Source organism: Anopheles stephensi, chromosome X (assembly GCF_013141755.1).
Source record: "Anopheles stephensi strain Indian chromosome X, UCI_ANSTEP_V1.0, whole genome shotgun sequence".
NCBI classification, from domain to species: Eukaryota; Metazoa; Arthropoda; class Insecta; order Diptera; family Culicidae; genus Anopheles; species Anopheles stephensi.
Genome location: NC_050201.1, coordinates 11,672 through 578,675, shown reverse-complemented (window position 1 = coordinate 578,675; position 567,004 = coordinate 11,672). Strand labels below are relative to the sequence as shown.

The 567,004-nt window shown below is 43.1% G+C and overlaps 42 protein-coding genes and 1 long non-coding RNA gene across 168 annotated transcripts; 29 read left to right on the top strand and 14 right to left on the bottom strand.

The window, feature by feature from the left end:
* Positions 1–66,301: 66,301 nt before the first annotated feature.
* Positions 66,302–122,747, bottom strand: LOC118517456. 10 transcript variants are annotated; one of them, XR_004908307.1, is made up of 4 exons: positions 79,861–80,046; positions 79,380–79,557; positions 77,988–78,902; positions 66,302–66,771 (listed from the first exon to the last, which is right to left on the bottom strand). XR_004908307.1 is itself a non-coding variant. In XM_036063618.1 (2 exons), the coding sequence occupies exons 1-2, from the start codon at positions 82,052–82,054 to the stop codon at positions 66,632–66,634; spliced, it is 339 nt and encodes a 112-aa protein (XP_035919511.1). In that variant the 5' UTR covers positions 82,055–82,078; the 3' UTR covers positions 66,331–66,631. The 10 variants fall into 10 exon arrangements, 1 of the variants encoding a protein (XP_035919511.1); XR_004908308.1 differs by lacking the exon at positions 79,380–79,557 and having other exon boundaries at positions 79,861–80,047; XR_004908309.1 differs by lacking the exons at positions 79,380–79,557; positions 79,861–80,046 and adding an exon at positions 79,201–79,373.
* LOC118517479 lies at positions 108,804–112,813 on the top strand. 2 transcript variants are annotated; one of them, XR_004908319.1, is made up of 4 exons: positions 108,804–109,276; positions 109,379–109,477; positions 110,545–110,884; positions 112,111–112,813. It is a non-coding gene; the product is annotated as an uncharacterized LOC118517479 (long non-coding RNA). The 2 variants fall into 2 exon arrangements; XR_004908318.1 differs by having other exon boundaries at positions 110,545–112,813.
* A 37,527-nt stretch (positions 122,748–160,274) lies between the features above and the next one.
* Positions 160,275–181,011, top strand: LOC118517409 (zinc finger protein 1). 5 transcript variants are annotated; one of them, XM_036063498.1, is made up of 6 exons: positions 160,275–160,437; positions 161,128–161,979; positions 165,375–165,484; positions 168,644–169,276; positions 172,702–175,648; positions 175,730–176,172. In XM_036063498.1, exons 2-6 carry the CDS (start codon positions 161,895–161,897, stop codon positions 175,927–175,929), a joined length of 3,975 nt encoding a protein of 1,324 aa, XP_035919391.1. In that variant the 5' UTR covers positions 160,275–160,437; positions 161,128–161,894; the 3' UTR covers positions 175,930–176,172. The 5 variants fall into 5 exon arrangements, with proteins under 5 accessions (XP_035919391.1, XP_035919382.1, XP_035919402.1 ...); XM_036063489.1 differs by lacking the exons at positions 160,275–160,437; positions 161,128–161,979 and adding an exon at positions 162,767–163,785 and having other exon boundaries at positions 175,730–181,011; XM_036063509.1 differs by lacking the exons at positions 160,275–160,437; positions 161,128–161,979 and adding an exon at positions 163,839–163,939.
* A 2,161-nt stretch (positions 181,012–183,172) lies between these two features.
* On the top strand, positions 183,173–186,914 carry LOC118517451 (transmembrane protein 181). Its single transcript, XM_036063605.1, has 5 exons — positions 183,173–185,033; positions 185,124–185,401; positions 185,477–185,579; positions 185,674–185,898; positions 185,964–186,914. The coding sequence occupies exons 1-5, from the start codon at positions 184,121–184,123 to the stop codon at positions 186,101–186,103; spliced, it is 1,659 nt and encodes a 552-aa protein (XP_035919498.1). The 5' UTR covers positions 183,173–184,120; the 3' UTR covers positions 186,104–186,914.
* A 450-nt stretch (positions 186,915–187,364) lies between these two features.
* LOC118517425 (myosin heavy chain 95F) lies at positions 187,365–200,763 on the top strand. Of its 3 annotated transcripts, none has more exons than XM_036063549.1 (14): positions 187,365–187,735; positions 192,813–192,913; positions 193,019–193,278; positions 193,353–193,482; positions 193,592–194,581; positions 194,670–194,834; positions 194,930–195,153; positions 195,221–195,851; positions 196,001–196,463; positions 196,528–196,618; positions 196,760–196,899; positions 197,924–197,971; positions 198,694–198,932; positions 199,002–200,763. In XM_036063549.1, exons 3-14 carry the CDS (start codon positions 193,021–193,023, stop codon positions 199,391–199,393), a joined length of 3,771 nt encoding a protein of 1,256 aa, XP_035919442.1. In that variant the 5' UTR covers positions 187,365–187,735; positions 192,813–192,913; positions 193,019–193,020; the 3' UTR covers positions 199,394–200,763. The 3 variants fall into 3 exon arrangements, with proteins under 3 accessions (XP_035919442.1, XP_035919432.1, XP_035919451.1); XM_036063539.1 differs by having other exon boundaries at positions 187,365–188,038; XM_036063558.1 differs by lacking the exon at positions 197,924–197,971 and having other exon boundaries at positions 187,365–188,038; positions 199,002–200,743.
* A 9,817-nt stretch (positions 200,764–210,580) lies between these two features.
* LOC118517395 (PH and SEC7 domain-containing protein) lies at positions 210,581–221,983 on the top strand. Of its 3 annotated transcripts, none has more exons than XM_036063457.1 (16): positions 210,581–210,965; positions 211,950–212,704; positions 212,809–212,875; positions 213,131–213,184; positions 213,281–213,525; positions 213,778–213,844; positions 213,935–213,988; positions 214,099–214,565; positions 214,629–215,738; positions 215,941–216,998; positions 217,073–217,266; positions 217,359–217,551; positions 217,631–217,890; positions 217,970–218,373; positions 218,465–218,602; positions 218,691–221,983. In XM_036063457.1, exons 2-16 carry the CDS (start codon positions 212,567–212,569, stop codon positions 219,054–219,056), a joined length of 4,815 nt encoding a protein of 1,604 aa, XP_035919350.1. In that variant the 5' UTR covers positions 210,581–210,965; positions 211,950–212,566; the 3' UTR covers positions 219,057–221,983. The 3 variants fall into 3 exon arrangements, with proteins under 3 accessions (XP_035919350.1, XP_035919368.1, XP_035919358.1); XM_036063475.1 differs by having other exon boundaries at positions 210,582–212,704; positions 214,099–214,187; positions 214,314–214,565; XM_036063465.1 differs by having other exon boundaries at positions 210,586–212,704; positions 218,000–218,373; positions 218,691–221,657.
* Positions 221,984–224,030: 2,047 nt separating this feature from the next.
* LOC118517439 (protein single-minded-like) lies at positions 224,031–238,386 on the bottom strand. 3 transcript variants are annotated; one of them, XM_036063590.1, is made up of 7 exons: positions 238,158–238,386; positions 230,008–230,202; positions 229,090–229,931; positions 228,814–229,019; positions 228,114–228,220; positions 227,831–227,978; positions 224,031–227,745 (listed from the first exon to the last, which is right to left on the bottom strand). In XM_036063590.1, the coding sequence occupies exons 2-7, from the start codon at positions 230,180–230,182 to the stop codon at positions 225,633–225,635; spliced, it is 3,591 nt and encodes a 1,196-aa protein (XP_035919483.1). In that variant the 5' UTR covers positions 230,183–230,202; positions 238,158–238,386; the 3' UTR covers positions 224,031–225,632. The 3 variants fall into 3 exon arrangements, with proteins under 3 accessions (XP_035919483.1, XP_035919473.1, XP_035919465.1); XM_036063580.1 differs by lacking the exon at positions 238,158–238,386 and adding an exon at positions 234,894–235,387; XM_036063572.1 differs by lacking the exon at positions 238,158–238,386 and adding an exon at positions 230,974–231,236.
* A 4,844-nt stretch (positions 238,387–243,230) lies between these two features.
* LOC118517389 (vacuolar-sorting protein SNF8) lies at positions 243,231–244,644 on the top strand. Its single transcript, XM_036063443.1, has 3 exons — positions 243,231–243,731; positions 243,799–244,075; positions 244,146–244,644. Exons 1-3 carry the CDS (start codon positions 243,392–243,394, stop codon positions 244,279–244,281), a joined length of 753 nt encoding a protein of 250 aa, XP_035919336.1. The 5' UTR covers positions 243,231–243,391; the 3' UTR covers positions 244,282–244,644.
* A 127-nt stretch (positions 244,645–244,771) lies between these two features.
* LOC118517356 (protein VAC14 homolog) lies at positions 244,772–247,569 on the top strand. Of its 2 annotated transcripts, none has more exons than XM_036063377.1 (6): positions 244,772–244,989; positions 245,066–246,527; positions 246,608–246,726; positions 246,795–246,874; positions 246,949–247,114; positions 247,195–247,569. In XM_036063377.1, exons 1-6 carry the CDS (start codon positions 244,892–244,894, stop codon positions 247,316–247,318), a joined length of 2,049 nt encoding a protein of 682 aa, XP_035919270.1. In that variant the 5' UTR covers positions 244,772–244,891; the 3' UTR covers positions 247,319–247,569. The 2 variants fall into 2 exon arrangements, with proteins under 2 accessions (XP_035919270.1, XP_035919260.1); XM_036063367.1 differs by having other exon boundaries at positions 247,192–247,569.
* Positions 247,570–248,243: 674 nt separating this feature from the next.
* Positions 248,244–253,328, top strand: LOC118517382 (transmembrane protein 41 homolog). Of its 2 annotated transcripts, none has more exons than XM_036063422.1 (4): positions 248,244–248,662; positions 250,711–251,087; positions 251,172–251,300; positions 251,516–253,328. In XM_036063422.1, the coding sequence occupies exons 2-4, from the start codon at positions 250,816–250,818 to the stop codon at positions 252,021–252,023; spliced, it is 909 nt and encodes a 302-aa protein (XP_035919315.1). In that variant the 5' UTR covers positions 248,244–248,662; positions 250,711–250,815; the 3' UTR covers positions 252,024–253,328. The 2 variants fall into 2 exon arrangements, with proteins under 2 accessions (XP_035919315.1, XP_035919324.1); XM_036063431.1 differs by lacking the exon at positions 248,244–248,662 and adding an exon at positions 248,829–248,943.
* A 209-nt stretch (positions 253,329–253,537) lies between these two features.
* On the bottom strand, positions 253,538–264,743 carry LOC118517367 (septin-4). 3 transcript variants are annotated; one of them, XM_036063389.1, is made up of 6 exons: positions 264,594–264,743; positions 257,443–258,148; positions 255,968–256,403; positions 255,581–255,897; positions 255,270–255,508; positions 253,538–255,201 (listed from the first exon to the last, which is right to left on the bottom strand). In XM_036063389.1, exons 2-6 carry the CDS (start codon positions 257,447–257,449, stop codon positions 255,118–255,120), a joined length of 1,083 nt encoding a protein of 360 aa, XP_035919282.1. In that variant the 5' UTR covers positions 257,450–258,148; positions 264,594–264,743; the 3' UTR covers positions 253,538–255,117. The 3 variants fall into 3 exon arrangements, with proteins under 3 accessions (XP_035919282.1, XP_035919298.1, XP_035919289.1); XM_036063405.1 differs by having other exon boundaries at positions 257,443–258,145; positions 264,594–264,736; XM_036063396.1 differs by lacking the exon at positions 264,594–264,743 and having other exon boundaries at positions 257,443–258,216.
* Positions 264,744–268,833: 4,090 nt separating this feature from the next.
* Positions 268,834–273,962, bottom strand: LOC118517315 (splicing factor 3B subunit 1-like). Its single transcript, XM_036063335.1, has 6 exons — positions 273,797–273,962; positions 273,047–273,321; positions 272,849–272,972; positions 272,693–272,772; positions 272,423–272,605; positions 268,834–272,353 (listed from the first exon to the last, which is right to left on the bottom strand). The coding sequence occupies exons 1-6, from the start codon at positions 273,822–273,824 to the stop codon at positions 269,075–269,077; spliced, it is 3,969 nt and encodes a 1,322-aa protein (XP_035919228.1). The 5' UTR covers positions 273,825–273,962; the 3' UTR covers positions 268,834–269,074.
* Positions 273,963–274,398: 436 nt separating this feature from the next.
* LOC118517219 lies at positions 274,399–275,665 on the top strand. Its single transcript, XM_036063227.1, has 3 exons — positions 274,399–274,714; positions 274,783–274,888; positions 274,958–275,665. Exons 1-3 carry the CDS (start codon positions 274,676–274,678, stop codon positions 275,344–275,346), a joined length of 534 nt encoding a protein of 177 aa, XP_035919120.1. The 5' UTR covers positions 274,399–274,675; the 3' UTR covers positions 275,347–275,665.
* Positions 275,666–276,246: 581 nt separating this feature from the next.
* Positions 276,247–309,243, top strand: LOC118515568 (armadillo segment polarity protein). Of its 19 annotated transcripts, XR_004908113.1 has the most exons (9): positions 276,248–276,719; positions 277,120–277,308; positions 282,624–282,685; positions 299,146–300,776; positions 300,852–301,055; positions 301,473–301,745; positions 303,517–303,610; positions 304,779–306,262; positions 306,909–307,779. XR_004908113.1 is itself a non-coding variant. In XM_036062403.1 (8 exons), the coding sequence occupies exons 3-8, from the start codon at positions 282,655–282,657 to the stop codon at positions 307,232–307,234; spliced, it is 2,559 nt and encodes an 852-aa protein (XP_035918296.1). In that variant the 5' UTR covers positions 276,249–276,605; positions 277,152–277,308; positions 282,624–282,654; the 3' UTR covers positions 307,235–309,243. The 19 variants fall into 19 exon arrangements, 18 of the variants coding, with proteins under 18 accessions (XP_035918604.1, XP_035918296.1, XP_035918224.1 ...); XM_036062403.1 differs by lacking the exon at positions 304,779–306,262 and having other exon boundaries at positions 276,249–276,605; positions 277,152–277,308; positions 306,909–309,243; XM_036062331.1 differs by lacking the exon at positions 304,779–306,262 and having other exon boundaries at positions 276,249–276,605; positions 306,909–309,243.
* A 630-nt stretch (positions 309,244–309,873) lies between these two features.
* Positions 309,874–312,245, top strand: LOC118517033. The gene is made up of 2 exons (XM_036062921.1): positions 309,874–311,345; positions 311,420–312,245. The coding sequence occupies exons 1-2, from the start codon at positions 310,316–310,318 to the stop codon at positions 311,761–311,763; spliced, it is 1,374 nt and encodes a 457-aa protein (XP_035918814.1). The 5' UTR covers positions 309,874–310,315; the 3' UTR covers positions 311,764–312,245.
* On the bottom strand, positions 312,057–315,705 carry LOC118516918 (F-box/LRR-repeat protein 4). Of its 2 annotated transcripts, none has more exons than XM_036062783.1 (5): positions 315,672–315,705; positions 314,592–314,886; positions 314,201–314,435; positions 313,371–314,131; positions 312,057–313,289 (listed from the first exon to the last, which is right to left on the bottom strand). In XM_036062783.1, exons 3-5 carry the CDS (start codon positions 314,402–314,404, stop codon positions 312,551–312,553), a joined length of 1,704 nt encoding a protein of 567 aa, XP_035918676.1. In that variant the 5' UTR covers positions 314,405–314,435; positions 314,592–314,886; positions 315,672–315,705; the 3' UTR covers positions 312,057–312,550. The 2 variants fall into 2 exon arrangements, with proteins under 2 accessions (XP_035918676.1, XP_035918715.1); XM_036062822.1 differs by having other exon boundaries at positions 314,592–314,862.
* A 422-nt stretch (positions 315,706–316,127) lies between these two features.
* Positions 316,128–318,827, bottom strand: LOC118517124 (probable methylthioribulose-1-phosphate dehydratase). 2 transcript variants are annotated; one of them, XM_036063021.1, is made up of 7 exons: positions 318,650–318,818; positions 317,673–317,696; positions 317,459–317,553; positions 317,241–317,354; positions 317,015–317,168; positions 316,736–316,938; positions 316,128–316,658 (listed from the first exon to the last, which is right to left on the bottom strand). In XM_036063021.1, exons 1-7 carry the CDS (start codon positions 318,689–318,691, stop codon positions 316,571–316,573), a joined length of 720 nt encoding a protein of 239 aa, XP_035918914.1. In that variant the 5' UTR covers positions 318,692–318,818; the 3' UTR covers positions 316,128–316,570. The 2 variants fall into 2 exon arrangements, with proteins under 2 accessions (XP_035918914.1, XP_035919003.1); XM_036063110.1 differs by lacking the exon at positions 317,673–317,696 and having other exon boundaries at positions 318,650–318,827.
* Positions 318,828–324,362: 5,535 nt separating this feature from the next.
* Positions 324,363–328,978, bottom strand: LOC118511902 (amidophosphoribosyltransferase-like). 4 transcript variants are annotated; one of them, XM_036055571.1, is made up of 5 exons: positions 328,799–328,975; positions 328,370–328,610; positions 326,196–327,037; positions 325,766–326,121; positions 324,363–325,386 (listed from the first exon to the last, which is right to left on the bottom strand). In XM_036055571.1, the coding sequence occupies exons 3-5, from the start codon at positions 327,007–327,009 to the stop codon at positions 324,892–324,894; spliced, it is 1,665 nt and encodes a 554-aa protein (XP_035911464.1). In that variant the 5' UTR covers positions 327,010–327,037; positions 328,370–328,610; positions 328,799–328,975; the 3' UTR covers positions 324,363–324,891. The 4 variants fall into 4 exon arrangements, with proteins under 4 accessions (XP_035911464.1, XP_035911728.1, XP_035911642.1 ...); XM_036055835.1 differs by lacking the exons at positions 328,370–328,610; positions 328,799–328,975 and adding an exon at positions 328,081–328,259 and having other exon boundaries at positions 324,605–325,386; XM_036055749.1 differs by lacking the exon at positions 328,370–328,610 and having other exon boundaries at positions 324,735–325,386; positions 328,799–328,978.
* Positions 328,979–331,648: 2,670 nt separating this feature from the next.
* LOC118513258 (multifunctional protein ADE2) lies at positions 331,649–333,605 on the top strand. The gene is made up of 3 exons (XM_036058857.1): positions 331,649–331,958; positions 332,108–332,569; positions 332,669–333,605. Exons 1-3 carry the CDS (start codon positions 331,940–331,942, stop codon positions 333,469–333,471), a joined length of 1,284 nt encoding a protein of 427 aa, XP_035914750.1. The 5' UTR covers positions 331,649–331,939; the 3' UTR covers positions 333,472–333,605.
* A 2,308-nt stretch (positions 333,606–335,913) lies between these two features.
* On the top strand, positions 335,914–337,901 carry LOC118513200 (solute carrier family 52, riboflavin transporter, member 3-A). Its single transcript, XM_036058737.1, has 2 exons — positions 335,914–337,437; positions 337,522–337,901. The coding sequence occupies exons 1-2, from the start codon at positions 336,307–336,309 to the stop codon at positions 337,714–337,716; spliced, it is 1,326 nt and encodes a 441-aa protein (XP_035914630.1). The 5' UTR covers positions 335,914–336,306; the 3' UTR covers positions 337,717–337,901.
* Positions 337,902–338,603: 702 nt separating this feature from the next.
* On the bottom strand, positions 338,604–339,832 carry LOC118515562 (phenoloxidase-activating enzyme-like). The gene is made up of 2 exons (XM_036062036.1): positions 338,996–339,832; positions 338,604–338,699 (listed from the first exon to the last, which is right to left on the bottom strand). The coding sequence occupies exons 1-2, from the start codon at positions 339,830–339,832 to the stop codon at positions 338,604–338,606; spliced, it is 933 nt and encodes a 310-aa protein (XP_035917929.1).
* A 7-nt stretch (positions 339,833–339,839) lies between these two features.
* On the bottom strand, positions 339,840–476,793 carry LOC118510623 (double-stranded RNA-specific editase Adar-like). Of its 10 annotated transcripts, none has more exons than XM_036052971.1 (12): positions 476,704–476,793; positions 476,073–476,267; positions 393,384–393,476; positions 367,770–368,019; positions 366,760–366,780; positions 365,389–365,567; positions 364,469–365,234; positions 362,952–364,118; positions 361,224–361,659; positions 360,602–361,126; positions 359,931–360,182; positions 357,576–359,854 (listed from the first exon to the last, which is right to left on the bottom strand). In XM_036052971.1, exons 4-12 carry the CDS (start codon positions 367,915–367,917, stop codon positions 359,266–359,268), a joined length of 4,083 nt encoding a protein of 1,360 aa, XP_035908864.1. In that variant the 5' UTR covers positions 367,918–368,019; positions 393,384–393,476; positions 476,073–476,267; positions 476,704–476,793; the 3' UTR covers positions 357,576–359,265. The 10 variants fall into 10 exon arrangements, with proteins under 10 accessions (XP_035909274.1, XP_035908864.1, XP_035908594.1 ...); XM_036052701.1 differs by lacking the exon at positions 476,704–476,793 and adding an exon at positions 436,204–436,266 and having other exon boundaries at positions 476,073–476,569; XM_036052797.1 differs by lacking the exon at positions 476,704–476,793 and adding an exon at positions 476,421–476,569.
* Positions 340,821–342,223, top strand: LOC118515414. Its single transcript, XM_036062025.1, has 3 exons — positions 340,821–341,397; positions 341,497–341,603; positions 341,907–342,223. The coding sequence occupies exons 1-3, from the start codon at positions 341,244–341,246 to the stop codon at positions 342,105–342,107; spliced, it is 462 nt and encodes a 153-aa protein (XP_035917918.1). The 5' UTR covers positions 340,821–341,243; the 3' UTR covers positions 342,108–342,223.
* On the top strand, positions 343,814–350,528 carry LOC118511794 (NADP-dependent malic enzyme). 2 transcript variants are annotated; one of them, XM_036055362.1, is made up of 3 exons: positions 343,814–344,062; positions 345,810–346,200; positions 348,279–350,528. In XM_036055362.1, exons 1-3 carry the CDS (start codon positions 344,022–344,024, stop codon positions 349,890–349,892), a joined length of 2,046 nt encoding a protein of 681 aa, XP_035911255.1. In that variant the 5' UTR covers positions 343,814–344,021; the 3' UTR covers positions 349,893–350,528. The 2 variants fall into 2 exon arrangements, with proteins under 2 accessions (XP_035911255.1, XP_035911338.1); XM_036055445.1 differs by having other exon boundaries at positions 343,828–344,062; positions 345,813–346,200.
* On the top strand, positions 370,123–374,781 carry LOC118511740 (kinesin-associated protein 3). The gene is made up of 8 exons (XM_036055233.1): positions 370,123–370,332; positions 370,675–370,792; positions 370,935–371,304; positions 371,391–372,757; positions 372,834–372,999; positions 373,089–373,432; positions 373,521–373,759; positions 374,092–374,781. Exons 1-8 carry the CDS (start codon positions 370,187–370,189, stop codon positions 374,129–374,131), a joined length of 2,790 nt encoding a protein of 929 aa, XP_035911126.1. The 5' UTR covers positions 370,123–370,186; the 3' UTR covers positions 374,132–374,781.
* LOC118512672 (uridine phosphorylase 1) lies at positions 377,242–384,438 on the top strand. Of its 14 annotated transcripts, XM_036058194.1 has the most exons (9): positions 377,242–377,324; positions 377,764–377,800; positions 378,128–378,205; positions 378,871–378,973; positions 381,544–381,667; positions 381,748–381,885; positions 381,953–382,162; positions 382,524–382,662; positions 382,741–384,021. In XM_036058194.1, exons 4-9 carry the CDS (start codon positions 378,924–378,926, stop codon positions 383,115–383,117), a joined length of 1,038 nt encoding a protein of 345 aa, XP_035914087.1. In that variant the 5' UTR covers positions 377,242–377,324; positions 377,764–377,800; positions 378,128–378,205; positions 378,871–378,923; the 3' UTR covers positions 383,118–384,021. The 14 variants fall into 14 exon arrangements, with proteins under 14 accessions (XP_035914087.1, XP_035914005.1, XP_035914415.1 ...); XM_036058112.1 differs by lacking the exon at positions 377,764–377,800 and having other exon boundaries at positions 377,269–377,446; XM_036058353.1 differs by lacking the exons at positions 377,242–377,324; positions 378,128–378,205 and adding an exon at positions 377,348–377,446.
* Positions 385,360–393,304, top strand: LOC118510517. 2 transcript variants are annotated; one of them, XM_036052487.1, is made up of 4 exons: positions 385,360–385,419; positions 385,526–385,701; positions 385,758–390,796; positions 392,477–393,304. In XM_036052487.1, exon 3 carries the CDS (start codon positions 385,763–385,765, stop codon positions 390,791–390,793), a length of 5,031 nt encoding a protein of 1,676 aa, XP_035908380.1. In that variant the 5' UTR covers positions 385,360–385,419; positions 385,526–385,701; positions 385,758–385,762; the 3' UTR covers positions 390,794–390,796; positions 392,477–393,304. The 2 variants fall into 2 exon arrangements, with proteins under 2 accessions (XP_035908380.1, XP_035908460.1); XM_036052567.1 differs by having other exon boundaries at positions 385,368–385,697.
* Positions 403,949–452,648, top strand: LOC118512391 (pituitary homeobox homolog Ptx1). Of its 7 annotated transcripts, XM_036057075.1 has the most exons (7): positions 403,949–404,660; positions 405,852–406,037; positions 406,116–406,191; positions 416,634–417,325; positions 432,013–432,147; positions 432,622–432,908; positions 446,511–452,648. In XM_036057075.1, the coding sequence occupies exons 4-7, from the start codon at positions 416,878–416,880 to the stop codon at positions 447,111–447,113; spliced, it is 1,473 nt and encodes a 490-aa protein (XP_035912968.1). In that variant the 5' UTR covers positions 403,949–404,660; positions 405,852–406,037; positions 406,116–406,191; positions 416,634–416,877; the 3' UTR covers positions 447,114–452,648. The 7 variants fall into 7 exon arrangements, with proteins under 7 accessions (XP_035912968.1, XP_035912879.1, XP_035913054.1 ...); XM_036056986.1 differs by having other exon boundaries at positions 403,949–404,491; positions 405,852–406,191; XM_036057161.1 differs by lacking the exon at positions 406,116–406,191.
* Positions 404,533–476,664, bottom strand: LOC118513329. 4 transcript variants are annotated; one of them, XM_036059233.1, is made up of 5 exons: positions 476,563–476,664; positions 458,039–458,201; positions 457,842–457,975; positions 457,634–457,757; positions 404,533–404,643 (listed from the first exon to the last, which is right to left on the bottom strand). In XM_036059233.1, exons 1-5 carry the CDS (start codon positions 476,601–476,603, stop codon positions 404,617–404,619), a joined length of 489 nt encoding a protein of 162 aa, XP_035915126.1. In that variant the 5' UTR covers positions 476,604–476,664; the 3' UTR covers positions 404,533–404,616. The 4 variants fall into 4 exon arrangements, with proteins under 4 accessions (XP_035915126.1, XP_035914956.1, XP_035914872.1 ...); XM_036059063.1 differs by lacking the exon at positions 404,533–404,643 and adding an exon at positions 428,968–429,318; XM_036058979.1 differs by lacking the exon at positions 404,533–404,643 and adding an exon at positions 456,271–457,547.
* Positions 460,174–466,695, top strand: LOC118512341 (cytochrome P450 4c3-like). The gene is made up of 5 exons (XM_036056673.1): positions 460,174–461,738; positions 463,234–463,349; positions 464,346–464,625; positions 464,694–464,763; positions 464,864–466,695. The coding sequence occupies exons 1-5, from the start codon at positions 461,513–461,515 to the stop codon at positions 465,777–465,779; spliced, it is 1,608 nt and encodes a 535-aa protein (XP_035912566.1). The 5' UTR covers positions 460,174–461,512; the 3' UTR covers positions 465,780–466,695.
* Positions 467,049–471,177, top strand: LOC118512064 (cytochrome P450 4c3-like). The gene is made up of 5 exons (XM_036055977.1): positions 467,049–468,665; positions 469,528–469,643; positions 469,732–470,011; positions 470,081–470,150; positions 470,216–471,177. Exons 1-5 carry the CDS (start codon positions 468,416–468,418, stop codon positions 471,150–471,152), a joined length of 1,653 nt encoding a protein of 550 aa, XP_035911870.1. The 5' UTR covers positions 467,049–468,415; the 3' UTR covers positions 471,153–471,177.
* A 271-nt stretch (positions 476,794–477,064) lies between the features above and the next one.
* LOC118512102 (cytochrome P450 4c3) lies at positions 477,065–489,450 on the top strand. Of its 6 annotated transcripts, none has more exons than XM_036056541.1 (7): positions 477,080–477,136; positions 479,072–479,364; positions 479,742–479,970; positions 482,909–483,024; positions 487,517–487,796; positions 487,874–487,943; positions 488,024–489,450. In XM_036056541.1, the coding sequence occupies exons 3-7, from the start codon at positions 479,751–479,753 to the stop codon at positions 488,961–488,963; spliced, it is 1,626 nt and encodes a 541-aa protein (XP_035912434.1). In that variant the 5' UTR covers positions 477,080–477,136; positions 479,072–479,364; positions 479,742–479,750; the 3' UTR covers positions 488,964–489,450. The 6 variants fall into 6 exon arrangements, with proteins under 6 accessions (XP_035912092.1, XP_035912434.1, XP_035911999.1 ...); XM_036056454.1 differs by lacking the exon at positions 477,080–477,136 and adding an exon at positions 477,140–477,228; XM_036056368.1 differs by lacking the exon at positions 477,080–477,136 and adding an exon at positions 477,140–477,228 and having other exon boundaries at positions 479,072–479,414.
* A 443-nt stretch (positions 489,451–489,893) lies between these two features.
* Positions 489,894–496,342, bottom strand: LOC118511142 (cytoplasmic FMR1-interacting protein). Of its 3 annotated transcripts, XM_036053998.1 has the most exons (9): positions 496,138–496,342; positions 496,037–496,064; positions 495,574–495,794; positions 495,215–495,394; positions 493,518–495,026; positions 491,885–493,264; positions 491,273–491,511; positions 491,039–491,186; positions 489,894–490,967 (listed from the first exon to the last, which is right to left on the bottom strand). In XM_036053998.1, the coding sequence occupies exons 3-9, from the start codon at positions 495,781–495,783 to the stop codon at positions 490,770–490,772; spliced, it is 3,864 nt and encodes a 1,287-aa protein (XP_035909891.1). In that variant the 5' UTR covers positions 495,784–495,794; positions 496,037–496,064; positions 496,138–496,342; the 3' UTR covers positions 489,894–490,769. The 3 variants fall into 3 exon arrangements, with proteins under 3 accessions (XP_035909891.1, XP_035909804.1, XP_035909982.1); XM_036053911.1 differs by having other exon boundaries at positions 496,037–496,342; XM_036054089.1 differs by lacking the exon at positions 496,037–496,064.
* Positions 496,343–496,994: 652 nt separating this feature from the next.
* LOC118514938 (transmembrane emp24 domain-containing protein 3) lies at positions 496,995–498,387 on the top strand. The gene is made up of 4 exons (XM_036061806.1): positions 496,995–497,444; positions 497,669–497,779; positions 497,853–498,072; positions 498,158–498,387. The coding sequence occupies exons 1-4, from the start codon at positions 497,250–497,252 to the stop codon at positions 498,313–498,315; spliced, it is 684 nt and encodes a 227-aa protein (XP_035917699.1). The 5' UTR covers positions 496,995–497,249; the 3' UTR covers positions 498,316–498,387.
* Positions 498,388–498,389: 2 nt separating this feature from the next.
* Positions 498,390–499,891, bottom strand: LOC118514682 (protein YIPF5 homolog). Its single transcript, XM_036061768.1, has 3 exons — positions 499,834–499,891; positions 499,487–499,700; positions 498,390–499,415 (listed from the first exon to the last, which is right to left on the bottom strand). The coding sequence occupies exon 3, from the start codon at positions 499,391–499,393 to the stop codon at positions 498,545–498,547; it is 849 nt and encodes a 282-aa protein (XP_035917661.1). The 5' UTR covers positions 499,394–499,415; positions 499,487–499,700; positions 499,834–499,891; the 3' UTR covers positions 498,390–498,544.
* A 933-nt stretch (positions 499,892–500,824) lies between these two features.
* LOC118514377 (fatty acid hydroxylase domain-containing protein 2-like) lies at positions 500,825–506,529 on the top strand. Of its 6 annotated transcripts, none has more exons than XM_036061424.1 (4): positions 500,825–500,978; positions 503,882–504,104; positions 504,191–504,821; positions 504,906–505,253. In XM_036061424.1, exons 2-4 carry the CDS (start codon positions 504,023–504,025, stop codon positions 505,045–505,047), a joined length of 855 nt encoding a protein of 284 aa, XP_035917317.1. In that variant the 5' UTR covers positions 500,825–500,978; positions 503,882–504,022; the 3' UTR covers positions 505,048–505,253. The 6 variants fall into 6 exon arrangements, with proteins under 6 accessions (XP_035917317.1, XP_035917473.1, XP_035917175.1 ...); XM_036061580.1 differs by lacking the exon at positions 500,825–500,978 and having other exon boundaries at positions 502,384–504,104; positions 504,906–505,077; positions 505,152–506,529; XM_036061506.1 differs by lacking the exon at positions 500,825–500,978 and adding an exon at positions 503,244–503,338.
* LOC118514783 (glutathione S-transferase 1-1) lies at positions 501,326–503,874 on the top strand. The gene is made up of 2 exons (XM_036061796.1): positions 501,326–502,303; positions 502,384–503,874. The coding sequence occupies exons 1-2, from the start codon at positions 502,169–502,171 to the stop codon at positions 502,957–502,959; spliced, it is 711 nt and encodes a 236-aa protein (XP_035917689.1). The 5' UTR covers positions 501,326–502,168; the 3' UTR covers positions 502,960–503,874.
* A 59-nt stretch (positions 506,530–506,588) lies between the features above and the next one.
* On the top strand, positions 506,589–515,388 carry LOC118511019 (diacylglycerol lipase-alpha). Of its 3 annotated transcripts, XM_036053787.1 has the most exons (12): positions 506,589–507,129; positions 507,201–507,473; positions 508,417–508,511; positions 508,585–508,691; positions 508,755–509,359; positions 509,449–509,547; positions 509,609–509,809; positions 509,893–510,311; positions 510,387–510,761; positions 510,866–510,998; positions 512,268–512,375; positions 512,466–515,388. In XM_036053787.1, the coding sequence occupies exons 3-12, from the start codon at positions 508,417–508,419 to the stop codon at positions 514,137–514,139; spliced, it is 3,816 nt and encodes a 1,271-aa protein (XP_035909680.1). In that variant the 5' UTR covers positions 506,589–507,129; positions 507,201–507,473; the 3' UTR covers positions 514,140–515,388. The 3 variants fall into 3 exon arrangements, with proteins under 3 accessions (XP_035909680.1, XP_035909581.1, XP_035909497.1); XM_036053688.1 differs by having other exon boundaries at positions 512,268–515,388; XM_036053604.1 differs by having other exon boundaries at positions 508,404–508,511; positions 512,268–514,748.
* Positions 511,050–515,983, bottom strand: LOC118513494. Its single transcript, XM_036059369.1, has 3 exons — positions 515,591–515,983; positions 515,349–515,501; positions 511,050–512,108 (listed from the first exon to the last, which is right to left on the bottom strand). Exon 3 carries the CDS (start codon positions 512,106–512,108, stop codon positions 511,113–511,115), a length of 996 nt encoding a protein of 331 aa, XP_035915262.1. The 5' UTR covers positions 515,349–515,501; positions 515,591–515,983; the 3' UTR covers positions 511,050–511,112.
* A 424-nt stretch (positions 515,984–516,407) lies between these two features.
* Positions 516,408–527,983, top strand: LOC118513625 (chloride intracellular channel exc-4). 18 transcript variants are annotated; one of them, XM_036061081.1, is made up of 9 exons: positions 516,447–516,584; positions 517,733–517,934; positions 520,636–520,793; positions 521,453–521,554; positions 525,084–525,248; positions 525,316–525,558; positions 525,650–525,760; positions 526,239–526,256; positions 526,887–527,981. In XM_036061081.1, the coding sequence occupies exons 4-9, from the start codon at positions 521,510–521,512 to the stop codon at positions 526,965–526,967; spliced, it is 663 nt and encodes a 220-aa protein (XP_035916974.1). In that variant the 5' UTR covers positions 516,447–516,584; positions 517,733–517,934; positions 520,636–520,793; positions 521,453–521,509; the 3' UTR covers positions 526,968–527,981. The 18 variants fall into 18 exon arrangements, with proteins under 18 accessions (XP_035915619.1, XP_035915702.1, XP_035916307.1 ...); XM_036061160.1 differs by lacking the exon at positions 526,239–526,256 and having other exon boundaries at positions 526,887–527,983; XM_036059893.1 differs by lacking the exon at positions 520,636–520,793.
* A 134-nt stretch (positions 527,984–528,117) lies between these two features.
* Positions 528,118–529,697, bottom strand: LOC118513555 (nucleoside diphosphate-linked moiety X motif 8). Of its 2 annotated transcripts, XM_036059593.1 has the most exons (3): positions 529,395–529,697; positions 528,663–528,920; positions 528,118–528,602 (listed from the first exon to the last, which is right to left on the bottom strand). In XM_036059593.1, exons 2-3 carry the CDS (start codon positions 528,895–528,897, stop codon positions 528,163–528,165), a joined length of 675 nt encoding a protein of 224 aa, XP_035915486.1. In that variant the 5' UTR covers positions 528,898–528,920; positions 529,395–529,697; the 3' UTR covers positions 528,118–528,162. The 2 variants fall into 2 exon arrangements, with proteins under 2 accessions (XP_035915486.1, XP_035915397.1); XM_036059504.1 differs by lacking the exon at positions 529,395–529,697 and having other exon boundaries at positions 528,663–529,152.
* Positions 529,698–529,762: 65 nt separating this feature from the next.
* LOC118515097 (heat shock protein beta-1) lies at positions 529,763–534,824 on the top strand. 4 transcript variants are annotated; one of them, XM_036061888.1, is made up of 5 exons: positions 529,763–529,855; positions 529,962–530,543; positions 532,169–532,201; positions 533,537–533,618; positions 533,684–534,824. In XM_036061888.1, the coding sequence occupies exons 2-5, from the start codon at positions 530,359–530,361 to the stop codon at positions 533,978–533,980; spliced, it is 597 nt and encodes a 198-aa protein (XP_035917781.1). In that variant the 5' UTR covers positions 529,763–529,855; positions 529,962–530,358; the 3' UTR covers positions 533,981–534,824. The 4 variants fall into 4 exon arrangements, with proteins under 4 accessions (XP_035917781.1, XP_035917899.1, XP_035917718.1 ...); XM_036062006.1 differs by lacking the exon at positions 532,169–532,201 and having other exon boundaries at positions 529,773–529,855; XM_036061825.1 differs by having other exon boundaries at positions 529,773–530,543.
* Positions 534,825–535,212: 388 nt separating this feature from the next.
* LOC118511281 lies at positions 535,213–544,957 on the top strand. 11 transcript variants are annotated; one of them, XM_036054834.1, is made up of 7 exons: positions 535,213–535,981; positions 536,282–536,503; positions 537,479–537,592; positions 540,319–540,448; positions 540,646–540,760; positions 542,042–542,202; positions 542,274–544,957. In XM_036054834.1, exons 3-7 carry the CDS (start codon positions 537,518–537,520, stop codon positions 544,346–544,348), a joined length of 2,556 nt encoding a protein of 851 aa, XP_035910727.1. In that variant the 5' UTR covers positions 535,213–535,981; positions 536,282–536,503; positions 537,479–537,517; the 3' UTR covers positions 544,349–544,957. The 11 variants fall into 11 exon arrangements, with proteins under 11 accessions (XP_035910727.1, XP_035910461.1, XP_035910287.1 ...); XM_036054568.1 differs by having other exon boundaries at positions 536,246–536,503; XM_036054394.1 differs by having other exon boundaries at positions 535,213–536,069; positions 536,246–536,503.
* Positions 544,958–567,004: the final 22,047 nt, after the last annotated feature.

Genomic DNA, 567,004 nt, shown 5'->3' with positions numbered 1-567,004 from the left:
CGCCACTTTGATGGTCGCCGAAGGGCAGGGTGATACTTTTTAATTTCCAATGCAAATTGATTAAGACGTTGAGTACACCGTTGCGTAATTTTTGAGGAAAACGCTCGCGCGCGCTCGTTCGGTGGACGAAAAGCCATTACGCGGAAAGCCATCTCACGGGAGAAATCGCGGACAGAAGTGGGATGTGCTTGGTGGCGTCCACGTTCATCTTCTGCTATCCCTATCCAGCCCGCATAATGATGGAAATTGTCTTTGATTGCAGCTCTCGACGCTACGCGACTGTGCGGCAACGGTAGTGAGTCGTGCATCATTGCACGTGAGTGATTTGCTCGGGCAGGTGAGGGAAGAGTAAGAAGGGAGCAAAAGGCGACATGGGCTGGGAGTTGAAGAAATCATCGTTGTACTCCGCTGCGCTCGAATTGTGCCGCATCTGTGGGCGCGGCACGATTGCGGGAATAATAATTGGGAATTTTGTCTCAACCGGAACCACGGTGTCTTTGGAGTTGTACTTTCGATTCCTCAATTTCACTGGAGCCGGAGCCACAAAAGTAAGCCAATCTCACGGTGTATTGCAGGCGCTTTGTACGCGCCTGGTGGGTGGGTGAAGCAACATGGGCGAGAGGCTGGGAGAAAGATGGGTTGGAAAGACAATGAATGAAGGATAATTGTTGTTATTTCAATTTCGTCTCGCAAAAACGAAGACGCAAGACACTAATCCTTTCTCCGAGTTTCCTTCACTTGTGGGAGTGTTTGAAAGGTCAATTAAAACTACACTGACAACGGTGTCCGTGCGCTTTTCGGCACCAGCTGCTACGCGGACTTAGAGTTGGAATTGTACAGTTGATTGTTTGTATACAGTACAATCTGGGAGCGTGTTAAAAATTAACAGATAATTAGAGTTTTTACCTAAATTTCTGATGATAACAGCTCAATGTGCGTTTTTTAGAAGGTGTTGTGTTATAAAATGTATAATTTTAGGCGTATTTTAGATTATTTTACTAGATAACATTTTCTTTTGAAAATTCGTTAAGACGATCATTTGCTACTCTGTCTTAGATATGTTGTGATTGGATCGTCCTATAGAGGATTGTCCAAATGATACTATAAGTCTATCCTGTTCCGCATTCCGATCGATGAGGCTCTATTTTAAAGGCTCATCGATCGAAGACTCGATGTGACAAAAATGATGTTAAATAATTTGGTGGTTTGGTATGCAATACCTACATCCACCATAACTTGCTTAAAATAATTACAAAACATCTAGCTCACGAAGCGTTAAGTAGCATGTTTGGTTTTATTTTTGCATATATTCAGTCGCATATAAAACGAAATTTATATAATTTATTAAGGAAAAGTGGCTCTGACACATTAACTTGCTAAACAACATCAAAACACGTCATATGTACGATGGCATACAAAAATTGCTAAAAAGATTTTTTTTTCTAGCTAGTCTGGAATCCATCAAAACGCGTCAAAGAGAAACGAAACTCAGCTTCCACACACGTTTGTTTGAACCCGGGACTGATCATCAACGTCATTCGTTCTGTTATTCATTCGCTTTCCCTTCGAAAAAGGAATGTGATAGATGAATAAACAAATCAGCATAATTAACCTCCTACCGCTACGGTAAGGTCTCTTTGAATATACTTTTCCATGCATCCGGCCGAAAGTAAAAGCGAACAACCCAAAACGGGAAATTTCTGCTATCGATCAAATCAATCCCCCTTTTTTCGGTAGAGTTACTTGAGCCGTTATTAGCTTATGTCTTCATTGCTCATTTAGCTTTCGGGGTGTTTTTTCTTCTTCTGTTCGTCCCTCTTTTTTGAAGCTTCTTCCCTTGCACGATGCACTCCAGTCGCAGTCGAATGTGAGGATGTTGAGGGAACACCCTGAGACCTTTCTTTTGGGCGACCATACGAGGCTGTGAACGGGTTTGTTACGGTTAGTGTCCAACAGGACCGGAAACGGGAGTCGTTTTCCGGGCCGGCATGGCGGACAAGCACCGTACCAGCCATATCCGTTTCTGTCACCGGGTATAGCGAATGGTTGTGTGACAGTCAAGAATCAAAAGTGAATATGACAACCCGAAACAAAATGTTTTCGGCTTACTTACGCATTTCATTACATGCAAACGTTTGCAAATGCATCAACCGAGCTGAGCCGCAAAACTCGTAACCGAGCAGCCGGGGTGGATGCGAAAACTTTCAATCTAGAAAGCGTGTGATAGCCGGAGACCGAAGCCATAACGTAAAATCCGGGCATCGATGCGCGTGGAACCACGGTGGAGAGACGTATCCTTGACGCCAGAGCACACCCTTTGCCACGGGCCTTTCCAGACGCGTCCCGTCCTCGGTCTTAATCGTCCTCTGGCGAAGTAGTCTTTTCGTGTTTGTAGTCGTCGCCATCGTCGACGTCGTCATCTGCCTGCGCCACAGAGCAAAGCGAGAGGAAATGCGAAAAGCGAAAGGCGCGCTATGGCATTAGGCCGTTCCATCCATCCACATTTTGCTCACCACATACACACACCAACACATATACACACATACACTGAGCTGTTTGCCTCCCCTCATTTCTCTCCCTATAGCCCCAACTCCAGCTCATCGAAAAACTAAAGTAATCTAATGCGTACCAAGTGCCCGCCAGCCTGGAGCCAAACGTCTCATCGGCAGTTTCGACGTCTTTTTTCCTTCTCCTTCTTCGTCTTCACCGTCTTCTCCTTCCCCATCAACTCGTGCTCCTGCTCCTTCGTTGGGAAAAGAACCTCCCTCCAGCACTGCCAGACTCCCTTCCAGCGGCTCACAATTCATCTCCAACCTTTCGCTTTTCCGTAGTCGTGATGCTGCGCTTCTGCGTTAGTTTTTCCTTTTTGCCCGACACCAATCTCCCTCTCCCTGCTCATCCCTTTATCAGTTTCAAGTTTTCTTTTTTCTTCGCCCTTTTTGCAAAACTAACCGACCGGCTTGGTGCGAGACCCTTCAGGAGACCATCGTTGTACCGAAGATGAATGGAAGGTGAAGTGGTCGCATTTCGGTTGGCTTTAGATTTGCAGTAGTTTTGCTGAATGCTTTCCTGTTTTGCTAAGGGTACAGGCAGTAGGTTTCTGATGTTTTCTTTCCTTCTGTTTCTGTTGTTGCTGGGTGAGCTGTGAAGGGGGAAAGATGCTGCAATACATTCAATGCCTCACGAAAAAAGGAGCCGAACACCAACCGTTTGTTCGTGTGTGCGAATGAGAAAACGCGAGACGAGCTGAAAGCGGAGCCAAGGGGATACGGGATTTGTTGGTTGGGAGGTTGGGGAAGATTGACTTACTTTCTTGCTAGCCCTGCTATACAGGTTCGGCTATGGAATGGAAATGATGTACCGGCTCAAGAGGCAATCAACGAAAGGAAAAATATGGTTACTACAATGTAATGTAGCGTTGTTACTTGTTTCTTAAGCAACGTGCGAGATGTGTACGTGCTGAGACCGACGCTCGGCTAGGGCCGTGACTATCATCTTAGATACTAGCAAACACACGCTGAAGATGATGTTCGCATTACTGCAGGTGTTGATGACTTCATCAAGGATTCATTTTACTCTGTTTCGTCTGCTCTAGAAAGATGCGGTAAAATTTAAAATCCTATCATAACTGTAAATAAAGCGAATAAAGACGCATTTTATTCTCTATTTTGCTTACCATTTAGACGATTTGATTTTTAATTTGCATACTTTTCGGGGTGGTCTGATTGTAAAGGAACGTCTAGAAGTTATGCAATTCGTATAACATAAACCACTCTTGATCGCGCTCTTTCTATTCGCATAAGAAATACTGTTGCCTAAAAGTATGCAATCCTAACTCCCCAAGTGTCACCTGGGCAACGGTACGGACTTGAGTTTGACCTGGTGTCCTGCTGTGGTGCTAACCTCATATTAAAGGGCAACTGTCCACAGGCGGTCAGGTCAAGACTGTTCGGATGCGTACGGACTCCACAAACTCTACCTTCCTGGTGAGGTATACTCTTACTTCCAGTCACTTAGCTGCTCGTGCTAGCGGGAAAAATCTCTCCCTCCTCTCACCCCCACCACCCCGAAACTAATCCGATCAATAAAGACGTCAGAGGAATGTGTAACAGAGTGAGCAGACTGAAAAGGGGAACCTAAGGTGCGAATGATTATCGTCATAATTGTGACCATTAGCCATTCCGCAGTTTGGGCCGCGAGCACTATAACTTGATGGTCCGCTGCCTTATACTAGCTTATGAGCTGTGAGCACCACTCACAATCACTCCCCGGTACAACCGGTGGATAATGTGTGGACGATTTATTTGCACCCCTCGGCACCTAAAGCCGTCCAAACGAAAAAAAAAACACAGTGGGCGAAAGTTTATTGGTTCTTGGATCGAATCGGAGACTTTGTTGAAATGGAGGGACTCGTTTTCTTGGTGGAGTAGACTAACCATCACAACAAGGGCAGGTGATGGATACGATGGACATTGTCCACAGACTGTGCGTGTTGTGCGTCCCGGCGACTGATGAACGTTTGGAAGATGGTTTTATGAGGTGGTATATAAAGAGAGAAAGAGAGAGAGAGAGCGAGAAAAAAGCGGGGGAATCCCATAAACATTTACGCAATAGAACGTTATCCTTGTCAGCGTGTGTCACGTGTGTCTGTCCTTTTAAGAGACATCTTAGTGTGTCTATGTGCCTATGGTTGTGTGTACATTTAAATAATTCCCCTTGAAGACGTGACACACTCGGTTGCCTTCCCAGTTCGTGACCGCATCATCTTCTAGGGCTATTCGTTCAATTATGCTCATTATTTGGGCACCTTTTTTTGGCCTTTTTTTTGCTGGCAACCCCCAAACTTCTGACACCTAAAGAATCGACCGTTCACGTGAGGATGATGCTTAATTTGATTCCATCTTAAGGTTCTCGAGAGTCCGGTCGTGCGGTTTTGTACCTTTCCTTTTGCTACGTGCAGGATAAGCGAAACGTTGAGGAGAACCGAGCGAAGAACAAAAAAAAAAAAACCTCGAAACGGTGTCCAGAAATTGGACGCAGGAAGATAAAGAAAGAGAGTGAGAGAGCCCCTAAAGTAGTACAGCAGTGCATATTACTACCGCCACTACTGGTCCCACATTGGCCAGGGGCAACGGGATAGCTCTCGAAATAATGTTTATTGCATTATCTTGTATTTTATGACAAAAAGCTTTTACTTTTGCCTCGGCCACGGTAGGTATGGTGAGGGAATAAGGTGTGAAGGTGGAGCAGTCTTTAATTTGGCTCTGTCGTCTTGGAAGCGTGCAGTGGCGGTGCAAGACCGTCTTGACCATGTGGCCTTTCGAGTCTGACCTCGGCAAAAGGAGTTGGTCACCCCCGGCCGGTACTATCTGTGTGTGTGCATGTGTGCCTGTGTGTATGTTTGCGACGAGTGAAACCTCCATCCCTGGGGAGGAACACAGCACGCTGCAACCGTCTCGCGCGCTGAGAGATGATGAGGATGAGATGTTTGTGCTTCTTAAGGTGCTAAAAGCTGGTAAGTGGTCAAAAGGTGCCAACGAACCTTGTAGCAGTGTGTGTGTTTGAACAAAAAAAAAGGAGCTTGCACTACAATCCCAGCAGACAGTCGTCTCGCTGAAAGCACTATAAGCAAGATATTTATGAGAAACTCAACAGCAAACTCTACACTGTGCCGAGATAGTTTTATTTCTCATATTGTCTAACTTTAGGAGGATTTGTGTTTCGTTTTTTGGTCAAAAAATTGCACACTTTTAAGGCGTGAAAAGGAAGTTTTAAAATTTGTAGTAAAAAACGCCCAAAAATTATGCAATTCCCAACATATTTCACACAACAGCTCGTTAGCCACGATTAATAAGGCTACTGAAAGTGGGGTCTAGCAAGATTGTGTGACTCGCAAGTCTGCGCGATAGTGTGACATGTGCCACGATGATTTTTCTCTTCTCAAGTAGCCCAATGTATAAAAATATGCTTGGTAAGATTTTCTTCACTTCATGTGATACCACTTTTGCTAAAATTCTTCTGGCATTATCCTTTGCCAACCACACACACAGAGCTACGCAATGACGAAGGGGCTCTTTATTCTTCGGCACGGAACAGATCCATCGATTTCGAAAACTTTACCCATGATAGTGTTTTCTTGCTTTCTTTGTTTTTAATGTTTTCGCTCTGTCTTTCTCATCTATTTCAGTCGGTCTTCACCACAAGCTTGAGGGCTCGAAATGGCAAAACTTTTTCTTAATTAAATAAATAATTCACTATTTTCGCTGAAACCTCTTTCCCATTAAAGTGAATTTCATTAATGGGACTGTACAAACGTATTTAGTGGGACCGGAGGGAGGACCGGTGTTCGGCTTCGCGGGGCGGTACGAAATTTGAGGTTTGAGGAGTAGCGGTAGGTGCCAAAACAGTAAAATGTCGATGCCGTAAGCTTAACGGCAAGGGCGACTGATGCTCAATAATGCGAGTGATGGAGGTTAAGTGGAGTGGATACATTTTTGGGACCATTTCTGCGTGAAAGTCATCCACCTTTTTGCCGACGGGGACACTGAGGGCGAGATTTTTACCTAGGGAGAAAGTGTGAAGATGGTATGGTTTGAGTAAACAAAAAAAAAGCAGGAAACTGCCTGTACCGTATCTTGCTTCCCGCAAAAAGGTTAACACCGGACGTAAATATTGCTCCATAAGTGTCGTTGCATATTTTAGGTTTGCCGGTGTTCTGTGTGTGTGTGTGCCTAGCATGTATCTCTGGCCTGGGAAAGGTGTTGATAGTTTTTACGACCCACTTTCACACTTATATCCTCTCGAGTACACACACAAGCACACATAGAGCACCTCGAAAATTATTCACTCTTGACCAGAAAAAGCCCCTCAGGATACCCTACGGGCTCAGGACGGTAGAAGTCCTGCGGTGAATCGTAGTTTTCACACGAGTCCATCGACGTCTAAGGGCACCGGGCTCGAGCACCCGGGATTAAATGGTCTTTGGCATTAAAAGTGAGCACACCCACACACACACACACACGGTTCAGTGCTAGATACGGGTCTGGTGGTGCCGTGGCCACGATCCGTCTGCCAAAAGTCCCGCCGTAACCCAATTATCTTGCCAGCGCCAGTACCCAGGTTTGGTTTTTTGTTTATTTGCCCTGCTAGTATCTTTAGGTCCACCATCTTCTCCTCCCACCCGGATCCCGTACCCTTTCACCACCTTTGTCCTCCCGTTCCTTTCCTTCGGAAGAAATCTCCGGGATGATGATGTCCTTTTGTGTGGCTAGTCCTAGGGAGATGAGTGAAAAGTTAGTTCTAACGTTAAAAGTGAACAGTCCAGAGAAGGCAAAGAGTGGAAGAGAGAGGGAGTCGAGGGGGGTTAGGAGTGTTCGGTAGAATTTTAATACCTCCCACGCCCAAAAAAACCTGGATGATGGACGTCCTTGAATACACCTTCGATTAACATCAGCAGAAGCAGCATGGGAGCAGTGGCTGCAACAAACCTTTCGCTCGGTCTCGGACAATGTTTGATGAATTTGATTTTATTGGACGTATGTGAAGCTGATATCCTTGTGCCTTCTCTCTCTCTCTCTCTCTTTCTCTCTCTTTATCTTTCTTTCTTTCACGCTACTACCCCAATAGGTTAGCAAGTAAGGGATAAGTCATTGTAGATGTAGTGTACACTGTTGTTGTTTATGTTCGGATTAACCTAATTAAGTGAGGCTACTACAATATGCTTCCGTGTACACACCTTCCACCGGAACGAGGGACCGAGCTGACGAGGACCGGTCCGTTGATAAACCGAAGCTAACCATATCTAGAATCTAGGATGAACCCTTTTTTTGTTGGAGCGCACGCCAACCGACCGATGGCTAGAATAATTCACTCTTAACGTACCGATAATCCTGCCAGGGAAGTTGTCACCTTGCTAAGGGGGTTTTCGCGAGGGAGCGTGGACGAACCTGGAGTGCATGTATGGCTGCTGTCCGGTGAGTAGGGACACATCTTCCCTTTTTAATCAATCTCCACCCATCCTGCTGTCAATGGGGCTGGATGGTAGCGAAAACATGGAGGGTGAGCGAAACAATCTAGCCGAAACTACCGTGCCATTGAACGTTTATGAGTTTGATATGTATAAAACGGTGGACCGTAGCAAGTGATGTATGCTGTGCAAACCTAATAAATACTATTCATTCGCATACACAATCGGGAACATTTTGTGAGTGCCGTAAGTGCCCGTCAACCCGGGACCGGTAATGGTGTGAAGGAAAAGTTTTAACCCGTCTATACCGTCGCATGCACTCGTCTGCCGTGAGGTCGACCAGAAGTCGAAACAGATTTGCACCCACACTTCCGTGGCCGGACATATGCTTCATCGTTACGGGTACGGTTCGGAGTTTGTATAATGTGATTTCCGCCCTTTTTTTCTCGCTCTCTCGCTTTTAGGGGAGTCAAAGGATAACACAGACACACACACGTACAGTTCACCGAAAGGGAAAGGGTACCCCGAGGAGTATGTTGCAAAATTTAAGCGTGAAAGTAAATACCTATAAATATGAGATGAAGCAACGCCTGGCAACCCGATGGGAACGATGGTAGTGCAGAAACCAATGCAGCGGCCATCCGTGCCAAATCTTTGCCCCGCAGCAGCAGCAAGAGCGCAGCCAGAATTATCAGGCACCAGGCCACCGGCACACCGGGACTGTTTATCTTTTCGCCGGTGCACTTTTGAACCTTCGGTGACCTGCCGTGACATATGAACGGTGTTTGGAGGAGGGGTGGAGGGAGTAGCTGAATGAGGTGCTGAAGAGGCATCGAGCGGTGTATGAAATTTCACGGTGGAAAGTAAAATAGAAACATTATTGTATGAAGTACATTTTAAAAATAGCCTTAAAGGAAAAGAGCTCGGTGGTGCCGTGATCAGGATTCGAGGAATAAAAGACCAAATCTATAAATTGTCTAATTTTTAAACGATATTTTATGACACAATGTTTTTGCATTTATTTCGTTGTATTATAAAGATGGATTTGAAAGAAGAGATACTCTTTCCCTAGTGCCTTGCTCAGGATTAAAACAAAATCAATCGAAACTCTATTTCCAAACTCTATTTCCAAACTCCAATCCAAACTTCTATTCCATCCAACTTTGAGCGGAAAAATGACCACTAGGTTTATTCGTTCTGTACCACAATGTGCCTAGCCCATGTAGCAGGTGTACAATGAAAAAGCAAAAGAAGAAGCAGGTAATCGTATAGATGTAAGTATATTGCACGACATCCGACATAAAGCTTAAAATGAAAAATAGAAATCGCAAGGTATGTGTGTGGGAAATTTTATTGCTCCAGCTGTTGTTGCTGCTTCTTCTCACTTGTCCCCAGCTTTCCCACGGGCCCTGGCAGTCCTCCTCTTGCCCACCACCAAGATCAAGTGTACAGGAGTGTACCTCTCTCACACCACGAGAAGAAGATGACAAAAAATACTTTTGAAAATAAATAAAACCAATCACATACCAAAACCAGAAAAAAAAAACCGCTGGCATGCCCTCATGACTCGCGAAATTCATTTGTTTTGAGAACAACAATAAAACAAAAAGACACACAAAAATGAAACAAAGCACCCAAACAAAAACCAAAAAAAAGCAACAACGTAAAAGTTGCTCCCAATAGCCCCACAATGTGTTGAGGAGCAGGAGGAGTACAGGGAGAAGGGAAATGTACGGGAAGGGAAGAGAGGCACGAATCGATCAACCCGAACGAAACTGCCCCGTGGACACCGGCGTTTCGGTAGTGATTTAGAGAAATCGGTAGATAAAAACAGCCCCTCACTCCACCTACAACTCCGTCCGCCTCCTCCTTCCTCCCACCACCTCAACCACCCTAAAAATTTGCCCAATTGTCGGTAGCGTTATCGGTAGCAAAATGTGAGGTGTGTGTGTGTGTGTGTATTAACACGGGCAAAAGTTATGGGCAATCGCGGACGAAAAACAATTTCAAGCATTCTTTTCCGCGCCTGAATGTATGCAATCGAGGAGTTACCTTCTTTTTTTGTTTGGGTTGGTCGCTCAGCAGTTGTTTGCGGAGATCCGATTTTATTGCTACACGGAAAGTTGTGGTGTGCGAGCGAGGGAATGGGGAAGGTAGGCACGTACCAAACCGGATGCTGAATGGGAGTGTGGGGATTTTTTGTGTGTTGCTCCCTTTTTTCCATAACCTGCTCCTTGCTCCTTCCAATTCTCACCAGTAGCAGTAGTCCGTGTCCCGGGACACAGTGTGTGAAACGGTTTGTAATGCGGTAAAAAGTACATCTATATTTATGGGAATAAAAATCCCAGATGTTACGTCTCTCGCTCTCTTTGCGAAAAGAAAAAAGGGAAGGTGAGGTGGAGATGGGAAGGGAAGTTTTGCCCTTTTTATTTAAAAGTAGCAACTGTGGCAACCTTTTACCCATCGAGCGTCCGCGGACGGCGTACGGCAACACGCCAACACCTCGGGTGCACGCTTTGACGGCTTCTTTATGATGCTTTTCCACCTTTGGAAAGAGAAAAGCGCAGGAGGGAAAGTTCTTCGTGTACGCTGGGCTGGGTGTACGAATTACAATCCCAGCTTGGGTGAAAATTTACACCAGCCTGTCACCGATAAGCGGTAGGGGACGACCAAGGACCAAGACACGACGCCACCTGCACATCGCCACATGTTAAGGTTAAACTTACCGCTAGAGGAGTTTGAAAAGTTGGCGTGGAAAATGTATCAGAAAAAAAAGAATGGTAGTAACGGTTATTTCTCTCTCTCTCTCTCTCTCTCTCTCTCCCTATCTACTTAAACGCGTGGTAGGATGTGAAATCGTGGCGTGGAGCAACACCAAAGCCACGGTAAATAATCATCTTTATGTTGATTATTAAGAGCACTCCAAGTAAGAAGTATTCATTGCGAGAGATTAGTAGCAAAAGTAGATGCAGTTGTGCGAGTTAAGACGGCATAGTCGTAAAAGATTCGGCCAGGTGGAGCACTTTATATTCGGTTCGCACATTCCGGTTCCGGTTCTTAAGTGGTCGTCAAGATTCACGGCAGGCAAGTACGCGTTCAAGTGCACTTAGAGAAGGTGTCAGCCTTGCGAAAGATTTACGGGGTCTTTCCCACTTTCCAGAAGCATAAAGGGTCTGCCGCGTAAAGGTATGACGCACAGCAACAGCAAGAGCAGCAAAAAAGCAGTGAAAAGAAAACATGGACTCTCCTGAGAGTGTCGAGTGGCAGGGTCGTAACTCACACCCACGGTTGGAAAGACATTCCGGCGAGCTGCAACGTCCAGAAGAGCTGCCACTGACTCGAGTCGTTCGTTTTGCTAGAAACAATGACAACATTGTGAAGTTTATTCCAGACATTGCAATACACTAGATCACTGGAGGATCTCCACCGTCCTTACCCCCAAGGGACCACTGCCAACCAGGGCCGTAGGGTTGTCGCATCCTGGATACACGAACACCTGCTACTTCCAAGCATATCTTTAACAGTCGATTGTCCCCACACACCAACTTGCCGGGTGCAAATGCAAACTCCTTCATTCCTAAAATGTGTGTGGACGGAGGGAAGACCTAACAAAGTCTGTGCTACAAATACGACATGGGGCAGGTTGTTTGTGCTGGTGCTGTAAATACTTGTTTGCAATCGAGGGGCGAGACAATACATCTTGCTTCCTCGGGTGATGATGAGCAATCACCGTTCCGTACGCCATATACCGGACGTTCAGCACTTGCCCAAGACTGGACCGGCCAGAAACAGAGACACAGTGTGAATGTGTCTGTGTGGTTCCGGAAAAGCGTTCACTGCTTGATGGGGAGAAGGATTATCTCCGGTGATTCGTGAACGCTGTTGTGCCATGCCAGCTTCCACTTGGGCGAGGATACTCCGTTTTGTGGGATGGAGGATAGTGAAAATGAACTATAAACACAACCTTCTCCAAAGTAGTCAACAACCGGTAGCGCACGGTGGCAGCAACAGCAGCAGATCAATTTCGTTGTGCGAAACAAGCGAAAGATTAAAAGACGAATAGCCCACCTCAGCTGGCAAAAGGAAACCGTCCTCGATTCCTACCGTGCTATTACGATCCATTTCCCTTAACACCACAGACACACACACACACACACACACACACACACACACACAAATGCCAGTTAATGGAGGTATGCTCAAGTCCCCAGCACTTGCTCCTCTACGAAACTGTAAACTATTTCTTGTGCGTGTGTGTATGTCGGTGTTGTTTGTCGACAGATGATGGAGGGAAAGACACATCCGTTAAAGAAATCAAGAGTATTAAGGTAATAATGCGTGCTCCCGGGGTAATCTGTTTATGTTTCTGGGCAAGATCCCGGCCCGGGGAAAAGGTACACACTTTTGTCCAGAAGTCAAATTGCTTTTTCGGTTGTCATGAGACGTTTCCCGGGGTATTAAGGGAATCGTCAACCGGCGTGGCCTGGTGGTTCCAAGATGACAACACAAGAGCAGTGCCCAACAAGATTGGATGAAAGGCGAAAGAAGGCGAAACTCAAACAGAGACAGTCATCCGACAAACCTGATGAGGATGGTAGGATGTGTGAGAATGCTCTGGACCTACTCTCCACCCATGGACACGTCCGTATCAGTTTAGCAAGATTTCGTTTTGCGGCACTTCTTGGAATAAAAAGGGCACCAAAGGATACGGGGCGTGACCTCAAAATCGAGGGGGAACCACTTCTTGGGAGACACTTGATTAAAACTCAAATTTAAGGCGACCTTCATCAGGTTCTACCGCACTCCCCCACCCCCCTCCCTCCCTACTCCAGGTACTTGGATCGACAAATCCCCTGTCAAGGTTGGTTCTCACCACCAAGTTCCTCACCACCCGTGGAGCAAAGGTAGTGGGAGTAATCTTTTCCCCGTGTTACCTACACCGGGTCCTAGGAAGAGGAAGTTGGAAGCGGCAGGCGGAACGTCCATGGAGAAAATAAGATTACCTTCATTTCATCCTTCATATACTGTCCCCGGTGTCTCATTCTTCTTTTCTGCCCAGGTTTCTTGGGCGTACGTTGGTCCTCCGAACGTCAGCTCCAGCCGGTTCACACGCTATCTCGGGCCGTTTGTATGGTTACCGGCTTCGGTTCTTACTTGGCTTAACCACACTTATCCACCCACCCTCTCACTCACACAAACGCGTGTTGGAGAAGGACGTTTGATAAATGGTAACAATTCCCAAAAGCATACGTGGCGTCTTGCGTGCAGAAACAGGCAAGCCACACACTAACCGCACCGAAACCTGGAACCGAAGGCCTCCGGGAGGTTGACTTCCACCTTTTAAAATATCGGATCGTTTTTCTTCGTCGCCTTACGTCGTGGGCGCTTTGGCGTGGAAAAACGGGATTTGGTGCGTGGCGAACTTCGTTCCGGCCCGGTAGAACAAACGCAAACCGGACCGGTCACGGTTGGGATGTGCTGTGAGCCTTCGTGTGGCCCGAAGCGATTGTCCAACTTGTGGTTCAGTCTGTGTGTGTGTGTGTATCCAGACAATCAATTTCCAAAAATCCCCAAAAATTCGTTCACCCATTTCCATCGACGTCCGAGATCTGTCTTGTCCAATATCTTGAGGGGTTTTGCCTTGTTAGGACTCAGCCGCTGTCATTTGACGGTGGCGGTAGGAATCGGTTTTCGTAGGCTACCTACAAACACCACCAGTTCGAAGCTGCATGATGGAGGGAGAAAAAACAATCAAGCGTCACCTTTGGCAAACGATATATAAGGACACAACATGCTTAACGTGTGAGATGGTGCCGTCCTATCTTTGCTTCCCAGTGGCATTCCGGAACAAAGTGGCTCCTTTTTATTTTGCTCAAGCACCCACAAATGAAACCAGAAGCCTTGGTTCTTACACGACGCGGAGAAATCGGTTCGAAAGGAAAATCGGTCTAGCAAGGTTGATTGTTGTTATTGTTTCTCCCATTCCCAGCTAGAGCCAACGGAAATGAAGGGTAGAAAACCACGGGAAAGTGCGTCAATCGCCGCAAAAGTACGAGTGAATGTTTGGTGAATGTTGTTCCTCTGTCTCTCACCCGTAACACATTATTGTTACACACTCGAGCGAGCACACATACACACCAACCCCTTCCTGGAGCTGTGTTGAGGGTGGGTTGTAACTGCTTGGTGTGCTGATGATATGGGCAAAGGCTCTCTGCTGCTCTACTGCTGCAATTAGCTCAAACCACCGTATTTGTAAACTCCCATGCCTGTGAGGTTGTTGTTATACTACGTACTCCACACCATCACATGCTTCAACTACACCGTTTGTGAAAACGACGTCGTCGTGTCGTTTCTCGTCTCGTTAGAAGCGAGCAGGTAATTAGTGAGGTTAAGGTGTAACGAGAGGGTTATATGTTTGAGGTTCAAACGATACAACGCAACTGTAGTAGATGAGGTGGTGAAGGTGAAGCCTCCGGAAGCAGGTTTGAGGCTGAAGACAACATTATACACGTTTTACTGGTTCGTTTGAAGTGTGGTGGAGGAGTGTGGGTTGTTCGAGAGGTCTCACAGTACAACATTAATAGGCTTGAGCAGCCTGATATCATAATTAAGAGATACGCGAGACGTGAAGTAATATATTTCCTTATTGACAGGTCCTAAACAGGATCACAAAAATTCTTGGAAGCAATCCCAAACACCCACACAAGGAAGGAACGAAACGAGGTTCGAACTAAAGTCCTCTACGGATTCACTGTAGCGAGCGCCACCTTACGTATTCGACCACGAAGTACACTGCATGTCTGCACGTAGCAAGACGCACAGGTTCTTCAACATCTTCCTATTGCAAACAATGCACTGGCATTATTAGCAGGTCATCATATTTTCATCCTTCCCGTACAAAAATTGCCTACCTGTGCAAAATCTCAAACGATGTAGAAGTGGAAAATTGATCAATTTTATCGTTCCACGTTTTTTCCTTTCTTTATTCCACCAAGAAAACATCCTCAATTGATGAGTAAATTAGAACAATGGATGAAGAGCCACTTTACCGGTAGCTGTACTCACCGTACAGCCGTGCGGTAAGTGATATCCCTTTCTGTTACTGCAACCTGTCTAACCGCCGCAGGTGAAGGATCGTAATGAAGCCGGGGGGGGGGGGGGGGGGATTACCTTGTGTAGAGTACCAGGCCTCGTTGAAAGTGTGCCACATGTCTTAATTGCACGGGAATTTTAATGACATCACCACAGAATGTCGTGTGACGGGGTAGCGAGATGTGTGCCAGCGTGTATGGGTATATGTGTGTAATATGATGGTGATGATAATGTCGCAAGGGTATCGTAGGGAATGAACGTGAAGCGTCCTGCCTGCCGAGACGTGGAGACAATTTTGAAAGCTATCGAAAACCATCCACTTGTCGGTTTAAATATAATTACCCTATTAAATGCGGACGACCCCCGTCGACGACCTGCGCTCCGGTGTGTGTATGTGTGTGAGACGGCCGCGAACGATAGCGGTACTTCGAGAAGCGAACGTTGGCAGCTTCCTGCGAGTTTCCCTACGGAGCAGAAGAATCGCTTCATTCCTACCGTAGAACCCCCGACGAGATTGGAAGGATCAGCGCATACGAACGGAACATAAAGCAAAGGGACTGTGCGGAGAAGTTCAGGTCGGAAGTGTGCCCTCGTTTGCCGCAAAAGAGTACTTCATTTACTTGATCAAAACCGGGCAAGCTTGACAACTAAACCCCAATGTGCCTATGAGGCGTCGCACACACACACACATACACACACACATATATACACACAGATATATACACACAGATATCCACACTTGCAGACTTATTAGGAGCTCCGATTACTGTAGCTATTTTTACGATTACTTCAATTGCTTCCGTACACACACCTCAAGAAGCTGTGGGATTGGTGGAAGGCTTTGGGTGCAGTGGCTTGCTGAAGGACGTCTTCTTCCGTCCCATTGCAAATCGGCACGTTGAAGAGCTCTTGGAACAGTGGGTGAACGGAAAAGGGGTTACTATGTGGAGAAAAAAGTCGTCTTGGGTACATCGAACCACACACTCACACATCCTTGGTAAAGAACACACAACAGGAGAAGGGTTAGTAGGGTTTTGCTCGTCTATTATGAGCGCCGAGTAATTTTGAACGGCTTTAAAGCCCTCCACATGCCCCTTTTCTGGACATGGTGAACAGGACAATCGATTTTAGAGCATCGTTTTCACTTTAAACTCCCGGCTGGGAGCAGACACTTGTGTCCTGTTCGTGACGACGACAATGATGTATAGTGGTCGGCTATAATGCGTGCCTGGCACTGGCCTGGCGGTCAAGCTGGTTATAACCCACTGGTCGGGACGTCGCCGCCATGTTCACCAACAAAATCCTCCCCCGGTATCAACAAAGTTCCGACAAATAGGTTTCATTCCAACATTCTCTTTCTATATTGTTGACATTTATGAGGTCAGGACCGGTACTGCTGGCGAATGGAAATACCTACACGACCTATGCAATATATAAAAATGTTTTTTTTCCTTCTCGTCCTTGCTTGCTGCTTTTCCTTCTTGCTGGTAACCGATACCGAAACCGTTTGGAGTTGTTGAACTCGTCGCCGACTATTTCCACCCACGGTTGCGGAGGTTCCAGTGCGCGCGATCGCACGCGCAATAAATTATTTTTCATTTCATTCATTGCAAAAGGCAATAAATTACTCCCCTGGATTGACTGACTGACTGACTGACTGAACTCGTGCAAAAGGATGTGTGCCCGTGCCGAGTCACAGGAGTCGCCACAGATACACACACATACTGCGCTGGGGTTTCCGGCAACAGCAGGACGTGGTTGTGGTGGGCCAGGACTGACAACGCCATCGGAGTGGAGTATTTGCTTGGTTTGATTTTCACCCTGATGCTGCTGCTGCTAGCGACCAGCGGTTGTGGTGTGGGTTTTTATTTATATTTTGTTTGTTTCATGCCCCTTTGCCAGGTCCGGACATTACATACATTTACGTTCGTGGTCGTGGTGTTTGAGGCACTTTTTTGACACACTTTATTGGCCGGCTCGCGGGCCGGGGAACACTCGTTTGTGGAGCGCATCCATATGTATAGAGTGTGGGTTTTTTTGGCACGTGAGTTCCGGAGTGTTGAATGAGCGTTGAATGTTTGGAATACAATTGAACAGATATGGTCTATATTGTTGTTGGGGTATTGTTGCCTATTTGGAGATACTTAAAATAAAAATTAATAACATTTCGGGAATAGTCAATAGCTATAAATCTGGTCCTGTGTTAAGGGTTTCGGTCAGTCTATCATAAGCTAGTTATGATCACCAGCAGGAGTTAGTGAGGAGAACTACTGGATTGTCCCTTCTTTGTATGGGGTTTTACATATTTTACTGCAGATCAACTCCATTGGAGCTATATTTCAGTAACAAAGTTGACATCAGTTGACAGTTACATTAGTAGTTTACATCATATGAGAAGTTTCTCTTCGGTAAGAATATTGAATGTTTTATACATCAACTGTTAAAGTACGAGTCACCTATGTGCCCTAAATATTTCTCAACAATTCAGATAGTAGCAGTCGAGTCCTACGAAATTAAGAATGGCCATTAATTGACGTTCTTTTGCATACATCTAGGAGCTCTAGATCTAGATAAAACCAACAGACAAGCACACACAATGATGGACTAACATAACTAGAAGTAACGCCTTCAATTCCTGACATTCAAAACAGTCTCCCTGACGAAAGTTATGCCCTTACAATGAAGCGAATGGTATAAGTCTTTAATTTGTTGACACAAGCAGTAAAACTGTCATTGCCAAGGGCCATCTATGTTCGTAATAGCAACAACTAACACACACACAAACAATGTTCCTTAAAGTTGTGCCTGTATTCCCCGGCTATATCCGGGCCGGTTTGTCGAGCAACAGTCTCGAGCGCACTGTGCTGAGTGCTGATCGATCGCCAGCCGAATGCATCACTCTCGGCAGCAATGTCGGTCGAACCTGGGTACGTGGCGTGGGTCGAACGAACAGCCCAATATGCACTTAAAGCTTCTTCCGGCATTGAAGGTTGTTGGTCTTATCCCAAGGCTCCTCTTGCAGGACGGGCGATGCAGCAGAGTTTATTCTTTTGCTTTGGGTTTGTTGTTTGTTGTTGCTGAAGAGGTCGTTGAAGCAAAGATTAGTAGACATAAAAGTGGATTCGCCTTGGGCAGATGAAGAAGCGTGGAGATTGGGGACGAAGAGTCGGCAGGGTGAGGAAACGTTTTCGTTTTCATCGACAGGGGTCTATTGGCTTGAGCATTCGATGCGTGTGTATGAGTAATCTGATCGGTAAAGTATACTAACAGCACCAACGGGCGCTAGTCCACAGTGTCAGCAATAGTCGACCTGGTCGTTCGTTCGAAGCAGCAGCTACCGTACACCGCAGCAACCACCGAAGGATGCATGTCCTTCAGGAGTTTTGCAAAACCACGTGGGCTGGGGCTGGGGCATTGGTCGAATGGGCGCGCAGGCGTACCATCTTCCGAGCAGACACGTGACGCCGAAACACGAGCTCGTGGTTTCGTCCAAAACGGCGAACATGAGTGAGTGGCTGACGACTCCTTCGATGTTCGGGTGTTCACTCGGTAGGCACTCAGTAAAGAGCAGGCCCCACACGAATACGATCGCGAATGAACCACTGTGCCCGACTCCCAAATGCAAGTAAAGTACGTCCAGGAGAGGATTCCCGGACTCGTTTCGCTTGAACCTCAAGCTTCAGTTCCCGGCAACTAACCACCCAACCGTCAGGATGCGTTAATGCGGTCGGAAACCTTACCGAGCTCTTTACGCTTGCTCTCATTTATGGGTTTTTTGGTCGTGCTTGGGGCGACGTTTTTTGTTGATAGATTTTCGTACAACCGCCAGTGGTACGAAAGACATCATTGCGTGTGAGGTTGAGGATGCGGCACTGGAGTAAGACACTGGATCGAAACTACTACTGCCTAGGAATGTGTGTGGTTGCACATTCAAGCACGAACTATCACTCATCGCACCATGACCCGTACCCGTAACTATACCGCAAGCTGCATGGCAAAAATAAAACACACAAAACCCTGAGCGAAAGGAAGCTTACGCGCATTACATTAAACGCTTAAAGGCAAATCAACTCGTAAAAGCATGATCGGCTATCGGTCGACTGGTCGAACAGCGAGTCGTAACTTAAAGATGGTACCGCAGATGGTGATTGTGCTTTAAGTTTGTCGAAGGGCAAGGCAGGTTCGCCCATTTCGGAGCATGGTGTACAAAGTATTGCGAATCGATACGGTCACAATGCAGTAACAAGTATCGAAAATGTTGTTTGCTGCAATTATTTCATCTGCCTGACATTGTCGCTCGTTGAGGGTATGAACATGACAGACGTCACATGGTTAAGATACTTGGGCGGGAACCAATATCTGGTCGTTTCAATTTAGCATTGTTCGGTTCACAGGAAGGTTTATAGTTTAAAGTTATGATAATGAAATGCTAGGTTTGATATACGATTAAGTAGGCTCAAAAAATCTGATCTTGAATTTGTAGTTTTTTTTAATAGACTCTTTCTTTCATTGTTGTAAACAGGAGCTAGGGTGGTCTTTAAGTTTAATTTGCACCGCGTCGCCGATTACTAACACGAAGGGACCAATATCAATCCCATCCGGATCATCTTTCCATAAGCTTAATTGATTTTCGAGTTAAGAGTAAAGAAATAGTCAAGGAAGCCAGATATGATAGGAAGTGTTGGTGCTCATCATTAAATTAAGGTTTGCTCTAAGCTACTTTGAAGTTTCTGAATATTATAATGATTTTATTCAAACGTTTAGTCTACAATTTATGTGTAATCTACAGCTATAGAGCTATAGAGCTTGAAAGTATTCAATACAATTTATAAACCAGTCGACATAGAAGTCATGAAAATAAAACTTATCAATATGTTGTGCATAGTTTTTAGTGTTAGCCCTTTATTTATGTATCGAGGACGGTCAATTAGAGATTATTTATGATATATCATATATATACATATACTTACGGTATAAAGAGCTAAAGAATTACCCTAAGTACTAAAAACAGTGATGTAATTTGCATATCTTTAGGCGTATAATCGAGCGAGAAACCTTCTAAGCGAGAAACCAATTTTGTTCAGTTTCATGCATTTTGTTGTCTTTTATTTTCTTTGATCCACTACTTGTACACTTTCTCCTTTGCTTTGTTGTTCAGTTTATATTCTAAAACCACTAGAGCTTTAGATGGCTTTCGTTTATCTTTGTGTAGTTAATGTCTCAGTAAGCCATATAATGCTTACCGAAACAAAAGTAAACTTTGCAAAGAAAATCATTGAAAACGGTGGCATTTTACATTGTGAGCGTGATGCGGCCATGACAGTTATATAGCAACGTTTTATGATGTAAAGTTCAAGATAGTCACCTTTAACTGGCGCCTGGTGTATATAGGTACATCCTGCAAAAAGGATCCACCCATCCACAGTTTGATGGACTGCAAAGAGCAGTGGGTGATGAAGGAGAGGTTTGTGTGTTGGCTGCGAAGGGGTAATGGATTCTTTTGTGCCCTCCTGTTTCGACCTCCGGGAGGACCAACGCTTCATGCTTTCGTTTCACATCACACGAAAGCACAGTAAGAAAGCATGGCCCTCCAAAGAGGTAAGGTAACACTGACGCCTCTGGCTGGGTCCAATATTTTTTTTTACTCTACGTTGATGACGTAGCAATCAAGAAGTAGATAGGACGGAAAGAGAAGGCTAAAGAGTGAGAAAGAGAACGAGAGAAAGTGGAGAAAGTAAGAAGCGGATGATAAGAAGGAAGAAAGAGATGGTGAAGCTGTGTGAGATATCAGCATTACTATGAGGATTCGGACTATGACACCCGAGGTGAGAAAGAGTGAAGTAAATTTGAGAAAAAAATATGACAAAAAAATATTCAAGAGAGAGCGAGAAAGAGCGAGTGCGATTGCGCTGGTGATGCCGTGAGAGCAACCGTGGAAAGAAGGTGCAAGATAAGACAGGATTCGAAGGACATTAAGGTGCAGGTCGGTTCCGTCGGAGGAGTACGTTTGTAAGGATATAGCGAAGAATAATCAACGGTGCGCTCGACGTCCTGCGCGCTCCCCACGAAAAGGTGGAGTCGAGATCGCGAACCAGCGAACCAACCGGCAGCGAATCGGACAGGTGTACTCTTTCGCTCTCTCTCTCTCTCACTCGCTCTCTCGCGGGCTATCCTTTCCTGCTGTTGGGGCCACACCACGCGGAGATCCTTTACCGACGTATTTACCGTCGTCAGGACACAGTCTCTCTCACACCGGACGAAGGTGTTTCGCGGTAGGATTTTTTACTTTTTTTCGCTGTGCGTGTGTGTGTCTGTGTAGCTATTGCTACTGCTACACTGTTCACGTGCCACACGGTTCGGCCCAATCGCCGTTCGTCCTGTTGCGAAAGTATCGGGCATTCGGTGGCATTCGGGGGCACTCGGTGGTTCAACCGGCGGGCTTTCGTTTTCATCCCGCGAGCACGAGTACAGTGTCGTCGTTTCATTGTCCTTACGGTGCTATGTAACTGTGTGAGTGCGTGTGTGAGTGTGTGTGTGTATGTGTTTCAAGGGGGCACCTGGAGCGAGCGAGAGCCTTCTTCGGAGTTGCGCTTCGGTTCTGTTGGGCGCTGGGTGTGTTCACCTTTGCCGATCGATGAGTACCTTCTCCGAGGCAATACAAGGCAAGGCAATCCACACACAGACACACAAGAAGAGGTCCTGACGCTACCGTTATGTGGAAGGTGTGCCAAAGGGTCCTTGCACCTTGACACAACAAATCGGATTCAAGGGTCCGCCATTGCTCTCACTCACGCTCGACCTTGCGCTCGCAGTCTCTCTTTTGCCTCACTACCCCAGAGATCCTCAGAGTCCGTCCGAAGCTTCTCGCTCACCCATCCTTGGAGCTTCGTGGCTCGGACACGATTATCCCTCTAGCCGGGTCTAGCTACATGGATGAGATGGATTTACGGGCTTGCAATCGGGCACAGCCTCAGAAACAGAATGGCGAATCGTGCCTGAAAGAAAGGCACCCAAGGTGCGTCAGGACATGGTAAGGGGGTGTATTTTTTTTGCTCTGTTGCTGGTACTATTCAGAAATTCTGACAAGATAGTGCGAAGGTTTTTGTTATTGAGTGCCCACGATGTTTGATATGATTGTAGAGCACCACGAAAAGAGAAAAAAAACAAATAAATCACAGAGCAATCTCACCGGTATTGCTGGGTGGCTGGGAATACGATCGCCCGAGGGACTGGATTCATTCCCCTATTCCGAAAGGGGTTACATTATGTGGTAAAAGGTTATTTGAAGCTTTGCAACATAAAACCTTTCGGCAAACAGAACGAAAAAAGTATTGGTCACAAGAAGTGGAAGCAGGTCCTTATCTCGAACGAAAAGTTTAGAGTTCCGTTTTAATGCACTGTTTTATTAAAAATGTGTTGCAAAAGAAACACAAAACAAAAACGGTTCGCATACAAAAAAGAATACTCAAAAAGGGTGTATTAAATAATACACGTGATTGCCTATATTTAGGGGCAATACAATATGATTTGGTAGTATTCCGCTTAGGAGAAGTTTAACATCTTGTTTTTTTGTAAAATAATGTTAAGTTTTCTTATCTTCCTCTCTCTCTATTTCTCACTCTCTCTCTCTATTTTCATCTATTAACCCTCTCTGTCCTAATCTGATAACATCCTTCTTTAATTTACAAGCGGTTAAAAATTCGATTCCATTAAGAACTGTTAAAAATGCACACAGCCACACATCGCACGGAAACTACTCGAGTAGCCACAACCGATACGTGCCGTTGATGTGTCTCCCTCCTCTCATCTTTTCCCCTCATCTTCTCCATTCCTACATTACAAAAAAAACTCCCTCATCACCATCGAAAGAAGTGACGGAACACGGGATTGAAAGATTGTTATGTTTGTTTGCTTTTACTTTCCTACCAACAGTTAGTGCAAACATCGCTTACTCATCCCTTTCATGCGTTGGGTGAAGAGGAGGGGAGTAGAGAGAAGAGACGGGTGCTCTAGGCAATGAGGCCGCTGGCCAAACAAATTCCCCCACGAACGTGCACTCGCGCGCTCTCTCTCTCTCTCTCTCTGTGTTGGGTTCTAGTTTATTTACCGGCTGGCGATGTATGGGGTTTGCAGCAATGCAGCGGCAACTGCACGCGATGACTAAAGTGATGCCGCCATTTATGCCGATCCGGTGTTACCGAATATCATAATCCGGTTGCGAGCGAGAGAGGGAACAGACCACCGGCACATTTGTGTGGGAATCACTTGTTCTTGGAGACCGTAGGATGGTCGGTGGTTGGGGCGCTTGAGACAACTACCCACTGCCGTTCTAATCCAAATCGATGGTAAAAATCCGATCGAGCTCTCAGGGTGAAGGGACGATGTGAGTTTGGTACGTTCTTACCTTAGGAAGGGAAGAGGGGTTGGCGTTTCGTCTGAGTCTCGCCGAGATTTATTGAGTTCGGATCTTACCATTATAGGCAAACAGCATATTCTGATAAAATATCTTATTCCTCTCATCTCAATGCATTATCCTTTGGCCGTTAATAGTTCGCGTGAGTGGTTTCCTTGGCAAAAGGTAGTGGAGGATTGGATGAGGTGTAAGAGCTGTGAAGACCGGGGAGTATAGAACAGTAAAAGTAGTTGAAGTGAGTGATTCCATATTCGTCTGCCCTCAACTGCAGCACCTCATGTGGAAAGCAAACATACCTTTCTGAAGTTCCTTGCTCTGTGTGCGGGTATCCTTTTCGGTTCGATCAGCAACTTCCCTCGCAGCGCCCATTACATCTCACCTCCGTACCACCCGACTTGCCTCGAATCCGAATGTAAACACATTTGTACTCATTTTTGCCCACTCTGCCGTAGCTTTTCCGGGGAGAAAACTCGCTTCGAACGGAAATGTTCTTCCCCCTGGTGCCTGGTCTACCTTCCAGCGTCCACGGAACCCTCTCCGGTACCCGGTACCTAAACAAAGCAAACGGACGCAAAAACAATGGATGTGCCCTGTGTGCCCGATGCCTGCGGTCGGTTTTGTGAACGGTGAAATTTCTTGTCTAAAACTATGGCAAACGGAATCTATTATTATGTTGGGCCCGCGGCACTAGGACGGTGTGAGTGTTGGGACGTACGCGTCGGAGTTACCCGATGGCAAATTAATTTATGAGAGGTTATGTTACATCACACACACCAACACACACACGTAGCTAATCTGGAGAGTATCCGGTACAATACGGGAGATATGGTAAATGAAAATATTGACTCCGACACCGACAGGCCGTACCGTGACGCCGAGCTCACCATTGTGGGTCACCCCTCGTCGGGACGATACATCGCGTTTTGTTACCCACCCACTTCAATCTCGAGAAGCAAAGGTATGCGAAAATTCGCCAACCATAAAACCGTAGCCATGAAAATTCCAATCTAGCGCGTGTGGCTCCCGTTGTAATGGAGAGCGGATGGTGAAGCCAGCCATGGCTTAAGGCGATCATAAATTGATCGAAAAGATTTTGATATGAGAGAAAGGCAAATGAAAAAAAAAACTCGAAATATAAAGATTGTAATGTTTTCGAGTGGAAAATTCCGGTGATGCAATAGAAATTTATGCGCCAAAATGTATGCAATTGGCAAAACATCCCTACCCCATGGAGACGCCTAGTACTTTGATTGATTAGTTTTATTGAAAATATTTTTTTTAAATAAACTTTACGTAGCTTTTGTACATTTTTTTCTAACAGGCACAAACTTTATTTTCTCCTTTTATTCATCCAGCTTTCCAGTACAAATGGGGTACGGTTTCCTTTAACAGGGTAATCAAAAATATCTCAATTTAATTAACATCCACTAGCACTGGCGCATCGGATATGAACGTCACAAATAATACGCTTCATTGTGTTCAGACGGGCCGGGCTGATACTACTGTATCTGCCGTATATACATAACCGTTGGTAAGATTCCTTCATAAAACCATCGTCCAAGCAGTGAAATTGCGTTTTCTATTCATCGATCGGACCGCATCTCATCGATACTTTATTCCTCGATTTTTTTCTTCGCTCCCGTTCTACTCAAAAGGGATTTGCGACCGGAACAAGCATAAACTAACGGCGAAACGCAAACGTGTCCAGCCACTGGTGGTCTTTTGTTATTCAACCGAGTGATCGGGGGCTGCCTGTTCCGGTCCCGGCTTTAGGTCCGTTAAAATCGATTCGCTGGACCGTCGCTTCGGGAATGGTCACACGGTGTCCGGTGAAGGGAATGGCCTCAGGATGCACCCCAAAAAGGTGGCAATGGCAACTAATGTCCAACATTAAAGTGGGGGAAAACGGAAAAAAGAACCTTGAAGAAAGAAGACAAACAAAACCTCACCACAGATCAATAGACTGCTTCTTATTCAGGAGTTTTTTTTGCAATTCCCAACACCCGATTGGTCAAACTGGGTGGTCGTCCATAACAATAGCAGCCGATCGGCACCTTACCATGGACCTTTCCAACCGTACCGTGGTCAGCTTAAAGCGGGAACAATATCTTATTTCGGAATGCTTTGCTGCTCGCTTTAGATTTCTGAACGAGCTTCCCGGGATTGTGACTGCTGACACAAACGGTAGATCCTTTACTCAGCCTCAGGCACAGTAACTGTAATGAACCGACACAAAAGGATTTTCATATTCTGTCTCGCAGGCTGAATGGTGTTGGAATATTGTACGTTTTCGTCGTGGAAAGATTCTCCCTTTGATTCAAAAGAAGGCAAAGACCGGGAATAAACTGCAGACGTCAATATTATTTATTTTTTTATTTATATTTATTTACTTAGTATTACGGTCCGATGCCGTATTGTCACCACCGCATGTGGTGACTGTGAATTAAATTCTCAAAAAGAAACAGTTAAACATAATTAACTAGGCATTTCCTCCTAGTTATTTGCCATATCCCGGGCATGCTCGGTTTGCAGACGTCAATATAATACATGTTTTTTTTGTTAATATAATTTTGTTCTTTGCGTTTAAAATGTGCCTCAAATATCAAATTAATTGCTTAAAAAGTTACATTACACTATTACTGCATTACACTATTTTTGGTAATGCAGATTGCATAGCTTCACGCGTACGGAAAATTTTCATCAAACGCCTGCATGCATGCAATTTAATGTCTTAGATTTTTCCTTTACAGACGCATTCTCGAGTTAAAACAATAGGAATACACTTCAGACTTTATAATATCTTTTATAATAACAAAAGCATAAAACAACAAATCAATTAGATCAATTAAAATTATTCATTTAATAAATGATTAAAGTTTTGGATAACTAATTTGAAACGCAGCGATTAGAATACGACACAGAAACGCCTACATATATGCAACTGTGTTTCAGGATCATGCATTGTTATCGTTAAAAATGATAGATTGATTTAAAAAAAATTTAAAACGAATAGATAGATTTAATAAACAAAAAGTTTATCAAACTCAGGGCAGGTAATTGTGCCGTTAGATATTAATTTGTTACTAATGTTATCATGTTTTAAGGATCAAGCACACACTCCATTCGTTGAAGTTCATTTCCGAAAGCTAAATTTCAGATGGCAATTCCATCCCCATCCCTATCCCAAATCGCTTCTACGAACTGTGTAAAACAAGTAGACGCCCGCATAAGCATAAAGGTACCCCTCTTAATAACCGAAACAAATGAGCCTGGATGGAGATGGTATGTGGGTCGATGGGTGTTTTCGGTGGCCCAGCAAAAGAAGGTCCTTTTCCGTCCACGCATCCTTTTCTCCGACCTGTGATGTGGAGGGAGGTTCGTTACCAGGACGAAGGTAAATCCTGACTGACCACTGGAAATCCATTTCCGGATGTAAATTAAATTATCTCCTTTTTCGCACCCTTAATGCGGGATCTTCTACCCATTACTGCCGTTTGTGCTTTTCTCTCACTGTACGGGTGTGTCGACGCGGAAGCCAGGTTCCTGGTTGACAGCATTCTACCACGGGGACGATCAGGGCCCATCCAGGATAAAGAAACCTTTTTGCCAAACGCAGTCGAAAATGTTAGTAAGCATTCAGTGTGGCCAGTCACCAGTGGGAGTGGGAGTGGGAGTTTCCCCACCAAGCGGGTGGGGAAAGAAAAAGTTATTACCGGAAATGAAATTTTTCACTTTTCTCATTTCCTTAATTATCGGCTTCCCGTTTTCCGGTAGCTTGGGTGGCTGAGCGATCTCCCAGATCCTAGTGGGTGGCTTTATTTATGGGTAGGTGAAAAGTTTCCCTTGGGGGCCTGGGTACGTGTGACCAGAATTAACTCTCCTGCAAGCTCATACAGACACACACACACACACACACACACACACACACACACACACACACACATCTATACGCACGTACAGGCACAAGACACAAGTGAATGATTACTTGTGGACGGATAATATTCCTTTTTAAAAAAAAGGTACATCTCCCTTAAACCGACATAGGTGTAGTGGGTAAGTATGTGTGTATGTGAGAGAAAAGATAAAAAGAATCTACAGTTAAATGCTTCCTAACCTCAACAATCCGAAAGGGGGTGAGTTAAACGAGCAAAAAAAAACCCAGCTCATCTGTACTCCTATGAGTAGAAAATTCCACAGCAAGCTCACCAAGAACAACTAAATAAAAACCTTCCCCAAAGATAAAAAACAAGCATGACTAGGGGGAAAACACACTCACACACACACACACACATACACACATTTGAGGCAGGAAGCGTCACATTTGACAAGGGAAAGCGCAGGAAAGGATAATGAAGTTCTTGTGAGGTGTCAGAGAGTTGCTCGACTTCGCAAGGCTTCCTACCTTTGTAAGGAAGCACGGGATAGAGCAGAGCAGACCAGCAAGAAGAGTTGACGGCAGGTCTGCCACCATTTACGAACCATTTTGATAATTATTTCAACATGAGATAAATTAAATTCCTTCAACTGTGCCTTCAAGGGAAGGGTTGTCGATTTATTCTTTAGCTGCTTTTTTTCCTCATGATGAAGCTACGCACCGATTTTCCTAGCAAGCTCTTCAAGCCAATGGTTTATAATAATTTAAGGCACAACTTTGCCAGTGGCTTTACCCGTTCTGTCGAAAACAAAACTTGTATGCCGAACGGGTGTATGCAAATGTATGCAATAACGGGAAGCGATTGTCGTCTAAAGCATCTCTGCTTAGCAGAAAACAGCCTACGTTCTGTGCCAGTTTAATGAGATACTACACTGAATTAAAAATTTCGCATACGTTATGTTGAAATTATTTTCATTACAACCTTACAACCGCGACCGCGGCAGGAAGAAATTAACTTTTCATCTGTTGTTTAATCCCACCTCCCCCTGCATGTGGAAAGATCAGTCATCCTTCATTTCCTGCATGTGAGCTAATTTTTGCCCCTATTCTCTCTCTCTCTCTCTCCGTGCGTTGGTAAAAACCCTTCGCAATGTGAAGGTTAAGGTGCTTCATCGTGTCTGGTAAAATGAAAAAACCCGCTGCTTTCATTGCATATGTTTATTTTGCGTTTTTGTTTTTGGCGTAGCATAATATGGCTGGAGTGGGCATGAGGAAAAGGAATTAAGTTAATAGTAGCTGTCACTCGCGCATTAAACGGAGCAGATGAAATGGAAGGCGATTGTCTACCGGCAATGTATGACGATCCTTCCTTTTTTGACAAAAATGAAGCAAAACCTGGGTGGCTTTTCCGATTCGTTTCTCACCGTTCCATGTGCGGATGACTTTTTCGACAAGGAATCGTGGAATGCGGTTGCAAAAATCATTTCAATTAGTGTTTGGCAAAGGCATTGAGGGTGTTTGGGAGGTGTAAAAAAGAATACAAACGAGACGAGACGAGTTTTCTGTGGTGTTCTGTGACCGAATGTAAGAAAAACAACGTATCTTTGTCGCTTGAAGCGAAAGAAAATGGGTAAAAGATGAAAGTGAACTGAACTTTTCGTGCTATGAAGATTGCATAATAAAAGGCGAACCGGTTACCATTGGTGGTCTCAAGCGGACGGTGAACCACATCATGCTAGGTGGAACGATTTACGAACGCGATCTGCTCGACTCGTCTCCAAATACTCTGCCAACCTTGGAGAACATTACTTACCGTTGAAGACCGAAAAAAACCATGTCTGCAAGACGGGTAACATCCGCCTTCTGGACATGAACGAATGGCACGTTCTGTTAGAGGGAGAGAAAAAACTCGGTGTGTGTGATGCAGCAAGTGCGTTTTTCTAGACATAGCGGTTTATCACATTCAGGGAAAAGATGTTTTAGTATTCGCCGCAAACCTGTTCTTGTTCTTTTTTTGTTGCCCTGGTTGCCCTTCTCGCGGTACGGTTCATTGGTTTGGCTGCGTGTATGGAAGGAATATGACCGTAACCCTTGGCCGCACCGGGAAAAAAGACATGAACGGAGTGCACGGAAAACGGAATAAAAAATATGCGCGTCTCTCGGTGGTTTTATTCTGTACAATTTTATTTCGCTTCAAGCTGGCACAACTGCATCACAGGAAAATGTACTGCGCTGCAGGTGCGAGGACGTGCTACGCGGTGGAAACGGGTTGGTAGGAGGAACGGGAATGGCGGGATTGGCTGGTCAAACCCAGCCAAACCGGTTTCACGTAGTACGGGTGCAATTTTTATTCACAGCACGAAATTTATTACATATGTGTCGGTGATGTGTGGAAAAATGTAAATCCCGAAGTAACCTGCTGGGTTTGTGGCAAACGCTAGCAAAACAAAAAAAAAAAAAACCTGGCAGAAAAATTATAGCATTGTACCACTGCAAAGTAAATTGGTGCACTATAATAAAGTAGCATAATGTTCTGATTTAGCAGATATGCTTTTAAAGTAAACAAATATATGAATTGATTTTGTATAACATTTTCCCGATTCTTTTCATAAGAATTTTCATTCATTCATTTTTTCAAAAATGTTTAAATTTAAAATACTAAATCCACGTTTTCAATATATTGCATACATTTCGGCGCATGCAAAATCAATTCTTATTATACTATAAATTGCATACTTTCAGGGGCAAAGATGAAAAAAAAAAACAAGAGGAAGGAAGAAAAAGTGTCAATTATCACACAAAATTGCATACTTTAGGCGCACGGCAGAAAAACTTAATTAATAAAACAATTGCATACTTTTGAGGATACATTGTTTGATAATTTAAATTCTTTTCAATTTAAATTCTCTTTTATTTAAATTCTTTAAATTAAAATGAAACATACTTTGTAGAAAAGTGCCTTAAAGTTGTTTTCAATTACAAATATACCCATCCGCACGATCGTAATGAGACAATTTGTGGTAAAACTACAAGTGATCATCGTTTAACATCACAGCAAAAGGTGTAATTTTGCAAACCTCCCAAAAACCCCTAAATCGCTTACATTCCTGAACCATTGCTCAGCGGTCACCCAGAACGGAAGCAGATGGATTGCAGATATTCCATCCAGAGTGGTCATGAATAAATTTATTTGATTGAGCAAAGCTTCTACCCGCCCCTTCAGGAGAGAGCTTGAGCGGCAGGTGTGGAATAAAATAAAAAAGTCCCGTATTTGGAAATAAAACCCCTCGGCATCCTCACGAAAACAAAAAAAAAAACACATATGTGCACGGCTGGACAATCGTAAATTTTTACCGCACTGGACAGGATTGGGCAACAGCTATAAAATGGCCACAGGAAGATGTGGAGTTTGAGTCAACGAGAAGAAGAAAAAGGGGAATCTTCTGGACTTGTCGCAAAATGGATTCAAAGGTGCATCAATTTTCACTCCGCATCCCGAACCTCGATTACAATACTCGTAGACGAATTTTGTAACCATTTACCATCGAGACATACAGAAGAACAAGGAAAAGTGCTTCATAAATCAAGCGACAAGAAAGCGACGGCAGTATCTCTTCCCTTGTAAGGTATGATGCAATGTGACGTTCCGCTTATAAACATTTCTACACACTCACTACTCACACACACTGACAGAAGAAAATGGCAAGGCATTACAGGTGAACAGAGAAAGGAGAAACCGACATAGAAGTAACACATCACCTCCCAATAATTCTGACGATAAAAAAAACTAAACGAAACAACATCAAACTGTGTCCCCCGAAACCGGAATTGGAAGCTGAAGGGACAGAAACAGGAAATGGGAAAAATCGACTTCGGTCAAACGAAGATGCAACTAAACCTTTGGCAAAATGAAGAAAAATGAATCAAAATGATAAAAAAACGAACACCCGTCCCAAATGGCATAAACGAGTAAAAGAACGATAGAATGAGAGAGGGAGAGAAAGGGAAAGAAAATTGGACACACACACACATAAAAACTGAACAGCAGAAGAAGCGAAGAGTAGCAAAATAAAAATAATATCCCAAATGTATTTGCATAAAATGTGTGTACAATATGTTTCTCCCGGAGCCCTTTTTCCGGTGACCGACCGGATGGCTGCAAGAATCCCGGCTCCAAGCAAAGGTGGGATGAACGACGATGAGGAAAGGGGAGAGGAGGCGGAGTGGGAGGCGAATAGGGGTGCAAGAGTTTTGTCGAGGACATCAATAAAAAGGTATAGTAAATTTATGAACACTTTTCTCCGCTACTGCTGCCATTTGCCTTTCAAAATGGGCTTTGGACAACAATGCCCTCATCTCTAACTCTCTTTCTCTCTCGCTCCCTTCCTCTCCCTCCCACGTGGTTTGCTTGACATCGTTCATCGTCTTGTGCATACGGCCAGGTGGCGACAATCCCTTGCAAAAACTGAGATAAGCACACGCTTCAAGCACCACTAAACATGAGTTGCATAACTTTAGCCGCAAATTTTTGAATTGTGCTGTTGAAGGATTGTCACAAATTTTATACGTTTTTTTGAAATTATTTTTTATTTTTTAGAGCAGTTTAATTTTACGAATCTGATAATTGCATAAATTTAGGTAAAACGCCTAAAGTTATGCAATTATGCTTGTTTTTTGAGGAAAATTTTAATAAGATATGCTGTGTTGGGTATATATGAGGGCGCATCAATGTATGATGTGACCGTTGGTCAGCGTGTACGAATAGAGCCTCGAAAAAAAAAACCGGAAAATCCTTTCCATTTGTGTCGGAAGCAGGCACGAACGAACTAAAGAAAACTAAAAATGTCCCGCAGGACACAGCCAGAATGGACCACATCCTTGGGCCAGTCTAGAGCGATGGGTCCCTTTGCCCGGGGTTTCCGGTGTGTCACCACTCTCTCGTCACCCCTTACTCACCTGCCACCTCTAGTTTGTTCCATTTCCTTGCATTGGAGGTGAAGAAGCAAACCGAGAAGGCGAGGGCAAAAAAGAGGACAATGCATAGGGGTTTTTTGCTTGCTGTAGCCGTTGTCTCATGTTTTTTTCTTTTCTTCTTGGATATACAAACGGGCTAAAGAACACCAAACGGGGTACGGGGAAGGGCAAAAAAGCGGGAACATTATCATACCGTACCCTGAAGGACCAAACCCCATACAGATGGAACATTTTTTTGCACCCAGCCCCGAAACTCCTTCGACCGACTGCCGAACGGCCGAACGATATGGATACGGTTCGGTCAGGCAAAAGGGCGATAAAAGTGTGCCGAGGAATGCTGGAAAGGATCAACATCGCAACACTCGTGTAGGTTGAACACACACATAGCCATAGCCGTATGGGGAGTTACACTACGCCCCAATAGCGGGGCACGTGCGTGCATATAAATTGTGTGTGTGCATGGGGTTTCGGTAGTAAAAAACAGAAGGGTCAGTGAATTGAATATAATTTTTAAAAGATGTTGAAACCCAGTGTACCCTTTCTCCCATCCCATTATGTGTGTGTGGCTAGAGGTTTGAGTACGGTAGTGTGGAGATGATGGGCAGATTGACCATAGGGGCGTTATTGTGCCTGTCCTTCGTTTCCGCCGAACGGAGGAAATCAAATCCGGATCAAACGAAAACCTCACCCTAAAAACTGGAGAACCATCGCCAAGGAAGATGCGGAAGCGGGTGGTTTGGGATGGTGGTGGTGGAAATTTTAGTACATACAACTGTCAGAAATCGCACACCGGAACACTTGGAATTGGAATCGAAAATCAGACCAGCACACAACCCTTTCTGCCGAAATCCTCAATCAAACGCCAGATTGTTGATTGCTGGAACGAGCAGGAGTGAGTCGAGGAAGGTGATCAGTTCGGAAGGGAAAGGTTGCGGAGGAGAAAAGGGAAGAGTAGAGGTGGATTGCCCGCAAGTGGATGGTTTTTATTGGCGAAAAGAAAAAAATCTCGCACACACACGGGGGTCTTGAAGGTACACGTTGAAAGTTTTGATGATACGGTAGGTCGAACACAGTATTACATAGAGAGAAAGAGAGAGAGAGCGATACACATATGGGCACACACTATTCATTTGTACCCGGTTTTTGTGGATCGCTACACGTGTGGGCGATGAGAGAAACAGGAAGGCATCATGAAAATGGAATGATTTTATCTTATGATTTGATTACCTTACCCTATCCCATGTGTGTGTGTGTGTGTGAGAGTGTGGTTTTTTCATCATTTTTTCATAAAGGGACCTACCCTTTTCCTCCACACCCTCCTCCATTCTCACCGTATCGCTTACACCCAACAATCGTTTATTGGAATCGGATTCCGCCTGAAGTTATGCATTAGTTTGGATATTTTTTTTGTCTTCTGTTGTTGGTTGGCATTTCGTCAGGAGTGACTGAGTACAAATCGGGAAAAAGGGGTAAAGAAGAGGCCTTGTGTCATTGCTAATAAAAAAAAACCAGGGGGTACCGATTGGGGATAGGAAAGAGTGTTTGTGGTGAAGTTATGATGACCACAGAGAGAAAGAAAGAGAGAGAGAGAGAGAGAGCATCCAGATCGAAACAGGGACTCGTCCTGAATCGGTACCGAGTTGTCGAGAAAAAAGGTCAAACGCGTGACGACACGATGCCGATAGGTGATGAGAGGAGATGAAAAGGAAACGATGACACGAGAAAGTGACAGAAGAGAAAAAAAGCCTAATCAATATGGATGTTGTGGTCAAGATCAAATTACCTTTTTTTCTCTCTCGGTTGGTCAATGCGGAAAAACTTCTGGTCAGCAAGGGTTGAATGGCCGATAAATAATGAAACCAAAGTCCGCTTTTTCCCCACCCAATCGATCGATAAATTGCTTGATCGGCTGTTGTGGTTGTCGCTTTTCGCGAAGCTCCTTTCGATTTCTAGCGTACGTTGCGTACTGTTTCGATTTACACATTCAATTGCGAACATTTAGGCGCACGACTCTATGAGTCCCGCATTCGACCGGGCGGGTAACTTAAGCTCGGATTTAACGCACCGTGTGGTAGCGCAGACGAAGAGCCAAATTTATGACCCGAAATCCGATCCACTGGCATGATTTTGATACTTGTTAGCTGAATTACTCGCCCATCCGTGGTCCGCTTTCTTGAGCGGTCTGGACTGGAGTTCATTATAAGTCTCCCGTTTAAAGTTAGCATGCGAGAAGACTTGCTGGATTTTGTGGGAAAATTGAAGCCGACTCCCATTAGAAGCTACGAATGATCCGCATCTTGGTACACGCAGACTGGTAAAACGTAAAATAGAACTCACGCAGTAAAAAAAAATCATAAGGAGAAGACGAACCTGATACGGATGGTGTTTTTTGTGAAGCTTTTCCCCCATTTTTCCGCATCGCATCGCAAAGTGTATTGATTGATTCAATAAATTTTCGATTTTTCCATCCGTCACCACCCGCTCCGGGAGTCTAGCTTTGGGCTGACAAACTCCTAATCAACTCCGAGTGGAACACGAGAAGAAGTTGTTAAGCGGGCCAAACGGTTTTCGCTCTCTCTCTCTCGGTCTCTCTGTTAAAAAAGTCTCCTGCGTTGCTTACTTTAAGGCGCCTTCCTTGGAACTTTATTTCTTCTCGTAAAATTAGCAACATTACAATGAATCCTTACCGTTTTTTTTCTTTCCTCATTCGTTCAGAATACTCACAGCAAAAATGAAAATTAAAATAAATTTTCACTTGAATTGCAGAGGCCTTTTTTTCTTCTCGTTGCGCCCTTGTGCAAAGGTGGCGCGCGCATATTATAATTGAATAATCATGTTTCTTAACGCTATTACTTGTGTCTTAATCCAGTGCGAAGTGGCCTCTAATTTTGTTCTACACTTCCCTTCCTCCCCTTCTCTCTCCTCGCCCACACCCTTCTTTGCCTACGATTAATTTCTTCCCCGTTTTCTGTTGTTGTTGTCTTGCTTTCGCTACAGTTGTTATTAAGTCTCGCTTAACGTCGGCTTCAATGTTATACGTTAATATAGCAAAATACTCCCCCACTGTGCTATTCGATGCCAGGACTGAGAAGTTATACTGTTTTGTCCCTTTCCTTTTCATTCATCCAAAATAACTGCTTTTTTGGCTTCTTTTTCTTTCATTTTAATCACATTAAAAAAACCATTTTTTCTTTTTTTCGGACCAGTTTTTTGCTTCGCCTCTCGGGAAATTCCTGGATGTCTTTTCGTTGGCTCACAGTGAAGTTCTCATCATTGCCATTATTATCATCACCACTTTGGTGGCATTTAGTGACTGGGTACGGGTGGGTGGTCTAGTTGTGTGCGTGTGTGTATGGGAGAGAGAAAGAGAAGGGATGTAGCAACATTTTGGAAGGAATTTATTCGATACGACTGGACCTCCGATAAGGAATCCTTCGGGATAATGTAACAAGAAAATAAAAAAGTCCGGTCTACATGGAAAAGAAATTAAAAAGTTTTTCCTACCTTTCTCCCAATCCCTCCCCCCAATCTCCCTCTCTGGCTCTCTGTTTATAATCACTTTTTTAACACTTGATGTCTATAAGGCCTTTAAGGGATTGTTTGGGTCGTGAAACGCGTTTCCTACCTTACTTCTGGCGCCTCCTTTTTGCCGAAGGTGAAACCAGGACCAGGCCCTCCAGGAAAAGTGCAACGTACAAAAAAGGTGGCAAAAACGAAAAAACAGCATCTCGAGATCTTACTTGATGTCCGTTCGGAGCGTACCTATGTCAAACTTTCTTTTCGACAGAGCCTTCAAGCGAAACACTGAGCGAATGTTATAAAAATGTTTCAAACGGCAACACTAACACCGACGATTGAAGCCGCCAGAAAGTTCAAATACGGCTACCGAAATGTTAGGTTGATTCATGGCGAACAAAAAATGGCAGTGGCACTTAATCGCCCGCATAAATCGGAGTTAGAGGACGTCCGATATGGGCCAACGACTGTGACATTCAGCTGCTAGTCTCCGTCCGTGATTGACCCAGTTTGTTGTGCCATCGGAAAGACCTCTCTTGGGATGACTTGATGCACAGTTGTAGAAATTTTGAATATAAAAAGCACAACACAATCACATCCCTCTCATCAACACACACAGGTAAGGGGATAATAAAATGATAGTTTTGAAAGCGAGCGCCCGTGTAAGCTACATCTAAGCAATTATGAAGTACGCGCCTGAAGGTATGCAATTGACAGAGCTAATCCCTATTCCACGCTCGCAGCGCTTGTTTTTCTGTGCAATTTCTTAAACCCATTCGCAAACGGCAGAAAAAAAAAATGCTGACGGGTGGGTATCAAAATACGTTCCCACCCGCCTGAATACTTCAACTCCGGTTACCCAGGAAGTAGCAACTCTTCGCAGCGCGATTTGTGGCGTGGAGTTGCAAATTTTTCTTTCCGTTCCGGAGTCCCTTTACTCGCCTTTCCCTGCCAAACCAACCAAAACAAAAAAACCTCCCCAATAAATCTTCAATCTTGATGGTGAAACTGGGTGCTGCCGGAAGCCCGATGAAAAATCTGGCGGGAAAAGTCCGGGCGGTTTAGGATTTTTCATGAAAGGTACTTAATTCTGCTCATTTTCCTACCGTCTCGCGATGTTCAGGGAAATCTATCCTGTGCTGCACAAAATACCGAAACGGCACGCGAAAAGACGGGCACTTTTGGGCGGCAAACGCTGAAGGGTGAGAAAATCCGTTCCCAGACGCAGAGAGGTTCGCGTTGAGCAAGTGTTTCAATTTACTTTACCAAGTTAATCATTTGCACACGTAGTTTGTGTGTATATGTGTGTGTTGCTGGCTCTCCGTTTATGTCTCCGTTTAACTGCTGCTGTTTCTTAGTGTTTTGTTCTTCTGTCTTCTCCTACCTTTTTCATTTGCTTTTCACTTGTTTTTCATTTCTTTTCCCAATCTTTTACCTTCTTGTGAGGGTTGTTGATTTTTTCGTTCATTTCCTTCTACCAACGTGAGGTTGATTTCTGTGCGAGGAAATTACATTTACGCTTTTTTACTTCTGTCGTGTTATTCCCACTCGCCTGTACTTATGCAAGGTTTTTGCTTTAACTGCCTAAAAACTCACCCCGGCCCTCCTCCGACTAAAGCCAGGCCGCGGTCCACCGAAAATTGCCGTCCGGAAAGAGAGAAAGCAGGAGACCAAAACCCTGTTTCATTTACTTTCAGCTGCATTTGGTTGGAGAAACTGGGTGGGCGAAATGGTTGCAAAAAATGGCTCTCACGAAAAACGACACTTCAATTCCGTTTTACAAACACCACACAGAGCTAGGACACATACCCATACACACAGGCTGACACACAAACAAGTGCAGTGGAATGTTTGGATAGGCGAAGACACACACGTGTACACAAACGATTTTAAAGAACGCGAAAGAGCAAGCGAAAAAAACACGACTGCGTAAAAGAATGGAAAGCGTTTCACAAAAAAAAAAAAACAGAAAACTCGGAAACTGGGCAGGAAAAGAAAAACGAAAGAAGCTAGCACAGAAAAACAAATGGGCGCACAGTACCAGCAGCAGTGGCAGTAAAGCAGACGAGTGTGCTGAGAACGATCGTTTTAAGTACCTCTGTTGATGATAAGAAAACAAATTGAAGCAATTTCGTTTAATTTAATTCAATTATCCGCGTATCGAATGCGGATCGCGTGGCAAATGAAGAAATACTCCAACATCTTCACCCACCCTTCATTACCGCCACCCCTCCCTCACCTTTCAACACCCCACAGGGTGAGCGTTCCATTCTTACGCTTATTACGCTCATTTAAACCCGTGCGCCCGTGTGATGTTTTGGGTGGCGAAACCGAGCGAACGGACCACCGAAATGTACAGTTCTCTGCTTTCAAGCGTTGTTGGGTAGGGCAATGTGCTAAGGGTGAAGAAAAAAAACACCCCGTCCACATTAAGGACTTTTCACCATATTTTACCGAGCGGTACGGTGGCAGTAGGCCTCGATTGGTTCGGATCGATTTACGTCACCTTTCGATTTTTTGCTTACCCACTCATCGCACATTTTGTTGTCTTCTTTGCGTTACATCCGGTTGTTGAAAGGATGTTGCCTTAAAGAAAATTGGTAGAACATTTTCCACTCGGAAAAGCGCATGATTCGATACGGATGAGCGGATAAGCTTGGTCATAAGTCAAAAGGTTTACGCTCCATTGAAGGGCAAGGCATTTGGCCGGTTTTGGTGGTGTAAGTGTTACATTTTTTAAAATACCGGGCTTGTTTTACGTTGATTGGCCTGGAAGCGACAGGTTAAATGTGTTGATTTTTATAGAAGAATTATTAGAAAAAAATGAAGTTGCAAGTTTTTAAAATAATTTTAAAGTGTGGAAAATCTAGATGATTTAAACTTTTTAGACCTTAATTAGAAATCAGTAAGTATTTGAAGTGTTCTCTAAGTATGTACAGAGCTGGACAATAGTAAAAGACCTACTAAATTAGTAATAGTGAGTTCATGGTCCCGATATTCGAAGATTTGGGGTTTTTTTTCATCTTCATGCAAAGCATTGCATAATAACAGGGGCAAAAAAGAACATGCTGTACGTGAATGTGCGATAAAGATTGTCAAAACTCTTTCTTTATTTGTAACTTATCCACCTTTCGGCTCCAGAACACAGGACTGTACTGCTGGAAAATCCATTATCTTACGCCATTGGTCAAGTGGTTTGTGGAAGGATTTATGAGCTGCCGTGAGACGCTTGAACGCGCGTGATAAAGTTGCGACTTGCAATGGTTCCGCCACGACAAGGCTAAAACCCTTCTCCTTAAAGCTTCCTGATTGTACCGTGACGAATGATGCACATCTTGCCATCCGCCACAGAGGGAAACAGGAAAGGTAATTTGAAGAAAATTTATAGCACACCCGCAAGCTAAAGCTTACCAGCGAGGGACCGAGAGCGTGAGTGAGAACGATCACGAAATTATCATGTTTCAATTTCAACCACTTAAGTGTGGTGTAGCGTGCATATTTTACCCGCCAATTCATCGCACCAGTGCCTGCCTATATCCACCGATGTCCGCACGCGGTGATTAACGTTCGTGCGTGGGATTGAATAGAAAATGTACCCTGGGCTAAAAAAAGACAAAGAGAAAAAAAGGTAACACAAGGGAAATGCGATAAAACCTAGCCGACCTGTCCGTGTGCCAGAGATTTCATCTTTCGCGTAAGGGCGCGAATCCAATCCAGTGCCAGTGGAAAAAAATCTCACCCACTGAAACGATCCTTAGACGACCGTTGAGTATGCACCGGAAGAGATTTCTGGACTCCCGGACGAAACCGGACCGGAGGTGTAATCCGATATGACACCTATTTTTTTGCCGTGCTACTACTACGACTGAGGCTACCAAGCACGATGTTGCAACCACTTATGTTTCCAGCTTTCCCTTTTTCCAGACGTCCCAGTGTGTGCGTGTGTGTGTGTGTCCAGATGGTAAGCCGACGACTAGGAGAAATGATATATGTCTGCAAGCGCTATGGTTAAAAATTAGAGTGAAAAATCTATGTGCAGCGTTAGGGCTTCAGGAAGCAAAGGGAAAGAGGGTTGTGGGAGAGAGAGAGAGATATATATATATATATATAAATAGGGAGTGTAGGGAAGGGGGATGGGACAAAAAAAGGGAGAACAAAGCAGATTAACGTTCAGCCAAACGAGCATCCATCGCCGGTAGAAACGGTGGATCAAAAGTGCACGAATTGCCTGCCTTTTTCGGCGGAGGGAGCACGAATCGGCGTTCGCGTGCCATCTGGTTTGCATAACCATCGGGCGCAAGGAAAGCGAAAGATAAAACCGAAAGAAAACATTGGGATTACATGAAAATTTCGTACAATTTACCACAATCTTCTGTTGGACCCGGTTTTTTGGGTTTGGCGTGGGGGTGACTATGACAAAGAGGAAAAAGAAGAAGTAGACAATTTTGTCTCGGTATGTGTGTGGGTGGGTTACTGTCTGTTCTTGCCAAACAGTCCGCGGCAGGTTAACTCACTTTCACCCACTTCTGTGTGTATGTGTGTTTGCCCAAGGGAACACCGGGATGACATCTTCGTTTGCTTCCCACCCACTGCTTCTTCCCCATCCATCATCTCTCTACTATTGGGGGCTTTATTCGAGTTGGTGCCCGAGAAAATAGACGCAAACTCTCGCACCCTGCATCTCATAGCATGCAGTCACACGTACACAGGCCGAGACTCGAGACGCGGCAGTATTATCGGTTAATCTTTCATCGCATTGTCGTCGTTTTGTGCGCTCGTTTCTGGCTCTCGTTCGCTTGTCTCAATCTCGTTATCGTTATCAGCCGGGTACCCCGGTGAGATCTTCGGTGCGCGGGTTGCGGTTTTCCGAGCGGCAGTTCGTCGAGGTGGTGCTTCGGGGTGCCATGGTTTCATGCTCACTTCCAAAAGGTATTAACGCTTAAGGGGATCTTTTAATTTATTTTATCTCGAAATATTATTATGCTCGCGATGTGATACGGTGCGAAGAAAAGTTTGGCATCTTTTGAGGAAATCTTGGCAGGATTCGGTCTGTGGCCTGGGCTGACGAACACGAAGAACCGGTAAGGGATAAAGTGTTTTTTGGGTTAAGCTTTGGGTGTGATCACACCGACGAGGAGAAGAAGGAAGAGACACGAGACCAGCGAGATACGCGCGAAGGACACTTTAGATCCCAGCCCAAGTATCATTATTATAAACCACTTTATACTCCATCAGTGGAGATTTATACTTTCCCAGATGAACTCATCGAGCTGGAAGTTATCTGTTGGATACTTTCTTCTCCTTTTTTTCGTTTGATCCCTCCCCGACTCGAAGGGGTTTTGTTATTATTACTATTTTTTTCTTTGTGAATCGAAACACCCGAAAGTACTTCACAGAGTACTCCCGCTGCGCCCAAGCCAAGTGCTCCCCAACAGTGCCGTATGAAGCGCAGCTAATTATTGCTTTTATTCCGTAGCCTTTCTTGCCCGATCCTTCAGCGGCCAGCTCGATATTGGGTAGGGACCAGTGACTACTGGTGACCGGACATTCGCACAGCACGCGGCACGAGCTCACAACAACAGACAGCTAACGACCCGTTAAGAACTCCGACCTACGTACCTTTTGCCACAGGGCGGTTGAGAGGGAGGGAGCGAAAGAGAGAGGTAAGGAAGAGGAAACCAACAGGAGATACCGGCCAAACAGAACCGAACGCGTCCGGCGCGACGGTTCAACAAAAGAAAAAGTTGACTAATTATCCTGCCCGTATAGATTGGGAAATGTTGGTGGAGACTGGCTCGGTACGCCTCCGCCTCGAAGTGCCTTCCGGAAGGTAAAAAACTTCATGCACTGTTGTCCGACCGACCGAGGAAGAAGCGACCCGAAGAAGATTCCGGTCCGGTTCGGGGTGTCGCGACCCAGACACATCGGATGTACCACAACACGCTTCTGAGCGCTATCGATCTTTTGCTTCTCCAGGTCTTTCTCTTTCTCCCTCTCTCTCTCTCTCTCTCTCTCTCTCTTTCTTTCTCTGCTGTGCTCACACATAAACAATCTTAAAGCGCATTAATTGTGCACGGGACATCCGCCGCCGGTTTTGGGTGTCATAATTTATGGCCGGTGGCTGCCGTGCATTGCATAACTGTAGGCGCACAACTGACCGCAAGGACCCGTTTGCCGGGTCGTCTAGGTCGGTTAGCACACAGGGTACAGTTTTCGGTGTCGGTGTTTGCCAAAGAAAAGGTGTAAAATGAAAGGTTTAGTGCGACAGGGCTTTCATTTTCTACAAAACCAAGAAAAGCAACAACAAAAAACCGCGACCCACCACTAATGAGAAAAAATACCTCCGGACTAAGTGTAGCATCGCTTCTTCGTGTTGCCTCCAACTAAGCTTTGCTGACAAACTCACCGAACGTGCTCCTCCTCCTGCCAGGTTCGCGAATATTGCGAAACTTCGTGTCCGGAGGCCGTGCCGCCGGATTTAATACACTCGGTTTTCGGCGGGATTTGATGGTCATCATAACCGCCGGGCCATAAATAAAACGGACCGGATGATGATAGGTTATAATCGTTGGCAGTAAGCCGTCCTTGTTAATACTTTTGGGTGGGAGAACATTCGCCGGTAAGACACACACACACACACGCACCACGTGTTAAGCGGGAAATGGTGATAATTATTCGGTCTTTATTAATTTTTCCTTGAAGCTGGAGTCCGGTGGTGTCAATTCTTGGGAGGTAATATAATGCCTCGCCTTTTTTGTTCTTACTGTTGCTGATGTTGTGATAGCTCTCAAATGCGTCATGCGAACGTGTTACATTCATGAGCACTCGGTAATGGTCTATTATTGGTGGAGATTGTTTTGTGTCGTGAAGGGAGGAAGATTGGATGATGACTGTGTCCGGGATGAAAATTAATAACCCAAAGAGGGCTGTTAGCTGTCACCCAAATAACGCGTGCTTATTTGAATGTTTGATGCGTGAGATTAGTTTGGTCATTTTGGGAGCAGTCGATCAATCGCCTTCGAGGAAAAAGCATGAGAAATTCAGAATCATGATCGAATGACGAATAAGTTTTGCGATGGTTTAGAATCGTTTTAGATTTTATGTTATACTGCAGTTGAGTCAAAGAATTCAGCAGAATATAGAACGATAATATAGAACAACTCATCATGGTTAAGGTCTATTATCAAGAGGCAAAAAAGTCGTTGGTCGAAAAGCTATCGAGAATTTCGCAAGAGAAGGTCTACATCCAGAGAGGAAGTGAGCCTTCAATATCCCGATATTTACTTCGGATTTTATATTTACATCAGCGATATACGACATTTGCAAAAATGTTGAAGGTCAGCTACCCAAACATCGTGACACCTGCCGGATGTTTGGTTCAAAACTTTAACATACACTTTTCAGGGACTTCCTCAAGCTTTTCTGGTGAAATGGTGCGATAGCTGAGGCAATCGAACCTTGCTATTTTTTCATAAGAGCCACCTGAAGTTGCTTTTGGTTTTCCGTAATCAAATGACGATCCGCTGTGGTTTTAGTAGTTGCTTAAAAGCCTTCCTTGATAGAGTTCCTGAGGTCATACAGCTAAAGACGAAAAATTGCATAATTTTAGACGCTCATTTCATAAGATTGCATACTTGGACCATACATCTTAAGTATGGTTTCCGTATGACACGGAGTATGCAATTTTTTTTTAAAGTAAAGTTTTTTTTTCTTTTCCACTGCATTTTACATTTCAATGAACTAACTTTGCCAAACTGCCTGGGAGCAACGAACCGTTTCGTTTTCATTAAAAAGGAGTTTTTCTTTTCCCGAGCTAAAGCTTATATTTCACTTTCGAGCCACAGAAAAAAACCCCGGCCCGATTTGTCGATTTCTTGATGTTTTTGTTCGCGCATTCCCGAAGACTCGCCCAAGGCAACAACAAGAAGAAGAAAAAATATCATAGTGAAACGAACTTGAAAGAACGCCATAATTGGCTTGCCCAAGGGTTGGTGCACCAGTACGGGCCGGCAATGTCCTACCAAAGCATGCTGGATCTGATTTTTTCTTCGGCTTCTTACTTTCTGGCGTTCGACCACCCATGGGTCGGGGTGCCTCGTTTTTAGCGCACACGCTTCAGTGATCGTAATTTTAATAATCTATTATTGAAATTTTCCTTCCAATAATAGCACAAATAATAATGAGCACATACACAAATGCACACGACACGTACATGCCGGACTCCCGTATTTAAGACGTTACGGCATTTGGCTAACGAGCGAGCCGAAAAGCTGCCCGCCGGCTACGGATTCCTTTGTCCGGTGAGTTTTTCCGGCGTTTTGGTTTATTTTCTCCTTGTGCCCTACTTTTCCTTACCACGCTCACGCTTCTGCGATCTCTACGTTCCAAAGGCAGCTAAATATTTGATCTCCGATTCTCTCCGGTCAATCAGGAAATCAGGATCCGAACATTGGTGAGGGCAGCACACAAAAAAAGCCAAGCCGAAACAAAATAAGGAAAGGATGCAGATTTGGTAGTTTAGGATCTGTGTTTAAATATTTTCTCTCAGACAGTGGGCACAGGATGCAGCTTCCTTGCGTCCTAGGAAGCGTTTCCACAGTACCGGTTTTCTTACCCTCTGATTCTGATAAAGCCCGATGTTATTATTATTTTCACCGCACAGTTTTCACTTCCCAACTCTTCCCCCTTTCCCCCTCCCTCCTGCGGCATCCTTGAGCTACCCATTGGCCGTTGACCAATCATAAATGTTATTAAAATTCCTCAATCTTCTGCCAGCTCGGCAGTTTCCGCAGAACCGTCAAAGGGAAAATCTTGCCCGGATAGAAAGTTTTGTGTGAGAAGATTACAGCCGAGCTGGGAGAAGATTTAAATTTTACCTTCCACCTCCGCCACCAGCTTCCGTTCAACACGATTTTGAAATATTTCTTCGCAAAACAACCCACTCAAGCGTAATGAAAGAGTTTTCCACCAGCGTCGCACACCGTAATAAAAAGGGAAAGCGATTTTCGGGTTCGATTTTTACACCGCTTCGACATTCACTCAACTGGTGCCATAAATAATGTACTCCACGGCCGGCGAACCGACCAGCCGGACAGAGCCGAAACAAATGACACAGCTAATCGAATTTAAATCCTTCGCAACTTTTCCCCCGCACCGGCAGCAAGGACTTGAGGACAAATCTTTACCGTGGCGACCATCATTACTGTTCACCCTTGCCGCAGCGTGCACGGGCGTGCTGCACTTTTATTGGACCACCGTTCCGGTCTCGTCGGCACACTTAAGGGCAGCACTTTTGGGCTGAATTATGGGACGAGTGAGCGCCGTTTTCTTCTCGTCTGTATGCGAGCCACCCGTTGGTCGTATCCTTTTTATTTCTTCCCGATGTCACTTTGGCAAGCAGTTTTTCTCCGGGCCTTCAGCTTTACCCCCGTCTGCTCGTTGAATTGAAGTGACTTTTGGGGTTTTGGGGATTCCACCTTCGCCGGCAAAGGTCGCCGGCAACAAGTGGGAAAAGTTTGCTGCATGCGCAGTTTTTTTTCTTCTTTGTTTTTTTTTCTGTTTTCGTTGCAGTAAAATTCGGGCACTACACTATCGATTTCCGTTTCACGCTCTCTCGAACGCTCGAAACTATTGTGCGCTCAGGGAGATTTGTAATGTATTTGGTCGTAGTTGGTGGATGTGCTTTTGCTTTCGAAATCCTTCAGAGCGCTGGCAGTTTTGTTTTCGTTCTTTTTGTTTGTTTCCCGCAAACATCTGTTGTTCCCGGCTTTTTTATTATTTTCCGGCTCCAAAGCGTTCCGGTTGAGACTATGTGTCGGTGGGACCTTTTCCGTTATTGACTGTTTGTTTTATTGCTAGCTTGGTTGCTTGTTAGTTAATGTATTGCATACTTTTTAAATGGAGCCGCGTGTCTGTTATTTAAAGCTTGATATTTAAAGTTTACGAGGTTCATTGATGCATTTTTCTTTTCTTTTATTGCAATGCCCGCATATATGCAATGAGAATATTCCTAGAAATTTGTTCTTGGATTTTGTTTTTGGTGTTAAAACATTTTGGTAAAATAGCGGATCAAGAAACTGTAAATAATCCAGTCTTGCATTAAATATTTAACAATATTGCATACCATTAGGCGTAATACCGATATTACTTATCACTAGCTAGCTACACAGTGCCTGCTAATGCATTCAAAAATGGTTCTATCAAAAACATAACACAATGAAATAAAACAATTAGAAATCATTGGAACAAAAAGCGAACCCAGTAAACTTAGGTTGGACGATTCAGTTTAAATAAACCTTACCTCAGCACGTTCAGCGCTCGATTTGGTTACTCTTTAGTGCTCAAAAAATGGCATGCTGTTACCGCGTTCTACCAGCGACAATTGCTTCCGTATTGACGTACAGCGCGAGTTAATTGCTTCCGTAGCCATTCGTGTGCAGAATCCACGGTGCTTCACTGGGTTTTTTTTTACCCATACGTCCAGAAAGTATTGAACCGATTGTTTGGGAATGGCAAATGGCATCAAACTAAACCGTGGATGCAAACTTTGACCAAAACAAAAAAAAGGCAAAACAAAGAGGGAGTTTTAGAGCGTATCGAGTGTGTCGCGAAATGACAAATGAAGTATGAAGTGGCGAGACGATGAAGGAGGTCCTGCTACGCAAGTGTGGGCGAGTGACTAGTATATTGCTACCGTTATTGTGACGTATTGTTTTTTTACACGACGCAAAAACGACGTATTGTTTTTTTTACACAAGGGATCTGGTCAGTACGGACAACCCTGAACAACTTCAGGATATTTTCAGGCCTCGGCCAAAAAGGGGTTACGTCACTGCAAGTTAAATACTTCAAATTCCAAACACCTCGCCTTTTTTGGGTTTCGTTTTTGCTCTACCATCACAATTCAGGGAAAAAACTCTTATCCTTGTTACACACTCAAACGGATGCAGCCCCAGCTAGTGACCGTAGCCGAGAGAAAGGATGGTGTTCTGGCTCAATAAATCTTCTTCAAAACTCACCTGTCAGTTCCGTTTAATGTGTTGCTCAATTTACTTTACGTTGCCCGACGCACGCAGCCATCTTGTTTTTGGTGTGTCTGGATGCAGGAATTGACGAAGCTTTCGGACGACCACCGCCCGCTTTCGGGCTATCTCTCGTATGCAAACGGATCACCCTTAAGTGGACCGTTGTAGTGGAGAGCACATAAAAAGAGGTTTAGAGTAAGGCTCCATCACAGGTTCATTCAGTGTCGAGCAGGATCGATAGAGTTTAACTAGAGCCGCAGCACTGGGAGAGAATGTATAGAATTTTAAACCCCAGTTTATCACCTCGCGGCAACTCAAACTTCGCCATCGCCACACTCGGCGATGCATTAAGGTAAAAGAATCTGGGTTTTGTTTTGGTCTTCGTGGCACCGTCGCTATTATTGAAGCTCGTACCGGAGTTTAATTTAACTGAAGCCTTGGCCATGTGGAGCCGGCAAACGCTCAGCTGGGACGGCCTCTTTTGAGTTGTGCTACACCGTATGACAGTGAAATGCCTCACCGAATGACAGTTGTTGCGTGAGCACGGTAAGATAAGCCTCCGGAGCTCGTTTGTGGAGCAGCAGTAGCAGATGTAGAGGAGCTCCCTTGGGTATGACACTGGCGAGGAATACTCTTTGTGTACGTCAGACGGTGAATGTGTATGTATATTCATTTGCGTCTTTATGAGACAGATAGCGTTTTGTGAAAGCAGCCAACGAATACTAGGTGTGTGGGGTATTCGCATTCGCTCTAGAAGATGAAGAGTGCTGGTGCGCAAAAGGTAAGTGATTTGGATTTTAATTGCTCAGGAAGTCCCAGCGTAATTATTTTCGTTTGCACCAAACACACTGGTCGGCAGAGGGCGGATCCGGATGTTGGAGGTGATCCAGTCTTATCGATGGTCTGTGCATTGGGATTTGCGGGTCTGGACTGAGAAGCTGGCAAAACCTTGTTCGGGCTACTTTCGACCGAGCCGAGCGAGTCGATCTCGTGCGCCTGCTTTCGAGAGAGGTTTTACTCTTTGTTTCTTGTTTTTTTTTTCGTTTACCATTGTGTTGTTCGCCTTCGGAAAAGGTACAGTGATGTGCTTAATTCCCTCACCGTACGGTTAAAATCATTCAACCAAAAGTCTTCCCACTGTGGATGACTGTGTGTTTGCGTGTCTGAAAAGCGAGCTGTGATTACACACAAATGATACACAAAGCACAAATGCAGGGAAGATGTGGTCGCGTGTTGGAGAAAGTACGTTTCGAAACAGTTTTAACCCCAGTGCCACCAGCAGTTCATTTGTGGAGCTTTACTCCCGAGCTCCGAGCTCCATCCTGATGCCGACTGTCCCAGTCCCTGTTCTTCTCGATTGGATTATTGTTCCTTCGCTAGGCTTCGTTACCTCCGGATGACTTTAACGGAACCGGAAAGAAAAAAACAACGGGGAAAACCTCACCAAGAATAAAGTTATCACTCTTCTACCACAGCTGGAGCAGATCCTCACGCTGCCCTTGCCCTATCTCGTACGCCCTCATTCTTATTCTCGCTATCCACAATCCATTCCCTGGTTGGTAGGTAAATCACATTTCCCTGCTTCAACTTCCATCGGAGGTGGGCTGAAACCTGGCGGACAACTAACAACTCCTCCAGTTTTGTAGCTGGTCACCTTCATCGAAGCGAAACCGTCCGGATATCGTTCCATACCGGTAGGAGGTTACGCTTTTCAACCGGACCCGACAGTGGACTCTACTTCCGATTTTCAACATCGACACGCCCGGAGCGGAAGGTCGGTACCGTCGTCGGAACCATTTTTGCCATTAAAATTCAAAACACAAATATCCCGAAACATGCTGCTACCGTTGGACGGGGGCCGTGTTGTCGGTGTTTTCACTGAGAAATAAATAGAGTCACGGATTCGCTTGCTTACAAGCCGCACAGGATTTATGGTGAAAGAGCCGGGAGGACCGAGGGATAGATTTTGCTGGACAGAATCGGGCTTGGTATCCGGGTTTATTGCTGGTGGTTCCTGGAATCAAGCGTACCGGTCGAGATGTTTATTAATTCTAGCTTTCAAGGGTTTCGTTTACTGTGTTATCCCCCATTTAACGGTTCTTCTGCCGACTGACAAAGCAGGGTTGTAAGACGTGTTCCAGGATCCTCAAACGTTCTTCAAGAGGACGTGTTTATTTCTTATCAAATGATTCACATACACACACACACACACACACACACACACACACACTTCTGCAACATTCCATCATTAATTAATTGCACGAATAACACACTTGCTACCTGTCACTGAAAAACACAATGTCAGGAATAACGCTAGGAACTTCAAACAGGGATGTTTTGCTGACGCCCGAACTGTTGGGCCCACAACCATATGGGACATCCTGAGGGAAGAAAAAGAGAATATCTCCGGAATCAAAAGCCACACAAACGGCACAAAACGTCAGATGGTGATGGTGAAAATAATTTTTGAATTCATTATTTATTAACACCTCAGCTTCAGGACCACCCCCCAAAAATAACCCCTCCCGGGCGAAACGACATTCGTTTTATCACACGCTCGACTTCAATCTGCGTCAAATACGTGCCCGGAATGCTTACTTCATGCACCGGCCACAATACACCGGTGTATATGTATTCCAGCAAGGATTATACTGTTGTGTGGCTGCTTTTCTGCCTTTTCCTCGTCGTTGAAATACCTTCACCAACAGAAAAAAAAGGAAAAACCTCCATTCTCCCATACATCATATTCCGTTTACGATTCCGGATGGAAACGTTTTGAGGTTAGGTTTTGTTGCGGATATCGTTTTCTCGTTTTTCTTTAGCGCTGTGAAAATGACTCTCTTGGCGGGAAAATTTATGGAAGGGTTCTGTCCCTCCTCATCTCTCTCCCAGTGGGTGTGGTGTGTGTGTGTGTATGGAGAATATTGTAAATAATCACAAGGACGAGAGGTGTCTGGGGCTGTTTTTTTTTTGTTTTGGGTCGCACTGTAACTGTCACTGGAAGGTAAAATGAACCAGTCGCCAGGCGCCATTCATCGGTTTGACATCGAACTGATTGTTTATCGTTTCGCTCGAACTATGATGACAATGATGATGAGGGTGATGATTGTCTGGATTTAAAAAAGGAAGAAGGAAAGGATATTGAAGGCCTGGGGAGAAAGACTGAGCTCGCTGGTGCGGATAAATAAATTCATCAACACCGGCTGCGGTCACACAAACTGTAAACAACCTGTTAGGTGGTTGTTGCAGAAAATAGAACGCCGGGGAAAAACTTCATCCGGAACCTTTGGTTTTCTTGGTGTTTTGTTTTCGTGGTGTTGGGAGCCTTTGCTCAGTTGCGTCACTTCTTTTCGGGCAATTAGAGATTTTCGTCAACCTACACGTCGATGTGAGCGTGACCTGTATGGATGTGTGGGCGCTTAGGAGTGTAAATTCGTCGGTGCTCCATAGTATCCATTACACCCAATCAAGCTTAGACGGGTCGCCGTGTACGGTGCGCTGCGGCGTTATTCGGAGCATACTTTTGGGCGCACACCTACTCACGAGCGAGCGTGATTGGATAAGGTAGGAAGAGCGTGACAAGCCAGATGGCTTAGCTCTGTGGGCATCCCAGCATCCCAGCAGACGTCACTTCGAGTGTATGTCTTTTCGAGCTAAACATCAATAGTTACACATACACGTACACTCTAACACACGCACCCACACACACTGATGCTGCGAGTCGAGCACTCGGGAGCGCACCGGAACAGACCTGAATTTGATATGATGGATTACAGTATCGATTAGGGTTGATTGCTTTCTAAATAGCAATGTAAACATGATACTCGTAAGCACATACAACACGCCGATACACACACACTCAAACCCGTTTGGTTGGCTGTGCAGACAATTTAGCTTCACTCGTTGACGTTCGTTGTACGTGCATGCCAGCGTAACGTGTACTTTGCCAAAGGAGACGGTAGTAGGGACAGAGCTAAGCATGGCGAGCGGAGACGATATTTTCGGTTCGATTCGATTGGGTCGTGGCAAGTGGAGCATTCGATTCGAACGGTGCTAAACGATTAGTGCCGCCGTACCGTGGGGAATGTGCTCATGGGGCGAGTGTAAGTGTATGAGTGTTTGTATGTTATGGGCGATGTACAACAGGCATCGTCAACGTTGAAATTATCTCACAAGGAATCTAGTCCGCTGGTGGAAACAGCTAGACATAAACCAGGGACCACACAGACCTGGGCAAGCAGACGAAAAACCCCGGAAGGAGTGTGTTTCGCAATTAGCGCTTGTGTACCGTCGCGGTGGATTGATGGTGGTGGTGGTGTGTGTGTAGGTGGTGATGTGACAGGTGAAGAAGGAAGATTTCTTTTGTGCTACCATCTTCTGTCGGACCGGGTGTCCTGGGTGTTTGAGTGGATGAAACACTCACACACACACACACACACACACACACACACACACACACACACACACACACACACACACACACACACACACACACACACACACACACACACACACGAGAAACAAGATAGCCAGTGAGAGAATCGATCGAGAAGCGGAACGATTGACGACGCATCCTGAACTCATATCCCGGTACCGGACAGCTGTACTACACCGACCTGGGCGACTCATAAGCGGTTGATTTGTTTTCGGTTCCGGGTAGAAATGCTCTAGTCAAGGCTATCGTTCCGTTGGGTAGAAGGAATCGCTTTTCCTATCGATGGGAAAAGGTACGTAAATAGTGTGACTTAATCACACACACGCACACTTGGAACTCACTCCGAAAACAATTAAGAACTAATTATGTTTATCCATCACATTGCGCCTTCTGGGTCTTTGGTTATTGGACGCACGTACAGGTGTGTATGTGTGAATGTGAGCTGGGGAAGTTGCGATTTGAGTAGCAAGCCGGGAAGCGAAATGGGAAGAAAATCCTTACTAAACTGCTCAAATTTGCTGATGGAGTTACGTGAATTGCATACATGTAGGCGTAGTTTAGAAATTTTTACAATATTCTTGTTAAATTCTTCTTCTTTGGCACTTCAACCTCGTCAGGTTTCGGCCTGCCATTTCTGGCTTTCTTTGTCGTAATTTTACCCGTCGTAAAGTAGTCAGCCCTACGTACGGGGAGGCGGTCTGGATGGGATTCTAGCCCCGGTCCTGCCGTGTGAAGGCTGGCGCCTTTTATGCCTCGGCCACCGGACCGCCCCAATGGTGGATATATTTCTTGTTAATATTGAGGCATTTTTTGGGAAAATACCCCAGCAGCCATTTTTATTTTAGGTTTATAGTTAAGGACTTTAAAAAGATCTACTATAAACATAGTATATTGATTGGATAGTATTCTTTAGATAAAAAATAATGTACAGAAAGAGAGAATTTAAAACAATGTTTCTAGCTGACACATATAGGTGATTTACATACCGTTAGGCGTGAAGTACTGGATTGACTATCCAGCTACGGGTGAGACCAAGTCAAGGAAGCCAGAAACACAGGTCGAGAACTTTTGAGGCTGTACAGCTGAAAAAAGAAGAAGGCGTGAAGTAAACCTCTGATGTTCTGGCTTGTGGTATGTGGAATGCATATACCCAGGCGTAATTCTAAAAAAATTGCTTTTTTCAAAATACCTGTCAAACGTACCTCAACTATTTTGTAGATTCCAAATATGGATGAGTTCCACGTATCCACAAGCACAATTTCGCTTCATAGTTTGTAAACTATCTAGTTGCACGATAACCGTAAGACTCCGTGCCATTCTGCAGTCGCGTTCTGTTTCTATACTCGCAATCATCTCAACTCAATCATCCCTTCAAGCAGCAACTAATTGCAGGAAGATACTGTGTGCACAAGCTCGGTATCGCATCCAATCCAATCGTCCACCGTTGGCTACGGTTACGGCAATGCCAACGCAAAATACATCCAACGCACGATTTGTCACTCTGCGCGACGATGACGAATCTCTTCGATCGTTTCTCGTTGCGTTTTGATTGAATGATGACGGTCAGCAAATGGACCGAAACCGTGGTACGGTCCCGTTTTACACAAGGACCTATCTCGCTTCAGCCAAAACGCTGAAACCCGCCGGAACAGTGCGAAAGAGAAAAAAAAGGTAGGATTCACGAGGATCTCTTTGGCAGAACAGGCAGCGTCCGACAAGAGAGGCGTAATGGTGAAGAAACCTTGGTTGGCTGGCTGGCGGGTAAAATCATCTAACAATTTATCATAACGCATCATCGTCATCTCCGGCTTCCCTTTCCGCGCCGGGCACGTGCCGAGCGAACGATTGTCACACGTGTATGTTTGTGCCGGGGCCGTACCGTCGTCGCTGCCTTTTTGGCCTTTGATTATTCGGCTTTTGATTTTTGCTTTGATTCTTCGCATCCGTTTTCCATCCTAGCACTGGCTGGGTCGGTGGTGAGTCATCCCGTAGCTTTTACCTTTGTAACCGGTGTATCGTCGAGCGTGTCACCCTACGCTAAACCGATCTGACTTTCCCTTTCCTGTGTGAGTGTTTCTTTTTTCCTCTCCTTCTTATGTCTGTGACGTGCATGGTGAAGTTTTTGTTTGCATCGGTGAAGTGCTCATTTTCATCAAATCGACCATACACCTAAGCCTAAGGGTAACTTCCCGTGTATCGGGGTGACGTTTATCCACGCTGTGATGCTGCTTATATGTAGATGATGCTCCTATTGTATCTTTCGGCCGGTATTGTTCTTCTGCTGTCATGCGTTTTTGCACGTGCACGCGTTCGCGTGTGTGTGTATGCGTGTGTTTATCTTCTTTTACACCCTGCATCTCCATATCTGATCGCCAAATTTTGCAAGGACACTTTACCGTGCAGCTTCTCGCCTTATTTTGCCCCCTTTTCCGTATTCTGCAAGGTATAGCGAGACTTCGAATGTATGATTTATGACCGACACTTTGCCGCCTGGCATGGTACTGCAAGCGAAAGGCTGGCTGAAGAATATTGATTAGATGATGGATGGATGGGGGAGGGGAAGAAGGAGGGAAGAGGGAAGAAGATCCGATGAAGGATGGAGTATGGACGGCTTTCCAAGGACAATTTTGAGTTCATTTCACCTATACGGATAGTGATCCACCTAAGTCGCTCATTCCCCATTCGTGTTCGACTAATTGCCTAACTTTAGGCGCTCGAAACTAAAGACAAACAGCAATGCTCTAACAGAGTGCCGGAAATATGTTTCCGTCGAGCTGTTTTCAGCCGAGAGCAAAGATGTGTTTGCTGCAAGCACAAGGGTGTAAAAGAAAAAATGAACTAATAACACACAAAAATTGAATGAAAATCTATAACGAAAAAGCGTACCGAAAGGAAAGAAGTTCCCCGAGGCTAACGCATACTCGTCCAGCAAACACTTCCACAACAAACAGTTCTACCTGATCCATTGAGTTTTCCGTTTTTTCTTTCCATGCGTGTGTGTCTACTTAGACCCCCCCCACCTCCCACCCCGCCACCATCCGCTTCCTCTTTCACCTTCCCCACTTGCCATCAAATGCTCGAAGATGAATGTTTGTTTTTCACATGCAAATGTTTTAATTACAGTTTCGCATACTCGCCTCTAATATCTGCCCGTGGTGTTTTCTTTCCATCGTTTTCGCCACCGTTCCATCATTTTGTACGCGCAATACCCATCTTTTGTAAGTGCCGGTAGATTTTTTTTAATATCTTGCTACGTACTCTAAATAGCGGCGAACTGGGTTGAAAAAACAAAACAAAAAAACTCCAAACTGAACATCAATGTCCAGGAACGCTGGGCGCAACATCAGGACCGAATTTGTATCAGGACGACTAACTGTTGTCAGCGGATGTGGGTGGGTGGGATTAATCCAGTCAAAGCAGTTGAGGAGGGAAAAAATACGAAGCCACAAGCTGAACCCATTGCCCGTATGCGGTTCATACGAAGCACCGGAGGATGACGTCGTGGACCTGTTTTGCCGTGGTTGATGGTTTGATGACGGTGGTTTCCATGCATGCCGAGGACATTCGGGATACGGGAGAAGCAAAACCACGTGTTATAGAAACAAAAATCACACTCCACCTTCTTTGGTCACGCGTTGCTTATCTCGCTCTCTCACCCTCCTTTAGGCCATATGTATGTGTGTATGTGTTTAGGGTGTTCTTTTTTGGTGGGTCCCATCAAAGTAAATAACGGTGCAGTTGTTTGACCACAAGCTATCCAAAAAAAATGCCTAAGTGGATGATGCCAGGCCACATGACGGCCACGACGAAAGATGAGTGGTGAGCAGCAGTAAAAAAGCGGAGCAAAATGACACGGTAAGTCGCTCAGTCGGCAGCGAAATTAATGTGGTCAGTCAGACGGGCCGCCAGCTGCCAATTTAACACGGGCATCAAACACGGAACAAGCTCTGAAATGAAAACGTTACTGCCCACAACCCACCTCAATATCCTCATCAAACAAAAAAAAATGACAAAAAAAATTGAGAAAAGAAAAATCCTCGCCGTTGGATAGAGAAAAACCAGAGGACCACCTGGCGCATGGTGAGCCCCTATATTCTTGTATTGTTTTGCTTTTCCACTTTCTCATCGATATTTATGTTTATTTTGGTTTTCTCGTTTCTCGGAGATTTTTTTCCCTCGCGTTCCACTATGCTTATCGTCCATCCTTGGCTCCAACCCCTGTTTGTATGCAACGAGGAGGGAAAAATTTTCATTTATGACTTTTCGATACAGAGAGGAAAATAGGAAAATGTGATGCCCTCGAGGAAGGTGAAACCCACGTGCACCTGCCCTTTTAACCGTTCTCATTATGTTCACCCTCGCGTTCAGCAAGATACTGTACTGCCGATGCTGTAGAAACGCCGAACTTGGGAGGAAAGGAATCTTAATTAAACGATTTTTGGCTATCCTTTTAAAATACACACACACATACAACCACTGCTCCAATAAAGTCCCCGAGGGCGAAGGATTACGAAAGGGACGCCATTTATAAGCATATTTAACGTGCGTCAATGTGCGTGGGTGTGTATGTGAAGAAGTGTGTTCAATATCCGGAGGACGAATATCGAGAGCCTCCAATATCTTATGAATTCTTTAAGCGAAAAAAAATATCTCGATTGCACAATAAAAATTCATGCTTTCCCGCCCATCCATACTAAAGCGAAGATCGAGCCTATCATCGCCTGTTTTATGTGGTACCCAGCAGGAACACCAGAAGAAGACGAAACGAAAACATACCCAAACGTTCCTCTAAACTTGTAAATCGAACTTCATAAAGCGCTGAGTCACCTTCATGGAAGAGATAAGAGAGGTAAAATGAAAGAGAGAGAGAGAGAGAGAGAGAGAGAGAGAGAGAGAGGGAGATTGAGATTAAATGTGAGCAACAACAACAAAATTAGTTGCAGGATATTTTGCAGGACACAAGCTACCGTAGGCATAGGTTTGCTGGTCTCTGAAAGAATGGGCCGTTTGTTGTTTTTTAAACACTGCTCAGAACAGTCACAGTGTCTAATCAGTTTGAACGGATCACTTGGGGGAAAAAGCCAAATTATCTACCAAATAGTGAGATCTTGGTCCTTCCCGTATTTGGGAGACCAAACATCATTCAGAGCATTTTCTTCTCGAATGAGTCTAAGCGAAATTCGTCAGTAATAGAAAGAGTCTATGCCTCATAGGTATAAGTGAGTACTGGCACTAGATGTTATATACAGTTCCAGTCTCTTCTTCTTAGGCTCTGCAACCTCGAGAGCTCTTGAACTACCATTTTTGCCCTTCTTGACTTGTGTTTATATCGAAAACTACATTTTTTAAATCTCTAATTGATATTCTTCTTATACCTAAACAGGCCGATATGCTTGACATGTGTAACATAAAATTGTCCTAACGAAGTAATTGCATACTTTTGGCGCGTTTTACCGCACGCATTGCATACTAATACGGCGCACAGTTGCAACGAAATTAAATTCAACGCCTATAGTTATGCAAATTGCATTACAAAATCGTACCTTGTTACGATCTTGTCAATCCTTTGTTTCGCACTGTTATCAGGAAACCTATTTGGGATTTTCCTGAAATGTTTGCAACTAATTTTTCGGTGTGTACGAGTGTGTTTCTCTCTCCCGTAGTTCTTTGAACGCTTCGTTGGATTTTGATTGCATTTGCGTGCAGTGTCGTGTCGTGTAGCAAACAGAAAAAGGCACACAAGGGTAGAGATATAATCGGGAGCCCAGGATCGACCCTCATTGGAAGATTTTATGAGCGATGCAATCGCAAAAGGCCTCTCCGACATAAGCATGGTATGCTTGCCGGGCAAGCCGAAAATGCGCCACGCTCGGGTGCCTGTGTTCCGTGTTGGGTGTGGAAAGCATAAATTGAGCATAAGAAAGCTGGAAAAATCAGGACAGTGTGAAGAGTAGAAGCGAGAGTAAGAAAACATTTGCTCGAACTCGATGGGGAAACAAAAGCGTATCATGAAACCGGGGCCGGAATCACAGGAAAAAAGGCGAAGGTGAAAAGGTAAAACCTATCAATATGAGGGATGCATGGAGGTGGTATGTGGGAAGGGTGAGTGGGATGTAAGGGGAAAAACATCAAGAAAATCGAACCAAATCGGGCCAACCATCGTAAACGGTTATGACACGACACCAATCGATGCGTGCGTTAGTGTGTATTTGTTTTCCGCTTTGCTTCATTGGCAAAGGAATCGCTTTTTTCTCTCCATCTTCTTCTTCTTTACCCACCGTTGACATACCCACTCACACACACAATGTTGCCAGTTTTTATGTTGGCGCTTTTCCACCTCTACCATTTCCTCCCACCCATCTACCGGTTATGGTTTGTTTTCGGTTTGTTCATATCAGTGCCCGTAACTTTCCTGCAAAGCAGAAGATTCTAATGATGCGTTCAGAGGGATCATTTGCATCCACTCCACTCCCCCTCTCGCCCGAGCCAACTCGACGACTCAATATCCTGGTGCCCGATTGCGAATGGTCTAGAACGTCATTCGGTGAGGAAAACATGAAAATCGATTGCGTGAATCGATGCACCGTGCAGGGAACATCTATTATGATGTCCTTTTTTTGCTTTCCTTAGTTGGTTGTCAATACTGATCTTTATGAGGATCTGGAAAAAATGGGATGGGAGGGGGAGGGGGAGGGGAAGAGAAAGTAGTGAACGAAAGCAGGGCAAAAAAAACTCCCCAGTGTCCCAAAAGGTGTCATAAATACCGCAAAACTGACGATGAAAAGCGTACAGATAGGCGATTATCGATCGGAACACGAATTGGAACAGCATGGTGGAAACGGGTGTGGGGTGTGTCGGGGTTTTGTGGGGATATGGTCCAAAACGACAGCCCAAATGTCAAAATGAAAAATCGAAAATCTAATTATCGGTCCCGTGGCAGGCAACACCTTGCCATCCAGTTGGCGAAACTTCTCGAAACTGTCAGGACCTAGCAGAGCATCGAGCAGAACAGAGAAGAAGAAAAAAAATCTCCCCGGTAGAGAAAACAGCTTTTCCCGTTCCTGTTCCACCTCCCCAACCATCACACTCCGTCGTCGCATGATGGATGATGCACGTGCTGGGCGAGCAAATATCGAGGAGTCCCTTGGCGGTTTCTTGATTGAACTGAACCGAGCCGGGCGCGCGCGAGCATCACTTTCAAAAATCCATCATCGTAAAAATCACTCCGGGGATCGGTTTTGTACGCTTGCGAAGGTAAGGTGGGTCGGTGAGCGAGGAAGAGAGGTGGAAGAAGAAGGGAGGGAATTAAAAGGAAGAAACACATACAGCCACACATGCAGTACGCACCGCACACCTCCTATATTCCCAGGTGGACCATATCCGTGCTGCAGTAGCAGAAAGCAGCACGCTTCCAGGCACTTTGGCGCCTAAAAGTAGGCACTTCTGTGTTGCAGCAGCTCCCACCTGCTTCAATGGACATACGGACCACGGAGGAGGTAGTTGTCGTCCTTACCGTGGGTGGTTGGGTGGACCCTGCTACGAACGTGCGCACCCCAACCCCTCTCCAACGCACACAAGCCTCTCCCCTCCCCTCTCTCGTAGGATAGGGAAAAGGAAAATTCGACAAAACGTTTCAATGGCGGCAAAGCGATAGTGGTGTGTGGTGGGGGGGGGGGGGGCGTTGGGTGGCGGTGGGGTGGAGGTAGTTTTAGCTCCAGCCAAAAAGGTCCAAAGACAAAGGCGTATCGGCAAAAAAAGGCAATCGGCAAGAAGGAAAAAGTGCTCCGAGCGGCGTGCACGTATTTTTCTCTCATCACCTTCCAAGACACACATACACACACACTCTCGGGGTCAGATACACTGCTCAGGAAGGTGGAAAGGGGGCGAAAAGGCAGGGGGTAGTAAGAGTGAGGTTGCGTCTTTCTGCATCTCTACAACATCCCCACTGCTCACAAGATTTTCCATGAACAACACGTTATGAGTAGCATTTTCCGCTTCCACTTCGTCAAACAAACACAGACTGGGGGATAAATGCACAGGAGGGAGGTTTTCAGGAAAATGCGGAAAATGCGGCAAGCACCGGTTTGGTTGCGGCTTGTCAAAAGCACTAAACCTGCACGGACGGTTCAACGGCTTTCTTGCAGTGTCTGTGTGTGTCTGTCTGTATGTGTGTGTGTGTGTATGTGGGTAAGGGGGTTGATTTTTTCTTTTGTCCAGTAACGAGCCCATTATAAGATGGAGTGCAATTGGGGAGAAAAAATGGGTAGTGGGGATGGAGGTTTGAGGTTCCTTTCCCTGACAAACCGACAACATTATTGAGTCCTTTTTCTTAGCATCGTTACAATGCTTCTTCCCCTCACACTCTCCGTTGTATTGTGTGGTGGCCTTTCAATTTCCACCCAATTTTCTTCCAACAAAACTAACGGCAACCAAAAAAAAACTCCTTCCCTCACACACAGAGAATCCCGCTCTTGTAGGGATAATCACTAGCTTCCGACGGAAAAAGGGGATGATTTTACAGGTGCCGTGCGCTTTCCACGGGAATGCAGCTCAGCAATAGTCATTTTCCACCCACCGGTCCTCTATCAGTCTCTCTCCTCCCTTCCCAAAGTTAAGTGGTACGATTGGACGTCGGTTGACCAGTTGTGAGGAAGATTTACAACACCATCCCCTGGTAACTTCTCCCACCCTTTTCTCTCCCTCACTTCAAACACACGGTGACCCCAAAAAGCGTGGAACCGGATGGTCGTGATAGTCGTGATGGGCTGCTGAGCGAAAACCGCATCGTAAACCATGCTACAATTTATTATAAAATTGTCATCCCGCATTACCCACAAATCCTGACCCCGGCGGGAAAGGAGGGAGAGAGAAAAGGCAGGAGGAAAGGGTGGGAGGGAGTTAAGTGACAGGATGCGCACACCGTGAACGGGGATGGGGGCGAGCGAACAGAGAAGGTGAAAAACAGCATAGTAAAATGATTCAAATAAAAGACAGACGACGATGAAGACAGGATGGACGGACAGGCGATACCAGCGATGTTCCTTATTTTATTTTTCTCCCATGATGTCCTTTTATACACAACCTCCACCTTAAACTGCTGACAGTCCAAGGGACTAGGGAGACACACACAGCAAGCGTGCACCGTTGATCCTTCGCTTTACGGTGAACGATAATGTGATAATCCATTTTAAATTTTATGGTTTTTATTCACAAAACGTGACATGAATTGATGCATAATTAAGAGTGTTCCGTCATTTATTCCGACCCGATCCCGACCATCATCCACTACACTTACTACGGATGCTGATGATGATGATCGTCTGCACCACATCCCTGCGCCTTCATTAAGGACCCGACGAAAGCGACCGGGTGCGTTCATTCCCTTGCTTTCCTTTTTAGTTTTGGGATTCTTTTTTTTTTTTTTTTTTTTTGTTCGTTATTCCAGCTCGTATCCTCCTGTTTGACAAGCGATTCTTAAGGAGGTGATTAGAAGTGGAACAAATAGAAGAAGTGGGAGGAAGAAAATAATTCAGTGAGGTTGTTAAAAAGGGGGATTTGCTAGAAAAGGATATCCCGCTGTTACCTTTCCGCGTTTTTAACTCCGATAAAGTTCAGAAGACATTCCTGATGACAGGTTTCTTACGGAAGAAAGGAGGACTAGCTAACCTATCACAAGTAATGAAGAAAAAAGAAGAGCCCGTTCGTCGCCCATAAACATGATAACTTCGTTATTGCAAATTGCATAATTTTAGCCGCCTCCATTCGAACAAGTGGCAATGGAAGAATCGCGCCTAAAGTAATGCAATCTGCATTAATGCAAGCATCTTTTCTTGGACCTTTAAGAATTCGTTTTCGATGGGAAGGAAATTATAATCAAATGAGACTCCAACCACGCAACACGCACCACGCAACGAAAAACACTTGCGCTCAGAATTCTTTGTTGCACGGATGTTTCGCTAAGAGCGTGGGTGTTCCTGCCAACGATTCCAGACCACAGGGCAAAAAATCACCTTAATTGTGCACGATCGAACTTGATATTTTCCGCGCACATAACCACAAGCGCAAAAAGAAAAGCTATTGAAAGGACGCATACCACAAAGAACCCCACCGACAAGACAATTGAACCGATTGAACCAAACACCAATAACAAAAACAAATATCCTCGTCCCGGTTAGACGCCAGAAGTAACCCTCTCGTTCTCGCTTTAGTATCAGGAGAGTGTTCGACAGCGGACGGATTCGGAAGGAGAACTCACAAACTATCACGTAATATGCGCGAGAGAAAGAGCAGATACAAAATACTAGCTGGTAATCATTCCGTGTTACCTCCTCGTTTGCATGCTCTCTTGGTGTTGCGCAGCCTGGTGCTGGTCGCTTATTTGTCTCAAAAAATCAAAAATGTTCCGGCGGTATCATGATTCCCGATACCAGGAGAGCATCCGCGAAGGAGGTATTCCGATCAGCCGAAAATTCCACGGTTCCGGCAAATGGGCTGTCGAAACGAGCAGGTTTTGATTTTTCGATACCAGGGGAGCATCCAAATCAGGAGGTGTCATGTACTGGCTGCGACATCGGACAGCTGTTCCTTTTTCCCATAGTTCACTCTTTCTATTTAGTATTTTCCCCTCTAATCAGTCGATCATCCGTACGATCGATAGCGTTGGTTCGTCGCTTGGAAAGGGAGAGTAGGTGTTCTCCATTGGTTGTCCCTTACTTGCGTACCTTCATGAAGCATCATCACAGATCTGCCCCTAGTGTCCGTCTCGTTCTCGCTTTAGTATCAGGAGAGTGTTCCACAGCGGACGGATTCGGAAGGAGAACTCACAAACTATCACGTAATATGCGCGAGAGAAAGAGCAGATACAAAATACTAGCTGGTAATCATTCCGTGTTACCTCCTCGTTTGCATGCTCTCTTGGTGTTGCGCAGCCTGGTGCTGGTCGCTTATTTGTCTCAAAAAATCAAAAATGTTCCGGCGGTATCATGATTCCCGATACCAGGAGAGCATCCGCGAAGGAGGTATTCCGATCAGCCGAAAATTCCACGGTTCCGGCAAATGGGCTGTCGAAACGAGCAGGTTTTGATTTTTCGATACCAGGGGAGCATCCAAATCAGGAGGTGTCATGTACTGGCTGCGACATCGGACAGCTGTTCCTTTTTCCCATAGTTCACTCTTTCTATTTAGTATTTTCCCCTCTAATCAGTCGATCATCCGTACGATCGATAGCGTTGGTTCGTCGCTTGGAAAGGGAGAGTAGGTGTTCTCCATTGGTTGTCCCTTACTTGCGTACCTACATGAAGCATCATCACAGATCTGCCCCTAGTAGCCGTCTCGTTCTCGCTTTAGTATCAGGAGAGTGTTCCACAGCGGACGGATTCGAAAGTAGAAAACCCTCCCCTCCAAGTTATTCATTATCGGTAGATCATCCGTACGATCGATAGCGTTTGTTCGTCGCTTGGGAGGGTAGAGTAGGTTTTCTCCGACGGTTGTCCCTTACTTACATTCCTACTTGAAGCATCATTACAGATCAGCCCCTAGTGGCCGTCTCGTTCTCGCTTTAGTATCAGGAGAGCGTTCCACAGCGGACGGATTCGAAAGGAGAGAACACTCCCCTCCAAGTTATTCATTATCAGTAGATCATCCGTACGATCGATAGCGTTTGTTCGTCGCTTGGGAGGGGAGATTAGGTGTTCTCCATTGGTTGTCCCTTACTTGCGTACCTTCATGAAGCATCATCACAGATCTGCCCCTAGTGTCCGTCTCGTTCTCGCTTTAGTATCAGGAGAGTGTTCCACAGCGGACGGATTCGGAAGGAGAACTCACAAACTATGACGTAATATGCGCGAGAGAAAGAGCAGATACAAAATACTAGCTGGTAATCATTCCGTGTTACCTCCTCGTTTGCATGCTCTCTTGGTGTTGCGCAGCCTGGTGCTGGTCGCTTATTTGTCTCAAAAAATCAAAAATGTTCCGGCGGTATCATGATTCCCGATACCAGGAGAGCATCCGCGAAGGAGGTATTCCGATCAGCCGAAAATTCCACGGTTCCGGCAAATAGGCTGTCGAAACGAGCAGGTTTTGATTTTTCGATACCAGGGGAGCATCCAAATCAGGAGGTGTCATGTACTGGCTGCGACATCGGACAGCTGTTCCTTTTTCCCATAGTTCACTCTTTCTATTTAGTATTTTCCCCTCTAATCAGTCGATCATCCGTACGATCGATAGCGTTGGTTCGTCGCTTGGAAAGGGAGAGTAGGTGTTCTCCATTGGTTGTCCCTTACTTGCGTACCTACATGAAGCATCATCACAGATCTGCCCCTAGTAGCCGTCTCGTTCTCGCTTTAGTATCAGGAGAGTGTTCCACAGCGGACGGATTCGAAAGTAGAAAACCCTCCCCTCCAAGTTATTCATTATCGGTAGATCATCCGTACGATCGATAGCGTTTGTTCGTCGCTTGGGAGGGTAGAGTAGGTTTTCTCCGACGGTTGTCCCTTACTTACATTCCTACTTGAAGCATCATTACAGATCAGCCCCTAGTGTCCGTCTCGTTCTCGCTTTAGTATCAGGAGAGTGTTCCACAGCGGACGGATTCGGAAGGAGAACTCACAAACTATCACGTAATATGCGCGAGAGAAAGAGCAGATACAAAATACTAGCTGGTAATCATTCCGTGTTACCTCCTCGTTTGCATGCTCTCTTGGTGTTGCGCAGCCTGGTGCTGGTCGCTTATTTGTCTCAAAAAATCAAAAATGTTCCGGCGGTATCATGATTCCCGATACCAGGAGAGCATCCGCGAAGGAGGTATTCCGATCAGCCGAAAATTCCACGGTTCCGGCAAATGGGCTGTCGAAACGAGCAGGTTTTGATTTTTCGATACCAGGGGAGCATCCAAATCAGGAGGTGTCATGTACTGGCTGCGACATCGGACAGCTGTTCCTTTTTCCCATAGTTCACTCTTTCTATTTAGTATTTTCCCCTCCAATCAGTCGATCATCCGTACGATCGATAGAGTTGGTTTGTCGCTTGGGAGGGGAGAGAAGGTCTTCTCCATTGGTTGTCCCTTACTTACATTCCTACTTGAAGCATCATTACAGATCTGCCACTAGTCGTCTTCTCGTTCTCGCTTTAGTGTCAGGAGAGTCTTCAACAGCGGATGGATTCGAAAGGAGAACTCACAAACTATCACGTAATATGCGCGAGAGAAAGAGCAGATACAAAATACTAGCTGGTAATCATTCCGTGTTACCTCCTCGTTTGCATGCTCTCTTGGTGTTGCGCAGCCTGGTGCTGGTCGCTTATTTGTCTCAAAAAATCAAAAATGTTCCGGCGGTATCATGATTCCCGATACCAGGAGAGCATCCGCGAAGGAGGTATTCCGATCAGCCGAAAATTCCACGGTTCCGGCAAATGGGCTGTCGAAACGAGCAGGTTTTGATTTTTCGATACCAGGGGAGCATCCAAATCAGGAGGTGTCATGTACTGGCTGCGACATCGGACAGCTGTTCCTTTTTCCCATAGTTCACTCTTTCTATTTAGTATTTTCCCCTCTAATCAGTCGATCATCCGTACGATCGATAGCGTTGGTTCGTCGCTTGGAAAGGGAGAGTAGGTGTTCTCCATTGGTTGTCCCTTACTTGCGTACCTACATGAAGCATCATCACAGATCTGCCCCTAGTAGCCGTCTCGTTCTCGCTTTAGTATCAGGAGAGTGTTCCACAGCGGACGGATTCGAAAGTAGAAAACCCTCCCCTCCAAGTTATTCATTATCGGTAGATCATCCGTACGATCGATAGCGTTTGTTCGTCGCTTGGGAGGGTAGAGTAGGTTTTCTCCGACGGTTGTCCCTTACTTACATTCCTACTTGAAGCATCATTACAGATCAGCCCCTAGTGTCCGTCTCGTTCTCGCTTTAGTATCAGGAGAGTGTTCCACAGCGGACGGATTCGGAAGGAGAACTCACAAACTATCACGTAATATGCGCGAGAGAAAGAGCAGATACAAAATACTAGCTGGTAATCATTCCGTGTTACCTCCTCGTTTGCATGCTCTCTTGGTGTTGCGCAGCCTGGTGCTGGTCGCTTATTTGTCTCAAAAAATCAAAAATGTTCCGGCGGTATCATGATTCCCGATACCAGGAGGGCATCCGCGAAGGAGGTATTCCGATCAGCCGAAAATTCCACGGTTCCGGCAAATGCGCTGTCGAAACGAGCAGGTTTTGATTTTTCGATACCAGGGGAGCATCCAAATCAGGAGGTGTCAGGTACTAGCTGTGACATCGGACAGCTGTTCCTTTTTCCCATAGTTCACTCTTTCTATTTAGTATTTTCCCCTCCAATCAGTCGATCATCCGTACGACCGATAGCGTTGGTTCGTCGCTTGGAAAGGGAGAGTAGGTGTTCTCCATTGGTTGTCCCTTACTTGCGTACCTACATGAAGCATCATTACAGATCAGCCCCTAGTGGCCGTCTCGTTCTCGCTCTAGTATCAGGAGAGCGTTCCACAGCGGACGGATTCGAAAGGAGAGAACCCTCCCCTCCAAGTTATTCATTATCGGTAGATTATCCGTACGATCGATAGCGTTTGTTCGTCGCTTGGGAGGGGAGAGTAGGTGTTCTCCATTGGTTGTCCCTTACTTACATTCCTACTTGAAGCATCATTACAGATCAGCCCCTAGTGGCCGTCTCGTTCTCGCTTTAGTATCAGGAGAGTGTTCGATAGCGGACGGATTCGGAAGGAGAACCCAGGAGAAGGAGAATTCCTGATACCGAAACTTCTTCTTCTTCCTAGGCACTGCAACCTGGAGAGGTCTCGGCCTGCCATTTCTGGCTTTCTGTGACTTAAGGTTTCCGTAGTAAAGTAGTCAGCCCTGCGTACGGGAAGGCGGTCTGGATGGGAATTGAGCCCCGGTCTTGCCGTGTGAAGACCTGCGCCGGCGGCTGCCGGACCGCCCCCCTGATACCGAATACCAATAATTAAAAACCGTCCCGGTTAGACAGTGCAGCAAGGGTTGGAAAACAAGAGGAACAAAATAGTTTATTTATATCGAGTCGTGAAAGAAGACATTTTGCGCTTTATTTTTTCCAATTCTTTTTTTGCTGCTGCTCGTTTTTTGTATTTGTATAAAAAGATCTTGTTAGCCACATGAGTTTTACAAAGAATTCTGAAGTCTATTTATCTTATTCCTATAACTAGCCCTAATCTTACCAAAGGTCCAAAAACAAGCCCAATCCGATCTCTCGACTGGTTGCTTTTTAATACAATCTGGTAGAGGAATCTGCTCTGGTAGAACGCTATTTTTGTACCGTACAGTCGAGAGAGAAAAGGCTAAGAAGTTGAGTCAATGTTTGAACAAGGTAAATTTATCAAACCCCTCTGGTGTCTGGCTCCTCCGGTCCATGTTATGTGTGTTGCTGCGAGATAGTGTTCCTGGATCCTGATGGTAGCGTCGATTTTTCTGTGAGCACATTGAGGAATTGTCTAGAAAAAAGGAGAAAAAATAATTGTTAGCTCATTTGTGACCCAATTTACTTTATTTTATTCTAAATTTTAAAAAAGCCTCTTTGAAAGTAGTTCCAATCTTATACAAAAAAAATCTATTAGGGTGCAAATGCAAAAAAAAAATACAAGTTAATAGTTTTCCCCCAAAGATATGTGACTTTCTAGTAGCTTCGCGCTAGTGTAAAGACCCTGAATCCTTTTTTCACGATTGCCTAGTGTATTAAGTATCTGAGAACTAGGACTTGTGTCTTAGTCTTGATACAACATTTTTGTTTCAAAATCACGGATCTCGGATTTGTGTTGTTCACGTAAATGGCTCTAACCTGTACTTTGGGCTAATTGTTTATCGTAACAGCTAAAAATCGTACAACGCACCAGGCGTCTCCATCTTGAACCCTTTTTGTTCTTGCAGTAGAGACATGAACAACCAAGGGTAGGATTATTTTTGAATTCGTTTAACATCATAAAACTTAAGCATGACCTTTGACCGTATCCACTTGAGGAATCAATTGGTGAGTATTTTAAAAACAAAAATACTATTACAAATAATAAACTATATTTATTGAACAAGGTTTACTGTGCATCGCTTTGTTATGAGCAACAATAAAGAAGAGATCAAAATAGTGAAAAAGAGATATAGAAAGAGAGAAAGAAAACAAAAGAGAGACAAAGAGGGAGAGAGAAAGAGAGAGAGAGCAAAAGACAAGACGATAAAAATAAGGTGAGCTAAACGTGATATGCTGTCCGATGGGTAGTGCAACAAGAGTTTGGATCATAACGTGTGTCCTTTCAGGAGCCTTGCCCTATCCTCTCCCCCTTATACTCCCATTCCCTCCGCTCCCTCACCACCACTAGCAGGACAAATGGGTGGAAAATGCGTTCGAAAAGGCGGAAAATAGCCCCGGAACCTGAAACGTTTATCTGGGCGGCACACTTCAACGCAGGACCGGCATTTCCGGCACCAACGAAAATTGTCCTTCTGTCCCTTACATCCTTCTCCCACCCTCCGCTTCCAATATCTGCTTCTTTCAACCGTCACCATCCTGCAGCTAAGAAAACAATCCATCAGTCTCACCTTTCGACGGCCGTGGCCGAATGTTCCCAGGACCCGAGACATGAAAAGCGGAAAAGCCGTTTCGAAATGCTCACCGAAAGGGAAAACGCAATCCCTCCCGTACTGTTCTCCTGCCATTGCTTTCCATCTCCATCTGTTACCACGTTTGGCGTGCCTTTTCTTTCGACGACGACAACGGAATGAACGTCGAATGAATCGTTCGGTAAATATAAACATTTATCATTTTCCCCAATTTCTTATCGTCCGCTTCTTCGAGCACTTTTTTTTTTGTTCCTCCTCCCCTTCTTCTCCTTTTTCTTCTCCACTTAACCCTCACGGGAGGATTGAGAATACCGGACTAAACAAGGATGAGCAGTCCGACGCCAACTGCCGACACCCTTCACATCGCCTTCACCCATCATTCAACAGGGAGCAGGAAACGAAGTTCATTTTCCAAGCAGTTTGTCTTGCATTTCCCCCAATCTAGTGGGGTGGGCGGGATGGGTAGAAGTGGGAAGGTGGAAGAGAAGACTCGGCGCGATACAAGCCCGGAGGGAAGCATTCAACGTGGAACAACACACGCACGTACATTCCCAAAAGGGTGCCTCTTCGAAGAAGCTGGGAGGAAAACGTGGGCTGAATGGGAGGAAAAACCGTTTCACGAATGCAATATTTGTGGACTTCATTTATTTTCATCTCACATTTCCAACTGGCCAACTGTGCCTGCCCACCCCACCGGACCCACGGAGCCACTCGGAACAGGACAATTTCTTGCCATTTTCTTCACTCCAGCTTTCTTTTTTCCACTGTTTTCTTTGGGCGAAATGGGGCGAAAGGTTCGGTACCAAAAAAAAAAAAAAAATAGGAAAAACCGATCGACGATTTTTAGTTTTACTTTCTTGATTTTACCTTCTAGTCCGTTAGGACCGGTGAGAAGTTACGCTGGGCCGTTTTCCTTGCCGGAAAAACGGAGAAAATGTCAGGTAACGAGGAAAAATGAAACGTGAGGCGCTACAGAGAACATGGGCAACAGAAACAATCATTCTTTCCCGTGGTGTGGTGGCTTTCCAACCTTACTCCTCTTACAGCCCCCTTCCCCTTCCTACCACCCCTTCCCACTTAGATTACATTCTCCGATCGAACTGATTCCTTTCTCGGGGTGTCTTGCAGTTGTTGGTTGTTTTGAGTCAGCCAACCGAACGCCACTAAAGTTTTTTCTTGCCGTTCTTTATTGCCTAACTGACACGACGTGAAGGTGTGGAAGGGCGAAGTGATGGGAGATGTGGAGGAGGCGAGGTTTTCAATGTAGAAAAATGGGATAGCATTTTTCCGGTAAATTTCTTTCAAGACGCTTACAAGCTCTGATGCGCCTTTGCAACGTTCCCATCTCCTCAGAAAAGTTAAGTTTACAATTTCCCGAATCGAGCTTGAACCTGAATTTGTTGCTTTCGAAAAGTGAATTGGAGTCTGAATTACCTTCGCCCAATCATCAAGGTATCAAGGAGAAACTCCCTTGAAGTAAATATCTATTTTCCACTCCTTCTGTTTCAACTAATCGGTTTCGGTTTCATAAAGTCGAATCGACCGGTAACCGTCGGAAAAACTGAACCGAATTTTTCCAAAGCCCGTTTCCGGTGCGCTATGTATGTAGCTGTACATGAGTGCGCCAACGGTTTTTGCTTGCCGGTCAAACAACAGATCGACAGAAAACATCTTACGATGGGAAAAACCCGAAGTGGAAAACCCCCACGCATCGTGAACGCACCTGTCACACCTGCACGAGGCAAAAGGGATGGGATGGGAAGATGAATGGTCGAGCAAGGCCCAGAAAAATGGAAACAAAAAATCACAAAACAAAGTGTAAGATGGGAAACCTGAAATAGCGCTACGGTTGGTTTTTGTACCGAACGTCGCATCTGCATGGGGTGGCTTGGCGGTCGGGCGGAAAGGGAGAAGAATGGGAGAAGGGGTTCCCGGTCGACTAAAATTAAACAAACCTGACACTTTTGCTCATCGCTGAGCCAGTGGCGGGTGGGAAGGGAATGTGCGTGAAGAACATAGGACAGAGTACGTGCGAGAGATAGAGAGTGAGAGAGACGGTCCATCAAGCGGAGCAGGATGGATAGATGGATTGAATTATGCTCGGCAGGTGCACGGACGTACCTGGACATACGATCGGTGACATACTCCGAAGAAAGAAAAAGAAAAGAGTGGCCTGGGAGGTGGAGGGTTTGGAGAGGGGTAGTTAAGTAGGGGTAGACGAGCATAGGACCACCGAGTGTCACCGGGAGGGCATACATATAACCTGGTCGCGTTCGCGCGGTTTTCCACCACCAATTATTCAGTCACCTCAAGAAGAAAAATCCCCACGAAGCGGGAGAAAAACACAGGGAAAAGCAAACGCACACAGGCACACACGGGATGGAAAAAAGATCGCGTTTCGATCGCGCGACCAAGGTGTACCGGGCTGACACGGTTGAGCACGGATTCATCCGTAAGTAATGTGCGGCGTTGCGTTACGTTATTACTGCCGAAGATGTCGGCCGCTGCTCACAAGACGCGAGGAGAGTGGGAGAGAGGTGGTGGTGGAGAGGATGTGTAACGAAGGGCGACGTTGATGCGTTGAAGCGTTACCACCAATTGGCAACCTCACCTTACACCTAGCAGATTTGTCGGCTAATGCTTCTTTTGCTCTGCTACTGCCTTAACCTCACATTCGGTCTCATTTCACTTAGCTCTGGTGCTTGCGTGTGTGTATGTGGTGCGCCACAGCGATGGGTCATAAATATGGGTGTGTTATTGTAATGCTCTTTACTTAACGCTACGCGATATGTTATGCACCAAAAACACCTGAAGGTTTTGTTTTCCTTTAACTCTGTGCTCTTTTCTGTCTCTTTCTCCTGTTTCTGTTTTCTGTTAGTCCTGGCTCTTTGCTTTGTACTCTAGCTCCTACAGTCTACCATAGTTTATAGATATTTAGTTTTAAAATAAGAATAAGACTTTTATTGTACAGCCCTAATGGCAAACAATTTGAAATAAAATACTAACAATAATAATTTTGCCGCTTCTATGACCACATGCCACACACTGTATACCTTTGACCGGCCCCATCCACCCGTCCCATTTCCACTGCCCCACGTCCTTTCATGTCATCGGGGTCACGTAGAGGTGTAAATTGTTTCGCTCAGCAATTCCGACGGATCTTTTGCATGCCCTACCGTTTAATTGCATCTATTTAGAATCTCCCACTAGGCCGACTTTCGGGCTGCAGAAATTTGCATGTTGCACTTGCAACTGCATTAAGCATGAGAATGGAAAGTAGAGGGTTGGGGGAAGAAGTCGCAAAACAAACACCAGCCAAAATGACACCGCGCCAAAACACACGCGAATGGAAATATTTGGAAGTAATGTTCGCCCAACGGTCGGGTTTGCGGTTCGTTCGCAACGGTTAACAATGTTTCCGGAATGGATGGTGACAGTTTACAGGGGGGGGGGGGGAGATGCGTGGGGGGTAATGAGAGAAATGGAGGGAAGTGGGTGATGACGAAGGGCCGTGAAGCAGCGTGGGAGCGTGGAGGGTGTGATTCGACAGGACATGACAGGGATGATGGACGTTCGGTGTTTTGTTTTCCTGGGCGCTTGGGCGAGGATTTGTGCTTACGCGATGTTCGACGTCTCGTTTTATGGCGTTTTTTTAACATTATCTCAGCCACCCACACCCCCCATCATCCCCTTGCGGTGTCCGGATGTTGGTGGTGGTGCGAACAAATGAGCTACAATTTTTTAAACCCTTTCCTTAAGACACAGAGCCGAGGGAGCCGAAAGCGATCATTCTTGTCCACTCTTTTTTGCCTTATGACGCTGTACTTTCTGCTGACGCTTTCTGCTTCCAAGCAAAAGACAGGCAACGCGGAAAAGGTGTTTTGCTTCCTTTTCCTTTTCGTTTTTCAACACTCATTTTCCCGTTTTCTCCCACCATTACCCAGCTCAACACATCATATTGGCCACCGCTTCCGTTTTGTTTCCAGGTTTTTTTTTTAAGTTGCTCCTTGTGTTTCTCTCTGTTTTGTAGCATGCCGACAAGAAGAAGAAAAAGACATTGAAAATACCGAAACTAATGGGCAGCGTGAAGTGTAAGCGAAATGGTTACCCCGCGGCAAGATGAGAAATAATTGAAAGCCGCGCAAGAGAAGGATGGCACAATCATAAGTCACTATTCAATGTTTTGAAGGGTCCGCGGTTTTTCGCGGCCAGGATAAAGGGCACCGAGGTCCACCCTTTTGCCACCAAAGACAAATGAGCGTTTTTTGTTGGAGAAAGATGAGGCGAACCAAAAGAAGAAGAAGAAAACACGCACACACACACACAAATACTCTTTGTGGAAACCGTTTGGCTTACAATATTCTTTCCACTTAATTAGACAAATTCTAACAAATTGCCTTTCCTGGGGTGCTATGGTATCTTTTCTCATTTTTTTAAATTCTTTTGTTGGCTCGCTTTACAGCCGTATGTCACCGTGTTACTTTCTCGCACACTCGGGTTTGCCTTTACGGGTAGCCCATCTTCAGTGTCTATTGAAGCGTATGTTAGCGCTCTTGATGAGCATTTTCCAGATTTTCCATCATTAGTTCATTGGAATGTTCAATGGAAGTAGTTCATTTTTACTTCACATCCTACTAGTTCGTTTCAAACTAAAAAGAACCAGCGTGTAATTAAAAGTGTAAAGACGTAAAAGTAACGAGTACAAGTTTGCAAATTTTGTATGTTGAATTGAAACCCGATTTTAGACCGTGTAATAGATTTTTTTGAAACATTGCATTCGTTTAGACGTTTGTGTAATAAATTTTGCATAATTTCAGGGCGTTTTATGATTCAATACGTATAGAGCCTTCCATTCTCCGATCTATCCCTCGGCAATCTTATATTAATCGTTTCAACGCTTTAAGTAGGTTAATATGTCATACCAACAGTTTATCTACTAAATGAAATCTTGATTTGAAAATTAAGAATATGCAAAATCCTCGATTAGCCTAACATAAAGTGACGCTATTCCGCAGAAAAAATGTACATGAACGTTTTCTTTAGCTTTTAGCATTAATTTCAAACAAATCTAATTGCTTTTATGCAACAACAACAAAAATCACAGCTCCATCTCGCACTATTGAATGGAAAGGTAATGAACGCCTGACATAAGGCACCAGAACACCAGAAACCGTGTCCTTCAATAAGATAACAGTTTGATCGTTTTTGCTGACGTTTGCAAAATATTTATCTTCTTGCTGCTAAGGCCAGACTAGGGGACCGCCGGTTGGGGTTTTTGGAAAATCGAACAAGGTTTGCAGCCTGCCATGTTATATGCTACCTTCCCTTACACCTTCTCCTTCTCCTCGTCCCGGTAAGGCTCAATACTCGATAAAATGGACACCTTCCAACAGGATCACCAGACAGAGAGACACAGAGCCCGTGCGTCCTTGCTTCATAATTGCTGACAATAAGGTGCCACACACTCCACACTCTCCTTCCAACACCTCCTCCGCCACACCCCCTTGTTTGTTAATGCACTGCAAACCCGTTCTGTCATTCTCTCTTTCTCTCTCGCTCTCGCTATTACCCTTCCCTCACTTTTATGAAACCAGGTGTAGCTGTGTGGGCTGTGCTGGTGGTTTGGGTTGGGTTTTTGTTTGGCTTGCAGATTTACCATTTTGCTGGTGTGCGGGGCGGGGAGTGAGCTTGGGTGGGGATAACCCCCGAAAAGGGGGGAGAACTACACACCGACCGTTGTTAGGTGTTAGTGGTTGGAATTGTTGTCGTTTCGTACCCAAAGTGAGGCACAATGTTCTCAACCCGTGGGGGATGGAGATTGGGCAAACTGTGCAGAGACATCGAGGGGGAACCGATTCAGATGAGTTGTAGTTGCAACATGCCCCCACGTAGATGAAACACCATCCACCACCCACCAAGTGCCACCAGACATCGGAGGAAAAACCCCGGTGTAAGGTAGATACAAATTTGATCTATCGTGTACATCCTATCTAATCAAACTGACAGAAACAGTTGTGCTGACATAAATCAAATTGCAGGATTACCCTCCCCCCGGCGACTCCCGTTTCGTCCGTGCTCATCTTTCCCCTTTTTTGCTTTTGGAGCTCGGAAGGGATCAAGGATCATGGGCGCACACACACGCACACCAAAGTCACACCGTGTCTGTTGGTGGTGGTGTTGTTATCCCATTTTGACTTCCAGCTTCCACAAAAGGAGGAAAGAGAAGGCGAGGAGAGGGAAGAAGAGGGAGAGGGAGAGAGAGAGAGAGAGAGAGAGAGAAGGGGAGCTGCCTTCCCACAATATGTTTCACGCTTGTCTCGTACCGTACCCTCGCAGGCCTCTTCCGCTCCACTCTCCCAGGCTCGGCGCGCTTCCAAAATAGCATGGACGAGACAATTCGCGACGACTTTGACAGGACATTCCCGAGGGTGGATTAATACTACGTGGTCGCGTGTGATCCTTTCCAATCCTCTCCTCCAGAGGGAAGGGGTGAGAAAGGTAGGAAAAACAAGGGGACGGAAGAGGAGGGGGTAAAGGATTAAAGACGCATCCGTAAACGCGGCGCACTCCTCCTGAACTCGAGTTTTGTCTCGATACTCACAGGGAAACAGGGCCAATTATTGCCGTGTTTCCGTGCTTTACGTGCATGTTGGAATGCGTGCCACCCGGGCCACGGCAGCCCTAACTGGGCTGAAGCTCACTGCACCCGACAGCATGTCCGGATCATTCATTCAGGCCCGGATCGGAGGAGTGTACCCATCAGGGCGACGACGACAACAACGAAAGCACTTTTGTACCGGTTTCTATGCGGTGAAGTTCTGAAAACTCTGCAAACCTGCATCCAAGGACACACTCCAGCTTCCGGCCGTTCGGATCTTCGGCACCGGAGTTTTGCGAGTGACAGTGTATTCTCCCTCGTCTTTGTGCCTTTCTTTTTTTCCTCCTTTCGTCGTTGCTCCCGTTTTGTTTTATTCTGCTCCAACTTCTCTACCCAGCCGAACATCCGTTGGGCTGCAACTGGCAATGCAATTAATGCAACCAGAAGCAGAAAACAATCCCCTGTTTTCCGAGCGTCCGAGCGTTCCTCGGTTTTGTGGCACTCTCAGGCACGCTGTAACTACCTGAAGGTGACTGAAGGTTCTGCACACGCAGAGAACACGACGGGCCTGCGGACGACGACTGCTTTTGTTCTGTTGCTTCCTCCCCCCGCCCGGTGCAGGTCGGAGGCCGGGCAACATGCCAGTGGAAGATGCAACATGCCCTGTTTCGGGATGTCATCGCTCCACATGGGTGGATGCGTATTCGGCGTCCATTTGCTCGATAGCACGATTGATTTATTGCGAAAGTAACAAGTGCATTCTCGACGTACGTCTCACCCGAATGGTAGGAGGATGAATTTCTGGACGACTCTGCGTCACTCCGATGCACGATTGGGGGTTTTAAAACTCGTACGCTCGGGAACTGGGATGGTTTAACCCGAACGTTGTTATGGGGATTGCGATCGGTTGGGAACACGCTTCAGTGAAGGTTGAAAATGAAAGCATTGATGCGTAAGGAATATTATTTGAAAATAAAGGGAAAAGTTGTTCGGTGATTCATTATCGTAAAGAGCTTCTTCCAGCTTCCTTTTTTTTGTACTTAGCGATGTTCGAGTGTTTTATGATCCGAATAAAGCGAGAAAGATACTCTATTGCAGTGTATTTATTTAACAAAAGGTTGATTACGCCTAAAATTATGCCATTCTAAAAATTATTTTCTTCTTTGTACCTTTGTACCTTTCACCTATGTAGAATTTTTAGCTCACTATTGATATTTAAGAAGTATTTAAAATAAATAATATTCATTTATGTCGTTAAATCAGGAGAGGGGAAAATGAGATTTTTTTTATTCATAAGGCACGGCCTGGCCGTATTGCTGATAAATGAGATTATCTCTCAAAGAAAAATTGGATGCGCCTGAAAGTATGCAATTGTTTAGCTTACATACCTCCTTTTACCTTTACACAACGTTTTGCATACTTTTAGGAGTAAATGATAAATTCTGATCTGATTCTGAAAGGGGCTTAAACATTTGTAAAAGAATAGGAAGTTTATAAATAATTATCACCCAAAACAAAGGGAATGCAACAAAATACCAAACAACCACTAGTTAAGTGCTTTCTTACCACAGCGAAAATACGGAATGGGTAAGGGCAGAATCAGACAGAAAAGAGGAAAGGTTCAATGCCAAAAATCCCAAAAACCTGGACCATAGAAGTTTGCGTGTGTGTGCCCGTCGAAGATGCAAGAAGCTAACACCGAAAGCCGATCAAATGGAAGCAGCAGCTATAGCAGCAGCACCGTATGCCCAAGATGAACAGAAACAAGGCAAACAAAAAAAAGGAAAAATGCATAAATTCCAACCAAACACTCACCCATATGTGTACGTACAAAAAAAAGAGAAAAAGACAGAGAGAAGAAGCAAAGAAGTAAAAGAGGAAACCCACATTAAAAGTGTTGGCAAGCGAAGAAGGTGCAAAGATGCACGATCGATCAACGATGGAGTGTCTCGGTGCGTTTCAGTGCGTTTGGGTGTGTGTATTTGTGTGTTTATGTGTGGGAAAGGCGCACAAGGCAGGGCGAGACCGCGTGTTTGTACATTTGACTCCTACGATCGTTTGGTTCAACTCCAGATGGAATTGATATTTAGCGGTGAAGCTGAGTGGATGAAGGGATGGCTTCGAGGTTGGGATGGAGGGTGATGCAGAGTGTATAGAGAGGGCGGGTTTAGAGAGGATGTCTTGGGAGGAGTGGGGAAGGTTTTGAAGATTACAATGATTGTTATTATTATTGTTATTGCCACATCGAATGATGAACGATCGTGAGCGTCTTTCGCTTTCGTTTGCTTCCTACTGGGACTTTGTGTGCATGTGTGTATGTGTGCGTTATTAATTGCAGCACAAAAAAGGTGGATAAGAAAACGAACCGAACGCGCAAAACGAATGGAAAGAAAAAGATAATTCAAGCACGAGTTATGGAGGTTGGTGTTCGTTGCAAATGGCTTGACTACGTGGCGGCCATTACGAGATGGTGGCTCACACCGGAGCCACATCGGCTGTATTTTTTTTTTTGTTTGGTGCTTCTCGTTTGCTTTCAGTTTTATATTTTGCAATTTTTTCAAGAATAATTTTCAATTAAAGGTACTGTGTTCAATCACTTAACGACATATTGATTAATTGTCAGAGTAGAGTCACATTGGTGTTTTGTTATCTTTGAAATTTCAACTATTTGCTCGATTTAGTTTTTTAAAATTTTATTTCTCAGTGTCCCTCAATGTTTATATTATCATTCGAAAAACAAACGCAAATGTCATAAATTAAATGGGATAAGGTATTCCTACATGGCGGAAAGTGTCTTTATTTATTATTCGCTTAATTATTCACACATTTAAAGTAGCTATTTTTGATAACACGATACTCCCGCACAACAATTTAACACTGACAGTGATTGCCAGCTCATAAAACAATGTGCGATTCAAGCTATAACACTATAAGAAGTAGAATGTTAGCTTGTGTGTATTATGTTTAAATTGCATACTGTTTTAAACAACTAGACACTTGTTGTAACACTGTATCATGAACTTTTTTGTATATTAGGACAATCAAAGTTATAGGAAATGCTTTGTTAATTTTCTTTAATTGTTTTTTGTGTGAATTTATGATTCGCAGTCAACACACGCGGTGATGGCAATACAGCGTCTGACCGTAATAATAAATAAGTAAATAAATAAATAAAACAATCCAAGTTGTGTTTTTTTTAAATCTCAGTCCAAAAATAGATCATTAAGCGTAATCGTGTCTGGGTGACACTGTTTGCTTTATTGTCTTCGGATCGATTATCCTAACCACGCACCCATCCCCCTCCCAGCTCCCTCTGCGAGTACATAAATTGCTCAAACTGTCACCAATGGATCGAGTTACGGTCTCGGAACGAATCCGAGGGAATCTCAAGGCAAAAAAGCCGCTTCCATGTCGTACAAACGAGCATACGAAATTGATTTGCTTTCCGTTTCAGCTTTTCTACTCGCTGCTTACAGTGTAACAGTGTGGCTGTTTGCTTACCGGTAATCTTAACCAACACTGTGAGTTCACGCTAGGCACAACCGTTGACGTTAATGAAACATTAATAATAATTTAAATTTGTTAAGAACTTGAGTTGCTCCTCCGGCACAAGACAATGTTGGGCGACCACCACACGATCACCACCACCATTCGCATCGTCACCAACGGCCATCTAACAACGGTTTAATTGTTGAGCAGGTTGTGAGGCAGGCTTTAGCACCGGAATGTCCACCAACGGAGGGGGGGGGGGGCGCGGGGGGCTCTTTCCAATCCATCTCCACGCTCGTCCAACAAACAAAGAAAAAAGCATGACGCAGCATCCACAACTTGCATGAGTTTTCTCTCCTCCTCGCTTCCCGAACTCTCACTCTTCCTATCCTCACCTCCCTTGCGGGTCGTTATTGATTTCTGAAGAGGCAAACGAAAATCCCGACCGAAAAACCACTTAAAATTGTAGCACTTTGTTGCCATTTTTACCCACGAACTGTGAGCTGAAATGATTAAAATGTAGCTCCTCCGAGTGTGTAGGTGTGTATGTGTCTGTGTGCCTCGCTCTCTGTACGCATTAGTTGCTGTCGCTGTATGTTGTTGTCACACACTAAAAAGCCCTGCTTCTTCACCTTTTTCCCCCTCCACTTAACCATAATGGTACCCAAAGTTTTGGACAAAAATTAAACGGAAAAACAAATCACGGGTTTAAGGTGGTTTTTCCCGTTTTTCCGTGCCTTGTTTCGGTTTCACAGCGGCCTACTTGCACATTTACACACACATACACACAAATATAAATAAAAATGGAAAGGGGTGGCTCAAGTGGTCTTTCGTAGAAAAACACACACACACACACGCACACATACAGAGTCAAAGCACACATTTCTCGCAGTTAGCTTCAATGAGTTTCTTTGTGTTTCTTTGTGGCTTGAAGAACCAAAAGAGACAGAGAGAGAGAGAGAGAAAAAAAGAGAAAGAGAGAGAAACACACACAACATTTGATTAGTTAATTTGTTATCTTGGCCTTTTTTTCCTTCCTGAAAATCACACACACACACACACACACACTGATAAATTCAACTATTTTCTTTTTTAATATGACTTTTTCTTAATGGGAGTTACATAGCTTTGAGTGCATATGTGTGTGCGAGGCTTTCAGGAGGCTTCCCTGTTCACCCTCCTCCCTTCCTTCTCTCCCCCTCCTCTTCGCCGACTCCTTCCTCACCTTCTCACAGTCAACAACTCTTTCCCAACCGATGGGAAAATGGGTTGAATGATGATTGAAGTTAAATTAACAGAATACCGTCAACAAGCAGCAACAGAAGACACTAAGTGCAATATCTGGATGGGAACACACGCACACGCACTCGAGCACACACACACCCATACGCATGTAGTGTTCACCTTACGACTACGCTCCATTTTGCTTATGGAAAATGATTGATTGATGATGGTGGCTCCGTTTCCAGCCGGGCGCACGGGGATTTTCTTTGTCTGGCGCGGAACGCGACAAAACCAGGGTGGAAAATTAAAAATCATCTGATCGCCAGCACTCCGGAGGGGTTGCCAGGAGGGCAAGTTGCTGTTTGGAAGAAAAGTGGTCTAAGTATTCCAAATTCATTTATTTGAATCTATTTTTCTACTTATAAATATTAGATGTTTTTAAACGAACTCGGATACTTTTTTAAAGGAAATTATCAGTAAGAAAAGCCTGCACATGTGTGTGTGAATGTGGTTGCATAATATTTCAATTAAAGCTGCCCAGCTTTTTGTCAATCTTCTTATCTTAAAAAAACGATACGCGGCGAAACCGGCGTGTGGTCAGGCGTCTTTAAATTAATCGTTGGCTTTGAAGCAAAGTTAAATCCATAGTTGAAGGATGTACTCGCTATAGATGCGCCTTTGTATCCGAAGCACAAATATCATCAACCTGCACACACGCACACACGAACATCTAACAGAGCCCGAGACAAGACACAAAAGAGCGGAACAGACTGCGCTGGCCACGCACAAACAGTGAGACGCAGCCATATATCCAACCGGCCTACCATTCGTTGAGTGACGAACGATGGTCACTCACCGGTGCGAGTGACCCGAACGAACGAATGAACACCTGCGGGTGCCACCACGCCTCATGGAGACGCCGAATCGGTTACTTGCTCGCTGTTCGTTTCGTGCCGAATGGCGGAGGAACTCACGCACTCGTGTGCGTATGTACGCGCTCGCACACTTTCCCCGTGTTTCGCGGCCGCTTTGTTTGCGTGCCGTTCGGGTTAACCGGTTCGCCGTGAGTGTCGCCATATACTGTGGCCGGTGGATTGGGCGGAGCTACCGAAGAGCGCGCACGATCACCGTACACGAAGACGATGCGCTTTGTTTTGTCGTCCATTCATCTCTCCATCGTCCCCTCTTCACCGACCTACCCACTCACCCACAACCATGGTCTCAGAGACCAGAAAAATCCACCTGGATCACGCACGAAACAGTGCATAAGATGAACCCGTGAAAGAGATGGCGAGAGAGAAAGAGAGATGTTATACAGTAGTGGGAAAGAGAAGGGCAGGGAGAGAGGGAAAGGAACCGAAGGAAGAGAGAGAGAGAGTGGGTGAATGGGTGCGGAAAAGCGGAAAAGCGGACAATCTGCGTCGCAGCTGTGTGATGGGAACGTTCGGCACTTGCCTTCTGTCCGGCTTTTTCGTTATCGTTTACCTTACTCTCGCATCATAAAATGTGTGCGTGCCGTTCCGTTCTTTGTTCTTCAGTCTTCATCCCTTCTCCCTTCAGACGCTCTCTCCCTTCACTCAGCATAACCCACCGAAGAATAAAAATCTACGACAAAAACGTCAGAACACTAACATCGGAACTATACTTTTCTGACCACGGGTTTTCTTATGATCTCTCGCTGCTTGGTGACTACTTCCATTTACGGTTGCCACATGTGTTTCGTTTCCCATTAACACGCACACATACAGACTCCCGCACAACTAGCTTTAAAAGTGCAACAAATCATACACTGCTTGGGTCTTCTGTGATCATAACCACCAACATAGGCTCCACTCTTTTAACTTTAATTCTTTCTAGAGGCGTTCGCGTTCAGCCGCTTCCAAGAATCCGAGTGATCAACACAGAGCCATATCCTATGATCGGGGACGCTGATGGTCGGGGTAGGCGCAAACAGCAAACTCGTCCCATCTGCACCGAAACGAAGCAACCAGCGTCGTGCACGTGTTTATCTCACTTTAAGGGGCCGTTGAGGGCGTTGGGGATTTTTAGTAGAGTGTGTGTGTGTGTGTGTGTGTGTGTGTGTGTGTGTGTGTGTGTGTGTGTGTGTGTGTGTGTGTGTGTGTGTGTGTGTGTGTTTGTGTGTTTGTTTGTTATTATTTGCTTTCGCTTTTTTTGTGTACAAGCCAGTACATCGAGTGGAATTCGATAAGCGCCTAAAACCATTTTATATTTTTATGGCACCTTTATAGTAATTTTTTTGTGCGAAATTCATCTCATATGATTGAGTTAAATTAGTATTGAAAGCCATTCAACCCAACAGCTTATTCTGTTTCACATACAGTGATCAAGATCAATGATGTCAAGATGTCCCTTGTACGCAGCACATAAGTAAAGGGCACAAGAGTGACTATCTAGCTATGGGTATAATGAAGTCAGGGAAGCACCAAATAGCAGACCAAGATCTTTTCAGAGTTCTAGAGCCAAAAGATGGATGATCTCAGGTTTAACTTCGAATTCTCTAACCTTTTTTTCATTTTCCAAGATCTTTGGTTGTCTTATTCTGTTTTTTTTTTCATTTAATGTTTGCATTAAACAGATGGTCATGCACCACACACACCAATCATACAATTTGCATATTTTCCCACCGCGTACTGACCTTTACCAATGTGCGAATGATCCGCCCGAGGCCTTTTGTTGTCGTTTTGTAATTGAATTATTATTTTGTCTATACCACCACCACGAGGAATCCGAGGATTACAACACGTCTCCATTAGCACACTGTGCACCATTACAAACGCGACCATCACCATGTTGTTTGTGCCATATACCGTCGCTATATCCCACCACCACGACATCTTCCCTCGCCTTACGATCCTGGCTTTACCAACCGTTGTGTTGTTTTCTTCGTTCGCTCTTTGCTTGCATCTACGGTGGCCGGGTGCAGCTTCCCACATTCCTTACGGTGGAAACAGCAAAAAGAGGAAAAATTGTTTCCAAATTGTTTGATGCGCATAATAATGCACATACACACACATAACACAACCGGAACGAAAGAAGCAAGCGAATGTAAGCGAACCTGTGAATGACACACAAAAGAGCATGTTAAAAAGGCACACGCTTTGTTCGGTGAAGAGGTCGCGGTTCGATATACGTAATATGGAATTTACATCGAAACGATTGATTTTAATAATGTTTTATTGACTTCTCAAAATTAACATTACTTATATTGTTTTTTTTTTATGTAGGAGGTGATTCTCTTGATGTATTCATGATTTACAAATTTTTAAAGAGATTATAGCAAATCAGCCAAGGAAAAAAAAGAACGAAAGAGAATAAGAAAGTGGATAAATAACATGTTACTATCGAAGAAAAAAAAATAGGAACAGAAGATCGTAAATAAAAATAAAAAAACAAAAGGAGACTAATAATAAAAAGAAAACAGAAGAAGGAGATAGGAAAAGGAAAAGAGAAAATCGAAAAGAGGAATAAAAAAAACAAAATAAGACAAAATAAATACAATACCAAGATGAAGTTACACTACTAAACATTAAAATTGTTGTAAATCTGGATTAATTACAGAGGGTAATACAGACGTCAAACTCGCTATAAAAAAGCAACTCGAACACAAAACTTATTCACTCCGCTAAAACAACCTTTTTACGACAATAAATAAGATCTAATGTTGCCTGCTCTAACTACTCCATTTGGTAACCCATTTCAAGATTCTTTCTTTCCTTTCTTAAACGATTTTCTCCAACCCCGTTTCTCTTCTCACTCTCTCCCTCTCTCACCCTCTCTCTCTCTCTCTCTCTCTCTCTCTCCCTCGCCCCATCAAAGAAACGATTTATTTTCCGATTTTCCGATTCGTTACAATTTCACTTTACGCTTGCACACAACACAATTAATTTGTACGATTTTGCCCAACCATAATGGCTAATCGTTTTTCGGTGGAAAACCTGACCTGACGGTGGGAAAACCTGCTCAAAAAATGAAAACACGCGCTTTCAAACAAACTTTACGGAGGCCTTGGGGTGAGTTTTCTGAAAAAAAACCCTTTCCCACGACCTCCTTTGTGTTTGTGTGTTCTTGAGTTGAGAGTTGAAGACTTGTGCCAGCGATGGGCTTTATTGAGCACCGGTGTTTCGTATTCCTCAATCTCCTCCATCTAACCCTGGATCCCCTTATCCCGGCATCCTCAATATCCGAGACGTCTCGTCCGAGGCAGTTAAAGGTTAATGTTAAACGATCGCCCCTATTTTCATTCCCGCCAAAGATGGATCCAACCAGTGAAAAACGTGTGCCTAAACGTTTACCCAAAACCTGGACCACCCTGCGTGTGCTTTGCAAGAAAGGGAGTGCTCTGTTTTAACTTTTCTTTTCCGCTGCCGAGCATGATTTATCGTTCGATTAAGAAGAGGTTAAGGTTAATCCTTGATGAGTGAGCGAACGAATTAAAACAAAAAAAAACACAAAATGGCGTTCCCCACCCGAAACACTACCACCGGAAAGATTGGGAGTGACGGTGGGTCGGAGAACTTCTTGAGGTGGATAATTAGCCCCTTTTTCCACATGCTAAATGTGAAGGAACCGCGCGCGAACAAACAGCAAAAACAAAACAAACTGAAAGAATCTCACTCCTGTTGTAACCCTTTCCCACCCCCCCCACCCCTCCCCTTTCCCCTTCTCCTACACCCACCGCAGCCTTTAAAAAACGACCGATGGGCATTAAAAAGCATGCCATCGGAACGAATTAAAGTAGGTACCACGGCTGTGGTTAATTACCGGGCGCTGTTTCACAGGCCAAAAGTCCGAAACTCCGCTTCCCTACGGCTCGCGCGAAAGTGTGGCATTCGGGGTGGGTGGGAGTGGGCGAAGAAAAAAGGGCTTTTTCAACATTCGGCCCATGAATCAGGCAGCCTTCGAAGATGTTTGTCCCTCCGTCCGGGGCGGTGGATTTTTAACACATTATTACAACGCCTGGCCTGGTGACGATTAATGATGGGATGAGGTAGCGAAGGACAGGGTAGGGCGGCAGGGAAACAGGTTGGGCTAACGAACACCGTGGGGTCACACAAATGAGCCCCAATGGAATGGAAAATATGCTATTAAGGGAGTATTAGCAGCGAGCTACAAAGCACAGCAAAAAGGTCAAATTTTTATGTTTCGATCGTTTTTTCGTTTTCCCTCTTTTAAAGGTAGCCTAATAATACATAACTGGTTAAACACAATCACACACAAAGAAGGTTTCGAAAATCCCAAAACCCACCACCATGAAAACCGTGAGCCATGAATTATTCGCCCAAGACACTTTTAAAGAAGTGGTCCAAGTGTGTCTTGGAAATGCACGTGCTCGAACACACACAAGGACGCACACTTCTCGTCCTTTTCCGATCGGATTTATGCTATCCATTTAACCCCTCCCGCTAACATTCGAATCCACCCCTCTTTGAAGCTCCAATGTGAACCCAAACGCCCATAACTCATCATTTATATGACAGTAAGTATTGCGATTTTCGCCGTGCGTTTAAAAGCGACCGCGTCTGAGGGTGACTGTGTATGTAGTCTACTTGGATCAGCCAAACTGTGTAAGAAAACGCCGCCAAGCAAAGGCTGAGAAACTCGTAACCACAAAGTCATACTTTTCCCAACTGCCAAACTGGCGCGCTGGTAGCGGCAAAAACGATGAGCACCAGGCTCATACATAAATAATAAAGAGGTGAAGTGTTGTTGGGTGAGAGGGAAGAAGGGGGAAGGTGGCGAGGGGAGACAGGGGAAGGAAGGTGTCAAAAAGCATCCTTTCGTGTCCTTTTATTGGAAGGGCAGTACAGGAAATTGGAATGTGTGTGCTGAGCTTGTGTTGTTCCCACTAATAATGTTTTTCCGCAAATTGGACACACATTTTCTTGCGTTTTTCCTGATTGCCGTTAACACCTTACCTTTGTTGTTGCATGTATACGTGTGTGTGTGTGTGTGTGTGTGTGAGATCGAGTTTTTTCATCTACTTCAATCTTGATCTCTAAAAAGACAAAAAATATCCGCAAGCTAACATTCCAGATTCGCTAAACATCCTGGCATCCTGGTCACGGTACCAACAAATTATCCGCAAACGAAATGAATGGAACTTTTTTTTGCCACAAATGCCACTTGTGTGAGTGATGAAGGACAATGGTTGAAGACGATTTATTTTTCCTCTTCCCACTTTCTTCCTCTTCCCCATTCTGATTATTGGAAAAGTTCATAACACAGCGATATTCTTTATTTTCTTTTTTTGAGTTTTTTTCTTCAAAATACATTGAAACCAAAAGCCAAGCGACGGTACGGCACACGGATCGCACATTTCGAATCGTCAAACAAAGTGATTGAAGATGCGTTTGCATCGGTTAAATTCTAAATGGTAAAAGAAAATCGAAGTTGAGCGGCCAGTGTGTGTGTGGGTGCGTGCGGTTGTGCAACACAAAAGCGCTAGTGAAGAGGTTGCTTCTTCACTTACAAACTGACATCCGTTTCCGGACCACCGGATTCCGGATATACCGGGCGAGTTTTCGTTTCGATTAAGTGAAAATATGCAGTGCGCTGCGCTCCGCGAGACGCACACATGGAAATTGGAAATGTACTTAGTTGCGTTCTTGGTGGGTGGCGGGCGGAGGTCAAGTAGAGGAGTGGAAAATTGTGGAAACATTTCGCAACTCCTAGCACTGTTGCCGTTGACACTCTTGGTGTTGGAACTTTTTGAAATGGATCCAAAAACCTCCGAAACCCCGAATGGTTGTAAGGAATGCCCTTTTCGGGTTACCTCCTTGAAGGAGGATTGTTGGTGGTGCGCGGGTTTTTTGGAGGGTCTTCAGAAGCTGTCCAGCTGGGATGCTCGGTTACTCGGTTTTGCAAATCCGCAAATATTCTTTCCACACTCACACACACACACCCACCCACACACACACACACACACGGACGGTTTCTTCCGTTTGTGAAAGATGCAGGTCTCGTTGGAAAGTCGTGGCCTGCCAAGGACTAACTTTTCCATTTACTTGCAAAATTATCATTACAAAGCGTGTACCATAAGGGAAGGTGCAAAAGGAAAGGAAAGTGGGAGGATTTTCCAACGTGTATCTTTTCTGTCGGTGTACTATACCGTGAGGGCATGGGACAGTTTCGGCAAGCGTTTACATTCGTCAACGGAACTTGGGAATGTCCGCAGCGTACCACAGTGCCACAATGGAACTTGATACTTCCCGCTCCACGTTGAGGTTAGAGATAAAGGTTCACATTTCGGATGCAAAACCACCGTTACAGCCCTGCAGGGAGCATCGAGGGAGATTGCATTGGTTAAGCAATTGGACAAAGCGGATCGAATGCGGAGCAAAACGGTTTCTTGTCCTGGCCTGATTCGTTCAGCCGAGGTTCACAGGGGCGAAAGAGACCGCCCCTTCTTTGACGGATGCAGCGATGTGGCCATCATCAAGATCTGTTCGCCACGATCAATCGAAGCTGCTGGCCCCCCGTAATCAATGCGCGCTTTAAAAGGAGCGTCCTTGGTGAATTATCCCACAGCGTATCTCGTGAATCTCCTCAAACCATCGCCGGACCGTTGTTTCATGCTCGGTTTGGCAATCTTCGACTTTCCGTGCCGGAAACTTTACAGGAGGAATTAAAATTTACAACATTTTACCAAGAGTTTTCACCGATTTCGATCCCTTCACCACTTGATCTAAGTTTAGCCGAAACAGAGCACCATTCCGTACCGATGGCTGGCAAATGAAATAGATTGAGTTGCGTTTCGAGGCTCTAAAACTCCACATCATAGAGCGTCTTCTGCTCTTCTGGTTCCTAAGTTTCTTGGCCGTCCGAGGTGATGGGAAATTAAAGAAAAAAGAACTCTTTGTAGAGTGGCGAGAGAGGGAGAAAGAGCGAGTGATGAGAAAAGGTCGCCACATGCGTACGTACGTAACGCAAAACGGGACATCCTCCTCCAAAACACCCTGTGTTAAAACCCGAACAAGGACAACTCCCCGGGAAAACCTCAACACGAACTCCCGGCTGGACCACTACGAAGACTAGTATGTGTGTGAAAATACCTCAGAAACTTTCTTCAACAGTTTTCACATTCATTGCGGATGTCTCCTCTTAAGATCTTGTCATAGTGGCGTAGAGAAGTGCCGGGAAGGATGTATCCTTTCGGGCGAACCTAGAACGCTAGCACAAAAAGGACATCCTCGTGGACGAATGTTGAGGCAGAGTGGAAGGGGAGGAAGATCTTCGACACTCCTTTTTGGGGTGAAATCGATTTTTGTGAGGTTAGGGTAGAACCCCGTTTTGACACAGTGGATGCAAGTGGTGAGTCAAATAAACACGAATAAAGCTTTCTCAAGAAGTGATCTTAAAAGGATATAAAAATTCAAAACTGATTAAAAGAATTCTAAAACGAAAAATTAATTCACTATTTTTTCAAAGTCTCAGTCGAGAGGCAAGATCTCTTAAGCCCTTCACAATCACATCCCTTATTTTGATCAAGATGCTGTTGGCCTTCCCACAGGACATCGACGATATGATCTCTGGACTATCAATATGTACGGCAGATCGAATCAACATCTACGATCAGATCAGAGATCATATCATATCAAACATATCGACTTCTTCAAACTAGTCCAACCTTCATAACAACAGTTCGACTCCATATCTTTAAAGAATACTAGATTATTGCTGTCGTAGAGAGATCTTGAGAATGCTACCAGACAGACTGATATGAGTGAACAGTCAGGACTTCAAAACCTGTGGATTCAGAAATTGCATCAATAACACCCATTTCATCTACTGTTTGCTCCATCGCTGAATTAACAGTCATTTTGTCCTAACGGCTGGTCTTTAATAGCCCAATGTGTAGTGGTTTAAATATACAGCCCGGTTTTGCAAACCGTACAGTCTTTGATACGGTTAGCACCGTAAGTAAGCACGTGCTGCCGGTTCATTCTAATGAAAATTAACGATTCTGATGTTGAAATGACTCCGGAGAAGACATCTTTTTTTTCTCTCTACTGAATTGGTGGAATGAGGACCGTTGCAAGGGTGGGAAGTCGTTCAGTACTTCATTCAGCTGGAACAGTTAGGATTTTCTTAACCTACCGGTAACAAACACACAAACACAGACATTCAAATGAACGTAACTCGGGACAAGTACTTGAGCATTTTGTTGAGGATACGTTTGTCTGGCAGAATCTGTCCCGTGTTGGGGGTAGATACAACTCGCCTCAGTCAATGTGTCATCCCCGATATCGCCTGCCGTATCGCGAGATGGAAGGGTGGGCTTGCAAATCAATTAATCATTCCTCAATTCCGCGATCCCTCCGCCAGCCTGTTCTGTTTCAACGTCATTGAAAGCGTATCGAATGCGAAGGTACATCCTGTTCTTTAGGTGGTTCCTGTTGCATCAGACGTACAAGAAGACGCTCCACACAAAAATCGGCACCCTTGGTCTAGACCTTAGGCGAGGCTACTACGATCAGGAAACATCTTTGTCTACAAATTCTACTTCCGCTTTTCACTACACCACACACACACACACACAAACACACACACACTGATGAGGATAGATTTCCTGTTGGAGTTACCATAACCCGGACGGGTCGTTTGGAATATCTTGATGTGTTTTTCCGGGACCTGCCTGAACCTGGCTGCCTGCGCGAAATCGATGTGTCCGTTGCCAAAGAGGTAACTAATCCCAAACTCCCGCCCATGTTCCTTATCATCCCTTACAAGGAAAATACTCCCGAAAGGACGCGTGTCGTGTGGAAAGCAAAAAACCACCGATCATTAATCATTTGTCCTTCGGGACGGGGACTTTCCTGTAGGCAAACGAATAACTTCAAGCCACTCTAAAACGCTTCCCTCGAACCGTTCTTCAATGCTAATAGAGCTAGATTGATTCGAAATCTGCTTACCTCCGGTTTTCACTTGCCTGGCGTCACCCCACCCAACCCTGCTATCCCGTCCTTACCTCCTCAAACTTCCTTTCAAGACTTCGTCGCCATTTTTCTGTTGTTGCCGTCCTAAAAAGCATCGTCGTGCTAGAGGTGTATTATCGGGTGCTGCGTGCTTTACCGTGCTGCCCCACTGGCCCGTATTCTTGCAAAAGGGGTACCCCTTGTCACCCACCACCTTCCATTTCCTGTCCGCCTTCCATCAAGCCCGGCGCAAGGAAAAGCGGGGACCAACGACTTAAAGGTTTTAATTCCCGGCAATCAATCAACCGACCGAAGCTGACTGTTTTCCTATTTTTTGCAAGCTGGTTGTTAGTTTTTTTTCTTTGTCTGTGTGTGTGTGTGTGAGTGTGTGTTATTTTTGCTTTCTGTTTTAGCTTTTCATCCCGTCTCGAGTTTCGGGCTACCATTTTCCTCGGCCCAGGCAACCATGAGCAGAACTTGCCACTTTCACTGGACTGCTGATTAAGCAAAGCCTTTCCTTTTCTGTATCTTCTCTTTTGCACTACATTTTCCGTTTGTTTTTTTCCTTTGTTTCTTCTTACCGAAAACACAACTTAATATACACAGTCGCCATAGTGTCGCCTACAAGAGACTACCAAATAACAGGCTTGTTAACAGCCTGAAAAACGAGCGCAAAGTAGTTCAAGAGGAGCTCTGAAAATAAGAAGATTTTAACACAAAACGCATCGTGGTTTGAAGCTATTAGTTTCAGTACTACACTAAAAACGCCTAAATGTATGCAATTTGCATCAAAATGTTAGTTCTTGTTTAATGTAAACTCTTAAAATTGCTAACAGGAAAGATTTTTCATCTGAAGATGTTTCTTTAATTTACCATATCCGGTGAGTGTTCGTCTATACTTGATAGGTAATAGGAAAAGCAAGAATGTAAGTTTACCGACCGTTTCTTCCATTTTCCCAACCACGTGTAGTACTGCTTATTTGGAGCAGTTACACATTTTCGTTTTATTGCTTGTTCTCGACGTTTGGAAGGGATATTCGAATGATGGAAGTGACGTTTTTGCCCTTGGGAGAGTGCGAAAAATGGTAGAGGAAAACAAACCCTCAAAGAAAAGTATGATTAAAGAGCATTTTTATCTTCAACACCGAACAAGGTACCAGACAAGTTGGTTTCTTCAATATGTTCACATGCAGGGGAATACGTACTTCGTTTACTCTCTATTTTGTTCCGTGTGGTTTGACAGAACGTTGTGGATTTATTTTTCCTTCTGTTACGTCAGATTTTGCTCGCAACATTTGCTTTGATAAATGCAAATGCTTTATTAAGCGAATTGCATAACTTTAGGAATAAAAAGGGATTTTTTTCAATCTGAAAAACGCCTAAAGGTATGAATCGTTCGATAAATATTTGTTTTTGGCGCTTATAGACAGCAAAAAAGGTGTAAAAGCCTTTATTAATAATGAAAATGCTATATTATCCTTCCAAATCCTAGACAGGAGTGTGAAACGCACCTAATAAAACTTGGTCCAACCGATTACTAAGCGTAAGCGTCCAGCATCCAACCGTGTCGCTTTTAATGATCGTACGCGACATTAAAGAGCGCCTGAATGACCCTCTATAAACGCACATTCCTTCTCCATTTAACGAGCCGCTTTATCGCTCGCTCTTCATTAGCTTCTTTTTTCGCAGGCAGAAACGTTTATCTGACCAAGAGCCCGAGTGTCCTGTAAGAGGCAGGTTCGCTTCTTCTACTATTAATTGACATTCCGAGAAGAAGAAAAATTTGGTTAAGAGATACGCGATAGAAGAAAAACGTCAAATCTTATTGAATTTTCCGGGATATCACACCGTATCAGTGTGTGTGTGTGCGTGTGTTGTATGGGCACACCAAGTTTTAGCGAAATCGTGTCACAATTTACGACTCCTGACGGGTAGTTTATGAGCACCCGAGACGCTCGAAGTTCGGTTTCCCCTTTTTCGTTCCAAACGCGACCAAAAGGACTAAAAATATATTTCAACCATTGATTGGTTTCGCGTTTCGTCACATACTGGACGCACACAAACATAGAGCTAGCTTGTGCCGCTTCCCGATGAATCTAATTTTGTTTAATTAATTAATTTACGGAACCTCTCAATGGCTGTCGAGGAAGCCATAAATCAATAATAATTCACGTCTTCTCGTATTCTCGTGGCTCGCGTTGATTACACGGGAAAACTGGATACGCGTGGTGAGGGAGAAGCGAGGGAGACAGAGAGAGAGAGAGAGCAGGAGGCGACGATGAAGGATAAAAAGGGGTTTACAGACGGAAGGATTGGGAACTGAGCTGAAACAGTATATCCTGCGAGATGTGTCTTTCGATGATTAGAAAGAAGCCCGTTCAAATTGCTAATTCCGCCATCCACCCATTAAGTATCCTTTTTACATCTCTATCTCTCAGGCGCAAAACCAACAACGAAACTGAAAGAAAAAAAACATCAAGAAAAAGAAATCTCATCCTTAACGGCTCACTGAAAAAAGGCAAAATAAAACAAAACAAGGACTCATCCATAAAACACACTTCAATTCCGCTTGTGCTCGTCCCATCTAAATAGGAGCAGAAATAATCAAAAATCAGCAAAAATTTGGTGGTCCTGGTATCCTCCCGATTCACCCTTGCGACACACACACACAATTGTCTTGGGAAAAAGAAGGATTTTTTTATTCATAAAGAACGGCATGGCCGTATTGCTGAAAAAGAAGGCTTTTGCAGTGGAGAGAAATTAACAAACAATCAAATCCACAATCGTTTCCGTTTGCCATCCGCATCTGTCTTCGGCAACTCGGTAAGTCCGCATCCTCATCATTGCCACCAAACTGTTAACGGTGGAAAAATGTATCTCCCTGTCCTCCCTACCACCCGCTTCGTTTTCTTCCCCTTCACCCACCGGTTGTAAACACCAAAATCTACCTTAACCTACAAAAAAAAATAAAAAACAGGCGACACAGAAATAACAGACAAAAAATATGAAAAATGATAATCAAAACGATCCCCCAATCACGCACTGACGAACAATTATCGTTTTAGAGGGTGAGATTGTTTTAATTTTGTTATTATTTTGATGTTTTTTTTTTTGTTGCTCATCCCACTTGTGCTTGGACTTTGGCGCCACTCATCACATCTTCTTCTTCATCTGGCGTGATTTGACACCAGTTTTTTTTTGTATTCTTCCCACCGGTCTTGTGTTTGCTCTCGCGGGAGCAATTATTTTTCCCCCGAGTAGCCGGTCGCTCTACCTAACTGAGATCTAGCTGAACAGAAGGGGACAAGTGGTAAGCGGGGGGATGAAAAGGGCGGGTTGGATAGGGCAATAAAGTCATTACACGGAAGCCCAAAAGAGGTTTCCACAAATGCAAAAAGGGAACCGAGGTGATGTCGAAAATTGCTATTTTTTGTTGGTGGCATTTTTAGTTCTTTTTAGCCTGCATTGTATAAAAAGGTACTAAAAAGCTATCAAATGTGGCCTATAAAAAGGTTCCTTTTTAATGGTTGAAACGTTTAAACAACTGTTTTCTCAGTAACTCATTTTAATTTACACTGGTAAAATGTTTACCTTCAACCCGAAAGCGTACAAAACACTGAGCAACATTGTCTACGTTGAGTGACTGATCAGAAGAATGTTTCGATGAAGTACATCATCTTCCACGGATGGATTCTATCATCTGATATGGAGATCAGGACATCTAGCACATATTGATACGGGTAGCACGAAGCAAGAGATATGTCATTCAGACCGCTGGCTCATAATCAGGTCTGACTATACAGGTACGGGACCCTGAAGTTAAGAAACCAAGATTATTCGAGGTCGTTGTGCCAAGAAATTAGAAATCCATGCTCCTTAAACTCTAACTAACAAGGAGCTCAGTTTCATATGCAGCGCAGAATATACCGGTCCAGACAGCTTCTAACAGTTGTGGGTTGTAGAATCACCGTTTGGACGAAGGGTAACCGTTGGACCAAGTCCCTCAAACTTAAGAGAGGCCTGGGATTTATGCAGACAGTGTCTACTATCTACTGAACCGCCTGCAGCTACTTCACTAGATCAGGGTATGTTAGAGATGTGCTCTTAGCATAAAACATGGAATAACCTCCACAGTTGTTCTCCATACTTTAGGTTTTGTACAGGTTCAAGCCTAATATAAGTTAACGCACGTAAGATGTAGCCCTTCGACATACACTATCGTCAAGTACAAAATCTACTTCCCAGATACCTTACAACCTCACCGTGAACGGTTACGGAATTCGGGCCAAGACGTTCAATTTCAACCTTGAAGTACCCCGGGATTAACTCCACCGAGATAGATCGTAATCGGACGAGCAAACCGAATTCGAAACTAATTAATTTCAATTCACCTCTAGCCGGACCCGACATCACGGGTCCGTGTTTTTTCGGTGGTCTGGTGACACCAGAATAGCGGCGCGTCGAGATGAGGCCCAAGATTTACTTCACGACCGGGAGATGCGAGTTTGCAGCATATTGGGCGCAACTAAGCCACCCAATTTAATAGTACATTAACCTTCTCTCCCTTCCCGGACGGGTTCGGTTTTCCAGCCACCAAAAACGGAACGTCTTGGCGTGTTAGTGTGTGTGTGTCTTCTTTTTCTTGACTCTCTTCTTCTCATCCGTCGGCTCACCCGGGAAACCGGGAACCGTCTTACGATCCCGGAGGTTAATCCTTTCTCAATCTTAAGCCCTTTCCCCGTCTGCTGTACTACCGACTCTACCACCACCAGGAAAAACCTTTTTCCCTCCTTTTCCCCTCTCCATTTGGGACTGTTTATTGGGGAGGGTGCATAGCACTCGAACCCATTAATTTACACTTGATCCAGTTTCAAAAAATAAAATCAACCTTCTCATCATCGGTCCGTGTAACTGCTTTGCTCGGTGTGTGAGTGTAGATTGGTTCGGGCAGTGAAAGCGACCGCCGGGGGGACACGCAAAGTTCAAGCGATTTGCTTCCAACCTTCCAACCTTTGCTTTCCCGTAAATTATCCCTTTACGGTCCTTGTTGCCCTGCTGATGGTGGAGAAAAGCCGACCACCACCCTTGTCCGAATCCGGCTCCTTGACCGCACCCACCCCAAAGCCGGTACCACTATTACCACTACTACTACTTTTACTGCTACCACTACTCGTCTACTCGTGTCGCCTGTCATCTACGATTAACGTTCAAATTAATTAAAAATGAAGCCAAGCATTTATGGTTACCGTACCCGGGGGTTAGTCCCTTTCGAGCCGACCCGACCCGAACCGACCCGGCCATGGGACAGGACATGGAAGCAACCAAGACACATACATGGAGTCCGGCGTCTTAAGTCTGGGATAGGATAGGGTAGGAATGGGGAAATGGACTGCTGGGAAAACCCCCTCCGGGACAGGACAGTTCGTCCAACTGCTGCAACGGAAAATGGACGTCGAAATGCTTCATTTGTACGGGTCATTAAATAATAGGAAAAGACAAATAAAGTTTTCAACCCTCGCTTTCACTGTCGCTTTCACTTGCCGGTACGGTACGCGGGCCACCCTTCCGAAGCCTCGATTTTCCAGTCGCCAGTCGCCATCTCAGATTCAATTTCTGGTTTCATGTTACGATGTTGTGTTTTTCCTCTTTTTTTTCCTCATCGGCATCTCCTATCACACTCCTTGTGCTTCTCCCACACCCCCTTGTTTCCCCATTCTGCGTACTCGACCACAACATTTCATCTGATTGGCTTGACTTTTGCTCCAATGAATGTGTGCGTGCGTGTGTCACACAATAAACATCTGAGCCTTGGGGCGTTTTTCGTCTGGGATATGGAGACGACGAAAACGGACGAATTAAGGATGTAGATTTGATTTGATAAAAATAATTTACGCAGGTTTTTTGGTCACTGTATGTTTTGTTTTCTCGATGCTCGGTTCCGGCTTATCAACCGGTTCGTTTGGACGATTTATGTATCGCGTTTTCTTGTGGCAAAATGTGGTTTAGTCGTTTTTGGTTGGTCTCGTTTACGTATTCATCACACGCATAAATCTACGCGCATGGGACTGATTGTGCTTTTGATCTGTGTATGGTTTTGGTTTGACTAGTTTTAACTCCCAGTTTAATAGTGGCTAAGATACTGTTCGGTATCACAGTCGGTTTTATTTTTTTTCAACTTCACAATAAAACGCCTAAAGGTATGCAACTCACTCGTCAATAAGATACCGTTTAAAACCTCTTTTACATGCGTCTATAAGACTTGGCCAGGGTCCTTCCCGGGAGGGAGATCGTGAGCTCCAACAAATTTGACTACACTTGATCCAGTTAATGAGCTCACGGGGCTTTTCTGAGACTCGTGTCCAACGGGTCGCTGACGAGCAGTTTCTTGATGGAGCATGAGTCCGACATCTTCAAAACGTTTTCGAAACCATCTTCCGGCTTTGGCCACCATCTGGACATCTGAAGTACCAAATATCTCAGTTAGGTCGGTAAATCTACCTCCCTCTCTACACGCTCTGCTCGTACCGACCGCTTAGGATAGCCATTAGCATTCGTCGCTTGAAAATGGTTAGCATATTGGCGTGCTCCTAAGTCTAGTCCAGGACTCAAGCCTGTATGCGGGGAGATTTAAGAATTCTAGGTATTCTTGTAGGACTTTGACGGCTTGAATATTGGCAACTTCCTCTACATATTTAAGGACAAAATCATGCTTAACCTTTCAATCCTTGATTACTTATGATAATAAATTAATATTTCATATTATTGATTCTTAAGTATCATAATAAAAGGTAAATCCACAAAGATAAAAGATTAGAAAATAACAATTAAATAAACACAAACTGACATATTCTTATCGGTCGTCCCATTCCGCAAACAACATTCCATCAAATCGAGACAAAATAGTACGCCTTTAACACCATGTCCATTAAATGCCCATTTACCAAAGATTCTTTTATCCACTACCTTACATCTCTCGAGCAGGACACCTTCTGATCTCACCTCCCACCCACTTCTACGGTTTCCCACCATTCAAAACATGATCAAATATTAAAATGTATTACATCGTAATTCGGACACGCACGCATAGCCACCCTGTCGTCGAAGCACACTCTTGCTCACCTCACTTGCCTGTGAACGGTTCCCGAAATCGACGACGAAATTCACTGCAAATTGAAACGTGACCACGAATTTAAATCCAAAAATTAGCCCGCCAAACTCCCCCGCCACACACACACACACACACACACACACACCAAAAGAAAGTAGCCAGTCACCACATACGACGTCCAAACGGACGACGCACTGACTAGGTACGGATCTGACCTTTTTGCCCACCTTTTTCTGTTGGGTTGAACTCGTGTGGTTGTCCTTAGACTCCTTATGCTCGAATTATGCAGCCAATATCGACAAACACACATACACACATACAGGAACACACGTTCAATAGGATCGCGGTGCCCTTTTATCCATTCCATGTCATGTGTGTGGCATGAAGAAAAAATAAACGAGGAAAAGTCCATCAATGAGACTATCGAAAGAAAATTTACCGTAAACAATGTATTATCAACGAAACCAGTTCACCCCTTTTCGTTTTTTTCATCCCCTAAACGTGTGCTTTGATTTTCCATTTTTATCCTTGGGGTTTGGGAAATTCTTGTGAGAAGAGCAATTGTGTTGACTTTTCCGCGGGTGTATTCCCATTTTGTTACTTTTATGAGGTACATTTTTAAGCTCCATCGAAAAATATTATCCAATACAAAATGTTCCACGGAGGGAAACATATTTTAACAATCCTCAAGCTACGTAAGGGCACAAAAAAAAACATTAAAGGAAAAACTGTACGGAGCGTTCGAGGTTTTCGCAATTTTCCCAAAACCAAGCCAGTCGATTAATGGTAGGAGGCGAGTGAAAAGCTGAAAAATTTAAAGCGTTAGATAAAAATCAACAACCGTCTGCTGCTTGCGTACCTCCCACTTCCTTGCTTTCCCCACCCTCTCCTCCTTATCCCCCCGGATTTCGGGGAACAAAACCGCTCACTTACCGCGGCTCTAAATCATCCAATTCCCGCAATCATGCTGCCGAGCAAATGGTAAAAAGGGAATTTTAAATGAAAACTCACCATCACCACCACCACCACAAGCTTCGAAAGCATAAGTTAAAAACGACACAAAACCAAACCTGTTAAAACGGCTGAATCTGTGCACAAGTAGCACCAGAACGGGGAAAAACGCTGGAACTTTTCACTTACTAATCAATTATGAACGCAACCTCTTAATTATCTGGCTGGCTCGTCGGAAGAAGCACCGTGTCTTATCGTTTTGGAGGAGAGTTTTTGCCTACCCACCTACCACCTACTCCCACCCACCCTCTTTGCCTTCCAATCACCCACCCTCGCAGGTGGATTGCTGCCGAAGCTCACCGGAAATGGTAATCAAACAGATTAACATAAATTTCCACAGCAAACGCACGTTTGTCGGAAAAACCTCGCCTCCCTTTAACCCCGCCCTCTACACAGAGGTGCTTAGCTGCGGAACGTACCCGTGGAAAATGTTGTTTTTTTTTTGTATGTATTTTTATGGCACGCGTCCACGACCGTTGGCCGAATGTCTGGCCTACAGGGTGGATTTTCGACGAGAAAGTTGTCATACTCGGGACCATTTCACTCTTATTTTTACCAACATCTTTATGGTAGATAGGGGGTTGGTTCGAGAAGGCGGGGAAAGGAAAAAAGCTTCAACCATTCGTCTTTTTGCGCTTGATCAATTATTCTCTTTTTTCGCGAGTTTGGTCCTGCACGCCCGGACGACACCACTGCGAGGATATCAGTTTCTATGCTCCCTTTGCTGGGAGGAATGAGGGCAAAGGTGGGGGAGGGGAGGAGAGAGAGGTAGGGGGAGTTGATTTCGTATCGTAATGAGTTGTTTATTGTCGCTAGCTCGTTTTCGCACGCGTCTCCCATCTCACAGTGCGGTAAGTTAAAATTAAAAATTTAAATCGCTTGCCTTTGTGGCAACGGCCCGGCCCGGATTAAAGGTGGAAAAAAGGTTGCTGTTTGGCTGCCGTAGGTTAAGTGGGCCTCCTGGAACCGTGGTGAGCGGTTCTGGGAGTGAGGGACGCCACGATTGAATTGTGAGTTGAAGTTTCAGGAGAATCAGGCATATTTTTTACATCGCGCACTCGCGCTTTGATTTAACAATCTTCCGTCAATTACCTTCCGGTGAGCGGGCGAGCGAGAATCGCTGTGTGGGAGGGGAGGACGAGAGGGAAAAGTGGAAGTTTTTGTGTTTAAAAGGGATTTTCAGTTTCGTAGGAAAAGAGCACGAAACGTAAGGGAGGGAACAATTTGTGCGAGATTGTGGTGAGTTTTCGCTGCTTCGCGTAAGGGCGGCTGGTGGAAATGATAATTTTTTAAGCAGTCACTTGTGGTTGATATAAAGTTGGAAGAAGGTGGGGGATGACAGAGAGGAAAGGAATATGATTGCAAGGCGGGAGAGTTTTGAGAAAGTTTTTGCGCGGGATACTGTCAGGATCAAAAGAACCGGAAGCAAGAAGGAAGCGTGTGCTGCTCGCGTGGTTAAGGACTTCAACCTCCAAAGAATGTTTTCTTGGCGAAGTTGAAAAAAAAACTGTTCAAGGATAGCAAGACTGGGAGGAAAAATGTCGCGTAAAAAACCCTCCTGGTTGGCTAGCTAAATATAAACCACGCTACTCTCCACTAGATCTAGAGTACAAATATTGAATGCTAATGGAACGGATGAACTGAACATGAACTTCAATGGATGGATTTGGTTTTTTTTACTCTCCTGTTGGTTTGCCTGCTTTGGTTGGAAAAGTTTAAATGGTAGCCAATCGGATCTGTCCCATCTACCAGAGGTCCACTTCCATCCCCGGTGTCCTACCATCCGTTTCGTCTACTCGTCTAATTGGATGAACTAATTTAGAGAGTTAGTCCCGAACATTGGAGCCATGGATTACCGGGTCGGGCTTTAAGACTTTCGATACACCTTCCCGGGCAGTCTTGGTGGTGATGCTTTGTGCCACGGGCAGTAGGTATCATGGGCTGATAAACTTTTCCTATCCATTTTCAATTGGAGAAGGATCCGAAACAACAACAAAAAAAGCGCAATCTCAATCAACCGTACACTAATGAAGTTCGACTGCGGGACGAAGTATTTGAGTTGAACAGTATTTAATGGGACGCTTGGAATTCAGAGTCTCCTGCAGAGTTTGGATATAATCAAAAAACATTTTACAGTGATTAAACTTTTTTTTATAACTTCTAAAGATCAGACTGTTTTCATGAGGCTCTTTAAGTGAAATCTCTCTCAGAGCAGTACGAAGACACACAAGACTGTGAGATCTTTTTCCATCTCTTCTAAAAATACGCTTGACACGACCTTGAAGGCAACCGCGACTTAGACGAACGACCTGGACTTGGAAAACACATATCCAATAACTGACGGTTCTCAAGCACACATCTGGATGTGGTGTCCTCTCACGAATTGAGAGGACCTTGCTAGAAACCAGAACTTTGCTTTTTCATATCAGCACCAGTTTCCCGCGCGGAACTTCTTTTCGTACGCAGAGCTGTCTATTTAGCTACGCGTCCACTAAATCTAGGAAGCCAGAGATAGTAGATCAATCCCTCTTGAGGTTGTAGAGCTATAACAGTTTCAAATAAATTCTCGCTGCACCAATATGCAGTAATTGAAAGCACACACCAACATATTTTATAACGGTGTAAAGCTTCATCCATAATCAGAAGATGCAACAAATAACGAAAGAAAATAAATGATGACACAAATTCAAAGCTCAGCAACCCTGCTCGTCAATCTCACACGAATGTAACAAATGGATTAATTTACATAAAAATTATAAACCATTTAATATGTTCCCCCGATTGCCTGCCCTCATCGGAGCCAACAACTCAGCATTCGGAGAGGAAAAGGTTAGCATTTTTTTCCTGCATTAAGCAGGAGACATGCATTAGTGTGTGTCCCAATTGGATTGGATTATTGGTAAGGAAAAATGTAAATCACACTGGGGCTCCAAGGCGTGCGGTGAACAAAATCTACAAATCTGTCAATTCAAAATGCAATAAAATTCATTCTTTGCAAAGGGCAAACTCGCGGAACGTACCGTAAGTGTACTTGACGATCTCCGATGTGTGTGTAAGTGTGTGTTTTGGACTAAAGATTCACCCTCGCATTCCAAAGTCCTCCCCAGATCGAAAGGCTTCCGTGGGCTTCGCATTGAGAGCAACGATTTTCCTCATTCGAAGAAAGCAAAAAAAGGGAAGGGGGCGACGGGGTGAGTTTTGAAAAATTTATTAGACACGCTGGAATTTAATCTATCGATAAAAATAAATTCCAATAAATTAATGTTTATGGTAATCGTTAGCCAGCGCTAGGGAAGAAGGCTCGATCTAATCGAATCCGGTTCACTCCGGTTCGTGGTTTCACGTGGGAAATCCTGCCGACTCACACAGATACTGCTGAGTATGTGAAAAGCTGTCCAATCAAATATTTAAGCTGTGTCGCACCGGTGTCCTAAGGAATACAAACTCAAAATTTTCCAAGAAACTTCGTTGATTTTACAGCTGTTTTCCTTACTCTTTAAGTTATAAAATACTGCCAACGAAAATACTGAAAGACAAGAACCAGTCAATGAAGCTGTACATTTACATACGCCGTGTCCTGATACGGCACCAATGATTGGGTCAAAGATGGACAAATATACACATAGACATAGAGAGAGAGAGAGAGAGAGAGAGAGAGAGAGAGAGAGAAACATCCAAGTCAATGTTTGCCGAACGGCCAACTTTTTCAAACTCGCTTTCCCAACTCACTCGTTCGAAACGTCGGTGAAAGTCAACGTTCAACGCTTTTCGTTCTTTCTCTAAATCTCAACCTCCAGAAAAAGGGTTGGAGGTCAAAGAAGAAAACTGTGCGATATGTCACAAAGCGGGCGAAAAAAAGAACAATCCCCCACTAGTTCGCAAGTCGCAATTGGACCGGGGGATTGATTTTATTACTGGAATTTTATTACATTTTGAAACACATATCGGCGCTATTTTCCTAATGCGCTGCCGTTCTTCACACCTACCGGTGCACACCCTCCCTTCCACTGCACAAAGCAACAAGAACACACAAAAAACACAAATCCAGCAGCGGAAAACGGAGCACAAGGAAAACCTTCCAATCCGGTAACAGCGCTTGCTGAGTGTGAACAAAACAGTTTTCCCACAGACGAACGAACCGTTTCCAGCGTTTGCACTTTTCACTCGTCCGGGAAGATCTCGCCCCCGTTGGGGCAGGATGAATGGGAAATCTCGAACAAGAAAATGCGCACACCACCCCACCCACCCCCACTCACGCACAGCTCAAGGTTCAGTATATATATGGAAAATAAAAATAAATAAATAAACGTGTACGCGCGCCGCACAGCACGGCAAATCAGATATCGCGCGATCTGCCGACACAGAACTATGGCGGGAAAATTCACAGGAAAAACTAACCCACCCATTCACGACGACCGGGTGAAAGAAAAAGAGAAGGAGGCGGGGTGGCAGTGGGGATTCTCTCCCTCGGGTTGCTCAATAAAATGCAAAATACAAAATACCGAAAACGATCGGCTCACACGACGACGACGTTCGACGGCAAATATCCAGATCTCCAAAAGCAACGTGTAAGAAAAAAATAGGAAAACTCCCCCGGCTCATGGTGGGATGAAAATTCGAACGCTATCGAAACGCCTGCCAATAGCTTTGACTTTACCGTGATGTGACTGTGTTTGAAGGGGGGTGTTTTTTATTCAAAGGTTCTATTTCGCTCTTCTCATTCAATCATTCAATTGATAGTAACACCGAAAGGTAATTTTAAACCTTTAAGGTGTAATGCATTTCATACAAAAAAAAGTCTGCGATGATTTTAAATTAAACAATGAAAGATAGCTCCGAAGCTCCTTGAAGGAGAAACCTTCAACAGAAAGATACTTGAAGCTCTTTACCGTTTTTAAAGATTCACTAGCCTTTGAGCTGAACCTTCTAATGTAAAAAAATATTATTAAAAATGTAATAATATTAAAAATATTAATATTAAAGCTATTATGGATAGTGCGATTGAGTTTAGAGGCAAATGAGGTCTCCAATGAGGATGTGCGATAGAAGTTATGACAACACACTAGGGTACGTATGGACACGCATGTAGAACAAGAAAATCTTCATATATCTTTTAATATTTTGCTCTTACAACCTGTTTTATCAATTATCAATGAATTCCATATTGAAGATAAAACTAAAATGGTGAAGCAGAAGCATCTAGAAAAAAACGGCCACCTAAAGGGTTAATCGAACACTAAAACCTACCCCGTACCTACGACGGGCACGCAGCACTAAACGACTGCCATGTATCACGGGCCACCGTATACGACCGGAAAGAGTTAAATTTGTCAAATGCGAAGCGTTACTGTGTCGCTTATCACTTTACAGTCACACACGACCGAAGAAGGGGAAACTCTCGCCTTTGCCATCACTTCCCATTATCACATTTTCAATCGCTTGCTGATCTTTCAAGTACGGGAAAGGATTTACAATCAGCCAGCGAACAGCAACAACAACAACAAAAATATGGAAGGAAGCAACAAAGAATCGATAGATAAAAACCAAACGCCTGGTATGGAAGCTGGGTTGGAAGCTTCGTTATAGGTGTGCCCGTGCTGAATTCCTATCATTCTTTCTATTTTATGTATTTTTTGCTGTCCTCCTATCAACCATCAGAGCTTGATAGTTGGTAGCAGCAACAAAGGAAGAAAAAAACATACTAGCGAAGGGTAGAAGAATAAAAAAAGTGCCATCTCAGCTGAATTTAGTAACAAGCACTAGCAACAGTCGCACTTCGGTGTGAATTTGTTAGACCAGTGCCGGAAGACAAAAACACAACAAAAATACGTAACCAAAAATTTAGCAAACGTTTCAAAGCACCAATTGAATATTCTAACTCGAAATGGAAAATGTAAATGTAAATAAAAAAACACTCCCTATCAAGGCAAAATTTACTGTCACGTAGAAGTGTCATTTGATTTGTTTTATTTGTTTCAAAACGAGTAAAAATTCTTACTGAGAACTGATTGAAGATCGAGCAAAAAGCAAAAGGAGTTAAACAATCTCTTCCCACGGCACACCTACAGCTGTGTACGCGTTTCCAGCAATTTGTGTAGATAAGAATGATTGATTACTTGATCGAATAAGATTCTTGTTAGATTTATCTTTCTTTTCCCCATCACAAGATGTTAGCTTCAAGGGTTATTTTTTAATTGAATTAGTCCTATAAATCAAGAACCAAAACAAAACCTCATTCCTTCTATTATAACCATTTCATCAAAAGGGTTAAAGTGTAAACAGCCACTAACACATATACACTTCTTTGATGACACTTAACCTCAAACAGACGGTGATTATCCTAACGCGTCAAAACAGTGCTAAGCTCCAATCTGATATCGGTGATCTATTATCGATAATCTGTCGCGATAATTTATTCCTCTCGCACACAGCCACACACACACAAGCTCATACACGCTGCATACGTTTGCTGTTTGGTGTGAATTTTCCGCAACAACGATGTTCGCTCCTGTGGGAGAATAATAATCACACACACCACAGAAAACAAGGGGTTGAGAGCGTAAATTGAAATTAAATTACATCATAAAAAGAGGGCTATGGCTGGTCTCCCGAATCTCCGAAAACCGACTAGCCAACTAGTCGGTGTCACTGTTGTCTACCGCAAACACAAAACCTCCTCCCACTTCTCCCCTAAAACCCCTGCCTGACTCTCTGATCCGCTTGCCAAGTCCCTATAATCTCGGTGACCTGCTTGTGACGGTGCAGTATAGCTGCCTGGGTGGATGGGTAGCACATCACCACATATCGCTATTTTATTCATATGTTTCAGCACCTGTTGACCAGCTCAGAGGGTGAAGAAAGGATGGAGGAAAGAAGATGGGTGAGAAAGGGAGGAGGCGGCGTGATGGAGGTTTCGGATTACGGATTCGATTTCATCGTTTCAAAATTGGAACAGGTGAGGAGAAGGTGTTGGAAGGCGTAGATGTGCTACTCCCCCACTCACACACAAACACACACACACACACACATATCTTCTCCATGCTGGACACGCCAGCTCGGATGTGGTTTTAATTAATGCAATCAGTCGAAACGCTCGGAAAAGCGCTGGGAAAATGCTTCACTATGTCTCCAATGCTGAGGGTCGCGTACTGTACTGTACTCTGCTGCTGCTGCTACTGCTGCTGCTGGCATCATCACCATCATCATCATCATCATTGCCACCACCAGCATCAACATCGTCCGGTCACAACCCGCTCACTCAATTGATTTGAAATCACCCAATCAATTTCCTCGCTTTTTGTGGCCGAATTTTTAACTACCCTTGGGCCGAGCAAGCGTTCGCCAGCACTACGACTGATCGAAGCACGGACGATGTAAATTGGTCATCGACAAGCTGCTCTCTCGAGTACGAGAGTACGTGCCAACACTAACTATGTTACTATACCTCACCTTTGAGGATTTCTATCATTTTTTTGCGTGTATGTTAAGGATCGTTTGTTTTGTCCTTTGTTTTTCGCTTGTGATGCCTATTTGCAGTTCGGTTCAGGAACGGCTTTTGTCTCCGGTAGATTCACAAAGTTATGCGGATTATAAATGCACCACCTATTACGGCACGGTGAGCAAATGATGATGGGTAGAGCTGCTTTGTGGTCAAAACTCATTCAAATCATCATAGCAAACTTGTGATTCTTTCGCTTGGTTTTCGTAAAATTGGAAATTGAGTTAGTTAGTTAGAGTTAGAGAGTTAGAGTTAGAGTTAGATTGTGGCGGTCCGGTGGCCGAGGCGACAGCGGCGCCTGTCTTCGACACGGCAGGACCGGGGTTCAAATCCCATTCGGACCGCCTCCCCGTACGCAAGGCTGACTACCTTGCTGCGGGAAAAATCAAGTCACAGAAAGCCACAAATGGCGGGAGACCTTTTAAGATTGTATTGCCAAGGAAGAAGAAGTTAGAGCCATGGTTAAATTATGCGACGCAATGAGCTCCGTGATAAGGCCGTGATTTGTTGAGATGGGATATTCGAGGACCGTCTTCTGCGAGTCCAAATTCATATCCTTACGTACGCTTAATACATCAAAGTCATTGCCTGGAAGCTCTCTTTCGTATCAAAATCTTAGAGTAGGTCCAAAACCTCGGGTTTGGCGTTATCGGACTGTTTGAAGTCGTTCTTGGATCACAAGACAGCACAGACAATAACAGCTTCTGGCGCCTCTGTGTGAATTATTTGCAAAATATATTTCTTTTGACGTCATATTAAACCCACATGCGCCCAGTGTGTGTGCCTCTGTGTGCAAGTAATGTTTGGTTGTGAGGCGAACACCGGGAAGCGTAGCAAATCCTTCGACTCGGTGTCAGATTTTCATGCAACACGCTTTTGCCGTCGTCCGGCCTGTGTGCTGGTGATGATATTCGGCACCGTGTAAGCCACCGGAACGGTTGTAGCCCAGGCACTCTCGAACGGTTTTGTAAATCGTCCAAATCCGTCGCTAACCGGTTCCGATGACTGACAAATGCCCTTAACGAATGGGAAAGAGGAATTTTTTCTACCCCAACTCCTATATTCCTGATACAAATCACAAGTGTACTAAACTCTGATATGGGTGGCACACCAAACGCTTTCCCTACTACCCGTCCTCTCCATCACCCGCTTGGAGCTCCGGGAAAGCCCTGTTTTGTTACGGAAATAAAAGCGCAAAAAATTTGCAAACGCACCGAATGTCGATAATTGTTTTAGCATTTTAAGAGACATTTTTCTTTATTTGGCATTGCGTTTGTTTTCTTTTATTGTTTTCATGGCACTCTTTGCCTTGTCTCTCCCTCGCGTGGTAGCCATTAGGGTTGGTTTCGTTTTTGTGGGAAGCTGCTGACGCCAGCAGTAATCTCCATTCAACAACGGCTGCACGCAAAAACGCCCCATATCACACACACACACACACACAGCGCACACGAGGGAAGAGCTGACGTCCGATGTTTCGGTTGATGGCCGAAAGCGATGCACGTCACGTTACACCGATGGGGACCGATGTATGATCGTGTTCCGGCAGATGATTGATTGAAGGGTGGATGGGATGTATTGTCGTGCACGCAGATTTGCCAGCAACAGTATCGGGTTTTCCGTTAAGCTTCGGCTGCAACGCTAGTGACAGGTTTATTGGTGATGTCCTTTACCCGTAAGGCAAGCGCGCATATCCTCGAGCTGGGAACGTAGCACAGCCAGCTTAATTGGATTGCTTTTTAGAAAATGCACATCGCTGTTAAATTTGCGATATTGTGACAGTTTTCACCAACGGATATATGCCTGCTCGGCTGGAACAATCGTTTCATTCGGTTTGATTTTATTAACATCACAAGAGCGAGAATAGAGAAATGAAGATGCTTTCGTTTGATAAATATTATAACACAAAGAGGGTAAACAAAAACTACAGGCTTATCATAGTTTAATTTATGATGACTCTATAAAGCAATTCAGTAGTTCAATTAAGGAGATAGCCGATTGACAGCTTTTTTATGCACACTCTTTTTGCTCAAGAGATAATAAACCTAACAACGGGCAACGTTTATGACTTTCAAATGGATCGGTGCCACTGACTCTTTGCGGTAACTCGGAAAATCGTAGGACTCCCTAGAGAAAAAATCGTAGAAACTGGTCTTCGAAGGAAGTACCCATGTTGGTGTTTATTGATAACATCATGGCAGCAACTCAGAGATCCACGATGCACAATGGCCTCGTTCAGCTTGCATTTTAATGCCAGCACAAGTAAAATCAAAATACCTAAAATATGCGCTACTTCTGAATAATAAGTAAGACAGTCATCACGACAACTGTGGAAAATACGATACCAGTCCGCTAGACGCTCGTTAATGTCTAATGCGACGTTTAAAACCTAAAGACACAGAAATAGTTAAATGCCGATGCATTTTATTGGCCAATTTGGTGCAACCAAGACAAACCACACTATTTTGGCTCACTCCAACTCAACATCCACACCAGATTATGAATGTTTGGATTACTCATGACATCTCGCCGAAACCGCCACTGCCCACCCTAGGGTAGTGGGGAGAGTGGGAATGAGGGGGGGGGGGGGGGGGAGGGGTAGGTTGGATAAACCTAACCCTACAATCAACTGCATTTCGCAACCTGGAAAATCCCGCATACCAATGCACCAGGGATACCCCCCATTGGTCCGATCCGAACCACAATGGGAGGAATGTCACACTCATGTTTGCCCGCTTGATTTATTGCACTTCATTTACTGCTGCCATCGTCACCGCCGTCGATGTGTTGCTAAAAGTAAACAAAACACTCAAATAAACCGACACGCACCCAACAACAACAAAAAATCTTCCGAAAAGGTACTATAAAGTGCAAAATGGGCATTTCGGCGTGCCGCGCGATTTCAGTTTTAATCGTTTCTCGCCGTCACTGCTAGTCGGCAGCACGTCAAATAATTTTGCTGTGGCGCTGTCCGCATCGGATCAAGTGCAGCTTTCTTGCTATTAAACTCCCGGGTTCAGGCGGTGTGGAGCTGGTAGGCAAATAAAATGCAGAGTGGTATCGTTAAAATTTACTTCCTGGGTTTTTCTGTTGTGCGCGACAAATAAAATGCAAACACGTCGCGCCACGATGCGACCGTTGGAAAAGAAAATGAGGTTACCGCACACACTCCGGGTACTTTCAAATCGAAATGCACCACACATCTGCCCTTTTCAACCATCGGACATCGGGCACGAGAACCACGGCCGGCGAATCCGCGATTGTGTATCAAGTGTGCGTGGCCACACCATGGCCGGGCATCCGCATGTGAAATTATGCATCCAAGAGGAACAACTATACGCTCGACACTATTGCTATCGTTCCCACCGAAGTTCCCGCCGATCCCTCAGCATCATCCCCGCCAGCATACAACACTGGAGCATACACAACGCGAACACGCCAGGGCATGAGAAAATAGCATCATCAAACCAATGCCGTTTTGCTGCAATCGTTCTATTTTTAATGCTAACCTCCGGTTTCTTCTGTGCTGTTCTGGGGTCCATCGACGTCGCGTCTCAGATGCCTGCAGGGTCTGAATGGGTCCGTGTTTCGTAAATTTCCCAACATTCAGGATCCCCGTTATTCCGCCGCTGTGTGCCCATTGTCCACAAAATCGATCGCCAAACCCAATGCCGGACAGAGTGATAAAACTGTCCAAATAAATGTAAAATGATAAATTCTCACAGTTTCGTGCACTAGCTTTTTTTATTTGGTTGGCTTCCAGCTTCACTGATACCAGTGGGAGGAGGAGAGTAGCAAAGGGGGAAGGCACAGGGCGAGGTTGAAAAATTGCTTGCTGTGACTTATCTGCTTTTAATTGTAGTGTCGGCTGCCACTGTTGGTTGTTGTTGTTACCGATCTCTCTTTTTCCCCTTGCTATTATTATTTTGACGATCGAATCCAAATTGGATTTCAATGGGAACACACACACACACACACACACACACACACACACACACACACACACACACACACACACACACACACACACACACACACACACATGCAGGGAAAAATGTATCCTCGACCGTCAGAGGGTGGCGCTTGATTTTATTTTTATTATTTACCGTGCCTTTTTTTCTTGCTGAGGTGAAACGCGATGCACGACGATTGCCCCGTTTGACAGCTGCTCATGATTTTTCTTCAATGACCCAACGAGCACCGTCCGTCTTCATCACACTCCTACACACCCACACAAACACACACAGGGAGATCCGCTTACCGCATCAACGCTCGCTAATTGGGGACGGTCAAATGTTATGACGCGCCAAACGTCAACCGGTCGGTCTCTACAGCCGTTGCGCCGCTTGCGCACCCACCAAGCAACAACGAGGAGAAAAAAGGTGTCGCTTTCATCGAGTTAGTAGTGCTTTTGCTAGGACGAGCAGAAGTGGACGCACGGTGATTTGAAGGTGAGAAGGTAATAGCCGCGCGGTGGTGGTATTGAAAAAATGTCAAAAATTCGTCGTGAAACCGAACCGGCGCCCAGGTAAACCTTACCATCCACAAACTCTTACCATGTATATCACAGCTTGCTCGAACTGACACTACGCTCTTTCTTTCTCTCTCTACACCCTATCTTTCCTCCTAGCAACCAGCGTCGTGACAAGCAAATTAACTCGAGTCAAGTCAAGCACCGTAGTAGTAGTAGCAGCCGTAGCAGTAAAGCCACACGGCGCTGAGTAGCGAGGTATGCCTGTTTAATTACCTTTATTTTGGGAGCTTCGCGGTGATGGTTTTTATGTGCCCGCGTAAGTGTAGCGACGTATTGTGCATGGTGAGATGTCGTCGCTTCTTCTCGTGTAACGCGAGGTCTGCCAGTGGACGCCAGTGCAGGATTATCATCGATCGTGACACGATTAGCTTTGATTAAAGGAACGAGTGAGGAATAGCAGAGGAGATCAAGGAACGGGATTGGAGAAAGCAAGGGAGCAAGTACCGTGATCGGCACGAAGAATGAAGAAAATTTAGAGTAAGGTAAACCGGGCAGGTTGTTTTTCGCGTGTTTCGTGTGCGGTCAAGCGAAAAATACTTGCAGGCGACCGGCCAGACACACTCTCACATATGTTCTCGCGCCGGATCGAAGGCAGGTGATGCTGGGGCGGAGGACCAAACCAGCTCACAACCTGGCATGCTTACGGGGCGCCATCATCTGTGCGTGTGTGTGATGCCCCCTCTTGTTTGCCTCTCCTATTTATTTCGCGAGTAATGTGTTTGCTCGCTCCGTGTGTGTTCGCTCGTTTGGCTAATTAATCGGGCACGGCTTGGCGCGAGGAACCGCGTTCGAGAATGGTTGGCGACCCGCGAGTGCGTGACACGAATCGTGAACTCGAACCTCACCGCGGCGCCATCCTAGCCAGGAAAGGTGAGGAACGGACCCTATAAGTGAGGTTAGGTGGCTCGTCGCGCGCACTACTTAGGCGTGAAATTTATTGTGACACGCCGACGAAATCTTTGCGTTGCGTGTCACAGCTCCCCACACCGACCTTCGCATACGTCTGCACTCACTGCTACTGTAAGCATCAACATTTCTGAAGGATTAGAGGAGAGGATAAGGGTACGGCGGGGTGGGAGTTTGGGAAAACGGATGAGTTATGCATCCGAGTGCACCGAGTCGCCAGTCTGTATCGTACTCGATCGGTGTAACGGAAGTTCGGGGCAAGTCTTCTCGGAGGCACTCGCATTGACATTGATACCGAATGCTGATGTGGCGGTTGGTGTGGTAATAAGCGCGTCATCTTCTTCTTCTCTTCACAGCACTTCCCACTTGTTCCGTATTCGGACGTGGCTCTTGTTGGCCAGCAAATCTCAGTATCACTCCGTCGTCGGAGCCTGCCAAAAACCTGCTTATCATTTCAGGAAGCACACTAATTGAGGATAAGACTTCTTTGTCTCGGTCGGCATACCGAAGCAGAAGCAGGAGAAGAGGACGTTCAAATACAGCATGTTCGTCTCTCGCAGGGAAAATCGATTTATCTTGTCCGTAAATGGGGAGAAAAGCTACCGACATTCCACCAAAGCTGAACAATTGGGGAAGATTGGACAAATGTGTTTGTGTTGCAGCGAAGGGAAGGAACACACCCCGACAGCACCGAAGGTAGGTTCCATCAATAATTTTCCATTCCCATCCTTCGTACAAGAGTTCCTGGAAGAGATTTCCAGATTTCAGATATTTTCCCGAAAAATCAGTCCACCGAAACATCCGGCTGGACAGAACGGAGGCGCGATAAAAATTTCGTGCGTGTGTGAGTGTGTGTTGTCTCTCCCGAGGGTTTTGGAAAGAGTTTGGGAAGGGGAAAATCAAACAACCTATCTGAACGATGTATCGAAATGGAATCGGACGAAGGGCAATCATAAAATTTCCCCAACATCACCCAGCCACCAAGTCCACCAGAGGATTGGGGGTGAAAAAAGAAACGACGAGTCAAATGCTGAGCATGAATTATGATTATCCAAAAGGCATCGAGGCGCCCAAAACGCTCTCACACACATACACGGAATGTCCACCCAAATGGCCAACACGAAAAAGAAAAACCTTCGACAAGGCAATAAAGATAACGATAAGCACATAAATTACCTTGCCGAGGGATCGATCCCCCAGCACTGCTTCTCTACACTTTACCACCATAGACACAGTGAGAAGGTACGGGAGCGCGACAAAAACCCAAAAACCCGATAAAGTAACATCGTTTCTGTGCAGTTTCCCATTCAGCCGGTGAGTACAGGAAAAAAAAAAACGAGACGAAACAGTTCCCAAAACCTCTGGATTGATAACGTCTGTGCCCGGTCGTAGCGGGCCCTGGGACGGTTTCGTAATGGTCCATCAGTTTGACAGTTGTTTCTGGGGAAACTATTTTTACCCAGTTCGTTCCCGGCACGCGGCTATCGGGAAAACACCTTGCGGATGTTCTCGGGGGAGGAGGTACGCGTATCAGCAAGCGACACTAAATCTCTGCTCGCGATAAGCTTCGGTAGGAGTAGTTAGTTGTTCGTTGAGGTTTCTGTTAGTGTTCCTTGTAAAAGTTATTTACAAGGAATTCTGTATTCTTGGCCTAATACACACTCGGCTGAAGCAGTTAAAAGTCATCTTTAGTCTAGGGATTGCATACTTCCAGGAGCTGTAACCAATCTCAACTGATACTGTGTGACTTCCTTCAGGAGCTTAATGTCTGGCATACCGCCACGAGGATAAGATCATCAAAACCACGAAATTGTACATATCACCATCGTTGATATATTTTTTATCTTGTCTTATTATACTACTGGGAATCCCGACGTTCTATTATTATAGCACAATCTAAATTACATCATTTAATCAATTAGTATCAACGCTTTCCGCTGCACTGTTCCTAACAATCGAGCCGATCAATCCGATCCAATCACCTTCGATGCCGCCCGGATCCGTTTCACGGTTATTATCGCGACTGGGCAAAGAAAAGCGAGCAGGGAAAGCACCACCAGCAAGCATCTGGAGATGACGCGCGAAACCTTTCTTCTCCAGCTGGGCGAATGGTACCAAAATACAAAAAAGGAAAGAAAATCTCCACGACTACAGCACAGCTACAGTAAAATAAATACCCACCGACCGGCCCGGGCCAAGTGGGCAAGTAATTAATAAAGCAAAGAAACGGTACGTGATTCCCGTGACAGCCGGAGGACTTAATTGAGCGAGTGTTTGAGCATCCAGGCCGTGTAACTAGTGTGTGTGTGTACGGGGTAATTTTCCTTGGTATAGATGCCATGAAAACCAATTAAACAGGAATCAAATGAGCATCATCACCCGCCATCATCTTCGTCAACACGGAACGGTCCAGTCATGGCATCGGCGGTAAGTAGTGAAAAGTCGCGCAAAGTCACTGTTTTCTTACGATCCTGGGAAGGATGGTATGGGTATGTTATTTTTTCGTTTTCTTTTTTTACTTTGAATTTCCCAACAAGCGGAAGCACACAGACGCTTCGATAGATTCGTGACCTCGACCGGTGGAGCTTATCGGTTGACGGCAGAACCCAACCCCGGAAAAAAAAACAAAAGCTGTGAGGTCGTCCTTCGGGCGGACGTGTCCTTGTGGGTTTCTCCTTTTCCGGACAGTTGGGAGTTCGAGGAAGTGCGAGGGTCTGTTTTAATTACGCTTCTTGAAAGAAGAAGGGTGCCAAGTCCGGACAGGAGAGCAGAACAAAGAAAATAAATAAACTAATCGTTCTCCGTGGAAAACAAGGCAGGAAAAAATTTGGTTAAAACACTAAATAGAAACACAATTTCCGTTTCCGCTGTGATTCAATCTAAATTGGTGTGAGTTACGATGCGTTGGGATGGGTAATGGAAAATTTAAATATTATTAATTACAAATAAAAATTAATTTGGAATTCGGATGCTGATACAGCGTCTTGCGGAGTACCGACAGTTGAACAACCCTAGCAGCACTAGGAGTTAACTGGAACCTGACTCGGAAACAGAAGGTCAGTTCACAGTGACGATCTCAAGATAGTAGAGGAATTCGACTAGCTTGGAACGATTGTTACTTCGAATAACAGCAAAAGTAGCAAAATCTAGTGGCGCATTGTTCAGGAAAATCGCACCTGTCACAGGCTCTGCAAATTCAAGTGATCCAGAAGATTCCAACGATAAAAGAAATAGACGACATATCTTGATATATATTTTCATTCTGCGTAGTTTCAGCGTAACTGATACATCCTCTAAGAGTACGAGTCCTGGAATATAGAATCCTTTCCAGTAGAGGATTGCCTCAAAAACGATTGATCACGGTGTAGGTCTTGGAAGAATGACGATCCTATCCAGATAACGAAACATACTACAGCTGCTCACATGGAATGACTGACACATGGGCCGTCAAGTTTAGTATAAGAATATCCATCAACTCTTCAGAATATTTTTCAACGCTACCCTAATATTCTTGCTCCAAGCTCTTGCATAGATTTTTCAATAATTTTAGTTAAACCTCCAAACATTTGCGCTTTTCATTATATTATCCGAGAGATCTACTGGTCCACCGTAAAGCATCATTGGGAAAAATGGCAATAAATAAAATAGAATATCTGCTTTATCTTTCTCCCTTTGCTCGATTAGCATTCAACCGTTTTGTGCAATCGACGTAAACTGTCAAATGGAAACCTCTGCACCGGTTACCAAATGTTTCCCTTTATTTTTCCTTTCGCCAAGGGTGAAGATTACCTGACCGCGTTCAATTGGCCCATGCAGGAATGCGAACAGTTGGCCCGTCGGGACCTCCGGTACTGCTCCGTTACAAACGATTAAGCTCGATTGCTTTCCTTCCGACTCAAGGGTGGTGAATGAGCGTCGGGGGGGAGTTTTTCTTCGGTAAGGGGGAAAAGCCCTCCCCGATTCACGAACATTTACGGCGCCGATTGCAATCGAACTCGATTGGAAAAATCTCATCTCTCCGCTCGCCTCACCTCCCTCTGCTGTTTCCCAAAACCTACCGGCACCACGACTGCAGGTCATTACGGCCAGCTGGCGGGAAAAACTGGTCGCCGCTTACAACGAACAGCAATCCCGCACCTCATCTAACCTGTCAATTTGCTAATGAATCTATTTTGCCAAATCCATCTTCAAAAGCCTCCGAAAATAAACTCCGAGCGAAAGGTTGAGAAAGTGTAAGACGAAGACGAAGAAAATCTCAGCCAACAAATCCCGATTTAGGGGAAGAAAGCGTGCCGACATAAGCAAACACATACACACGCACTCATTCACCCATCCACCCACCCATTCAATCCAAACCTCCCGATATGCTCACGTAGATTGTAAATTTATTACTTTCCATATTTTCTATTCCTCTCATTTCCACGCTACTCTCGCCTCGCTCGCCAGAGGAAAATCCCTTACAAACAGAGGAGAGGAGGGTGGGTGGTTGAGAGTATTATGTTAACTTAAAGGAGGAGGAAAGGGAGGGAAGCGGAAGTAAGTGGACGCACAAACCACTCACCCACAATGCGAGGCATAGCACGCGCGAACGCACGCACGATTCGCGTAAATCTTCTATCGGCCTGCTTGGGGCTTTCCCACCCATTTCCCGACCGTAACACACACACACACACAGATCCCGGGCCACGTTATGTCAACCTTACACACCGTGGCAACCGTATGCATCAATGCATACGGCGAGCGTGTGATTTTCCCTCCCAAACTCTCCATTTTCCCTCGTGGTCTCCCCACCCCCCAAGGTGTTTAGTTTTTTCTTCTTTTTTTATCTCATATATGTGTGCGCGTTTTTTTGCTGTTGTTGTCTCTGGACCATGAGGCAAGCAATCATCTATCGAAGACGACACACACACACGCACCCAAAACTGCAAAACCAAGAAAGGACAACACGGCATGACAACGACAACGACGACGACGACAACGATGATGATGATGCTCTCGCAAGCCGCAGGTTATGATTGTCGCCATCGTTATGATCGTTCATCGGTCATGAACGAGGTTGGTTCGTTATTGGAAGGACAGGATTTGGGGGATAGAAAGTTGGGTGGAAAAAAGGGGAAAAAAGGCTCGGGAGATGGATAAAGGGAATGGCAATAGCAATTTTTCCAATAGCCAATTTCCGTCGTATTCGAGCGATAGTGTTCCGATGGCGCGGAAGAAGCAGTAGAAGCCTCCCGGAACCTTGTCGATTAGAAGAAGGTGGCTGGGATGAATAGGAGGAGGAGTAGGAGATGAGCCAGGGGAAGAGTGAGTGATTTTGCTCGGTTTGCGAAAAGGGGTTCTATCTGTCAACGACAAAAACCTCCAATGCAATGGATTATCACGAAGGGGGTGGCGATGGCAGCCAGTGGGTGAGGTGGTGAAAGTTTTCGCAAAATGGCAGTGAAAGGATCAAATTTGGCGAAATGGATTGCTCGCAAGTGTTTCCCGAAACAAGTGACTCTCGAACAGAAAAAAAGTGGAAGCAAAACAGGGTGCATACCACGGCGATGGGTCGTCGACGGCTCAAATTGAATTAAACTGACGAACCCGGTTCCGGCGGCTGCGGATCGCTGGAAATAAGGGGGAAGAGAGCAAGAGCGGTAGCGGGAAAGAGAGGTGGACACGGGTTGGGAACTGCCGTAAAGTAAGTAAACAGGAGGAAAGGAAAACTCTGGCAGGTTATTCATGAGTGTAACGACGTCATCAGTGTAACCGAACTAAGGGAGGACGAAGAAGGAGAAGAAGAGGAGGAAAGGGAAATAAACAAAAGCGTGCGGAAGGGGTGGGTCGCTTTATTAAGTGAATTAAATGAAAACCCGCGGGATGCGCATATCCAGCTTCGTTCTACACATTTCCGCGTCCCATCGACGAACATACGACCTTCCGTCCAAGAGTTGATTTTAAGCTACGTCTTTGAGGTCGTAATCACCTGCACCCGTAAGTACTTTCCAGTTTAAAAGTGGAATGGGCAGCAAAATCGGGGAGATAGACATTTGAAGGTAATTTTGGATTGTTAATTCATCATCAATCAATCTAGTCTAGCTCTCACAGTCTCTAAGATCCATTCAGTTGGAGAAGCTGTCCTGAACTTCTGAGAGGCACAAAACAGATAGATCATCCTACAGAAGCTTATTTGTATTACTTACATGTTATATCTTCTTCACACGACTCCAGTTTCCACGTATCCTTTCAAAAATAGACATGGAGGACCTCATCAGCAAAATAGTCAAGAATCGCACTCTGAAAATAAAAAAAAAGAATTCATACGTTTTACGATTTTTTTATAAATTTATTGTTTTTCATTTATCAGGAATGGCCTAACCGTAGATCTATTATTAGAATCACTTAACTCTTTAAGTTATAACTTTTGAAAAGCTTCATAATACCATTGCTTTATTATAAACACAAAAGAAAGCTACCCACGACGACTGCTCACTTCAATACGGATTTTTGAGAGATTTAATTTGCTATGGTTATAAATTATCTGACATTTTTGTCTTTCTTCATACAACAACATTAATCGAATTAAAGTAAGAAAAATGCATTGCTAATATAGAAAAAAAGTCAAAGAGCATTTTCCGACTTCGTTGCGTAAAAACCTAATTAGATAATCTCGCCTCCTGCTACCTTCCAGCGTAGCAATCGTATTCGTAGCGTAGAACCTGCAATAATCCACACATTCTCCCTTGCACAGCAAACATACCGTGCATCTTAAACGTTTTCACTTAACTTTTAGTACGATGCCTCGACGTCATAAAACCATTTCCGCTGCTATATATATATATATATATATATATATATATATATATATATATATATATATATATATATATATATATACATATCTTTCCACTCACTAACACACTGAAAAAAGGAAGTACGTGATAAAAGAAAAGCTTCCACACCGTGCAACAAAGCACCGGGCACTTTGGGTACACGCATGATTTAATCATTGCCACCCATTTGCCTTAGCCCTAAAACTCTCCCTGCCTCCCCCGAACAACGGTCCGTTTTATGCAAAGAAGGACAGATCTTTCTGGACTGTGGTTTTTTCTCCCTGGATCCCTGGTTGTTCCCTTGAGATGCTGTTCAACATTATGTATCCGGTTCCTTCCTGCCGGTATGGTATGGGACGTAATTAGAGCCCGAGCGCTGACGTGACTCGCCGCAAGGAGACTTCTGTCTGCCTTGGTTTTTCTTGTTGTTTTTTTTTTTCGTTTGCTTTCCCTTCCTCCTCAATACCGAACCCAACCGGTATGAAAAGCAAGCCTGTCAGCGCGCCACTTTTCTTTCCAAGTTAGGAAGGAAAATGTAATTACGATACACCTGCTTTTTTCTCCTACTTCTCGACACTCTTCTTGTTGTCTGCCCTCTCTAGAACGTTGGAAAAGTGCGCTTGCTGTATGAGTGTGTTTTCCCCCTTTTTCCAAACAGCTTGGCAGTTAGCAGTATTGCTACTCATCATTCACCTTATTCTTCATTTCATTAGTACCCTCGGCAGCAAAATGGAGAAAATGAAGGACACGACGTGTAAAGCGGACATTGATGTCCTATGCCAATGGTGAATGTGCGAAGGGCGAAGACTCAAGGTGGGATTCGCTTGCTTCTTCAGCTTTTCATTCCCAAACTCACTCCCGCCGCTTTGGAAGTGGGGAGGTTTTTGGGATTTTTTTTTGGGTGGGTAGTACTGCGGCAGCAAATTAATATTAATAGCCCGGGCACATGTCGGCACTCGGTCGGGGCAATGGCGGCGTCAACGGTCGCCACCGTCGAGAAGGTGATAATTGAATTAATTTTCAATTTATGCTGCACTTAGCAGCAAATGTGCGAGTACGCCCGACCCTCCGGCGTCGGTGTTGGTGGTTCATCATGAGTCATTAAATAGCATCGAATAGAGGTAAATATAAATATATAAACACACACACAAGCATTGATTTCCTTTCGTGTAGACAACACACTATAAAATGAATATTCAATGGAGACTGTTTGTCTGTGCGATAATCGATTTATAAGACCGGTAGGATGCTTTTTATTATAGCGTACACACTTGCAGGACATGATGCTATAAAAACCTCCGTCCAGGATTGTTTCCCAGCGGACCAGACTCAAGCAGGTTTCCTGGCAATAAGCATAACATTCTCACTACCGACCAAGAAATGGACCCATATTCTTGAATTATAAAACGGTGGTGGTTAATAGAAAACCCAGGGCAAAAAATGATCGACTTTCGATTGGGAAACGAAAGCCGCGTTCTGATTTATCATTCCGTGCGTAGCCGGCCAAAAAACCCCTTTTTGCTCATAAATTATTCCCATCTCGAATCTCGTGAATGTTGGTGAAAAGTGGACAATGGCAGGAAGAGAAGGAGACAACTTTTTTTCCCCGCTCCGATACTAACTGGCGTTTGACTTACAGCCACGTTACACGCAGCAGCGCCAAGTTTATGTTGTTGTCATCTTCACGGTTCGATGGCGAAAACACTGCCCGTCGCCGTCTTCGTGGTTGTCATTTTATTTTTGACCCGGCTTTTGACAGGCACACTGTTGAGATGTGATGCTGTCGTTCGGCTCGGTTGCTCATTTCCCCTCCGTCCGACAGCCGACTCCTTGCTGCCATGGAGTTGATTGTTTCCACCCTCGTGAGCAGGTGATGGGCAAGGGATGCTGGAACTTGACAGCAGGAAACTGTCATTAGCTGGAGCGTTCCTACAGGGAGGAACTGCTGATGAAAAGTAATGGAAATCACGAATCGTTCGACAATTCCACCAAACTTAGCCCGGATATGGAAAGAAATCATTTCCCTAACTTTGGCATGAAGTAAGTAAAGCGGCTAGATTACAATCGTCTGGGTAGGGTATCGAATCCTGTTCGGACCTTGTATCCAGTACTGATTATTTGGCTACGTGGTAGAAATAAGTCTTGAGAGACATATGACTGGCATGAACAATAAGATCATTAAATCTACAAGACCAAAAAAAAGGTGTGTGTAAGTAAAACACTGTGTAGAATTCGCGAAGTTTCGGATCGATTTGTGTTGTAATAATAACCAAGCGTTGTATTCAGATTCCAAATTCGAAGACTGGGTATAATTATGTTTTCTGCCCTATTTAAAAACATTCTTAGGAGTGTCTCCCACGCGAGCGACACTCATCCCTACTCACTGTTTCCATGAAAATATTTTACTTATAAACTTCTCGTCTATGCGTAAAAACACACTGATTAACGAATTATTTAATGAAATATTTAAATTAAAGTTTGAGTATGAAAGATATTGGAATAAAGTGACCTTAATAAATATATAAGTAAGAACAATAACAAAAAAATTAATAACAAGAGAAAATAGCACTGTAACTATCAACTACACCAACAGCTGAAGGACGGCGTAACCAACGTTCCACCCATTGGCACTCCGTTTCCTGTTGGCGTGTCTGCAGCATACTCCCGGGACCATGCAATCGTTATTGATAAGCACACCACTTTATGCGCAATTACTCGGCATGTATTCCCGACTCGGTATGTTGCATCCATAATCCCCACCCACACGCAAACTCGAGAACAAGAAGAGCGACGAGGTCCACCAGGGTTGGAAGCGCTTATCGGTGCGTGAATATGTTTTGATTGTCGTAACCGAGCACTATTAAACGGTTTCGCCAATCCGTAAACATACTGCAAACAAGGGAGACGTGGTGTAGTAATTTAATTGATACACACACGCACACACGTACGCATGTTGTGTGCCTTTCGTGTGTGACGTACAGTTTCCGGATGGGCCGTGCATTACCCGTCTGACACATCGCACGACCGGGCGCTTCCTTCTGTTACGCTTCAATGAAGGAAATGGGCGATGCGTGCGCGTTGCATTTGCACAATCGGATGCATTCGATTTGCCACTCAATAGATAGATAGATAGTGAAAAGGCCGGCCACTATACCTTGCAGACGGTGGCAAATAAACCGTCGGAAGAAATCAAGATGACGAAGCGTTTCCGGGCAAAAGATGTCCGATTGTTGGTCACGTGGCTTACGGGATAGGAGATTTCCTTTTTATTTTATTTATTTGTCTCGTTTAGATACGCTTTGCGAGCGAAGGGAGTTGTACCTTAAACGAGGGATCGATTCATCTGGTTTGCTTTCAACTGAAGGTTTTTCAAGCGGAGACTTTAATATCTCTTACGTTACATAAAAAAAAACATTTTTGTTCTTGTTTCCTTTTGTAACTCATCTAATTCCTGTCTGATTTCTTGAGTGAAGGAGAATATCCTGAGAAACTAGTGAGAGCGATAAAAGATAGTTCTTTTCTCGATAGACACATTAGTGGAGTAGATATAAGGATATTAGTGAGGAATATGGATGACAGATTTAGCACAGATGCCTTAGGAAGATCCTAGCCCCAATATTACCTTGCTCTTGATTTCATGGAATACCCCCATTACTACCAGAGATACAGAAATCCTTCTACATCTACAAAACAGTCTGCTACAGATCGAACCAAGACCTAGGAGTAGTTTGAGATGAATACTGAACTATACTGCCCAGAACTGGAGCTTTAGTATTGCTGATCCTCACGGCGATCGATGGCCGCGTTGGGTTGTACTAGTTCTTTTCAGAACTAGAATATCACGACAAGTAGATTTGCAGGACTAGATGTAGTAGGACCCAAGTATATCACAGTATCAGCATAACGAATTTGCAGCTCATGCCGAAAGCTTCATTCTGTTTCAAGCTGGATCGTCTTAGCCTAGAGATTGTGAGACTTAAATCTATGACTTTCCTCTCACAACAAGTGGTATGCTTAAACCGCACTTGTCCAGTAAAACATCATCAACCAATTTGCTTTCTCTCTGCTCTTGTTATGTGAACAGTTGGCGAATGAGCTGAGTTCCGTGTGTCATAAACTCAATAATAATAAACTTGATAATCCATGCTTTAAAAAATACTGCTCACATCAGCTATACAGCATTGCATTGTGGAGCCCTGTGCCACTTGTGCTTCGCGTACTCAGTAATTTCAATTTACAGCTCAAAACATCCGTGAAATTAGAAAAAGTATTTGATACCCTAGATGGCACTAAAAATGGTCTTCATCACGTCACCCTTTCTCATCGTACGTTGCGGAGTGGAAACGTCAGGCAAGTTCACAACAGACCCCAAGCAAAGGGCAGCGCTAAAAGGCACCCCGAGCGCCCGGAAGGTTCTGTCGATAGCGTGTTGACTCACCGCAACTTATCATGCGCTCATGTCCGCATCTAATAGAACCAGTAGCCGTAGCGAGTAAACTCTCGGGTCGCGGAAGTTTTATGGCCCTGACTAAGCCTTTCGCTAGGAGTATGCAGAGTAATAACACAAAGAATAAACACTTGATACAATCAAGACGTGTTGCACATGACGAGAGTATGGTCTAGGGTCTTTGGGGCGGTTTGAAGATATGACATTGTGATGGACAGCAAGTTTTCTCTGCGCTTTCTATCGAGAACTTTCACCGGACCTCTGTAAATGGGGATGATTGTTACAGCATGATATTGCTGGAAAATGAAGAAACGGCGCAACAGGCAAGCTGCCCGGAAAACACCAAGCGGACGTAGTTCCATGTAGCAAACCAGAGCTGCTTAACAATGTTGTGCTATTATGTTGGCGGTGGAACGGTTTTACAGCTTAACCATGTGGTGGAAATCCTTAAAACGGATCCCGGAAACTGTTGCGCTCGCGGTACCAAATGTAAAATTATTATTAAGCTGAACCTCTCCTACTCGACAGAGAACACCAACCAAAAAGAAGAGAAAAACAACGCCCAATCGCACTTCACCACAATCCGGAAAATGCATAAAAATATGATTGGACATGGTGAACCGATTCGTGGCACAGCGACCAATTTCCCAACCCATCGACCGTGACAGACTCCAGAGCGCAGCACAGCGACAAATAATTTTAACAATTTTAACGACACCAACTCCCCACCCATGCTTTCCTCTCTTTATGTCGCCCCGATCCTCGGCCGGATTGGGCAAAACGGCAGACCAACATTAAAACCCCGAGTGCCCCCAAGCACGGATGGGACATTAAAATTTTCGGAGCGCCAAGCGCCTGTACAAACCTGAAAGCGCACCAAAACCCCGAAAAAAAACAACAACAGTGCGTTCGATTTGTTCGAAACGTAATGAAGCGCAAGAATCGAACGAGACCAGAGTCTTTTAAAATTAGAACTTTATTACACTAAAACACTCATTTCGACTTGGAGCATCGGAGGTAAGGAAGCGATGGAGCAGGAGGTGGGATACGGAGCAAGCGGCGCAAAGAGCAAATTAAAACACAGGTTATCACGTACTATGTATTGATGGCAAACAGCAACAGTGTGGGAGAGCTTTCATAAATCAACGCGACAACAAATCAAACAACTACCGCATTATGACTTGTCAAACGTTTAACACAAATAAGAGGGAGAACGAGCAGAGGACGCCTGTTGCCAGCTACTAATCGTAAGCAGGGCACTAAAAAACACTTTTACCCATTTCGGAGCACAATTTTGACAGCCGGGACAGTAGGAATGGAATGTAAACAAACGTTATTGATTTTCGATCGTACAGCACGCAACGCGAATGAAACGCTTAAACAAGAGACATACTTCACATTCTTGCCCACTGTTACAGTTGTTACTAATCTTAAAAATGAGAAAGTTGAAGAAAATACGCAACGACCACAGCAACAACAAAAAACGCCGAAAGAATACCGTACAGCAGTGAAACAAAATGTCTAAACTGTCAACTTTGGTTTGTTTACATACCACCTACGCGTACCAGTTGCGTTTCTTTTTTTTCAACCGTTGTGTATTTGCAGCCCAGATTATTATGACTGTGTATGTGAGTGTGTGTTTTATAGTTGACAATTATCATTTTTTAAGCTGTGTGCACTAACGCTTCCGAACAGGACAGCACAGGAGACTAACAATTCTTTATTTTGACAGTTCATACGGCTACGGAAAGAGGTGTTTTGATCGTATTTTTAACCTGTTCCTTTTGCTTTCCTTTCCTCTCTCTCTCTATCTCACTCGTTTCGTACACAACAAAACTTTAACTTATGAATGATCTGTCCAACCACGGTGCGGCACCACGGAACGTGCAATGAAAGCAAGTTGTAAAACGTGCCCTCGCCAGTTGATGCAAAAGTTGTAATGTCTTGGACGGGGCACGGTTCAAAATTAGCTCGAAAAAGCTAAATGTAAACAGGAAATGCACCTTTCCCAATGCGCACGTTGAGTCACGGAGGCCCACAGATGCATGCAGATGTTGAGTGCGAGACGCACACCGGGACTAAAAACATTCTTCCCTTGGTCGCTCCTGCTCGGCCTCCCCAATCCCGATTCCAGTCATACTGCATGTATCTTCTTTGTAGCAACCAAGCAATCCGAAACCTCCTCCTCCGAGGGCATGTTCCGCCGAGATGTTCCCTTAGGGTGCAAACCATTTTTTTTCTTTTTAAACAACAACAACAACTCCACCAACGCGATCTCGGCTCAAACTACTACCTTACACTAGTCTGAGGGCACGAGATTGGCATCTAATGTCAGTTAAGTCAGCGCTCTTTGTTTGGACATTAGCAAACGTAAACGAGATCTGCCTCTAAAAAAAAAATACAATTCGAGATGCGGTTTGCCCGATTGGACTTTGCTGCAGCGCAAAAAAGAGTGCATCAAACTTTCCCCGATCTTCCCTTTACACTCCAATTTTCCCAACCCCACACATGGATCCACGACACAGAATGTGTTCCATCGATTCTAGGTAGAGCAAAACGTGGCATCGAATGAGTCATCCGAGCGCGCTGCTGTACGCGGAAATCGAACACTCGTACGTGTTCCCTTCGCACCTTTGCAGTTCCACCACCTTCCACCAACTCCAACACCCAACACCCCATCTCCTCAACTTTCAACTAGAGGCGTTGAGCCCTTTGCGCACGAGCGCACGTTCCAGTACCTTCGGAAGTTTTATTGTTTGGAGTTGAATCGTACCGTTCTTAGTAAACCTTGGCTCCAAGTCTCTTCCCCCAGGTCCTTGACTCCACACCCAAACAAAACCACTAGCATTACAGAAAACAGATCTTTCTATTGCATCTTTATGTGGAAAGAACGAACAACAAGCGAACACCTTTCCTCGCGGGGATTCACCCGGCGGATCACGTCTATTGATCGTTTACCCGTGCCTCGGGTGCTCACGGGTGACGGTAGCATATGGTAAGGGATGGTATGCAGCTAAAGCATGCCCTTTATTAAAAGCAAAAGAAGGAGAAACCCACATACACACATATATACTCAGCTTACGATCGCAATTTCCCTTAAGGTACGTTCAATGCACTCGCGCACACGGAGATAGCACCTACCGGAGCGTGATGGATGAGATCAGCGAAATTGATTGACGAGGTAGGCAGAAAGCCGCTTTTAAGTAAATGCTGAATGCTGCCTGTCAACCAAAACGGAAGAAATCAAGATAGAATAATATAATTAATTGTTTGTGTTCTAACATACCAACAACGCCAGCTTGTTTGGAGCCGGAAATCAGCAGTGGATCCTTGATAAGCTGTTGCTTTATCCAAGGTTCCAGATAGTTTGAACAGGTGGCATTCGACATTCGACAGGTGGCATTCGACTTTTATTTTATTCGACAGTGGTATCTTTCGACAATAGATTGTAGATAGTCTGGATTACTTTCGAAAACTTTATTTTTCCATTATTGGAGCATTCTATGACTTTGGACTGTGGCATAGCTCACGCCAGAACTGGTGAAGACATCGAGTCCCCTACCTTAAGTTGGTTTTCGTTTAATCAAGTTTTCCAGAGGACTTTGAATATCCGAAAGGAATATCTCTTATTGGCATGTTGAAAACTTAGAGACCCTATCTTACGTAGAACGAACCTCAAAGATATCGAACGTCAAATTCAAAACTATTCCTGTTAGACAACACTCTTCGAGAAAATAAAGTGCTCTAGATATTACTAATGGAATCACGAGCGGAATTCTCACTCAGCGGATTCTATCTAGATGTACAATGTATTAGGCTCGCTATTCGTGACTTTAGAAAGTACCGAACAGCCAAGGCAATAAACGATTTGGGTTAACAATAACAACAAATTTTGCTGATGCCTTTCAATAATCATATTAACAGCAATTCTTTAAATTACCGTCAATGAGCGAAATGTAAATTAGCTTCCTCTTTTTAATTCTCTCGTCTTTCTCCGCCCTTTATCCTCACTCTCCACCCCGTTATAATCGATTAAAGTATACGATAATTTATTCTTACCCTTTGCAAAACGTACCTACTCTGATTTCCAATTAATCAAAACCAAAAAAAAACACTGTAAAGGAAGAGAAAAATCAGAACTTTAACTTTAAACACAAAACAAAACATAACATAAAAAAAGAAACAAAATTGCAGAACCAGCCTGGATGTTCGTGTACGTGAAGGTGGTGAAGCTCAAATGATGCAATTATTCTAACAAATTGAAGTATTTGTCACGTCACGGCGGCATCCCTTTTGGGGTGGGAAGGTTTTGTGGGTCTGTTCTCGATGGTTGTATTACTTACTTACTTACTTCTTACTTTTTCTTTTGATATATCCTTTCGGTTGCTGTTTAAAATTAACGCTCTAACAAAATATCATCAAGACTGCATAACTAGATTTTTATCTAGTTTAGTTGTCTAGAGTAATTTACAAACAAAGTTTTTTTTATGTATCTTTACTACACTTGTTTTTATTGAAAAAGTTTTTCTTTCTTCCTTTTCGACTGTTTTCATTCCATCATCTTGTTTATATCAAGTTTTATTCGTTGTTAAACAGTTTGTATTGTTGGTTAAACATATGAAATGAAATCGTTGATTGAGATAAAACATTCTTGCACGTCATAGAACAAGAAAACCAAAGCAGAAGTGTAACTTAATCTGAAAACTTCAACTGCTAATTTCATTTGTTTATGAAAGAGAGGGAAAAGGAATGAGAGTGAGAGCGAAAGAGAGACAAAGATAGAAAGAGAGAGAAAGAAAGAGAGAGAGAGAGAGAGGGAGAGAGAGAAACACAAGACTTCGTTAGCAGAAGCAGACAAATCAATTGCAAAACAATAAAAATATTTTCGTTTACAAAACAAAGCACACACACACACAGCAAACACAAAAAATCCTTTTCCGATTGCATTTTCCGTCTTCAATTTACAGAAGCATAAGCAACAATAGCCAAAAAATTAGAAAGTGTCAGCATTTGCCAGACAGTGCAAAATGGATGATAATACATCCTTCGCTTTTCTGGTTCCCTTTTTCCACCTTTTCGCATTTTTACTCCTGCACACTGCCAGATAAAGAAAAAAGGTGCTGACCAGGGTGCGCAAAAACAAGAGCAAAAGGAAGACTAACTCGAAAAAAAAAAAAACTCGCCACCCAAACGACGGACGCAAACTGACGGACCTAATTAAATTTAATGTTTCTCCAACCTATTTTATTATTTAATTTGTATCGCGCTTCCTTTGCGTTCCTGCGTCCCGTGATTTCTTTTCCCAGCCATTGGTGTTTTTTTTTCTTTGACTGCTTCTTCTTTACTTACTTTTAGCCGGACGCCTTAAAATCGCCCAAGAATCCTCCAGGAACTTGTGTTCTTTTGATCTTACTTGCCCGGATTTACCCCTTTTCGTAGTATGCTGGTTTTTTGTTTCGTGGTTATTTTTCGTTGAATTATGATAATCATTCCCATAATCTTGCCATTTCTCATTCGGTGGAAAGTAAAATGTTGAAATTTTTCGTTTAGTTCCGTTCGATTGCAGGATGCCGCAGCTCGCCAAAGCTAATGCTTCGGAGAAGCTTTCCACCCATCTCCCCTGGACTACGCTCCACCACTGGAAAACTGGCAAAAGGTTGATAAATTACGCTAAGAAGAATAGGAAAAAATAGGAACAGAGGACAGAGTGACAACCAAGTGACCAGCGCCACAAACCAGCGTCCGGATGAATATTCATCCAAAATTCGGTTCACGGAAACTGGATTGATGGGGGGGAGGGGAGATAAAGAAGGGGGGGGGGAGAGAAAAAAGAGAGTGGAAGAGGGATAGAGTGAGAGAGCAAGTTAAACGAAAAATGTCCCAACATCTTCAGGTTCAGGTTTTTTTATGTAATTTTTGCTTGGAAACGATGCCTGCTGATGATATGATATGAAGGAGTGCAAAGAATTAATTTTATTCTTCTCTTCCTAAAGCGGAACATAAAACCACCCTTTATTTCTCTCCCTTCCCCTCCTCCCTCCTCCCTCCTCCCTTCCCCCTTCCTCCATCCACCCCTTTTCACCACCCTGCTAATATCTCAAAAGAGGTTTTTAGGCGACAAACATCAACACTTTGTGGCGTGGTCCAAAAAATTAAGATAGAAACACTCTCAAATAAACACACGCACACACACACACTACTACACAGAAATGAATCCAAACGTTTTGGCTTGGATTTAATTGTAGGAAATAATTCACCATTGTTTATGCGATTGCTTCACATGCCTCCTTTCATGTTTTGCCGGTTGGCCGTGGCCTTCGTGCATTGAAGCAAAAGGGACGACCGGGATTACCATCTTCATCACCCTTCCTCGTTTTTCTTTGGCCCCCTTCACCCTCCCCAAGATTGTAGCCGTAAAAGAATGCGTATAAGTAAAATCTGTTATCATCCAATCTTCAATTGGTAGCCTGTTTTTCATTCTCGGCTGTTCATTCGTTTTTTTTTTCTTTCTTTGTTACTTTGAGCCCTTTCGATCGGTCACCGGCAAAGTAAATTTAATTACTCCTGACCAAAGTGACGATTTCTCTCGTTTGCTAGGTTTTTGGGGTTCTTTTCGAGCCATGGGAGGGGGTGGGATTCAATCGCTGTGGTCATGCACAAGATGTATCCTTCCGTTTAGCAATGAAAATTTGTTACCATTATTACATCCCCGAGCTTAGGAGCAAGAGAGACTGAACGGCAATTGAAATTAGATCCAACTGCCATTCCAAACCTTCAACTCCCCACCCCGGCCCACCCTCCTTTCCCTCCCACAAGTTTGGGAGGGTTTCCCATTTGGGTTGAAATGTTGAAAGGCGAAGGCGACCGGTCAGTTGCGGTTTTTCTTTCTTTTTCTCCGGGCGTTTTGCTCCGGACTCCGGATACTGGATTCTTAATTTGTGACGGCCAGAGAGATTTTTTTTTATTCATATAGAACGGCCTGGCCGTATTGCTACGGCCAGGGAGTGGGTTTTAAAATAGGGAAGGAGGAAGGTATCATTTTCTTCACCGAAATTGTCGTGCTGGGTGGGAGATGGGGGACGAGAGACGGGATGTATGTCTTAAGAAGTGCGGTGCGGTAGAAATATTTCACTGATTGCGTTCCGGATGGTGTTAGTATATGAAGGAAAATTTATTTTCACATTATTATGGGGTACAATTAAATTCAAGTTTGGATTTTGGAGGCAGCAAAACAGCGAGATGATTCCTTTAAATATTAAATTAAGTATATAGTTTTACTCTCATACAAACTTTTTAATTCGAAACCCTTTGTATAAATCATTTATAATAATCAAATTAACTTCTCTTCAATATTGCATCACTTTGAGGGTTAAGACATTGTGCCAAATTGTCACACACGGCAAGGTTTGGTAAGAATGCTCCCAACTCTCATGAACGAAGCTGCGCGGAACTACACTATTGGTCACTAGGACGCACAGTGGGTCAGCGCAGAACAAAAACAAGTTTAAATTTAATTTTTCTGTACAATTTTATTGAATTTTTCAGAACCAAGAGATTCCAAGTAGCGATACTTTGGTAGCCGAGCTCCCATGATTGTTGGGTCAGGATCTTTGGAAGATGAGGTCTCTAGGAAGACACATGGTTTCTCGATATGATCGACACATGATCGATAAGGAGGCCTCCTGAATGATAAGGTCTCTTCGTAAACAAAGTCGCAAAGACGACGAGATGAAGTCCTTAGCCTTAGTTTCTTGGTAGACGAAGTCTCATAGATGTTTGGACATTGGAATCTCTTGAGAGATAAGGTCTCTTAGTAGACAAAGTCTCATGGACGACGCGCTACCTTGGCCGACGAGGTCTCTTGGTAGACGACTTTAATCCATTCTAGTGCTTCAACTCGCTCTGCGACAAGCTAATAAAACATAAAACCTTCTTTTTTATAATTTAGATTTGCTAATTTAAACATCCTGTTCCTCCAAAAACTGTCTAGCAATTGCTTGTCAGATCGTTTTACCTTTTTATATTTCATCACTTATCTACGTCAAACATCATGTAGCCCATTAATCTCTCAACAAATTTTTAACAAAATGTTTGGATTTTTAAGTCGACTATTTGTCCACCGTTCGTCTCATCGTGCGAAACAGGTTCATTCATATGAAACATTCCAAACAGGCTGGCGTCTTCAACTCGGCCACATGCATATGCACATTATATTTATGTGGACGCTTTCCAAGCTGGACACCATCCACCTCTGGGCATCCTTGAAGAAACTGGAGGATGAGCAGCAGAAAATGAGGGGTGAGGGAGGTGAACTGATACACTAAAAACACAACGAGGAAGGACCAAACACAAGACCAAAAACCCGACAGAGGTCAACTATTTTGAAATTAAAATGCTCATCATTTGCTCGAACGATAATGATGCGTCCCTTTTTTTTGTGTACTTTGTGCTTGCCTCACGCTAAGATGGTCAGTGGGTGGAAAAGTTACCCCGCGTTACCTCCCCTCTTCCGCCTTCTCCTCCTCCTCCCCTTCTTACCCCTTTTAACAGGAAAGATTATAATTGAGAAAAGCGGCAGCTGGTTGTGCTTCGCTTCGGATGTGCTTGCTGGAAAAACTGAAGTGTCAATAAAATTTTTCCCCCAAAGCAGGGAAAGCTGGTTGGAAGAAGAAGAGAAACGAATGAATGGGTTGTAATGTCCAGCATTACATTCGTTGTTTTGTATCTTTACGAGGGACCTCAGCTTTACATCGCCCGAAGAAAGATTGTGATTAAATTGTTAAGGAATGCGTATCCGAAAATGGGCTGCCATAAGTGGATTGTGAGCAGGGTAAGGAAATGGGTGAAGCGATATTAACAAAGAAATCTCACACACTTGCACTACGCACTAAAACACAATGGAACAGAATCGAGCAGCCTGGGCATGGCTTTCTGTTCAAGCGCGACTGCACTCATTACCATGTGTGGACTTAATTATGACTTTTTTTTCGTTTCGTTGGCAAGTTCCCTCTTGAAGCTACTACTCCCCAACTAACCCCACCTACCCATATACTTACTTAACCTCCCCAACCTCCCTACCCCTTTACCACATCCCGTAGGTGTAGAAAGGGAATCGTAAATGACTGTGCGTGTCGGGTTTTGAGTACGGTCAATTAATAATAGCTATTTGCTGGATATAAAGCGCGACACAGACATACACACACGCATATACATTCCCACGGCTATAGGCGCGTAAAACATATGCCACAGCTTCCTGCTCCTGCTCGAATGGCCGACGACAAGGGCAGACCGGGGCGTACGGCGCACATGGCCCAGCGCAGTATCAACGCGGCAAGTGTGACAATGCGTGTTCGGAATGGTTCGAGTACCTAATTCACACGTTTTGTGACTACGCCAAGTGCACAAACAGCCGCATCGAAGTGAAAACTGTGAAATACATTTCACGCGAGCGTTACATGGAGGGAGGAGAGATGGGTGTGTGGGTCTTTTTCCCACCATCCATCCGCACGGTGACGCAATTTCCGATTCCGTATCTTACGGATCGGTATCCGGCCACAAAGCAAGAATCAACAAAACAGAGGGGGAAATGGGGGAAAACTCCCATTTTCCCATTTTCCCATTTTTGATCGTTACCTTCAAACACACACACGCACATTTAACGAGCACCAGCGAGACCATATATTTCGATTTTATTTTTCCATCTGCTTTCCCAGATCGAGGGCCTTTACAGCACTTGATCTGGTCTGGCGCACGGTTGACACGGATGAGGAAAAAAGTGTTGAGAAACATAGATGCCACCAGTAGAACTGACACTCACTTCATTGTTGGTGGGAAGGCCATGGTGAGCTGGGAAAAACGGGTTGCATATGCACTGTAATTGCATGCCCAAAACCCGAAATCACGTTCACAACCGCCGGGGAAAGGGGTTTGTTGATATTTTTCTTCCGCTTTGTAGTTGACATCGGTGACTAATCGGAACGCAGTCTCCCGAAAGCAACAGGACCATTTTCTTGAGAAATGTTTCCCGCAAGTAATTTGGTTTTATGGAGAAAACGTGATTGGAACCTCACTTACTTCAAGTTATAGAATTTAAGGTTTGTGGTGTTTCATCTCCACACAAACACACATGAATCATATGTCATTGTTTAGGCACCTCTTCTTCATTTTTCTTTCCATCAATTGCTCCTCCACTCACCAGACCTCTTGCCTCTCCCGCCACCCACGCATCCTATACCAAACCAAGAGTTGTAGATAATGATTCAATACTTTTCAAACAATTTCGAACAATCGGGTCCAGTACACCCCAGTAGTTGCAGGGGTTTCCGTGATAAGCTGATGTAATGTTGCAACTCTAGATCTGGACACTGCTCAAAAAATTTCTTTTTCTTGTTCTCGATGATACTGCGCTGGGTACGCTTATGGCACTCAGGTTCTGGGCAAAACCTGATCTTTCTGAAAGTAATTCATTTAACACTTTAAATCCTCACAGCTATAAGACATTTGTCCCGCTCTGCTCAAGACAACGTAGACAGTTCACCTGCTGAGCCTGAGAAATTTTTAAATATTTCAAAACAATGATACTTCAACAAGAAACTTATGTTTCTTCTACGGCTCTACAACCTGGAGAGTAATCGGCTTGTCTAAATTATAATTAATATACCAGGTAGTTGGATAGTCAGTCCTACGTCAGTGATGTCAGTACTTAAATCATTCGACTCCCTGTGGATTGTCTAGTATATTTTGAGAAATGTTCAAAATGTTAGACGCCAGAATCGTTTTGAAACCGTAGGCTGTCTAATTCATATCAAACCAAAGTCTAGCAATTGCTCCAAACATCAACATATCAAATCATCTCGGAAACCCTGTATTTACGTAGTGTACCGCCTGCCCAGAAACGGTGTCAGTGTTTTGTCTTCCGACTGGCAGTAGCTGCCAACCACCCAACAAACACAATCAAACCCATTGTGTACGTGTGTTTTTATTTACTTTAAATCGACAGACCAGGACGAACCGGTATGGTCTGACGGTATGCCAAACGTCCGTCAATCGGTTTCCATTTTTTCCTGCTTCTGCTTCTTCTTGAATTGTTCATAATGCAATGCTTCTCATTATGCCTGCTACATATACATTGATTTGTTTAGTTTTTGTTTTTTGTTGTTGTTGGGTATCTCACGTCGAATATTAGGCCGGCTGACACAAACAAAACAGTATGATTATGAATTAAACACATTGTTAAACATTGCTTACTGTTAGCGAGCTCCTTAGTTTTTTAAACAGGGTTTCTATTTATATATTGTTAATAAACTCGTTCGTTTCTTTTCGTCCATCTGTGACATCATGATTTTGACGATGTGTGACTCTGCTCTTTCTCAATCCACCAACAATCTCAACTTCCATCAACAATAAAAGAGACGAACGAAAAGCCTCTATTAACTAACCAACCGCCGAGGGCGTATGCCGAGGATAGAATCGATATCTCATAAGCGGTATGTAAGTGCCAGAACTGTAAAATTTCTTTACAACATCAGCTTTGATCGTCGCGTAAGTTGTTTGAGTGAATAGATTTCCTCAAACTCGAAGGTCGTCAGCACCCTTGGTCGTATCTCAACAACTATGTTATATTTACTTTTGATTTCAGATAGGTGAAGTTTTGAGCGAGTTCAAAGGCACGATCAGGTTTGGATCTTGGTCTAACATGAACAGGTGGAGGTTTTGAGCCTCTTTTTCCATTTCCAGGAGAGCCTCAAAACGCGTTTCAATAAAATCGCGAGGATTTTGCGAGGATATGTAGAGTTCTAAAAGATGGTCTCTGAAGTTACCTACCATGATTTCTATATCTTGCTGATGGCTTATCGGTAGAGCTAGGTTTAAAAGAAAACAAGCAAGCCCAACTTCCTGCCGAAGGCCTTTGGTGGCGTCAAAGAAAACATCAGGATTGTGGACGAACCCAGGATCACAATATCTCAGTAATAGTTAAGAAGTATCAACACTTTCTCTACTCAATAAAACCCCTAAACTTCATAATAAAACAAACCCCATGTTAAATCCCACAACGCACGCATATCCAAACTCAGTCATACGTATTCTGTTCCCCAAAAGCATTATGACTTCCACTCAACGGGAACGATGATCACCCACGGCTCATTTTTTGTGTATGAGCATGATAACCAAGAATGGGTGTGCGCGGGTGAGTTCACTGCAGCCATTTGTGTTTCGCCAAGAACCCAGACCAGAAGATCTTATCTCGTGCCGTTGCTTTTTAACTGCTTCTTTCTTACCGTATTCTTCAGTCTCCCGAATGGACCTTCCCATGCAAACTCACCTTCCCAACATCGTGCACACACACACAAATCCACATCCAAAAGGGCAATCTTGGCGCTACGGCTTTTTGGGTGGGTGGAGCAAGTGAGCACGTTCAACGGAGAGTGAGCGAACGAGAGCCAACACACCGAAAAGGTATCACACGCTCGCTCGCTCACTCACGTACACACCTTGGCAGGTGTAGCTGATTGGCTCGCGCTCCCGCGAAGGGCTTCGGCTCGTGTAGGTTCGTTGGGCCAGCGCACGGGAGCGAGAGCATCACACACAGTCGTACCGGTTGTGTGTGTGTGTTGTGTGTGAGAGAGAGAGAAGACGACTCGATCGTGCAGGTTGCTAGTAGCGGATGCAAAAACGAAAACAGTTCAACAGTGCTGTGTTGTAATGTAATGTGTAAAAACATAAATAAATTATAGAATAGGAAAATTATTTATATTATGACTTCGCCGTCTTATGACTCTCCCTCTCTCCCTTCTTTTCACACACACTAAATTCGCTCTCTATGTCTTTGCTCTCAATTAAATATTTTAAAAACGACTCAATAAACTACCATTCACGCTACAAATCATTTGAACATTGCCCGAGAGCAAAGAAAAAAACATGAAAAAAAAACCCCAGCGATTAAGCAGCGCTGTTACCGGATGCAAGTCGCACGCTATACATCATGTAAATTAGCGTCTATAGCACACAGTAAATCAAATTTCTCAACCAACAGCTAGGACCGAGCTCCGCGCAGTAACATCTGTATCATCTGTGTCCAATACACAGTGCCACAAACAGAGTTGTTATCCTTACTCTTACAAACTGGACAATGTAAGGGTTTTGTCCCGATTCCAAACGATAGGACAATGCCGAGTGAGACAATCCTTTAATTTATACTTTACTGATTATGTTTCTTTCTTCACGCTGGAAGAAAACAGGCTATCAACCATACCCTCCGAATATCGTTTGCAAAGAGTTGGGAATTAAAAATACCTCGAATGTCCGGGAAGGCCTTCGGGCAGAACGCAAACTGTGCAAAGCTGTAATAGCCAGAAAACACGTCTTAAAAATTCGCTCGACTGTGAAGTGTTTATGTCAAAGCCATAAAATCTGGTCGTGTGTGTGTGTGTGTGTGTGTGTGTGTGTGTGTGTGTCCTTCTCTGTTTAACAACATCCACCCACCCACCACAGATTTTTGGACCGCTATCTCATTGCAAAAAGGCAGAGGCGAAGAAACTGGAAACATCGCACCGAGGCCCAGGAGATAGGCGAAACTATTGCTTCGGTGACTCATGCTTCCGGACCTCTGACACTGCTTGAGGTTCTACGAGGGTGCAAGAGAATGTGTGGAAGAAGGGTAATACTAGCATCGAAAACTTGGTTCCAGCATACAAGAATCTGGTGAAGGCAATTTCGAGTGAAAAAACTCCATTTTCTGTACGCTTCGATACGGTTAATTTCGATCGTTTGCTGTATGCTGCTACTTTCCACCACCAGCACACACATACAAATATGCCTCCCACCCCCCCTCCTCGAATGCACCCGGTCATGTCGTAGAATATGTTATGTGTAGACAAATGAAAATTTGGCAATCGGATTGTCTTGATACTCCCCACCGGAAAGTGAGCTTCACCATCCCGGAGGCTTACACACTCTCGCGCCCATAATCTCGTCTTGTATGCAAAGTTAATTTCGCAACTCAAATTGAACACAACTCTTGTGTGTGTATTTGTGTGCAACTGGACCTTTGTAGCATCAATTGTCCCAAATTTGGTGTAACAATTACCCGATACAAGTACATTTTTATGCATGAAAGACAGTTATCCGACATTTTGTATCATTTTTCCTATTACCTCGCTTCTCTTACTCCACACACTCCTTTTTGAGGGGGAGGGTGGGGGTTTGGATTAGGAAAAGGGGTGACTATAATTTTAGTTTCGCTTTTTTGTTGCAAAAAGAAATCGTTTTTGGCAGCTTAGGCAGCATTTTTCAGCCTTTTGTTTTTTATATTTTTTTTCAAGTGGTACTCCAAGCTTGTATCTGTGTGTGGGGGGGAAAATCGTAATTTTTTTTAAGCAACATCCATTTCTATTCGAGCGCAATGTAAGGAACTGTCGTCGTGCACCACTTTTACATATGCATGCGTAATGACATTTGTTTTATTGTCATCCCCTCACCCCCTTCCAAACTCACCCCCCACCCCCACACTGGTGCTTGGAGAGCAAACGGCAAACTATCAACTACACACCCACTCACCCAAAACCCCCGGTTCGTAACTAAAAAAACGAGGATATGAAAAAAACGGGGATAAAAATATTGCTAACCCCCTAAGAAAAACTCGGAAAAAAAATCCCAGAGCCCCGAAGATGGGAAGGCGGGCGGGCGGGTGGCGAAGATAGTCTTGAAGTGATTGGAAATAATTTACATAAACATACCATTTACCCGGCTTCCCACTTCGGAGCTTGATCATGCTGGCGTGCGGACGTTTTGCACGTACAAAATAAAGTACTTTCACTTTTCACCCTCCCAATTCATAACGCTTCTCAACCTCCAAAAATCGGGGACAACACGATGGAAAACAAAGGAGGGTGGCCGAGGGAGGCGCAGTGTGGACGAGCTGCCTCAACCGGAGGCCAAAGTCTCGTGCTGTAATCAATGAAGCTCCAAGTTGCTCCATTTAGCAAATTGAATGCCTTTACCCCGTTTTTCTTGGAGAGAAAATGTATGGCCCAACAAGAAAGAAAAAGCAAACTAATAGGCGATTGGGACGGGCAGTGTGTGGAGCGGGCGAATGTCCTTACAACTTAATATGGACTTGTACCAGGAGAGCGAGCAGCAACCAAAATGAAAAACAACAGCAAATATGTATGTCGCGGAAATGCCGTAAGGAATAAGACAGTCGGCTAATAAGATCGTGTGATGAGCCCTCTTTACTCAATCAACGATACGAGGGAGTCATAAATGAGGATGAGGGCGATGAGGAGGGGAGGTGGGGGCAGGAGCGAAGCATACATTGAAATGAATTGTGGACACAGTTTTTCGAGGGTTTAAATACGCTTAACTAACAGCCCGTATGTCCGCTTGAGAAGGGTGATTTTGAGACTTACTCCTGGCTTACTCTGGGAGCTCCAATATTTCCTACCTACAATAAAAAAGATAGATTGTTTAACAATCCTATGAGGCCTCAAGTGATCTCCGCTCAGTCTGAAAAAAAAAATCTAAACCCCTATATTCTAGCCCAACTGGCTATCATCAATGTTACAGAGACATCAACTGTTCTGGAGAAACTGTGGCACTGTAATCGAGAATCTACAATTGAAGATTTGATCGTAGTATCCAAGAGTTAGGAATAGTGATCCGCATTCTGACTACCGATATAACCACCTCAAGTCTTAGAATATTTTTTCAATTCCGCAACTTCTGAAGCATCTTATCGAGGACAGATTCCAACCATCGTGAACAGTTTTCGGGTTCAGAATAACTGGCCAAGAACATCGAAGCATTATCACTTTAGGACATGATCTTGATTTCAGATATCAAAGCATTCGTCCAAATGGTTAAAGAACCTCCTAGAGAGACTGAACGTTTGTTTTACAACAAAATTCAATCTCCCATCCCAAGAAGAAGTCGTCCTTAAAGAATAAAAATCAATCAAAATTCTAGTACTAGCGACTCCTTGTGACTGATATATTTTTGGAGGTAGAGTAGCATTGTCTGGCGAAGAGAGTTCTTGTCGAGGACTTTATACAATTTTTCTGTAACCAAGATAGAATCATGACATAGTCCCAGCTTCCAATCGAAGCATCACCTGGGAAGATGTAACAATGTTTTTTTTTTATAGAATGCCTTTTAGGTGTATGAATCGGACAAATCACCATTTGAAGTCTTTACGCAGCACAATGTACACGGTAGAACGTTGGCAATGGTTGCAAAACTATTAGAGCACATTTGAACATCTAATTGAGCTCTCGAGATTTTATTGGCCCTCGATTAAAGCGTTCTCTTACCGACCAGGCAATGAAGAATTACGTTCGCTTAATCTCACTCACTCACATGATCTAGTAGCCGACCAATTCCATCACCGTTTCACCATTTCACGTATTACTTTAAAGACATTTCAAGAATCTAAATCATCCGCCTCTACCTTAAACTTCTCTCGCACTCTGCCACTGTTCTCCGATACATTCTCGCTGCAGCAAACTCATCATCATCACTCATAACAGCTCACGGTGTTCGGTGGTGCTGGTGGTTTATTTGTTTGGTTTTAATTCCACGTCGCTCGCTCTGTCTCTCGCCGCCGTACCTCGACGTCATCAGCCGGGACCCTATCGGCACCTCAATCGGATTGCTACTGGTACCAGGCATTCCTTTCCCAACTTCATTCACTTCTACCACCACCCCCCTGCTAAAGCGCGCTTTTAATACACCAAACAACAAATGGGAACAAACGGCTTAGGGAGTAGCAGAAGAAACTGAAGTAACAACAACACAAAAAAATCCCACATATCACCCAGTGAAAACCATATCGCGCTCCGTTCCAATCCAATTGAGTCCAATTGAACGTATTTAAGAATCGTCCCTTCCCCCACGGCTACCCCCTGATTCTGCCTATGCTGCACAGACACACACACACACTCAGACACAGGAGATGAAGCCAAAGTAGTCGTCCTGTAAAGTCGGTGGATCGGCGTCCTCCCGTTCGCTTTAGCTTGTTCGTGTCCAGGTTTGCTGGGTCGAATGAATGCCTCCAGAGTCTTTGGCACCCCATGATAGCTCCCTTCAATCACCTTCCCAAGAAAAAAAACACACGAATCAAACGAAAAGGGGCAGGGAAAACAGAAAAGAAAACAGGGATCTCAATTGAGTTTCATCTCGGGATGAAAACTCACGGGGGCTGATACTGGCTGCTGCTGCTGGCACTTAATTTGGTTCAATTTAATGTACCTATTTCTTCTCCGGCTTTTCCCCCCAGTCTAGCTCACGCAGCCCCGTGGGATGCTGAAGGAACACACCTTCCACCCTGGTCTTGCCACACCTTCCTTCATGTGCACGTTGTTCCCTAGCGTTTCGGACAAGTCACTCGCCAGAGAAAAAAAACATCCACACCACACCATTATGAAACCCGCATGACCTTTGAAGCCATAGATTGGACTCGCTGCTGCTTCACAAGAGCCTCGCCCGAGAATCCTGGTGCGATATGCGTGCTTGGCAGTACACGACGCCGGGAGATTCGGGAGATGAATTAAGATCGGCTCACTCAGGTGCGGGTCTCGTTTGGTCCCTTTAATACTTCGGTTCTGACCAGCACAATTTGCGGACGGCAGCAACTGCTGGCCGTTGTTTGCTGATGGGTATACATTTTTCATCCCACACACCTCTGGACCACCCCCCTCGAGAGAGAATTTACACCCTATCTTTACTCTCCTTTATGTGACCGCTTTCCTTCCGTACTGCTTAAGGATGGATATTTTATCGGTGGAAAAAGTTTCCACCAAGGTCTGGAAGCTCTCTCGCTCTCTTTCTCTCTATCTCTCTCTCTCTCTCCGAGCCCTCATGCAATGGGAATTCATACTAAGGAGACCATGCTATTTGAATCCGCACCCAAAATCAAAAATTTAACGTATTGCGATCACCAGATGAGATGATGAGGAAGATCATTATTCAATTAAGACTCTTTCTGCACACCACCGAAAAGGAAATGAAGGTAGGCACACCCATATACACGTATAAATGATACGGGCGAGGTTACAACAGGGTTTTATGCGTTTTTTCCCCTTTTCTTTCCGTGCTCTCAAGCGATGCATATATCGTTAGAATTCATACTCAGCATATCGCTACTATTATGTCAGTCTCCAAACCAAACCAGTTGGAGATTCCTGATATGGATCAGGACAGCATTATCCGCTCCATGTATCGTCGATGTAATGTAAATTAGAAAACCAATTATACACAAATTACATTCGTGGCTGCAACAATTCCACGCTACGATAAATTAAGCCCTTTAGATGATGAGGACTCATGGAGTCATGAACGATGCGGCCTCTCCACGTCGTGGTCTTTTAGTTGACGAGGCTCAATGGTAGTTGAGGTCCCATGAGCAGAAGTGGTTGATGAGATCTTTCGCGCGAGGAGATCTCTTGGACGATGTATCCTCTTGGTAGATAAAGACCCCAAAGACAGCTTAGCTTAGACACTTGAAGGACGAAGCTACTTATGTGGCGAGCACTCTAGTGAATAAGATAACCTCTTAATTATCTTGATATCGAAAGAACTGGAGCCAATCTGAGTTCAATTGAATACAATTGATTTTCTGATGCATATCAAAATGCACCATAAACCACCATTAGCTCCCAGCGCACGTCACAAGGTATCGGACGTCATCAAGCTGTACTGGGAATGCAATCTTCCTCATCATACGTCGGTTCACACGATGAATTGATACGCCATTCCAGAAATAGAAATATTACCAATCCAAAGTAGTCCAAATAAGTCCTGCAACCTATCCATCCCGTTTTACTTCCTCCAGGATGGTTGGAAAAATAAATTAAAATCCCATCATTTCATACCATTCCGGTAGGTAAAGGTACCCCAAACATGGATGGCAACGAAACAACCATCCATTGCTGCTCTTCTCCCCCAACCCTCCTCTTTTCTCCCTTCTTCCTCCCGAATTGCTGAGTGTGATGCCGTGTGTCGATTAGTCAATCCATTGTTTTCCCATTAATCCACCACCGTGTGTTTGCGCGCGAGTAACAAATTTTCCATCGTAAACGTCTGGGCAGACAAAATAAAAAAAAAAACTGGCGGGAAATCGCACAATTCGCACAAATCCACCCTTCCATCCATTCCACACGTGGGTATGGATTTTATTAAATCGCTCTTGAGTGTTTGTGGAAGGAGGAGTAGAGCAAGAGAGAGAAAGAGAGAAAAAGAAAGAGAGGGTGCAGGGACAGAGTTTTAGAGGGATGAAATGGAAATCCACCCAGAACAGGAGGAGAAAAAAGCCCGGCTGCTAGCGCGATATCGCGTTTCGGTGTGAAAAAGTCATAGTGACAAATACCGATCCGGCACTGAGAGCTCGCCGTGGAAAAGTGTAGGGATTTTCCTTTCCTTTTCCATTCGCGAGCTGTCTTCTACCGGCTGGCTGTGTGTTTTTTTCTTTTCGTTCTCCCCAAATTGACGTCATCTAATATTCGACGTATTAAAATCCCATTCGCTCGCGTGTTTTGTGGCTCACCGGTGGTACGCCACCTTTTTCCAACCAAAAAGGCAAGAGATTCCCCCGGTTCCTCCTGCCACAACCACCACCATCGCTTCATACAACCGAGTTTTTCTTTCGCATTTTCCAACCAAGCGCTCTAACCCCTTTTATTCGACCAGCATTCGTTTTCCTGTGCTCCTCTGGGTTTTTATTTTTTCTCTATTCGTTACTATCGTGGTCTCGGATGAAGAGTTTTCCCAAATTTTACCGACACGAGCGGACAGCAATACCGCCACGGAAAAATCACAAACCGAAACGAATCTGCTTATACATCGGAGCTCTTTTCCTCCTTTTTCCGCAAACGTGTGTGTGAACGAATCGCGCTCTTAGCTTCTGTACGTATTGATACTGTATAGTTTTTGTTTTATTCTTCTCTCTGCTTTGCTTATCTTCTTTTTATCCCAGCGCGTGTGTGCATGTATGCCCGGTGCTTCTAATTTCAATCGCCTGCTAGCTTACCTTCCCGATTATTTTTCTTTTCCCTTTTTTTTTCGCCACATTTTCCCATTCAACGTTCAAAACCGCGTGCCACGAAGATAAGCCCGTTTTTTTCTTCCCGTTTGTAACTGTTCGCTCATTTCTCGCCCCCTAACGGTTTTTGCGTCGAGTATAAACGTCGCATGTATTAGCCCCGGCCTGGCCTGTTTGTTTAATGCATCCCTTCAATCAGATTCTCTGCTTTTCCACTACGGCTACGAACTGCACATCTGTGCATCTTTCATACCTTTATGCAGCGCTCACACAACCACACCATCAGGTTCGCGTACAGCGCAACACACCCTTAAGTGCCTGCTACCTGCGCATTTTCGCTCGCCCTGCTTCCAGCATCATGCCCTGATGACGCGGGTATGGAACGGATTTTCGACCCTACTACCTTTCCCGCCGTGTTTTGGCCCTTTAATTCTCGGCTCCGGTGTGTTTTAAAGGGGTCCGCCTGATGGTGGTCCCTTTAATTTCGGCGATCCCGGTCGGCTCACCCGTGCCCGTCTCGCATGCGGGTGCGGATTTTTAGCATGCAGGAAGTAGGATAGAAAAAAACAGCAGCAGGGAGGAAAAATCGAAGGTGGCTTTTCCGCTTGCCCAAAGCCGTTCCCCGACCGGGAGGGGTTCGTTTGCTGCCCGCAGCTAAATAAAACAATGATACAATAACCTTAACCACCCGAGCAGTAGTGTGTGTGTGTGTGTGTGTGTGTGTGGGACGGTGATGACGTGAAAAGTCTTTGGAATTGGAGAGTCGCTTTTCGGTAGAGTAGTTAATTGTGCACCAGAATACACTGTAAGGAAAGCATACATTCAAAACTCCGAATTAGATTTTGAACTCTTCAACATTCACGCTAGGCGATGTGAATCACACTTTCCATGTACGAGTCCTCCAATCTTGCCACTGGTCCATTCCCGGCTGTTTAACGGAACAATTAAACAAGCTGTTAAAAAGTTGATAAAATCATTGAAATATTAAAGAGATATGGAAAGTAGGTAACTTTTTTTTAATATATGGTTCCGAAAGGTTTATTGAATACTAAATTGGACAAGTATTTTAATTCATTCATACTAGAAAATAAAAATAACATAAATCGATAGAAATTTTTGATTTGGAATGTACAAGTTTGCAACACATTTAATAAAAAAGAAAAAAATATTAAATAACAATCTAATGTAGCAAATAATACCAACTCGGAAAACTCAAGATCACAAACTAGAACAGCTGTCCTAAATATCGAAACGATACAGAACACGGGCACACTTATCAACGCAGCACAATCAATCGTTACGTGCCGTGTGTAGTTCGGTGGCAACGGTAGATTTAAGGAAACACTTTTCGCCAAGGTGTGCGTCGATTGCCGTGCTTCCCTTCCATATCATTCCTTTACCACCCCATTCCCCGATCGACCTCCGACCGCTTAATTTCCACCGTGCCCGGGGACGGTGCGAAACCGGTGCCGATTGGCACGGGACAAGAATGGGAGCGATCGGAACAAAGAAGAAGCCAACCTGGCCAAAAAAAACCGAAGGGATTTGTTCAATTATGAACGGCATTGTTGGCCGCACGCCATGTGCGCCACGCTTTAACCTGAGCCCTTGGGGGTGAGAAAACGCACGATAAACCTGATTTTCAGCCCGCCGCCAGCATCAGCAAACCGTTCGATCAAAAACTTCGGTACGCTCGGTTTGTTCCCCTCACAGTTGGCTCGGCTCGCTGGGAATCGGAGATGAGAAGCAAGTGAACCGGGTCTGCCAAATAATACGGGAAACACTCGCACACATACGCGTATAAATAATCACATTTTTAATGTGCTGTACAACCTGAGCGCATTCTCGACCCTGCTGTAACCTGAGCGCGGCTAGAGGATAATGGTGCACATGGTGCGTTTGTTGTCTTTTTTTTTTTTTTTTGTTCCTGACGCTGGCCAGCTTCCAAAGCAGAATAGTGGTTTGAACGTTCGGTTCAACACCTGGGGATCGACGACGATTTTTCTCCCTTCTGTCGCCTTAAAGTGCCGGGACCATGCAGGATAAGGTCCCGCTGCATTAAATCATGTTCTCGGTACGAGCGCTCGCGCGATTGTGTATATTATGCTGATGAGAAGTGCCGGAAGGTCCAGACCATCGGTCGTTGGAAGGATGTTCCTATTCCGTACGTACGCACGCACCACCCTTAGAACCGTGTAAAGGTGATTCAACTTTTTCACGCACACACGAAAAGGGGTCGCATGCAGGTTGTGCGAACAAAAGGAAAAATCCCGTCCGCCTAGGCTAGGCGAGGGAGAAATGTGTCACCCCTAGGCGTCGTTAATGGCATTTCTGGCAGTGCACAGGCGGGTGAGGATGCGATTTTTCCGGCTTAACTTCCGCTTCACCTTTTACGTGAGCGTGTGCACGGAACGCGTCTCATCTTCATTCATCTCCCTTTCCTCCTCCATTCCCCCCCCCCCACATTCCCACCCTCCCCTTCTCTTCTCCCGCCTTTTCTCTCTTCTATTCGTATTAGACTCAGTCCCTTCAGCTCAGTAGCCACAAAAGTCTCAAAGTCGTGCTCACCACGCCACAAATATTCTGAAAAAAGGGACGCCGCTCGCCTGGCCGGAAAGTCATCGCACTTCCGTTCGAGCGTGAAGTCTGGACAAAGGGATAATGTTCCTCTCGCACACACACACACGCACAGCGAATTTAAACACCTTCCTCCTTACTGTGGGACACTGCACAGTTGGCGGAATGGTGTCGAGGTGTTCTTTCAATTCAATAAATTACAACAAATACAAATAATCAAAGCATGCCGTGTGAGGAAGGATCACGTAATTTGCTAACAATCGTTCCACTATATTCCAGCTGCTATGTAACCAGGGCACAGCGATATTGCACCTTAACCTGTCCAAATATTGCTCACAGTTTGGTGCACATTTCAGATAAGTGTAAAAGAAATGAGACATCACATACGGAGAATTTCATTCAATATAGCGAGATTTCGTTTTTTCAATCCTTCTACGACACGTCAGCTTGGATTCCATTCGGTCTACGAGAAAAGTAATGGTAGCTAATGCATTCTTCGATTCTTTTTAGATTTTCGAAATCATATGGCCGTTGCTTGGATGAACATGATTCATTTTCAACGACCTCTAGCGTATCAGCCGATAAAGGTGCACTGGTATGCGTGGAAACTCATGAACGGTATGATATAGGTTTGAGCCTAATCTCCTAGCAGTTCATAAGCGGAGGAGTAAAAAGAAGCTGTTTGTATTAAAAACAAATCCTTTTCCTGTTAAATTTTCAACATGACTTCTTGTTCAACCCAATACATTACTACATATACAAATAATGAGAGCAAGCAAAAACCGATGAAGCCGGCCGGCCGGGTACGGCTAAAGAGAAAAAGAGAGATATAAGTGTACACAAAAAACAATAAAAAATAAACATAAATATTCAGGATGCGCTTTTCACAAACCTCATGATGAGTCGAGAAATGGACAAAAATTTGCATCTCTATAAACACAAACTAATGGCTAATTGAGCGACCGTGGGTCCTCTCTTCGGCAACAAGACGTGTCCACGGGGCGAGCGCTGTGACTTTCGAAAAGGGTTACACTGTTTTGCATCTCCCATCCCACCCACACTCTCCTGTAATTACACAAACACACATAAAACAGCAAAATAAAAATGAAGAAGAATCGAAAGGATTCTTTTGACGCTCTGGCTCGCTTCCCTCCCGCCTCCTCTACGTGATTTGCTCCACCCTGCGAAGGAAATACATTTGTCAATCTAATTGCATTACGCGACGCCGAGCGAAGTTCGTTAAGAAGGGTGCGGTGCTGGGCTGTTCGGCTGGGTAAAAGAAGTTCATAAAACGCGCAACGTCGAGTTTATTAAGATGCTGCTGCGTTTCGCCAAAAAAGGATTAAATGTAGAGAGGTCCCGCATTCTATCTCTGTCTCTCTCTCTCTCTCTGTATCTGAATGTGTACATGTTTTATAACATTATTTTGTCTTGAAGATGCTTCCGGATTTGACTTTTCTTTTTGTTTTCTAACAGCGAAAGCAAAAGGGTGGTGTATCGGAGGACTCTCCCGCCGCAATATTGCAGCATCTCCAATAATAATAATAATAATCATCATCATCTACGCCATCATCACCATCATCAGCGACATCAACAACTCTCAAATCGCACATTTGCAAGAAGACTTTAAAGACAGGCAATGCGTAATGTTGAAGGTTGAGCCTGCCTGCCAAAAACTGCCAAAAACTGTGCCCTGCCGTTTGTGTTTGTCTTTACCACCAAGTACCCCGTTTTTCTTCCGCACCCGAAAGGTTTAGCCTGTATTTTTCTTTCATTTCGAAGCGCACACTTTGCCGTTTAAAAACCTGGCTACCTTGTGTTAGGTGACGGTGGCGATGGTAGTCTTGACTTTCGCAACGCACAAAACCCGACGCATCCTTTTTCGCGTCCTTGTTCTCCGGAAGCAAGAACCGGGAGTTTCTGGCGTCGGGATGCAATCTAATTAGCCCGGGAAGCCAGGGAAGAAAATTAAAGAAAAACAAAACATCTTGCAAACAGATTTTTGCACCCCGCTTGTACCAATGCACCCACAGGACTTCATTCATCGCCCGTAAGCTCTACCTGGCGCCGGAGCCTGCAGGCGCTAACGGTGCCCTTTGCTTTGTTGTTGTTTAAAAATAGCAACACACAAACGCACACAGGACCTGGAAGCCTTTTTCATGTTTCGGCTGATACCAAGAATGTTGATAGATTCCTTACCCATCCTCTTTAAAGACGGTTGACGCTTCGCCTTGACCGATTTTTTACGGCACTTCAATTTCGCTTAACTCACCCTGCAACAACATCCGGGTCCATCCGGAATTGACACCCTCTGGCGAACGAGCCAAAGACCTCCGATGATGATGATGGCCTTGCCATACCGTATTGCACGTGTTGGAATAATTATAACACCCTGCCTTTCGGGTACATGCTTCAGGTAGACATTCCGTTTACGGTTATCCGGATTTCTTTTCCTTGCAAATTTGCAAAATCTCTTCTTTGCCCACATCTGGTTCATTGGTTTCCTATTGACGTCCTTTTTGTTGGGCATATTCTTTCCTTCCTTTTAAGGCTCTGGTAGAAGTTTGCTTGCTGTGTGTGTGGCTAACACATGGTTCACACAATGTGTGCAGGGATCACTTGAGTTTTTGTTTTAATGATATTCATCTTATCACCTTCAAGAAAACAAAGTTAATTGTAAAAAAAAATATCGCAGGACTTCTTATAGAAGAACAAACATGTTGCCATGTGTTCGAATCCATTCCTTTTTAAACATCTTTTCTAGATAAGAAAATACGATAAACTAACGCAGACAACAGTCCCGGGGATGGTTCAAGAAATTAAAATAGAACCGGAGAACGGCGAGTTAGGAGCGTCAAACCAATAAATCAAACTATCACAAACAATCACCACGCGGATCGAGTGACTTCGAGCGGTCCAAAATCAACATTGATTCTTGGTTTCTGCCCCAAAGTCTAGTTAAACAACACAAATGCACATCGTTCTGGACGAGCGAGCGCTCGGTCCCCGAATCTTGGACCACATTAACAATTTCGCTTGTGGTAATTATACATCTACTATTCAACCTACAGTTATGTTGCATCATAATAACCAATTAGCTGCAAAAGATATACGCAAAAAGTCTTCACAATGTCATCTCCAATATATTCCTGCCCTTCATAATCGTAAGAACAAAATGAAGCTCATTATTGCAAACCGACTTCATTATTTGGCATATAAACCTCATGTATCATGGATCGTTTGGATGCTACCCAATGCACACGCACACATGGACACGAGTATCCAAGACCCCACCCAAGGAGCAGGAAACAACTTCAGCAGCGATGGGAGTCAGAAACGGATGGGCAAATCTCGATCGCCCCCGTTTGGAAAATGGCAAAAGCGCGCCATTGCATGTAAACATATGAAAATAAATCATTATTTTAATAGCCTCTCCGGGTGGGTGGGCAGTGTGCTGATGAGGGAAGGGAGGGTTTGGCGTTTTCTCTTTGGCCCGGAAATGTTGGCCCGAACGCATACGCATAGTGGCGCACAAAACGGCAAAGATTTCGGTGGCGTGGAGAGGTGGAGCTGGGGAAGGGAGTGGTAGGGGTCGAGAGGTGGTTCCTTGAAGAGGAGAGGTTGAAGAAAACTATTACTTATAATCAACATCCGAAAAGCGCGCCTGGGATTATTTTATTATCCGGACTTCGGGCTTACCATTCCGGCTCCGGATAATAAACGGGATAGAGAAATAGCTAAACGAGAAGATCAAAGGGGGCAGGAGAGGGGAGGGGGTGGAAAGTTGCGGGAGTGGGGAAGATCAAGTGGGGTTCTCGTTGCCCTGTAATGTTGGCGGGGGCCATGTGTCAAATGAGAAATAAAACTCGGCCTTCTTCGGCCGATTCCTTGCGACATTTTTCGGCCAGCGCACTTCGAACTTCGGGCCAGAGGGTGGTTTTTCTTCGCGCCGCGATAAAAATCTGTTTTATGTGATGGCGCGGGATGGTATTCGCTTTCGGTTGCCACAAAACCAACGATGACTTTTCACCCCGTTCAATGCGCCTCACTCTGGACCGATGGGTAGAGCAACGCGAATGACGCGATTTTTGGCAGTTTTCACTGAGCAACTAATGAAATTTATCGCCAAATCAATTGCACCCGGTGGAACGAAAAGGGGGGGGGGGGGGGTTGGTAGGAGGGTGAAGGGTGGGAAATGTGCCGGAATTGTTCTGGAGCTTGAAGGGAACTGGTGCTTTACAGGGCCAAGACACATTTTTATTCCTCTCCTCATTTATTATTGCTCATTTATCCGTCTCGCAATGTGTAGCTGTGTGTTCTAGTCAGGCGAATAAGAGAACGGAAAGGGTACCAATAATTTGCTTGGCTTCCTTTTAGGCAAGGATACAGGACGTGAATGATTTTCCTCAGAACCACGAGTGTTTATAACTGGTTCGCATTCTTGAAAATCGAATTTAACACAACGTCTACAAGCCGGGGGACGGAATTATGGCAAATTGGGATGGTTGGTGGCGTTGGTTGGGGGAATAATTGAGGATACCCATTAGTGGGATGGTTATGGGTGGTTTGGAATGGTGCCGCCAGAACCACTTCGTATGTCACCGAAATGCATCTGCTGCCGCTGCCGGTTTCTCATAATCGTCAAGAATAATGTGCAACTGCACTCTACACCAGCACCCCTAAACATGGTGGACAGCATTTGTTGGTGTAAGTCTTCAGTCGAACCGGCCAAAACAATTCCATCTCCGGGTGAAAGCAATGTGTGTTTTTAATATTGGCTTGTGTATGGGTCTGTGCTTTTGAGCCCTTTTTATTGCCGGTCAAGGAAAAACTGGTGTATTCAATGGAAGGAGTTGGGATTTCCGTCCTACCCATTACTGGTCTTGCCATTACCAGATACTTCACATCTTTCCTCACACGCACACACACACCCAAAGCATAGCGATCCGACCCATTGTCTCAGGGGCTCATAAATAAAATCGAGAAGAAAATGAAAAACATAATTGCAAAAGCCGAGATAAACGCATTTAGTTCCCGCTTTATTGACCGCCATGTTGCGATACTTTGGCTGCTGGCTTGCTGTTGGTCCGTTACTGCCGGATGCCTCGTTTTGACAACACTAACACGGCCCTCCACTCCCTTTCTCTACCTGCCACCTCCTCCGTCATTCTCTACTCTAATGCAGTGAATGACATCAACCGATTGAAGCGATTGGATGCTGCTGCCAACAAACCCCCTTTGGGGTAGACGCCCCACGCGTCCGAAAAACGATCTCCCTTTCCCTTTAATGGGCACTGGACAAAGGAGGCTAAGAAGCAGTTCTCAGCAGCAGCTTTCAGGACGAAGAAAACCTCGCCGCAGCATCTTAACCGCATAAGGTGGAGCAGTTTAAACTACAAACAATCCCCAACCTCAAGAACAAAGGAAGCGCTCAAATTGATGAAAAAAGCTGAAAATTAATAAAACCGTTCACAAAACACTATCAAAAAGAACGGCACTTTTCGTAATAATACAGCAAAGTACCTCGATAACAAGGAAAGTGTAAGAAATGAGAAGCAGAAAACTCGTTTCGATAAAAACACAGAAGTACTGTAAAATACATGATCGCTTCAAGCAAATAAATTTTGACATTGGAAACAGATTAAAAAACAAGAAAAAAAGTAAGATGTCAAAGCATGTAGCGCGAAAGTATAACAAAAGGGCTAAAGTCTGAATAGATTATTTATTTATTATTTATAATTCCAGTATTACGGCATGACGCCGTATTGTTGAATAGATTATTATTATCAGAAAAATAAATAATAGTGAACAGTAGTAGTGAAACAGGTGGGACAAGTAAATGAAACTAAATAAACATTAATAAAAATCATGAAACTAAACAAAAAAATAAAACAAAATTGGAATAAAAACAAATATGAGAAAAAAAACATATAACTCGAACTTTTCCCAACTGTAGCTCGTTATGCTCTCGAACTTCTGTGCAGCGCTGGTGCACAGAATGCCGGAGCCTATATTCCAAACGCACTTTATCCCTTATTTCTCCCTTTCTCGCTTCCCTTCCGCAAACCCTCCTTTTTCTGACACACAAGTGGATGGTCAACGGCAAAAGCGCGACCTGCAATTTGTCCATAAATATCCAATCCATTCCCATTTGCTCTCGCACACACAGGCACGCACGAGAGCCCGGGTGTGCATTTTATTGCCCGCCCGAAAAACTGCACACCTAGGTCCCACCTTCAGCTTAGTTTAGTGTCTAGACAAGGCGGTTGGCGCTTGAATGACCGTTTGGTACATTCTCTCTCCAACAACGCCACGCACAGGACCACTAGCCAAGGTGATGAATGTGTGTGCAGATTAGGTGAACAGGCTTCATTGTAAAACACACACACGCACACGAACACATGGCAACATAACGAGCAAACAGCCATGGAGTAGAAACGGTGTAAAACTCGTCGGATGCAATGTGTTTACCTGTGGGGCAATTGTGCTGTCAAGAGTTTTTGGCGCAAATGATTATTACTGAATGTTACTGGCCACCCAAGTAACATTTTCTAGTTTGTCAAAGTTCGTCCAAATGATGTTATTGTAACTTCGATAAGAATTTGAACTTCCAATTTTTGAAGGGATTAATTAAACCTTGACACATCTCTACTTACACTATGAGTACCTCAGTTAACCTAAGAGGTCTTAAACTCGTTTTGAGAATGCTATACTGTCTGGAGACACACATCAACTCTTCCCTACTCGACCTTCTCATCTCAATACTTGAAAACGTTAAGATCGATCTTTGTCTGCATGAAGGGCTTAGAATTGTAGTTATAACCTTCACAATTCTAATATAACTACATATGTCCATCAACATGCTATAGGCATAGGATATGTTTCTTGGGAATCCCTTTGAGGGGATATCTTCGATTACAGCAATTAAACAATTAAGTTAAAATAAAAAAACGCGTGCGATTTATTCATTGCGTACCCGTTTAAAAAGCTGCCAAATATTCAGTTTAATCAAGCAGGTAAGATGCCCATTTTCCCACTCCCAAAAAACATATTTGAAACTTAGAAAGTCGAAAAAAAATCCCCGAATTTTTGTCGATATTTAATATTCGAAGCTAAGATCCATACAGAACGGAACCCCCGAAACGATGCTACGGTAGTCGGTTAGGAAGAAGACATACCCACTCACCAATACACACGCAACACATTAGCACCACTAAACGGTTGGTGATGCTGCTGCTGCCACGTTCGCTCAACAAGGGTGGTGCATCCACACCGTTTACTGGCGTGTGAAAAACGATCGTAACAAGGTAACAAAAGGACATATGAAATGGAAACAATTGCCAAAGGCAAGCCACGCTTCAACGGCACGAGCCACCATCATCACCACTACCATCAGCACAGGGATAAGAGATGTTTTACCGAAGGTGCGCATACATGCACCGTTCCGAATTCCCGTTCTTCCTTTGTGTGTGTGTGTGTGTGTGTGTGTGTGTGTGTGTATGGCAGTGGGTAATCGCGCGGTTGCGTAAAGTGTGCATTCTATGATTTTAACACCCTCCTCCATCCATCATTAGCCACCCCGTTGTCCGAACACATACAACCACACACGCACACGCTCAACCAGGGACGAACCTGATCCTGAACCTGAAAATCAACCCTCCTCGCCAGGCGCTGCACGGTAACTCTAGTCTCGTCATCTCGGCTATGCACATTACCGATTCCCCCTTTCCACCTTTTCCAACCAATCACCTCCCCCCTCCCCCTGCACCTCGTCCTACTCCTGTATGACAAGTTTCGGTCTGCAACCCCCCTCGGAAAAAGATGAATACGAGAGTGTACGATTTATCGTCAATTGAATGGTCCCGGACGACGCGCGGATCTACCCCTAAATCGCAGCATTTGTTACCTTTTTACCTTCACACACTCGCACCACACGAATGGAGCATCCGTAACTCACCCCACCAACACCACCACCACCGATCCGATTAACCTTTACCTTTGCTTTGCTCCCACCTTCCCCCATCTTCCTCACCGTCATTGTGATAAACGAAAACGGATGAGATTGAGATTGCGAGTGAAAGCGTGCTTCTGTATGGGTGTATTTGTGTCGGTCTATAATCTCATCCTCGTGCATTTTATATCCAACAAAAAAAAAGAGAAAGGGGAGAATTTTCTTCACCTATTTTTCCCGCTTGCCGTGAATTTACTGTTGGTTTTTCCTCCTTGACCAAAGCAAAAAAAATCTCGCCCCTCGTTAGGTTGAAGTGAAACAGCAGTTTTTCCCAAAGTACGAACAAAAAACAACAAACTAAACACACACACACACGCTCGTAAATGTGGACGAATTGACGTGTGCGTGTGTGTGTGTTTGTGGCACTGGATGCACCCTGTTTACCGGTAACGTTAACAAAACGTGTCCTTTTTATCGATGACTGGAGGGAAGTGGTGAGGAGGGGTTGGCGGGATGATCGGGAAAACAGCCATGGTACGGTGGGAGAACAATAACCTTGCACCTCCAGGTTATGGAAAGTGGAAAGCGCTTTTCCACTCTCAAACGGGATAGGATGGGAAATAAATCATCGGCGCTTCCTCGCAGGACGACGTGGAGAATCGGCGGTTTTTTGGCCGAGGCCACACGCACCATCTTCTCATACTGATAACCCACCTCGCTCTCTCTTTCCCTCTCTATTTATCTCCCCGTTCTTTGGCCGTTCTTTCTCTTCCTGTCTCCTAACATCCCTTAAATTGCGCTAGGGTGTACGGTGTCGTTGCTCGGCTAAAGTCACGGTTTTTGTGCCGTGTTGCGTTGTTGTGTCGTACGCTCGCAAACAAAAGTGGACATTGGAAGCGGGACGATCCTGCCGACACACGCACACCCACCCATGTATTCTAATGCCCTCGAACAGGACATGAACAGTTTGGCAGCATCCCGATAAAATAGCTCCCGTAAATTCTCGCATCACGCAACACGAACAATTGGGAATGCACCGGACCAGAAGCCAGGACCGAAGGTAGGAGATTCAAGGGTTCTTGCCGGAAGTATTTGTTATGGACACGTTACCAATTTGGACGGGATGTTGCTAGATGCATTGAACATTTAGTAAAATGCGCTCCTGTCACATACAATTTGTCCATCACGGTGTATGCCTCGTTTTGCATCTTGATGTCCGGTGATAAAATATTTTACCCAACGAGACGTACCATCGGAGGCGGAACAGAAGTTGCGCACCTCAAACATTAGCTGGACGAACCGAAGTACAAGCAGAAATAAACGAACGGGAAAGAAAAAATAAAGGTCAATCCGTTTGCGACAGCAAGATGTCTTTGCGAAGGCAAGATTTCTCTGAGCGAAAGGACAGATGTTTCTAACGCCTACCCGTACCCGAGCCCGAGGCGTAAAGCTGGTTCTGCTGCATCGTAACAGCTTCCAACCACTAGTAGCATCAGCAGCAACCAACAAACAAACACACGTTTCGTTAAAGTTTATTCTTCGATTGGAGTTGCCCGCCTAACTTCCTGCCGTTGATGGCCCGATGGAAGTCTCCAATGGCCAGGCGCTACAATGGAGTGCGCACTTGAGTTAGTGGTAAGCGTTTGAGTGTTTCTTTCAATTTTTGCTTCTTTTTCCCAGACTTAATTCTTCCCTGACCATCATCAGCGCTCCCGCACGAGCGTTCCCGTGTAGCAACACACAGGCCTGGTTGTTTTATATTGCCGGAGAAATTAATGACCTCAAGAGAAGAGGACTAGGGTTTGCCAATTAGCGCGCGATGTTTGTGATGGATATTATTTCAACTTTACTAACTATGCTTCAAATTCATGCGAAGTTGTAAAAGAAAACAATCTACTACTGAGAGATATTTGAGAGAAATTGAACTACTTCCGTTAAATATGTGACCAGTGACAATCATGAATAAGCTATGAGAGATATATTCCACCTCAATGATCGCGTCCTCAACAGTTACGCACCTACAGTACGGTCTTACCTGGACCTTTTAGGAAAGAACAGAATTTCTGTTATAGTTTGAGCTTTCACTGCGTAGCTCTAATATTTGAGCTCTAGGTGCAAAACCGAAATGTAAAGCTTCATAGTCCTTTAGCCATAAATCCGTAACGTAAGCCAGGTTAATTTGCGCGCCCAAAAGCATCCCCAATGGCTGATCTCGTTTAACAGACACTTCCAAAGCCTCTATAAATAACGAAAAAAAAAGTTTAAAAGACAGCAAGCAAAACAAAAAACTCAGCAGAACGTTTGAGAAACCCTGTCCCTTGTTTGTCGGAAGCCATGCCAGCCATGGGGTTGGGGAAATGTTGACATCATCCACCGTGTGTCGCGCCGCGAAGAAATCAACCAAGCACACGGGTCAAGCTTGGCGACGGGCGACGAGATTAACAAAAATGAAGCCTTTTGCGGGCACTATGGGAAATGTTGCTGACCAGCATGAGCCCACCGGTCGTCCCGGGTTCTGCCGCTCCATCGGAAACCATTCCAAATCTCTCCCCTCCACCCAGCTCTGTTCCGTTCACCGTGGCTTTACCCGAGACTGACGCAAATTAAATTCAATTAAAACTAATTTAGCGCGTTGCGATGAGATATGATGGTACGGGCGTCGACGACACACACATAGCACTAGCGGCGTCGGTAACGTGGCCAGCATCACAGTGAGGTCACACCCGACCGTATATTTGTAAGTGTTTGTGTGTGTATGTGGTTGTGTACGTGTGGTGACTAAACAGACGACACATGGCCACTGGCTGATGGTAGGGGAAACATTTCGGATATCAGAGACTCATCATCCACCCTCTTCTTCACAGTTTCTCAACAATTTTCGCTCTCGAGTTTAATGCTGGCCCAACTGGACAGCATACAGAGGTCTCATCGGTGGTTTGGTTAACACACAGGTAGCATCTTTAGGTGCAATTGGATTCATCCAACCAGGACTGATTGTCATACGAGGCAAAAGAACAACGGTAATAAAATAAATAAAATCTTCCAACTTCCAAGATGGCGATAACGGTTTGACTCATTGATTGTGCTCGGTAGATCGCGGTGAGTAAGCATTTCCACCGGTTCCAGCACTGTGCTCTGTAAGGCTGTGCTATCAGTAACTCGCGCAGCGAAAAAAAGAGGTTTCAGCGTCCACAACACCCCACACACATACAATCTCCCCTAGGCATATGGCTAGTTTCCAGTCCAGGCCTTCAAGGAAACAAGAAAAAGTACACATTAAAACACTCATCAGTAACAAAAAGAAGTGCATTGGAGATAGCACAGGCGCGCACTGTTCGGAAGCAAAGAAGCAAATAAATAAAAAAGAATAACAACAGGAGTAACCCGTGCATGGACGTCGGTCGGACGGACCGCTTATCAGGAAGTCGGTCGGAGTGGCAATGGTTGTGCGTACCCGCTTATCACACACATCCCAAACCCTGAGACGAGTGAGATGCCTGACCATCGTCAGCCTCACCAGCGCTTAACAGGAACGGAAATGCGACACCGATAGGAGTGAGCCCTCGGTTAGAGTCTGTGGGACGAAGAAGCGTAATGCGGGCGTCGAGCAGTGAGAGGTGAAGATGACAAGAGTAGGTGGAGATTGTTGGAAACAGTGCTTCAAACACCGCGTGTACTACTAAGGAAAGCTTACAGGCTTCTCGCACGAAGAAACAGGAAGAAAAAGGAGAAGAATTTTACAGCGCAACATTCCAAACCTCGCTCTACCTCGCTGGATCATTATTGTAAGGGGGTTGTTTGAAATACACCCCACCCCTCGCTAGCTCCCATCAACACCCCTACCACAACAATATAGTTCTTTAATCATTTGTACGTTCTTCTCACACCGCATTACAAAACGAAACAAATTAACTTCATTTAAATGGCATGATTGTAACATTTTATTTAAATACACCGCATTGGTGCCGTGACCAGGATCCACAGTACAAAAGCTTCACAGTTTGGTTAGAATTTGCACCGACCGGCACCCAATGACCACACACATTGTTCGAACGGAGGTTCAACCAATCCTCCTCTTACTAACGCTTCCACCCAATCCCCCTCCCTCACCCCACCATTACTCTCCTGTCTTCCCTTCGCTTCAATCCTTTCGCACCCTGCCATAGCAGCAATATATTTACGACGAACGAATAAAGTTTTGCGCGTGTGATCGTGTCATTTGAGCTCATAGAGCTATCGTACCGGATCGATGGATGAGTGTTTGAATACAGACAGCAAAACTCGGAAAGGAAAAAATCTACCTCGAACCAACGATCACCGGCTGGACATCTATCCGGCGCTGTTGCGCGATCTCTCGACGATCTCTTCCCCGGTTTTCGCAAAAAAAAACTCCAATGGTGCGCATAAAAGAATGCTCTCCAATTCCCCTGCCCTCCCTCCCAACGATGCGTTGAACGCACATGAACTCCAGTCGAAAGGCGAACTTCTCGACAACAACTCCCGCGGCACGCAACAGGGCAACGTAGTAGTTGGTGGGAAAACGAGAACACATGTGTGTAAGTGTGTCTGTGTGGTGATTGGTAACAGTGGTAAGGCACACACAGTCACCGAGTACGTCCAAACGGCGGCACTGATCTGCATCCGGTATCGGTCGACGTGTTCCACACACATATGCACACCCAGCAAGCAGGTCCGGATTACGCATTACTGTCGAACCCATGTACACCGAAACGCGCGAGGGTTACCGTACCGTATGCCGCTGTGGGTCGAAACATTTGCTAGCCAAATGTAGTTTTCTCACTCGTCTCTCATGCCCTTTTTGTTCTCTGGATTTTACGTACGTTTCGTCCCCTGTATACTTCAACCAGCACACAGCACCCGTTCTGTGTGCGTATTCTATAGCTTTAGGTGCGAATCGACTCTTCCATCCCCGGTTTCTCCTTGTACTACGTCGGCCGATCGCTTCCGTATTGGGATTTTGCTCCTGGTGGTTGTTGTCTTATTTCCCGTTTTCCGATCCCACCCCCGCCTTCCATAAAGGCACGATCGAAATTTGATGGAAGGGTCTCTTCTGGTTTGGCGATCTTACCCATACTCTTAGGACTCTTAGCCTCTTGGAACTGAGAGTAAGAAACATATTCTGCACAAAGGCTAACATAGGTCCAACAAGAGCGATACGAAAGAAGGACGAAGATGTTTATGCTAACGAAGTTCAGATTCTAACGTCTCAGATAGAAATATTTGTTTGTGTTAATGTTGTTTTTAATTATGGGAAGAACAAAAATTTCGGCGATAAACTTTAGGACCAGTGTAATGCGATCTCAACAGTGCATGTGTATAGGTTCTTTTAAATTAATATCTTGCATCATTTTTGGTTTAAGAAGAAAGAATCTCTCAGTCCAATCAAATGATGCCCGAGGAAGGAACGCCTATTTGATCATCAAAACACCTTGAAGAAGTCTTCATTTTCACATCTTCCCAAATGATGGTCTCGTGATTTGATAATAAATAATTTGAAAATAATATTCCCCTATTACACTGTATCGTGAATCATTCACAATGACACTTTGAATGTCTTGAAAGGTGAAGAAAGGTAACACAAGATGGCGATAGCAGCCCATCACAGAAGCGATAAGAAATTCCAAGATAGAATTTGGTTGCATTTACGCGCGCTCAAAGACTGCGAGTGGATAAGCCCTTATCGGAAGCAAAAAGCGGGTGTCATTATCCGCCATCTTCTTGAGGTAAGCGATAATGTTCTTGTTGTTTCAGGGCGAGCAGTATTTCCTGAGGAATTCTGACGTCTCTAGGAGGTAAGCGATAAGGGGGCGCGATAACGAACGAATGAACCGTAAATCGTGTCACAGTTTCCATGATTCATTTCGCGCCATTTTTGAAAGGTAAGTTTGATTACAAGCACACTGAGTTGAGTATTGGTTGAGGATTGATTTAAGTTGGTGGAACAATTACATGAACGAATAACAAGCATGATTCTCTGCATCATTCAAAGCCCAAAACGCTACTTCAACCAAGGCACAGATGTGCAGCCATGATCAAAGTGACAGCAGCAATGTAAACACAAGACATGCCAGTAGTAAATAATACATTTTGGGTGATTTATTTTGCTAATCACTCTCCTCTTTCTCTCTCTCAGACACATACACAGGCTCACCAGACCTGAGGATACTATTGACGGTGCAAAATTTTACTTCGCCATTACGCGAAAATGAATAATAAACAACAAAAAGGATCGAGTCGTTTTGAATCGCTAACTCTTTCTGCTTGCGAACCTCGCTTACGTTGTCGCACACATACTCTCGCAGTGCAAAAACAACCGTTCGGCCAGTTTTCGGTCCGGTTAAAATAATAATCAAACTTCCGATACTGTTACGCAAATACACGCTCTCGCACACACTCGCGCACAATTGGCGCTAATACCGTAATGTGCCACGGTACTAATATTTTCATTTACCACTTGGATCGACCACGCTCCAATTATCGTATTTCCGTGAGGTAGCCTTATTTCTTTCACAATGACCCCATTTTGTGATCACCTTTCCGCTTTGAACACACTCGTCCATTTTGTCCTGCCTTATCGTTGAGCTCTTGGAGTGTCAGAAGAGAAAATGGAACCGAAAAAAGAGGCTTAAAATTGGAAATGATAATAATGTGTCTGTGTTGTGGAGACAAAATTATATCAAGAAACTGTTTCATCTACTGCATATGTTTGCCCATTATGAAACAATCAGCAACTACATAAAAATAATCTGCAGGATCAACCGGATCGTAGTTGCGCTACTTCTGCTGAAGATAAAAGGATACAGATGAAGGGAAAAGAGTTGCGGGTGCATGTTGAAGAAACTTCCAAGTTTTCAACCGAAAAAGTAACACACTAGCGAAGAATCAGTAGAAGTGAACAAAAAAACGTATAGCCAAGCATACATGTATACGCAACAACAGAAAAAACACAACGTACAACATCCGTAGTTTACACATTTTACAGGGTTTCTGAGATGAACTAGTAAAGTCTAACCGCTGATTCAAGATGCAGAGGACCGTGATAAATGAGGGTGAGCAAACCACAGATAGAACTGAACAGAAATATAGCAGCACTGTCATTGCTGAAGCACAATTGTATGAAAGTGTATCAAAAATTGTGAATTATCAAGATCATCTTGAACGTGTTCGTTCTGTAAGTTATCCAGGTTTAGCAATTGGTTTCAGAAATATTGTGAATTGCATGAAATTATTCACCAACAGATAATCAAGGGATAGTAGGAAACTATACTGTCAACAAATATTGCTCATAGAATACAAGATTTCCAGGGACCAGTTCTACCTGTTCTTTACCTTGAACCAGAGTCGAGAAATGTCTTACTACCATTGCTAATTAATCTCTGAAACCCTGTATCGTCGTTTTTCTATTTTGTTGCATATTTTTGAATTTCGTTCTAATTTTCATCTCCTTAGCTGCAACCTACCGTTTCATCACCCACACTACGCACAATGGTGCTCACTCTTTCTACCACACTCACACGCTTGTTCGCCTTTTTTACTTATCTTTTTCTTCGTGAAGTGAGGCTGTGTAAAGTGTATGTGTGTGTGTGTGTGTGTTTATGTGTGGCTGTGTCCTGGGAAGAGGAAAAGGGGTTAAAAATGAAAAACGTAAGGTTATGGAAAATGTGCCCAGTACTTCATGCATCTTTCCCTTGCTTATTATCGGTCACTCACCGGTTTTCTGGACGTGCTGGAGAAACTCCGGCATTTCCGAGAGGTTGCGAAGAAAAGGAAGTTGCACGGAACATGCAAAACCCTGCGAGATCGCGCTATACCCGCCACTGGTGCGGATTATCACGATGATCGTGTTTTTTTGTTTGTTCTTTTTCTCTCTCCCACACTCATTCCTCGATCTTCGTCAGTTTTCCACCCCGTCTATTGCTCACCTCGTTCGTCTCGCTCACGCGTCACTCACGCAGTTCATTCATTATGTTCATCCGTGGGCACGACAGATTCATTCGTTCTCGGTTCGCAGCTGTGTACACAATACGGCAAATCGCGCCTTCTCGCTCGCTCCCAGCTGTTTTCCGGCTCACTCTGGCGCAATGTAACCCACAGCGAAGCGCACCGTCGAAGCACTTGCAAAAGGGGAAAAGGACACTCACGGCGCAAAAAGAAAGAGAGACCGGACACAGACCGAACACACCGGGTATAGCGGGCCCATGGGCGCACCGGAGCGCGTTGCATGCAATTGCTGCTAGTCTTGCTGAAGAGTTCGTAGTGTAAACATGTGCTAGCGGACGTCGACGCTTACCGACGACGCTTAAAAACGACGCAAACGACGGCGACGACGACGACGGGTGTTTTTTTTCGGTTCCTTTGTGTGTGCCATATACACACATGGCCACGCATATACATACAACATATTCGGTTAGTGTAACGAGATGCCAACAAGAGGAAGAAAAAGGGCGCGCAAAACAAGTAGTAATTTTCTCGATCAAACGTAGACTGGATCATGGTTGCAAAGGCTCGTTTCGTGTAGTACTGAAGTAAGGAGCCAGTGGAAGTTTGCGAAGCAACCAGAACTTACAGTAAGAATAAAGCGCGTGTGTGAGGACAGTGTGCACAAGTGAAGACATCTCCTGGATATCTCATGCGTCAAAACCTCAAAATCAAACAATCACCATCAACCAATCTGTCGGGGTAGCACGATTTCATCTTCTGGCAGTGTATATGTGGTGCTTGATAAAGACTACGATCGAGAGCCTCGACTCGAACAGGGGACAAGTGTTATAACTAGACCCAGCTAAACTACATCAGTCTTTTGTTGTTCTCGAGTCTCATTAACATTTTCCAATTCCTTTACCAACATATGGCTAGTTTTCCTGCAGTACTAATCCACAATCAAAAATCACAACCATATCTTGAGAGAGCGATCCCTTCAAGCCCTTGTGGCAGTGGACAAACAAGTGTGTTGCTTTTCAGGAGTGCTTCTAATACAACCAAGTGAACACTCTGCGCTATCTGCTTTACGATCGCTTCTTAGTTTTAGCAGCGTTTGAACCTATCTTAATCATAGTTTCCCTTCAATCTATTCTTTCTCAATTGCGTTTTCTACAGTGATCTAGAAGTACGAAACCAAACAAAGAGTTTCAGTGTGTGTTATTACAGTGAAGCAAATGAGTGCATACTTCATAAGTTAGTGTGACGTAGTACCATCAAAACTTACAAATGGTCCAGAGTGTGATGTCTCTGTGACCTATCGTGTGCGACAGTAAAAACGCAAGTGTCAGTTGTGTCTGGGAAAGTCTGTACGTGTGTCTATGTGTGTGTGTGTGCTTTTTTTGCATCAGACAGGCAGGGACACCACCACCGCGGAATGAGCGGCCGGCAACAATCGGGACCGTGCCGTACCGTGTGTGTGGGGTGCGTGGTGTACGCACACCCTGTCCACCATTTGCCGCACACCACACACCGGTGAACCGTGTCTTCTATCAACGGGTGACTGGTGGGTACGAGAAACAAAAAAAAAACAGCCACCAATCAAACCATTTGTCATCAAAGCGAGAAAAACCAATAAGAGCAAAGAAGTGAAAAAAAGTGTCTATCGGGCGTTCTGAATTTCGTAGTGTTTTTTTTTCTTTTATTGCGCGAGTACGTATCGGTGGAGGCGCATGGTGCTTCAAGTGTTTTCTTTTAATTATTATTAAAAAAGAAATAATATAAAATTTAGAAAAATATAGTCGCTAGTGATCGGACGTTGTGTATTGTGTGTGCTTGTGTGGGGGTAGAGTAACTCTTCAATCAGGCAGCCAGCAATACGAGCACGATAGCGAACGACGTGGACGATCGACCTGCGACGCCCATTTACTACAACATCCCAATCAATGGTGTCCTGCAGCGTTGCTGTGTCGACGTACTACAACGTGGAAGAAAGTATCATGCCATCTTCGACCAAGTTTTCCCTGCAATGTAAGTCTCCGGGGCCTCCAAAATGGGCTTTATCAATACGTCTATGTGAGTGTGTGAGTGAGTGAGTGTGTGCACGTATCTAAAAAAAAGGACAAAAGCAAGATCTCTTACTGGAGATGATCAACCTTACTGCAAACACCCAATCCCATACCGCTTATGTACAGCTAAAGCTATCTCCGGACTTGAATTCGCGTAAAAGCCGAACGACCCGATTGAGAGCCAACACACACCTTCCCCGTGTTGTATGTGTGTGTGTTGTTTTTTTTCTTCACTCTCTTCCCACTTCCTGCCTCATTCCCGCACGTTGATTTATCTCCTTCGAATAGCCCGTGCCTGTGTTTCGAGTCACCTTCAGCGCATTGCAGGATGCACAACACAAGCACACACCTTGCTGTATCCTTCCACAGTAGGACCTTCTCGCTCTTGAGCGCCGCTCGGACTCCTCCCATCTTGTGTGTGTGCTGCTGAAATGGCTTCGGTGCTGCTATGCGCATACCTTGGTCTTACCCAGGTTTGTTTGTTCCTTCCTATTTTCTCGATAAGGTATTTTCCGTTGCCGGCAATCTTTATCGTTCAGAGACCCCTTTTGCTGTGCGAAGTGCTTTCTACTGATGGAAGGTATATGCGGTACTTTAAGATGTTGTATCTATATTTCCCAATAGCTAAGCGTCTTTTACGTTTCTGTAAATGTACGGGGAATGCTAGAAAGGGGAAGCTGTACCTCTTGTTGTAATCAGCGTTCCGAAGTGCCTACCAGGTAGGGGAAGTGTTTCTGCAGTTGAAGTGATGACTCGCCCAACATCTGCAAGTGCGACAAGATTGAACAGGAGTTGGTACTGCTACGGTGTTACGGTGAAATCTGATCGCATCTCTAGTGCTTCCTATACGCATTACTTGATCAGCGAGTGAGATCTTCTCGGGCCCTCGTCAAGTGAGAGATTCAAAGAACGAATAGCTTTGAAAGTTATTCAACCGCATCTCGCATTCGTCAAACAAGCTGCTGTTTCGCAATTAATTGCCTAAGGTGTCTGTGTCTAGACAAACGCTTCACCAGCATGCGGAAGCATCCATTCTGTTCAGAGTTCCCCCGCCGCTAATTTGCGATTCCAATGTCCGATGCAAACAATCAACAAAACGTGCTTTAGCACCAAAACACCACCGGGCTTAATGGTGATTCGCTGCAATGTTAGCAAAACGATGAAGCGTACCATCGCATCTCAGCTGATTCTCGTCTTCTATCGTTACGGGAGCACCACGAGCAATGTTAACGCGTTACTGCTACTTGCGTCAACGAAGTAACACAAGCTGATCACCACCCTCCCACACGCAGACGGGTGATCCTGCTGGAAATCTCTAAACGTGTTCCTCCTCTATCGGAAAGGTTTTGTGCGCTCGGAAATTAGACTTCCGCCTGTGTTAACCGCAATCACCGGATCGCGGTATATGTGTTGTGGAACCCGTTATCAAGCAGTGGAGTTGTTCCCACTGTACGCCAAAGGCGATCGGTAGTGGCCAACGATTATTACTGCGACAGCACCACCAACAGCAAGAAGACTTAAAACACAGCACAGTTGTACACTGTTCTGCAAGATCATCGTACGGAGCGTGCGATAATGCCTCACAAACCAGTGCCAGTGTGCCTTACTTACATACACTCTGTGTGTATGTGTGTGCGTGTGTGTGTGTGTGTGTGTGTGTGTGTGTGTGTGTGTGTGTGTGTATGCGACTGTGAAACGTTCAATTATCAGCTCCCAGGAGGCATTGGAGTATTCCCCCGGCGAAAGGGTACCGAAAATGAAGAACTAGGTACGCAACCGGAGGCACCTAGTGGCCTTCGCTGATGCACATACACGCCATAGTCGGCTAGAGACCGTAAGTGTGTGTGTACTCGGAGGCGGACTGCGGACCGTGATAATGGTGGTCCCCGCATCCAGTATCCCCGACCAACGAACGGGGCAGGGTTAGTGATAATAGTGAAGTGTGGCCTGCGTTGGGCCCGCGATAGTGTGTGGCGTGGTTGACGGAAGAATTTATTGACGGAAATTCTGGTGAAACCATACCGTACATTAACAACACATCAGTACGGTCGCGTGTGGATGGGGGTTTGCTGTCGAACCCGACAGGTTGTTCCGTGTTTGATTTCTAGCCCGAAAGATTCCGTTCCGGTTGAACAGTGTGCGAGGTACTTGCTACCCGAGAGCGTGTTATCTGTAACACACGGTTAGGTTTGCTGAGGCCCGTGGTGAGGAACGCCGTACTAACACGTGGCCCGTCAGGGGAAGTGGTCTTGATTCTCCCGGAGCATCTGCCGGGTTTATGGAGCGTTCCATTAACCCTTTTGACAAATGAAGTCTTCACTTTGAAGTTTTGCACAGTATTTGAGGAGATTTGTAGATTAGATTTAAGGGCGTTTTATCTTAACACCGCAGTGAAAACTACGATCGGCATCTTTTGAACGCTTATCACCAACAGAATACCCAATTGTCACAACATAAGATTAGATTATATCAGAATTCTAGGATAAACTCACAGTTTTTAAAGCGTGTCTTCTTCATCTCTATGCCATTCAACGTATGCTTTTCTTTTAATGTCAGTGCATGAAGACGATTAAGAATCTTTTTCCCTTTCGAAGCTATAAAAATTTCCAAGGTTTAGAAGAGCTGTTCGCATTCATTACAGATACGTTAATGCAAGCTGTAAGGAGTTCAAGAAACGGCTTCCTTTCATTCTCAAAATTCGAATGCTAGCTCGAGCCATCTACTCCAGCCATCACCCCACATCGTGGACGTCCTTGGAATGTCTTAGCCTAAATTTGCCCCTAAAATATGTCGTCATCGAATCGATCTTCAACAGAACAGCTTTTCAACTCTGACGCAAACTTGCGAGTCGCACACAAAATGGTGGTGAAATGATTATGGTTTCCAATCGAGCGTTTTCCATTGGTTGGAAGCGTTATACGCGCGTTTAGCGTTACCAGTACAATTCATTGGGCAGGTGCAAACAAACAACCCTTTATCACCGATCTCCCCACTCCAAAACCAAACGAAACCCTCCCCAAAACGACCGAAAGGGCGGGATCGGCTGGTGGTATGTCTATAGCTGTGCGCGTGCCTCACCTTTTTCACGGACGTCCGGTGACGGTCAACGTAGCTGATCTAAATCGCTATATATAGAGTAAGGGATAACGTGTTCGGTTCGTGGCGCTGGCGCTTCGCTCTTCCTAGTGAGATTTTGCTTTATTTTTTTCCTATTTGTGATGTTCGTGCTTGTGTTTGGGTGTGGGGCTTTTCGTTGCAACATTTAGACGACTTTTTTCTTCGTTTAGTCACTTCACACAACTCAAACATCACTAATGTTTCGCTAAGTTTTATTTACCTCTTGCTCAAATTTTGCAGTTCCTTCCTTGCCATCCGGATTACCGAAGGACAGTGAAAACGATGCACTAGCGGACGGCGATTGCTGCGTTCAGTGCTCTCAGTGCCACCAGACGGTTCAGGGAATCGAGGTAAGTCCAAAGATCGATGTTCTATTTCTTCGCCTTCCACACACTCGGACCTTAGCAAAACAGATTGAATAAGGGTTTTTTTTCCTTGCATTTTCGAATCTACTCCTGGGTAAGAAGATAGGTTCGTGTTCAGGTCAGTCTCACAATCTGAACAATGTTTCAAAGTTTTGCCTTAGAACCAGCCCAACAGAAAAAGAAAAATCTCTCAGTTCGAAGAAAAATAAATCCATACTCCGGTAAATTCCAACGACCCAGAACATCATCTCTTCCCCCCAAAACACCACCCACCTTGATAGGTTTTTTTTTTGTTGCCCTCCCAAATACTTTTCAATGCACACGCGGGTTGATCGATTGGTGCTATTTTTCGATTTTTGATGCTACATACCCATTTTTAACTACACTCGACCTCGGACCACTCTCGCGTTACGCATTCGCTCCACCATTCGAAACCGTTTTGGGTGGCGGATCACTATTTGTCGTCCAGCTCCGTCTTTTGCCCACTAAGGGAACCACCGCGAACGTGAGTTCTGTGGCGCAGGGTGCGAGCGGACCGAGCCGTTGAAAAAATAAATTTAGTCCAGGTTGTTTTTAGTAGTTTTTTGCTTTCATTTTCTTATCTTTAATGGCAGTTTTGCTGCACCGTTCCACCGTGCTTGCCGTTCCACCGATCGCTCGGAAAACCTGGGGAAAAATCACAACCGCACAAGCGAGCTACTGCACGCTGTACGTCAATCCGCATCGGGCCGGACTATTTTTAGCTGGAAGTTTTATTATTACGCCACGAATCCAGAAGCCACTGATAAAGCGGATATTGTATTTGAAAAACAACACTATATAGATAAGCAACACATTTCGACTGCTTTGAGGCCAATTAAATGTCGGTGGATTCAACAATGGTTAGCTTAATCTGATTTTTAAATAACATTCCGTAAAACTTCAACTCCAACGGCTCTAATTATGGAAGACAAAAAAAACTCAGTGAGAATGAGTTTTAGAATATGGAAGAGCAAAGAAGTCGATCAATAACCGACGACCAATAGTGATCGGAGACTTTGCCAACAGTTGTAGACTTTGACGTACCTTCCAATGGAAAACCAGATGGAGCGAGCACTGCTTCAAAAAAGTTTCCCCGCGTAACAGAGTGCGGAAGTAGAATTAGTACGAAACCGAAAGGAAAAAAGAAACCAGAACAACATAACCTCCAAATGGCTAAACTCCCCACAATTCTAGCCACTGTGCATGTGCGTGTGTCTGTGAGAGGGTTTTTTATTTCGCTTCCAATTTTGCGTACATGCTTGGTCGTGTTTATTTTGAGATTTGATTTGCCATAAAAGAAGCCTCACCAAATCCAAATCCTGCAACATCCAACAGAAACTGGGGCACCCAGCCTTCGCTACAGTACGCCTTTTTGGAAATTGGAGCGCAGTGGAGAGCAGGCAGTATGAGATGGATGAGCGGCAGCAGTAGAAAAAGAATAATAAAATCTAGTCTCAATAAACAATTTACAATTGTCGTTGTGACTTTTAGGAAGAGGGGCAGGATGGAAGCGACAGGATGGGACGACAAGGGCGAAGGGTAGAAACGGTATAATGATTAACTGCGAGCAAACACAGCAGACACACACTCTTGGGAAGGTAGGCCATTTGATGATAAGCGTCCAGAAAGCAGAGCATCATCATTCACGGTATCAACAACATGTCGTTTGAATGAAGGCTTGCGAAGGTTTTCCTGCCATTTTAGCGGGGCGTACACTACACAACGCAAATAGGTGACGGAGAAAGAAGGTAACGAGAGACGCGCGAGACGCAAACGTGTGTGTGTGTGTGTGTGTGTGTGTGTGTAAGTTAGTGAGAAAATGATTGAGTCGGCCTAGAAAGCTTGGCAATCGAAGCATGAGTGGTGTGTGTGTGTGTGTGTGTGTGTGTGTGTGTGTGTGTGTGTGTGTGTGTGTTTGTGTGTGTGTGTCTGCTGCCCCGAGGCTCAGACGTGCCAGATCATGACAGGTTCGACGGGCAGATTAAACCAAGGTGCAGGTTTACGTTTAAACCAAGTAGACAAACAAAAAACAATCAGCGGTTGATAACATCCTAGCTTCTTTTGCACCGTACACACCGTGCTTAGCAGTCACTGGGAAAGAGTGAGCCGGTGAAGGATGAACGTCAAGCATTACGTCAAGGATCACGCATTCGCACAATAATCGCTCTAGCTCCGTGGGCGAATTAAGTAGAGATTTCTGTGACCGTTGTTGTTACTCTGCCCGATTCGCCTCGACCTCCATCCATGATGTGTATGTGTGACGACACTATGATGGAGGGGAAGGGTGAAAACCGGTGGTATGCGAAACGAGAGCAATTGATTGCAATTGATGACAGCACGGGACATCAACACAAGGGTCCCAGTGAAGCATTGCCGCCAGCAAGTAAATCGAACCGCCCGAGTTAGTAAAAATTGCAAATAGAATGCTCCGCTATGGTAACAGCTAAGCTAAGACTGTACCGCCATTACTTGATGACAGTTTGACGTTTCTGTGCTGGTTATAAACAGGTTAGAAGTAATTCTTAAATGGAAATCACACATGATTTCACATGGTAAACTGGAAGTCATATTGTTTAGCTATTTCCCGCTTTGCTACAAGAATGCGGCATTTTAATGTCTGCAGTCGGACGTTGTAGCAGGTCTCCTATAACAGTCCTCATTAGTGAAGTGCCTCGTGGAATGCAATGACGATGTACCATTCTATGTCTGCAGTCGTGTCAGATGACAAACTCCAATACGCATAGATAGTATTACGTCATTTTCCCCATCTACCTTTACGTTATTGCAGCTTTTAAAGAGGCGAATGAAGTTTTTAAGACTCAAAGCCTCTATAAATAATGGAAAAAAAAGTTATTGCAGCTACATAAAGCTAGTAGCTAGACAAATCGCCATCTACGTAAGTGAAGCAGTTTCACCGTGATTCATAGCCAATCAAACGAAACCTATCGTATGGAGCGCACTAGTTTGATAGAAAAAGAAACCCATGAGTCATACAATGCTCGTGACTAATGTGCGCTTCTGCAACAATAAAGCAACCCCAATCTGGTCGACGTGGATGGCAAGATCACCTCCATTTCCAACGACGCCATTTAACGCAACATTTCCTTTTTGCCTCTGTTCCAGGCGCTGAAAGAACACATTCAGCTTAATCATAGCAGTGGTCCAGAAGGCCCGAGAGCAAAGTTCTCGAACGATACAGCCGAACCGGACGGCGACGACGACGAAGAAGACGACGACGATCAGAACGACAACATCATGGCGGAGGAGGACGAACATCACGTCGATCCGGACGCAGCCTCACCACCACCTGCCGCTCCCCCAGAGCCACCGGTGACCAGCGCGGTGGGAAGCCGTGCCAGCGGTGATCTGATCGGTAGCCGTCTGCAAGCGAAGTGCGTCAGCTTGCTCCAGCTCCAGCAGCAAAAACATCAAGCCTCGGTAAAGGCGCTAGACGACGAGCCGGAAGATGACGACGACCCAGAGGTACCGTCCGGTACGACTCCACGGGATCTACTTATGGCGGGTTTGACACCGCAAACCGTAGCGGACAACCTACCGTATGGTCCACGTTCCATGGTGATTAGCCCGGCCCAGGACGGCAGCAGTAATTCCAGCAGCGGACCCAGCTTACCAACCGGCGGCACAGTTAAGGACACTGATCTAGCGGTGTACGACTGTTCCCAGTGTCCGACCACATTCACTAGCCGGGATCAGCTGGAACGTCACGAGTTGCATCATCCACCATCGGCAGATGCGGTAAGTAGTGATATGTTGAAAGGTCTCTAAAATTAACCGAACTTGATAGGAGTGTTGTAGCACCAAACAACCAACTCCACACACACCGTCTATTACCTGCGCTAGATGTGAATGTGCTTAAGATGCGATTCAGATGTATATCTATAGCAGTCACGAGCGTACGCTAGCTATAACTTCTCATAATGAACTGAATTGGGGCGGATTAATGGCACATATCTTCGTATATCGCCCCTGAACCATCGCCGCCTGCCATTCCACCTGTGACGCAGGGTGCGGGTTTTCTCGACTGGCAGAAGGGGCCCAATACTGAACCCCTCTTAGCTTAGTAGCTGCTGCTCATCTGCTTCACAAAGAATTCTTGCACAGGGGCATTTTTAAATTATCACGTTAGGTTACTGCTGCTGCTGCTGCAAAACCACGCCGCTTCCACGAATTCCACGGTGATGGCAAACGGTGGCGGGGCGAATGCTTGAACGTTCGAAGGTTACGGCGATCGAAGTCTCGGCTCTGCGGTAGTCTCAACGAGCACTTCACAACGCCTCCTCCACCACCACACAATCGTTTTGATTTTCCATCACATCGCATCACAGGTCCACTCGACTCATCGTGATTCGTGATTCACTACTCCTGGCAGCAACCTTCGCCAGGTCGTCCAATATCCCCGCGTCACCTTTCACCGTACCACCACAAACTGCTGCTATCACTTTACACACCCAAGTATGGCAGAGGGCACCCTTCCAGCCTTCGCGGTAGCGTTCTTCGTTCGCTCCAACCGCAAACCGTGACTGAACAACGTTAGGGTTTTCTTTGTCCTCGTCCCATTCTTGGTCCCGTCGTACCGATACTGCCCTACCGTTCCACATCCGGTGTAGCAGAGAAAGAGATGCGTTCTTTAAACATCGATTGTGCGCCAGCAAAACGGAGACATCCCTTTGCCCTGGTTTGTTTGTTGTTTTCCCCACCCGATTTTCTTGTTAGTTTGTAACTACACGGGCGGATATCTTGATCCGTTTGAAATATGGATTTGATTTGATTTGAATTTTACAACGCGAACAAGATCTCCAACTCCAATTCACCTGTGGTTTCAAAGTTCTCCAAAAAATAAAAAAGCAAATCAAAGAACCCGGCACAATGACAGAAGCAACAAACAATACAGCAACACGCATCTAAACACCCGAAGAAGGAAGAACCAACGTCCCGGTAACTCGATTGAAATCCCGTTCCTGCAACGCGCTGACAGGCCACCGAAAACCCCGTTGCAATTATACCTATACCCCGGTCCTTGTACGTGCGTTCCTCCCGAAGCGCGTTCAACAGTGGCTCGGAACGGTTTTTATTTTTAAACCATTTTGGTTTTTTGTCTGTCGGTCTCGCGTACGGCGTATTCTCTTTCGGTCGCTGTCTGCCCTTACCATGGCCACCTTCAGCGCCACCACCAACACCACCATACAAATGTGGCCATGTGTCCTCCAAAAATGGAAAAACGTGAACATCTGCTTTCCCACCGCCGCACACGTCGGCCTATCGGCCCCCTCGACAGACTGTACACCCGTTCGCATTCTTATTGTTTTTCCCCCTTTTCCGATGCGTTTTCCCCGGGAGGAACCGGTGTTTTTCCTACCTTCAAGACGATCGACGGGCGGGCGGCGTTACTGGCACTAGGCATTCAGGCGAGCGTCTTTTCATGACCGTGTGACGAAATGACATCCCCAGACGCAACCGTTCGCTAATTTCAATTAAGCGATTGTTGCTCCGCTCACTTTAACTCCCCATCTCTTTCCCGCTGATAACAAAGGCAAATGTGCAAAACAGTACATCTTCGCGATTCGTTCATTTTAGAAAAACAATTAATCTTCTGACGAGGTTCGTGTCTTGTCTTAGATCGTATGCTTAAGAACTCCCAACTAACTATTTTGATCTAAATACAAAAACAAAATCTGATACACTTATGCGTTTTGACAGTTCCGAGTCCAACCCACTGGAACTGTCAACGATAATCCGTTTGGGTCAAACTTTTCACACTTTGTATTACTCCCAAAACAATCGAGGTCTGCTTTAACTGTTTTATGCACTTTATTGCTCAGTATGTCATCGATCATCGATGGAAACATCATTTAATGACCGTTGAATAGAAACGTTGATTTTTTCTCGACATTTGAGCAAAAACGACAACTGTGTGTTTCAATAAAAAAAAAAAAACATTTACGACGGACAGGGTCACTGGGTGTATTTATCATTCTCATGTACCGGACCGGAGTTCGGAGTGTATGATGAAAAATGACACATCCCGGTTGCGTGTGACACCCGCATTTAACCCAGCTCTAGCACTCCTTTTTCCCTTTGTCCCGAGGCCGACAGCAAAATCTTACTCTTCCGTTACTTTCTTCTTCCGCTAACACATCCCGAACTAATCCCAAAACAACAACAAAAACGAACGCACCCAAATCTCTCGCACTAGTCGACTGAGCAGGGTCGCCAAAAAACAAACGAAACGTCAGACGGAGTTGTGCGATTAAAATCGCACCTATCGTACATCGGTTTTAGAGCTAGAGCAAAAAGGGATGGTGGGAAAAGATTTTACACCTCTCACACGCACACCACAGTTCCTTCCGAAATGCGATGCTCCGTTAGCGAAAGCGACGCTAAACAACGCCAAAGAAATTCAAAAACGGAAAAGAAAACGGAGGTGCATTTTCAATTACACACACGCACACGCGCCGGAAAAACAGTCAGAGCAAGGTTTTGTTGTCGCGATGCGCCTATGTGCCTTACCGTGATGATATTTTTACCTTCCCATGTACAGCCTCACCAAGAAATGGGTAAAATACACATATATTTTACTCACCTCCATTGCGCGTTTGCTTCCAACAGCAACGCTTCCTGTTTCAGTGAGTGGAGACACTAATTCTGGGATCAATCCGGTTGGTCCGCTGTCGTTCGTCGTCAATTGATTTACATTGGGTTTTGTTGCGTTTTTTTTTTTTTTTTTTTGATTGACTACACATTTGTTTACAAGCGCCTGGCACGATAATGAGCGTTGGGATTGGCTCGATCGATTTGTGCTACTTGGGAATGCTCAACGAATTGAGCGCTTGACAGCAGGTTAGGTAACGGTATACAACGACCAGACACTGGAGAAATGGGGAAAAGGTACTCGAATGCAGAGGGAAGGATTGGATTATCTGAGAGGTTATATTTATTCACTATTTCCTCCCGCGTATTACATTGTATTTTATCGGCTAATCCGCCCGATTGTTGGCGGCCATTGTGATGTACACAATGTTACTACTACTACTACTACTAATACTACTTCTTTCACACTGTCAGTCCTACAACAACTGGCAACAGCCTGGCACCATTCTAATCCAATATATCTTCTTTATGTTCCTCTTCCTTTTTCTTATGTTTTTTTTTTCGTCAAGCAGAGTTGCAAGGTGTGTCACAAACCGTTTGCCAACGTTTACCGACTCCAGCGCCACATGATCTCCCACGACGAATCGTTGCAACGGCGCAAGTTCAAATGCAACGAATGTGATAAAGCGTTCAAATTCAAGCACCATCTGAAGGAGCACAAACGTATCCATTCGGGCGAGAAACCGTTTGTCTGCCCCAACTGTGGCAAGCGCTTCTCGCACTCCGGCTCCTACTCGAGCCACATGACCTCGAAGAAGTGCATCAACATGGGCATTAGGCTCAACCACAACAATAACAACAACAATAGCAGCAGCCACAACAACAACAATAGCACTAGCCTCAACAATAACAGTTCAAACAATAGTGGCAGCGGCAGTGACAGTAATCATCGATCACCACAGTATCCTTTCCATGCTGGTAACGGGTTGACAGGACTACCGAACGGACATGCCATTAGCACCGGAGGACTAGGCCGTTCGCCTATTAGCTTGCGACCACAGCACGGCGTAAGTGCGCTGCATCGCGATCTAGACATAGCTAGTCGGCTCGGGCTAGTCACCTCACCGTCTCCAACGTCGTCCTGCTCGTCGGCGACCAAGCACGAGCTGGACACGATCGGACAGCCGGGAGTAGACGCACTGCTGCTCACCAAGATACAGCAAGCGTCACTACTCGCGTACTCGTTCGCCATGCTCGATCCGAACATGTTGCGTCTGTTTGATTTCTCAGCCGCTGCCCAACACCAGCCGCAACAATCGTCGGCGAGTACCGAAACGCAGGAACCAATGGACGATGGTCAGCAGCGACCCGCTTCGCCGACCGGCGATGAAGACGTGCAGCAGCGACCTGAATCGGCAAAGCGACCAGCATCTTCGTCCATCGGTGTGGACGCCATCACAATGGCGCAAAACACTGCCGACGACACCCAGCAACCGAACCCGTCCGACACCGAGCGCATGGAGGTCGATGATGAGCAGGAGGAGAGCTGTGCTGTGGAGAAGGTAGAGGTGGTGATGGCATCCTGCCCAGACAGTGTACAACCTCATCTCACACCCTTTCACGATGAGGAAGACAAGCAGCGAGCTAGCACCACTTCTAGCAGTATCCATACCAGTGAACAGGTCGAGGCATCGCAACAGCCACCGAATGCGAATGACGACACCGAAAGCAAGCACGGTTTGCCAATACTTCCCAAGCAAGAACCACCAGAGGAAGTGCCACAGGATTCCATACGTTCCAGCACGAGTGCAGAAACAACGCACCACGAATTGCGTGCATCAGCCGACCGCAGATTGAACAGTGACGGTGGCTATGACGCCCCAGGTGACAAACCTATCGTGAAAGACGAGCCGTCCGAGGAGGAGATCGGTATCGATCAGATTGAAATGGTCGAACTCAAGTTAACCGATCGTGACGACCGGCTGCACTTCTCCTCACCCTCTGTCACGTCCTCACACTCCCCATCGGTTTCCGGTTCTCCGCTGCACTGTCTTTACTGCAGCGAGGAGTTTGCTACCGAGCCCGAAATGTTGCAGCACGCACGAATGTTCTGCAAACGCTCGCTGCTGCTCAACCCGTTCGTGAACGCGTCGGGCCCACTGTCACAAACCACAGCGAACGGCACTACAATTGCCAGTAGTACCAGTGGTAACAGTAGTAGCAGTTGCAGCGAGGACGATACCGACTACGACACGGTCGCTCTCAAGGGTGGCTGTGGTGGAGGTGCGTACGGACTGCATGGTAGTGTAGCCGGTGGCACTCTCGGGATGGCAGGACCACACGGTGGTGCGGGAGGTGGTGGAAAGGTGCGAGTTCGTACTTCTATCTCCGAAGAGCAGCAGAATGAGTTGAAGAAGTACTACGCTCGCAATAGTAAACCCAGCCGCGACGAGTTCCAGGCAATTGCCCAACACGTCAAGATGGAAGCGCGTGTCGTACAGGTGTGGTTCCAGAACAATCGATCACGCGAGCGCAAAATGGGAGCGGGAGCTGTTCGTCAGTATCCCACTCAGTCAGGCCCAGCGGCTGGTCAAACGGTAGCAACGGTAGGAGCACCCATCTCACCGCTCCATGCCGATCGTGCACCATCGGTCGTAGTCACCGGTCAGGACACGGGCGATCAACCGCTCGATCTATCCGTCAAAAAGGGTCTACTGACGGTAGGCGAGGCTCTGCTTAGTGCAGCCACCAATTCGCAGGCTGCTGCATCAGCACTGGCTGCCGGCACGCTACCAGCGGTGCTGCTCCAAGCAGACACCATGTCCGCCCTGAACGAAGCGATGAACCTCAGCATCAAGACGTCCTGTTCGCCGACCGCCTACTTCTACCATGACATTCATCCGATCCATGGAGTGACGGCCGGACCACAGTCCCACGGAACCGGCGGCAACCCGCTCAAGCTTGGCCTGGGCACTGGTCTTCCACGGGACACACCCTCACCGCCCCAGGATGATCGGGTTCAGCACACAGCACAATCTGCGCCAGTACCGCCGCACACACCGCACACGTTCGGCAAATATCCGCCAATACACGGACTGCACCATCCAAGCCACCACCACCATCATTCAGCCAACCAGGCCAACATGGACCAGTTGCTCCGGCAGTTCTCACCGAAACTGTCGGCTGCTGCAGCCGCCACCGGCGGTGTTATGCTGGGACGGGCGAGCCTGAGTCCTGGTGCGCGCGACATGCTACCGGACGACAGTGCGTCCAAGTACTATGCCGCCTTTCCGGACAAGAAGCATCTGCTGCAATCGATGCTGAACGTGCCGAAAAGATTGACCGGAGCTTACGGGCTCGGTGGAGGTAATGGAGGGGCCGGAGTTGCCGGTGGTAAGGATGCCGGAGGTTCACTTGCACAGCCAGCTCCGGACGCCGAGGGCCAGTACGTCTGTGATCAGTGCGACAAGACGTTCAGCAAGCACAGCTCCTTGCAACGCCACAAATACGAACATTCAGGTGAGTATCTCGCTCTTTCGCTCTTCTGGTCATTATCGCCATATTTTATCGTCTTTTGTCTGCTTCTGTCATACCGTACAGGTCAACGTCCTTACAAGTGCATGGAATGTCCGAAGGCGTTCAAGCACAAGCATCACCTAACCGAGCACAAGCGTCTGCACAGTGGCGAGAAACCGTTCCAGTGCTGCAAATGTCTGAAGCGCTTCTCGCATTCCGGCTCATACAGCCAGCACATGAACCATCGCTACTCCTACTGCAAACCGTACAGGGAGGGCAAATAAGGCAACGACCTGGGGCGGGATGTTCCGTCCCCCGGTGCTGGTCTTGCCCAACACGCTCCCTACGATCGCGATCCTGCCTTGCCCGCTAGCCAGCATCCACGCGGACTCCGTCGAGGACGTGGCGGTAGGCTTTCCCTCACATCCAACCATGGATACGGACGAACCCGGTCAGCTGGAGAGCAGAAGCAACCGTATCCCGGACCACCTCCACCACCACCGCCACCGCCACCGCCACCACCACCACTACCACAGTCTGGTCCGTTACCGGCGGTAGTACAGACGTCACCACACCTAGATGTCACTGACGAGCGGCACTGCGAGTTGACCCAGCAACCCATATACCACCACCAACATCATCACCACCATCAACACCACCATAGCATACCAGCAGCAGGCCCACCGATATTACAATCAGTCAATGTACAAGTAGTAGCACCCGACGCCATACTGCTACCTCCGCACCGGCAACACTCGCTGCTCACCGCGGTCGACACTCCGGCACCGTACCTCAACCGGAGCCTGTTTGTCGACCGTTACCTGAACGTGCCATTTCTAACCAGTGCCGAACACCAACTGACGACCAGCAGTATCGGTGCAACGGTCGGTAGTAGTGTGAGCGGTTTACATTGAGCGGTTCAAGTGCTTGTTTACGTAAAACAACGTTAAGATGGGACTTACAGGAGTTGTTACAGTCACAGGTAGCGATTGTTTATCATTGGGAAGCCATGTATTGATGTATTGCCATGCTACAGAAAATTACGTTTAAAAATGATGTGAAGAATTTGACACTAACACGCGAAAAGGATAGGAATGACGCCCAAATAGGAAGGAATGCAAAATAATGCACCCTCGAAAGGACACAAGTTATATGTTTTTTCTATATTTTAATGCTAGTTTTTCTATGATAGATTTTAATATCGCCTATCTACGGCCTAAAATACACCTTCTCCCTTCCACAATTATCCAAATCGAAACCCACAAACCTGACCCGCCCCTAACGCTACGTATTCCCGTAATTATTAATCACATACCCATTCTTTGTTTTCATCACCACGATTCGCCGCAAAACGACAGGAGGCCCAAAGAATCATTCGAAAGCCGTGTATCTTTAATTCTTAACCATTCGCTAAATTCTCCAGACATCCAGATGTCAGACGAGACGATTAGTATTATCATTGTTCATGCGACACGATTGGTTCATAAGCATGCTTATTATTTCATTGCGAACTCTGTTTTGTTTTTCTTTATGTTAATTGTTCACTTCGTTACTGACATACAGCAAACAGCAAGAAAAACTGCACGTTCCGGTCGAATTTGTTTTCATTCTAATCACATTAGTATTTGTTCACACAAAACTTGTAGGAAAGGTAAAAAGGAAAAAAAAGATGAGTTACGGACTGTCACGAAGAAGCTGGTACAGAATAGCTGTCAAACGCGCACATCGTAATCATCGGTTTTTTTTATCACCTTTTGTCTCTCTCGCTCTTTCTCTTACGCCCGAAAGTCGTACTTAACGTAACCGCAGAAAGAGAATACAGGATGAGTCACTACTGAAAGTAGAGCATATACTAAGCGAACGATTGTACCGCGCACCATCCAGCACCTCGGTGGCAAGTGTCAAATGTGACCGTGTCATAAGACATGCATTTATTATTACTATTAGTTTTATTGTTACTCGAACGTCTTCAACTACTTGTGTCCATCGATCGCCATCATGATGGGCTAGCAATATATAAGTTAGAGTCGAGAGTCTACTATCGACTAGAAATGTGCTATAAAGAAAACATTATATTTTATATTATTCTCATTATTTTATGTTTTTCGTACATGACGTACATGAGGAAGGCGATTGGCTTAAGTTGACTATAACACGCATTAATTATTAGTATCTCCTTTTCCTCTTTTTCCCACTACTCCACTACAACCCAAAAATCTGCACTTCCAACATCTCCAACAGTCGTACAGGCCAGCACAAACACACCCATCCCATGTTACTAGATTGATTTCTAATAACTAGATGGCTGAACTATCGGTGACAGTTCTCATGACAGTACAGTGATTGTATGTGTATGCGCGTGTGCGTTTGAGAGACAGGAAAGTCAAAGTATCAATCACCACACCGAGTCATATAAACATCAGACACAGGACACCGGCGCCTTTAATCTTAATCCCGAAACATTGTATCTCATTCCTATTAAGTCTAGTATATCTAGCGGCTAATTTCGAAACAATTTGTTGCAGACCAAGTGCCGGCGCGCGTATAGCGATCTAAAGGCGCGCCATGGCAAGGAATGCAAACAGCCCAGACGTGAATTCAGTTACTTATTATTCCTTTTACTATATTAATATTATATTACGGGTCCGGCGTAGGGCACCCGGCACCCACTAGCATATATAATTCCGTTACATACAAATGGAAAGAGACATCGACGATTCTGACACGCATAGCCATTAGGTTAAATACGTAGCTATTAAATTGTACTGATAAGTTCGATGTTTCAATTTATCTTAGTTGCCTTATATTACCCGGTTGAGCTATCTTTCTTCCATATTACTTAGGTACGCCGTACGTGTCACCCTTGACGCAAGATGGCGGTACACATACATGCTAGGACCAAACCAAATCGTTTCGCAGGCGAGATAATTGTTAGCCTACCCCGTTGAGAACCGTTTGCGATCGCAAACCGCTTACTATTATTCTTAAGTTTGTCCCTTGCCCGGGGGCTTTCAAAGCAAGATGGCCTACTTGGTGACGTAAGCTTTGTGATCACGGCACTACCGTTTAGTGCGTTGCTTAATGGTTCCCCTTTCCCGATCCAACGTGATATTGAACTGTGTCACTACTGGCAGTGAAAAGCGCATCTTCTACCATCAGATACTACAGAGAGAGAGAGGGAGAGAGAGAGAGAGAGAGAGAGAGATAGAGAGGAACACGCACAACATTGTGGACCAGTGAGTGTTAACTAGACAATACAATGCTAGGTTGATTGGTATACCAGTCAAACGAAATTGGAATAGACGCACTGTGGTACAGCTGCAAGGACGCACGCGTCGACGTGAATATGATTATGAATTACAAAAGAAAAGAGAAACACACATTCAAATGGCAAAAATGTTTCACAAAACAACATGACTACACCTAACCTTATCGAAAGTTATTATATCAAAATTTCTGCATTTCTGCAAACATAAACTCACTAAAGCGCTACCGTGTCATTTTTGAAGCATCAGAAGAAAAAGCTACACACACACTCTTAACACAAACACGATTTTGCATTAAAAAGCAGTCGCGATAGTCATTGGGCAAAGCACGCAAAAACGCAACACGCACCTTACAAATAATAACACTCAACATCTTCCATTAGGCGCAATGGGAATTTGGGAAAAGATATGTTCGAGCGCAGTGGTTTGAAAGAGAAGAGGAAAAAGCATACAAACAAGCTTCATTGATATCTCTACTTCACTGTTACACATTTATATAAATCAAATATTATTAAACGAAAAAAAAGCAAAAAAATGAAGCGATTCGAACAAACAGCACCAGCAGGAAAAAAACAGCTTCCACAGGGCGAAACGAAAAAAAAAACAAATAAAACTGAATTAAAAGGCATTGACTATTTTCTTATAACTAAAAACAAGCAAGAGATAGAGAGAGAGAGAAAAAAAAGGAAGTCAAAGAAAAACATCAACGAATGGCTTGTTTTGGTTTCTGTTTTTTAGTTAGTGCGTTGCAATACAGGAAAACAGAACAGAAGCACACCAGCACACTCACTCACACACTCAGACACAAAACACATGGTTGCAAAAATGCCGCAAACTACATACTTATAGCAAGGTTTCATGGTGGACTTAAACTATAAAAGGAGATAATTACTAAGCAAAAAGCATGAGAAGCGAAGAAAATGAAGAAGCCATAGGATGGAAACGAAAGATTGGAAAATGAATTTGCTAAATTGTGGAAAATAGGGCTAGGATGGGAAAGCGTGGGAAGTAGGTAGTAGAGGGCGGCCTCTTGTGTACAGAGCCCTCTAAGCTTTGTGGGAGAAATATTAGTGAAATATAGTCGAGTGTGTGGTGGTATGTGTAAAAACTGATAAGTGTGTGTGTGTGTGTGTGTGTGTGTGTGTGTGGGTGAATGGAACGTAGTACAGGACACTTGGACGAGTGTATGTGTGAGTGTGTTATAACAAGAGAAGCACAAGAGCGAAACAAAACACAAAACTAGAAAATAGTCTCCTTTAAGCGAATAGCAGCAGTAAATATTGATATTAACAAATTACATTTGGTCAAACGTCAGCAATGCTATATAAATGAAATTTTCCTCTCCTTCGTTTTCCTAAGACCGCTCACTCCCCCACCCTTTTGCAACCCAATCAATCGCACACTTACTCAGCCCGTTTGGAGGTCACAGAACATATGGCGGCTTTTCCCGTGTTGATAAGAAAATAGGGGGAAGGTTAAACAACGCTTGTCCTTTTGTTTTTTTTTTTTGCAAAACTGAGTATCCTTTCCTCCACCTCCCTTCCCCTAGCAACTCCTTTTAGCGGCTAAAATTTGCTGTTTTTTAAAGTTCTTTTGATGATCGTTAAACACAACATATGTTGTGATGACATACATATGTTGACAAAGCAAACAAACAAACCATTGTTAGTAATCCTTGTACATACCAAATTGATGCAAAAGTCTCTTTATTACTAACCCTTCCCCACACACTTTTTTCCCAATTGCTACCAATTGGATATGCAGAACACAAATTTAAAAAATAAGAAACACACACACACACAAACACAATCAGCCAATCAACCATTTCGAAACATTATTGAAACTTATACTCCGACACACTCACACGAACACGAAGTAAAATAGAAACATAAAAAATGTGACAAAAAAGAGTTAAAAGTCCAGAAGTACGATAAAAAGAAACAAGAAAGTCGGAGAAGAAATGATACAAAGCAAAAAAACATCAATTACACGTTTGTGTTGAACAAAACAGTAACAGAAACAGAAACCCAGTAAGGTAGGAACATTTTTTTATCTATATACAAACACATACCATACTACACCACCAAACAAACAAGCAAACATACTTACGAAGCGATTGATGAAATTTACGAAATTCTAGGTTAAAGCGAAAACAAACAAATGGCAAAACTTATTAAAGTATGCACTAAAACATACGAAATGTCGCCACGTTGTTACACTACTACATGAGCAGCAACAAGGAAAAGCAACATACACACACACACACACATCATCCTACTAGTTCTTCTCCTTACATTACACACCAAATGCAAGTGATGCGCGGATGAAGACAACAACGAAAGCCAAAAACGAAACCCTATTAAGGAGGTCTTTGTTGAAAAAGGGGGGAAAAAGAAGAAAAGCAAATCGTTTATATATACATATATAAAAATATAAATATATATATATGTATATATATATATATATATATATATATATATATATATATATATATATATATACTATACATTAATATTATAATAACAAACGAACAAAAAGTGTCTTTAATTGAATTTACATTAATTGCAAACGCCTATTAATTAGTGATTTATGGAAAACCGGAATAATTTAGCTATTGGAATTCTTGTGAGAGGAACAAATTATTGAACCGTGCCATGCAGGAAAAAAAATCTGAAAAAGAGAAAATGAAGGAAAATAAGCGAAGCAAGGACTCCATTTGTCCATCAGCTAGAATGGGAACGTGATCCCCTGGCAAAGGAATAAAGGGCACTCTAGCAGTAAACACAGAGAGAAAGGAGAAAGAGATAAGAAAAAAAGGGGGTAAAAACCATGAACAGTGCCAAAAGCAGCAGCAAGAATAGACTATTGTTAAATATTTCTATTGAAAAACAAAAACAGACACACACATACATTCGTACAGTGGTATCAGGGAGTGGTATCCGTCATGATAAGGCCGGAAAATGGAAAATGAAATGCGAAATTTAAGACAACGAATTATAAATGCTAAATTTGGCGCTGACCGAAGGCTCGTACCTTCCTTTCGAAAGCGATCCTTAAACCAAACGTTACACTTTCCAAACCAAACAAAAACACGCACACAACAAACCATATACATGTGGAGACAGTAAACGTACACAAAAAACATATAAGTAATCATTCCAAACAAGACAACAAGGGGAAAAATGGAAGGTGGGAAAAGAAAAGAAGAAACGTAGATTTAGCTAAAAAGAGGAAGAAAAATGCGAAATACCGGAAAGTATATATACTTACTTATATATAAATATATATATACACGCTAAATATATATACAAATGGAAGACGAAAACCGAACCACACACTGATTGCGCAGATAAAGAAAACACACACTCACACAAACCGATTACCAACGCAGCCAACTCTCGTGAACATGTGTTAGTTACTGATTTGACTTGTTACATCCTCTGTTTTTTATATAAATACGAGCGGTGAATCGGTTAAGAAAACGCAGTAGTAGAAGGCAAAGAGAAGACAGAGAGAGGGAGAGAGAGAGAGAGAGAGAGAGAGAGATAGAGAGAGAGAGAGAGAGAGAGAGAGAGAGCGCGTGAATCATACAACATAAATAACACAAGAAACAAAAACGTGGTAAACCATACAAAAACGACCAGAGATTTTTTCTATGCTATTCGTTAGAAAAATACACAGAAGTACCAAGTCAGACAATAAAAATGAAAAACAAAACTTACCAATATAAGTTAAAAATCTAAAATTAAATAAACCCGCCCAGGTGTAAAGCGTTTTCAATTCATTATAATTTTTTTTTTTTTGGTTTTGCTCTTCATTTCCCAACATTTTCTAGCGATATGTGATATGTGGTACTCGAAATATTGTGCTTTGTAAATAAAACCAGATGACACCACGTGGATGTGCAGTTTTGAATTTGAATTTAACTTCCATCTTATTTGCAGCGCTTGAAAGCTTCTGATTAGGTCAAAACGGCTAAATCGTGTAGACTTAAAGCTTTGGAAACTGCTTGAATCAAAAGTGCCGAACTGCTCGAAAACGAGCTTTAGAAGCCTTTTGCAGTTGTTCCGTTGTGTTGTTGGTATACATAGAATTTCCTCTGTTTTTCTACTCTTTTTCGGAAAGTTGCTAAAGTAAATGCTGTCAAGCTCCTGTTGAAGTAGAAGCCCACAGCTTTACATTTTTTTAAGTTAATTTCTTTTCTTGCATCTTGCTCCGATCTTGCTACACAATGTCGCACAATACCGCGGATTGACGAGAGCGATGAAAATAGACTAGAGTACTACAGACTTAAAGAAGCATAGCATGACTTGATTATACCCGTAGCTGGATAGTCAGTGCTCTTGTCAAGCGTGTGTGTTTCACTATTTCCAACTTCTTTGCTCAGAGTTAAGACTCTTAGTACGAACAATTTATCTTCTATGCTGTGGCTATGGGTGGTGGGTAGCAGACAAAATCATGCGGTAAATCGTATGCTTTCAAAAAAAATTGAAATTGACGACATATTTGATAAAGAATAACTTCGCATTAAGCAGACAAATTAAAGTGTATTTTAAAGAAAAATAAATTATATGATGTTTTGATTTTCTTTGCTAGAAGGCGATAAGTGTATTAAAGGCAACATGTAAGTTTTGAGTATTATCTTAAATTCAAATGCCGGCGATTTGCCTTCCAGCCCTTATTTTGACACAAAATTATGCTCGCAAGAAACTGATAAAGCGTTTTTACGTACAGTTTTGTAACAAGTTTACATTTCCGCATGTCAGAAGCATACAACAATCGTTGGGCTTTTGAGGAAAGGCGCATGCGCAGTACAAGAAGGTTGATAGTTCACCCCTCGAAAAGTACCTTCCAGTGTAGTAAAGTCGAACTTCAACACAAAACAGTGCTTCGATACCGTGTCACACGTATTCCCTGCCTAAGCAGATAATGCTAACAAATTGCGACGTTGGATAGTGCGTAAAGCGGGTAACAAATCGATACTGAGTGCAGTGAATAAGCATCGAAGTTACAGTCGTATGCTTTTCGTGTAAAGCGAAACCAAATCAAAACGGTCCGAACTGGGAAGGAGCGGGGTACAGGCAGAGGCGCGGGCACAACATCAACATATTTAACATATGTCAATACGCAGGACGTCCTCCAGCAACCAGGAGCTTTGCAACGCGGACAACCATCATTGAGCCTATTGGTAAAACGGTAAGGACGATCCATGGCTTCCTCCACATCGTCCAAGCCGCCAGAGGATGCGTCCAAGCTGGGCTACTCGTACGTAACACCCGCCGGAATGTGTCTCCGGTTTCGCCAGAGTCTCGCCCAGTTTAGCGATCTGTTTAGCGAGTTTAACAAATACATAGCCCCCGCGTACCACCATGACCGGTGCGAACGGTCCGTCCATATGCGACTGTATTCGATGAACAAGCGCGAATTCGCAACCGTGTTTCTCGCGTTCTTTGCCTGTTTCGGGCTAGGCATCTTTATCGGGCTTGCCGGTCCTCCGATTACGGTGATGAGCAAGGTGAGCGGCATTTCGCTACAGCCCAACGTAAGCGCATCCGACACCACCACCAACTATCTGGCACGCGGACCGTTTGTGATGCGTACACCGCTCCTAACGACCTACTCCCAGCAGCTGTGGATCATCGCCAAGCTAACGACGGACAACACGGACGACGAGATAGTGGACAAAAAGTTCCACATCAGCGTCCAGATCGAGGGCCTCACGGCGGAACATAAGCCGATGCCGGTGTACGGCGGTGCGCATAATGGTGGTGCGGATGTGCAAAATCGCACGCGCCATCTGTCCTGCAGCTACGAGGAGTGCGACGAGTTTACCGTCCTCCATATCGGCTTTCTCGACTACGCGCACTACATCGTGACGGTGCAGTTTTACGGGCTGGAAGCGTTTCACCAGCGGTACAACATACGCAGCGTACAGTTTTACTTCAAATCGTACAATCCCGCCTTCACGCAGATCGAGATCTGGTTCCGGTTTATTTTCGTACTGTTTACGTTCATCATCACGTGCTGGTTTGCGCATACGCTTCGCAAGTACCCAATGAACGATTGGTCGATCGAGCAGAAATGGCTCTCGATACTGTTGCCGCTGTTGCTGCTTTTTAACAGTACGTAACCAACCCCGGCCTGTTTTCGCTGCATCCGGTGGCATGCATTTTAACTGGTAACGCAAAACATGCTATTTATCCCTTGAACAGATCCCATCTTTCCGCTCATCTTTATCGCCAATAACTGGTTCCCGGGCATCATCGACGCACTTCTACAGACAACATTCCTGTGCGGTATACTCATGTTTTGGCTCTGCGTGTATCATGGATTGCGACAGAATGAAAGAAAATTTCTAACCTTTTACTTGCCGAAGCTGATCGTCGTCCTTCCCATCTGGCTGTGTGCGGTGGTGTTGGGTATGTGGGAGAAATGCGACGAGCTCAACGATCCCACGTACAGTCATTTTGAAGATTCCGAAAACTACAACGTACGTGCCACGAAAGCATCACCGGAAAGGGAAAAGGAAATTTTTAATGCATCAATCATCCGTTCGTTATTGCAGGGTTTAAAGGTGTTTGTTTCGATTGCCGGTGCAATGTACCTACTGTATCTGGGGCTACTGATGCTGAAAGCATACTCCGAACTGCGATCGATGCCGTACTTTGGTAAGAATCACTGACTGCGCTTTTTTGCGCTTGGCACTTATCACTACTCACAGTGTTCACTGTTGTTTTTTTTTTTTGTTCTGCTCGCTGTTAGATATGCGGCTGAAGATACTAACACTTCTGATGCTAATTGTACTATCGATTTCACTCATCGTAACGATGCAACACTTCGGCTTCGATACACTGGAAGATAATTTCATCGCCCAGCTGTATACCAGCTACAAGAGCTCGGCACAATTCATGTGTTTCTATGGGTTGTTGAACTTTTATCTCTACGCAATGGCCTACGTCTATTCGCCGAGTGGTCCCGCCGTACATGGTAAGTTCTGACAGGGCATACACAGAAAGCATACTTGCGTAACATTTGTTTCTTGCTCTTTGCAGAACCGATCATAGCGAAGGATAATCCAACGTTTTCGATGATAAACGATTCGGACGAAGAGGTTATGTACGGCTCGGACGAAGAAAGCCGTCGACCGCTGAATTCGGCCTGCCGAAAGGGAAACGATTACGATAGTGATTAAATCTGTTCGGCTTTAGTTTAAGCTGTCGGCAATGTGCAGCAACATTCAACCAAACATTCTTACCAAAGTTTTACAACAATCAACCGCAGCAGCACACGCCGCAGAAGCAGAAGCGATCTGCGTTGAATCTTCCCCGTACTGTAGCGAGTAGAGTTACGATATCATATAAGTTTAGAGCAACCGGAGCTGACAACAAAGGCAGGGTACTTTACTAGGTGGAAAACGCACGAAAAATACGTTGTGAGGATGTCAATTAGTTTCAAAACACATTTTTCACTTTGTGTTTCCTGTCCTTTTTAGGGGATAGCTTCACCCTGTGCTCGCTTTGTTTACATTTCATGTTAGCACCCCGTTACCCGTTTACTTTACCCGGTACGTTTCTCCAACGTCGTTGTCGATGCGAGCAAATGAAATCATGCTTGCTGCGGTTCGACAAATAAATTAGAACAATTTAATTTATAGAACTATATCATGTTAGAATGCTATTGTGCAGGTGGGTTTGGGCATTCCCCCTTGTATACGTATGAATATTTAATTATTCTTACTTCCAACTCTAGGCACGAACGCACCCGCTGCGCGATTTGCCATCACGAGCGAGCAGAAACTATAAATATGATAATAATAACGAAGTTGTAAGCAGATAGGACAAATATCGTTGTTTGTGAATATTTGGGGCTCCAAAGGGTGGGGTTTTTCATTTTACCCCGCCCCCGGCAAGCGATGTAATCATCAATTAGATAATATATACATACATGAAATAAAATATCAGCTAAACGGTATGTGCGTGTGATGAACGATACAACAAACAAAACCCTTGAAAGGCTCCGAATCTTTCTCTTATTAACGAGCAACTTCCAATTATCAGCTGTGAATTCAAACGTTTTTAAACCACCTCTAGCCAGCAGCAGTTTGATCGGGGTTTTTTTTTTTTTTTTTGACTCGATGTGTCTAAATACCAATTTGACGTTTGGGGTACAATTTCTTCTGAATCTGGCGAATTATTTATTCCGGATATTTGCTGTATTCCAATCTAACTCGTATCCAATTTATATTTGCTCTAAGAACGATCGTCTTGCAACAAACATTCGATTTGGAATAACCCCGCAACCTTGTACACTCCACAACTGTCAAACGTTACACAAACCATAGCCGAACCTGGCTTCGGATCCAATCCGCTCCGAACCGGGCCCATCACTATGCGCTGTCAGCGAGTCGCCTTCGTGGAAACTTTTCCAACTGAATTCTCGCTGCCCGTTCATTGCATTCGTACGGTCACACGGGTAGCGGACAAGTTCGCGGCTAGCGCGGTGGTGTTGGTTGCAAGAAACTGTTTTGCCCTTCCAGGCAGTGGACAGTTCGTTTGTTCGAAGCATCCACTGAAACAGCTGTGCTGGGTGCCGTTCAAGAGAAAGGTTGACGAACGATTCGTACTATTTGTGTGCTTTTGATATACATATACCGGTGTTCCGATTCTCCCGGAACTGGTCGAATTGCGTGCCGTTCCTTGGAGGTACAGTGTTGCAGAAGGAGGAGGTGGAGGAAAGCGAACAGATACCCTCCCCAAACATTTCATTGTTTCGTAGGGCTTCCCCGAGGAGTTACTTGGTTGCGCTCCGGCGGTACCTAAACCCGGTGCGTAAGTGTGTGTTCTCGGGTGTCCATTGTGCGTCTTTTCCCCGTGTTTTGTGCGTGTGTGTGTGTGTGTGTGTGTGTGTGCCGTACCGTACGTGTGCTGCTTTTGCGACGAAACCATTTCCACCAATCAACCGCCAACACACAACTCATGTACTCAGACCACTTGCGGATACACACATACATAGACGCGAGCAATTGCATTTCCATACGCCGCTCGGTGCTGCATCATCGTCCCGCAAAACGCCTGCACGGGAGTCCCGTACATACCAACCTTCAAAGAAATTCCCGACATCCAACGAGGTAAGGCAATTTGCAAAGATTCCAAATAGTGTACATAGCGAATAATCATAATAAGTGCTCCTGCTGGCCATGATAACACTTTTTTCAGTTAAAGATACAAAAAAGTGTATTACCTCCTTTTGGTTGCTTGAGTTTTCATCATTCACCGCCATCAGAACTCACCCTCTCGCTCACCTTTGTCGGGCGGGCTTGTCATGCGTTGTGAGCGAGAGGCAGGAAGAGCGCGAGGGTGTGTGTGTGTGCGTGGGAGGGTGGGTGGAGGAGGGATGCATTATCCATTTCGTTCCACCCTACTTTCCCGCTTGGCGTTGGCATGGTGGAAACCCTTTCAACTAAAAGTACTGTGCAACCGTGCGGCCAAACGCCCTTCTTTAACAGCCCGGGAGTTGCGGGTGCACGGTCGAAAAACGGTTGATTTCCTTCTGCTGTTAGTTCTGTGTGTGTGCGTGACAGGGAATGTACCGGAGTTTGATGGTTCCTGCATCTGAAGTGGACCATACGCCACCCACACCACACATACTAATCGGAAAGTCAAGTGGCAAAGTGGTTCACAAAGTGGCCTCAGAACGGACTTCTTTTTTGCTTTTCTGATACTGCTGGGACGGGGGATGGGGTGCGTGAAGGGAGGAGGTGGGGGTGGTTGTGAAGCGACCAAATGTGACACTTGAGGACCGGCCAACATCATCACCGCCACCGTCATCAACGACCGGGAGGGCAGTTATAGATTGTACTCTTTTTTTTCTCTCTTTATTGTTATGTTCCTATTTTCCTTATCGCGAAATCGCGAAATACTTCTACGGTGAACAGGGCCGGCACACGATAGGAACGGTTCTCCCTGCCTTTCTGCAGCACAAACCTTGGACGGTTCCGTTTGCCAAGTGGTACCTGGCCGCCTTGAAAGATAAGAAACAATGCTGGACGCAGAGAGAGAGAGAGAGGGAGAGAGAGAATGCCATCTCCCACCCTTCGATCAGGTCTGTCTTCTAGGGTGCGCCAACCCGACCCAACCCTTTTGTCTTCGTCATCCCGCAAAGCGCCGATTGCTCTTCACCACTTCCTCCCCAAGCCAAACCGATTGGTTCCCATCGCGGTGCAGCGCGGTATCGACAAGCAAAGCAACGACCGGCAAATGGACATTCGTGTACATGGAAAATGAAAAATCGAACCCTCTGCGTGTGCTTGCTGGTCTTACCTTTCCCGAGAGGAGTTTTGCACACATCCACACGTACAAGCGGACGAAGCGGTTACCGAATTTGTGGCCAGCTAATTGTGTGCCCATTTCCTACCGGGAGGAGCCCAGGTTATGCAGCGGAGAGTAGAGGGGTAAAGAGGACGGGCAGCCTAACAAACCTGACGCGCTGGCAAAACGGATGGCCCCAAAACAAGAAAACATAGCGGTTGTTTTGCTTGATCTTCTTGATTTCCTTTTTAAACGTCTTGTTTTTCGTTTAGAGAGAAACCCGCTTATGCCCTATTCCTGCCCGCTAACACTAGGGACTGCTGCAGGATTGCTGGCCAACTCGATGAAATGGTCACTATTTATCATACCAAATAATATAGCTGAACGTCGGTGGGTTATAAATGTAGAAAAGATTCAACAAGCAATCAAGAAATGAGGCCATCGACGCGGATAGAGCGCCACTTCCGGTTTCTTTTTGATTACTTGAAGATTCTCCGTATGAGCTGTTCGTGATAAGGCACCCAGCTTGGGAGTAGACACGGGAAAAAAGAAACATGTGATCAAGATTGGTGCGTTCCAGGAACATAGGCAGTAGCATATCTTTCTTGTAAATTTCCCACCCCAACTGAGCAGGCGGGCGTAAGAGTGCAGGGGGAGACCACCATTTTTTACGAGGTACAATTTCATAAAGTAAGATGCCTTCAGCATGATTGTAACCGCTTTATCTTTTGCCGATCGACGTCAGAGACAGAGGAAGACAGCCGTCAGAGACAGGGTATGTGCAGTGCGCATGGGAAACCCACGTACCCACATGTCTTCTTGAATACTTGCAAGCTTGCTAACACTAATTGTTCAGCTCCATGAGACAGTTACGTGTTTTTTAAGCAAGAGAATAGTTTGTTTCTTCTGTTACGTGGGAGAATAGTTGCTTGTTTATGCTATCCCCAGGACAGAAACATGCTAAACAGCGAAATAATACAACAACAACACACATACCGACCGACCGGATGGAAGAAAAGACAACAAAAACGGTTGCGGTTTCCTCCCGTGGTACGGCTTGCTGGTAGTGTGGCGGGGGTGAGCTCAGCAAAACATTCAACATTGAACTAGAAGCACGAGCTTGGAGAGCAACAACAAAGGTGTGTACTTGTGTGCGAGAAGCATGGGGTGTGGTGGAGAGATGGAGCACGGGGGCCCATACAAATGCACATCCAAATCCGGAACACTGCCCTGCTGGCAATTGTTTATTACCTATATTGCCCACCACCAGCGTGTGCAGCTTACCCCCTACCCCCACACACACACTCACACAAATGCTAACCCCTTCAATTTCAATTTCAACACAATATTGTGCTTGCCACCCGCTCCAACAAACCCATCGTACCGTGTCGAGCCTCGTTTTGCGGCGGCATAAACGCATTCGGCAGGGTTGCAACAGGGACTGGTTGGAAGGCGTCAGGTTTCGACGTCCCTTTGGAAATGACGATGGCGACGACGACACACCGAGGATGTTTCGTTACGTTTGACTGTATTTTACCCAATCATAAACGATCTGTACCCCAGCAGTCAGTGGTGACCAAGCTCTAGTAATGAAATACTGGAAGCTTCGATTCGACTCTTGATAGTTCAAAGTAATCGGAAAGAAAGCCTTACACTATAGACATATTGAAACGAACTCAAAGGGTACAGGAGGATTCAAAGAGGTTGGTTACGATGACTTTGCCCATGGCGCATGACATCATTTGTAAGGCTCTAACGCTTCAAAGGTGTTAAGATCGAATCTAATCTCATCCGACGTTTCCTTCCTATTTGCTACCTTATCAGTAGTAGTCTATATAGAAGAGAAGCAGATATCGCGACGTATAGCGTTAAGGGCTTTAGGTTTTTTTGAAATATTATGTTCAATGGATTAAATTACGGCTCCAACGCACGAACATCTGCATAGAACAGTTAAAAATATTACCACAAACCTGTCGCCTTACTTAGTAATGAAAACCCTACTAAGAACATATGGAAACCATAATAATAATATTTCTCCGAAACGTTTTTGGAAGCCATCTTAAATCAAATTAGGCATGCATTGCGTCGTGCCGTCGTGCATGGTCGTGTTCATATAATATGCTTATAAACCGATATGTTTGATGGGTTCCTATCGTTTAAACAGCACTACCTATTTCTTATGTAGTGCTTACCTTATGTCCCACAAAAGGTTGTTGACCACTGGCAACCAGAATTTCCTGCAGTGATCTATACGCTGAACACTTTCGCGCATTGGGTGAGAATTGATGATTCACACAGTAAATTTGTATAGTGTACAGCATCATACGATCCACTCAAACTCAACCCATCCAAACTGCTTGCCCTCTTCCCACTCCATTTCCTTCTACGATCTATGGCCCAGAACAACTCCAGCTCTTTTTGCATTTGCGCAATAGAAATAGGTTTAGTTTACGGCTTTCAATTTGTAGAATTAAGCCCACAACATATTACCTACACATACAGATAAACACACAAAGGCACACACACACACACACACACACACATATTGTATATACATATATAAAGCTTACTGACGCTTCCAACATCATTATGCTGTGTGTTTGTTTGTGTGGGTTTGTGCACCTTGTGTTAAAAGGGTTGGCAGGGCTAATTGCGAAGCAAACCGGTAAAAAGAGGTCTTTCGTATGTATGTTTTGGATGGTATATTATGCCCTAATCAGGTTAGAGCAAAACCTCACCACAGCCTTCTCAAACTTCTTCGTCACTCAATGCTTCGTTTGCAAAGTGTAAGCTAGAAAAGTATCCAGCAACGGCAATTTTCGTATGCATCTCGAAGGAGCATACAACCGACCGTGATTCACCTATCTTGATCATCATCATCAAACGTGATGGAGAAAAGTTTCTCTACCGTCGCTTTTATCTTCGGGGCTTTTTTCTCTTCCTATTGCGTCGCTTCTGTGCAAGAGCGCGCAACCCCCGCATGCATATATGTGCCCGTCATTGTTGGATGATGTTGCGGCTTGTGATAATGTGGCCGTGGAGCGAACGATCGAGAGTGAAGACCAAGAGCCCACTCCAACAGAGGGCTGAGGAGGGACCGCTACAGATAGTGGTGGAGCGGGCGAGTGAGAGAGACACATTTTCCATTTTCAACATTTCCCTCCACATCGGCGGCAACCGCGCAAGTACGATCGTTGACCGATCGGTCGGTGAAGCAGCGAAAAGAAGCCATAACGAATATTGGAAAAGCGTGCCTTTTTCCCTTAAAAGCGAACGCTTCCGCGTGTGTGTGTGTATGTGTGTGTGCGTATGCTGGTGGTGGTAGTCCGGACGGTCGCTGTTTTGTTGTGGTTCCAAAAGCCACCGGTTTTTGGTAAATGTGTTTTTATTCACTTCACTTCCGCAACCGAGCAAAACAAGCGCAAAACGGGGGAAAGGAGAGAAGATGTGTCTGAGCGGAGGTGAAAACTCCACGTTCCAGTTTTCCCCTCATTCAAGCTTTTTAATTTCAAATGGGTTTGTGATTTCTCTTTTTCCCTGTACCGTACGACGACGATGGCGTGGGGTTACCGTGGGGTCGTTTCATCTCGGCAGCTGCAACACACGAGCTTCGACGCGTTATCGACGTGTAGCAACATTCCAGACTCCCGACTAGAGGCCACTGTCCCAGCGGCCTGCCAAAACTACCGGTACAAGTAAGTGTGTCCATTTTTTGTATTCGTTTCATCCCTGCTAGCATGTACATGAACTAACATTCTGTTTTCATTTCCATTTTTCTGGATGCTGGATGATGTACACAGAGATGTTAGACTCACAGCTGGTGTGGGCACGCGATATACAGGATGGCTACATACAGGGACGCATCATCGAGATCGGTGCGTCCGAGTATGAGGTGCAGCCGGTGGATGGAAAGCAGCCGAAACGGAGCTGTATCCCGGAGGACATCTTTCCCTCCTGCGAGCGACCCTCGGACAATGATGACAACTGCGAGCTAATGTTTCTGAACGAGGCGACCCTGCTCGATAACATACGGAACCGATACTACAAAGATAAGATTTATGTAAGTAATTATTCTTTTTACATAAGACTCGAGAGATTATCAAGTTTGGGTCTCGAATTTTCTTCAAATCCCAGACCTATGTAGCAAACATCCTGATCGCCGTCAATCCGTACAAGGAAATACCGGATCTTTACTCAAACGCAACGCTGAAGCGATACAGCGGTAAATCGATCGGTGAACTTCCGCCCCACGTATACGCAATCGGTAAGACGGACGCGCTTGAACTACGCTTAGTAAGTGGCTCACTGATATGTTTTCTCTATTTTTTTCATTTCTTCCCGCTCACTCCTGCTGTTCCGCCGCCCCATTACAGCCGATAAAGCGATCCGTGATATGCGCGTGCTGAAAATTTCCCAATCGATCATCGTTTCGGGCGAATCCGGTGCGGGCAAGACGGAAAGCACCAAGTATCTGCTCAAGTTCCTGTGCGATTCGGTAGCCGCTGCCGGTCCGATCGAGCAAAAGATACTGGACGCGAACCCGATACTGGAAGCGTTCGGCAATGCGAAAACGACTCGCAACAACAACAGTTCGCGGTTTGGCAAATTCATCGAGGTGCACTACGACAAAAAGTGCCAGGTTGTGGGTGGCCACATCTCCCACTATCTGCTGGAGAAGAGCCGCATCTGCACGCAGAGCGCCGACGAACGGAACTACCATGTGTTTTATTTGCTGTGTGCGGGCGCACCACCGGCATTGCGCGAACGGCTTGCCCTCACTAAACCGGATGACTACCGGTATCTGTGTGGGTGTACGCAGTATTTTACGCACCCTAACACTGAATCACGCATACCGGCGGGGTACAAATCGCGCGTACACACTACGAAAGGACCACTGAAGGATCCGATACTGGACGATTACGAAGATTTCCGGCAGCTAGACGAAGCGCTTGGACGTTTGGGATTGAGCGAGGCGGAACGGACGCAAATCTACTCGCTTGTAGCGGCGGTACTGCATCTCGGCAACATTCGGTTCGAGGAAAATCCGGAAGATTCGAACGGTGGGTGCCGGATTACGCAGGATTCGCAAACTTCGCTAAATGTGACCGCACGGCTGATCGGGGTGGATCCGTCCGAGCTGCGCCAAGCCCTGATGTCGCGCGTAATGAAGAGCAAGGGTGGTGGTATCAAGGGCACGGTCATTATGGTGATGCTGAAGGTGTACGAGGCGAACAATGCGCGTGACGCATTGGCCAAAGCCCTCTACTCCAAGCTGTTCGATCACATCGTGGCGCTCATCAATCAGAACATTCCCTTCCAGGCGTCTAGTTACTATATCGGTGTGCTCGACATCGCTGGTTTCGGTAATATATTCGTTGTGTTGTGTTAGTTTGTGTGTGTGTGTGTTTTGAGATTAACACTTTCATCCTTTATGGTCTCATATTTGGACAGAATATTTCACGGTTAACTCGTTCGAGCAGTTTTGCATCAACTACTGCAATGAAAAGTTGCAAAAGTTTTTTGACGACAACATCCTAGCGGCGGAACAGGTTCTGTATGCGCGCGAGGGTCTCAATGTGCCGGAGATTAAGTACACCGACAATCAGGACATTATCGGTAAGGCGTATGAGAAAGCATAATATTCATATTCGTTTAGTTTTCTCAGTGTAATACATTTTTCCTCCTTCTTTTCTGCTACTCTACTTGATTAGAGCTGATTGAGTCCAAATCGAACGGTATATTCACGCTGCTGGATGAAGAATCGAAGCTGCCGAGACCGTCGTACGCACATTTTACGAACGAAGTACATTCCGCCTGGAACGGTCACTATCGGCTATCGTTCCCGCGCGCTTCCCGACTCAAAGCGCACCGTTCGTTGCGCGATGATGAAGGTTTTTTGGTTCGCCATTTTGCTGGTGCCGTGTGCTACAATACGGTATGATAGATTTCCCCGCTTTTGCTTGTGCGTCAACGCTAATCTTTACCATGCCTTCATTTCGCAGAACCAATTCATCGAGAAGAACAACGACGCGCTCCATGCGTCCCTGGAAGGGTTGGTGCAGGAGTCGGAAAATGCGTTGCTGAACGCACTATTCAGTGGCGGCGGCAAGCTGATGAACGTGGGCAAGCTTTCGTTTATTTCGGTCGGTTCAAAGTTTCGGTCGCAGCTAAGCGAGCTGCTGGAGAAGCTGCGCAGCAACGGCACGAACTTTATACGCTGCATCAAACCGAATAGCCGCATGATCGATCACGAGTTCGAGGGTAGCCTGGCGTTGGCACAGCTCAAGTACTCCGGCACCAATTCGGTGCTGGAGCTGATGGAGTACGGCTACCCGTCACGCGTGCCGTTCAACGAGCTGTACAACATGTACAAGAGCTACCTGCCGCCGGAGCTGGCGCGGCTACCGCCGCGTACGTTCTGCGAGGCAATGTTGATGTCGCTGAAACTCAACTCGAACGAGTTTAAGTTCGGTATCACGAAGGTGTTCTTCCGGCCGGGCAAGTTCGTGGAGTTCGATCGGATCATGCGCTCAGATCCGGAGAATCTGAAGGCAATTGTGGCGAAGGTGAAGAAGTGGTTGATCCGTTCGCGCTGGATCAAATCGGCGTTCGCAGCGATATGCGTCATCAAACGTAGGCACCCAATCACTAGATATATAATCGGTCTTTACTTTGCTTTTTATTTTCGTTTTTTTACAGTTTCAAGCAGCAGCAACAAAAATCATCGGTTCTTCTTCCACTGATTGCTTTTTTTTTCTCCATTGTCTCAATTTTGTTTGCAGTGAAAAACCGCATCATCTTCCGAAACAAATCGGTTGTAGTGCTACAGAAAGCGGTCCGTGGCTATCTGGTGCGCAAACAACACCAGCCCCGCTACCGGGGCATCATGAAGATCAAGGCCGTCGAGCATAATTTGCAGAAGATGCACGCGATTGCGGAGCAGCTGAAAACGGATCGCGAAAAGATGCAGGCCAACATTCGTGACGTGCAGGCGATGCTGAAGGTGGCGATCGAGAAGATACGTAACAATCCGAAGATAGGTGCGGCAGCTATCGATCGCCAGTACGCGGAAATTATGCATAGCATCGATACGAACATGAAGCTGATCAATGCGCGCCTGCAGGAGCAACGCAATGCCGAAGAGCAGGAGCGACTGAACAAGATAAAGCTCGCGCTGGAAGCTGAGCGTCGTGCCAAGGAGGAAGAATTGCGTCGCCTCAAGGAGGAGGAAGAAAATAGAAAAAAGTAAGTAAATGTGATGCTGTGGTGTGTGTTTTGTTATCGTTTAAAAATGCACAATTATTCGCAGGAAAACGGAGATCGAGGCACGCCGCAAGGAGGAGGAAGCCAAACGCCTCCGGCAGGAAGGCGAAGATCGGAAGGCTGCCCTTGCCCTACAGGTACTGTCATCCGCACTAGCGTTAAGTACGGCCGCTAAAGAACTCAGGTCACTGCTCGACCAAGAAGCACGCGAAAAACAGCTTCCAGCGCCCATTTACGCCACACACGCTAATCGGTACTCTGTTCTACCACCTACTCAGGCGCAGCTGGAAAAGGAAGCGCAGGAAGACATTCAGTATCGGCAGCAACTGGAGCAGGAACGGCGCGACCACGAGTTGGCCCTCCGGCTGGCTCAGGAATCGAACGGACAAGTCGAGGACAGTCCGCCTGCGTTGAGAAAGTATGCAACAATCGTATGACGTACTCAGCGCACCCAACAACGCTGCACGCCATGCTATATCGGCATCTCTCTGTTTGTGTGTGTCTGTAGTTAAGCACTAACATCTGCGAGGTGTGCGTGTGCAACGTCTGTCTCCTTCCAATCGTCCCTAGTCTCGCTACTAGTTGCCTCTAACATTGGTGCTTCGCTGTTTCCTTTGGTGTCGGCGTTGTTGTATTTGTCCCACACCGCTTGTACATTTGAATAGCGTCGTATTGGAGGATTAGTTTAAACGTGGTGATTCGTCGGGGCTAAACATAAGTAGTTTTATCTGTACATATTAGTACTCATCCATTAACTTTCCAGCGTTCCCGTACCCTTCTTGCCACCCATTCCTAAGTTGCTTCAACTGATCCACAATTGTTTTTCGAATAACACAACTCAAACGATAGGCTTGTCTCCCCTACTCACACTCGTAATAATTTCTCGCCCTCCCCCATTCCTTCGAACTCTTTAGAGAAACTGTCTTGCTGTAGTAACGTAAGCATTTTGCAGAAAAAGATTAAGGCTTCTAACCACAACCTTATTCGGCCTAGTCTCCAGGCAGATGGATAGGCTTCTCACACAATTCATGATTATCGTTTTACTCTAGACTGGTTGAGTTTTTCGCCTATTATAAAAAAGTCACTGGACAATACGGCATCAGTCCGTATTCATTAATAACTAAAATAAATAAAAAAAGCCACTAAAATTTTTAACCAATGCTCGCATTCGCAAAAAAAAGCTTCTAAGAAGTCTAGCTGATGCACAATACGGCGTCAAGCCGTAGTACTGGGGGTGATGCTTGCATTTAAATTGTAACGCTCGGGGTTGTTGCTATTCGCTGGTCGTATCTTTGGTCTGAGTAATGGAAAATTTGTTCGTTGACCAGTCATCCAAACTATCTATTCAACACCTCACCCTACTGCACTACTACCTCACCGATCACGAATTTCTTTTTTTAACTTTGTTTGTTTCAATGCATTCTTCAACCCCCATTCTCCAGCGGTACGCCAGAGGTCACGCCATTGGGCAACGCAAACCGATTGATAAGGTACATTGTAAAATACTACATTACACCCACCACACAAACAAACACACAGAAAACCTCCCCTGAACACAAGAAACAACACGAAACGTACAAAATATTTCCGTACTTGCGTTTTTTTTTCGTTTTCGTTTTCGTTTTCCGTTACTGTTTTCGTGAAAATATTCCGTTTTTTGTTTTGTAATTGTATCATTTTGTTTTATTTTTATTTTTTCTGTATTTTTTTGTTTTACTTTTACGTTTCGTTTTTGTTAGTTTTTAATATTTTATTATTTTTTCCCCCTTTTTCGGATGTAATAACCCCTTTCGATGCCACCTTGCAGGTTGAGTACGAAAATGCTAAGAGAGAGATGGAACCGTTTATAGAATTTTCGGTCATTTACAGATTTTTCCATGTACAAAAAAAAATGTTCCTGTACCTGTACATACGTAAATCAAGATCGTGTGTATTTTGTGTGACAAATTTTTTTTTTTTTTGTTTTTCTTTTATAAACCTCCTTATAAAAATCAAACACTAATTTGTTTGCCATTCGAACCCCATCTTGAGGCGCATCATCACCTTTGCCACTTTTGTATACAACTTTCTCTCCGTTTTACATCTGATCGCAAACTCATATGAAAGATGGCAAAAGTGGTGATGTCCATCCACATATAAAATGTTACAAACATATAATATTTGTTACTGTAATTAATTTGGCGTTCCGATTCACCTTCTTCAAACATGGCAGATCGGAAGCAATCCGTGCTCAACAGCAGCTGGTTGAAAAGCAGAAGCACGATCTATCGAAATGGAAGTACTCGGAGCTGCGGGACGCGATCAACACCAGCTGTGACATCGAGCTGCTGGAGGCCTGTCGCCACGAATTCCACCGCCGACTGAAGGTGTACCATGCCTGGAAGGCAAAGAACCGCAAGCGCACGACGATGGACGAGAATGAGCGGGCCCCGCGCAGCGTCATGGAAGCGGGTAAGTAGTAGTAAGCCGTTGAGTTCGCTCATTCATTCGCTAATCACGTTTTTGTCCACCTCACTCTAGCGGCACGTTCCGGTCCACCGAGACTGACGCCGAAGCAGGAGATCGTACCGACCGGAAGCGTCCATCGCTACTTCCGCATACCGTTCGTGCGACCAACCAATGGTAGCGGCCCGGAAGTGGGAACCGTTGCCGCTAATGCGGACGACAGCAAACGCAGCTGGTGGTACGCCCACTTCGACGGTCAGTATGTCGCCCGGCAGATGGAGCTGCACACGGACAAGCCGCCGATTCTGCTCGTGGCCGGTAAGGATGACATGCAGATGTGCGAGTTGAGCCTGGAAGAAACTGCACTGACACGCAAGCGTGGGGCAGAAATCCTGGAGCATGAGTTTAATCGCGAGTGGGAACAGCACGGTGGCAAACCGTACAGTCGATTGAGTCCAAGGAAGTAGTAGTAATTCCACCGGTAATGCGGTACGCAGGAATACTGGATTTTAGCTAAATTAATGTCCAACCCGCTGGACGAACACACACACACACACACACACACACACACACACACACACACACACACACACACACAGGCAGGTGCTTCCACCCGGGGCCAATGTATATGGATATACATACACCTTGCCCGGGGCAAGCCCGTGATGATTTGTGGCGCGACATTCACTAACACTTGACGTATTATTAATCAGTATCCTTTATTCCTTTGATTACTTTCCACCATTATTACCGTAACTTTTACTACGCGAATGGAGTATTGTATTGATGTATTACTATTATGATTAATACTAGTAGTGGTAAAGGTGCGATTCCGGATGAAAAAACATATTCTCCGGAACATTCTTCCATCCTCTTTCTCGCTTTCTCTCTGGCGAGAGAATTTAGTATGCCTTTCCAACTGACCATTTAAACCACGTCTTCGGTCACTTCGTACAGCACCATGCGCCAAACCCCTTACCACGGTTGCTAGCAAAGAGTAGAAATCTTCCAGTTGCATTCTTCTAATTCCTACAACTTCCCAATAACGCCTAGCTAAAACGGTGCTATTTAAATACATCCCTTCCAACCACCTTACCGTATTGTGCACTATGCACTGGATTGGAAGGTGTAGCTCGCTTGGAAATGGGACAACAATTGTGAACATTTTATAGACTTGTCGTGCAAAACGATTTGCATTCATTCCTTACGAACACTTACACCAAGTTTCTGTACGGTGCGTGTATGCGGTGTCTTGGTTAGGTGCCTTTTTAACAGTAAACGAAACGATAATTAATATAAATAAATAATAGATATGTTACAATGGTTTGTGCAAGCAAAGGAAGGGCCCCGATACGACAAAAACCTGCAAACTCCAGGATTCCGTAATGCAGGAATTGGAATTCGCGTTGGTACAAGAAGAAGACGAAGAAGCGTGAGATGTGTGTAACTATATGTGTGTTTTGCGTTTTGTGAGGATAATCAAAAAGATGAACAAAAGAAGAGAGGAAAGTAAAAAAACATAAAAGCAAGAGAATTTAAACAAAAGGAGAAAAAAAAGGAAGCAACTAATAACGTCTAACGTTTCCCCCCCCTCGAGACTGGTTTTTACTGCTACTTGCTATTGATCAACATTTATTATATTATAATTAATCTATATGGATTTACTTGGCTGAATTGAGATGATGATACAAAACCAGAATTTAATAGGAGAATTTATTTTGAATGCTATATTTAAAAATGCATAAAAAAAACTACAACCGAAGGCTAATACTACAAATAAATACAAACCGATATGGGTGATTTCAAAACAAAATAAATGCGGTTGGGGTGTTACAAATTGTTCTAGTTGCATGTGTCCCGAATCATCCGAATTGTATCACTTGATAAAATTTGTATTTGCTTGTTAATTTAATGGTAAAAAGGTAAAATAGAGTCCCAAACAAAGATTTGACAGTTCGAAAATGGTCAGGGCTATTGCACACGCGATGCGTGTTTTGTCAATCGGAGGGGGGATGTTTGTTTACATTTTGCATTTGGATTGTTACTGTGCAGGGAAGTGATCGTTTATTTTCCTCGACCTTTTTTATGATTTAAGACTAATGAAGAGCCTATATTGGTTGCTGTTTTAAATTGTTTCAGTTATATTCTACGATACGTTAATGATACGTCGCATACATTTGGTGAAAACGAGTTTGGGCTGCGCGTGGACACTTTGCTGCTTTGCTGCGGGCCGGTTTAACTTCCGGTCGGATGTTTGTTACCGGAGGATGCAGAGGTGGCTGTTTATAGCAACAGTGGCCGCACCGTAACCAGCGCTAGCATCTATGACGATGCGCCTTAACAGCCGGCAATTCTATCAGTATGCGTTTCATACTGGTGTACTGGTGGTACAATGTGCAACCGAATTCTTTCCATCGCCGGAAGCAGCAGCATCCCGTTGGATGTTTGTCCCCGGATTGATAAATGATAAATGAAAATGAGATAAATGTGATTAATCAGTAATAAAAGATGTGATCGTACACCTAACGCGGTCGTGTTTTAAACATCTTTTAATGTGAGACATCCGAAACCGTTTTGGTAATTAGGCTCTAGTGGATCCGGGTGTGTTGTATTCTTTAACTTTTTAACGGATGTAACGTTATGCAATCACCGGAAAGGATCGGCGGAAGCCTATCATACAGAAAATTACGTACGATATTCATATATCTGTCCTGCTTTACAAGCCGTCTACCATGCTGATCGATTTCCTTGCAAGCTGGGCAGGTCATTCTATTTTAACATTACAGGATCGCAGTCTAACACATGGCGGTAGGTACCGGCTGCGTTAAGGTAAAAGGTTCGTGCCCTCGTCTCTGATTCTACTGGAATTTCGAACCGTTTAGCAGTTCGTACGTTAATTAAACGGACCGGCTAGCTTACTGGCTCAACAACTGGCGCCTAACAGTGGACCTTGTGCTTGCTGATCATTATTTCAAAGTTGAATAAGACGGACAGCCTGCCTTTATTCAACAGACTCCTAATAATTTCTTTCCATCCATCCGAAGAAAAAGTAAAAATTTTATCAAAAATTGAATATACAAGTCGTTTCTGAATTCTGAAAAATATTTTTTTCATGCTCACCTTCCTTATCGAGTTACCAAATTCCGTACCTAGGCACCACCTCTTGGAATAAAGACAAACGATGCCACTTCATACATTTATCAGATTTTTTTCAATATCCACCAATGCAGTGTAGTCATGAAAACTGATGAGACTCTATAATGAAATGAAATGATAAAATAAGGTTTTATTCGAACACAAAAGTGTTACCAAACTGAAATGAAACTTTGGATTGGTCTATTGAATTGAACTTTGTTTTTTCTAGTTCTCGGATTAAATTGAAATTCTATCTATTTACCACGGTTTAATGTAATGGTTGCTTGTTTAAAAAAGAAGCAAACAATTGAACTTCAATTGAATGCAGACGTATAACATTAAATAGAAGCGCATAAATGATCCCTGCTGTATTTCTTTAATTTTTCGAACCTCACTAGCATTTATTCCCAATCTGCTCGTTAAAGGATCTTGCTACACGTGCCGGCTTCTATTAAATTCCGGCACTATGTTAAATCGTTCAATGCTTTTTTTTGGTTTATTACACAAAAAACTACTCGAGTGCTCAATACATTAACATTATTCCAATGCGTTGATGATCTACATTCATATGCCAACTGTTGTTCATAGAGTCAAAAATATCACCCAGTATGTAAAATAAATTGTAAGATATTTAAGTAACAAAACTTGTTTTTATATTCATGTACAACGGCCCCGCCGTAATGCTACAAAACGATAATCTTATCTAGTAAAAATAAAATTAGCAATACTTCACTGGCAACTCATGGTTTCATAATATAGCAGAGGTTAATTATGTCAAACCCGATGTTTGTTTAATTTTCATTTTACAGATACAATTTCTTTATTACTTAATTAATCCTGATTTAGATACCGAATCACAATACAGGGCTCATGCTGTTCCTAAGTTACATCAACGCTCTCACCATCATCCCATCCCTCCAATGGGATGTACAGCCGAAAGTGACGCCAGTTGTGTCCGACCAAATACCAAGTTATAAATTTTTATTAAAGCATGAAACATCGGCCTGAATAACTAAATCATTTACATTTTATGAAACATTACGTTTCATAAATGTTTAAAGCAAAAGAAAAACTATTCCAAGTAATTTTTGTTCCAATTTTTGTGAAACCAAATCAACACATATGTACGCTCCAAAAAGTGGAATGCGAATGGTCTGATGTTTCTAACATATGAAATGTCATGAAAGATTTTTATCCAAAGCCTTCTCAGTCGTGTTTATTCGTCGCGTATCATTCAGCCACGTGTTTACTGAGAATTTTCTGAAAGTATTTTCATACTAAATGTTAATGGCTAATCCACCCTTTTCTTCTTGCGGCAAAAGGCGCTGCCGGGTGATGTGAAAGATATTCATTAACAAATTCTACTTTTTCAAACATTTACTGCTAGGTGTGTTGTAGCTCTGTTATTCTTAATTCTTGGGTATAGCTTGGTTGCAATTCATAATGGCTATGAGACGAATTTTTTAAATGAGTCTCTATAAAATGTAAATCTTGTTAAAGAAACAATAAATTTAATTCAAAATCAATAATCTCGCATTGTTTATTGCTACACTTTGCCAAAACCATTTGAATTTAATTTTTTCTGCGTATATGGTAGGTATGAGAATAAGATTTATAGTAGTTTTTATGCCGATAGGTGATCCATAAGTCGGATCATACTGTGCTACCTTATGCTCCGCTATTGAAGACTATATTACAATCAAATGAAAAAATAAATAAATAAAACACACACGTAAGGTTATTTGAAATATTTATTTTACTAACAATTTAAGTTGAATCGATACAATTTTGAAAAATTAAAATGCATTTTTTTCATTTGGTAATCATGTACTTCAGGACATCAAGGAGACAAAAATTTCGTGAATGCAGCAGAAAAGTTGATATTCATCAAGCATATCTGTGTGCACCAGTTTTGAATTTGTCTCATTTTTTTTTTTGAGAAACGCTTTCAACCATCTTCATAAGCTATTATTTATTTTTTTATGCATGAGAAGCTTTTATTTATTTGTCTGTGTACAAATATAAGTTATACACGCTTGAGATGAGAAAGACAATGGGGTGGTTAAATTACCATGCAAATACACAATTATGTGTTAGGTTATTATTTCGGTTGTAGTATCCATCTCCAAACATGTAAATATTATTTACAAGGGACAGATAAGTGGTTCAGATATGGCCTCACCAGAGTTATACTAACACCTGTTTGTTCTAAAATAAATCAATAAAAAGTTTTGAAAAATCATAAAACATTTTATTTTTAAATACACCTGTTATACTTACGTCACAATTCTACACACAGTTTAATTATTCCTTTTTTGCACTATTAAAATGTATCAAAAATAAAATTGATGGAGACCAAAGATTTTTTTTGGATGAATACATAAGCGTAGAGATCATTTGACATTTTAAAAATATAGATTTCCACGAGTACCTTTCGGAATCGGAAACCTACCATATAAGAGCAAAAACAATTTTCAGAAAGCTAAACCTATAGAAAGTAAAGTATAATACAGCAATAAAGTTTCAGGAATTCATCAAAATTAACAGCTTTTAAAACACAACTAACTTACACGAGCTTAAGGGTTTTTTATTTTGCTTCTAGAAAAGACTCAAATATTGAAAGAGTGAAGTGCCTAGCTCGCTTTGATTGACTGATTATTTTGCTCTATTTTAATCAGTAAATTATTTTTAAGTATTTCTATAAAAGTCTCCCGTACGTAAGGCTGACTACCTTTTCTACGGGTAAAATTAAGTCACAGAAAGCCAGAAATGGTAGGCCGAGACCTCTCGAGGTTGTAGTGCCAAAGAAGAAGACTATAAAAGTGTATTGTGTTATTTTCACAATAGAATCTTGATTTGAGCTATTCATGTAAACCGATTATTTGCGCCTTATAGGCAACCCGCATGCCATTCCCGAAGGCGGTCACGATCGAATGAATTAATGGAATGCATGCTATGGGTCTAGAATATGAATAAAGATCCCTCAAAAAAGAACAATCCAGCAGTGCACACGTTTCTTACAACACCTCTTAAGACATTATTCTTAGATTTCTCCGCGGCTCTCCCCCGAAGTATATTGATAAGATAATTTAACAAATTATTCCATATTTTTCCAACTTTTTGAGCATCTTCCATGCCAAATCCAATTTTGAAAATATATAAGGAAGGCCTTATAAAAAAACTGGAATGAATATTGAATAAATAGAATGTAATATTATAAATTAAAAAAAAATGAAAACAAAATCGTCGATCGTAAAAACTTAAACCCAAATTCACAATTTCTAACTCGTCTATTTGGCCTTCTATAGCTTTCTATGATTTGTTTTACCGGTAACTGGATGATAGTCAGTCTTGCACACCCCCGGACCGCACCAATAGCATAATAGCATGCCAAAAAAGCACGATACGTCACTATCACATTTAGCTAAAACATCAAGCTTTTGTTTTATTCCCAAAAACAGATGCTTGTTTAGTTTGATTAGTCAGATGAAACGTATCGTAGACATGAGCTCTATTTAAAAATTAATTTATATTAAGAATAACTAAATCAGGATAGAATTTCATTATTTATAATTACAACAACCCGTAAAGACAAGCTTCGCGTGCATGGTACGACATTTTGTGAATGATTCTGTGAAAAACCAGTCAGTAAATAAACAGTTGACATTTGAACGAAGCATAACTTACATCAACATACTTCTTTGTTCCGAAATATACGTTATATTGCATTTTCAAGGCATATGTTCAATGTTGAAACCATGTATTCAACCGCTTACCAGTTCATGTAAATAATATTTAAATATTTAGAGATGGATACTACAACCTGGCCGAATGCCGAAATAATAATGAACTAGAGGGTTTTTGGTATTTGCATGGTAGTATTAACCACTCCATTGCCTTTCTGCGTCCAAGTAATTATAACTAGCATTTGTATATACTAATGGAGAGGGTTGAATGCATAAGAGACAATACAGAAAAGTCTCAAATACATAGACAGGAAGAATATCAATGTTTCTGCTGTATTCAGGACACTCGTTCTTGCCCTGAGAATCATGTATAGAATGCAAAAAAAAGTTCCCCAGTATCTCGTCTGGTAACGTGGTACATAGAGAAGCAAAGCAAACATATGGAACATTTAGCGGCATAATAACTACAGCAAACATTATTCTCATTCTTACCATAGGTGTACTAAAAATTAAATTAAAATCGGTAGAACTATTATCGTGCAATTTTGAAATAGACACTTCGACAGTATAAATTTTAAATTACTGACTGAATTCCTTAATACTTGCTGAAAACATAGTCTTTAATGAACAACCTAGATTCCCATCACTGTTGCGAACGCGACAAAATAAAATTGAGCTAAACTGACAGGCATGCAAGAGTTAGATGAGAAACTTTAAATAACTAAATATCTTTGTTTAGGATAAATTCTCATCGACAAATATTTTCTTAGGAAAACAACCTTAAGTCACAGAGAGGTCCATACCGTGAGAAAGACGAAATTATGGTAACATGTCAGGGTATGTCATAAAACATCTCGGAAAAGGGACAATATCCAGACATATGAAAATTATTAATAGACTCAAGCCATGTAATAAAAACGAAAGTGAAGAACATGGCCCGAAAAGGGTTAACACTAGAACACAATGCATACATTGTCATTGCGCGATTAGTTTCATGAAAAAAACGACCATCGCGAAGATCAAGGCACGGTCGTAGGGCAGTGAAGGAAAGACCAACTTGACGAATAGAACAAACGACCCGCAGGCAATAGGCAATAGGAAAATAGGCATACGCACTTGAACCACAAATGCGCGATGCATTACCCATGGTCATAAAACGATAGGGTAACAATCGCCAGACATTGTAACATTACAGACCTCCTACACTAGCCGACGCCTGGCAGGGGTCAACGCATCAGCATACCGAATTAGGAAAAAGGAGATCGATGTAATGCTATTTCATGTTCTTTTTCCCACGGAATTTTAGTATATAAGACAGGATTTTTGAGAATAAAAAGCGACTTGTAATCCAAACCTCAACGAAGAAGCTTGTGTTTCATTGTTAGGGTATCCATACGGAATTGGGAAAATTTCATCTTTGCCTTCCCTCCGGATGTTGGTCCCGCACTTTGGTGTCTCCCACTCCGTCGGAAGAATTATGCGAAATTAAGCCAAGCAAGAACCACGGTTAGAAACTTCTCCTGGTTATCCAGAAAAAAAGGCTAATCGTCTGATCGAGCTACGGCATTCCCGTTGTCCACGCCGAGTTAGTGAAGTGCGAGTCCGCCGCTAAAAACTTCTCTTGGTTATCCAGGAAAAAAGGTTAGCCGCCTGATTCAAGCAACTCTGACAAGGCCAGGAATCTGCGCGGAGATTTCCCGAATCGATCACTCCTTCGCGTGGTCGGTTCAACAACGGTTCGTTATCGAACTAACAATCACGAAATGCCACCAACCTATAGGAGCCAACCATAGAGTCGGATTTATAATAACACAACTAAGAGTAAATGTTTGAAAAAGTAGAATTTGTTAATGAATATCTTTCACATCACCCGGCAGCGCCTTTTGCCGCAAGAAGAAAAGGGTGGATTAGCCATTAACATTTAGTATGAAAATACTTTCAGAAAATTCTCAGTAAACACGTGGCTGAATGATACGCGACGAATAAACACGACTGAGAAGGCTTTGGATAAAAATCTTTCATGACATTTCATATGTTAGAAACATCAGACCATTCGCATTCCACTTTTTGGAGCGTACATATGTGTTGATTTGGTTTCACAAAAATTGGAACAAAAATTACTTGGAATAGTTTTTCTTTTGCTTTAAACATTTATGAAACGTAATGTTTCATAAAATGTAAATGATTTAGTTATTCAGGCCGATGTTTCATGCTTTAATAAAAATTTATAACTTGGTATTTGGTCGGACACAACTGGCGTCACTTTCGGCTGTACATCCCATTGGAGGGATGGGATGATGGTGAGAGCGTTGATGTAACTTAGGAACAGCATGAGCCCTGTATTGTGATTCGGTATCTAAATCAGGATTAATTAAGTAATAAAGAAATTGTATCTGTAAAATGAAAATTAAACAAACATCGGGTTTGACATAATTAACCTCTGCTATATTATGAAACCATGAGTTGCCAGTGAAGTATTGCTAATTTTATTTTTACTAGATAAGATTATCGTTTTGTAGCATTACGGCGGGGCCGTTGTACATGAATATAAAAACAAGTTTTGTTACTTAAATATCTTACAATTTATTTTACATACTGGGTGATATTTTTGACTCTATGAACAACAGTTGGCATATGAATGTAGATCATCAACGCATTGGAATAATGTTAATGTATTGAGCACTCGAGTAGTTTTTTGTGCAATAAACCAAAAAAAAGCATTGAACGATTTAACATAGTGCCGGAATTTAATAGAAGCCGGCACGTGTAGCAAGATCCTTTAACGAGCAGATTGGGAATAAATGCTAGTGAGGTTCGAAAAATTAAAGAAATACAGCAGGGATCATTTATGCGCTTCTATTTAATGTTATACGTCTGCATTCAATTGAAGTTCAATTGTTTGCTTCTTTTTTAAACAAGCAACCATTACATTAAACCGTGGTAAATAGATAGAATTTCAATTTAATCCGAGAACTAGAAAAAACAAAGTTCAATTCAATAGACCAATCCAAAGTTTCATTTCAGTTTGGTAACACTTTTGTGTTCGAATAAAACCTTATTTTATCATTTCATTTCATTATAGAGTCTCATCAGTTTTCATGACTACACTGCATTGGTGGATATTGAAAAAAATCTGATAAATGTATGAAGTGGCATCGTTTGTCTTTATTCCAAGAGGTGGTGCCTAGGTACGGAATTTGGTAACTCGATAAGGAAGGTGAGCATGAAAAAAATATTTTTCAGAATTCAGAAACGACTTGTATATTCAATTTTTGATAAAATTTTTACTTTTTCTTCGGATGGATGGAAAGAAATTATTAGGAGTCTGTTGAATAAAGGCAGGCTGTCCGTCTTATTCAACTTTGAAATAATGATCAGCAAGCACAAGGTCCACTGTTAGGCGCCAGTTGTTGAGCCAGTAAGCTAGCCGGTCCGTTTAATTAACGTACGAACTGCTAAACGGTTCGAAATTCCAGTAGAATCAGAGACGAGGGCACGAACCTTTTACCTTAACGCAGCCGGTACCTACCGCCATGTGTTAGACTGCGATCCTGTAATGTTAAAATAGAATGACCTGCCCAGCTTGCAAGGAAATCGATCAGCATGGTAGACGGCTTGTAAAGCAGGACAGATATATGAATATCGTACGTAATTTTCTGTATGATAGGCTTCCGCCGATCCTTTCCGGTGATTGCATAACGTTACATCCGTTAAAAAGTTAAAGAATACAACACACCCGGATCCACTAGAGCCTAATTACCAAAACGGTTTCGGATGTCTCACATTAAAAGATGTTTAAAACACGACCGCGTTAGGTGTACGATCACATCTTTTATTACTGATTAATCACATTTATCTCATTTTCATTTATCATTTATCAATCCGGGGACAAACATCCAACGGGATGCTGCTGCTTCCGGCGATGGAAAGAATTCGGTTGCACATTGTACCACCAGTACACCAGTATGAAACGCATACTGATAGAATTGCCGGCTGTTAAGGCGCATCGTCATAGATGCTAGCGCTGGTTACGGTGCGGCCACTGTTGCTATAAACAGCCACCTCTGCATCCTCCGGTAACAAACATCCGACCGGCAGTTGAACCGGTCCGCAGCAAAGCAGCAAAGTGTCCACGCGCAGCCTAAACACGTTTTCACTAAATGTATGCGATGTATCATTAACGTATCGTAGAATATAACTGAAATAATTCCAAACAGCAACCAATAAAGGCGCATAATTAGTCACAAATCTTAAAAAAGGTCGAGGAAAATAAACGATCACTTCCCTGCACAATAACAATCCAAATGCAAAATGTAAACAAACATCCCCCCTCCGATTGACAAAACACGATTCGCGTGTGCAATAGACCTGACCATTTTCGAACTGTCAAATCTTTGTTTGGGACTCTATTTTACCTTTTTACCAATTTAATTAACTTGCTCTCTGTTGCGGAAGAGGCTTTGAAGTTTTCGACCATGTGTAGTAAACGATTTGAAAGCTCAATTTTTCAATTTTGCTTTAAAATATAATAACGTGCGGAAAATTATTTATTCCAACGATTTCTCTTCCTACATAACGTAATGAGTGGTTCTGTATTGCTACCGTGGTTCCAACCATCATAGTAAAGTTATAGAAATAAGCTTTTCTACTAGCTAACGGCGATATTATTCAAACATATGGTATCGTGATGTTTGTTATGCAAGATCCGTAGATCTTAGGCAATGGTCTGTGTATGCCTTTCAAGCACACGTTCGAGTAGATTCGTGTCAACCAATTAGCTATATAATTTATTCAATTAATGATGACACATGATAAAAGAGTAAACTAAGATTAAGAATATTCAGCACATTTAATGTTGTGTAAACAATATCTCATTCCTTACTTTAAAGACGCTCTTGATGTTCGGTAGCTATGGTGACTGCGATTGACCACTGCCCAATGAAACATCGAACCCACACATGTACCCTAGCAATCGCAGTGGCAGGCACGCACTCAAAGGCATAGACCGAGCAGGAATGATTCCAGCGCATACACACGATCCTACGCGACAGGGAGTGTGCGAGAGTGAAAGAGGGCGAAAGAAAAGGCGATCGAGACGGAAAGCACACACACGCAATTTCGGAGCTTCGCGTTGACAGCTAGCGCTAGAAACAGCCTACAGCACGGGCGCACCGAGAAGACCGAGAGAAAGTTGAGTCGAATTTACCGTGAAGCGAGTGTAAGTGCGTTGTCCGGGCAAAAGGTGTGCGTTGTAGCCGCGAGCATGCATGTGTGTGTCATGCGTGCACGTGTGGCGTACTGAAGGGACAATTTGGTTGGACGTTTTTTTGTTGCCGTAGCGCGCTCCTGCCCAATACGGGTGTGTTGCGGCCGTGCCAGCTTTCCCTACCATTTTCCCAAACGAGAGTTGCCAGCACATTTGGCAGTGTGGATACGCGCAAGAAACGTGCCCAGGTGCAAGTTCAGTGGCCCGTCCGCAAGAGCGAGCATAGGAGGTGGTGGAAGAAGAAGTGGAACAACGGCCGCAACTCCCACACGGCCCCATCAATCAACGGTATACCGACACAAAACTGAACCGAATCAATCGAGCAATCCACCCGCTGTGGCCATATATCCACACACAAACACATTCACACACACACACACACACACACACACACATACACACACACATACACACACAAACACGCACGCAGAAGCCAACGGGGTGGCACATCCCAACAGCTCGCCAACTGTCAACGCCAAAGAGCAGTGTACGACGTGAAATTTGTCGAAAATAATTGTAACCAAGCCAGAAGCAGGCAACGGAGTGAGGTTAGCTTCGCCAGCGAGGTTTTCCGTGGTTGTGAAGAAAGGCAGCATGCCCCCGGACTTTGTGTCTCGGATCCCTGTGTAACCGTGTAGTTCGTAGCCTGCGTGCGTGAATCAGCACCGTCCAGCGGGCAGAGCGCGTGTTAGCAAGCGCGAGGGTGAAGAGAAAACGCCTTTCGGAAATTAAATAAAATATAAAACGTCCGGACCGACCCTTTCCATACACACATATACGCACGCAACGTACAAAAACACAAGGGTGTCCACCAAGTGTTAGATCCGGTTCCATCGTCGGTTTGTGCAAGGAAGACCTAGTGGCTCCCCTATATCCAGCCATCGTCTCTATCAAACGGTTTAAAATCAATCATCCTTTTCGCTTCCACTCAATCAGCCGGGCCATAGTTTAGCTGCCGGGAGGGAGTGGCAGTCGCAGGGCAGCAGTGAGCTAACTAACCGCAAGTACCGTATGAAAACAACGCACACGAGTAGCAGCAGTAGCAGCGGCAGCCGCAACAACGAAGACGAAGACAACACCGTACGGGGGTAGCGCATCATCGTAACCAGCGAAAACTCAAACCGAAACCTCGAGGAAAGAAATTGGAAAAAGGTCGAAGAAAAATCGCTGTACTTGTGTATGTATTGCTGTCCCGGTCGTACGTACGCACTTTTCGGTATCGTGCTGTCACCTAGAGCGCGCGGTGTGTGTCAGTGCCCATCTGTGCCGTGTGGCTCGCCGTGGAATACCCACACACACACTCGCACGCAGTTGAAAACACGTCAGACGGATTGGTCCGGATGCCCAAAACTGTGTTGTTCAGCTGCTCCGGAATTAATTGGCGCTGGGAAACGATAAAGTAAGGAGCGAGCACGAAACCGCCACTCCATCAGCAGCACCAACACCCCGGAGAGTGGGTGTGTGTGTGTGGAACCGCGGATAGAGAACAGGCGGACGACTAGAGAACAAGGAGTCACCCCGATACGGATGACCGTATCCCTTGGGCGGCCATTATGGCTGAGGAAGTGACGGCCGTGCTACGAATGAGCAAGGATGGTATCACGTTCGGGTTTCAGGTCCGGCAGATTGACATCGGTGAGCATGTCATATACAAGATCCTCGAAAACACGCCCGCTGACATGTGTGCGAAGGTAAGGAAAACTGCACCGCAACCCCCAATCGCCCCACCCTGCACAACACAGCGTCAACTAACCGATGGTCCTGATAATTTTATCAAAAACCATTCTCATTCTAGGTGGAGATAGGTGATATCGTGTTGAAAATAAACGGCGAAGACGTCACTGGATTAGCTACCAAAGATGGTATTACTTGCACACAACTTTTAGCTATTACTTTTTAACTTCCTTTTTACTATCCTCCTCACCCTCCCCTTAAGTTTTCTCTAACTGCACGTCAGTTCACTTTTTCTTCCTACATTTTCATCCGCCCTCTTAGCAACATATGTTTTTTGTTTGTTTGCTTTTTTTTGGTCAAGTTCAAATCCTGACCGAACATAACAATGATTGTGTACGGTTATGAGTCTGTGTTATTTACGCTCTTACGCTCTCTATTTCCAGTGGTAAAACGTGTTCGGGTTTCACCGAACCCCATGACGCTGCACCTCCGGAAAGGTATGATGTTTCGTTTACTGTTTGGCACTATTGCTAACACCGCTACAGCCAGCAAACTCATCAAGTTTTCCCCCTTTTTATTTTGCCGACCAGCAGATCCGCAAGTGAAGCGCGCCATTTACGAAATGATCAAATCTACTTCACCCGACCGCGTACTTCATCACCAGCAGAAGCTACAGCATCAATCGCCCCAATCGTCCCAGGGTCCGGAAGAGTATACGGTGGAGCTGCGACGCAAGAAGGACGACACCCGGCTCGGGTTTGTGGTGCGTGCGACCGATGTGCTCGATCATGTGATCGTAGAGATACGCCAAGATTCGCCTGCTGCTTTGTGTGGAAAGGTGAGCAATTTGTTTGCAATGAAAAACCCTTGAAGAATATCAGGTCGGAAACACAAGGCGGTTTTCTACACAAGCCGCTAACAAAATAGTTTTTTTTTGCATGCATACCGGCTTTCGATTGAAAATGTGTTTGACATCATTGTAATTTTATCGTTAAAAATTCCAACCTTTAAACGGGGTGTGTCTGATAGAATTTTGCCACTATCTATGTGTTTTAACTCTTAGACTCCTATTTTTCTCTTCTCTTTGTAGGTGGAAGTCGGTGACGTATTCCTGAAGATAAACGAAACGGACGCGCAACAGTATTCCCCGCGTGATGGTACGATACACATCAGAGCTTTTGCAAAATCATTTAAACGTCCCTATCTAACACTGTGTTCTTTTATTCTTAATTTTCTGCGGTTTTTAGTGCTAAAATGTTTGGGTAGTGCTACTGAACCCATCAAGTTGCGACTAAAGCGAGGTATTTGATTAGTTCAAGGATTGTGTGATGTTTTATTGCGTTATTCTGTCTCAACTGATAGTGGACGAACATATACAAAACTCTCCCGTTTTCTCGTTTTTCTCGGGCAGATCCTTGGATTAAGAAATACCTACGCGAACAGTATCAGCAGGAACAGTTGGTAATGAGTGATGATTCGATTGAGTCACAATCCTGCAAGGTAAGTAGTGACAATACGAACGGTTCACCATCGCAGCCTGTATCACGCCTAGCACAGCCGAAACGCTCCAAGCTGCTGTCGCTCGATTCGGCATTGAACCTCACCCACTCACCCAATAATACACAGGCAGCAGGCGGACGGACACCTGGGAACGGCAATCCGCACGCGGTGCGCGAATGTCTTTCCGAATCTGCCTGTCGTCCGTCCCGCATTCCGCAGGCAGTTACACAAAGTAACTGGAGTGCGCCACAGTCACCGTCGCGCGGCCGGAAACCGCCACGGCCGTCACAAATACCGACGGCTCGGCCCGATATGCTAGTCACCCGATTCGTTATGACTGGAGAGTCTCAGTTTGAGACGCGCTACTTCGCGGACCAGGTATGTAAATGTACTGTTTATACGCGCACATAAAATGACGAACATTGCGCTCCCCATTTGCAGCCACGCAAACGTATTAAAGCACCGCTGGTCAACTACGATACGCTTTCCTCATCTACCAGTCGGTCGGAAGACAATAGCAACAGCAGCTGTTGCCTGATAGAAGATAACGCTAACAACGATCCAACGCAACCACCCTCACCAGCCTCGCCACTCTCACCAGCGAATGGGCCGCCGGTAAGTGACAATAACCTAATGGGCCGATGTGACAATGGTGCTGAGGACGGTGGTCCGGTTGTGAGCAAAAAGAAATCGCACCCAAGCCACGGCTCCAACGGCAACAACAATCTACCAACAGGCGTATTGTACGGTTCGATCGATACGAACGGTGACGCAGCTAAAAAAGAGGAGCATGGCGGTGAACGCGCGGGCAGAAGAGTGGATGATGTTACCGTCGGCGAGGGTGGAAATAGTGGAAACCAAAACGCGTACAGCAATGCAAAGCTGGCGGAAGACGCCAACCGGGGTGAGTGCGATGGTCGGGGGGAAACGAAAGACTGTGATAGTTCGAAGGGTGGTGTCCCTAGTGAAATGAAACGGGCGCAGCAGCAGCAATTGCCGCGCCATCACACTGGTTCGCGAACGAAGGCCGATCCGACCGAGATTAGCTATTCGGTGCCAACATCGCCCACCACTTACGGTGCGTGCAGCGGTAGCGGGGTTGGTGGCGGTAGCGGTGGTGACCATCTTCTATCCGCGGGGAACGCCGTACATGATCAACAGCATCGCAATAACAACGAGATGAGCATCAACTCGATGCCGACAAGTCCGGAGTACGCTGGTGCGGGTGGCCATCACCATCACCAAATGTTCCGGTATGGTACTGGCACCGCAGGCGATGGCAGTGTTGGTGCTGCGGGAGGTGATACAAGTAGCGGGGAGCTAACCGCTAACACAAACATGAGTTCTGGTTCGGGACCCAACAGTGGTGGCGGCGGGTTGATTCGCAAATGTGATGCTGCTGGCTTCCGTACCAGCCGGTCGGAGGACCATCTGCAGCAGACACAACGGGATGGTGGCATCGGAGCAGTTGTATCGATCGACATCGACGAGGATGTAAACAGTTCGCTGAACACGCTGCTCGACACACGCCACGATTCGCAGGAATATGCGGTAAGCACAATAACAAATGTTTGGTCTTCTGTATCTTACCTACGTCAAAATAGGTTTGCGGCAAGGAGTCTGCCAATCCCTTCGCTGATGGCATGCAATCCGTTAATTATAGTTCTCAAAATAACAAAAAGATCAATTTAAAAACTGATTCTGATTTAATTATAATTAAAACTTAATCGTCCTGGTTATAATGCTTCACCAGGTACCGGAACGTGAGCGGTTTCTATGGTCGTATAACGCGCAATCGGCTCCAAAGACAGTCGGCAGTACCGGTGGCGAGAATGTGCATAATGCCACCGAACCCGGTGCCAACGTGGTCTCCCCACAATCCTTCTCCAGCTCGGTCAGCTCCTCGCCGCAACGCTCTGCTAGCGATAGTCCCGCCTCACCTACCTCCGTATCGAGCTCCGTCATGTCTTCCTCCGGTGGGTCGCGTGAGCATTCACATGCCGGTGGTGGCGGTACCGGCACGGCTAGTTCCTCGATCGCCAACAACCTTCCAGGCGGACAAGGTGGAAACCATTTCCAGCACCAGCAGCAACATCATCAGCACCAGCAGCAGCAACATTCGCACCATCATCATCATCAACAGCAACATCACAATCAACATCAACCATTGCAGCAGCAACATTCCTCCGGTGGACAACATCATCCGCCCAGTCAGCAGTCGGGTTACGGTGGACGCGATCACAGTGTGTCGGAAGCTGTATCGAACATCTCCAGCCCCGACTACCAGGATGAACACGATCTTCTTAGCACGAAAGATCTCATGGCGATGGCTATTAGCGATCCGAGCGATTCCGACTCCACCATTCTGATCTCGGAAAACACACACCGGTGCGATCTGCCGCTAAGTCATTCCGATCGTGACCACAAGCTCGTGATTCAGGTGAAGTCGGGCGAAGGTGGTGGGGCGTCGGAGCTGGAAGAAGATTATGATGGTGCTCGTTGTCTTGCATTGCTAAAGGAGGCCGAACGATCCGAGTTGGAAAGTTTCGATTCGCTAGGAGATGACGGTATGATGCAACCTGGTGCGGCAAATCTGTTGTCGGGATATGCTGACAGCGCGATGTACGGTGGTAGCGCGACACGCGAATCTTCGCCACCGGTTTCCGACGATGGAAGTGATGTCGATTCCTTACATTCTTTCCACTACTCGCCGAAGGGTGTCGATCTGCCATCGGCCGAACGGCTTGCCAAGCGGTTGTATTATCTTGAAGGTTTCAAGAAGAGCGATGTTTCACGACAGCTGTGCAAAAAGTATGTTCCAATAGCGTCCTTTTCGTAGTTGCCTACATTTGCTGACATTTGCCGTTTTCCAAACTTTTTTTCAGCAACGATTTCAGCCGAGCAGTCGCGGAAGAGTATTTGAAGTTCTTTTTCTTCGAATGTCTCTCGCTGGACAAGGCGCTGCGGATGTTCTTGAAGCAGTTTTCGCTAACCGGTGAAACGCAGGAACGCGAACGGGTGCTGGTACATTTCTCCAAACGGTACCTGGACTGCAATCCACATTCATTCAATTCACAAGGTATGGTGGTTGGCGAATGAATGCCCAAAAGAGAACAGAGCTTCAATCTCTCTCATCAATCATCTCTCACCTCGCTGTTGGAATGTTTATAGATGCGGTGCATACGCTAACGTGTGCGATAATGCTGCTAAATACGGACCTTCACGGGCAGAATATTGGATCTAAAATGACTTGTGCCGAGTTTATCGACAATCTGAGTGACCTGAACGACGGTGAAAATTTCCCCAAGGGCGTACTGAAGCAATTGTATTATTCTATCAAAGACAAGCAACTAGAATGGGCTCTGTATGTATAATATTGCTTAAACATTCTAATATTGTCATCTGTATATTCTTATATTGTCACCTGTTTTACCCCAATTAAGGGATGACGACGTAGATCCTAAAACGGGTAATCGTACCAACGACGGCAATGGCAACGGTGGCAATGGCAATGGTCTTGGTGGTGTTGGTCTTGTCGGTGTAAATGGTGGATCGGGCGATGGAGGAGCGACCGGGGGTAGCCTGCAGGGGCCACCGGTTGGGCCAAACCCGTTCCTCGAAGCGCCACCAATGTTTGCGGCCGTCGAGTACAAAAAGGGCTACGTCATGCGCAAATGCTGTTACGACACAAACTACAAGAAGAGTGAGTTAACAGAGTGGTTGTGGCACATACATATACGCATACAAACACGCGCTCGAACGCCCATTATTGATTGATGCAGCTTGCTGCGGCTTTTTTTGCAACATTTCAGCCCCATTCGGACGACGGTCGTGGAAGATGTTCTTTTGCACGTTGCGTGATCTGGTGCTGTACCTGCACAAGGATGAGCACGGCTTCCGGAAGAACCAGATGTCAGACAATGTGCATAATGCGATTCGCATCCACCATGCACTGGCGACGCGTGCGAGTGACTACACGAAGAAGCAGCACGTGTTTCGGCTGCAAACGGCAGATCAATCCGAATTTCTGTTCCAAACGAGCGATTCGAAGGAGCTGCAGTCCTGGATTGACACGATCAATTTCGTGTGTGCGTCGTTTTCGGCACCACCGCTCGAAGGTGGAGTTGGTAGCCAAAAGAGATTTCAACGACCGCTGCTACCGTGCACTCACAGTCGTTTGTTGATGGTAGGACAGACGTTGTTACTATCATGTTTGTGTTATTGTGGGATTGGTTGCTAATAATAAATGCGTACCGTTTGTTTTTGTCTACCTCCAGCGCGATCAGATGGCGTCACACGAACGACAGGTGAATAAGATAATGCATCTGCTGGAAGAGCACAAGGTATCGACCGCACCTCCGAAAGGGTTGGCATTGCAGAACTACAAGGAAAAAGAGGTATACCTGCAGTACGAGGTACGTACCGAACACTTCTCTGTCTTTATAGGTACGCTAATGTATATATAATGTGCATATATAACATTCGTTCTCCTCATCGAAACAGCTGAAACGATACAAAACGTACTACAATCTGCTTAGCTCCCGCCTAACCATGGAACCACAGGATTTCAACAATCAGCATCAAGTGAGTGCGGCCGCACTCAACGATACCGGCGACAGACGGGACGATTCCTGCAGCACGACCATGTTGCCACTCGCTGGGTTCGGTGACTTCGGTGCCGCCAACAGTCATCCGGCACCACCGGGCCAGCAACAACAACGGTCCCAAACCGCCGGTAGCCTTATGCCAAACTTTATTCAGGCACATCAGGGTGGTAATGCGGTGGGTAACGCGAGAACTCCCGGACTTTCACCACCGGAAACCACCACTGGCCAGCAGCAACAGCAGCAACCTACCAATACCCTGTAGTGGTAGTATCCTGCTCAACAGCATCAACATCAGCATACGGTACCGGCAGGAACGGACCATCCGACACAATTGTTGGGCCGCTGGACCATACAGACAAAGCACGTAGGATTATTCATTTCGGGGATTTAAAACCCACTTTCCCGGGTCTTGCGAACACCGGGTGTTCGGGTCTGCGAACACGAAATCTATCTATAAGAGTGTATAGGACGATACGCGGTCAGACAAATCCGTTAGAAGTATTGAGCGTACCGACCGGTATTCGCGGTGACGCGCGGACGCGGATGTCTTGCATTCCAAAACAGTTATTTGTATGTATGTATGTGTGTGTGTGTGTGTGTGAGAGAGAGGGTGTAGGAGGGCATCGCTTTAATCCGCTCTCCTGGCACGCAAAAGAGAACGCATTTATGAATTTATTGAAACTCCTCCTAAAGTTCGCGAAGAACGAACACTTTCTTCAAGACCACACACAAAACAGTGCACAGCAAGTGGTCGTTAGCACTTATAGCTTGTATTTTGTGCTTTTTTTATACATTTATACCTTCCAGTGCTGTGTTGCTTTGATACATACACTCCATGTCTCTCTTTCTCTCCCTCTCTCTTTCTCTCTCTATCTGTATTTGCTTTCCTTTTTTTTATTATAAAAAGCCTTTATTTTGACAATTATACATACTCTTACACTTCGGGATTTTCACAATACTTATCGCATCAACATTTAATTTCATTATCGCATTTACTGTTCAAATCTTCTATAAAATGCCCTACGATGAAGCCAAAAAAATTGAAGCAGATATTAATAATAACCAGCATGCTAACCAAAACAGGAATAGGAAGAAAAAATACACGCCCACGTACGGCCACACATACGAACGAACCTTTCCATACGCTTCCTTATTCCGGTGAGTAAAATGTATCGTAATGTGGACGTCGATCGAAACGGCGTGCCAAAATTTTACATTTGAACAAAGTTGCCGTTGAGCGAGAAAGAGAGATAGATAGAGGAAGCACGTAGCATCAGCTGCTGCAGAAGTTGCTCATTGTGTACAGCCAAAATAGGTGAATATGATAAAGAGGGACAGTACTTTTCATAAGTGAAGCAGGACTAGGGAAGGATAAGCGTACACTTAGCAGGTTTAATATTGTGCGACAGACAAAGGCAAGTCGCAAATCCCTTTCTTAAGCGATTAAGGTTAACCGTTTGTAAATTTAAGTGTTTAAAAAAAGTATATTACAAAACTATACGAAACATTTATATATGTACGCATTCTTACGATTACTGATCATTATTATTCATTATTATTGTTTCGCTTCCAAAAGGATTTTTTGCCCTTATGAGAGAGAAGCAATTCAGCATCAATTGTGTCGTGGAATTGTTAGCAACGGTTCAGTCGTTCAGTTTTCTACTTTTTTTTTACTTATTGTTTATAGAAAATGTTCGTCTTTGCAAAAAAAAATCATGGCACACAGCACGCACAGAAACACGAAAGCGAAATGAACGATGAACGAAAAATGACAGAGAGCAGACAGACAAACAAGCGGAAAGCAAGCGTTGTGCGAGTGTAGGAGTTTTAGGAAGACCGTTGTATCATCTCTTTATAAAGCCTGCATTTAATATTGATCATGTAACGCGGACATTCATATAGGTAAGGTACCACGGCTCAACAATAACTTTGTTCGTTACTATCCTACTACCTGAGCGATGATGCGATCAAGCAGGCAGCCAGGTGGCTACCCAAACAACTATACAAAAGGACACGAATGCACTGTGGTTGATCCTACTTAAACGAAATGATAGAGACGATCGAATTCGCAATTAGTGGAGTGCAGTTATTTGCAGTATTGCAGCGTTTATGTGTGTGTATGTTTTTTTTTACATTCATTCGTTTCCTCTCACACACTTTCTCCATTCTTCTCGTGTGTATTTGCTATATTATTTATATTGGAACCTAGTTCATGCAGACATAAACTGATGCGAAAACGAAAGGCTGATTTGAGAACGAGAAGACAGACAGAAAATAAGAGCGAAACAGATACAACCAACCAAGGTTGCGCTGGTACCGGACGCGCCACGGTATAAATTTGAGTGTAGCGCTTGTTTGAAGTGGACCCCTGTACTGGTACTTTTGCATGTTGCTTCGTATCCTTTTTGTTTTTGTTTATCGTGCGTACCGATTTTTTTTTCGTGTGCTGCTTTTTTTCATCGCTTGTCATCGTGATTATTAGTCACCGTCACGCAGAGGGGATCGTTGGGAGAGGGAAGGAGGGAGGGGGGGGGGGGGTGGACAGAAATGCAAAAGTCTGGTAGTAAGATGTGCGACGCGTAAGAATGTGGCAAAAATGTCGCTATTTATATACATATATAGATATATATACACACATATAGAGCAAACGAATGTGAATCGACACGGTTAATATAATGGTAGGATAGAAGTAGCGTGCCTACGTTTTTTTTTTTTTGGTTTGTATAAGTTTCGCAACACAGACTTTGTCGTCGTCGACACCAAGTCCGATCGATTTCGTGTTATATTCCTACAAAATATTACGTATTGTATACAGGACACCGACACGCAAAAGAATCAATACAGTACAGTGTTGATAAGGTGACATTTGGTTCAAACGATGAAGCGGTGCAGATTGTGTGTGTGTAACGAACCGTGCATTATTTGAAACATGTAGACAACACTGTACTGTAAAGAGATTGCTCAGTGTGGTCAAAAAAACACCCCCCCCCCATTCCCTTCCCCTACCCTTTGCCCTTTCACATCTCCTACTCGCACTTCTTCTCCGAACTTCCTCGCCGCCGCCGAACGAATGATTTGTAAAATCAGTGGCACACGTTGTCTAACACAATTATAATCACATTGTTGAAAGGTTCATTTCATTAGGCAAATAAGTGAAGAATATAATTTATATCTTGAAAACAACCGCAATAACAATCTTGCCCTCTTGACGTTTGTGTAGCGTATGTAAGGCTATATTTCCCGGCGATTTTCGTCGTTCTATGGTAGGGAATAGAATTGTCTTCGTCTTGTTTTTTTTTTGGAGATCCTTACCTTACCATATGCTGCAGACTTTCACCCATATTTCAGCCCTTTTATATGCCAAAAGCTGGCGCATATATGTTAATGCATTCCACCCCTGCACATCCGAATTTGATTTTCCTTGTTGTTAAGTTTTCTCCCCCTACTCCCATAAGAAAGCCATTATTATTAGAAATGGAAACACACGCAGCGGAAAACAGGTAGATGTTTCTGTACATGTACTTAGTTTATTGCGTTCAAACCTCAACATAACATTTGGAAGATCGTTCTTCAAGTAAAGTACAATTTGAACCATAACCTCATCTAGAACATTTAGAACGTAACCGGTGTAACATAATTTGCCGAGGATATATTTTTTGTCACCCTATTTCCTTTACAAAACTTTTTTTTTACGCCTATGTGTCTCAGATATGGAAAACTATTCGTTCGAAATTATTATTGTTACACTTATGTTTTTCTTTCTTCTTACAAAATTGTGTGGTTATTTATTTTTCGCTCTTATTAATCGTTCTTAAAAACATTATTTTCTTTTTGCGTTGAATTATAAAAGCGAAAAAAAAACTATGCGAACAAAAACATGTGAACAACGATCAATTACTGGTGTAGGAAATTCAAAAAGGAAAATCGAAACAAAAAAATCGAATGGCACACATATACACACACTAAGAAAACATAAAACAAGCTTTACAATAATATAACTGAAATCCCGTTTGGCAAAACAGCTTAGTATAGGTTATACTGTGCTCTAAGGATAATATTGGTGTCCCAATTGGAAGAAAGAAGAAGGTGGGAAGCTTCCAACATCACCCACTAGTACTGTAGTAGGATCCCCGTTGCCAAATCAATCAGTAGTGAAGTGTAGAGACAGAGACAAACAAACGAAGAATTGCAGTAGAAGAAGACAACTCTTGAGCCGCATAAACTACTTATTGAAAGAATGGCCAATGTGGAGGACATTTTATTATTACGTTAAAGAAAACAATCTATAGCTGTGAGCCCATCCTTTCGTTCGGTCGGAATATAACCACATCTAACCACATTTCATGAACTATTGTTGGTAAGGCTGTTTAGACGTACGTGTGGCAGTTGTTCCACGCGTTCAATTACATAACGCAGCAGGCGCAGAAGGAATAGCACAGTGTGGAATGATAATGTTACAAAGAATATTTCGATCGTGTGTATGTACATATATGGATAAGTTAAGGAAAGGCCCAAAGACTCTAATATGTGGGGGTAGAAAGCAGCAAATGGAATCAGAAAAGATAATCATGTTGACACAGATACAAAACAAAAAAGAACAAGGATAGTGGAAAGTGAAAGGGAAGAAGAGGAAGCCGAGCACAACTCAATAGTAAACGTAAGTAGTAAAGCGATGTAGTGACACGTGTATTGAACGAAACAAAACTCGCTCGCTTCTGTATTGTGTATGTGTGATGATGATCATACGTGGGTGTGTGTGTGTGTGTGAGTGTGAGTGTGTGTGTGTGCGCGCGCTTGTGTGCGTGTGTGTGTGTGCGCGCGTGTGTGTGTGCGCGCGCGTGTGTGTGCGTGTGTGTGTGTGTGTGTGTGTGTGTGTGTGTGTGTGTGTGTGTGTGTGTGTGTGTGTGTGTGTGTGTGTGTGTGTGTGTGTGTGTGTGTGTGTGTGTGTGTGTGTGTGTGTGTGAGTGTGTGTGTGTGTGTGTGTGTGTGTGTGTGTGTGTGTGTGTGTGGAGTAGACTAAATGATTTCAGTAGCCGCCTGCCCTTATACGCGTAGGTCTGTTGAAAAGGAGAGTAATAATGATTGCATACCTTCAGGCGTTAGCCTACCACGCAGTACAGTACCATTTCCATTAGTTTTAAGCTCGCTTCGTCGCAACACGTTGTATACTTGCTGTTTCGCTTCAGGCTATCTGGTGTTTTATATACGAAAGCAAAAACCCCTCTTCCCGCTACTGGTTCGTTTTTGGTCGACGTGAAAATGTGTAGGTAGTGAAAAACAAGGTGGTCTAAACGCACGTGGTGTATTAGCCGCTTTCTACTAGCAGCCAAACAGCCGGTAGTAAACCGCCTTAATTGTGAGTGTGCGTGTAACGCACCGTTTAACGAACAATATTCCACACAAAAACAAAAAAACACCGTATCATGTCTATGCGGCCTACACATCCTCTCGATGCACAGCTAGCCGTATGAAATGGGCTAAACGGTAATGAAAGTGATAAAGCGGCTATGAAGGCATCGAGTTATCTCAAACATTACACACTTAAGTTATTGTAACTAAGCAGAAGGGTAGTGCAAGGTGGATAAAAGAAGGAGATAGTACTTTTCGTGTGACAGCTTGATCCAGCAAAGCAAAACCCAGGAAATGATTAAACGAAACCGTGTCGTGATTGGTAACTTTGTATCTTCCCACAACAAATAGAGCATCCTAGACATGCAGGGCACACACGTTGTACTCAAGGGTACCCAAAAACCAATAACAGGGTGGCGGCAGAACAGCATGGTGCTTGCTCCCTTGCAATACACACTGCGTTTCGGGGATGGACAAATAACAATCTCGCACCAGTCGTAAACGATATTTGCCATTGGTAGAATAATTAATAATCATAGTTCTTGAACACATGTAATGCCGATGCAAGTAGTCGTTTATCTACACACAAGCAGTACCCTTGATTGTATTTGAATTGATTAACTGTGATGTTCACTGATTCCCGCTGTAGCTCTGTGCTCCTGGCCGGTCGGCCAGTCCGTCAGCCAGCCAGCCAGCCTGCTCAAAAATTCCAACCCGTTTTATTTCCCGCATGCTCACACGGGACAAAGACGGTGTCATGGAAAGAAGGAATCGAAAAGATTGTGGAAAAACGGCAAAAAGAGAGAGACGAAACGAGAACGAACTTATGACACTTATGTTTGCACCTCCCGAGAGTCCCCATGGATTAAAAAAGAAAACAAAGGCGTATGATATAAAACAAAACAAACCGAAAAAAAACAATTGCAAAAGAAGCGACATACAATAAATAAAGTTAAATAGTAATGTAACTTAAAAGAAAACACAAGAAAAAGAGAACGGGTCCGCTTTTAATTAGCCTTTGTTGGTGTTAAGATCGTCACCACTACCGACCCACGCCTGCTAATCCTAATGAATGTGGTGCTTTCTGTCAAGTGCTCCGGTTTTCCCTTGTTGCAAAAAAAAAAAAACAAAAATCGCACCAGATTGCCCATTTTATCAAGGCTTCCCGACCGCCAAATTTTCCCTACCGCGGAAAAATTCGCTCCCTGGGCAACGCGTCCGACAAAAACAACGGTTAGTCGTTTTGCGCATAAATTACGACTTAACAAATAATCCGCGGAGTGAGTTTCTACGTTTTTTTGTTGTTGCTTACCGCCAACGATGCGATGCACAGAGCGAGAGAGCGAATCCGATTGATTAAAGTGCTCGAATGGAAATTGATCCTGGCATTGTCCGCCCTCGGTTCGATGTTCGATATTATAATAATCTGCCGCGTTTGGATTTTTCTTCTCCTCCGTTTTCTTTTTCCTCCGAGGGCACGACACCACTTTTACGTGCACTGCTCCTGGGGAACGTATTCGGTCGATGACAGCTGCTGCTTGTTGGCGTTAGTACTGGTAGTGTTGGTCGTACTGGATCCTGCCGACGACGTCGATGTTGCCGACTCGACGATAACGCTCGTGTAGTGCGGCAAGCCGTACGTATCGGCAAAGTGTTGCTGCTGGCGGTTCGATTGATTTCGGCCATCGACGGCAGACTTCTTACTGTCTATGCCGACCGTGCGGACGTTCTCGGCACCGTATCCTTTCACACTGTGCAAATTATTGTTGTTGCTTTTGGTGTTATTGTTGTTGTTGTTGTTAATCGCACCGTTATGTTCGTTATTATTGCTGGTAAGTAGATGGGCGTTACTGTTGGTGGTATTGTTATTGCTGTGGTTGTGCATATGGTTCAGATTAACGTTGATCGTTACGACACCAGCAGCGCCATTAGCGTCACCATGGTTACCCTCCGTGCTGCCAGCGGTACTAATAATTATACTGCTGTTAGTTGTTCGGTTACTGCCATTGTTTGTCGCTTGCAGAGGATTGTTGGAGTTGTTGGTGAGATTTCCATTGCTATTACCGCCATTATTGTTGCCGTTCGGCAGTGATGACACTACGGAATGGTTGGGTAGTTTGGAGGGGTTTGCGCCAGTATCGGTGGTTGCTTCTTCCCGCTCTACAACTGTCGAGGACCGGGCAGGCGACCCTACCCCTCCGAGCATACCGGACGTGCTCACTAAAGGTGAGTCACCGAGCTGCAGGTCGCCATGCGGCCGGAAATGATGCTGATGGGTGGCCGGAGCGAGATGGTGCAAGGTGTGCTGATGTTCGTACGCTGTCTGCTGTTGTGAGATACCATCGAACGGGGACGCAGAGCTAGTGCTGCCGTCCAACGTGGCCGGGGAAGCATCGTACAGGAAATTAGATGTCCCATTGCTAGCAACACCGTTCGTAAGTGAATGTTGCTGTTCTAAGTGATGTTGCTGTTGGTGTTGATGGTGTTGATGTTGCTGCTGATGTCCGTTCGTAGGCGCAAAATGGCTCTCTAGGTGAAGGTCACCGTAGCTTTGATCGCCACCGGCACCAACATGCTGCCGCAGTACACCTGTTCCTGCACCGGACATTGATAGGGAAGCAGTCGTCATGCTCCCGTAGCTGGGTGGTGGATGTTGCTGTTGCTGGAGATGGTGCTGTTGCTGTGGATGGTGGTGATGTTGCTGGTGTTGTTGGTCTTGCTGGTGCTGATGCTGTTGATGTTGTGTCAGCGTTGCCTCACCCTCCGAGCTGCTACAGCTGTTGGAACTTGCGGAAAATGGGCGTAAAGAGATTGGATCCTGCCGGGAATCGTATCCACCGTAGAATTGATCGTAGTATGGCTCCAGAAACGCGTCACTACCGTCCGGCCCACCGTGTGATCCCGTATGTCCATCGAGCATTCCGCCAGAGGGAGTTGCGTTCATACAGTACCCGGTGCTGGCTGTGTTCGGCTCTTGGTGGGTACCGCCAGCGCTGAACTGCATCTGAAGATCATAATCTTCATGTGCAGATGGCATAGAAGACCCGGGATGGGTTACCAGACAGGCTGATGGTGCACCCGGAATAGGGCCTAGACTGGCATCATCTTCTAGACTAGCCAGTTGAATGAAGGTGCTGTGTTGCTGTTGCTGATGCTGTTGATGCTGCTGGTGTTGCTGCTGTTGTTGATGTTGTTGATGCTGTTGCTGCTGCTGCTGCTGTTGTTGCTGCTGTTGGTGATGTTGTTCTTGAAGATCTTTTCCTAATAGCAGCGAGTTGTAGGACAGGCTACCCTGATGAGGAGGTTGCAGTGATTGTGAACTTCCCCGCCGTCCGGTAGCATTCCCGCCCACCACTGTACCACCGATCGGAGACATGTGGGCAGGAACGCCGGAAGTTAACCCAGACACCGGTGTCATAGTGGCGGCCAGCGCTGTCGCCGGTTCACTAACGGTTCGCTCTTTATTTCCATTACCAGCACCTCCGACGCCTCCGGACGCGATTGCTTCCGGTTTGACATTGGGGGAAGACTGATGCTGTGTAGATCCGGTATGTTGCGGCTGCTGCACCTCATTCAGCAACAGATCCTGCGCTTCCTGATCACTGTGTAGGAAGATGAAGATAGAGTTACAATTCCATTATGTTGGGGAACGGTTTCAACTCCTCCCAGACAGACAGCTCTACTTACCTCAGCACGTAGTTCACGCTGACGATGCAATGTGGGCGCGAGGAGCGTGTATTGTGGACAACGGTAGCATACGATTGTACCCACGCCCAACCACCGCCTTTCGTTAGAAACCGATAATACTTGGTGGTAACTTGGCCCTTGTACATTACTGCGACATAAAGCCACGGTGTATAAAAAAAAACAGTCGTGAGTCAACAGTTTCGTGTCACAAAAGAGAGTACAGGAGAATTTGTTAATCTAAATGTATGTATCGATTTCACCAAGTTGAGGCTCGTTTACTTACAGACTTGATGTGAGTAACGCATGTGAAGGATGTCTGCTGCGTGAACGTACTGGTAGAGTGTTTTTTCAATTAGATCCTGCGGCTCGTATCCCGTGAGTTGTGCCACTCTGGTGGAAGCGTTAAAAAAGAGAAGCTTAAAAGGGGATCTAGAACGCACCCATATCGAATTTATAAATTGATTGATTTTTTGGAGCATGAATGGAAAAAAGGACTCGCTATCCTACTGTTCGACACCCTCGATCGTGCGGCAACCTTGTGTAAGGGACGAAGCAAGACAAACAAGCGCCTATAACGAGCGCTGACGATAGTAAAAACAAGTGTTGTAAGTGTTTCCATTTTTATTTTGCCACCCAAGCCATAAGACGAAAGTGGTCCAATCAAACGCTGACGTCTGGATGGTGCGAGAATGACGAGGTACTTGAGAGAAAAACGAGATTTGACACGTTGCAGGGATTTTCAGCTTGACAAATAAAAAAGGTACCTCCCTACCCGGGGTTTGAACGCCGATGGACAGCCGGAAAAGCGGATGTGGGGGTTAATGCGATGAAAGCGGACGAAAAGCGGAATGCTCATAAAAACTGGAATACCGATTTTACCAGCCACAAACAGTCCTTTGACATGCTTTGCTGTGAATTTCATCGTGCGGCTATGTATTTTTCAAATTGCGGCTATGTGCTTTGCTTGTATCGCTAGTACTTACTTTGCGTCGAGAAAAATCAGCTTCAGGTCCATGCTGGCGCGAAACATAAACATGTTCTGGTAGAGTTTGATTTCCGTAATGGCAGACGGTGGGAGTGAGTGACCGACCGCCACAAGTCCCAAGTTTTGAATGCAGCTGTGTCCATCACCGTACGTAGCATCGCCTGGGTAAATGCGCGCCTTGAGATATCCCGAACAGTGTATGACCTACCGGGAAGATACACTCCGATCACAAGGGGTTCTATTTAGCTATGGTGAATGTGAGTTGAAGGCTCACCTTATAGCCACTGGTAGTGAGCCCTGCATTACGCTTCGCCAGCACACACTTCATTCGCAGAAAGAACGTACGCTCGATCTCAATCGTCTGCGAGAGGTGGTGCTGCCCATAGCTGTGATGGTGATGATGATGATGGTGATGGTGATAATGACCGTGGTGAGTATTGTGATGATGTGAGTGGGGCTGTTGGGGATGCTGCATCCCGTACCCAACCGTGCCCGCACCGTACGTGGGAGGATTTACGGTTCCGAGCGGCGAATGGCCACCCGTCCCACCGCCCAGTTGCTGCTGCTGTTGATGGTGCATTGCAGTTTGCATATCGCTAGGCGACAGACCGGGCGGTACCGTTTGACCTAGGTTACTGCCGATTGCGGCAATTGATGCGCCGGTCGAGGCGAGATTTTGTGGTGGCGAGTCGGCACCGCCGGGATGCAGCAGACTTGCAAACGGTGATATTGGAGAGTCTGACGCTGTTGTGCCCGGATCGGCAATCGACGAGTGGGGTGTAGTGGATAGCAGTGGGCCGGTACCGGCGGTTTCGGTACCGGTGCCGGTAGCCGGTGATGGTGTAACAAACATGTTTGGCTGCAGCGAGAGCACCGACGTCATCTCGTCCTGATCGTAGTTGTGTATGTACTCGTAGATCGAGTTACCGGTCAGCTCCACCTGGCTGAGCCCAAGATGTACCGAGGCCGTCTCGGAGATGTACATTATCTTTCCATCCGGCGCTACGACAAAAATGAACCCATCCAGTGTCTGCAGAAGGTGTGATCCAAGCTCTTTGATAGCGAGGTCGCGAGGATTGTTTGGGATGTGCTGTGAGCCCCAAGCATCTCCCAGCCCTACAGTGGGACAATGGGATGATCATTTTTTGTGGATGTTGGTGAAAGTGTTTTCCCTTCCCTGTACTCAACCTACCTTCGGGAAATACTGCTCGCATCTTCAGGTAGGACGTTGTAAGCCGTATAATCGAGGCCTTATCGAGCTGTGATGTGATTGCGCTCGGCAATGGCAGCAGCTTGGCTAGCTCTAGAAATTCCGCATTTTCCTTCTCTCGCCGGGACCGGGCAGCATTCTTACTCTTCTCCTTCATCGCACACCGTGTGGTTGGACCTTCACGATGGAGTAGAGGAGTAGAGGAGCAGAGAGAGAGGGAGAGAGTGATAAAAAATATATAAGTCCACGTTGACAGTTGATGGCAGGGATTAGTCAAAGCGAATAGCAATTGTCACTCAGTATATACTCCATCCAGCATGATTAATCATCACTATTTTTGCCTATCGGCTGTGGTTGTACCATCACAAAGAGAAAAACGTACGATAACGAGCAAGTGTGAAGTGAACCAAAGTAGCGTATAGTCACAGCGTCCCGGTAGCGACACAAAGCGTAACGGTGAGCTCAACGCTCGTGTATACCACCCAACGACTCTATTCCGAAACACATGTGTTACCAGCAACCAACCGCTAGACCAAGACGTTTTAATAGAACCATAACATTTAAGAAGATTTACAACTCACTGGTAGACTCGAGAAGGGTTTTTGCGGTATTACGCGATAAAGCAAACCAACGAAACCTAAATTTTAATTATATGATGTACTACCGAACTGCCCATCGTTTAGGAGTTGAAGTTGGTCGGTTAGCACTATGTAATGAGGTTGTCCACCGAATAGTCACTAAGCTATTTCTGGTGAGATGACGTTTACTTTCAATCTTGTTGTACGAATATTTTTCCTTCCTTAGAAGTATTGTTCAAATTTAAGATCTGTTTTTCTTGACTCTAGAATGTTTACGCAACACACAACTCTCACTCTACCAAAGGATATTGAAATATTTCCTTTTTTCGCGCTTGCATATCACCTCAATACATCGCCAGAAAACACTCACTTTTTGGCATTTTGAAACCAACACCTTCTATTGCACTGTAATGAAAATGCACCACCCGTCTAACAAGTTAACTCAGCGTCAGCTTCCAAGAAATAGAATGTCTAAAGGCCACTAGATACTATGTTCTAGCTTTCTCCGTGTTTCTAGTCAAACGATCAAACAGCTGGCGAAAACGGCACACTAACGTGTCCGTGGCACAACGTGAAATGGGGATCGCACTGCGACCGCCAGACGCCGTACTGTGTAACGATGCACACGATCGGCTAGCCGCTGCGTACTGACACGAAGATCGGCACTATGCACTACGAAAAGCGCTAGTGTCAACGGCAGTGATGCGGCACTCGCAAGGATTGTTGTTGGGTCTATCGGGTGACGTCGCGCCCGAGCGTGTTAGCCTTCTGGACGGTAGCCCCCTGTCGCATGGTCGACAAGTGTTTACGACACCACTTCATGGCAATTTATTTTCCATCGAAAAAAAAACGCTTTATGAACTGTTTCCTTTTTTGAGGGCTTTATTGTTTTACACATGTAAGCGATTAACGGGCAAATCAAGCGTGAAGCTCAAATTTTACGAAGCTCTGCCATTTAGGGGGGGGGGGGGGGAGGAGTGGGAGGTAGATTGAAGAAAGCGACCAATTCATTGACGATATGTCGAATTGCTAGATCTTTTGGCATGTAGAATTTCTCTCACTGTTTCAACTTCCCATCTTCTATCCACGCCAACACTCAATGTCCAATGTACCGGAGAGTCGAAATGTTTATAATAGTTTGCCTTCAAGCGAACCACTGACCGTCCAGTGTCATTACCAACTTGCCATGCGAAAGAACCTAGTAGAAAAAAAAAGATACTTGACGCTTTGTATGTGTGGTTGTGAGGACGGTGCCACCAATGTTTAAAAGAGTTGTTTTGGGTTGTAGCCAGTTTAGCGACAACATCGTATCTTTGTTTTCGAAAAACCATACTCCAACCTAGAGACGATAAACAAGCGTCCCCGGGGCCACGGGAAACTACCAACCCTTACCGTTGCACCTTCCTGCGACCCGCGCTCCGAGAGGCATTCGTTGAAGGGCGACGGCGGTAACGCCACGCTTTTTGTTGCTTTTCACCGTCGTTACTGTTGCGGTGCAGAAATGCGTTAAAATGCAAACTTCAAACACCGCCAGCCTCTATTGACAGAATGATGCGCCATAAAGTAACGTTTTGTCAATAATATATTGGAAATAGACTTCCTTTTCCTCTGAACCGTCTACCGATGCGGGACACATATCTGATCAGAGCTATTGTTGTGGACCATCTTCGGAAACTGTCGATGAAAGGGTTAAAAATGATTGTCTATTTCCTAGGTTTATGTATCAATGACATGCAAATCCTGTGAAAGATATGCATTAAACGATTAGGTAAACCCAAAACAATAGTCCCACTGGTGCTTGTCAAGCGGGAAATGGTATACGGTACGTAAATGCGGGTTTCCTTGTTCGTGGGCCAGCAGTAATCTTGCACCGTGGCTTAAGACGTACCCATAACCGGAACCCGGTTCCTTTATTGGGTTTTATGGATTTGTTATCCGGAACCTTGTATCATATGTCTTTCAAAGATCTTCACCAGCTTCATGTTACCAAACGTGAGGATATATTGCTTTTTTTGCATGCATACAATAACCTCCACAGTCCTCAGCATCTTTATTACCGAGAAGAAGAGAGATCTCCAGCCGTAGTGCGGGAGTAAAGTGCACAAGCGCACAAGCCATAGTGCGGCTGTAAAGTGCATCGATTAGCGATCGTACATTATGAGGTCGTAAAAATCTGACCATTGTCCCTCGCCCTGCGGAAAGCGAACGGCGTACATAATGGTGCGAAAGAGAGTTGGTAAAGTAAAGACCTTCTACTTTAATGAACCGGTAAACGTAAAGCGCGGAAAAAGAGAAGTGTTAGAAGCGTTTAAGGGAATATTTATGCGAAACAGTTTACGAGGTAAGGTTGTGGATATGATGAGCACGACCACCATCACCAATATGCTGCTCATGCATCTTGTAGCTCTTGCAACACTGTAAAAAAAAGCATGCAGATCCGACCGGTCCGGGAACTTTGAACTCATGGAGATTGGAGATCTTCAGTATGTCTACAATATAGGACACAAGCGTACCTCGCGCGAATGTTCCCAATCCGACAAATCTTCCACACTGTTCTGGTGCCCTAAAGTGTTAGATAGCACTGTAGCATCATTTAACCTTATTTACGTCACAAAATACCAAAATCGAGCACAAGGCCCATCGTCTTGGATCGGCTGGAGACGCGTTTCTGGACGGTTGACGTTTATGGCGCGATCGTGCTTTTCTCTAGTTTGTAACCAAAACACTACTTCCCCATCTGACCGTTTCTCTGCAATTATTGTTTTCCCAATAACTTTATGTGACTAACAGCAATCGATGTACGGCAATGTTTCGGCGCGCGTTCGCGATGTGCAGCGGTTTGTGCCATGCCCAATTGCCTTTGTTGCGGACGGTAGGCAGCTGGCCGGCGAGGGCGTACAAACGGACCTGACACCCGCCAAACGGGACGGGATGGCGAGCTTCGAATTACGGCGAGCGGCGAGTATCGTTTGATTTTGTTTATGCAACACGAACGCAACCGCCAAGCTACAGGCCGAAGCCAGGAGGACATCGACCGGGTGCCGGATTGTTTTTCCTGGTGCTCCGGATACTCTAGCCAGCCGTCTGGTACGTTCCGGTTGACCGACATACGAGTCCGGATGAGTAAATGTATTTTCTAAAAATTTCTTCTCCTCAAAAGCACCACAAAGGAGGAAGGTTTCCTTGATGTATGTGGAGCGGGGGAGGGAAGAGAGCGAACACAATTAGTTGTGTTGAAATTGTACGCCAATCGGAGCGAATGTTTACGATAAGCGGTGATCTAATCGGGCAGTAAATTTGAATTTTATGCAAGGGTAGATCATTCCAGCCTCTCGGCTTTGGGCTATCCACACATTTGCCTAGCCTGCGGGCGTGCTGGGCAACAAAAGAATCAAGTCTACTCAGGTTGCGTCTTGAATGAGGTATTAAAAAAATAAATTAAAAGAAACCGTCTGGGCTTTGTGTGCATCAGTCAGAAAACCTTTTTTTGTCACGTACGATACGGTTTTTCGGCCGCTAGAGGCTTTACTAGAATAAAGATACAGAAGCCATGAATGGTTTTACTGCTGAATGCAGTCGAGTGGCAGGAAACAAGAAGATTGATCGATCTGTAAAATACACACAGACACACTCTACAGAATATCCCCGAGTGGAGTCTACGCTTCAGAACTTTAACGACCGGATGGATCCTTCTGACTGCATGGTTGAAGTACCGCTCTTAGTAAATCATTCGGAAGCAAGTAACAAGGAAGGTGTTTGACTGCCGTTATTAACATGTATCTGAAAGTCATTGTACTTATGTTTATGTGAAAGAGAATTGAATCCTCGTTGCATTATGCTCAAAGATTTGCTATTCTACTGAGATGTGAAGAACTTTAATTTAAGGCCTGTCTGTAAATGTACGCTATGCGTTACTTTGTCGTTTTAGAATGGTCATACCGTGACGATTTTCTGTTCCAATGCTTCTCATCTATGGACCCATGTATCGGGAAATTGTAATCTAAAATTGCACCTTACTAGACTGCATTATATTGCTTTGTTGCACATTGAATCACCAAGGAGTTTAATATTATTCCAGAATCTCATTCTTCCGAGTGATGTTCGGGGGGTTGAGTAAGTTTAAATACGCTCTAAGATCATACGTTTGGTTAGGTCTCGCCCAAAAATTTTTCCCCTAAAATCGAAGCCTTTATTCACCTTGATGAAAGCTACATAAATTTCGTAGTTGTTAAAGCAACCACAATTGTCACTCTCCGTACGATGCAAAGGTTTTGGTTTCAATAAATTTACCTTAAAGATCCTGATAGGGTGAACAGAAACCCGTCGACCTTTCGATATATGTGGATTGATAAAATTGGACTGTTGTTGATTGATCGAAGACGCGTGCTTGCCGCTCTTAAAAGCAAGCACGGAATCTATTTAAACCACTTCCGTAACACTTAACTATTTTAACAGGATCATTATCGGTCTAAAGAGACCACAATTCACGCACACAGCCACAGAACATAGCATTGATCGCCACGTTTTTGAACCGATTTTCTGTGCAATCACTTGCCAATAATGCAGAACCGAACACTATCCGCCAGTCAAACCGTAATTCGCGATCCTAGCAATGCACTCGTTTGTTGTGCAACTTTCTGGAGATCCTTACACAGGACGCAACACAGGAACACCCGCCTGCAAGGTTTGTGATCGTCTAAAACCGTGTCCCAACTGAACCGTTCTTCTGACCCGTACGGACGGACGACATTACCATTTCCTTCCCTGTCCCGTCGACACGACCTGCCTCCTTTCCTTGCCAAACCAACGTACGTTTGCCGTACCACAGGTTTTCCTAACCGTACCCCTAGTTTAGCTGCTAGCATAACGACTCCGTACCATAAAAACTTGTCGCATAAGTCTGCATTCATCTCGCTTTGCCATCGCTCGCTCCTCGCAGTCACATTCTCGCCCAGTCTCGGCAGCACGAAGCGGGAAACTTTTGAAAAGCAAATAGCGAAACGCAGCGGAACAAACCGCCAATGTGCATACGCGGGGTGCACGCTTTAGCCGCTGCGCAGGGATGGAAAAACTGCACGTGTGAAAGAGGCAGCACGCGTGAGCAGATAAGCGAATGGGCGTGTGCAACTGCGAGTAACTGCCATGCGAGTTTACTGAGCCCGCGTTAGTAGGAGCCACTTTTCCGACAGAATGGGGTTTGCTATACGTTTTTATGTAGGCAAACCCTGCGGAGAAAGCAAACGATCATTTGGAAAACCCCTGTTATAGTGGAGACCTAAATTAATTTTAAAGTAAGTACTAGAGAGTAATACAACATACATTTTGAAGTATAAATATAGTTATAAATATATACTTAAGGGTAACATTTTTTTTCACCGCCGTTGTCGCCTCGGCCACCGGACCGCCCCTTTACTTTACAAAATTCTTCTCCAATTATGCATCAAGTGTTATTAAGACTATGTAAAAAATACATAAATGCAAATAATCATAGCAATATGAAAAATATGTAGCGGCTGCAATTAAAGCAGTACGCATTTACGACAAACGAATTTACTATAGCTAGATGATAGATGTATTCGTTAGAATAGAGAGTAATCATATTTAAGTAAAGAAACAAAATCACTGAAGATATCAGCGTGTTTGTTGCTAGAAGCTTTAAATGCTATCCAAACCACGCTGCTCAACAGAAACTAATTTTTAAGCAAGCAGTAATGAAAATTTAATAACCATTCTTGCTACGTGCCCAAGAGGAGGTCGATTTGTTCCGCAACTGAGGTCTTGCTGCGATGAGAAACCAGCACAAAGCGTAGACCGATGGAGAAATGTTTTTCCGAAGCCCTGAACGAGATGCGAAATTCGACACGCACGGTCGTGTAGTACCAGGCAGTTGTGTTTACGTTTTGTTGCTGTAGCTGGTAGGATGGGGATGTAGCGGACGGGGGACCTGGGATCGTGGGAGCTACGAGGACACTTCAGAGCTATTGGAGTACGCAACAAATTGGATTTCGCCTACATTGTAAAACAATGTCTGCGCGGTTGACCCTGTTGACGTAGTAAAAGAAGCATTGAACTATAATAAGGTAATTTTGTTTTATTGCAAAATGAAAGACTTGGCTTTGAAGCGTTCTGTATGCAACAGTGTGTACCGATTGGATTATATCAAATACCAATCATTGTGACATTATTGTCAGCTTTAGATGGGTTGTAAGCGGTAAAACATGGTACGAATTTAAAGTAGCTTCACCAGTAGCTGATCCGCTGTAACGGAAAGGAAGAAAAGCACGCAAAAAGGGTAATAATTTTCCAGTTACGCCTTTTGACCGCCTACCAAGTGGAAAACGGCAGAGGGAAGCGTGTTTCGTTTCCCGATTGTTTACTGGTTTTCACACCTGCGCAAACACAGCATGTAGCTTGCGTGTAGCTCCACCCACTAGTCTAGTTCTGGTGTGATGCTATAAAAGTGCTATAAAGTGCGTGATGCTGATCCAAAAAATCACTACACATTCACTTCAATTACATCTCAGATTTATTGCACTTTCTAGCTCACTCTCTCTCTCACACACACTTCTTCTGTTCAAATGCATCGTAATTTTAAACAAAATCTCATTACAATTTATACAATTTGTTATTTCTTTATGTTGCAGTGTTACCAGCATCTCTGCATTCTGACAAAGATTCATTGGCCGAATTGTACGCTGTAGCAATTAGAAAATATATTTCAATGTGAAATGAAAAAATTACTTGTTAGAACTCGACAAAAAGAATATCAATATATTGGTGCGCCAGATTTTTTTTGTTTAATTTCTGTTCAGTTCAACCAAGCAAATTATTTGGCTAATCCGCCTTGTAGAGGACTACTGAATGAATCTGTGTGTGATATATTGTGTATTCTGTGTACTGATCCGCACCTTGGAGAAACACTACACAGAATTAACCTCCATATATCCTCAAATTGCACTCGTATTGCGTCAAGGTAGCAGAATACCTCTTCCACCTCAGGATTCACCGTCAACTGATACTATGCTTCTGAGTTTGGCTTTATCATTGTCAGAGCTTCCAACAAGTCTTCGTCGCATAGTTCCTCAATCCGTTCTTTAAAGTATCGTGAGCTGGTTGAGATTAATGCCCGATGAGATTCGAACGATTCCGATGGCATGAACGAAACCGTTCCAGCTTTATAGAGAATTCTTATAACTACAACTCTTGCAGTACGCTAAGAACCCATTCTTCTTCTTCCTTGGCACCACAACCTCGAGACGTCTCGGCCAGCCGTTTCTGGCTTTCTGTGACTTGATTTTACCCGTAGCCAAGTAGTCAGCTCTGCGTACGGGGAGGCGGTCTGGATCACCGAAGATATCACCTCAAAATAGCAGTCAAAATTATAATGCATCCTTAATAACAATAATCCTTAATTTATCAATAAAATTGATTCTGAATGCTAGTCTTAGACCTTGATACTAATTTTTATTTCCTTTCTTTATCATAACTCACCCACTTCATACTGAAAAGATGAGAAAATCTGAAAAAGAATAATACAATTTGTCAATAGCTTACCTTATTATTTCAAATCCCTAGGCTTACAAACACACAAAGCCTTCCTCTACTTCGAGCATTTTCCACTACTCAGAGGCTCAGAACGCAAGAGCAAGCTGGAACCGACGTGGATACAGATTGCTGCTGCGGTCTAACCGACCGAGATAAGACACGGCGGAAAATTGCTAAACAAACAGCCCAACCAGCCAAGTACCAACTAACGATTCCCCCGTCGTTCCATTGTTCCGTCGTCCAAACGCTCTAAGCCCTTTCCCAGCCGGTTTTGGGTGAAATTTGAACGCTCCCGGGTGTTGCTGGGATTTAATCGTGCGGAACAGGGTGAAACAGCCTGCATGCGTGAGAAATGTGACATCGTAACCTGGTTGTGAGTGTGCATATCCGCATTACCACGCATGAAAATCGGAGTAATGTGAAAAGCCGTAAGAAGGAAGTTAAGGAACTAATCGAAGACTTAATTCAATAACAAGAAGGACGATTATAACGAAAATCTAGCTTATGCCCGCTGGTTTAGTTTCTAGTTGGTAACGGGTACAGGATGCTCAGACGAAAGAACCGGCATCAAATCTCATCCAGATCGCTTTTTCGTGCACAGGATTATTCAGCAATGGGGTAATCTCAGTCCATGGAGCCCAAAATATGGCAGGGCAACATTTTTGTATTTTTAATCCTACACATGAATCCAGCTTCAAACCAGTAAACGCTACTGAGCATTTAGAAAACACACTCGGAAACAAATAAACAAAATGAAGGACCAACGTTCCTTTCGAATACTTCTTAGACACTAGGCAGGAATTAGTTGCACAAGCATGCTTTATAAGTGCATCCAGTTTCATCATCACCACTCGCGTGTTATTATCTCAAACAACAACCATACACAAAAAAAAATGGAAAATCTCTTAAAAACATATGCAACCCGCTTCCGGAATAAAGAAAACCCCCTAACCACGTGTGCGTGTCTGTGTGGCGGAAAGAAGTGTTTGCGTTAAGTAGTTGTCATCGGTGATTATTATTATTATTCTTACTCCTTCTCTCCAACAATCTGTGCTTCACAGCAGCTCAAAACCACCACTTCCGTCGCTATTGTTCTACGCTTTTTCCGTTCTACCCTCCACCATCCCCGGAATGTGTGTGTGTGTGTGGAAAATGGCAAATAGGCCGGAAAATCCCCTCACGAACAATAACAACAGCGACCGACGCGACACGGTAACGATGATGACGATGGTGACAGAAACGTTGTTTGGCCCTCCTGAAGGGAAGAAATTGCACACACACACACCCCCGCCTCACCCACAAGGACACACCCTTCCAGCTTACCAGTGCATCCTTTACCTCATCCAGCGGGCGTTGAAAGGGAAGCTTGTTTGTTTTAATTGGAAGCAGGAGATAATTGTGCATGAGCACTCGCACACGGTAGGCGATCGTTTCCCGGTTCGTTCCTGGCACGTTTCCGGTCGAGTGTTGTTATTTCTTTTTTGCTGTGCATAAATTTGCGTTTGCTGCGTTTCGACTGCGCGTGTGGAAGTGGGTAGTGGTTGTAAGGGGCCTCTGTCTCGGGGATTGCCGACGGCGATTTTGTACAGTTCGAACGTATGGATTTCTTGTTGCAATCTGACAATAATCTTTAATGCACATTAAATACCAGATATATCGACTGGTTAACCTTTACTTGGCTGGCTCTCTAACGCATATATGTAAGCTAATTCTTCACAATGCTCAATTCGTTCTAGGATTTGAATCAGAGACGTTTCCAGAATGGAAAGTTGCGTGGATGGTGTGCCTCATAGTGTAAAAACATCTTTACACTGCATTTCAATCCCATTGCATCCCTGGGGCAACTAGGTCCCAAGCACGATAAGATCCTTTTGTACGATTTGAAGAGGTTTCTTGGTTGGCGAAGACTCTTCGGATTCAACACAGCCAGTCTTCACACGGCAGGACCAGGTATCAGTTCCTATCCAACCAAACCAACCAAAACCTCCATGGGCTAGACATTCCCTTTCAAAACTTCCATCACGCCGAAGCAGGCTGGGATACAACTTGAAGCTTTGTTTTATTCTCAAACATTTGTTTTCGCACTCACATACATTTTATCGCCGTTTCGAGACACATTCATATCCAATCATCCAGATCCTTTCCCATGCGTTTCTAACAAATCTGCGAAAAAAAAACCAAAACTACAAACCCCTGCCGTTAGAACCGTGATGTCGTGTGTCTCAGCTTTCCTGGGCGTAAATTATTTGGTTGTTCTACCGTCAGTCTTGCGGAAAACGTGCTACACAGCAGGTTTTTGATGAGCGTTCGTGAAGTGAAGTTCAAAGTCATTAGTGCGTTTAAGGCGACTTCCTCGAAAACGCAACCGGGCACAATTGGAATAAGGTCACGAAGTCAGCAAAATGTGGCACGTGCCATTTACAAAAGGTAGTTTATTGTAAAACAACGTTAGCTTACTGGATTGATCATGAAACGGGGTGATAAATATTTGCCATTTCTTTCTTTCTAACAGAATGCAAAAGGAGTTAAAATATAAATTTCCTTATTATTCCCACTGTGTTTCGAATGAATAGAACAAGGAGCTGAACGATTGACGTTAAATGCCATGTAAACCTATCCGTTTTATATTATGCAAAATATTAATGAGTTGAATGTTGAATTCTTTCCTGCTAATTACCTGTCCTGCATTAATGCTGCATTGAATTCAAGGATTGACTTCTGGTTACCTTTTACACGCCCGATGCTCCTTAACTGTCTCCCCAACTTTACAGCCGAATCTCATTATGCTGGAATCACCAATCGAGCCCTTCGGATAGGGTACCTTTTTGCACGTGCAGCGTACGGTGCTCGCACACAAACACAGTCTGCTTAATCTGATGTTAAAAATCTGTCATCCCAGAACGTGAGACAGTCGTCTATTCCGCTCGCGCGTACGTGTAAAGGACAATAGAATAATCGTGATACGAACGGTATAAAAGATTCCTTCCTGTAAGCTTCTTTCGCTTTTGAAAAAAAAAAACACACACGCACACACGAGATTCTACGGTTTATTGGTGATGTAAATAATTCAACCGTACGTTCGACTAGCATGATGGCATCATTTAGCTTTTTTGCTTGCATCTTTTGCCAGAGGTTAAACATTCAGATAATGTAAAAATCATATTTATGCCTTTGAAACACACATAATGTTCTGTTGAATTTTATGTTTTATTCATAAAGAACGGCCTGGCTGTATTGCTGTTCTGTTGAAATTAATAAGATTCAATATTTTCAATTTTTTAAATTAAAATATTTTAACGATCCAGAAAAGATGTTCTGCTGTTCTCATAAAGTGACTTAGAGTCCGTTGTTTTTGACACTCCTAGTATGGAAACGACTAGATCTTCAAGCATTTCAAGCATCGTAAATCATTTAAAAGTACAATGCGTGTTGCTAGACACGTTTTCAACAGGCTGGCCCATTTTCAAAGCAACATTCCCACAGAAAAACGTGACAAAACCTTACCGTGTTAAAGCAATCAAGCGATTATCCCCAAATTATTTGTACCCATTATCGTACCGCTTCAAAGGAAAGTATAAACAATCTAAATATAGGACACCAAGCGCAAGACAACTCTTACTCGAAATGGATCAGCGAATCTTATGAGTGCACCTCTAAAACAATGCATTGGAACAGTGATACTATGCCACCGGAAGCCAATTCAGTAACATTCGTTTTATTCTAACGGCGTAAGAAGAAAGGCGGAACTGCTAGTTAACAACAGACAGCTTTTTATTCTGCTAGCAAAAGTAAGGGCAGCATTGCTTGTTCGCAGATACGCCCCTTTTGGTAGCATAACGGCGTTCCTCCTCATGCAAGGGTGAGAATACCCCTCGTTAGGAGTTTGTGTTGAATTTTTATAGCAACCAATCGTTGTGCAGCATTCTGGTAGGTTTACCAGGGGGAGAGTGTAAGCGAATGGAAGGAGTAGTACTACAGGTACTGTTGGGTAAAAGACTCGAGAAGGCCCCCCCCTAGAATCTTTTGTGTGCAGCACTGTGGCCTGTCATTTTTGATGTACAGTGGGATTTCTGAATGTTCAAAACTCATTTGATATAAACATTGTGCATTGTTCCTTAATACTGGTACTAGACAGCGAGTAGAACATGATAATATACATTTTAATATGTGATTTGAAATGCTGATATTCTTATTTTTCCTCCTGTCCTGAATATCTATGCCCGGTAAGAAGTATTCATCGAATTACTGTTCCGTTACCGTCCGAGAACGCCGAGCATGTTTTAGGCCATGTTAGGGGATTGTTCACCCCTAGTGCGACCGAAAACTAGTACGAAGCCCTTGTAAGCCAAAATGAATGGTCAGGTTAGGGGATAGGGGGTTTTTATCGAATAATAACAATATTTTATTCGACTTTCTTCAACCAATTTTGACCACACTGAAAGCACACTGTGAAACTTTCGCAACGTGTACTGCGGATTGCATACTTTTAGGCGTATATCCTATAGTGCCTAACAAATTTAGGGGGGGGGGGGGGTGCCTTCTCGAGTCTTTTACCTACTGTTGAATAATCATTCGACATAGTTTGAGGTACAATGCTTCCGAATTTCTAGAAATATTGGATACAAAAGGTTATATGAGTTATTATGACACGATTATAATCATCCATTAACATAAAAAAGTGTTCACGGAGATTTATTAACAAATTGTCATGTAAAACGCAAGTATTTGCTCGATAACTTGTAGAGTTCAATGTTCCAAAAATGTAAAATGTCTGGAATCTGATGGCTATCAAAATTGTAATCGAAATTGTTTTTAATGAAAATTTTTTTTGTGGCTTATAATTATGTCTACCACTGTAACGATGTAACGGCTGACGTCACACATGCTCAGCTTTCCTTTTTGTAACACAAGGCCTCTTATCTTTTATAAACATATTTAGCCATATTACTCTGTAATTTCAAGATAGAAATTGCACTGTTTTAGTGTAATGTGATAAAATCGAAATTATTTTTAAATAAAACTGCATTTATTTACATTGTTTACAGCAGCCTCACAATATAATGCCAGCTGTCAAAGTACGCTGCTCTTAGCTGTCATGATCAGCTGTTATTCTTTGCAATTTCAGTAAATAAACACGCCTGCACGGAAACTGCTAATTTTTCTTCGAGCGTGCCGTAAAACAAAACTTAAGTATTATTTTACAGCCGTAAGTAAAATACCCGCAAGTATTACCACAAGCAAACATGCGAAGGCGTGCCGGTGTTGGTGCCATCCAGAAGCAGCGGCTCGAGGCCGAAAAGTACAAGGACAAGGGTACCGAGCTGCAGGACTCACAGTTCGAACAGATGGTGAAACAGATGGAAGCGTTGAAGGAAAACTTGGAAGAGTTCGCGTCCAAGCATAGGAACGAGATCAAGAAGAATCCACAGTTCCGACGCCAGTTTCAGGAAATGTGTGCAGCTATCGGCGTGGATCCGCTGGCATCAGCCAAAGGGTTCTGGAGCGTTCTCGGTATGGGAGATTTCTTCTACGAGCTCAGTGTGCAGGTGGTGGAAGTTTGTCTGGCACACAATCACGTCACAGGTAGAAGACGGTAGTTAAAGTGGGCTTTCGCTATCAATACATTGAAATGATACATGTGTTTATACAGGTGGTCTCATGGATTTGGACGAATTGCGAAACCGACTAGTAGCGGCTAGGGGTAAGAGCCAAATCCATCAGGAAATCACCACCGAGGACATACTGATGGCAGCGAAAAAACTGAAAATATTTGGCAATGGCTTCTCCGTGTACTCGGTCGGGAAGAATCGCTACATGGTGCAGTCGATACCCGGTGAGCTGAGCCTACAGGAAACGACGGTTTTAAGCGTGGCCACGAATCAAGGACAAGGTTTCGTGACCGTTGCATCGCTCATGAATGATTTAGGGTATGTATGGTACCGCATCCACGTTTTCGATGTAGCTGCAACCTTATTCGAACTGTTCGCTTTACTGCAGATGGACACAGGCAAGAGCCGAACAGGCAGTGGAGAAAACGCTTGGCGAAGGTATGGCTTGGCTAGATACGCAAGGTGATGAGAAATCCTACTGGTTTCCAAGTCTGTTCCCAGGACGTTTAACGACGAAAGCTTGATTTCCATACCAAAACATAACTAGTAAAAGGGCGAAAGATTTAAACGATATTTCAAATGGCACTCTGAAAGGTCTTATTAGTGCAGTGCTTGTGCAGAGCCACTATCTCGTAATCGGTTTTAATATTTAAATTAAAGCATTTTTTACAATCCCCTTGTTTACCTATTTTATGAAATTGCCCGAAATTATATTTAAATTATAGTTTGTTGCTCTCAAAGCTGTCATCGAAATTTTCTTTTCGTTCACATGAAAAATCTCTTCGAATCAGGGATGAACAAGCTATCCGAGAGCCGGTTGATGGTGTTTTTGAAGTCACGGGCCGATTGCCTTTTTATTCAGTATGAAAATAAATTTAAATTTGATACGCACTGTTTTACAAAAGTATTTATAAAATGTATAGCGCCGATTTACGAGGCTCGTTACTCGCAGCAAGGTTGTACAATGATAATCAAAAGTTGGTTACCCCTGGTATAAACAATTGCTGTCATTGTACTCAGCCGCTATTATGTCAATGTTGATGGTCGCAGCGAATGTGTAAACAAACTCTCGGCCGAATAACGTGATAAGCGCATCATTAGTCATCGGAACGTACCAAAATCTGGACCAAAATCATGGAAAATGCATTTGCACCTATTAGTGAGGCGTGCGTTAAGGCCCTCAGCGACAAAACATACGATAAACGAAAAGTGGCAGCACTGGAGATAGAGAAGTAAGTATCTCGCAGTACTTTTAATCGGCAGCCACACGCTCAAACTGATCGTACGTTTCCGATTCGTATGTTGCAGGATGGTGACTGACTTTAAGTCGAAAAAGAATATGCCACAAATCAAACGCATTATCGATGTGCTGAGCCGGGATTTTGTGCGATCGAACGACTCAAACAAAAAGAAAGGAGGACTGATAGCGCTTGCGGCGACCAGTATCGCGCTCGGCAAGGACACGGAAAAGTTCATCGAGGACATTGTCAATCCCATCATGAACTGTCTGATCGATAACGATAATAGGGTACGGTTTTTCGCCAGCGAATCACTTTACAATGTGGTGAAGGTAGCCCGTGGTGCCGTCCTGCCGTTCTTCCCGAGCGTGTTCAACGCCCTCAGTCGGCTTGTAACGGATCCGGATCAAAGCATCAAGAATGGTAGCGAAATTTTGGATCGTTTGCTGAAGGACATTGTGATCGAATCGTCGCAAACGTTCGATCTGGACGCGTTTATTCCGCTGGTGCGGGAGCGCATTATGGTAAAGAGCTCGTTCGCCCGTCAGTTCATCATATCGTGGATTTCCGTGCTGAATGCTGTGCCCGAGATAAACATGGTCATGTTCCTGCCGGAAATATTGCACGGTTTGTTTCAGATTCTGGAGGACCCACTGCCCGAAATTCAGCGCATGTGCGAGTCACTATTAGCGCAGTTTCTGAAGATAATCAAGATGAACCCGAGCGCTGCGGACATTCCGAAGATGACGAACGTGCTAATTGTGCAGGCCCAGTCCAGTAATCCGCTGATACAATTCTATGCAATCTCGTGGATCAAGGAGTTTGTACAGCTGTCCGGGGGTGAGATACTGAGCTTCTCGAGCGGCATATTCACTGCCATCCTGCCCTGTCTAGCATTTGAAAGTGACGCGAAAAAGAACATTAAGGATTGTGCCAACGCGGTAAACCTGAACCTGCTCGAACTTATATCGAACGGTGAGGATAAGCAGAAGAATCTCAGCTATCTTGATCTGAACTCGGTGATGGAGGTTCTGCGCCAGTATCTCGTCCACAGTCCCGTTCCGACGAAGATTGCCGTGCTGAAGTGGGTGCACCATCTGTTTACCGAAGTGCACGACGAAATGTCGGAACATGCGAACAAGTTGTTCCCGGTGCTATTGCGCGATTGTCTGTCGGACAGCTCGGACGAGGTGGTACTGCAGGCGATCGTTGTGCTGGCAGAAATTGTCAATTCTGCCACGGTCAAGGGTAACGATTTCGATCAAACTCAGTATCGACAGTTTCTGGTGGAGCTGTTAAACCTCTTCAGCGAAAACAACACATTCCTCGAGAAGCGTGGCACATTGATTATAAGACAGCTGTGCCGGTTGCTGAACGCGGAATACATCTACCGTACATTTGCGGAAATTTTGTTAGAGGAGCGGATCAATCTCAAAATTGCTTCGACCATGGTACGTACGCTGAACATGATACTGCTCACGACATCTGATTTGTTCGACCTGCGCAACATGCTGCACGATATACGAAATGAGGTTTGTTTCTTCCGTACAATGGATCGAATAGTATCGGTAACGTGTATTGACGCGCTTCTCGTTTTTTCTTTCGTTTACAGAAATCTGCCTCATTATTTGAGTGCCTTTATCGATGCTGGGCCCACTGTCCTGTTTCGACACTTTCACTCTGTCTACTGGCACAGTGCTATCAACACGTATCGGAGATTGTCACGTTATTGTGAGTGTGTTTATTCTATTAAACACAATAGAAAACGTTCGTTTGTTATTATTACCTTTTTCTTTCAGTGCCGACATTGAAATAACCGTAGACTTTTTGGTGGAAATCGATAAGATGGTTCAGCTGATTGAATCGCCGATATTTGCCTGTAAGCTATCGCTGCTCGGCATGTGACGCTTTTGCCTTCCAATTCATCATGCTTTATTTCGTCTCTTTCTCAAGCTTTACGTTTGGCACTAATTTCCCATTCGAACGATAATGCTGATGCTCAACATCTGTCTCGGGCATTGTACGGGATCCTGATGCTGCTACCACAAACTGAAGCTTTTCATTTGTTGAACAATCGCTTAAAGTGTGTGCCTAACTATTGGAGTCAACCGAACAAGATGTAATTACTCTTTACTTGTATCCACATACTCTGCAAAACCCGTTATGCTTCCTGTTTTCATCCTTTTTCATTTCCAGCAGTTCCAAATCAACGAACGAAAGCCAGTGCAACATAAAGTTTGACGAACTGTTCATTTACTTTAAGCACATACAAGATCTTCATCATCAAAAGCGCGTCGAAAAGCGAAAGAAAAATCAGTTCTAAATCGTGCTCCTATTAACCGAGGGACATCGAGTAGAATTATGTGGTTTGAACCAAACGGCAGGCCAAAAACAATTGTATCTATGTTTTGATTTTAACCACGCCACCAATGCCCCAAGATGCATTTTAAAGGCTTCTATGGCTTCCAAATTATTTGTATTTTAGTTATCGCTTGGCCACGATCAAACGAGAATGTTGTTACGAGTGCAACAATAAATAATCAAGACGTCTCGCTGATCCTTATACATTCCCTACACAACCAGCACATGCATCGATTGTCCGGAAGGCAAACAATCATTATATATCTAACACGAAAGCTTATGAACAAAACATCAATATATATATATATATATATATATATATATATATATATATATATATATATATATATATATATATATATGCATAAGTTCATATGAAACGTTCATTTTTAAACGAATATTCATGATGGGCGCAATGCGATGGAGAATTTGGTGGTAGCTCGCTAAAATCTTCTCATAATAATCTAACTTTTTACTTGACATCGTATAATCAATCTTGAAATCATTAAGGTAGCAAAGAAGAAGAAGAAGCATTCAGACTATTTATGACTTTTTTACAAATTGTTTTAAAAATATGTTCAATATTGCAAACAGTTCTAAAATATTCAGAAATACACAAAAGCCAGCAGTTAACGGCTACATTATTCGAGCAGAAGTAATTTGAAATTTGTACATCGAACTGCTCGAATGTCGAATGCCTTGAAAAAAAACTATTTTAATCGCACGAGCTATACACAGATAACATTCATTGACCACTTTTACACATTAAATTAGTAAATATTTAATTCAAAATTGTACATTTCTGTAGTTGTGCAAAACATTTTCTTATTCTCAGTAGCCTTCTCGATCGAGCATAAGTCGCATTTTCGAAAATGAAACAATTTTTGAGCTGTCAAGTTCAGTTTACCTTTCTGGATGCATGTGGCTATGGCTTCAGTTGTGTGCCATTGTTTCTGCTCTGTTTTCTGGCCTTAAATTTTACGCGTTCTAACTTTACACGGCGAGTGTGTGGTGACTAGGCGAGGAAACGATTAGTTTCAATAGTGCAGGAAACAGCGGCAGAATTCTGCAATCAATTCCGTACCGCATTCGATTCGCTTCGCTGCCATTGCCCAACTAGGCCCGGCTATCAACACAACGCGAGAGCTGTGCAAAGAAGCTGGTGGAAGCCAAACACGCCGAACCAATCGTCGTTTCGATCCGATAGCATCGGAAGGCAGTAACGTATCGGTTGTACCCGAATAAAAACTTGACCAGTTCCGGGGAGGATTGCGCCGCGGGCAGAGCACGCCAGATATTACAGCAGGTACGCATTCCTATCAATCCCGCCTTGTACTTCCAAACGTTACCTTGCTTATCGATCCGAGAACGCATTGCGTTTATAGTGCAGTTTTGTGACACAAACCTACTGTTGTCCTTTGTTCTTTGGTGCAGGGATATGCTCAGAACAGCGAACAATTATGTAGGTGTTCCAGCACCATCCTTTTTTGTGTGTGTTTTAGCCATTGTTGTGCAAGTGAAGCGACGACTAAACTCGTTTCATTCAAGTGTGTATGTGCGCGCTACAAAGAGCCTTGAGCCATCGAAGTACGTAACATCATTTCCAACCACACAAATCCACCATCCGCCGCCACCGTCCCACGTTCACACGAGAAACAGTCGACGACATGTTCAACAACAAAAAACCCTCCCAGCGAGTTTAGTAGCAATAGTAAATGGGGTAGGGGCAATTACGACACAAGGTCGGACGCACGCACGGTGCTCATGCAGAGCGAGATAAAAATAGGTAGAGCAAAGGTGGATAAAAAGGTAACCCAACACATCAGGCGATATCACGCATTCGGTTTTGGATCGGGTGGGGATGAATGTGTTTTCCATTCCTCCTCATACTACCAACCCCCCTCCCCATCCCTTCGGAACCATGCTCGTTCGCAATACGGTGCAGGCCCAGAAAGCGATGATGATAAGGAAGTCATCCCAGCCCTCGTGATGCCTTACTTTGTTTCGATTCCATGGTCACCTTTCGCAGTACGAGATGGTGGCTGTGGATGGATGGGAGAACAAGAGTGAGACCATGAGTCAACGCCTCATGTTCAGGAAACATGGTACAAACAAAACTCTTCTAGGTTACACACAAAGAATCGTATGATCAGCGCGGCATGCGCCGCACAGCGCGCACATCAGCTGGATGGAAACGAACGCGCAAAACGCTATGATTTCGCGTCAAGGCAAGGGTGTCCAAAAATGCCAATGCCACCAACGAAAAAGCCATTGTATTGCATAACGAAACTACCTCTAAGAAGCACGTTTTGTTTTCTGTGTAGCATCTGCTCGTCTCGAAATAAGGAAAACTACATTGGCAGTCGCCAATGCGGGGTACTACCAGTCAGTGGCCGAGCGAAAGCGGAAATTTCACTTTCATCATGACCCGTTCTCTACGCTTACCGTTACCTTGACCTACCGTATGTTAACACATTTACGTAAACAACGAAAGCAAAAGTAAAAAGTTTTGTGGTGAAAAAATTAAAAGAAACGATTATGGCAAGTGGTAGCGCAGGGACAAATTGAGGAGTTAGCTTGCAAAATTAATTTCAGATATAGCTTCTCGCTAGCTCGATCCAACACGTGTTGTCTGCTGTTCACGAGTACACCGAGTGCAGAACAACAGAAAAGAATGTTCCAACACTATTTCTTTAGAGATGGATGGAAGTTTCGGAACCTGTTTTGAGATAAATGCGGAAACAGATCATGAAAAGATTTATGGCTTGCGGTAAGCAGGATATTTATGAATCCTTTAAATTGGATTTTAAACATAGTAAAGAAACCTTGCTAAACTGTGCTAAAACAGCACAGCAGACAAAGAAACCCTCATCGACCGGCATCGAAAGTTTTGATACTGAATTAAATATGATGATTCAATCATGTATTAAGGCGAAGGATCCGTTTGATGATGGTTACTCTCTTCAAGGGGAGAGTGAAACAAGCTTTAAGGATGGAAAACTGCCGTCAAATATTATATTTAGAATCCCAAAACGGAAATTGGTGCCTATTGCAATACGTTTGGCTGTATTGCTGTGTGAACATTTGATCCGTAGTGCGATTGCGTCCCAATTATCATCTGCCAAAGCGACACATCGGATGACAATCTTGCCGCCCGTGCGTGAAACATTGTTATTGTTGCTTCCTGCTGTTCATGGCACTTACCTTCTTCTTATTGCGCTTTCTTTCTTTCCCGGTTTATTAACCATCCCCACGCTGATCGCCGCATATCGTGCGATTTGTGTGTGTTATCTCTGTGTATTGGTGTTTCCCCCATACAACCCCGTAATCACGCTCTCCCCAACGAACGTAAAGAACGGCTAGATTTGTCGTGGAACCAGCTGAGCCAACAAATGCCAATTGATATTGCCTCGGCCGAAGAACGCACCAGCATTGGAGCTTAGGTGGCAGGAAGCCAGAATGGCACCGGATGCGATCGGGACGGCACTGTACAGTGACAACAATAATCAGCACGAGAAGCTGCAACAGAGTCCGGGTATGATGAACGGTTCACCGAAAACGGAAAAATCGCGCCTGGTTCCAAATGGCAGTGTGCCGCACGCTACCACGAAACCGCATCCGGCGGACGAGGATCGATCTGCTCGACAATCGCTCATCATTCTGGCGGCCATATTCTTCACCAGCCTGTTTGCGATGTTGTATGTGTACGCAATGTTTCCCGAGCTGGAAGAGTAAGTGTTGCTACTGCCTTATTTGTTGTGCCGTTTCAGCAAGCACGACCTCATGTAATAATATCGATATGTTTTGGTTTATAGGTCGGAAAAACAATATCTCAAGGTGCCGTTCGATATAGAGGATGCGAAGCAGCTGGGACGGGTGCTCGATCGCTACAAAGATCTGTACACTGTGGAGGTGATGTTTGGCATCATACTGGTGTACATATTGTAAGTAGCATAATGTTGCGATGCGTTTGGCCTTCTATTTGCTTGTTATTGGCGCGGTGGCTAACCCATTGCTTTATACAGGGCTCTCTTTGATGGCAACGTTTTTTATTGTAAATCTAATTTCTTTCTCTCTCTCTCTCCCTCCACTTCTCTTTATATCTCTCTATTCCCTTCTTCTTGGACGCTTTCTGTACTTATACTGTGTACGCCCGCAGTCTTCAAACGTTTGCCATTCCGGGTTCGTTGTTCCTATCGATATTGAGCGGCTTCCTGTACAGTTTCCCGGTCGCCCTCACACTCGTCTGCTTCTGTTCGGCGCTCGGAGCGACCCTGTGCTATCTACTGTCGCAGCTGGTTGGCCGGCGGCTGGTAAAGTACTACTTTCCCGAGCGGGCCCACCACTGGGCAGCTCAGGTCGACCGGCACCGTGACGATCTGCTTAGCTACATGCTGTTCCTGCGCATGACACCGTTCCTACCGAACTGGTTCATCAACCTAGTCGCGCCGGTGATCGGTGTACCGCTGTACCCGTTCGCGCTCGGCACATTCCTTGGCGTCGCGCCACCCTCCTTCATTGCCATCCAGGCAGGGAAAACGCTGTACAAGATGACCAGCTCGAGCGACGCGTTCAGCTGGGGTTCGATCGCAATGTTGGCCGCGTTCTCTGTCGTAGCGCTCGTGCCGGTTATCTTTAAGCGTTACTTTAAGGCAAAGATTGACTAGAGCGTGAGGGTTAGCGAAAGGATTTGATGTATGTATTACTGCATTACTAAAACTGCGGGGTTGGGACAAGCTAAATTCTTGCACGACCTGTAAAACGGGGCCTATGCCGATAGCTTAATAGCTGTAGCCAAAGAGAGAGGGAGAAAAAAAACACCTAAACACAGATACAGACAACTAAATTAAGGTAAGGAAAACAGTGCATGCGCGTGTGCGGGTTTTTGGTTCAACACGAGTTATTCCTATTAATGCTACTGACGATATCATGATAGCCATCCTTGCATAGATTGATCACCCAAACTGCAAACCACCAACCCATGGGGAAATCTTGCAAAGTTTTATTTTTCCATGCGGAGATATAGTATAGGAGGTAAGGTATGATTATGAATCGCGTTGGCAATGAACAGGCGAGACTAGCTTACAATCTAAACAGAGACCAGAACCGAACGGCAGTCAAAATATCAGCACCATGCGTAGACCAACCAGATCAAATGTAGGGTTCCAAAAAGGCAAAGAACATTACTTTCACCTTCTTCTTCTTCGTATCTCGAAAGGTCTCCGTTTGACACTTTCTGGCTTCCTGTGTAACTTCATGTTACCGGTAGCTTGATGCCGGAGATTTTACCCAGTCCTGCTGTGTGAATGCCGATCATTACTACCTTGGGATAGAAAAACTTTCAAAATCGATTGGTGCACGAGACCAATTGTCTGGCACACGGTCAAGTAGCACGGGTTGTAAACCCAGACCGAGTTATACAAAAAATAACGGTCAAACGAGTAGTCAGACAGGTTAGTAATTCGAGGTAATGGTTTGGGCAAATAAATCCTTTGTGAAAATGAACGCAGCAAAACCGAGACGTGGCAATGAAGGGACAAAAAAAGCTAGTGTCGCTACTAATTAGGAACACGAGTAAGATAAAATTGAACGCAACGGCATGTGACAACAAAACAAAAAGCTCACTTTCAAACAAGTCATTGAAAACAAGTCTATTGGCTTTCGGCGGTGGGATAATAGTCACGCGCTTCGAATTAGTGATTAGGTAGATGATAATTTATTTCATAGTAGCCGATACAAAAAACTGCAACAACAAAAAAAACATTTCTGTGGAAGTTAAGGTACGGCAGACCGGGGTGGAAAATTGGGACAAGCGCGCAGAGAGAGAGAGACAACAGGTATTCAAGGATAATTTTCCTATGTGTCCAAAATTAGGGAGTTGGCGTTCCCATTTTTCATTTCGTCGTACCATTCGTAATAAATGAACCGGATACGATTTAACCCGTACCAAAAAGCAGAGGCATGCTAGCAAATTTGTTTCGCCTTTCGTTTTGTTTTCTCCCAAAAATATTTGTAAGAAAGATTTTTTCACTCTCTAGCACTTCCCTACACCGATTAAAAACTTAACAAATCTTCGGTTAGCACACAAAAAAACAGAAACAAACAAACATAACTAAATAAATTTGCTACCATCAGTCCGAAGCACCAGGAAGCCACAAATAACGTAAGAACCACCAACACATTTAAATTATTTCGCGCATCATGCGATCTCATACACACATATTGTACGAATGCGTTTATTTTGTTGTTTGAAGAGAATCTGTTTTTAAACTACGAGACTTACACAAATGACAGCACACACGTCCTTGCTACGGGAGTTGTGCCTAAACTTCGTTACATACTTAAACATGCACGCATCACACACACACATACGCACGGACGGTGGTTAGCCAGACGCATTCTACGCCACGTCATTTGGTGGTGGCGTTCGGGGTAATGTACCTCCCACGTAAATACTGGGTCGTGACTTAGAACCAAAAAACAAAGTAACGAAAACAATTACCTTAACAGCAGCGCGTGTATGTGTGCGTGGGTGCGTGTATGCATGGGCGCGAACCGATGCGCCACGTGTTCTTGCGAGGGGGCCTAACCGCACGTGAATTCTTTTTTAAAACCTGATCAAGGTTCCTTCAACTCGCCTTTATGGTTCCTCTTCTTCTCCTACGTCTCTACACATGACTACTCTTGGTGGTAACTGAATTGTCTTAAGATTGTTTGGTTGATAGCAATGTTACCAACCCTTGTCCTTCACATCCCCGGAAGAGGTAAAGAGAGGACAAATAAATCCGAATGTCGTCGTCGACCGTCTCAAACACCTTCTCCTGTGTCCTTGTCCGGTACGGGGACATTCTTCACATAAATAATTGCATTAATTCTATCCATGTGTACATATACCTATGCTACATAATAGTAATAATAATAAAACACTGAATAACGGAGGGACAGACCGTCCTCCCTGCCGCCTGCCAAACGAAATGAATTAGCAAAACGAGGAAACAAACCAACCAGCTTACTAATATCCTTCCTCGGTCTCCATAGCGTTATACCGTGTCCATTGGCACGACACTCAGCAATCTCTCTGTTTACTTTCCCTTCCCCCTCCTTTCTATCTCTCTCTTTCTCTCTCTCTCTCTCTCTCTCTTTCTCTCTCTCTTTCTCTCTCTTTCTCTCTCTCTCTTTCTCTCTCTCTCTCTGTATTCTCTTTGGTCGTGCATATTTGCCACGCGACAATAAATAAATAAATAGATTCAATTGCGTCCCAAGGGAATAATGAATCGTTAAGGGATATTCCGCATGGAGAAGTGATCTCGTTCGTTCAGTTCGTTTTCCCTGTTTAAGCAACACGACTGCTCTCTCTAATTGAGTGCGCAATGGAACACGCAAACGTCTTTCTGCGACTGCGGATTGCTAAACATCAACGTGGTTCTCTACTACTTGCTAGTTAGCAAAACAATTATCATCTCCAAAAACCCCGAACACAGAGGTGAAGGCGAAGGTATTGGGGCCAAATGCATTCCCAACCTGCGTTCTGCTAATCGGCTAGTTTTGAGTTTTGATTCGCGGAATAAACTACAAATTTACGTTAGTACACTAGTAACCTGGTCTCCTGATCGTTGACGATGTCCCGTGCGGCGCGTTTTTGGTCATTGCGTAATCGCGTGAGCACGGGGTAACAGCGGGGTTAGGGTGGGGTGGAGGTGGAGGATGTAATACGGCCGTCCGAGGAAGAAGAAACCGAGCTGCCCTCCGCTGTCGTATATACTAAACGTTAACAACCGATTCGCCGGTAGCGGTAGTGTCCAACTTTTCCTGCATCTCGGCCAGCATATCTCGCATGCGGCGGATCTAAAACGAAACCGTGTATTAAAAGTTTGTGTGGTAAAGGTTGTGTGTGAGTAGGAAACCGGACAAACCTCTTCGTCCTTCTGCAACAGCAGCAAACGTTCCGCTTCGGTCAGTTCTTGGTTGGAGGCGGTCGATTCGTGCTTGAGCTTGTTCCGCTCACGTAGTGCGTGCTGCGATATCTGAGAAATGCACTGCGCTCGGTAGTTCTCGTAATGAATATCTCGCGTCGTATCCTTAAGGTCCTGCATGTGCGTCGAGATGAGCATCGTGCGCAGCTTCCCCACATCGCTGTACTCGGGATTTTCGACTACAGTGTATACAATATTGGATGTTAGCGAAAAGGAAAACTCTGAGCAACACACCGCGCACCAACTCTTACCATCCACTACACCCCAAGGGTACTGACGGCATCGGATCTTGCGACTAGCGACCTCCATCACCAGATTACTGCCCACCACCGCGAACGGTAGGCTCGCCTTCAGTTCGCGATCCTGCTTCTTGAACGCTTCGTCCTCGTCCGAGTCACACTCGGGCAAGCGATAAATCTGGATACCGTGTGTCTCTACATCCTCCAGGATGCGGGCCTTCAGTGACTTCACCTCCTTCGGCGTGAGCGTGTCGGCCTTCCCGATCACCAGAATGATGTTAACCTTCTTGTGGATTCGGCGCAACAGGTCGATGTCCAGCTGGCGCAAACTGCCGAAAAAAAAGGTACAGTTAACTTAGGTTAAATAATCGACTAGTGGAATCCAAGGAAAGCACTCACCTGCGCCCGTAAGGTGGCACAAAGTACAGCAAACAGTGCACCCGATTGTCCTGTATGTTGCGCCGGTTGAGGCCGCTCTCGTCGGTAAAGTACTGGCGGAACTGCTCCTCAATGTAGGTGATGCAGACGCGCCAGCTGTCCTCGCAGTTGACCGAATCGCCAAACCCGGGCGTGTCCACGATCGTCAATCGCAGCTTCACGCCCTTCTCCTCGATGTCGAGCGTCTTCTTCTCGATGCGGGTCGTCTTCTCGATGCGCTCCTCGACCAGTGGTATGGTGCGCTGGCCGTACAGCTCGGTCAGGAAGAGTGTGTTGATGAGCGTCGATTTGCCGAGCCCGGTTTCGCCGCACACCATCATCGTAAACTCGAAACCACGCTTCACCGATTTGCGGTGCACCTGTTCCGCCAGTGTGGCGAATCCGATGTAATCACGCTCTGGATGTTGGACAGAAATTGAAGGTGGGACAACGGATCAGTTACAAACTCGATTAAGTGTGTGTGTGTGTGTGTGTGTGCGTGTGTGTGCTGGCTAATGTCACGGAGGCCTTCCAAATAGAACGCGAGATTCATTTCGTGCCTCGTTTCTATTCGATCTTGTGTCATATTTCAAGGTTCGCTGGATAGAGACAACCATGCAAACGTACACACAGACAGATAGGCAGGCAGTAGAAGCCTTAAAGCCCTATTAGCGTTTGATACACTCGTCTAATGTGTGGTAAAAGATGTATACGTCACAAACCCATGACTAGATAAATCTAGAAGTCTCCCACTCGCTGCTCTTCCCCATGTCCTCACCTTCCCTCATTCGGGGAATCAAGTAGGTTTAACCTTTTGCGAATGACAACGGGCGAAATGGCGTGACCGCAGTAGTATCACCGTTTTGCACCTTTTACCGTATACCAACAGGTGGCATATGGGTGGTGAGACAGGCTTGTGGCTAGTAATGGTTGGTCTTAGCAAATAATTTTGCTATACCCAAAGTATGTTGGCTCGTTTCCCGCCTAGAGTTTCCCGGGTGAAAGTGGGACCCATCTGAACGTTCAAATTCCATCACACCGTAAAGCACCCTGAGGAAAAGCTAACAGCTCCAACTCTCAGCAGCAAAATTAAACGAAATCCCCGTTGAACCACAACCCAGACCGAAAATATGGGCAGCATGCTTAGCCCAACGCGTCAAACAAAGCCAGTGGGCGGGAAACTAAGATGAGGGAGGGTGAAGCTGGTTTCCAAAACTAATATCGACCCTAATTCGATCGAAATTGACACCTGAAGTCTTATCGCCACCACCGGAAGTGCACACCCAATACTGTCTGTGCAACTGTGTCACCATCACCTCGTATGTGTGTTCCATGAGTGTTTCTACAACCGGGTCCAAAAAAAGGGGGACACACAAAGCATCAAAAATGTAAACACACGTCCGCACCATTATGGACATCGTTGTACGCCAGATGGCCGGGGCCACGGAAAACCTTACCTTCCATCCCGTCTATTCCGTCCACTTCCGGATCACACCAAGGGTTGTCCCGTTCGAAGATGCGGTCTGCTGCTCGATTGTGGGCACCCAGCCCGGAGGCGTCTTCCGTGTTGCTTTCCCTGGTTACTGGACCCGAGGAAGCTTCTCCGGATTGTTGATTGTCTCCACACAGCGGCCTGCTTGGAGTTGGTTGATTGGTTGGTGGAGGCGGTTTTCCAACTCTGTCTCTCTGGCTCTTCTGCACGTTTGGACACACCTCCACTTCAATTGTCAAAGAAAATTCAAATGAGGCGTATTGTAGGCCGACCGTTGACCGTAGGTTGGCGTCTGCTCGTCCGCACCTACACCGGATTCCGGATTTCTTCGAGGCTAGCCGATGAGGGACGCGAACCCGCTACGATGACATCCGGAGCTTTGGTGGCGTGATAATGTACGCGTCGCTTTCGCATCCAGGGTGTGTTCGTGTCGGATGGGGAATCGGAATCGGGTTTGTTGCACCGCGTCACAACAAACACTAAACGGGGGCTACGGGTAGAACACTTTGGTTACACTGCACCTACATTCACATCACTTACAACGCTAGCGATGTGGACAGTACAAATTTGCCGTGCAATCGCTGGACACTGGGTATTTTCTCTCTAGTTTTCACCACACGTCACGTCGGTTTTGGCTCTGTTGTGGTTCGGTTACCGCGTGTGTTTTTCTGCTGAAAATTGCATCGAGAAGATTTGGGTAAACAAGAGCAGGACCTGCACAGGAGCACGTTTGGTCCTCGGGATGCTCTCTCGACTGGGTGCGTGCTTGTGCTCTTGCTCTCGCTCGACGTAGATGTGTATCGCTACATCTTTCGCACACGCGCGCCCTGATAATAACGAAAAACACGCATAGGAAAACCACCCGCGAAAACGCACCCCTTCGAGAGAGAGAGAGAGAGAGAGAGAGAGAGAGAGAAAGAGCTAGAGAGCGAGAGAGAGAGAAATTGTACAACGAGAGTTGCTAGTAAGGATGCAAGCAAGATTCTTCGATTTTTACTACCAAGTTGCTCTTACACCCTTATTTTACCCATTCGATGTTTGTATGTGTGTGTGCGTGTGGCTGTGTGTGTTCAACAAAGGACGCGCGTGCGCATTTTCCTCCCACTGCTCACTACGAGAGCTGTTCCATTCAAAGCGGACAAGAAAAAGTAATATGCGTGCATTGTCCTTCTATGCATCCTTGTACGTGTGTGTATTTCCTCTTACTCTCACTCTCTCTCTCTCTCTCTCGCTGTCTTTCCCTCTCTTTTTCTCGTTTGTTTTTCTCTCTTTGGGCAGCATAAAACTCTCTAACGCGTGTTTTCGGTCACATTTTAGGGGTTGATGATCTGCTACGGCGACGTGTGCCGACCACCCCGGGAAATGGTCGGAATAACCAAGGAGCGCAAGGAGTGGTTCCGGTGTGGTCAGTAGCGCACTATTTACAAACAACGCGCGTGACGATAAAGTGTCATGCAACGCAAACCGAGCCGCTCCTTACGATTTGACGTGAAAATACGATAGCACGGGAAAAATGTGAGATGAAAATAGGGAGTAATGGAAAATGAATTTATTGCTTGTTCGCAAGGGAAAACAACCGGAAAACTTAACTTGAATATCGAAGCTCACTATTTGTCTTCCAACAATGAATTTAACCAAAAAGTTGGAAAACTTGTACCACACCTCGAGCTTCAGATTTTTCACTCCTTTTTCATCTTTGCATAACTCATTCACATGATGCGATAAAAAAGATAGTAATTGTAACAAACAAACACACACCTACAAAATAAATAATGCAATTTCACATTGCCCTTTTCCCTGCTTTAGTTTTTCCCTATCCCTTTCGCTTATCTCGTCAACCGTAATTCCCATTTCCCAAAAAAAGTAATTTAATTTACTTTCATCTAGCGTCTTTCCATCGAACGTTGATTATTTATTGATGTATAGATGTAATCAGCCTTTTGAAGGGAAAAACTCTCGTCTACTCTGGACGGTCCGCCATCAAAAAGGGCGCCCCCGAAAAAAATCGCTTCGTTTGAGCAGGTTTGAGTTTTTGGGAAGAGAAAAGAAATCATCCAAATCACCCAAACGGTAACATAAAAATGCGTGCTGCTGAACGGTTTTTAATTTTCACAATCGATTCATTTCTCCACTTTCACCCTATCGAGAAGCCAAACGCGCGCGCGCACACACACATACACACACACACACACACACACACAGAGAGTTTATCTCACGGCGCCGCTATCCCACTTTTCCCAATGCTTGAAAACAAAACAACAAACCCTTCCGCAGTCGCTTTGCTGTGAAAGAAATTTTGGTGGAGCCAAACCATCAACCACAGCATAAGTGTAAAACTCGGAAACAATATCCAAAAAGCATACCTCTAAATATATACATGCATCGATGTTTTTGCTGTGCACATTTAATGATGCTGGCCGGCTCTATGAGGTTTTGTGAAGGGGATGGGGCAAAAGTGCACACCCAACAGTTGCGTAGGATTGAGTGCCCGCGTGTTGTCAGTTGGGTGGCGCAGGAGAGTAGTGAAAGAGAGGGTGGAGTTTTGGAGATGATCAGCTGCTGTTCCCTTTTCGGATGATCTCGTTTAAGCGCTTTTAAGAGACCTTTTGCTTTGCTTTTCTTTTTTCCTCGTTGTTTTTGCTATTTTTGTTCAAGCATCTTCTCATCCATGGCCCCCTGATATGGTTGGTGTGAGAAGCGCACGCTACTGGTACCTACATATACCGTTGTTGCGTCGCATCTGTTCTGAGGGGTTTCCGATTTTTAGCTGGATTTAAAGTGTGCGGCTTGGTTCCTGTAATAAAATGAAGATGTTATCTCTCGATTCTCTTCCGCGGTTTGCGATAGTGATGATCGAGGGATTATAAAAGCAACAGCCAACCGCACACCTCTTCTTCTTCACTTCACTTCACTGCTTCTTCCTTGGCACTATAATCTCGAGAGGTCTTGGCCTGCCATTTCTGGCTTTCTGTGACTTGATTTTACCCGTAAGCAAAGTAATCAGCACTGCGTACGGGGGGAGGCGGTCTGGATAGGATTTGAACCCCGGTCCTGCCGTGTGAAGACAGGCGCCGTTATCGCCTCGGCTACCAGACCTCCCCAACACCGCTATTGTCCGTATAGGATATATGAACAGGATGCACAAACACACCAAGAAATCGCAACTATCTACTCCAAGGGCATCAGCAAGACATCTCTTATCGTTTAACAACAAATTGGGATTCCAAAACAATAATCCGGAAACAGGAAAGTTAGAGTAGCATAGTCGGAGCACCAATTGTTCACTTGCTTGCAGTAAATTGCTCCAACAACACATAAATAAAAGGGAATTTTCTTACGTCCGATTGGTGATAAAAAATGGGTTGCAGAAGATCATGGAGACCGAAGAAAAGCTTAAGTCTGGATCAGGAATGACGCGTTGCAGAAACTTGATCAGAAAAAATGAAGCAAATTATCACACTGTGTGGGTAGTGTGCATAATTGGAAACGTGTACCTTGTAATACAAAAAAGGGTGTGAGAGAATTGCTGGAGAAAATGCGCAAAGTATACCCCATTTATTTCATTGATCATTAAACTTACGACGCTCGGAATGTGAGGCACAGCGCCAATTGGCTACCGTATTGTATAGCCTTGATAGAGTGGCATTAGCAATGAATCATACTGAAGATCTCTTCATAGTCAACGATGACCCATTTGTCATAGCAATACAATATTTGCTTCGTTTTCTTGACTAAGTATGTTATTATATGAAATCAATGAGTCGTGTACCAATACCACAATGAGTCAGAGATCAAGTTTGTGAAGTTATGCTTGGGTCTCTTATCGTTCTTCTGTACGTATCTTGTTGAATTACGAACGTTATAAGCTTCGGAAACATCATCGAGTAATCGAAATAGTCTTTCGACGCACACCACAGGAATAACAATTTCCACAAAAGGTGAAGGAACGAAGTACAACCTAAGGAAATGGGGAAAACATCACACCACAAAGGAGGGGCGACCAGGCAGCCCAAACGCTACAACACAGCACTAGATTCAACCTTAAGCGATTGCTAATGGGAACTGGGTGGTGGTTGAAAAGTTCACGGGAGGAAAACTTCATGAGCAAACAAATCCGTCAGCTGGTCGCCCATCGTTAACCGAGTCGATGATAATGGTTTTACCTCTACCGGCACCGGCAAGGAGAGGAAGGGTGGATCCAGGCGTGGGAGGGGGGGGGGAGAACATGCGTTTGAAGAAAATTTATTTCCTCCGGTTTTAGCATACGTACATGTTTGCCTACGTTCGCCCAATCCCAACATTAAGCCCTTCTGTTTCCTGCCCCTTTTTTGTTTGGAGCCTATCTTTCCCCGTTTTGTCTTAATGCCTTTGGCGGAGTTTCCGGGGCGCGGCGAGACAACGCTGATAGTTACTACAAGCCACTACAGGGTTGTTGTGTTTAATTTCCCTTTTTGCAAAAACGGAAACTAGCCATCAAATATAAGTTTCTTGCTCACAATTATCACGTCCTGGATGTCCAAGAACAATTTTAAATCACATTGAAGCACACCTCTGCCGACCGGGCATCATCGCGTCATCGGTGTTGCGTTGTGAAGTTTGTCGAGAGGAAGGGAGGAACTGCAACGGCGAAAGTAGGGAGGGAGAACACTATCACTGTTACCTCCCAAGTGATCCGATCCGGATGTTCCCGCTTTGAGTGTTGACATCCTCAACGGAGGTGACGTTTTGTTTTACACACATACCACCACACAGTCTCGCGCGCGCTTGATTAAGGGAATGGGGCCTTCCACAGGGGTGTTTCCTCAGGGTAAACAAACGCTTACTTTCGAAAATGCATTGGATTCCCCCGGTTAGAAACATCAACGCCCTGCACGTTCGCTCGTCAGCTACCTGTTTGCTGGTTCGACAAAGATTGCGACTGCGAGAGACTTCTGTACGATTGAACATTAACACCAGTAACGTGGGAGCACACCAGTAACAAGAGTCGAGCTATGCATCATCCATTCACGTTTGCTGATGGACAATAGACATAACTTGCTGTTTTTTTTTTAAGTGGTAAGCCTTGAACTTTGATGTGAAACGCGTTTGATGTCCAGAGACTGAGGAATTTTAGTTTGTAAAACTGTATCAGGTTCAGCAAATCGGCAGTCCACAAATCTCTCTCTAAAGATTGTAGTTCAAAAAAATAAATTCATGTCATAAGTTAGTTTTAACTGGGGTCTGCAGCAATGGGTAGTCTGAGCGTCATTTTAATGATGTCTTCAGTGCAGACCAATTAAAGCCTCCATCGTAGTGACCACTCGAAAAACACCAGACGAGATACTCAAACCCTCCCATACACAGTATTATCGCACGATGGTCAAATTAATTAAAAGATTTATTTAATATCCACCTTTCCAGTAATGGTCGTCTGGTGCGCTTCACAAGTCCTAGCTGCTTCCCAATGCCTTAAAAAGCAGACCAACCCCTCCCCGCGGACCCTTTCTGTTTCCCTTCCCACATTATTCTAAACCACCCAAATTCCAACTATTTGGAAGATGGGCCGAAACCGGAACTGTGCTCGGTGTGCTGAGCGTCAGTTATCGAGGTCTTCCCGTAACGGGTCGTCGGGGTACGGATTCCCGTTTTACTTTGCTTTACTTTGCCAAGCGCGCCGCGGGTTTCTTCAACCGATGCGCGTACCCAATATGTTCGAACTGGGAACTGTGAAGTGCCAGCAACCTGTTGTGTTTTGCGGGTTCGGAAAGAGGACTGGCAAGCCTGGGGTGCCTTTTAGATTGTGCGTGTGTAACCGATAGATACACCACTTACCGGGAGGTGATTGATAAATATAGCAGAATGTATATGTGTTTGTGCGTGTGTGTGATATTTTCTATTATTTTACATTTTCATTTATGCTTCCTTTTCGAGATTTCACGTACCGAATACAGGGAGGCTCGATACTATACTCTCATATCATACAAGTTCCAAAACTAACCCCATTGCCTTTAACGTCTAGGTTGCGGATGGGAACTGGGTACTGGAGGGGGACAAGCGACCCTTCCGCTCCCCTTTCCAAGCTCATCGTTCTTACTGTCGAGACTTCATCAGACATACACACAACACTCTCCAACCAAGGGTGGTGGCGTGGAGTGTTTGAATTTGATTTCGCCTTTGTTTTCACGTGTTTCCCAAAAACGTTCGCGGTTATTGGGCACGATGTTGGTGGAAAAGAGTAGTCGGACAAAAGCAGACGCCAAAATATTTCTCCCGATATCTTAAGGGGCAGGCGCGTTGCCTCCATCCACCACTCGTAGTAGTAGGAACAGGTGGATGAATTTGGATTTTGATAGACATACACACACACGATGTAGAGTGTGGATTAAGGCAGCTTGAAATAGCAGAATACAGAAACGAAGACTACGACTGAAGAAGCTCGCGTGTTGAAGATGATGCCTTCTTATCCGGTCTCGCAACCTTCCCCATTTCCAAGATCTTTGAATCTTCCCTTTGCGCAGTGCGATAGTTGTAAATGAAGAGGAAAATTTTCTTATTTTCTTCCAGTGAAGTCCAGTGAGTGATGAAAGACTTGGCTGATAGTAATCACACAATCCCATCGGGAACGATCGCGATTTTTAGTTGTTCGAGGGTTGATAGTGTTTGCGCGGTTAGGATTAGGTTGCTTGGGAAGATATCGGACGTTGTTAGTGTTTCGCCGAGTGCAAGCCATCGGATACTACGTCATTCAGTACACACAAGTTAGGTGCATCTCGAGCTCTTATTCTATCCGGAGCCCTTACACTGCGAGCGAAACACTATTGTCCGCTTCAAATCTTGATATGCCGGACAGATGAGCACTGCTGATAGGCGTACACACACAATCACACGTACACAAACACACACACACACACACATACACAGACGCAAAAATGTCGCACAGGTTTGATTGCGCACGCACGGAAGTAAATGACTGGTCTAGCTAATCTTCAACCACACATAGACGCACATAAACATAAGTCACTGAACACATTCACACTGATTAGACTAAAAGATCGCGAGACAACCGTCGTTGTTGTTGTTGCATGACACAAGACACAAACAAAGAGAGACAGAGAGAGAGCTGTGTGGAAAACATACGATCAAACTATTCAAATGGAAGCTGGAAAATCTTCCCAGCACTTGAACACTCTTGTCGCCGGGGTTCGAATGGCGTGATAAAAACAAAAAAACCGCCCACACGCGCGAGCATACGCACACGCACCACCGTCCACTGGTTCCGAGCTGTGGGCCTTCAATGAATCAATTCTACAGCAGGTCGTGCGGCGACCGCCGCGGGATTCCCCCATTGAACTAACGGTGTATATATGACTGTGGCTCTCGCTCGCACCCATGGGCCTGCGTTGTAATGCTCTCCCTCCCAGTTTTCCATTTCTGTTTTCCGTGCATCACGCTCGTACTATCACTATCGAACCGGCTACTGTCTCGCTTTCGCCAATAGCAATAAAAGTTTACTGCTGCTGCTGCAGCAAGAGCCATTCACACAATCATTTCTTGTGCTTATCTTCTTCTAAAAGAGACAAACAATGAATAAAGCACCGTCTGCATAGCTAGCGCCCTCTAGTGGACAAGTTCCACGATGTATAGATGTCTGCTTGAAGGAAATTTTGAAAGTGTGCTTCACTGTGTGGACTGTAGTAAGCATCTAGCTGCATTAAGTTTTGAGAACGCGACAATTTTAGTTAAGATAACACAAATTATCACGATAAACGTAATACCTAAGATATAAACCGGAACATGATTGTAAAAAAACAAACGAATATGCGGAAAAAGACTAGAGAAAACGAAAACGCCTTACGCTACGCAAACCGCATTACACGTTGCGAAAGCTTTACAATATACTTTCGGTAAAAGACTCGAGAAGGCCCCCCCCCTGACAAAATTTGTTAGGCGCTGTAGGATTTACGCCTAAAGGTATGCAACCCGCAGTACACGTTGCGAGAGCTTCACAGTGAGCTTTCAGTGTGCTTTCAGTGTGGTCAAAATTGGTTGAAGAAAGTCGAATAAAATATTGTTATTATTTGATTAAAATCCCCTCTCCGCTAACCCTACCATTCATTTTGGGTTACAGGAGCTTCGTACTAGTTTTCAGTCACACTAGGGGTGAACATTTGGCCGTAAAACATGCACGGCGTTCTCGGACGGTAACGGAACAGTAATTCAATGAATACTTGTTACCTTGCATTGATATTCAGCAAAGGAGGAAACATAAGAATATCATAATCTCAAACCACTTGTTACAAAGTATTGTATCAAGTTCTACTCGCTGTCTATTAACAGTATTAAGGAACAATGCACAATGTTTACATCAAATGGGTTTTGGCCATACAGAAATCCCATTGTACAACAAAAATGACAGGCCACAGTGCTGCACACAAAAGATTCTAGGGGGGGCCTTCTCGAGTCTTTTACCATACTTTCAATGTGGTAAAAGAAAAGGCTTCAATCTGAATAGAGACCACGGTAAAAGACTCGAGAAGGCGGGGGGGGAGGCCTGACAAAATGTGTTAGGCACTGTAGATTTATGCCTAACAGTATGCAAACCGCAGTACACGTTGCGAAAGCTTCACCATGTGCTTTCAGTGTGGCCAAAAATGATTGAATAAGGTCGAATGAAATATTGCTTATTATTTGATTAAATCCCCCTCCCTCTATCCTGACCATTTATATTTGATGACAGGAGCTACGTAATAATTTTTGGTCACGCTAGGAGGGATCAATCAGGCTTACAACATACACGGTGTTTCCGGACTGTAACGGAACATTAGTTCGATGGATACTTGTTAACGGGCATAGATATTCAGAATAGGAGGAGAAATAAGAATAATAACATTTCAAATAACTTCTTACAATGTATATTATCATGCTCTACTCGCTGTCTAGTACCAGTATTAAGGAACAATGCACAATGTTTATATCAAACGAGTTTTGACCATACAAAAATCCCTCTGTGCAATAAAAATAACAGGCCACAGTGCTGCACACAAAAGATTCTAGGGGGGCCTTCTCGTGTTTTTTACCATCGCAGCTAGTACATTCTACCTCCTGTTTTGAATGCTCCCCTGTTTTAGAAAAATCAAAACCTGCTCGTTTCGACAGCCGGTTGCCGCAGCCATCGAATTTTCGGCTGATCGAAAAACCTCCTTCGCGGATGCTCTCCTGGTATCGGGAATCATGATACCGCCGGAACATTTTTGATTTTTTGAGACAAATAAGCGACCAGCACCAGGCTGCGCAACACCAAGAGAGCATGCAAACGAGGAGGTAACACGGAATGATTACCAGCTAGTATTTTGTATCTGCTCTTTCTCTCGCGCATATTACGTGATAGTTTGTGAGTTCTCCTTCCGAATCCGTCCGCTGTGGAACACTCTCCTGATACTAAAGCGAGAACGAGACGGCCACTAGGGGCAGATCTGTGATGATGCTTCATGTAGGTACGCAAGTAAGGGACAACCAATGGAGAAGACCTAATCTCCCCTTCCAAGCGACGAACCAACGCTATCGGTCGTACGGATGATCTACTGATAATGAATAACTTGGAGGGGAGGGTACTCTCCTTTCGAATCCATCCGCTGTGGAACACTCTCCTGATACTAGAGCGAGAACGAGACGGCCACTAGGGTCTGATCTGTGATGATGCTTCATGTAGGTACGCAAGTAAGGGACAACCAATGGAGAACACCTACTCTCCCTTTCCAAGCGACGAACCAACGCTATCGGTCGTACGGATGATCTACTGATAATGAATAACTAGGAGGGGAGGGTACTCTCCTTTCGAATCCATCCGCTGTGGAACACTCTCCTGATACTAGAGCGAGAACGAGACGGCCACTAGGGTCTGATCTGTAATGATGCTTCATGTAGGTAAGTAAGTAAGGGACAACCGACGGAGAAGACCTACTCTCCCCTTCCAAGCGACGAACAAACGCTATCGGTCGTACGGATGATCGACTGATTGGAGGGGAAAATACTAAATAGAAAGAGTGAACTATGGGAAAAAGGAACAGCTGTCCGATGTCACAGCTAGTACATGACACCTCCTGATTTGGATGCTCCCCTGGTATTGAAAAATCAAAACCTGCTCGTTTCGACAGCCCATTTGCCGGAACCGTGGAATTTTCGGCTGATCGGAATAACTCCTTCGCGGATGCTCTCCTGGTATCGGGAATCATGAAACCGCCGGAACATTTTTGATTTTTTGAGACAAATAAGCGACCAGCACCAGGCTGCGCAACACCAAGAGAGCATGCAAACGAGGAGGTAACACGGAATGATTACCAGCTAGTATTTTGTATCTGCTCTTTCTCTCGCGCATATTACGTGATAGTTTGTGAGTTCTCCTTCCGAATCCGTCCGCTATGGAACACTCTCCTGATACTAAAGCGAGAACGAGACGGCCACTAGGGGCAGATCTGTGATGATGCTTAATGTAGGTACGCAAGTAAGGGACAACCAATGGAGAACACCTACTCTCCCTTTCCAAGCGACGAACCAACGCTATCGGTCGTACGGATAATCTACCGATAATGAATAACTTGGAGGGGAGGGTTCTCTCCTTTCGAATCCGTCCGCTGTGGAACACTCTCCTGATACTAAAGCGAGAACGAGAAGACGACTAGGGGCAGATCTGTGATGATGCTTCATGTAGGTACGCAAGTAAGGGACAACCGTCGGAGAAGACCTACTCTCCCCTCCCAAGCGACGAACCAACGCTATCGATCGTACGGATAATCTACCGATAATGAATAACTTGGAGGGGAGTGTACTCTCCTTAGAACCCGTCCGCTGTCGAACGCTCTCCTGATACTAAAGCGAGAACGAGACGGCCACTAGGGGCAGATCTGTGATGATGCTTCATGTAGGTACGCAAGTAAGGGACAACCAATGGAGAACACCTACTCTCCCTTTCCAAGCGACGAACAAACGCTATCGATCGTACGGATGATCGACTGATTGGAGGGGAAAATACTAAATAGAAAGAGTGAACTATGGGAAAAAGGAACAGCTGTCCGATGTCACAGCTAGTACATGACACCTCCTGATTTGGATGCTCCCCTGGTATTGAAAAATCAAAACCTGCTCGTTTCGACAGCCCATTTGCCGGAACCGTGGAATTTTCGGCTGATCGGAATAACTCCTTCGCGGATGCTCTCCTGGTATCGGGAATCATGATACCGCCGGAACATTTTTGATGTTTTGAGACAAATAAGCGACCAGCACCAGGCTGCGCAACACCAAGAGAGCATGCAAACGAGGAGGTAACACGGAATGATTACCAGCTAGTATTTTTACTAAAATAATACCTGTACACGGAGGATGCAGTCGAAGTTCAATGAACAGAACGGAACATTTATTTACAAGTACACTAATCAAATTTAACAAGAAGTAGATGATTAAAAAAAGGATAAAAAATAAGATGCTAGGTGCTGATTTTTGTGTGCCTAGGACACAATGAAGGATAATTGTAAAAGTTATTTCAACCGTAAAGATTCACGATACTTTTCACACAGTATACATAGAAAAGAGCTTGCGAGAGCCCGAGATCTTCCTTACAATCCTTATAGATTGTACTCCAGCTCGTATCTAACGTACTGATTTTTGGGATCGTTCGTGATACGCGGATAGCCTGCAATCAACGCATCCTGGGCGCCAATGTACAGCGAGTTATAAATTTTCCAATACACATCGCGCACCTTCCGCGACGGATGGAACAGTCCCTGCAGAGTGTACTGCAGTATCTTGATCGGCCCCAGCGCTACTCGCAGTCCTTCGACCGCATCCATGAACGCCTGCACCAGATGGGGCGACGTTTCGAAGATATTCGGCCACACGTAGTTAAGTAGATGGACGAGCGCATCCTCGCACCCGAAACCGTAAACACCGAGCGACATGTGTTTGATCGCGGCACAAGCCGTCTGCCGGTGGACCAGATCGCGATCCATTAGTGCGTCCTCGAGCAGCGGGCAGACGGCGTAGATGTAGTCCTTGCCCATCTCGCCAATGTACTCGAACAGGAAGGACAGCGATTTGAGCACACCGTTCTGCACATTTAGCTCCGGCACACGGTACTCGTTCATGAGCGCGGGAAGCACAGTGAACGGACGGCATGTTTCCGCCACGATTGCGATCGCGACCGTCGTGCAGACGCGATTCTGGCGCTCCTGTACCTTCAGATTGTTGAGCAACGTCGCCAGCACGTCATGTGGACCGATTGCTTTCGCTATGTACCCGAAGGTGTTAACGGTTGCACGTCGGATCGCTTTTTTATGCGCTTTCAGCAATTCGAGCAGCTCGAAACAGATACGCATCCATTCACGGGCCGACACATACTCCGGACCACGGTCCGCAATACGGCCGACCAGATCAATACAGTTCTCCTGTACCTTCTCGTGTCGATTTTTCAGGATGGGCGTCAGCCGGGGCAGCAGATCTTTGATTGGGGGCGTCATCTTTGTCATGCCAATCACGTTGACAATCGCTTTGAGAGCGCCCAATATTGACCCTAGCACCTCAGGGTACTCTTCGCCAAGGTACTCGTACAGTACCACTCCGAGGTGACCCATCAACTTCTCCTCTTGGCACGTCTTCATCACGACCGCAATGCGCGAGATCAGATCGGCAGCCTGCTGCCGTACCTTGGCCGACTTGTTGTTCAACCGCCAAAGGATTGTGCCACAGATCTGCGGCAGGTACGGCTTTACGCGCTTGCTCAACTGATTAACGATCGTGCCAAACCCATTTAGCATCACTACGTCCTCGGTCGTTTGCTCCTGGAATGCGTACAGTATACCATCGATCAGTTGCTCCTCCAGCCGTGAATCGATGTCGGCTGCGCCGAGGTTCGCCAAAATTTTCTCAATTGTTTCCATCACCATCTTGCGGTACTGCTCGTTCTCATCCTTAAGATCATCTACCACACGGTTAACAATCTCCGACGCACCGACCTTGCTCGCGATCTCGACCGTCGTGTCGACCAGCTGGCGATAGTTGCGCCGATCCAGTGCCATCCGATGGTTCCAGAAATGTTTGAAAAAGTGAGGCAATATCTCTTCCTTGATGTACTGCGCCTCCACACCATCCGTCGCGCAGCACTGCTTCACCACCTTCAGCACAATTTTCTTCATCTCCTCGTCCGGCGACTGGAACTCGCGGATTAAAATTAGCATCACCTCGCGAGTGTAATAGTTCGCGTACTCAGCATCCATCAGCGGAATAAGATAGCCGATCGCCTTCAGGAACGCGGCCAAACCCTTGCCCCGATGTGTCCGAATGCCTTTCCACAGTGGCTTCAGCACCGAGTCGAACGATTCGATGCCGTACGGTGTCGCTGCCTCGGCCAGAGCGGCCAGCGCAAGTGCTGTTATGGTGCGCACCTTTTGCTGCTCATCCACAAGCCCGTGCTCGATAATTTCGACCAGCGATTTCAGATGAGGCAGGATGGCACAACCCATCAGAATCGCGATTTGCTGCACGATCTTGATGCCCGTGTGGCGCGCTTGCCACGATTTCTTGCTCTTGCAGACTGCCTTCAAGAATGGCAGTAGCGACGGAATGCCAAGCGCGGATGCAACAACTGCAAATGCTCGTGCCGTCGTATTCCGCACGTACTCATCGATGTTGTCGATGTCGGGACGCATTGTTGAGATCATCGTCGCTAAACCAGCCGCCTTCGCCAGATTGGAAATAATTTCGCGACCTTCCACGCGCGCGTAGTAATCTTCGTCGATCAGCAGTGGTTCGATTACGACCAAAATCTTGTGCACGTACGGACGGACCAAATCGTCTAGCTTGTACAGGATGCGATCGATCACTTTCACCAACAAATGCCGCTCCTGATCCTCAAGCGACGGACTCATCAGCAGCGGTAAAATCTGGTTAAACAGTGGGCCTGCACCAAACTCTCGCGATTTGTCTGTAATCTGTCGGAGAGCCGCTTTACGCATCGGTGGCGTGCCGTTCTTGATCTTTAGCAGCAGTTTCATAATTTTACGCTCCTTCTGCTCCTCCGGACTCAGCGACTCTTCGTCCACCTCGACCAGCAGTTTGTCGAAGTACTGCGCATCCTCCGGCTTCATGAACGGCAGATTGCCCTTCGGCTGATTGTCCACGAACTTTTGTGCCGTTTTGTCCTCGGTCTGGATAAAGAAGGCAGCCGGTGTGCCGGCGATCGGGGTCGGTGTTGCGGTCAGCTTACGGGACGGCGTTCGAATCGGAATGTAGCCGGCCGGCGGCGGGAGTATCTTATAACCGGGCGGGAACATAACGTCCAGCTCGTCATCCGTGAAAGGTCGGTTACGTTCGTCGATCTCCTTTTCCCAACGGTATGCCTGCAGCTGTTCAGGTGTCATGGACGCGAGATGGCCTGGTGTTGGCGTTGCCATCGCCATCGCCTTGTGTCCGACCGGTGTTGTTCCGCCCGGTGTGAGTAGTGGAGTGGCATGACTCGGTGTCGACGTGCCGTGCGGCGTGGGTGTCATTGCGATAGACGGTGTCATGGCAGACGGGGTGGCGGCATTGGACGGTGTCTCGTCCCAGCGAGAACGGCGCTTTGAAGCGGGCGTGGTAGCGTCCAGTAACAAACCATCACCGGAGACGCGATCGGTACGAGGTGTTTCGGCCCACAAGTGGCCGGGTGTTTCACGCTCAGTTTTCGGCGTTTCGTCCCAGCGGTTGCGACGAGTCGACTTTTCCGCGGGCGTTTCGCGACCCGGTGTGGTAGCCGCACCGGATATGTGGGCCGGTGTTGCGTCCCAGATGCGCACGTTTGGCGTTGCTCCGGGTGTTTCACTCCCCTTGTGCCCAGGTGTTTCGTCCCAGCGATGGTCAGCTGGAGTTTTCTGTAAAATAGATTACGAACAAAGGAATATAAATTGATATGTACCAGCGCCGTTATGACACCGACTTACCTCAGTATCCCATGTCGGAGTCGCTGGTACGGCAACCTTTTTTGGTGTCACAAACTGCACATCGACTGCCTGATCCCAACGGCCACGCTTCTTCGCCTCGACCGGGGCTGGTTTCGCGGATGAGATGGTCATACTAATCTTTAGCGATCCGTCCTTCGCCTTTTCTTGGATTTTTTTGCGTAGCTGCACATACAAGAGCAAGATGAAAACAGTTTACAGTTGTTGCTAAGAAATATAGCCAAGTCAAGCCAAATGACCACTGAAAATTACCTCTGCTTCTTCGCCTTTCAGTATTTGCTCGCGCATAATTTCCGTATACGAACGTGAACCAACATCCGGAGTTTTGCCTCCTGTAAAAAGACATTCACAAGAAATGCGCATTAGTAACTTGAAATCGAATTATTCTCTAGCTAACAGAATACCTACCATCGGCAAACGGATCCGCTCGCTCTGGGGAAATGACTAATCTTCTACGTTTTTGGCGATATTCATCCTCCTTTTCTGCCACCGTCGATTTACGTCGCTCCGCAAATGGATCGTAATCCTCACCCTGGAAATAGTTCGCAAAACCCCACATGGTTTGTTACTATAGACTATTTGTCGTGCAGTCATCGGTCAACGTACCTGGCCCATTTCGTTCAGCAGTTCCGTTGGTGCCGTGTAACCCATCGGCCGGTTGTTCCGACCGATGGGCATACCATCATCCTCCTCATCATCAATATCGTCGTTGGGCGCGATCGAGGTAACGTATCCTTCATATTTGCTGTTCGTATCACCGCCATCGTAAAAATCGCTATCGAAGTACCCACGGTCACCCAATCCTACGCCCTGATCCTTTGTCGCTTCGGCGTTTAGCTCCTTCTTTTTGGCCTGCAAATCTCGGATATGAGACTCTATGTCTGCAATGAAACAAGCGCAATGAAGTTAAGAGGTTGCATCTTCTTAACCCTATCCCTGCGGTAAAAAGCATGGAACAGTAGCTCGCATTCTTTGGAAAAGACAAGTTCAACATAAACCTCAACGCATCGCAGAAAAAAGGGGTGCATCTCTACAATATTGAAACAACAATTTCTATTAAGGATTTTTGAGTTTGAAGCTTCGCGAAGAGAAATAAAGTAAAAGCACGTCTTTTACACGTGAAGATCAATTATAAGTTCTATATACATAATCTGTAATTGTAGGACGTGAAATTTGCCTTCATCATTATCATAAGATGTGATAATGGCACGAGCTGCAAATCTATACAATCCATTCTATGCTTTGAGTTTAGGTTTTTGCCGAAACATGAATGTTCCTGAAATATTCAAGCCGGTGCGAAGTAAAACCTACCGCACCGTGCGGTAAAATTAATTGCGTTTGTGTTGTGCAACTTACCTTCATGAGTTCTTACATTATTTTCCATTTCTTATTAATAGTACGACACTTTCTATAATCAATATTAACTGCCGGCAGCTACACAGCAAAACACCGAATCGTTTGTTTTTCCAGCTAACGAAGAATTTTCCCTGCGACCAAGTAGCAAATATCGGCACAATTTCTCTTTGACATTAGGCAACAGCAAAAGTTGTACCAAAAACCCAAACTCTAATTGCTATTTTACATCAGTGTCTTATGACATTGTTTTTTGCTCATTTTTTAGTATAGGTATGATTTGAGCTATTTATCATATTATAAAATTAATCAAAAAATAAGTTGTCAAACAAATGGCTATTCCTGAAAATAATTCGACAATGATGTTTAAAACACCAACTAACTTTTCACACACCCTTCATAATCGTGTTTGACAGCTTATATGTTCTGTATATGTGAACGAACTCATGGTACACAGTATACATTGATGAGGCTGTGGTCATATCGCAGCTCAGCTCATTCAAACGGTCATCGCCACATCACTCGAATTTTGGGGCTATTGGTGCTCTGCTGAAATAAGTTATTTTTTGAAGTTTTGTTACTTTCAATTTTTATTACGAAACTCCGTTGAGTTCACCGAGCACTTTAATAGACACTCTTGGTGTCTTTCTTGTCGTTGGCTGAATGCTAGACCGCTGCCTTATTTACAGTAGTTTGACATTTCTCAACTTGGCACAACAAATCCCTTGGCATTCCGGTTGCTAATGGTGACGGAAAGCGAAAAAGTTTTGTTGGTGGTACTTCCAGCAGTAGTTACTCGCGCGAAGCTTCTTCTAATCACAAATTATCAAGCCGCCTGGAAAACGACTCATGGTAAAATAACATTCCATAAGCCTTAGCACAATGCCTCTGGAATCCTCCGACGATAGAATTGAAGAGCAAGTATGTGTTGATATTCTGCAGAACAGATAGATTTTACTTGCTAATCCTTTGCAAAATCCTCTACCTAGAGCTTCCCTGACGTTGGTACACCGCATAAAGCAAAGGAAATGGACAGGCGTCACAAAAGAAACGAAGATTTGGCCCGCTTTATACTGTCCCGGTCTTCGCTGTACCGTGAGTTCGCCAGTATTGTTTATCTACTGCAATTATTCGATTATAATATGCTCGTACTCGTCTTTGTAGTGCATCGCATCAACAAGGCAGTATCGGAAACTGCCGCTCGGTACCGACTGCAGGAAATTGCTCAAGCCATTTTCGCCAGCCTACAGCAGTACCCGATCCTGGCGTTGGCGGTAGCCATTGCGATATTCACGTTCACGCTGCCGTTCTTGGTGTTTATCTTCTTCACAATGACCACAGCGGTGATGGCCTTTACCGGGTTTGTCCTGATAGAGGGCGCACTCATAATGGCTGCCTCGGTAATGCTAGTAAGTTTGCTCATTGGCGTATTTTTAGTTATGGCCATCTTGGGGCTTATGTTTTTAATCGGGTATTTAGGCATATCCCGCGCTTACGAATGTGTAACTCGATTTAAGGTAGATGATTTACGTGAATATTTGCGGGACCATTAGCCCGTGGAGCATGTTTTGCTTCTCGTTGCCCCTTGTTTGCGTAACTGGTCTGTACTTAATTTGATATTTTAGCAGTATTATTATGGTTGGGACAACATATTCTTTTTGGGTGTGAAGAGTCCATAGACTAAGTTCTCTGAAAGAGTTACCATTACAGAGCAATTTGTCTCGAATAACCTGTGCTAATTATGAACAACATTCCTTAACATTTTGTATCTGGTTCAAATGAACAAAAGTTGTGGGTAAAAACTATATGATAGAATGCTGCTGCATAACGAACAAATAAAATGAAACGGTGATATATCTTATTGCTACAATATTTAGCGTGCTGCGGTACTGCGAACAAAAAATTAGGCGCATTTGTATATCAAACATGGTGTAGTCCGTACGGAACCGAACTGCTGGTTTTTTACACCAATGATTTGAGACAGCGAATCCCATCTCGTGTAATCCCTTTACCAAGAACTGTGACGCTAGGCCAATCCAGATGAGAACCGTACTGTGATCTTAGGCGTTCGTTCGTCATGCCTTCATCGGTTTTTTTCGCACGGCAAAATCTAAAATTTAAGAACAATATCGATGGCGTCACGGTATTCCAAGCGCCATCGATATTGAATCATCTCGCGTTATCCATAAAATGGCATTGATAAGAAAAGAAGAAAACAAAGATAATGTCCATACTGCTGAGAGAGAGAGAGAGAGAGAGAGAAAGAAAGAGAGCGTGTGTGCATGTGTTGTGTGATGTACTGCTTCGTTGTGTGCGGAAAAAGCTGACGATTGCTAGAATGAAGTGTACGTAGTGTAGTATTTACAATCCTCGTGTGTAGTAGGGTCAATACCAAGAACAACACAACGGCACCGTTTGTGGCGCTCGTTGTACAGGTGGAAAAAAAGCGTAGTAAGAGAGAGAGAGAGAGAAAGAGAACGAGAATACAGCGCGCGATGCTCTCGCAACGCTCTCACGCATGTAATCCTGGCCAATCGAAATTAGGTTGTTTAGTGAAGTGCGTTCGTTGTCGCTCTCTCTCTATCTCTGTCTCTCTCTCGCTCTTGCGCGCACACACAATCATGCTCATTCACTCTGGTGTTCTTTGCTGGAAGGAAATATGAAGGAGATGCAGACACACAATCTCGTTGAATGCTGTCTCGTTTTTCCTCCATGGTCTCCAGTACGGCCAGAATCTCCAGCCAGGGGTTAGAGCATGCGGCCAATAAGTCAGTGAACAGCCAACCAGTTTTCCACCATCCGTCTTCGTATGGTAGGCTCGTATTTAAGTGTGCACTTATCATCGCGTTTCTGACGCACGGTACACGTTTGCCGTGAATTTCGGTGAATAAAAACGGTAGAAAAACAGGACTCACTGTTGGAATTGGTTTGTGAATTAAGTAATTACATTTGGTTTGGGTGTGCGATTGTTAGTAATATTGCTTTCTGAAGCATAAGAAAAATTGGTCATGTTCGGAAAGGGAAAGCGTTTAAAATACACCCCCGGCTCGTATATGTGTGCGTGTGTATTTCAGCAAATTGTGAGAGCATGCGAGAGTATGTGTGTGTGAATGTAGTGTGTGCGTGTATGTGTGTGCGTGTGTTTATACCAGTCGTTTCATAAAACCAGGATTTCTTTTCGCTGTCGTTTTACTAGAATGCACGGTCTTAGATGACCTGTGCGATAATTCACACTAAAGAAACACCATATAAAAACCCAATTACAAGGGTTCCGAGTGAGCGAAAGCGAAAAGAAAATAAATCAGTCACTTATGCTTCCACTACAGTAGCTGCTTTGGTTATTATTGATGTTTTCTAGAACGAAACAAAATAAATAAACATTGAGTGGTTGCGAGAGCAAAAGACCGAATAATTGTGGAACGGGAGGAAAAGTGCATATCTGATTCGTTATTACGGTGCAGTAGCTGGTTTTTCTTCATCCAGGCAGTCAATCAACCGCTCACCATATCGAAACGGTAGGTGTCTTCAGGTCTCGGCGCGTCCGTTATAGGTCCGTTATGACTAATGCATCGCCATAAACTGCAGCCAGCGTAATAAATTCCAACCGTGCAATTCTATTAGCTCGGTACAGGAATAGTGAACAGCAGTTTTGAACTGTGCCAAACAAAAATTAACCAAAATCTACAATGAATCACACGTATGAAGCGAGGAAAACTTTTAAGTTCATGCACAACAATTATCGTTATGATTAAGCAAGTGAATATCAATGGCTGATCACTAGACTAAGGGTTAGACCCTCTAGCTGGAATAGTTGCTTTGGTTTTATAAGGAGGTATTGGATATGATTAACACAACATCAATCAACGCACCACGAACATCTTGCCTTGGCATCGGTCAACAAGCCTCTCCAACAACAGCCCATCCAACGTTGGTGGCGGCCATCAGCTAGTTTTTTTCCCTTTGTTTGATGTGTTGTGTGATGGCTTAAGTAGTTGCCACGCAGTGCAGCAGTGTTTGAAATGCGAGACCAGCATTAAAATGAGTGCGAATAGCTTTATATATCTCTCAGCCGCAAAGTTCTTCGTTTGCATAATATAACTGGCAGACGTCAAGACAAGCAATATAACCGTTTATCAGTAATCGTAATCGCACACACCATCTTAAGCTTAAAGTTTTTTTTTTTATTGGTTAGTCTTCACTTATATACGATTGAAAGAGCGTAACGACGCCACGGTTGACGGTGGCCGAATCTTGAACTAGCTAGCCTGACCTGGCCTCAACCATCCATCCACCTCCCCCTAAACCTGTATTCTGATCCAAGGCAAGGAACAAATAGCTATTCGAAAAACTTTATCTCTCTTGCCAGAAACAATTACTGAAGAAAAGATGTCTTTAAGAACCAAACTGGTACATACACTCCCAAGACGCATCCTTTACAGTGCTTTAATGCTCTTATTCAAAAATAACATCTCGTGCAATGTATTTTTGTACTAGATGAATGTAAACAAATCAAAATGGCTGCCGTGTGACGCGCCTCGGAAGAAGTACGGGAAGTCGGTAGATGTTGTGCGTGAATTTTCGCTACTAATGTGAATGATTTCGCTAAGACATTGTTCACATTCTCTACGCTGAAACGTGGATTATTTGGATGAAAAAAGAGGATGCATTTTTATACGCGTATCTTTAGGAAGGATGTGAAAGCTGTCAATACTGTTAATGGGCAGTGGTCTTCAAACATTTGCGTGCACATGGACATAATAGCTGTGAAGGATTTTGACCTACGGCCATATGACCAGTCGTTCTATTACACCTCACAGCTACATCTGGCTACACTTTGCTTTCCTTCATGTACAAACAGCGTAGCCGTTTTTTCATACTTGGGGCTGGATTATTTCATTTTCCTGCCGATGGCAAATTCCATTCCATATGCCTTTCCAATTTTATGACAAGAGTATAACTAGCTTAGACATCCCGGTAGTTTCGTTGGCTAAAGTCTGAATAGATGCCCCCCCCCCCCACTCACGAACACCCATTTTTGCAACTGAGTTACCCAAAAGGGTATATTTTTCAGAATTTTTACTATAAGTATTTATTAATTTATTATTTATTTATTATTTTTAATTATTATAAATAACTATTACAACGATTTCTCACATTTTTGCTTAACTTTTACCTAAATTTAAGGTAACTCAGTAACGAAAAGTGAGTGCCGTGAGTGTGGGGGGGGGGGGGGGGGGCATCTATTCAGACTTTAGCCGTTTCGTTTAATAGCGGCACCTAATCTCACCTGCAGGACTGACTGAAAATAGCAAGCCATTGTATCCGTATTTTGACTATGAAAGGGTTAAGTTTTTTGTAAAATAATTTTTCAATAATGTTTTGATAAAGCTTCGCAAAGCTCCGAGCATAACGTTGCCGACCACTGCCGCGGATGAGACGGTGTATGCGTGTGATGCTAAAGACACACTTTACGGAAGTAGCACATCGAAATGATTTCATGCCCTAGCAACGGAAGTATAGGGTTACTTGTGGGCTGTATGCTTAGAAATTATTGTTTTGAAGTTTCACAACTTGGTAATTAGCTTTTGTCCATGACAAATGTTGCGGTTTTATCGGAAAACAGTTTTCGGCGTGTAAATTGCGAACGAAACTCATGCTTCCCTCTACAAAAACCAGCATCTTTATCGTGTATATGTATGTGTGTGCTTCTTTCGTTGGTTGGTGTGCGTGGTCGAACAAGGTGCCTCTTTGTCGGGGCTTTACTGTCGGCCCTAGGGTGTGTCGAATCGAGCGCGGTCTGGAGGGTGCTGTTCGAGGCCTAGAGGTGTAAAGAATGTAGAGAGCGGCGGCATACACTGCATGTTGGATATTTTGGTAGAGAAACCCGTTCCGCTCTCCTATGTTATTGTTATCCTCTTACACTCATAACATAAAATGCTAAGAGAGCAGTCTCAGTAAACGATGCCGAAGAAGTACGGCACAAAACTGGTTGGCGTTCATGGAACATGGACTGCGATGATGTTTGATTTTCTGTACAAACAGCATGCAATAACATGCAGCCAGCCAGAGGCAGTGCAAGCGAGAAGCAAATATCTCCCTCGCGATAGTCTGCTTATGGTGCGCTAGAACCATGCACAAACATCCATGAAGCGTAACCCGACACATGCAATAGCATAGCAGCAATAGCAATAACATTTTCTTTATTCATGGTCTCATTTCGAGCATTCGACGCGGGATAGGGCCAACGGAAAAAGAAAATACTTGCGTTACATGAAGAATAAGATTGTGTGGTTTTGTAGTGCGTTTAGGATTCACTACTTGAGCATGACATACTAAAAATATAAATGAAATAAGCTTTCGTCGGTTTCACAATACGTCTTAGCAGAACTAAACTGTTCAGAACTAAACTGTATCAGAGAAAAGGTTTTTCGGAGCGATCAGGGTTGGCGCCAGGTTTTCACATGAAAGGATCTAGGAATCCACTAGGGGTGAAAAATCTAGCGAAGATCTCACCAGGTTACAGTATCAAAGAAGCAGAAAAATTGTTAGTTATATTCTATACCATTCAACCCAAGACCTCTCGAGGTTGTGGTGTCAAAAGGGCAGAAGAATTGAGAATGATATTTGAACTTTCACTGAGGATGGCTACTGGAACGTGTTTAGGTACCGTGTCTGGTACTGTTGCAATAGAACGATGAATGAACGCCATTGCTCTGACTGCTTCACGCTTTACCTCTTGCTGGCTATTGCTATCACCCGATAGATGACGCCAGGGAGGATGCTTGAATGATCGTTAAATAGACAAACTTTACGCATGGACGCATACGCACATGCGTACACAAGTGCAAGTTTAGAATGAATCCGCCTTAGCTTCTCTTGCTCCTTCACTCTCCAGTACCTGTATCCCTTTTCGTTCTGGAGAGTGAGGGACCGTGACCTATCCTTTTTGTGTTGTTGTTTAGTTCTTTTTGGTAGTGCTTTCCCGTCTCCTCGGTATGTTTTGTACCCTTGGTTCCATGCAAAACCTTGTTCACCACCATCCTGAGTACCTCCTTCGTGGTGGTGAAGGGAATATGTGTGAAGAAAAGAATATAATTTCGGCAGGTCTGTGGTCTCGTTTGCGTCTACAAACCTGTTTTCCTTATATGACGTGGTATGGGTATGCCTTGATGGGTATTCGTTCAGAAAATCTGAAAATAGGTAATGGTGTATTGACCGTAAGGGTATCAGCTTTTACGAAGAATTCAGGCGTTTCAGACTTAGGCCCGTAACTATTACAGCGATCTTAGAAGTACTAGATCACGCGAATTCTTTTCTGGATGAAGGCAACGCAAACAATTTACCTATATCCTTCGTAGAAAGTACCAGTTTGACAAGGAGAAACATGTATCGTTTCTGGCATTAAAGAATCACAGGTACGATATCTGTCAAGCAGCATTCTCCCACTTCTTGTACCTGACAACCACAGCTAAATGAAGGACTCGGATTTTTCTCGGTACGATCGTTCGCCAAAGATGGTTCCCTGATGAAAGGTTCTGGTCGGTATTTTGTACCAGGTAGAGAGCTATGGAATACCTCTCAGATAATACGACCCAAAGGGAATGCCTCTCAGATCATTGGTCTGACGGCTCTCAGTTTCCATCGAACCGGTTCCGCGGCAGCATCGTCGTCGCGATTTTTTTGCACCAAATCCCTTTGTCAAAAACCACGCCGTGGCTTTTGCGGCCCGGTTGAAATATCCGTAGTGGTGTGCTCGCGTGTGGTTTAATCGAGCACAGCATCATTGGACTCGGTGTTGGTACGAACGAATAGGAGGTAAATGATCATAAATTACACTGTAGGAGAATTTATGTGTCTTTTTTATGTAGAGATATTTCATCTCGAAGTATCCAGTGTTTCTTTGTGTGTGTCTTGGAAAGAAGCAATGCTGTGCAAAGTCCCAACACCAAGTTCCTTCTAGCTCATCAAAAAGCTGCTCCCGTTTTGGGTGAATCATCTGAAACGTATGAATCATAACGCTTCAAGGTGTTTCACATCACGTACATGTATCACACTGCGTCTGGGAAAGCATTGTTCCTCTGTTCCTGAATGCAAATCAAACAGTGGCAGTTAATCATGACTCAGACCATAGTTTGCTGGGACAAAACTAAATATTTTCGGTTGGTGAAGTTTGCAAATATGCTCTATGTTCCACCACAGAAATTGATGGCGTTATTCCATGCAGACATATGGGAGCAAAAAATGGTTGCATACGCTCACTACACATGTTGGCCACATTTTGTTTCATCGCCCAGCAGATCACATGTTTCATCACACATATATAGTTTCAAAGACAATCTCAAAAGATACAAATTGGTGAAGATCAGGAACGTTTGGGAAACGTGAAGCAAATTGCCAGTGTTACACTGTTAAAACGAAACACAGAAGGAGAAAAGATCGCTTTATACCTGCCGAAAGGGAATTTTCGGCCCACCTAAGATCATTGTTCGCTCCTGACGGCAAAACTGTATGCATCATGTAAACAGGAAGCAACAACCATTCTCATATTCTCAACAATCTATCCTCTTAAACTGGTAGCAACCAGAATATAAAGTGTTTATCACTGTATATAAAATTCATAGTGACTGAAAATAAAATGTTCATTGCAGTTTTAACAACCGAATGCATATTAAAAGAAACATAATTTTCTCTTTTCGTTTTCATGCTCATTCTTACCTGTGGATCCCCTCCAATCCACACACGACCATCAACCAAAACTGCGGCTCAAATGTCATCGAAATGGTAACCGGAATCACCTGGATCCCCGATATCTGGCACAATCAAACATCAGGCGTGGAAGTGATCGGCGCCCGTAAAGCAGCATGAGCTATCAGATGCCGCAAAACAGAACAAGTAAGTACGGAGAAACACACATAAACACTGTCCGACAACTAGCTGACAAGCTCGATTTAGGCTAGTTAATGCGTAGGATAATTTTATTACAGCCCGTTTGCCTCATTACTAGCAAGTGGTCGCAAATTTGCGTGGTGTTGCAAGATTAAACAGGGACTGCTTGCTTTTAATTCCAATTTGCAATGCCCATTCGGGAATGCACTTTAACGATCCATTTGAGTAGCTATAACTGAAGTGAATCTTGTGCTCTGTTTGATCATTAAATCGTGAAGAGAACAGCTAGAGGAATAGCTTGAGGAATGATGATTTGCCAGCAGCCGTTACTTACCGAGGGATATGTCCATTATGGCTGTGCTATAAAAGTTAAAAATATGGTGAAAAAACATTTATGCGCTCGTTAACATCGTCTCGTTCGAGTATGAAGTGGAGATAAATAGAATCCAGGAAGATAAGAACAGGAGATTGTATCGCTTTTATATACTGCTATCCATTTCTGATGTTATTGGATTGGAACGATCCTGGATTAATTGCTTTGAAAATGTATAAAAATATACGTGCATAAATGCCGAGCAGCAACGGATTACTACCAACGAGGGTGCAAATTAGCTGTTTCATAATTAGCTTTATTCGAGCCATCGGACCTACTAAGAGCGATGTTGGTCGCCTTCACGAGAGAACTTGGAATCAAATCCCAATCCAAATTTGCTAAAGTTCAATCGAGCTTATTTTTTTCATTCCTACAACACTGATGCATGCATCTAAGTGCAAAATATTGTTGGTTTTAACTTCGCTTGATTGCTGGACTTTGCATAAACTCCCTTTCTGGTAATATATGTTGATGAGCTTAGGGACTCACAAATTTTACAGCCATGTAAATTCTTTATAGCCCTTGCACCGTAAATCATGCACGTCTTGTTGTTCTTTTCCCACAGAACGATACGCGACACAATATCGTTTATTGTGGTCCAATCTTTTGCAAGGGAGTTCAGATAGGATTTGAACCCTGGTCGTGCAGGTATTGCACGTTTCAATTCAATATCCTGGCTTTTGTTGTGAACGCACATTCTCTTGACAGCACCAGCTCACCGGCACTTCAATAGTCTAATAATGTGTCGCACAACAGTGCGATTATCGTACAGTTCAGAGACTTCACCACCTCCATTGTCCTTCCACAATGAAATTTAGAAATTGACAAATGTCAACAAAAACCCCGATTCTGCTCACCACAAACGGTATGTGTGTGCGTGTGTTATTTGCATATTTTGTTATTTTGTTGTTTGTTTGCAATATGTTGTTGGCATATTTTTAGTGGATGAAACAGGATTCATTGGACATATTTGTTAAGCAATTTAGTTTTACGATTGATTATTGGTAAACTACTTCATCTCACCATGTGTCACGTGTATGTTAGACATGCTGCCTGGTGTCTCTGTAGATAAGTCTCAAATTACAAACGACCATAAACGAACGTCCGTATTCCGGGCAACTCTAATGTCACCTGATGGGTTCAACATGTGAGGCGTAGTGCCCTGACATCCTTTGTGGTAGACGACACATACGGTGACAAAACAAACAACACGTTCTCCCTTGTAGCAAAAGGTGGTAGACACGGCATCCGGGAGGGCCATATGGTTTTCTCCGCTATTTCGTATCAGTGTAGTATTTCCCGCCCTCGCATCAATGACGTGAGGGAAAACATGCGCGCGCAGGCCTATGTAAGAGCATCGTGTTATCCTTATCATATTTATAGCATGGGGAAGTTGATCCCATAGGGGGAAAACAGCAAACCATCGACTCAAGTCATGAATCTTCCAAAGCACCTCAGCCTTCAGTGATGTTGTATTCCTTAAAGCTGCGGAAAAGCATGAACACTCTTCATCGTAATGAAGTGGTTGTGCCTTGGGTAACTGGAAAAGGTGGAGCCAAATTTCCGTTTTTCTCGCCCGACAGTTAGAGAAATTCGCACAAAATGGCGTTTTCGCATTGAAGCTGTCTCGCTTCCATAGTATCCTTCACTCACACTGCCGTAGGTGATAGTATAGTGAGACGGGCAAGGATAGTTAGAAAGTGTTTGAAGTGGAAATACAATCAATCAGGCCAGGACCAGCACAGTTGGGATGAAAGAGAGCAGCAGTTTCTGGTGAATTTTTATTCGCTTTTCCCGATAAGAAATTGCGGACCGCCTGTTCGTTTACCGGGACTGCTGTGGCATTATTGCGTCCACAACGGTAACGGTAGCGGCTCGTACTGTGCTCGCACAAAACACGGCTGGTGGATTCATAGCTTATTTGGATTTTTTTTTCTTTCTATTGTGTACAGTGAAATTGATACTACACATTTTAAGAATAAAATAATACTTAAATGCTATGAAAAAATTGTAGGCATAATGTGCTTTTTCTTCGGACAGTTCTTTTAAACGACTTTTGTGTGTTAGAGGAAGGTGTCACAACGGTGGTTAATCCGCATTAAAAGCTAGTTTTCTTAGCGAGTGTAATTGTATGATACGTTTTGTTAATTTGAGTAAGGGTGTGCGCGCGTGTGAGTGTCTCTAGATCTTTAGTAAACGGTAGAAAACATGTTTGCTATGCTGTTGTGCCTGATTTGAGATGTTGAAATTAAAATAGTGATTTATATTCCGTTCATCGTTTTTTCATCCTGTACCGACAGTTTGGATAATTCAGCACACGAAGGACGTAGCCAAAAATTTGTTTAAAACAATTATCCGCCACAACCTTTGTGAAGGTGCACCCAGAAATAGGTATGCCATCGGTCGAAGGGGGTTGCTCTCTGTACACTGATGAAAGTATGTTACTGATACACAAATACATACACACAAACGAAGCAATCTAGAGGATATGTTCATGTCGCACAATTGGCTATTTCATGCAACTTCTTCTATACTTAAAAAAACTCGATCAATAACATTTAGAATCCTTAAAATAGAAAGCAAAAGATTAACCTTATTCGCTCGAAGTGTGTCTACGATCAACAACTCTTAAAAGTATGCAATCAACAGCAATTTCCCAAAAAGGGTCCCAACTAGTCGTTTTTAAAAATTCCATTGAATACCTTTGGGTGTAATGTGGCTACATTCTGGGCCACTCCCATATTTTTTTATGTTACAGTTCTCAAATATTTTGTTACATTCAAGATGGTAGTCCAATAACATTATTTTGCATTACCATGCTTTCTGTGCCTGGGTGTGTTGTTTTTTTGGGCAGGGATATTCACTTGCATCTTCCGTTCCGCTGATTGGTGAAACCGATTTACTGTAAATGGTATGCGCCAGAACGCGCCGGTAGCATAATGCGCACATCATACCACACTCCCGCCTATCTACTCGTCGCCATGCAAATCGCGGGTATGTTCGGTGTTTTCCCCACCATCTTAATTTTCTTCTTTTTTAATTTACACAATGAAGGGTATGCGAAGCGCGGGAGTAAACCTTCTCCAGTATGTTGTGCCTTCTGTATAATTCGTTTGATGAAGTAGATTTTTTTTCTCTCTCTCCTGTCCATCTATCTTGAGAACACGATGTAAAAAGCGCCGGACTGACTCCGGGAAGGTTAAACGAGGGATGAAAAGTTTTGGCTACAGTGGCTTTAAGCGGTTGCACACAGCCTATAAAAGTGTTGAGAGAGACAGAGAGAAAGAGAAAGAGAGAAAATGAGAGAAAAAAAAGTAATGAAAAGGCAACAACAATGATTGAAAAAAATAATCTTACGTTTTTATAGGTTTTTATAGTCGCAGAAGGGGTTTTTTTATTACACGTTTCGGTAACACACGCACACCACCCATAAAAGTGGTGGAAACTGTATGATTGCATAGAAGTAGGAAGGAACGGTTGGGTTGTTATGGTTCTTGGTGCACCTGAGATTGACGTTTACGATGGACGGCGGGAGGATGATGCCATTAATGAATGTATCCAAAACTGGCTAGATTTGCTGCCGGATTGCTTGTCAAAGTGGAAACACCAGAAGGAGGAAACCCTCCCGTACTGTATAAATGCAAACGGTATGCAGCGACAATCGTTTATTGATCGTTCATCGCTGGTTGGTCGCGGTCGTGGTGTTCCGCGCGTTGGTACCGTTGCCAGGGAAATGCTTGAGCTGTTTGCGGCAGCCTGCATTGAGGTCGGTAACGGCAGGACTCGTGCTCAAACCATTTGGTCAGATCTAATCTGTTGTAGGGTTAATCGTGCGCAGAGCGCCAGAGTTCATCGGATTTTTAGATCCATAGCGCTGTGGTGCAGTGAAGCTGTAGGCAAAGTTAGTGGTGAATTGTCTTCGGCGCCGTTTACAAGTGATACAAGTTCCTTAAGTTTGATGTACTCGCGAAAACAGGATAAGAAGTGAGCGATGTCATAAGCTGTGAGTTTGTTTTTTCTTTAGTGGGATTATTCTACTAACCGAACAACACGACAGTGAGGAAAGCTATTGAGAGCAAGGATACCCATGAGGTCACACTACACACTCTAGCATCATCCGTCACCTCAACACATGCGTCCTACTCTTCTATCAAACGAAACGAACCTGCCATCCACCGATTCTACCAACCAGCTTCACTCTACAGTAGTGCTTACCGATTGCGTACCGATCGTCGTATATTGCCGTTCTCGCATTCGCATGCGTTCGAGGAATGCAAAGTGGTGGTGTTAAATTTCGTGACGCTCTGGGCGGGGAGTATCCCTTTCGAATCCTTTTCGAATAGTAGGCGAATCGGGAAAATCGAATTAGCTTCTGGCCAGCAAGGATTCGAAAAGACTACCCACAGTAATATGTAAGGGTATGCAAAGGGTTAATAGTTTTGTCCGGAGGTTAACCTAGAGAGCACATGTATTGGAATACATTCCGCGAATCAAAAGTTAAAGGTTGGATTTACTGACATGCGCATATCTGATCGGAACGATGGAGTACCTACAGTTCCTGGGCGAATGTAAGCGTAAATTGAACTTTTTGTTGTTTTTTCTTTCTCCTTGCCTTTACAACATTTGTTGATGCTGCTGCACTTCTGAATATAATATTTTCCGCATAACATAAGCATTTTATTTTTTTATCTTCACTTCACTGACTTATACTTCGCTACAAACGCTTGGGAACCTATGAACGTTGTAGATTTTTTCTAAGCCATTGGGGATTGGTGAACCTGTTTCGCTGCACAACAGTAAAATCATCATATAGATGATAGAGATCCTATTCACATACAGGACCGAAATTCCTTCGGAGTGGATAGGAAATGTGGATTCTACAGTTATGAACACGTGGGCCTGGCAGTTGCGAAGTGCGAAAGCCAAAAATGCCAGCCTGAGACTTTTAGGGCGAGAATCAAACAAATGCGTACTGGGGCAATAACAGCTTATCCTAAAGCATATTTGACCCTGCATTTCCTGTGCGTTTTAATTAATAAATTCAGGAAAAGCAAGCGATGAAATTGTTATCGCCATTGGGGTGACACAATACTCGCTCCCATTCAACAAAACTCGGTAGTTGGAATGATGAACATGGAATGAAACACAAAACAACAGGTTCAGAACACTTTCACGGCGACAACAATCCAAGCATTGAATATCAAAAGCAACATCACGCAGAACAGCAAGTAGTGAGCGAGCGATGTATGCAAATAGTAAACAGGTCTATAAAGAAACCCGAGGCCCGAGATGTAGCAAATTGATTTTACAATCTCTATGGCACAGTCAGCCAGGGTTATCGGTAACTTTTTATTTCCAACGATCGTGAGTTTCGATTGACTTCAGGCGTCGACTTTACGCGCGCGCAGTGGAGTGTACCTAATGTCATACTATTATGCCGGAACCTGGAGGTTACCTCCATTGAGGCGTTAGGAAACAAACATAAAATCGTTAGGAATTATATACACATGGCACCCGTTTACACTCTCTAATGTCTAATACCTATCTCTCTGTTTAGTGTTGTTAGAACCTAATGTTCGAGTTGTGTTTTATGGTTAGGTTACTGCTAGGGAAAAGGAAACATCTTAATTAAAATTCGCGTGATCTTTACCAGTTTTACGGACTGTAGCTAGTTACGTTTTTACATTGAGATTTTTTTTTCATTTTTATGGATTCAGCCTAGAGCTGATAAAGAAGCATGTTTAATCCACGAAACGTAGCTATGGTACCGAAGTTATTACAGTAAACTTACTTCAATAATTCCGCAAATGCATTATCAGCATGAAATCGGTCGGTTTTGAGGTCGTGCAAACTAACTACTCACTGTGACCGCGCGCATTGTGCCATAAAATTGCGAAACATAAACATACATTCATCTACATATATTTGTTTTTATAGCTTTTGCTATTTATTTGCTACTTCCATGGGCACTGGGTGATGGAAAATTGATATGAATAGTGTGATTGTTACCAGGATGAAAGTGTTGAGAACACTGCGAGAGGGAAATATGGTTTAAGTTTCGTTTTTATAACGCTTCGTAGTTATGTATTGTTGGAGCGGTGTTCGCTTACGAACTGGTCTCTTATTCCTACTTCCGTGCTACTAATTAGATTCTCGTATGCGGGACTGACAATATAGGTGTGATAATCGCGTGTGATCATGAAGAGAATCTTTCTTACAGTAATGTTGGAGCCATTTAAGCCGTGCCCTGGGGAAAGGGACTTCCGATGCTCCTCTTTTGGAATGGCCCGCTCATAGCTCTTGGAATGTGAAGACATTAAGTGAAGATTGAATGATTCGTCCCAATCTTGACCATCCGACGAATGCTAGATCGCTTTATGTATACTCAAAACAAATATTTAATTTAGATCTTCTTTCTTCACTTCTTATGCGGAGATCATTGGCGCATGAAGTTCTGTTGGCTTTGATTCATCGATACTAGACAAAATATCTATGGTTGAGTGCAATAAACTTTCGCTATAGCGACAAGCGCATATGTTTCTTCTTATAAACAAATGTGTCAGGTTTCGTCTGATATGCTGCTGTTCTAGTTTTTACGATTGCGGTTCGATCTGGATCCACCATCTGCGCGGTTGTATCGTACCGGCTTTCGGAACGCCAATTGTTTGTGTTTTAATTCGTATCATGTTGCATCGCGTCATGATGTTGGCTGGTCAGTTTGAAAGCTCGTTTTATTTTCGTGCCGTTATTATTACATGTGATGCACCGGGCGCTTGTTCAGTGTTAGTTTATCGGCTATTTGTTTGGCAAAAACGGCGATATCATTTCCTCGAAATCGCACTGAAACCATGAGTGCACTCCACATAACTCATCAGTTCTACCGTAGTGAGAAGTAAGTTAGAGATGTGTCAGATCCTCTTAAGATCTCTAAGAACTATATCGTTTTTATAAATGAGCTTACACTAAGAATATCTTGCTAATCGTTTGTTATGCAAATGGAAGGAAGTGAGCCCTTTTAAGTGTTGAAATGTGAACTGGAGAGGTGTGTCTGCTCATTTTTTTTTTATGAAAATAGAGTGAATAAAAACTATTGAAAGCATTTTTAACGGTCCCGGTAACGAATTCATCATTTGACAGTTAAATCATTGACAGTAAATTGCGATTTCCGCCTCGTTCGTTGCTTGATAGCCAATTTTTCCACTGAGTGTTCATAATGATCTCTAGCTGGAAAAGGTTATGCCCAAATTGGGTTTGTCCTTTCCCCGGTTTTCAGAAAAGTTTCTAGCGTGTTTTGAATTGCTGCGAAAAGATCTAGAAGAGCACACAGACACAAAAACGACGACGTTAAATAAAACATGGAAATTTTACGCAAGTCGGGAAAAACAAAGCAAAACGTGCAGCAGTGTGTGTCATGGTGGCAGGCGTGGGGAAATTAATATAGGATGAGAAGGTAAAACGATTCGCGTTAGGAGTCGGTGCTTTGGCTCCCACCTTCGGCACTTTCGACACCTCCCTCCCCAGTTTCCATAACGACAGCCAAAGAACCGTATGATTCGTGATGATGGAAAAGCGCTTTTCAAAACGGGAAATATTCTATTGGCGGTACCGTAACCTTAGACGTCTGGAAAAACGTGTAAGAGCATGATAAAGCGATGTGGAGAAAGAAGGATAGCAAAAGGGAATGAGATCGTCGACGAGGTAAAAAGATCAAAGGAAACTGTTTTCACCCTCGTTTGCGTTGCAGATCTTAGGATTTTCTTTCCTTTCGTTGTAGCCATGAGCTGGGAGGTTTGATGAAATGTGAATGTGTGTGAGTAATAGGAGGAAGGATGGTTAGATGCCAGTACGCTCAAAAATGCCGAAAATGGAAAATTATCCTTCACCGATTTTCTTTGACAGAAAGTAAGAAAAAAAGGAAGTTGTATTCGAAATCGATTCGAAGCTTTAATAAACAGAAAACAGTCATCTTATGAAACAACTTTTTGGTCGAAAGTCCTTCTCAGTCCTTTGCTACGTTAAATGCGTGTCATTAAAATTGTAATGCAAATCCTGTTTAAAAACACAGCTTGTACCGCCATGCAATCTGCCACGGGGGGCTCAATTTAGATGTTGTAGGAGCTTAATTGCGTTAAATACTATATGCTCCACCCAATCACTTTTTTGCAGTCAACCCTCCGGAGCAGGACACGAAATTGGATAATAGTTGGATGGCGATCAAAAAGATCCCCCTCGAGTGTGCTGTGTGGTTACCCTGTAATTATAGGTTGGTTTGGCAAAGCGCTGGAAGAAAAGCAAGGGCTTTTGTGCAACAGCTCCAGTACGACAATGATTGTCGTTTTGTTTCAATTATCGCCTGTATGCAACTGTGGTTCTTCCCATAGAACTGGTAGACCACAAGCTAGGGGTCACTGGTGTTCTGTTGATGAATAGTTGATTTTAGTGCAACAACTCACCGTTCTCTGCGTTCTGCGTACACTTGAGCAGTGTACCTACCTCAAAACATTTTTCGAAGAAATATCCAATTTCATGCGCTTCGTCGAACGACATCTCTTTTTTCTCTCTCCCCTAAAAGATGAATTATTGACGACATACGCGAATGTATAATTTAGTGTCAAGCAAGGCAATTTTCCTCTCTCCAATAGCGACACTCAATAACATAATAAAACGCATATTTTGTCTCGGACAAAAATCTAACCCTCAAACAGAACAGAATCAACGAGTGAGATGTTGTGCACGGTCTTTGATTAGATCGCAAAACGTGGCGCAATAAATACAGATCTACATGTCGTTCATCTGTAGAATTTTGGTGCTAGAGAAAAGTAATTTAATGAGCTCAGCTTTTTTTAACTGAGGGTCTCAGGAAAATGACATTAAAAAAGAAACGGACTGTGCTACTTAAGTATACCAACAGATGAATACAACTTGTTCTTCAATCTCAAACCCCAAATAACAAAATATTGATCTTTTTTTTTCTTTTCGTCCCTTCGTCACCACTATCGAGCAGTGCTCTGTTTTCAAACACACCCACGCGCACAGATTGTCTGCCGCTATCAATCATGTTTCTACACTTTCGGCGCTGGTGACTGCGGAATGTTTCGCTTGTTGGTGCCATGTGTATTCCCTAACCAAAACAAAAAAAAAAAAACGAAAAACACGAGCACGCGTTGTCGAGCCACATCAAGCCAGATTTGCGTTGCCCGTTTTTCAGATACAGCTTGAATCAGGGGCATGAGAAAAGATGCGGGAAATGGAAAATGAGGAAAGCCCTTCATTTGGGAAATGGTGGAAGCTGTACTTGGCCGGAGGAAAAAGCGAACGTTCACCGATGGCAATGTCGAAAACTTCAAAGAGAATCCCTAATCACGTACATGCTAGGGAGATGTGCCTCTTTACTTCTGGGGACGTGGCGTTGGACTAGCGGAGAGCATCAGCGCACGCGAACCCTGAAGCCGTCATCGTCATGATGAAAGGGCGACCATTTTTGCGCGGGAAAAACGAGCGAAAATCGTTCCCAGTGTGGGTGTATACGTGACGGCAGAGCACCTCCGTCCCTACGCCGAAGGCACGAGAAAAAAACTGGTCTAGCCTCGATTCTAAGATTCGCTTGCGATAGAACCTGCAAAGGTCCAACAGTTGACAACACTGAATGCTATTAAGGATAAAAAGATTACCTGAAAACCCTCAGTCGGAGGGTTTTTTTTTGTCCTTGTCGGCAAATACGGGATAAGCTGGGCCTGTACGAGCAGATTAAAGATGCCGCAGCCCATAGCTAAGCGCGCCATTTTATTTATTTATTTATTTATATTTTTAGTATTACGGCTTAACGCCGTATTGTCATAATCGCACCATTTTATTGTTGGAGCAATTTTTCTTAAATCGCCGAAAACTGGATCCACTAGCAGCAGTATTCCTTACGTCTTTAAACTTTAGCTCCTTCAGTCGAGCACTGTCCACTTAGTTGCGTGGTAACTGATGTGCCACAAATGAAAAATGCAAACAACCCTAGCGGTATGTGTAACGCGTGGACATCTTGGAGCGTATGTCCAGTTTGAGTAAGCTGGTAAACAGAACCTCCCGGCATAACGCTAGGTAAACTACTTACCAGCATTAGTCTGGTTTATTTGTTTACTAAGCAATCGTATGATCTGGTCAACGCACACGTTTCCCTCTACGATCCTGGATAGACTAAAGAGATAACCTTTTCTTGTACAATTTCTTGACATTTCTTGGAAAAAATCGGATTGTTTTTATGCGACTTAGAATTCAATATTTGCGTTGAAACGACTATGGATAGCTTAGGCTATCATGTTGTCACGAACTAGATGATCTCTATCACTTTTATTTATTGGTCGGACAAACAGTAGATTCAATAACGAGGTGACCACTCTTCCAATACGTTCAGGTTGGACTCAAATCTCATCTGCGGAACTGATCTGCAGAACTTTAATTTTCTGCTATGAGGCTACGGATTTAATTGTTACGCCACATCTATTTCAAAGCATTCTGGCTTTGTACATATTAACTCACGATTCTAATGACACCGAAAAAGCCATTCCTGTTTTGCTTCCAACCACAAAAGAAAGAGTGTTGGTAGTAGTGATGATGGTGTGGTGAGTATCGCTTGCTCGTTGCAGTGAAAATACAATGCCAAACCCGTCGTGTGTCGTTTGATAGCCTTGTGTACACGTGTGTGCAGTAGTCCATTTTTGCCTGCGAGGGACTTGCACGCCTCTGTTGCCAACATCCTTCCAGCGGAGGCAAATCCTGCATTCATTTGACGAGACAACCATAAACATACACCCGAACCAGAGCGTCCTGCATCGCTCCTCCTTCCTTCCTATAGATTGTCTGTTCTCTACGGTTTGATTCGCAGCAAAGGGCTTGCTAACTACTTGCCAGGCTTTAAAATCTTCTCTGTCAGACCTGAAGACCGGCTCCGCAGTTTACTGCTGTGACCGCTTGCTGTCGCTCTCTTGTATCTCGGTCGGGTTCCCTTGGTTGCTGCTGGAGATTTCCTTTGATCTTTTGCAAATCACCCTGCTAGCTATTCGCTTTTCATTTCCTCTGTATCAACACCTCCACCACCAGCACCACCTCCACCCGTATTTGTGCCCTCGTCGATGAAGTGGAAAATCCGCATCGTTATGTCCCGGTGTGCTGCTAACGCCCAGAAGCTGGGCTGGGATGCTTCGCGCGCACCCACTTCCCTTTCGCACCATGGCCTGCTTAACCGTCAAGCGTTATAGTGTGACCTGTAAAATAAAAACTGAAGCTCTCTTAGTGAGATCCTCCGGTCGGTCTGGTAACAATTTTGCTGTCTAAACGAAGTAGCTCATGGTTAGTATCCTTATTTCTTGTTTTCTGTGTGTTTTGCTTTGTGCGAATTCCGCTTGAGCTTTGACTTTCATTTGCGAGGATCCGCTTTAAGAAGGGCGCTACAGTGAGGTGCCATCTTTTAATCCCAACTGACGGACACTAGGTTGATTTTCCGTTTAATAGGAATTTAGTTTGTTTGCGGTAAATATTTGGTTTGAGGCATGATTTTCCAAGTTTAAGCAAGTAAACACACATCGTTTTCTTAGTTATCTAATACGTTTTTCAAACAACAGCTATTTTGTTTTTGTGCTACCTCTTCAGCACCGTTAGTTTCTTGATCGGAACACAATTAGGGAATGGTGTTTTCCCAGGATGCCCTGGGATTGGGTAGCAACTCGGCGATGCAATTTACGAATGGATTTAACCGTGAAAGTAGTCAAACAGAACTATTCAACCCTACAGACTACAACAATCACTCCCCTCTTTGCTGTCACAGCAAGCGTTTAGGGCTGGTTCGAAAAAAGGTATAAGAAATACGTATCACGCCTTGACATCGAGGAGGACGCGTGTCAAGCCAAACGATCTGTGTGTATTCCACGCTGAGGGATGTTTTGTGTCATAATTATGTAGTAATTGATATTCCCACTGATCACTTCCCTGCTTCTATTGTCTACAGCCGAATAGGATATTGTACAAAAAAAAACTTTATAGAGATGAATTCACATTCTGCAGGAACTTTTCCATTCCACTCACAACTCTATGTGCAAATGTAAGGTTGATGAAAATGTTTCGTCTTCGGCAGCACAGTGGATAGCCCTACGCCCGATCGAAGAAGCGTGTAATTAATGTTTGGTGTACATTTTTCATGAACCAAACCCGTATATTGTAGTTTGCAAAGTAAGCACTTTCATACAAGCAAGAGCAAGGTTAGGTCGAATAAACTTGTAATTTTTTGTGCCTCAAGCATAGGAGGAGAGCTTCGTGTTACTATTTTTTACTTTGCTTCAATTTGTTGTAAATACAACGTGCTCATATCAGTGTGTAGGCTTCAAACCGTTCCTTGAATTTTACTAACATAAAAAAACAATCCTTTTTTTAATTGTTGCATATGTTTGCTGAAAGAGTTGAAGAGCGTAATATTGAATTATGCAGTTTTAATTGTGTGCGTTTCAATTGTTCTGATAGGAAGAAAATTACAACTACTCTTCGAAAAGAAGATGTATACTGCTTGACTGAAATAACAATGATAAGAAATCGACGTTGTGTTATCGATATGCTATTTTAAAATGTTCGGAAAGTTTCGTAAAGTTCTTACATTGGAGACACTAGTAGAACAAACACCGGAAACAATGTGAACGAACGAACTTTGCTGTGTGATCACATATTCCATCTCTGTTGAAGCTCTGGAAAGGTGCAAGAAATTGAAAAGTAAGCTAGAGAGAGAGGGCAAGACAAGAAGAGAGGGGAGAGTGAGGGAGCAAGTGAGGGATTCGAGTTGTCGAGGCATTTACGAAGATTATCGAGCAAGATTTTAGGGGTTCGAAATTGAAATTAGATTTACAACATCTACCTAATGAGGGTTGAGTGAATGAAAGCTGTCCCCCGATCCTAGACACTGGTACTGGTAAAGAGATGACAGGACAGGACGACCGGTTCTCGGAGAATTCAAATCGCCTACGAATATGGCTGCCAAACCCTTTGATCTTTTGCCTGCGTCCTTTTCGCATCCCTGTTCCCCTCACCCCTCCTTCTATCCCGCCACCCACCTACTGTTCCGTTGCGCAACAGAGCGAGTATTTAATGTTTTCCCCCTTTTCCTTTGAAGGCTTTTTGTTCGATATGTTTCCCCGATACGTTCTCTGTTGTGCTATAAAATGTCCTAGCAACAACAACAACAACGTCCGATTGTAAATGTTGAGAGCGCGTCGTACAGTTCTGTTCCCTTTTTTTTAATGCCCTAACGTTTCATATCGAAACACCATTATCAACATTTTAAAGAGTGCTGTAGACGGGCGGACGAGGGCCGACCGCACGACGAATACATGTGCGCCATTATTGTACGGTAGGAGGTGTAGAAAAATCGTTTGATGTTGAGATGTCGTCGCGCGGGCAGCCGATGATGATCGTGATGATGTGATGATGATAGACGACAGGGTTGATACTAGGTCTAGCCTTGTGTCTAGCGTAGCAGTTAGTAATGTGGGTTTTCAGGCAACAAAGGGTTAGAGATTCAGCGCTCTCTGAGAAATCACCAGCTCGCTTTTTTCTGTATTTTCTAAATGAGTTTTAAAATTTTCATCTCTTCCTGAGCGCACCGGGGAACAAAGGCTTCCCAGACTGACATAGAAGTCGCATAAAGTGCAGTATTATCATACCGGAAAACAGTCAAGGATAAGGTAATAACCGTTTTCGTTTCTGAAGTTTCAAATGAAAGGGGCAGACGAACTGGATTTGTTTACTAGAGCACCAAGCAATCTTGGTATAAGATTTATCTGATGATTTCCCCTGGATGTGGATAATGTTGCATGATTCCGTCTCTGTTGGTTGGATGATTTGCTTTTTTTGTGGTTCTCGTATAAGAATGAGCAAATATTTATCTTCACACTCACTCAGGTGGTACAGTGTGTCCAAGAGCCAATCCGAACGACGGGTAATTAGTTAATTAATGTACCGAAGAGCCTAGAATGTGGTTAGAACTGGAGCTATTTGCTGCAAAAAATGAGCAGTAAATACTTTTGCATTTATCCTTTTCCACTCTGAACCGTCACTAGTATATATACTATATATCGTATTCTACACGAAAAGAGCATCGATTGCCACCATGTCCTGTGTGTTCAGATGGGTAAACGAATTATTGACTCCCTCAGCCGACAAAAAGCAACAGGTGTCAATAAATGGGCCTAGATCGCTAAAGATGTTGATGACACTTTTCGCGCCAAGGAACACAATTTGTCGCACGTCATTAGTTCTCCACTGGATAACTTGCCTTTCTTACAAAGGTTTGGTGAAGTGGACGACCAAAAAAACGGCATACATACAGCTGTAAAACTACATAAATAAAAAAAAACGTTGTCTCACCCCTCGACCACCTCCAAGCTTAGACTTCTCCACCGTTGAGATTTTTCTGAAGATCCCTCAATGTCAGCACCTCTTTTCTGGAGCAAAAACCATCTGTTTGTGGGCTGACTTCGTCCTTTATGTCGAGCAGAAGGACCAAAAAAAAAAAACTCAATGTCGTTCGCATCAACATGGTTTGCTGGGGTATATTGTGCTGCATGTTTTTTCCTTCGCATCTTAAATTTGCCCTCGACCCCTCGACGCGGAGGGGCCACTATCTTCGAATCAATAGCTGCCTTTTGTGTATCCGGCGGTGCCTCATCTCACCGAGGCAACGTTTTCTTGACAGATTTTGCTTTCCGACCAAGAAGAGGACTATTATGAGAGGATTTCCGGTGGTCAAGGAAGGTGTAATTTTGTTGATTCACTCATTCCTACAAGTGCACATTATTGTCTTGGATCTTGTGATGGAAACCAACCGAAACGGAAGTTATTGTTAAGCCTGATGGTTCCGAATTTCCGTAACGTGTTGTTGAAGGGCAGGCACGCAAAAGCACCTTGCGAAATTAGCTGCACAAGCTTCTTAATCGCCAACGGAAACTGGCTAAGAAAAGATTTATCATCTTAGTGTACAGAGTATACTAAAGAGGGAGAAGGAGAAAGAGATCCTGTGTGGTTTTATCCCTGATCTCTTGGGAGAATAAGATGTCGGGCATAGGATTGTATGGACGCTTTGCAATTCCAGTACCACTCCACTCTCTCTAAGTTTGATGAGCATGTACCGCAAAGCAAAGGTGAGCTGAAATCGTATATCTGATTTGAAGGGCTAAGGAAAAAAAAGACAAACATAAGAAGGGGTTTTGAGGTTGATTTGGACAAGGTTATGTTTGCATTTTCTTTAAGTATCTTAATTTCGTTTCGCGCCGAGTTTAGCTAGCCGATTATCCTGAGCTAGCTTAGATCATGTAATCCATACAAAAAGTAAGCAAACACATTAGGTTGGCGTTGTCTCCTTAGGTGCATGGTTCACCCACAATGCCGGGAGCTTCTTCACTGTGGTTTTCTTTTCATCTCAGGAAGTTTTATTACGTTATCGTTTTCTTTGTTTGCCGAACAATGCTCTCCCATACTGATGTTTCGTGCTAGATGTCGGTGAATATCGGATAATAAGCCGGGAAATGGTGTGGATAAATGGGGATAATTCGTGATTGCATTATCTAGGGCTTCTTTCGATATTTCTTTGACTTCTAACATGGTTCTGGGTGGTTCCGAATCTCTAGCACTTGATGCTTTATGATGCATTACACAGATCGTGTTTTCCGCTTAATGGATCATCTATTTTAGGTGATGTGATTTGACGTGCCGACAAAAAGGCAAAGTTTTCAAAGAGTTCATGCAATTAACTGCTTGATGCCTTTGTATTACCTACACCTAAGTCACCTATTAAATATTAGTGTTGATGATTACTTTACGTTGGTGTATTGCGCAGGCATTAAAGTTCTCAGCATTTATCTCAGAATATTGAGGACGAGCATACATGTCATTAGCTTATGGCTACAAACCACAGACTACGGTAGGCTAAGCTTGACGAATGGTTGCCCTAGAAACGGATATCTCGATGCAGTAGCCTCAGCTACATCAAAGCACAATTTCTAGGGTGACTACCATATGAATAATCAGAACAATGCTGATTTTTTCAATTTGTTTGGTCTTTTTGCAGTGTCTCATAATCCCTATAATCCGTCGGATATGCCGATGCCTTCGGCAAAGGAGCAAACACTAATGTGGCAGCAAAACTCGTACCTCGGCGATTCCGGGATTCATTCGGGCGCCGTGACCCAGGTGCCGTCGCTGAGCGGCAAAGACGATGACATGGAAGATGATCCGCTGATGTTCGATATGGATCAAGGTTTTTCGCAAAACTTTACACAGGATCAGGTTGACGACATGAACCAGCAGCTGAGCCAGACGCGCTCGCAGCGCGTACGGGCAGCAATGTTCCCGGAGACGCTCGAGGAAGGCATCGAGATCCCGTCGACACAGTTCGACCCGCAGCAACCGACTGCAGTCCAACGGCTGGCGGAACCATCGCAGATGCTGAAGCATGCCGTTGTCAACCTGATCAACTATCAGGACGATGCGGATTTGGCCACCCGCGCAATACCCGAGTTGATCAAGCTGTTGAACGACGAGGATCAGGTGGTGGTGTCCCAGGCTGCCATGATGGTACACCAGCTGTCGAAGAAGGAAGCGTCCCGGCACGCCATTATGAACAGCCCGCAAATGGTGGCTGCTCTCGTTCGTGCGCTGTCCAACTCAAACGACCTCGAGACGACCAAGGGTGCCGTCGGTACGCTGCACAACTTGTCGCACCATCGGCAGGGTCTGCTGGCCATCTTCAAGTCAGGTGGCATACCGGCACTGGTAAAGCTACTGTCCTCGCCGGTCGAGTCAGTGCTTTTCTACGCAATAACCACGCTGCACAATCTACTGCTTCACCAGGATGGTAGCAAGATGGCGGTACGGTTGGCCGGTGGGTTGCAGAAGATGGTCGCACTGTTGCAGCGCAACAACGTCAAATTTCTAGCCATCGTCACGGACTGTCTGCAGATCCTGGCCTACGGTAACCAGGAAAGCAAGCTGATCATCCTTGCCTCGACGGGTCCGAGCGAGCTGGTACGCATTATGCGCTCGTACGACTACGAGAAGCTACTGTGGACAACGTCGCGCGTGTTGAAGGTGTTGTCAGTCTGTTCGAGCAACAAGCCAGCCATTGTGGAAGCCGGTGGTATGCAAGCATTGGCCATGCACCTTGGCAATCCATCCCAGCGTTTGGTACAGAACTGTCTCTGGACCCTGCGCAATCTGTCCGACGCGGCGACCAAGGTCGATGGGCTCGAGACACTGCTGTCCGGGTTGGTGACCGTGCTCGGTTCGTCCGACGTTAATGTGGTCACGTGCGCGGCAGGCATCCTGTCCAACCTGACATGCAACAACCAGCGCAATAAGGTAACCGTTTGTCAGGTCGGAGGTGTGGAAGCACTCGTTGGCACGATCATCAACGCTGGCGACCGGGAGGAGATTACAGAACCGGCCGTGTGTGCCCTGCGTCACCTGACCTCACGCCATCCGGAATCGGAGTCAGCGCAAAATGTCGTTCGCAATGGTTACGGGCTGCCGGTTATCGTGAAGCTGCTCAATCCACCGTCCCGCTGGCCGCTCATTAAGGCCGTGATCGGGTTGATTCGTAATTTGGCCCTCTGTCCGGCTAATGCTGCACCGTTGCGTGAACACGGTGCTATTCATTTGCTGGTGCGGCTGCTGTTTAAGGCGTTCCAGGATACGCAACGGGTAAATTTCATAATGGGTTAATAATTCAATAATCATCATTTGATGCGTTTTGTGGGTTTGGTTTTCTCCTTACAGCAACGTTCATCGGTTGCTACCAATGGGTCGCAGCCACCGGGCGCCTACGCCGACGGCGTACGCATGGAAGAGATCGTCGAGGGCACGGTCGGTGCACTGCATATTCTCGCAAAGGAGGAATACAATCGACAGGTCATTCGTTCGCAGAACGTCATTCCGATCTTCGTACAGCTGCTGTTCTACAATGACATCGAAAACATTCAGGTTCGTGTCTTATGCTTGTGTAGCCCTACAACGTCTCCATACGTCTGCGTTCATTCGCATGTTTATCAGGCAGAGCGAAAAGGACAATTGTATTCATTATTCACATTGGGGAAATCATGGAGAAAACAGGGAGCACGATGTAGTTTCGATCATGCGCACTACAACTCCCTAAATTGTCCCTCCAATTTCGATTACTTAGAGGCGTGGCTACCAGATGTTATCCACACCTTACACACGTCTTAGCGTCTTAGCGTCATTCGCTTTGCTCCTAAATGGAGTCAGTCACGGCAATAAGCTTTTCGTTGACCACCCATCCGGGGAACTTCCAAATACAGGCTTTATTTTCCTGGGTTTGTCTAATTCATAACGCCCCTACACGACTTTCTGAGCGATGTTTGCACTTTGTTTCAATTTTAGCGTGTTGCTGCTGGTGTCCTTTGCGAGTTAGCCGTCGACAAGGAGGTGGCGGAAATGATCGAGGCCGAAGGAGCTACCGCACCACTCACCGAGTTGCTTAACTCGGCCAACGAAGGCGTCGCCACATACGCTGCCGCCGTGCTCTTCAAAATGAGCGAGGACAAGTCGATGGATTACAAGAAGCGCTTCTCTAGCGAGCTGACCACCCTACCTGTATTCCGCGACGACAGCATGTGGAACAATGGCGAGCTTGGTATCGGACCGGATTTGCAGGTCAGTATCCTACTGTAACCGTGCGCACCACCATCTTTCGGCTCTCGTTTCGCCGAGCGCCGAATGCGCAGAAGAATGTCTTGCTCCATGGAAAATCTCCGTGGGTGGTTAGTTTTGGGGCGTGTGCTTGTGTGCCCACTGCCGTTTGCGATTGTACTTTTTTCCTTGTCTCTTCTCTGTCGCCCGATGCTCATGCCAACTCTCCGAGACACAATCACAAACACACTCAGTCGCTCCGGTTTGGTGTGTTGTGGGTTTCCTTCGCTTGTATGTTTATCTGTAATATTCATTCTCCGGTGTGTCTTTAGCCTACCTATCTTACAGGTTTGCCTTAAAAATAAGGCGATGTTTCTTGTCATAGTTATAATGCACTTTTACACACGAGCTAAAACAGTAACGAAATTCATTAATAAGCGACGATTAGTTGCAAGTAATTCGTTATAAAAGGTTTGTGCTAATTCGAATAGGTACCTCTACCACTTATCGCGCATTTTCAACATTTTGCTAGTTTGCTGTACTTGTTGTTTTGTGTTGGTTTTATTTTCACCCCCATTCCCTATCGGAAGTTGCACTGTGCGTTATAGATTTTGTGATTCGATTCGAATTGAGTTTAATTCAAAAAAGGAAAAAAAAAGTCAAAGCAAACTTAACAGCGTAACGGCTTTCGAAAGGCAGGCATTCTATTAGATTGTTTAGTGTATTTTCCTTTATTTTCTAATTGTATAAAGGTAGATGTTTTGATGATGTAACTTTTCACTATTTAGTGGCCTTGTTTCCCTTAAAAATGTTTTATTTTTTATTTTACCTGCCTATCGAAAGCCCAGCCTTTGCTGTCACTCTATCAAAATTATATACTCTGCATCTTCCCTATAAATTAGAATTGAAACAGTATTATCTATATACGTTATTTCTCTTTTTCTCTTTTCTCTTTTCTCTTTACTGTCTATACACTGTATTTCTCTATATAAATTTATGAAAAATCTGAACCGTTCCATCTGTCATTCTGTTTTGTCTGTGTTGTATACATGTTTTTGTTTTCACCGTTTTTTATGTTTTGGTTGGTGTTGTAATATACACTTACTTCACTTATTACATGCCCATTTGACTTCTCCATGATCAATCATCTCATCTTTTTTTTATTCTTCTGGTTTATCATCTGTTTGATGATGTAATTGATTCATTTTTTGTGTTTTTCTTTCACTTTTATTCCATGTTTTTTTCTCCTATGGTTTGTTGTATTGTTGCCATTCACGTCACCTATATTATTCACTTTCTTGCAATCGTAATTACAAACGAATTATGAAAACCCGACCTGACACCCCCGCCCCCTGTGCCGGTAAATGGATTGGATGCAATACAACGAAAACTGGAAAATACATCGAATCGATTGGCTGTTGTTGGCTCCATGAAAACAAAACCAAAAACACTTCTCCGGTGCTGGTTCAATCAAATTGGCAATATTCAACAAACAACCCTTGAACCTGGCGGGTCGCGAAATCTTATTGCAAATAACGCAAAAACCACGCACCACGCGCTACTAATGTGGTGCATGTATGCACAAACTGCTGTACACAAAACAATCACCCCAAACACACACACACACACGCGCGCGCATCATTATCCTTTCACTACGCTAACACAACGATACACTGTCTGTAAAACCGTATACGGGATACGGATCGGCCATTCGAACGTGCGCCCGGTCCAATGGGGTATGTACTGTGACGTGTTGTTGTTGGGTGTGTAAAACCATCGATTGCACTGAAAACAGGACATCCTGTCTCCCGAACAAGCTTACGAGGGTCTGTATGGACAGGGGCCCGCGAGCGTACACAGCTCGCACGGTGGTCGTGCATTCCAGCAAGGTACGTAATACACAAATTTCACTAAGCACGTTTTAGCATAAGGAAACCTATCATCTAACCTGTACTAGCACCGTTTATTCCATACTAACCGGCTAGAAGCTATCTCGTAAGTGCCAAGAAGCAAGAAAGCCCATCTTGGAGACTGGTGAAGTACTGAACCAAACTTTAAATGATATAGAATGGTGGCCTATTCTCTTTCCAAAAAAAGTCTTACTAACAAATCTTTTAAGCGTTATGGTCATCTTTAACAGCATGAGTGTTGTGAAACCTTCCCAAAATGTATCCATTATTCCTCTTTTTCTCATCAACATCGCACTGTCCGTTATGTCTCAAAGTATTCTCTGCTCTTATATAAATGGGAAGTAGTAGCAAAGTAACGTATTCTTAAGTATTCTATGATAACCGCCGGAGTTTGATCATTAAAGCCTTGTGAGTGAACTTATCTTAGGCAGAAGCTATATGGAAATGAACATTTGTTTGACCTGCTCCATCACTACACGGCTTAATGTATGTTGTCGGAAAAAAATTATTTGAAAAAAAGTTATTTGAGTCAGCCACTCAGGACACTCAGATTGATTGCGGTGGACCAAAATATTCTGCCATTCGACTCGTGGATAGACGTTATTTGCCGCAGAATGGTGAAAGAGATTGATTTACTTCTGTTATCTCTAAACGACGCCAACCTTTTATAATATGCATCATTGTCCAGAAATGCGTTGTAGAGACCTTACAATTTAAACGAAGTACAAACGACATAAAAAACGGTTCACTTGTTAGCACTATTATTAAATTATTTGCAAACATGGTATTTCAGCCATCGGTAGCTAATCGTTGCTTCTGTAAAATAGAGGTTCATTGTGCGTGCAGTGTTACTGATGTGGTTCTCCCTTCACGGAAACTTGCTGTATCATTGACAGATAGTTTTTTTCCAAGGAAAGTGAATTCCTCAAAACGGTCGATGACGCTCAACCTGAAAAAAATGAGAGACTACGTCATACGTCACCTTCAAGTCAAATACAAAAAAACTGCAAATATAAATGCGGTTCTGCCACGGCCTCGTTGGTGTGCTGCGTATTACAATCAGCAAGCCATATAAGTGATGTCCTTCCCAACACTTTTCTCTATCTGTGTTATCTTTTCTTTCTCTATTTCTTTGTATCTATTGCAGCTAAACCAGCCTAACATATATCATCACTAAAAAGAGCCCCCAAATAACCAGCCAACTCACGAATACGAACTCCCAATTAAGCGTAACTGTTTAACCTCCATGCCCAGTGGTGCACTAATTTAACTCTGGTGCTCCTTTATCCCACTATCCGTATTTTATACTTTTGGAGAAAATTCACTCAAACACTCAAACGAAAGCACTAAACAAAACCTAACATCCGTTTCAACGTGTCATCTTCCTTTGGATACGTTCGCCACTCCAGATCCCATGTATTTCCTACCGCTCACAACCACAGCTAGCAATGTAAGAACAAAAAAAAAACATAGATATTGGTAAGAATTAAGAACCGCAAGGATCTCTTTCGCTGTGGAAAACACTCCACGCCTTTCCCCCTTTTACTGCGTTCGGCTCCCTAATTGTGCTCCCTCGAATGCTGTGTAAAAAGTGTGTGTGTGTGTGTGTGTGTGTGTGTTTACATGTTGCGTCAATTGTTAAAAAAAAACAAATTAGCGTTAAAATAATCGTTTGAGATAGAGAAGTTCAGTTACTATTCAAAATCAGTCAAACAAAGCTAGGTTTCAATTTTCATACAATCGATAGGGAATGTAAGGGGGAGGAGCGCAAGGAGAGAAGTTTGGTTAAAATTTATTTCCAAAAAAGCACACATACACATTCACACTCGCTATGAAATTGCAAATACCTTGAATGAGCACACATGAGAAGCTAATCCAACCTTCAGGCATTTTGATACAATGAAGTACGATACACTCGTCCGTCGTCAGCTTGTATTGTTCATTCATTTTAAAAGTTGCAATTAGCTTTTCCTCTAATACTATTCTTGCGATATCGCACGATTGGGTCGGTAAAAGCAATCATTATTCAGCAAACAATGTGTTTACATTTGTGTATATTTTATAGCAATAGTGGAGCCCTTATACAAGCGAACGGAGGGAGTAACGCACGGCAATAGTTCGGAGTTAGAGGAATGTTTTAAGCAATTTGCTTTCTAGCAAATCAATAGCGCAAGTTATACGAAGGAGAACACACACACACGTAGGATCGAAACAATATTTTTAATTCGTCTCTAGACGCAGGAGATTAATTAGGTCGTCTTATATGGACGATGCACGGAGGAGCAATTAGAAACTGCTTAACATAACAGCCAACAATCCCCCTTGTTCGACCTCCTCCTCCCTCCCACCCTTTCCACAACTCCACCTTATCTGTTTTTCCTGGATTTTTGACCCGATTTCCGGCAAAAAAAACCCACACTTGTCACTTTCCTAGCCATTTCTCGCATTTCCATTCCCTTCGGAATTCCCGTTTTCTGTTGAACGTTTCAAAAATGGGAAAAGAAAATGCTTCTGCTGCTGCTGCTGCCGCTGCATCACAAAACGGTCGGAACTATAACAGCATCTAGATCACCGAACCGGCAAAACTCAGCTCTACTTCCGATATGCAATAGCGATATACGCCCACTTAGGGTAATGATAATGCGATCTCTCTAACCATTTAGTTCTCAGTGTACCGGCAATAGTTTGTGTTTGGTTTTTAACCTGCGTGCGTGCGTGTATTATTTCGGTTAGAGGTTTGTTTAGTTTGCTATCTCTTTTTTTCTCGATCTCGGACTTTTCTTGATTTGCTTATAGTAAATTGCATCAAGATATATGGTTTTTCTTTTACATTTTTTTTCATAATATTTATGAAAAAGATACACTTTTTTAAAGAAATAATCAATCTTTCTTCCTACCTAGTGAGAGCAACGAAAAGATATTTCTTTTACTGTTGTTAGTTTTGGGACATTTTGTTTTTGTTTTATTTGTTTTTTTTCTAAGCTTTAAAAAGTATTACAATTTTTGGTAGAAATATATTGTTAATCACTGTTATTTTTTAGAAGGGGGAAAAATAACAGGCCACTTGCTGCTTGAATAGCTACTTTAATAATTATTACTATTTTGTTACATTGATGTTTTGTGATTATTTTTTAAATTAAATTGCCACTTATCTGTAATCCGTTCCTTTCCTTGTTTCATTTAGAGTTATGTTTTTTTTTTTAATTTAATTTGTTTTCCGTTTGATCACTACCAGTCATCAATTTACTAACATGATTTTGCATTCGCCAATCGACAGGATACGACACCCTTCCAATAGACTCAATGCAGGGACTGGAGATTGGTGGTGGAGGCGGAAGCAGCGTCAGCAACGGTGGACCTACCGGCAACGGTATGGGCGGTCAGCAGCAACAGTCGGTCGGTGGTGGCGGTCCGGGCTCGGTCGTGATGGGTGGCGGCGCTAGCGGCATGTCGTCCTCCGGTCAACCGACATCACCGTACGGCATGGACATGGACGTCGGTGAGATGGACGCGAGCGAGTTAACGTTCGACCATCTGGACGTGATGCCGTCGCCACCCCAGGACAACAACCAGGTCGCCGCCTGGTACGATACCGATCTCTAAGCCCGTGGAAGCAATCAACATAGCAATCCACAGTCGGTACAAACAGTATCACGAATTGTGCACATCAATGCGAGCTGTTGAAAGTTTTGCCGGGGATCTCCGGACTCACTGATACAGGCATGTGCAACGAGAACGAGAGCCACAAAAAGGCTTTGCATCTTTTTATTTTTTTACAACCTCTTTATCGAATATAAGCACCCACACACTAACACATTACGGATCGAGGTTTACGACAAAACGATCGTAAATATATTTTACACTTCCGTTTTTCCCCGTACGATTTTATACACTATAATTTTAGTTACAAATGAAGCGGATGCAGCTAGGACATAATCTGTCCCTCTCTCTCTCTATCTCTCTCTCTCTCTATCTCTCTGTCTCTCACACACTCCTTTACTATTTCACGAGAAACTCTTCAGTTGGAGGTTTCAGTTTGTGCATGTAACAACTTCAATCCCCAAAACGTTACATTTAATGAAAAATCATGAAAATCAACTTAAAAAACAAGCAAACAAATATACACGATGCCTGTACGAAACATGCAATTGAGTATTTTGGGCAATATAGGGTAGATTAAAGGAAAAGCATAACTAGAATTCTTGGGTGAATATTTGTATGATTTACGTATGGAAAAGAATACACAGAAACGCATGTACGCGCCGAGTTTAATTAGTTTAGTTTGAAAACAGTAACTATTTTTTCCACGTATACATTATACATAATTGTGTTTGTTTTCACACACCCATATATTGCGCAATTGCCAAATGCCTAGCTTATCGCGAATCCCATACATGCAATAATTAATTGTAGCAATAAACTTCGTACAGCATTATGTTCAACAACAACAGCAAACAAAAAACCATAAAAATGGAAGCAATCGAACGAGTATTCAAACCAATTGCATTAAACCTTTAAAGAACTGCGAATAAGGTGTTCTGGTTGAGCCTGTGAACTTATCATATGTGTTACCGAACCCTGAGAATGTGTTAGAAAAAGAATTACGTTAAAGAAACCAGCATCCCAAAAGCATCCCAAACAAACGATGGCCGCCAAGTGGAAATCCTCACATATAACCGATTTATTGTAATGAAGAAGAAAAAAAGAACCATTAGTGCTTCCAAAAAAAAAAAAAGAAACAAGTTCAACTCGTTTTATCCCTGTCACCGACTCCTCCCATCTCTCCTCTCTTGCCCTCCTGCTCATCATTGAAACACAACGCTCTTCTATCCAGGATTTTCCCCCATTCATCCATCTCTTCTGTTATGGATTATCTTTTACCGCAGCTTAAAAAGAGTAGCGGGTGCTTTCGTCACCTATTATAATTGATTGACTTATTCATTATTATCACAATTTTTACATCAAGTTTTATATATTAAATACGTATGCGCGCGTATCCTAATTGATAAGCTTAAGAGCATGTGGAAAGGATGTTGACACATCGTCGGTGCAAACGGTTCCACTACTGGCTCATTGCATCGACAATTCTCTCGTCTGTAGTGCATTACAATTCGTACAGCTTCATTGGCTTTGGATCGATTCTGCTCAGTACACAAAATTACACATTTTCCAGTTCGAAATCAATGACCGACGGTCACTTATTCTCTGTCGTTATCCTGAGAGTTGGGATAATCTAGACGTCAGAAGCTGTAAATGGTGACGTCGGTTATTCAAACGTATCAAAAACAAGCAGCGCTAGCTGCATACAGTTATTAATACTAACGGCGAGAGAAGTTTGCATGTTTGTGCAGCGCAGTGTACGAACTTCAGTACACACTTATAACAAAACCGTCATAGCGAAAATAGCAAGAAACCATGCATATGCATGCACCACATTATGCATATATTTTATGACCATCGTATGCTTTCGCTTGTCCGCGTGCTCTGCGAGGTTGTCAGTAGCGCCAACAATATGCATTTCGGTTCGCACATCCTATAAAAAAACTCCTTGTTTTCTCTGCTCGGTATCAGCAAGAACTTGCATGGGGCAAGAAAAAAAAAAACACACGGGAGTGCGATGCGTAATCCGAGCGAAGTCAAAAAAGGGAAGGTATTAGGATTTACAACCAACACACAGACAACACACACATACACACATAAGGTAAAACGCAATGTGTAGCAAAAGTCGGCGGCTGCTGATTTACATAAAAAAGTATGAAATTACACTCAGAAATATAAAAAAAACACAGACACACAGACAGAACCAGGCACACCCATACGTGCATAAAAGCGTCAAAGAAACACAGAAGTGCGAAGTTATAGCAAGCAAGTTTTAGCGATATAATCAATGTTTTATCATTCATATGATCCAGATATAAAATAAACACAGAGGTAAAAGAAAAGAAAAGAAAAAAAATAACAACCACAAAAGAAAACCAGCAGCAGCGCATATACGACAAAGGACGAAGCAAAACCAAGTAACAAAAAGCAAAACAAAGCAAACGATGAAACAGCGAAATGAAAACTAGCATAATATACCAGGTATTAAATAAAATGATAGAAAAACAAACATGGAATTGCGCATGGAATATCTTTTGTATGTGGGTGGCGACATCCCGTCACACGGAAGATGGATTTCGAAAGTGCTTTCAACGGGAATTTCTTTTTCCCACAGACAAACACACACACACACACACACCTACATTCCATGTAAGCAGTAGATATAAGAGAGGGATGCCTTTACACATTTTTATGCCCAATTGAACATCATCTAGCTGATGTTGTTATGGACTGTTAGCTTAAGGGCCGGAGCAAATGCAAATATCCGAAACATTGCCCATACCAGGTAGCATGGTGTGGATCTAGTTCTAGAATTTCTAGCAGACATACTAATGTGCTCTTTAGCCAAGATAACGCGTGCGCTTTGGATTTGCATTGCGTGGAAGAAAGTTTGGAGTGGTTTTTCCACTTCCTATCCCAGTTGTTTAGCACACCCATGAATGCGTGACGTGCGCAGAGAGACTGTGGCCGCATTGCACACCGCAATTAAGAATGGGAATGCGCGTGATGCACTGGATGCACTTTCTTCTCCACGCTCTCCAAAACCGGTGACATTTTGTTACGCTTCCTTGCCCATGGTTGCACATGGTTGCAGCAGTTCTGCCTAGTGCACGCAGTGGCAGAGGCTACAGTTGCAACCGGAAAGTCGTCCAGACTCGATCAGCGCCGAATCTCTTCCCTGCATTCCCAATGGTGGTCGCCTGTAGTGTGGCGATGAATCTACTGCTACTAGTGGCGATGGTGCTTGTCCGCGTATCGCGTGCCGAATGGGTCGAGATTCCGCATCTGAAACCGTCTTCCTCTGTAGTGTCAGTGTCGTCCATTACCACCACAATCAACCCGGTCACCACACCGATCACCACCGCTGGGCACGCCGTTGTGACTCATTCGCAGCGTCTACTATCACACTTGGCGGACGAACGCGAAGCAGGAGGTGTCCGTTGGTCTCACCAGCACAGTGCCCCGGTTCGATGGCACCGTCCTGTAAGCGATCTGCTCGATTACGATCCTCCGACCAAACGTGTATCACACACGTCGCCATGGATTACGGGCGTTTCGGACGTTCGCAACACGCCCATAGCACTGGTGAACATATCAAACAAGGTAGAGGAGCTAGAGACGGACGAAAGCGAGGAAAGCGACGAACAGGATGCGGACGAACAGTATCCGGTGGTGCATACAGAGCTACTTCCGTTCGCCAATCGGTACGAGGAGGAATCGATCGAAACGGGAACAGCATCCTCGGATGGTTCCAAAGCTATGCAACTTCCGGTGCAGCATTTCGACGATTTCGATGACTACGATGAGCGGTTGTCCGTACAGCAGATGCCACAAACATACGCTCCGGACAGTGAGGAGGTAGAGTACAGCGGTGGGGAACGCGAAACGGATGAGGAGACAGCGGAGGAATCAGAATCGATGGAAGAACAGTTCAAACAGCAAACGCAACCCCTCGAAATGGCCCATCTGCGCCCACAACAACCAACTGGGTTTGGTGGATTTCTGGAGTTTCTGCGCCGAATGCAGACCAGCTTCGTACGACGCACGGCGCACACCATCGGTGACAAGATCCGTACACTTGCTGGAATGCGCGACCAGCTGCTCAGCACCATCGGTGAACATATACCAAACTTTGTGTTGTGACCGTCCATACCGTATTATAACCAATATGTTTTTCGTTTTCCGTAGAACGACGCATTGCCTCCCTTTGGGTAGGAAACAAGGCGACGCCGGTGGGAGGACGACGAGTGAAGCGCGGCTGGATGGAATCGCAGGGTGATACAGATGCGATGGATTTCCCGTCTGCCGAGGGCGCACTGCTCACCATCTCCTTTCTAACGTTCGCTGTGTTTCTGATCAAGCTAGTGCTGCAGGTGATTAACACGATCAAGGCGAAACACTACACGTACAGCACGTTCGCGGCGGCCACACCCGTATCGGGAGGTTTGCTGGTTAAACGGACGCGACGCTATCTTGAACCACGTGACATTCAAGCGATTCTAGGCACTATCGATGGTTATCGGCCGGTTTAGTTGTGGTGGCGCGATCCGCCAACAATCCCAGCTACAAGAAACACACGAGAACGTCTTGTTTGGATGCTTTTCCGTTTTCACCACTGTATAGAGCTCCTACTCAAGCAATTAATTGCAGTTCGGACCAACTACCTTCGAAGCAATTCGCTTTTCTATGTACGTTCATTTCAGCCGGCAGGCACTAAGGTAGCTATGCTAGTCTGGTCGGGGTTTTTCTTGTATCAAATTTCAAATTTAAAAGCATTTTTTGTGCTAGATAATGTACACTGAAATCAAAGACATAAGGTTCACGATTGGCATTTGGAATTAATTTATTTCTTTTCTGCTGTATTTCGTTGTTCATACACATTTTGATGTTTTAAGAATGTTACACAATACATACTTTAGTCGTTTTATTCAATTTTAATCAGTTTTCTAACTAAGGACTAACATTTTTTTATATTCAGAAAAACAAACAGCAAAAAACTCATTTCTCTCTTCTACCAGCAAGTCTCTTAGTCTTCGCCCTAAGAAACATCTAACGCCTGTTATTTAAAAAAAGGAACATCAATTTCGTATCCTGCTCTTTTCACAATGATGTATCGTCAGACTCGCTTGGCGAGATAAATAAAACGCACGAGTTGATTCGGACATATTTCATGGGAAAACAAAAATTAGGAATCAGAATGCTTATGATGGAAAATGTTAACAGAACACCCAGAAACAACAAGTGTATTTTGAAGATAGTTCAGTTTCTATCCTAACCACTCCATCTGGCGATGAAAAGTGTATCTCTCCACTGCGCGATTCAGTATTCTTTGAACTTGATATCAACATCCGGGTACCGAATCGTCCACTCGGTGAGCCAATTGAACGTTATTTCGTTGCAGTGATTAATTTCCAAAAAGCGCAATGATGAACATCCGATAAAGATTGCATTCACAGACTCACCGGTCACCGTGATGCAGCCCATCAGATCCAGATACTCCAGCGCAGGGCAATGCTGGGCAATCGTTAGCAGGTCATTGTTGTGCACGTCGCGAAATCCGGACAGCACCAGCTTCCGCAAACCAGGGCACGCTTCCGCCAACCGGCTAAGGTCCCCTTCCTGTACCTCTTCGTGGTTGGCGTACCCCAGATTAAGCTCCTGCAGTTTCGTACAGTTTGTCAGCGGCAAAAGGTCGTCCGCGCTCAGTGCACGCGTTTTAAACAGGTTCAGACTAATCAGCTCCCGATTGTACTTGCCAATGGTGTCCGCAATTTTAAAGCGCTCGTACTTGAAGCAAGATAGATTCAGATGTTGCAGAGCTGGGTTCAGCTTCAGTAGGTTTTCTAGGGCCTCGGCTAACATCGATCCTCCCGAAAGGTCCAGTCTGGTCAGTTTGGTTAGATTCGAATCCATACAAACTTCGTCGTAAAGATCCATATTTTGCAGACACAGTTCAGTTACGTTCGGGCATAGAGACAGCACGAAATTGGTACCGTCGCGAAATGCGACCGAATTTAGGCGTAGATGCGTCAACGAGTGGCCATGCCGCTTTAGGAAACTGAAAAGAAAAGCAAACATACGTGGCGTTGCGTTAAGCTTGATATTGGTTGCTGGTTTTCGCTGCGGTACAGAGACTCACTTATGTAGATCTCGGTCCGTAATCATTCTAAACAACCCGCACCAGGACAGATCGAGCTTGCGTATATCGGCACACCGACCAATAAGCCATGCCAGCAGATGAGAATCCATGTCCATCCAGTAAGGACGCATGTTCACCTCGCGGTATAGTCGCGGGTCACTCACAACGCTATTAAACGTCGCGGATGCCTTCTCCACATTCCGTAGTGACTTCAAGTCAAGATATGAACAAATTTTAAAGATCATTTCATAAGGCAAATCGGTGATTGAAAGATCTTCACTCTCCTCCGATTCTGGTTCGTCGACTGTCTCTCGAACGAATTTGATGTATTCCCACCGTCGGAAATCGCGCGTCTCATTCAACAAACTCTTCAGCATAATCCCATCGATGCCGGCAATGTAGTTTAAATCGCGCGTACAAAACTCAAGCCGCAGGACGTTCGTACGCTGGTCGATGGGCCGTATTTCCGGCAGGAAGATACGTGTCTTGCCCCGATTATGGTTCCGAACGTCGGCAAGCATCCGGTCGAACCGTTTATCCCAAAGCAGAAGCCACTGGGAGTGCTCGGTATACGCCCAGAGGCGAAAAATTGCTCCAGGGTTCAGCGTTTCGTACACTTCCACGCCCGTCGGGCAGACGCTATTTTCGAAGCGAACTACGAGGAAATCGTGCACCGGCGGATTGTCGACGGCAGGCACCTTGCTCAAACCAAACTCTGGTGTGAACGACGGCGCAAGCATCCTCCAGTTGCCGTACGAGGGCTGCAGAAGAAAAGAGTAAAAAAAGAGCATTAATCTAAAAGAGGGTGCAGCAGAATAGCACCCACTTACCAGTAAATAGGAATCGCAATGATCGCCATGGACAGGAAAGTTGTTGGGTCGTCCGATGACGTTGATAGCGTTGTACGAGATAATAGTCGAGGGACCGTACTCGCTGCTGGCGTAAATTACTGCCTCCACATACTGTTCCACCTCGCTCACAAAATATTTTGCCGTTGAGGGATAGTTGTTAAATTTGGCCTGAAGCATCTTCATACATACTCTACCCCACTAAGGGCTGTGAAAACTGAGGTAAAAGAAATCGAATTAATATCAGCAGCCCTTTTAACCTGGGTTGAGGTGAGGGTTAACGTTGCAGAAACGGCCACGCAGAGGCTCAGAAAGTGCAAAACATTTTATGGTTATTGTATTTCTGGCTAATTTTTCAACACCATATACTCACAAGCTCTCTGAATCAGTGTCTTTACAGCGACGCTCCGTCCAAGCAAATGGTAAAAACATTGCATGAGTGCTTTGTTCCGGCAACATTAGCAAGCCTTCTCTATTTCACACCACAAACCAGTCTTTCCTTTCTGTGGAAATACGAGCGCGCTCGGTACCAAACCAGTGTTGTTTACATTTCCTGACAGCTGTCGTTTGTCGTTGTTTGAATTTTATGCGCTTTGAGCTGTTGTCACATTCATTGGCGGTTGACAGCAGAGAAATAGAACGAGCTGGAATAATGCGATGTAACTTTGCTGCATTGATTATTTTTTAATCGATTATGAAACATTTTGGGGAAATTTTGGAAATTAGTATTTGTACCTTTGAAAGCGATAAATGATACGATACACAAAATCAATACATTAATACGTTAGCGTGCGTAATGGAAAGAGTGGCGCTTTCGGAGTTCTTCGTGTGGTTTTTGTTACTGCACAGAAGTTCTTTTGCAGGAACGATTTGCTGCTATTGTATGAAAGCGCTCTTTGCAGTGAAAATAAGGAGAAAATATAGCCCTATATATATATATATATATATATATATATATATATATATATATATATATATATATATATATATATATATATATATATATATATATATATATATATATATATATATATATATATATATATCAGTTGCTCGAGATGCCACCAACTGGATTGCGCCTATCTTATTTCAACGAAAATTCACTTGCACATTAATTCAATTATTTGTTGTACAGACGCGTGTAGAAATGCATGCAAATGGCTCAGCGCAATTGAATATTATGCCATGAAGTACAAAACTTTTTGGAAAATTTTATCCCTAGGAATGTTCGGGTTGTTTTTAGAAACTTCGAAGTAATTGTAGACTTCACGCATCGCCGAATGTATACGAATCCACTGAGAGAAGGTGTGTGGAACTTGTTATGGCGATGGTGAAAAGTCAACGCAATTATTTCATCAGAATCGTTTCGAGTTGATCCAGCACAACCTGTTTAACATTCACTTGATAAACTGAACGAGAAACAGGAAATCATTTCGACCCGCTTTGTACACACCATGATATTACCACTCTCACGGAACAGTTGGAACTGACTGGTAAGGGCTACATTTAGAAACAAAGCAGAAGGAAGCCGTACTAACGCTTTTTAACAGACGTAGTCCGTGAAACACATGACTGAAATCGATTTCTAAGTTCATTACAAAATACTCCTGTTCGTACAGAAAACCCGAACAGGACAATAATTAATAATGATTTGGACATTTTCGTCGGACTTTTTTCTTTTGCATAACATCCCACAAGAATATCAACCGAAGATGGGAGAATTTTCCAAACATATCTTGACCCCGGCCTTTTTTCTTATCTCTTGCACGGCTACTGAATGAAATACGAAAAGGATTTCATTTCCGTAAACTTCTTGCACAGGAGAGAGAAATCAAGCGAATATTAGGAAGCATTGAATCTATAAAATTTTAAACCAGTTTTAGACATATTAGAAAAAAAGGCTTTTATCGGGATGTGGTGCTGAAAACAACAGCGCGCTTTTTTATTCTCAAAAAATCCTACTAATATGTCGTACAAAAAACACGCGCAATCTATCACTTGTACCTGAAAACCTCGATGAATTCGTAATGCGTGTCTGTAATGTAAAGCGCTAGCAATATTTATGTATATATATTTCCCTGTGGTTGTGCATTCAATTACAACAAAATGGAAAGAAGAGAAAACAATAAGTTTTGAAAATGTTTTGAGAAATGCGCCGTGAAAAAACAATTCATGGATAGGCCATGATAACAACTAATACCCTAATGTCTACTCGATTACCATGCAGGTCTGTGTTGATTCAGTGTTTATCTTCTTAATCTCGGGCGGGCGGGCGGGCAGGCGACCCGGATCAGGGACGCTTTTCGCGAGGAAGTTGAGGAGATTGGTTAAAGCTGGAAAGAACTCCTCATTCTAGTATTGTTTCGGTACGGCGTTTGAATCCAGGCCTACTTTATGCATTTCCACTGCTAGCGAGAATAGATAGTCGTAGCATTCCGCCCTAAAAGTATAGCAAACGTTAACCGTAGAGTTAGACACACGGGGATTTACCCATTGCGATGCTTCCGTTTTCCTTACATTGTTTTTGCTTTCTGCCAGTTGTGGCCCCACACGTATACGCCGTGGCGACGCACGAGTATGGCCGAAGTGCCGGGATATTCCCGCAGTGCGTTTGCCATCGATTCTTCCAAATCCTTTTCAAACAGCGTATTCTCTATGATAGGCACCACAAGCTCTTCGTCGTACATAAGATTGCGGTTTAGCTCGTAATCGTAAATACCCTGAAATGAAAATTGGTAATAGAGTCACTACACATCGGATTGCTTCTTCTAGTTGCCTTGCTTTCCTCAATCTCACCTTTATCATTTCCAGATGTGTGCAACGGAATTCTTTTCCTGGCCAAAGCAACGTTGTCATAACCGCTGCAGGACTGTGCGTATGGATAACGGCTCCAGCATTGCGCTCTTTGTACGCAAGCATAAACAGTGGTGTACACTGACTCTTGGTCAATCTGAAAGGGTTGCAAGAAATGTTTAAGAGCCATCCAACCATGGTTTACCGCACCACACCATGATGCACCCACTTTTTGTAATCCGGCGGTGTTTGCAGATCATCTCCCTCGATATTCTGTATGAAAAGATCGTCCGGTTGGATGCGTTCCTTCTGTACACCGGAAGGCGCAATATATATTTCGTCGCTAAAATAAAAAAAACACACACACACAACAAATATAATGAAACACTGGCTCATGTATCAACACGATTGGGAAGGCAACACGCGGTAGAAGATAATTATACGAACTCCAGCTTAATACTTATACCGCCGCCGGTACCAGTCACCCAGCCGAGGTTGTAAAATTGTTTGCATAGCTCCGGTATCAGCTTTCGAGGATGCTCCTGCCGGGATGCGCACATTATAAACAGAAAGAGAGGGGGAAAAAGAAGAGCCGGTATTTTTTTTTGTTTCGTTAATTACAACGAACCACAAATATCGCTATTGGTGAGGAAGAATTTACCTTATTGATAACATTATCATAAATCTAAACGAGCGAGGAGAACAACCGGACACAACAGAGGCAAATCAAGAAAAGAAAATGTGTACAATAATTACCAAAGGGATTATTTGGATGAGCTGTTTTTTTGTTGTTGTGAGGATGTTAGGAGCATATAGCCTTCCAAGGGGGTGTATTATCGATGTGAGGTGACCCTAGGTTTCTAGCATGCAAACATTAAAACTCTTACACAAAAAGCCTTCTGTTAAAGCTAGTGCTCTAAAACACGGGTGTTTTATTTTTTCACTCGTTCCTGTATAAGCTACCAACAGTACGGCTACTGCTTAAACCCTACACGGTCGCTACTATCGGTTCCATCATTGGGTAGCACGTGCTTCCGCTTCATCATCATCATTGCTATTGCTACCTCATCGGAACGCACACTTTATTGATTTCTTTCGGTCCTTACTTCACCTTCAAAAATCGATCGAATCCTTCAGCCTCCTTATGAGGCCACTTAGCAATGCTTCAATAGCGTTACAAAACATGGCACCCAGCCACCCACCCATCCTTGGGTTTGTATTGAATTTTACACACTTGTGTGTTGGAAAAATGTGCTGTTACGATTAGGCTATGATTGAAGTGTGCTACCTAATATCCTAAAAGGAAATGTGTGCGTTGCGTTCTTCTTTAGGACGTGCAGAATAGGGCTTGTTAAACCAGTAAGAAATTTTAGGCTTTGCATTAGCTGGACTAAAGAGACATTAAAGATTTATCCAAACTTTTCATACGCACACACACACACACGCATACACTCACAAAAAGCTGAAAGAACCACCTTTTTTGTGTTATAGTTTTTCTACCTTTGATCACTTCGTTCAAATCTAATCTCTAACCTGTTTTTCTTGTTCCGGTTTTCCACAAGTATTTGGGGGAATACCGGGCACCTAAACATTCCCATTTTGCCCTACGCAAGTACACACCCCGGCCCACAAACATACCTCGGACAAATCTTGGTAGATTGATGACCTTCCTGATGCCATTCTCTGCTAGTTGGTGAACGATAAGAACACACGGTAGTTAAACCTCCCGGGATCTCTGATCCAGAATCTCGAAGATCTGGAAGCTGCTGCACGAAGCGAACAAATGAATGACAGTTTGGTGCTGGGACCAATGTTTATACGGCGTAATATCTCCTCACAGTGGTCGTACGCATGGCCATGCACAATGGAAATAAATTATCTTAAGAAAAAAACCTTAAAATACAAATTTTGATTAAAATAACCCATAACTCACAGGCAATCACTTCGCAACTCAGATACCTTGAATGTAGGCAAAATTTCTGACTTTTCCTTAACGTATTTTTTTTTTGTAATAACAAATTACATTAAAAATAATGAATTTAACAAATTTAATAAAAAACACAAGCAATACGGCCAGGCCGTTCTTTATGAATAAAAAAAAAGAAAAATAAAAAAAAACACAATAATAAATAATAAATACATAGATAATAATTGTGACAAGCCAATGGCAAAAAGTCGGAGCCCACCAGATGTTTTTGGTAGGGAGGGGGGGGTGGTCTTCAGTCAGACTTCAGAAAAAAAAAACCCGCGGGAGAGCATCCGCGAAGGAGGTATTCCGATCAGTCGAAAATTCCACGGTTCCGGTTCCGGTTGGGCTGCGAAACGAGCAAGTTTTGATTTTTCGATACCAGGGGAGCATCCAAATCAGGAGGTGTCATGTACTAGCTGTGACATCGGACAGCTGTTCCTTTTTCCCATAGTTCACTCTTTCTATTTAGTATTTTCCCCTCCAATCAGTCGATCATCCGTACGATCGATAGCGTTTGTTCGTCGCTTGGGAGGGGAGATTAGGTCTTCTCCGTCGGTTATCCCTTACTTGCGTACCTACATGAAGCATCATCACAGATCTGCCCCTAGTGGCCGTCTCGTCTGCTTTAGTATCAGGAGAGTGTTCCACAGCGGACGGATTCGAAAGGAGAGAACCCTCCCCTCCAAGTTATTCATTATCAGTAGATCATCCGTACGACCGATAGCGTTGGTTCGTCGCTTGGAAGGGGAGAGTAGGTGTTCTCCATTGGTTGTCCCTTACTTGCGTACCTACATGAAGCATCATCACAGATCTGCCCCTAGTCGCCTTCTCGTTCTCGCTTTAGTATCAGGAGAGTGTTCCACAGCGGACGGATTCGGAAGGAGAACTCACAAACTATCACGTAATATGCGCGAGAGAAAGAGCAGATACAAAATACTAGCTGGTAATCATTCCGTGTTACCTCCTCGTTTGCATGCTCTCTTGGTGTTGCGCAGCCTGGTGCTGGTCGCTTATTTGTCTCAAAAAATCAAAAATGTTCCGGCGGTATCATGATTCCCGATACCAGGAGAGCATCCGCGAAGGAGGTATTCCGATCAGCCGAAAATTCCACGGTTCCGGCAAATGGGCTGTCGAAACGAGCAGGTTTTGATTTTTCGATACCAGGGGAGCATCCAAATCAGGAGGTGTCATGTACTAGCTGTGACATCGGACAGCTGTTCCTTTTTCCCATAGTTCACTCTTTGTATTTAGTATTTTCCCCTCCAATCAGTGGATCATCCGTACGACCGATAGCGTTGGTTCGTCGCTTGGAAAGGGAGAGTAGGTGTTCTCCATTGGTTGTCCCTTACTTGCGTACCTACATGAAGCATCATCACAGATCTGCCCCTAGTGGCCGTCTCGTTCTCACTTTAGTATCAGGAGAGTGTTCCACAGCGGACGGATTCGAAAGGAGAGAACCCTCCCCTCCAAGTTATTCATTATCGGTAGATTATCCGTACGATCGATAGCGTTGGTTCGTCGCTTGGGAGGGGAGAGTAGGTGTTCTCCATGGGTTGTCCCTTACTTGCGTACCTACATGAAGCATCATCACAGATCTGCCCCTAGTGGCCGTCTCGTTCTCACTTTAGTATCAGGAGAGTGTTCCACAGCGGACGGATTCGAAAGGAGAGAACCCTCCCCTCCAAGTTATTCATTATCGGTAGATTATCCGTACGATCGATAGCGTTGGTTCGTCGCTTGGAAGGGGAGAGTAGGTGTTCTCCATTGGTTGTCCCTTACTTGCGTACCTACATGAAGCATCATCACAGATCTGCCCCTAGTCGCCTTCTCGTTCTCGCTTTAGTATCAGGAGAGTGTTCCACAGCGGACGGATTCGAAAGGAGAGAACCCTCCCCTCCAAGTTATTCATTATCAGTCGATCATCCGTACGACCGATAGCGTTGGTTCGTCGCTTGGAAAGGGAGAGTAGGTGTTCTCCATTGGTTGTCCCTTACTTGCGTACCTACATGAAGCATCATCACAGATCTGCCCCTAGTGGCCGTCTCGTTCTCACTTTAGTATCAGGAGAGTGTTCCACAGCGGACGGATTCGAAAGGAGAGAACCCTCCCCTCCAAGTTATTCATTATCGGTAGATTATCCGTACGATCGATAGCGTTGGTTCGTCGCTTGGGAGGGGAGAGTAGGTGTTCTCCATGGGTTGTCCCTTACTTGCGTACCTACATGAAGCATCATCAAAGATCTGCCCCTAGTGGCCGTCTCGTTCTCGCTTTAGTATCAGGAGAGTGTTCCACAGCGGACGGATTCGAAAGGAGAGAACCCTCCCCTCCAAGTTATTCATTATCGGTAGATTATCCGTACGATCGATAGCGTTGGTTCGTCGCTTGGGAGGGGAGAGTAGGTGTTCTCCGACGGTTGTCCCTTACTTGCGTACCTACATGAAGCATCATCAAAGATCTGCCCCTAGTGGCCGTCTCGTTCTCGCTTTAGTATCAGGAGAGTGTTCCACAGCGGATGGATTTGAAAGGAGAGAACCCTCCCCTCCAAGTCATTCATTATCAGTAGATCATCCGTACGATCGATAGCGTTGGTTCGTCGCTTGGAAGGGGAGAGTAGGTGTTCTCCATTGGTTGTCCCTTACTTGCGTACCTACATGAAGCATCATCACAGATCTGCCCCTAGTGGCCGTCTCGTTCTCGCTTTAGTATCAGGAGAGTGTTCCACAGCGGACGGATTCGGAAGGAGAACTCACAAACTATCACGTAATATGCGCGAGAGAAAGAGCAGATACAAAATACTAGCTGGTAATCATTCCGTGTTACCTCCTCGTTTGCATGCTCTCTTGGTGTTGCGCAGCCTGGTGCTGGTCGCTTATTTGTCTCAAAAAATCAAAAATGTTCCGGCGGTATCATGATTCCCGATACCAGGAGAGCATCCGCGAAGGAGGTATTCCGATCAGCCGAAAATTCCACGGTTCCGGGCAAATGGGCTGTCGAAACGAGCAGGTTTTCATTTTTCGATACCAGGGGAGCATCCAAATCAGGAGGTGTCATGTACTAGCTGCGACATCGGACAGCTGTTCCTTTTTCCCATAGTTCACTCTTTGTATTTAGTATTTTCCCCTCCAATCAGTGGATCATCCGTACGACCGATAGCGTTGGTTCGTCGCTTGGAAAGGGAGAGTAGGTGTTCTCCATTGGTTGTCCCTTACTTGCGTACCTACATGAAGCATCATCACAGATCTGCCCCTAGTGGCCGTCTCGTTCTCACTTTAGTATCAGGAGAGTGTTCCACAGCGGACGGATTCGAAAGGAGAGTACACTCCCCTCCAAGTTATTCATTATCAGTAGATCATCCGTACGACCGATAGCGTTTGTTCGTCGCTTGGGAGGGGAGATTAGGTCTTCTCCGTCGGTTATCCCTTACTTGCGTACCTACATGAAGCATCATCACAGATCTGCCCCTAGTGGCCGTCTCGTCTGCTTTAGTATCAGGAGAGTGTTCCACAGCGGACGGATTCGAAAGGAGAGAACCCTCCCCTCCAAGTTATTCATTATCAGTAGATCATCCGTACGACCGATAGCGTTGGTTCGTCGCTTGGAAGGGGAGAGTAGGTGTTCTCCATTGGTTGTCCCTTACTTGCGTACCTACATGAAGCATCATCAAAGATCTGCCCCTAGTGGCCGTCTCGTTCTCGCTTTAGTATCAGGAGAGTGTTCCACAGCGGACGGATTCGAAAGGAGAGAACCCTCCCCTCCAAGTTATTCATTATCAGTAGATCATCCGTACGACCGATAGCGTTGGTTCGTCGCTTGGAAGGGGAGAGTAGGTGTTCTCCATTGGTTGTCCCTTACTTGCGTACCTACATGAAGCATCATCACAGATCTGCCCCTAGTCGCCTTCTCGTTCTCGCTTTAGTATCAGGAGAGTGTTCCACAGCGGACGGATTCGAAAGGAGAGTACACTCCCCTCCAAGTTATTCATTATCAGTAGATCATCCGTACGACCGATAGCGTTGGTTCGTCGCTTGGAAGGGGAGAGTAGGTGTTCTCCATTGGTTGTCCCTTACTTGCGTACCTACATGAAGCATCATCACAGATCTGCCCCTAGTGGCCGTCTCGTTCTCGCTTTAGTATCAGGAGAGTGTTCCACAGCGGACGGATTCGAAAGGAGAGAACCCTCCCCTCCAAGTTATTCATTATCGGTAGATTATCCGTACGATCGATAGCGTTGGTTCGTCGCTTGGGAGGGGAGAGTAGGTGTTCTCCATGGGTTGTCCCTTACTTGCGTACCTACATGAAGCATCATCAAAGATCTGCCCCTAGTGGCCGTCTCGTTCTCGCTTTAGTATCAGGAGAGTGTTCCACAGCGGACGGATTCGGAAGGAGAACTCACAAACTATCACGTAATATGCGCGAGAGAAAGAGCAGATACAAAATACTAGCTGGTAATCATTCCGTGTTACCTCCTCGTTTGCATGCTCTCTTGGTGTTGCGCAGCCTGGTGCTGGTCGCTTATTTGTCTCAAAAAATCAAAAATGTTCCGGCGGTATCATGATTCCCGATACCAGGAGAGCATCCGCGAAGGAGGTATTCCGATCAGCCGAAAATTCCACGGTTCCGGCAAATGGGCTGTCGAAACGAGCAGGTTTTGATTTTTCGATACCAGGGGAGCATCCAAATCAGGAGGTGGCATGTACTAGCTGCGACATCGGACAGCTGTTCCTTTTTCCCATAGTTCACTCTTTCTATTTAGTATTTTCCCCTCCAATCAGTCGATCATCCGTACGATCGATAGCGTTTGTTCCTCGCTTGGGAGGGGAGATTAGGTCTTCTCCATTGGTTGTCCCTTACTTGCGAACCTACATGAAGCATCATCACAGATCTGCCCCTAGTGGCCGTCTCGTTCTCGCTTTAGTATCAGGAGAGTGTTCCACAGCGGACGGATTCGGAAGGAGAACTCACAAACTATCACGTAATATGCGCGAGAGAAAGAGCAGATACAAAATACTAGCTGGTAATCATTCCGTGTTACCTCCTCGTTTGCATGCTCTCTTGGTGTTGCGCAGCCTGGTGCTGGTCGCTTATTTGTCTCAAAAAATCAAAAATGTTTCGGCGGTATCATGATTCCCGATACCAGGAGAGCATCCGCGAAGGAGGTATTCCGATCAGCCGAAAATTCCACGGTTCCGGGCAAATGGGCTGTCGAAACGAGCAGGTTTTCATTTTTCGATACCAGGGGAGCATCCAAATCAGGAGGTGTCATGTACTAGCTGCGACATCGGACAGCTGTTCCTTTTTCCCATAGTTCACTCTTCCTATCAATGTACAACGGAAGGGTTGTATTGGTATATGAAGTAAAGGAAATAAAGCGTTTGCTCTAAGTTTGTTGTTTTTCATGTTATAATGAGACATTTAAAAACGCTTTAACAAAACTGGAACAATAATTTCTTGCTGTTTCTTGTTGCTGTAGCCAAAATCAAAACAAACATAATCGACAGGAGCATGGACAATGTCTACTACAAAAATAATGTGCCAGTGGGGACGCATGGTACCTGGTTTAAAATCTTAATGTTTTCGTTCTATTAAAAATTCGATTTTATAGATTTTAACAAAAGATTTATGCTGCGTTAGAAAAGATCTAAATATTTATGGTTGAATAAAGATTGATGTTTGGACCGGAAAATGACCAACACGTGGTCGTGTAGGATAATAGTGCGTTTATGCCACGCAATAGAATAAAAAAGCCTGACCTCGTTCTATTTCAACGAAAATCGTAATGCTTCTAGCTTATTACACTAAAGTCTCATTTTATTCTTTTTTATAACTCCGATCGTACGATTATATTACGTCACTACTTTCCTTACAATGTACGTGCAAAAAAAACACACACACAAAACAAATAGCCTGTGCCCTACCAATCCAGCTCATCCGGTAGCCCGCCGGGATAATCGCCAGTCAGACAGGCGGTACAGTGACCAACCTGTTCCGGTTTCTTCACACTCATATTCAGCTGCACTGCCTTCTTTAAACCCTCCACGCTCAGATATGCCAGGCTGTCCGCGCCAACATACTTAGCCAGTTCCTCAGCGTTCAACTTGTTCGCAATAAGCTCCTCGCGCGTTGGAATGTTGATGCCCATGTAGCACGGATAGAGCAGTGGCGGGCTGGCTATTCGGATGTGTACCTCTAGGGCGCCGGCATCGCGCAGCAGCTTAATGATCGGACCGATTGTGTTGCCCCGAACGATGGAGTCATCAATCAGGACCAGTCGCTTGCCGGCCACGTTCTCGGACAGAGCACCAAACTTTTTCGCCACACCTAGTTGACGGAGTCGGGTCGAGGGCTGAATGAAGGTACGACCAACATATCTGTTTTTGCACAACACCTCCGCAAAGTTCAGGTTAGCCTGTAATAGAAAAACCAAACAGCGGTTAGAGACAGGACGGCTTAAAATAACCATACATATGTCAAAAGCAGTGGACTATTTGCGATACCCATCATAATACAAAATCTCTTGGCAATACAACCGGACCGTAGCTCTGCGTCTGTTTAGTTGCTATAACTTTTTAATCCGTTTGATCATATTGGCTTAATTTTTTGTATTGCGTTAGTATTTAACTTTTAGAAATACGGCCAGGTCGTTCTTTATGAATATAAAGGAAATAATATTTAACTTTTCTTTAACCTCTGTTACATCTACGAAAATTGATAGACTTTTTCTTCCATAGCAACCAAATCATGACCAAGCTAATGACAGACTCTAAACAGAAGAAATTATCGCGTACCTCTCGTGCAAAACCATGTGCTGCAGCCGTACCCGACTCAGGCACGGAACTGACAATGTCAGCGTCAACGCCGGCTTCTCTGGCCAGTTGGCGGCCACATTGTAACCGCACAGAGTACACCATCTGGCCTTCGAAAATAGAGTCCGACCGGGCAAAGTACACGTACTCGAAGATGCAGAATGCGTGGCGCCGATTCTCTGGACAGTCAATAATGTCAATCGTCTTGATGCCGTCGCGCGTCAATTCCACGATTTCACCAGGCTGAACCTCTCGCACGTATCTGGCACCGATCGACAGAAAGCCGCAGCTCTCGCTCGATATAACCCACCCTTCGGCGGGCAGCTTGTCGACCTTTTCTGTAAAGAAAAACCAACGCATTTAAATGTATCATGTGACTGACATGTGCGTGTCCTGCAGCAATGAACCTTACCGTGACGATACGCGCCAATAGTGAGCGGAACAATCTTCCCAATGCAGAGCGGCCGGTTACCGTACGGATCGCGCACACCGTAGATTTTGTCCTTGAGCATGATTACGAGCGAGTACGAGAGTGGAGCAAGCTGCATCAAATGCTTGATACGTGCCGGCCAGTCCGGTCCATCTACCTCGCCTTCCGGCGGATTCAGGCAGAGAGCTTGCGTGATCAACTCCGAGTCGCTGTGCGTCGACAGTCCAACTCCACGAGACAGCACATCTTTCCGCAAGCTCTCGCAGTTTACCAGCTCTCCGTTGTGGGCGACCGCGAGCGCACCGTGCGCCGTATGCACCACGAACGGTTGGCAGTTGACCTCCTCCGAGGCGGCCGACGTCGAATAGCGCGTGTGCCCGATGCCGAGATTGCCCTTCAGCTTCTTCATCGAATCGTCCGTGAAGATATTGTTGATCATGCCCATACCCTTGTGCACGTTAAAGTTTTTCGCGCAGTGGCCCTCACTCGTGACGATACCGGCCGATTCCTGGCCGCGGTGCTGCAGTGCTACTAGACCGAGGCAGATGACCTGGGCCACGTCAATTTGCGTCGGCCATTCGCCCGTCGCAATCGCACCGAATACACCACACTCGTGGGTGAGTCCGCTCGAGACAGCACCGCGTCCGGCACGCTTCTTCCCCAAGCTCAAAGCGTTCGCTGGCTGAGACATTAGGGCGAGATTCTCCATCGCGGTGCCCACCGGTTCGAGCTGTTGCTCCATTTCCGGGTACTGTTGTTGTTGTTGTTGATTTGGTTGCTGTGACGTACTTTCCATATATCTTATTCGATGTACACTCACAGTGCTGAAAAGAAATTTAGGGGGGAAAGTTATCACCGATTGCTATCGCATTGAAATCACTTTCTGCGTCGACTTGCACGTCTTTACTCCCAGTGTAAAGAACGTCATGGGTGAGAAAAGAGGAAACTGGCAGCAAGAAGGACAAAGATTCGCGTCACCGACTTAATCGATCTCTTGCGACGCTGTTTCCGTGGACTCAGGGCATAGAACTCGCGGCAAAACAGCACTTTCCATACTCGCATACACATGGACGGCTGTTTTTTGTTATTGTTTTGCTGCCTTTGAGTGACCTACTCGTGGTTGATGGTTGGATCGTTCCGTCAAGGATCGTTACTATCACCAGGCCTGCAGCGAAACGGCAACCAAGGCACACGGATACGACGCGCGGTACACACGTTTTCCGAAAGCGTTTTTTTTTCTTACGTCGAATGCTTTAAGCCTTATCATCAGGTTAGCAACGAACGTGCGGCGTCGACGGATCCCTATCTCGAGGCTAAATCGGTTCGATTCACTTCTGACGTCGCGGTGGATTAAGAAAACAAAAATTAAACAAAACAAACTATAAACAACACAACACCCCACTGCGCCCAACAACGCAACGCTGACGTTGCTGCGGCAGTGCGGGTTTTTGTGCGCTATACTTATTTCTCGAATGAAAAAGTCTTGCCAGTCAGAGGACACTTGCCTCGACTGTCATCATTGTTGCGAGCTGATTAGATTGCGGATCCTGGGATTTTCTTCGTAACAGCAATTGTTTTAGGCGAAACACCGCGATTACTACTTGTTAGTTAGGATGATAGGTTAGTGTTAGCGTTGCCGGGATCGTTATCAATTTCCAACCGGATCGTTTGTTTTTCCTACGCAAGACTTATTTTTGACTGTAAAAAGCTTAACACACACCCCTGCAACAAAAACTTCTATCTCATCCACATCATCTCTTAATTGCCTCTGGCATTCTAACATTTCTAACTGCCAAGCTGTTGCTCAGCTATCCAGGTACGTATACGCAACTCCAATTAACAGCCTACAGCTAACCTAACTTCTAACCATTTGTCACCACTGGAAGCCCTTTGTTTGTCTTTGCAACCGGTACAGGACAGTAGAAATATTGCTCACGTGCCGGTGTGTCCGGCTTGACGGTGTTTTAATGTCCAAGCATGTGGTTCCGATACTTTGGCGATGGGTACACAAAGGATAGATAGCTACGATCGCACTGACAGAAGTGAAAAAGGGTGCGAGACATTTTCTCACGCAATACACGATGATACCTCATCTCAAGGCCGGAAGGCTGGAAAATGAAGATCTTCTGCACTTGCTCCACTACTCACACGCTCACCTGTGCGCTTTATCCGGGTGTATGTATCGCAGGATTCGTCGTGTGCGATTTACCCCAACTGTCTCTTGTTGATTGTAGATCGTTTTGCTCCAGGCACTAGGACTGGAATTCTAAGCGTCGTCCAGCAGGATGGTAGAGATACTGGCGACCAAACAGTACACCAGCACGGGTACGTACCGCACACTTAAAAGACGGCCGTGCTCTTGCTGAGGACGGAATGTGCTGACAGGCAGGAGATGTGCTGACACCGGGGAAGCGGGAAACAAGTTAAAAGTAGTGTAGCGATTGTATGAGATCAAGGCTTTCGATTACAAGCCGTGAGGATGCGACAAGATGTGCGTTCGTACTGCTCACGTAGCCCGTCCGCAATGATGAACCGTGAATAGTAACTGATTTATGATCGTTCCCATAGTCACATTTAATACTTACGAGCGGTGGGACCGGGCCCGGGCCGGCAGGTTGCGAAGGCGCGCACGCTTGCACGCGGACCCTCGAGGGTTTTCTGTTTAGGATGTTGATAGAAGGGGCTCCCGCTCGGTGAGCGAATTGGTTGCTAGTCTGTGTGTCATCGCAGCGCGCACACCATGCTCTCAAGCAAACGTTCTTCGCTTGCTTCGTCAACCTCTTGCTCTCACTCCCGGCCAGAGACAGTCGTGCCGGCTCGTTTCATCTGCCGGATTGGGCTGCTGGCGTTTTAGCGCGGGTCAGCAGATTCCGTGCATTCCGTCACAGACTCCGACCAACCAAACGTCATACGTAGGATAGCGAGCGCGCGCTCGATCGCGTAGATCGCGCAGACACACAAACACATGCACGCACACATCGGGGCCTACACGTGTGTTTCCAGCATCTTATCGCGGTGCGTTTTGTAGTGGTGTTCGGCAACAGACGCACGCTTTTGGTGGCACAAAAATCTGCTGTGCTCTACTTTGGATGCGGATTGATGGCATTCCGGGAGAACAAATCAGAAGACACACACACATACACGTACACAATCACAAAAGCCCGATCAGCTCCATTCATCAAATTCTAACACAATGCAGGAACAAACACAACGTTTGACTACGCACGCATAATTTGGTAAGATTGACTCCCAGCCCCAGTAACGTTTGATTATCACTACTAACAGATCGGAAGAAAGATAGATAGATGGGAAAATTTATTTTATTTATTTATATTTTTAGTACGTTGACTTGACGCCGTATTGTCGAGTAGATGGTAAAATATGAAGACATTTATACAATGTTTGATAAATTAGCCATTACAGTTTGAGGATGGAATGGAATCAACAACATAATTTTAAAAGACATTCTAGTGCCTTAACTACTAGCCGGGAAACCGGGTAAGGAAATGTATATATGGAAATCACTGTTGCGTCTAAGGTTCACCTATTTTTATCGAGTAAACTGGAAATAAGGTAAAAGTCGCAGTTACCATTTGCTACTATATGAGTCCCGGAGAGAAAGATCCTAGAATTTGAATTCTTTCTAGTTAATTAGGATTTTATTTTTGCCAAGCAACTATCATTACGTCATTCATTTCATTCTTTAAAATGTCACGTCTCTCATTATTCAACAATACAAGTAAACAAAACCCTATCCACTAAACAAACAAACAGCTTCAAAAATATCACTGGTAAATATTTTTCGAGATGCTTACATAATTTGTATTACCCAGCCCTAATCCATCGTTCTGAAACCAAAGAAAATAATATTATTTTCACTTTCGATGCGTTATCAACATTCTTCTTACCGCATCGCATTTGTTCTAGCGTCATGGACAACAATCCTGTTTGTTGCTGATCAGCCACAATCACAGTCTATTCCGTTACACTTTGAAGGCTACGCGCTATGGAAGTGCGTAAGTAGGTTGAGCTGACAGTACTTCGGAGAATGCAAAAAATAACGGTCATTCAAGAAATAATCGTAACAAAACATAAATATTTAGGATCTGAAGAATCCCTTGCTCACTTGCCTGTGCTGGAAAACATAAGCAAGAAGAAAGGTTTATGTGACCTAAAATTCTGGAAGGAGGTGAAGTGCCGTTGTCTTATTGACTATGATGAAAGCTGTTAGAATGACCTAAAAAGAAGGATTAGGCTCTGGGAGATGTTAGTAATAATTGATAGGTCTATAGTGAGGTATATGCCTTTGAGAGATGAACCTTGTCCATGGAATTGTGGTTGCTCTATTAGCCTAGTTCTAAGAGAAGTATTAACAGAAAAAACCGATTGCTTGTAAAAGTACGTGTTCATATAATTGATTCCGAACACATTAGCAGATTAGACTCCTTTGTATATATGTATATTCCTTCAAAAAATATGGTGAAATGTGGAATAGGTTGTTTAGCATTATTAGCGGAAGAGCAGCTTTATTGAGGAGCTTAATCAGGCATGTTATTCATATTGGGATTCATTCGATGCTGCTTGCCTAGTTTTTTGAACGGCACGGGCACTCCGTAAAGGGCAGTATTATTAATTCTTTAGCCATGATTACTAAGTTCGGCCTTACAGCGGTCTTGTAGACTATAGTAATTAGCGGCTGCTAGTTGCTAATACGAAGGGACCGGCATCAAGCAAGCATCTGAAACTGTCCGGAAGATGGTTCGCAATGGTAATAGGATCTATAATCAACAAAAATGGTAGCGGATTATTACAGAAAGTCTGGACGATTCGGGACAATTTTGAAACATTTTTAACTACCAAATGATCATTCCAATCGTATCCTTACAAAAAACGGGTCCCGTGCAATGTACATGTGCTCTTGCGTTATTTACGCCACGGCAACGTGCCAGCAGTTCGGCAACGACATTAGCCGCGATTGGAACGCCTTTCGCAATCACAAATTTCAACCCATCCACTCTTCCGATGCCCGGCAACCATGGCAACGTAACGTTGGCACCTATTGACCGGGGAAGAATTTGCTGGACGTTCTTGCGTGTTACGTAGATTACACCCCTAACAGCTCAGCTTACAAAACAAGTTATTTTTCAAAAGCTAGCAGCGCTTATTTGACCCCGCATCCAATTGTTTTGATATAATCTTGGTAAAGGAACGGCGGGACGACGCAGAAACCAAACACGGCATCGAACGTTGCTGGGCCGCTAGCATCCAACCATCAGCCCATCTTGATGTTTAACGATGTCTTGCCGGCAGTGAGGTCTGGCGGAACCATGTTGACAAGCAGCGTTGCTATTTCCGCGCTAATAAAGCCTCACACCAACACTACTGCGTGGCCGCGTTCGCGTCTCGCTGGAACTAAAGAGATGATCCGCCATTACACCACTACATCGTTTGGGGTTGGGAAAAAAACCCTAGGGTGATAACAGGAAGATTGCAGCATCGTGAACCAGTGCGACGTGTATTGGCTTGGGTATAGGTGCGTGTAATTGTTTATGTGTGTGTTCGTTTGGCGCCGGCATTAGACGACGTCGGTATTTAGTGTGGTGAATCGTCGCATACTCCCTGTATTTGGTGATTGATCGTGCTTGAAGCAACTTCACTTCAGCTCAAGGCCATCGGTGTAGAATCTCATCCAGAAACGCTCAGCAATCTCACACTCCCTGTACAACATGGCAACCGTTACGGAAGGTAAGTAAAGCTGGCTTTTTGCTTTCGTTCCTACATTTCCCTTACTTTATTTGTTACTAAATATTTGTGCGTGCTTTGTGTCGTTTCATTTTGTGCTCTTCGCTGCTTCGCGCTGCAATCAATTCACTTACGCACACACTCGTGCACAGTTGGTGGCATCTTGACCGGCAAGCTGCTGATCGAGGGCAAAACGAAGCAGGTTTACGATGTGCCGAGCATGCCCGGCTTTTCGATACTGCTTAACAAAGATCGCATCACGGCACACAACGGTGTCCGGGCGCATGACCTTGAGGGCAAGGCGAAAATCTCCAATCAAACGAACGCGAAGGTATTTACACTGCTGAATCAGGCTGGCTTAAAGACGGCATTCGTTCGCATGATTTCGGACAACGCGTTCCTGGCTCGTAAATGCGAGATGGTACCAATCGAGTGGGTAACGCGGCGTCTCGCGACCGGTTCCTATTTGAAGCGCAACCCGGGCGTGAAGGAGGGCTTCCGTTTCGCACCGGCCAAGGTCGAGACGTTCTTCAAGGATGATGCGAACGACGATCCTCAGTGGAGCGAGGAGCAGATCCTGTGTGCCGCTTTCAAGGTGAACGGTGTGACGATCGGTAAGAGGATTTTTTTTAAACATGATTGCGAAAACCGCTCGATGTGCCCCCCCCCCCCCCCCCTCACACACTTGTTACTGATTATTGTTACCCTTACAGGGCAGGATGAGGTGGACATCATGCGCCAAACGACCGCACTGGTGTTCGAGGTGCTGGAGCGTGCCTGGGCCACCCGCGACTGTGCGTTGATCGATATGAAGATCGAGTTCGGAGTGGATGCGGACGGCCAACTGCTGGTGGCGGATGTCATCGATTCGGATTCGTGGCGTCTGTGGCCGAGCGGAGACAAGCGTCTAATGGTGGATAAGCAGGTGTACCGCAATCTCGCTAACGTGACGGCCGCCGATCTGGACACGGTGAAGCGCAACTTCACCTGGGTGAGCGATCAGCTGGACGCGATGGTTGCCGTCAACAACCATCTGGTGGTGGTGTTGATGGGCAGCGCTTCGGACAAGGAGCATTGCGAAAAGATTGCGAAACACTGTACCGCGCTCGGACTTAACACGGAATTGCGCGTAACGTCGGCCCACAAGGGTACGCAAACAACGCTGCACATGGTCAGCGAGTACGAGAGTGTGTTGAGCGAGCTGGTGTTCATTACCGTGGCAGGGCGGTCGAATGGGCTCGGTCCGGTGCTGAGCGGCAACACCAACTATCCGGTCATCAACTGTCCGCCGGTCAAGCCGGACAACGTCAGCCAGGATGTGTGGTCGAGCTTGAACCTACCGTCCGGGCTGGGATGCGCGACGGTGCTGTATCCGGAGGCAGCTGCCCTGCACGCCGCTCAAATTCTTGGCATGAAAAACTTCATGATCTGGAGCAAGCTGCGTGTAAAGCAGCTGGATAACTACTCCAGCTTGATTATGGCCGATAAAAAGATGCGAGGAGTGCGTCAAAACTGATTCGCTCGGAATTCCTACGTAAATGCAAGGGCTCATGCGAAGAAAGAGTTTCCCAACTACTATTATTGCTTTATGTGTATCGTTTAATGCAATCCTAGAATAAATAACGTGTAATGTTTGTTATTAAAAATTCAGCCTACCTTTCTAGTCATCGTTCTAACACACCCGATCAGTTAGAGCAACAATCCAGCCCACTTAACAAGCATGTTGTGTCAATCATTCTGTTCAAACCCCGATAGAAGATAGAACTATCTAGCGCAAGGACACCGAACGCAATCGGCACGGACATGAAGCTTCGATGATTTGTCCAGTTCGTAGCCTTCACTGTTGACGCACAGCTTAAGGGTAGAAAAAAAACAAGATTAACATCAATTCAAGGAAATCGCTGGGAGCGTATTTTTTGTTTGTTAGAGTAAAATAAGAGTGAGAATGATGGTATGTAAAACAGATGACGAATGTATAGATTGACATTGAAAGAGAAAAGATTGATCATGTTTTTGCTTTGTTTTTTTTTCTAACCAGATTGTTCATGAAAATCAAATGCTAAAGAATTTGTTCAATTCTTCTAATTTAGTTCAACTCAATTACTACCTGTATTCAAGAAAGGAATAGTACTTAATATTTTAAATGTTTATTATATACTCCAGGTTGTAAATGCATCGAAGCACGCCTAAATATAGGCCAAGCTTTGGACCAGTTATAAAATGGGTTCCACTCGTACTGGTACTTCGAAAAGACCAGAATTTTGACACAGCTGCAATTAAAACTAACAATTCCTTGCACGATTTTTAGTGGGATTTAAATAAACTGCTATTATCTGTAATTATTTTTAATTTTTCTAAATTTCTCTGGTCTGGTAACAATATTTGGACATTAATTTTGTTCTCGTGACCAACCACTGTGCGACGACAAAAGTTTACGAAGGTAAAGCTTTTTTTATAAAAGCGCTTGAAATCTGAAGGGTGATCATCAAACAGAGCATCATCAAACATTAGGCGTAAGATCAAACCTGGGTCAAAATACGTTGGTTCGTTTCAACGGCTGAAGCGTTTAATTTTGTCTTGTTAAAGCTAATTAATAGTAAACACTTGCGTCGTGTAGAACACTGCTACATAGAATATGCGTTAGAAAACAATACTCTAACAAGAGAGCTTGCACACGAACAAAAGTCCACAATTCAATTCACAGTCAAACGGTTAACGTTACTCGGTACCTAATCAGGTGTGTAATATCAAGATTCTGATTACACTTTCCGTTGCAATTAACACCGGCACAGAAACACCAATGAAGGTCATAAAGTCTGCACGCTAACAAGGCGAGCTAATTGTACAGCGTGTGAAAGCGAGTTTCTACCGAGTGCCTGGTTGTATTTGTTTAACATTTGCCCAAGCGTGTGTACTCGCCTTATTGCCATGCGAGGGGGCGAGATGTTCATCTTACCAAAGCCTTAAGTACTTTGAGTCCAGCTTTAATTGAAATCTCTTAATTATAACACGATACTCACATTACCGAGGGACCTAGAATTAATGGAGTGAATTCTTGTTATGCAGCAGCGAAATGGGTTTCGCCTCTCTCTCTCTCTCTCTCTCTCTCTTTATCTCTCTCTTTATCTACCTCTTTATCTCTCTCTTTATCTATCTATTTCTTTCTGTCTATCTATGTCTTTCATTCTCTATTTTTGTGAGAAAAGGGAAAGATTGTCAATTTTCTATCAAAGCTCAACCCTATCGATATCTTCCACGTGAGGACATGGTTTCGTCCACTGTATACTAACGTGATCGAAACACATACTCCGATTATGTCTCAAGCACCATCAATCGGGCCCATAACGTCTAGGGTACAATTGTATTACTTTGTGAGGGAAATTAATTGACATTGCATGCTAGTTACGGATGTTTATCTGCTAGAGTATGTACCTCTGCTAGATAAGATACACCGCCGTAGCGCAGATCCTAGTGTGCATCAAAACGACAAGGGAGGCATGGTGGTGGTACAATAGTAATGGTTAATTAAGTACAAGAATATATGTCTTAAATAGTTAGAATAAAAAGCAATACGGTCAGAGTGTTCTATAAGAAAAAAAAGGATAAGACGGGTCTGTGTTAACGTAAGACATAGACACGTCACCCTGGCAGCTGCATGAGTCGCCCTGTTAATTGATTGATACGACTGATCCACTCCGACAAGGGATTCAAGAACGTCCGTGAACACACGATAATGTTTCGGAAAGAAAGAAAACGAAAGCAATCGCGCGAATTGCGAACATTCGAACGCATACCAGCAAAAGGCAGCAGCAGTAGCATCCTTCACCGAGACTTCCCCACTGTCACAACCGTACCATGTACCCTTGTACCGTATGTTACTGTTTAACGGCGAGCAACATTTTAAGCCATAAAAACTCGGAGTCGCGCGCGTCTCGTCGTTCGGTCGGGCGATAAGAATCACATTGATCGAGCAATTAGTCAGTCATCAGTTGGTACTGCTGCGGTGCGGATATAGGGCTGCAACAGACCTGTGCGCGATCTATCCTTGCCGAAACGGTTTCCCATTGATTCCGATTGCCGATTGATTTCAGTTTCAATAATCAATGGAGGCAAGTCACTGTACATAAAACCTTGAGCAGCAGAGATACGGGGTTGGACCGCTCTCGCTGCATAAACCCTACTAAACGATTTGTTAGTAGATGGTTTGTTTACGTAGCGCCCAGATTAGGAGGACAAAGTGTAGCAGGATTATTCCGCACGGCACAACAAAGAAGTTGCCTCCACAGAATTTGTATCACTCAGGCGCAAATTGGACGTTCCAGTAAGTTGCTGCTGCACGAACCTTTAAACCATGAGAAGGCAGCTGTACATGCTGTGTGGCATCAACACCGAGCGAAAGTTGATCGTGGACCTGCTCGCCATCTTGTTCGGGATTGGGTCCTGGCTCGGCATTAACTCGGTGTACGTTCAGCTGCCGCTTCTCGTCAACAATGCACCGGAAGGATGGAATTTGCCATCGTATCTGGTGGTGATTATCCAGCTAGGCAATATTGGACCGCTGCTATATACGGCCGCACTACGTATCAAGTCTTTCCGTGATTCGTACCTCATCATCATGCTGTTAGTGTTGGGTTCCTGTGCCGCAATGACGACTGCATTCGTGTACGACCAAACGGTGCACGTGTTTGGTGCCGAACGATCGGTACCACTCTTCATCACTGTGTTTGCCCTATCGTTGGTCGGTTGTACCAGTTCGGTATTGTTTATGCCTTACATGGGCCGTTTTAAGAGTATCTATCTCATCACCTACCTGATCGGGGAAGGGTTCAGCGGATTCGTGCCCAGCATTGTTGCACTTATCCAGGGCGTCGGTGGCAATGGCGAATGTATCCTGGTCAACGGTACCGACCCAAACAAACCGCCACAGTACACCAGCTACACGCCGCCCCCTCGCTTCGGCACTCGACCGTACTTTATCGTGTCGTCTGTGATACTGGCGATTAGTATGATGGCCTTCGTGCTACTCGACCGATTGTCCGTCTGTCGGCGGGAATATGCCGCTGTTTCGATCGGGAATGGTAACAACTATGCGTACGAACAGAGCACATCCAACGATGAAGAAAGTCGATCGCAGCCGGGAAAAGTTTCGTCGCCGATAAAAGCATCCCTGGACCGTACGAACTACCTGTTGATGATGGTGCTGATCAGCATCATGTGTCTGTTTGGTAATGGATTTTTCCCTAGTATACAGTCGTACTCCTGTCTGCCGTATGGTAATGTTGCCTACCATCTGACGGTAACGCTCAGCAGCATGGCGAACCCTGCCGCTTGCTTTCTAGCGTTCTTTGTGCAGAAAAACTCGATTCGGTCGATAGTGGCATTGTCGATGATGTTTGTCCCATTTGCAGCGTACGCTCTAACCACCTCTATCACCAGTCCGGATCCACCGTTGATGCACAACGTGCTCGGAGACATATTGGTGGTAAGTTTCTTGAACAAAAACTCGCCTTAGAAACGAGCATCCTATCCTCTACTAATCGCGACACTTTGGCGAATAATTTTGTAGGTTGCCTGCTGGACGTTGTTGGTTGGTCTGGTAAGCTACGTAAGGCTAGCCATCACAACGCTATTACGGTGTGAAGGAGGACAAACGCTCGTCTGGGTCGGAGTAGCATCACAGCTCGGTTCCTTGGTTGGATCGATACTGTCCTTTACGTTGGTTAATTTTACGGATATATTCCAACAATACTATCCATGCTAACGACTGATATAAAAAAGGCTAAACCAGCCATACTTATATGTCTACTATTATGATAGGTGTAAGCTTGACTGGCTGACCATAAGTCTGTAAAAGCTAATCTTTGAAATCTATTCTTGCTATACTTTTCGTGATATTCTACTCAAACTCTGCTACAATAAAGGTTTTAAATCTATGCAACTGAATAATTTTACCGGTGTGAATATGTAGTTTTTTATTATTATAAAGGAAAAGCCTTTCATTAAAAAAAAGTCAATTTGTTTTGTAAATAGCAGACAGTGTCAAGACCATCATTGATAGTTACTTTATCACCATTCAGCCGATTTTGTCTCATTTGAGCATTATAACTCAATCTCTCTTTCTAAAACATATATGAAAGCGGGCGCGTGCGAATTATCCTGTAAAATGCTGTGGACAAGACTAGCCGGAACCCGTGTAGCTTATCGTCGATCGCAGGTCGTGGCATATCACCTACAGTCATTAAAGGTCACCAAGAGCGCGACCCCAAACGTGCGACGAAAGACAGCATTTTGATAATCGATCAGAATTCATTCGTTGTTCCAGAAAGTCATGATAGTAAAGCCTATGTTAATAGAACAAAAAATATGTATTCGAGTATTCTGGAACGAGAGAATTGATTGATGTCGCCAAGCTAGGTTTGATGCTATTTATAAACGAGATTTGATAATATTCCTGTGAGATTCAAGTGATGTAATATTGGTTTTTGTGGTTTTGTGTCTTGTACGGTAAACATCCATATTTTTGTAAGTATGAGGAATTGTTAGTATTGGCAGATCCCGTACACCTAAGCGTACACATGTGAATGTCATTCATTTCTTACCCATGTTTGATAACCCGTGTTGCAGGTAGTGTAATCATAACAAGTCAGCTCATTCGCTGATAGCCTTTATCACTGCTGATATCCATTTGCGTAGTCCACCGACTCGTACGTATACGCTGGGGATGTCCAATCCATCGACCATGGTCTAGAATAAGAGTTTGTAGGAGCATTAGCATACTGAAACTGTGTGTAACTTTGTTTCGTAAGAGTTCCAACCAAGTTAACTGAGAAATGGCTAAGGTTCTTGCGCTGGCATGTCCTACATTTCATTGCTGAAACCCTGTATAATCCTATACGCTGTATATACCATGCAAACGTTAATAAACCTACATGAATTTCAGAATTATATGGGTCGGAAAATGGTCGATTGAACCGCTATCAGAAGAGATAAGAACCAACCAAAACTCGTTTTATGCTAATGCACCGAGGGTGAATACCTACCTCGGTGTGGATGTACGAGCGTAGCCCGAGCACGTGATATTTGCCCCGTACGATAGCAATGGCAGGACCACCGAGCGTTCCGGTGCAATTATCAATGGCAGATTCCCGAGCGCAGAAGCTTTTCACTGGCAGTCGCGCTCCGTAAGGTCGCATCAGTTCATTGCAGTTGTCAATGTTGACCAGCTCTAGCGGTTGCAGCCTGCTACGACTGACCCGACCGGTCGGCTCCAGTCGCCGTTGGCAAACGTGTGAAGTTAGCTTGAAATTCTCCAGTCTATAGTCTTCCCGGGGCAAACATATTGGACGAATCGAGTCGGTTAGCTGACGTACGCCACCATCCGCCAGACGGATCAGTGCGATGTCCTTTTTTTCGTGCAGAAAGACTGTTTCTATCTCGTACCGCTGTGTACCTTTGGTACGCTGGGCAAGGTTACCAATGCGGGTGAAGTTGGTTTGACGGCGTGTTGGAGTATCGCCTAGTCGAACACTAGTAACTACCCAGGTTGGATGCGAATTATGGACGCTCGACACTGTTGTGAGCACGTGCTGCCGATCGATCAGGACGCCCTTGCTCAGTGTGCGCTTGAGTGCGACGTTTGCCTGTGGTCCGCCATGCTCTAGAACGGCTATCCAGGGAAACCCGTCCACGCCCGGAAAAAGAATTCCACATTCACTGTCCCGAAACTCCGGTGCAGAATCAGTCACCGGTTGATCGACATTATTTGATTGATGATGTTTTATACCCTCGACAGTGTTGTTACCGGCATTCGTTAGGTGTTTGTCATCGGAGTGTTTATGGCTCCAAGAGAATGTTGACAATGGCTGAGTTGCATTCATGCTCGATTGTACATCGGTGTCATCTAATGCTGAAATGACCCGCTCATTTTTCTGCAAAGTACGGGGATTGAAGCGACTCCGGAAAAATACTGGAAAGCTAAGAGCAGCAGTGGAGTTGTCATGGTTTGTCGTTTCGCCATCAGTGAAACTGGCTAGAATGAAGTAAAAGAAGAAGAGGAATCCAAATATGAAAATCTTGCCACTACAATGTCACACTACGGAGTGTTTGTAAATAGTTTATGCCAACGTCACGTTTGCAAATTACGTTGCAATGCTATTCACCAATACAAAACTAAGAAAAAAACATGGATGACGATTGGCAGCAACCACCGACCTTCGTTTAATTTGTGTTTATAAATTTCTCCCATATACAACAATGTCAACGATACACCGATTTTGCTATTGATCGTTACTAACCTAGCGAATAGGAAAAACACAACAGTGCACCAACGTAACCATTAAGCGGCCGCCGTAGTGTCTTCATCTTCCCCGTCGTCGTTGACGTCGTTCGCGGAATACGGTGTAGCTGGTACTGTGGTCCGAGAGTCTAACTACGCGATCCAAAACAGTGTTCTGCCTACTTGGCTGTTGATAAAGCGGCATTCCGGGACGCATGATTAGATTCCGTGTACAGCTAGCTGTCTGCGTACTGCATGCCTCTGGAGCTTCTTCACGCTGATCACTGTGACCTACAAACATAACGCATCGTAGAGATCTAATAACACCAGCGTACGATCCGATCTATGTGTATGTGTCTTGATGACACCTTAGCATAGATCTATCGATAGTGGGTATATGCTGTTGGAACGTATCGTGTGACAAACCACACGAGAATTGTGCACAACGCTTTGAAATTATTTTGCCTGACACGACAGTTTTGATTAGATTCAAAACTTCCTAATCCAATACGTTTAGGGAGTTGAGGAGTAATAATCCAAAGAATGCAAAGGCCGCTGATGAAAACCAAATGGCACAAAGCGTGTAGTAACATCAAGACTTACATACTTACTTATCAGGCGCTACAACCGCTTTGCGGTCTTGGCCTGCTGCAACAATCCTCGATACCGCTCACGGTTTAAACATCAAGACACTTAACTTAAAATTGTAAACTATTCCGATCACCCGCGTATCATGTGAGGTTAGGTGTAGCAAAGCTCAACTCTAATCGGGTTAGCTTTGTTCCCGGGACGTGTGAGCTCCATGTTACTGAATAATACCTGCACCCAGTCTCGTAGATGGAACTCGTCCGGTGACCTCGTGGTACTCGGCTGCTTGATAATGCCGACCGGTCAGCGCACAGCGCCGTTTCAATCCATCCAGTGTTGTGTCTTGTGTCATAACATAACTAGTCCGACCATCGAGACGATCATCATTTAGCTAGACAATTCTAAGTCAACGTATTTTTTTCACCATGCCATCCATTAGTACACGTGGAATGATGCTGCAAGACGGCCGAAAGCCTTTGGTGCTGTTGATAGTTTTTATTGCATCTGTAACCTCTCTACCATTGGTACCGACACCGGAACAGGAACTGGAAGTTGAACGTAGCTCCAGCGTGGAAAGAGGTATAGTGTGCGATTGCAGTCGAACTGTGAAGGACTTTGGCAATGCTTGGCTTGCTTGGTATTAGAAGGTGCTGATGATTCATACGTTTCTCATCCTAGCCTCTGACACAACGGTGGGGAAATGTTTGGAGACGTCAACGCTGGTGTACGTGGAGACGGTGATCGTTGTGAAGGACAACTCGAGTCTCGTCCATGGAACAATAGAGGTGTGCTAGAAACTTTTCCTAGCGTATGCCGGGTCGTGTAGGGAAGGTTAAAGGGTTTTTGATCCAATGCGTGATGCTCTCGGTCGCAACCCGGAGTGATAGCAACCGTTACAAGGCTCTTGCTCTAGTTTAGTGTTCAGTAGTATGTGAGCTCAATGCAACTCAATGAATGATTTTAATGAGCGTCTATTACGAGTCCGCATGCAACAGCAATAGTAGTGCCTCACCTATTTTTCCTTCTTATTAATACTGTACTGTAACATTCTTAATATTGCTAAAATTACATTTATTTTTGTTCGACAGGTGTCTATCGGAAAACCAATAATTATTGATTGTGTGCGTATTGTCGCAAAAACAGAACATGATCGGCTGGCGTTGAAGGGGTTCCAGCTTTTGAGCACGAATAGAATCAAAATAAGCGTCGCAGAGGAGGACCCATCACAGTCAAATGCGCTCGAATACTCCGTGCATATCTTCGCAACGATTACAGCAAAGAAGTCGTAAATAAATACGTCGCACCACCGCAAACAGTGGACTAATAATTGCATTTTTCCTGAATGTATTTTACAAGATTGCGTCTAAAATGCATATTTTAAATAATAAGATTTTTAATTGCAACTTATTCTTGCCTATTAAACACTATAATTACATAAGTGGAAAGAACCATTATTATAGCAACCCTTCGTTGACACCATCCTGACTTGAATCAAATCAAGTCAAGGCTTCATGCTAAAAATAAGAAGAAAACAGTATGATTCATGCTGTTTAAGCGCTTGTTAAAAGCTTTACAAGAATATGATAAACCTGACCAAAATAAACAGCTTTTATTCCAGACAAGATTACATTTCTGGAGCTGAATAAATGTGTCGTAAAATACTCTTCTCGTTGAATAACTAGTGGAATAACTACGGCATTATCTTAAAATTATCTCACGGTTTCCACGGTTTTCGAGAATTTTTATCACAGTGGACACTTGCGGTTAAATTAAACCACTAATAAAAAAAAATCTGTTTGAAATATAAACAAAACTGTGAAAAACCACAAAATCCTATCCACCGGAATATACAACAACGCTTTCCTAGCGTTGGGCGTACAAACCTGTAACAACAGAAAGGAAAAGACTCTTGGTATGTTTTCTAACCAAGTTGCTTGTGTAACCGATTGCACATACCGAACGCAACGTGCAAAACAGCCGTGACTTTGACCGCGACTGGAAGCACCCAATTTTAATGGGGGTTCCATTCATAGCATATGGCTGGTGTATGGAGTCTTCCGCACCGCAAAGATGTGAAATTATGGAGTCACATGTATGATTCAACCGGCTGAGGTAAAAAGTGAGGAATAGACAGAGATACGGAGAGATAGAGTGAGACTGTAACTTTTCTTCACTTTGTTACTGTGCTTTTGCAACCATTAAGACATGGATTTTGCGCATCTTGAGCAATCCGTCCAACGGTCGGTGTGCAATAAATCATAGCGAATTGTGGCTTTATTGGGTATCGACGGTTTGCGCTTGGGAGAATACCAAAAAATTTGGGAAATAATTATTGAAGAAAACGTTTGTAGAAACATCCAAGAGTTAGATTTTGAATAATATGTAATTAACATTCCAGAACTTACTATCTTTCACGAGTGTAGAATTGAGACTATGATGCTTAGACTCATAGAAAATAAACTAAGAAAATTGGAAATGGTTGGTTAATTAACAATGGCTAGCCTAGAAAAAGCGCACTCCAGAATTGGGGTACATTCGCGAGGGAAGTATAAAGGTGTTTTACACATTTCGCTTTTTTCCAAAACATTCACGCGCCTTACGTAAGGACGGGTAGGCATAGGAAGGCATAGCAGAAGTCGTTCGGTCATCGTCGGTCAGAAAAGGTGAACACCAAGGAGCTGGTTCGATCTTAGTTCAGGTTTAAGCACACAAAAAAATACCGCCGCACCCTGTACGAAGGGAACCAAAAAGATAGAGAGGGAGAAAAGATAGATCGATCGCGCGACCCCACGCCTTTACCTAGTACGAACGATCACTAACGCCGTTCATGATGATGTTCTCTACGGGCCCGCCCCAGCCCAGCCCAGCCTATGCCGCCCTTACTTGACGCGGACACTTGCCGGGACCGTGGAAATGTTTTCACTTGGCTTATCAACTGCTTTCTGACGGGGCTGATCTGCTAATAATCAGCTGATTTTAGGTATCGTTGCAATAAATTAGCCACGAAGCGTGCGATCCGGCACATTGCAGTGCTACCGCTGGTCGGGAGAAGAGATTTCGCCGATAGGTTTGGCGTTTGAAGTGAACACGTGTGCGTGTGTGTGCACGTTGCAGTGGTGTGTCCGTGTGCCCGTGTTTTCGACGGTGTGTGCAAATCAGATCAGAGTGCTCCCTTCCGACTTCGCTAATCAAACCGACCCGTCATGGCAACAACCGTGTTCAACGGCTACTCAATAATTCAAAGGTAAGGTTATAGGGAAGATGTAGTGTTGTGGTGCGCCTGATTACCATGAGAACCCTTTACGAAACGGGCGGCTTTGCAAGGGCCGTACAAAAGTCAAATTTGTGTGTATGTGTTTGCCTTTCCCGATCGATCCGGATAAGGTCCCAAGAGACGAATGAAGTCTAATGGACTAAAAGTCTAGATAAACTAACCGACCCGGACCGTCCTTGGATACGATGGAAGTTTTAGTGATCATGACGTGTTTTTTTGAAAAAGGGTTTTTTGGGTTAGTTTTTTTCGGTTTATTTCTTGTGCTGTGGTCTGGTGGCTCTGACGCAGCAGTTCAAAAGCTGTGAAAAAATAAGAGCGAAAGCAATCACCATCACGCCAGGCTGAACCTTGGTTACATCGGCTCGACGGATTGCGCCAACCGTTGTTGCAGGTTTGAGCTGAGCAGCAAAAGCCAGCCAAAAAATTGCACAACCAACCAGACTTTCCGGCAGACGCTGTAAAGAAGCGCTAAAACCAAGTCAAAACAAATAAGAAAAAAACATATTCAAAGATAATTAGGGCATTAAACAGGAAGAGAAGGAGGATATTATGAGCAGAAGATCATGCGATCAGAAGATGTACATGGTTGCACATTTGAATTTAAATGAATAAATAAGTAACGTATCTTTCGTGTTATTATCAATTTAACCATAAATAGCAACAAACGACCAGGTACCAAAAGCGTCAAACTTTAATCAATTCCGCTTTGCGAGTTGACGTCGGTAGGACGAGTGGGACAAAAACGCACCCCCATATTGTTTACGTCCATTTGGTATGCTTTTATCGATGGGGAAAATTGCGTAAGCCATCAACAAAGCCAAGTGTCGAGCACTTACCAAGCGGAAAGCCAAACAAGCTCAGTAGAATTCATTTTCGCATACCTCCGGGAACACCCTTTGCATGGTTGAGCGTATGTGTGCGAACGGCGTGTAAAAAACCACGAAAGATAAGCGGATGTATGCGGTTTTCCGAAAAACTTCTGACTGACTGATTCTAAAGTGACAAGTCACGGCGGTATCGTCCCCATGTTCCATGCTCCCTGTTCAGACCCATTAACTATTCCAGTAATTCCCAACACTATCTCACCGCAACGCACTTAAGAAACATCAGATCATTGCGGTGTAGTGCGGCGTTCGTTTGGGACAACAGTACCGGAGGATCGAAACAGCACGCCAAAAAACGAAGCATAAGAAAGCAACATTGTTTGCGCACCTAACGCGTGTGTGACTTGGATCATCTGATGCCATCGGACGCTGGTGGTGGTGTGCGTTGGACGGCAGTCTGCGTGTGCGTCTCGGGGTTGCGAATGTATGGTACTATCCGCCGATAATAACTACACCAAGCTAACACACCGCACATGAGCATATGGGCTGGGTGGTGGAAAGAAAAAAAAAACTTGCGTAAGGGTGTTATCCACTTGGCGGGTGGGTTTTAAAAATAACATTTTGCGTTCGCTATTTTTTATGGGTTTTGTTGCAACTTTAAGGGTTTCATTTTACTGGCGGAAAGCTTTTTAAAACAATAACAACAACAAAATTGGTTCATCAAAAAAGACATCGTAAGTTGTATAAGGCAAGGCAGGTTAATTGCTTTCAATTGTATGGTTCTAATCAGCTCAGAGGTCGTATCGATTTTCAGTTGCTCCCTGACACCCTTTTACTTATGCTCATCTAATATTTTCGGTCTCCCCTTCTCACAAACGTGCAAACGATGACAGCAGTAGACGTCAGCCTGAAATGGATAGCAAAGCGAAGCAGGCGAAGGAAAAACCGTCCACAGCACCACGGCATCGCACAGTAGGTAATGAGCTGCAGAGCGTGAAACAACAACAGTCCCAGCGACAGCAGGAGCCTTCCCGTGTGCCGGACCGCGCCGAAGCAAACGAAGTGCCGACACAGACGACGCAACCAGGAGCCATCGGTGACACCAGCAACCGGACGATAGCAGCAGCAGGACTGACCGCAGCAACCAACAACACTACCAGCAGCAACACCATGAGCGCATCGTTCAACCGTGACCGTCTTGGGCAGTGGCCCGCTGAATCCGACGGCGAAATTGCAGGTTCAATTGCTGGCTTCGATCGACTCCGGAATGGAAAGTTCAATAAGGTAACGTTACGCGAGTGCGCCTGCGCGCGAATAAGACAAAACATTCTCTCTGTCGGCTGTCTGTTATTGTTATTATTGTTGTGCGTGTGTGTGCGTTGCTAGTTCGCGGATAAGTGTGATAAAACGTGGGATGTGCCAGGCGGTGCTATGCTCACCACTCCCAGCTTCCAAGCACATTCACCTCTCCCCCTTCCCACATTTTCCGCAGCGTGGTCATTTGCGATTGCATCTGTCGCGAAATCGCGCTGTCATCATAGTTTGTTTGATTCGCCATTGATTTCTGACTTTTTCTTGTTTTTTCCCGCACAACAGCTGTGCTGCAGAGGCATGGGCAGAAGGGATCAAATGGTAGTTTTTTTTTTCGTTTATTTATAGTGGAATCAAATGGTAGAGAGGAAATGTATTCAGTGCACTTTCCTGTCGGTGTGCATCCTTTCCTGTAGCTGAAGGTGCAAGCTGTGTCCATTGAGTGGAAACCCAACCGCGCGGGTGACCTTTCTCTCTGTTAAAGGTCATAACAATGATCAAACACTTGAGATGGATTGTTTTATCGTAGCCGCATGTTATGGTTACGATTCGTCCCAAATAGCTTGCGAAAAACACACACACGGTTTCAGTGTCAACTCTCCCCCTCTTGAAGCTTTCCGTCTGTTGGCGCGATATTTCCATTTGACCTGAAAGTGACACACGGCGGTCAAGTGAGGTCTACACGCCATTCAAGCCAACCGTCCGCAATGCCAACCAACGGCCGTTTGTCTCACACTCTCACGCGGACGCAAAAAAGCATATTCCCCCCGCCAAGAATCGCGTCGCGTCCTTTACTTGTCCGATGTATGAATGGCTGGTTCAATTACGCGAATCGGACGTTTGTCTTGAGAGTATGCGTTTCTGACCCTGCTTAATGGCAGTCCAGAACGAATAGTTAAAGCTTGTTTGACGCAAATAGCCAAGATGTTCCCGGGGATGTTTCAATGGCTGATAGAGGTGCAGTAGTGGCATAAAAACAGGACACACGTTAGTAATCGACCACAAAAAAATGTTTCTACGGTGTGGATTGGCAGTGAAATTATTATGGTAGCAAAAACGCGTCTCATGCTCTGTTTGGTTATGTCAGGTGTCAATTATATTTTCCTGGAAAACCACATTTAACTTTCCAATCATGAAGCCTGAAACGTAGGCCTCATTCGAAGAATTCTAAAACACCATCGGGCTTTCCATTTCATTTCTGGCCTATATTCACGTACTACCCGCTCCGTAGGATGATGAAATGGGTCACAGCCATCGTGGCGGACGATGAATCATTGACAAATCTATAGCTGCTGCGTATGCCCTTGGATTACTAGAGCAGCATTCAAGCGCACATATACACACAAGGCTGAACAGCTGATCCTATGCGTTGCGTTCCACATCACGTGCATCTGTACGGAAATTGTGGAACCACCTGCGCGTCATCGCGCAATCCATCCCCGAGGGGCTAGCGAAACCGAGGGCGTGCTATGCTCTAGCATTGAATGGATCAGTTCAGCTTATGCTGAGCTATTTCGCAGTTCATGTCTAGTTAAAATCTGGGTTTTTTCAGCAGGTTGGGTAAGTGGCCTTCCCCACCGAGTGGATCTTTGTGATTATTTTCAAATGAGTAAATGGGTACCTTCTTTTCATTCATTCTTGTTCCAAATCTAATCGATAATAGTCACGTTGCACGTCGGTGCCATTAGGATGCTCATATTATCTGTGATGGTGTCATTGTCGCATCCCGGTATATGATGAAGGAATGTTTAATGCCGTTTGACAATTGAATGGAGGATGACGAAATTGTTGTAGGACGTTGTCTTAAACTACTTTTGCGACAGAAAGCTTTTTTCGTGCAGATAATCATCTTGTTTATTCCACCCCGCATACCACCACAGATAAGATTACTGTGGATGACACTCAATTAAGCATCTCTCCATTAAAGAGGAATATCTCTTGTCTGGATGTAGTACAAAAATCGTTCGATTAAATTAGTAATAGTCGATTGGATGTTTTGGTGAACGGTTATGACCTCAATTTCGTAACTTTCCCTTTTACCTACCTTGCAGGGTCTGTCCTTCAGCATCGAGGAGCGACAGGTGCTGGGCATCCACGGACTGATGCCGGCGGTCGTCCGCACGGAGGAGGACCAGGTGAAGCACTCGATGGAGCTGCTGAAGCACTATAACGATCCGCTTAACAAGTACATCTACCTGATGGGTCTGCTGGATCGAAATGAGCGTCTGTTCTACCGCGTGTTGGCGTCTAACATCGGCGAAATGATGCCGCTCGTGTACACACCAACGGTTGGGCTCGCGTGCCAGAAGTACAGCCTGATTTTCCAGCAACCGAAGGGCATGTACATCACGATCAACGACAAGGGGCACGTGTACGAGGTGTTAAAAAATTGGCCAGAAAGCGACGTGCGCGCGATCGTGGTAACGGATGGTGAGCGCATACTTGGGCTCGGAGATCTCGGCGCGAACGGAATGGGTATACCGGTGGGCAAGTTGGCCCTCTACACGGCACTCGCCGGGATCAAGCCGAGCCAGTGCCTGCCGGTGACGCTGGACGTCGGTACCAACACGCAGAGCATCTTGGACGATCCGCTGTACGTGGGGCTGCGGCACCGTCGTGTCACCGGCTCGGCGTACGATGAATTCGTACAGGAGTTTATGGAGGCGGCCGTACGTCGGTTCGGTCGCAACTGTCTGATCCAGTTCGAGGACTTTGCCAACTCGAACGCGTTTCGATTTCTGGACCAGTATCGAAACGATTACTGTACGTTCAACGACGACATCCAGGGTACGGCGTCGGTAGCAGTAGCTGGACTGCTTGCCTCATTGCGAATCACTCGCACGAAGCTGGCAGAGAACCGTGTACTGTTCCAAGGTGCAGGTGAGGCTGCGCTAGGCATTGCCGAACTATGCGTGATGGCGATGAAGCGTGACGGATTGAGTGAGGAAGAGGCCCGCCAACGTATCTGGCTTGTCGACAGTAAAGGACTGATTGTGAAGGACCGTCCTGCCGGTGGAATTAGTGGCCACAAGCATCACTTTGCGCACGAGCACGCACCAGTCGATACGCTGGTGGAAGCCGTCAGAGAGCTGAAGCCAACCATCCTGATCGGTGCAGCTGCCATTGCTGGTGCGTTCACGCCGGAAGTGTTGCGCACGATGGCGTCCAACAACGAACGGCCCGTTATTTTCGCCCTCTCGAATCCAACCAGCAAAGCCGAATGTACCGCGGAACAGGCGTACGAACACACGGACGGACGGGCCGTATTTGCGTCCGGCTCTCCGTTTGCTCCGGTTACGTTCGGCGACAAGACGTTCTACCCGGGCCAGGGCAACAATTCGTATATCTTCCCAGGTGTAGCGCTTGGAGTGCTGTGTGCCGGTGCGTCCACCATTCCGGAGGAGATATTCCTGTTGTCCGCGCAGCGGTTGGCCGAAATCGTCACAGACGAAGATCTGGCTCGGGGCAGTCTGTATCCGCCGCTGGAAAACATCAAGGACTGCTCGATCAAGATCGCCACACACATCATGGATTATGCGTACGCAGAAGGATTGGCCTGCACGAAACCGGAACCGGAAGACAAGGAGGCGTTCGTGCGCGCCCAGATGTATGACGCGAGCTACAAATCAGCCGTCCCGTCAGTGTACACATGGCCGAAGTTGTAAGGACCTTGAACCCTGCCGTGTCTGCGTGTTTTTGTTTTGTTTGTTGTCATGATTTCCTCCTTGTGGTGTTACTCTATGGGCCTCTCTTGTGGCGGTGTTAGGACTCTGGATTGTTATAATTGTTTTTAAACTTTTTTTGTATGTCTTGGTGGTTTTTGTTTAATAACCGTAGAATTTACTTTCACCTTTGAACGGCAAGCAGTTTTCTGTGTATAACACATCAGCACTTGTTGACTTCAGAAGTGAAGAAAAACAACACATATTCACACACATCCGCAAGCAAAGCTGTTCACTCAAAAAGCAAAACAAAAATTAAATAAATTAAGCACTATTGATGTTGTAGTGAGATTAAGGTTGGTTAAAAAGATTTCACGGCCTTCACAGAATCATAAATTGTCTTCGTGGAACTATGTTCTCTGCTCTCGTTCCATATAAAACAAAATGCGGAAAAGTAAGAAAAACAAAACAAAAATAATTAATGTCCAAACTTACAACACCATTTCATCAACTCTCCCTCTCCAGTGTCCATTCCTTTAATCCCCATTTCCCCACTATCACACATTTATATACAAAATATATCTCGTACATGTTTATCGAAGTGAAAGTGATAATAAAATGTGTAAACTATATGGCTAAGCACGTGTTAGTTATCTGTCTTTTTGTATCTAAATGTCTGGTCCGTCCGATATGTTTGCTGCATGCTTCAATCTCAACCGAAACTCGTTTACCACAACAATAATCGATGTTACATCCCGCTCTGGTTCACTGTGTACGCGCGTTCATTAATAATATTTGATATGGCTGAACTTGAACTTGAACATCGGTTGGAAGGTGAGTAAAGTTTCGATTAGAGAAACACCGTGTTAGGATGTTGGTTAGGATTTAATGCGGTGTTGATCTAGGTCAACTTGATTGGAATTGTTATCGGATTAATGAGCCCCTGGGTTGAAGGTTAACGTTACGTTAGTTTGACCATGTTGACGATTCCGAAGGAAAGAGAAAAAAATCGCCCTCAGCATAGACAACACTCCACGAGATTCGAACGCTGCGAGCATTCAAATGGAAGTCTTCTTCTTCCTTGGCACTACAACCTCGAGAGGTCTCGGCCTGCCATTTCTGGCTTTCTGTGACTAGCTTTAACCCGTAGCAGGGTAATCAGTCCTGCGTATGGGAAAGTGGTCTGGATGGGATTTGAACGATCCTGCCGTGTGAAGATCGAGGCCGTTATCGATTCGACAACCGGTCCGCTTTCCATTAGTAGAGCTCGCAGAAGGATCATGATTCAATATAAAACCACCGGTAGAATGAATACTTCATCATTCTGTTCTAGGTTTCGAATCATAGCCGGTGTGATTTTTATGAGGTAAAGCACTAATTTGGATGTGAGCGTCGAATCGAACCGCGATGTAAGGAATCCGCGCTGAGGGCGATTATCTTAGCTGCAAGTTATATTTTTTAATTCAAATTTACAATTTACAACTTTTAGCAATCGAATGACATATCAATCATTTCGATACGTCAACTCAACCCTGAGATATAAGCCCAAAGGCCAGGTGTCAAATTTAGCCCGCACATCATATATATATATTGGAATATTATATATTATATATATTATATTATATTATATATATTGGCAATATATATATATATATATATATTGCTTACTTACCGTCTTGGTCTGCTGTAGAATTCCTCAATACCACTTACGGTCTAGCGTTGTCGTCCTCAGCACGGATTTCGTTCACCGAGATTCGGGCGATGCTCACTTCTTATTCTCTTAAAAACACGCCTGCTTTGATATAACACCTCTGGTAAAGTGATGATACTCATTGGACCGGTGGATTTGCATCGTAGCAGGGGTTTTTTTTTTTTGGGTAAAAGTTAGTTGTTAAGTCCGTGCTAAGGAGGCGTCTATAAAGTCTACGCTTTTTCCGTCTAATTGTAGTGTAGTGGGGGTCGGCGGCAGTCAACTTCTTTGCTCCATATCTGGATGTAAAAAAAACTAAAACTTAACAGACATAAAGAAAACACTACAATGCAAAACCACTATCCGCGGTATGAAATTTTCTCAGAAACGTTGCTATATTTTATTTCATAACCATTTTACAATAGTGAGAATTGACTTTTTTTAAAAAGCTTGTATGATCAAACTGTTGTTCTGTTAGTACAAGTTATCCGTGCCCATGGCCAGGTCGCGCATGGGTGTAGTTGTTCGCAAAATTGATCTATGTTTTTATTATTCGGATGCAAAACTAACTGACTGATTCGTTTTAATCGTTGTGTACGAGTTAAGAAGGTAATGGATAATATTAGTTTGCTAGCATTTGCGTTAAGTGAACTGCATGTCCCCGTTTGCCTTGCACGTGTGCTGTGTGCGTGTGCGTGTGTCTCTGCCTAAACACGCGCAGAGAGGGCTTGCAGTTTTGCTGTCCTTTCGTATACAAGTTCTGCGCAAAATTAGATCACACAGCCACACACACACAATACACACACGAGTGTGCTGGCGACAACGGGATGTGGGTCCTTTCTGTCGGGGGTTATTGAAGGCAAGGTTATTATTGTATGGGGAGAGAGAGAAATATGGTGAAGAAAATGCGCGTACCATACTTTTTATGAGGTTATTAGTTTTTTGTTGCGTGGTTGGTTGATCGTGAGCAAGTGTGAGGGAAAATGTACATATATTTATGTGTATATGTATTACGTTTGCAAATTTCATTTCAGCAGTATATTTCATCGTGACAACGAGAAAAACTGGTATTAATATCGTTTAGGGAAGAAAATGTTCTCGGTTTGCGAGAGGTTTTTTGCGTTTTAGATTTGTTTTGTTACTGCTTTGCGTTAAAATTCTACTAATTTAATCTATAGAAACTCCCTAGCACACAGAAAAGAACAATAACACAAATGCATTTAATGTAAGATCGTGAGAATTTACATTTTATCAGCGGAAAAGTAATCGGAAAAAGTGGGTAAAACGGGGGGAAAATGGTGAACCAATTCGCCACTTTCATTTTGTTTTACCCTGTATCCACCACACCGTCATGGTCTGGGATGGTGGTGTAAAAAATGAACAAAAACATGTTACATATTAATCTGAACAGTTCGATGCACACGTATATGACATTCTGCTAATTTTGTGACGCGTAAACAACACGCAAAAAAAAGGAAAATCTAAACGTTTTGTCAACTTTTTCTGGAATACACCACGGTCTAAAGCACGGAAACGGTTAAAATACTATTGCAGTGGTAGTACCAGTGTGTAGTGTTGTAACCTGTTGTAGGCTAGTAGGAATATTAATAGTAGTTGTAAATAGTAGATGGTGTAGTGATGTTAAATAATAGCTACGCTATCCCTGTACGCTGCAACATTCGGGTTAGAAATGGGGAGAAATTCTGATTAAAATCATCCTCTGTTAACCGTTATCAAAAACCAACACAACAGAGCAAAAACAGAACTCTAACGCTGGTGGCACAGCTGCATCGTACGGTTTTTTCGTCGTACGGTTCTTCAAATTTTGTATGAGATTTGAGAGTTGGTCGTCGTAAGATGGAAACAAAAAAAAAATGTTTCCATCTTACGACAGAAATCTTAAGCCTTGGCCATCTGTCAAATCCCACTTAACTTTGGGAAAACCGAACGAAAACCGAAAAAACCGTACGATGGAGCTTTGTCACCAGCCTAACCGGCACAGTTAGGCCTTAGCTTAATTGGAGTGATGTGAAAATGTCCTTTAACTGTACTTTCCCCAACCCCATTTTGTTTCCTATTTGTTTGAATATAGGTGCACACCACCAGCGGGTGCGCTTAACTAACTGTTCTTCCTTTTAATTCTCGATATTTACAGCAGGTTTTTTGCCTTGTTACTTCCTTTATTGTAGGATGTTTTTTATTATCACTGACTGCGGGCACCACCAAATGATAGTTCGTTGCATTTTTTTGTTTGTTTGTTTTTCTTGTTTTGTGTGTTTGTTTGTGTTGTTATCATGAGGGAGTTTGACTGATACTTACAAATCTATTTAAGATGCACATAGATGGTGTTCACTGTAAAACGGCACTGTTTTCTCTCTGGATGCTAACATTTAACCTGAGCGCTATTGCCCTTTGTTCCGTTTTTTCCGTCTTATTTTGCTTGTTTTGTTTTTGCTGTCTCACTTGCGTGGATCCCTTCCTTTACATGCTTTGACTTCGAGAAGAAGGGACACCAAATTTGCGAACATTGCTTTTTTTCTGGTACAGGGTTAATACTTGATAAATCAATTGTAGCAATCGGCGCACCATATGTTCGAGACTTTCGGACCTTAGGTGAACAAACTATTTCTACATCGCTTCCTGTTTCATCCATCCTTTCTAGTGGGTAATAATTATTGCGAAGTTAACTAATACTATGAAACTGTTATACTAGCGCATGGGATATGGGTAATTTTCGTTTCTCCTTACATTCCAACCAAAATATCGTAACAGTCCGTTCTTTGAGACCCAAAACAAAAAAATTAAGAAGAAATACACAACACGCACAGATCAAAATCAAACAACCGATACTTTAGGTAAGCTTGTGTACGGAAAGTGAAAGCATTAATTTTACTATTTCTCTCTATCCTTCAAGTACCTTACGAACCCAACAAGCATAAGTCTACAAGTACACACAAGTACAAGTATATGGGTAATTTTCGTTTCTCCTTACATTCCAACCAAAATATCGTAACAGTCCGTTCTTTGAGACCCAAAACAAAAAAATTAAGAAGAAATACACAACACGCACAGATCAAAATCAAACAACCGATACTTTAGGTAAGCTTGTGTACGGAAAGTGAAAGCATTAATTTTACTATTTCTCTCTATCCTTCAAGTACCTTACGAACCCAACAAGCATAAGTCTACAAGTACACACAACCAGCGTTTTCACCTCCTATTCTGTTTCGCGCAACCGTTTAAGACAAAGAAGATTTTCTGATCACTTATGTGTTTTTTTTTTGCTTTTTAGGTAATACACAATATTTTGCACTTGTTTTTCCTTCCTTCCTCCATCATTTTCCATTCCCATTCCTTCACTCTTTGTCCGTCGGTAAAGTGTTAGCAAATCAACCAGGCCGTAGTAACAGTAACTAACCGGTTATATCTAACAAATCAAATCAGCCAATAAATATTTTGAGCATCGTTTTACTTATTGCTTTCGTTATTGCAATACTATTCCGATGTACACACAGGATGCAATATTGCTCAATGTTTTTGCCTGTAACCCGTCTTGTGTATCGAAAAGCAAATATGCTACTTTCTATCCTAACTGTGTATCTGTCTGTGTGTCTGTATATATATATATATATATATATATATATATATATATATATATATATATATATATATATATATATATATATATATATATATATATATATACTTTTGCCTTTAGTTTTTAGCTTTCCAAATTGTCGAAACAAGCAGCACCACAACTTTTTACCTTTAACTGTGCTCAAATTTAGCTTCTTATGTTTTCCTTTTTGAAAACGAACAAATGCCCAACAAATGTCCATCCTCGGTCGCTTCTTCTTTTTTTCATCACACAAAAGCCAAACCAGCCAACTTACACATGCACAGTTTTGCACAGACAGCACTGCAGAAGCCTTTTGTATGGTTATTTTTACTCATATGTATCCTTGCTAGTGGCAAAATTATTTCCATTGGGATTTTTTCCCTCACAAATTTAGCATGATTCTTTTCTTTGTTTGTTTGATTCACAGAATGCCATGGCGATTTAGGGAAACCAAAGTAATTACAAAACATTCAAAAATAGCAGCCAAGCCCTGATACACGTGCGCCTTTATAAAATCGTATCAATGTGCTAAATTCTCAATATTCAGTTTTGTTTTACTTTTAGGCTAAATTTTAGTTCTGTCCAAAATTCATAACAAACGCGCACAACTTTTAATGACAAAGATTTTCACTGTTGTTTCCAACCAAGTTTCGTAATATGAATAAACGCAATTCAAAGTTGGTCTAAATAAAAAAAAATGCTACGATTTACCTAAAACATAGAGAGAAATTGGGATTTTTTTATCAAACCCTGTTATCCTCCGATATTGTACAAACAGAATTGCACTTCACAATAATTTCTGCTATTCCGTTCGGTTTTTGTACGGCAGTCTCAAAAAAAGAAAAAGAAGAAAAAGCAAATCTTAATATGTACATAAATACGTTACTAGCAAGCTGTTCTGTTGCGAGATTTTAATGTGAGTCGTTGTGGGCTATTCTTCTTAGTCCAATAAATTCGTCAATCAACTTAACTTTACGCAATGCAAAAATTCCCAATTTTCAATTTCAATCTTAACGTAATGACAAGGATGTCGCTCAGCACCTTACCACAATTGATAAAATAAATAGCTTTTTGACAAACTATTTTTTTAATGATGCGCTTTTCCAATTATGTTTCCGGTTTTACACGATGCAGCTGACCATCTATCGCTTATGACCAGGCCTTTCAAAACTATTTTTGCTTGATTTTGTTTCGTTTTTTCTTCCCACCGATTTCCATTTACTATTTGAATTATTCAGGTAATGCCCGTCCTTATAGCGTTATTTGTGTGAGTGTGTGTCTGCATGTATTAAGAATCGTCGAAAATACCATACGTCAAGATACATATACACAATGCAAGTGCTGTCTCCCTTTTCTATCTTGTAATTGCGAATGCAATCGAGCAAATGAGAGACAAAAACACGGCATAACTTTTTTGGGTTCGGGCCCTAAACTAAGATGATGTTAATAAATTATCGTAGTAATATTGTAACTTACGCTAAAATACGTATTTGTGTTATTCCTGTGTTAACGAATACAAACGTTGCATCACATAATGTTTTAATAGACGTGTGTGTGTGTGTGTGTGTGTGTGTGTGTGTGTGTGTGTGTGTGTGTGTGTGTGTGTGTGTGTGTGTGTGTGTGTGTGTGTGTGTGTGTGTGTGTGTGTGTGTGTGTGTGTGTGTGTGTGTGTGTGTGTGTGGTGTTGTGTGTGTGTATTTAATAATACATACATCGTTCAGCAGAGCATTAGTCCTGTTTATGCTTGGATGGGGTATAGAAAGCGGAGGGAGGGGTGTGTAGTTTGTTTTAGAGAAGTAGCATGTGAGTTGTTTGAGACTGTATAAGCCATACTGATGATTTGTTAATTGACATCAAAATCACTCACACACAAGACGCACAACTACTCGTTCTGCGCCATTTTCCGGGTTTCCTTTCTCGTGGGCGTTATGTGTGCACCCAAAACGGATTAAATATGCAGTCTCAATTGTACAGGCGCGTACGGTGTTGTGCGACAGTACCGGATTTGCAGCAAATTCATTTTCAAATGAACAACAATTTTTTTTTGTCCATAATATCAAACAGAATTACACTCAATATACGTCCCTATTCGGAAAACACGGGACAGTTTTCGTAAAGGGTGTGTTGGTATGTGTGTATGTGCGTGTTCAATTGATTGGCGCAGGTATGGCCTAAAGTTTTGATTAAGAATGTATAAATTATACGTCTGGTGTTAAGTAGTTCGAAACAATTTAATGTGACATGGGAGGAGGATTAGAGCGTTACCTCTTCTATTATGAATAGACTTATTTAAATTCATATATGGCTTAACAGACCGGTTTTGGGTAATTGATAATAATAGTAATAATAATAATAATAATAATAATAAAAGCACTAATTATCGTCACTGTAATTTGAATGTCCTTGATTTTATGCATAGGTGCTCAGGGCGCTCTATAGTTTTGTTAAAACATTCTTGTTACGAAATCACAATGTAATGTAAATGTAAGCAAATGCTATGGTCGCCGACACCTTTTTGCTTAATGTTTCTTTGTTCCTTCCTTAAATCAACAGCATGGTACTATCGTTTCTTCTCTGGTCACAATCGCTTATTAACGCTCCAAAAAATACTATCTATAGCTACTACCATATTCATATTTGTATGTGTGTGTTCGTGAGAGTGTATACAATAGGTAGGACTGCAGCATTTCCGTTTATCGATAGCTTTGCTTACGGTAAATAAAGCTAATGAGGAGTACCAACATCCTCGCCCCTAACTAACAGTTGACATGCGAACCGATGCGATCTAATAATTAGAAGATTAAACGATTGATCGACACTATTATAGATCAATAAAATGATCAAATTCAGTATGAAGTCGTGATAAACAAATTTCACAATTTGCTACGTCACTAGCAGCTGCTGCTAACCCCAAAAATCTTAGCACGATACACGCGTAGCGAGTGTGTCACAAAATTTGAATATATATCTTTCTTTCACCCACATCTATTTACATATCAGTACTGATAATCAGTGTTTCTTCTCGCATATTGAAGAATTATTGAATTAACCTATCTTTTCTTTTATATGTAGCTATATTAACGAACATGTCATTAACGTATGACTAATCGATCCATCCGTCTACAAAGATGGTGCAAAACAACCGATACAGAAAAGAAGGAAATAATAAATATAAATATCGAGTATTTTGCTCACAATTGCTTCTATCTTGCGTTTCTTTTTCCGCATATTTGATTAAGAGATATTTGTTATGAGCTACGGGGCAGAATTATTTATAAAAAGCAACAAAACTAAACTTGAGATCGTTAACGAAATCAAAGCACGATCAAACTGTCGTGGGGTCACTCTCCAAACCATCAATTCAATGCGTTTTTGGCAAGCGCAAAGGCATATGGGTATGATCATAGGGTTACTGTTGCCATTGCAAATGAAACGGTCTAATTGCGGCACCACTGACAACCTTTTTCACACCAAAATTGTTTTGTAGTGTCGAAAGGAGACGAAATACTACCATATACTACTACACAATAGAGAAGCTATAACCAGTCTCATAGTATTGCCTCACCCTCTTTTCCGGGAACCCGGGGAGGGGATGCACAAATTTTATAGACAAGAATCGTTTCTTTTTAAGATTCTTAAGCTATTACGTACACGATGATACTATGTCTTTCAATACCAAAAAAAAACGCGCAAAACGCAACAAAATCGTTAAATATAAAAAAAAAACAGATAAACATAAAAAGAAAATGCAACGGATAGATACGAAATTGGTAAAATCATGTTTGCTGCTTGGTATTTTTCCACCAAAAATCTCCATCAACATCATCCATCATCGCGCTCAACGCTGCACACACGCACATATTCGGCGTCATCCTTACTATTTATAAGAAAGTTTCGAATCACAAAACGAACAAGTGGAAACACTAGCGCCGCTTAAACTAACTACCTGAAGAACTGCTAGAATTGTTATTACGCTCTACGGAAGTGTTGCTGCTAGCACTGTTGCTATCGATATACCCTCCTATCGACGCATAGTTGCGCTGCTTGCTGGCGAACTTGACATGATGTCATTTGGAGTGATTTCCAATGGAAGAAACATTACCTACCAGGGAGGTGGTGGTGGTGGTGTTGGTGGTAGTGTTGCCCGTCCCATCGGTTGGCATTGGCACTGTTTGGGGTTGGTTAGCGTACGGCGGTGGTCCATCGCTGTCCTTCGCGACAATCAGCGTAAACTGGTCCTGTTCGATCGGTTTCTTGAGCCATTCGCCCAAATCCTCCTTGCTGAACGCGGAAAACAGTTCGCGCTTTGCCTGCTGATACTCGCCGACGGACATTTTCGTCTCAAAGTAGGTTGGCTTCACTTCGCGGCACGGTATGCCTGGCAGTCGGGCAATAACGGTTGAATAGCGCTGGTAGAACGATTGTTTCGACAGCCGGGACATCTTGTTTGTGTTGGTGTTGTTGTTGATCAGCTTGCCGGTGAAGGAGTTGACGATCTCCACCTCGGTACCATTAGTGATCCAATTAATACTAAAGTTTGGCGGTTTCGTTTGATTCCGCGATTCGGCCGACGTCATGAGCGCTAGCTTCGGTTTGTTTAGACGGTACGGTGGGGGAAGCCCCTGTATGGCACTCTCTATCCTTCCACAAATAGCTCTAAATAAACACATACACACACATACAATAGACTCCACTTACCCCCATTGATCAGATAAACACTCTTTCCACTTACCGGTACATGTGAGCTGGATGCAGCAGACTACCGAGCACAATCGAGTGCAGATAGATTGGCTCAATGATGGAAGCTAGCAGCGAACCCTGCAAACCGAGGACGTTCCATCGTGAAATTTTGTCCGAACACGACATGGTCAGCAGCCGCTGACCCTGCAAAACACCGTCCCACGTTTGTATACCATCACTGCTCTTTACCGGAATGGTTCCCTCACCCGACTCAACCTTTGTGCGAAGCTGGCCGCGCGCTTTCCTATTGTACGACACATAAAAAAAAAACACATGCACGCAACATTGCATTACTAAATGCTCACCAAAGTGGTTTATGAGAATGTTATTGTGACCTTGTTGCATGGTACACGTTGTCGCTTTGTTGAATTTAATCTATAACAAGGTATTCTATCACAAGTAACGATGATCTATCGAACACAATCAAATCTTGAAAGGAGAGAATGGAATTCTCATGGATAACACGAAACATAATTTGATAAAATATCATAAATACAGTAAATTCTAGAATTAACTTGTAATAAAATATTCTCGCAATATGACACAACACCGAACAAGGCAATGCGTTTTAACGTGCACCAAAAATTCACAACATTTCTGATAAACCATACATGTAAACGAAAATAGGATGCATGAGGAGCAACAAAGGAACAGAAAAGTTACCGATTAGGATGCTTATCCACATCCATGCTATCGTTCTCGTGTGGACTAAATACACGTGCATCACCGCACGGCGCTGTGTTGATGTACAGATGGAAATAAATGCCCTCTTTTAGAGTGTAGAGGTTTGAGCCTTCGCAGGGTTTGTTGAAAATAATTTCCTGTCGTGCTTGCCGATCCGTTGCACCTGGATCCGTTTCCTGACCGGATAGTTGTGCCGGTTCGTTTACGGCCATCGCCGATTCGGACGATGTTGTAGCCATCGTTTGCTGGCATAGCAAATCAAGCTGACTGTAGAAAAAGTCCATCAGGCCGCGTCGGGCAATGATTTCCGCATGGGAATCATTGATAACCGAGCCGGTAACGCTCATATGCTCGCCGCTAACACACTTCGTACCGGTAGCGAGTGAAATTACTCTAGCTGTTTTCACGTCGTACCCGTGCGTCATGACGAACCCGGCTAGCACTTTGCGTCGGCTGTACACGTCGCTACCCTTCATCACCTCGTTGAACTTTTCGATCACCAATCTACGGGCAGATGATGAAGAGAATGATAAAAATACATCGTTAAAATACATGCGTTACAACACGGTACTGTTCGGGAAGCTACAATGACTACACTTACTTGCCCACCGCATCAGCAAACGTTTGTGGTAGCTCGAAGTTTTTGTTCTGCGTAAAACTGTTATCACCATTCAGCGTGACACTCTGGCCTCCGATCGACCCATTGCTGGTGCCCGCAGATATCAGTCCAAATTTTGACTGTTGCAGAGGGCTGAAAGAGATGTTGCATATCGAGGCGAGGGCGGCCTTTGCTGCTGCATTCTTTGCCATCTTCTTCGACGGTCCGGTGCCTTCGAAGCGCTGATTATCATTGACTGTAACGACGACAGTGAATTTCGAATGCTGAAGACCGTCGGACGAGACACACTCGAAATGGGCATCGGTAAAGAGTTCATGCAAAAGCATCACTGGTCCTTTCTCCGGTTGCGGTTTCGGGTGATGGCCGGATACAACATTTCCGCTGTTGCGTAGTGCGGTGCCAGACGACACTTTCAGCTCTATACTCCCACAGTCCATGGGCGGGCCAGGCAGCGTAGTAGGTAGGCACACGCGACACGGACGACAGAATTACACAGAACATCACACAAACATACAAGAACACGCAAGCGAGCGAATGAAAGAGAAAGAGATAGAGAAAGAAAGAGGGGAAGGAAAAATGGAGAGAATAAGAAAAAAAAGAACTCATTATGGTACGCAATGATCAGCTTGATGGAACCATCTTGAGACACATTGACACATAGAACGAAATGAAGTAAAAAGGAAAAGTGTACGGCGGAAAAGGAATCTACTACGGCAAACACTATCAGCAATAACTAAACATACAGTGTTCGGTAAGATACTTAAGTTTGGGGTTTTTAAAACGAGCGGAAAACACAAAACGACTTCCTTAAAAAAAGGAAGTTAGGAAGAAATGCAAGCAGTAATTTAATTGAATTTGCAGAGTTATTTATAATGTTCAGTAATGCACGACCTACATTCAGATCACTAGCAACCAGAGTACAAGGAAAGCCAATTTAAGTGTATTGCGCTATATAAAATAACGAAATCAGAACTATTCTTGAATTTGATCATTCGTGGAACGTTAGCGTTAAACGTTAAAAAGTGTTATATAAAATCCTCGATTACTTTAGGTGAGCACGTCGTCCATAGAAAGAATCCTCTATGAGGCTAAGCGGTTTCTATTTTCAGCATACCTTAGTCTTTTAACACAAAATCCCAGCAAGCCACTGTTCTAGCATACACAAAGTATATTTTTCTTCGCGTAAACAGTGACGAGAAAATGCACACAATTAATCATTGAGACTACTAATTAACTATGAACGCTTCTTCAACGTTCGACTCCAAGCATAACTTTGGATGCTTTGTTTGAACATATTCTAGAGCATCGTAATATTTCATTGCTCGTTCACTTTAAACAATTATGCAACATGTCTTTAGCCTACCCTACCCTGGCATTGCATAGAGTGCTACATGAATTCTTTTACAATAACAGAAAAAGTTCTAATGATAATTCAACTAGATTCAATTGAACTATTGCATCCTGGGGGTAATGGTTTACATGATTGTAAACATACTCTATTAGAGAGAGTAAGGGATCAATGAAACGAATACATAAAGTAGAACAGTTTGAACTCTGCAGCACACAGAGAAAATAAAAGGGCGCTCACAGTACAGGATAAGAAAGTAAGAGGCACAGAGATGGAGTATACAATATGAACAAAAAAAATGCACACAGAACGGAGGGTAAACAACGAAACGATAAAAAGAGGAATTTAGATTTAATACTTGCTTTCGAAACGTTTCTTCCATGCTAGAGCCTTTTCATTCGTATTTTTAAATAAGTTTAAGCTTTGTTGAATTTTTTCAACCACTTGCCGATGACCGTTTTGTGCGTAGGGACTCAGGTTGGGCGGGATGGCAGTGTTTGGAAAGGGATAGCTAACCGTGTTGGAGCCGGGACAATCGCGTATATAACCCTTTTCGCTCGCGCTGGTAGTTGTGAGTACAGAGGTGGGCGAGGTAACGATCACAATGGCGGTAGCCGGATTGGTGGTACCGTTCGCGATAGTGGAAGATATGCCGCCACCACCACTGCCACCACCACCACCACCACCACCAGTACTATCACCATCACCACCACCACCAGCACCATCACCACCACCACTACCATCACCACCACCACCAGCACCACCAGCACCACCAGCACCAGCACCAGCACCATCACCATCACCACCACCACCACCATCGCCACCGCTGCCACTAACGGTAGCGCCACTGGTGGAAATGTTCTTTGCCAAACCATCCTTAGCGAGTGCTTTACTGGTCAGTTTAGTAGTGGTGGTGTTAGTGTTGGTTAGATCATTACTCACTAAGGACAGATAGGAATTGATGGATGCGTCAAAGTTGCCGAACTTGTTAAAATAGTTGTTATGGCAAGATTGCTTCTGCGAACCGTTTATCCTAAACGTATCGTACTGCAGATAGTTTACAAAGCGATGTAAATCGCTCGCAGCCGCCAGAGTGGTGTTGTTGGTGGTTGTAATGGTCGATTTAGAGTTTTTCGTTTTTGGCTTCTTCAACGCGGAAGCCTCGTTCGACAGAGGCTTGGCGTCGAGTTTGTCGGCCATGGTGGTGGTGGCGGTAGTGTAAAGTGTTTTTGCTAGCAACGTTTCGCTCGGTGACATTACGTAGCCGGCCAGCGGCAGCATTAGGATGGTGGCAGTATTGTTATTATGATTATTTTTATTGGCGCTGGGGTGGTGGTTGGAATCAGCAGCAATCGTGCTACTGTTGGTGGGTTTCGGAATGGCTGGGTTAGGTTCTAGGGGAATGATGGCAGCGGCGGAAGTTTTGAGAGTGGTACCGGTGGTGGAAGCGGTGACAGTAGTGGTACCGCCAGAACTAACGCTGATATACTGTTCGTAACTGTCGTTGAAAGTAGTTCCAGTAGCTGCAACTGAAGGACGATACAGCATATCGATGAACACAGAACATTAGAAATCGGTGAATGGAACAATGAGGTTAAAAAACAACGGATTTTATGGAAAGGCTGGGACGGGAGGGAAATGGAAAAGGAGGCCGGGCGGATAGGGGGCTTGTAAATCGTTTGAAGTAGTCAAACAAAAAACGAAAAAAAAGAACAGGAACGTGTCAAACCAAACATGAATTCTCAAATGCATCTACACACGGTTTGCACTTCATATATGGTTAACAATTCGTAAAAAATGGGTAACAATAGCCTATCATGAATGGGAATGTTATGTTATGGACAACAGGATTAAATGGAATAATAATAATTGCAATTACTGTTGGTTACGATACTGGATGCCGCTGCTGGGGCTGTTCGGGCGCTGTTCGCATTGGCGCTGATGGCTGCTGTTGTTGGTGGCGGTGGTGCTGCTGATGCCTTCTCTAGTGACGGCTGCCTCTCAGTGTCGGTAATGGAATGCACGCCGCCGGTAGCGATCGCTTCCTTTCGCTGCCAGTTGTTGCCGTTGGTTGGCATCACCACGACGCCTTTACTGTTGATGTTGCTGTTCGAATGTACCGTGTTGTTACCGCTAAAGTCACACTGGCGGTTGGCAGCAATGGGCTTAATGCTGCTGTTATTTAAGCAACTGCTATTGCTGTATGGGCTTTTGCTGCAATTGTTGTTATTGTTGTTTTTGTTGTTGTTGTTGTTGTTGTTGCTGTTGCTGTTGCTGTTGTTGTTGTTGTTGCTGTTGCTGTTGCTGTTGCTGTTGCTGTTGCTGTTGCTGTTACTGTTGCTGTTGCTGTTGCTGTTGTTACTGTGTAACGAGTTGTTTGAATTGACTGTAATGTTTTCAGGCACATATTTTCCACCTGCTGAGACCATTTTTTCCTGCATGCCGGCCACGGTATCCGACAGTGGAAAGATGCTATTTTCGATCATCGGATCATCACTGGTAAAGTCAACGTTTTGTAGCGGTTCGATCGGTGTTAGTGTTGCTCCATCTTTGAATTGAATAAAACTGCGCAAAGCTGAGGCTGCAGCAGCGACTCGAGCTAACTTTTTACTCGGCCCGGTTCCAACAAACTTTTGACCGTCAACCTGTAACAATTGGGTGGTTTGTGGCGTTGTCAGACACAGAGTTTGGGTAAAATGTTAGTAACTGGACTAGTACATAACAAACGGAATGCAACTCCACACTACAGCTGTGTTTGTGTGTGTGTGTGTGTGTATTCGAGCGCTTTGCTATGCTTACCACTACCGATATCGTGAAGAGCGGAGCATGAACCGGTCCAGTCTGTGATTCAACTTTGTACACCAGGTTGCGTTTTAGTTCGTTGAGCACTGCAACTGTGTTTTTGGTTTGCGGAACCTGTTCTACCCGCGACTCGCCCGACTTTGATGTGTTTTGCAGTTTACGCCGTTTTCGTATTGCTAAAATTACATACCAAAAAAAAACATTACTACAGTGATCCGAACCTTACAAACAAATAAGTGAAATATGATCATGATCCATCAAATACAAAAAACCAAATTTGAGAAAATTAAGAAAGAAAACAAGACAATAATACGCTTTGAATCAAAACAATCAAACTATGACAGATTATATGATTGAAATTAAAAAACAAAAACTGGTCTGAAACACTCGTTGTAAGAAAGTGTTTATGTTTCTTCTTCTTCATCGGCACTACAACCTCGAGAGGTCTCGGCCTGCCATTTCTGGATTTCTGTGACTTGATTTTACCCGTTGCAAAGTAGTCAGGCCCTGCGTACGGGGAGGCGGCCTGGATGGGATTTGAACCGGCGCTGTTATCGGCTCGGTCACCCGACGCCCCAAGTGTTTATGTTTACTATTGCTAAATATGTACGCATATTAAATTTAACTTGGTTACTCGTAGCTAATTTTTTTTTCTGAACCCGAAAATCAGTGTTTACTATTGCTAAATATGTACGCATATTAAATTTAACTTGGTTACTCGTAGCTAATTTTTTTTCTGAACCCGAAAATCAGTGTTTAACATGACCAAACAGGACATTAGGGCAGACAGAAGAAGTTTACTAATCAGATATGAGAAAAAATAGTATCTTATTTTATAGTATTAGTATAAACATATAACGACTTCCATGTCTTATAAAAATCGAACTTTGGAGTATGATCTATAAAAATATTTTTGTTGACAACATCGGTCGTGGGCAGCTGATGCGTGCGAGTACGCAGTAGCGCAATAGTTATAATGATTGGATTTATTTAGGTTTGTATCATTGCTCGTTTAGTCATTTCGTGTCGTGCATATAGTCATACGAATAAATACCCCGCCTTACCCATTCAAATGAAGGCAAAAGCGTTCGCAATCGAAAACACGACCCAAGACTACGTCTTCCTCTTTGGTCGAACAATCTTGGCTTACCATTTTTCATTTCTTCGACTTGATTTGATAGAATGTAAATCATTTGTTTTAAATACTCCGCAACAAACACTTTCTTCTCAGAGATAGCTACTAGACGCACGAAACACATATTTGCGAAATAAGCAAAGCAATAATAGTACAGGCCGTTTGCCACAACAGTATTTGGATTAAATTCGTGCAATGTGTTTTGTGGTAAAAAAAACCAAAACATATCTTACCTGTAGAAATCCCATTACCAACTACAAATTCCCAAAAGGAAAAAAAGAAAGGAAAACAAAAACAATATTAATTAGCCTTTTGTTGCAAATCTTATTCAAAAGCAGGACAAGTTCAAAACTAAAAACTTGAACATTTACTTTTGATATGAATAGATGAGAGAGGAGTTAAACAAGTCGATGGCGTGCAATCCAGCTAATCTACATCTACATTTAATATTTATAGCTATGCTTCGAAAACTATAATGAAATGTTTATGAAAAGCGCGTCTTTCTGATGTGGAGTTTAAGGACAAGCCTCAGTTTCGAAACTAACGCTACAAACGATTGTATTGCAATTATGGATATTCGAAAATACATATAAATTTCAGCTACAAATAGATTGATGCAGCATTCTCATAAATCGGCTTTTCTTTTTGTGTAGCGTACATTCGCGTTACGCCGTATCGTGCCGTTAATGCTGCAATAAAGTATCCACATCAACCGTTCAACAAATTTCAATAGTTGCTAAGGTACTATAAACACCGTCATGCAGATAATATGTGGACGAGGGACGTTGCGTGGGTGTAGTGAGGATGGTTAGTGTGTGGTAAATAAATGGCAACGTAGTGCTAAACCTTTAATTAATATATTATACTGCGGACCGTTTTCGGGTCAAACACGAATAGTAAAAGGGTTCTACCAGTAAAATCGAGGCCGAAAGAGTGTTGTCTTGATTGTTGAAAAGGTCAAGAGTTGGTGGAAAATTATGGAATGGAATAGAAAAGAACGAAAAACAAAACTAAACTCAAGTGACCGATTCTATGCTATGCTACGGTGACATGTTAATAGCCGTACTGATGGTTGATTTGAGAACCGAACAAAATAATTTTATGTGCTATGGTACTACCTACTACTGCTAGAATTCGAGGTAGTTGTGGACCCTACAACGAACCGCAAACTTAATGTGCCAGGCGGGCGATTGACTAGTATCGCCTCACTACCAACTACTCCGCTGCACGAGCGGTCAATTACCTGGCGTAATTTTGCGCTTCGTTCCCCGTCTCGGCGAAGGGCTCAGCATTGCGGACGATGGATAGCTGGTGTTGTTTTTGTCGTTGATCGCATTGTTATTGCTTATGTTGATTTTGTTGTTGGTGTTGGTTGTTGCGCTGGTATTCATGTTGCCGTGGGTTTTGTGCGGAAGTTGAACTTCTTTTTTGTAGTTGATTTTGGCAAACTTCGCGACGGTAGCAACAACACAGGCTACGCTCGGTTTTCGGGGCTGCAGGAGTTAACGCGCGCGGTTGGGATAAGTAAGAATAATTTTAGAATGTTGCATTATCACACTTTTCACACACGAGCATAAGCTGACGGTTCAGGTGTTCCGGAACAGGACGACGACGAGATAAAAAAAGAAATACACAAAGACACACATATGTACGCACACCACACATTCCCATAAGCACTACTTCTTGTTCTCTTCGGGACGAGCTTCGAGGAGAGGAAAATATTTTCACATGAACTATTTCCACTAGAAAACCGTGTGTACGTTTTGCATAGAGGTGAGCGTTAGCGCTTGCGCATCGCAATATTTGTACGCATTAATTGTGTACTCGGTCAGAATGCAGTCACTTATGGATTGGGTTGGAATCGTACAAAATGGCAAGACTGTGCTGCTAAATGTAAACCACCTCGTTCCTGTCCTTGGCACTTGCTTGCGGTTCCAGGGCAAATAAATAGTGAGTCAAACTAGCGAGTAAAGGGAAGGAACAAAAATGCTTCAACAATACAACGCATTGTGCTCTGCTCCCTTTTCAAAGGAAACAAGGTCTCGCCAGTACGAAGAAAAAAGAACGCGCAGCAAAAGCTGCGAAGGAAATATCACTTCTGCAACGATTCCCTCCTTTTCTATTCCCGCATTAGCAAAGTTGCGCCAAGATGTATGCGATTCCGGTAATTGAATCGCCTCCCGAGCGATTCGACAGGGACCTTCTTCGGCTGACTGGCTAATGCGAATTGCTCTACCGCGTGAAGACGGTAAGCAAACCGGCAAATTTTAAGGGTGGAAAAACGCTCACTCTAAACTATACGTTCTGCTCTTCCTTTCGGACCGGAAGCATAGAACGGATAACCTATTTCGTTGCAAAGCCTACTGGTACACTAATTTTCACTATTAATACGTAACTATAGCAATAACGTACACCGTCGTTCGAGCTACAATTTCGCCATTTTGAAACAAGAGCAAAAAGGAAAAAACGGGAACAGCACACTATTCTAAGCAGCGAAATGTAGGATTCTGCTGTATTTTTTCTCTCGCCGCCATTCAGCTTCAATCTTTACGAAACATCCAATTTTCTACTATCGGCTCGTGTACAGCACAATGCAGTAACGGTTAAAAGTTCACTTTTCTTAACACAGGTAATCTTAATTTGATGTTATGTTGTTACCGATTACACTAAATGGCCGGCACAAAAAAGTTCACACGCAGAATTCCCATCCGTTGAATTGCTGCTAGGAAAATAAATCACTCGCGTGAAGTTCTGCGTTCCATTTGACAAGCACAATTGTTTGTGTCATATTTTTGTGGAGGTGTGTGTTTAGGTGCGAGTCTGATTCAGAATGCGTTCGAGCAGTTCGAACACTGCTCGACTGCTCGATTCAATTATGTTTCAAACAAAAATATATTCTTAACATCTATTCATATCATTCAAACAGATTAATACAGCCAGATTGCACAAAAAAAACAAACAAACAACTGATTCAAACAATGGGCATCGTTGATAGAGGCGCAGAGACACCCGTCTGCTCCGATCAGACGACGGTTTTGAACCGGGTTTGCAATTACTGGCACCTTCTATGATGCTTGTGCTGTCTTTTATATTCCAACTTCTATTTACCAAAAGAGAATTTTTATGGTAACTGCACGATGTAGTTGATGAAACTGTTATCATACTGATCCATTGGTATCCAACCCACTTAACGAAATCGTAATGTTTTCTCACTCTATCTAAATTAAATCTAAATATTCTCTAACCTACCAAAACGAGAAAAGATGATGATTTTGTTACCTGGAATAATTATCGAATCGATAAGATTTGATTTGTCTAAATGTTGCTTAAAATAGTCTCATTCGTGAAAGTGAGGAAGTGTTGCATCAATGCAATACAATTGTATTGGCCGTATTGTCACCACCGCATGTGGTGAATGTGAATTACATTAACGCAAAAAACAATAAAACAAAATTAAGTAGGCATTTCCTCCTAGTTATATTATTTTTTTCGTGCTTGCGTACTGCCAGACAGTATCGTGTAAACAAGCAATAAGCGATGCCATACCAACATAACAGTCTCGAAAATCCGTGCCGCCCGAATATTCGGTCCATACAGAGGACCACGGATAAACCGTCCGTTTCTGTAAAATTCGTCAGAAAAGTGATAGTTTTGCGTTGTATGCTGTTAGCCAACATTTTGCATCTGCTAGCGGGATTAGTGTTGTTCTTTTTTACCGTTCATTACATTTATTACATCGTAACAGCACTCTATCGGTTCTCTGGTACCGTTCAGATGCAATCAGAAGATGCTAAATATATCAAAAAGTGAGTACATATCAACCCTAAACAAACCTCAAAATCCCGTTCAAGTAGGTGTGTGTTGGGAAATGGTAGTATCGAATGGTTTGTGAATATCGATTTTTCCCATGTCTGAGCTATTCATGTTTGGAATGTAAAGCCTTTTGTCAATCGATCACAGCAACCTTTGCTGTAGGCCCAAACAGAGCAAAACATGGCATGACTTTATTGCTGCTCCAATCCTAGTACGAAGAAATTGAATTGAAAGTTGTACAAGAAACTGTCAAATGTTGAGCAACCAAAGATTGACTAGATTTTGTAAAACGTCCGCTGTTACGCTGAAACAAAACATTTCTTTTTCCTCCGCAGACGATGGAAGGGTGGTACAGTCGAACCTCACCCTACCGAAAAAGCTCTTATTGTGAACTACAAGCTGGAGGCTGCTGTCTTCGGTGACCCTGGAGATCCCATGTTGGAGGACAAAAAGGTTGGCATTTCCGGATGTGGGTTCCGGATTTTTTTAGAAATGTGAATTTAAAACAGACTTATTTTTCATACGTTTACTATAGGACTGTTGTTACTGTTGTTTATTTATTTGAATTATCTGTTTGATTGCTTTATTTTTTTAGGACTGTCAACGCATCATACGGTTGAAGTCATTAAATTCCAAAACTGATCCAGCTGCACTTGCGCGAGAAGTGGTAGAAAAGTGTGATCTAATCCATAAGTCGCAGCTATGTGACATTGAACAAATCATCTACTACTTGAAGAATCGCAAAATGGTAGAAAATCCGGTTGTCAGTACTGGTCACCAACGGTCCGTTTCGCGCATATCCGACAAACCAAGCTCAACCATCGACACAGAAAAAGCTTCAATCAGAAACGTTGATGAGTATATTGAGCTGCTGTACGAGGATTTGGCTGAGAAGGTGAAAGGATCCCGACTAATATTGCAACTAGCGCGCGATCCGGATAACTTGGAAGAGTTGGAAAAGAATGGTATGAATGATTGGGAATGAGATGCAATGAAAAATGCAAAACAATTTTACTCACATGCAAACGTTTGGTTTGGTTTTATTTTCTAGAAGCGGTACTTAGCGCGCTGTCGCGTGTTCTACGCGAAGACTGGCGTCGTTCGTTGGATCTTTCCACCAACATCATTTACATCTTCTTTTGCTTCTCTACATACACAAATTTCCACTCAGTCATAGTGAATTATAAGATTGGTTCGCTGTGCATGGACGTGATTGATTACGAATTGCGCCGGTACGATCAGATGAAGCATGACATTGAGGCTCGCAAGACCATGTCCGCAAGTTTCAGCAATGGCAACGTGAAGGAAAAGGAGATTGATGTAACCGGTGCAAAGAATAGCACCGAACAGTTAGACACGATTATCGATCAGGAAAAGCCAAAGGAAATGGAACCGCCAAGACGGCGTATACCGGAACTTAAGCAACGTCCCAAGTCGGGCAACTGGAGTAGCAATCTAAGCGGAAGTGGCATTATTATGAACAGTCCTCTCACCAAAGCACACTCGATGAATAACAGTTACCACGAGCAGCTGACCAATGAATCTAGTCCTACCAATCATGGTTTCACCACCCCGATCACTAGCTCTAACTCGACTGAATCGATGAACACTACCAGCAATATTCCACATACGCCGGGCTCAACTGGGGCGGATATCGTTGGGTCAGAAAAACCAGATCCACGCAAGCTGAAAGACGACTATGATAAAATTAACAAGCAGTTTAAACTGTTTGTTCGCAAACAGGAACAGCTGCTGCGTGTTGCGTTCTATCTGCTGCTCAACATAGCGGAAAACGTAAAGCTTGAAGAAAAGATGCGTAAGAAAAACATAGTAAAAATGCTTCTGACAGCACTGGAGCGGCAAAATTTTGATCTGCTCGTGCTGGTGGTTACTTTCCTCAAAAAGCTCTCCATTGTGCTGGACAATAAGGAGGAAATGTATGAGCTGAACATCGTCGAAAAGCTGCCCCGACTGTTGCAATCCCAGAAGGATCTAGTGCAGATGACGCTGAAGCTGCTGTTTAACCTTTCGTTTGATGCACGTTTGCGGGCAAAAATGATTCGCGTAGGACTATTACCGAAGCTAGTCACGTTTCTTAGTGATGATAAGCACCATGGAATAGTGACTAAGATCCTGTACCACATGAGCCTGGACGATAAGGTAAAGTCCATGTTTACGTACACCGATTGTGTACCAGTTGTGGTCGATATGCTGCTGCTGAATCTGAACCAAAAGTCCGACCCGGACCTCATAGCGCTCGGCATTAATCTCGCATTGAACCGACGCAACGCGGCGATGATGATAGAAAATAACCGGCTACACAGTCTGATGTCACGTGCATTTAAATGTCAGGATACGCTGATCATAAAGATGATACGCAACATCTCACTCCATGACACACTGCGGCCACACTTTGTGGTAAGTGACAACAAGTAGGAGGGCAGGTGGATGTATAACAAGATTGGTTTTTCACCAAAGTTTTTTTTTTCAACAGGATTTTGTGGGTGATCTTGCTAAAATTTTAACCGAGTGTGACGATGAAGAATTTTCCGTCGAATGTCTTGGCATTTTGGGTAACCTAGCCCTAGCCGATTTAGATTATTCACAGATTATTCACAACTTTAACCTTATACCGCTGATTCGAAATATGCTTGTACCGGGTAAGGCACCACGCAAACATACGCATCGGCAAATATGGGTACGCAGAATTGGAGCTACTAAAATCTTATGTTTCATTTACGGATGCTAGGTAAATACAAGGATGATCTGGTTCTAGAGATGGTTGTTTTCATAGGCACGTGCGCATTGGACGAATCGTGTGCTATGCTCTTATGCAAAGCGGACGTCATTCTGTCCCTGATAGAACTGCTCAAGGCTAAACAGGAAGACGATGAGATGGTGCTGCAGATAGTGTTTGTATTCCAGCAAGTGTTGCGTCACGAAAGCACGCGTTGCTACATGATCAAGGACACCGAATCGCCGGCCTATTTGATCGATCTGATGCATGACAAGAACGAAGAAATACGTCGCGTTTGTGACGTATGTCTCGACATCATTGCCATCACTGACAGCGAATGGGCATCGAGAATAACGGTAAGCGTTGGTGGCGCACAAAACTGTAGTAAATGAGGAAAGGCTATATGCATTGCGTACTTACACATATTACACGGTTCCCTTACAGCTGGAAAAGTTTCGCAATCATAACAGCCAGTGGCTTAGTATGGTGGAGTCGCAAGAAACGGCAGACGATATGCAAACGTACGGTCCGATTGAGGACGACGAAGCAGATCTGCCTACCTACCTAACATCGGAATACCTTGATCAGCTTTACCTGCTTGGTGGTGACACGAACGATGATATCGATTGCAATAAACATCGTTCTGGCTCTTCAATGTCTAATTACAGTCGCCCTGTTAGTCGGTAAGTGAAATGTCTTTATTTACGTTTTTTTTTCAACTTCAGATGTCCTCTAGGTATCCCTGTCAGGGTGACAATTTTAAACTGAACTCATCCCTGGCTAAACCAAGATTTCAATTGTATTGTAGAATTTGTTTATTTTATGCTGTCGTAGTATCCGTGGAAAGTTAATAAGCCGGTATTATGACATCGAAATTCCCTTTAACTTAACTTGGGCCTATATATTTAAGGATCATCGCTTCTAGTAGATTAGAAAAATAGATGAATAACTTGCCACTGTTTTAATCTATGTCGTAAAATCTTAAATTGCAAAACATATCTCTTTTCCATTACAGCTATAGCCGTGATCTAGAAGATATGGAAATTATACATTAAATAATGTGCATCGGCTTGCCGGGAGTTTGCAATCGTTGGTATGTAAAAAGCGATGTTCAGGAGGACAAAATTCAATCTATTGGCAAAGCAGAATAAAATAACCCCATCATAACTCGCGGCATATTTTTCGCTAAATCCTGCACTTTGAATAACCCTACAGTACTGTCCCTGCCAGGAGCTGTCAGGAGAAGTGAACGAAAGTGTGTGTGTGTCAGTCATTTTATATAAATGTGCCTACCCAGTAGCTACTACTCGCAATTGTATGATCACACACAGCAGCAAAGATAAATGCTATGCGGCAAGCAAGGCTTAGTAAGGAATAATGATTTGGTTTTTTGGTTTTCATTCCAATTTCCGCTGGTACCGTGTGCCACACACGCGGGTTAGTTCTATGTAAAACGAAAAAAAAAAGATTTAACAAAAGTATTATTTTTTTTTATCTAGCAGGAAGCGTACATGTCTTCAATTTACATATATTTGTATAATTATCCAAACGCAACAAGATAACAGTAACTCTATAGTAAAATTGTCATTGGCTTTTTTTATTCTCACAAATAAAAAAAATACACTCTTCGGTACGGTATAAAGCTTTATTCTTTACATTGTGCAGTTCAAGAAATAAAACCCCAAAACTATATAATGATTATGTAGATACATTTGATCATCTCTAATTATCTTATCATTAGGAGTCAATTTAAAACTAGTTCATCAAGTGGTCCTTTGTACCGTTTTTATAATTATTATTGGTATATAATTTTCCGTTTTATCCAGGTTTTGAAGTATTCCTATTTACGCTGCCACATATTGGAAAGACCTTGAACTCTTTTTGCTAAAGGTCCGAGTTTATTTGAATCGAATTGGCGCCATTTTATCGTGTCGATCGTTATCTGTTTATGTCAAACCTGTATGTTTATCGCAAAAGGAAATCTAGTGACATAAATCTAACCACCCTGTTTTGTTGTAATTTTATTGTGCTTCCAATCTTCTTCACACTTTAGCACAAGGCAACGAATCCCCTTTGCAGGGCTGACTTTCCAGGTACGGGTTACGGGTGATACAAACCAAGGAAGCTAGTAATGGCTGGTCGAGACCTATACATGTTGTAGCACCAAAGAAGAAAACGAAACCATTTTTTCATAGAAACGATTGAGAAATGTTAAAGAAATGGAGATGATTAACTTAGGGCTACAAACTTTCTGTACAATCTGTTAGAATGTGAATAATATGAATCATACATTATATAATATTTTATCTATCAACTTATAAGCAGCATTATAAGTCAACAGCAGGATGAGCGAAATGAATGTACCAAATGATTGTTGGCAACTTACGAGGCCAAATAGATTAGAAGCACTGGGTGTGTTTGTTGTTTAGTCCCGATAAGGAATGACAGAAACAAGCAACAAATCTAGCAAGCAATTAAAATCAAACCAAGTCACACCTTCAAAAAATCACTCACAAAGTCGATGATACGATTATGACATGCCTCCTTGACTGGGGGTCATGTCGAGATTTTACTCCAGAAAAGGTCTTGCCAACTGTTCTACATTATTGACGGGGCTGAAATTGGGGTTCGGTTGTCGAGGCGATTGCGGCGCTGATCTTCACACGGCATGACCGGGGTTCAAATCCTATCCAGACAGACCGCCTCCTCGCACGCAGGACTGATTATCCAGCTACGGGTAATATCAAGTTACAGAAAGCCAGACAAAGCAGGCCGAGAGATTGTTTGAGTTACTGTTGCAAAGATTTCCTGTTTACTGCAGACCGTTTGCGAGTGTAAATGGCACACGCGACATAAGGGCCACTTGGCGCGACCTCGGACTTGTGCGTTGTAGTTGATGCTACTTCAGTTTCTATGTTATTACCATAGAGAGGCTAGCCGATACCTGTATTTGATGTTATAAAATTCCTATTCCAAGTGTGGTCAAATTATGTAAAACATGATTTACAAGTTTAGAGCAAATTATGATTAAATCAAAAACAGCTACTAAAACGCAAGCAAAAATGCTGCATGATAATCATTTAAAACATGTTTTTTTTCGAATGCCATATATTTTAAATATGCTTAGTTATGGCATCCGAAGGATGATTGTCTTCGTGGTTCCACACCTCGTAACTCTGTAATCGCTTAACATGCCACAAACAGCCTATCGTTGTTATGAATCGAGATAAGTACTGTTTTTAAATATTGCGGCGAATGATCCTCATTAGAAAACGTTTGAAGTACGTCCACAGATGGAGATTGCCCTCGGTATGACTGCTTTAATGAATTATGTATTGTTATTTTGGAAGTATTAAACGCCCGCTATTAATTATCATTATCACTATCATCATCATCATTATTATGCGATTCTTTAAGCACTACCAACAAACAGACAAACTTCATTGCAAATCATATTTGTTATAAGCTAGTAACTATAGATCGAAATTGTCAGACATGAAATTGATGATCAGATTTTGCGAGTGAAGAGATTCTTAAAATCTTCTTGTATCTCCACATATATGTCGTCGCCAAGACTCCCATCCCATACTGCTTATATATGTTGTACGCAAACTTTTAACACAAGTACATCATTCAGTGCAAGTGTAAGATTAGGACGGAGCTAATGATCATCCTCGTTATGTCAGCCTCCAGACCGATGATGAACTGTCGTGAACTTTCAGCGTCCATGCGTAATGCTCCAATCCACATCCAGCCACCAACCGTCTTTAGCCAAGAAAAGGTAATGACGTATTAGAAGAATTTAAAATTCTTGCCGCGTTGCGCCTTTTCCTGCGCCAGCACAGTTACATGCGATAATTTTGGTTCTAAAAACCATTTTCTAGAATAATGTTTGTCCCTCACTCAAACTCACCGCGCCGGGGCAGGTTATCAGTTTGAGTGTAAATATTTCATCTCTGCGATAATTTTCTTTCCATGCCTAAGAAAACCTTACCACATGACCCAGGAAACCCAGGCGGGGGGGTAGGGGGGGGGGGGGGAAGTGCACCCGTACGAACGAATTACACGAGTCGGCGCATTGAGCCTGTGTCACGAATATGGCACTCGCGAACCACTGGCGTTTAAGAAGGCGAATAGACGTTTGAAAATGTGGTTCAATTGCTATGCTAAATCATATTAGGGGAGTAAATCGGTTTGGCAATCGTTCTTCGGATTGTAACACGATCTCAGTTCATCCCTGTGTTAGATGTAGGTCCCTTGTGTAATAGGGGTATCTTACGTCGTCGAGCTGAAAGAAAGTTGCATTAGTTTGACATCAAAATTACTTTCGGCGAACATTTCAAAAGAAGTAGCTAAAACAGTTTCACAAAGTAAATGAAAATCGTATACTCTTACACTTGTTTTGTTGTTGACCGTTTGTTTTTAGGTGTGTGTGTGTGTGTGTGTGTGTGTGTGTGTGTGTGTTTGTGTTTGTGAAGTAGTCCGTGTGTGTGAAAAGGAAAATTAATAGTTGAATACTCACTAGGGAAGATTTATTTTTCTTTGGTTTCAAAGAAAAGATAAAAGGCTCGAAGCGCTTTTATATAAATTCCTGTTATGTGAATTATTTTGAATACAATTTTCCTATCAATCTCGCCATTTATCTTTTATTTGTCGTACCTTTGTACTACGGTACAACAACAAAAAGAAGCCAGACATCAACACCAGCATCCCCCTATACGAGGGTAAGACCGAGTTGGATGAATATTGCTCGTTTTCAGCTTCGGACGCAAAGTAATGTGCACTAACACCATTGCACAACCACACCATTCACTGGCAGCCGAAATTGATTTGGTGTCCTGACTGGTGCTTCATATTCTGGCGGCCACGCAACGCTTCTTCAGTCTTTGTGCTTTCGTTACTTAGAGTAGGTTGTTTAGGTGTCCCACAACTTACAGTTATGTACGCATCGAATTAGCAACTTGTATTTGAAATTGTATTTGTATTGTATTTGCTCAGTTGGTGGTTCCAAAGCCGTTCTACTGTTTGTATCCTTCTTGCTGTGGTTTTAGGACTCGCTAGCCAGTAACAGTGTTCTACATCTTTGTCTGACTTCGATCCGGTCACTTGTTACTACCAATTTGTAACAGGTAGTGTATGTCAACTTTGCTTTTAAAGCCGAAGCTTATGCTGTAGAGAAAATTTTAAATGAAAGTCATGTTTCGTGTGGAATGTGTTTTAGATAACATCGCTTAACCGTCTATCGCAACTGTGGGAAAGGTGTGTGATGCAAAATTACACCGCGTGTTCTGAGAAAATCGATAACTAGCGTGTACTTAATGTTAACACATACCACCATAGTAAAAAGTCACGCCAAGCGTGTGTAACTGTTTTTTCTTCTGTTTTGTAAGTTGTTTTCCTCTGCAGTATGCTAATACTTCTTGATGTCTTGTGTGTCTACAACAGCCTTCTACGATAACCAACTTCAACTCGCCAATGGGTTGAACATTCCTCACTTGTTTTTGTCGGAAGTACTGCAATGTAGTGCAACAGACATGCTGCAAGGCTAAATATGCAAGCCTTTAACGAATTAGACGCTTTAGTTTTTCTTTGTTCGATTTGCATGGCAAATATATCATAAGTTTGACACTTTCTTACTCAAATATCAAGGAATATGGATGTTTTTAAATTTTGTTTAAGAGTTGTAAAACAGAAAATAGTAGAAAAAGGGAGAAATTTGTAATAATATCATTTAAATTTGGTCCCTAACCTCTTATATGTCCGATAATATTCTAATGGTATATTTGTTTTTAAGCTCTTCAACCTGCAATTCTATCAGTGTACGTTTGCTGTGACTAAGCTAACAAGATGTCTTGGATCTATCGTTCATCAGTATCAGAAGATGAAGAAAGAGACGAGTAAGTACCAGCAACCGTACAGAAAATTGTTGATATCATGACTTTGCTCAACGTAGCAGGGGCTTGGCTGCTTACATAACAAGCCTTCATGGAACCACTGGTTCATTCATATAAGGTCCTTTGTTTCACATTTGGTTGTATTGTATATTTCTTTATGAATGATTTATTAATCTTTGCACACATTGAAAGCCTGAAGTGTCGATAATTAATGCTGGTTTTTGAGCAAATCGAATGTCACACTGATCAAAATCCAATGAAATGAACATATTAAAGTATAATTTAGATTTCGACACATCGTTGTTATTATTCCTATCGCCGTCATTCATGTATGAAATGGTTCGTTTGCCCTTGTTTAGTAAGTGAGGCTTTCCAATAACCAGTAATAGTTTCTTATCATGTATGCATGATGTGCCCATATTTGAGCTTGAACGACTGGAACTTCGATTGTTTTGTTTCAACTGTTATTTAAAAGCACGTCTTCATTAAATCAATACATTTATTTATGTTTTTTTTTTATTTTGCATTGAGTATGACGGCTTGATGTCGTACAGTCAACTCTGCATATGCTGACGATAACCAACTCACAAAAAGAAATGCAAGGCATTTCCTCGCTGTTATTTTGTCTTATCCCGGGCCGAACATTGGTCAACCGAGTAAATCGAGTTAGGTTGTAAAAAAAATAAAAAAATTATATATATATATATATATATATATATATATATATATATATATATATATATATATATATATATATATATATATATATATATATATATATATATATATATATATATATACATATATTTATTTATTTATATAATATTGCTTTACAGAGATATGATAAAACACCAAATGCGAAGGACTTTAGCAGTCTGTTCTTTACAGACAAAAGCAAGTAGGATTTTTTCCGATTTTGCTTCCTAGATATGCAATATATTTGTTTCGTGGTACATTTATATGTAAGGATGCTGTGTATAAAAATTTTAAGGCACAAAGCAGCTTTAGTAATAGAAGCCATCAAGGCAACGGAAAGCATTCTGGCGTCCGACATTGTACACGGCACGCTGTATTTGTTTACATATAAGTGTCAATCGTCGGTGGTGAGCGGTATCAAGGGTACCTAACTAAAACTATCGATTAAGCCAACAGAGAGTGTAGTCACGCTTCGTCGCTGTGTTTAGAAGTGTATTGACGGTGTTTTGCTATTAAAAGAGGGTGTCCGGTGCATGCCTATCAGCAGTTCTGTCGCCTTGTTGAACCTAACCAGCCGCATACACCCTAAAAGTGCATTCTCTCTAGTGCAAACGGCGCTTGTTTCATTTGGTTGGCTTGTGAATGTGTTTTGATTAGAAATTCTACTGCCCTGTGCTGCTGCTGTGATAAAACGGCGTGCGTGTGTGAATTGAAACAGGCTAGCAGGTGTGGTGTTAATGAAATAAAGCTCGTTGGCTGTCGAAATATGTCGAAAGCGGTGCCGCTTTTTGGCGAGTGTTTTCTACAGATAGAAAGATGCCTTGCAAAACGTGTTTCCCGTAGCGCAACGAGCGAGCGGCGTACGTTGCGCTAGGCAAGGAGAGCGAGAGAAATATAGAAGGGCAACAGAGACAGGACGAGATGCCGCATGTTGTGATACCGGAATACGTGTCTAGTCGGCAGCAAAACATGCCATAGGCTTATGAGCGAGCGTGTTAAACTGGTGTTGCGTATATTTGGACAATTGTCTTACGCGGCTAGTTTCGGATAGATCGGAAGATATCGATTGTGGTTTTTATTGGGCTAGATCTGCTGTGCTATGCTTGAGACAAATAAATACTCTTTTTCCTTCAAGGCTCGGTCGGGTTGGGTTGGGCTAACAAGTAGGACAATTAGCACCATTCAATATGAAAATCGTCGTGCTTGGAATTCGAAAATTAATTTAAAAACAATGTTTACCCTTGCTTTCTGTGCATTTTTATATATAAAACGGCAAACGAGAGCATTAGAGGTTGTAACGTTGTGTTATACAACTTGTTAGCTCACTACCTTTCACAGTACCGAAAAGTTACCGTGCGCTGTCTTGTTTAAAATACGCGAATTTATTTGTTGGAACTTCAGTTTTTTTATATTTAAACAGCAGGTTCTGTACTTTATTTTGAAAAAAACATGGCTCAGCAAGGAGATCAAATGCGTGAAAATAGTTCGAACTCGAAGCGTGACAAAAATGACACCCATCGTGCGGCGGAAATTGATGATGATAATCCCGAGATGGCACGTTTGACCAGGTAATTATGCCGATGGCGATGAAGAAGGAAGTCCTGTAATCGATCAGCCAATCAACTGAGCAAAGGTTCAATCAATCAATCAAACGTGCAATGCAATCAACAGTCAATCGATTGGGAACTTACTTCGTTTTTTAAATTCACGATATTGATTATTAAGGGACAAATCTTGAAAGGATATTTGCTTTTGCTATGGAGCATATGTGATATCACACAAATGATATCAACAATTTTCGGTTAATAATTTCGATTTGTTATAAAATCGCGAATGGTTTGCTGATATATTGTTTAAATTTTTCCTGTTCTTTTCAGATACAACGATGGTTCGGTTAAGCTGCGAAATCCTAACATCGAACTCATGGATCAGGACATCCTATATCATCTAGCTTTAGGGAGTGGGAGTCATGATCTGCACGAAATGTTTGGCGATGTGAAGGTATAAAGTGTTTGTGTGCCTGCCAAAGTTGTGCAGAAGTTCTTAAACGATTTTTTTTAAATTAATCCATTTCCACTTAGTTCGTTTGCATGGGAGGAACGCCAAAGCGAATGGAAACGTTTGCTCATTTTATTATGGAAGAAATCGGCTACAAACTTCCCGCCGGTACTCAACTGCAGGATATCAGTGCATTTTCCTACCGCTACTCAATGTACAAGGTAAGTGTGTTGAGTGCCTGCAACGACTACGGATGAACGTAATTGGCAACTTGCGATTTCATTCTAGGTTGGGCCTGTTCTGTCCATCAGTCATGGTATGGGTGTACCATCCGTTGGTATCCTTCTGCACGAACTGATTAAGCTGATGTACCACGCCAAGGTAAAGGATCCGATCTTTGTGCGAATTGGCACGTGTGGCGGTATTGGTGTGGAAGGTGGCACCGTCGTTATTACGGAAGACGCATATGATGGCTTGCTCCGTAACAGCTATGAGTTGGTAAGCATTTTCATATCGTACTGATGCTGATAAATACTCTTGCCTTGCTCACAGTTCATACTCGAAGAACTGTAGAAACGCTCGTTATAGTATTATACTCATTTGGATCTTGTGTGTACATTTTTACGACTCAATTTCCATTTCACTGATGATGATTTATGATGTGATTTGAGCAAAACTTTATTTTTAACTATTTTTTGGACTGATTATTTGCCAGGGGTAAAGATTCCATCTAGACCTTCTCCACGTACGCAGGACTGACTATCCAGCTACGTAGGCTGTAGTGCTGCCATAAAAAAGAAAAAAATGTTTTACTATTTTACTGATGTTTCCACATTTTCAACCTTTACGTTACATTAAGGCTATTCTTGGCAAAATAGTTCATCGTCCGGCAATTTTGGATAAACGGCTAGTGCGGGAGCTGAAGTCACTTGCCACGCACGATGATCCTTACGATACAATTACTGGCAAAACGATGTGCACCTACGATTTCTATGAAGGTAATAATAAAATCACAGTTCACACAAATATAACGAAAATTCTATAAATAAATATTCGTGTTTTTTTATTCTGTGCAGGCCAGGGCAGGTTAGACGGTGCATTTTGCGAGTTTACGGAAACGGATAAAATGGCGTATCTGGAGAAATTGCGCGACTTTGGCGTGGTAAACATCGAGATGGAGTGTACCATATTTGCGGCGCTTACGCATTACGCCGGCATCAAGGCGGCGATAATATGCGTCACGCTGCTGGACAGACTGAAGGGCGACCAGGTAATGGCACCGAAGGAGGTAATGAACGAATGGCAACAACGACCACAGATATTAGTGTCCCGGTTAATTAAGAAGCATCTTGCCCAGATGGGTCACCTAAAGTCACTGGCTTCGACACCGTCGTCGATCAAGTCGCCACGCCGGTTTAAGCTCGTGCAGCAGGAATCCGAAGCGCACGAGTAAAAATGGCCAATTTGCTGGACAGCGTCATTCTGCCACACGTTTGTGTTTTACATTTATAACTAGATATTTCAATAATCGTGCATCTATTAGTGCATATCCGTAACTTTAATGCGTTAAAAGACAAATTAATTTAGCAATTTGAACAATGTCATAACAAAGCATAGTAAAAGAATAATAAGCGGAAAAAAGCAAAAAAATAACGAGCAAAACTACACACACAGTTTCAACAAGCATTAGAAATATAGTGACAGTGCCCGCGTACGATAATGTACCACTAGTACGGTCGCTACTGCTCCAATCATTTACCAGTGATGGTAATTTGCTATAAGCATACATGTTTCGATTCTAGCGCATACCTATGTGCTTTCCACATAGATTCAACAGTATAGATGTATGGCTTTTGTATAGAAGTTGCGTTAGACACACCGGTACACTTAAACAGTAATACAGCTTACCATAGATATCGTTAAGAGTGTACTAAAACAACGCTGCCGTAAAATGCCGTGTAATGTGGAAATAGTTATTGCATCTAATGCATTGAAACATTTGATATTCCAATATAATTATACCATAATACTAAACCTTCTTAAACTAAACGTTGTGTAGCATTATATTTTAGTGCTAAATTCGTGATCATGAACACTACCATCATCACCAGCAGTAGTTTTGCGTACCCTAACTAAGCCCTAGCCCAAAACGATTGTTTCCATTAGCTTGAAGGTTGTAAAACAAACTCTGTGTACAGGTGATATTATCTCCCACATGCACGCTTTTTCTTTTATTTTCCTCGCAGAGCTGGCGAGTGTAAGTGTTGAGCCTAAATTGAAACAGAGCTTTGTTTAAAATTGTTTGTTTTCTAAACCCAATATATGAAGCATTAAAAATAAACATGTTGAACACATCATGACGCAAAATTAAAGGCATCTTCATTAAACGATTCTCGAAAACAAAAATCCTCAATGCAACGTTTGCATATCGATTGTAAAAGGGGTTTGGTGGTGCTGCATATCGATTGTAAAAGGGGTTTGGTGGTTGTTTTTTCAAACTGAATATGCTAAAATGAACTTATATAGATGTACAGTTTTCATCATCACATCAGCATCTTACAGTGGGAAGGCAGTATATAATTGTGTAAAGATAATATACACATTCACGAAAAATGGACATAATATCCTCAATAATTACTTGAACATCTACTTACAAAAAAACCAAAAATGTTACAAATCGATTGTTAAACTGTATGAAAGAAAGGGAATCGGTTTTGTTATGTTTATGGCGAACAGAACAATAAATAAGCTCTCGAATTACTTTACAATGAAAACCAAATTACTTTTTATTTAATATTATATTAACAATGAACCAAACAAGGCGCAGAAGCTTAAAGTATTTAAAACATAACTATATCTTACGTTATTCATAGTTGAAATTATAAAATGATACTAAATAACCATTTTAAATCGGAAGAGTGGCCGGTTTGCTATTTTTCATAAACTATATCCATGAAATATTTCATTTCAATCTGTAACGGCTTTTCATTAGCTATCTCAAGCGCACCATATTTCACGTGATAACATAAACAATGTGAATATTTCAAGAACAAATAAACATTTTATTTCTATCATCAGTTAAATGCACACCTATGTACTGAAATTTGATTGAATGAAATATTGCTTTCATACTTCCTCTGCTTCTTTCATACAGCATCTATTTTCAATTTCTGGTGTGTACAATCAATGGCCATTTTGTATTGTGCGCAAGGTATATGGATATAGGAGGTAGAGTTGTTTAGAGCAAATTGACATTTCTCGACCTGACATAACAGTTCCTTGGTGATCAAGGGGAAGGGTATTGAGAAGAGTGATGGCAGCGTCGGAGGAGGCGCCGGTGGTGGTATCGCTTGTGATTTTTTGACGAAAAATGCAATCAAATATCGTCAATCTTCTGTGGGACAACACTTAATATGCGAAGATGACCGATAAATTAGCGAAATTGCTCAAGGGACTGAGAATCGAGGCTTTGTTCATGTTTGTAGCATATGTTTACCATATGTTTTTGTAAACAAACTCTGACTTAACTCGACTAAAATGTTGCCCTGTCAAATCGATAAAAATTCACCTTCTAAATACATACACCTTGATTGTGCGGTATTGTGGCTTCATTTCACGTCCGAATGACAGATGCGTCACATCTAGCGTTCGACACTGTCGTATAACCAAATGTATGTTGTGTATGTGTGTTATTTGTTTGTTTGTGTACGTGTGTGTGTGTTTGAGTCAGAGCTGTGGCATCATATTTATCGATGGTGAAAAATATATGGCAGCCAAAAATAAGAATAATGCTTAAAACCGAATGCTAGTTTTGTTCACTGCTTATTTTGTAGTTATTTAGCATATTTATTTATACCCTAGTAAAGTGAAAAGCCGTGTAAAGTGATTACGAGTGTTTCAACAAATAAAAATCAGCAGCTAAGCATGAAGCGGGGAATATTTTTTTTATGGAAGTGCCAGTAAGGCGTTGCCGAACAAGTTTGCCATCGAACTCCTTTACTTATTGTGTGTTGGTGAATCAAACAACACGATTGTAGGTGGGTTCAACCAGCTCGAGAGAAATAAGTACCACTAATTATGCTTAACGTTTCAGACATCATGTCGCAGGAGTACGCGCAGCATGTGCTGAAGGTGGCCGTGGCCCAAATCTGTCGCACTATCGGATGGCACTCAACACACGCCTCAACGATGGACCTACTGATCGATGTAACGCAGCATTTTCTGCGGGAAATATCGCGAATCATGCACCGATACTGCGAGCTATACAATCGTACCGAAGCGAATCTGGACGATCTGGCCCTCGCGTACAAAGAGATTGGCATCAATCTGGACGAGCTGATGGAGTACGTACAATTCGTTGATCCAATCCCACTGACTCTGGAAGTTCCTCGGTTCCCCCTGCCGAAGGAGTCTAATCTTAACTTCCTGAAGCCGGGTAGTCGCGAAGTGTTGACGCGACCGGTACACATACCGGAGTATATGCCACCGCTCATGCTGGAAGCCGAAGAGGATGGTGCTACCGATCGACCCGAGAACGATGGGGAGAAGCGAACCGCGTACAACGATGCATCGAAAAGCTTGCTGAACAATGCTGCCATTGCGATCGCGGCAACTGTGGCTGCTACGATATCATCGGAAGCAAGAGCTCTGGCTGATGGTGGAAGTGGCAGCGGCACGTCAAGTGACACTAAGGGAGGACCGATGGTAACAAGCGTGGAAGAAGTAAGCAGCACTGGTGAAGGTTTAGATGATGGCTCTAGCATACCGCACGTCGTTATAAATGAAGAAGTGGAAATACCGATGCAGACAATCGAGGTGAAGGAACCATCGAATGTCGGTGGCAATGAAGAACCTACCGCTATCAATACCGTAAGCAAACGGCCCGATAATGTTATAGTGGCAGACAAACCAACCCAACCCGACGATACAACGCTCGCGGCAGGCTCGAAACCTGTCCTTACAACGGAAGAGGGTCGCCCGACGCGCGAAATCAGTAGTGTCATCATGACCACTTCGGGTTTCATTTCGCCAGCACGCGAAGGCAAGCTGCCTGAGTCTAGGATTCCCATCATACCGGAAGATCGTCCTATGCAACAACCGTCACCGGTGATTTCAGTTATACCACCGGCGCTTACCACCGTCAGCCACCTGCAAATGAGCTCTGCCTTACCACCCGGAGCTTCAATGCCGGCAGGTGTTTCATCGCTTCACGGTCCGAGTCCCGTATCATCGGCAGCACTTTTAGCATCTGCGGCTAGTAATTACTATCCTAAGCCAGGTACAATCGATGGTACGACGGGTGGTGCTGTTGGGCTTCCACCTCCCGCAAGCACACCAGGCAGCATCGGTGTGGGTGTCGGTTTACCGTCCGATACATCTACTCCCTTAGCGCCGTTAATGAAACCGCAAGGTGAGGAAAAACCGGTCAAAAAGATGAAAAAGAAACCAGCCGATCGGGAGAAAAAGAAGGCGAATGCGTCAAAAAAATCAGACAAGCAGCATGCGGCAGGTGAAAAAGGCACAGCAACTATGGCAAAACAAACGCTTCCGATGGACGTTCCGTTCGGGACAATTGTGGCAAAAGACGAACCCAATTTCACCATACAACTACCACCACCATCGGATGCGCCAGTGGCCGGGAGAGTTCTAGATAGTCTTGTTGGTTTGAGCAACCAGTTCGTAAAAAATAGTGTCCTAGGCACAGAAGCGAATGAAGCTACTAAAGCAGAAAGTAGCATGCCCGGCGGTGTCGGTTTGGTCGTATCGCCAAACCCTACCACCGGTAAACCAGCCAAACCCGCCAAGGTAAAGGTGCCGAAGGAAAAAGCTGTCAAGAAACGCAAATCTGCAACTCCGAAACATGCACCAGTACCAGTAGCCGGAGAAATGTTGATGGACGATCCGATGCTTCTGCAGAGACCACCATTGCCGATGCAAAATTTCCTTCCATTTCCAACAACGCCAAAGACGAAGAAGGTACCAAAAGCTTCGAAAAAGGCGGCCGTTCAACGTGGTCAGTTTGATGCGGAACATCCACCACCGCTCATTCCCGGACCGCTCGGCCTCGGTACCCCATCGTTTGGCGGTCCGATGAAACCCGGCATTAGCAATCCGGCTCCGGACAACTTGTTCGGAAAGCCGTCCAATACTACCGGCGGTATCGGCTCGTCCACAACGGCCGCGATATCGTTTCAGGCGAAAAAGCCTCCGTTGGTGGGTTCGTTCAAGCAGGAAGAATCCCACGAATCCCAGCAACAGTACATCGATCAAGCAGCTCAGCTCAATATGTTGCAGAAAATGCATCCTAGTTTGGAAATAACGGCTTCACCGAGTTTCTCCTCTCAAGACGAACACGAAAAGCCGCTCACACCGGGGCGGATGATATTTGAAGGAAGCCGGGGTATGAAACCAGACACGACAACGAGCGATCGGGATGTGATTGTGATTGATGACGATAAATCGCCCCCGCACGTGCCCGCTGTATCGTCCACTATGGCAACACCACCAACAACAAAGAAACAACGCAAACAAACTGCACAAACGAACACTAACACACCGCCTGCTGTAAGTTTGCAGGGACTACCTCCTCCGTACGCAATTGGATCGGATGGTGAGTTCCGTCCCGACGATCCGAGCCATTTTTCGCCGCTCTCGTCAAATGTTCCAAAAACGCCCGATATCCGACTGCAGCATTCGTCCTCATCCTCGACGGCTTCTTCTTGGATGAACGAATCACCGCGGCTGGCAGCAACGCCAAAGAAAGCGGCCGTTACTGGTAATCTGTTTTCTGAGCTTGCCTCCAAAACACCGGATGAAGCGGCGAGACTAACATTGGCCGGTGCTACGGTTTCTGCTGCTGCTACTACTGTCGAAGGTGGCAAGAAGCCAAAACGACCGAAGCAGAAACCGAAAGCCGATGCAAAGACGGTGGCGAAGCTTGCGGAAGCAAACAAAAAGCTCGACGAAGCTGTGGCAGCCGGGCAAAAATTTGGCAACGCATCTAGTAGCGGCCATCAGTACCCATTCTCGGTGTATCCAGGCTCTTTGAATCCGTTCGCACCAGATGCGAGCGTTTACAGCAAGTACCTTAACCAGTCGCTACAATCGGTTGCCGGGTTGCGAAATACGATGCCCTTCGGCATCTTTCCGCTACCGTCCGGTCCGGGTCTGATACCTGACAATCCACTTTTTCCTCGGTTACCTCCGACGTATCCCGGTCAACCTCGAGGACCCGGTGGCTTTCAAATGCCACCGAATCCGTTTGGATTGCCTGGCATTAACCCGATGAATCTGCTCCGTATGCCAACTCTTGCGAATAGGATGCCAGGCGGAGCCGGAGGCAGTCAGCGCGACTTTCTGGACGAACCGTTGGATCCGGAAACGAAGCTTGCCCAAACGCCACTCGATCTGCAAAAGTCTACCTGTAACGTGGCACCGCTTGTGCCACCATCACTGTTTCAAAGTGCGAGCGAAAGTATGGCGCTGGGGGGCACGAACGAGCTACTCAATTTGTCCGTCAGCAAGTCTACTTCGTCACTATCTCCGGGTAAGGATACAGTCTCCACCACACAAACAGCATCCTCCACTAGAAATGAAACATCAGTGACAACTTCGGCTGCTGCTGGTGGTGGTGCTAGTGCTAGCATTTTTAGCTCGACTGGTGTAACATCGATCGTCAAGGAATCGTGCAAGGAGGACCAAGTCGTTATACTGCCCGCGGCCAGCGTACTACTTGGCGCTAGTCCACCGCAACGGTCCAACATGCTGGTGGTCGACGTGATCGAAGATTCCGATGACGGTAGCCAATCGACGGTGGGTGGTAAGAGCAAGGACGGCAAGCGCAAGCAGAAGGAGCACAAAAAGGACCGCAAGCTCAAAGATGGTAAGATAAAAAAGAAGAAGGACAAAAAGGACAAGAGCAAGAGTAAAGATCGCGAGCGGGAGCAGCAGCTGAAGGAGCTTGCGGCCGGTACGGCGACTTCACCCGGAGTGATGACGATGGGCATGATCGGAGCAGAGGAAGCACTGATGGAACAGTTGCGAAAGGAGCGCAAAGAAAAGAAGGAGAAGCGCAAGGAGAAAATAAAGAAGGAGAAGCGCAAGGAGAAGGAGCGCAGTATGGTAGCGATTGGAGGAAGCGCTAGTACTGTCGGTCCAGCATCGTCCTCATCCGTAGGTTCAACTGGAGCCAGTGCCGTCCAGGCGTCCGGGGACGTTGTGCCAAAGCTAATGCTCAAAATCGGGGGTTCTAATGCCACACAATCGCCCCGTTCGGAAACGCCCGACCAGCAGCTGTTCGGTGCATCTAGTGCTGCCGTCGCTGTTGCAGCAACATCCATAGGGGATTCAAAGCGCGATGTTTCTCCGGAGCTGGCACGCATATCGGCCCTGGTAACACGCCCACCCAAGCTGAAAGTCGCAGGCGGTGGTTTGACTGCCGGTGGCAGCAAGAGCAAGAAAGATGAGGCTAGTAAAAATGTGCCACTAATTGGATCACCATTGCTGGGACTCGCCGGTACAGAGCAGTTGAAATTGCATGCCGGTTTGGACAGTGACGACACCTTTAGCGCTTTAAAGCAATCAACTAAATCGAGCCACCTTACAGCAAGTGCAGTCAGTAGTAGTTCATCTGCGCTCGTGAACTACGGCGCTACAGATGATAGTAGTGCCGGTGCCGGTGTTGGAAGTTCAACTAGCCGGGGATCAAAGGTAGCCCGCTTGATAGATGTCTTCTCAGCAGATTCGACGGTGAAATCGTTCGCCGGTGGCGAAACGTCCAAAAAAGCCATGAAAGAATCGTCCAAAGGATCGAAATCGGTGCATCATCACCATCATCATCATGCGAGCCTGGTAGACACGTACAACACTACCCCTGCTCATATGACGGATGCGGACGGGAATACGGTATGGATTTGTCCGGCGTGCGGCCGGGTGGATGACGGTACACCGATGATCGGATGTGATGGGTGCGATGCATGGTATCACTGGGTGTGCGTCGGCATTCAGGTACCGCCGGATGATAATGAAGACTGGTACTGTAGGGTTTGCATTGCCAAGAAGCAGGACTCGCACGCGGACGAAAAGCAGCGCAAGCGTAAGAAGAAGGACAAGAAGACGGCGAAAGAATAAGCCGTGAGTATGTTTTTTTTGTTTTTTTTTATTCACCCGCTCTCAGCTTTCTTGCAGGGTTTCAACGTCTTCAATGCGATTTTCAATGGTTATGCTCAAAGCCTCCACAAAAAAAAAAAACCAATTTCATGCGAAAAAAAAACGTGAATTTCAAGCTTATCATCATTTTTCACGACGTTTAGCGTGGCCTGATTGATTATTACTATGTTAAAATAGGCTTTTAACTCTTTCCTCATTTATATTCAAACTAAATCAAGGAAGCCGGAAATGGCAGGCCGAGCCCTCTCGAGGTTATTGTGTCAAAAAAAAGAAAAAGAAGAATAGGAACTATTATCCCTTCCTCCAGCCATCAATGGTTGCATACCATAATTTTTGAGCGACTTTTTGCAATTTTTTTGCTTAAGCTGCTTTTTGCTTTTTTTTATAGAGATGGAAACTATTAACCATCTCTATCAAACTAATTAAACGCTTTCTAACTCTATTTTTATACAAATAGAACGGCTTGGCCGTATTGCTATCTGTTAAACTTTGGTGCAAGAATTTAAATATTCTTTACTTTAGATAAACAAGCGTTTGGTAAAAGAATTCTTTAGGATCCAAGTTAAAAGAGGGTAGTTAAGGAAAATCCTTTTCAGCGGCATAAAAAAGGGAATTTCTTTAAAAGATTACAATAAATATAGTGCAAGGCGGATATGTTGCCTAGCTATATAAATGTTCTACCGTTTTTGTATATAAAAATGAACTTTGAACAACATTTGATGTGCAGTGTGGCACATCCGAAAGGAATCTGCAGATCTTTCAATGAAGCTTGAATAAAATTATATTTCTTTCATACGAAATGAATTTTGTTAGTTGTAAACGTGATTGTTATAAATATTTTGAAACAAATAAAAATTATGTATGAAACAACGACAAAAATATTCAAACACCCGGGCAGTTTTATCGAGGAGAGCCATTTTTTATTATAATAGACGACGATACGATTACGATTCTGCAGATTTGAAAAAAAAAAAAAACAATCAACTGTGTTCAATTAGGACACAATCGTTTTTGAGTCATGCCGTCCACCATCTTTGCAAACATGGTTTGGAAATAATCGTTTGTAAAGTTTTTGGGACGACTGAGCGAGTCCTGTGACAGTGCTTGCTATTTTGTAACAAAGTTATGTATGATATGTAACAAAGTGGAAAAAGTTTGCAATATACTGTCTACTAAATATTGTTTTAAATAAAGGTAAATTCACGTTGTGAATACATCTATTTGTTGGCTTCCTGATATTACATTGGTTTTGTTGGATAACCGAAGAAAGGTGATTTTTGTATTATATGGGAATTGCAGGCTTGAAAACTGCAAAATCTAATTTATATATATATATAAATTATTATTATTATATTATATTTATATATATCTAATATATATATATATATATATATATATATATATATATATATATATATATATATATCGATTATTATCGACCTGGCCTGGCCGTCCTTCGCGAATAAAAAAAAAGAGTCTATTATTGTTTAGTTTCGATTTTCCAAACATTTCTTGTTTCTTTATTCAATGAATTCAATTAAATGGAAACTATTAAATTAGACTGTGTACTAAATATATTCGTCACATATCGTTTGAAAGTATCGCTGGACAATTCTAAGGTTCTAATTTTACTTTTTTTTGCAGTTAAAAAATGTTGGCGAATGAAACAACAGCGTAATGCTTTATTGTGCAGTACACCGTTAATCAATTAGTAATAAGTTCAATAGTAGATTGTAACATAAATGTTCGTAGTAGAAAGTTTATCTTCAAAGCAAAGTAGTATCAAAAAATGGTTTGTTCACAATTCATACTGGACAAATAACGAAAAAGGATGTTGTAATTATAACACATGACGTCATAAGTGGACGTTGTCACGTCCAATAAAAACTAATGCGACCCAAAAACACGGTTTAACCGAGAAAGAGAGAAGAAAAAGAACCACACGCATACCCAATAGCAGAAAAGTAACGTAAGGAAAACTTTGAAACGTTTGATGGTAAGCAGTTATCGAATTATTATACATTCCTAATGAAAAAGAAAGGAAGTTAAATTACCCGTCTTATGACATTGATAGAACATAATGTGTTGGTAAAATTTCTTCCGTTATAAAGTCAAACAATTTGTGGAAAGGATTAGATTCAGGACAATCGTTTCATGATAATCGCAAGTAATATGCGCTAATTAGTAAAACGTCTGAAAAAAGGTTCTGGCCTGGGGGATTCGTGTACTACGGTAAAATGTCATGTAAGGGGTTAATGTCACGCAGCCATTTCAAAGAATTTCAAATTGGTCCTTTAAACTGTCAAAAACATAAAAAAACATCGTGTTTCGATTTTGTCTGTATGTTAATTGGACACGAAAAACTTTACTGTTATGTGTGTAATAATAGGAAAACGACGAGCGTGAAATCTTGTTAATACGCGGTGTCAACACAAGAAAAAGAGAAATAAAATTCATAAAAAAGTAATCGCGGTTCTGCGTATTTGTGTTCTGTGTTCTTTCTATAAATAAACGTTAATGAAAGGGTGAGTTTGAAATTAATTATTCTTACCTTTTCTACCTGGACTATAGAGGAATAGTCAAAGTCGTAGGGCCAAGTCCGATCGCATTAAGGAGGAGCCTCGTCTATACAAGTTGATAAGACCTGAGAAAAAATAAATTAAATCAGTTTAAAAGCAGTTAAAAAAAACGTTTTGTGTTAGTTGTAATCCAACACAACTAACACAAAAATTGTATCAAAAAGCAATGCTTGTTTGTCACATGTTGTACTATTTCGGTGCATCCTGTCACACCAGTGGCTCCGGGATGTAGCAAACTCATAATCTGTGCGATGCAAACTGGCCGCAAAGAGTGACCCTTCCATCTCAAAAAATGCAAGGCGGCGATGGCACATATATAACATATCTTGTCCGCAATATATATGACTCTGACGTGTGCGCGTTCATGTGACAGTGTGGGAGGTCGTTACGTTGCGCCAATTTTTCCGCTACGTTGCACATTAATTTATTTGCACTCGATGACAATTATTTAAATGGTTTTGGTTTTGTGTGTACCGAAAAGGATAAAGCTAAAGTAGGGGTGGAGTAGGAGGAACGGAGAATGGATGGTTTTTTTCACATTTGTTGCCGTTATCGAAATCGATGACCAAGCTCAAAACTGTGTGCTCGTTCATCCAAAGTTATACACCATGTGGCAACATAATTTTGCTGTGTCTGTGGCTGGGGTAAAAATGCAGTGAGCTGACGGAGGATAGAGAAAGAGACAGAGGCCAAAAAGGAATACGAAACGGGGCAGTACGGTGCACGCTTTATGGATTTTCCTTTAATTAGTGGTGGTTTTATATTATATTTATTATTTATTTATAGGTACATTTAAATACGATGCTTTTTGAGAATAGGTGAGAGTTATTGTTGCATATTTGCCTATATAGGTAGATAGAATATTTAAATTTACACCAAAACGTAGCACTATAAAGATATTTTCGAGGAAAAAGGATAAATATTTTGTACGGTGAAATCAATCTACCGAAAAAATAAGAAGAGAGTACAGTAACATCACACCTTTGCTGTATTTAGCTTAAACGTTATGCATGATATATTTTGTGCAATAAATTGCAAACCTTCAGGCGCACTCAACTGATGACAGGATGGTAAAATATTTAACTATAATATAATACTTTACATCAAAGAAGCTCGCAAATTTTAAGTTATTCGCTCTAAGACTCCACATTCCATAATTGTGTAAACCTGTCAATAAGTAAGCAAATTTACACATAAAACATACTTAGATAAATACAAAGAATTCATGAATAAATAATAAACACAACAAGACATATAACACTTCAATGGCCTTAAAACATTTAAAAGAAAAAGGCTTTTAAAAATTATCTATGCTATAGTGCGTGGTTGGTTTCCTTCACTGCACGAAACTCTTATTTTTTACCGTGCAGAAAAAATGTAAAAAATGAAAAAAAGGAAAACATTCCTTTAGAGAGTAAGACGCAAAGAATGAACGAACATAAGACAAGGATTATGGAAGTAATTTACTTACGCTAAGAATCATAAATCCCCACTGCACTCGACCCCAAAAGAATTGGACCAAGCCACCCTCCGACGACCTCTCTTTTCCCAAGAGTTTACCAGGATGTAGATTGAAATAAAGTTGTTTTGGAGTGGCCCATAACGCGATTTGTGCCAACATCAAGATTCCATTAAGAGCCAGACGTGTTCCACTGTGTAAATTAGAGTTTCGCCTGCCTGCTTGTTTTTATTTCGCTTCCCATTTCACGTGCCATCGTGCTACTGTTAGACGGTGGGATCGAGGGAAGATAGGAGGGGAAGAATGTCGGGGGCACACGCGAAAGATGGACCACATCTTATTGGCTCACGATTTGATCACGTACTGTTTGCACGAGTCACGTGTACACCATCTACCCAGGTTTGGCTCTATCATGGCGGCGGAGGTGACGTTGTCGGTTGAGATCGAAAGGGAAATGCGGGAAAATGCAACGGGGTAGGTCTGGATGGGCGGCCTTCACCCATAAATACTGTCTGCTGGTGTGCTGGGTTGCCATTACTAATCGGTGTTAGGTGTGCTTTCAGGGTGGTGGGTAAACTCTCAAGAAAAACCATGATGAGGAAGAAGGAAAGTTTAACAGCATGAAGAAAGGATACCGATGCGGTAGGAAAATTCGTGTTGCAACACGTGCCCGTCATGCGCTTCGGCAGTGGGCTTGCAGAACGTCCGTGTGTAGCACGTTAACCATTTTTAAATTGATTTCCACATCTCGAGCGAATCACACCGGCAACTGTGATTGCTCGATTGCAGGAGCAGCCTCAACATATTACTCACATATTACATTTAATTGGTTTTTTCCCTCCTGTTCTGGGTTATGCGAAGATAGAAGTGTGCGTGTAAAATCACATTTGCAGTGTGTTTGGCACAATTACACGCTTCATCACATTTGCGATTTTCTTCATAACTTGTTATTCTTTATTGACATTTATGTGCTGATGTGCTGGTGCAATCATGTTCTCTCGAAAGTATACGTTTTCCTACAATATTTTTAACATAGTTTTAAATCAAGTTTCAGTTTTTATCAAAACCTCTAGATCTGAAAAGAAATTTTCTACTATCTTCAATAAATTTGAGATGAACATTCATTTATAACGTCAAAAGCAATTATTCATTAAACATTTTCTAGTTAAACAATTTTAGTTGGTCCTTATCCACCAACGTAACATGCCAGGTGAAGGTAGACGAAGGACAATTCGTTTGAGGCTTACCTTTGTAGACACCTTTGTAGACAGAAGCATACCACAGATCGATCAAGCGACTCAAAAACCATGGCCTGTAGATTATTGAGGCAAAAACCAATGGTAACATCCCCAGTGGTGCTGCTGACGAAAACTACTTTAAGGTAATCGCATCTTTAAAGTCATCCACAACTTTATCTAACTTGCATCAAAATTAGTGCAGCCAGTTCACAACACAGCAAGATGCTGAGATACATATGCCTCTGAGACTCTGACTCGGTCACTGGTCCTTCTGTGTGAAGACCAGTGTAGCATCCATATGCTACCCAGATATCATTCAGATTCTTAACCACCAAAGACTCGCCAACATTTTACACAGGACAGAAATCTCACGATTCTTTTTTATTTATCCTCATTTCTCTCTAGTTAGTAAAACTGACCGGCCAAAATTTTGTTTGACCAATTCAATCTTCGTTAAGCCATTTTGAGAATCAGGATGCCAAATAACAGGTTTACGGTGACGATGTAAAATATGGTGTAAACATTTAGACGCTTTACGATTGGCCGTGTAAACCCTGTAATCTAAATTGTGAGTGTGGTTAATATGCCAAATGCAGCCGGGCATTTTAAACAATACTACACCAGCACCAATAGCTACACCGGACCATCCAAGAAATATTAATAGTTTATTCAGGTCAGGAAAAGCCTAATTATTTAAGAAGTAACTTAAAATCCCTTGCAGAGGAAGCAACATTTAACGGTGTTCAAACGGTAAGGAGATATCCGGAGTGGAAAAAACAGCATAAAAGCCTCTACGTACTACTTTTTACGTGCAACAAAAGCGATGCGAATCGAAAATAAACGGAGCATACCATTATACTAGTAGCAAATAGATTGTAAAACCAGGAAATTGGCTTAATATGATCAAGCTACACACGTTCTCTTGCACTCTCAGTCTTTTCGCAGTAGCGATGCGTTATCTGGGTAATCCAAAACTTATCCATGTTCGCATCCGAAAAGGCGTCACGAGAGGAGAGATGTAGTAGGGGAAAACTTGGTGAGTGTTCGGAGGGGGAAGAGTGCCGGGTGGGTAAGATGGAAAAAACAATATTTTCATAATATTTTGGAATTCCCTGGAGGCAAAGCAGCAAAACGGGTGGACGCGGGTGTGCGATGTTCAGCCCAATATGCCCACTGTCAAATTAAGCCAAAGTGAAAGATAAACACATTCTGACAGGACTAAAGATTCACGAAGGGTGCACGGAAACCGGCAGCGTACGCGCCTGATTTCTCGGGTCACGTGCGACGTCTATAATGTTGTTCGAAATAATTTTTCACACGAATGATTTGAAATCGTTGACACTGTGTGTGCGGGTGTGTATCCGTTTAGTAGCGAAGGCTTGCACACGCAATGACAATCTATCAAGGTTTGTTTTTCAAACTTTTTTTGTCTTTTTTTTCTCTTGTCAATCTTCCATTACAAAGAGATTAATCCCTGGAAAGCAAAATAAAACTAGTGCAACAGTGTGCTTATAATTGCCGGCTATAGTTTTACTAAACGATTGGTGTATGAAAGACGAAAAATCATTCTGCATCTCAAAAGATCAAGTTTTACATAAATGCTTTTATTTTACTGTATTCCTTAGAGATGTAGGGTCTTAATGTGTTTCTCTATTGGACTGGCTAATTTTATCTCTTTAGCGTTTAAGTTAACGCACCAATTCCTTCCACAGCACACCTATCTATGCGTTTTCATGCACTCTCAGTCTGGAAGAAGGAAGATAGGAGATAGGAAGAAGGCGGATTCCGATTACCAGCCACCATAATGCTGCCCCCATGCCGTAACTACTACGCCCTTTCGCACCTACCAGACATCAGGCGACACGTGCAAATCTATCAAAGTGGCAGATTTAAATTAGCTGAAATTGAAAAGTAAACATCCAGGATCCAGGAACATGTTGGGCGTGCGTGAGTGTGCGATGCACAGATGAGTTGCCACACTTCATCAATCGCGACACGGATGAAAAACATTACGGCAATAAAGTGTGCGGAGAGTGAACGTGGCGCACAACGATAAAAGGAATCTTTACCACTAGCAATGAGTGCGGCTGGATATATATGCTCATGTGTGTGTCTGAGTTAGTTTTATCTTTGTAGTATTTGCTCTAGGCAATATCTGATTGAAAACTAACCTGAAAAGCCGCCACACCGAGTCCGGACGTTGTCACATTGGCCGGCGCGTGCACGTGGCCCAAGTTTGGGATTTGGCGAAGGAGAGTGACATGGACAATGGGAAAATGGGCACGGAGAAAGGCGGTAAAGAACAGAAAAGGGGTGCTTTGTCAGACACCTATAGACACAATACGAAAAGCAACATCGCAGGCTAATCCTGGATGACAGAGAGATGCTTCCGTTTGGCCTTTGCCCGGCTCTGTTTTACTGGCCCGAATGTACCAAGCAGCTCAGGCAAGGCTGATGGGGGCCATCAGGTAGGAAAAATAAGAAAATAATCAGCGCGTTGGAGGGATACTGGGGGGCACTATTGCTGCTGCTGTTGCCTCTGAGCGCTGATAGATTTGTTCGCTTAACAGTGATGACAGGACAGAATGTGCATTATTTGGCTCGTGAATCGTTTGAAGAACGGTTTTGATTGTGTGGATGAGCGTGGAGCGTAAGCGAGATGAAAGCAAGCGAGTTTAAAGCATAGGCAGTGTGGTAGAGCTTATATTGAGGTTTTAATTCTACGCCAGCATAGAACACTCAGTGGCGATAGTGGTAGAAGCCCGTCAGGAGGTAGCAGTTAGTAGGAAGTGCATCATTCATGATAGTCTAAGGTTCGATTCGCAATTTTAACCACCGGCACTTACACGTGTGAAACACTCAATTTGCCTTATTTGCTTTGCCCTGTCACAACTCCCAAATGCCCGATAAAACCAAATTGTGACTCTGACGAAGTTTTGTGAAGTTGTCGGAGAAAAACGAGATCAAAATTGCCTTAGAAAGCTTAAATGTTTCTAAAATGTTTCTATACATGTTATTGAAAGAATTAGTTGGGGTCAGACTAGATAAGTTTTAATATATACAAAACGCCAATAATATATTTATTTAGTACACATTCAACGGGCTAACAAAAAAGGATCGCTATAAAGTTGGCTTAGCGTAAGTAGCCCCCTACCTTAAATATTTCTCAACAAGGTGTGTTTGCATAACATAACAGCAAAGCAAAACAAAACAATGACAAAAAAACCTCAAAATCATCTCTGAGCTATGAGTAACGTAAAATATGTTTAAACGTACAGGAAAGATTCCTGACTTATAAGAGGCGTGACTGGCACAATGTAGCCAGGTCGATTTGTTTCGCAGTGTAATTGTGTGCCCACAAAGGCTAATAAAACTAAACCAAACAGCCACATGGACAAACATTCGAATGCCCCCTTTTGTTAGAGGGCTGTAAATGAGTGCGCACAGATATTTATCAAAAGATCGAGGCGGCAATGCAAAACAGACAAAACCAGGGAACAGAAGCAGCTTTTCCCGCTTTTCATCGGGCGCAACATAACGTCCACGGTGTGAGGTGCGCTAAAGGTGTGTGCAGGACCATTCGTTTGCGCACATTGGGTAGCATCAATATCAACAATGCGCGTACACATACGCACGCTGGGCACTGATAGAGAGCAAATACAAAGGATACAAAGGAGGGACGATCGATTGTGGGTTTGCCCCTAAATGTAGGCCTTTCGCAAACACAAAAGACCCCGAGGCAATGCCCAGGCTACGGACACTGTATTATGACAAAAGGTTCTGGGGGATTTTTTGAGGGCAAAAATAAATCCACCTATGCCCCTAAAGTCGATTCTAATGAACAGAAATGGACAGTGTTTGTGTGTGTTTGTGTGTGTATGTGTGTGTGTGTGTTTTTGTGATAAACTGAAGGGGTGCATACTGTAGGGCTGACTGGAGGGAAAAGCAGGCGCATCATTTATCATCAGCAACACGAAATAAACAAACAAATAGGAACGATTGTGGAATGTCGTGGAACCGAGCCCTAGGAAACTCCACAGTGGCAGAAGTTTGCACTCCTTTGCTTCCGTCCATCGTCCCCGGTGTGCGAATGTTGCCCTTCCTAACATGCGGTTTTAGGCGGATGGATGAACGGCGAGATACCAGCGGAGGATAGAGTAGCAGCTAAGGTTAACATCATAAATAATGACTTTTATGATCGCCAACTACCATAAGAGTCAAATAAATTAATATATTTACACACAGTGTACCATTGAGCTGAGACTGCGTGTTGGGCAAATCATCATCATCATCATCATCGATGGACCAAAAGATTGGACCAAAAAAAATGCGATGCCAAAATGATAATGCTCCTGGAGAACTAATGCCTACAGTTAGTGATGATTCGTTTGAAGGAAATTGTGATGGATGCTAAGGGAATAGGTATTTTCAAAGTAATAAACAGCTTTTTACGCCAGAATGTAGGCACACAGTTTAAAAATACTTTTTTTGATAATCATAGACTAACTCGCTTGAACAGCACAACATACTAGAAAGAAAGTGACTACAAAATAAGAACTCATTTAAATAAATAATGCATCAACAAACGATTCACAATTTGGAACATTAGCTTATAACTAATTGTTCATTTATTTTTTCATCATCCTTTTTGGTCGATATAGAGAGCGATATGTGTGGTAAACGTGAAACAAACCTATCTAGAGATCTCGGCTTTCCATTTTTGGAGATGTTGAGTTGATTTGATCCTAGGTTCAATCGTTACTACAGCGAGACGACAAATCGGATGAGATTCGATGCCTGATCCTGGCGAGTGAGAAGACCAGCGCCGCCGTCACCTCGGCCACCGAACCATCCCAAATAGCGATCATTTCGCTACTGTTCTCTTGAGATTATACGGTTATCCCTTACCATCATTTGAATGCACTGTTCAAGTTAGAAGTTATTCTACGGATTAATAGACCCTCCCCAACACCGGCAGTCGATTGCCTACAGCTTGACGACGCCTCAGATCTCGGTCAAAATCTCGTCTTATAGCGAACTTCTTCCCCTTTTGAAACAAGATCTAATACATTGTGAACATGATAAGTGAACTTATTTTAAAAAGTGAGCTTAATTTTAACAAGTTACTTGCCCGGGTCTACTATGAGTTTTTCCTCCTTTACCGATAATCTTTGCCCGGAATCCAAATATCTATCCAAGTTACCGTCCGAGAACGCAATGAAAGTAACGTAATGAAATTAGTAAGAACCATTTCGAGTCATTACCTATATTTGTATTAGACAAGTGCACCTTGTGGTCTGCATTTTGTTGGATCTCTGGATTTTCATCTAACTGAAAGGACTTCATACATAACTCAAACTTTTGTTTGTATTTGAAACATGTTTTTTGCCGCCAGCCTTCCATTTCCCGTTCTGTGAAACTATCACGAATGGCCACATTGTTGAGAGTGGACATCTTCGAGTTTACAAGTTCGTAAAGTAAATGTAGCTACAAACTAGCAAATGTATACAATTTAATGTACACGTAGCGTTGCATGCAACTTTACTCTCCTGAAGCTGCGGCACCAACACATCACATCTCCGTGTGGGTACAGTAAAAACACTGTTTGCGGTGGTAGTTCTATCTTGAGTGGTGCTTCTATCGATCAAATTTGTATTGCCATTCTTTACGACGCTCGTTTTGCTTTCCTTCTTTCTGGTTGGTTATGGTTCATTTCTTACCCCCAATACCTTACGGGAGTTCGTTTTGAGACACGGTCGCGACTCGGTCGCGACTCGGTCGACAGAGTTCATGGAAGAGTTATAAATTGATATGTACCCTTCGGTACCGTGGGTGCTCGGAAGAAAGCTGTGCCGCTTTCACACGAGTAGTACACACATGCAATTACAGGGCACCAAGAAGCCGAAACCGTCAGGATCTATATATATCATGGACGCACAGATTATGTCGAGCGGCTCCCATAATCAGTGTACACAGGCCGAGCACACGCTCGTCGGTGGGGCGGAGCTAAGGTTGCCCATTCGCCCATGACACCTCCTAGCGAACGGGGAAAAGGGCACCTAGCTCCGCCCATGCTTCATTTTGCCGTGCTGCTATTGTTCATTGTTTTGCTTTTGTTTTTCCTTCGCCTAGCAGCGGTTTCACTTGTTTATGTTTTTCTTACTATTCTTCACCTCATGTTTAGTGTTTCTTTGCTTCATTTATTTGTTACATTTTCTTTCACATTTCACAAATTTGTTTTGTAAGTTTCATTTTGTATTAACAATAATTTTTCATTGCCTTTTTTTTTGCTGTTCAGCTGCCTTCTTTTCTGATGTGTTTTGGTGAAGTGTGCTATAAATGGTTGCTACAAACGTGATATCGTGGTTCGTTTTCACCTGGGCAATCTTTGGTCTTGCAGCATAAGGTTTCGTGAGAGAAAAAAAAAACAGATAACACACGGAACGGAAATTCCATTTCAATCCTCCTCTATCACACTGTAAGCCCGCCGTAAATTGCTTCCTTTGCTTACCTGCATACTAGGCTGCCGACCGAAGTGCCACAAATGCATACAAGTTATTGGGACAGCTCACGTCGAACGTGGGTACTACCAGCACGGCTGTGTGGGTTAAGTAAATCAAAACTCTATGCCATCTAATATTTATCTTCTAGAGCCAGTTTTCACACGAGCACGAGCGTAAACGAGACACTTGACGCTCCTCACGATCGAATGCTCCTTTGGCGGGTATGAGTGTCTCGGAATGTGCAGGGAGAAAATGTTAAGGACAGATTGAAAATGTGAATATCTTCTGCGTTGCTGATTTGCTGCGATGCATGAAGGGACGAGAAAGTGAAATAAGCAAGTAACATCACAGGGAAAAGTCAATAATGTTCTTAATATATGTTTTATTCCGAAAACAGCTTTCAGTAAAAGTTATAAAAAAGAAACAGGAAAGCAAAAGATAAAACAGACCAATTAATGCATTAGAATTGTAGTAATTGTTTAACAAAAATCTTCAAATATTATTTGAAGAATCGCAATTCTCCAAAACCTCGCGTTCTAGTATATGATAGATGCTCTAGAAATATAAATATAAGCAAACACAGCATATCTGTACATATAGAGTACCATTTTTTTCTTTTACTGAAAGGTTCGAAACCGTGCGTACTATGAATGTAGTCGGCGTTCTTGCATGTAAATAAAAATGGATAACTTGAATTATTCCGTAAATTATTGAGCATAACTAACCTACACTTCGAAGTGTATTACTTCCCTCCCCACCACTGTTTTTCTCCTTTTCTCTTCACATCTGCGTCCAAACATGTGACCACGTGCACTTGACGATTACTCGAAAATCTAGTATACGTCTACGGCAAAACATGTCGCGTGCCTTAGTAAGCTTCTTTATCTGTCTGGTGGAGGATGTGTTAGGCCATTTACTACTGAACAAGACAGAAATGAGAGAAGAGAATGGAAAAAAATCCAAAGCGAATGTGTGTGGACCCGAAAGGGCATAAACTATGCCGCGAAAGGAAGATCAAACTAACGACAAAACAACGCCAACCACCACCATAAGAAGGGACAGGAGCGAAGCGTATCCTGGATGGGGGGAAGAGTTCTCGAATAGGAAATGTAAGATAAACACACACGCGCGCACGCACAAAGCACATACACATATAGCATTGTTCTCAGTCGTTCTCGTTGGATGTTTGGAAAAAAGGCAGGGAAAAGAATGAAGAGGAAAGCGTGTGTTTCAGAGCTACACAGAACAGGCTGTGGAGGAGCGCCAGTGTGCACTAAGACCAAGAGGGTTCAGTTTTCCCTCCCAGCACCGGATGGGTGTTGTTTGTGTGTTTTTCCGTTGGTGTCTAAATGAACCAATTGCAGCCTCCCCAATGGTGATGCACAGTGTGCGAGAGAACGAGAGAAAAAAGCGAGAGTGAGGGCGATTGGAACAAACCGTTCAAGCAGTAGTCATCCTCGAAGGGCTAGGAAGGGCTCTATTGCTTTCTTGCTCTCGCTCGCGTGTTTTTGGCTTCTCTCTCACGACCAACCAAAGGCGCGCGTGTGAGCGCGTGCGGTGCGAGAGCGATAGCGTGTTCGAAGCGAGAGAACTGTGGTGGCTAGAGAATATCATCATCTCTTTCTGCTAAACTGCTTGGTTGCTGTAGTACGGCGTGCTATGCTGTGCTACGGGCCCCATATACACACATGCGGCGTATAATTCGTCCCGTTTGGTTGGTCTCGTCGGTGCTTGATCTATCGTTACGCTTCATACGTGTCGACGTACGCCAGCCGGACCGCTGCTGCATACGAGAGCGCCAAATCTACTTTTAAAGTCAACGCAACGCAAATCGTCGTCAAACCAGTGTACAGTGTCACCGTAAAGTGTTGCGGTGCGGAGTGCGTAATTTAGCTGCTGGCCCTGATTTTTTCGGCCGCTGTGCGATTTTGTTTGGCCTGTGATTAAGTGGAGTTTTTCTTTGTTGTTGTTGTCGTCGCTGCTGCGGCTGGGTGTTCTTGTGAAGTTACTTACACAAACACACACACAAACCCTAAGGAGGCAGGACGGGTACGAGCAATAGGAAATAGTAATAACAATTAAGGAAAGGGTAGAGAAAAGAAGAAAAAAAAAACAATATTAAGTTGGATTTAAGTGATCGGAAATGTGTGCGCGTTCGCATTAAGCGCTTATTAAGCAGCATCTACAAAGCACTGCAGCACTGCTGGAACACTGGTAGCGCACAGAAACCATGCGAAACGTAAACAAAACAGACAGAACACAACCGTAAAGAAGTAAGCGACCGTGTCGTGTTCGTTGCCGGAAATCTTCCGTGGTTCCCCAGTACCATACCATTCAGGTAGAATAATTCATTACTGTTTTAAATATTTTATTGTCCAAGTGGTATTATCTTGATAATAGATTCTTAACTTTTAACTTTATTCTTAATGAAGAACTTATAACCCAAAAAGAAGTAATAACGTGCACAGGATAACGAGCACGAGCCTTAGCGACGACAACGATCAATATTCAACAAAAACGGCACGCAAACAAGCGAGATTGCGAAATCTTACTGCATTATTTATTTGTATTGGCAGTGGCCAGACTTGCAGCAAAGACTTTGCAGAAGACTAGAGTTTCTTATAATCAAGAAACGATCAACTTTTCCTTTTTTGTATCCGGCAGTTGTCTGAGTAGAAGTAGGACTACTGCAAACCTTGGATTGTTATCAATGCTGTATTATCCTAAATCCACAATATTTAAGTGAATTCGCAAATATATCCAGCTTGTTTGTGGTGCAGGTGCTTTCAAAAACTTGCAAAACATTCTTGTTTCATTGCACAACGATTAGCAATGTAAAACATATTCATTTCTTCATTTAAATACTGTGGAAATTCACTGTTCCCAGGTCCTTATATATGCATGTAGTGAATATATTGGAAAAGAGTCCAAAAATAACAAACCCCTATTTACGAACTCGCGTCTCACTCATCACTCACATACACACAAACACGCGACGCGAAGTTAAGTGTGATGTATGCGCAAAAGTTACTTCTCCGGTTACTTCTTCGGTGTAGTGCAACAAAACGTATCGGTTTTTACTCTCCGCAAAAGTGGTAGTAGAAGTGTTCGAGTGTCTTAAATTTAGTGCAATTACTCAGAGTGTTACGATTAGTTTTTCCCTTTTTACTGCTGTTTATGCCAATGCGTATTTTTTAATCCCCCTTCTTTAAAAAATTATAAAAAACGGAAAATCTCTAGCGCGTGTTCCTGCGCTTCCGAGCAGAGCAGTTTTGTGTGGTTTTGATTGTGCAATTGGTGACCAGTTAAAGAGTGGTATTATAGCAACACGCCAAAAGGTGAGGGAGAGCGTGAAAGTTTAAGGCGAAGCGTTTAAAATTAGTGGACCGTTCAAAGAGCGCGTAACGCGTTTACACAAAAAACAAGGTGAGCAGCTACTACTCTAACAATCAATCCAATTATCCGAATCAATTCCGGCGGTTCCATTATCTTAAATCCAACAAGCCGCATGTAGATGAGTGCTTATCGGCAAACCTCTTCAATCAACTGGCCACCAGCGGCAAGCACTAGAAACGTTCAGGTAACGGCCAAAATAAACGGGGTTTTGCTTCTTCAGCTTCTCCAGGTTTCAAGAATGTTACAAACAAATACGAGGTCAATTTAGAACGATTACAAATCAAATTCTTCTTCTGCTTCTTGACCAAACGGGTGCGTGGTCTTGCGTTGTCATATAACGGTTTGCCAGACTTCATGATTCCTTGAAGTTTGGAAAGTCATTCGTCACTATGGGGGGAACGATCCGGATGGGATTTGATCCATCGGGTCTTTTCGTTTGCATACCGGCGACACTTTCGCTTGCACTTCTACTTGTTTTTAATTGCAGCATAGAGTAATAGTTTTTTGACACTGGAAGTAAATGCGTTAGCTAAAAATATGGGTAAAATATTCTTAACCATTTTTTTGCATAATACCGAAATTTCTACGTGATCTACGAATTAAATAAAATGTCATCCTCTTAATCATAATCGAAAGAGGGATGTAGTTGTCTGCTAAACAACAAACTGGGGCATTGGAGCATGTGGCATAGCGACGCTATTATAGTTTCATTGGTAAGCGCTCTACTCTCAATCTAACAATGCTCAGAGTAGATAAAAGCCACCCTTTTTTCTCCAATATACACGATTAGTCATTTTAGCTCACTAACAATACAACTGTCTTACGTTAGCGATATAAATAAAACTATTTTTTTTGTCTGAAAAAAACATCAAAAGGAAACCAAACGAAACAATATATTCCTAAAATACCAATGCAATAGTTTTGTCCAATTTTCATCCATCACCCGTGATGATAGATTTATTAGTAGCTCTTGAACTACGCTATTTTCAATGAATCTGATTTACTTTTTTGATCAATCTTATTATCATAATTCAATTTTGTTAAAAAGAAAACCTACCTCTTATAGCTTTCAGGGGTAAACAAGGTGCAAACAATATTTTTCATTTTAAAATTCCCATTTTAAATAATTCACCACAGTGAAGAGACAGTCCTTTTATCTTAGTTACCGTTCTAGGCACACCGTAGCAAATGGAGTTAATAAAAATAGTGAGACAGCAAAACGGTTGTGAATGGCAACTGGAAACGATCTGCCTGCCGAGCGAACCGAGCGCATTCTATTCGTATTCAGGTAGCTCGGTTATTTCTTATCTCTGAGCGCATGAACTACCCATACCCTTGTGTATGCATACTGGCGCCAGCCCGGTTGGTGTATTCATCTCTCACACCTTTCTTCTCTATCTTCCCTTTCGCACCGTTACTATTCGTTTTCCCCCCGCTTGTTAGATGCATCTGGTCTTATTGCATTCTCTAGTTTGCGGTGCATCAAAATGTGCCACTGCGCCACACCAAACACCAACCACCGAGAACCACCAAGGTTCATGTCGGTAGGCGAGAATATACAAATAGTGTAAAGATCTCAGGGGTAATGTTTGATAACAAACCGTAAATCAATATTTGCTCACTCTTCTCCCCATACCCGGTGAAAGGTAATGTGAAAAAGCGAAGCAACGAAGAAACGAGCGATGGTTATTAAAAGGTTGACAGAGTACGGGTTTTGGGCTAGTGATCTTGACGTAAAGGGAGGCGGTTTGGATGGGATTTGATCCCCGGTTCTGCCGTCTGAAGACCGGCGCCGTTATTGCCACGACCACCGTGTCGCCCCAAATTTCTATATTATATTATATTAATATTAGATTTTTTTAATTCACTTTTTTTTTAGTAGTGATACAAAACATAGTACTATCTCGATACATGCTTCGTAAGATGATGAAACCATATTTTAAGCAGAACAGTTCTAGTGCCGTTAAATGGATTGCTTCGAATAAACATTTATTTTATAGTTAAGAAATCAACATTACAAATCAAATAACAAAATACATGGTGCAGCGCGATTCTACGTTCGTTAACCTATAGAAATTTTTTAGCTGATATTTTGTAAAAAAATATTACGGAGGTTAAACCTTCCATTCATTATTTCCCCTTGCAAATTAATGTTTGGCTGAATGAATGAAAGATCGAATAAATCTGTTTTTTTTTCCATCACGTATTCAATTACGCTTCAAAGTGTCTCAAAATCCTCCAACAACAGCTATATTATACTTTTGTCACAAACAAACTTGGAAATACTTACTGGACACATTTAAGCAAACTGTAATAGCTATCACCGTTAAAATATCCCATGATTAGTACAAAAATGGATATGAGATATGCTGCCAATTACAAACATTCCTCTATGTTATTTACAACCTTCCGCCCTAACCCCTTTCCATAGGTTGACATTCGTTGTCTCGGGACGAGTCGCGGACGGAAAAAGACAAAAAAAAAAAACTAGTGCATCGATCTCGACTGCAAGCAATAAACTCTCGTTTAGTTTTCCATACTGTGTGTGCACATTTTCCTTTCACGCTTAACACACTCACATGCCATACATAGTGGGCCCCCCGTTTGCGCTTCTCGACGGTACGACAGCAAATCTGGAGCGACCCGCCGTACGCGTCTCCATTATCTAGATTTAGTGGATCCGTCGGCAGTCGGTTAAGGCACGGTTTCCAAGATACGCTTGGAGTCTCTTCTTTTTTCTGTAAGAAGCAGTAACAAAAAAAAAACTACTCACACAACCGAGTGCGATAAGATAAGCAAGGTGTTTGCAGTACCGAAGTGAAGGTACCATGTGTGTTTGTTGTTATACCTGATGTCGTTCGGTTTTTTAATGTTTGGCGTTTGTCTGTTGTTCCTGTTTTGCTACCGGTGATTATGGCTAACGGGCCAACAACATACCAGCCAGCCAGCCTGTTGGTCCCGTGCGAGACGTGAGATGATCCGCGCTGTTAGCTTATGCGGCCGATACGTTACGGACACACGCGCCGTGACAGATATTTGCATCGTGTGCGACTCGAGAGGGGTGTGCAAGTGCAAGTGACACTTCGTGTTGCGTGCCGTTATTGTGTGTTAATTCGTTTAGGTCAGTTTAGGAGTGGTGATACACACGCGTGTACACACGCTTTCGATATAATCTGTCTCAATTTCTCTCTTACTCTATCTCTTACCGGATTTTAAGCTGGTAGTTAGTGCCAGCTAGTAGCCTAAGGAAAGTGACGAACCGTACACTAGTGAAAGACTTACGTAAGAGTTGTTTATGGACACGTCAAACAAAGTTAGTCAAGCCCAACCCGTGAGAGCAACAAATTTTGAAAGAGAAAATGTTATGGTTAAGTAAAGGTGTGGAAACGAAACCCAATAGTTCTGAAGATCGTCGCCGTAAGTATAGAGAAAGAATGCCTTAATATCTTTCCATATCTTTCAATGCTGGCAAATAAAGACATCTTGCTTATTCTTTTGGGAAGCGTCTTGCCCGTATACATTGCTCAATAGTGCAGAAAAGCATTTTAAATAAATTTGAATTAATATCAACTAGAAAATGTGCTACATAATTGTATGGCTATCAATAAGTAGCGAAAATTGTATTCTTTTTTACATTGCAAATAAGAAACACATCGCCGTCGGACCTTCGCCTTTTTGCGCACGCTTAAAACATGCGTCTTGACGAGAGTTTGGTTGGAAAAGGTGACATAAAAAATACCACATTTCAATGGCTTAAAAACCAGCTACATTCTTTATAAGGATGCTACATAAAACCTACCCATTTCTTCAGAAGCATGTAACGATTCACACTTCTTTTTCGGGTGTAATAATCTAGCATATCTTTTGAACAGCCCGCTAAGCAACTTACAAAAAAGAATGAAAGCTAACATAATTCGTCAAAGTTTGCTCCGCTGTTGGTGCGATGGTTGGTAAAGTAAAATTTATGTCATTACCATGACTATTCCGTCGCCAGATGCAAACTGACAAAAATGGAAGGAAACACGAAACATAATTGCCGCAAAATGGGCTACAAAAGTTCCTCTTCGCGTATTTTCTCTAGTACATCTCAGGGTGGTAGAATAGCGGATGGGCCCCAGAACTGAGCAGCAAAAGAAGATGGTTAAAGATCTCGAAATTGCCCTCTTAGGCTCTGGTGTGTAAAAGGAACGTCGTCTGTCGTTGCCACGCTGAAGCAGTTGATTGAACGTCGTCCTTGGAACTGTCGACATACATCCTAACCACGTGGAACTCCGCCTTATAACTTAGCCCAGAAGTACATCGAATGGTGGCAACAAATAAAAAAGAAAGCAACACGCACAGAGACTCTTTGAAAATTTTATCGTTTTTTACCACCTCTTTCCGAGCCAAGTACTATGGTACCCAGGACTATCTCCAGCGAGTATCGCACACTTTCGCCAGGATAGTGATGATGGGTCGGGTTGGCAGCAGCAGTAACAGTAGCACCTGCTGCTGATGTGGCGAGTCTGTACGGCCTTACCAATCTTACCTAGCTCAGAAATGTGTGCCCTCGGGCGAACTTGGCGGCTCCTCCATATGTCGTTCATAAATATCCTCCCGTAACACATACACATCCGCGGCAAGACAGTGTGCCGGAGTGTATGTGTGTGCGCGTATGGCTCTGGCCAAGAAAGGGAAATAAAAACAGATCATAACCATAAACTATGTCCTATCAACTTTATAAGCCATATTTTTGACTCGTTTTACTTGCTGAACGTGTACGTGTGGTTGAACCGTTTGCCGCTACTGCTACTGCTTCTGCTTTAGGGTTATGGAGCAACATCCCTCCCGTTTTTCTGAACCCAAACGATGTGCTGTGTGGTTTATGCTGGACCATTGTTCCTCTTCTGGTAAGGCAATTTTTCGCACGCCAAGGTCCGTGGTGTACGGTAATGCAAGAACACGAGATGTTTCTGTTGGCCATGTTCCAGAGAACGCTGCGCCAGACAGGAGAAAACATGGAACGACAACACTGATTACTGGGGGTGTGTTGGGAACCAAGCATCGAAGACATGCTACTGGGTTCGTATACACTATAACATTCTTCCTGAGCGCCACCAGCCGTTAATAATCTTCTTTATTATTGCGATTGTACTAACCCTCAATATTCAAGATGGTAGGATAGATAGGTAATTCATAAGCTCTCCTTATTCTGTACCTAAACAATTCCAACTTGAGATTACGAGTGTAATATGTAGCTTTGGCGTGTTGTGTTTGTAACCTCTGGAGAAACCGTGTTTTAATCAATCCTGGAGCCACTTTACGTTGACTTTAAGGATCACCCAAGAAGAAATCTTTTAGTAACAACAAGTGAAATGTTTTTTGTTACCTTTAAAAGTGTTGCTTTGGAACACACTTCCCCCCCACCCTTACCATCTTGAACCTTAGCAAAGTAGCAAAATATTTGAAACCCTTTAATTAAATAATCATTGTGATTATTACTTGAGATGATCGAGATGTCTTTAAAGGTACCACACTGTGTAATGGATGTGCAAATATAATTACCGTTCAGAGTTCATTACTTCTTTTCAAATATTTTGGTATGTTAGTATGGTAAGTAAGGGTCACATGTTAAAACCTTACTTGTCCGGTGTCTTTTTCGTGACATGATCAAACATCTAATTCAGTACACCAGAGGATGGGTTCTTCTTTGGGAATAGTACTTTTGTGAACACAACATTTTATGAACACAAGAGTTCACCGGCGCCCAGCGGTGGGTCAAGCTATTTGGAGGCCCAGAGCGGAATGGCAGTTGAGGCCCTTCTAACTGTGATATTTAAGGGAAACAACGCCGACTAGGTCTCACGCTCCTTCCGCTCCTTGGTTGATCCGCCAATGCCGGAGCCTGACACTGGTTGTCAATGTTTTATACTCCATTTGAAATTCTCTTCCCATCTATTGCAAACGCGAAGCAAATGGAAACAAAAATAGGCCTCAATCAGCTCATAAAAAACACAGATCACCCTTAGTTAAATGAATTTTTGTTCCAGTTGAGAGCTACGTACTACAAATGTTAGAAAAAATAATGTAAGCAAAAAAACGAACCTCTGTACACAGTTGATATCTTCACCCGGCTTACAGAGCTGTACAGTAGAACGAAACCTTAACCGATCAATGTAGAAAGAATTTATGTACTGAAATGTTAGTCTGCTGTGCTTTGTGTCTTTGTGTGTGTGTATGTTCCAGTTGGTAGTGTGTCTCAAAAGGATAGTAGAAATGCGGGAAGATGAACCTCAACGTGAAGTGAAGAAAAGCCCTCGGTTATCTGCCAACCATACCATCCAAGCGATCTTGCCGATTTGCCGCCGTAACACAGTGTAGTGGAAAAAATACTATTTTTCCAGTGAATTTTCGAATGTTTATTGTTAAACCCTCGCCCACTACTCGGGCCCGTCCTTTATTTCCGCTCGCCCAGCCGATGTGGGATCTGAGATGAAGCGAAGTAATCCATTTTATTCGCTATTTCTGTTTTCTTGAACCGCACACGGAATGAAACGACTATGGCGAAGAAGAGGATGGAAAAAACACACAAACCCACGCATGCAGCCACACACAAGGAAAGAAATTCATGCCACTAAAACCCAGAGACAGTATTTGTTCTACCCTTGCTGCTGAGCGCTGAACGATAGCATAATGCACATCCAATTATCTTTTTGTTCAATCAACTGGGCTCACAGGAGTGTGGGTCCTTTTGCGTGTGTTTTATACCGGTCTTTAGGGATGTGTGCTTGTGTGTGGGTTACTGGAAGAACGACACAAAACAGGCGAAGGAGCGTATACTATGTGGTTGAACCTTGTTACTTCACTTCGTTTATACTGCCTGATCGAAAGTGCTTGATATGTATAGTGACCGACAATAGAACAAGACTACCGGGGTCTTTCCAACTTCTGCCTATATTGTTTCTGTATACCCATGCCAAAGTATTGGAAAAAACGCATCATCTACATCTCAAATTTCTATCGCAATTTTATTCTCTGTCATAAATCTCCCTACACTCGTGTTTGAATAAAAAACTCTGATGTAAAGTGAAAAAATGTAACATTAAAAAAACACAACTCTTATAATAAGCGAACTAGTCTGACTCAGAGGATCAAAGTGCAGTGTAGACTAAAAAAATTCCTTAAGTCTATATTTCAGGTTTGATAAAAGGTTTTATTAATTTTTTTAATGTATTTTAGTTCTGTTTGCATCAGAATAGGGAACAATTGAACCAAGGTCACCGATGTCATGATACATTCTTTTGGGTAAGATCTTAAACGAAGCTTTACAAAACATACTGTTGTCCGTTAGTGCATTCATACATAGTTTAATAAAGTATCCACTTTCTGTCGTTAAAAATGAAGTCTTGGATGATATAAATCATACGTACACATGTACATCTATAAAGTGAAGCTACTATTTATAGCGACAACAAAAATCTTGGTTTTGTCTTTTAAATATGTTTGTGCTATAAAAATAATGTGTATACTGCTGGTTTATCGCACACAATAACACAGCTTTTCTTCTTCGCCTTACGCTCAAATACATTTATATAAGTAAAATCGCTTCGCCAAATCTCCTCATACACCTCCTTGCGCGCTCCTTAGAGTGTGATGAAACGGAGGAAGCGCAGGTTCCCGGGAAAAAGGATCCTTAACGTTCCATTCCATTTGCAATGAAAATTTAGCATCCCGAAATGAAGGGAAACCAAATGAAAATGGGGGAGAATCCACTCACTCATACCGATCCAGAATGTAGGTGTATGTGTATCCACGATGGATAAAGTATGGATGACATAGCAAGAGGGAGCAAAAAAGGCAAGGATGGCGAAAGATCGGTGGCAAAGAAGACGTGCTACTGGCATTTGACATTTGGGGAAATCCTTATTCACTTCAAACGAATTTTCAGATCCACCAATTCCGAGCACACGAGCAGCCATTGCTCCGTTTCCGAATGAGGCTTTACTCCCTTCCCTTTCTCTCCCCTCCTCCTCACTCGCTCTTTTGTGTGTGGTCCCTTGTCTTTCTTTTAAGGGGGGGGGGGGGGGTTCCCGGTAGCTCGACAGAAAGGGCCACAACGGTTCACTTCTGCACACCGCTCTCCACCAACGTTAGGATGCGCTGTCAATGGAATTAACATTGTTGGTTGATATTTTTCGAATTTCATCCAAAAACTTATTTTGTTTTGCTGCCCAACCTCCCTAACCTCAACCACCCCATTTTCCTTTTGTTTTCCTCATCACAATCTTCGGTTTGGGTAACATCTTTCCAGCGCGCAGCTTTTTTCTCGGCGTAAAGCTTCCTTCTCCATTTGCAGCCTCCTGAGACTGATACTGTTCTAGATTACGGGACCATGATTTTGCTCTCCGACAGTGTTTCTCAGGCATTTCGGAGACCAAAGGATTTCCGTGGGCGGTGGATCCCGCCCACGTACAAACACGGACACTTCAGCAAAATCGACGAAGGTAGCGTCTGGTCGCGCCTGAATTTATGCCCGATCGAATACCTGTGCTTCTCCAATGCTGATATTTTTGCCCAGGGTACACCGGGCAACCATGGCATATTAAATTATTTTTAATTAATGTTAATCCTCACCATTCATTGATGTTTGCCAAAAAACCTTAAATAGGAATACAGGATAAAACAGGCAGCAGAAACCCAGCTCGCATCTCAATAATGCCGTCACGCATAATGGAACGGTTGCAAGACAGTGCGGATACATCACCAAACTCCAATACACCCAAAACTTACTCTCCATGACTTCCAATAGAAAAGTCGTGGAAAGCACTACGCAAACGCACCAAAAAAGGGAACAGAATATAATGTTAGCACAAGGTTTTGGCGTCGCTGTCAAGGACATCATTGAGCTTGAAAGTGGGTACCGGTTTTAAGAAAATGGATGACAACGTTTGATGACACCGGTGAGGGTGCATCCACCAATCGTTCCGAAATACATACACACACATACACACGCATGCGCGGCATTTGCGTTGGGGGAAAGGGAACAAACAACAGAAACGGGGGAAACCACGGAAGGGGGAAAGAAAATTCAGCATTAAAAGAAAGTGAAAGATCCACGCCATTTTTATTCACTTTTGTGCCTCTCCCCCGTCATCTACTCGCCATTTTCATAGGCTTTCCATTAGTTCAAGGCATCCCATTGCCGGTGTCCATTTGAATCGTCAATCACGTTTCTGTGATTCAAACTGCACTTCCTTTTGGCGTTTATTTTCATTTACTCATTTTTCTTTTCCTCTCCTGTGATTCTGTGGGGGGAACTGTACAGTGTAAAGACTCGTACAGTGTAAATGAAAGAATTTACGATTAGGTATTAACTTTACAAAGCAAAGAGGAAATATTACAAAAATAATATTAGGCTTAAATTTAAAATTCAGGTTAGACAATATATGGTTTTTTATTAAGTAAAAAGAGTTAAGGCTTACTTAGTGCCAGAAAATCTAAATAGTCAATAAGTGAATAAGCAATTGGGCTTCACGCTTTTATACGACAGGACTGGTTTTGCATCCAAACCGAGTTGTGTGCGTCCCCTAAGATACGCAGGACAAACTATTGATCTAGGTATTAGTAAAATAACAGTTTAGCATGCCAGTAATTGCAAGCTCCAAGAACTGCTGAAGATATTGTAGTAAATTAGAAGAAAAATACTCAAGTCCTGTGGACAGGCGTTTAAGGCCATGTGCAATGGCGGATTAAGCGGTGGGCGGAGTAGATGGGCACTTACGGCCACGTAGGTTGCCCCGTATAAGAAGCTTCGTAAAAGAGGCCCCGTAGTAATCACCTCGAGTTTTGAGCTTCGTTAAAGTGGCATCATACAAGGAGTCCAGGAGACAAGGAGTGTAGAAGGGTTGCATGTAAGGCCAGAACAAGCATGCATCGCTGGTACTCTCAGAGCTCGAGGTATTAGTAGCCTCCAACATCCATTCGGTTCAATACCTCCAAGGTGCTTGACCCACCACTGGTCCTGTGTACAAGGATGTCCTGTTTATCGCTCTAAAAACTATGTAATATTGTTTATCGAAACGATGGTTAAGTGATGACTAAATCTTATGTTGTAGTAATGACTTATTAGTGTCAAAGTGTATCAATACTGTCAGTCTGGTCCATTTATTTTATTTATATTTATAGTTAGACGGCTTGGCGCCGTATTGACAACACCGCGTGTGCTGACGAATACAAGTACAAATAAATTAACAAGGCATTTCCTCCCTGTTATTCTGCCTTATCCCGGGCATGCTCGGTTGACATTCAGTCTGGTCCAATTGAATTAAAAAAATGTTAAATTGCGTTGTGTCATAAGTCAAAGGTATCTCTTAACCACAGTAGAATCAAGCCATTGATCTCCATTGTACTAGACCGAACTCTAAAGCACACGGCCATAAAGATATCTTCGGGATCCGGAAGCACCAATTTCGGTTTACCACCAAACGTTTAACGTTAAAATTTTCTTGAGGACCACTCGTACCACATGTGTACCGCTCCGAACATCATGCTTAAAATAAGTTCAATATCTTCAATTTTACTGTTTTCTCACACATGTTCAATAAATCTTGCCATTTTTTCGTTTCATCCCTGTTTTATACTCACTAGGTGGTGATTGGAAACATACCAAACCGGTACGAACGCGGCAAGGCGTACACGCTGCAAGCCGTCCACGGCCGTAAGCTATTAACCGCGGTACCGACCAGCCTGGCCATTTACGGTGGGCTACCCATCATTACTTTGAGACCCCGGTACGCAAAAAACCGTCAAAACGATTTATCTTCGGCCGTACAAGGACATCTTCCCGGGCGGTGGCCATAACCAGCTATCCTCGCTATATCCGCAACCCGTGATGGAGCGCAGCGGAGGCGGTGGAGGCAGCGGTGGTGGCGGTTCCGGTGGTCCGACTCCGAGTAGCCTCGACACGATGAATGACTCGTCTGGCCTGTGCCTGCAGGATCTGGTGGGCGTTAACGGTGGAACTGGTGCCGGTGGAGGCGGAAGTGCTAGTGGGACCGGTGGAGGTGGTGGAGCCGGGTCACTAGCGGATCACCTGCATGGTAGCGGTGCGCATCACGGTACCCATACGCATCACAGTCTGCACGACGGACTGGTGAGTGGTGGTGTTAGCGTATCGTCCGCCATTACAAGCCTGATGTCCCCGGGCGGCATTAATAGCGGTGGACTTGGTCACCTGCATCACGGAGCACCTGATCTGTCGGCGCACCATCATCATCATCACCACCATCATCAGCATCATCACTCATCGGCGTTGCACGAACCGCTCGAGAAATTGAAACGTAAGTACCAATGGGAGATTTATTTCTATGATTTAAAGTTACTGGTAGATATCAAATGTGAAGAATTATGTACAACAAATAGCGAAATTTAAGGCGTTTTCACACTCTATAATGAACACCTAAAGCTATTCAATACACAATACAAAAGAGACTTTTTCTGATATTTCTTGCAACAGATTTGCGTATCCCAGACTAGAAAGTTGTAACATCAAATTTGAACCGTTACACGAAACTTTATCTACCAACAGCGACCCGGTATCATTCCAACCTAGGGCAGAAAAGACAAGAGATGTGATGAAATCTTCTTTGACAGCAGTATGACAAGTGCTCTTATTGTTTGGTTCGAATCTTGTCGTTGTTGCTCTTACTGCTGCACCTAGTACCTTTTCCTGCATGTGAAAAGGTGTGTAGTTTTTGTTGTTGCCGTAGCTTCTTCTTATCACCATCGCTTCACATGGTAGCAGATAACGGAGCGCAACTGACACTGGACTAGCTGCTACTATCTATCAACACGGCGCTCTGTTAACCCAAGGTGCCCGAAAACGAACAACTTGTCGCTTCGGTCGATCACAATGCCTGGATGATTATGATGTAATCGTTATAATGCTATCACACAATTAAACAAATTAGATCCGAAAAACATAATAGCATCCAATTAGTTCGCTCCCTTTTTTGTTGTTTGCTGTTGTTGCCCTTGCGGTTTCGGAACCCTCCGACGTGTATGTGTGTGTGTGTGTGTGTTTGATATTCAGTGCAGGTCAGAAAGCAACCCCTTGTACAGCAGCATCAAACCCAGGGTCGAAAAAATGGTACACTGTTCGCAGTTCGTTCCTGTTCCTGTTACCGAACGAGTGTCGACTGCCAGCAGATTTTAAGCCGGACAAGAACGCAAGGGTGGAATATGGTTGCGCTTGTACCGCTTTGGCGAGCTTTTGTTCAATAAGCGTTGCGGTTTTTGTGGGATAAAGATTTACCGGAACGGCTAGATCACTTTTCTAAATCTGGGAAAACATTTGGAAAATCCTTATCCGAACAAGTGCAGTTTCCTGGATCTTGGCACACTTTTACTGATTTACTTTGTTACTGAATGGAATGGTTGTGTTCAGTGTTAGATTGTGTTGCTCAACACTCGACTGCACGAATATGTTATAGTTCGATTTTAAGACAATACACTAATTCAGCATTTTGTATATACAGCGAAAAAATATTATTTGAATTGGAAGCGACGCAAGTTGCTAATATATTTTGTCTATGTCTGTCTAAGAATGGCAAAATGTGAATAATAGTCGAAATTTTTATTGATGTTATAATAAGCACAGTTTCTGAAGAGCTTCTACTACGTTTTGCAAAGAAAACAAAATCGCTTCAATGCCCGACTAAGTCGTTTAGAGTGAAGCGATAGATTCATATAACAGGATTACGATGTGAAAAGAATACCTTCCTTTCCCAAAATGGAGCAGGGAAAAACTGCTTTCAAAAGCATGCCCATAGGATAGTCCGGGCAAAGCACCGACTCGTGGCTGTTTTCGTTTTGCCGTGCCTTTCATCTGGCTGATGAGGAGCTTATGAGAACTTTACATTTAGATTACAGTTCGCTCACAAAAATGTAAAACTGCTTAGAAAACTTATAGTTTTGTTGTGAGGAAAATGTCTTGGAAAATAATTCTTGCTGATTCGTTGGAATTAGGTTGCGTGTGGGATTTTAGCATAAGTGAGCACACTTTGATGTGTGATGGGTAAAAAGGATTATTGTCTTTTCCTTACACGCCGGTTGGTATTTTATGTATCGGAAAAACTCCTCTATTTGTTAAGTCCGAGGAGGCAAAAATGCTCTATCAGAATGGGTTTTCAGTTTGCTTCAAGCACTTTCTACTGTACATTTTGGTCAGCTTTCATTTATTTCAATTAATTTTTTTTTTCTCGTTTGCCTAACCATCGCTCATTCATCCCCATTTCCGACTAGGATTTTCTTTTCTTTTTGTTGTTTTTGTTGCTTGTTTGCGACGTTAATCTTTTCCTATTTGTTTCCTCCTTTCCGATCCACCCAAGCACGTCCTCTAACCTCAAAGCCCGACCGAAACGATTCCGCTCAAAAATAATAACAAACCATCGAACGTTCCGCGGCGAAGGGTGATCAATTAGCCGTGAAGAGATTCCACACATATCTCCCGTCCGGTTCGCCCCGCTGCTCCGGTTTCGTTTCCCGCGTCCGGCTCCGGATGCGACACCGACCCTGATACCCGTGGCAAAACGGGAAGAAACGCATCATAATGACAAATTACCGCCGCAGATTGAGCGTGACGGTGAGAGGTTTTGCTCGGTGATGCTTGAGCACGATTTCGGTAAACAAATGACGGTGAGTAGGGACCGGATAAGGCCCGTTGGCACAGCTGGGCCATGCAAATTCGTTCTCCCATGTCCGCCCGTCCACAGGTTAGTCAGTCTAGAGTTGCGCTTCGATCCTTTTCCCTGCCAGCCGTCCGTTTGTTTGTTGGTTTTTACACATGGGTAACAGAGTGAGTGAGGAGAGGTTGTGGCGGGATGGTGGAGGAAGAGAACAGAGGGCGTGATGTTTTATGCACGGCTAGCGGTATTTAAAAACTGTTTTTACATTTTCCCAATAATGATAAGCGTGAATAATGCACACGTACAACCACGACCGCCACCCACGGTTTGAGTAAACACACAAGCCGACGAAGACGGTGAAATGATAAGCGAAAGCAACACGATAAAAATGGGGAGAAACAGGGAAAACAAACGCCAATCGCATCGAGACATTGCCCATGATGAGAAGCCGTGGAAAAGTGTATAGCAAGGCAAGGCATTAGGAAGGTACAGATTCCGCTGAGGCCATTAATTTATCTCAATTATTCTGCTGTTTATTTGTTCACTTTATCCGATTACGAAGAACTTCATCTCATTTTCTTGATAAGCATATTAATTTGTTGCACACTGTTGAAATTTGTGTACCGTGGCCGTGAACTTGAAAAAAAACGAATATTTGAAAAAGCTATCGATGAGAGTTCTTCGAGCAGTTTCATCTGCAGGTGTATTTACAATTTTATTACAAATTGCCGCAAGCTCAAATTGATTGTAGTATTTAAAAAAAGGGGTAAATCCGTAAAAGCTAATCCGTATAAAGGGTTTTAAATCCTGAACCCTTTTTCTGATTCTTCTCGGCCTGCTAGCACGTTTATAAGGCCCCTTATAAGACACGAGGCCCATTATATGAGTCTGTTTTTTATAATTTATTTACGCCCCCCAGATCGGCGAGGTCCCTGGTAAAAAACTTTTAATCAATTTTCCAGTTTGGTTTCCAGATAAATAGTTTGGTGATTTGTTTTAACCTTTACCCCTAAATGTATGCAATAAAACTGCAGATCGTTAATGGCTAATCATTTTAAAGGAAAAAAAAAACCTCACGTAAACTGTTCTACACAAAAAAGAGATATTTTCAACACAACACAACAATCAACAATCAAAAATTAATTCAACTATTAAGTAAATCATAACATTAATAAACTCCTCCGCATTAAACGACCTTTCCCGCTCTAAAAGAACAATCTTGCCTGAAGCTGCTCCCGTTGGCCAATGGTTTTTCACCGTGCGTTGAAAATTGAATCGCCTCCCAAGCAAGGTGATTTTTCGTTTGAAAAGGAAAGAGAAAAAAAGACAAACACCATACAGCTTAAAAGTAGGTAAATGTTGGAAACTTACGCATCGAAAAATACTTAAAGATGCATGAACTCGCTACACGCCAAATACTGGGTTGGTGGTGATAGAGTCATAAAATACGACTTCATCCATCCAGCCCAATGAACCATGAAGAGGGAAAAGACACAGACGGCAAGTTTAGCCAAAGAACGAAAAGGCAAAAAGAGAGGGATACTAAAAAAATTGACACAACCGAACCGTTTCACACAACCTCGCCCAGGCCTAGAGATGCGCCCCGTTAGACAAGCAAGGGCCCACACGGTTAGAAAAATAATCTATGTAATAAAATTTACCAATGGCACGCGGAGAATGTTACGCTTTTCCACACGTTTTCTGCCAGCTTTGTGACCGTGGACTCGGGACGCCCGGGACACGAAACGAAGAATATTCTCTACAGCAAACGGTTCGAACAGTGTAATGTTAGAGAGCCGGGCGAGAAAATAATATTTGAAGGAAAGGCAACAGAGAAAAAAACAGAGTACCAAAAACCCACAAAACACATCGACGCAGCTACCGGGTAGTAGCGATGTAAAGCCGGCCGAGTTTAATAAAAACAAAAGGCATCGCGCACAAGAGAAAACGCGACCACAGTTAATCTCCCGAGTTACACCGCGGTAATGATGCATTTTTTCGGGCACGTAACGCTGACGCACAAATGCGTCGTCCCGTCATCAGACTGTGTGGTGATGCATCCGGGCTAACTGCAGGCTAAAGGCCGCAGGAAAGACTGGATGCCAGCTGGTAAAGTTATAATTCTTCGAACTGTCAGTTTTGGGCAGTAAAATGGAAAGCAAAAAAAACTATAAAAAAGAAGAACAACAACCGCGTGACGGTGATGTAATGCACGGTTGAAAGAAACGTGCAGACCTTGCTGTAATGGAGTTTGTTGCACAAAGCGTATCTTTTAATAGTTTGTAATGCATATTATTACCATCCGTGCTCACAGAAAACTAGATAAGAAGAGATAGATAACATTGAAGGAAAATGGCAGAAACCATTAGAGTTGGAATATCTGTTAATAAGCACAAACCAACATTAATAAGATTTCAACTAATAAATAGCAACCCACAAACTGATATGGGAAATAGAAAAATGTTGCTTATGTGCACATCGCTTTGCTTTGTCTTACAAGTTTCCTTCACCGTGAGGCTTTTGGAATCGGATTAACTAGGGATTTAATGCACTTCACAACGACTGAAACTAATATGAGCTAGGAAGAGGATAGAGACCTGGACTTTATGTTGTCTGAAAAAAATGTGCTCAAAGCTTCAACACCATAGTGAGTGCACTTGAAGTGCTTTTCGGAAGTAATTCCGATTCTTCTTATGAGGAATGTCCGGCAGAAGTTCTCCACATAAAGGCTCTTGAAACATGCATCTCAGAAATTCCGAAATGCATCTCAGCGGTTCCGTAGAAGAGACGGTAGCGGGACAGGTATGTTATTAGAAGACCGAATAGGCGGTTAGCAGTAAACATCAATAGTCAGTGTGATCTTGAAGAGCAAACAAATGTTAGTAAACAAGTTTAACACAATTAAATGATGTCAAGTGTGCATTTAAATATTCTGTTAAAAATTATGGTCACAAATTATGTTATTGGTGGCCTAATTGAAACGTGGCGTACTGCTGAATTTGTTCAATTCAAAAAAGAAATTTAAATTTGCTTTCTATTAGTTTTAATTGAAGAGAAACCTTGCACATAAAATTAGCAATGTACAGCTACTTCATGTGTACAGAAATAACACCGCAGATGACGGGAAGACATTTTCTACTTTTTCCCAGCATGAATCTCGACGGGATTTCGATTTCCTACCAGATATAACAATCTTGCAAAGCAATTTTAGAAAGCCTTATTGTTGTTACTGACATTACGACAGCTCCAGCCAGAAATGTTGTAACCCGACCGGTGTCAAATTCTCGTGTCAGCTTGATGCTTCCGCTACACTGTGGTTTCTTTTCCGCAAGGCAAATTGCCAACATCAACGTGGTTCTGTGTTGCTGGTTTTTTGCGCTTTGTTTTCCCGAGATTGTGATGAGTGCTAGTTTTTCCATACAAGTGCACACACAACCACACACACACACACACACACACACACACACACACACACACACACACACACACACACACACACACACACACACACACACACACACATATTTTTACTCTATTTTGTTCTGAATATTGGTGTGTATGTCTGTTGTTTTGGAACACGAAACACCGTCCGAAACATCGGCGGAAACCCCGTTGACATTGGATTGGCGCGACAACGCAGCGGATCGTTCAATACTCAGCTTGGCATCACATCAACACTGTGTTTTCATGGCTTGCTTGTTGCTGCGGATGGGTAACATGTTCAACGGTTTGCCCCGTTGTTCATCGCGGTGCGCAACTAGTGTATCCCTAGCTCTACTCCGGAAGGCTCGTTCCCGGGGTCAGAAATGGGTGTTTTGGGTGATTGCGCTCGTCTAGTAAATGTCTCTTTCGGTGTTGGGTGGAGGAATACTGGGTTTGGCTTCGAGTGGCAAGCTAGTATTCGATTATCTAGAAGTTCGTGTTCCGAGGGCCCATTCAATTCACGCCGTGACACAGAGATGCAACTTCAACGTAGGTACTTAGTAACTCCTCTCACTTTATTGCATCACTTTCGCTTAATTCTATAAAGCTTACATGAATGTGTATGATAACAAAAAAGGTAACAAAAATAGTATTGAGGAAGCATTAGAATTAATAAATCTTTGGGATACTGTACGATGTATGCAAGAATATTTAATAAGTACATTTTGATAAATACATCATAAAAAGCCACACTTCAAGAGGGTAACATAACGCACTTCCTTGAGTTATGGAAACCATGATGCAAAGTGCTCCTCAATCTCTCTCTGGAATGAGCAAAACGAAACCAAAAAAAAAAATCAATACCTTCGAAATGATCAAGGTCATCAATGGTATCAAAGGGCCATCATGAACCCTTATCATTACCATCATCTATCGTTATCCACTGAGATTCTACCAGTCTATCGATCTCGGGTAGAGTCTTCCGTCGGTGCAATTCACATACACGTTCCCTATGGCTCTTAAGCCCGAGTTCCTGCCTTCTTTTGCTACCCGTGGTTTTCTTGTTGTTTTATTATGTCTTTAGTCTACCGTTTTAGGACCCAACCGGAGCTGGCATAGATTTACTAAACCTCTTCCCTCTTATTTCCTTTTCCTTCTTACTGGAAAACAGGAAAGAAAAGGTACGGACAGAGCAAAACCAAAAAAAAACCTCCAACGTGCTGGGGACTCTTGCTTTGGCTCCATCACGTACAATCGTGGGTACTCTGACGAAACATTTCAGGGAAGGATATCATGTGTGTGTGTGTTTAAGCACACTATGACCTGAAGTGAATGTAATGAAAGGAGCTTTAGATTATGTTTAAATTGAGATTTATGAAGACACATTACAGGGAACCACACGGAAACCTCCATCCAGGTATGGGGCGGCAGACCCAAGAGTTGCATTCTTCAATAGCCGGATCCGGATCCGTGATTCACATTCAGGGTATGAAGACAAGATGAAATGTGAACCCCTTGCTCTGCGTCCTTCCGGTGTATGTATATGTGTTACGAGCTGAACACCCTACACGTCGAACAAAAATGTGACACATGCTTCACCATCCATCCAGTGGTTGCTGTCTTATACAGTCGGAAAATATCCGGCGATATGGCACAAAATGGATACGCTTCTTTGAGATGCCTTGTTTGTTCTTTTTCTTGTTCAGTAGTGGTGGGTTTTGAATGCGAACACTTTTATCGTTCTTCGACGCGTTTCAGATGCGTCGTAGCTATTGGACCGTATATAGTTGTTATTAGTTCGCGCCCAACTCCTAGAGGAAGATGCCTTTTTACGACGAGCCAGGATATGCTGATTTCCTGTCACTCAATACGTGTGTCTTTTTTTATCGTCATGGGAGACTGCACCGCAATGGGTTTTGTTTTGAGTGTTGCGGAATGTCTACACACGAGTTTGTAAAATGATATTTAATTCTGAAATATCGCCAATTTCGTATGTGATCTTTTTTACAACAAATGTTACTGTCTACTCTTTTAGTCTCCGAATAATAATGTATCTCTTTCTCTAACCCCTAGTTCACTGGCTGCTCACCAGCATGAACGAATTCATATACCGTATGGTGTGTAAATGTGGTGTAAAAATGGCTTTGATTATTATTAAGCATCCTGTCTGTGGACCAAAAATTCCAAATCCATAAGTCAAACAAACATTGGATTTTAGTTTCCCCTTTCCCCCTTTTTGCGAAATCCATCGTTTTCCCTTGCTTTGTTTTTTCTTTGCTGTCGTTTTCCCCATTTCTCAACCCGATCCATTCAGTACGGTGGCGGTGCGAAACCACATAAATTCATTTGACCATTAAATTGGTCCCATATGGCTTATTGTTTTCTAGTTTGCGATAGGTCGCAGCATCCTATGCGTGGCCGAAACACTGCGTGGCGTGGAGTAGGGAAGGAAAAAGGAGCAATATCCGCTTCGATGCAGTCATCAGCTTTGTTTGGTGGCCGGATGCTTCTCTTTCCAAAATCGTATAATCATTATGTGCCTATTTTTTGCTGGTAAGGATGCTTCCTTTCACCCAATGCGGCATTAGGAGCACCATCAAAGCAAGAATATGCTTCGGCAATTTCATCGACATCGAGCGATAAGCATCGACTCATAGTATGTGTTTTCGAAAAAGGGGTTTTCCCTGTCGAGGTTTTACAGATTCATTTTGCTATAAAATTATCATTCCCAAACTAGGAACCGGTACATCAGAGAAGGGTGTTGCCCCGATTGTAAGGTGGCCTCGACAAAGCAAAACCTGTGCCCTACTAGGGTTCCCGTTCTGTGCGTAGTTATAGCAAAATGAGAAAAAACGTACAGACAAATACGATAGAGAACACAACCGGCGTGTGTGCAAGTTAATAAATGCGTAGGGCATTTGGCAGTCACCAACCACGGTAGCCGAGCAGCCCGGTCCTGTCACGTTAAACCAACTTTGCCCTCTTCCCGGTGTAGTCTCGTTCTACGCTGAGTGATTGATCGTTAATCGGTACCGCACACTGAGGCTACTCGTGTCTGTAGCTACGACCGGCGAGAATGCTAAATGTTTCCGAGCAGTCGGGTGTGAAATCAAAGTCAAGATAAGTTTATAGGATGCATTACGCACATGTTTCGTTTCGCCAAGGACGTGCAGACACCGAAGCTGAACGGTGCGAGCTGTCGTGGCTGGTGTAATCATTTACAACCGCACAATTTAAAAACCCCCGTCGGACGGACCGAACCAGAGGGAAACCAGTGTTCGTTCCCGATCCGCAGATAAGATTGAAACAGATGAGCCAGATTAGTGGCTGCCGGTTTTGTTATTCTTTTTTTTTCGACGGAAGTCCTAATTCTTCTCCAATCCATTTGAGAACAACCGGCCTCGCGTACACCGAAGACCGTCTGTTGCCCTTGTTTTTTCGGGGATGGACAAAATGTTATTGCCGATCGGTGTAATTTGCTTTGCGGGTGCATATTTATTAGGTCATCATTATGGAACCTTATCAAATAATAACAAAATAATGCTGCCTTTCAGAGGGGTTGCGCGAGCTATGCTTACCACTCCCTTTTGGCAAGCGGATAGCGATAAAATCCCCTTCCGCAAGAACAATACCAAGCATACGGCTACATTGTACAGGCTGGTAGAAGGATATTGAAGTTTGCCAGGAGACAGATGACGTGCCGGAGATTGAACGAAAAACTAAATTTAAAAGCAATCATATAACAAACATCTAGTATGCAGTAAACGCTGAGATCCAATCAGAAAAGGACAATTATATACACTTCATACAAAACCCTAACACAGCCGGAAGGAGCCTTTACTGTTTGCTCGTTGCCCTCTGCGGCTCACCTCCGGAGGTACTAATTAGCCAAATTATCACCATACAAACAGACTGCCACCTAAAAAGAACAAATCAAGCCAAGATAGTTTCACAGGAATGCTCTTCAGCACTTGGGTGCCACACTGGAGGAAATGACACACTGTTTACCAGTGACGGTTACAATGCCAACGGGCCTAGATGTAATTACTTGACAATAGCTCTCAATGATTGCATCCATGTAGAGTGTGTACGCGGCCCTATTGGTAAGACTAACTGTTGCGATGCACGGCACTGCCCCAGAACATCTTCGGCGCATGGTCTCAACAACCCGGGCGAAAATACGCGTTTCACGAACCTGTATGTGTTCTCGTTTCTGTAAAGAGGTGCAATAAATTTTGAGCCAGTCTGCGCCAGTCAAGTGTGCACTTTGCGCTCGGCGCGAAAATAGTGCGAGTAACTACTAGCGCTATCATTAATCTTGTCCAACTAGGGGCCGCCCCACGTGATGGGCCCGCCGTCTACATTGCTCTACATTGCTGCACCGGGCCCATTGGTCTGTCAATATGGATGCAGAAATTACATGTCTGTGTCTACAGGGTATAGTATTCGATGTGGTCCAATAAAACGGGGTTGAACATATAGATATAACTGTGTCACCGGATACTGTGAGGTACAACTATCCCGACACGTTTACGGGTGTACGTGTACTTAAACTGAGGCAACTATGATATTACAGTGCTAGGTGAACCAGAGGGCTGCTATACTTGTATGCGTGTTTTGAAGCGCTGTAAAACTTTAGCCGTGTCCTCACCGGGCAATTGAAGGTTGTCGTCTAGTATGATAATTGCCTTGCACTAGCGTGCCAATCTTGTGTTACCAAGGGGAGAACCTAGTACGTAATGGCTCATATCGGAAGATAAGTAAAGCCGTTGCTTGTTGTTTGATTAACTATTTTCAGTACCCGTGTGTGAGACATGTGTTTTCAAATCATGCCATCTGATCCCAAGGCCCCTGAGTATGCAGTATCGTTTCGGGGGCGAACGGCTGCAAGACACAAAGAAGCGAAAACCCCCACATACGAAATATCTACTACTATACTAATTAACACTCAAGGCTCACACACAAACAGACACTGGGAGCTCTGTTTTCCTATCCATTTCCTATCCATCGCCATCGGTGTCAGTCCACGGTTCAATGCACTGAGGAACGTATCGGAGTTTACTATGGATACACACAAAACGCCATCATTGGCATCACATCTGAGCAAAATCTTGATCTCGATCCTGTCGCACTTCAACACACTGATACACACACACAGTCATTTGGAAAGATTTGTTCGGACGTGTGTAGGGCGTGCTATTTTTAAACAGTTCCAGACTCGCGCCATCGAGAGGGCCTTGAGTTACAGCCGAAAAACGTACCCAAGGCAGACAAGCATCGGTTAATCCTGGATAATCCTACTTTTCCTAAGAGGAGCATTAGTATTCTGTTTCGATTGCCAGAGTCCAACACATTACGCGTGTGGCTCATGGTACGTCAACCCAAAACACAGAGCAGGATGAGAAAGAGAAATCGGCGTCCGCGGAGCTATTTCCTGAACAATAAATTTGTGTAGAATCGGTGTCATGCATGTATCACATTAACCTTTCTAAAATAGTAATAACAATAATAATAATGAAAAACAGCAGTCAGAAATGAGCCTAAAACCAGCATATAATTGTGGCAGGCAGTAGCAGAAGGCCAATATTAGAAAACAAGAAAACCCAGAGCAATGACAAATGGCAAGGAAGTTGATGGTTAAGAATATACGCACACATTTCGTGGCACCTATTTATATACCTACACAGCCTCTGTCTATAATATAGTATGCATGCGTACAGACCATACACACATACACACATGCACACATACATACATACATACATACATACATACATACATACACACAAACATAATACAAACCTTCTAATTGTCATTCTGAAACGAGCTCTGGTTGGCTACTGCCACTGCCTGCTAGAATCAATTCTGCTTTAAATTTTATTTCAGAATACTTGAATCTTTTATTTGCACGTAGCCTCTGCCAAGAAGACGATATCTTGTTTCCTATGCTTCCCACTCCCTGCTCAGTTGAGGCTGCTAGAGGCGGCTACGGGTGGTTGCCACACATTTAGGCGTACATTGGAGTTTCTGACAAATATTTCTCTAGATGGAACTATCGGGATCCCACTCTAGCACACGTGGGTGTGTGCTAATATTGACGCGCACGCGCACACACTGTCAGAGCATCTTCTGCTCACGGGACGACATCTCGCTCCCTGTCGTGCGATTGCTCACCAGAGCAAGGCAGAAGCGTTATCCTTGTACCACTCGGTTCGCCAGGGTCCCTGTGTCGGCGGGAAGATATCGGTTAACGCGCTCTCGTTGCATAGGTACTTGTGCTGCCCATAGCTGAACGTATGTACATGTAAAGGTATACTGCGAGTGGGTTCCACCTGAACATCAAAATACCAACAGGAGATAGTGGCGAAGATCCATTATATGTCGTTCTACCCAATTTGTTGCACAATATTATATGATAAGTGAATCAATTGCACAACAAGTATTTGCTTAATGTAAAGGCACACTCGATTAAAGGATTACATTTTTTTTAAATAGCACAATTTCACTAACCCATATTTGGCACTCGCCCGAGATGAGGAGCTCGGTCGACCGTGCTTAATTGTTTGTACAGCATCAGCTAATGCACAATGGCCACACACGCCAACGAGCCAAAAACCCTTCTTTGTTGAAATGCCTACCAAAACTTTCCGGAGTGATTTAAATTACCGAGCTCTGTGTGAAGAACGCGATGCAGCTAATAACTTACACGCGTAATGACACATTCTTCTCTCCAGGTCTCGAAGTTCTGAGAGCACGCACGAGCAACAAGCATTCCGAACAAGTGTTAAATGATGGTTAATTTTTTCCCAATTTGTATGCTTTCTTTGAAAAGGGTAGATGATGGAGGAGAAGAACTAAAAAACGAACAAAAGTCAAACGCTATCCGGGTGCTGCAATTGATGCTTCCCTTGTACATGTGAAAGACCCGTTCGCATGGTGGGATATCATATTTCGTCCGGGGTTCAATTTTCCGGAACAGTGCTCAGCATCCGTCTGGGGATGGTTTGTGCGTAAGAAGATTCCTTTTAAAACGAATAACAAAAAAACTGCTTCTAATAAGCCGTCTGACATTGCACTCTGCTCATGTCTGGGTCGTTGGACGGTCGGGATATCCGTTGCGCATGGAAAGAAAACAGCTACCGGTTTGAAACTGGCACAGTAATCCGAGTGCAACTGTGATACTTCAAGATTTATTTCCGAAATTTCAATGTCAGGCTAATCTAGGCACGGGACGGACGAATTATGACACGAGGCACTTCGCTAGTCGCTTGGATTGGGATTTCAAATTGATCAAAACATCATCATCGTCAAGTGTAATCGAGCTGGACGAAAGACGAGCTGAACTAATGACAGATAATGAAATCCGTGGTAAAGATTTTTTTCATTAGAATACAAAACAGTTAAGGTATTAAGAGACAGAATAACTAGTAATTTAGTAATTAGTAGCCTAGCAATGGCTCGAAAATTACTATTTCATCTTGGAATGCATGGATGATTTATATCAAGAAGTTGAAGTAAATAAACATCAAAATAATGCTTCTTGGTTTTACGATAAATAGCATTACTGGTTCTTGATATTTTATGTCTGCGTGGTCCTTTTGAGATACCAGCTTAATGTTGCAACCATGTTTGACAGATGGTATATGCTCACGTTATTAATTTGTCATTATACGATATCATTAATTAAAATCGAACATCGAATCGAAGTATAAAACGATGGGTAATGAAACACAAATAATACATAAACACACTAATTTGCTATAACTGTCTGTGCCATTCTAAGATACTGCATTTTTCACTATCATTTTTGTGTACAGCTTTAGTTGCATACATACACAAGCACACACGCGCATGCATACTTTGCAATCAATCACGTCTGCCATAGTGAGGGGTCATAAATAGGTGTTAACAAAAACCAACTGGTTTCGCCCAAACCATATGCACCACATACGCCACCGTTTTGAGGGCATTGCATACTGCAAAGCACATAACTTATGTTTCCCTGCACGACCCTCGCAATCCGAAGGCTGAAACGCCCGAAACTCAGGAATACGAACTATCTATAAATTATTTTGATATTTTAACACCCCTTTTCTTGCTCTGCCCCGTGTTGCATGACACCATGCAATACTCTGTGGTTTCACCATGATTCCCGTTTTGGTGACTGTGTTTGTACTTTTTTTTTTTGCAGAGCGTTGTTGCTTTTTCAACATTTCCACTTTCTTCGTTGGGATTGCTGTATCCCAAACACACAATGAAACCAATTTGCTGTCTTTAGCCAATGCATTTGCGTTCAAGTGTATGTTTTCATACCAGACTTCATACAACACCAGGATGGTGCAGTATGAGTTGCGGATGATTATCTCTTCCTGGTTTCCCGGTCTACTCCTGCACGAGTGGACACATCCTGCATGGGTATTTTTCTATTTTTCATTGTGCTTTTACTTTTCTCCGGCCCACCAGCCCCAGAGCACATTGCATAAGTTCTGCGGTCTGTGGTTAATCGTTTTTATCTATTTTTCATTGTTCTCCTTCGATCGATGCCGGTGTTTACCGGTTGCTGTTGGTGTCAGCGAAAAAGCCAAAAGCGACAGCGAATGTACATCCGATTGAGCGTTGAAACCACGTGATGAAATTTAAAACGATCAATTTTGCTGGCTTCTCTAATGGGCATACCTACCGCGTAATTAACGTGTTAAAATGTTACAGTACATATTTTTTTTTGTTTTTCTCTTTATTTATGGGGAAAAAACGCTTGAAATCCGGGGATATGCTATGATTGTTATGCGGTTAAGTTCGCGCCGAGGGCAGAAAATATAAAATTATTTTTAAAACGCATTGCTGAAATTTGTGCTGAATCATTGGCACAAACGAAAAATCAATCCGCAATTTTTATCCTTCTTATCTATTTTCTTTAGTTTGGGCAGAAACTGGAGATTTTCGAGAAAATAGTCACACCGGAATGACGTCCGTTAGCAGTATTGACCACGCGCAAATGGGGTTTCCAGCGTCTTCACCTCGCAATAGAAGCACTCGGGATCGAAAAAATGACGGTAGGTAAAGTTTAATTTAATCCGTCATTAAATAAAACTTTAAGGGAGGAGGAGCGCTTGAGTTCAATTTCAAACATAACTTTGTGTGATAATTAACGCTCTATCGTGATATGATAAAAGATCAAGAATGCCTTCTTGCAATTTTCAAGCAAAGTTTATTGTAAAAAAAAGTTAAAAGAGACGAAAAGCTATATTGCTAGTTTGTGTATGGATAATTTAAAAAAATCATCAAGTACCGGGATACTTATTTAACCCATTTGTACAACTTTTTAAATAACGCTTACTTGAACTGAACACTTGAACTCTGTCGCAGTGGCTGATGTACAATAGATAATCTTTCCACTCTTCCTAATGCTATATTTTATTCATGCGACATAAGTTTCTGGGAAAAGTCTAAATTGATTTGCTTCAACCATCCTTTCAACATCTCGCCTGTGTGTTGGCAACCCACCTCCTCCTGTGCTTTTATTGCAGTATCTCGATGTATCAACGAAGCGTCGGTAAAGACGGAAAATATTAGCAGCGGAATGTCACACGAGGACGGTACTGGATCTGTCGCGCCCGGCACAACGATCCAGCAGGACGGTAACGACGGTACCAAGAACGATAAGAAAAATAAACGCCAGCGACGCCAGCGGACACATTTCACCTCACAGCAGCTGCACGAGCTTGAACAAACATTCAGCCGCAACCGCTATCCGGACATGTCCACCCGAGAAGAGATCGCCATGTGGACCAACCTGACCGAGGCACGCGTTCGGGTAAGTAGTAGCAACATCACCTATTAATTGTCGTAGCCATACATAGTAGTACTGATAACAAATCGGATCATCTACACCATCCCGTTATGGGTGTCTATCTCAACGACGGAATTTAAAAATGGTGTAGGGCTGGTGTAGGGTATTCCTCTTTATCTTATAGCAATTTTTCGGTGTGCATGGATGAATGTTTGTTAATGCAGTTGTCACAGGAAACCCAAAAAGAAGTGGGCTATCCAAAACATATGCTCTCCCCCTTTTTTCTGGTGCGTAAAACTGAATCCTAATGGGCTCGGAATGAAACAAATGCAAACAACAGCAGTATTTAAACTGAACCTCGGAGGGCAATAAGTTGCTTTTAAATTTTGCTTTCCAAAAAATTATGATAATATTGGTTGCTTGCATTTTCCACCCCGCCAAGCAATTGACAGCAGGGACACTGACTCTGCTGTTTTTGCTATACAAGGGGTTTTGTGCGCTTTTGTGTCACATCCGTTTTTGTGGCGGTAATGTGACAAACGTTTTGTATAATAGTTTTATTATTATTACCATAATGAAACCTGTCCTCACACACCCCTTTTACTCACAATCTTCATTCCCCTTCCTTGAACTGGAAAGTCAATATGCATTTGTTACTTCGGTAGCTCTATTTTCGCGTTGAAGTTAAAGTATCCCGCTGGTACAGGCAATGTATTTCAATATGGGTTGCTTTGGATTTTCACTGGAGTAGGAAGTGAGGCGGGAGAAAAGCAAACTGTAAAATGTTGGCTGTAAAATAGCAATAGGGCGTACATTACACTGGAACAACAACACCCGGCAGGCAATAAAACTGTAATTTTATGCGACAGCACTTCGCGACTTTTCCAATAGTTTATTGTCCCTTTCGCGCGGCAGAAAAACATCCGTGGCACGAAGGGTGCCAAAATCGATGCTGAATTGCATCACTATCTTATCCCATTAGCCCAGCGGGAGGTGTGATGGGCGAGGCGAAGGTGGAGTGCGAAGAGAAAGGAGGATATTACCGATAATCTCGGTGTCAGAAGGCTGAACGTCGACTTATTTAATCCCCTATTATTTGTGTGTGTGTGTGTGTGTGTGTGTGTGTGTGTGTGTGTGTGTGTGTGTGTGTGTGTGTGTGTGTAAAAAGAAGGCTAGACGTCAGGACTAGAGCTACTTTATTTGCTTGCCATTTACCAAACATCCTCTTTTTCGTGGGCAATGGGATTACAACGAAAAAGGGCACAACCCAAAACCGCCGGACCACCAGTATGCAGATCGGAAGCTGTTTCCATAATATGACACTGACACTGATTGTGGGGAACATTGGGTTGTAATTTAATCGACAAACTTATGGTTTTTAATGATTTTCCCGGCACCCCTGGTGGGTAGTTTGCTAGGAGTTTTTCATTCATTTTATCGATTTTTCCTACTACAAAAATGAAAAAAAAATGAAAATATCGCATCAGTTTTCCTCGGTCGTCGAAACAGGATGTGCGACAGCTTGTATTTGGTTTTTCTTTTATTGTCATTAAAAGAAGGATGTTACATTACTTTTCTTTCTTTGGAACACATTCCTTCTTTTTATTCCTTGGCACTACAACCTCGAGAGGTCTCGGCCTGCCATTTCTGGCTTTCTGTGACTTGATTTTACCCGTAGTAAAGTCAGCTGGATCAGTCTAATCGACTATCAAAATACAATTGCCCATACCACGTCAGACGAGAAAGCAGCAGATAAAAAAATAATAAAAAGAAGGTTTATAAATAAGAGCAAAATAAATACAGGAAAAGTGCCATCTTCCCGGTGCGAAAATGGAACAGGGAAAACAGCAGCAGCATGAGGGTAATAAATGAATTAATTATCTCTAGCAACCAAAACGGTTACTGTTGGGGTCTGACAATAAATAAATCATTTCACTCCCGCGCATTTTGATTATCATGCTGATGACTTCAAAATAATCTCTGTGTGTGTGTGTGTGTGTGTGTGTGTGTATGTGCAAGTGTTTTGTGCTACCATTTATTGGTAAGCTGCCCCACACTGGTGGGGCAAGTAAGAAGACGACAAAATGGCGGCCATAACCGGCTGTCAAAGTGTAAGACTGGTGCTCCGCTTTTCCAAAACTTTGGATTCCCATGAGGAGATGATTGTTGAGGAAGGTGAATAGAAGAATGAGGAAGTGGTGGAGGAGGAGGAGGAGTGGATACGTCGCCATATTACCCACCGGAGACGGCAGCTTTCTTTGATCACAAGACACTTACTTACTTACGGTCTATACGGCCATTTGTTCGTTACCTTGAACCCGACGAAACCCCGGGGTGTATCGATCCTTGCCACACGGCCACCGCTGGTGTGATTGCGCTTAATAATGTGGTGGTGAGTGGAAGGAGGATTGGAATGTTGGTGTGAAGGTACGTGAATCTCGGGGCAGCCATTATTCATCCAATGTTCCGCATGATATATATGCGGTGGTGTGATATTTATGGCAGTTTATTTAATGTATATTTTTCGGGCCCGGGATATTCTTTATCGCGCGCTCTCACTCTCGGACTCTGCCTGATCGGTAGTTTCGGCCGGAAACACAAACCGAGCATCTTTAAGAAGCTGGAATGACTTGTTTTGCTGCACAAGGGCGCCCCTTTAAATGCGTTCTGGTGTTCTGAATGGACGCACACTCTGCCATCGAAAGCTCTTTCTGGAAGAAGGTTTTTAGCGAATGGCATTCGAAAATGCTTTTAATTACTTTGCCACAGACTGCACCTGTATCAGATGAATTATGAGGTTACTGGATTTTACTCCATTCTCCTCACCACTTTGATTTCGAAACAATGTTTATGTTCGCTTTACTTCACGTGTAAAATGTCTAGTGTCTAGGCGGAGCTTGCGATATTTTTCCATCCCAATATCGGATATCTTATGGAAGAGGCGCAGATAAATGAATGGCAGGAACAGAAAACAATACTTCTGTCTGTCGCAGAAGTACACATAGAGCCTAGAACTTGCCTATAAGGAACGGGTACGATAAGTGAATTGAAATAGTTGCTTTAAAATTCGTCGATATAAAAAAGAGTGCAACAAAAACACAACCACAGAAATGGTATCAAAGCAAAAAGCGTAAGTGATTATACAATTGAATGATTTATCGCGTTTGAAATGATATAATTGAACCACTGAGTGGACGAACCGAGAAGAGCAACGGCAATTGCAGGAATGCATCATGGCGGTGTTCAAGCACGTGGGACATTTTCTTTTTGGATTCAAATTTATCACCGTTAATTTAAAGTAAAACGTGAGCCAATATACCTTCAATTTTCATTGTAGCGGCGTCTAAACATATGTTATCTTTCGTCGTTTTTCCAGCGCGCTCTAATAAATCGAGAAAAATAAAAAGTGAAATTAATACCAGATGTTGCATATTACCAGGCACCTATGACGCGAAATAGTTAGCAAACGTATAAAATATCGCCAAATTATTCTAGTCCCAAACATGCAATTTAAAAAAAAAGACTTGCTTTGCCTATCCATAGTGCATAGAGTTGCATAAGTTTGCTTAAATTTCTATTGGGGACGAGAATCGCATAATTCGCTACCAGTAAATCACATTATTTGAATCCGAGTAAATTTCGGAGTATACTCTTGCTTTAATCGTAAAAATTGATCGCTCTTCGTGGCTGGTTGAATCGTAAGGCTGTCAGGATACTTATTGCATCACAATGATTGATTATGACACGAATCGATGGCTATATTGACAAGGCTATTTTAGCGGCTTTATTTCAAGAATTGCTTTTTTATGCAGTTTCCACATCGTTATTGTGGGCGAAATATTACATGGACAAGTTAGAGTTTTGTTTTAGTCTACTATTTCTGGGATACATTGTGAGGAAATAGTTGTTATCCACCAAGAATGTTCTAAACTAATTTGACTAATTATGTGAAGTACAGGAATGTTTTAAACCGTGTTTGTGTCTTTTTTATTCCGTATTTGTAAATCATTTGTAAAAGCGTCTTACTAGCATTCGTAAACTACTTACCTTCTAACCGGACTATTATTCAACTCTCCCTACCTCTTTCCTTTCCCCTGGCTTGCTAGCAGATGCACCCACGGACATACATATACGTGGGATGGCATCTAAATTATTCAACTCTCCCTACCTCTTTCCTTTCCCCTGGCTTGCTAGCAGATGCACCCACGGGCATACATACACGTGGAATGGCGTCTAAATGTACCATTTTTGCACTCTATTCGCCACTACTTATTGTAGAAAGTTGCTTCGAATCAAAACCGGGCAACAGATAAATAAACATTACATTAAACTAAAATATACCTACCCACTAGAACTATCCGGGCGGTTTAAGGAGGTAATCCTCACATGATTAAGACAATAAATCTAGGAGGATTACCACCAACCAGGGTAAGGACAAGGACGAGAGCGGTGGGTAACATTCAAATGTGTTTGTGTGTAAGTTTTGTAGGAATCGTTGAATTTCTCAACTGCCGTCGGAAGAGCCTTCGTTCCGTCTTTGATTTCGTATGTTTTTAATTTTTATGTTTAACCAAACACCTAAGTTTGTACTCTCGTTGTTGTTGTTTTGGTTTTGGAAAGCAAACCCATTTCTAAACATTGTCTCTTTGCCTTCGGGAACGACTGGACATACATTTTGTAGGATTCTATTTTTCCATGTGCCTACTGTTGCTTGTTCTGTTATACCGTGCGTACTGCAGGGCACGTAGCGTAACAGCATAAACAACAACTACACAGGACCGGCGGTAGATTAAAGGATCTGCCAAAAAGGTGCGGGTTTTAATTTCGTTTGACCAATTTTTGCATCCAAAACCGAAAATCGTTAGCCGAAGGGATTAGTGTGCATTGTATGAATATGGTTGTACTACTTTTACCGTTTTTGTTTTGTTGTTGTTTGTTTTTGTTTGGTGTGGATGAAATGCACTTCACAAGTTATAATTTGTGACAAGCTCTACTCAAGCTTCTACTACTGGCAGAATTTCCAGATAAAATGAATGCATAGTAAAATGGACGCCCATCAGAATTAAAAAATGAAATTTTAAGGAAATAAATTTTGCAAAAAATAGGACTCGACTATGAGGATCCATGTTTCAAGAGATAATAATATCGATTCCTTTTGAGAACCACAAATTATCCTAAAATGATCACCACGAGTCCTGCAAGACATTAGAAAAAAACACACAGACACACACACACACACACAAAGCTAGATCACACCTCTAAATCGACATGAATGGTTTGCTGCAAATCCTGCAAACACATCAAACTTTTGCGAAGCCCGATAGTCCACTGGTGAGAACATGTGTGCAAACCTGTCTTGCGGAGCAATGTCTTGCCAACACATACACAGAAGACATAGTGCATCGACGACGTGGTTCTGAGCCTTGAAACCCGTCGGTTCATCCGCGTATAGTGTACGACTAGCAACGGCAATCATTAATCTTGGTTCGATGTTCCAAAAATCATCGTAAATGGTCACCAGACATCTGGCCAACGTCCGGTAGAGTCCTTCGGAAGCCAAAAGGTACGATTTTTCGCTGCACGAAGGTGTTGCAAAATCGTCGAGAGGTGTTGCAAAATCGTCCGCTGCACGAAGGTGGCGCGGATTGAAGTATCAACACAAAGCAACAAATACGCATTTACCAAATCGGATGCGATTTTAGCTCACTTCCGAGGTAAAGGTAGTTATTGGGCAGTCTACCGATCAGACAAAACAGTTCTCTCGACATCCGATACGACGTAAGGACGTATGTTGGAATGTTGTGGATGTATATTGGAAATGGTTGTGTTGCCGGTGTTGTAGTTTTGTAGCAGTATTGACATCATCAAGCGCAATATTTAATTTACCGTACATTGTTTTTATGGCTTTTAGGTCACTTTGTGTTTTGTACAATCCGATACGGATCGGATGGTGTCGGGTGCTATGGACGATGGTTCGGAATTTCACAGTGGTACACTAGCAAATCTCTGTTTGAAAAGTTTTAGTTTCCCAACATCCGCAAGAAGCGCATATAGATCGGTTTCCTCCAACTTTCGCTACACATGAGCACGTTGTAGTACCACGGTGTGGTTAAACACTTGTTGATAAGCTAGCTTGGTAGTTTATTGTTCATGGTTATTTCGTTAGCATTTTTTTCTACGGAGATTTTCTTTCAATTTTTTTTGCGTTTCTAAGCCCAGTCCCGTTGGTGAGATGGTCGTTTAGGTAGTCTGTTTGAGTTTATGTTTGCACCGCGATGAGAGAAAGTGAAATAAAAACCATTACTGGAATGTATCAATCATGTTTACGATACTGTTCTGGAAGGCGAATGGCAATTTATTAAGCTGTTAAGTCCTTGTTATGGCACGTTAAATCATCTTTCATTTTGTTTCTTAACAACAAAAAAACTAACGTTTAACTTTATGTGAGCCGTCGGAAGAATCGAATGCATCGAATCGACGAGCAGTTTATCAATAGAATTCATTATGGTTTTCTATTCATCGGACTGTTAATTTTTATGTATGACATTGGTATTCAATTATAGCTTAAATGTGATTTAAATGAAAGTAAATATTTAATGAAGAAAATTTTGACCATCATGGTTAACATGTAATTAACTTACCACTGTGTCAGGATCTCACTCAATACAATACGCTACATTATTTTATTTATTTATTTTATATTTTAATTATGACGGCTTAACGCCGTATACTCAACAATACGCTTTATATTTCAATGATAAGAATAATTCTATATTTACTTGTTTGCCTGTATTTTTATTCGGTAGGAGCGACCTGGCCGTATTGCTGATGATTTGCCATTCATTTTTATTTATAATTATTACAATATTATTTTATATTAAACATATTATTTAAAAAGCATATGCTAAATTAAATATTAAAAAAGAACACTGTCGATATAATTTAAAATTAATTAATTAATAATTCAGTAAATTATTTTCATTCAAACATGACATTGATTTTGTCTTGACTTATAACAAGAACCAAAGGCTCTACTATTATCATTTTGAACGAGACAATTTATGAGAGAATGCGGATGGGTAGAATTTAAATATTACAGACACTAACAACGCACTTTGCGGATTGGATTTCAGGTGAAATACTGAAATTTTTAGCTAGTGTAAAAAATATTTTTTACCAAAAAACCAGCTCAAGCGATTAAAGATCTTTTTGATAAACAATATTTAGTTTGACCAAACATCCCTCATGTTAACAGACACAGTTAATTCCTTTCACTCTCGCACATGACAACGGGTTTCTTCTCAAGTGCCCATAAGCTTCAGGGTATTTGATCCACCAAAATTTGATGCCTCAAAGTGAAACATCCACAATAATTTGCAGAGCTGGTGGCGGGCAAAAGCCCTACCCGAAGGTACTACAACGGTGTGGGTCGCGCTCATATCAGAAACCTCAAATCGTACGCGTTTAATGAAATTTCATTTGTGTTTAATCCACCCTACTGAACTGCTGCTGGTGAGGTAGCATCGCGTTTCGATATAAATCAATCCCACGAGTCCGTCTATTTGCCACCTATTCCTCCGGTAGCCACACCAACTCTGACAGTTGCCTGTCACTATTATTCCGATTGGCTAGCGAATGCGAATTATGTTTGCATGCATGCTGGTGCAAACAAAGACCTCTCTTTTCCCTTTTTTTTTTTGTTTTGTTTGGGGACTCAGACTAGTCTGTGCATTTATTTAGTCTGTGGCGGATGTCACCACATATGCCTTACTGATGTTTTCCTGTCCCAGTTGTCCAGAGTTTGTAGCTTTTCCATATTTTGGTTGACCGTTTCGGTATTTCTTTAATTTTTACTCTCACGATTTAATTAGCGTTGATAACATATCAAATATAGGGCGGTATTTTTGATGATAACAAGTGATAATGCGACGTACGATACGTCTGTACGTCGTCAGCAAAACTAGCGTTAAATACACAGCGCACCACTTAACAGTAGTTCCAGTAGCAACACAAAATTGTGTATGCATGTGATTGGAACACATAATTAGTTATTTGTCTTTCAACCATCGTGAAACGAACGTAATGATGCTCCGCGCACTCATGTTTGTCACCACTAAGTTCAGAGACTTGAAGAGTTCAAGCCGTTATCTGAACGTTATCATAACCCATGAAGTCTATATCTACCGCCACTTTCCTCAACTCTTCATTCCAGTCTCATCAATCGCCACATCTTTGCACAGCCGGGCATGGAAGACACCAAACCATCAGTTATACATACCGGTCGCTAGAACATGATGATAAAAATTTGTATCCGTTATCAATTCGGTAGCCCGTCGGCAAGAGCGCATTGAATTGTTTACCGGACCCCGCGTGGCTTTGGCTTGTGACGCCGAAGGCAGCTTTTTTTTTCATTCTTCCTCGACTTCTTCTATTTGTTAATTTGTTTGTTTGCCTGCTTGCTTTTTTGTATATTAACACATGCGTTTGCAAAGGGGTAGCTTGAAGAAAAGGATTCAGATGGGATCTAATCTACCAGCGGCCGTATCAGCTGTCCATGGTGAATCTTCCTGCTTGGAAAGACTAGATTTTTATGAGCAGTGCCATCAGACAAAAACTGTTACTCCCGATTGCAACTAACTATGAATTTATGAATTGTAGCACTAGGTGCATTTCACGGTTCCCAGGGCTGCCCGGACAAAGAAATCTTTCAAATATTTATATCCGCACTTAAGAGTCAGGCAAACATATATATCCGATGATCCCCACTTTGATACTGATGCGAAGTGCGGCATTTACTAGGGGATAATGAGGTTACGCCGGTTGTCCATCTTGCTCATCATCATTGTTTATCATTTTCAAGTCTCACAGTCATGAAAATGTCGCCTACTTGATGTGCTGTTACAAACAGAATGAACTCAATAAAAATCACTCAAGTGTATATGTGGAGGTGTGTGTGGTGCTGCTTTCTTGATTATGTGTACATCTTCTCGTTTCTTGCCATAACTTGTGGCATGTAGTAGTAGTCAAAGACATTTGTTCTACCAAGACGAAGCTTAATTACTGCATTATATTGCACACCGAAATGGTTCACATTCTATTATTATCATCCATATACATACAAAAAATACCACCTAGCAACACGTTACAGTCATCTTTCTTCAAGTGCACATTACAGTCACGTACGCAGCAACAGCAACTGGAACAGGAACAAATTGAAAGGAAATCGAAAATACCGAAAACATCACTTGCAAACCCCTTTTTATTTAATTTTTTTTCATTATTACGCTGGGCTAATGCAACCCACTTCACAAAATACCTTCAGCGAACTAGGTATCCGAGTTGCAAAGTTCAAGTGCAGCGGAAAACGGTGGTGAAAGGCTTAGGATGGGCCCACTTTATACGTGGAGTAGTGTCAGAGCGATTGTCACGACTATCTGTTACAATGTCGCTGGTCTCGCCGTCGATAACAAGCTTGTTTGCCATGTTTTAGGCGTGTTTCCGACATTTGCGGGAACAGGTGCTCGCAATGTTAGCTTCTCTTTCTATAATCATAATGAAATATTGAGTCGAGTTTTGTTTATATAATTTAAATATTTAAAACCAGTAATTCAAGCAGCGTGTTACTGATGAAGTTTTTGGCTGACTACGGTACTAGTGACAAAGCAGAAGTTCATCTATATTTCCTGGCTATGTTAGTAATATTTCTTGATGAATAGAATCAACATAACTTTTCAAATGTAACCTTTTAGTCAAGATTCGCATGGGACAATAAGTTAAAACCACCATGACTAGATAAATCCCAGATCTGTTAAACAATCACCCATATTCCGTTCATCTTCAACACTCCAAACAGCAATGATGCAAACCGACCAAATTTCCAAAGTCTTGAGAAAAATGACTAAAATGATTCCTCTTTCAAAATAAAGACATTAGTGATGGTTCATTCTTTTCGCGTTAACCAAACCAGCAGGCACTGTGTCCAATTGGCACGCGTTTCCCGGACCGGGCTACAAGCTCGAACGAATTCAATTGTCACCGGCCGACGACGGCCATGGAACGACGGAACGACGAATCGTTACTTTTACTTTTCCGCTAGCTTGTGCTACCACGCGTTACATCCAGGCGCTTCCACAGATTGCACGGCTCATTATACGCCTCATCAACAGTAGCAATTTTTGTTATAGGGGGGGGGGGGTTTCCTGGGCACCCAACAGTGTATAAATAATAGAGCGCGAGGTATGTTTTTTTTTCCCATGTTTGAGCGTGTACTTCGTTTCTGTAGGAAGACGCGACAATAAAGAGTATGCGTGGCTCGCGCACGCGCGCTCGCGCGTGTGTGTGTGTGTGTGTGTGTGGCTGCACACAAGCGAAAAGTAAGGAAATAAAACGCATCCAATTTTCCACCATTTTTCGCTCCGCGTCCAAGAAACTCCCCTCATTCATTATTTTCTTTTACACGCCCCGGGAAGGTGGCTTAAGAAGAAACTAAACTACCGGGTGCGGATGTTCCATCGCAGACGCCGCTGCTTCTGCGGCTGCTGACGCCGTATGCTCGACGACAGCAGCAAAAGGAAGAAGCACAAAACACGGGAAAACGACAGAACAAAATGCACAATTTCACGCAGAGAGGCCCAACGCATAGGTAACGAAATCGTTAATCATGACCGAGGATTACGCTTATAATCCGTTCGGCAAACAAAAAATCCTCTGCCCTACCCGATCCCTACCCTGCCTTTTTTCATGGGTGCACACCGGAAAATGGTCACGACACGTGCGTTTAAATAGGCGCAACTAAAAGCGCATCCTTCGGCCCGAAGTTGATTTACTTTTTGGCGGTGCATGAAAGTCGATTAAAGTTAACGAGAGTTTAATCTCGTGCATACCAACACAACAACGGCGCACCATCACCGGCAGCAGCAGCATCATCATCATCATCATTGATGCTGTGCATGCGGCCATGTAATGGTGGTAATGCTGAAATCTCACACGCAGCCTTCCCACCCTCCCCCTCCCCCCCCCCTTGCCGGTACCTGCTGTGTGATTTGTGAGTTTAGAATCTTTTTTGTGGTGATGTGCCGGTAGTTAGGATCGCTAGTCTTTTATTTTAGCTTAGCCATTCTTTGGTTTGCTGCCTGCGGGAAAACAAGGAAAATGTCGGCCAGAAGAGTCATATTTTCCTCCATCCATAGTTGGATGGTGCAGCTAACTCTTTAATGGTTCTCTGTGCTTTTGTGGTTCGTGACAAGCTTGAATCGGAAAAAACATTATTATTTTCCACTGGAGGTCTCTTAAATAAAGTTTTATGAGTTTGCATTTACTAATGTGACGGTGGTCCGGTTGCCGAGGCGACAGCGGCGCCGGTCTTCATACGGCAGGGCCGGGGTTCAAATCCCATCCAGACCGCCTCCCCGTACGAAAGGCTGACTACTTTTTTACGGGTAAAATCAAGTCACAGAAAGCCAGAAATGGCAGGCCGAGACCTCTCGAGGTTGTAGTGCCACAGAAGAAGAAGAAGAATGTGACGGTGGGCTGCGATGACTTCTTTAATGTGCTTCCATATCTTCTAACTAGCACTTTAATTTATTATTATTTTAGAGCTAAATTTTTACAAGTGTGTGTTGTTTGTGATTTTAAAAATTCTTGCCTTTGTTTAGCTTATGGAAGTCCTCAAAAAGGGAGGATAAATATAAAATTCATGAGAATTTATACTATTTATACTATAATTTAAGCGCGTGGCCCACAGATACGTTTTAGCAGTTGCGCTATAAACAGCTTCTACTACATACAATTGCAAATGATTGGAATTAGTTTGTTTTCATAACTATTGTGATGGTGTTTTTTTGGTACGTATTTCCAAACTATCCCAAATTGTAAACAACCACACGATTATCAATTTTCATTAATGAAAAAAACCTAATACAGAATTTAATGGTAATTTTAACAAATAGCTTATTTTTAATTGAAACGTTTCACAACTAAATCTCGTCAACTATCGTAGGAAATGTTAAGCACACTCAGCGTGGAATGTCATTTAAAAGTTTCTCGGTTTTTCTTGACAATAGATGTTTGTTCCCTAGGTTTTGAAAAGACTTTATAGAAAATGTAAAACCAAACCGATTATTGACACCTTTCTACACCAGCAACTTCACAAACATTAATAAATATGAAAATAAACCAAACGAGTGTGTTTCGAGTTATTTTCCATCATAATAAATAAATCTACTAATAGAAACAAATCCCCTTATATTTATCTGTCCTGTGTACTCGTGTGTAACACGCAACTCACACACGCATACGAACCAACCATGGTGATGCAGCGGCACACAAGATGTACGGAATAGTTGGTATTGAGCGACAGTAAAATAGGTATTTCCAGGGATTATGTTAACCGAACGTAGAGGATTTCATTGCAGATGGCTTTCGGAAAACGTACGTACGTACATTCATACGTACCGACTACCGATGTGTCGCGGTGACAGCCCACAAGTGCTTTCCACGCCGCCGGACGCTTTCGGGTGCTTTTACTGGTTCGCCTACCACCTCCGGCACCCGCATCATCCCATCCCGTAAAATCCCCTTTGTATTGAAGAACAACGGATAAAGGTGGTAGCTTTGGGTAGGCTTTTCACATATGCTCTTGTATGATGCATAAATTTCAGCGGCGAAATGAAACGACGAGGATGAGAACACAAGAACGCTCGCTGTTTCTAATCATACGGTGTCGATGAAAGGGGGAAAAAAGAATGTGCAGGGATAGCAAATGCAGGATCGCAAATCGGGCATCGGGCACCGGGCATGATTGTATTGTCGTCAAAAATCGCACATTTTCATATTGCTTCCAAAGATCCTAAAACGTAGTACGAATATTAAAGGTGACCCGGTTGGTAGGCACTGTTCGGAACGCGCACTGCATGTGCGCAAGTAGGCAAAGGCAAAGTTTCCGAAATGGGGGGTTTTTGACCACACGAAATCCGCCGGAAACGCGTTAAATTTCGTTGCCGTCCGCATGTTGTGGATTTGTAATGGGAAATGGTAGGTTAAATGAAAGATATATAGTGCTGAAAGCCCCTACTCTGAACGCGTTTGGAGTGTGTTACACTGCGATGAATTTGTATCGACGCTTCCATAGTCTTGTTGCAATGCATGTAACTCCTGAGGTCTTAGATAACACTGTTTGCATACCGAGCTACAAAAATATTTACAGATCAATTTACTACATTTAAACATCATAATTGCACATGGTTTTCCGGTGTGAAGAATGTGTAAACGTAGCCCAATAAGGACAATAAACTTAATAAGTTAAAATCTAAGTATAACACACCTATGGCATATAATTTTGGTGCTTGCTTTAAAAAACCGCAAGGACCACCCGCTAGCAGAGGTGACAGCAGCTGTCACCGAATTCATACGGCAGGACCGGTGTTCAAATCCCATCCATCCAAAACCTTGGTCTTCGTTGCTAACGGAAGAAAATGTTGTGCTAATCTGTGCTGATCTTACAGGCAAATAATTACGATCCGATAAGATAGTTATGAACACCAAGTAGCCAAAGCAGTATTATTAGATTTCATTGTTGATATCTTACTGTGCATGTAAACTTAATTTCGACTAATTCATCTGTTCCAGGTATGGTTTAAAAACCGACGGGCCAAATGGCGCAAGCGAGAACGGAACCAGATGAATGCAATTGCTGCGGCCGACTTCAAGAACGGGTTTGGGCCCCAGTTTGTGCAGCCGTTCGCCGACACCGACACGCTGTACTCGTCCTACACTTATAACAACTGGGCGAAGGTACCGTCACCACTCGGTGCTAAAACGTTCCCGTGGACGGTGAACCCGCTCGGAACGTCGATCGTGTCGACCAACCATCACCAGAATTCGATCAACTGCTTCAACACGTCCGCTTCCTCGGTGGCAGCGGGTATGGCCGGTACCGGCACGATGCTACCGGCCAGCATGGGTACCGGCCTGACTGGTACGTCTGGTGCGTCCGGTGTTTCGCCGACACCGTGCCCCTACACGACGCCTACCAATCCGTACATGTATCATCATCGTGCTGCGGCCGAACCGTGCACAGCCATGAGCTCCAGTATCGCCACGCTCCGGTTGAAGGCAAAGCAGCATACGTCCGGTTTCTCTAGTCCCTATTCCGCGTCGTCTCCCGTGTCCCGCTCGAATTCAGCCGGCCTGTCCGCCTGCCAGTATGCGGGCGTCACGGATACGGTCTGAAACGCGGCTAGTGCGAACAACAACCCGTTCGGCACACTGCTTCTATTTGTGTCACAACCGTCGACAATGCCACCGCCGTCACCCCCACTGTCCCTAAAGGCGGGGACACCGCAGGCAGCCACAGACGGACCCGGTGATAGCTCCCCTATCGCACACGCCCTTCACCAGCATCATCAGCAACAACATCATCTTTCACATCAGTCACTGACTGCGTCACCAATATTTTCGCATCCGAGATCAGCGAGACAGCCACAATATCCAGAACAGCTATATACGCATCATCAATATCATCGCCATCAGTATCCAAATCATCAACAGCATCAGCAGCAGCAACACCAACAATCATCACACCACCAACAACAACAGCAACATCAGTATCAGCAGCAGTTAGCCTTCTCAACCTCCTTCGCCTCGGTCACTCCGCCGGATCTGGAAATGTCTGGAGACGTCGTACTGCACGGCGGTTCGAACGCTACCTCACCTACATCCGCCGCAATGGCTGCACTATTTGTCGCCAAAGGACAACTGCCAACGCACGAGTACGGCACAGTTGGACGAGTATGATAACGGGCGATGTCAAGGAAACGGTTGCGGCGTTGCAAGAAATAAGAAGACCCACAACATCCTAAGTACCCCAGTGCGGCTTCTCCCAATACACGGTGTGAGCGATGTAGAAATAGAATCAGACAGATAAAGGTGGGATATAACTAAACAGCGATGGATGAGAATTACGGAGAGGAAGAAAAGGAAGTTTGAGAGGGAATTAGTAACTTACACAATAGACAACAAAATTACACATTTTACCACACGCACATACGCACGCATTAATGGAAGCAAATACACTTTTTGCTTTGTCGCACTGTTTTGCAATAGAAAAGAAGAGAAAGTTGTTGAACCAACATTTGCATTAACACCCTCTGACTTCTGACGTCCGACAGTGCAGAGCAAACAAGATAATATTAGAACAGTTATGTTTCATCGGTGGCTTCTTGCAAGTGTACAAATTAGTGAAAATCTTTCCCACACCTAGCATTATACATGGCATGGGAAGATTCTACTTAGTATCAGACGTTCCAATTTTTCTCCAGCTATCACCAGCGTCTCATGTTCTATTTCCCTGTCTAATTTGTATACGGTTTGTGTGTATATGTGTAGCAATCATGTACATCTTGACTATACACCAAACGCTTCTACATCAACTCTTTTTATCCCCTTTATGACCCATATCAGTGTCGTTCGGTATATTAAGTACGCATAGGTTACGGTAACTGGGTGAACGAGTTCAATCATTTTTTCAGACATCCTTTCCTGGTACGTTGTAACCAATGGAGTACTTGAAGCCTCAAAAAACTTGGTTTAACTTTTTATATTTGAAATAGTAAATAAATAGAGCTACGCTTGTTTGACATACAACAAGAACGCTAACGCTTGCTCGTAGCTGTGAGTGGTGACGTATTACGCATAACGACAAAAAATTAGTGAATGACACTCACGAGCTGGAATACCCTCCGTGTGTGTGTGTGTGTGTGTGTGTGTGTGTGTGTATGTGTGTGTGTGTTTTTGGCATGCTGTAATCGATAAAAATGCCTCATTTCTAATTCCCATCGATTTGTACTCACTATACTCACAATCCCCATCGAATTGTGAGATTTGTCCATTGTCTCAATATTGGTGACATAACAGGCGAGCAAGTTACCTGAAGGAGCTGTATTTTCATACTGTGTATGGTTTTTGCAGCGATGTTTGTCAATGTGCCGATGTTTGTCACTGCTAATAAATATGTCATTTAACAGATATATTCGTTTTTTGTTTGCATAAAATATTATATCAAAAGATTCCAACATATTTTCAGAAGTTGAAGTTGGATCAGCTTGCATAAATGTCACCTAAGTTTTTTTTCTTGGTATTTTAAGATTAAACCACACATTGATTATGAGCTGCATTTCCGATTTTTCTATGAAATCGAGGGCTGAAGAGTAAAACACAAAAGAAATAAACTTTACACAATAAGAAGAAGAGTCTTTGCCTGTTCACTTAAATAAAATCAATAAAAGTAATAATAATAACAGTGCTAGTGCAAGAAAGGGATGGAAAACAGGAAAAGGCGGTTTCAATCGGACAGCGGTTTCCTTCGAAATGATCAAAGCGGGCGCGCTGATGGGTTCGTTGATTTATTTATTTTCAGTTTTACCTTTCCTCCACTCTCTAACCCTCTTTTTGCTGCCACCTTAATCAGCATGCTCAAATACATTTATACATACATACATACACACAAAAGCACGCACCCTATCCCCTTGCTGTGCCATGAAATCGGGAAAGTGACATCAAAAGATTGCAACACAGGCGCACGTGAGTAGTTACCGACAGAAGCCAATTTCACTCCACTCCAACCTCCCAGTTAAGCTACCCCACCCCTTTACAACCGCCCCCTCGCCATACCTTTTGACCCTTGTTATCGGTCTTATCACACCGAAAAGGGGATAAGTAATTTTGATATCAAAAGTTAATGTTCCCATCGGACAAACGGGGTGCAAGGTTTGAGAGGGGTGCGTGTGTGTGGCGGAAAACGGAAGGTATGTATGACACAGCCACAAGGCGGCACTAGGCACAAAGCGCCAAATCCTTCACCGGAGCCGGCTGTCGGCTGTCGGCTGTCGGCTTGTTTCAAGAAACCCCTATTCGATCATTTCACTTCACCTACCATGTCTGCTGCTTTTGCTGCTGCTACACCATGCACCCACGCGAGTTTACCCACCCTTCTTCGCATCTTTCCACCAACTTACACCTCCACCATCTATTCGAGAAGGTGTGAAAGATGACTGTGCAGATCAAGCGCGAGTTAATTAATTAAAGCGCTCACAACAATCGAACCGATGCGCACGATCCGAGCACCGAGCACTGCAAAGCAAGCATCAGTACACATTGATCTCTATTTTGACATTCGAAACTAGGCGACTTTCTCGTCAACCGAACTCCCACAGTGGTTTGGATTTTTTATTTTGTTTTCATTGCAAATACTACCAAATTCAAATACTAATCAAACACAGTCTGAGTAAGGAGTACGAAACACATATACACGCACGAGCACTATGAAATACATTTACGAAAATACTCGGATACGTCGGATACACAAATTGCTGGTACAAAATTCATTGGGTTCCGAGCCGCCCAAGTAGAAACTAAAAATGCGCTCGAAGCTGTGATACTTCATCTCGGCAAAATAATACAACAATAAAAAACGAAGACTATTCTCTTCTTTTGGAAGAGTAAACAAAAATTTAAAAAAATAACCATTAATACCCACAATACCCTAGAAATGTCATATTTCTAGTGGCATTTCGCTTTACCAAACACCAAACACCATCATAATTCTTACACGAAAACATATGTACAAAACTCACAAACACGCAAACACACACATACACACACACACACACACACACACACACACACACACACACACACACACACACACACACACACACACACAGACACACACACACACACACACACACACACACACACACACACGCAGAAGCTACCGAATGCTCGTTTTACATATGCTATTTTATACAGTAAACAGTGGGGAATAACCCATACGAGAAAACAATAACAAAACACAAAAAGCGATCTAGGCGGCGGTGGTGTATGTATATCCTCACAGATTAATGAAAAACAACAACTTAAATGTTACAAAAAAATGTATGACCTTTAAAAACCACATCAACATACAGAACAAACAAACCCAACTTTACAATACAGATTATAATAATTACTGCAGTACATTTAACGGTAATACTAATAATAATATAAATGCTTTTAATAATATCCTGAACAAAAACTAATGGCAGAAAATACTGATTGCCAAAATGATCACTCAGAACTACACACCGTTGAGTGCAAAATAAGCACAGAAGGGTAGAGATGTTTTTTAAAAAGATATTTTGACCGTTTGTTCATTTTACATTTCTGCTCAAACATCAACCAAGTATATGGTATATGAAAGAGTTCTGACATCAGATTATACGATTAAAACCCATTTCTAATAATGATATTTGGGGTTCGTGCCACAACAAAACAAACATGTAAAACTGTTTCTTCATCATTCACATAGACCGCTGTGAAAAATTGAAGGAGAAAGTAAATGCTATCTGATCAACAGTTTCAGTTATGTACATACAATGCATGCGCAGATATCTTTTTCTTAATCACTTCTTCAAACAAAATTTTGGATTGTGTGATCAAAAAAAGAAAGAGAAAACAATATGTTGATGTAGTGTAACAAAAGGTGCCATATTTTATGTGCAATACACTCGCCAGCAAAATGTCCATTCGTCCCCATTATTATGTCCCATTCTTCGTTTATAAACAAAAGTACCACTGAAGAGAAAACAAAAGCAAAATAAACGAAAAGATGATTACAAGGAGCTGTCGAAGAGGTTTTCGATAGAATTCGTAGCTAGCGGTGGTTTGAGATTTTTTTTGTTTTTCGTTTTGTGTATACAATATAAAGCGAGGCCTCGATTGCTGTACGGCGATTTTAACATTCGAAAGGTGTAAATTTGAGCTAATGAAAAAAGAAACTGAAGATTAGAAAATCGTGTTCAACATCAAGTGAACAACTACTACCGAACACGTACATAAATTAAGGCTTCCACAGGGCAGATAGATGACAGGACGATATACGACACACGGAATTATTTAGTATAGATCCTAGTGAACGATAATCAACCAGTGAGAGGAATGCATGCGTGCATCTCGTGTCGATCTTATCAGCAAACCTCTAAAGAAGCTTCTACTCAGCAAGCCCACAACACTCAGGCACAAGCTCAATTGAGAACGTTGTGTGTGCGTAGTGGCTTAAATTATTTCCATTTAAAAATGCAGACATTAAAAATACAAACAAAACAGCAACAAGAAAAACTAATTCTCACTACAATATTTTAAATTGACAAAAGTAATCGATTCTAGAGTATATGTAACGAGCAGTAATGGAAACGAAACATCACATCTCGTCTAGTAAAACATAAGCAAGAATGATCAAAGAGTATAGCAAAAAGATGCAAAAGCAGTGAAAGACAAATAAGACAGTGGAACCAAACATTTAAAAAACCAAAAAACAAACAAAATGGACAGCCCTCTGTGTGTGCGTTTCAAGAGAGCAAGAGAGAGAGAGAGAGAGAGAGAGGAGAGAGAGAAAGTGAGAGATAGAGAGAAATAACAGAGTGGGTAATAACAGGGAAACAGAAACAAACAAACATACAAACAAGCTATGAAAACAAACCATTTGATAAAATGTTTTCTAATTTGAGCGGATATTGGTAGGTAAGCACGCATTCTTCGATCCGAGCGCTCGTTCCCAAAATGGCAAGGTAGAGAGGTAGGGCGCGTGTAGAGAGATGTGTGCTACCATAGTAGTATAATTATGAGCTGTACAACACAGACGCTGCTTAGATGCAATCGGAAAACATCCCTTCTTAATATTAGTACTTTGTATTTAGTAATTAAAACAAATATATCTATATATTATTTGAACCGTGTTTGCTGTTTGTGCTACTTGTTCCCAAAACACTGCCGCACCACACTTCAAGGGAGGGCACATACGCACTTGCATGATCTCCATCAACGGGTATACACTTTCGTGAACCTAATGCCTTAATGAGCTACGATTCGAATTGCATGCGAGATTCAGAGCGTTGCCTAAGAATATGCGGTGTGTGCTTATCGCCCCTAACCGATTGGACAATGCAAAAGTTCGGATACGGTAAACGAAAATGTTGTTTATTTGTCTCTTAATTTATTCAATATGTATCATAGGCGAGTTGACCATTTCGGCTATCGGATTGTTCGTAAACTTGCTACTGTCAACGAACCAGCTGTGATTATGAAGCTTGGTTATTAGGCACAGTAAAACATGTATAGAAATATCCCAACCTATATTAAAAATAAATAAAATCATTTTCACTGATTTTTTTTTACTTCGGTTGTTTCGATTTAGTTTCATTTCTGATTGTCTTTCTAATTAATTAGACACATAATGGATTGTTTGTCGGGTTTCTTCTTATACATATGTCTTCACATTACTGCACATCTCCAGGTTACATAAGCATGTTTTCATGATTTTGTATCACCCGTTGTGTTGTAAAAAATTACAATAAAAATATCACAATTCAATGCAATTATGCATTAATCCTCGTGCATTAATTCCCAAATGATTTTTTTTTCAGATATACGTAAAAACATTACACCACTTTAATGTTTTCTTTTCAATACATACAGAAATGAATCAATACAAAAACTTGATATTTGTGATACTTGTGGTTTGTTTTTTTTTTTGTCCCAAATATCGGCAAATAAATCTATTTAAAGATTTCTGTGCAGATATTTGGGTCAAACAAAAACAAAGCACAAGTATCACTGCAAGTAAAGTTTTAATTTCGTGATTTTAAATAGCACGAGCTTTGAATTAATATTACGACCACATGGGTGTGTGAGGGTATATTTTGTTTGTTTTTTAAATTAGTAAGCGACGAGGTGGAATGACATTTAGAGATACACAATGACCTACCATAAGAATATTTAAAAATACAAAATAACAATGATAACAGAAAAAAACGATATTCATGGGGGACGTAACGATATGTGGTTTTCCATTACACCATCGCATGTAAGTATGGCTTGAAATATTTATATTCCGAATGCGAAACGAACAACTGACTTAAAATTCCATTGCATCGGGATGAGAAACCCGTAGTAAACCATATTATTAGACTATATAAAAATAGTTTTAAAAATAAATTACAAACATGCTCAACTTACAAAACATGCTCAACTTCAAGAAATTTTTAAAAAATAATTCGAAACTGCAAAAGGCTGGTGGTAATGGTGTAAAATATGAGTTTAATGAAAACAAAGAACTTTAGGTGAGTAAAAGAAAACAAAAAAAAAGCAACCAAAAAAGGAACAAAAAACACACAAAAAAAAACTACGCACAATGAGAAATTTATTTATCGTATAGTTTCGCTAATAGTAAATAAACAAGAGTGTGTGGCACGGTAATTTCGGTGAAAAACGTACACGTTACAGAAAGCATTGTAAGTTAATATGTTGTGGCGTTCGAAGCAAAAAAGGCGAAAACAAAAAAAAATACAACTCATAAACAAAACCCCATGTACACATATCTAACGGAATGTCAACAGTCAAACTTTCGTAATGAAGGCTTTAGAAGTAGTAAGAATGGCGAGACACTATAAAGCAAAGGCAAATGATATCATGAAAAATTCGCATCAACAGGAATGAAATAACAAAAAAAAAATGGTTAAAGACTCATGAAGACCCCCCCACCCCCGACTAAAATTTGTGTTGTGGGCAGATATGTGACCTGTATTTTTTATTGCAAAGTATGTTGTTTTGCGTGGTCCTTAAATGTTCGATAAAAAATTGTGCATTGTTGCTAATTATGGTTCCTGAACACAGAGTAGAACATGATAAGTTAATTTATAAGTGTATTTAACACATTTCAACAAGTGCTTGGCTCATCTTCGTCTATTTTCCCCTTTATCAAATATATATGCCCGGTTCCAAGTTTACATCAAATCATTGTTCCGCTACCGTCCGAGAATGCTATGCAAGTTATAGGCCAGATTACTCACCCGACGGTCGATGAATACATAACCTACTTTTGCTAAAGTCAATGCTCAGGGAGAAGGAGGTTTGATAAAAGACTCGAGAAGGCCCCCCTAGAATCTTTTGCGTGCAGCACTGTGGCCTGTCATTTTTGATGTACAGTGGGATTTCTGAATGTTCAAAACTCATTTGATATAAACATTGTGCATTGTTCCTTAATACAGTTACTAAACAGCGAGTAGAGCGTAGAGATAATATACATTGTAAGAAGTGATTTGAAATGTTATTATTCTTATTTTTTCCTCCTTTTCTAGGCCCGTTAACAAGTATCCATCGAACCAATGTTCCGTTACAGCCCGGAAACACCGTGTATGTTGTAAGCCTGATTGGTCACTCCTAGCGTGACCAAAAATTATTACGTAGCTCCTGTACGCCAATATAAATGGTCAGGATAGAGGGAGAGGGATTTCATCGAATAATAAACAATATTTCATGCGACTTTATTCAACCATTTTTGACCACACTGAAAGCACACTGTGAAGCTTTCGCAACGTGTACAGCAGATTGCTCACATTTAGGCGTAAATCCTACAGTGCCTAACAATTTTTTTTCAGGGGGGAGGGGGGGCTTCTCGAGTCTTTTACCGGAGGTTTTAATCGAATAATAAGCAATATTTCATTCAACTTTATTAAACATCTTTTGACCACACTGAAAGAACACTGTGCCGCTTTCACAACGTGCACTGTACTTTGCATACATTTAGGCGTATTTCGCTTAATGATGAGCAAATTTCATCGGGGATGGCCTTTTCGAGTCTTTTACCAAAACATGCTTTCTTTTTTTTTGCATTTGAAAATTTTCAATTGTCTACGTGTGAGTCTCGAGTCAAGACAAAACAAAACAAAAAGAAAAAACACCTATATATTATCATAATTATCATAAAGTCGAACAAAATAAAACTACAAAATAAACTAACCACGTGTGTTTTAAATATTACTGCGCTTGTAAAGTTCTGTTGGTTTCTTAACTGTGTATGTGAAAACACAGTGTGTGAAACATTTCACTTACGCCCAACTCGAGTAATCATGAGTAGCATACTGTGTTGGTTTTATTTCATACTGTCATACGAAAAGATCCGTATGCCATCAAGAGTGATGCCTAAAAGTATGCAACTCTCCACACACGCGAAATAAACCACTTCGTGTTTTTATATTTAGTTCTTTTCAGGGAAGGGAATTTATTATTTATTTATTTAAGGGATAAATGAAATATAAGGAAAGGAAATATCTATAAACTATATCATCACCTAACTAAACAATCAATTACGTTCTCACTTGTGTTATTGCATTTGTTTTAATGCATTGTTTGTTTTTGCATTGTTAGCTTGATCCTGATCCTGTGTATATTCAATGAATGACATTATTTGTTTTGCAATAACATTTGCTATTACCACGAAAGAATATGATTGTAACATACTCCGATTCTCCCAGAATAGCTCGCAATGCTGATGCGCAAATCGAAACAGTATCTGTTAAGATATTGTTTATTTGTTTTTATTCATCACAATTCCTATGCTTTGCCGTTGCATGAGATGTTTTATTGCCCGTGAAACATGTTTCTGTGCTATTTTATTTATGTAATGGAACTGACAATGTAAAACTTGAATTTATGCATAATCATAAAATTCACATAAAAATACGACCATTTCCCGTGAGCCCCAATTTGTGGGACAAAATAAACCGCTCTAAAAAGAAAACCGGCAAATACGATATTCGATTATTTGTGGGTGGCGAATGTGTAATAAATGTGATGAGTTTCGTGTCCAAAGTTATAGTTTTCGGACACAAAACGGTGGGGTGGGCCAAATAGTGTTTCGGCTTGTTAACGCATTAAATGCGATAAAATATTGATTTAAAATATTTGGACGTAAACCTATATTACATGGCTAATATGTTTTTTTTTTTCTACTAGAAGGGCGAGTTAATCTCTTTCATGTCACTTGCCACTTGCGAGAAGGATTCTAGCGTAATTGTAGGCCAACTTATCGGAACGACCCCAAGTCCCATTAGCCATCAGTTTGTGCCAGTAGCGATTTATATGGAATGGGTAAACGATGCGCAAATGGCACAGCAAACCCAGGCTTGCAGTGTACAGTAGTATTGCAACAGGCATCTCCCTGTCAAACCAACGGACGACGCTACACTTCGCGAAGCGACCCGAGCGCATGTAGACCATCCAACACAACTCCACTAGTTCCGTGATAGAGAAAGTAAACAGCAAATAGTTCGGAAAGCAATAGTAAGACAAACCGGCGAATAGGCCTCCAATCGAGCTGCGAACGATTGGTGAAGGACGCAACGACGGTTGTTGCGTTGCTAGCCAACAGTTGACAACTTCGTAAATGGTTTTGTAGCACGTTATAAACCTAAACAAACCCATATCGAACCGTGTTAGCAAAAGGCTTCCAAGCTCAAGCGGATTGGCGAGCAGCATGGGCATGCGGGGAAGAAAGTTCTTCAAAAAACTGATTGCCAAACCAATGTACACCGAACGCATCATGGCCGTGATGATGTGCTGCCGACAGTTGGTGGGCGGAAAATTATTTTTCCCTTGCGGCGCAATATGCTGCTCGTTGCAGTTATCGTCCGGGTAGGTACAGGCGAACCAAAACCGATCCAGCTGCAAACATTGCCGTGCCGCCATGATGCCTGCACTGAGCGCGGCGAAAATGGTGGTTGCGTACGTTCGGGAGGACCGTAGGTAAGCAACTACAGGACTGCGCGCACGTCTTATAAGAAATTCAATGTACTGCCGGTGTGAAGAACCAGAGCGGAGAAGAACTCTGTAGAATGTTTATCGTAAATTGCAGCAGTTCGAATTCATGTGTTACCTACCATATTGAATAAACCGATGCCTTGAGCACGAACGATATGACGTGGTAGATATTGAGCTGTCAAACCACCCGCTAATGAAGGTATCAGCACAAACCAGGCCGCAGGAAATCGACCCATACACTTGCTGTACAGAACGAAACAAAAAATAAAAGATTAAGACTTCAATGAAAAGTGGCAGTTTTTAAAACCAACTCCAATACACGCTTACTAGAATAGACAGAACGCTAAGAAGCTGCCACCTGTCATTGGTAAACCGGCCAAGATGCATCGCGCGTACTGCCAGAAAAAGTTCTTCCACACTTCCGGATCATTCCACTGCCGTATGCGGAACAGCATCGGGGTCTGTAAGAAGAAGATCTGTGGTTCAATCATTCTTTCAAATACACAAAAGTATGCGATACGTACTACTACTGCTGGTAGGTAGTGACGTATTCCTCCTAGTACACCCTCCACAAAAAAAGTGCACCAGGCGGCGTTACAGGTTTGATCTGGATGCAATATATCACGGCACGTTTTGTCTGCTACTGCCACGCAAAACTGTTTACTCATCTGTCCCATTTTGGTTACACTATAACAAAGATGGCTCTGTATCAGATTTAACGTTGACAAAACTCCTAATAAAACTACCCTACGGCAGAGAGTGAACAACTTTATCAGGAAGTGTGCCGAACACTGTCTGTAAAGCAGAAGTGAAACTTTCTAGAATAAATTGACTCATAAAGCTGGTCGATTGTCTGAAGCACCCTGCACAACTACATTCAGGTTTGTTATGGAATGCATGCAAGTCATAAAGGGTAGTTGGCAAACAGGTCAGCCGTTGGAAAAGACAACGTTGGATTCGCGTAAACACAGTGTTTCACTTTTTTAGAGCATCTGCCATCTTTCGCGATATGCTTGAAATAATTTTATAGCCATTATTTTATTCAATATTGTTCGACCTCAGTACTGGCTTCGTTGGCCGAGATTCATATCTCGCGAAAATGTGAGGGGGAATTGTTAAAAAGTTTTTTTTATTGCGATGTACAAAAATAAGTTATTTAAAAAAACATAAAATGCTACAAATACAGAAATTTATAGCAAGTCAACGTTTTTGTTCTTTGGGGTTAAATAATAATGTGCCTCTTTTAAAAGATGAAGAACGAACAATACTTTCACGGTTTTGGACAAAGCGCACCTGCATCAATGAAGCATTAGCACCTGCCTTAATAATGTTTGTTCAAATAATTTGGAAAATTATGTTGACTTTACTGTGCTGAGTCATCTGTCTGTGTTATTCCATCCATCCATTACAACGGAACACAACGAGCGAGAAAAATTGAGAAGTGATGTTCTTTTAATTATAGGCCACCAGAAACAACCTTGCGATTACAGATATAGTGAAATCTTGGCGAATGAACGACCAGGTAATCTATGTTTGGAACCTTAAAAGCCATGACATATTTATATTGACCTTTGCTATAATTCGTATTGGCTTGTTTCCATTTTGGAGGGGCTCGTCGCCAAGCCTCGCTACCTTCCCTTTCTACACCTCTTCCATCATAACCAAACCAAACAGCTCAAACTAACTTGATCAACATCTACCACAAGCTCGGTTTTGAGACGCCTAGAAAGCTTTTCAATAGAGAAGAAAAATTAATTAAAAACCAATCAGTTGGAGAGGTGCAGTGTGTCTGCGTAAAAATTATGGTACTCAGAAAATGAGAAAAACTGGCAGCATAAGAGAAGCGATGGCAGTGACGAGGCGTGAACGAATGAATTCGATGCCCGTTAGTGAAGAAGCATGGCATTTGTGACCTAGGGGCATGGAAAACGGCTATACGAGCATGTTCGCGCTGTAGACTCCCGCTACGACTGGTATATTAACTTTGCTTTGTGTATTTTCTCACCCTAACTGTCTCCTTTGACCCTCAGGTAAACAAAACACCAAGTCATTGAGAAGGTATAGCCTAGCTAGGAATTCGTACTATGTTCACCTTGCAGCAGTGGTCAAAACAATATTAATAACTTCCTCTAGTGACTGCTCAGCACTTATGGAGTGAGGCGAGGAGTGCAACAATGAAAAACATATATTTCAAAGCTATAGTTAAAATATTTTGAAATATTAAGCTATTACACGCGACAAAAATGACTACATAAGCAGATTGAATTGCCTATTATAACTAACAATAAGATATGAAATGATATGAAGCCCCTCAAATGAAATCACAGGTTCTGCTACTCTAACGAAGAAAGCGTAAGATTGCGTCGATGCGTCCGCCAAAAATACCGCGATTTCAACGCAATCAACGACGGTTGACCCTGGGCGTTATAGGCGACTAATGCAGCAGGCTAAGACCGCAAAGTGGTTGTTGATGAGTATTCAAGTAAGTACCACCAAAAAGTATCCATAGTTTGATCACATTATTTGATTACCAATCGCTACAACATCATGTGTTTTATATATATATATATATATATATATATATATATATATATATATATATATATATATATATATATATATATATATATATATATATATATATATATATATTTAGGAGATTCTGCATTAATGCTGAAAACATCTAAAACATCAGCAACCCAGTGGCAGAGTCGACAAAGACGTTGATAGCCACAAGGCAGGATCGGGACACAAATCCCATTCGAATTGACCGCCGTCCGTTGAGAGGGCCGGCTAACCAACTACGTGGCATCGAAAGGTCTAGTCAGCCAGTAAAAGCAGGCATAGTCGAGCAAGAGGTCGTAAGGCCAAAAAGAAGAATAAGAATATGCAGAACAAAACTTCAAAAAAAAAGAGAAATAAAGAAATAAATAAAACATACAGCTATGAAAAAAGCAATGAATAGAAAATCTGCACTATTCTATTATCAACAATCTAGCCGCATAATGCATAATCTACTAGCGTTAAAAATGTGTCGATTTTCTTCACTATTATATTTTCATAGGGATCGATTTAATTCGTCATACCTCACACCTCATTCTCACCGCCGCGTGCGATCAAGGGTGTAAACAAAAGCAAACAGATAATTATTTTTCGGTCATCCGAACAGCACCATCATTATCAGCACCTCCCTCCTCCTACCACCTGCGCCTTCCTTTATCAATCTGCCTAAAAGTGGATAGAGTGCTCATTTTTAAGGCTCTGAAAACAACAGGCAATAGGTGTTTATGGACAAACACCTCTGTTAGCTCTTTCTCCTGCCCAATGCACCAATTATATTCCGAATGGTCGTTGTTCCGTAGACCGCACAAATCGTCACCCTTGATGAATATAGTTTACACGAGCCCCATACAAAGCAGTTAAAAAAACAAAAAAAACACAACAAGAGGACAGCAGAAACCGTGCAGCACACACAGAAACGACATCTTGCCTGGCGTTTTCATGCTGCCGTCGCCTCTTCAGCCGTTTCCATTGGTAGAGGTCACCGATCGGTGATTCGTGCCACCGTAAGGCAAAATTTTATAAATATGGGTCCGCTGCGTTCGTCGCGCCCAGACCGTCAACATACTTTGGGCCGATCACGAGGCGCGAAAGACACGCACCCAACCAACTAGGAACGCATTAATAATCCGTACGAGCTAATGATCGATTTTTTGAGGTGTGTGAAAATTTGAACTTTTAAGTACAGCATAGTGTAGTGAGTTTTTCGCAGTGTTCCAGTTGTTCCAGATCTCTTGAGAACGCGTGTGTTTGATCGTTACGTATAAAAATTACTATTTCTACAAAGTGAAGCGGTGTGATAGAAGAGTTGACGCAAACAGTGATTTTTATTGCTTTTAACACCAATAAGAAACCTGGAATATACAATTCGGGAAAATTTCAAAACGGAAAGATTTCCTAGGGCAAGATAAAAGAAGGAAAAATTCCAATAGCCAGACATGGAAAATTCTTTCGCTTCCGATCGGTGGACGATACGACGGGCAAGCGCACTCGTGACCGTGTTTTCCCCCCTGACATTGGCCATGCTGCTCGTACTGGCGTTCGTTTTGCTGATCTTCAAGGCACGGCGGGCCAAGATGGTGAAGCTGATCGACCAAATACCTGGCCCCGTTTGCATGCCGCTCGTCGGCAACGGTCTGCAAATTAACGTTGGGTGCAAAGATGGTAAGTGAAATGAAACAAAAAACATAATTTTACTCACGTAATCCAAAATACACTTATCAACAATCAACCCCCCGAACATCAATGACGGCCGAACAATCAATTAAAGCAATACGATGAAGCGGTGAGACCGCCACGCATCGGCAGCCGGTACTATGTGGCTTAACTTTGTGTAAAAGATGACAAATTAGTGATCATGCCAAGAAAATGAAACAATCAAGAATTAAAGCTAATCAAACGAAAATAAAGCAAAATGAGAGTGAAATGGCGCTTCGTTGGTTTCTTACGTCAGGTTACCAGCAGGGTATAGAAGCTAATCCATCCGGAAACGTCACTCATACCCGATACACTCAAGCTGCAAGGTTGCACACGGACCATATTGCAACAGGGATGTGTTGCCTCATGTTTTGGGTAGCCTTGCATTTGGCGCAAACAAAAACAAAGCAAAATCTGCCATAATCTTATGCCCACCGCCTATGTTAATTACGCTATCGCCAGCGCTTTTTTGCACCGATCTACGCACTGGCTTATCTTGCTGAATAAGAAAAAACCGAAATCCTACCCTACCCTACCGAGCCAACGCAATAGGTTACGATACAAAATTCGGTCACCGTTCGATGTTTCCGTTGGCATTCATCCCCCCAATACTAACCCACCGTTAGCTATGTTTTGACGATATCAAGTTAATTTTATTCCATCATTGCATTTCCACCCTGTTTTGGGTTAACGAATGGGGTGTGCGCTTCGCCTCAAAAACACACGCACCCGCTCATTCGTTCGCATAAGATGGTCGCATCGATTTTTATGAGCGTATGTCACAGCGATACCTGATCAGCCTCCTGACTGAGACGATGAAATCGTTGCGTCGTGAGCTAGTGATAGTGAGCGTAGTGATGAGCAGGCTAATAGCATCTTTTTTATTGTAATGTCTTTTGCTTTTTCTCATTCTCCCAGTCACTCTCACTCGCACACAAGTTTAAGACACATTCAGATTACACACAAAATTCAAATATATTATTATAGATACATCCTCATATACCATATACCAAGGAACTAAGTTACGGGTCCGAGCAAACCGATTGGATAACGTATGCAAAACATGAAACTAGGTTATCTTGCATGAATAAAAGAAACAAAACGACAATATACTGAACGTCTAGCGTTGGGAACACTATTGCCTTTTATGAAAAGTGATGTTTCCTAACTTTTTTTGCTCGCCATATACGTATCACCTTGCACTTTTACCTGGGAATATTTTTGGACGACCTTGACTTTCTTTTACGCGCATCGAATAATATGCTAATAAGCTGTTATTTTAATTTCAATGAGGTTGTCAAAAAAGGCAGTTCGTTTTTAGCGTGACATAATTCTTCGATATAGTGCTATAGATAATATAGCATTAAGTATAAAATTAACGAATTCTTCGATTAATATGTTATACATTAGCATACTTAAAAAAATTACCTAATAGTACACCTTCACTATCTTTAACTTACAGAGCTGTTCGATCGTATCATTGCTTCAAGGAAAATGTTTGGCCGCCGTCAAGGTATCAGCCGCGTTTGGAACGGTCCCATACCGTACGTGCTAATTTCAAAAGCTTCTGCAGTCGAGGTAAGTACAGGTCAAACAATCAGCTTGCGATAGTGAAAATCGATTTATCCATCCAATGACCATCTACCACAGGCGGGTCCCAGGCCCAGAAAAGTGCGTACGCTTGGAGGGCACAAATTCAAATGAAAACACGTGACCAATTGCAACAATACGAACTTATTTATACAGCTAAGAATGTAGAACATTGACCAGTAAACACTATTAAAAACCGATAGTTGCTAGCTAAGGTAAAAAACGCTTTTTGCATCACTTGTGTTCATTTAAATGTGTTAAGCAAAGTGAGCCCACCTAAATAAATGGTAAAGAATTTGCAGAATCAACATAAAAGCCAGTGATACAGTTTGTTTTCAGTTCACGCATTGTTTTTTTTTTTTACTTTTTTTTTGTACGTAATCATTTTGGATGCATCGTATAATACTGACACTAAGAGATTGCCCATGCTGTCTCATTTAGTCTTGACAAATACTGCCTACGCATATAATTGGCAAGCTTTAAATCACACGTTCGACTTTGGGAAGATTTAACAGTGCAATAGACAAATTTATGGATATGTGTGGTTAAGAAGAATTTATTAGAACGTTTGCGTAAATTTAACTTCAAAAGCACAATATATCAGCTGCTAAGTGATTGAGTGATTGATTGTGTGAGTTTTTAATCGCGCCAAACATTTACGTTACGGATCGACTGCACCAAAACAGCGGAGGCTAAAAATTGCCATCGAATTGTGAGGATTTCTCTGTTTTTCCACGTGAAGGTGAAAGGAAACGGATCTCAACACGCACCAAAGAATAATCCCACCGATGTATATTCTTACCCGTATGCACACATGCGCAGACTGGCATTGAGCTTTCTATCCTTGAAAAAAATTAATACAAAAATAACAGTTACAGTTCAACCTTCTGCAGCGGAAAATGAAAATTCCATCAGTACCAGTTTGCATCTCATTTCTCGGGCACGTGTGTGTCTATATTCTTATGTTACACTGTCCTTTTGCAGCCAATATTGAGCAACCCGAAGCTGGTGGAGAAGAGCAACGATTATGACTATATGAAGGCATGGCTGGGGAACGGATTGCTCACCTCGCCCGGATATGTATGGCATCCGCGCCGCAAATCGTTAACTCCGGCCTTTCACTTCAAGATATTGTCGGACTTTGTGACGATATTCCAGAATCAGGCTGAAGTATTGATCGAGAAGCTGTCAGAGCACACGGTACAGGGTGAAGCGTTTAACATTGTACCGTATGTGACGCTCTGTGCGTTGGACATTTTCTGCGGTAAGTTTTTGTGACGTATGAAAGCATTTGGATGTTTATGTTTGATGGGTGTTTCCGACATTTTCCAGAAACTGCGATGGGATGTCCTGTATATGCACAAAAGAACTCTAATTCTGAATATGTTCGAGCACACAAACAGTTAAGTATACTATACGAGCGAATATTAAACAGTAACCAGTATTCTAAACTACCCTGCAATACTAATATTACTTTTAACTTTTCCTCTCACCTGAAACAGAATTGGAAAAGTAATAAGAAACCGTTTGCAAAAAGTATGGCTCCACCCAGACTTTGTTTTCAAACGCACAAAAGAGTTCCAAAAGCACCAGGAATGTCTAAAGGTTCTGCACAACTTTTCCGATCGTGTCGTGCGGGAACGCAAAGAAGAACTTCGTAAGCGCAAGCAACAGCTAGACCAGAACAACAACAGCAAGCAGACTGACGAAGACTGCAGTGAGTTTGAGGATGGCATCTATCGGAAGAAACAGCTTGCCTTTCTTGATCTTCTGTTAGAAGGTTCCGATTTGTCCGATCTAGCAATTCGCGAGGAGGTAGACACATTCATCATCGGCGGCCATGACACGACGGCAGCCGCTATGGCCTGGATACTGTATCTGCTTGGTGCCGCTCCTGAGATACAGGACCGTGTCATTCAGGAGATCGACGAAGTAATGGGCAAGGACCGGGAACGTCATCCAACGATGGCGGAGCTGAACGAGATGCGTTATTTGGAGTGCTGCATCAAAGAGGGTCTTCGGCTGTACCCAAGCATACCGGTAATCGGTCGGCGTCTTACGGAAGACGTGCGAGTGGACAACTACACCATACCTGCCGGTACCACGGCCATGATCGTAGTGTATGAGCTGCACCGCGATACGTCCGTATTTTCGAACCCGGACAAGTTCAACCCAGATAACTTCCTGCCGGAGAACTGCAACGGGCGGCATCCGTACGCTTACATACCGTTCAGTGCCGGGCCGCGTAACTGTATTGGCCAGAAGTTCGCTATACTGGAAGAGAAATCAGTCATATCGGCTATATTGCGCAAATTCCGCATTGAAGCGGTCAATCGGCGTGAGGATGTACAGCTGCTGTGTGATCTGGTACTCCGACCCAAAGATGGGTTAATAGTGCGGCTGCACAAACGGGACTGAACAGTGAGCGCTCCACGTTCAGACAGGGTGAAGAAAACACACAACATATCTGTAACGTTGGAGGCAGCACTTCTCAGTATTACTTTCGTCTTCCTTTTTCGCAAGCAGCGACGGCTCTAATCTTAAGCAAATGAGAAAGAAGTAAAAAACTCAGACAATAACAGCATCAGTTAAAACGACTCTCTGGGTGCTACTTATTTTAACAACCACTTTTCTTGCTCATCTATTTCTACGCTTGTAACGTAATCCATTCTCTTGCATGTTGTAAGATACAGTGGTATGTCAATTATACATCTTGCTTTGCCCAATAATCTTAACATCGACGGCATGTTCTTTCGTTTCTATCAGTGCCGTAACGGGTTTTCTTCTCTCTAACCATAGTAAAATGATTCTATGCTATGCTAGACAAAGCGATAGATAACGTTAGTTGTGGCTGTTATTATTGAGCATAAGGTGGCTGAGAACTCTCTCTGACATGCATGACTTGCAGAACAATACTTTAAAATAAATAAAATATATGTATGCGCGCACACAGCTATAGTAAAGCTAAAGAAGAAGTAAAATGTACAATGTAAATTAAAGCGTCCGCAGAAAGAAAAGTCATGTGATTAATGAAATTATTTACTTGGATGACATCATTTCTACCGATGTCAAATAACCAATTATGAGCTCAAGCAAAGTAGCGTGAGTTATTTATTTATTAATTATCACAGTCACGCTAATCAATCATTGAATTGCGACCATGTAGTATATCTCCATTAATCCATTCCTTTCTTAATTACCTAAGTGTTTCTCAGTTGTTTATGTAAAATATTTTCTCAGTTGTTTATGTCTTGCTTTCAAGTGCCCTTTAAACCAATGGCGATATTTGTGCTTCTTCTTCTTCTTTGGCCTCACGACCTCTTAGGTCTTGCCTGCCATTTCTGGCTTACTAGACTTAATGATACCACGTAGTTGAATAGTCAGTCTTCACTACGAGGGAACGATCTGGATGGGATTTGAACCACGGTCCTGTCGCATGAAGACCGGCGCCGTTGTCGCCTTACCACCGGATTGCGCCCGCCTAATAGCAATATTTGTTAAGTTATTCCAATTGACATGCTATATATCAAACATAATTTAGTATGTATTTTATTATTATATTTTTAGTATTGCCTAATATATATATATATATATATATATATATATATATATATATATATATATATATATATATATATATATATATATATATATATATTTAGTATTATATTTAGTATAGTCTGCCAATCCAATATTAGGGCTTTTCTATGGAAGCATCAACGTCATCACTCTATCTAAATTAGAACCTACCCAACCTCTTCTGTGGTGTAGTGTAATGCATCTCGAATGAATGAAAAAAAAACACCTCTACTGTGGTGATAGAACGACCTTAACAGATTTTACGGGCTAAGTCATTCGAAGCCATTCTCATGACATGACATAACAAGTTTAATTCACTACACAATAGCGAAGTACAGTTTTTAAAGCTCATTATTCTAAAGCGCGTCTCCTCCATTTTCTTTAATACATACGGAATCTAGTATCCTTCTGATCATCCTTCCCACGAACCCAGCTAACATGGTTGTAGAATAATCCCTAACTGATTATATTATTGACGGCTCGGTGGCATGGTGTGTCCGGCGCTGATTTCACACACTGCAGGCCATATATGACCACCAGGTTGAAATGTTAAAAAATAAAACGAAGAGGAATATTAACCTTTATGCACAACGTTACATTTTGTAAAGTTTGACAGGTCTAAAAAGTAGAGTTTTGCACACACGTTGATGTTCAAGTATAAGAATTGATTTTTTCAATGTATTAAGAAAAATCAAATCGTAAACAACAAACGTTAACGAATGTAACAGTATCAGTCTCTCCAGGGTGAGGAAAGACAAATTTCGCAATACAAACTAAACCATCTACCTGAACGGCGGAAACACTAATGAGCATAGTCAGTGTGTGTGCACAACGAAGCAGATAAGGAATATTTAATTTTCTTTGATGGTAAAAATTTTGTAACAATCTCGTTGGGTCATTTCAACGCTTCTGCACCACGATATGCATGCATAGTGCCGTTGTTGTTGCAACAAAGACATTAGATAGGAGTTTGAGACAGAAAATAAGAAAATACTACACACCCCTCACATTATCAATCTTTTTCTCGCTGGTGCCAACGTTTAACGTTAATCGCTAACCTGTTATTGTCATTTGGCTATGAAGAAAGTGTGAAAAATGCATCCACACCATCAGCGCATGGTAAATTACCTAATTAATTTGACTTTAATTAATAGATGCAAAAATGATGGGAGTCCCGTACCGATGGTAGGCTGATTTTGCATTTCTAGCAAGCATTGTGCTTATTGGAACGTTGGATTACGCATTGGAGATACTAATGATCATTATAATTTTCCACTTGAATAATTCTTACCGTAAAGGGTAGGGATTTTTTTGCGTATACGTGGCGAATCGAATTGAGCTTGTTTGTGTATAAAATCACAGCATGCCAAGCTTACCGTTTAGTCGCCAATTTGCAGTATCAGGTGCTAGTAGTGTAACCGTTACCAACAAAGAAAGGGCTGTTGTGTTAAAAGTGTTAGAGTTTAACGCTAGCAATGAGTTACAGTGATTTAGTGCTTACATCCACTATTGGATCAGGATCCAATAATTGGACTAGACAGCAGATTATGGAAAGTGCGCCCAAAACCACTGTATTGTTGCTCCTAAGCTTCATCTTCATTATATGCTGTTTGGCGGCATACTTGGAGCGCTATCGACGTTTGGTTCGCCATATCAACTCTATACCCGGACCGGCCACACTACCAATCATTGGCAATGCACTGCTTATCAACGCTGACCGGGAAGGTACTATCAATACCATCAAACATTACTAAAGGAAATGTGGAAATGTGTATGTGATAAATTCGAATGGAAAACCACACAACTAAATTGCTCCTTTTCGTGGTGTTAAGGTGTAGAAAAAACTACTAACACCAATCAGACCATAATACGATAATCAGACCATAAACTATCTAAAACGGGCGGTCCGGTGGCAGAGACGACAGCGGCGCCGGTCTTCACACGGCAGGACCGGAGTTCAAATCTCTTCCAAGACCGCCTTCCCGTACGCAGGGCTAACTATTTTGTTACAGGTAAAACCAAGTCACACAAATCCAGAAATGGCAGGCCGAGACCGGGTGTAGTGCAAAGGAAAAAGAAGAAGAAACTACATAAAACGAATAGATTTTCTCCTGAAAAGTATGTTGCTGAGCGAGCCAAACAAACACTTCATTGTTGTACTACTAATAACTGTGCAATAATGTTACGATTTTTGCTTACGTCTCAATTTATTCGAATAACTAAAGACATGCAAACTCAATATTAAAAAATACGTAGCACAATTATTTTAATGACCACGTGCTACGACGAAATTCATACATGTGTTACACGCATTGCATACATTTAGGCAATAGTTTTATTATAGCGTTTTTAGATCAAATAAACGTGTTATACCATCGGAAGCAGAAGGCGTGAAACATTTCATGAAAAGTTAAAAATGATTGTTGAACCTAAAAAGGCGAATGAGGTTTTTAAGACCCAAAGCCTCTATAAATAAACAGAAAAAAAGTTGAATCTACTGGATGCTTTCATTATCTGTTCGAGATTTGAGTCAAGTGCAGAATTGTAACTTATTGATAAAAACCATGCTATTTTTTCACTTATACAGAACTTTTCAATCGTATCATCGCTTCCCGGAAGCTGTACGGACGTCGGCAGGGTATCACACGTATCTGGAATGGAATGACTCCCTACGTTCTCATATCGCAGGCACAAACAGTCGAGGTTAATTGGATCCATACTTTTCTTTTCGTATATACTATACTTTTCTTACGAACCCGTTTTTTGTCTGATTTCCTTGTTTCCTCTACAGAAGATCCTCAGCAGTAACAAAAACATTGAAAAGGGCCGTGACTACGAATTCCTGCAACCATGGCTCGGTACCGGTTTGCTGACGAGTTCTGCCAGTAAGTGGCAACACCGACGCAAGATCCTTACGCCTACGTTTCACTTTCGCATACTGTCGGACTTTGTGGAAGTTTTCAACAAGCAGTCCGAAGTGCTGGTGGAAAAGCTTACTCAAGAAATAGATAACAAAGCAGGATTCGATTGTGTGCGCTACATAACACTATGTTCGCTGGATATTATTTGTGGTATGAAAGTGTGAGATAAAGAACATGATGATTGATGAATGCTATACACCAATTTTTTTATTCTTACAGAAACTGCCATGGGATGTCCGGTGTACGCACAGCGACAGTCCGATTCAGAGTACGTTAGGGCGCATGAGAAGTAAGTTTCGTTTGACAGTCTTACTCAACCAACAACCAAATGATTAAATTTATTTTTAATTACAGAATCGGGCAGATAATGCTTAGTCGGCTCCAAAAGCTTTGGTTACATCCGGACATCATATTCCGCTGCACTAAGCAGTACCAAGAACAACAACAGTGTCTAGACATCTTACATAAGTTCTCCTACCGCATGATCAAGGAACGGCGTGCAATTATTCAAGCCAGCCACATAAAATCTGACGTGCAGGGAGACGCTACAAAGAGCACCGAAGCTACACAGTCGCACCAACTCTTCAGTACTGGCCGTAAGCAGCTCGCATTTCTCGACCTGCTTATAGAGGCGTCCGATGGAGGCAGAGTCCTTTCCGATACGGATATACGCGAGGAGGTGGATACATTTATTCTTGGTGGGCACGACACGACCGCTACCTCTATCTCGTGGACTTTATTCCTTCTTGGGACTGAACCGTCCATCCAGGAGAAGGCGGTGAAAGAGATTGAACATGTAATGAGTGGCGATAATTATCGATGGCCAACAATGCGCGAGCTGAACGAAATGAGATTTCTCGAGGCGTGCATTAAGGAAGCGCTCCGACTGTATCCGAGTATTCCGATCATTGGCCGACGGTTAACAGAAGATGTTCAGCTTGCCGAACATCTACTACCGGCAGGCACAAACGCAGTCATAGTTGTGTATCAACTGCACCGTGACCCGGCCGTTTTTCCTAATCCCGATCGATTCAATCCGGAACGTTTCCTGCCGGATGCAGCAAATGTGAAAAAACCGCGTCATCCATTCGCTTACATTCCGTTCAGTGCAGGACCAAGGAATTGCATAGGGCAAAAGTTTGGCGCACTGGAGGCAAAGGCCGTGCTGGTGTCAATACTCCGGCGGTATCGCATCGAGGCTGTCGATCGCCGAGAGAATCTCACCCTTTACGGAGAGCTAGTGCTTCGTTCCAAAGATGGACTTAAAATACGAATTACAAAGCGAAAATAAAAATAAACTCAAAAGTTTTGTGATACCTAGCAGCACTTTCTTTACTTACAAAATTAGATAGATTACAATATCGGATAGAAGAATGTTATGACCGGGGCGACCGGTGGTAGGGCGACAACGGCGCCGCTCTTCATACGGCAGGACCGGGGTGCAAATCCCATCCGAATCGTTCCCCCTAAGTGAGGACTGACTATCCAACTACGTGGTACCAGAAACTAGTCTAGTAAACCAGAAATGGCAGCCATGACCCAAAAGGTCGTGAGGCCAAAGAAGAAGCAAAGAATGTTATGAACAATCACAACATCTTGTCTACGACGGCAATCACCTCGCAATCACAAAAGTTTGTATCACCCCGTTATGTATTTTGCGAATTTTATTTAAACAGGTTTGGGCTGATATTCCTTAAAGTTTTAGCAAATATATTCCGAAAAAAAAAATTGCATATTTGTGCATTACTTAGGAAGCAAACTGAAAAATGGTATATCAAACGTCAAAGGCTTCAGAATGAGTTTAAAGTTTTCGGTTTAACTGCTTATGATTGCTCAACCAAGAGAGCTTGAATAACGCAAGCAAATTTTCAGGCTGTGCCATCATAGGTCGATCTACCTGTTCGTATAGCCTTTCATTATCAATGAAATTGTTTATCTTTCTCAACCAATAGCTAGTTTTGTGATTTTTTTTTTTTCTTAATGCAATTACGTCCTGTTAGGTATGGGTCACCGGACCGCCCGATCTTGGTATGGGTATGGGGCGGTCCGGTGGCCGAGGCAATAACGGCGCCAATCTTCACACGGCAGGACCGGGGTTCAAATCCCATCCAGACTGTGCCTCCCCGTACGTAGGTAGGGCTGACTACTTTATTTATTTATTTGTTTATTTATTTATTTATTAAGTATTACGGTCCGATGCCGTATTGTCAGCTGACTACTTTACTACGGGTAAAATTAAGTCACAGAATACCAGAAATGGCAGGCCGACACCTCTCGAAGTTATAGTACCAAGGAAGAAGAAGGCATCTTTGTAAGATCTACCAGTGGTTGGCAAGCACTTAGACGAGAAGTTTCAAATGTCGAACGGTATGCTAAAATACTAAGATATATAATAGATGTATAACAATTTGATTATGGAAAATCATAAAAAATGTGTTAAAATAAAAATATTAAATATTATTACACACAAAACACTTTATTACATAGTAATATTGTGAAATTAATATGCGCAATTTGTCATATCTTATGTTTTTAACAATACGTGTATTAAAAAAATGCATCTCCTGGTTGGTCCAGTGGCCGAGGCAATAGCGGCACAGGGCATACCACGGCTGGACCGCATATCAAAACCCATCCAGACCACCTCCTCAGGACCTCAGATCAAATCCCTTCCGGATTGCCTCGCCGTATGCATTACTGAATATCCAGCTCGAGAAAAAATAAACCCGCGGAAAGCCAGAAATGGGAAAGAAATGGCAGGCTAGGACTTCTCGAGGTTGTAGAGTCAAAGCAGTCTCTATTCAGATCTCAGGTATCTTTATTCAGACTTTAGCCCTATTCTGTTCTAGAAACACGAGAAAAACGAAAAATGGCATGGTACCTGTTTTGCTTCCAAAAGCGGAAAGTTATTTACCCAGAAAAACTAAAAATTTGCTAAAAGCATTTTGGTTTTCTTTTAATTTATTTTTTTAAATAAAAAATGTTAGAAGACCAGTCCTTACTTAGTTGCGGATTGCAAAAATAAGAATTGTATCCATAAAAGTAATAAACCTTATTTGCCAACCACTGGCTAACTAAAGGAAAGCAACAACAAAAAGTGTTACCCTTAGTGTTCTTTGCCTGATAAACAGAAACCGATTGTTGACTCAACACTGGCTGGTGATGGTAGCCTCGACTAGTTATTAAATCATCGACCGCTAATGACCACCGATCGCGCCCGCCACCGCCTGACATTCGAAGAAGTAAAAGTTTAGAGCCCGGGAGCATGAGCAAAGCAAAGATGCATGCTAGCACATACCCCACGGGAAGTAAAGGAACCAAAAAGTCGAAGCCTTGATTGGTTTGCTCGAGGAGTAAATCGTAAATTGTAAATATACTGGAATGAACTAAATTGCACGGGTGGAACGAAATGGAAAACTTCAGAGTAGAAGTGATTGCGCGAACGGGAACCTCTAATTGATCGACATCCACACGACGGAAGAGTTTGGTGCCCCGGAATAGGCATGATAAGATGCACTTCAATCAAAGAATGAGCGTATGCCCTTCCGGTCGGTTGACCTGTGTGGTACTGCGCTCCAACTAAGAGTTGATTTGCCATTTAATGGTGCACAAGGTGCAACCTGCGGTTTTCGGGCTGTTCACCCTGCGTTTGCTGGTGGGAAAGGTGGCGCACGGAGTGAGGCTATAGTGTCCTGGAATTGGACGATGGGTATTAAAAAAGGATGTGATACTGCGCTAGATCAACGACACGGCCGCTAGGTCGTTATTCGAGGGATGGGTCTACATATTCTTGCGCGGTTCATAAAACTGCCGCAGTTCCTGCCAGCGGCGATCGAATCTGAAAGGTTCAAGGCCATTCGGGTGAACAGTTTCATTCGTGCTTGCTACGGTGAGTGCCGGATATAGGTTCACTGTTGACCCAACACCGTGAAAGGCTGCGATATGCGGAGAGCCGGCATACTATCAATGGATTGGAAAATTCACATGTTTCTCCTGTCAAGTTACTAGTTTTACATATTTACAGGCATTGAAATCTCTCAGAACTGACCGTTCCCGAGGTTAGCCCTGGTAAACAATAAGAAAACAAAAACATGAAACCACAATAAATTAATTCAAACATCGAGATCGTGAGGAGTGTGGCTGCGATGTTCTGTCGAACCCGTTTGTAAAAGCAAAACTTTACGGTGCGTCGAGAAGCGATGGAGGTGTTTCTGTTTCGAGGTGGCCACAGAGGTGCGAAGTACACTCATTATTAATCATCATATTAGCACGCCCGTACCTGTTCGACACGGTGCGCGATGACAGATGTAATAATCTTTTAAAAGCTTGTTGGAGAAAATGTTACCCCGTTTCATCCCTTCGCTCCTTTCCACTGGACCGGAATGCTAATTGATCCAGACCATAAGGCATTCGTGATCGTGAGCTTTGCGCTGCTTACAAATACTCGCCAATAATTTGAATTACCGAAATTACAAACCCTTTTTGCTTTTCGCCTAGGCTGAGCAAAACACTATTTCTTAAGTTCTTTCATTTGTTACTCACTATCACTTCCGCCATCATCGAGCGTATAGACATCGCTCATCGTCGATGGTTCATACGGTGCACCTTTTTTATTTACTTCCACATGTCTAAGGAAAAAAAGGAGAGAATTCATGTTCGTGTTTGTAAACCGTTTAATTTATGTTTATCGAGGACAGATACATTCGCTGCACTGGGAAGGAAGAAATAAACCAAGCTAAAATCTCCACGGTACCCGGACCGATTATTGATGCGATGGCACGTACGTACATAAAGTGGCAGTAAAAAAACCCTTCAACGACAACGGTCAAAAGGTAACGAAAGCAATTTTCTTGCGCCTTGTGCAACGCCGCGCTCTGTTATGAATGAGGTCTTAATTCCCGGCATATTAAGGAGAGTAATCGATTTATGCAATTAGCTTTAATAAGAAACACATTGATAATAATGATAAAACTAATAATAGCTTCCCCATTGTTTATGCATTGGGCCATGATTGTTGACATTAAAATGACATGCCGTTTATGCTGGAACGCGTCCTTAACTGGCCGTTTAGTTTCAATTTTACCCATGAGAAGGTCGTAAATCTTTTACTAACATAATGTATTAACTTATTTGGTCGCGTTCCGATGGTAAAAGCGATAGCAGGCCGGTCTTCACACGGCTGGACTGCATTTCAAATCCCATCCACACCGCCTCCTAGTACGCAGGAGTGAATAACCAGCTAGGGATAAAATCACATGAAACCAGAAATGGCAGGCCGAGACCTTTCAAGGTCGTAGCGCCAAAGATGAAAAAGAGGATTAACTCACTAGCGGAAATAATAACACAAAGAAAATGAGAAACATACTAAAACAATAATATTACATAAAAAAAAAACATTCCGATTTAAATAACTACCAAAATAATACGGATGTTTATGACATTACGGCATCGGTCCGTCATAAATCCGTCCGTAAATAAAACGATACTCGATAAACAGTACTTGATGTGATCTGCCAATCAAGATTTTTGGCAACAGCGATCTTAAATTGGGCCCTTGATCGGCCAACTGAAAAATGAAGCCTGGTGATTGTGAAGCGCTGTGTGATAGTGAGGTCATTCATAAGCTGAAACTGCATAAAACATGACAGTTTAATAAATTTTTCATTTTCCTTCCGATTATACTGGACCATAATCCTTTTTCTTCTCTAAAATGATTTTCACCGCTTATGCCAGAATAATAGTAAATATTCTTCAATGTGGAAGTTGATTCCAACAGACATTCGGAATGTACATGAGTCCTCAGGCGGAACAGTGGTAGATTTTTTTTTTAATTCGTTAATTTATCTCTGTGACCTCATTCGCCTCTTTAACCCAGTGGTAGATGCAACAGCGGTGCTGAATGGAAGAGACGGGGTGGGAAAGAAAGGTGGAAAAGAAAGATTCTGCCAAGAAATCAGATGTTTTGCGATATTGTTTCCATTGAGCTTTGCTTTCGGAACTGAATTAAGGAATTCCTTCTTTAAGTTCCTCTGGTTTTTATTCTGACACGGGTTTATTGTATACTAAGCATTGCATTTGCTTTCGCTACTACTGTTCCTCAAAAGTAATAGAAGTTTAAACTAAACTTTTTTGCGCCATTGTGTTGACAACGATAAACAAATGTGACGCTAAATCTTATACCGCTACAAACACAGTGTTACAAAATACTCACCTTATGCAAAATCCTTCCGTTATGGACACTCACACTTCGCTAAACACACGACACATCACACACACACATACACATCACAGAACGCTTGTGGATTACACAACTCACTCTTCACTCAAGTCTCAGCCGACAATACCACACCATTGCTTTTCGGCACAGCATCACCATTATCACCGTCTCGTGCTTTACCTACGGTACCTGTAGGCGAACCGAGATTTTGCTATTCCTCACCCGAAGAGCACAAAGGGTCTCAGGCGATAATGTTAAGGCGCTGGTCACACACCAATTAGGCACCAATGACATCACAATAGTGAAGCTGTTGCCACGAAATAGCGACTCAAACACTCTCACCTTCATTTCATTTAAGGTCACTTACGCACAAAAGCATTGCATTATCACCTTCCACCTGGCCTACCGGACTAGTATTCCGTGAGTTTACTGACCGCCCGTTCAAATGTGCTACATTTTTGGCGTCCCACAACAGGAGCGTTACCTTGCGATCCGCTGATAGAAACGAACGCCGTGACACCACATAACGAGCCACCTGCACTCGAAATACAATCAGCAACGATGCATCAGGCGATCAACACTCGGCACATTTAGCACTTATACGACAAAAGCCCTTATTTTGTACTTCTTCACTAAACTGGTTCCGCTACCGAAAGTGTATCAATGGACACACTTATCCCCGACACTCGGAGTGACGTTTTGCACGTGTTCTACCAGAACGTCAGAGGACTAATGACCAAACTGTACGACCTTTATATGGCTTTTGTCGATTCTGGCCATGATGTGAGAGCGAGAAAGCATTACGATTTTGTTTGCACGCTCTTATCAGACAATTTCTACACGATATATCGTTGCGATCGGAATCAAAATAATAGTGACCGCTCTCTTGGTAGTGGTGTTTTGATCGCATGCCCTGATAAGCTTAACACCCACGCCGACCGCAAAGATATACTTCACTAGTACTCACTTGGACGCGTAATACGATACAAAGCATCGATCCTCATTCGAGTAACATATATCCCGCCTGATAGGACCAATCGAGATGAGACTTTGTGTGTGTTCGTGATCGAGCCCTACGTAGTGATATTTTAGTGTTTTTAAGAGCAAAAGTGACATTTCAAAACCTCTCCGTACAAAAACAACAAAAACCGTAAATAGTGTGCTTTACGGGAGTGTTTAGTGAAATCTCGGAGTGGATGAAAACATCGGATCTGTTGTTTGGTGGTTTTAACACCCCGTCTTCGTGTTGGAACGCATCCCCAACCGACACATACTGCTTCATTACCACCTCATCATCCGGGAACGATGGATCGCTCACCGACGGCATGGCCCTTAATGGATTGATACAGATCTCAAATGTTAAAAACACAATGGAACAGCAGCAGGATCTATTTTTCATCAATCCATTAATGGAACGGCATGCCGAATATAAAGCACTGCATGCTATTATATTTATCTAATATTTGTTGCCTTCAAATAAGGTTTATATCTTACCCGAGTTCTTTCTGGCAATGCCCGTATTAAACAACAACAGTATGCCCTCCTGTATTCCCTTAAAATATGCAGTGGCTGATACTGTCTCTGGATGGTGCGAGTTATTCGCTAGGCATTTCTCTGATATTTTCGATGACTCTGCAGCAGTACAGTGTCGCTTTCAAATGCTCTAGTTTACAAGCCTAGTAACAAAGTTGATTGCATCACTTTTTTTCTTAAAAAAAAAATTTTTTTTTCGCCAGAACCAAATGCCATACCATGTATACTAAGGATATGCAGCGCTATTTTTATTCCCATACTAAAATGAATTTTTGTTGGGTATGTGCAAAACTGTTTGGATCTGCCCTATCTTTAAGAATGGGGACCTTTCTATCGCCTCTAATTATCGTGGAGTCAGTATCCTCTGTGCGATGAAACCAGCATCCTTGGATCAGCAGCCAATTCTGCGCTGCTTGAGATCGTTTTTATCAAATCGTTCTTATTCAGTCAGATAGGAGCATACGTTGTTCACGCCATTGTTGGGTCTTTCTGGAGCCACTTATTCCCTCCTTAGCCGGATGCTCGGTCGGAGTTAATTCAGATGCCGACATTCGCACCCCCAGTCTTACTTCCATTGCCTGTATCCTTTCCTTCGAGTTGATCGTTCCGGCTCTGTCTTCCATACCCCTTTATGTTCACTTCGTCTTCGTGATGGACCTCCTATCATTTATCCCCTCCCACCACACGGTTTTCGCCACAATGATCCCTGGTTACGAGCGTGTACTACGGTTCCAGACTCCTCAATTATTTTTAGCCCTCTATGCAATATTCTACCCCAATGTTTTTTCCTCCTTCCTTAGCAATAAGATAAACAATTTTAAACCCATAGTGATAGACATTTTTAAATAAATAATAATAATTATAAATGTCACTACATTTTCCACGCTAATCTTCACAAACGAACTGTAACTGTACTTTCTGTAGCCTACAAAAATTCTTCATCGATACAATATCATCAGTTATGCCAGTTATCAGATGCCAGTTACTGACACCGACGCAATATATTACATTTATTGAGACAACCATTTACTGCCACTACATTGACACAATTAAAATAAATCTAGAAAAAACCTAGAAATACATTCTCTAGCACAGTAACTGACCCCATCTCCTGTACACATCCTTTCCCGAAAAACAATCTACAATAAAAGGAATGGTTTTCTCGTGGCGTTCAATGTATAGAAGAACTACGATAGCACAAATTGTAAAGCACACTAACAATAAATGCATAAAGTAACAATCTATAAATACCGAGGAAAATGCTTCGCCCAATCTAGTTAGATGCAGTCGAGCAGCAAGGCCTCACCTTCACATTGTCTTTAAGTATCCTTAGCCCTGACAGATCGCTGTAAAATGACAGAAATAAACAAAACGACCCGTCACAGCCGTTAAGCGCAACTACTACCGCCGTTATACCACAGACTACCCCCTACTACTCCAACAGCTTCTTCCCATTCCAGAGAACTCGCGCTCACGGACACGATCACCGCCACCGCTCGCTTGGTGATATGTTTTGCTGTAATCCGTCCGTTCCTGCTCGCTCGTTCGCTCTCGTTTGGCCAGATTAAGCCGTTGCCTTCTTGCGTATACGAATGCGCAGAATTCGTCATCTCGCTACGCTGCGTGCTCTCCGCGGTTTCGCGCAAGCCGCGCACACGCTCTGCAGCAGAAGAAAAAGGGAGCTTATAAATATTGGACTATCGGAAATGGACAAAGCCAGTGTGCAGTGACTACTTCTCGACAGCTGACACAGGTGCGTGGACCAACGTGAAAGATAGCCGTTGAAGCACGTTTTCCGAGACGGTGCGTGAGCGTGTTGTGTATATGTGTTTATGAGTTTCAAATTCATTTTCATCCCCAAAAAATTGAGTGCTTACCTTTACTAGTGTAAATGAGTGTGGGTGGTAAATAGACAAAGAACACGAAACCGAGCCTTCACCCGGCCCAGTACTCAAAACGGAAGACCAGCATATATTTATTCTTAGGAAATATTACGCATAGCAACGCACCAACCAAAAATCCTAACACCTATCAAAAGTACGTGCGCTGCATGTTAAACCAACCCCTGTGCATCAAAGCCTGATTCATCGTGCTTGCAATATTGAAACGTTTTCTTATTGCACGAACAAGGTAGCAAGCATGGAAGGCATCCTCGGCGGAAGTATGCTTTTAAGCAAGCTGTCCAAAGTGTTTACACTGTTTTCGCCTGTAACGCTGCTGCTCCTGACTACCGTATCCTGCGCCATCTACGTGTACAACAGACGGCGTGCCCATATCGTGCGAACCATCGAAAAAATTCCTGGTCCAGCTGGTCTACCCATCATTGGAAACACTCTGCAAATCAATGTGGACCACGACGGTAAGTAGATGAAATTACAATACCGGGCGTGACACACACCGGTAAGATGAATTTTTTATTTAAATGTCTGATCGTCCTACTTCGAATATGACCTTGGAACGTGAATCGTCTCTAACATATCTGCTAAAGATAAAGCTCCAATCAAACTAGTTGCATCGGTGAGAAACCTTCGAGCTGTGCCACTTCCTTGTTATCACAACCTGCTCCAGTTCATTTCCTGCTTTACGACTCAACAGCAGCGTTCACAAACTCTAATCAGCAGCACAAACAAAACCTCGGGAGACTGTGAATATTGGGGCACAATTCAACCGAGCACAACATGTATCAAACGCAGCGTTTCCCACACACATACGCACACATCAACGGGGATGGTTTTCAAAGTCAGTGACATCGTCGTTGTTATCCACCTCCTAATCATCATCGTCATCGGGGTATAGCTTGTCTGCATATGGGGGTTTGGGAGACCATAAGCAGCATCCCTTAAGCAACGAACGAAACGATATTTTGTATCGTTTGATTTTTTATATGTGCGTGTCTAGCTGTTTCGATGAAGCATTCAAACGAGCTCCTCAGCAGACGATTTGCATTTCAAATTGTTCCAATCGATCGAGAGAGACACACAGCATTTTAAAACGCGTTGTTCACTTTCGTTGCCTGGTTTTGGTCACGTAGCATAATTCTTTTTTTTTCATGCCAAATTTTGTAAAAAATGACCAATTTGTTTTTAAACCATTAGAGCTCCTTTTTACAATTTATTTTTTACAGTGGACAACATGTACTTTACTATTTTTAAACACAAAACCCAAAAATAATGAAAATAATCACTGCAATATTACGAAAGACTTGCTACAAGCGACGAACCCATTTTTTCCCGCACATTTACAACCTTCCAGAATCGAAGTAACACGAATGGGAAGATCAAATCGAACCGAGTGTGGTGGTCAAGGTGAACGCAATTACGCTGTATTTCATCAAGTGTACTTGAAACGTGTACTCACCGCCTCTCGCACGAGCTCACACTTTTCAAGTTGAATGATTTCGAATTTTCACTGTCAGGGTAAATTGGTGCCTCGGCGTTGCTCACTACGCATATTGTGCACATAAGCGAATGTGATACAGTAAAATAGAAGGCTTACAATTTCGAAAGCCCAACGGCGACTGCTTCATTTTGGTGTTACGGTGTCGCCGCATAACATACGTCCGTATCCAACCGCTCTCGTATGTATCACAGCTTAAGGCCTGAGCGAAACTAAACGAGCCGTTCGAACAGCGATTGCATAATCAGGCCAAGTGGTAGTGGTAGTAACAGTGGTTATAGAAAAGAAGAAACCTTAATCACTTTTCCTAGTTTCGGCCACTCCGCTCACCTATCCATTCATTCAAATGCGAACCGAACAAGTTTTGGATCTTTCGTAAGATCCTACTCTTGTCGTATCTCTCGCAGAGTGAACTATACGCAACGACGTGTGTATGTGTGTGTGTGTGTGTGTGTGTGTTGTATGGGATTGTTCAAATTCCTTAAAAACACTATTCAAACACCCCAACAGACAAGATTACAATTTAGCTGCCTTTCTCATTTTTTATAAAGCTTCCCTTTCCTCTTGCTTTCTGTGCGAAACGGAGAGGTCGGTAAAGGGGTGAGTTTGTTTCACTCTTTGCTTGTTTTTGATCGATCATTTGTCGAATGAAACCCAATGTCTTTAGCCCTCCCACCTCTTACTTTGATACAGCCTTCTTGGAGCTAGGGATTTATGACCTTCTCCTAACGTCTACCTTTTTTGGAATGAAACTAAGCCCTGTGGAGCAGACTAAAACTGGTGACATAATACTGCTGATAATGATGAAGGTTGTAGAAAGATCAAGTCAGGATAGCATGCGGAACGGATTCATTTCTAAACTTGTACTACCACTACTAACTCCAAAAGCAAGCCTACAAAACACGTGAAATAACCTTTAAAAGGAAAATAAATTAGAAAACAAATGTATATTAAAAATTTATATAGTATCACTGCATCATCAAACTTTTAATGCAATGTGATTCACGGATGATGTGTTGTTTCACTAATTCACCACTGTGCTGTATTTTCAAACGATTGCTTAAACTCAAACGCAAACCGTAAAACTCCGAAGTAAATCTTTTTAAAATGCCATATGACCGGCAATGGTTGTTATGGTGGTTTCGATAGAGGTGGCTAGTTAATTCACGTTACCGTGAAACCTATTGTGGCTTTGTATCGTGTACGCAACACGCATTTTCCCAGCGTTTTCTTTTTTCTAGCCCGATGTTGTTTGCTGGTCAGTAGTTGCACAATCCAATGCTAGGGTCTTTCACCCATCAAAAATAACCGCAATGAAAACAAATTCAAAACAACATGGAACAGTGACAAAGAATTTGCGGGCCAGAAGCGTTGAGGTTGAGGAATTTTAGCATTTTCGAAATTGCCATACCTAGACGCGATAACCTTGTAGTGTATCTTGCATGTTGGAAAACATAAAAATGGCATATTCTTAAAAAAAGAAGAAAGTGTCTTCAAACCGATGTGAATTGTATTCTGTTTTGTAATCTAGTTTTAAGCAAAATGCCTAATGAATTAAAAAAAACACACTCACCAAACAAGACTTACCGGCATTCCAATGCAATAATTTTTAAAGCCAGAAAACTCAATCTTATACCCCAGGTTCGATCCACGAAAAGAAAACTAAAAAAAATCGAACAAACTCGATTAAAATTAAAACGAATACGGAAATGGGTAAAACTTGCCAATTCAGCAAATCTTGAATCGTATTAACTGGATCGAATTTTTGTTGCTTGTATTTTTTCTTCGTGTAGAACCTTCGTTTTAGGCAGTAGATTTGCGTCAATCTGGAATGAGATAGCAGGTTGGATTTTCAAATTACGAAACAACGCTTACGTGGTTTTATTTTTATTATGTTATAGAAATATTCAATCGCATCATCGCTATTCGGAAGCTGTATGGAAGAATGCAAGGGTTCAGCAGAGCCTGGAACGGACCATTGCCATATGTGATGATCTCCAAAGCGACCGCTGTGGAGGTAGGTATAAGAAGTATAAGCAGCAGAGTTATTTAAAATTGCTTCTACTTTTTTTTGGGTTAGTCATTTGTCAGGTCGTACTAGTCATATAAAGGGCTTTTTATTTTTTACTGTAAATAGAGGACGTGTAGCAAAACCTTCAGCCATCTCGATTCGACAGTGACCTCGGCATTGTTGTTGACGCTCGTTGTTGATTTAATAGCCACACTAGCGCTAACAACGCCCCTACTTCGCATCATGCCTTCTTGTCAATAAGCCAACAGAGGTCATCTATACCCTTGACCGGAGCACAACACAGTTTGATTAGAAGAAAACGGAAAACAGCCTCTAACTGCTCAACTTCATTTTTAACTGCTGGAAAATGGCCACACGCGCAATAAACGGATAAGGCTATCGTAAATTCTCAACCATCGGAAAATGGAGTATTTTTAACAAACTGTACAATTTTTCCGGTTGTATAGCAGCGTACACTTATGTGTCCCTGGTACCTTTTTGTAGGCAAACACAAATGGATAAGCTTGAAAATCGAGAAACCCCATTACAAATGCTCAGGATCGCTTGATACTGTTTCCAGTTGTTATGGTTGTATGTGTGCTTGGTAGCTTAAAATGTATGCATAAGTTATTATTCTTCATTGGGGAGAGTCTTTTTAATGTCACCTTCATCATGTGAAAATCAAACCACTGCTCGGACATATGTTCTTCCTTAGAAGAGGCAGAGGTCATCAGAAAAAGGGTGTTCAATGCGGAAGCATTGCCGATCTTACCACGGCCAGACCGGACATCCAATCACGTCCAGAAGGTCCCCGTATGCTGAACTTTAATTCAATTGTTTAATTCAACAAAGTTATAAATGGTAGACCGAGACCTCCCGAGAATGTAGTCCCAAAGAAGAAGAAGAGGAAGAAGAGATAGATTATAGTTCGTAGCCTGCCGTAGGTTTGTGTAGCTTGTAAAGAGTATAAAATAGTTGTTCGAAAGAAGAAAAAGATTCGATTAACATATGCACAAATAAAAAAAACTTGTCATGTGTGTATTTTCACTATACTCACATCGAAGGAGATCGTTAGGCAGTTTGCTTTAAGCTGCATTCTCTTCTTGAGCAAACAAATCCACCAACGGTATGGAAGCAAAAACACGCACGAAATTCTCGAATCTTCTCGGCATTCTAAAACCAGAGAGACTTGCTCGCTAATATACAACATGAAGAGTGGAAGAGCTCACACAATCTTCACGCGGATCACTATACCCATATAGAATGAAACAGTTACCAATGATGAATACTGAACTGAAGTTGCAGGTGTAACAGTTAATTATAAACAAAATCTTCACACCGACCACAATAGCTCTCACGAAACTTTGAGCAGATGGGCCGCCATTGCATTTTCTTGTATGCCGACGACGGACCGTATTATTACAAACCTTAGGTTAGGAATCGGAATAAAACAAGCCAAGTTTAATTATAAGGTAATTAATATTTCAATAGTTTATATAGTTTAGCTTTGACACTTTGGTACATAGCCACCTTAAGCTGATTTTACACACATCGATCATACATTTCTTTCCATTTTGCCTGCCATTCGCCTCTGACCAATGTCCTATGGCATGCCATTCGCCTCTGAGGTCAACTAATTATGTAAAATACAAGTACGTTAAAACATGTTACAATGAAATGGGAGTATTTCTACAAAATAACAAATTCAATGTTTTTGTGTTCGATTAAAAGCTAATTGCATCTATAAAATAACCTTTGAGCAATGACTGCTTGAAAAACGAAAACTCTCAAAGCGGCATTATTGGTCCCATTCGACCAACGAGGCACTAAGTGTTAAAATGAACAGTTATAACGTATACTCATTGCCACTAGATCTAGGGCAATGCAATCGGTGTGAGCATTAGAAAATAATGATTTGGTGTATGCAGGAGAAAATAATAAATGCCAGAAAGTGAATCTTTCATGCCGGTAAAAAAATCAAACAGTATATTAAAATGCAAAATGCAAAAAAACGAAAAGCAGCCGATTTCTTTGTGATTCTGGTTGGCCAAATCTTGGACTGCGCGCACGTTTGATAAGCTAGCATGTTTTTTTTTCTCTTTTTCGGTGATGTTTCTTCCGCCTTTCTAGATTTCAAGAAAGGCTGCTTTTTTTTGTGGAAGATTCAAAAACTCTAGCATCATTAACATTTTCGATTTCGATAGCCCCAAAACCGGTTAACACACATTTTACCTGCTCTACACGCTTTTCTATACAAACGCGTTATGTATACGACATAGATTTTATACCATGTGGAGCTCGAACCAGTTGTGTGTGGTTGTGGTTCAACTGTAGATTAGCAAGCTAAATGTCGATTCAAATTCGCGTAGAGTCTAAACAGTATGAGGAGGATGTTTTTTCCCACCGTTTAATAGTATTTTTTCAGTTTTATACACTTTTTACTTTTTAGTGAAGTCTAGATTTCGGTAACATCTTCATTTCTAGCATAACAATACCGAAAAATCCCGGTCTAGTCGTGTGAAGATCTGTTCCGCTGTTGTATCTACCACCAAACTACAAATGTGCAGTAAAATACCGTATTCTTGTTTTGTTTGTAAAAGACGGCCTGGCCATATTGCTCAAGTACCGTATTCAATAGAAATAAAAGTAGTACAGCAGAAAATTATCTTATAGATCTGCCATCGTTTACCAGGGTCAGGTAAACAAAACATTCTTAATCATATTTCATTAGGGTGCAACATCGCTACTAACACGATTGTGCCTAATTATACCTTAAAAATTGAAAAGTTATGTTAATGATTGTACAATAACTGCGCAAAAATCTTCAACGTGATTGGCGTTCATTTCATTTGATGGACTTTTTTGTCGGGTGCCGATTTCGTTAGGCATCGGTGACTGACTTCATTATACATTTATTTATCTCTTGGACACTGGCATTGAGTCGCAGAGCCTTACTTGAACTATTCACAGCAAGTTAAAAAACATTTTGTTCAATATAATCTGAACCAAAAGTGGCCGATTAAAACGGTTGATTACACCTTACCGCGCTTGTGCTGTAGGATTCATACAGGAGAGATAATGCTTTCCATTTGTATAGCTTTTTTTTTTGTTGTGCATTCATCGATCGAGTGATTTGAAGGAATTCAATGAAACACATTTCTATTTAGCAATTCAAGATAGAACAATTAAATTACGTTGGAAAGAACATGCTAACAATCTTAAAGAAAAAAAAATTGCTAATAAATCTGATCTAATTTATAACCAAAACAAAAAATCAACAGCATGTGTTTCGTTATCGTGAAATAGAAAATGTCTTTAAGCGCATGAAATGCGTAAGCGTGTGTGTAAGTTTTAGGGTTTAGGATTGGAAGTAGCAACCCTGGAAAGGTCGAATAAGAAAATATCAGTTAAGAGACAACAATAACAAAAAAACCATGCACGTGTCACGTTTTAGTATTGGGGCAGAAGCGAAACAAAACGGAAAACGAAAACCGTGTCCTCGGATATAAAAAAGCCCAAAAAGCCCGTCTCTTTTTATTGCCATTCAGCACAACCAGTATAAACCTTTCCGATAGAGGCGAACGGAAAGTGCTAACAGTGCCCAAAGCATGGATAGCCCATGTGAATAGGTAGATATGGTGTCTGGTGTGCTACCGGATGTTTAAGCATAAGTCTCTCATTTCATTAACTGTACGATTGCTTCTATATATATAAGTTATGATAAAAGAACGGATGCAAATGGTGCCTGATCTATTCAACCCAATCCACTACCCTTTATTTCGATGGAAATAGTTTATATTACTTCAAGTGGGTAGTAAACATCTTCTTTGATCGTTTGGTAACACACCTTGACGATTCACGACCCTGAGCTCATGACAAGCGGCTGGACTACTATTGTACAGTGCATTATAATCGTTTTTGTACAACGCTTTTATTTATTTTTGTTTTATATAGTAGCATTTTCTATTTTTGAGCAAACTAATTTGCGGGTGGTATTTGTACAAAAGTCCAAAAGCAGAATAGACAGAGTATAATAGAGAACAATAGCGGCGTTGGTCTTCATACGGCAAGGCCAAGTATCGAATCTCATCCGGACCGTTCCCTCGTAGTGAGGATTGAATTATCAACTACGTAGCATCCATTAAGCCTAGTAAGTCATTGTATATGGCCGGTATGACCACGCAACTAAGTTAAGTTAAAAAGATTATTACTCATTAGGCTATTATTTAGATAGAAGCAAGCAAAGCGTGTCTAGCACTGTATCATCAACAGCCTAAATTTACCTTGAATATTTGAAGAGATTATTATAATGCCAAAGTGACACACCAACACGCATAAAGACAAAGACACGGAAGTAGAATGATTTTTTTCCACATAAAATCAAAAGTCGACGATTTCTTCGTTACTATTGTTAGTATATAGCAGCACACTCGCCATGGTGTAGATGGCAAGATATTTTGATTTTGTAATGTTATCCAATTATGATTCTTGTTTACAGCGCATCCTTGGCAGCCAGAAGCATATTGAAAAGAGTCACGACTATGAGTTCCTAAAACCTTGGTTAGGCACGGGTTTGCTAACCAGTGCGGGCAAGAAGTGGCATCCACGACGCAAGATCCTGACACCGGCGTTCCATTTTAAGATTTTGGACGATTTTGTCGATATCTTTCAGGAGCAAAGTGCGGTGCTCGTGAAGCGCCTCGAAACCGAACTGGGCAACGATAAGGGATTCAACTGTTTCCCTTACGTGACACTGTGCGCACTTGACGTGGTGTGCGGTAAGTCCGAAACCCAATCGAATTTTCTCCTACTGTCTGTACTTGATTTGCATTTTTCACTCCTTCTTCCATCATAGAAACGGCCATGGGAAGACAAGTGAATGCTCAGTGCAATTCCGATTCCGACTACGTGAAAGCTGTGTACCAGTAAGTAGGAAAACCACGAAGCAATCGCACAGTCTGTTTGTATGGCTTGCTATCAGTACCAATTCGTTATATCTTTGCAGAATTGGAAGTATCGTCCAAAATCGACAGCAAAAGATTTGGCTACAACCAGATTTCATTTTCAAGCTAACGCAGGACTACAAGGACCACCAGAAATGTCTTGGTATACTGCACGAATTTTCTAACCGCGTTATCCACGAACGGAAGGAAGAGATCCGGCGGCAAAAGATAATCAACGATAAGAACAACAACAACGCGAACCAGGACGGTAACAACAACAAGGACGATTATCAATCACACGAAGAGTTTGGACGCAAGAAACGACTTGCCTTCCTCGATCTGCTTATCGAAGCTTCCCAGGACGGTGCCGTTCTGTCACACGAGGACATTCGAGAGGAGGTGGACACGTTTATGTTCGAGGGTCACGACACAACCTCGGCCGCCATCTCATGGATTCTGTTGCTGCTCGGTACCGAGCCTACAATACAGGACCGAATCGTGGAAGAAATCGATCAAATTATGGGCGGGGACAGGGAACGGTTCCCAACAATGCAAGAGCTGAACGAGATGAAGTATCTGGAGGCTTGTATTAAGGAAGGTTTGCGGCTGTACCCGAGCGTGCCGCTTATTGCGCGCCGACTGACAGAAGATGTCGACATCGATGGATATGTTCTGCCTGCCGGTACGACTGCCATGATCGTGGTGTACCAGCTTCATCGCAATCCGGAGGTGTTCCCAAACCCGGACAAATTTAATCCGGACCACTTCCTGCCGGAGAACTGTCGCGGTCGACATCCGTACGCGTACATACCGTTCAGTGCGGGGCCCAGAAATTGTATCGGCCAAAAATTTGCCGTCCTGGAAGAGAAGTCCATTATTTCGGCTGTACTGCGTAAGTACCGGGTTGAGGCGGTAGATCGAAGAGAAAACCTAACACTCCTCGGTGAGTTGATTTTACGTCCGAAGAATGGCTTACGCATCCGAATTTCACGAAGGATCTAGGTGACAATTGTGCATGTAGGATAGATACATTAGTACACATGGCTAAAATAACCCAACATTTAGAGTTTGGAGCGTAATAACAATCATGTGAAAGTATCATATAAAACTCAGTAAGCAAAATAACGTTTCGCCAAATTCGTGCAATCATACAGTGTTGTTCAATCATGAATAATTAAAAGCGTTTATTCATAAATTGAACATGCTTCATTGCATTCCTTCTGCTGCCTCCTGCGAGATAGCATTGTTTTGGAAATTTTTGGTGTAACGTGTCTTCTACTAGACTATACAAACATAAATCTTTAGCATACAGCTGGTTTATACAGAATGATTACTGAAAACACAAACATGAAATGCAAGAGCCAAAGCACTTTGTTTTACATCTCAGCAAATTTTGTGAACCTACGTAGTACCAATGTCAATGGGATAAGTGGGTTATACAAGGAAACACAATAAGAAAATAAAGCAAAACATTAGCTCTATAATACAACATGTCACGATTTACTGTTTTGGCAATAGATATTTTTTGAGTAGGTTGACAGTCTTGACCAGACTGACAACGAATGTGTCAGACATTTTTGAAGCTGAACTCACTCCTGGACACAATAAGCCAACATGTTTAATAGATTTTTAAACGCTGGATAAGTAAGTATGAAAATTAAACTGTGTGTCTTTTACCATCGGGAGGTCTTGACATGCCGTTACAGGTTTACTTGACTCGGACCGAAAAAGCTTGCTAGTCAGTTCTGCATAACGGAATTCGGTCAGAACGGAATTTGACGCTCGGTCCTGCCGAGTATAGACCGGCGCTGCAACCGCTTCGGCCCCGTGATTATAATTGATTGCTTACATAATGCTAGATTGCATCAACAATCAATAAATCAATAAAATCAATACAATTAATGCAACTTCATTTAACGAAACACATTTAAATACTATTTCTATATGTAGTGATAATTTGTATTTAGAGACTTTAGATGCTTGGTACAATTACCATTACTTTCTAGGAATTCGGCAACTTTCGACAGTAGGCCAAGTGCAAGTAATCATTATGATTTCAATAAGCATGAAATTTGCCCTTTTGTTTTTCGCTGAATGGAGGGGCCTAACTCCGCTAGCTATATAATTATGTCCTTGTTCTTGTTTGGCCCAATATTAATGACGTATATTGCACGGGTTTCTAAACCATATGCAAACTGCGAATCTATGGTAAAAGAAACTAACTGCATTATGTTTCGTATCTTAAGACACTATAAGCATAGTTTTAGTGATAATTTTAACTAACAAAAAATCTTATTCCTTAAAACTTTCGATTCTATAGCTATAAACCCTTCGATTCTTTCGAAAAAGTATAGCTAGTGCGTATTGTAAACTCCATTATGCAAAGCAAAATTACATCTGAAATGCTTGTAAATGTATCTAGTTGCTTAAAAACTATAAGTAAAAGGATATAAATGTAAGTATATAAATATTAACCACCGCGTGAACAATGATTACGTAAACTGATAAACACTTTCTTTAAATTAGCCTTGATCGAATCAATGGAAAATACAAAATGAACATTATTATAGCCAAAATAAAACAGAATAAAGAAACATGCAAGCTAATTTGACGCCAGCAACGAATAGAAAGTAAAGAAAATTAAGAATCTTGTGTAAATATTTTTCAGGTTGCCATACACAATCCCTCAAAGAAAAACTCTATCATTTTTCCCCCAAATAATAAGTTTATGTGTATGTGTGTTTTTATGGTGTAAAAACTACCATGGAGAATAATCGGCTGTGAAAAATGGATACTTTATCCACATTTCTACTGTGTTCGCAATTTGTTTGGATCGTGATAGTGCGAAGGCGCTACGCTTGGATGTGGTGGTGGCGGAAAACACCTGACATGTTCCACATTAGATCCCTCGATATCGTTGCTTTTAAGATATTTGTTTAGAACGGCAAATATCTGCGAGTTCAGTACTTGGAAGCGACGGATGCGATCGACCATGCGCTTCAGATTCTACGATGGAAAGAAAAAGAAGATATATATTTTTTAAATTTCCTCTGATTGATTCACATACAGATACGTACGATTCCCTTCACAGTGTCATCCTTGCCGTCGACGCGTTGCACACGCAATATGTGGTAGCAAAAATCGAGCGCTTCAAACTTTCGTTGTTGATTAAGTAGCACGATAATGGTGCAACCAGCCCAGTGAAGACCTTCGCCGAATAGTTCTCTATAGGAAGTAAAACAAAACATGCACGAACGAACATTTAACGAACATTGAATTTGAGCCTTTTATACGCGCTCCGCGATACTTACTCAACCATATATTCGGTTCCAGCGACCGGTATACAGTACACAAATTGAAGCGCCGACCAGAGCCGGTGAAACTCGGAACATTCGTCAATGTTCATCACGCCGTTGATCGGAGGCGGGCCCATCCAGATAGGATCGTCCAGGAATGATTTAACGCGTCCAAGAATTACTTCGAATATGCTTAACCCACAGCACAAACGCTCGCGTGTCAGCAAATCTCCCTCACGGGCAATCATTGCTTGCTGAAAGTGAAAGTAAAACAAGCACATTAAAAACGTTAACATAATTTATAGGATCAATAGGTTTGAAATTTGTGCCACAGATTATACATCCTGAAAAAATTAATAGTACCAATAATCAACAATAATATTAATAATAGAACAATGGAATAATAATGGAGAAAATGTACTATTGCTTTGGTGACCGAGACAGTAGTCGCGCAAATATTCAAACGATAGAACCGTGAATCGAATAATCAGGCTATCGGTCAAAAAATATCCAGGAAACCGCAAAAAAAACCAACGGGACAAGTAAAAAAAAAATCTTCAAAAATGTAGAAATGTAAAACTTTGGAACCTAACGAAATAGGTGATTTCGTCATTCACGTTAGCTTACCTTTGCCGTACCCAACTTTTCTACATTTGGTACTATCTGCAACGATGCGTATTTTGCCTCCAACCGCTTCTGCTTGCTTTCTGGCTTCTCACCGTCCTTACAGAACGGTCTCGGAAGAATGTTCTGAAACGGTGCGGCATGCAGCAGATCGCATACTTCCTCTTGTGAGAGGGCCTGCTCGATCAGCAAACAGAACAGCAACGAATTGCCCATCTCTCGGAACGACTGGAACAGTTCTGTTTTCGCATCCGGATACTGCACAATGTCGACCAGATGAGCCTGATAGTAGCTCAGCACACCGGGCGACCCATAATCGCAAAGCGGCAATTTGCAGCACTTGGGCATCGCGGACATTAGCGTTTTGGTGAACTGCAGCAGATTGCCCTGCACCAACGGTTTCACGATATCCTTCAGTATGATCTCCATAACGACTGCAATGCCCTGATACCCTAACAGGCGGCAAATCGCATGAAAATGGGGCGCACCTACAAACCCATTGTACTGACTGTACTGCGTCGAGTAGGCCGCGTTCAAGGGTTTCGATCCCCAAAGATAGTAATGCGACATTACCGGTGCTTTATCGCGTGTGATCGGTCCGGAAAATGCAATCTGCAGCTTATTGCGCACGAAACGGTTCGTTGCGGCGTTGTAGCAATAGTTTGCGAGAAAATCGTAGTTCAGCTCAACAAACACGTGCAGCGTAATTCGTCCGTACGGGGCAAGCACATTGTGATTGGCTTCCTTTAGCATAGCATCAAAATCGTCCAGCGCTAGCCACTTCGAAAGTAGCTTGTGACAAAGCTTATTCACCGAAAGCAATGCTTCCAGCTCTACAACCCCGGTGATGTCACTTGCTTCGAACCGACAAATCGCAAGCTCTAAGCTTTTCTGCATATCGGCATTGATACGCTGCGTAATTAGTTTGTTCAGATCGATCGAACGCCCCAGCAGTTGGACGTGCCGCTGCTTGAGCAACGTTTCGTACCGATTGTTGCGTGGGTACGATTGGAAGTTAAAACCCAACACTTCGCACTCGACGCGGAAACGTTTGTCGAGATAGATGCTACCGGCCAGCTGCTTGTAGTGCGCAAACACCTGCTCGCTTAGCTTGTAAACGAATTGATCGAAACACAGATTCACCTCGGCCTCTACCTCGTCGTACAGGAACTGCTTGCGGAAGATGGTGAGCGCGTATAGGGCCGAATCGTTGTACAGATCGAGCGGATATAACACGTACTCCATCATCGACGGTTCCTTTGTGCGTAATATGTGGTCTGTCAATATCCAGGGCATAGACATTTCGATTGGAAATTGAATGCGCTTTTCCATCGTAATCAGATCACTACACTCTTCGTTGTGTTGATGGCGCACCGTACATTTCTTAAAAATCAGAAAAAGATAAACAATCAGTGCAGTCTATAAACTTAAACTTACATAGACTATATATATATATATGTATTATATATGTATTATATATGTATATATATGTATATATATATATATATATATATATATATATATGTTTTAATATAATATAATTAAAAATAATATTTTTTTGATTACAAAATCGATCAAACGTCACATAGTTAAATTTGAATGAACAACTAAACCTATAAGCTAGCATCATACTTACGTTCACTTTCCTTCCCATGGTCATTTCGAGATAAAACTCTCGATACCACAGCTGCGAAAGATCGCAACATTTCTGCAGCGTTTCGCTGAAGCTAAGCAGATATGTCCAGTAAAACGATGCCTTGTGAAACGCATCAATCTGCGATAAACAGGACCCGTCAATGTCTTTCCGCAGCGTACGCTTGCCGCCCGATTTGTCCGCGATTAACGATTCCAGCATTGTGCGCACCATGTACAGCTGCGTGGACGATGGACCCACATTCAAACGCGGCACATTGATCGCAAATCCACTGTCCGGGTCCTTCTTACCCTTTAGTGCTGGATCCTGCGACGGTTCAGTGCCCTTTTGCCAATCGGCACAAGTTTCTCGCACGGACATCACGATCGACCGTATCAGATCCTTCTTATTCTTAACTGCCTTCCGTAACGGCTCGCGCAACACCAGCTGCACAAAGTCTTGCAGTTCCGCATAGATGCTGCGCCTAATCGCTTCGCAGAGGACCGTTTCAATACGTGCCATCAGCACCTGTAGCCCTTTGATCATCGCTATCACTTCGATAAGGGCAAACTTTTCGTCCTCGGAGTAGTTGTAGCGCGTAGCCCGTTCATACTCTTCCGCCTCGGCGGGACACTCCTTGTTCTGATGGTGATCGGTCGGGTGCAGCAGTTTCCACGAGTACAGCTCGGTAACGACAGATGTCCATTCAGATAATAGCTGGAGACCGCGCAACGCGAGATCGGCCGTTGATTTATTTTCCGCATCTGTCGCGTTGTCCTTGTATGTGGTCGTTACCTCATTGCTGTAGCGCGACAGCTCCGAAATGTACTTCACGTGATCTTCCCGTATCGTCGGTAGATGCACCATCAGATCCGCCTGAGGGCTAATTGCAGTTGAGCTGGACAGTGGCCATTTGCTCGGATCAAAGTGTTTGCTCCGCTTGATATAGTTGAAAGGGGCAATCTGCATATCGCCGAACAATGGCACCACCTCTAGGTTTTTGAAGATGCGATCGATCCGATCGAGCCGCAGCTTTTTCTTCTGATCTAGCTTGTTAATGTTACAAATTTCCGAATCCATCAAAAACAGTCCGAAACCCATCACCTTCACCAACATGTGTTTCTCTTCTGGCGTCATATACATTTTCGAATCGTACATGTGTACGCAGATGTTTACCACCTCAGACAGTAAGTCTTCGTAGCCCGCTATCTTCTCTAGCGTATCCTTTACCGTGTCACGGATTTTGTTCTGGGTCGCAAGAAACATAGACAGATTCTGCGACTCCTGCAAGCTGTGTGAGTCGGTCATGACCTTGAGAAACTGAGCCGCTCGGCGGTACGTGCTGTAATCGTTCTTCACGCTCGATTTCATGTTCTTCAACTCGTCCAGCACCGCAAACATATTGATAAACTTGCCAAGTGTCAGGAGATACGCTTCCGATACGAAATCTTTACGCTTCTCCGCATGACACAATCGTTTCACCTCGCCGGAGAATGCTTCTATCGCTTTGCGCTAAAATGTAAAAAATTAGAATCAAAATAGAACCGTAAGAAATGTTTTAAAAGTGCGTTTCCATGCCGTAGCACTGCATACTCCAGCAGCTATTATTTAAAAAAAGATTGTTTGCCTTCTGGTGAGCTGATTGTTGATTTTGATTGATGAAATTCTGAACAGAAATACGTGCGTAATCTAATGCTTACTTGAAAATACATGAAGTTTAGTAATTTGTTCACTTCTGGGCTCAGCACTTCCACCGTTTTCTCATAGATTTCCACCCGATTTGGCTGCTCGTTCGATTTCGGTTGCGGTATGGCTCGTGAACAGCAGCGCCAAGTGTACAGCATAACCGCATGCTTTTGACCCTCGTCGAGCAGTTGATTCTAATTTAGGAGTATAATGAAACGTAAGCAGTTAGTTACCTATCTGTGTACATATCTCCTCTGGCGAAGCTGAAATTGTGTAGCATGCCACATTTCGTGTTCATGCTTCAGCACATCTGCATTCACCAAGCTATCTAGGGCAACTATCTTGCTTTTGGAATCTTCCTTCAACTACGAACCAGGTTTGCGTGAGTAGTCGCCTCTTCGATGTATTTAGCAATTCCCGTCACAAAGCCGTTCCGATCTTCGAAGTTTGTATCAAAATTGGCTTGATACACCACGGAACAGGGCTGAGCCTCTATGCATGGTTGCTCATCTGGCAAGGGTAGTTCGTCTAGCACCTCCACGTTGGACAGTGCATCCGCCAGAGTTATCTTTTCCTGAGCCATAGTTGATAGTGCTGCAGCAAAGTAAACGAAACGGAAGTGATTCAATTAATTTAATGCACATTTAGTTTCAATTGTTGATCACCGTTTCCGCATCAGATCGCTACGGTGCTATGCACCCCTTTAAACCCATGGCCTAGTCGTGTTATTCTGTCAAAAGCCACATTGCATATTTTTTGGTGTCAATCGGTACGCGTTTTCGTGAATTTTGAGACCGTTTCTACGCCACCTATCGAATTCGTCGCTGAATGCCTACCTTCAAAAACGTGTGTGACTAATATTGCCTATGGAGATGATTAATATTGATTGATGATGCTGCACCGTTATTTACAACCACACTTTCTACTTTGCACTTACACTAACATTACCCTTACTTTGCACTTTGTAAAGAACGCAACAATTCCTTACTTTATTAAACTTATTAAAACGCACTTCCGATTCCCTTTTCTTTTATACACAATTTATTTTTTATTTTCTCTTTGGAATCACCGTCTATACCAACGCCAGCATTTTACGCTATCGCTGTGTGTGCGTGTAGTTGTGATGCCAAATGACAGCCGTCAACGCCTATAACCAGGTTCTGACGTATGACTCAGTGAAACAAACCGCAAGGGTGTTGATTGTACTGTGTTTTCACAGCTTTGAAACTATTGGCCTGAAATATTTCAAACGCAGACAATCCAGCAGACGTACATCTACGTTCCACTCAAGTTTTGCTGTGTATAAATAATTTATTTTGGCCGAATCAACACTTGCACTTTCGTATGTCATACAATAATTTGGTTAAAATTAGAAGAATCGTATAGAATCGTTGAATCGTTTCGTCAATCGATCAAAGAATCTTTAATACAGTTGAAGCAACGTGAGTTAAAGGCTAACTTAAGACGGCAAAAGCATGAATAAGGGGGTAAAGTCTGAATAAAGGGCTTAAGTCTGAACAAAGAATTACCCAAAGAGAAATCATTTTCAGACTTTTTACTATTACTTTTTATTATTATTATCATTAATCATTGACAATACGGCATCGGACCGTCATATTTAATAAATAAATAAAATAATATCATTAATTATTGCAAATTTTTTCACATTTTAACTTAACATAAACCTACATTTCAGGAATATCAGTTGCGGGAAGTGAGTGCTCGTGAGTGAGGAGGTGTTTATTAAGACTTCAAATTAGATGTAGGTCACAGTGAACCGAATGTCAGCGTAAAGTATTAAATGTCGCTGCTATAAACCCAACCTCACACGTCATTGCTAACTGTCAAAGTGTTGGCATTTGTACAAACAGGCCCAGAACCCTTCGGAATAATAGCTAACAAAACCGAAAACGAGGAAAAATCAGTTTTATTTAGTTGAGTGAAAACTGTACAATCTTTTCATAAGCAAAAATTGGAATCCTACAAGCTTTGAAAAGTACTGGTAAAACAGGAAAAACGCCCCAGCACACGGAATCTAGAAAGTTCAAAATGACCACTAGAAAATTATCTCTTAAACGGAGCCACCAGCAAATTTCGAGTTTGGTTATAATTGTATTGCTTACGCTTTATAACAAAATTCCCGTAGTAAAAAGCGTTGAGCTTACGTTCGAGTTAACAGACAACGCAAAGGAATGTTTCCATGAGGAGATACAAAAAAACCAAACAGCAACGTTGGAGTTTCAGGTAAAACAGATACGGGGTGTCGATTGCGTGCTACGAATATTTTACAACTACGCGATGCTAGTAGATGTTAAAAATCTAATTATTCATCGTGAAGGGTTAGAGAAAATACATGTCCTATCGAATTTGCCAATAGGAATGCATAATAACGGGTTTCTTCATCATTCCTAAACTACTGGCATCAAATCGAACCTTATGTGTTAATGAATATGTTTATTTTACCACAGGTTGTCAGCGGTGGAAGATACGATGTCGATGTCACTCTGGAAAGCCCCACTGGGGAAGTGATCTATCGGCAAATAAAAACGCAATTTGATTCTTATCAATTCATCGCTGCGGTATATCAAAGAAAAACCTATGCTCTCAAGATGTACACATTCTAATATTTGGGGCATATTTTCGTTTCAATAGGCCACCGGCGTTTACGCTGCATGTTTCAGCAACGAGTTCTCTACCTTTTCACATAAAATTGTGTACATGGACTTCCAAGTAGGCGAGGAACAGCCATTACCTGGCATTGACGAGCATGCAACTGTGCTAACGCAAATAGAAACGTCGGCTCAGGAGATCCATAAGGGACTAAATGCTATCCTTGACTATCAAACTCATCACCGGCTGCGAGAAGCTCAAGGTACTATAAATTGCATTATGCAATTGTACATTCAAAATGTATTCATTTGAAGCATATATTAATAATTTCACGCGTCATGCCACAGGAAGGAAGCGTGCGGAAGATCTGAACGAACGTGTCTTGTGGTGGTCACTGACGGAAACAGTCGCCATTCTCGTAATAGCAATCGGACAGGTGTTGGTGTTAAGAAACTTCTTCTCGGAAAAGAAACCTAGCCAAATGAATTATCCTATAATGAAATAATAAAAATCTCTGTCGACATTATATTGACCACAACTGTATTAGATCAAATAATGTGAAACGACTGGAATTGTATCTTGCGTGCACTTAATGTGTATTCATCGGTTTAAGACTTACTTAACATTGAAGAATGTTTGTTGTTTAGTGGCATTATTTATCAGAACTTTTTATTGAAAATTAAATACCCAAAAATCATGACAGCGTTATTTTAGCCAGTTATAAAGAAAAAAAATTAAAACAAAACTAGCATTGAAAAGATAGTAAACAGCAACGAACATGGGTATGCTATCAAGTATCTTTGATGCGGATCACCCGTCATGAGACAAAACATTCTGCTGGAATACACTGTCGCTAGCAGGATGGACGTTCCAGCAAACATCATGCCGTAAAAGTTATTAAGCGAGACAAACATTCCAATCATTGCTAGAAATACAACGGGTAACATGCTATAACCGAGCACACTAGCTACGCCTGACACAGTCACGTGCGATTCGACAGCGTGGCACATAAGCCAGATGAGGCAGTACATCGCCAGCACGGATATTGTCGACAAACCGTAAATGTAACCGAACTGGGCCTTGCTGTTCGAGATGGATAAGCAAGCAGCAAGCGTAAGACAGAACATGATCGGGCCGGCCAAGTCAGTTTCCTTAAACAGGTAGTCCGGAGTGTCTAACATTGTACCCATATTCTGAAAAGGATTTAACACAGCAATTGCTTTCTCCATGATACGCCGTGGATAGATTTCCAACTCATCCAACAGAGGTGGCTCGTCGAATTCAGTCGCTTCGATTTCCATGCCAGGGCTGGAGGTAACACCATTATCATTTTCATATTTCGGCGTGAATATTGACGGTGTTGGTCCGTACTGCGTTTGCGGCTGCATCATGCCATACGGATCGCGGGAAGCCGTATCGGATAATTGATTATATCCTCCTTCCGTTTGCGGTGCATCGTTCCAGTATACTGTTTCATTTGGGTTGAATGTTTGGAAGTCTAGAACCTGCGACTTATCGTTGAATCCATCGTACATTTCCTGGGGCTGATTCGCCCAGTACTGACTATCGGAATTGTTGGACATCTTAAGTTTTAGTTTTTTTTTACTGTAAGTGGGTGGAATCAGGTGAGCGTTCATTGAGCAATATTAATTCGCTGAACCGTACCCTATACTTACGTCCCTTAGCCGACACTTTTCCAATGAATAACACTGCCCGCAAAAAATCAGCTAGGTTTACAATGAATTAAGATCTTTACGCCTTTCTGCGTTAATTGTTATTATAGATACCCCAGCCAAGTGCCACACAACACGATACGCGATGCCAATGTTTTGACAGCTTCAGAATGACAATGCCCATGTAAGCAAATACCGAAAATAGATTTTACTGGAACTATGAACACGAAAGCAAACTTTAATGTTTATTTATATTGGCTACTATACGTATATATATATATATATATATATATATATATAATATATATATATATAATTATGAGTTGTTATTCTACACTTTATTAAATTACCGATCCGTCCGCTGTCACGGCTCGAAGCCAAGGTGTATGTATTTAGAAGGTGAATTTTTGTCGATTTGACAGCCCACCATTTTAGTCGAGTTATGTCAGAGTTTGTTTACAAAATCATATGGTATGGGGCTACCAACATGAACAAACAGCCTTGATTCTCAGTCCCTTGAGCAATTTCGCTAGTTTATTGGGGTTATTACACGAGGAATTTTTTGGTTGGTGATTTTCTGTCAAATAGGGCGTTTGACAGAAAAAAACCAGCTGTCCGTGTAATAACACAATATGCTGCACAGATTTTTATTGCCATCATCCGAATTATTTTACATTTGAATTGTCCGTTATTCTAAATGGAATGAAATATTTATCATTAACACGTATCGTACCATGCCGGGCACCGACTGACGATGCCATTATGATAGGGATACTTTTTCGTGACCGACAGCACTTCGGTCAGACGAACGTTCGGTTAGAGATTTTTCGGTTCAAACTGGTCCCAAATCGCTCTCTTTGCATTAACAAAACATCGTCTTCAATATTCATCTTAAATCACACGAAATAAACTGGACAATAATATTCAATAAAAATTGCGAGGCAAAACAACGCTTCCAAAATGTAAACAATCCACACTTTGACAGAAAAAAACCAGCGCGATCGAAATCTGAATTGAGCATGTCGAATTCATTTTTTCAGACCGGCATTTATCTGTCAAACGTGTTTTGACAGAAAATCACCGATGAAAAATTCCTCGTCTAATAACCCCATATGGGTCATCTTCGCATATGAAATGTTGTCCCACAGAGGATTGAAGACATTTGGTTGCATTTTTCGTCAAAAAATCACAAGCGATACCTCCACCGGCGCCTCCTCCGACGCTTATATCACTCTTCTCAACACCCTTCCCAAAGTGAGTTGAGAGGAGGTGTCGTAAAAAGCCCGTTTTGACACATGGACAGAAGTAGAAGACCAGCACCAGTTTGACGTTTACTTGACCGTAACGAATCAGCTGGTTATATGTGTTGTTTATTATTCTCAATGCAATAACATTATTTTATGATATGTTTTCTTAAATTTTGCTGTTCAATACCGTTCGGAAAGCTTATATCAAATGAAGAAATCAGGATTGTAGTGTGTCAGTGCTATCTGAGGTGATTCTGTATTATATTTATTACTGTTTGATGTGGTAACGATTCAGCGCCTATATGGACAGGGCAGCTGTGACTGTATCGCGGCGTCACAGGCGGAGTCGGTTTGCATCCCCGAACTATTGGTTGATCCGAGATATAGGATCGGTCCCCTTTTTTGTCGATCTGCAAGCAAAAATTCATCAAGAGCACAATATATATATATATATATATATATATATATATATATATATATATATATATATATATATATATATATATATATATATATATATATATTTTTTTTTTTTTTTTTTTTATGACGACAAGTGCTGTATTGCTCCTTTTTAAATAAAAAAAAGTTGTTTAAAAAACATTCATTATTAAGAAGATAACTTAGTGTATAGCGACGTAATTCTAAATGATCATCTTTCTCATTTATGACGCTCCAACTGGATCTGGAAGCTGTGGATCATTTTACAAAAACTGCAACCAACTGTAATATTATTTTAATTGTTAGGAATCTTGCCCCCAGTTGTTAATCCCTTTATTCATTTACGGTAATTTTCGGACATAGGGCAAAAGATCTGTTTTTTTTTTTAATGCGTGATACGTGCACACGTTTCGTTAACACCTCTGATAGCTTTTGGAATAGAACCAATCGCACATTTAATATTAGCGTAACTGAAATAGCTCATCAGCTCCGAGTGCACTGCAAATCTACACTCGTATCAAAATTACATGGGGCACTTTCAAGAAATAACTTGAAAATAAAAATGATCGTCAGTAGCCGCCATACGCCATACTACGCCATACGTTTGGTTTAGTTATGCAAGGCAGGAATAGATAAAAGATAAATCCAACTGTTTTAAATGTTTTATATCTTTATGGTTGAGTTTTCTGTCTCTTCCTTGTATTTATGGTTGTAGCGGAGTGTGTATTGTGTAATCTTACTCATACAGATGATCAGACAGATGCCGACACTAACACATGCATCGCTGACTTGCTTAAAAATAATTTTATTCCAAGCTACTTTCACAGTCAGGGATCTGGAAGTACGCTAAACCGGTTTCCTTTTAGATGGTTCATCGTATTACTCCAGGTGTTACGACATTTGTAGCATATTAATAGCGATTCAATAGCAGCACATAGCATTCGTGCACCAGTGTTCCATCGCGTTGCATTTGTTCCGATTTGTGGCTATATTCTGTGAAATGAAGCTCTATGCGGTATCTGATGGTCCACCATCATTGGCTGTTCGGATGGCCCTAGAAGCATTAAACATCCCTTACGATCACATAAGCGTGGATTATGGCAAAGCGGAACACCTTACGGAGGACTACAAAAAAGTGATTTGTTTCATTTTCAACAAAACGATATGGTCTTAATCATAAGGCTTTGCAACTTACATTGTTCATATACATTACAGATGAATCCGCAGATGGAAATTCCGGTTCTGGATGATGATGGATTTTTCTTGAGTGAAAGTAATGCAATCCTGCAGTACCTTTGCGAAAAGCACGCCCCGACAAGCGAGCTGTACCCAAAAGACCCCAAGGAACGTGCACTTGTTAATCACCGACTTTGTTTTAATTTGGCTTATTTGTATCCGGAAATATCGGCCTATGTTATGGCACCGATTTTCTTTGATTACCAACGTACGGAAATGGGCTTAAAAAAGCTGAATAGGGCATTGGCTGCATTTGAGTCGTATCTAAAGCGCACTGGTACAATGTACGTTGCAGGCAATAGGCTAACGATTGCCGATTTCCCCTTGGTAACATCTATAATGTGTCTAGAAGCGATTGCATTCGATTTGAGCAACAACTATCCATCTGTTCAGAAGTGGTACACTGGTTTCAAACAGGTTCATCCTAAGTTGTGGATAATCGCCGCGAAAGGAATGGAGGAGATAGCTGGTTTCGAGAAAAACCCGCCAGATCTAACCGGTATGGTGCATCCAATTCATCCGATCCGTAAGTCTGGAGAAAAATTAACCAAGTAAATCAAAAACATGCATTTGATTTGAAATTAAAAAAATACACATTTCATTCATCGAGATCGGACGTACGCGTTCTGTGCACGATCTTTGGCTTTTCATTGGAGATGACCACTGGAGCGAAAGCTCTGTTTTTGGACAAACATAAATATCTATAAATCCAATTATCAGAGTGATGGCCAAACGATGAGTCAACTTTAACCTAAATCTACTGATAGATTTGGCTAAAGAACTTTAGCCTAAATCTGTTGAATAGAATTACTCTTTTAAAATGCATCAGGATATGCAAATTGGAGCCAAGAGTTGAGAAATGCGTCTAAAAAACGATTAGGAAAACAAGGTGGATTTGAGTTTGGTTTTGGTGTATCGCCAACGTTCAGTAATGGTAAGAAATATTGCAGAACATAATTATTTCAGTCCACTACTGTAATCATTTTTAACATAAGCATTCAAACCCCAAATGATGAAGGCAGATTGTTGTGTAAGTAAGCCAATGACTCACAGTGACTTTTATTTTATTGCAAGTTTCTCATAACCTAAAAAAATATCTGTGCTCAATACGCGTAAATAGATTTCTCTCTTAATCTCTCTGTTTCTCTCGCTCTCTTATTCTCTCTGTATCTCTCTCCCTCGCTCGTTATCTTTCTTTCCCTCTGTTATTGTTGTTCTCTCTGTTTCTCTCTTGCTATTCTGTTAATAATTAGTACAAAATCGTTATTTTTTATCTGTATTTTGTGAACCATATACACTTACATATTTATGTTCAAAGTATAATTTCCGACATTATTACGCAAGCCATATCGCTAGTATAGAATATTGGTAATATCAACAGTCGGCTTCACACCATAAGCCGCAAACATCTAAATCATGCACGGGACAGAAATAAAGATAAATCTAACCTTATGTTATCTTATCGTAAAACCGTTAGGCACGCTGTGTTCATTTCCGAATCTAGTCTCCAACATTCTTTTATCCGATCCCCAAACGCCGAGAAGTTACAAAATAACCGTTAGCCAACAACATCAGTTCAGTGTGGTATAGTTGGCAAACGAATGTGTTTGTTACTCGTATGATGGATACGATATTCAGAACTCGAGATTTCATTGGATCACTGGTGGAGAAAAAGTGGAACTCACTGCTAGACATTGTAGGTACGAATAATTTGTAAAAATGTATTACGCTGGCTGGTAGGGAAGAGTCATTACGCACTACTACTAATCTTACCTTTATTGCACAGGTGACGATCCCGACTTTCTCTATACATGGGGGCTAACCATTTACGTGCATTCCTTTTTCTGGATTGTGGGTGGATTGTTTGTGGCAATGGATATCTCCAACAAACCAGCGTTTTTACGTAGATATAAAACTCAACCTGGAAAGAACGAACCTATACTTCCAAATGATTTGCTGCGGGTCATTAAGACGATCATTTTCAATCAAACTATCATCGGTATCCCATTAACTATTCTCGGATATCAAGCGACAATCAAAGGATCCGTTCCAAACGTGCGTACTCTGCCAGGCATCTGTGAAATCCTATGCGATCTGCTGGTGTGTGTTATCTTTGCTGAGATCGGGTTTTACTACGTTCACCGGTTCCTGCACACCAAGCCCTTCTACAAACTGATTCATAAGAAGCACCACGAGTGGACAGCTCCGTTCGCTTGGACTGCTATGTACTGCCATCCGATCGAGCACATCATCAGCAACATGATTCCGCCGATGATCGGCATTCAGCTTACAAAGGCTCATATCTTCACGACGGCCATATGGTTTCCGCTGGTAATCTTCAACACGATCCGGGATCATTGTGGTTACCATTTGCCATTCTTTCCCAGTTCCGAATACCATGACTATCATCACGCAAAGTAATAATCATATATTCCATATAATTATGTATTCTATATCTGTCAAGATCCGTTTAATCCATATTATGTCTGTGTGCTTTATAGATTCACCGAGTGCTTTGGAACTTTTGGCTATCTTGATTGGCTGCACGGTACGGACACTAAATTTCGCAACTCCAAACAACACCAGCGCCATCGCACTCTTTGGGGCATAAAATCGGCAAGAGAATTATATCCGGATAGTTGAGTCACAAGTTTGCACCCTATCGTATTATGGGTAAGCAGAAATACCCATTATCTTGTGCTAAAACATTTACTCCGTTCTTCTATCCGTTTGGTTCATTCATCTAGTGAATAAAATGCGTCTCCAATAAAGCCATTGCCAAGCAAAAACGATTCGGATGTTAAAGAGTACAACGCATTCGGATAGAAAAATACACATTCTAAAAGATACTATTTAAATCAATTTAAAATACATTACACCCGGGTTTACACGTGCCGCTTGTACTGCCACTTCCGTTTACAAGTGAATAATTGTGCAGCTAATGTTATTTAGTTGGGCGGTCCGGTGGCCGAGGCGACAGGAGCGCCGGTCTTCACACGGGGCAGGGCTGGGGTTCAAATCCCATCCAGACCGCCGCCTCTCCTGGCTGACTAATTTACTACGGATGAAATTAAGTCACAGAAAGCCAGAAATTGACAGGCCGAGACCTCTCGAGGTTGTATTGTGCCAAGGAAGAAGAAGAACGTTTTTTAGTAGCATATGTCTAACGTACTTGCTTTTCTCTGAGCCTTAAACTATGTACACATTTTGGTACAGTTTATATATTTATTGTAACAAATCATGATTTTTCTAGATGTTTTAAACAAGCAATAATTGTTAACAAAATACATAGCATGTTCTTTGCATAGACCCTCCTAATAATTCTTTCTTAATCAGAATTCTCTAATATTTCGTGACCATATGTCGCATACAACAAACGCGATTCTTATTTGCATTTCTTTTCGTAAAACAAAATTCCGACATTCTTCTTTCACCGTTTCCCAAAACCAAACCTAATTGTTTATTACCGATTCCATTACCATTGGTTGATTAGATCCTATACACGGTATATGCAATTCGTGAAGATCACGAATAGTGTGATTTAATGCAATATCCATTATTGTTAGTGTTAATTTACTGAAATGTTACGTTAGGTTACTGTTTCATGTAAGTATACTGAAGTTTCATGATGGATAAGGGTAAAGTTTTTTTAATATTATTATGTAATTATATCCATGAGGGAAAGAATCCATCAAACTCAAAGAGAATGTATGCTAATAGTTTTCTTGAATTGTGTTTTAACGTTACATTCTCTCGCTAGGGTTTAGTTTTCTATGGTTCTGATCGAGTTAAATGTTTTTTTTTTTTCGAATCAATTATTGAATATGAGCAATACGGCCAGGCCGTTCTTTATGAATAAAAAAAAATTATTGAATATGGATTTTTTTAAATGTAATTATTCTTCTCATAGTCTCTAGAGTCACACATTCGTGTTTTGTATAATTCAACCGTCAAGAACGTGTGGGTGTATGTGTAACTTATACAGACTCAGGCAACGTGTTGGCAAGTAGAGCGCATGTCAGGAGATAAGGCAATCACCAGAATCATCCGTTCGAGTCCTGGCGTGAAAGAGAAAAATAAACGACCTCGTGCTCGTCACGTTCGAGTTTTCATACTCTCTCACACGAGACCGGCGCATTTATCAGTGTATTGTGCATATAATACGGTGTGCTAGCCAAGTGTTTACACTCCTGATTGATCTGATAAACGGTGAAGAAATTCAGACACGTTAGTATGAAAGAGAAGATAAGCACACCATTTGTATAACCATGAGCGTAATGATCTATAGCCCGGTAACATTTTAACAAACACAGCACACTCGAAAAGCATAGCGAGAAAGTTTGTCCTTCACCTACCATCAAGAATTTGGTGTGGATGATTAGTACGCATTTCGGTTTTGGAATAACGTGCAGTTGCGCACTTGTGCTGATGAGGCGCGCGCACATGTTTGTGGTGGTGAACATATTTGCTGTATGCGTGTATTGTTACAATGACCGGGACGGCGACGATTTTCCCGTGAGCCGCTCAGTGACATTCCTACCCGTAAACGAACTGGATTTCAAACGCTTGTCCGCTTCTTTCTACAAAAAAATACACCATTTGAACGTTTGAAGCCGCTATATGTACGTGGTCGTTAAAAGTAACAGATTCTGCATAAAAAGCATGCGAACATATCCTGGATTGATTGCAATAACTTATCGCGTATAAGCTGAATTCAATTTAAACGTAAGCATTTGTGTGAAAATTCGGGTCCATTGACTAGTTTGACCAGTGTTTTACGCTCTGCACATGGCTAGTGGCTCCTAGTTTAGGGAGCTTAATATTCCTAGCGACAGTAGCTGGTTTTCTTTCCCCTGACACCCTCGAAGAACAACACCGAAGGCATCACAACGTGTCGTCTGCGGCAGCGCCGAAGAAGCAATGGTGCCTTCGCACACCAATGCAAATTGGTCGTAATACTCCTGTCCACAATTCTGCACCCAACCCATCCGATCAACTGTCCTTCCAGTTCATTTTTTGACCACCAATATCATCATTATCTATCAACCTGAACCGTCCGGATTTAAGCGGTGAGTATGCTTCCTTTCTGATCTGAACAAACGCGCATTGCAAATTATGTTCCAGTGTAGAATTCGGAGTTGATTGAGATCGTGTTTCGGTTAACTCCAAAGCACTGTTGTGGACAAAGTGCACCATCCGTTTTTTATTATTTGACTATGGAGTTTTGTGAGAGTTATTTGACTCAATCAATCATAGTCCAAGCAGTAAACAAGCCTGTCCCTACGCAATACATATTCGTTATAATATCCCCAAACTACAACGTTTTAAGGACTCCTAGTATTTGGTTTGCAACAAACACCAACATTTAAATAATACCTTATAATCATTTCATTTTGTCATACAGATAGATTTTTGTGTATAACCTTTTTCTATTTATATTTTCCAATAACTGCTCACTGTCATATCATAACAGCATATCATAATAGAGAACTTACAGTGTATTTCTCGAATCGCTGAAGTTCTTTAATAGTCAACTGTCTATACGTTCGCGAAAAACCAACACTATTTTATAATTGAGAATGAAGATTATTGTAATGTAATCAATTGCCGGTATACACATATGTAGAATGTTTATATTTTATATTTTACTACAATGAATCATTTACAGAGTTTTTGATTCGACTGAGTACGTTCCGCTTTGGATCAAACTCATGGTTATATCTGTATTTTATGTAAGGCATGCTACAAAGCACACAATAGCAAGCAATCAGATTATCATGAATAACAATCTATCTAAAAATCAATCTCAAGCCTTTGTTGTTTTCATCGTAGAAAGTAGGAACTAAAACTTAACTTTTTTTATTTTATCGACAAGTTCGTAGAATTGGTAAACTGGTAAATTGTTAAGGGGATAAATAAATGCCTAAATGTCTATATTATGACCTATGGGTCTGTTTCATTAGTAATTTACTTCTGTACGGTATCTGACTCATAAGTAGTTAACTTTTCTAGATGCCTGGCATAGTAGTATTTCAACGACGATGGTCTGTCGGTTCGGACGATCTCGTAGTTCCTGGCCTATTCCTGCTTGTTATTCATTTTATATGGTAAGAGAGTATTGTATTGTGAAAATTTTTGTTCCCACTTACGTTCTTACGTTTTCTCATCACCCTTTTTTAGGCTAGTCGTGCTAATGGTAATGACGCTAACGTTTCATTTCGATCGAACAGAGCATTGTGTTTTACAACTATGGTACTTTCAAATTGGGTATATGATACTGCTGGCAGGTAAGATAATTCTATAATGACGATAGTTCACAGAAGTATATCGTGGTTCGTATTTTTATACAGTGTGTATGTGCCTGGAGCTATCCATATGTGTAGTATCGATGCAGGGCAGCATTCTCGATACCGAGCCTAGAGCATCCATGCAATATTTGCTGTATGGGCGGGTAATTTTAATGCTAATCGATTTTGGTCTGCTAACAGTAGGTATCTCTTGGCTACGAGATAACTACGTTACCTGTCCTGCAGAGGAACCGAAACAAGTGGTTTTGGCTGCGATTGCATGTAACCTGTTCGTCATCCTTAGCATGATCACCACTGTCTGGTGCACGTTTGATCCGGCCGGACGGTCGTGGGTAAAGATGAAGAAATATCAACGATCAATGCGCGAATCCGAGTCACGATTCAACTATAAACGCAGCGGTAGTCGCAGTCGGAATTGGCGGCAGAGAAAAGTGATCCGAGCATATCAAGATAGTTGGGATCATCGGTGTCGATTGCTCTTTTGCTGCATGGGAAATAGCGATCGAAGTCGTAACTCGTTTACAGATATTGCGCGCCTTCTAAGTGACTTTTTTCGCGACCTGGACGTTGTACCATCAGACGTAGTAGCAGGATTAGTGTTACTACGGAAGTTCCAGAAACTAGAGAGAGAAGTTATAGTTCGACAGGTGATTATTATCCACACCCATTAGATTGGTTGGTATTGAGGGTATTCTACTAACATTTCACTCTTAATTTGTTCTTTGATATGTTTTAGCAAAAGAATGGAACACATAAATTTTTGTCAGGGGTTCCAATTACAGCAAGTACTCAATTCCTGGCACTAAATGATCCCAGAGATTATGATCACTTTCAGGTAAATTTGCATTTTCTTAAAAAAAAAACCGTTTATACTAAATATGATTTCTTCTCTGTAGACCGTTATTCGATACATGTATTTTGCGCAAGGTGCATATGGTTGGCCCATGTATCTTATGAGTCACTCTAGCACGGGTGTATGTCAATTGGCTTCCGAATTGCGATACTGCTTTTGCAGGCGAAATGCGGTAGATGTGGTAGATGATAATTGTTGCTTCTGCAATTACGCTGCTCTTAAAAAAATGCTGGAACTGGGTGAGGTAATAAAGATGCATGTTCCCGCTTGATGGTTTTGAATAATCCTGAGCGCATTTTTTTCTGTTTCGAATTATGATGTTTGTAGGTTGAAGTGATTTATGCTACATATCACGTCGATATTGCGGAAACACCGTTCTTCGTCGCAATCGATTATAACTACAACAAAATTGTTATCAGCATCCGTGGTACACTCAGTATGAAGGACGTATTGACCGATCTTAATGCCGAGGGCGAACCGTTGCCACTCAATCCACCAAGAGAAGATTGGCTGGGCCATAAAGGTATGGTGCAAGCAGCAATCTACATCAAGCAAAAATTGGAGGAAGAAAATCTTATCCAACGTGCCCTCAAACACAATCCTGCACGTGGAACCCAAGGTTTTGGATTGATACTAGTAGGTCACTCTCTCGGTGCCGGTACAGCGGCTATATTGGCAATCCTAATGAAACAAGAGTACGATGTGCTGCATTGCTACAGTTACTCGCCACCGGGTGGATTATTAAGGTAAACTTGTTTTAGCATTTTTTTTGCTATTAAAACAAAATTAATGGTAATTACTAATAATCCTTTTTTTGTTAGTATGCCTGCTGTAGAGTATAGTAAATCGTTCATTACTTCCGTTGTTGTGGGCAAAGATGTTGTGCCACGAATCGGACTTTATCAAATGGAAGCATTACGAGCTGATTTGATCAATGCAATTCAGCGTAGTATCGATCCGAAATGGAAAACTATTGCTTGTTCTGTCATCTGTTGCTGCTGTGGACCGGAACCGACATCCGTTATGATGATGTCAACGAAGGACTCAAATGTTCAGCGATATAAACAGGACCGCAACAGCGCGCGCCAAAGCACAGTACACCCGAACGACAATTCAATAGCACTTACTCTTCACCATCCACTCTATCCACCTGGTCGCATCATACACATCGTTAGACACCACCCAATCCAAGAAGAGTGAGTATAAACATTTTTCATGCATTATATTTTTTAAGGCTTATTATGGAATGCAGTATAAGATAACGATCGTGCAATCCTTATTTTACTTCTAATTGCGTTAGGCAAATGCTGAAAAAACGGGAACCTGTGTATCAAGCTATTTGGGCCGACAATAAGGATTTCGATGAGGTACTTATTTCGCCTGTGATGATTCAAGACCACATGCCAGACACAGTGTTGGCAGCACTCGAAAAGGTTAGTAAATAATAATGTAACTTTAAACCGATCAGTTCTTACCCATATAAATTAACGTTTTGTTTTGCATTAATATAACATAAATTTGTATGTGCTTTATTTTGACGTACTTAATTAAACGGAATATAAACTAATTTTTGCACGAACCGACTTGCAACCGTGTCGTGAAACGTTGATTTGATTAGTTACCATCGGTACAATGAAATCTCTTTCGCTCAAATCAATGCCGATTGTAGACGCCTCACGAAGAACACAGTATTCTAAATGCTTTGTGTGAAGACTGGTAAATTTTATGAGTCGTGCCTCAGGTATTATTTCTTTAATCATATCTTCTTCTGGATGTATATTTTGCTCAGTGCCTTGAAACACAAAAAGTGCTTGCAACACCAAGTGATAAGCGTTACTCACTGCTCGTAATCGATCGCTTATTTTTTTCAAGAGCGGCATGTCATTTGTTTTTAAATAATCCAACACAATTATGTAGTGTGCACATTTACCCAGAATAATCGGATCTCGCAGGATCTTAAAGAGAGCTGTTTTAAATGCATTGTATCGTTTCTTTTCGCCGATCGAAATGATTAGAACATTTGTTGGGTACGGGTAATGTTTCACAATAATGTTGGCAGTATAACTTTTTCCCACGCCTGTTCCACCAACGAACAAAGCGCAGCTAAAAGAGCTGTTTCCAATGGCTTGAAACCAATTTTTAAGTTCATCATGTAGATGCTGTTGGCCAACAATATCACGGTCAATTGCTTCCAGTATCGGAGTAAAATTAGCCTGGCGTTTTGAACAGAGATCGTTAGAAAGTTGAGACAATTTTTCATACGTTTTATAATAGTGGTTTTTCAGATCTTGCCTCAAATTATAGTTGCTTTCATAACCAACAAAACCAGCAAGGCAAACTGTAATCAACAACAGTTTTATAAACAGCCAGCCTTTACTGTTTTTTTTGTCGGTTCGTAACTGAATAATTGGATGTTTACGGTCTCTGTTTAAAAACACAACATTTAGATTACGGATTCCATTAACATTTCTGATTGAGTTCACATTTCGAAACCCATATTCCGGTGCTTCATCAGAATCCATTGCCGCTTCCTCTGGATGCATCTGGAAATATTAAAGCATTTAATTGCATGTGATATAAAACTGTATATATGCATGAAAAAGTGAAAGTGAGCATATACTGTAAGCTTGAACTATAGCTTGAGAGTTAATACTAGATATTAGTAGATCTTGTTAACCATTGTGCCTTATTTTTGCCTGCAGGTTGTAGGATCTATTGGACCACAAAAACCGACTCGGCAGTTCACTAATCTTCCTGTTATATCTACGAACGTAGCGGACATATCGAAAACCATAGGAGAAGAGTCAACCGTAAGCCAAACACTTCAACCAAATCTTGCTTCGCCTGCACAACATAAGATCTGTCTAGAAACTTCTTTTACTAACATGCAATTGCTACAGCTACGGCGTGGTGATTCTGCTCACCCTGCAGCACTTGTTCAACAGTACGCCGATATTTCTAAAGCATCTTCAATCGCCGACAGTTTGCTCGGACAGCGTAGTGCACAGTCCAGCCTGGTCGACGATAGTGGAATTCCCAAGAGCATCTCAGGACCAAGCGAAGTGACAACTGTGATTTTAGCAGAAGTACAAAGCGCGGCTGCTCCGACAATGGCAACCGTATCTCGTGTTCCTACGGTAACAAGCGGGTCCACCGTTAAAACGTTGAATTTTATTGCCTCAGCTAATCCTACGCGAAACGATATGTACCTCATGTTTCAACCTTCAACGTCCATCGGCACTACGACGAACCGGGCAGATAACCTTTCGCTTGGCATCACGCGCAGAAACTCTTACGAAATACAAAAAATAGATCTTATACATGATGATTGGTTCGGTATGGCACCACTAGCTAGCCCGGAAAGTTTGTCCGAGCTTTCTAGCATTAGCTCGCGGGCGAGCATGACTACATGCATGGTGACCGGACTAGATAAAGGGTTGGAAAATGGCAAAGAGACACGTCAGATACGAGTAAGCGAGCGTAACGACTTGCTAACTGTGGAGTCACAGCTTCATACGCCGAAAGTTCTACGCCGTACACCGAAGGTGAGCGGCAATTTGTCAACCTGTGCGGAAGATGCACGCACCATTTACCAGTATAAACGGATGGGAAAAATATTCGTTCTAAATCAACCATCGTATGAATCAAATAGCACCCTTGATAGTTACGACATTGAACAGACTGTAAATACAACAGAAGAGAACGGACTTCTAGCTACAATTAATGAAAAGGATAATCTGCCACATGTTGCCGATGATAGCAAATGTACATCGGGTCTAAATGATCTGAATGAAAATAGCAAAGTAAGAGAAACGTCAACAAAAACCTGCGAAGGCGTAGTGCAATGTAGTTCTAGCTGCCCGGCATGTCCGTGTCAAGGTAAATCGAATGGCAAATGTTGCCAAAAATTTAACCACCGAGAATGTTACAATTATAAGTACACATCATTTAACATATTTAAGTTAAGCAAGGCTAGCGAAGTTAACTCTGGCAGTGCTTCAATAAGCATAGTTGACCGAACGGACAGTAAAACCGACTCAAGTAGCTGGTCACAAATTGAGTGTACTGCATCATCGCCAGAAGCAGGAAACGAGGACAATAATATTATATACCCGATCCCAGCAGATTCTGCTTTGCCAACCGCTCCTATGAAGGCCGGGTTGCTGGAATCACACTTTCCCGTATTTTATAGTAAAAGCGGTAATAACGACACGAACTGGGAAAATTTAGATAAATGTGCAAAGCCAGGTGTATTGCAAACAGGCAAATCTGGTAAATCATTAACACCGATTAGGCTGACCGATGTACACGAGCCACTCGCAACTTCGATAGAGATACGAAACGAAACCTTTCCGTTACTAGTAAACCTGGCCGAACATTCATCGCCTAATGGAGGTTTTGGACGAAGAAAAAACACTGTTCATCCCACGGAGCAGAATCTCATTGTTGTGGATGGGTTTAATCCTACAGGTGCAGAAAACGTCGAGTCTCGTTGTTCATCTGTTAGTTCCTACGTCTCCCTTTCCGCATGCAAACACATTCAACAAGCGACCCAAAACGAGAGCAACGTTTAAGGTGCGAATTATGATTCTTAAATTCACTTTACTTTCAATAGTGATATTATATTACCACTGATTAAAGAAATACGTTTTGCCTGATTTACATTTTATAGTGCAGAAACAAAATTTCTTTTCAATAACTAACTAATGCTCAACGGACCAAAGGGGACCGACAGTGTGCCAAAAAGTAGGCCTGTGATGTTCGTTAAGCATTCCATTTTCCTGAAAAACGTTGCTCATACAACTCTCAAGAGATTCTATAATATTATCGCAAAAGTTTATTTGTTTTGTGGAATAAAAAAGAGATATATATCATGTATCAAATCTGTTGAAAATGTTCGAATAGTTAATGTCAATTTTACTATACACAACGCAATATAAGTGATGCATAGCCGATGGAGGTCTAGCTACTGAGGGAAAATTGTAATAAATTAAGATAGCATCATTAATGGTCTATTGAGAATTTAGTTCATAGATTGTGTACTGCAGAAAACCCACAAAAAAGATTAAATTTTTAAATTACTTTAAGAGTGAGGGACAAAGAATGCTGATGTAATTAGATTTATAAACAAATCTGTAGCATGAATGAATAAATAATAATTCGAATATTATATGGATGAACAAGAAGGGTAACGCATTCTAAATTTAAGATATTAATTATTGATGGAATGAGCAAAACAAAAATACTAAAAAATACCCAAACATAACTTGAAAAACTCCGGTTAAAGAGGTATGTGACCTATTTTATGTAGCCATTTAATTTGATTCCGAGAATAAGAATGCTTTGTTCACAACTTAAAAGAAGTTTATCTTTTATTTTGAAAGTTATGCGACTTTCTATTTCTTCTGGTAAATAGGAACTAGAAATAAACCATGTGGCTTATTTTGGACAAGTTTACAATCAATAGCAAATTACCGTTAATACAATTAGTGCAAACTCATAAACCAGTGGTCTATCACCAACGGTATTGTGTTATTAGAGACTGATAACACAAGAATCACTATTTTAAATAAAATCAGATTTGTATTTGTAATTTTCATAGTTCTCCTGTTAGAGTGTAAGGAAGTAAAGTTTATGATAACCTGCTGACATGTCACAACTTAACCAAGCATTTTTTGCTGTCTGGCAAAAAGACATGCAGCTACAAAACTCTACAAAGCACTAACTGTAGAACCCTTTTGGTTTACATCTGAAACAAACTATGTTTTAAGAATATTCCTTACCTTTAAAATCCAAATAAAAACGTATCTCGAAACAGCGTCAGCAATCGTAAACTTCGTCGCCGGTCGCCGCTTCAAACCATCCGCGTAAATTCTCGAAATATGTAGTAACCTTTTTTGCTGAAGTTCTTACAGTGGAAAACTACTGTTCCGAAACTAAATGTAAGAAACCACATTAATATTCTATAACCACGGATGTAACTCAGCTTTCGTGTTGCTAGAATGCATTTGGTAATTTATCTTACCCAAATCCAAACCCCCCGACAGAAGAACTGAAGTTATTGAATGTCAAAAAGCGTAATCCAGAATGCTTACACAGTTAGCACCAATAGAAAAAAGTAAGTCTTAAACCGAATATGGATGCGGAATGATTATAACTTGCTATTTTGATAGAGATAACTCCATCAACTCTATCCGTCGAATCTTTATAATGTCAATTTATACTTTCTGTGCAACACACTTTGGAAATAAAGCATCGATCACTCACGGCATCAGCTTTTATAAATTCTCTCCACTATACTTATACAGCTGTGGATACGTTACAGTGGATGCTGCCGATTTGCTTGTGATCCAGTATATTCTAAAAACTTTGCGAAAATTATTTCAGTTTATTTTGATTTTGTATTTGACAATTCAGCCAAGCCATTCTACACATGTACACACACATGCATGTATCATCACGTACGTTTAGAGCCTTGACGTAAGGAATTGAAACAAATGCATGCTGAAATACCGTATTTTATCGTGGTTTATTAATACCTATTATCAAACAGAAACCCGTTTGTGGCCTATGGTAGATTTTTTTACTTGCTCTTTCCTTGTAAAAAATACTTTTGATAATAATAAATTAATAATAATACTTTTGCTCGCTGTTGGCAGCGCAAAGAAGTATTTAATGTGAGGTTGTTGATAAAAAAAAACAAATCAATATCAGAGGGCTTATGTATCAGTACTATAAAAAAATATTAAAAATAAAATTAACCAGAACTCAATTTGGTATATTGCGAAAGTATTCCATTGCAATATATCAAATTTGTGTACAATGACTGATTTGATATAAAACTCAAATTAAGAAAAATGACGTTAAGGCTATCGACAAGTCGGCTGTCAAAAAGTCAATCCGCCATCGGATCTTGCGCGATAGCTGTACTTGGTTTGCGCCTGCTGCTTGCCATTAATTTCGTACGACACTTGAAGCACAAAAGGTTGAGATACTTGCTGCTGGTTCGGCTTCCTTTAGTGAGTTATTTGTGTGTTTGTTTTTCGTTAGTGTGGTAAAACTTGGACAAAAGCACACAATATTCCGCAATCCTTGTCAGTCAATCACCCTTGTTTTTTTATAAACTTGAATCTGTGTTTGTGTACTGCATTTTGTACCTGCGTATCGAGACGGCATCGTATTTTTTTTCGGATTTATCTGGTATCGGATAATCGAGCCGCCATAATTAAATTCCAGACTTTGGTCAAGTCGCGACGAGTTATAACAGGATGCAATGTTCGGGCGATGGAGGAAAGAGAATGCATTACCACAAAACGCAGTGGAAAGACAATCACTCCGTCACATCTCAAAGCCATCTTTCCGCGTTGGCCTACGGTAGCCCTGTTCCAGTACACGACGCGAGTGTATTTGTGAGTGAGTCGGTGACTTTCGAAGTGAAGTGAAGAAATTGATCACGCAAGCGGAAAGTGTGCGCTGTTGGCTAAAGTGCATTTTGAGCTCGTTGAACTGGAAAACCTCCAACCTAATCCATAGCGAGCGGAACGAGAGGCCCTCGAGGATTGATGTTTTGCAACAGAATTCGCGGGAATGTAGCAGCAGCATAGCGCCTTAGGGTGTTAGTGTAGTGTGTAGTGTACATATGTTTTTTTCTGCTCGTGCAATACAGTAACGCTGCAAGTCCTGCTACAAAAAAGAATCAGTGATTATTATATTTCTCTGCACGGTTTTAGTTGTTTTTTTTTTCAGAATTACAACCACAGTAGCGTTATAGCGGAATATCCTGCGGTTTTACTAGTTTTATCAATTCCTTTGTCATTCCAAAGTCGATAGAATACTTGGAAGAAATCCATGACAACGATCGGGAACGCTTTAGTATGATATCATAAAAATTTGAAGAACAAAATAGAAAGTCATACTAATTCTAGCAAAAGATCAACATTCCTATGTTTGTTCCTTCAGCTTTTTCGCATTTTTCCCTCAAATGTGCACTTCGCCCTACAAATCGATCCTCACCAGTTCGGTGAAAGCGAAGAACAGTATTTTGAGGAGAAAGTGTGTGGAAAAAACAATATTGTGCCTATGACTGCTTGCTTAGCTTGGTGGACGGCGTATTTGAAGTAATCTTCTATCAATCATCATCTAATTTAATCAAACATTCTTCGTTCAGCCCAAACAAGACACCAATCGGTATTTAGCAGCAGCCGAGAAAGATTTTACGTCCAGATAACTCGATAGATATTGTATCAATACTGAAGTGGCGCAAGAAGCAGCAACTGCGGCAAAATAAGAGAACTGCGATGTCCGACGAAGGTCAAGATAGTGGAGCCAGCCGGAATGGTTCGGTGCCTGAAATAGAGCTCATAATTAAGGTAAACAGTCTTTTCTACATATTTTAATGTTTCTATTAATGTTGTAACTACGAACACATTACCATTCATATAAACCAACATTTATAAACTGATCTGACGAATCATTCTTATTTACAAGATAAAAAATGTTAAGGTTGCGCCAAATCGATCCGTGTTTTTTTTTTCGCGAATCTTTGTGCGAAAGAGAGGTGTAAAGAGACTTCACAACAATTTGCCGACCGCATGATAGTTGCGTAACGCATATAAACCTGATCCGTAGTACCTTGCATTCCCTTTCCAATTGTATCTGTTGTGCCGATACGATGATTTTTTGATTTTATACCACAAAACATGAGCCTGTAACTCTCCATTCTATCTTTTTTTATATGCTTTCAGGCAAAGAGTTTGCCAAGTTTTAGCCTTGCCTAGCTTTTACATGTTTGGTTTTATACATCCATTCCAGAAACATGTACACATCCTTATAATACATATGTATGCTTCAAATTTTTTATTTTATATTATGAGTCTTTAAGTCTAATGCCTTATGTTTATAAAGAGTTTGCGTTGTTTGTAAAAGATCCGGTAAATCAATCGTTGCCCCATGGAACCTGCGTTTAAAGATACCATACTCCAATGTTATATTATGAGTCCCAAAAATGATATCATTCCGTACGCTATTTCGGCATATCAAAAGTTTTTCAACCCATTTATCGCTACACACCGGATCTTTAGATGACAGTTAACAGCTTTTATCTAAAACAAAAACGAACAAATTGCTTCAAACTTTTGTTGGACGTTCATCAATTAGCCCTTCAGGTGTGTGCAAGGTTGGCTTTATCGTTATCAATCGATAGACTACATGAACTATTTGCAAATGCTTACGCTCTAAGGGTGTAAATACAAGTCAGAGATAGGGCTTTTCAATGTTGAACCATCGTGACTCGACGATATTTTTTACTGAAAAAACATGACTTAAGATGTTTATTGCAGTACATCCTTTGCTCTAGACACGCAGTTCTTCCGAGAACTTAACAGTCCTCAGAGTATATTGCGTGGATTAAATTCTGTAGAAATTAAACAGGAAACATTAAATTTAACGCAAGCAAAAAAAGTTTGTTTGAAAAAAGCAAAAAAAAATAGTTTGAATGTCATACGAAAAGTCCCTGTCTCAAAATTCTCCCTCACTAGACCAGCATAACCCTCAATAAGACTATTTTTGGCACGGGAAACATCCCCTAGTGATAGAAAACCCTTTTAGAATGCTTCTTCCAAAGCTCTAGCTTCTTCACCGATTCGTTCCTACAAGATTTGCTCTTCGCACTTTGCGAGTGTTATCATCTATATAATGCATTTATCACACACATTTTTCCTTATAGATATAATAGAATATATACAAATACAGTTCAATGTATAAGTTGCACTTCCTGGAAAGAAAAACATAAAAAAATTGAACTTTTAGTGCCGTATCTTAACATTGCATTAAATTAAATTAATAGTAACGTAATATGCAATACTTAATGAATTCTTCTATTACATACATTAGATGTATATTATAGATGTTATTATAAATGTATAATATGTTTAGTTTAATTTATGAAAAATTTATAGATTTAGCTCATGTATTTCGTTTTAACATATGCCCTTTTTTTCAAATTATTGCCAACTTCTTCCCTCTCAGAACCGTACAATGGCGGTAACGTGTTGCCTAGCATCCATAATGTTTTGCTTTTATCTTATCTTTAACTCTCTACATGTATTCTAAATAAATTCGTGAACAGCGCTCTTTAAACATACTTCCATGACTTTTTTTTTTGTGTTCATGAAGAACGCCCTGGCCTGGCCGTATTGCTTACTTCCATGACGTTAACGACTACGAAATTTCAAAGGGAAAAGAGAAAAAAGGGAGATAATGCCCCTATAAACGTGGACAAGTTTCCACAGTGTTTGTTTAGTTTCGTATGGTGCCTCTTGGATTTTTTTCACTTTTTAAGAGTTAAGATATGTGTAAGAATGAAGTATATGAATGTTAGAAAGCACTGTGCAGGCAACATTTATCGCTATGTAGTATAGTATAATGCTGCAAGAAAACTCTAGTCAGTAAAAACAAATTGAAGCATTTACAAACATGTATGTCTTATAGTTTCTTTGCGTTTATTGGTTAGTTCTGTTGTATTATAACTAAATGTTTTAATGTTTCAATTTCTTCGTTTGTTTCTGGCTTCTTTTACGTAATTTACTTTATAATCAGTTCTTCGTATGTAATGATCTGGAGGATCTTATCGTGGTAACCTGTACCATTCTGTCATTGTGCCGCCCATATGTTATTCGATCATTTAAATTTATTTCTTGGTTGGAATTAATTCTCCTCAAAATTGCAATTTAACCACAATATTAATGCGATCAGAAATCATTCGTACGCACTCATGCTCTCCGAAGGCTGATTTTCTGGGAGTGTTGTTCCTCTATTATTGCGCATCATATACAGCAATGAATGATCATTACAAGATCACTAATCAGCCAGTTTTCGAGTGTCGGATGTGGATGTCTTTGTAAACAAAAGCGGTACAGAGGGTGCGGTGTTTGTAGTCAAGGGAATAAAAACAAAGAAAAAGAAAAATAATAGAAGCGACCGTACTGGCGGATGATGTCATCTGTCTTGTCGAACGTTTTTGCATTGGTATTATATTTCTTTCTTTCTTTCATGCGCTTTGCTTCGAAATAGTCAACAGCGTTCTGTCGAGGGTTTTTTTTGAGAATGTACGTGACCAGCATCCATCTGTTGCTCCCACTCACGCGTGCATTTCAAACCCCACTCCAGGAGCCGCTGGACCATTGATTGAAGAGGCAAGACACGTCAAACCAAATGACGACCGTTGATGGGTATGCCTTATTTTACCAAACTTGCATTGTTTCTATGTATTTCTCTCCATATTTCTGTGGTGTAACTTTTTTTAACGATGCGAACTGGCCATTAAATGGCAGGTGTTCATTTAATCTGGTAATTGACATGTGTAAACTTCTATTTCTCGCATGCTAGGCGAAGCTGTTATCGTTGTTGCGAGCCCCTTATGTTGTTTCTATGTCACAATCAATAAGTAAAGGGGGTGATGGTGAATAGTAGTACGTGACGTAATAGGACGGTGAGGATACAATTTGAATTTCCGACAGATCTATCCTCCTATTCCTCACCATGATAGCATGATAACTGTCGACTGTGTTTAGTATAAAGCTATTTTAAAGAATACATACGTGGAACTTGTATACACATATGTTGAGTATAGTAGAAGATCTGTTCCACTAAAGATCATACTAGTTGAAAACTGTTTATAACATATAAAAAAGACATGAAAATGAAAAAATCATACATGTATGTAGCAAATGTTTTAAGTTTTGATAAAAAAACAAGTAGCAGCTTTTAATTTTTTTATGATGTGAGTTTTTTTATTAACATCTGCTTTGTTCTGCTATTTGTTTTGAAACATAATTGCCAGAATAATAACCTTGTTTTCTTTATTCTTTTTACAAATTTTATTTTTCAGGCATCAACGATTGATGGAAGAAGGAAGGGAGCCTGTCTATTTTGCCAAGAATATTTCATGGATCTTTATTTGTTGGCGGAACTAAAGACGATCAGTCTAAAGGTAAATTATAAAGTATAGAATTCAATGTTTTGTATCTAATTGCATGCGATTCCGATCGAAATTCGCGAAAATCCTAAATCTAGTCACCATTTTTGCAAATGTACAATTTCATCATCTCCTTCATAAGGATCAATAATAGTCTACTTTTTTGTTTGCGGAATAATTCAGTTTAATGGATATAGTACTTCTTCTTCTTCTTCGGTGGCACTACAACCTCGAAAGGTCTCGCGCTGTCATTTCTGGCTTTCTGTGATTTGATTTTACCTTTAGCAAGGTAGTACCTGTAACTGTAGCTGTAGGGTTACCTGTAACCCTTCGTACGGCGAGGCGGTCCGGATGGAATTTGAACCCCGAGCTTGTCGTGTAAAGAACGGCGCCGCTAACGCCTCGGTCACCATTTTTGAAATTTATCTTTCGTTCATTTGTGATGTACGTACTGGCATTGACGCCACCACACTATATAAATCACCCATGATGTAATCGTTCCTTGTGCAATACCCTGGTAGTTTCAAACAGGCAGAAATTCAAAAGTGTTCGACTTTTTTTGTATAACTGACCAATACCATTTCGTGTCCATAATGAACGATTGAGGGGTGGGTAGCGAAGACAAGTAAAGATGTTCCGAAATGTAAACAATAGTTCAGTCTTCTGTCTGTATTTTTGCCTGAATCAACAAATCCGTTCAAAAACAAATAAATAAACCACCTCGATCAGCGGCTACACTAGCATGGTAACCGGAATGTGGAAACGGCTAGAGATCATTTGAACGATCTAACATGGTTGAATACACTGTGCACTGTCTCAATATACAAAAGCAACAGCCAGCAAAAAATAGTCCATAACGAAACGGAAAACAAAAATGCTTGCACGCATATCGAACACTACACATTTCATTTTCATGCTTAAGGTAGCGAATCCGCGTGTCTGAAGGCATGGTTGTTTTCGTTTTCCTTCCCAATGTCTTACGTGGATGCTTTACGCATAAGTATATGGTTCTTTTTGTGTGGTTAACAGTAGAGGTGTAGTGCATTATTTATTGTTTACTGATATAACATGTTTTTAAAGTTACCCTTCAGCTGCGCCACGTGCAAAGAGTTTCACCCTTTTTATGTAAATTTATAAGATGGTTGAAAATAAGAGCGGTATGACTAATGCTAGCAATGCTGCAAAAATAACACTTATATTTATAATAATACTTACAATCGTATGACACTACGGCGCAAATCGTCATTTATTTATTTATATTTCTAGTTAGACGGCTTGGCGCCGTATTGGCGTCATACTGAAATTATAATTGGAATAAAAATAATTTGTAATCGTATTTTCGCCTTGAATTCGAAAATTAAAAATTAGTGCCGGGACAATTCTAAACTATTCCATTCTACAATTCAGGATCTTGCAGGAAGGGCATGAGTTCGGCATCCTTCTCACGTGCCCAAACCAGCGTATCCTTACGGCTTTGGCAACCATCAGGAGGTCTGCATCACCAAACAGCTCAGATAGCTCGTGGTTCATTATCCTTATCCATTCGCCCTGCTCGCACACACCGACAAGATAGTCCGTAGCACCCGCCGCTTGAAAATGGCGAGTAGGACTCGTTCTCGTTGATGACTACCGGCCGTATCAGTGTGCGATTTATGACGCATTTCGTGTGTTGCAGGAGTTTGTTTAGTCCGTAGTAGGCACGACTTTCCTGAACAATGCGCCTTCCGATATAGTTGCTTACGTTGTTGTCCAAAGTTAAGATCGTGCTAAGGTAGCAAAACTCCTCTACTACCTCAATATCGTCACCGCCAATCAATACTTTGCATCTGACTCGTGCTCTTTCACGGTCAACGCCTCCGGCAAACAGATACTTTGGCTTCGTCGCATTGATCCTCAATCCAATCCTATCGTCCTCGCGTTTTAGTCGGATGTACGCCTCGCACACCGCCGCAGATGTCTGTCCGACATTACATAGTTCGGTCCGATCAATAGTATCGTAGACTGCCTTACTGTCGATAAACAGGTGGGGGCGTGGGGATTTGGTGTTCCCGGTACTTCTAGAGTATCTGCCGTATAGTGAAGATTTGGTCGGTCGTGGATTTCCCTCCAACAAATCCAGGTTGGTAGCTTCCGACGAAATCTGTAGCAAGGGGCATAAGTTTGCAGAAGGCTATGAGGGGCAGGATCTTTTAGGCAGCATTCAGGATTCGGCAGATAGATGGAAAGTTAGCACTTCCTGTAAACTTCCTGTCAAACTTACGAGTTTCCCCCGACTGAGATAATTCCCATCTGACATGTGCCTTAAAATCTCCGCGGGCTATCTTCACATCATATTTTGGGTAGCGGATGTAGTCTTTCTCCAACTGCTGATAGAAGATTTCCTTCTCTTCATCGGACTTCCAAGGTGCGGACTATGCACATTGATAATGCTAAGGTTGAAGATACTACCACGGATCCTCAGCCTGCACATTCGCTCATTGATCGCCTACCATCCGATCACTCGCTTTCGCATCTCACCTATGAGTAGGAACGCCGTACCGAGCTCATGCTTTTCACCACCGCTCTGTTATATATAGATCATGCAGTCACTGCGATATGGGCGTTCTGCAACTCCTCCTCTTCAGCGCGCCTCTTGAAATTCGGATTCGGAAGCCGTGAGCCCTCACTTCGTTAGTAAGAAAGTGGTTGCTTCCAGGTGCTGTGAGAGATTTGCAGTTCCATGTCCCGAGTTTCCAATCATTTGTTTTTTTTTTTTCGTAGCGTGGGTGTGTATCGTTGAATTCGGATTCGAAATTTCATGGTTTACGTTTCGCGACACAACCTCGAAAGCGAAAGCTCTCACAGCCTGCCATTTCTGGCTTCATGTGATGTGATTTTACCCTTAGTTTAAGCTAGTCCTGCGTAAGGAAAGGCGGTCTGGTCTGGACGGGATTAGATCCCCGTCCTGCCGTGTGAAGTCCGACGCCGCTATTGCTTCGACAACCACACCGCTCCTAAGGTACACACTCTTTCCGGTTTTTAATTGGACTTTATGTACCTTTTATTTGATTGCGTCCTCAACCTGATTTTTTTTTTCAAAACTTGCCGTACGGCAATAGGTGCTCGCGAATCATTCGCAGTTTTAATAATTGTTCTGGCTGCCTTCACGCCTCCGTTGTCCATCTTCCTTATGAATTTCGCCCTACATGATATTTTCCTTCCTAGTGTTAGTCTTAAGATATTACAACAGTTTTAATTTACAGTGGACAGTATTAAATACATACTAGTAATAATAAATAAGTAATGGGAATAATGGGTATCGAAAAACATTATTCATTTCAAATAACATTAAAATCAACACACTGCATAACAAACTACTGTACTTTTCCATTTTAATAGCTATCTATTTTATTCTATCTTTTTGCATAACATACTTAGTACAAAATTGTATATTTTTGATACATTTAACTGAATAGTTAAGAGAGTATTTTGCTTAATGTTCGACAAGGTTAGTTTGACCAGATTGATAAGTTATCTATTTGAACGCAACCTTCCTTATTTATAGGTGACGACAGTGTGCATGCAGAAACCTCCACCGGATTTTCGTACCAACTTTGAGGCCACTCATCCTCCTATTCTCATAGACAATGGGCTCGCGATACTTGAGAATGAGAAGATTGAGCGACATATTATGAAGTCAGTGCCTGGTGGATACAATCTTTTTGTACAGGTACGAAAATTATATATTGTTCATACGAATGATAAAGAGAAGATAAATTCCTTTCTTCTTCTCGCAGGACAAAGAAGTGGCCACATTGATAGAAAATTTATATTCCAAGCTAAAATTGATGCTGGTGAAAAAGGATGAGAACAAAAATAACTCGCTGTTGGTTCATTTGAAAAAAATTAACGATCATTTGGCGGTTAGAGGCACTCGCTTTCTCACTGGAGATACGATGTGCTGTTTCGATTGTGAACTTATGCCGCGACTGCAGCATATCAGAGTGGCCGGGAAATATTTTGTCGACTTCGATATTCCGGTTAGTCATTACAGAAGGCTTTTTCACCAAAGTTATAGATATGTATTAACTATTAGTTGCAAACTAATTATTCTTGATGTGATGGTTCCAGAAACATTTAACGGCTTTGTGGCGGTACATGTACCATATGTATCAGCTAGATGCATTCACGCAGTCTTGTCCCGCCGATCAAGATATCATCAATCACTACAAACTGCAGCAGGTATGAGACTATTCCATGTGCATGTGCTACAAGTTGCAAGTTTTTTAATTCTTTATACTATTTTTATTTATGTTTTAATTATGACGTCTTGACGCCGTATTGACATTTATGTATACTAACTATTTTAATTGTCATAATTCACACATATCTAAAGCGCTGCAACAACTGTTGAATGTAAAAAAAACAGTCCCAAGAAATATCATTCGTAGACTTCACGGCCAAAATCAAATCGTATTTATGAATCGTAAAGGATTCATTAGTGACGTTGACGTTGAGAATATGTTGAAAAATCAATAATTCTATTTTCTATGCCTTATTTTTGTTACTTCGTTCATTTTTTTATACGTTTTGGACACTGCACCCGCTTCTCATCCATTCATATGATAACTTTATCATTCGATAATCGTACATGGATACATAACTTATTTTTGGTGTGATTAATGTCCGTCGTTTGTATTTCCATCGGCCTCTAATGTAGGCAAAAGGTGACATTAAGGTACGTTTTGTAAGATTTATAACGTGTCATTTATTTTATAAGCCTGTGGCAGGTTGTTTTGTACAATTTGTTTCTTTTATGTTCCAATCATCACGTGTGCTGCCATAGCAAAATTTAGTTTATTGTTTTTTGCACGATAGCTAATTTCCCGGACCTCTGTAAGTGAGTAAGTCATTTCCACTATTATTTGTTCTATTTCATAGATGGATGAGATTTTATTAGATTAGTTTGTGTATCACTAAATTATTTAGGTTCATATATATTTTAGTTATTTTATTTTCCTAGATATGTTTGGGCTTCGTTTTGAGTCTCGTTTCTTTTATGTAGCATCGGTTTATTTATATTCGTTGCACGTATATTATGGCAGATACATGGCCGATGCAAAATGTGATATTAAATATAATGAATTATGAATCAAAAATGGGTTTTCACAAAAACAAAACAACTGCACCAGGATTATTTAATTATTAAGGTTCACCAAATGCTACTTGACACACACTACTTGTATACATTCTTTACAACATTAAAGCATGGTTTACTCAATACTTAATAAATCTTATGTTACTTCTGTGCGAGCATTATGTCATAATGTTGGCTAAATAATAATAACTCTTTATTTATTTGTTCTAGATGTTGAAAATGAAAAAGCACGAAGAACTGGAGACTCCAACATTCACCACATCGATCCCTGTTGATTTGAACGAACAATAATAGAGAAAATAGATAGAAGAAAAACAGAAATTGAAACAAACATGTGTAGTATGGAAATAGAGAACGACTAAGGCATTATATATAGTTTTAGACCAATAACTCCAAAGTCTAATATCTATAACAATGCGCTTGTGGAATCAATTTGAAATATTTTAAATGTTAAAGGAATTATCTTTACTATTCACCAAGAACTTTATTCTTGTTTTCTGTTGGAAATCAATGCATACAGAGTCTAGACTAGACATACTTTCGAGGACAGGAACGACATTGAAATTTTGCATATATCTGCTTTTATAAAAATCGTTTACCTTAATATCACTTGCAGTGTTTCATGGAAAATTGAATTTAAGGCACCTACATATTTTCAACTATTCAAAATGTAATAAGTAGAAATTGAACACGGTATTAGCAACAATTTTCGCAAAGTATCTACCACCGTTACGATGAGTCAGATATTAATCCGTGCAATCATAGAACAAAATAAAAATTTCCTACAATAAATTTAAAATAATAGCCAAACATACATTAACAAGAAATGGACCAGTTTTTTTACAATTAAAGGAAAAATCATAACAGCACTGCATCAACATAACAGGAGATAGACATGTTTTCTTGATTGGTCTAGGCGTTACACCCTTTTAATAATGGATGTAAGTTTTACTTATATTTACTTCACTGAAGGTATTTCAGTAGTCTTTAAATTGACTTACTTTTATGTTTTAATTGGAAATTTTTAATAAGCACGACAAATGTTCCACGCATATGCCGCAAGAAGGATTCTATGCGTGTGTAATTCAGCCTGTCTAGAAAAGACTCAACTTGTTGTGTAGCCGATGAACAGGACAAATTTTGCCACATTTTTTTTAAATATTTCGGCGATTTTGGTGCGTCGACGAATAGTGCCTGCTGCAACTTTCTATTATAACAGTTATTTTAACAGTACTTTTCCATTATGTTTATTTGCACCAATTATTATCTTTAAAAAAATAAATCATGAAAAGGTTGTATAGACTATATACCTTTAAGGTTATTGTTTTTTTTTCAGCACTTTACAGCAAATCAACAGCGCTTTCAATTAAAATTAACATAATGTTACGTGGATTTCATAGATAAGTAAATATTTGTGCTAATGTAAAAATGAAAGAATGCATTTTAGCTTATTTTTTATTTATTTTTATTGTTTACAGAAATTGTATTAGCTTCTGTCATCTATCTTTCTAGCTTCGTATTTCTTTATAAATGGTAAACGAGCACAATACGCTCCCGGCATTAAAGCTGTAAGAAACAAATGAGTGATAATTGCTGTTATTCCCCACACTATATCATCTCCATATTGAAAAACGGGCGAAGAATAATTGCCTCGAAATTGGGTATGATTTCGGTTTTCACTGCACGCAAGAAGCTCGATAGGCACAGTGAACACTTTGGCAACTTCGTCACAGCTTGGATCTAACTTGTGTATAGAATAATTTTCAATATTGCCTACAATCGGTGTAATAGACGGTCCAAAGTACGGAATGATGGTATTTCCACGTCCCCAAATGTTGACGGAATTCTTTGATAACCCTGTTTCTTCCTCAAATTCTCGTACCGCGCAACTTTCGCTGCTAGAATCTTTTGTATCGATCATGCCACCTGTAACGGATAAATGTAACTCAAATGTGTACTTGTTTAATTCTTTTCGAGCATTCATACCAGGAAAAGAAACCTGTGCTCGGTGGCTGCGCAATTTGCTAGATCGCAGTGTGTAAAGCAGGTTAATTCTGTCATCGACAAGGCAAAGGGGAATTAGGATGGCTGCTTTTTTCTTCACCGGTTCTTTGTTTAAACGCAGCTTTGGAAGTGATTGAAAACGGGAAATTATTTCTCGTTGTTGGACAATGTTTGTAAGCAGTCCGGGATGCAACAACTCCGCCGCTTTCTGTAACATTGTTGGAAGCGGAGTCAAGTAATCTGCGGTGGGGATATAGTAAAACCGATATGTATAATATGCCCAACACAGCATTAAAATTGCGCGTAATCCTTTTAAATCAAGAAGCGTAATTAAAAAAAACCTAATGAAAATGAAAAACAAGCCAAAGAATAAAGGATGCCAAAGCATCTAGGTCTGTTACATGCACAAATTAAATGTTAAACGAAGTTTGTTCAAATATTAGATGAAACAGAATAATTTATTCAGAAGAATATTGGTACCAAACGTAAAATTGTTTATTTAAGTTGAATTTAGGTTGCATTCGCGGAAATCTTCAGAAGAATGATAAGAGACTTTTTCTTGTTGACTGAGCGTTGAATATTAATTGGCCTTAAAAAATGCAACAAACGTTTATATATATGGAAAGGTATTAACAGGAAAGTATATTTGCCGATCAAAGGTAAATTAATTCACGCACTGCACAAATTAATAGATTCTGTAAGACAATTTCGTACCTTTGAAAGTTAGTTTATTTACGTTTTGATGAGATTATTACATACTCATTATATAACTGCCTTTGTGTTTATATCATATTATACGAGATTTCAGTTGTGACGGTAGCTGACAACATTTCAGAGGAAGCCGAAAGAGTTAAGCGGTGTTTAGATATACATAAAACAAAAAGGAAACGGTGCATGAACGCGTTGAAATCCGTGAACAAGCAAACCTACTTCGCGAGGAAGACAAAAAAATGATTATGATTTAAAATAATTGCTAGTGATAGCGATTCCAAAATCCTGTGTTAAAACCAACGAGCATAGCGTGAAAACTGACATCATACGCACTGGGCGTATGTTGAGTTAACTGGGCTGGGCATGTGTTAACCCCGCTGTAGAATACAAGAACTGTCATACGTCATGTTATTGTGAACAGAAACTTCCGTGAAAAACAAAGGGGATTAAAAATTTTGTATCATGTATAATCAAAATACAGCCTTATTTTCTTTTATATTACAATAGAAAGTTATTTGACGGATTTTTTTTTTAGAAAATATACATTCAAATTATCTTTTTTGTCTTTAGTTCGCCCAGATGGTATTGAGTGACAGTACAACAGTTGTATCGTGCGAGCTGTCGTAATCCCAATAAATACAGACACAATTTCGAGACAGAACTTCAGTGTCAGAGTGTTTTTGTTTCGAGAAAGGTTACGCAGCCTGGTAGCGCAGAGAAGCATTATTTGCTCTACGTTTTCTAAAAGTAATATTTTATCGCTTACTTCGTTGGACAAGTGAATGATATTTCGGAAAGTTGTGTTTTATTACTTTTGTCTGTGTTTTCTAAGCTAATATTTTGCAACGAAAGCAAACAGCTTCTGACTGTTTCGGGGGTCAGTGCTTCTGTTCAGTTTGTGAATTTCTTATAAATTTCGGCACATTCTGCTCCGCTATATTGCAATTCAATCCCACCGGATATAATCATGGCTGATAACGTAAACAAACGCAACATCCCAATCAAACTTGGCGACTTCAGCGTGATCGATACAGAGTTTTCCAGCATCCGTGAACGATTCGATTCAGAGATGAAAAAGATGGAGGAAGAGATGGCCCGATTCCGATCGGATCTTATGAATCGCGAACCGAATTTCTTCGAGACTACGTCCAGGTATGTATGAGCCCCCAAACAAAAAAGTGTTCTATTGGTACAAGGTATTTAAGGAGAAAAAAAAAAGATTGACGCCGGTGAAATAGTGCACATTTCAGCAAAGCAAAATTATTTTTATTGTTATCTTCAAAATGAGCAAATATTTTCGCGTTTCTTGCATGTTCACAAAAAGATTGAGATTTTTTTAAAATAAAAATTAAGAGTAAGGCGCTTCGTGAACTATTGAAGACGATATATATATATATATATATATATATATATATATATATATATATATATATATATATATATATATATATATATATATATATATATATATATATATATATATATATATATATATATATATATATATATATATATATATATATATATATCCGCTACCAATTATATCGGTTGGTGTGTGATGGCAGTGGTAATGAGTCATAAAGTCGCCATGTTCATACGTAGGCCTTCTTTCCTTCTTTGGACTTCCAAGGGCGCCCATAGTTTCCTTCGTCATGGCTCTCGTATATATCGTTGCGTAAAGCAAGAGGGAAGGGTTCCATCGTGGTCTACCATAAATACAAACGAACACACACATACTTTTACTTAGCTATGTAGCAACGTTTTTAGACTGCCCCTTGGCAGCTACCAACAGCGGAGGAGGATATTAATAGATGATGAGGTGCAGGTTGAAATAAATATGGATATGATGCACGGAAAAATCGAGTCGTTGAGGCGACTCCATATTAGAAGAACGTTCTCGTTGAATTCAACACCAAAATATCATTCGATATCGGGTTGTTCGTTTAGAAAGATACAAGAAATAATCATGAAATAGTAAAAAGGCACAAATCCTTCTATAAAAACAAGATACATACGTTCACTTATTCCAGGAGTGTAAAATATTGTATGATAAAATATAAATATAATCTATAAAAACATATAGACTGCTTTTATCAGAAAACTTAACAGAAAATAACAAAAAGCGTTGAAAATGATGTACAATGTGCTTTAATATTTAATACAATAAAATATTAATAACTTGACGAAATAAACATGAATAAATAATACAAGTAACAGACATGAAATAGAGAAGCGGCAAAAATCGTTCTATAAAAACAAGATACATCCGTTTGCTTATTCCAAGAGAGTAAAATATTGTCTAATAAAATATAAATATAACCTATAAATACATATAGACTGCTTTTATAATAATACTTAACAGATCGCGTTGAAAATGATATATAATGCGCTTTAATATTTAATATAACAAAATATCAATAATCTGCCGAAATAAACATATAAAGAAAAATTTAATATGATGCTTTCTAAATGGTATTATTTACTTCAGATCGAATAGCAAATTTCAAACTAAATTGTTTTGGCTTGTTACTATGTTTTAGGCTATCAGCCTATAGGTCCTTAATGAATTAAAACAGTCCAATAAAATGTATCATCTTATTCTTATAAACTTATCTTCCTTTTAACCTTTTATCCGCCATCTTCTTATCTATTTCTTTAACATGCAACGCTATCTTTAACTATGGTGCACGATCCACTTCCCTACAAATCGTATTTCCTGACTGTTCGTTGGAACCTTGTTCTTTTTTGTTACAATGACAATATGTCACCGTGTATAGTTTCTCTTCCAAGAAGGTTGCTACATCAACCAGGTATTTAATATTTAATAAAATTTACAATGCCAAGACGGGTCATCCCGTGCCATTGAAAGCAGTGGAAAATGGTTTTATTTCGCGTAATTAGTATCAATGATTATCTAGCACGCACATATACCCTAAAAATTTAAATTTTTGTAAATTATACTCGTTGCATGTTTGTCAGGATAACGTGAAATAGTAGTCTAGCTTGCTGTTTTGTTTTCTTTAAGCTTATAACACGTATGATTTCCCATTTTGCTATTGCGTCCCTTTTTGCAAAATGTAAACTATAGTTTTTGGTTGTGTCGCATGAAATGACATCATCGTTTTTATTTCTAATGTTTTATACAGTGTATTTATTTCTTAACTGTTCGTAATACTTTCACTTTACGAGAAGATATTGAGTATTAATTTACATCAAATGTTTACATATATTACAGTCATTTCATCTCGGGAAAATATCCCACTAATTAACTTTCACATTATGTAACCTGATGATTTGAATGAACATTGATGATATGAGTAGATATTAACTATTGATCAATCTGATATGTTTCCTTTTCCCACATGCCGAGCCAATGTATACATATCAAACTATTTGGAACACTTGGGACTAATGCTGATGATGTCATACCTTACTGACGAAACAAAAGCCCAAGCACTCGTTTTGACGTGTGCGAAAGAAACATCCACTGTCACCTTCGTGACCTTATGCGTACATCTAGACAAGGCCCTGATGCTTGTTTGCATAACTAGCCTTTTTAAACGATTCCTCTAGTTTCTGTTTTCATTCCTTAAGCAGCCATTGGTTGTCCCCCGATTATACACTTTTAATTGTAAATTTTAAACGCACGCAGAATGAATATCTAATAAAAATAAATTGAACCGAATACAGCAATATTATTCGCAAAACATTTTAGATTTTTGAGTATTTTTAAAATCTTCGAAACATACAAGTAACAGTTTCACATTGTATTTCCAGTTATTTTTCATTCGAATAATTTTACTCGAATCTTCAAGGTCATATAATTTTTGCGTTTTCATCATACAAAGGTTCAACTTGAAAACATGCTGGTTCTTGTCCACAGACCAATTAAATATATTGAGATCGTAGTGCGAGTACGAGGGACAAGCGGTGGGGGTTGCTCTAGAGAAAAAAAAGTCTGTGTAGGCGTTCTTTTGTATGATGTAAGCATGCCAAAATTGTCCTGCTATGTTATTCAAAATATCAACTATTGTTCCACATGATTCCATTTCGTTTTCGAAAAATGTCCCGTTGCATGCATGCTACTCTGCGCATATTATTTAGATAATGGTTTGAATTCTTTTACTTGCAAACTTCGTTTCTAGCTCTACAACATCTAATGCTGCTACCTCAATGAAGCTCCCACAAACTCAAAGCGGATCAGACATTAGCTCTCCCTTGATTCAGGTAAGAATCACAATCGAATCTATAGAAAAAAGTGTGTAACTAATAGCTTACGACTTTTTCCGTAGGACGATGGTGATGGTAAAGTGCTGAAACTGCGTTTCGACGTGAGCCAGTATGCACCAGAAGAAATTGTCGTCAAAACGGTCGATAACAAGTTGCTAGTACATGCCGAACACGTGGAAAAATCCGATACCAAATCAGTGTATCGGGAATACAACCGTGAATTTATGCTACCAAAAGGATGTCTGCCCGAGAACATTAAGTCGTCACTCAGCAAGGATGGTGTGTTAACGGTGGATGCACCTATCCAACCCGATGCCCTTCTCGGTGGCGAGACGATGGTGCCAATCGCACACAACTAACCGCCAAAAGGCCTTTTTATCATCATCCACTATTGACCGATGTCCTTCCCATTTTGTTTGTTGCAGCTCTTTTCGCTATCTATCGACTAACTATGGCTAATCAAAGCACTTACATATACGTAACCCTGTGAAAAAGTAGACAGGAAACATTCGGGATGAAATGTTTGCGGGTAGTTTACTTTAAACGCTTCAATAGCTTTTGTTTTCATTGATGTCTTGTATTGAATCACTGTCAAAACTTTGGATGTTACTGAGGAGGAGATTTGTAGATCAACTCGAAAGTTTAAAGTATCGCTACTCCCACACTTCCGTCTCAATAAATTGAAATGATTTTTGGTGCGGTTTTATATGGTAAATATAAAACAGAAAGTAAGGAAAATTAAGCGCTTGTATTGTTTTTTGACACGATACCACCATGCATATAGGAAAGGTAAAAACTTGAATATTAGCAAGTATCTAAAGAAAAAGTGTCCTAGTGTACTGAACAACGAATTGCTACCATTGTGCTGAGCGTCATGTACGCTTACGGACAAAGTGAATGGAATTTTATTATTAATAAGGAAGAAACAATACTAATGATGCAGCAAAATTTGTGTATGAAAAATGTATTTCGCTCCTTTCATTTTTAACTTGAAAGTTGTTTGTTTCAGGTTTCTCCGGCAGAGCTGCTGTTACGACAAAAAAACAGTTTTGAGGCTTCTATATTACATTTCATAAATTGCATAGATAAATTGCTCGCTTGAATAAACTTGTAAATTGCTATTAACACCACAGTTCATTTGGTTATTTGTATTTCATTCTTTTGTGTTGTATGTTGATAATAAAATATATATTCAGCTTTTAATTCATTGTTTTTTTCCTGCCATATGGCTTTTGGCTCCCTTTGACGTAAAATCACTTGTATAATAACAATAATGTTGAACCTCATTTATTTCGTCAAATTACGATACTGATGAAATGGAATGATCGTAAGATAGCGATTAGCGAGCACCGCGGCCGTATACCCGATGTTTTGTGTTAAGGTCTTAGATGTATTGGCTTGAGCTGTCGTATGCCGAACTGTTCAGCGTCACTCTCTTATTATGGTCTCAATTAGAACGAAAGAATTCAGTTAATTACGGCCAAAATTAACAATCGACTGATAACATTTTCGAATAATGGTAATTGGACAGTCTATTGTGTTCGCGAAATTGTGCAATGCGCTATATCTTCCGTAAAGCTCTGCCTACGTATCCGTCAAGTTGCCAGATGCAGGGCCTGAAACCTTTACCTTTGGAAACTCATCGCGCTTATGCCCATTCATGGTTGATGGTTGAGCTACCCTTGTCATTTAATTCACTGACGATTCTTTCCATTCCAAAGACGATTTTTTTTATTTAGTAGGTATGACGGCTCGCCGCTGTATTGTCTAATTTTAAATATATTTTTTATTTATTAAATATGACGGTCCGATGCCGTATTGTCAGGATAATTTTAAAAATACGTAGATAAATAATTCGTCCTTTTTGTCGTGATAAATTTCAAAAAGTAGCCAAATAATCTGGAACGGGCCTTGGTTTGATTTCAACGCATATTCTTTCCATAACTTTCTTCTTCTTCTTCATTAGTACTACAACATCAAAAAGGCTCGACCTGCCATTTCTGGCTTCTTATGGCTTGTTGTTTCTATGGTTTTTAGTAGCTGGATAGTCAGTCTTGTTTACGATGACGTGGTCTGAATGGGATTTGAACCCTAGTCCTGCCATGTCAAGACTATGTGAAGAAGGTATCGTCCCTTTCATAAACAATTCCGGTTGCAAAATTATTGAAACCCCCAGATGCCTCTGGCTGTCACACCCCTGTATGTGGAGAGAGAGCCATTGTGCTCATGCCCACACAAACACATTAGCAGCAGAGGAACATTTTCCAAACTCTGATGCTCAATCTTCGTTTGTCAGTTTTCGTGTCGTGTCGAAGCCGAACGCAGTCCTGTTTTCCGGGGCTGTTCTCTTTGTACATATGGTACAGAACATCAGTACGATACACATAGTAGAAAAAGGACGTTGGTTTAGTTCTAATGGAAAGGACTTTGCTGTGAAGGATTTGACTTGTACAATACATTTATCTCATACTGATTTATTCAAGTGTCAATCTAACGCTAAAGTTTCGATGGCATACTGCATTTATTAAGCGATTGTGTACGATACCATCGGTTTAGTGACAGTGTGTAGTTAACCAATAACCATATTTTAAAGTTTATATTTTTTGGCATTTCTGGTTTCACAGTGTATCTTTTTGCATATCGTGCCAACCGTGTTTCAGGTTCTTCAATTCAATACAACAATCAAAATTTTTTAAGTGAAACTTATTTTTTATTGAGCTCATATAAACGGAGTAAAAGAACATACGGACATGTAGTCTATAGTAATGTGGCCAAATAACGCTCCCCTTCATGACATTTAACGTTACGTAAATAAGCAGGCTATTGAACGTTGATACTCTCAATTGCGCTGAGGAGAAAACATAAGCACTCAATCAATTCAAGTAAGAATTAAAAAGTAAAAAGTAATTATTTTACTCTTGCTCAAATCTTCTTTGCTGTTTTTTTTAATAGTTGTTTGTATTATTTGCTTCTTGTGTAATGCAAGAACATGATTTGCAAGCGGACGCGAGGGGAGGGGTATTTATGGTATTTATATTTTTGGTATTTGACAGAGAAAAACATTAATGTTATTATTTAATTCATTTTTTACATGATGCTTGATATCACTTTAATGCCATGCAGTTTTTAGTGGATCGCAATGAATATTCTTGCTTATAATTTGAGGTGTTTATCCATCAGATAATTAAAAGTTTGAAGCTACAGTTTTTGTTAGAACGATAACGAATTAATCGTAACATTCGATAATTTGTTATTATTCACTGTTAGACATCCGTTTGTGTTTTCTTATGTTTGATTATTCATATCACGTCGCAATTTTTCATGCACTATATCTCGCGATTTCAGGATACGCAGTTAATGTTTTTATATTTCTTTATTCTCTGTTTTCCTTACGGGTTGCATGGTTATATTGATGATGAAAAAAGAGGCGAATGAAGTGTCAAAGACCCAAAGCCTCTATAAATAAACGAAAAAAAAAATGATGATGAAAAAATAATGAATTTAGAATGCGATTGATTGAAGAAAAAGAAACATATATCTTTACACCTGTCCAACTTCCCGTGCAAACATACCGATTGCCTTTAGCAGAAAGGTGTGGTTTCTCATGGTGTTCTTATTAAGTGATTAAAATGTCTAGCGCATTATGCAGGTTTAACTTATAAAACTGATTTGTACTCAAAGCACAGTTCAAGAACACAGCACAGCAAGAGAGTCAGATTGAATGACTTATCTGCCTATTTGTCATTGCGAAAAAAAACCCAATATTTTTACAATAACTATTCTAGGTCAATAATCAGTCATCAATCATAGTTCCCACTCTTTAATTTTGTGATATTAAACTGTAATTTGCGTTAAAGCTGTTTTCAGGAGGTACTGGATTACAATTTGTATTCATAATGGCTAAATTGTTCCGTGATTCCGTTATTGTGATCTTTATAGTTGGTTACATCGGTTTGGTTGAACCACGGGCGGTAAGTAGCAGAACTGTTTTTTTTTTGTTTTTAATTGTATTGTCTATAAAAATGTACTTGTAACAATACGGCCAGGCCGTTCTACTAGAATAAAAAATTAAATTGAGGATGTATCAATTATGAATACGTAGTTTTCATGAGGTTTTCCAGGATCATCAAATAATTATAATCATTAGTTTGTTGTACAACTAGAATTTTGTTTTTAGGTATAAGAGGCAGCACAGTATAGAAAAGAATTGTTACTATTTTCTAAATATATTTTTTGCGTAATGGATTTAAGTAAATTAGCCAGACTACGAAACACCATATGAAAATATTGTTAATTTATTTGGAATATTCGATTGGGTTTGTTGTATTTCATGTATTATTTACTAATCGAGCTTTCCTATCCCTTTTTTGATATTGTCATCAAAGCAAAATTCTATATGATTTTTATAATAAAGATTATAAACAAAATCACAGAAAAATATGAAAATATGGAAAATATCCCACCACTCAGAAGAAGCAGCGATGAGAAAGCTTTATTGGGTCTCTCTCCTGTATATACAATTTAAGATCTGTAAGGATTATTTTTTAGTGCATGATACAGTAGCTCAACAACTGCATATAACCAAACACCACCATCACGGTTTGATCACCTGTCCTTTTTAAAGTACAGCAGAAGAGGACGTTAATTCTCCTCTGTCGTTCTATCTGCTACCGTGTTGTTTCTTTCTATCGAGTGTAAATATTGGAGTTATTAAATTAAAGTCCAACATTTCTTACCCCCCGTGGTTTTCGATTTAATGGATTGGGTGGTGAAGCATAACTGAGGCGATGACGGCTCCGGTCTTCAAACGGCAGGCAAGGGATTCCAAACTCATTAGTTAACGCAAATAAAATTTCAAATATCAAGTATTGCATTTTCTGAAAATGTATGGAATTGACAGACGCCTCCATTTTTTTTTTTGCGAACAAAAGCGAAGAAGAACCCTTGCAGGTGTTTGTAGACTGTAACATTACAGACTGTCACCATTATTGAGATTTTTCATGAAACATGTCCTTAGCAATGAGATATAAATAATTAATATGGTATGTTCGACTTCTTTTCCTCGGTGTTGTCAAGATAGCATATCTACCCTTTTATTTATATAGAGGTACAGATTAAAGTGATATGTGTAAGAATGAGGTCTTGCTGTTTGCATGTCTTTGAAAAATGGCATTCGTAAAAAGAAAATGCTTGCAATCATTGTCAGGTAGGACGATAGGAGAACAAAATGCAGCTCAAGTGTTCATCCATTTAACTGTATTTAACACATTTCCGCTGGATGCGGAAATCATCTTTTTCTTCTTATTATTTGTAATTTATAGCAACACCGATAAATATACCAGATAAAAAGCTACTTACTTTCTAAAGTGGCAGTATGTTTGTGGGCTACAGTTGGTAATGGTAAAAATAGACATTATGGCAAAAAAGTTTTTGCAAAAAAAGATAATAAGTAAAATGCAAGAAACCGAGCGTGGCCGGGAAAAGGCAAAATTTCAGGGAGGAAACGCCTTGGTATTTTTTTGTGAATTACCAAGTTCGTTAGCTTAAGCACATGCATGCTGACAATACGGCTTCAAACCGTCATAATTAAAAATAAATACATAATAATAAATAAGTAAAATGCATGCTTAAAGGAGTAAAAAAGAGCGAGCTTCAACAGCATGAATAAACCAGGCACATGCGCACAAATTCAGAGCTAATAGAACCGCATACTTCACGGGGAATTAAAGCAAAATACAACCATTTGTTTTTTATTTGTTTTTATTTAATGAGAAAAGCCGTGACAACCATTAACCATGACAATAATTTCTTATGTAGAACAAGGTTAGCCTAAATGAACTGTTGCACTGTGCAAGAGCTCAAATGATGATATCCAATCTTCGATGGTAGGCAAATTTATTAAAATGTTAATTTCAAAGTGTCACTTGACAGGTATCCTTTCACGGTTTGGAGAAGGAAATGTCTCAAATACGAATAAAAAAAGAAATACGTAAACTTGTTTAACTGATCGAAAGCAGTAGATAGTTTCCACGTAGTTCCACTGCTTAAACAACAGTTTCCACTTTTTTCTCGGATGGGAATATCGAACAGCAGATGCGTGAGAATACTTTTTATCGAAAGATTTTATCCATTTCCTATTTTGTTTCATTATTTGATACGCTTTTTACACATATAAATAAGTAAATACTTGTATTACAAATTGAATTAGAACTTGCAGTAGGTTTAGAAAATATTTAAATATTACTATTCTCAGTCGCTAAATCCATTCGTTATAAGCAAATATTACAGCAATATGGTCAGGCCTTTCTACATGAATGAAAAAAGCAAATATTTCTAGCAATACGGCCAGGCTGTTCCTATATTTACCATTTTTATATTCACATAGTTTTAGTCTATGTTGCTGGAACATTATATCGAACTTGCTATTTAAGTGCTAGTTTTCTGCTAGCAGGAGTATGTTAGATTTTATTAGGAGTCCCAAGGCAGCGCTCCTCTGGGAAATGAAGAAGTTAAAGTTGTATTATAACATGTTGAAATAACATGACGCGTAGTTTAGGCGTCTGACTGTGCGTAGGTTGGAAACATTATGGAAAATGCTATGGCTGTGCTATGCTGTTGGTGCCACATCATTAAGTTTTAAACCCCTGTTGCAACAACCAGAACTAATATTCAAACTTATTCCATTTCATCCTAACAGGTAAATATCAGCAACATGTGGACTCTCCCTCAAGAGGGGTTTTCAGTGTTTTACCGCTACTTTCGTGATAAAATCTCTTGGTTAGAGGCGGATGCTGTCTGTCAGTTTCATCATGCAAATCTAGTCACAGGCAAGTAAATTGATGTCTACGCCTTTACAGTATACAAATACGTAGAAAGCAATGTAGAGCGAACATTTGCTGTAGAAAATTTCTAGAAACTATGAGCGTCCAATAAGTAATAAATACAAGTTTTCACTTATCTGAAAGATGTGCGGAGATTTTCACTTATCAGAAAGATCAGACTCATATTGTTTTTTTTTTTGCAGTTGACAATGGAGTCCAGTTTGACGCATCGCGTGCTTTCCTTAAGGAACTTGACGTAACTAACGCGGTGTGGATCGGACTAAAGCGTCCAATAAATTCAGCACGCTTCACTTGGACGTAAGTATCTAGATTTTATCATTGAACACTGTAATGCAAAAACAGAAAAAATCATCTTCCAGGCAACCGGGCTACCCTGGTAGCTAGCACTTTTGTATGCTTATTAATTTTTATTACGTAATTCGGTTCGCATTTTTTTCTTTCCATTCATGTTATAAATCGCCTCAACTCTGAGCCATTATCATGTTATGATTCTTAAAAATAAGACATGATTTAAAAAATTATGGAAAAACTTGAAGCGCATTAAATTTTATATTTTTTTACAACAAAATGCATTCTATAGTTACTATAACTTTCTAATTATTGTTACCAATAGGAAAAATGTTGAAAGATATTTTAGTTTGAATAAAAACCGTTAAAGAAGGCTGTTTATTGCGCAGCCTTGCTTGGATTTTTGAAAGGTTTAAGCGCACTGCTTACATAAAACGCACATAGGTAATTGCCGGATAACAGTCGACGACTGTCAATCCTCCTCCGTCCGCTTCCATCCTCATCACGCTAAATGTAAGCGATCCTTCTTGTTTTTTTTTCTTGGCTTTAACTACAACCTCGAAAAGTCCCAGCCTGCCATTTCTGGCTTTCTGTGACTTGATTTTATCCGTAGCAAGGAAGTCAACCCTGCGTACTTGGAGGCGGACTGGATGATATTTGAACCCCGGTCTTGTCGTGTGAAGACCGGCGCCACTGTTGCCTCGGCCACCGAACTGCCCTGCAAGCGAATCTTACCCCACAACAATATCTCAGGAAGTATTGAGAAGGGCTAAGGCTGGCGGTTGCTGCGCTGCTGGTGCTTGGTTTTCCAATGGGAATACGATCTGCTTTTGTTTAAGTCGCTGCTCCTATACACTCCTCTCCTGGAGCGTCGCTTCTATTTGATGCGAAACTTGCAGCTCCCCGACGGGCTGTTGTGTGCCTGGCAGCCTAAGGCTGGTGGCACAGCTCCGTTGTACGGGTTTATTTGTCAAAATATCCGAACAAAAATGTTTGTTTCCATCGTACGACGGAAATCTTAAGCCTTGGCCATCTATCAAATCCCATACAAAATTTGAAACCCCGTACGACGGAGCTGTTCTACCAGCCTAAGCGATTTTCAAGGCATTATATAAGGCGAAATAAATATTTTTTTCAATATTATTACTCATCGGCTCAATTTTTGCGATTGAGCCGCGATCAGCCTTAGCGATTTTCAAAGCATTATATAAGGCGAAATAAGTTTTTTTTAATGTTATTCCTCAACGGTTCAATTTTTCTAACCTAATATTTTTTTCTTTTCTTATACAGAAGTTCAAAGGCTTTGAATCCATCAAGTGGTTATTGGGCTGAAACTATTCCAGCAATAGAACAACCATTGTGCGCCGTATTAGATCCGATACGTGATTTCCGTTGGCATGCTCTGCGATGTAGTGGACCTGAAACGGCCGCATTCCTCTGTGAACTCCCTGGTAAGTTAACCTTCCCTTAATTACCGATACGTATGTATTTTGTTGTAACGCTACAGTTTTTATTTTTTTAGTTCCAACGTGGGCTGTGGACTGCACCGTCACTTCAATACCATCACTGACTGTTCAGTATATGTCTGACAGTGGTACAGTGCAGATTTCACGGGATTGTGGTGAATCCGGAACGAAACACATCTCTTGCCAAGGCAAACAAGACCGGAATAATATCATCGAGCAGCTGCAGTGTAGCGAGGAAGAGAATTTGGCATCGGTATTAGCCATCGACAACAGCAATCAACTTCTGCTAATGCTTGGCACGGAGAGCGTGAAAACGGCCAGCTCAACAAGTCATCCACATCAGCAGCCAATTTTGGAGCACGATATATTGACAGTGGTGTCCAGCATCGATCATGAAAGCAACAATAAAATTGAGATTAATCCAATCCAAATCGAGGACACGGTGAAGAATGTGATCAATAAGTTTAACCTGCAAGATCTGATGCGCAATGAACAAGCAGGCATGCATAGTGAAGAATTGGACACTTTAGGCCACGAGGTGAAATGTCATCGAAAATCTGGCTACAGCAAAAACTATTCACCTTTATATGAGAAGAAAAATCGCTTTGTGACGAAAACAACCAACGGATCGAATTGGAACGATAAAGGTAATGAGGATGGCGAAGACGATGAAACAATGATGGGCGATCAACCAATGCAGGACGAAATGGAAACTCCACCGATTGATATCATTCAACGAGCGGTTAAACCAACTGTGGACGGAGATTATCCAGATACAGTAATAGTTGGGAATGAAGTAAAAACGGCGAATAATGAAACTGGTTCGTTTTCTCAAAGTGACACCAGTGTAACATGGACAGATTTAATAACTACGCTAGATTCGACTTTGCGTCGTGGAGCTGTCTCAGACGCAGATGAAGAATCAACTATAAAAACACCAGAATCAGTGGATGTTAGTACTACGATTGATAAAAATAAAGTTACCAAAACGATGATTTTCGATCAAAACTCGATTTCCTCTGTTTTGCCCGTAACAACCACGACGGACGAATCACCTGCTATAATAACTACAGAGCCAAATACATCAAGTCACATGATACCGACCATACCAAAAAGTGAAATAATCACCGGAGACCACTTCAAACCGCCGATGTTAATGGTAAAAGCCCGCTTCGTATCTGCTCGTCCTCAAACAGAGTTGCCTGTAACCACTATGATACCTAATGTACCGTCGACCGTCATTCCAACGGAATCCATTGAGCGATTTTCTGCTACCTTTGAGATAACAGATGACACCTTCCCGGAGGATTATCAAAAGAACGAGCCTTCTTTGTCTGTAGAATCATCTTCAGACAAACGTGTTGTTGATGGTTTGCAAGATAATATATTGTCTTTATCAACCATTGCTCCTAGCCAAACTGACATGCCTCTTGTAACTCAAGTTGCTTTAAAAGAAAACCAATTACAACGCTCTGAGACGCTTGAAATGCCTATTGCAGGCACACGATCGATACAATCGGGTACGACGACAACTGAGCAGCTTCCCAGTAACCATGAAATGTATGATCTCTCTCAGGCTGCTGCCGTAATATCTACTTTTAGTTCGACACAGTATACAAGATTTATCACAACCCCAGCACCTTCATCTCAAGAATCTACTACTAAGCCAAATCCTGTTGCGATCGCAACGGTTACAAGAATCGGCAAAGACATTCAACAAGTAAAAGATATCACTAAATCCAGTACTCTCATGTCTCCAGATACAGCGGTCACGATAAAACCATACCCCGAAATAAGTGCATTTTCTAGTATTCGGAAAACGATCTTAGGAGAGATGAAACACAATTCATCATATGATGAAAATCCGAAGACGGGCAAATCAATCGGTGAAATGCCATACCTATATCACAAAACCACAATTGCTGATGAACATACAAGCTTGCAAGACTCCAAAGATACCCATACGTACGAACAACACACAGAATACGATGAGCAAAAGAACTCGGAAGTACACAATAGCTTTTCTAACGTGGAAAATTATCAGCCCTACAAACCTAATCGTCACCGTACGCTTACCAAACCAGAAGTACACAATAACCATGGAGCCTACATAAAAAAAATACTAGGTTAATTGTTGTGTTCTATGTATCAAATTCCCTTATAACTGGGTAATTTTCCCATTATGGCAATAGATTTTTTCGTATCAGGAGCAAATAACAAGCTATGTCCAAGTCTTCAAAAAAATTTGAATGTGTGCCTGAGAAATGTTATAATTGGTGAATGGACAGCTCAATAATGATAGCAGTTGAAAGCAGAGATTTATTTGTACAAGCAACAATTTTTCACCTGAGAATACCACAAATATTTGCAGAATGTGAGCAATTCTGTTCTCGCTCCCCATTAATGTTTTATCTCTACTACATAAGACAGTTATAAAATAACGTTTGGAATGATGTAGTTGTAGTTTGATTACAAGATTAAAGCCGAACGGGAAGTGATCATCAACATACTTTCCAACACATTATTAAGTGACACATAAGATAAATAACAATAATTTAATAAATTTCAGTAGTGCTAATGTTAAGATAACGCTCAGTTGAAGGAATATACAGATAAAATCACGCAGACCGTGGGTTGCGCTCAGCTTGCTTAGTTCTTGTTTTGATAACCAATTCGTGTATCCAAAAAGAAGAAGGAGAAGAGAAGAAGAAGAATACAATGAAAGCTATTAAGCATCGAACATGTCTTTCACTATCTTCTTTTTCTTGGCCTGCTAAAGGTAGATCTTTTGTATAGGACATGGCTTAGTCGCTAATCTCGCATTTCCAGAAAACTCGATCCAGGACTGCAGTCCATCAACTGCAGGCCCAGTGAGGCCCCTTACACGAGCTCCCTTAGTGTTCCAGTATTCTTTGAGATATGCATGTCGTTGCACTTTTCTGATCACGCAGACGGTTTCCGTTCTGCTCCTTCGTTCCGCTTATTGCTATTCCTGGGTTGTTAATGGACCGCTCTGGCGAATCAAAGGATTTCGGCTGTTGTGAAAGAAATGGCATACAAACCCCTTACCTCTACGAGCGATTCCAGCTCTAAAACCTTTTGAACCTTTTTTTGTTTTTATTCAGCAAAACTAAGCCAAGCCGTTGTTATGGAATTAAAAAAGTCACAATTGATGTAGAATATTGAAAGAAATATGTATTGTTAAGCATTGTAGTGCATTTTAGATATCACATTTTGTTTCTCGGTGTTGTTTCATTCTGCAGGTGCTCCATAAAATGTTGAAGTATATTTTTTTAAGTGAAATATATCACAATTCCCTGCATCCGAGTGGTATTAACCGTTGTGTCAATAACTTCCTACCAAGGTAAGGTTTGCACTTTTATTTCGAACATTTTTATTTTAGCAAAACGGCCATGACACTGTAAATAAATAAATAAAAAACATATTTTATTTTTCGCTTTTAGAACTAAATAGGTTTATAAAGCATATTTCTTTTGCTTCCCTATTAAATTCCAAAAATCCACATATACCTTGCACCTATTATCGGCAACCTTTAAAATTAAAATAAAATTATTCACAGGATTTTTAAAGTCTCAATGTGCTTTGACTTATTTTCAAAATAATTTTATTGTTCAAAAACTCTAATTTCTTAAGTGCTAGTTTGCTTTATCACGAAACCTGCCGAACTATCTACAACAAGCATGTGTACACAAGCGAACTGCTTCCTGAACGTTTATTTGTGCCAAACCCGGTTTGAGCTGTCTTCAACGAACAACCACCGGCTAAGAATATTACCCTCAGCTGTAATGCAGTGTCTGAGAAATTATAGCTCATTTAAACCGAAACTGTATTTCGAATATTTTATCCTGACTCCATTTCCCGATAAACGCTTCAGCACTGTTCGAAGGTGTTCCATATGTTGTTCTTTTGACGGGCTGGCTATTAAAATAACGTCTATGTAAATAAAAACGAAATCAAAATCACTAGAGTGTCAAATTAGAATGTGTGTCCATCATTTCTCAGCACGAATGTCATGCGAACGAACTCAAACGATCCGAATGGTGAGGATTTGGCCGTTTTATAGATATCCTATTCAGTCACGGGGGTAATGTGGTTTGCGCTGACGATATCTTGAAAGCAATTTGCACCCATTTAGGTTCATTGTGAAGTCCTGTACATGAGGTATCGGATAACGATCCGATGTAGTGATGATATTGAGTCGCCTGTTTTGAGCACCATATGCAAGGGTGACGAAACAGGTGAAATGACACTCGACATATTCCTAGTTCCAACATTTGATGAAACTTTTCCTGTGCAATTTTCTGCTTGATTGGACCGAGACGCCGAGGCCTCGCGAAAGGTGTTCCCTTAGTTTAGACATGATGTTGTACCTAATAGAGAACTGCTTCGTTGTAATTTGGAGGTTCAAGGAAGCTGGGAAATTCCTTCAATATTTTTTCTTCTGTGCTTATATGACTATGAGTAGACGAATGTACTACCCGACGTCGCTTAAGGTCTACTAGAAAAAATCGTTACGGAAAAAGGACTATACAGGGCGATTGATGGCCGCTACCATAAAATATGATTAAAAACGCGTTGTAATCCTAGGCGAACTCTCTGCAGCATTTTGCCATAAGTTGCTATGGCACTGCCGTTGGCTGCAGTGAGCATTTCATCAGTTTTATGGACCGCTCTCCCTACCATTGTGGGCGAAATTAGCGACACGCCCGGTTCCGTGCCAACAAGAAATGTTAACTTAGATGATTCGTCCTCAACGAAAAAACGTGGCGAGAAGTTAATATAATCTCGCGGGAAGTTGGCTATTTCCCGCAAGTTTGTTAGTTTTTTTTTACTGTCCGTATAGAATAGAATGTACACGATTCAGTTAATTTTTCGACATCTTTTTCAAAGCGGAAATGATACCAGCACTGACGAGGCAGTGAATTCGATGTCCCAACCCAGAAAATGTTCTGAATCGAGAATTTTTCGATCATGATGGACTTCTCCTTCGTTCCTTGATCGTAAGCTTTTTAATTGCTTCGCGTAGCTCGCGGATTTTTGCTCTAAGGGTGGCTGTGTCATTTTAAGTTTTATTTTTTACCTCTGAGACATCCGCAGGTTTATTTTTTATCGTTCAATAAATCAACGAGCCACGCAGGGAACGCGAAGAACATTGAAGCCTAATTGATAAAACACTTAAACGTAAGAATGACGAACGATTCGAATACAGTTTAAAGGCGCATCGCGTGGCATGCCCGGTTGGTGACGATTACTAATACGGTGGTTTCACGGCACATACGGAGATAGAGATCAAAGATGCCGAAACGGGTTGGGCGATCCTCTATGTCGAGCAGCGACCTAGGGCGAAGCGTCCTGGTTGGGACGTATAAATTGAGCCCAGAGAGCAGAGGCGGATCAACATAGGAGTGGAAGGAGCGGCCGCTCGGGGCCTCGTCGGCCACGGGGGCCTCATCGGTGAGGGAAATCCTGTTGTTTCCCTCGAACATCACTATTATAGGGGCCTCCAAATATCTTGACCCACCACTGCCAGAGAATAGTATTGGGGAGTCGATCCAGTAGTTCAAAAGTAACGCAACAAAAAATCTCTGAGCATTGCAATTTCGCTGTTTTTCGCAGTAGTTATATTTTGCTATTTTACACTCCACGTAAAACAAAACTGTAAACAATTTCTGCATGCCTGCCTTAAACCAGCTTGAATCAATATCCAGCAAACGACCTGAAAAACGACACTTATTTTTGACGGCGTGCCACCGTGTTGCAGCATTTTTCTTCAGCTTTTTCGTACGCCACCAGAATTATCAACCGTTTAAAGTGTAATCGAACACCAGAGGACCAGGGCTCCCTTGAGACACCACCCCTGAAGAAGCAGGAATACGACGCGACATGTGGGGTCCCATTTTCACGCGGTATGATCGGTCTGCGAGATATGAACGGCTTCAAGTCAGCAATTAAGCGGGTGTACCCAACGCCTGGAGCATAGCGAGCAGCAAGGAATGCGGGACACTATCAAAGGCAGCTTTGATGTCCGTGTATACAGCGTCCACCTGGAAGCCGGAGTCGATGGTCCTGTGGCAAAGGCTGACAAATTCAACCAATTTTGTGGTGGTAGAGTGCTTGAGGCTAAATCCGTGTTGAATAGAGCTGAGGAAATTCGGGGCAGCAACGAGAAGAGGATAAATACACAACAAGCTCGAAAACTTCAGCGCAGGCGCATCGCGATGTGATGCTGCGGTGAATGCAGGCATTGGATTTGTCTTCCTTTTTAAGCACTGGAACTAACCACGAGGCTTTCCAGCTAGCAGGGTAGGTACCCAGGCGAAACGAATAACAAAAAATCAAGACTAGGATTGCAACGGGGAAATTGCGTTGAAGCCATCGCATCCGCAACACGAGCCGACACCGCGTGGAGCAACGCCATCGCAGATAAGTCGCCATCGTTGCCGTACTCCATCGCTAATTCTTCGCCATCGTTGCCATACGCCATTGCTGATTCTTCGCCATCTTTGCCGTACCATCGCAGCAAGCAGAAAACGTTACATGACACATTATTATTATTCTTTTACGATTCCTTTCCATTCCCCCCTCACAACAAGCATACCGGATAGTAACCATGCATTCGTGCTCTCCTGCTGACAACCTTCCCAAGCCTAGCCTCTCCCCTCACTAAGCTTTATGAAATGTCGCTTTCCTCCCGCGTTTTCCCTTATCTGTGGAAATCAGACTGGCTGTTTCCTGTGGCTGTTTAAAAAGGGTTCTCGCTCCCTGATCTCGAGTTACCGAGGCATTACGCAGCTTTGCGCCTGTAGAAAGATGTTTGAATCCTGTATATTATTATTATTCTTTTACGTTTTCCCTAGCCTAGCCTCTCCCCTCACTAAGCTTTTTGAAATGTCGCTCTCCTCCCGCGTTTTCCCTTCTCTGTGGAAATCAGACTGGCTGTTTCCTGTGGCTGTTTAAAAAGGGTTCTCGCTCCCTGTTCTCGAGTTACCGAGGCATTGCGCAGCTTTGTGCGTGTAGCAAAGTGTTTGAATCCTGTATATTATTATTATTCTTTTACGTTTTCCCTAGCCTAGCCTCTCCCCTTGCTAAGCTTTTTGAAATGTCGCTCTCCTCCCGCGTTTTCCCTTCTCTGTGGAAATCAGACTGGCTGTTTCCTGTGGCTGTTTAAAAACAGAGTTCCCGTTTCCTGTTCTCGAGTTACCGAGGCATTGCGCAGCTTTGCGCCTGTAGAAAGATAATTGAATCCTGTATATTATTATTATTCTTTTACGTTTTCCCTAGCCTAGCCTCTCCCCTTGCTAAGCTTTTTGAAATGTCGCTCTCCTCCCGCGTTTTCCCTTATCTGTGAAAATCAGACTGGCTGTTTCCTGTGGCTGTTTAAAAACAGAGTTCCCGTTTCCTGTTCTCGAGTTACCGAGGCATTGCACAGTTTTGTGCGTGTAGCAAAGTGTTTGAATCCTGTATATTATTATTATTCTTTTACGTTTTCCCTAGCCTAGCCTCTCCCCTCGCTAAGCTTTTTGAAATGTCGCTCTCCTCCCGCGTTTTCCCTTCTCTGTGGAAATCAGACTGGCTGTTTCTTGTGGCTGTTTAAAAACAGAGTTCCCGTTTCCGGTTCTCGGGTTATTGAGGCATTGCGCAGCTTTGTGCGTGTAGCAAAGTGTTTGAGTTCTTTATATTGTAATTATTCTTTTCCGTTTTCCCTAGCCTAGCCTCTCCCCTCGCTAAGCTTTTTGAAATGTCGCTCTCCTCCCGCGTTTTCCCTTCTCTGTGAAAATCAGACTGGCTGTTTCCTGTGGCTGTTTAAAAACAGAGTTCCCGTTTCCTGTTCTCGAGTTACCGAGGCATTGCGCAGCTTTGCGCCTGTAGAAAGATATTTGAATCCTGTACATTATTATTATTCTTTTACATTTTCCCTAGCCTAGCCTCTCCCCTCGCTAAGCTTTTTGAAATGTCGCTCTCCTCCCGCGTTTTCCCTTCTCTGTGGAAATCAGACTGACTGTTTCCTGTGGCTGTTTAAAAACAGAGTTCCCGTTTCCGGTTCTCGGGTTACCGAGGCATTGCGCAGCTTTGTGCGTGTAGCAATATGTTTGAATCCGTTAAGTTATTGTTATTCTTTTACGTTTTCCCTAGCCTAGCCTCTCCCCTTGCTAAGCTTTTTGAAATGTCGCTCTCCTCCCGCGTTTTCCCTTCTCTGTGGAAATCAGACTGGCTGTTTCCTGTGGCTGTTTAAAAACAGAGTTCCCGTTTCCGGTTCTCGGGTTACCGAGGCATTGCGCAGCTTTGTGCGTGTAGCAATGTGTTTGAATCCTGTACATTATTATTATTCTTTTGCGTTTTCCCTAGCCTAGCCTCTCCCCTCACTAAGCTTTTTGAAATGTCGCTCTCCTCCCGCGGTTTCCCTTCTCTGTGGAAATCAGACTGGCTGTTTCCTGTGGCTGTTTAAAAACAGAGTTCCCGTTTCCGGTTCTCGAGTTACCGAGGCATTGCGCAGCTTAGCGCCTGTAGAAAGATGTTTGAATCCTCTACATTGTTATTATTCTTTTACGTTTTCCCTAGCCTAGCCTCTCCCGTCGCTAAGCTTTTAGAAATGTCGCTCTCCTCCCGCGTTTTCCCTTATCTGTGGAAATCAGACTGGCTGTTTCCTGTGGCTGTTTAAAAACAGAGTTCCCGTTTCCTGTTCTCGAGTTACCGAGGCATTACGCAGCTTTGCGCCTGTAGAAAGATGTTTGAATCCTGTATATTATTATTATTCTTTTACGTTTTCCCTAGCCTAGCCTCTCCCCTCGCTAAGCTTTTTGAAATGTCGCTCTCCTCCCGCGTTTTCCCTTATCTGTGAAAATCAGACTGGCTGTTTCCTGTGGCTGTTTAAAAACAGAGTTCCCGTTTCCGGTTCTCGAGTTACCGAGGCATTACGCAGCTTTGCGCCTGTAGAAAGATGTTTGAATCCTGTATATTATTATTATTCTTTTACGTTTTCCCTAGCCTAGCCTCTCCCCTCGCTAAGCTTTTTGAAATGTCACTCTCCTCCCGCGTTTTCCCTTCTCTGTGGAAATCAGACTGGCTGTTTCTTGTGGCTGTTTAAAAACAGAGTTCCCGTTTCCGGTTCTCGGGTTATTGAGGCATAGCGCAGCTTTGTGCGTGTAGCAAAGTGTTTGAGTTCTTTATATTGTAATTATTCTTTTCCGTTTTCCCTAGCCTAGCCTCTCCCCTCACTAAGCTTTTTGAAATGTCGCTCTCCTCCCGCGTTTTCCCTTCTCTGTGGAAATCAGACTGGCTGTTTCCTGTGGCTGTTTACAAAGGGTTCTCATTCCCTGATCTCGAGTTACCGAGGCATTGCGCAGCTTTGTGCGTGTAGCAATATGTTTGAATTCTTTATATTATTATTATTCGTTTACGTTTTCCCTAGCCTAGCCTCTCCCCTCGCTAAGCTTTTTGAAATGTCGCTCTCCTCCCGCGTTTTCCCTTCTCTGTGGAAATCAGACTGACTGTTTCCTGTGGCTGTTTAAAAACAGAGTTCCCGTTTCCGGTTCTCGGGTTATTGAGGCATTGCGCAGCTTTGCGCCTGTAGAAAGATGTATGAATCCTGTACATTATTATTATTCTTTTGCGTTTTCCCTAGCCTAGCCTCTCCCCTCGCTAAGCTTTTTGAAATGTCGCTCTCCTCCCGCGGTTTCCCATCTCTGTGGAAATCAGACTGGCTGTTTCCTGTGGCTGTTTAAAAAGGGTTCTCGCTCCCTGTTCTCGAGTTACCGAGGCATTGCGCAGCTTTGTGCGTGCAGCAAAGTGTTTGAATCCTTTACATTATTATTATTCGTTTACGTTTTCCCTATTCTAGCCTCTCCCCTCGCTAAGCTTTTTGAAATGTCGCTCTCCTCCCGCGTTTTCGCTTCTCTGTGGAAATCAGACTGGCTGTTTCCTGTGGCTGTTTAAAAACAGAGTTCCCGTTTCCTGTTCTCGAGTTACCGAGGCATTGCGCAGCTTTGCGCCTGTAGAAATATATTCGAATCCTGTACATTATTATTATTCTTTTACATTTTCCCTAGCCTAGTCTCTCCCCTCACTAAGCTTTTTGAAATGTCGCTCTCCTCCCGCGTTTTCCCTTCTCTGTGGAAATCAGACTGGCTGTTTCCTGTGGCTGTTTAAAAACAGAGTTCCCGTTTCCTGTTCTCGAGTTACCGAGGCATTGCGCAGCTTTGTGCGTTTAGCAATATGTTTGAATTCTTTATATGATAATTATTCTTTTGCGTTTTCCCTAGCCTAGCCTCTCCCCTCACTAAGCTTTTTGAAATGTCGCTCTCCTCCCGCGTTTTCCCTTCTCTGTGGAAATCAGACTGGCTGTTTCCTGTGGCTGTTTAAAAACAGAGTTCCCGTTTCCTGTTCTCGAGTTACCGAGGCATTGCGCAGCTTTGTGCGTGTAGCAATATGTTTGAATTCTTTATATTATTATTATTCTTTTACGTTTTCCCTAGCCTAGCCTCTCCCCTCGCTAAGCTTTTTGAAATGTCGCTCTCCTCCCGCGTTTTCCCTTCTCTGTGAAAATCAGACTGGCTGTTTCCTGTGGCTGTTTAAAAACAGAGTTCCCGTTTCCTGTTCTCGAGTTACCGAGGCATTGCGCAGCTTTGTGCGTGCAGCAAAGTGTTTGAATCCTGTACATTATTATTATTCTTTTACGTTTTCCTCAGCCTAGCCTCTCCCCTCGCTAAGCTTTTTGAAATGTCGCTCTCCTCCCGTGTTTTCCCTTCTGTGTGAAAATCAGACTGGCTGTTTCCTGTGGCTGTTTAAAAACAGAGTTCCCGTTTCCTGTTCTCGAGTTACCGAGGCATTGCGCAGCTTTGCGCCTGTAGAAAGATATTTGAATCCTGTACATTATTATTATTCGTTTACGTTTTCCCTAGCCTAGTATCTCCCCTCACTAAGCTTTTTGAAATGTCGCTCTCCTCCCGCGTTTTCCCTTCTCTGTGGAAATCAGACTGGCTGTTTCCTGTGGCTGTTTAAAAACAGAGTTCCCGTTTCCGGTTCTCGGGTTATTGAGGCATTGCGCAGCTTTGTGCGTGTAGCAATATGTTTGAATCCGTTAAGTTATTGTTATTCTTTTACGTTTTCCCTAGCCTAGCCTCTCCCCTCACTAAGCTTTTTGAAATGTCGCTCTCCTCCCGCGTTTTCCCTTCTCTGTGGAAATCAGACTGGCTGTTTCTTGTGGCTGTTTAAAATCAGAGTTCCCGTTTCCGGTTCTCGGGTTATTGAGGCATTGCGCAGCTTTGTGCGTGTAGCAAAGTATTTGAGTTCTTTATATTGTAATTATTCTTTTCCGTTTTCCCTAGCCTAGCCTCTCCCCTCACTAAGCTTTTTGAAATGTCGCTCTCCTCCCGCGTTTTCCCTTCTCTGTGGAAATCAGACTGGCTGTTTCCTGTGGCTGTTTAAAAAGGGTTCTCATTCCCTGATCTCGAGTTACCGAGGCATTGCGCAGCTTTGTGCGTGTAGCAATGTGTTTGAATTCTTTATATTATTATTATTCTTTTGCGTTTTCCCTAGCCTAGCCTCTCCCCTCGCTAAGCTTTTTGAAATGTCGCTCTCCTCCCGCGTTTTCCCTTCTCTGTGGAAATCAGACTGACTGTTTCCTGTGGCTGTTTAAAAACAGGGTTCCCGTTTCCGGTTCTCGGGTTATTGAGGCATTGCGCAGCTTTGTGCGTGTAGCAAAGTGTTTGAGTTCTTTATATTGTAATTATTCTTTTCCGTTTTCCCTAGCCTAGCCTCTCCCCTCGCTAAGCTTTTTGAAATGTCGCTCTCCTCCCGCGTTTTCGCTTCTCTGTGGAAATCAGACTGGCTGTTTCCTGTGGCTGTTTAAAAACAGAGTTCCCGTTTCCTGTTCTCGAGTTACCGAGGCATTGCGCAGCTTTGCGCCTGTAGAAATATATTCGAATCCTGTACATTATTATTATTCTTTTACATTTTCCCTAGCCTAGTCTCTCCCCTCACTAAGCTTTTTGAAATGTCGCTCTCCTCCCGCGTTTTCCCTTATCTGTGAAAATCAGACTGGCTGTTTCCTGTGGCTGTTTAAAAACAGAGTTCCCGTTTCCTGTTCTCGAGTTACCGAGGCATTGCGCAGCTTTGTGCGTTTAGCAATATGTTTGAATTCTTTATATGATAATTATTCTTTTGCGTTTTCCCTAGCCTAGCCTCTCCCCTCACTAAGCTTTTTGAAATGTCGCTCTCCTCCCGCGTTTTCCCTTCTCTGTGGAAATCAGACTGGCTGTTTCCTGTGGCTGTTTAAAAACAGAGTTCCCGTTTCCTGTTCTCGAGTTACCGAGGCATTGCGCAGCTTTGTGCGTGTAGCAAAGTGTTTGAATCCTGTACATTATTATTATTCTTTTGCGTTTTTCCTAGCCTAGCCTCTCCCCTCACTAAGCTTTTTGAAATGTCGCTCTCCTCCCGCGGTTTCCCTTCTCTGTGGAAATCAGACTGGCTGTTTCCTGTGGCTGTTTAAAAACAGAGTTCCCGTTTCCGGTTCTCGAGTTACCGAGGCATTGCGCAGCTTAGCGCCTGTAGAAAGATGTTTGAATCCTCTACATTGTTATTATTCTTTTACGTTTTCCCTAGCCTAGCCTCTCCCGTCGCTAAGCTTTTAGAAATGTCGCTCTCCTCCCGCGTTTTCCCTTATCTGTGGAAATCAGACTGGCTGTTTCCTGTGGCTGTTTAAAAACAGAGTTCCCGTTTCCTGTTCTCGAGTTACCGAGGCATTACGCAGCTTTGCGCCTGTAGAAAGATGTTTGAATCCTGTATATTATTATTATTCTTTTACGTTTTCCCTAGCCTAGCCTCTCCCCTCGCTAAGCTTTTTGAAATGTCGCTCTCCTCCCGCGTTTTCCCTTATCTGTGAAAATCAGACTGGCTGTTTCCTGTGGCTGTTTAAAAACAGAGTTCCCGTTTCCTGTTCTCGAGTTACCGAGGCATTACGCAGCTTTGCGCCTGTAGAAAGATGTTTGAATCCTGTATATTATTATTATTCTTTTACGTTTTCCCTAGCCTAGTCTCTCCCCTCACTAAGCTTTTTGAAATGTCGCTCTCCTCCCGCGTTTTCCCTTCTCTGTGGAAATCAGACTGGCTGTTTCCTGTGGCTGTTTAAAAACAGAGTTCCCGTTTCCTGTTCTCGAGTTACCGAGGCATTGCGCAGCTTTGTGCGTGTAGCAATATGCTTGAATTCTTTATATGATAATTATTCTTTTACGTTTTCCCTAGCCTAGCCTCTTCCCTCACTAAGCTTTTTGAAATGTCGCTCTCCTCCCGCGTTTTCCCTTCTCTGTGGAAATCAGACTGGCTGTTTCCTGTGGCTGTTTAAAAACAGAGTTCCCGTTTCCTGTTCTCGAGTTACCGAGGCATTGCGCAGCTTTGCGCCTACAGCAAAGTGTTTGAATCCTGTACATTATTATTATTCTTTTACGTTTTCCCTAGCCTAGCCTCTCCCCTCGCTAAGCTTTTTGAAATGTCACTCTCCTCCCGCGATTTCCCTTCTCTGTGAAAATCAGACTGGCTGTTTCCTGTGGCTGTTTAAAAACAGAGTTCCCGTTTCCTGTTCTCGAGTTACCGAGGCATTACGCAGCTTTGCGCCTGTAGAAAGATGTATGAATCCTGTACATTATTATTATTCTTTTACGTTTTCCCTAGCCTAACCTCTCCCCTCGCTAAGCTTTTTGAAATGTCGCTCTCCTCCCGCGTTTTCCCTTCTCTGTGGAAATCAGACTGGCTGTTTCCTGTGGCTGTTTAAAAACAGAGTTCCCGTTTCCTGTTCTCGAGTTACCGAGGCATTGCGCAGCTTTGTGCGTGTAGCAAAGTGTTTGAATTCTTTATATTATTATTATTCTTTTACGTTTTCCCTAGCCTAGCCTCTCCCCTTGCTAAGCTTTTTGAAATGTCGCTCTCCTCCCGCGTTTTCTCTTCTTTTTGGAAATCAGACTGGCTGTTTCCTGTGGCTGTTTAAAAAGGGTTCTTGCTCCCTATTCTTGAATTAATAAGGCATTGCGCAGCTTTGTGCGTGTAGCAATATGTTTGAAACCTGTAACTTATTATTATTCTTTTACGTTTTCCCTAGCCTAGCCTCTCCCCTCACTAAGCTTTTTGAAATGTCGCTCTCCTCTCGCGTTTTCCCTTCTCTGTGGAAATCAGACTGGCTGTTTCCTGTTGCTGTTTAAAAACAGAGTTCCCGTTTCCTGTTCTCGAGTTACTGAGGCATTGCGCAGCTTTGTGCGTGCAGCAAAGTGTTTGAATCCTGTACATTATTATTATTCTTTTACGTTTTCCCTAGCCTAGCCTCTCCCCTCGCTAAGCTTTTTGAAATGTCGCTCTCCTCCCGCGTTTTCCCTTATCTGTGGAAATCAGACTGGCTGTTTCCTGTGGCTGTTTAAAAACAGAGTTCCCGTTTCCTGTTCTCGAGTTACCGAGGCATTGCGCAGCTTTGTGCGTGTAGCAAAGTGTTTGAATTCTTTATATTATTTTTATTCTTTTACGTTTTCCCTAGCCTAGCCTCTCCCCTCGCTAAGCTTTTTGAAATGTCGCTCTCCTCCCGCGTTTTCTCTTCTTTTTGGAAATCAGACTGGCTGTTTCCTGTGGCTGTTTAAAAAGGGTTCTCGCTCCCTGATCTCGAGTTACCGAGGCATTGCGCAGCTTTGCGCCTGTAGAAAGATATTTGAATCCTGTACATTATTATTATTCTTTTACGTTTTCCCTAGCCTAGCCTCTCCCCTCGCTAAGCTTTTTGAAATGTCGCTCTCCTCCCGCGTTTTCCCTTCTCTGTGGAAATCAGGCTGGTTGTTTCTTGTGGCTGTTTAAAAAAGGAGTTCCCGTTTCCGGTTCTCGGGTTATCGAGGCATTGCGCAGCTTTGCGCCTACAGCAAAGTGTTTGAATCCTGTACATTATCATTATTCGCCCACGGCAAAAACCAGCAGCGGGGAATTGAATCGAAGTCAACGCGCCTACAACACGTGCCGAAATCGGGTGGAGTAACGCCATCGCAGATTAGTCGCCATCGTTGCCGTGCGCCATCGCTGATTAGTCGCCATCTTTGCCGTACGCCATCGCTGATTCTTCGCCATCTTTGCCGCACTCCTTCACTGATGCTTCGCTTTCGTTGCCGTACCATCGCAGCAAGCAGAAAACGTTACTTGTAATATTATTATCAATTTTTTACGATTCCTTTCCATTCTCCCCTCTCATCCGGTCACGACAGTATCCCTGCATTCGTGCTCTCCCACTGCAAACCTTCCCTAGCCTAGCCTCTCCCCTCGCTAAGCTTTTTGAAATGTCGCTCTCCTCCCGTGTTTTCCCTTCTCTGTGGAAATCAGACTGGCTGTTTCCTGTGGCTGTTTAAAAACAGAGTTCCCGTTTCCGGTTCTCGGGTTATTGAGGCATTGCGCAGCTTTGTGCGTGTAGCAATATGTTTGAATCCGTTAAGTTATTGTTATTCTTTTACGTTTTCCCTAGCCTAGCCTCTCCCCTTGCTAAGCTTTTTGAAATGTCGCTCTCCTCCCGCGTTTTCCCTTCTCTGTGGAAATCAGACTGGCTGTTTCTTGTGGCTGTTTAAAATCAGAGTTCCCGTTTCCGGTTCTCGGGTTATTGAGGCATTGCGCAGCTTTGTGCGTGTAGCAAAGTATTTGAGTTTTTTATATTGTAATTATTCTTTTCCGTTTTCCCTAGCCTAGCCTCTCCCCTCACTAAGCTTTTTGAAATGTCGCTCTCCTCCCGCGTTTTCCCTTCTCTGTGGAAATCAGACTGGCTGTTTCCTGTGGCTGTTTAAAAAGGGTTCTCATTCCCTGATCTCGAGTTACCGAGGCATTGCGCAGCTTTGTGCGTGTAGCAATGTGTTTGAATTCTTTATATGATAATTATTCTTTTGCGTTTTCCCTAGCCTAGCCTCTCCCCTCGCTAAGCTTTTTGAAATGACGCTCTCCTCCCGCGTTTTCCCTTCTCTGTGGAAATCAGACTGACTGTTTCCTGTGGCTGTTTAAAAACAGGGTTCCCGTTTCCGGTTCTCGGGTTATTGAGGCATTGCGCAGCTTTGTGCGTGTAGCAAAGTGTTTGAGTTCTTTATATTGTAATTATTCTTTTCCGTTTTCCCTAGCCTAGCCTCTCCCCTCGCTAAGCTTTTTGAAATGTCGCTCTCCTCCCGCGTTTTCACTTCTCTGTGGAAATCAGACTGGCTGTTTCCTGTGGCTGTTTAAAAACAGAGTTCCCGTTTCCTGTTCTCGAGTTACCGAGGCATTGCGCAGCTTTGCGCCTGTAGAAATATATTCGAATCCTGTACATTATTATTATTCTTTTACATTTTCCCTAGCCTAGTCTCTCCCCTCACTAAGCTTTTTGAAATGTCGCTCTCCTCCCGCGTTTTCCCTTATCTGTGAAAATCAGACTGGCTGTTTCCTGTGGCTGTTTAAAAACAGAGTTCCCGTTTCCTGTTCTCGAGTTACCGAGGCATTGCGCAGCTTTGTGCGTTTAGCAATATGTTTGAATTCTTTATATGATAATTATTCTTTTGCGTTTTCCCTAGCCTAGCCTCTCCCCTCACTAAGCTTTTTGAAATGTCGCTCTCCTCCCGCGTTTTCCCTTCTCTGTGGAAATCAGACTGGCTGTTTCCTGTGGCTGTTTAAAAACAGAGTTCCCGTTTCCTGTTCTCGAGTTACCGAGGCATTGCGCAGCTTTGTGCGTGTAGCAAAGTGTTTGAATCCTGTACATTATTATTATTCTTTTGCGTTTTTCCTAGCCTAGCCTCTCCCCTCACTAAGCTTTTTGAAATGTCGCTCTCCTCCCGCGGTTTCCCTTCTCTGTGGAAATCAGACTGGCTGTTTCCTGTGGCTGTTTAAAAACAGAGTTCCCGTTTCCGGTTCTCGAGTTACCGAGGCATTGCGCAGCTTAGCGCCTGTAGAAAGATGTTTGAATCCTCTACATTGTTATTATTCTTTTACGTTTTCCCTAGCCTAGCCTCTCCCGTCGCTAAGCTTTTAGAAATGTCGCTCTCCTCCCGCGTTTTCCCTTATCTGTGGAAATCAGACTGGCTGTTTCCTGTGGCTGTTTAAAAACAGAGTTCCCGTTTCCTGTTCTCGAGTTACCGAGGCATTACGCAGCTTTGCGCCTGTAGAAAGATGTTTGAATCCTGTATATTATTATTATTCTTTTACGTTTTCCCTAGCCTAGCCTCTCCCCTCGCTAAGCTTTTTGAAATGTCGCTCTCCTCCCGCGTTTTCCCTTATCTGTGAAAATCAGACTGGCTGTTTCCTGTGGCTGTTTAAAAACAGAGTTCCCGTTTCCTGTTCTCGAGTTACCGAGGCATTACGCAGCTTTGCGCCTGTAGAAAGATGTTTGAATCCTGTATATTATTATTATTCTTTTACGTTTTCCCTAGCCTAGTCTCTCCCCTCACTAAGCTTTTTGAAATGTCGCTCTCCTCCCGCGTTTTCCCTTCTCTGTGGAAATCAGACTGGCTGTTTCCTGTGGCTGTTTAAAAACAGAGTTCCCGTTTCCTGTTCTCGAGTTACCGAGGCATTGCGCAGCTTTGTGCGTGTAGCAATATGCTTGAATTCTTTATATGATAATTATTCTTTTACGTTTTCCCTAGCCTAGCCTCTTCCCTCACTAAGCTTTTTGAAATGTCGCTCTCCTCCCGCGTTTTCCCTTCTCTGTGGAAATCAGACTGGCTGTTTCCTGTGGCTGTTTAAAAACAGAGTTCCCGTTTCCTGATCTCGAGTTACCGAGGCATTGCGCAGCTTTGCGCCTACAGCAAAGTGTTTGAATCCTGTACATTATTATTATTCTTTTACGTTTTCCCTAGCCTAGCCTCTCCCCTCGCTAAGCTTTTTGAAATGTCACTCTCCTCCCGCGATTTCCCTTCTCTGTGAAAATCAGACTGGCTGTTTCCTGTGGCTGTTTAAAAACAGAGTTCCCGTTTCCTGTTCTCGAGTTACCGAGGCATTACGCAGCTTTGCGCCTGTAGAAAGATGTATGAATCCTGTACATTATTATTATTCTTTTACGTTTTCCCTAGCCTAACCTCTCCCCTCGCTAAGCTTTTTGAAATGTCGCTCTCCTCCCGCGTTTTCCCTTCTCTGTGGAAATCAGACTGGCTGTTTCCTGTGGCTGTTTAAAAACAGAGTTCCCGTTTCCTGTTCTCGAGTTACCGAGGCATTGCGCAGCTTTGTGCGTGTAGCAAAGTGTTTGAATTCTTTATATTATTATTATTCTTTTACGTTTTCCCTAGCCTAGCCTCTCCCCTTGCTAAGCTTTTTGAAATGTCGCTCTCCTCCCGCGTTTTCTCTTCTTTTTGGAAATCAGACTGGCTGTTTCCTGTGGCTGTTTAAAAAGGGTTCTTGCTCCCTATTCTTGAATTAATAAGGCATTGCGCAGCTTTGTGCGTGTAGCAATATGTTTGAAACCTGTAACTTATTATTATTCTTTTACGTTTTCCCTAGCCTAGCCTCTCCCCTCACTAAGCTTTTTGAAATGTCGCTCTCCTCCCGCGTTTTCCCTTCTCTGTGGAAATCAGACTGGCTGTTTCCTGTTGCTGTTTAAAAACAGAGTTCCCGTTTCCTGTTCTCGAGTTACTGAGGCATTGCGCAGCTTTGTGCGTGCAGCAAAGTGTTTGAATCCTGTACATTATTATTATTCTTTTACGTTTTCCCTAGCCTAGCCTCTCCCCTCGCTAAGCTTTTTGAAATGTCGCTCTCCTCCCGCGTTTTCCCTTATCTGTGGAAATCAGACTGGCTGTTTCCTGTGGCTGTTTAAAAACAGAGTTCCCGTTTCCTGTTCTCGAGTTACCGAGGCATTGCGCAGCTTTGTGCGTGTAGCAAAGTGTTTGAATTCTTTATATTATTTTTATTCTTTTACGTTTTCCCTAGCCTAGCCTCTCCCCTCGCTAAGCTTTTTGAAATGTCGCTCTCCTCCCGCGTTTTCTCTTCTTTTTGGAAATCAGACTGGCTGTTTCCTGTGGCTGTTTAAAAAGGGTTCTCGCTCCCTGATCTCGAGTTACCGAGGCATTGCGCAGCTTTGCGCCTGTAGAAAGATATTTGAATCCTGTACATTATTATTATTCTTTTACGTTTTCCCTAGCCTAGCCTCTCCCCTCGCTAAGCTTTTTGAAATGTCGCTCTCCTCCCGCGTTTTCACTTCTCTGTGGAAATCAGACTGGCTGTTTCCTGTGGCTGTTTAAAAACAGAGTTCCCGTTTCCTGTTCTCGAGTTACCGAGGCATTGCGCAGCTTTGCGCCTGTAGAAATATATTCGAATCCTGTACATTATTATTATTCTTTTACATTTTCCCTAGCCTAGTCTCTCCCCTCACTAAGCTTTTTGAAATGTCGCTCTCCTCCCGCGTTTTCCCTTATCTGTGAAAATCAGACTGGCTGTTTCCTGTGGCTGTTTAAAAACAGAGTTCCCGTTTCCTGTTCTCGAGTTACCGAGGCATTGCGCAGCTTTGTGCGTGTAGCAATATGTTTGAATTCTTTATATGATAATTATTCTTTTGCGTTTTCCCTAGCCTAGCCTCTCCCCTCACTAAGCTTTTTGAAATGTCGCTCTCCTCCCGCGTTTTCCCTTCTCTGTGGAAATCAGACTGGCTGTTTCCTGTGGCTGTTTAAAAACAGAGTTCCCGTTTCCTGTTCTCGAGTTACCGAGGCATTGCGCAGCTTTGTGCGTGTAGCAAAGTGTTTGAATCCTGTACATTATTATTATTCTTTTGCGTTTTTCCTAGCCTAGCCTCTCCCCTCACTAAGCTTTTTGAAATGTCGCTCTCCTCCCGCGGTTTCCCTTCTCTGTGGAAATCAGACTGGCTGTTTCCTGTGGCTGTTTAAAAACAGAGTTCCCGTTTCCGGTTCTCGAGTTACCGAGGCATTGCGCAGCTTAGCGCCTGTAGAAAGATGTTTGAATCCTGTACATTATTATTATTCTTTTGCGTTTTCCCTAGCCTAGCCTCTCCCGTCACTAAGCTTTTAGAAATGTCGCTCTCCTCCCGCGTTTTCCCTTATCTGTGGAAATCAGACTGGCTGTTTCCTGTGGCTGTTTAAAAACAGAGTTCCCGTTTCCTGTTCTCGAGTTACCGAGGCATTACGCAGCTTTGCGCCTGTAGAAAGATGTTTGAATCCTGTATATTATTATTATTCTTTTACGTTTTCCCTAGCCTAGCCTCTCCCCTCGCTAAGCTTTTTGAAATGTCGCTCTCCTCCCGCGTTTTCCCTTATCTGTGAAAATCAGACTGGCTGTTTCCTGTGGCTGTTTAAAAACAGAGTTCCCGTTTCCTGTTCTCGAGTTACCGAGGCATTACGCAGCTTTGCGCCTGTAGAAAGATGTTTGAATCCTGTATATTATTATTATTCTTTTACGTTTTCCCTAGCCTAGTCTCTCCCCTCACTAAGCTTTTTGAAATGTCGCTCTCCTCCCGCGTTTTCCCTTCTCTGTGGAAATCAGACTGGCTGTTTCCTGTGGCTGTTTAAAAACAGAGTTCCCGTTTCCTGTTCTCGAGTTACCGAGGCATTGCGCAGCTTTGTGCGTGTAGCAATATGCTTGAATTCTTTATATGATAATTATTCTTTTACGTTTTCCCTAGCCTAGCCTCTTCCCTCACTAAGCTTTTTGAAATGTCGCTCTCCTCCCGCGTTTTCCCTTCTCTGTGGAAATCAGACTGGCTGTTTCCTGTGGCTGTTTAAAAACAGAGTTCCCGTTTCCTGATCTCGAGTTACCGAGGCATTGCGCAGCTTTGCGCCTACAGCAAAGTGTTTGAATCCTGTACATTATTATTATTCTTTTACGTTTTCCCTAGCCTAGCCTCTCCCCTCACTAAGCTTTTTGAAATGTCGCTCTCCTCCCGCGTTTTCCCTTCTCTGTGGAAATCAGACTGGCTGTTTCCTGTGGCTGTTTAAAAAGGGTTCTCATTCCCTGATCTCGAGTTACCGAGGCATTGCGCAGCTTTGTGCGTGTAGCAATGTGTTTGAATTCTTTATATTATTATTATTCTTTTGCGTTTTCCCTAGCCTAGCCTCTCCCCTCGCTAAGCTTTTTGAAATGTCGCTCTCCTCCCGCGTTTTCCCTTCTCTGTGGAAATCAGACTGACTGTTTCCTGTGGCTGTTTAAAAACAGGGTTCCCGTTTCCGGTTCTCGGGTTATTGAGGCATTGCGCAGCTTTGTGCGTGTAGCAAAGTGTTTGAGTTCTTTATATTGTAATTATTCTTTTCCGTTTTCCCTAGCCTAGCCTCTCCCCTCGCTAAGCTTTTTGAAATGTCGCTCTCCTCCCGCGTTTTCGCTTCTCTGTGGAAATCAGACTGGCTGTTTCCTGTGGCTGTTTAAAAACAGAGTTCCCGTTTCCTGTTCTCGAGTTACCGAGGCATTACGCAGCTTTGCGCCTGTAGAAATATATTTGAATCCTGTACATTATTATTATTCTTTTACATTTTCCCTAGCCTAGTCTCTCCCCTCACTAAGCTTTTTGAAATGTCGCTCTCCTCCCGCGTTTTCCCTTATCTGTGAAAATCAGACTGGCTGTTTCCTGTGGCTGTTTAAAAACAGAGTTCCCGTTTCCTGTTCTCGAGTTACCAGGCATTGCGCAGTTTTGTGCGTTTAGCAATATGTTTGAATTCTTTATATGATAATTATTCTTTTGCGTTTTCCCTAGCCTAGCCTCTCCCCTCACTAAGCTTTTTGAAATGTCGCTCTCCTCCCGCGTTTTCCCTTCTCTGTGGAAATCAGACTGGCTGTTTCCTGTGGCTGTTTAAAAACAGAGTTCCCGTTTCCTGTTCTCGAGTTACCGAGGCATTGCGCAGCTTTGTGCGTGTAGCAAAGTGTTTGAATCCTGTACATTATTATTATTCTTTTGCGTTTTTCCTAGCCTAGCCTCTCCCCTCACTAAGCTTTTTGAAATGTCGCTCTCCTCCCGCGGTTTCCCTTCTCTGTGGAAATCAGACTGGCTGTTTCCTGTGGCTGTTTAAAAACAGAGTTCCCGTTTCCGGTTCTCGAGTTACCGAGGCATTGCGCAGCTTAGCGCCTGTAGAAAGATGTTTGAATCCTCTACATTGTTATTATTCTTTTACGTTTTCCCTAGCCTAGCCTCTCCCGTCGCTAAGCTTTTAGAAATGTCGCTCTCCTCCCGCGTTTTCCCTTATCTGTGGAAATCAGACTGGCTGTTTCCTGTGGCTGTTTAAAAACAGAGTTCCCGTTTCCTGTTCTCGAGTTACCGAGGCATTACGCAGCTTTGCGCCTGTAGAAAGATGTTTGAATCCTGTATATTATTATTATTCTTTTACGTTTTCCCTAGCCTAGCCTCTCCCCTCGCTAAGCTTTTTGAAATGTCGCTCTCCTCCCGCGTTTTCCCTTATCTGTGAAAATCAGACTGGCTGTTTCCTGTGGCTGTTTAAAAACAGAGTTCCCGTTTCCTGTTCTCGAGTTACCGAGGCATTACGCAGCTTTGCGCCTGTAGAAAGATGTTTGAATCCTGTATATTATTATTATTCTTTTACGTTTTCCCTAGCCTAGTCTCTCCCCTCACTAAGCTTTTTGAAATGTCGCTCTCCTCCCGCGTTTTCCCTTCTCTGTGGAAATCAGACTGGCTGTTTCCTGTGGCTGTTTAAAAAGGGTTCTTGCTCCCTATTCTTGAATTAATAAGGCATTGCGCAGCTTTGTGCGTGTAGCAATATGTTTGAAACCTGTAACTTATTATTATTCTTTTACGTTTTCCCTAGCCTAGCCTCTCCCCTCACTAAGCTTTTAGAAATGTCGCTCTCCTCCCGCGGTTTCCCTTCTCTGTGGAAATCAGACTGGCTGTTTCCTGTGGCTGTTTAAAAACAGAGTTCCCGTTTCCGGTTCTCGAGTTACCGAGGCATTGCGCAGCTTAGCGCCTGTAGAAAGATGTTTGAATCCTCTACATTGTTATTATTCTTTTACGTTTTCCCTAGCCTAGCCTCTCCCGTCGCTAAGCTTTTAGAAATGTCGCTCTCCTCCCGCGTTTTCCCTTATCTGTGGAAATCAGACTGGCTGTTTCCTGTGGCTGTTTAAAAACAGAGTTCCCGTTTCCTGTTCTCGAGTTACCGAGGCATTACGCAGCTTAGCGCCTGTAGAAAGATGTTTGAATCCTCTACATTGTTATTATTCTTTTACGTTTTCCCTAGCCTAGCCTCTCCCGTCGCTAAGCTTTTAGAAATGTCGCTCTCCTCCCGCGTTTTCCCTTATCTGTGGAAATCAGACTGGCTGTTTCCTGTGGCTGTTTAAAAACAGAGTTCCCGTTTCCTGTTCTCGAGTTACCGAGGCATTGCGCAGCTTTGTGCGTGTAGCAATATGCTTGAATTCTTTATATGATAATTATTCTTTTACGTTTTCCCTAGCCTAGCCTCTTCCCTCACTAAGCTTTTTGAAATGTCGCTCTCCTCCCGCGTTTTCCCTTCTCTGTGGAAATCAGACTGGCTGTTTCCTGTGGCTGTTTAAAAACAGAGTTCCCGTTTCCTGTTCTCGAGTTACCGAGGCATTGCGCAGCTTTGCGCCTACAGCAAAGTGTTTGAATCCTGTACATTATTATTATTCTTTTACGTTTTCCCTAGCCTAGCCTCTCCCCTCGCTAAGCTTTTTGAAATGTCACTCTCCTCCCGCGATTTCCCTTCTCTGTGAAAATCAGACTGGCTGTTTCCTGTGGCTGTTTAAAAACAGAGTTCCCGTTTCCTGTTCTCGAGTTACCGAGGCATTACGCAGCTTTGCGCCTGTAGAAAGATGTATGAATCCTGTACATTATTATTATTCTTTTACGTTTTCCCTAGCCTAGCCTCTCCCCTCGCTAAGCTTTTTGAAATGTCGCTCTCCTCCCGCGTTTTCCCTTCTCTGTGGAAATCAGACTGGCTGTTTCCTGTGGCTGTTTAAAAACAGAGTTCCCGTTTCCTGTTCTCGAGTTACCGAGGCATTGCGCAGCTTTGTGCGTGTAGCAAAGTGTTTGAATTCTTTATATTATTATTATTCTTTTACGTTTTCCCTAGCCTAGCCTCTCCCCTTGCTAAGCTTTTTGAAATGTCGCTCTCCTCCCGCGTTTTCTCTTCTTTTTGGAAATCAGACTGGCTGTTTCCTGTGGCTGTTTAAAAAGGGTTCTTGCTCCCTATTCTTGAATTAATAAGGCATTGCGCAGCTTTGTGCGTGTAGCAATATGTTTGAAACCTGTAACTTATTATTATTCTTTTACGTTTTCCCTAGCCTAGCCTCTCCCCTCACTAAGCTTTTTGAAATGTCGCTCTCCTCCCGCGTTTTCTCTTCTCTGTGGAAATCAGACTGGCTGTTTCCTGTTGCTGTTTAAAAACAGAGTTCCCGTTTCCTGTTCTCGAGTTACTGAGGCATTGCGCAGCTTTGTGCGTGCAGCAAAGTGTTTGAATCCTGTACATTATTATTATTCTTTTACGTTTTCCCTAGCCTAGCCTCTCCCCTCGCTAAGCTTTTTGAAATGTCGCTCTCCTCCCGCGTTTTCCCTTATCTGTGGAAATCAGACTGGCTGTTTCCTGTGGCTGTTTAAAAAGGGTTCTCGCTCCCTGATCTCGAATTATCGAGGCATTACGCAGCTTTGCGTCTACAGCAAAGTGTTTGAATCCTGTACATTATCATTATTCGCCCACGGCAAAAACCAGCAGCGGGGAATTGAATCGAAGTCAACGCGCCTACAACACGTGCCGAAATCGGGTGGAGTAACGCCATCGCAGATTAGTCGCCATCGTTGCCGTGCGCCATCGCTGATTAGTCGCCATCTTTGCCGTACGCCATCGCTGATTCT

Bases quoted from the DNA above. Each gene is read 5' to 3' on its own strand.
- LOC118517456 (XM_036063618.1), bottom strand. From the start codon at position 82,054: ATGTCGTGGTGGTGGGATATAGCGACGGTATATGGCACAAACAACATG. The intron at 66,772-81,855 runs GTCAGTACGCGG...CCTTTTTTCTAG, and splicing joins TCATTCGCACATTGGTAAAG to ACAATTCCTCAATGTGCTCA.
- LOC118517409 (XM_036063489.1), top strand. From the start codon at position 163,593: ATGCCTCACAAACCAGTGCCAGTGTGCCTTACTTACATACACTCTGTG. The intron at 163,786-165,374 runs GTACGCAACCGG...CAAATTTTGCAG, and splicing joins TACCGAAAATGAAGAACTAG to TTCCTTCCTTGCCATCCGGA. The intron at 169,277-172,701 runs GTAAGTAGTGAT...TTCGTCAAGCAG, and splicing joins ATCCACCATCGGCAGATGCG to AGTTGCAAGGTGTGTCACAA.
- LOC118517451 (XM_036063605.1), top strand. From the start codon at position 184,121: ATGGCTTCCTCCACATCGTCCAAGCCGCCAGAGGATGCGTCCAAGCTG. The intron at 185,034-185,123 runs GTACGTAACCAA...TCCCTTGAACAG, and splicing joins GCTGTTGCTGCTTTTTAACA to ATCCCATCTTTCCGCTCATC. The intron at 185,580-185,673 runs GTAAGAATCACT...GCTCGCTGTTAG, and splicing joins GCGATCGATGCCGTACTTTG to ATATGCGGCTGAAGATACTA.
- LOC118517425 (XM_036063549.1), top strand. From the start codon at position 193,021: ATGTTAGACTCACAGCTGGTGTGGGCACGCGATATACAGGATGGCTAC. The intron at 194,835-194,929 runs GTAAGGCGTATG...CTACTTGATTAG, and splicing joins CGACAATCAGGACATTATCG to AGCTGATTGAGTCCAAATCG. The intron at 196,464-196,527 runs GTAAGTAAATGT...AATTATTCGCAG, and splicing joins GAGGAAGAAAATAGAAAAAA to GAAAACGGAGATCGAGGCAC.
- LOC118517395 (XM_036063457.1), top strand. From the start codon at position 212,567: ATGGCTGAGGAAGTGACGGCCGTGCTACGAATGAGCAAGGATGGTATC. The intron at 212,876-213,130 runs GTATTACTTGCA...CTCTATTTCCAG, and splicing joins TGGATTAGCTACCAAAGATG to TGGTAAAACGTGTTCGGGTT. The intron at 218,374-218,464 runs GTAGGACAGACG...GTCTACCTCCAG, and splicing joins CTCACAGTCGTTTGTTGATG to CGCGATCAGATGGCGTCACA.
- LOC118517439 (XM_036063572.1), bottom strand. The intron at 229,020-229,089 runs GTGAGCCTTCAA...TCTTCCCGGTAG, and splicing joins TCACTACCAGTGGCTATAAG to GTCATACACTGTTCGGGATA. The intron at 227,979-228,113 runs GTAAGTAAACGA...TTTATGTCGCAG, and splicing joins GCGTTACTCACATCAAGTCT to TAATGTACAAGGGCCAAGTT.
- LOC118517389 (XM_036063443.1), top strand. From the start codon at position 243,392: ATGCGAAGGCGTGCCGGTGTTGGTGCCATCCAGAAGCAGCGGCTCGAG. The intron at 243,732-243,798 runs GTAGAAGACGGT...GTGTTTATACAG, and splicing joins GGCACACAATCACGTCACAG to GTGGTCTCATGGATTTGGAC. The intron at 244,076-244,145 runs GTATGTATGGTA...GCTTTACTGCAG, and splicing joins TCGCTCATGAATGATTTAGG to ATGGACACAGGCAAGAGCCG.
- LOC118517356 (XM_036063367.1), top strand. From the start codon at position 244,892: ATGGAAAATGCATTTGCACCTATTAGTGAGGCGTGCGTTAAGGCCCTC. The intron at 246,727-246,794 runs GTGAGTGTGTTT...TTTTTCTTTCAG, and splicing joins TCGGAGATTGTCACGTTATT to TGCCGACATTGAAATAACCG. The intron at 247,115-247,191 runs GTAATTACTCTT...TTTCATTTCCAG, and splicing joins TGGAGTCAACCGAACAAGAT to CAGTTCCAAATCAACGAACG.
- LOC118517382 (XM_036063422.1), top strand. From the start codon at position 250,816: ATGGCACCGGATGCGATCGGGACGGCACTGTACAGTGACAACAATAAT. The intron at 251,088-251,171 runs GTAAGTGTTGCT...TTTGGTTTATAG, and splicing joins ATGTTTCCCGAGCTGGAAGA to GTCGGAAAAACAATATCTCA. The intron at 251,301-251,515 runs GTAAGTAGCATA...GTACGCCCGCAG, and splicing joins ATCATACTGGTGTACATATT to TCTTCAAACGTTTGCCATTC.
- LOC118517367 (XM_036063389.1), bottom strand. The intron at 255,509-255,580 runs GTAAGAGTTGGT...TATACACTGTAG, and splicing joins CCCTTGGGGTGTAGTGGATG to TCGAAAATCCCGAGTACAGC. The intron at 255,202-255,269 runs GTTTGTCCGGTT...GTTTCGTTTTAG, and splicing joins TGTTGCAGAAGGACGAAGAG to ATCCGCCGCATGCGAGATAT.
- LOC118517315 (XM_036063335.1), bottom strand. From the start codon at position 273,824: ATGGAAAATAATGTAAGAACTCATGAAG. The intron at 273,322-273,796 runs GTAAGTTGCACA...GTTTCATTGCAG, and splicing joins TAATGTAAGAACTCATGAAG to ACATAGAGTCTCATATCCGA. The intron at 272,773-272,848 runs GTAGGTATTCTG...GTCTTTTTACAG, and splicing joins AGCGGATCCGTTTGCCGATG to GAGGCAAAACTCCGGATGTT.
- LOC118517219 (XM_036063227.1), top strand. From the start codon at position 274,676: ATGCCTCTGGAATCCTCCGACGATAGAATTGAAGAGCAA. The intron at 274,715-274,782 runs GTATGTGTTGAT...TCCTCTACCTAG, and splicing joins ACGATAGAATTGAAGAGCAA to AGCTTCCCTGACGTTGGTAC. The intron at 274,889-274,957 runs GTGAGTTCGCCA...TCGTCTTTGTAG, and splicing joins GTCCCGGTCTTCGCTGTACC to TGCATCGCATCAACAAGGCA.
- LOC118515568 (XM_036062403.1), top strand. From the start codon at position 282,655: ATGAGCTATCAGATGCCGCAAAACAGAACAA. The intron at 300,777-300,851 runs GTAAATTTCATA...TTCTCCTTACAG, and splicing joins CGTTCCAGGATACGCAACGG to CAACGTTCATCGGTTGCTAC. The intron at 303,611-306,908 runs GTACGTAATACA...GCCAATCGACAG, and splicing joins TGGTCGTGCATTCCAGCAAG to GATACGACACCCTTCCAATA.
- LOC118517033 (XM_036062921.1), top strand. From the start codon at position 310,316: ATGGTTGCAGCAGTTCTGCCTAGTGCACGCAGTGGCAGAGGCTACAGT. The intron at 311,346-311,419 runs GTGAACATATAC...CGTTTTCCGTAG, and splicing joins CCAGCTGCTCAGCACCATCG to AACGACGCATTGCCTCCCTT.
- LOC118516918 (XM_036062783.1), bottom strand. From the start codon at position 314,404: ATGAAGATGCTTCAGGCCAAATTTAACAACTATCCCTCAACGGCAAAA. The intron at 314,132-314,200 runs GTAAGTGGGTGC...TTTCTTCTGCAG, and splicing joins ATTGCGATTCCTATTTACTG to CCCTCGTACGGCAACTGGAG. The intron at 313,290-313,370 runs GTGAGTCTCTGT...TTTTCTTTTCAG, and splicing joins ACGGACCGAGATCTACATAA to TTTCCTAAAGCGGCATGGCC.
- LOC118517124 (XM_036063021.1), bottom strand. From the start codon at position 318,691: ATGGCATCAGGAAGGTCATCAATCTACCAAGATTTGTCCGAG. The intron at 317,554-317,672 runs GTAAATTCTTCC...GCATCCCGGCAG, and splicing joins ATGATAATGTTATCAATAAG to GAGCATCCTCGAAAGCTGAT. The intron at 317,169-317,240 runs GTGGGTGCATCA...CAACCCTTTCAG, and splicing joins ACACCGCCGGATTACAAAAA to ATTGACCAAGAGTCAGTGTA.
- LOC118511902 (XM_036055749.1), bottom strand. From the start codon at position 327,009: ATGGAAAGTACGTCACAGCAACCAAATCAACAACAACAACAACAGTAC. The intron at 326,122-326,195 runs GTAAGGTTCATT...TTTTCTTTACAG, and splicing joins TATTGGCGCGTATCGTCACG to AAAAGGTCGACAAGCTGCCC. The intron at 325,387-325,765 runs GTACGCGATAAT...TTTCTATTACAG, and splicing joins CACATGGTTTTGCACGAGAG to GCTAACCTGAACTTTGCGGA.
- LOC118513258 (XM_036058857.1), top strand. The intron at 332,570-332,668 runs GTAAGAGGATTT...TTACCCTTACAG, and splicing joins GGTGAACGGTGTGACGATCG to GGCAGGATGAGGTGGACATC.
- LOC118513200 (XM_036058737.1), top strand. From the start codon at position 336,307: ATGAGAAGGCAGCTGTACATGCTGTGTGGCATCAACACCGAGCGAAAG. The intron at 337,438-337,521 runs GTAAGTTTCTTG...ATAATTTTGTAG, and splicing joins TGCTCGGAGACATATTGGTG to GTTGCCTGCTGGACGTTGTT.
- LOC118515562 (XM_036062036.1), bottom strand. From the start codon at position 339,832: ATGAATGCAACTCAGCCATTGTCAACATTCTCTTGGAGCCATAAACAC. The intron at 338,700-338,995 runs GTAGGTATTCAC...CTCTTATTCTAG, and splicing joins GCTCGTACATCCACACCGAG to ACCATGGTCGATGGATTGGA.
- LOC118515414 (XM_036062025.1), top strand. From the start codon at position 341,244: ATGCCATCCATTAGTACACGTGGAATGATGCTGCAAGACGGCCGAAAG. The intron at 341,398-341,496 runs GTATAGTGTGCG...TTCTCATCCTAG, and splicing joins TAGCTCCAGCGTGGAAAGAG to CCTCTGACACAACGGTGGGG. The intron at 341,604-341,906 runs GTGTGCTAGAAA...TTTGTTCGACAG, and splicing joins TCGTCCATGGAACAATAGAG to GTGTCTATCGGAAAACCAAT.
- LOC118511794 (XM_036055362.1), top strand. From the start codon at position 344,022: ATGGCAACAACCGTGTTCAACGGCTACTCAATAATTCAAAG. The intron at 344,063-345,809 runs GTAAGGTTATAG...AAACGATGACAG, and splicing joins GGCTACTCAATAATTCAAAG to CAGTAGACGTCAGCCTGAAA. The intron at 346,201-348,278 runs GTAACGTTACGC...CCTACCTTGCAG, and splicing joins GGAATGGAAAGTTCAATAAG to GGTCTGTCCTTCAGCATCGA.
- LOC118510623 (XM_036052971.1), bottom strand. From the start codon at position 367,917: ATGAATACCAGCGCAACAACCAACACCAACAACAAAATCAACATAAGC. The intron at 361,660-362,951 runs GCAAGTATTAAA...GTGGGAGTATAG, and splicing joins ATGGAAGAAACGTTTCGAAA to AGCTGAAAGTGTCGTCTGGC. The intron at 360,183-360,601 runs GTAACTTTTCTG...GTCGTACAATAG, and splicing joins GTGGATAAGCATCCTAATCG to GAAAGCGCGCGGCCAGCTTC.
- LOC118511740 (XM_036055233.1), top strand. From the start codon at position 370,187: ATGCTGTTAGCCAACATTTTGCATCTGCTAGCGGGATTAGTGTTGTTC. The intron at 370,333-370,674 runs GTGAGTACATAT...TTTCCTCCGCAG, and splicing joins GATGCTAAATATATCAAAAA to ACGATGGAAGGGTGGTACAG. The intron at 370,793-370,934 runs GTTGGCATTTCC...TTATTTTTTTAG, and splicing joins CCATGTTGGAGGACAAAAAG to GACTGTCAACGCATCATACG.
- LOC118512672 (XM_036057478.1), top strand. From the start codon at position 379,939: ATGCTGTGTATAAAAATTTTAAGGCACAAAGCAGCTTTAGTAATAGAA. The intron at 381,235-381,543 runs GTAATTATGCCG...TGTTCTTTTCAG, and splicing joins GAGATGGCACGTTTGACCAG to ATACAACGATGGTTCGGTTA. The intron at 382,163-382,523 runs GTAAGCATTTTC...CGTTACATTAAG, and splicing joins TCCGTAACAGCTATGAGTTG to GCTATTCTTGGCAAAATAGT.
- LOC118510517 (XM_036052487.1), top strand. From the start codon at position 385,763: ATGTCGCAGGAGTACGCGCAGCATGTGCTGAAGGTGGCCGTGGCCCAA.
- LOC118512391 (XM_036056986.1), top strand. From the start codon at position 416,878: ATGGAGCGCAGCGGAGGCGGTGGAGGCAGCGGTGGTGGCGGTTCCGGT. The intron at 417,326-432,012 runs GTAAGTACCAAT...TATTTTCTTTAG, and splicing joins ACCGCTCGAGAAATTGAAAC to TTTGGGCAGAAACTGGAGAT. The intron at 432,148-432,621 runs GTAGGTAAAGTT...CTTTTATTGCAG, and splicing joins TCGGGATCGAAAAAATGACG to TATCTCGATGTATCAACGAA.
- LOC118512341 (XM_036056673.1), top strand. From the start codon at position 461,513: ATGGAAAATTCTTTCGCTTCCGATCGGTGGACGATACGACGGGCAAGC. The intron at 461,739-463,233 runs GTAAGTGAAATG...TTTAACTTACAG, and splicing joins TAACGTTGGGTGCAAAGATG to AGCTGTTCGATCGTATCATT. The intron at 463,350-464,345 runs GTAAGTACAGGT...GTCCTTTTGCAG, and splicing joins CAAAAGCTTCTGCAGTCGAG to CCAATATTGAGCAACCCGAA.
- LOC118512064 (XM_036055977.1), top strand. From the start codon at position 468,416: ATGAGTTACAGTGATTTAGTGCTTACATCCACTATTGGATCAGGATCC. The intron at 469,644-469,731 runs GTTAATTGGATC...TTTCCTCTACAG, and splicing joins CGCAGGCACAAACAGTCGAG to AAGATCCTCAGCAGTAACAA. The intron at 470,151-470,215 runs GTAAGTTTCGTT...TTTTAATTACAG, and splicing joins TACGTTAGGGCGCATGAGAA to AATCGGGCAGATAATGCTTA.
- LOC118513329 (XM_036058979.1), bottom strand. From the start codon at position 476,603: ATGTGGTGTCACGGCGTTCGTTTCTATCAGCGGATCGCAAG. The intron at 457,976-458,038 runs GTACGTATCGCA...TTCTTCTTACAG, and splicing joins ACTACCTACCAGCAGTAGTA to ACCCCGATGCTGTTCCGCAT. The intron at 457,548-457,633 runs GTAGGTAACACA...TCACACCGGCAG, and splicing joins GCATCGGTTTATTCAATATG to TACATTGAATTTCTTATAAG.
- LOC118512102 (XM_036056106.1), top strand. The intron at 479,971-482,908 runs GTAAGTAGATGA...ATTATGTTATAG, and splicing joins AATCAATGTGGACCACGACG to AAATATTCAATCGCATCATC. The intron at 487,944-488,023 runs GTAAGTAGGAAA...ATATCTTTGCAG, and splicing joins TACGTGAAAGCTGTGTACCA to AATTGGAAGTATCGTCCAAA.
- LOC118511142 (XM_036053911.1), bottom strand. From the start codon at position 495,783: ATGGCTCAGGAAAAGATAACTCTGGCGGATGCACTGTCCAACGTGGAG. The intron at 495,395-495,573 runs GTTCGTAGTTGA...CTCCTAAATTAG, and splicing joins CGACTACTCACGCAAACCTG to AATCAACTGCTCGACGAGGG. The intron at 491,512-491,884 runs GTAAGCTAACGT...TTTCACTTTCAG, and splicing joins AAAAGTTGGGTACGGCAAAG to CAAGCAATGATTGCCCGTGA.
- LOC118514938 (XM_036061806.1), top strand. From the start codon at position 497,250: ATGACCACTAGAAAATTATCTCTTAAACGGAGCCACCAGCAAATTTCG. The intron at 497,445-497,668 runs GTAAAACAGATA...ATTTTACCACAG, and splicing joins CAGCAACGTTGGAGTTTCAG to GTTGTCAGCGGTGGAAGATA. The intron at 498,073-498,157 runs GTACTATAAATT...GTCATGCCACAG, and splicing joins CCGGCTGCGAGAAGCTCAAG to GAAGGAAGCGTGCGGAAGAT.
- LOC118514682 (XM_036061768.1), bottom strand. From the start codon at position 499,393: ATGTCCAACAATTCCGATAGTCAGTACTGGGCGAATCAGCCCCAGGAA.
- LOC118514783 (XM_036061796.1), top strand. From the start codon at position 502,169: ATGAAGCTCTATGCGGTATCTGATGGTCCACCATCATTGGCTGTTCGG. The intron at 502,304-502,383 runs GTGATTTGTTTC...TATACATTACAG, and splicing joins TTACGGAGGACTACAAAAAA to ATGAATCCGCAGATGGAAAT.
- LOC118514377 (XM_036061580.1), top strand. From the start codon at position 504,023: ATGATGGATACGATATTCAGAACTCGAGATTTCATTGGATCACTGGTG. The intron at 504,105-504,190 runs GTACGAATAATT...TTTATTGCACAG, and splicing joins CTCACTGCTAGACATTGTAG to GTGACGATCCCGACTTTCTC. The intron at 504,822-504,905 runs GTAATAATCATA...TGTGCTTTATAG, and splicing joins CATGACTATCATCACGCAAA to ATTCACCGAGTGCTTTGGAA.
- LOC118511019 (XM_036053688.1), top strand. From the start codon at position 508,417: ATGCCTGGCATAGTAGTATTTCAACGACGATGGTCTGTCGGTTCGGAC. The intron at 510,312-510,386 runs GTAAACTTGTTT...TTTTTTTGTTAG, and splicing joins CCACCGGGTGGATTATTAAG to TATGCCTGCTGTAGAGTATA. The intron at 510,762-510,865 runs GTGAGTATAAAC...TAATTGCGTTAG, and splicing joins CACCACCCAATCCAAGAAGA to GCAAATGCTGAAAAAACGGG.
- LOC118513494 (XM_036059369.1), bottom strand. From the start codon at position 512,108: ATGCATCCAGAGGAAGCGGCAATGGATTCTGATGAAGCACCGGAATAT.
- LOC118513625 (XM_036059726.1), top strand. From the start codon at position 516,423: ATGACGTTAAGGCTATCGACAAGTCGGCTGTCAAAAAGTCAATCCGCC. The intron at 516,585-521,452 runs GTGAGTTATTTG...TTTATTTTTCAG, and splicing joins TGCTGGTTCGGCTTCCTTTA to GCATCAACGATTGATGGAAG. The intron at 525,249-525,315 runs GTACGAAAATTA...TTCTTCTCGCAG, and splicing joins GATACAATCTTTTTGTACAG to GACAAAGAAGTGGCCACATT.
- LOC118513555 (XM_036059504.1), bottom strand. From the start codon at position 529,068: ATGCTTTGGCATCCTTTATTCTTTGGCTTGTTTTTCATTTTCATTAGG. The intron at 528,603-528,662 runs GTATGAATGCTC...TATCCGTTACAG, and splicing joins AGCACAGGTTTCTTTTCCTG to GTGGCATGATCGATACAAAA.
- LOC118515097 (XM_036061888.1), top strand. From the start codon at position 530,359: ATGGCTGATAACGTAAACAAACGCAACATCCCAATCAAACTTGGCGAC. The intron at 532,202-533,536 runs GTATTTAATATT...CTTCGTTTCTAG, and splicing joins AAGGTTGCTACATCAACCAG to CTCTACAACATCTAATGCTG. The intron at 533,619-533,683 runs GTAAGAATCACA...CTTTTTCCGTAG, and splicing joins TTAGCTCTCCCTTGATTCAG to GACGATGGTGATGGTAAAGT.
- LOC118511281 (XM_036054217.1), top strand. From the start codon at position 535,685: ATGACGTGGTCTGAATGGGATTTGAACCCTAGTCCTGCCATGTCAAGA. The intron at 537,593-540,318 runs GTAAGTAGCAGA...TCATCCTAACAG, and splicing joins GTTTGGTTGAACCACGGGCG to GTAAATATCAGCAACATGTG. The intron at 540,761-542,041 runs GTAAGTATCTAG...TTTCTTATACAG, and splicing joins TCAGCACGCTTCACTTGGAC to AAGTTCAAAGGCTTTGAATC.